The 504809-nt window shown below is 44.0% G+C and overlaps 8 protein-coding genes, 1 long non-coding RNA gene, 1 other non-coding gene and 2 pseudogenes across 34 annotated transcripts; 5 read left to right on the plus strand and 7 right to left on the minus strand.

The window, feature by feature from the left end:
* The first annotated feature begins 10471 nt into the window (after positions 1 to 10471).
* MPHOSPH8 (M-phase phosphoprotein 8) lies at positions 10472 to 60201 on the plus strand. Of its 3 annotated transcripts, none has more exons than XM_030882764.3 (14): positions 10472 to 10853; positions 24346 to 24501; positions 36598 to 37440; positions 39482 to 39581; positions 41922 to 42179; positions 45332 to 45457; positions 45538 to 45626; positions 49736 to 49876; positions 50496 to 50582; positions 52720 to 52874; positions 54585 to 54739; positions 56917 to 57044; positions 58140 to 58223; positions 58897 to 60201. In XM_030882764.3, exons 1-14 carry the CDS (start codon positions 10635 to 10637, stop codon positions 58936 to 58938), a joined length of 2583 nt encoding a protein of 860 aa, XP_030738624.1. In that variant the 5' UTR covers positions 10472 to 10634; the 3' UTR covers positions 58939 to 60201. The 3 variants fall into 3 exon arrangements, with proteins under 3 accessions (XP_030738624.1, XP_060143842.1, XP_030738623.1); XM_030882763.3 differs by having other exon boundaries at positions 10473 to 10853; positions 36598 to 37452; XM_060287859.2 differs by lacking the exon at positions 36598 to 37440.
* LOC115866837 (protein kish-A pseudogene) lies at positions 40699 to 40918 on the plus strand (annotated as a pseudogene).
* On the minus strand, positions 54787 to 73630 carry LOC132593836 (uncharacterized). The gene is made up of 6 exons (XR_011376892.1): positions 67045 to 73630; positions 64760 to 64850; positions 64041 to 64092; positions 63756 to 63850; positions 61849 to 61933; positions 54787 to 56181 (listed from the first exon to the last, which is right to left on the minus strand). It is a non-coding gene; the product is annotated as an uncharacterized lncRNA (long non-coding RNA).
* Positions 73631 to 87517: 13887 nt separating this feature from the next.
* On the minus strand, positions 87518 to 148002 carry PSPC1 (paraspeckle component 1). Its single transcript, XM_030882771.3, has 9 exons — positions 147475 to 148002; positions 141284 to 141585; positions 134493 to 134588; positions 131119 to 131315; positions 123322 to 123406; positions 115803 to 115908; positions 95931 to 95988; positions 92351 to 92520; positions 87518 to 90195 (listed from the first exon to the last, which is right to left on the minus strand). The coding sequence occupies exons 1-9, from the start codon at positions 147832 to 147834 to the stop codon at positions 90010 to 90012; spliced, it is 1560 nt and encodes a 519-aa protein (XP_030738631.1). The 5' UTR covers positions 147835 to 148002; the 3' UTR covers positions 87518 to 90009.
* On the plus strand, positions 98761 to 100175 carry LOC115866538 (single-stranded DNA-binding protein, mitochondrial pseudogene; annotated as a pseudogene).
* A 9096-nt stretch (positions 148003 to 157098) lies between the features above and the next one.
* Positions 157099 to 247318, minus strand: ZMYM5 (zinc finger MYM-type containing 5). 11 transcript variants are annotated; one of them, XM_060288012.2, is made up of 14 exons: positions 246455 to 247318; positions 239200 to 239907; positions 236943 to 236978; positions 236452 to 236813; positions 235234 to 236063; positions 197985 to 198112; positions 195067 to 195130; positions 188163 to 188231; positions 181001 to 181490; positions 180669 to 180762; positions 170589 to 170874; positions 169730 to 169892; positions 168217 to 168429; positions 157099 to 158734 (listed from the first exon to the last, which is right to left on the minus strand). In XM_060288012.2, exons 5-14 carry the CDS (start codon positions 235311 to 235313, stop codon positions 157976 to 157978), a joined length of 2346 nt encoding a protein of 781 aa, XP_060143995.1. In that variant the 5' UTR covers positions 235314 to 236063; positions 236452 to 236813; positions 236943 to 236978; positions 239200 to 239907; positions 246455 to 247318; the 3' UTR covers positions 157099 to 157975. The 11 variants fall into 11 exon arrangements, with proteins under 11 accessions (XP_060143995.1, XP_060143997.1, XP_060143996.1 ...); XM_060288014.2 differs by lacking the exon at positions 236452 to 236813 and having other exon boundaries at positions 235234 to 235748; XM_060288013.2 differs by having other exon boundaries at positions 235234 to 235748; positions 236551 to 236978.
* LOC115866846 (U6 spliceosomal RNA) lies at positions 231703 to 231809 on the plus strand. The gene has a single exon (XR_004044875.1). It is a non-coding gene; the product is annotated as a U6 spliceosomal RNA (small nuclear RNA).
* Positions 247319 to 247837: 519 nt separating the features above from the next.
* Positions 247838 to 249265, minus strand: LOC138842417 (basic proline-rich protein-like). Its single transcript, XM_070044111.1, has 2 exons — positions 249243 to 249265; positions 247838 to 249029 (listed from the first exon to the last, which is right to left on the minus strand). Exons 1-2 carry the CDS (start codon positions 249263 to 249265, stop codon positions 247838 to 247840), a joined length of 1215 nt encoding a protein of 404 aa, XP_069900212.1.
* Positions 248151 to 337067, plus strand: ZMYM2 (zinc finger MYM-type containing 2). 4 transcript variants are annotated; one of them, XM_060288009.2, is made up of 26 exons: positions 248152 to 248198; positions 249247 to 249315; positions 273560 to 274061; positions 274323 to 274416; positions 279338 to 279623; positions 280951 to 281116; positions 281903 to 282115; positions 295203 to 295274; positions 300355 to 300505; positions 300973 to 301088; positions 303793 to 303909; positions 305815 to 305965; positions 308233 to 308405; positions 315509 to 315674; positions 316324 to 316358; positions 321494 to 321623; positions 322586 to 322701; positions 323306 to 323474; positions 324687 to 324812; positions 325723 to 325817; positions 327288 to 327456; positions 328392 to 328543; positions 333513 to 333627; positions 334256 to 334507; positions 334798 to 334918; positions 336195 to 337067. In XM_060288009.2, the coding sequence occupies exons 3-26, from the start codon at positions 273570 to 273572 to the stop codon at positions 336385 to 336387; spliced, it is 3870 nt and encodes a 1289-aa protein (XP_060143992.1). In that variant the 5' UTR covers positions 248152 to 248198; positions 249247 to 249315; positions 273560 to 273569; the 3' UTR covers positions 336388 to 337067. The 4 variants fall into 4 exon arrangements, with proteins under 4 accessions (XP_030738608.2, XP_060143991.1, XP_060143992.1 ...); XM_060288010.1 differs by having other exon boundaries at positions 248194 to 248314; XM_030882748.2 differs by having other exon boundaries at positions 248151 to 248198; positions 273560 to 274416.
* Positions 337068 to 368779: 31712 nt separating this feature from the next.
* On the minus strand, positions 368780 to 370012 carry GJA3 (gap junction protein alpha 3). Its single transcript, XM_030882746.2, has one exon. It carries the CDS (start codon positions 370010 to 370012, stop codon positions 368780 to 368782), a length of 1233 nt encoding a protein of 410 aa, XP_030738606.1.
* A 30580-nt stretch (positions 370013 to 400592) lies between these two features.
* GJB2 (gap junction protein beta 2) lies at positions 400593 to 405704 on the minus strand. The gene is made up of 2 exons (XM_030882744.2): positions 405611 to 405704; positions 400593 to 402662 (listed from the first exon to the last, which is right to left on the minus strand). Exon 2 carries the CDS (start codon positions 402638 to 402640, stop codon positions 401960 to 401962), a length of 681 nt encoding a protein of 226 aa, XP_030738604.1. The 5' UTR covers positions 402641 to 402662; positions 405611 to 405704; the 3' UTR covers positions 400593 to 401959.
* A 15365-nt stretch (positions 405705 to 421069) lies between these two features.
* On the minus strand, positions 421070 to 429119 carry GJB6 (gap junction protein beta 6). 10 transcript variants are annotated; one of them, XM_030882742.2, is made up of 2 exons: positions 428821 to 429119; positions 421070 to 422574 (listed from the first exon to the last, which is right to left on the minus strand). In XM_030882742.2, the coding sequence occupies exon 2, from the start codon at positions 422558 to 422560 to the stop codon at positions 421775 to 421777; it is 786 nt and encodes a 261-aa protein (XP_030738602.1). In that variant the 5' UTR covers positions 422561 to 422574; positions 428821 to 429119; the 3' UTR covers positions 421070 to 421774. The 10 variants fall into 10 exon arrangements, with proteins under 10 accessions (XP_030738602.1, XP_030738600.1, XP_030738601.1 ...); XM_030882740.2 differs by having other exon boundaries at positions 428767 to 429118; XM_030882741.2 differs by lacking the exon at positions 428821 to 429119 and adding an exon at positions 428185 to 428588.
* Between the last annotated feature and the right edge of the window lie 75690 nt (positions 429120 to 504809).

Below are 504809 nucleotides of genomic sequence, written 5' to 3' on the forward strand. Positions count from 1 at the left end.
TTGATTAGTTGTAGTAGTTTTTTGGTGGCATCTTTAGGATTTTCTGTGTATAGTATCATGTCATCCACAAACAGTGACAGTTTTACTTCTTCTTTTCCAATTTATATTCCTTTTATTTCTCTTTCTTCTCTGATTGCTGTGTCTTGGACTTCCAAAACTATGTTGAATAAGAGTGGTGAGAGTGGACATCCTTGTCTTGTTCCTGATCTTAGTGGAAATGCTTTCAGTTTTTTACCATTGAGTATGATGCTTGCTGTGGGTTTGTCATATATGGCCTTTACCATGGTATATTCTTGCCTCCTTTGTCATAGATTAATTGACCAAAGTGTGTGGGTTTATTTCTGGGCTCTGTGTCCGGTTCTATTGATTTATGTGTCTGTTTCTGTGCCAGTACCATACTGTCTTGATTACTGTAGCTTTCTAGTATAGTCTGAAGTCAGGGAGCATGATCCCTCCAGCTCCGTTCTTCTTTCTCAAGATTGTTTTAGCTTGATTTGGCTTTGAGCCTCCCCTAGGTATCTGAGGAGTCTAGTAACAGTGACAGTAGAATCAGGAAGGGAGTCACCAGCTTTTTCCAGGGAGTCAAAGGGAAGGAGCAGCTGCATTTTCAAGCCTTGAAGGGAGCAGCAACCATCTAATGTAACTACAGCAAGCCCTTGGCGATCTCAAACCACCCCATCCCCAGGTATTAAAGAATTCATACATCAAAAGTGGGCCTCTCCCTAGGGAGAGATTCTGCTGCTGTGAAAAAGTAGATTCTCTCCATTTCATTTCACGAATAATGACTTTTTCATATTAATTGTTTTCTAGTTATAAAATTCACGTTCTTTTCTAAAAGCTTAGAAAGTATGTGAAAACATGAAGAAAATTAAAGATCGCCCAAAATCTCACCACCCAGCGATAACGCAGAGATAATATAACCACTGTTAGCATTTTGGTATAGAACGTTTTCCCAGTTGGATCACTGATGCTTCTCTGCACCCAGAGGGTGCTGGGAAGCCAACTGTCTGAAATAAAAGTTGTGGTTAGTAACATCTGCCGATTTGCTCAGCACGTTCCGGTAACCAGCCAGCCCCCAAAGCCCGGTCCCTCGGCAGCCCCCTGGTCTGTCCCCACACTCCCCATCTTAGTCACCCCGAGCCATCGTCGATTCTCTCTCCCTCGTCCGCACATCCCCGTTCTGTCAGCTCTGCCTCCAAAAGCCGTTTACCCTTGGCTTCTTGCCTTGAGCAGAGACCACGTCCCTGCAGCAGCAGCCTTCCTGATGTTCCTTCCATCCTGCCCATCCAGTTAACTTTCCCCAAACAACCAGTTAGATCTTAGCACACGTATTTGGCCACGTCCAATAAATGTCACCTCCAAAGCAAAGCCTTACTTGGCCACCATCTCTCTGAACCTGGTTGGCTTGCTGAGCAGCACAGAAGATCAGGTGTTTGTCACCTTGACTTCTGTCTCTCTCATCATAAGCTCAATGAGGCAGAGGCCTTGTTATCTTATTGCCAGTGCTGGTAGAGTACTAGGCACGGGGTGTATTTGTTAAATAAATGCATGAGTGTTGAATGAATGAACTTATTCAATTAGTATGTTCTATATATTATATATTCGATAAAATATGGGATCATATTTTGCTTAATGTTTTATAATATACTTTTTCTTTAATTAATTAATTAATTAATTTATTTTTTGGCTGCATTGGGTCTTTGTTGCTGCACGTGGGCTTTCTCCAGTTGCGGCGAGCGGGGGCTTCTCTTCGTTGTGGTGCGCAGGCTTCTCACTGCAGTGGCTTCTCTTTGTTGCGGAACACAGGCTCTAGGCATGCAGACTGCAGTAGTTGTGGCATGTGGGCTCAGTAGTTGTGGCTCGCGGCCTCTAGAGCGCAGGCTCAGTACTTGTGGCACACAGGCTTAGTTGTTCTGCGGCATGTGGGATCGGCCTGGACCAGGGCTCAAACCCATGTCCCCTGCATTGGCAGGCAGATTCTTAACCACTACGCCAGCAGGGAAGTCCTTATAACCTACTTCTAACACTTATTTTTTGCTATAAGTTTTGCTTTATACCTTATTTATTTTAAATTTTTTTTAAAATTATTTATTTATTTATTTTTGGCTGTGTTGAGTCTTTGTTGCTGCGTGTGGGCTTTCTCTAGTTGTAGTGAGCGGGGGCTACTCTTCATTGCAGTGCACGGGCTTCACATTGCAGTAACTTCTCTTGTTGTGGAGGGCAGGCTCCAGGCATGCAGGCTTCAGTAGTTGTGGCACATGGGCTTAGTGGTTGTGGCTTGTGGGCTCTAGAGCTCAGGCTCAGTAATTGTGGAGCACGGGCTTAGTTGCTCCGCGGCATGTGGGATGTTCCTGGGCCAGGGCTCAAACTCGTGTCCCCTGCATTGGCAAGCAGATTCTTAACCACTGTGCCACCAGGGAAGCCCCCCTTATTTATTTCTAAGAGTGTGATTTTTTAATGGCTGCATAGTATTTCCAAGAAATGTTGCATTGTGATTCATTGAATCAGTTCTCTAATAATAGACATTTGGGTTGTTTTGGGTTTTCTGCTAATAATAATGTTTTATTTTGTTTTCAATTATGTAATCTCAAGGTTTTCTTCTAATTCTTACAGTAAGAGTCCAGTGGACATCTTGCAGATATTTAGAGTTGGCCGACTGAGTGAAACCACAGCGTTTTTGAGCCACCTTGGCAATGTGACGCCCTTGCTGCACAGGTCCCCTGTACAGAGCTTTGTAGGAATCCTATCCTGGTAAGAGCACGCCATCTTTAGTTTCCACATTTTTCAGCCTCACAAATGTGAAGTGTTTTACTTTTTTTTTCTATAGTACATGGATCTGTTACATTAAAATCAGCCAGCTTATTGAATTCCAGAGAAAACTGAACACTTTAAATTATAATTAAGTATGTGATTTAAGTCATAGATTAATTATTATACATATTTTAAAGTGTAGTGCATGGATATGAATTGCTTCTTGAAGATAGTATCATGCGAATAGGGGACTCTCTATTTCCTGACTCTTCTGTGTGTATCTATTCTAGGGATAGTCCAGAAATTAAAGTGCCCAGATACCATGAATTACCTATTCAAAACATAGCTCTAATTTTCTGTTTGCTTTGAATAACACTTAATAGTGTGGCTGAAACTGAAGTCACAAGGAGCAGGGGGGAAACATGATTAAATCTGTATCCTTAGTTAAATATCTAAGCAGAAACGTAAAAAGAGAGACTTCCCTGGTGGCACCGTGGTTAAGAATCCGCCTTCCAATGCAGATGGACGCGGGTTCGATCCTTGTCGGGGAACTAAGATCCCACATGCCTCGGAGCAACTGAGCCCGCCGGTCACAGCTACTGAGCCTACGCTCCACAAGGAAAGATCCCATGTGTGGCAACTAAGACACAACGCAGCCAAAAAAAAAGAACGAAGGAAAAAAAAGAAACGTAAGATCCATCTGGAGGGACTTCCCTGCTGGCGCAGTGGTTAAGCATGGTATACACACACACACACACACACACACACATGCACGTAATTTGGTTATGTTTTTTCAAAAGGCAAGATAATGGGAAAACTAATAAAACTAATAAAATATTATCTAGAGGGGGAAGGGGAGGAGACAAGGATGGAAGTTAGGTTTCTCCTAATGTACATTGTTTTATGGTTTTGACTTTGAAACTATGAAAATATTTTACATAATAAAGATCAGATATCAGGGAATTGAGATTGAATATGTTAAATTATGCCATGGGGACGTAGTCAGCAATGTCTGGAATACGAGGAAATAAATGGCAAGAGAAAAAAGAGAGGGGGCTTCCCTGGTGGCGCAGTGGTTGAGAGTCCGCCTGCCGATGCAGGGGACACGGGTTCGTGCCCTGGTCCGGGAAGATCCCACATGCCGCGGAGCGGCTGGTCCCGTGAGCCGTGGCCGCTGAGCCTGCGCGTCCGGAGCCTGTGCTCCGCAACGGGAGGCGCCAAAAAAAAAAAAAAGAGAAAAAAGAGGGGAGGGGTGAAACCTATAACTTAAAGGATATTTGAAATGAGGCAATATGTAGCCTTTGGATCCTGATTTGAACAAAACCCATTGTATTAAAAAAAAAACAACAACAACAATTACAGAAATTTAAACATTACCTGGATATTTTGTGATATTAAAGAATTATTCATTACTATCTTTAAATTTCATGCTTAGGAAAAAGTTCTTATCCCTTAGAGATAACATACTTACAGATGAAATTAAAATAAACTAGTAGGTCTATTTGTACCCTCTCACAAGAACTGATTAAATTCTCTACTCCCAGGGAACTCCCTGCCGGTCCAGTGGTTAGGACTCCGGGCTTTCACTGCCGAGGACTCGGGTTCAATCCCCGGTCGGGGAACTAAGATCCCACAAGACAGGCAGCCAAAAATAACAAAAAACAAACAATGTCACACAAGCAATATTGTGTAATTGCAGAGGCAGGATTTGAACCCATCGCTTAACCACCGTACTACTCTGATGGCCCTTTCCCAGTTCACAGGGGAAAAAAATCAAAGATGGAGAGAATTCTCCAAATTTTCAGTTTCCCCCCATATTCTTTAGTATATGTTACCATTTGTTTGCTAACAGGTTCTAGCAGATAACAAAACAAATGAGGAAGTAGCTAATTAATATTAATGAAAAATCTCAGAATTTTTCTGAGTCTTCAGTAGACTTGAATATTTGACACTATTTTCTGAACACAAATGTGAAGTTTTTACGTTATGCACATTTTACTAGTAAGTTGTTCGTGGTTTGCGTGCTAAAGCTAAGTATATGCTAGTTTCTCGGGTGACTCTCGGGTACTTTACAGGTAAAGAATCCAGTTGAGAATTCCTGGGACAGTAGAAAGCAGTTTGCAAAGTAGCGTTGAGCCTGTACTCAAAGAGTGGAAAGGGAGCGACAGCAAACCAACACGTGAAGGGGAGAAGCAGCTTGAGTTATTCCCGTCTTACCCCTAGGTTCTTCATGACCTTTTTTTTTTTTCTTAGATTCCATATATATGTGTTAGCGTATGGTATTTGTTTTTCTCTTTCTGACTTACTTCACTCTGTAGGACAGACTCTAAAGACACAGACCTACCAGAGCATGGACTTGAGGACACGGGGAGGGGGAAGGGTAAGCTGGGACGAAGTGAGAGAGTGGCATGGACATATATACACTACCAAGTGTAAAATGGATAGCTAGTGGGGAGCAGCCGCATGGCACAGGGAGATCAGCTCGGTGCTTTGTGACCACCTAGAGGGGTGGGATAGGGAGGGTGGGAGGGAGGGAGACGCAAGAGGGAGGAGATATGGGAACATACGTATATGTATAACTGATTCACTTTGTCATAAAGCAGAAACTAACACACCATTGTAAAGCAATTATACTCCAATAAAGATATTAGAAAAAAAAAAAGAAGCTTGAGTTGTCCTGGAGGCAACAAGAACGTCTGCGAAGCATGTGGAAGCCGGGCAGCGAGGAGGTTACCATATTTCAAATGTTTTGAATAAGTTCAAAGCACCATGTCAGGCCACTGGAAGAACTTTCATAAAATGTCAGAAAGGAAAAGAAAAAAGTCAGAGAGAACTGCTTTTACTAAGTATCATAATTTTTGACAGATTTTGTCTGATATAATGTGCTGGATTTGGTACCACATTACATTTCATATATAATTATATTCTGAAGTTGATGGAAAAATGTTTTTAATCTAGGAATATTCCCTGGGATTTTGAGAAAATAAAGAAAGCAAGTGAATGGCTGAGAAGAACTGAAGGGCAGTATCCATCTATCTGCCAACGCCTCGAGCTGGGGAAAGACTAGGACTCTGCCACCAAACAGCTGCTGGGGCCCCAACCCGGATACACCACTTCCCCTCTTCACAGGCTTCTTAAGTACAGTCAAGGCTGAAGCACATGAACTTGTCTTTTAAACTTTTTTCATGCTTCCATGTATACAATAATCAGATACTAATAGATACCTATAATGAAATCTAATTATGATTTTATTCAGTGTAGCAATCACTTTAAAATAAGTGGAAGCAGTCTATTGTTTTAATGAACGAACCAGCAATTATAAAATTAAAATTCCAGGGAATTCCCTGGCAGTCCAGTGGTTAGGACTCCGAGCTTTTAGTGCCGGGGACCTAGGTTCCACCCCTGGTTGGGGAGCTAAGATCCCACAAGCTGAGCAGCACAGCCAAAAAAAAGTTTTTTTAATAAAAAAATTTTAAATTCCAGTATTACAGACTTTTTGTGTTTGAATACTTTAAGGTGATGAGAGACACATCGGGGTGGTGCTGGAGGCTTATTTCCTTCTCCCCTCTCAGGAGGCTGGCAGGGAGCCGGTGCAGCCAGGCTGAGCAAGCTGGGAGGAAACAAGCCTGTTTCTGGGCCGGGTGTTGAACCCGGGCCCCCCTGGCACTTGGTGTGCACGCTCCCTGGTATGGACCCTCAGCTGCAGATCCCTGCGCAGCTGTTTTTCTTTTTTTTTTTTTTGGCTGCACCACGCAGCTTGTGGCATCGCAGGTCCCTGACCAGGGATCCCACCAGCCCGGCAGTGAAAGCACGGAGTCCTAACCACTGGCCTACCAGGGAAGTCCCTGGACACCTTTCTTATCGTTTAGAGACACTAGGTGTCTCGAGCAATTCTTCGGTGGATCATGCTTTCGGTGTTGCATCTAAAAATCTCATCACCAAACGAAGGCCATCTAGATTTTCTCCTATGTTATGTTCTAGAAGTTTTATAGTTTTGCATTGTTTGTTTAGGCCTCTGATCCATCTTGAGTTTTTCTTGTGAAGGGAGTGAGGTCTCTGTCCAGCCTACTCCACACGATGCCTTCCAGTCCATTTCCGCTCTGTCTTTACGTAGAACCCCGGTGTCTTTGACATACAGTCTTTTTTTTTTTTTTAATATTTCTTTCTTTCTTTCTTTATTTTTGGCTGTGTTGTGTCTTCGTTTCTGTGTGAGGGCTTTCTCCAGGTGCGGCAAGCGGGGGCCACTCTTCATCGCAGTGCGCTGGCCTCCCACTATTGCGGCCTCTCTTGTTGCGGAGCACAGGCTCCGGACGCGCAGGCTCAGCGGCCATGGCTCATGGGCCTAGTTGCTCCGTGGCATGTGGGATCTTCCTGGACCAGGGCTCGAACCCGTGTCCCTTGCATCGGCAGGCAGATTCTCAACCACTGCGCCAAGACTGACATACAGTCTTGGCTGTCCTCCCACCCATCCTGCCCATCACCCCTCACGCACACAGGTGCAGGGTTTCCTTCCTGCTGCGGGGCCTGCCCGCCTGCCTCTCCAGTGGCTCCCAACACCCTGATGAGGGACCCTGTGAGCCTGCTGGTGCCCGAGGGAATGGGAGGCTTGTGAGGAGCTGCCTAAAGGCCTCCTCCCACCTTCCTCCCCGATGAGGCAAGAAGCTCAGGACCTGTCCCACTACTCACGCTGCAGACGTCCGGCTCCATTCGGGGCCGTGGGCCCAAGGCCAAGGGGAGCTGGCATCTTTGACTACTCTGCCTTTTGCTGTTTATATATGTATAAACCATCTAAATCTGAAACAGGCTTGTTATATCTTTACTGGCCAAATCAGTCAGGTCTTAGCCCTGGCCTGCCCTGCTTGTTTGCTTGACGTAATTACAGAAGACAAACTGGGTACCTCCTTACATTGTTACTGGAGACGTATACTAGTAAAACAAAATTTTGCAATGTTTATCAAAATTTAAATCACAATGTGGTGGTCATTTCATAATGTATAGAAATATCGAATTACTATGTTATGCACCAGGAACTAATATAGTGTTGTAGGTCAATTATGCTTCCAAAAGAAACAAGCAAACTCATGGAAAAAGAGATCAGACCTGTGGTTACCAGAGATGGGGGTGGTGGAAGGGGAGAGTGTGCAAAGGTGGTCCAAAGGTGCAAACTTCCAGTCATACGACAAGTAAGTATTAGGGCCGTGATGTGCAGCATGACGAATAGAATGAGCGCTGCTGTGTGTTACATATAAGGGTTGTTCGGAGACTAGATCCCAAGAGTTCTCTTCACAGGAAAAATATTTTTCTTTTATTTTGTGTCTATTTGAGATGATGGATGTTCACTAGACTTACCGTGGTCATCATTTCATCGTGTATGTAAGTCATACCATTATGCTGTACATCTAAAACTTACACAATGCTGTATGTCAATTATATCTCAATCAAACTGGAAGAAAAAATTAAATCACTACCCTCTTTGACATATAAATTCCGCTAGTAGGAATTCTACTTCTAGAAATTCATCTTACAGAAATATGGACACACCAACACATGCATGTATTTTATGTGCATACATACACAGTGCAGTGGCAGAGCATGTGCAATAGAGCTCATTTCAAAAGTTGTATAAGGGCTTCCCTGGTGGCGCAGTGGTTGGGGGTTTGCCTGCCGATGCGGGGGACACGGGTTCATGCCCCGGTCCGGGAGGATCCCACGTGTCGCGGAGCTGGGCCCGTGAGCCATGGCCGCTGAGCCTGCGTGTCCGGAGCCTGTGCTCCGCAACGGGAGAGGCCACAACAGTGAGAGGCCTGCAAAAAAAAAAAAAAAAGTTGTATAAATGGGTGTTTATATATATATGAGATAAAAATCCGTCATGTCATATTCCAAACTAGTTACCTTTGAGGAACAGGAACTTTATTTCTATCTTATACATTTTTGAATTAATTGAAAAAAATTTACAATGAACATATATACTTAATTTCAAAAATACATAAAAGCAGAGTAAATAGTGTAATTAACTCCCTCAAGACTTAAAATGCTTTGTCAAGTTTTTGGACGCTTAGAACAGCCTTTTCTTCCCTCTTTTGCTGCTGAGGAAACGCGTTGGCTCTCCTACAGGATGTCCCACATTCTGGACATGTCTCTTTCCATTTCTCTTTCCCCATATTTCTTGTAAACTGGAAATTAGATCTAAAGTCCTGAGTAGATTAAGGATCAGCATTTCTGTCAACATGAGCCGTGAAGGCTGGTTGTTCTACTGTAATAATGCTAACATTGATCAGCGGGTTTCCACTGTGGCCTACAGCCAACACTCACCTGTGGACAGATACTTTGGCATCCAGTTTCTCTTCAGTCTTTCAGCTAACGATTCTGTTGTCTGAATCATTTTATGAAATATTGTGGTTCTCTATTTTTTCTTCTATACTTGTTAGCTGGAATTCTTGTGAAATAATCAGCTTTCCCCCATCAACTAACGTTGCTTTATAATATTTTTTAAACTTATTTAAAAAAATATGGAAGCATTAGAATTGCTGTGTCTTCCCTTAGAGATGAGAGTGCCTGGCGGGCAGGCTATGGTGTAGCGATCGCTGTGTTCCTAATGCCTAGGATGCCTTCTGTGAGCCAACTCAAACATCTGGCGCTGCTCTCAAAAGGCGCCTGCCAGATCATAGTCTTAACTGAACTCAGGGAGCCCATTTAAAAGAGTTAATTTTGTAAATTAAGTTGCCAGGTGAAAATTCTCACTCGAGGATGAGGTCATTAGCCACCACAGCTGCGGACCTTCAAGGCCCCCTGAGAGGAGCTCAGGGCGGAGATCAGGAGTGAGGCGCTCTGTGCTCTTGGAAAAGCTGGAGAAGGTTTTAGGAGCCCGGTTCTCGCCTCCCCTCACATCTAGAAAGGCACAAAATCATTAATGGGGCGTCCGCTCCTCGTGGCCAGCAGCAGCGCGTGCTTGACCGCTCGTCTGCTGGCCGGTCACCCAGGCCCTGAGCTGCTGAGGCGCTGTCCCCTGGACATAGGGGACATTTTGCCCCAAATAAAACCCAACTCGCAACTCTCACCTTGTGCATTTATTTTCAGTCGACAAAGTTCACTGTTAAAAGCTCGCTGCTACAAAGACTTTATTTGCTTATTTGCAATTCAAACTGAGAAATATTTCACCTAGCAACTCTGGGCGACAATTCATTTTGAGGGGTGACTATTTTTGTCAATCATTCATAACGTGTACAAATTACTTTTATCACCTCCTCTGATTTTTCTCTGTGGGAATTAAAAAACAAAACAAAACCCTACTAGAAATTGGAAAATAAATGTTTTCCTTATCTTTAAACAGCACTCCCTAAAATATAACAGCACTATAGGCTGTGTTTGATTGGATCCTTCACAGGCGTTAATCGAATCAAAATCACCCAGATAAGGGTCACCTGCTCTGGGCAGCGGGCGGCACGAAGAGAACCCGCCACGAACCAGACCCGCGCGCTGACCCTCTCGCCCCGCCCACTTCTCGCCCAAGTCCCGCAATCCCCGCCCACCAGCGCTACAATGCAGCCTCCGCTCCGCGGCTCCCTTCCCCTCAGCCCACACCCCGCCCACGCTCCTCAAGCCCCGCCCACCGGCGCTACACCGCGGCCTCTCCTAGCGCCTCCATCGGCCTGCTCTTCCTTCCGCCCGGGGCATCCCCACCTCGGCCAGCCCACCCGCTTCCTGTGGGCGGTGCGGAGCTCCGGCGCGCCCGCCTGACGTGATTGTTGTGCGCGCGCGTCGCTCTGGGGTCCCGAGCCCGCCATTGGCGTTTTCTAGTCAGCGGCATCCTGCTGGCGGGGGTTCGGGGCCGAGCGCGGGGCGCGCGTCGCAACCGCTCTCCCCGCGGCTGGCAGAGCTCCGTTATGGCTGCGGCGGAGGCGGAGGGGGCGAGCGCGGCTGCAGTTCCTGGTTCGGGTGCCGACGGCAGTGGCAAGTCGCCCGGAGTCGAAGGAGAGGGAGGAGGAGCGGTGGGCAAAGAGAAGGACGCGGCCGCGAAAGGAGCGGAGGCCGTCGGGGACAGTGAGGATGACGGCGAGGATGTGTTCGAGGTGGAGAAAATCCTGGACATGAAGATCGATGGGGTACATGCGGGGCCCGGGCCGGGGGGAGGCTCACGCGCGGCGATCGGCGCGGCCGGAGTGCTGCTGCCCGCTCAGGAGGCGCTGGAGGCGGTGTAGACGGATGTCCACGGCGCGGGGACATTGAGAGGAGGCTTCCTTCTTAGGCCCCGTCCGCGCCATCCCCATCCCCATCCCCATCCCCATCCCCATCCCCGGGGGACGGCGTCTCGGGTCTGAGAGCCTGAGCATCCTCGCTCGCTCTCCCTGTGCGGCGTGTGCCAGCAGCCTCTCAGGAGCCTTGAATTCCTCGCCGCGCCCTGCCCGGCGCTTCCCGCCCAGTGTCTGTGTGAAAGCCGTGTTTCACCCTGGTCCCCGCAGAGTGTGGTGCTTCCCCATTTATGCCCTTCAAGCTTATCGTTCTTTACGTGTTTGTCTCCTGCTAGATTGTAGGCTCCTTTGGTAGACTATGCTTTTTATTAATTCGTTATCGCTGACACTTTAATCCAGTGCCTAGCATGCCGTGCTTGCTTTGTGTATATCAGATTGAGTGAATGAATTGTGGGCTGGAGGCTGGGGGAAGGTGAGAGGGTGGGAGGATGGGCAATGGGAAAATAATCTGTTTTAGTAAATAGGTGTAAGATGACCAAAGGCCCTACACGGTGGTCGTTCTGTATATTGTGTTCTTTTTATTTATTTTATTTTTTTGCGGTACGCGGGCCTCTCACTGCTGTGGCCTCTCCCGTTGCGGAGCACAGGCTCCGGACGCGCAGGCTCAACGGCCATGGCTCACGGGCCCAGCCGCTCCGCGGCATGTGGGATCTTCCCGGACCGGGGCACGAACCCGTGTCCCCTGCATCGGCAGGCGGACTCTCAACCACTGCTCCACCAGGGAAGTCCCCCTGTGTTCTTTTTATTGTCTGTTATTTCCCATTTGTCATACGCTACCTTATATTAATTTTTTTGTCCATTCATTCAGCAGACTTTTTTTGTTTTCAACTACTGCATGGGTAGGTGCTGTGTTAGGTCCTGAGGATATAGAGATGAGTTGTAGCATACACAGTTGCTGACATTAAAGATTCTCCTGGAGCTTCCCTGGTGGCGCAGTGGTTGAGAGTCCGCCTGCCGATGCAGGGGACACGGGTTCGTGCCCCGGTCCGGGAAGATCCCACATACCGCGGAGCGGCTGGGCCCGTGAGCCATGGCCGCTGAGCCTGCGCGTCCGGAGCCTGTGCTCCGCAACGGGAGAGGCCACAACACTGAGAGGCCCGCGTACAGCAAAAAAAAAAAAAAAAAAAAGATTCTCCTGTACAGTGGGGGATAAATAACCGAAATCCAGCGTCATCAATCTTATTGTTAGTTGCAGTAAAGATAGGGACATTTCTATGTATAATTTTCCCAGATACCTTGTAAGCACCTTGAGGTGATAGGTGTATCACCTGCGTTTAACATAGTGCTTGGCAGGTGAAAGATATTCAGAAAATATTTGGTTAGGAGCGTAATATCTTCAGAATTGTTGATTCACTTCTTTTACAATATTCAATTTTGCCAGTTCCAAAGAACTGTAGGCACTGTACCTAAAGCCCCACATTAAAAAAAATTTTTTTCTTTCATTTAAATGGAATCTCACTTTATTTGTTTGGTGTGTGTCTGCATTTTTTGCTCAACAATATCTTTGTGAGATTTATTCCATGTTGTTGGAGCTATAGTTTCTTTCCTTTTCATTGCTGCATAGTTGTTGGCCCTCAAACAACTTGGGGCCTAGGGGTGCCTGACCCCTGTACAGCTGAAAAGCCACTTATAAACTCCCCCAGAACCTAACTAATAGCCTTCTACCAGAAGGGGAAGCCTTACCCATAGTAGAAACAGTCAGTTAACACATATTTTGTATATTATGTGTATTGTATACTGTATCCTTAATTAAAAAGTAAACTAAAGAAAAGAAAATATTTAAAAAATCAGAAGGAAGAGAAAATGTATTTACAGTAATTTATACCCTAAGTATACATCTTCTGTTTATGAGATGAATTGCTTGTCAGAACCTACATCAATATTGTCTTATATGATACAAAACACTGTAGATGTTATATGTATTACCAGCACTGGACATCAAAAATGAAAAGATAATGTGAAAAAGTTTATTGATTCATACTTTATGGTAGCCTAGTGTAATCGATAAAATTGCTTCCCAGTAGCCTAGCCTAGACGCTAATGAATGAATTGTTAGAAAATTTTTGTGGCGTATGGTATTACAGTCATATTCATAGTACAGTATCAGAAACATTATTACATTTTTAAAGAAGTCACTTACCTGTAATAATCTAATACTCACTTTCTCCAATTAGAAAAGAATATGGTAATATAATTCTTTGAAAGCAAAGTTATAAAACGTTAAGAAAACTAACACATTAATTTTACATTAAATATCACACACCTTATGTCTTTGTAATGACCGACCAGTATTTACATATACTTTATGCATTCATTGCATACCTTTTTCTTAATCATTTCAGTACTTCTGGCTATGTGTTTCGTCTGTGACTTTTTTCAGATTGTTGGAAATCTCCAAAAAATTTTCATATATACATATATATATATTTTGGCTGTGTTGGGTCTTTGTTGCTGCACGCAGGCTTTGTCTAGTTGTGGTGAGCGGGGGCTACTCTTCATTGTGGTGTGTGGGCTTCTCATTGCAGTGACTTCTCTTGTTGTGGAGCACGGGCTCTAGGCGTGTGGGCTTCAGTAGTTGTGGCACATGGGCTCAGTAGTTGTGGCTCGCGGGCTCTAGAGTGCAGGCTCAGTAGTTGTGGTGCACAGGCTTAGTTGCTCCGCAGCATCAAAAATGAAACATCAAATGGACATCAAAAGAGATGTGGGATCTTCCCGGACCAGGGCTCGAACCCGTGTCCCCTGCATTGGCAGGCAGACTCTTAACCACTGTGCCACCAGGGAAGTCCAAATTTTCCAATATGTTTATTGAAAAATATCTGCATATAGGTGGACCCCGCAGTTCAAACCCATGTTTTTAAAGGGTCAAGTGTATTCAGTTGTATGAACATACTACAGTCTCTCTTTTCTACTACTGTTGATGGGCATTTGGGTTTCCAGTTTTTGGCTATTGTGAATAACGCTTCTGTGAACTTTATTGAACATGTCTCCTGGTGTATTGTGCACAAATGTTTCTCTTGGTTGTATATACCTAGGAGTGGAATTGTTCAGACAGGATGCATGTGTCTTCAGCTTTAAGTGGAAACTGTTTTTGAAATTGGTTGTACCAATTTACACTACTGCTAATGTTTTATGAGAATTCCTTTTGTTAAGCATCCTATTGGCGCTTGATATTGTCAGTCTTTATACTTTTAGCCAGTACTGGTGGGGTATCTGATGGTATTTCCTACTTGTAATTTATATTTCTCTGGATTCTGCACTAGTAATCAGTGTTGAAATCACTGAGCATCTTTTCATATATTGGGTTGGCCAAAAAACGGACTTTTTGGCCAACCCAATACTTATTTTTTGGTCATTTGGTTATCTTTTATGAAGTGCCTATTCAGATCTCTTTCTACTTTGTCTTTCTTTATTAATTTGTTGTATTCTAGATTCAAATCCTTTGTGGGTGATGTCATGTATATCTCTTTTCCTGCTATGTCTTTTTTGGTCAGTAGAAGTTCATATGATTAATGTAGAAAAACTTAATCTTTGTCTTGATGTTGAGTGCTTTTTTTTTTTTTGCGGTATGCGGGCCTCTCACCGTTGTGGCCTCTCCCGTCGCGGAGCACAGGCTCCGGACGTGCAGGCCCAGCGGCCACGGCCCACGGGCCCAGCCACTCGGCGGCACGTGGGATCCTCCTGGACCGGGGCACGAACCCGTGTCACCTGCATCGGCAGGCAGACTCCCAACCACTGCGCCACCTGGGAAGCCCAATGTTGAGTGCTTTTTATGTCTGGTTTGAGAAATCTTTCCCTACCCTAAATATTCTCTTTCTTTTTTTTTTCCTGAAAGCTCTGTTGTTTTGCCTTTCAGATTTTATATTTACATTTCACTTGGAATTGATTTTGTGTATAGTGTAATGTAGGGATCAGGTTTCATTGAGCAAATCTGTCTTTTTATTCTTTAACAATGCCTTATAAATTTTAGAATCAACTTGTCAATATCCTTGCACACATTAAAAACTTTGAATTTTTATTGGGATTCGCATTGAATCTGTGGGTAAATTTAGGATCAATTTAATTTCTTTCAATAATGTTTTATAGCTTTCTGTGTTGAGGTCTTAGTAAGTTGATTTTTAGGTATAATTGATATTTTTGATGCAGTGGTAAATGGTCTTTTGAAAAGTTTCATTGTCTTATTTGTTGCTCATACAATTAATTTTTGTGTATTTACCCTTTGTTAAAGAAATTCCATTTATTTCTAGTTGCTAAATACTTTTATTGCGAAAGGATGTTGAATTTTATTAAATTTTTTCCTGCATCTGTTAAGATGATCGCATAATTTTTCTCCCTTATATCACTAATGTGATAAACTACATTGATTTCCTAATGTTAAATCAACTTTGTGTTCATAGAATAAACCAAAGTTTGTTGTGATGTTACCCTTTTTTAGTGTTAGATTATATATTTCTTTATTTTTTCATTTATTTCTGCTTTTTCTTTTTTTATAAATTTATTTTATTTATTTTTTATTTTTGGCTGCATTGGGTCTTCGTTGCAGTGCGCCAGCTTCTCATTGTGGTGACTTCTCTTGTTGCAGAGCATGAGCTCTAGGTGCGCGGGCTGCAGTAGTTGTGGCACATGGGCTCGGTAGTTGTCGCGCATGGGCTTAGTTGCTCCGTGGCATGTGGGATCTTCCTGGACCAGGGCTCGAACCCATGTCCCCTTCATTGGCAGGCGGATTCTTAACCACTGTGCCACCAGGGAAGCCCAACAAAAATTTTTAGCTAATTATCTAGTATATACAACCTAAGAGGATAAGAGGACGGACCATCTGCTGCCATTTAGTTTGTCCCACTGATTAAGCGAAAGATAATGTGGCTACCAAGAAAATAGACATTTGGGGAATTTTGAAGATAAGTTTATAGATCCCAGGGCTATCATGAAATTTCTTAATATACAGCAAAGTCTTGGGCAATATTTGGGTTGACATTATTCCTATAAAAAAACATGTAATTCAGGTTTTCATTTGTTTTGTATACTGCTATACACATAGTGACCCTCAGTAAATATTTGTTGAATGAATGAATGAAGCAAAACTGCTGAAATGAAGGCTGTTAACAATTATCAGTCAGTTAAATCTGGAGCTAAAATTGAGATGTATTCCTTGTACTTGAGAATGATTGTTAATACTCCCTCATTCTCATTGACTAGATCAAACCTAATTGATAACAAGTATTAAATTTATATGTGTTCATTACTGCCTTTTTTTTTAATCATCAGAAAAGTTGCAAGAATTGTGTAGAATCTCCCATACGCCTTTACCCAGATCCCCCAGTTGTTGATATTGGCTTTATTTTTTTTCTCTCTTTATTTATATACATTTTTTTCTGGCCCATTTGAAAGTAAATAGTGTTTTTTAAAAGCAACTTTGAGTAACACATTTAGCACTATTTTTATGCACACAAAACTAAGGTGGCCCACAGGTAAGGATCTTTGGTCTCCGAGCCCTGTTGTTGGGTACATTCAGGCATCCCTCCACTCCCCTGTAGCGGTGTAACTTCTCCTGTGGTATTTGTGCCAAGAGCAGGAGTGCCGCCACGAGGACCTAAGCAAGCCGCTCTCTCACCTTGGTTTATCTCCAGTTTTAACTGCGCCTTCATAGAGCTCTTACAGGGTTGTGTATTAATAGTTTTCTCTTTCCACACTGTTTTGCTAAAAAGCATACGCATGCATTTTCAGTTGTTATAATCACTGCCCTGTACCCAGTTATATAGCTGAACCGTTAAACTGACATGCTTTCTCTTTTTTTTGGGGGGGGGGCCCACCATGCGGGATCTTAGTTCCCTGACCACGGATCAAACCCACGCCCTGTGCAGTGGAAGCTCGGAGTCTTAACCACTAGACTGCCAGGGAATTCCCAACATAGACTCTTAATTATTATTTTAAAATTATAAAGATTTTCAGGATTATTTCTAAAAGTTAAGAGACTACTCTTTTCCCACTATTTCTTAGTTTCTAATCCTGTTAGATGCTAATGCTTGGTCTTTCTACAGATGGCAGAATGATTGAAAGGCAGTGTGGGCATGATGGAAGGGTGCAATGGGAGGGAACAGTGGTTGGCAGTCAGTTTCGAAAGTTGATTGCCTTGGTGGTTGTATGAATAAAATCAGACAAGTGTTAAGAGTATAGCTAAAATGGTGCTCTGCAATTCGTGCAGAAAACTATTGCATGAGTATGTTCTTGCTTCTCAGTGAGATTGGGTATTGAGCAGAAAAGAAAAATCAGAAATCTGGAAAAGCAAGAATTTGGAATATATATGACAAAGATTTAATAGCCATCAAGTATTAAAAAGAAAGGGAATTCCCTGGCAGTCCAGTGGTTACGACTTGGCACTTTCGCTGCCATAGCCCGGGTTCAATCCTTGGTGGGGGAACTGATCCCGCAAGCCGTGTGGCAAGGCCAAAAAAAGAAGTATTAAAGAGAAAAATTCTCATAAATGAGCAAGAAAATGGGCAAAAGATACAACAGGTAACTTTAAAATATTGTTGATGTAGTTTATATATATGATTTTATATGTGTATCTTTTTTTTTTTTATATATGTGTATCTTAAACTTTTTCATTTCAACCATTTTTCAGTGTGTGGTTCAGTGGCATTAAGTACATCCACACTGATGTGCAGTCATCATCACCATCCAGCTCCGGAACTTTTCCATCTTCCCAAGCTGAAACTCTGTACCCATTAAATACTAATTCCCTATTCTCCCTCCTCTCAGCCCCTGGCAGCCACTATTCTCCTTTCTGTCTTCATGAGTTTCCCTATTCTAGGTACTTCATATAAATGGAATCATAAATACTGGGTTGGCCAAAAAGTTCATTTGGGTTTTTACAGAACGAACTTTTTGGCCAGTTCAGCATTTTCCTTCTGTGTCTGGCTTATTTCACCTAGCATAATGTTTTTTAAGGTTCATCCATATTGTAGCATGTGTTAGAATTTCCTTCCCTTTTAAGGCTGAATAATCCATTATATGTGTGTACCACATTTTGTTTATATATTCATCTGTTGATTGTTTGTTTGGGTTGTTTCCCACTTTTTAGCTATTGTGAATAATGCTGCCCTGAAATGTGTGTTCAGATATCTGTTTGAGTCTCTGTTTTCAGTTCTTTTGGATATATACCTTGGAGAAGAATTACTGGATTATGAGGTAATTCTGTTTAACTTTTTGAGGAGTTGCCAAACTGTTTTCCACAGCAGTTGTACCATTTCAGGTTCCCACCATCAATGTGAGAACGTTCTCATTTCTCCACATCCTCACCAACACTTGTTACTTTCTATGTTTTTGTTTGACCTAGTGGGTGTGAGGTAGTATCTTGTGGTTTTGAAATTTGCGTTTCCCAAAGGACTAATGATGTTGAGCATCTTTCCAGGTGCTATTGGTCATTGGTATATCTTCCTGGAGAAATGTCTATTCATGTCCTTCCTTTGTCCATTTTTTTTTTTTTTTTTTGCGCTACACGGGCCTCTCACTGTTGTGGCCTCTCCCATTGCGGAGCACAGGCTCCGGACGCGCAGGCCCAGCGGCCATGGCTCACGGGCCTAGCCGCTCCACGGCATGTGGGATCCTCCCGGAACAGGGCACGAACCCGTGTCCCCTGCATCGGCAGGCGGACCCCCAACCACTGCGCCACCAGGGAAGCCCCCCTTTGTCCATTTATAACTGTGTTGTCTCGTTTTGGGGTTGGAGGAGGTTTTTTTTAAAAATATATTCTGGATGTTGATCCCTTATGAGATGTCATTTGGAAATATTCTCTCCAGTTACATGGGTTTCCTTTTCACTCTATTGATAATGTCCTTTATTCGCACAAAAGTTTTTGTTTTTGATGAAGTTATTTTACCTATTTTTTTCTTTTGTTTGGGCTTTTGATGTTTTGATGTTGTATATATACCTTGCTCACTTCATATATACATGCTCACTTCATGTCTCTGTGTCACATTTTGGTAATTCTCACAATATTTCACACTTTTTCATTATTTCTATATTTGTTATGGTGATCTGTGACCAGTGATTTTTGATGTTACTATGGCAAAAAGATTACCGCTCACTGGAGACTCAGATGATGGTTAGCATTTTTTAGCAATGGAGTGTTTTTTAATTAAGGTAGGTGCATTGTTTTCTTAGATAATGCTACTGCATACTCAGTAGACCAAGGTATAAATATAAACATAACATTTATATGCACTGCAAAACCGAAAAAATTGTGTGACCTGCTTTATTGTGATATTTATTGCAGTGGTCTGGAGCCAAACTCACAATATCTCTTAGGTATGCCTGTATCCAAGAATTCATTGTCAAATCCAAGGTCCTGAAGATATACCCCTGTGTTTTCTTCTAAGAATTTTATGGTTTTAGCTTTTAAATTTAGGTCTTTGATCTATTTTGAGTTAATTTTTGTGTATGGTGTGAGATAGGGATTTAACTTCATTCTTTCATATGTGAAAATCCAGTTGTCCCAGCACAATTTGTGTCCCTGTTCATTGGACTTGGCACCTTTATCAAATATCAGTTGGCCTTAGATGTGTGGGTTTATTTCTGGACTCCATGTATCTGTTCTTATGCCAGTACCATACTGTTTTGATTATTGTGGCTCTGTAGTAAAATTTGAAATCAAGAAGTGTGAGTCCTCCAAATTTGTTCTTTTTCAAGATTATTTTGCCTATTCAGGACTTCTTCCAATTCCATATGAATTTGTGGTTTGTCTTTACTACCTTTGCAAACGAGGCTATTGGAATTTTGATAGGGACCTGAGGTCACTTTGGTAGTGTTGACATCTTAACGGTATTAAGTCTTCCTACCAAAGAACACAGATGTCTTTCCATTTACTTGTATCTTCTCTAATTACTTTCAGCAGTGTTTTGTAGTTTTTAGTATGCAAGTCTTTTATGTCCTTAGCTAAGTTTATTCTTGAGTATTTTATACTTTAGATGCTATTGTAAATGGAATTGCTTTCTTAATTTCATTTTTGGTTTGGGCATTTCAGATGTATAGAAACAATTAATTTTTGTGTGTATTGTACCCTGCAACTTTGCTGAGTTCATTTATTAGATCTGGTTACTTTCTTGTGTATTCTTTGGGATTTTTTTATAAATAGAATCATATCATCCATGAATATAGTTTCATTTCTTCCTTTCCAACCTGGATGCGTTTTATAGCTTTTTCTTACCTAATTGCTCTGGCTAGAACTTCCAGTACAACGTTGAATAGCAGTGGTGAAAGTGGGCACATAGCAGGTAATTTTTCAAAGAAAAAATGTAAATGGCTTAATGATAATTTTGTAAGTGGATGTGGAATATGGCAGAACTTTTTTTGTAAATTGCCATATAGTAAACATTTTAGACTTTGTAGGCTGAGAGACAATTTGGGGGTTTAGAGTTGGTGTTCCTTGTCGTGGTAGAAATGTGACCTCATTCTCCTAAAAAACTTTCGTTCTCTCAAAGACAGTGATCTTCCTTCTTGGGAACTCACTAGAACGTGTTACCCGCATCTGCCTTTGGCATTTACACGTATTGCCTTCACAGTGCGGGCTGACTTTCTGCATGCAGCCCAGGTCCTGGGTTTGGATTTCAGCTGTACTATTTTTTTTTTTTTTTTTTTTTTTTGCGGTACGCGGGCCTCTCAGTGCTGCGGCTTCTCCCATTGCGGAGCACAGGCTCCGGATGCGCAGGCTCAACGGCCATGGCTCACGGGCCCAGCCGCTCTGCGGCATGTGGTATCTTCCCGGACCGGGGCACGAACCCGCGTCCCCTGCATTGGCAGGCGGACCCTCAACCACTGCGCCACCAGGGAAGCCCTGAACTACTCCTTAGCTGTGTAATCATTAGTAGTTAGTCTGTCTAGAAGCTTCAGTTTCCTCATCTGTAAAATGAATATTAATACTTCACAGGGTTATTCTAAAGATTAAGTGAACCAATAAATGAAGAGATTTTGACAGTGCACAACACATTTTGAGGCACTTGATGTAAATATAATTCTTCTTTTGATTTGTTTTTGTGTGTTTGTTTTAATTTTTTTTTAGTTGAAGTGAAATTCACTTAGAATATTACATTAGTTTCAGGTGTAATGATCGGGTGATTTGTTTTCAACCATTTAAAAATGTAAAACCATTCTTAGCTTACAGGATGAGCAAAAACAGAGGCAGGCCCTGCTACAGTTTGCTGATCCCTGCTCTTGTATCGGATGAGGTGAAAGTTGGAGCATCTTTTCTGGAAGACATTTGACAGTGCATTTTTACAATCTTTAAATGGCTTTATTATTTGATCCCGTCTCTCTTTTGGGAATTTATTCTAACAACCTAATCAGAGTCACAGTGTTACTTATAAAAAACACAAATTGGAGACACTCAAAACAACCTTTGGTTTCCAAAGGGAGAGTTTTCATTGTTGTTTGTTTGGTTTTTTTGTGTGTGTGTGTGGTATGCGGGCCTCTCACTGCTGTGGCCTCTCCCGTTGCGGAGCACAGGCTCCGGACGCGCAGGCTCAGCGGCCATGGCTCACGGGCCCAGCCGCTCCGCGGTATGTGGGATCTTCCCAGACCGGGGCACGAACCCGCTTTCCCTGCATCGGCAGGCGGACTCTCGACCACTGCGCCACCAGGGAAGCCCATGTATTTTTTGTTGTATTTATATGATGGAATAATGTTCAGTCACTAAAAATTATGTTTCTGGAAGATATTAAAGCAAGAAATGTTTGATATATCAGTGAGAAAGCAAGATAAAACTGATAGTATCCCAGTGTTTTAAGTATATATACATTAAATATATACTTATAAATGCAAAAGGTGAAGGAAATAGATCAAATTGTTATCAGTATTTTGAGGTGACTTTTATTTGTTTTTTCCTGTTTTTCATTGATTTTCAAAGACTGCACATTGCTTATATAATCAGAAAAAGACCTCAGTCTTTGGATTATTAAAAACATGGATTGATGGTATTGTGGTTTTATTTGTTTGTTTATTTTAATTTTTTTAAAATTGAGGTATTGGGCTTCCCTGGTGGTGCAGTGGTTGAAAGTCCGCCTGCCGATGCAGGGGACACAGGTTCGTGCCCGGGTCTGGAGGGATCCCACATGCCGCGGAGCGGCTGGGCCCGTGAGACACGGCCGCTGAGCCTGCGCGTCCGGAGCCTGTGCTCCGCAACGGGAGAGGCCACAACAGAGAGAGGCCCACGTACCGCAAAAAAAAAAAAAAAAAAATTGAGGTATTATTGACATTATATATAACATTATAATAGCCTTAGGTGTACGACATAATGATTTGATATTTGTATATATTGTGAAATGATCACCACAGGAAGTCTAGTTAACATCTAACATTTTTTTCTTGTGCTGAGAACGTTTAAGATCTGCACTCTTAGCACCTTTCGAATGTGCAGCACAGCATTATTAACTGGCCACACGCTGCACATTTGTCACATCCCCGCCACATATTTACCTTGTAACTGGAAGTTTGCGCCTCTTGACCCCTCACCCATTTCCCACCCCCACCCCTGCCTCTGGCAACCACCGGTCTGCTTTCTGTATCTGTGAGCTTGGGTTTGTTTGCTTGTTTTTCTTTTCCTTTTAAATATTTATTTATTTATTTATTTTTGGCTGCCTTGGGTCTTAGTTGCTGCGTGGGGGCTTTCTCTAGTTGCAGCAAGCTGGGACTACTCTTCCATGCGCGGGCTTCTCTTGTTGAGGAGCACGGGCTCTAGGCACGCGGGCTTAGTAGTTGTGGCTCGCGGGCTCTAGAGCGCAGGCTCAGTAGTTGTGGCTCGCGGGCTCTAGAGCGCAGGCTCAGTAGTTGTGGCTCACGGGCTTAGTTGCTCCGCGGCATGTGGGATCTTCCTGGACCAGGGTTCGAGCCCGCATCCCCTGCATTGGCAGGCGGATTTCTTAACCACTGCGCCACCAGGGAAGCCCTGTTTTTCTTTTTATATTACATGTGTAAGTGAGATCATGTAGTGTTTATCTTTCTCTGACTAATTTCACTTATCGTAAGGCCCTTGAGGTCCATCCATGTTGTTGCATATGGCAAGACTTCATTCTTTTTTTTAATGGCTGAATAATTGTGTGAGTGTGTGTGTGTGTGTACATACATATATGTGTGATGTATATGATTATATATGTATGTGATATATATGTGTGTGTCTATATACACATACTGCGTTTTCTGTATTCATTTATTGATGGTCACTTGGATTGTTTCCACTTTTTGGCTATTGTAACTAATGCTGCGGTGAACATGGGGTACGTATATCTTTTCCAGTTAGTATTTTCATTTTCTTTTGATAAATACCCAGAAGTGGGATTGATGAATCATATGGTAGTTCTGTTTTTAATTTTTTGAGGGTCTTCCATACTGTTTTTCTTAGTGGCTACACCAATTTACAGTCTCACCCAGAAGTGCAAAAAAGAGGTCTTTTTCTCCACATCCTCGTCAGCACTTGATATTTCTTCTGTTTTTGATAATCGCCATTCTAACAGGTGTGAGGTGACAACTCATTGTGGTTTTGATTTGCATTCCTCTAATAATTAGTGATGTTGAGCATCTTTTTAGCTATCTGTTGGCCATCTGTATGTCTTCTTTGGAAAACTGTTCAGTTCTGCCCATTTTTTAATCAGATTGTTTTTTGCTTTTTACTTGTATCAGTTTTTTATGTATTCTGGATATTGACTCTCAGATATATGATTTGCTAATATCTTCCCACTCAGTAGGTTGCCTTTTCATTTTATTAATGGTTTCCTTTGCTGTGTAGAAGCTTTTTAGTATGATGTAGTATGACTTGTTTACTTTTGCTTTTGTTGCTTTTGCTTTTGGTGTGATACTGTTTTTGTTTTTGTTTTTGCCACTTGCTTCAGGAGATTAACATTTTTTTACATTTGTTTTATTGTGGTTATTTAATTTAAAAATTAGTTATTAAGTGAAAAGTAATACGTGCAAAATAGATTGAAGATTGACTCTCCTTCCTTCCTTCTCCCCAGAAACTGTTACAATTACCAGCTTCTCATGTCTTGCAGAGAACATTTTAAGAGAGGCTTTTAGGCTGATTCACATTTGGAGGGGACAGATTAAAATATGACTGATATTTTATTATTCCACTACAGTAAGCACTTGCCCTCAGAGGGAGAAGCTACAGCTGTACTTAGATCGGATGGACTTTCATTATGTATTTTAAGGAATTCACAAATGATCTCAGGAGATGAACAGTCTTTACCATGATTTTAATCTCCATTTCAGGTTGGTTCATGTATTCTCAGCAACTGTATGGCTTTGGAGCTATAGTCAAGTCTAATATCCTCTATTTGCCTGTTTTTAATTTATATAACAGGGCAAGATCGTTTATAAAGTTCGATGGAAAGGATACACATCAGATGATGATACCTGGGAGCCTGAGGTTCACCTTGAGGACTGTAAAGAAGTTCTTCTTGAATTTAGGAAGAAAGTTGCGGATAACAAAGCTAAACCAGTGAAGAAGGATGTCCAGGTATTATATTTTATCTCATAGTGGGTTTTTTTAGTATAATAAGTTTATTATAAATTTTAGTAATATACAGAATGTATAGTAAGGAATTTACAAATATTAATAAAATATACAGCATTCCTATTGTGAGTTCTGTATAGCCAGTTGATTCTCATAGAATGCTTTCATTGATTTTTGCCAGGCTCTTTTTTCTGTAGCCAAGCTGTGATTGCAGGTGACATACAGGTATAGTTGGGGCATGTTGTTATTTTCCTTTAAGTTAAGAGTAAGATGATAGTGGGGAGAAAAGAGATGTGTTGAAACTTTACTTGTTCGTCCATGATGTGAGCATCATGTTTTTGTATACCTGAGGAATATTTTTTATGCTATTCATCATAGTATTATTAACTATGGTCACATTATTATTATTAACTATGGTCACATTAAATATGGTCATATTCATCATGTTTTTGTATACCTGAGGAAAATTTATGTTACTATTACAGATACAACACATACTCTTATATTTAATCAGCATTATTAACATATTTCTAAGTCTGACTTTTCTGCTAATTCAAACAATTCTTAGATCACTTTATAAAGCTATAAATTTTAATCCGTTTCAGATTATTCATAGGTCTGATTATCTCCGGGTCTTCTGTTTTTCTTTTCTATTTCCACTTCAATTTTTAACCACTTTATGGTTTTTTAGTAGCTCTTGTTGGTGGTAAGGAAGGATAAAGAATTGAAAGGAACTCAGATGAGTTAAACTTCTATCATCAGCAGTTTGAAAAAAGACTTGATGGTGGTCTAAAGTGGGATAACATTAAAACTAATGCACAGACTTGGTTTAAGAGTTTCCTTCTATGGATTTGTCCATTGTTTTATCCTTGATTCTCATATTCCGTACATTATTGAATTGGCTTTATTTATGAATCTTCTAAGAATTTCCCATTTTACTTTTCTTTGTAAGTTTCATTTATAGCTTCTATTTATAAATTGAACTGACTCTAATTCAACTTATTGCTTTTGCTTTTAGTTTTCTTTTTCATTAGAAATAATTATCATTTTTTAGAATACTGACAGAGGTTCTTGAACTTAGAACTATATAGTGAAAATTGCTCACAATAAAGAGTCTTAGTTGTTGAAGTTATTTTTTAAGGGCTGAATATTGATCCCTTCTTTCCCAACAATTTGAGTTTCAGCTGCATACTTAGTATTTTTTAAATGACAAAAACAGTATTGGGACTTGACTGTGTGTAGCGGTTGTTAACAATAATAGCTGTGATAGAGGCAGCTTCTGCTCACCCAGCACATGTCCTCTGTCTGTGCCAAATGCTGGGCCAGCACTTTCATGGATTAAGATGAGAAAACGGAGGCTTAGGTAAGTTCAGTGCCAGCCCAGATTCACCCATTAGTAGTGACAGAGACAGGCAGCCACACTCTTAACCACTATGGTAGGTTTTCTTTTGGTTTGGGCTGTAGTTTGAAATCCATTTAGAGGAGTAGAATTACCAGTTTTTTAATTGTATGCTGTAGTGGCAGGGTCTTTAATAAATACAGTTTTTAAATTACTAAGCAAAACCTTCAGTACTTTTAAAATTTTTGTAAAGGAAATCCTTCACAAGATGAGTTCAGATTAGAGAATGTTTTCTTTAGTTTTTTGCTGCAGTTATACTTCACTTTTCTAGAATGGGTGCCTACTCCCTCCTTCCCTATTTCTTTCAGTAAAAACACTATACAAATACAAATGCACCTGTCTTACTAAGTGATTGGTTCATATTACTCTCAAAGTTTAGACATTTTGATTGAAATCTTCTTAAATTTATTTCTAACTTTCCTGCTTTTATTAGTGAGATAAGTTTGCTGAAACTTCTCCCAAGAAGTCTTGACTTATAGAATACTGGCTTTATTGGCCCTTTCACTTTATCAAGGCTCTGGTTAAACCCAACTTGCAACTCTCTTGATTTAAAATTATTGATGACAGTCTGAATGAGAATGATTCCTGATCGACTGGTCTGTTTGAGGCTTATTCTTTTTTTTTTTTAATTTTTTAATTTATTTGGCTGCATCTGGTCTTAGTTGCGGCTCACCGGATCTTCGTTGTGGCATGCGGGATCTTTCGTTGTGGTGCATGGGCTTCTCTCTAGTTGTGGCGCTCAGTAGTTGGGGCGAGTGGGCTTAGTTGTCCTTTGGCCTGTGGGATCTTAGTTCACCGACCAGGGATCGAACCCACTTCCCCTGCATTGGAAGGCGGATTCTCAACCACTGGACCACCAGGGAAGTCCCTGAGGCTTATTCTTAATCCTTGTCCTAGTTTAAGGAAGACACTTGTCCACTTGGAAGTGTCTTTTTCTAAGCTATCCTTACTATTTTATAAGTAACTTAAAATTCTAGGCACTAACAACATTTTGAATTTTTATAAGACTGAAACCTCTATTTCTTATGTCAGGTGGACTTTCTCCTGAATTCTGTCTTTTATAAAGTATTCCAGTATTTATACTGCTATGACTTTTTGACCTAATCATTGAGTAGTATCAGTGGACAGGCATATGGCAAAAATGCACTGGTCGCTAACCTTTTCCCACTTTAGCAAAATAGTTTTTTTTTGTTTTTTGCGGTACGCGGGCCTCTCACCGTCATGGCCCCTCCCGCTGCGGAGCACAGGCTCCGGACGCGCAGGCTCAGCGGCCATGTCACGGGCCCAGCCGCTCCGCGGCATTGTGGGATCCCCCCGGACCTGGGCACGAACCCGTGTCTCCTGCATCAGCAGGCGGACTCTCAACCACCGCGCCACCAGGGAAGCCCAGCAAAATAGTTTTGCTGTTCATAGGTTCTTGTGATTCTTTCACTGTAGGTATAGAAGTAGAGAGCCAGTAGGAGAAAATGCTTTGTTCATCTCGTCATCGTTCTGTTCATGCAAGAAACAAATATTTGCTACCTATGTGAAAACTGATATTTCCCATTCACCAAAATCTTTGTCTTGTGGAGAGGTTTTACTACAGCAGTATTTAAGACTATTTGATTCGTCAGTTTATCTACTTAAATCTGGGAGCACTGCTTGCCTAGGACTTAGTAAGCATCACAGAAGTTAGGAATGGATTCTAAAATACCCCAAAAAGTGATTGTTGATACTCTTCACCAGAAAATATACATGATGCAGAAATGGTATTTGTTCATTAAAATACTTTTTGTCATTTAGCATTCGGATACCTTTTTACCTTTTTGCTGACCATTGGGTATTTGAAGCTAAAAAGAAAAACTGAGGTGCTGTTTAACATTCATTTGTGTGAGACACTCCAGACCTTCATCTTTAGTGACTGAAAATCTACGGACAAGGCGGCCGCTGGTCTGCTTGAGCTTTGATGATGGATGTCCCATGACACAGAAGAACCTCTACTGGCCTGTCATGGCAACACTTTATTGTTTTTACATTTTTGGTTCTTTTTTAAGAGATAGCTTTTTTTTTTCTTCCCCAAGTAAATATAGAGTGTCTTAAATGGACCAGACCCTTAAATGGTCACAGTTTTATGAAGATAGATCATATGTATCTTTTGCTCTTGAGGGGCCTTACAAGTTGTCCATGTATGATCTTACTTTTAAGAGTAGTACCATATAAAAGGATTTTGCCTTCTGCCTTTCTTTTTTTTGAATTAATTTATTTTATTTTATTTTTGGCTGTGTTGGGTCTTTGTTGCTGCTTGCAGACTTTCTGTAGTTGTGGTGAGCGGGGGCTACTCTTCGTTGTGGTGCGTGGGCTTCTCATTGTGGTGTTTTCTCTTATTGCAGAGCATGGGCTCTAGACATGCAGGCTTCAGTAGTTGTGGCACGCGGGCTCTAGAGTACGGGCTCAGTAGTTGTGGCGCACGGGCTTAGTTGCTCTGTGGCATGTGGGTTCTTCCCAGACCAGGGCTCAAACCCGTGTCCCCTGCACTGCCAGGTGGATTCTTAACCACTGCGCCACCAGGGAAGCCCCTGCCTTTCTTTTAAAATAATTTTTTATCAATGCATATTCTAACCAGCAAACAACTGTGTTTTTTTTTTTTTTTTTGCGGTACGTGGGCTTCTCACTGCTGTGGCCTCTCCCGTTGCGGAGCACAGGCTCCGGACGCGCAGGCTCAGCGGCCATGGCTCACGGGCCCAGCCGCTTCGCGGCATGTGGGATCTTCCCGGACCGGGGCACGAACCCATGTCCCCTGCATCGGCAGGCGGACTCTCAACCACTGCGCCACCAGGGAAGCCCACAACTGTGTTTTTTAATAATCATTTGTGTCCATACTACTCAGCTAGGAGATAGTTTTGCCTTTATTTTAAAATTTGTCTGAGGGTAGCTTTTTGAAATACTGCCTATAAAATAATATATGTACTCTTTTAATGTAAAATGAATTAGAATTTGTGCACCCAAATAGGCTTTATTTTTGAGTGTACATTTTGTGAAGTAAACATTTATTCCAATAGTTCCATGGCCCTAAATGGTTTTAAATTATTTATTTTGGAATTGTCTTCATAAGAATCTATATGTCATGCAAGAAAATTTCTAGTAACGCCTCCTCTTTGTACCCAAGGAAAGCGTGGTGATGGCTCTAAAAGTGCAGGGGTGAGCTTCCAAAAGTTATTCGAGCAGCGGTTGCACTATTGAAAAGCTCATGGTTTCCAGAGGTGGTTCGGTAGAGGCAGTGATGCTGGGGTGTGCGTGCCTTGTTCAGTTGTTTTGCCATCACACCTCATGCACAGTATTGATCACCATTCCTGTAGGCTGGGCGTTGAGCAGGTGGGGCAGGGTGACTGACCCTGGGCCAGTCCCAGCTTAAAAGCCTGTCGACCTGGTGTGACTGTGATCAGAGTCCCGTTCATTTTCAAAGTTGTCCTAATTTGGATAATAAATAGTATGTTTACTTTATGTGTGAAACTATTAAAATGAGTAAGAAGACAGATTACTAGTATACTGAAAGTGCTCAGACTTGTGATATGTGTGGTTTTAATTTTGTTCGACTATTTTTTAGTTATTTTAAAAGTTAACACTAATTTCTTTGTATCATCTAATACCTGTTGTTTGATGGCAAACAACTGTTCATCAGATGGTAGCTATTTTTTATGTCCTGACTTCACTCAATCTGGCCAGTTACTCCAGGGCTGGATTACCCTGGTGCAACTAACCTACTGATTCATTAGACAATGCTAAATAATAATTTCACACAGAGTATTTTGAAGCCTAAAGCCAAAGTGCTATATTATTTATTTGCATCAACCCATTTATTTAAAACATACAGGTTGTAACTATCTTGGGAGTAGTCTAATGACCAGAGGAAAAGTCTTGTTTCAAAGTTTTGTGCTAAGGAGCCAGCGTTAGAGCTCTTCCCAGGTGACTGAGGAATTAGGATAGGTAGCAGCAGCTCTCTTCACAGTAGCCAAGACATGAAGCAACCTAAGTGTCCATGGACAGGTGAATGGACACAGAAGATGTGGTACACGGTGGAGTATTAGTCATCAAAAAGAATGAAATCATGCCGTTTGCAGCAGCATGGATGGACCTAGAGATGATCATACTAAGCAAAGTAAGTCAGAGAGACAAATACCATAAAATATCACTTATACGTGGAATCTAAAATATGACACAAATGAACTTATTTACGAAACAGAAACCGACTCACAGACATAGAAAACAAACTGATGGTTACCAAAGGGGAAGGGGTGGGGATGAATTAGGAGTTTGGGGTTAGCAGATACAAACTATCATCTATAGAGTGGATAAACAACAAGGTCCTACTGTAGAGCCCAGGAAACTGTCTGCATACCCGTAATAAACCATCATGGAAAAGGACATAAGTGTGGAGGTGTAACTGAATCGCTTCGCTGTGCGCCAGAAGCTGACGCGGCCTTGTAAATCAGCTGCGCTGGGCAGCAGCCGACGGGTGACCCAGCAGCCACCACATGGGGCCAGCAGCCTGGCTGGTGGCCAGGACCAGGTGAGACAACAGGGAGGCGCCGAGTAGCTGCGCCGAGAGGAGGCTGACCTCGCGCTGTGGGGTCCCAGCTGTGGATTTCGGGGGGGGGACCCCGGGGGTCTTTCTGTGTACAGGCGAGAGTCTTTGGAATTGTAGACTTCTTTTAAGTTGTTTTACCTGATGAAAGGGATAAGTCCAGCCTCTTGTTTGCTAATTATTTCATGTTCATTCATTAAAAAAATCCATTTCTCATATGTAAGTCATTAGGAGGAAGAAGAATAAGATGCGCCTCTGCCTTCAAGGCGCTCACGGTACGTGAAGGGGAGGGTCAGGTGGACGGAACCTGAAACATGGAGTGAGACACGATCTCGGGCAGCTGTGAGGCCGCTGTGGAAAGTCAGAGGATAAGCATCAAAGGTGCATTACAGAAGATTCGTCCTTTGGCCGAAGCCCTAAGAGATGAGAAATTCAAGGGTCCTAGGAGGGGAGGCAGGTACAAAGATGCAGAGTTTTGCAGAAGCACAGATTTTGGGGTGATGGTGAGAAGTGCCGGAGCTTTCACTTGGAAAGGAGCAGGAGTGACACGGGGGCAGAAATTGGGAAGAAATTCGTGTGCGCCTGGATTTAAACTCAACCGTCTGGGCAGTAGAAGGGCCGGCAGAAGTTTGGAGGGAAGTTGTGTGATGAGATTTATGTTTTAGGAACTTGCTTTTTTGAAGAATTTTATTAGGAAAATTTGGACATATAAAAATGCAGAAGGCTGTATCGTGAGACTTGAGAATTCATCACTCAGTTCCAGTCACTATCAGGACTTCGCCATTCTTCCTGTCTGCGGCTCCCACTCTCCCCTTTTACTTGCTGGAGTATTTTAAGGCAAATACTTTAGTACTCCAGATGGCATATCACTCTACCCTGCAAAACTTTATTAAATTACAGACATTGTGAAAACATAACCGCTATACCATTATCGTACCAAAAAAGTTTACACTTGTTTCTTAATGTCTTCTATTATCTAATAATGTGTTCCCCCCAGCTGTCTCAAAGAAACAAAACAAAACATGTCTTTGTTGATTTGATTGAATTGGGATGTGAAAATGGTCTGCATGTTGTATATCATCAGTAATCTCTAAATATCTTCTAATCTATAACGGCTTCTTCCTCTAACCTTCCCCTATTTTTCCCCATCATGTTTATTTGATGAAGAGACCACATTGTTTTTCTGTAGAATTTCCCATATTCTGGGTTTGGATGAGCACATGATAGCTTATAACATGTTCCTCTGTCCCGTGTTCTTGTGAACTGGTAGCTAGATGTAGAAGCAGGATTGCTCTCAAGTTTGTTGGTTGATTGATTTATTTTGCAAGGATGGTCATGAGTGGTGCTATAACACATCAGAAGGCCCATCTTGTCTAGCTGACTCCTTTCTAGTGAAGTTAACAGGATCGTTGAGATTAGGTGTTTTCAGTCTTATCTACCATTAGAAAACTCCTCACATTTCGTGTGTAGGTTTTAGGAGCCATTGAAGAGTGTTGCCTAGAACTATTATTTCATTGCAGGTTGGAAAATAGTGATTTTCTAATTCTGACATTCCTTCTGCCTTTATTACTAACATCACTGGGAAGGTGATTCTGAGACGCTGTGGTCCTGACCTGACTCTGGAGTGGGGAGAGGCTGCTGGCGGGGAGAGGTGAGGGGCTGAACTGAGGTGGGGAGGTTGGAGAATTGATGCACATAGGATCGGTGACTGAGCTGATGAAGGAAGAAGTGGTGTCAGAGATGTCTCAGGTTACTGGCTTGGGAACCTAGGTAAGTGATGGTGTTATTCAGGGAACAGTTCCAGTTTTGAACACATGAGATTTTAGTTACTTACTTGTCATCCAAGTAAAGATGGCCAGTCTCACATTGGCAACATGGGTCTGAGTTGAAGGAGGGAGATCTGGGCTGGAAATGTGGAGTGTGGGGAATCAGTGGAGTGTGCAGGATAGTGTTTCTTATTACTGTGTTCCAACTAAGAGTCTGATGGATTGTAAGTATTTTGAAAAAATAATTGTTTTAGAATTCTTGTTTAAAAGTTTTTTGAAGTAATATTAGTCTTGCACCTAGCAAGCTTCGTTTATTCTTCCTTTTCCCCCCCTTTTCCCCTTTACCAATGCAGAAAATTTAAGTAAAATCAGGCTGTTCTGCTTGGAAACAAGGAGGTCAACACTAGTCTTTAGGAAAATGGTTTTCAGGAAGGTGGAAGTCAGTTGTAAACTCTTCCGGATTGAGGGAAATTTGAGAAGTCTCTCTTACGGAACTTGCTTAAACCAAAGGGGTAGCTTTCAGGTGAGCCTTGAGCAAGTTGCAGACTTTGCCTTTGTGTTCCTGACCATGTGTATCATAGGACCACAGACCCTCTGCTGCATCAGGACTGGTGATACCTCAGCAGCATGACAGCAGCAGTGCTGTTGTCCCATACACAGCTGGTGCCTGGTGACACCGTGTGGGTTTCCTGGAGGTCCTGGGGTGTCCTTCACCGCTCTCTGTCCTGCATGCGTTTAGTCTCCCGTCTTCGGTTTCCTCTCATCTAGAGCACTCCAGAGCCCTTTGCCCCCCTTTTAAGACACCAGGCCAGTTGTTTTATAGAAGGTTCTTCACATTGGAATTAGATGAATGGTAATTAATGTTAAATCACAAATAGTATTTTTAAAATTGGAATTAGATGATTTGTAGATTTAGTGTAAACATTCTGGCCAGTGTATTCTGTAGGTAAGGTACGTGACATCAAGAGATGAGCCATGTGTCCGTTATCTCATGGCTGATGTTAAATTATAATTATGTGATAAAGTGAAGCGCATCAGTTTTTCTCCCCTTTTAAAGGTACCTTTTTCCCTTGTAAAATAGTAATACGATAATAAGTAACCTGATAGTAAGCAACCTGATTATAAGTAATCTTTGAGATGGTGAGAATCACTTGTTCCCCAACAACCTCTCATCCATGATTTTCAAATACTTTGAAGAATCTTTTATTCTTTTTTTAAAATTTGTATTGGAGTATAGCTGCTTTACAATGTTGTTAGTTTCTGCTGTGCAGCAAAGTGAATCAGCTATACGTATACATATATCCCCTCTTTTTTAGATTTCCTTCCCATTTAGGTCACCACAGAGCACGGAGTAGAGTTCCCTCTGCTATACAGTAGGTTCTTTTCAGTTATCTATTTTATACATAGTATCAACAGTGTGTATATGTCAATCCCAATCTCCCAATTCATCCCACCCCTCCACTTCCCCCCTTGGTAACCGGAACTTCTCTACATCTGCACCTCTATTTCTGCTTTGCAGATAAGTTCATCTGTTCCGTAAAATACTTTGAAGAATCTTGCCTTAATTAGTTATTACTGTGGTGGCTTCAAATAATGACTTTTCTAATCCTGTTATTCCATATTTTTCATTTTGTATCCTATAAAGAGCAGCTCCTCCCACCCCCTTAAATTTTTTAAATACCAGTACACACTCATGGAATCTTTTTATTTAATTACTGTTGTTGTTTACATTAATGCTAAAACGGTCCCACATTGGCTTGTGAGAGCCCCTTTAGGCCAGCTCCTGTGTCCTCTTGCTATGTCCCTGTCTGTTTTGGGCACGTCTTTGCTCTCTGGCACAAGGTTCCCCAGTAGCATGTACTTTCCTGCTCTGGCCCTGATATCACCTATTTTCCAGGGAATCCTGATTCTTTTTAGAGGAGAATAGAATTTAGAAACCAAGATGTACTTATTGAGACTGGGACATCATTATTTCCAGGCCCTTTAGACAGAGATAAAGGGAAAAAATACACGTTTATTTGTTTTAAGTCAAGTTCACTCCGATGTCTGTAATTTCGGTCCATCATCTCAGCGTCCTCCTATCATTCTCACCGTCAGCAGTTCTGTCTCCCTTTTCTTCCATGAGAACTCTGGTTCTCATCAACATTATATGTACTCATTTACTGAGTCCTACAATAATTAGAAATCAGTTTCAGGTTTGCTATGCCCATTCTACTGTAAAATTCCAAATTCATTTGCAGTTCTTTTTGTCCTTACAGTATATTCACTTCGGGTGTTGATTGTTCAAAAGTTACATGGATTAATTCTTTTTTTCTTCTGTGTGGTCATCAGTTTGATAAAGAGGTTTATTTGTTTGTTGTTAATTAGGACCTGTTCTCCCTGCCCTCCCTTCCCTCCATACCCAGTTTGAAGTACTGCTCTCTAATGACAAATCTGAGTTTTCTTTCTCTTATAAATGACTTAGTCTTTTTACCTGATGCCTCAATTTTTTTTATTTTCACTGTTTTGTAGAAACCAGAATTCAGCTGAGGCAATTTGAAGATCTAATTGACTTTATCCAATTCATGGATCGGGCAGCATCCCGTCTAACAAAGAGAAGGTTGCTCCCAGGAGCTGCATAAAAGGGAAGGTTGTTTTTGGCAGAGGAGGTGGGATAAGGAGGTTAAAAGAGTGGATGATTTCAGGCCGGGTCACCTTCCCTTAGGGGGAGACTGGGGGTCTTACTAGGGAAGTTACCTCACCAGTCCTGACCAGGAAATTCCAGACTGAAGCGTTTAAAATTCCAATCACGGGAGAGGTTAGGCATTAGGTCTTGGTGGGCTTACAATGAGTGACTACATTTGGGGCCTCTTTTTAAAGTAGGCGTGTCTTTCGGACATGCTGTTGTCCTTTTTAGGTTAGTTACTCTATTCCTTAGTCTGTTTTTGTTTTTTTTTTCCTTAGTCTGTTTTTTCTTATAACAGTTTAGTAAAATGTTCTATCCCAATCAATTTCTGTTGCTTATATTTATGTGAAATTTCTTTCTCTGAAACTTTAGAAGGCAGAGGAGGAGAACAAGATGATCTGTTTAGCTTCGTGGCTGCTGGGCAGCCTTCTTTACTGTTTTTCGGAGGGTTGGACAGTCTAGCCTTAGACTCCGTGAGGGCTTTTCCGGCTCTGTTTTCGCCCCACCGCCACCACCACCACTTACGTCTGAATCTTCTATTTTCTTTCTGTTTCTCTGTCCTGCTTTATTTGGAATCTGGTCTCTGCTGCTTCTCACTGTGGACCTTGTCTCGGCCATCCTGGCAGGGAGCATCCCCAGGGCCTGGGCCAGCCCTGCACCATCTGGTTCCCAAAGCTCCTCCCCTTTCAGCTGCTCCCCACATGGTCACCTGCCAGACTTTTCAGTGATTTCTCCCATTTTCATTGCTGCCTTTGCTCGCTGTTGTGGAGATATTCATGCTACAGAGGTCTTACGGCTATTAGTAGCTTGTCCCTACCAGCTTATATTTTGGGGTTCCTTGGGATACTTGGCCACCTAATTGGGTTATGGATGTCGTCTGTGGGGGGTTTGTTTTGCTCTCCAGTTGCTCTGTCTTTATGAAGCACGGTAGGAGGAGTCAGAAAGCTTTGCCAATGCCACCACATTCTGCTGCCTTAGTAACCTTGGTGGTGGTCTTTTAACTTCTAAAAATACACCTATCCTTTCTTTCCCTCCTTTGCTTCCCCAAGTCATTTAGAAGAGAATTTGGGGAAATGGGAACTGAAAATGCTTTGCATAGTGTTTTTGTATCTATACAGAGACTTTATTCTTAAGGGGTTTTGTTTGTTTGTTTAGAATAGGAAAAGATATTTTCCAGAGGGGATATTTCAGATTACTGTATTACACAAACCAAGTCAATTGGGGAAGTAAGATTTCTTTGCAGTCTTGCTAGTTTCTTATGTAAACTGTGAAATGTAACAGCAAGTTTAAAGATATTCTGGGATCCAAAGTCTTAAAAAAATCTTTGCGTTTGGGTTTGTAACTACTATTTTGGCATCCAGTAAAGTCTGTACAAATTACTTCCTTGGTGTCTCTGGAAATTCTGAAGTTGGAATCATGTGCAACCCACCATACATATGACTGTTGGGACCTACAGCAGCGTTGACATTTTCTGTCCCTCTGTGTTTTATCTGTTTGCTTAAACTGACCCTTTTTGTCACCACCAAGACCTATTTGTTAAATCAGAAATATAAGTAATACTGTACAACGTTAACTCACGTAAGTAATTTTAAGGAGTTGAGAAACTGCTTGGAGAAAAAAATTCCTACCAGATTGCATTAGTACTGCTGTTCAAAACCTTTTAAATTACTATGTTAATGAGTACTTAAATCTTTTTTATACTTTATAGAGACTGCCCTTAAATAATGACATATTTGAGGCAAACTCTGATAGTGATCAACAAAGTGAGACCAAAGAAGACACTTCTTCAAAGAAGAAAAAGAAAAAACTAAGGCAAAAAGAAGAGAAAAGCCCAGATGATCTGAAAAAGAAAAAAGCAAAGACTGGGAAACTAAAAGATAAACCCAAACCAGACCTGGAGGGCTCCTCTGAAAGTATGGTTTTTGATTTAAGGACAAAGAAAAGAATTTTGGAAGCCAAAGAAGAATTAAAGGAATCCAAAAAGCCCAAAAAAGATGATATAAAAGAAACTAAGGAGTTAAAGAAAGTTAAAAAGGGTGAAATAAGAGATTTAAAGACTAAAAAAAGAGAAGATTCCAAAGAAAACAGAAAAATAAAAAAAGAGAAATGTGTTGAATCTCAGGTGGACTCCGAATTGAGTGTCCTTAGTGATTCCCCTTTTCAGGAAGAAGACAGTGAAGATTTGCATTCTGACAACAGAAACGAGAAGCAGCCAATTAAAGGTGCAAAAGATAAAGCAGAGCCGGAGGCAATTCAAGATACTGTTTCTGATAAACAGCAGGATGGCACTGTGAGCGCTGATGAGGATGATGTCAAAGCAAAGAGGAAGAAAAAGAAGCTGAGAAGGACAGAGGAACTTAAAGAGAGCAAAAAGCTAGAAAACAAGAGCCTCTTAGAGAAGAAAAATACACAGAAAAAGCAGAGGAATCCCGACAAAGGCCCAAGTGGCGCTGAGTTAGATAAGCCAATGGCTGCCTCCGCTCCAGCACAGAAGAGCTCCAGACCGTGTGCGGAGGAGAGAGGCTGCAGGCCCGCAGACTCCTCGGGGGAGGTGAGTGCGGAGGTGAGTGCCGGGGCAGGGTGGAGGGGTGGCTCGGTCTGATCGAAGGGCTGTAGCTTGCATCTCACACAACACACAGATGTTCAGATCAAGCTAGCACTCTTGAGTGGTCGGGAAGCTCCACGAGTAATGAGGAGACGGTAAAGCCCAGCAGAGCAACCTCGTTTTCTTGCACTCCACAGATAGTGCCTTTCTTACAGATTGGAGGTCTGTGGGGACCCTGCGTCGATCAGGTTTATCGGCGCCGTTTTCCCAACAGCATCTGCTCACCTCGTGTCTCTGTGCCGCATTTTGGTCATTCTTGCAGTGTTTTAAACTTTTGTTTTGTTTTGTTTTTCGGCCACCCCGTGCGGCATACGGAACTTCCCCAACTAGGGATCGAACCCGGGCCCCCTGCAGTGGAAGTGCGGAGTCTTGACCACTGGACCACTGGGGAGGTTAATACTGTAGGTGTTACAGTGTTTGTGATCGGTGATCTTTGATGTTGCTATCGCAAAAAAGGCTGAAAGCTCAAATGATGGCTAGCATTTTTTAGCAGTAAAGTTTTTTTTTTTAATTAAGGTATGTACGGTTTTTTAGACATAATGCTGTTGCACACTTAATACTATAGTAAAAACATAACTTTTATATGCCCTGGAAGACAAAAAAAATTGTGACTCACTTTAGTGCAATATTCGCCTTATTTGCAGGGGTCTGGAATCAAACCGGCAGTATCTCTGAGGTGTGTCTGTGTACAAAGCTTTTCTACCATTAGGGAGATAATAGTGTATCAGAAGGAAGAAATTCTCCTCTCCCTTCTAGGTTCGTCTGGCTGGTTTAGAATTGAATTGGCATGAGACAGATGAACAGGGGGAAGATCAAACAAGTTTAATAACGCGTACACATGGAAGAGACCCAGGAAAACGGAGTAACTCGCCAAAACGGACGAAGTCCTCACCTCTTGTACCGTCCTCAGCCAAAGACCAAAGAGGATGTTGAAGATGGGGAAGCAGTTAGGGGCAGCGACCAGGCAAAGCACAGTAGACAAGGGCGGGGCCGTCACACAGATGGAAGTCCTTGCTGCTCCACTGATGGCTCTGGAGGTTTGGGAGACACCCTTACAAACGGAGATCTCCCTTACAGATGCAAATGTTTCTCACAAGAGGGCAGCTCCTACTTGGTTTTCAGAGTTTTCCCCATGCCTGCTGTTTCTTGGAAAATAAGCAGCTTAAAAGAAGTAATACGCCCAAGAGACATACTTGGGGAGGCAAATTCTGCTCCCCTTCAAGCCTGATTAGTGAGAGGCAGTTATAAATGCTGAACATCCAGCTTTTGAACCGCCCCAGCAGTCTCCAGACTTACTTTCTTTTGGACTGACCGCAACTAGAAAACTGGGGGCGAATTTGTGAACAAAAGTCAGGGGTTTTTAGAGGTATTCAGCTACTATGTAGCATTGTGAAGTAAAGCTTACAGCTTCCTCAGCTTATTTTATTAGCTTTTCACATCCTACTTGTATGTTCCCCCTGTTGTCTCAAGACTATACCACTTGTGGGACTTCCCTGGCGGTCCAGTGATTAAGACTCCGCCCTTCCAGTGCAGGGGGCGTGGGTTCGATTCCTGGTTGAAGAACTAAGATCCCACATGCCGCGCCGCACGGCCAAAAAAAAGAGAGAAGAACATACCACTTTTTCCTTAAATAATAGCACAGAGTGCGCTAACTTTCTGAGTCTTTAAATTCTTGCAAAGATATATTTAATAGAGCTTATCTCACTATTATAAAAATAATTTTACATGTTTTAGTTTTAATAATAATTCTTCAAAGAGAGTGAGGAAACTTGGTGTTGGCTTTTGAATATGATATTTTGTAAATTGTCAAGGTTGAGGGGTAAGCTTGACTGAGGAAGCATTTGATGTGAGCGCAGATGTAGTCATCAGGGGTCATGTGCACAGTGCATAAAAGGGGGACCTGATGCCAGGAACCTGTTTTCCAGTTTTCAGAATCGGTGTCAGCTCTATCTGTTCTTGTTTTGGGTCTTACATGTGTCTTTTTCAGGAGAAAGAGACCAAAAAAAATGAACCCAAAGAAAAATACCCGAAAAAGCATGATTTGGACAAGGAAGAAAAAGGCCGAAAAGAGCCCAAGGCATTAAAGAGTGAGTGTGAATACTGACATTTGTCATTTACATGGGTCTTTCAGACAATGAGTCTAGTTCATTGTAAAGACAGACTCTCTTTTCTAAGCTGCAAGGTCATAGAGCTAGAAAATACGTTTACTGGGGAATTTAGAACCTTATGCTACTTTTTGTTTACCAGTTATCTTAGTTACTTACATAATAATTTATATTATTAATATAATTAACTCCCCCCCTTCTGTTTACCTTGTTCTTTTTCCTTTTGGATATGAGGTAGAATATATTCTCTTTATTTTTATTTATTTATTTCTTTTATTGAAGTATAGTCAACTTACAATGTTTTAGTTTCAGGTTGGGGATACATTATCTTTAGAGAGAGAGGAGATTCGTTATGACAGAAAAGTAAATAAGTATCTCTTTTATAGTAGATGCTGAGGTAAACTACTGTTTAATATGTTTATTTATATATTTAGCTCTGTGTCATTTGTATAAATATAATGAATGTACATTTGATCACATCAGGATACAGCTCAGTTAAGGATCCATAGTGCATATTAGTACTGGAACAAGTACTTTATAAGACATTCACCATTACAGTGTTTGAATAAAACTGGATATTTTAGTTCACACACCAGAAAGTACCTGGAACACATGTTCTCGTGGAAGCAGTGATTTCTAAGAGATGGATGATTTCTTGGGGGTTTTCTCCCCAAAGCTGTGTGTAACTGAGGTAATATTAAAAGTGGGTTTGGGTTCTAGGCCTCAGTTTAGACTTGGCAGTAAGCCTCCGGCTGAGGGACTCTGGGAAGGAGCAGCGGTGCTTTGAGGGGTTGTGTGCAGGTGAGTGTAGTGTAAAGACTGTACCTGTTCACAGCGATGTAACAGCTTTAAGCATCTTTTCTTTAGAGAGTGATTGGAGGTTCAAAATATTGTAAGATTAGAACTGGTTAATAACTTTTTCTTCGTCCGAGTATCTTATCTGTCAGTTTCAGGTACATTTTTACTGTAAATGTTTAGTCTTAAATGACTATTCGTTAAGTTCATAAGGGCACTCCAGGGAGTCTGATTTGTAGTATCCCTGAAACTAAAATCTGCTTCTGATCGAGGCCTGGTAGGGTGATGTGGCCTCACGGGCCTCACTGTGTCTTCCATTTTCAATTTTCAGAGTCTGTTGACCGTAATCTTGCTGCTTATGTGTACCTGTGCTTATATCTATGCTTGGCACCCAGCCTCCTGGACAGAAATAAAGCTGGGTTGTTGGGTATACTTTGGAAGTGTGCCAGAACTGGTGAACGTGAGAGTCCTTACGTTTCAGATGCTGTGGTGTGATGGCCTTCAGCATCCTCTTCATACAGTAGCTTGGGAAAATGCCAGAATTCAGTTGCCATCAGATTTAAATATGAGAAAAAAAGGACTTATCTGCAGAAAATAGTGGAAAGAATGGTTAACCCTTTTATCTCTGAACATTGAATGAGATAAATTTCTAGCTGCTGTTCTGTATTTTTGTTATTGGACCAATGTTCTATATAAATAATTAGGATGTCACCATTTAATACTCAGAGTTTAAATATGTCTGTAACAATCAACCTCAGTACTGAAGGTTCAGTTTGTGTTGGTAAGGATTGCACTCATATTTAATAATGCTTGCTTTTCCGCTGGCCACACCATTTTGAACATTAACCAGAGTACCTGTACTCTTAGCAAACTGTAGTTTATCACAGGTGTTTAAACTATTTGAAACAAGCCTGTGCAGTTCTTGAGGAAGATAAATGAGAAGTGACTTAAGAGTGCTACTGAGAAGATGTCCCTATTTAACATGAAAGAATTGAGTAAAAAAACCTATCCGCTATGTACCCAAAGTTTATAATAGAGTTTTTCTCATATCTTTAGTTAAAAGCGAGTGGATTTCCACAGGCGTCAGGTGCAGTGTTGCCAGGCCACAGTCAGCGTGCTGACACCCTTACACCCCTCCCACTCTCCACCAGAAGTCCTTTTTGTACAAGGTTACCTTCAGGATACAACTGGAGGCAGCTGTCTCAGCAGAAGGACGGTTGGTGGTGTGACTAGGATTATTCTGAGGCTTGCTGTCTGCAGCGGCCTTTGTCAAAACTGGGAGTGGTTCAGAGCCCCAGAAGAATAACCATTTAATTTGGACGTCCTTTCTGAATATGGAGCGGCCAATAGAAAGATGAATGGAAAGAACTTGATGGCTGTGATAGTCAACCTGACCAGACTTTCTAACCAAGGCAGATATTAGTAAGAATTAAGAAAATATCTGTTTTTTTAACACTAACCCAGATTTTCTTTTGGTTACAACAGAAATTTGTGACTCATTTATTATCAATTTATTTTTGTCACTAGCATTTAAGGAAATCAGAAATGCATTTGATTTATTTAAATTAACTCCAGAAGAAAAAAGTGATTTTCCTGAGAATAATCGGAAAAGAGAAGAAGTACCACCAGATTGTAAAGTCACAGGAGACCACAGGAGCAAGGAAAACAAGCAGCTACTTAAAGAAAGGAGAAATACGAGAGATGAGACTGATACATGGGCATATATAGCTGCAGATGGTGGTCAAGAGGTTGTGGACAGCACGCCCCAAGAGGACGAGAATTCTGGTAGGTGTGTCCGTAGTCATTCTGCGGAGCGTTCTCTGTTCTGTGCACTGAGCTGTCTCCCTCACCTTCCTCTCTGCTCCCACGGTCATTCTGATCTTAGGATGGAGTAGAAAACCATTTGAATCTCCTGAATAAGTAACATTTTGTATTGAAGACTTAGATTATTCTGTGATTGCTGAATTGATCAGAAATGGATGTGGTATGCTCAGCACATTAGAAATTATACAGATTTCTGGTTTGCTGCCTTACCTACTGTTGCCAAGCAGTCTGATGGTATATCTTACTAGATTTCTTTCAGAAAGCTATCAAATACTAACTTATTTGTATTCTTCCCTTTTAACTTTGCAGTAAATAACACTTATTAAATGAGGTTAGATTGTAAGTGCTATCCTGAGGATACCGGAATTAGCTGAGGAGGGGAAGGCCGTGTATAGAGTACATAGGACAGTAGCTGTGGAGAAGAGTAATAAAGGGATAGGGCAGAATAAACAAAAGAGGTTAATCTGATAAATTTCTGTATAACTCGTGAAACAGCTGAAGAGAAGTTCTGAAATATTTGGGATATATGGCAAAGCAGGTAGCTTGGGGGCCCTATTACTACAGAGCAGCTAGGCTCTGGGATACAGACAAGACAGGCCTGAGCTTGCAGGAGACTGGGACAGTGCCTTGGGGCGTGGGGGTGGGGGTGGGGGCAGTGGGTTGCCCAGAGGGCAAATACCAAATAGCACAGCTGCTGCCATACCAAGCAATAAACACGAGGTCCAGTAGGTGTTGGTCCAGCCACCTGGGGAGCTCCTGGGTGAACCCTGAAACTATCCCCGTTCACAGACGGCAGGGAGAGACCCAGGAAAGAGGCAGCCACCCTAGGTGGGGAGGTGGCAGCCTGCACTGGCAGAGAACTTCCAGGAGGCCCGTCTTGGGGGCCGCAGGATGAGTAGACCTCGCGCCCGCCCAGCAGAATCTTAACAGTTTACGAAGAGGCCTTAGTTCAGTCCAGGTGGTCTTAGCAGCTTTTACTCTTTCCAGGCTGTGTCCTTGACACTGTTTCTACTGTGGGAACAGTGGGCACAACATACAGCCCAAGGACAGGGGAGGATGTGAGGGGCCCCCTCCTGGCCAGGGTGTGGGCGGTGAGCACCTCGGACCTTCTCTCACAGTGGAGCATTGGTAAAGCCCAGAAGCTGGTTCATTGAAAGACTAATAGAATAGAGCAGCCTGGGGCACCATTAGTTTAAGGGAAAAAAGAATGAAGACTTAAACAGTATTTCCAGGGAAAAAAGAGACGTGATTATAGATGGCGTCCAGATTAAAAAGATAAAAATTCTATGAGCATTTTCTTACCATAGATTTGAAAACTGATTGAAATGGGAAATTCCTGGAAAGATACAGTTTAACAAAACTGACCCAAAAAGAAATACAAAAATTGGATAGTCTGGGCTTCCCTGGTGGCGCAGTGGTTGAGGGTCCGCCTGCCGATGCAGGGGACATGGGTTTGTGCCCTGGTCCGGGAAGATCCCACATGCCGCGGAGCGGCTGGGCCCGTGAGCCATGGCCGCTGGGCCTGCGCGTCTGGAGTCTGTGCTCCTCAACGGGAGGGGCCACAACAGTGAGAGGCCCGCGTACCGCCAAAAAAAAAAAAATTGGATAGTCTTATTACTATTAAAGAATGTGAAATAGTAATTTAAAATAGTCTTACAAATTTATGCAAGAGTTCATCAAACTTAGAAGTCTTCCCGAAAGCAGGTGGGTTCAGGAAGTGAGGTACAAGCATATATGCGACTTAGAGCCGTGCATGTAACGTGGAGCAAAGAAACAAAGGCTGTGCTGTTTCTGTGATGGGACGCTTTTAAATCCTTGAACTTTTTTTTTTTTTTGAAGTATAGTTGACTTACAGTGTTGAGTTAGTTTCAGGTGTACAGCAAAGTGGTTCAGGTATACATACATATATATATTCTTTTTCAGATTCTTATCCATTATAGGTTGTTACAAGATACTGAATGTGGTTCCCTGTGCTATACAGTAGGTCCTTGTTGTTTATCTATTTTATTTTATTATTATTTTTTTAATCTATTTTATATATAGTAGTTTGTATCTTTTTTTTTTTTTTTTGCAGTACGCGGGCCTCTCACTGTTGTGGCCTCTCCCGTTGCGGAGCACAGGCTCCGGACGCGCGGGCTCAGCGGCCACGGCTCACGGGCCCAGCCGCTCCGTGGCATGTGGGATCCCCCCGGACCGAACCCGTGTCCCCTGCATCGGCAGGCGGACTCTCAACCACTGCGCCACCAGGGAAGCCCTCACTGTAGTTTTGATTTGCATTTCTCTGAAAATTAGCAGTGTTGAGCATCTTTCATGTGCCTGCTGGCCATCTGTGTTTAAATCCTTTATCTCTTACCATCAAATATTTGATGGGCTCTTCACTTTTTAAACTAGTGCGGTCATGTTGAATTATCCCCAGATCCCCTCCACTGCACTGCCCGTAGAGAATGAACGTTTTCAGCCGTGGTGTTGACAAACCCGTGGACCAGACACATGAGGGTGGGAATGAGCGCTGGCTTCGTGCGTGTGGGGGGTGGCTCGGAGCCCAGGGCGCTGGGCCCCCATCATGGTGGCGCTTCCGGGGGAGAAACCCAGCCCAGTGCGACATGGCCGCAGGCAGTGGCTCTTCTTTACTCACGGATCTGGTCTCTACGTTCAGAATGCCTGTACCTACATGGAGGCGGGGAGCAGTGTACAGCTGCCCCTCCTGTAAGGTGGCGCAGTGCAGTTGATGCTCTGCATCTGGCCCTTCCGGATGAGGAGGGCTGAGCGTCTGTCCAAGAAGAATGGCCGAAGGAAGAAACATTAGCGCTTCCTCTTACTGAATCCTTGATTTCTCGCTGCCTTTCAGCTTCCAAAGTTCATATGTTATTATTTTACAGTTAATAGTAAACCTATTTGTCTTGATGCCTCTTTGTGTGTGACCTCTAAAAGTGGATAATTCATGTTACTTCCCAAAGGAAATCAGAAATTTAACTAGAGACTCGGTTACGTAGTGACGTATGTTCAAAGTGTGTGTAACATTCTGATTAGGGCACCATATATTTAATAAAACAGCACTGTATTTTTTTTTATAGTCCAGCAAAATGTATCTTAATAAGGCTCCTGTGTTCCAGATGGCAGACAACAGATTTTGAGTTTCGGCATGGATTTGCAGTTGGAATGGATGAAATTAGAGGATTTTCAAAAACATCTTGATGGGGAAGATGAGAATTTTACAACAGCAGAAGCAATTCCAAGCAGTGAGTAGTTCTGGAATTACGGGGATCCCCTTCATGAATCTAGGTATGTAAAACCTAATTTATCTTTCCTTTCATTTTAGATGTATTGAGGGATGCTGTGAAAAACGGGGATTATATCACTGTGAAGTTTGCACTTAATTCAAGTGAAGAATATAACCTGGACCAAGAGGTAAAGTGTCTTTGTAAAAATCTCATGAAAGGAAGATGGAAAGTCACTCTTTTATTTATTTATTTATTTAGAAAGTAACTCTTTTAAAATAATTCAGTTTTATTCTTTCTTTTCCTAACTATAAAAGTGATACATGTTGACTTTATGGGATTCAAACATTCTAGAAATGTATAACGTAGAAAATTATAGGGCTTCCCTGGTGGCGCAGTGGTTAAGAATCCACCTGCCAATGCAGGGGACACGGGTTCAAGCCCTGGTCCAGGAAGATCCCACGTGCCGCGGAGCAACTAAGCCCGTGCGCCACAACTACTGAGCCTGTGCTCTAGAGCCTGTGAGCCACAACTACTGAGCCCACGAGCCGCAACTGCTGAGCCCGTGTGCCTAGAGCCCATGCTCTGCAGCAAGAGAAGCCACTGCAATGAAAAGCCCACGTGAAGCAACAAAGACCCAACACAGCCAATAATTTATTTATTTATTTATTATTTTTTAAAAAAATGAAAGAAAATTATAGGTCCCGTAATTCCAACCCTGTATAATGACCATTAGTTTTAGCCGTGATTTGCCTGGTTTTGTCTGTGGTTTAACCTCTGCACTTTGAGGGGAAAGTGACTCCTCGTTTTCATGTCACCATTTGTGTTTCATTGGTAGTTCCCTATTTACAACAACTGCCCATCTTTCTATTGTTTTGTGTGTGTGTGTGTGTGTGTGTGTGTGTCCGCGTCCGTGCTGTGAGGCTTGCAGGATCTAGTTCCCCAACCAGGGATCGAACACGTGCCCCCTGTGGTGAAAGCACACAGTCTTAACCACTGAGCCACCAGGGAAATCACCCAGCTTTCTATTGTTGCTGGGTTTTTTCACACTGATTTGTAAAGATTTTAATGGAAGCATATTAACCCATTCTCTGCTTTTACATTTTTATTTTTTGAGTCTTATTGCTTGGAGGGATTTTTATTTTTAGGTAGTTACATCTGTTGATCTTTTCCTTTAAGCCTTTTGGGTGTCCTACCTTGCTTAGAAAAGATTCTTGTATTTTCTTCTTTAGTTTTCTTGCTTTAATAGTGGATTTGTTAGGTTGAATCCTTTACGATTGCAGTAAAAAGATTATTGGGATTTTCATTAAAACCACATGAAATATATAGATTATTTTAGCTCAGAATGGACACTTTGAGTCTTCGATCCAGGAATATGACAACTCTATATTCATTCAGCTCTTCATTTATTCCCTTAAGCAAAGTTCTTTGGGCTTTTTTCTTCATATAGTTCTTGTATGTTTATTTTAGATGTATTCATACATATTTTATAATTTTTAAATCATTTTCCATATATATGCTGTGTACAAGAGACCCACTTCAGACCTGGGGACACATACAGACTGAAAGCGAAGGGATAGAAAAAGATATTCCATGCAAATGGAAATCATAAGAAAGTTGGAGTAGCAATACTCGTTATCAGATAAAATAGACTTTAAAATAAAGATTTAACAATAGATAAGGAGGGACACTACATAATGATCAAAGGATCAATCCAGGAAGAAGATATAACAGTTATAAATGTTTATGCACCCAACATAGGAGCACCTCAATGCATAAGGCAAATGCTAACAGCCATGAAAGGAGAAATCGACAGTAACACAATAATAGTAGGGAACTTTAACACCCCACTTTCACCAATGGACAGATCATCCAAACAGAAAATAAATAAGGAAACACAAGCTTTAAATAACACAATAGACCAGATAGATCTAATAGATATTTATAGAACATTCCACCCAAGAGTGGCAGAATACACTTCTCAAGGGCACACGGAACATTCTTGAGGATAGATCACAGCTTGGGTCACAGATCAAGCCTCGGAAAATTTAAGAAAATTGAAATCAAGCATCTTTTCTGACCACAACGTGATGAGATTGGAAATCAGTTACAGGAAAAAAACTGTAAAAAAACACAAATTCGTGGAGGCTAAACACTGCACTATTAAATAACCAAGAGGTCACAGAAGAAATGAAAGGAGAAATTAAAAATACATAGAAACAAATGACAATGAAAACACAATGACCCAAAACCTATGGGATGCAGCAAAAGCAGTTCTAAGAGGGAAGTTTATAGCAATTCACTCTCACCTCAAGAAACAAGAAAAATCTCAAATAAACAATCTAACCCTACACTTAAAACAACTAGAGAAAAAAGAATAAAGAAAACCCAAAGTCAGTAGAAGGAAAGAAATCATAAAGATCAGGGCAGAAATAAATAGAAACGAAGGAAACAGTAGCAAAGATCAATAAAACTAAAAGCTGGTTCTTTGAGAAGATAAACAAAATTGATAAACCCTTAGACTCATCAAGAAAAAAAGGGAGAGGACACAAATCAATAAAATTAGAAATGAAAAAGGAGAAATCACAGCTGACACCGCAGAAATACAGAGGGTTATAAGAGACTACCACAGGGCTTCCCTGGTGGCTCAGTGGTTGAGAGTCCTCCTGCCGATGCAGGGGACATGGGTTCGTGCCCTGGTCCGGGAGGATCCCACATGCCGCGGAGCGGCTGGGCCCGTGAGCCATGGCCGCTGAGCCCGTGCGTCCGGAGACTGTGCTCCGCAACGGGAGAGGCCACAGCAGTGAGAGGCCTGCGTACCGCAAAAAAAAAAAAAAAAAAAAGAGACTACCACAAACAACTATATGCCAATAAAATGGACAACCACAAAGAAATGGACAAATTCTTGGAAAGGTACAATTTTCCAAGACTGAACCAAGAAGAATTAGAAAATATAAACCTATCACAAGTAAATGAAATTGAAACTGTAATTAAAAATCTTCCAACAAATAAAAGTCGAGGACCAGATGGCTTCACAGGCAAATTCTGTCAAACATTTAGAGAAGAGCTAGCACCCATCCTTCTCACACTGCACGCGGGCTTTTCTCTAGTTGAAGCGAGTGGGGGCTACTCTTAATTGCGGTGCACGGGCTTCTCATTGCAGTGGCTTGTCTCGTTGCAGAGCACGGGCTCTAGGCGTGTGGGCTTCAGTAGTTGTGGCACCTGGGCTCAGTAGTTGTGGCTCGCGGGCTCTAGAGCACAGGCTCAGTAGTTGTGGTGCACAGACTTAGTTGCTCTGCGGCATGTGGGATCTTACCGGACCAGGGTTCAAACCCGTGTTCCCTGCATTGGTAGGCGGATTCTTAACCACTGTGCCACCAGGGAAGTCCCCTTATTTCAATTTAAGTGGATCCTGTTGAGTCTGTCTAAAGTACTACGGCCAAGAATCATTTTTCTTATATTTGTGTTCCCTCCAATTACTCAGACACGCAAATTTTGCTAGACTTTAAGATTATAGCTAAATTAATTCATACTACTGGAATTTGGTTTTATCAAATGTTATTTAATAAATTGTTCGGTTTTCTCATATGGTGATTGCTTGAACTAGTGATCGGAAATATTTTCGCTAATAGTTACCTTTTTATCTTTTGTCAGCCTTTTGTAGTTTTATCTCTATTAAAAGCACTTTTCTTTAATTTCTCTATTTTGTTATGGACTCTCAGAAACTAACCATGTCAGTGTCCTGTTTGCCACTTCTGAATTTCCTTCTGTATCCTTAGAGAACTCAAACTCTCACTTCCCAACGGTTATATTTACATAGGCCAACATTTGTCTCATCCAGAAAGCATTCATTTTCGTTTGTAACCAATAGAATGGACTTGTGTTTCTTCCCACCGTCATTTCTAGCCTTCTGTCTTTGGGCCAACCAGATGAGTATAATGAATATGTGCGTTTCACCTGTTTTACCTAAAACACAGGAGACTTTTGAGGGAAGTGAGTACCTTTGCCATTTATGTGGCTCATGGTTCACTGTTCATTTTGTATCATGCAGAGTGTTGGTATACCTTCAGAACTTAATAAGTGGATGTTGTAAAATTTTTTGGTAACACATATGGAAAAATTCTAAAGGTGATTAGTTTCTGATTGTTAGGGTATTTTAATGAAAAACCTAAGTACGTAGATACATAAATCAATGTATTTCAGTGATTTCGCATTGAAACATAGTAAATGAAAAAACTTAGTTCTAAAATTTTTCTGATTAAACATTGACATGTTTTTTCATAAACAAAACCAATACAGGATTCCAGCGGGATGACACTGGTGATGCTTGCGGCAGCAGGGGGGCAGGACGACCTGCTGAGGCTGCTCCTCAAGAAGGGGGCAAAAGTGAACGGTCGGCAGAAGAACGGGACCACCGCGCTCATCCATGCTGCCGAGAAGGTCGGCCACTCAAGGCTTTGGTTCGATAGTCTTGGGACCGAGACAGAGTCTGTCTCTGCAGGGAAATGTACCGGTCCTACAGTCACGTAACTAAATTTTCATAGTTCAGTTCATCTGTAACTTGTCATAAATGGATACGTTTTTATTGACAGTCATACTTTGTAATTGAATTTGCAAAATCATTTATCTAGTTGGAAGTGATTTATATTGAAAAAGAACTTCTGATTAAGGTATTAATATTCTTAGATCTTTTAAAAATGTTTTCCAATCTAAATTAAGTGTCCCTTTTGTTTAATAATTTAATTAAAATGTTCCCATATATTATCTTATTAAAAGATCGATATGCAGAGTTTCTTATGCTGAAACCAGTGGTTAAACTTGAGGTTGAAGTTTCCGGCAGACGGTGCGCGGCTGTCCGGGTACCTGTGCTGGGCCTGCTCCCCGTGGCCTCCAGCTTTCCCAGGACCCTGCACGGGGGAGCTGTTTATATTGTGTTCACCATCCTGCTTGGGATAGAATCTGAGTACTTTTCCTGGTGGATAAAAATCCTAAAACACCTAGAAATATCTTAGTTGTAAAGAATTTGGGGAATTAAATTTACTTTTTTTTTCTTTAACAGAACTTTTTAACGACAGTGGCTATTCTTTTGGAAGCAGGAGCTTTTGTAAACGTCCAGCAGAGCAATGGTGAGACGGCTCTAATGAAGGTAAATGCCTCCCGTGGAGCAGTCCTCCCCTCAGATGCAACATGGTCCTGCTGGGGTCTCCAGCTGCTGCTGTGCTGGGGCTGGTGTATGATGGGGACGGGACTGTCTGTGGACCTACAGGTCACAGCTGAGTGGGAGAAACAGACCCGCAAAGAGGCAGTTACTCGGTGTGATGAGCAACGTGGTGGGAATAGCACAGGGAGCTATGAGCTTGTGTACAGTGGACACCAGGCTCAGTCGTGTGGATTTGAGCTCAGCCTTGGGATGGACCTGGCAGGTGGCTAAGCCACATCCTCAAGATGCACGTCAGCAGGGATGAAACGTGCGAGTGGAAGGGAAGCAGGCTGTGCCCTGCGCAGACCTGGGTGTGGAGAAGAGGGACGTGCACGCGTTACTGTTTCACTGGTGACTTCATCTTCTGTGCTCAGAATTGTGGTTTGCAGACAGTGGGGTTTTTTTGTTTTAATTTATTTTTGGCTGCGTTGGGTCTTTGTTGCCGCGTGCGGGGTTTCTCTAGTTGTGGCGAGCGGGGGCTGCTCTTCGTTGCAGTGTGCAGGCTTATCACTGCCGTGGCTTCTCTTGTTGTGGAGCATGGGCTCTAGGCACGCGGGTTCAGTAGTTGCAGCACACGGGCTCAGTTGTGGCTCACGTGCTCTAGAGCGCAGGCTCAGCAGTTGTGGCGCACAGGCTTAGTTGCTCCGCGGCATGTGGGATCTTCCCGGACCAGGGCTCGAACCTGTGTCCCCTGTATTGGCAGGCGGATTCTTAACCACTGCGCCAGCAGGGGAGCCCCCTGCAGACAGTTTTGAGTGGAAGGTTGTTGAAGCCCCCCCTCCCTGTTTAGCAGTCTTGCATTTGCTTCTAGGGGACCCCACCCAGTCCAGCACTTTCCTGTGGCAGCTCCAGGTTTCTGGCCTGATAATGCTGTCCACACAGCAGGCTATGACCTTGTACCGTGCGTGGAGCCTGAGGCTCACTTGCCTGCTCCCTACGTGCAGCTGTGTGAGCTGCTCACCAAGAAGGTGTGTGTCTGTGGTACCTCTTCCCGACCTTCTTTCCTGAGTCAGGAAGGCAGACTGGTCAGAGCCCCCGGTTGGCGGGGGCCCTGGCCCTGAGTCTGTGCTTGACCGTGCAGTTCTTAAGGCCTGCGTCACCTGCTCCTCGGCCTTATTCCACACTTGGGGGTTAAACCTTGCTCACTGCTGGTGTTTCTGTTTCATTTGATTCATGGAAATGTTTATTTTGTCCAGGAGCCCTCCTTTTGAATTTCAACTCTCCTTGTGTGTTTCTACCGAAGTATGTTTAGAGCACAGGTCGCACGTGGAAGCATGAATTTAAAACTTCATCTTACTGAGAAATCACCAGGCACATTCTCAACAGCAGATGCTCGCACAGTCTGAAGCATGGGGGGGCGGTGTGAGACGGGGGTGTGGGGCAGGCTCTCTGCATCTGTGCCAGGGAGCTAGGGGCTAACCCTCACGGCAGCGGGGAGCCATCTGAAGGGCCAGCCTAGAGAAAGACAGAAGCAGAATAAAGGTTGGGTTTCGCTGCATTGTTTTTAATGTCCCCCGTTACAGTGGGGGGAATGGATTGGTTTGCAGACTTGTAGGGAGGTTCTTAAAATTAAGTGGGATAATAATAGTCTGCACGGAAGTAGTGACAGTGGAGACGGAAGTGGACAGACTGACCAGTCTTAAAGAGGTCAAATTCACAGGACTTAGTAATTGAAGGTGATGGTTGGTCCCCTATTTCCTGAGTTAGAGAACACGGGCAGCACAAATGGAAGATTTTTACACGCACTGGACCTGGAAATGCTTAGGTGTTTTACACGTGGATCTTAAGCTAGGAGAGAGGTAGGCGGGAAACTCAGATTTGGCTTGAAAGAGGTCACCCATTAAGGGTCGGAAAAGGCCAGAGATGGAGGAGGGCCAGGAGGGAGAGGCGTTTGACTGCGGTCTGAATGAGGCGGCCCTGTTTGTACTGCACACTGAGGAAAAGGACCACAGCACTTACGCTTCCCAGTTTCCGACCCCAGTGCTTCTTTTCCCTCCCGTCACGGAGAACTTACTCCCCGCTCAGCGTGGAGAGGGTCACTGAGCACAGTCGAGTAATTATTGCTCCTTTATTCCTGACGCAGGCCTGTAAAAGGGGAAATTCAGACATCGTCCGCCTTGTCATTGAGTGCGGGGCTGATTGCAACATTCTGTCAAAGCACCAGAACAGTGCGCTGCATTTCGCAAAGCAGTGTAACAACGTGCTGGTGTATGACCTGCTGAAGAATCACTTAGAGACGTAAGTGTGGAGTGAATGTGCCCGGTGCCTATTCGGACACATAATTGGAGTGGCCTGTGTGTAACTGCTCAGAAAAAGATTGTCAAGTACAAGTCCTGACGGGTCTGTGGTCTCAGAAGATGATGAATTTTAAAAGTGGTGTGTGAATTATTTTTCTGCAAGTTATTGAGGACTTAGAAACTGTCAAACTTATACTAAGAGTATCATCTTAAAATCTTAATTATGCTTAATTTGGCTCCCAAACATTTTCTGAAAACCATTTAGACTTTTAGAGCAGGTTTTAGGTTCCGAGCGAAGCTGAGTAGAAAGTAGAGATTTCCCGTATACCTCCTGCCGCCACATGTGCATACCCTCTCCAGGTGGTGTGTCCATTACAGTTGATGGACCTACAGTGACATGTGCTCATGACCCAGAGCCCCTGGTTCCCCTTGGGTGTTGTCCATCCTGTGGGTTTGGACAAACATAATGACGTGTCTCCACATCGTCGTCTCACTGCCCTAAACATCCTCTGCGTTCCACCTGTTCCTCTCTCCCAAACCCTGGAAACCACTGATACTTTTCCTGTCTTCTCCAGAATGTCATTTGGTTGGAATCATATTCGCCCTTTTCAGATTGGCTTCTTTGACAGGCATTTAAGTTTTCTCCGTATCTTTACATGGCCTGATGAGCTCGTTTCCTTTTAGTACTGAATAATAATTACATTGTCTGGAAACTACCACAGTTTACGCATTCAAGTTCATGCTTTTTCAAATGAATTCTACGTCATTTTATTGGAAGTTCATATTAGTAGCTTTTTATTGCTTATTGTGGCAACACGAGCTTCAGGAACAGTAGCTAATGCAGGTAGCGTGTTTATTGTTCATGTAACAGAGTCCTGGGTCAGCAGCCTTGGGCAGGAACAGCCACTCTTCCCCTCTCCTCACCCACCAAACATAGGACATGACTTGGATCTTCACACCTGAAAGATGGTTATTCCCCTTCCAGATGTAGGACCCATGTTCTAAGCAGAAAATAAGGTAAATTTCAGACAGGAGACAAAAAAGGCAAAGGCCGAAAAGGGAGTGTGTGCCTGGGTACTCTGCCCACGCAGACAGCCTTCACCCACCCGGGTGGCAGTGACTGGCGGCCAGCAAGCAGGGTGACCAACCTGCCTGGTTTGCCCAAGGCTGAGGGCTTCCTGGGACGCTGGGCTTGGTTTTACATCTGTGACGAAAGGGTTCTTGGGACTGTATACTCCTTGAAGCAGAGCATCCTGGGATGGGGTGGGTTGGTTACATTCCCAGCAGGGTCGTCTGAAAAGACTTTTGGAATTAGCAGTAATCACCGTATTTGACTGCTTTCTAAACTAAGTACTGTAACAAGACTTTTCTGTGTGTGGCCGTTCTTGGGTTTATTTTCCGACAGAATTCTTATTTCTGATTCATTGACTCATCCGAGGAGTGTGTATGGAGCTCTGTCCGTGTGCTGGGCACTGGGTAGGGGTGGCAGCGGGGCACAGACTTGCCCACTCGGAGCCTCCAGACAGACAGGCATGTGACGTGTCAGGTGTGAGAGCTACGAAAAAAGCAGGGAAGCAGGAGAGAGGCTGCTTTTTAGCCCCCTTAAGGTTGATCTGGGAAAGCCTCATTGTATTCAACAGTCTGATAATGTTGTAGCTCATGGTGCTTCCCTACACAAATGTTAACAGCGTTTACTGTACTTGTTTATTAGACTTTCAAGAGTAGCAGAAGAAACAATAAAGGATTACTTTGAAGCGCGTCTTGCTCTCCTAGAACCAGTTTTCCCAATAGCATGTCATCGTCTCTGTGAGGGCCCAGACTTTTCAATGGATTTCAATTATAGAATCCCACAGAACATACCAGAAGGTAAGCCTGTGTTTTCTCTCATTTTGAAATGTGACATTATAAACTGATTTTCAGGCAGAACTCTTTATTCTTTTAATAAAACCTTAACAAATTCCATTATGTGTAATAATTATGTACAATAGTTAACAGCACTGCTGCTCTGGCAGAAAAAAAGAAACGCAGCTGATACTCACCATCCCAGGCGACCCCAAGGGGTCCACACAGCAGCGTGTTAGCACTTGTTTTAGAAGTATGCAAGTTGACTCTTAATAATTATACTAGTTTTTATTAAAATTGACTTTCATTAAAATTTAGCTTTCAAGATGATAAGCCCAAAATCAATATTTTCCCTGAATTTTATTATCACTAATAGTCTTGCCCTTTTAAAAAGACAAAGAAAAATGAAAACGTCTTGTCCCATAGTACAGTTTAGTAGCAAGAGATAGAACTTCAGTTCTGCTTCCTAGTTTCTGCTTAACAGCTACTTGGTAGGTAGAGACCATGGCCATGGCCCCTCCTCCAGGACACGGGTGCTCCGTATACAGAGTGGAGGAAAGGTAGGAAACGGGGTTCTGGCTTGTTTTATTTTAAAAAAAAACAACCCACCTGTTTGAAAAATACCTATTTGTTAATGGAAATTTAGTTGAAGAAAATACAGCTCTACCAATCAAAGCCAGCCATTCACAACATCTCAGTGATAGCGAACTGTGGTCTTGACAGTCCAAGTGGACCGTCTGCACTGCCAGGCATGAGCTGGTGAGCTGAGTCCGTGAACTGGCCGGTCACCTACCTCCACACCAGTGCTTCGGTTCAGCTGGACAGTCCTGGGTTACGTATGGCTGTTTTTGCACGTGCACAATGTATGCATCCACTAGCGGTTTTTTCCAAAGATGCCCTGTCGTCCTCAGATGTGAGATCCTGGTAGATTTTCCTGACCCTCGAGACTCAGAGTGTGGTCTCCTCTCAGAGCCTCACCCAGACCAGGACTCTCAGCCAGCACCTTGGTGAGATCTTGGGTGACCTGAAAGCACTCAAGTTTGACAAACACTGACCTTGGTCTGTTGAGGGGTGTGTGGCTCTTAAGAAATGAAGAGAAACAATTATACTGATACCATGAAACAAGCACCAGGCACTTGATTAGGGTCCGTTGAGTCATATTCTCCGTATGGATCAAGTATTTCTCAGTCCGAGTAGAGCTGACGAAGGACGACCATTCCTCTGCTGGATACCACTCACCGTGGTCGGCAGGAATAGAAACATGACCTTCGTCCAAGTGTTCTCTAATAGGATTTCACTGCGGACGGCCATCCCCACAGGCTGTCTGACGAGGTTCCACTGCCTGTTCTGCTCTACAGTCACGGGAACACAGCTGCGTTTTCACAGTGGAGCTGAGGGGAAAACAAGCCTCTACCCTCCGCGGACCTTTTCTTCTCCTCTCATCCTCGGTGCTCTAAGCAGGGAAGCTGCGTCATAAAACGGAGAGCAAAACCCTATGTCAAACCTCACATAGCCTGAAAGGAGATAAAAGAGCCAGGGACCTGGTGTGCCCTTTTTTCCTGGAACCAGGACAAATTTTAAAGCCAGTCGTTCTTAGGGGTCTTTTTATGAAGTCTCCTCATTCGCAAGTTTTTAACATCATATTAAAAAACAACTCATGTATCTGTTTTACATTATCAAAAGTAAAGTTTTTGTTCAGAGAATGAATCTTGCAGAATATTTTGCATGTTCAAAAGCTTCAGATCTTACCCAAACTTTTTTTTTTCAAAAAATAAGATTTTTTTCACATTATAAGAAAATTCAGAAAAGGCAAAATAGTATGTGGAAGACAGTGGAAAATTCCTCAAACCCACACTCAGAAACCACAGTCTGCAGGTTTCGCTTCCATTGACATTTATACATTCAGCTGGAACTTTTAAATACCACTTAAAAAAAATAACTTCAGTGTAGAAAAAGCATATTTAAAAAGCCTGCCGATGAGCTGTCAGTAGCTACTCAAACTAAAAGTAAAAAGGGTTCTGTGGTCTGAAGAGCACTAGATAGACACCAGCAGGTTTTGCACCTGGAAGACTGCTCAAATCTTACAATCGAGGGTGCGGTACGGGCCGCTTCCTACCCGCATGGGCCTCCTCCCTCAGGCTCTGCAAGGTGGCCCTGTTGGGGGGGGAATTAAAATCTCTATTTGTATCTCCCCAATTCAGGCTCCGGCATCCTGCTGTTTATTTTCCACGCAAACTTTCTGGGTAAAGAGGTCATTGCTCGCCTCTGTGGACCCTGTAGTGTACAAGCTGTCATTTTAAATGATAAATTTCAACTCCCTGTTTTCCTGGTAAGTTTCTATAGTTCATTACTGAGTACAGTCTTCTAATCAAAAGCACAGATGACAATAAATTCTTCTGTTAATTGTAGTTGCTGGAAATGGCAATAATCCATAATCATAAATTGTTTTAATTGGTATCTGTGCTTTAAATTATGTTTACCAAGTCTTGGAACTAACATTTTGAAGATAAATTCTTAGGTACAAGAAACATCCTATCTAAATATTATGCCTTTTAATGTCATTATAATTACAAATGTTCACTTAAAGGAAATTTAGGGAATTCAAAAAGAAAAGCATGCCTGCGCACGGTTCAAAAACCGAAATGTAAACACTGAATAACACTGGTTGTATCTATGCCTAGTTTAATTTCAGGTAATCGCAGTATAATTTTGATTTTTATTCATTGTGAACTTTTTGTCTTATAAATTTTATTTTTGGCTGCGTTGGGTCTTCGTTGCTGTGTGTGGGCTTTTCTCTAGTTGTGGCGAGCGGGAACTCCTTTTCGTTGCGGTGCAGTGGCTTCTCTTGTTGGCAGAGCACGGGCTCTAGGCATGTGGGCTTCAGTAGTCGTGGCATACGGGCTTAGCTGCTTCGCAGCATGTGGGATCTTCCCGGACCAGGGCTCGAAGCCATGTCCCCTGCATCGGCAGGCGGATTTAACCACTGCGCCACCAGGGAAGCCCCACTGTGAACGTTTTAAAATATAAATATATAATAACTAAACTAATAGTGGCTATGTAAATTCTTTAGCATTAAAAATGCCCTTGAAGAATCGTTGTGTATGTTTCCTTTGCCACATATAAAATTCTCTCCTTAGGATGAATTTAATTGGTTATGAAGATTTTTAACATGCATGCTGTATATGGCTGGATACATTCTAATGCTGAAGATTTTTTATCTATATATTGTTTTTCCAGATAAATGTTATCTCTTTAATGCAAGGGAAAAGTAAAGAAATCACAGCATGTTGTCTTATAAAGAAATTCAGACAAACTTGGATTTTCTTCTACATCACTAGTCTTAAAGGTTTCTGGAGTCTGGCTGTGTCTAGATGGAGAAGTCTGTCTGCAGAAATGCTGATCTATCTTTTGGTCTCTTCCCCAGGACAGCCATTTTGTTTACTCGTTCAGCCCTGCCGCAGGCCTCAATAAACTCTTTATAAGGTTGACGGAAGCGCCGTCTGCTAAGGTAAGAATCTCCTTGCATCTGCTCTCACTGCTCAGGTCGTTCCTTCAGGTCACATTATTAGAGAAGGTTTTCAGGAATGTCATGCTGTTCCTGGTGTGCCTGCCTGGGTCTGAAATGATTTCAACCCTCTTTGATATCCATGGTGTGCAGCAGTCTGGTGATGTTCTGTGCTTTTGATATTTAATTGCCAGATGTATGATCACTAGCTGGACCGGAACAATCTGTGTGACAGTACAATTAACGTAGTAACCTAAAAACCCAATTGGACTTTTTAAAATTTATTTATTTTTGGCTGTGTTGGGTCTTCGTTGCTGCGCGCAGGCTTTCTATAGTTATGGCGAGAGTTGGCGCGCAGGCTTCAGTAGTTGTGGCACGTGGGCTCAGCAGTTGTGGCACACGGGCTTAGTTGCTCCGCGGCATGTGGGATCTTCCCGGCCCAGGGCTCGAACCCATGTCCCCTGCATTGGCAGGTGGATTCTTAACCACTGCACCACCAGGGAAATCCCTCAATTGGACTTTTTAATTAAAATAATGGTAGTCTAACAACCCACACTGATAACCAATTTGACAGTATTGCCAAAGAGGGGAAACAAGTCTTGCCCGTGTGTGCTATTTTTCCCCTCTTCTAACAAAGGGCAACTCTTGAAATATATGCTTTTTTTTCTTTCAACAGGTTAAGTTGCTAATAGGTGCGTACAGAGTACAGCTGCAATGACCAAAGAATTGGGAGAGAGTTATTCTCAGACCTATTTCTAAACACTCTTCAAAGCAGTATGGAATTCTGGCACAGCTCACACTTCCAAATTAAAAGTTTCTTCTGTAAGCCTCTTGCATTTAAGGCCTGTCAGTCTGAGAGATGGGGCATGGTGCATCTAACATATAAAACACAGATGTAAGTATTTGTGCCAGTGCTCTGAAATCTAGATATTGTGTCCAGACTGTATGTTTTTCCACAGTGTGGAATGGTTCATATGAGGATTATTTAAGAAAATTAAAACTTTTTTTTAACTTGAAATTTTTTACTAGCCCTAATGAATTTTTGTGTTAAAAAAAAAAAAAATCCAGTGGAAATGTTAGGACTAAGTTAATGTGTGAGTTTGCATCCCTTGAAGTAGGACTAATCTAAGGTGGTAGGCGGGTTTGAGGGAGGAGGTCTGATCTTTCCAACGTGCTATTGACACAGATCCCGAGTAGGTGACAACTTTATATATCTGCAGGTTACCCTTTATTGTTTGAAAAGATAGTAAATCAATCTGAGATATAGCAAAAAAAAAAAAAAACCCCCCAGAAACCAGACATTATGAGCATAAAAGGGGATATTACACGTGGACTTTATCTTTGTTTTGGAATCCATCAAGTCATTTTGAACAGCCAGATCTTCTTGTTACTTATTTTGAACACTGGGAAGGCCAGCCAGGCTTTGCCACACTCTGCCTCCTGAGAAGAGTGATTGCCCACAGGTCTAATGCTTATATTCTTTCAAGAACTATTTGGCAGACTAATGAATCAAGCTGTCTGGGTTATGGAAATGTATAAAACTGTTAATTTCCAGATTAGTTTTATAATTGCGTGAGTTACCATTTTAATGAAAAAAATTCAGAATGTCACATACGTCATCTCTCATCATCCATGGGGAGCTGGTTCCAGGACCCCCTCAGATACCAAGATCGGAGGGTGCTCGAGTCCTTGTGTCATATTTGCATTTAACCCCTTGAGTATCACCCCATATGCTCTAACTCATGTCTGGGTTGACGTACAATACCTAATACAAGGTAAATGCTAGGTAAATTCTATGGGAAGAGTTCCTGGCGTGCAGCAAGTTCAAGGTTTGCTCTTTGGAACTTGCTGGAAAAGTTTTCTTCTTCCCCGGTTATTTGTTGAGTCTGTGGCTACTAAGAGCTAACCCACACACACTGTAGAGATATTTCAGAGCACAACTGCCTTTTCCTACTTTCCTCAATAAAATACCACAATGCTGGTCTTGCTAGTTTCTTTCCGAAGTCTCAGGACTTCAAAACAAGGTGGATACGAAATGTATAGTTTAGCTGAACAATGGCTGGGATTAGACTTTTCAACGATACTGAATGCTGTACTCCTGCTGCATCTAGCCTCACAGCCACGAGATCTATTTCAGCGGTGGTGCACCCTGTCCAATACATGGAAGAGAAATGCGTTTTTAAAAAACATTCCCATCACCTAAAAAGCATGCCTAGGTAACACCTTTACAGGAGCATAGGAATAAAACCTTGTAGAGCTGTGCAGTTTATGACAGGTCTTTTCATCTGACCTTGCTTCTCTATAGCCCTGGGGTGGGGAAATTCTGACCAGGATGATGAGGTCTTGGACTTCTCCACTTGATAAGGCAGCCAATCGCATCAGATACTTCAGTTAATGCTGCTACTTTGATATTTAAAATAAGTGTGAACAATGACTGCCCTGAAAAAGCAATTCTCCAGCAGCACCTTATCAAAGGTTTGCAGATATGCTAGTACTACCTGTGGAAAGCAAAGCCATCTCCTTGTGGCTCGTGTAGTTATACCGGGCACACAGTACAGAATGCGTAAGTGGAGCGTCACCCTCTAGACCATGGGCGGGGCCGTAACTTCAAGCGGGATGCATGGCTCTTTTGATCCAGACTCACTGAAATATCATCACGCCTCAGCTATCACTACTTTCCGGTGTATACTGAGGTAAGGACATGATGCGAAGTCGGGTTATCCAATTAATTTAACTTACTAACCATACCACCCAGATCTGGTCACCACTAATTAGTATGCTGCAGTAGAAAGCACCTTACACATCCTTTTGCCTACAATACCCAGTACCAAAGAGCAGTGCCTAGTACCTAATACCCGCCAATAAATGTTGGACTACAGTTGGATGAGGAGTTTGGATTTAGTCCAGGAATACAAGTTACTCAACTTCATACACTATCTTCTCAAGTCATTCCCATCTTAAATTCTTAAATTTGTAGAATGTATTCAGTGGAATGTTAGGAGGTTGCAGTTTGAAGCTCAGGTGCTGCTTTTAGAATTCTACTTTGCAGGGTTACGCTGAGAGCTTTCAGTTACCTTATGAGAATTTACTAGTTCATTAGTAGTAATTTACTACTGTTGGCAAGGTTTTAGCATCCAGAACGTTGACAGCAAGACCTTTAAAAAGCATTAACCATGAAACTCCAGTGTCTTTGCATAAAAACGGGGAAAAACATAAAAGTGCAAGGAGGATGATCAGCAAAGACCAGGCAACAGTAGGACACAGATACAAGGAGAGTACCGCAAGGTGATTTATAAAATGAAATAAGAATTTAGAAAAATTGGGGACTTCCCTGGTGGTCCAGTGGTTGAGACTCTGCGCTTGCACTGCGGGCAGTGTGGGTTTGATCCCTGGTTGGGGAACTAAGATCCTACCTGCTGCGCAGCCAAAAAAAAATGTATATAAATTTATATGTACAAGAACATATATGTAAGAATTTAGAAAAATTTAATATTTCATGCAGTTAATATGTTTCATAGCATAATACGGTACAAACCCCTAAAGTTATTTTGACATCCTAAAGCTTTACTGAGTAGGATCAGAAGAAAACGGATGGAATCCATACCACTTCCCTCCATCCTCTGCTCACCTGCAGACGGTGTTCCTTTCCAACAAAATCTGGGATTTCCAGGCCTGACTGCTCCCTCCTGGTACAGAAGAGCCTTGCTACTGGGCTGGAAAATGGAATGAGGTTCACAATTCAGTCAGGACCAAATTAAAACAAAATTGGGAAACAGTCATCTGAGCTCCCAGAGAGCCAGCCCCAAGTGGAGTCTAACCCGATCAGCTCCGCTGCTCCACCGCCCAGTCTGTGCCTTGACTCATGTCCCTAAAAGAAAACCCTCCAGTGGTTTCCATTTACTGGGGGGGGGGGGGGAGGGTTGGTTGCTCTGTGACCATAACATTTGCCAGCATTAGCCAGCAAGTGTGCCAGGGGGACGGTATATAACTTAGGAAAACAACCTGGATCAAAGTGTCATAACTGCTCATGTATCCATAGACTGTTATATAAAATAATAAATTAAAAAATAAGATTCTTCTGGCTCGTTTCTCCTGTGTCATTAAAATCATTTATCCCGGACCTCTCTGGTGGCGCAGAGGTTAAGAATCCACCTGCCAATGCAGGGGACACGGATTCGAGCCCTGGTCCGGGAAGATCCCACATGCCGCGGAGCAAATAAGCCTGTGCGCCACAACTACTGAGCCTGCGCTCTAGAGCCCGCGAGCCACAACTACGGAGCCTGTGCACCACAACTACTGAAGCCCACGCGTCTAGAGCCTGTGCTCTGCAACGAGAAGCCACCGCAATGAGAAGCCCGCACACGGCAACGAAGAGAAGCCCCCGCTCGCCGCAACTAGAGAAAGCCCGCATGCAGCAATGAAGACCCGACGCAGCCAAAAATAATTAAAAAAAAATTTTTTTCTCCCACAAAATGACCTGAAAAGAAAAAACTAATTGTTAGAAAACAGGAAGTAATATTGCATATTTTTGTAAAGGAAGAACAAAGAGGTTTCAGTTATAAAGAAAATAATTTACTGGGCTAGAATTACTGATCAGGAAACCTAAAAAATATTCAAGACCTGAATTTGTATATTCGGCCTATAAAACCTTCTACAACTAGTATTTCATTGTGCCTCAACCCAGAGCAGCACCACATTGTTAAGAAATGAAAATTCCTGGGCTTTTAAACCACAGACTGGGGGCCCAGCAGTCTGTGTTATGATCCAAGAGATTCTCCTGCACCTTCAAAGTATGAGAACCAACATTTTAAATAAGATTTCTAAAAGGGAAAACTGTCAAGTTACTTCCTTCTACTAGAATTAAATATATATTTGGCATTTTATTTAACTTTCATAAAGTTAATCTCTTCCTGGAATGAACAGTTTCTTTTCACTGACCAGAAAATGAGACCTGGAATGAAAAGCACTTATTTAACTAAAAAAAACCAAAACAAAACAACAAAAAAAACCCCGGAATACTGTTAACCAAAAGATGGCCACATGAAACCACAGCTTCACTATCACAGCACAATTCACCTATGTACATTAGGGGTTTTTTTCCTTATTTGTATATTTTGAGATTATTTCTTCAAATTTTATTTAAGTAAGGAACCTACTTAACAAAACACTTGGAAAATTTAATACCAACAAAATGTCCAAAGAATATAAAGTGATTCTCTGTAAACCTATTTCAAAGGGCAATTATAATTTCATCCATAAAAACCAGAATTACCTGGAGAGATTTTGAAAACAAAGCATGATAAAGTAAAAGGGGGGTGGAGGGGGTGGAGGGGGCGGAGTTCCTTGGCGGCCCAGTGGTGAGGACTCAGCGCCTTCACTGCCGTGGCCTGGGTTCAAGCCCTGCTCGGGGAACTGAGATCCCATAAGCTGTGCAGCACGGCCAAAATTTAATAAATAAACTGTTGGATCCCACCCCCCCACACACACAAACACCCACCCCTGAAGATTTTATTGTTCAGTAGAGCAAGTATGTACCTGGGAATCTGCATTTTCAACAAGTTTCCAGGTGACAGTGATGCGGATCCAGGGACCAGCTTTGAGAACCACGACCCAACGTTAATTTTCTAGAGCTGGATAATAGCGTGAGAAACAGCTGTCACATTTTTGTGCCCATGAGTCGTCAGATACTTTGAAAAGATGACGTTTCCCAAAGGTATGGTACCTATCAGTGCTTCTCACTCAGTGTGGACGCACATCCCCTGGAACCACGTTAAACTGGGCAGTCTGATTCGATGAGCCCGCGTGTACCGAGATTCTCACCTTGCGAGCAGCTCTCAGGAAAGGCTGATGCTCCTGGCTCCCAGGACCACAGCTGCAACAAGAATAGATTAGAATCACCAGGTAAGGGGGTGGGGGGTAGGGAAGAAATATACTCAAAATACTACTTCTTGCATCTATTAGGGTGACAACATACCATCGTCACAGTTCTGTCATACAGATCACATAGCGTAAACGATTCTAAAGAATTTTATGTCTTTAAGAAATAATGGAAAAAAAAATAAAATAATAGGAAAACTGTTACCCTCTAAAAAGGTGGGAAGCAGCAAGGGAGAAATGGAGCTAGTGTCCCTAGCTTGAATCTGAATTTATGATATTAAACCATTTTAAGATCACACACTTTCCAAAGGACCACAAGACTAAAATTTTAGGCTTGGAATCACTGAAAAACAAGAGGGATTTTTTTTCCCCTCGTACATAAGACCTGTGTTAACACATCATTTCTATTCCCAGTCCAGTTTTGCCAGAAGACAAATCAATATACACATTACTACCAGTGGGGAAAGACAAGGGCAATTTGGAGCTAAAAATACCCTCCAATCTTCCTCAAAGAAAAGGGCAGTGACGCTGGGAGCCGCATAAGAAGACAGGCAGAGAAGCAGAGGTTTTAACTGTGCCATGAGCTATGCAGTGTTATCCCACTGACTCTGACACGGGGACCAGGAAGAAGGACAGAGGGAGCTGCTACAACAGGTGCTGACCTGAAGGGAGACTCCAGCGTTTCCTGTCTCTCGACTTCGGTTCACCCCGGAAACCAAATTTCAGGTAGCTTCATCCATGTTTTCTTTTCTCCTAGGATTACAATAAAATCAGACTTAGCCTCTTAAAAACAAGTTTCAACGATCAATTAAAAAACAAGCGATAACTCACTTCCTACAGTCCGTGACAGGAATCAAGTTCCCTTAAGATGCCGTTTAGTCTTTACCTCATCTGATTATGTCCATTCAGTAAGGATTTTCCTTTCATTTCCTCTAAGAACATCAACTGACTTAAAATTCAGCTAAATTTTGTTTCAGCATCAGAGTAAACACTGTTAAATCCACGACGCTGAAAGTCTCCCTCTTATTTTCCATAGGTCCTCTCGTCTGGACTGCTGGTCCCTCAGCACACCACAGCCCAAGACCCTTATAATCCAAAATCCTACATGGGATCCTGATTCCTATCCTATGTACAAAATTTTACTCTGCTTGTACAAGGCAGGGCACACAAACGTGTCTGCTGTGCTCCATTAGAAGATGACCTGCTTACCTACCCAGACAGCAGGCACTCCAGATTTTCTGCTGAGGTCCAGGTTTATGTTTATTGTTACCTCATGCCTATGAAATGTGTTTTGTAACATACCTGAAATATCAGCGCAGTAATACACAATTACAACTGAGAAATAAATACCCAGCTTTGGGCTCAATATTTTTAAAGTGAGGGTACATGACCCAAAGATACTGGAAATAATTATCCTAAATTGGCAGTTTTCAAAACTCATTTGGGTCTCAAATTCACCTGAGAATTGGATGAAGTATGACCCACCCCCGCCAAAAAGTACGTGCAAAAATTATGTACACAAAATTCTGCATGTGAATTAATCAGACTCATAGATTCCACTAATACGCCACAATGATCCAATAGGATCCATGGTCCCACTTTAAAAACCTTAAATATTTTTTCAAGCAAAGCATGCCATAAATCAACAAAAATTATCTCGCATATTATTTCCATCTGCAACTAGCATTCTTACACTGGTTTTATAACTGTATCACTTATATATACTTTGCCTTTGGTAAAGTTAAGGATGGACAAGAAGAATAAATGGAACCATAAATCAAACTGGACAACTGGATTACTTAATTCTTAAAGACACAATGACACCAGGTCTACTAAAAATTTTAATGGTCTTCTCAACTTTTCAAAAATGTGAACCTGAAAGTTTTACAAAGCACTAACTACGCTGAAATCTAGAAAGGTAATCTCCAGAACTGAGGAACTTCTAGTTGCCAAGAGTCTTTAAAAGGGTAGCTTATCTTAATCCTTTAATAGTAAAAAACAACCACTAGAGTTCTGTTTAAAGAGGTGGTACTATAACTAAGTGGCCAGGTTTATTGTGCACTGGGTTGTAACCAACTCTAATAAGACAGTTACGGATGTGCTGATAACACACCCATTCAGTGATGCTCGTAATATGGAGTTAAGAACCTGGGAAGGCCTAGAAAGTTGATGCACTTTCCTATTTTCTGATCCTCAAGAACACCCAAATATGAAAATCAACCAACAACTGCATTTAAAGAAAAGGTTTTCTTTTTTTTTTTTTTTGGCTGTGCCACACAGCTTGCAGGACCTTAGTTCCCCGATCAGGGATCGAACCCAGGCCCGACAGTGAAAGTGCCAAGTCCTAGCCAATGGACTGCCAGGGGTTTCCTTAAGAAAAGGACTTCAGCTGAACTCTTAAGCCATAACTGTAACAAATCTATGTGGCAAAAGTAGTCGGCTTTAAATTAATTTTAGGATAAAACTGAGTAAGAACTGAGTTCATGTTTGACTTTACCCTCTCATGCCAACACATCTGAACTAGCTGGTAAAAATGAAAAAAGAAAAGGCTCCTCCAACCACACCCTAAGACTTTTTTCATATAGTCAGAAACGTGAACGGCCAATACCACAGGCACTTTTCTGATGACTTTTCTGAAAGAATAAAACATTAAAACTACAGAAGGCACATTCTTAATGGTCAACTATGTACCAATGTACCTAATATCTCATTTTCCACTGAGTACACAAGTCAATCATTAACAAACTACATAGTCTGTATCATGTAATATAAATTATATATAAATAACAGAAGTACACTCTAAGAAATAACTATGAAAGATAAATACTACATAATTCAACAAGTATGGAGGCTGAGGAATACTCTACAAAAGCTCTTCCAATTACAACACATGAATTGTAAAAACCCAAGAAACAGGATTTTAATAATGACTCAAATTGAAAAATACCTTGCCAGAAATCAGCCTAAAAGGTAATGATCTCCTCTGGAGCAGACTCCCGTGATATCGAACCATAAAGGAACCACATTCTTTATTAGCTTGTTCTGCAGCAGGGCCTCCTTCTGAGAAACAAGTTCTGAAATTTGTAGGTATGGGGGAGGGGACGTCCACATGATCAATGTCACCATCCGAGATCTTTCAACACACAACAGTGTTCACAACTGAATGTGACCCTCTGCCTTGATGGCAAAGACACAGACCACAATAGCGGCTGCTAAAGTAATAAATAAACCAAATGCTATTACTACAGGCAATTCACAACAGCCAAAATATGCGGTATACTTTGCACTGGAATAAGTTTACTTTTCTGTTACCTAACATTCTCTTTAAGCAACAAAGAATATAGAGAGATAGTTTGTGACTAAGAGAACAATACATCAAAAATTCAAGTCATCATTTCCCAAGGAAACTTGAAAAAATACCCATGAAAGCTGTAAACCTGTAAAACCCGTGCTAATACAACTACAAGTTCTTCCTGCTTTTTGATGTAATACAATGTAATACAACTTAAACTGATGAACAAATAAGAAAATATCGGAGCTTCCCTGGTGGCGCAGTGGTTAAGAATCCGCCTGCCAATGCAGGAGGCACAGGTTCAAGCCCTGGTCCAGGAAGATCCCACGTGCCACGGAGCAACTAAGCCCATGTGCGCCACAACTACTGAGCCTGAGCTCTGGAGCCCACGAGCCACAGCTACTGAAGCCCGCGTGCCTAGAGCCCATGCTCCACAACAAGAGAAGCCACCGCAATGAGAAGCCTGCGCACCACAACAAAGAGTAGCCCCGGCTCGCCCCAACTTGAGAAAGCCGCGCACAGCAACAAAGGCCCAAGCCATAAATAAATAAATAAATAAATACTTCCAATCGACTTAATTAATTAGAAGGCTGACAAATTTTCTCAACATGTTTAATTTTCACATGACTCTTTTGGGTTGAAAATCTGCAATAAAAATAACAAACTAAGGCTTTGATTTTCTATCAAATCCATGGATTTTCCACCCAAGTTATCACAAGTTGCCAGATATCACAAGTTCAATTATGTAATAAATAACTTCCGTCTTTCAGCTGGTATTATACAAAAATCCATAATATGAACATTCAATTTTGGATTCCCAATATCATCTGGCTTTTCAGAATTCTAATAAAGCTACCTAATCTTTTTAAAAAAATATCATAGGTTATACATAGATCGGTGAGTCTTACATCAGCCGGTAATGAAACCACACAACCTAGTTATAAACAGCAATTAAGAGCATGGTGAGTAAGAGAAGGGCAAATGTACTTCACAAGAAAAGGTCTCTGAATGGCCAAAAGTATATGAAAAGGTGTTCGACATCAGAAGGTACAGAGAAATGTAAATTAAACCACAGTGATATGCCTCCACACACAATAATGGCGAAGACTGACATGACTGACAACACTGACGCTGGCAAGGATCCATCTCTGCTCGAGGGGTACGAGGCCGCGCTGACTATGGAAAACTGCTTGGCTGTTTCTAAGAAACAAACACATACCCTACACTCAGCAACTCCACTCCTAGATATTTTCCCCATGAAAAATGAGAAGTGTGATTTGTAGAAGAATGTTCATAGCAGATTTATTCTTAATAACCCCAAACTGGAAACTGCTCCAAGAATATATCAACAGGAGACTCAACAGAGTGTGGCATATTCACTCAGTCGTAATAAGACACATGCAACAACATATGTGAATCTCAAAAACACTATGTCCAGTGAAAAAGGCCAGAGGCAAAAGTGTATACCTTGTAAGATTCCATTAGTATGAAGTTCAGAAATGAAAACTAACATATGATCAAAACAGACAAATTGTTGCCTCTGACACAGAATGGATGGACTGGAAAAGAGCACACAAGTTCCAAAGTTTATGAAAACTGAGGCTGTCAGTTTGTTTTGCCAAACAAAACTCACAAATTTTGCATAACAGGCAAGTCCAAATTTTTAAAAAACAAAATTTTAAGTATTTTAAATTAAAGAATCAGAAAAGAATTTATTTTAAAGTTCACGTAGCAACTCAAAATTAAGAAATAAGTACATAGGGTTTCCCTGGTGGAGCAGTGGTTAAGAATCTGCCTGCCAATGCAGGGGACACAGGTTCGAGCCCTGGTCCAGGAAGATCCCACGTGCCGCAGTGCAACTAAGCCCATGCGCCACAACTACTGAAGCCCGCGAGCCTAGAGCCCGTGCTCGGCAACAAGAGAAGCCACCGCAATGAGAAGCCCGCGCACCACAACAAAGAGTAGCCACCGCTCGCCGCAACTAGAGAAAGCCTGCACAGCAATGAAGACCCAAGGCAGCCAAAAATAAATTAATTTTTTTAAAAAAAGAAATAAGTATGTAAGATAAGGTCATGTTCAAGTAAAGAGGTAAGAATCATCTATCACTGATAAATATTACGTAACACTGAAATCTGGAAAATACTGAAGAAACAAATCAAAGAGTGAAACTTTTTCTGTTTTAGGCACAAGGCACATTTATTTTTAAAGTTTCTTCAGCTTTGGGATTTCACTGTTGGTCCAATGGTTAAGACTCTGTGCTTCCACTGCATGGGGGCACGGGTTCAATCCCTGGTCAGGGAAATAAGATCCCACATGCTGCACGGTGCAGCCAAAAAAAATAAAATAAAATAAATTCAGCTTTATTGAGGGCAACTAAAATTTTCAGGAGAATAATTTACTGATACTACATGCCATCTTTTTCCTCAAAGGTCATACATAACATTTACTGTAGTTATCAACATAAAGTTCAGCAAAGACTCATATAAAATCTAATAAAGTACAAATTGATAATTTTATGAAACATAATTAGTGCCTCTAAGAAAAGTTAACATTAACTCAGTTTCAAAGGCCCGGACCTGTATCTATTTGCCATATCTGCAAGGCAACTGTGATGAGAGAAAAAAGGCCTTGGAAGTGAAAGATACCACTGAAAATTTTCAAACTGAATTTTGTCCCCAAATTCCTACGAAGGCATTTCTAGTTAAACAAACAAACAAACAGAAAGTAAAACTGTTCAAAAGGAGAAAACCCAGCAGCGTTAACATCTTGCGATCACCTAAGATTTCTCAAGTGCCCAAAACCCAAAAGGTTTTCTCAAAGAAAACCTGCCTCTGTGGTCGCATAATGAGGTTAAGTTTTAAAAACAAGTTCAACTACATCAACAAAAACTGCATTTTTAGTTCAAGATGACATGATCATTATGAACTTACATGTTCAGCGTCCACGGTTTTCTGTAAAAGTTCAATATTCCAAGTAAATTATTGCCACATCGAAGAATCCCACAGTAGTTATTTCACGAATTAACCATGTTCATATATAATGAAAAGGAACTAGAATGAACTACCAAATGATAACGTGATAATTATCAGATTTTTGATAATAAGTTTTTTTTCCAACATATACTTAAAACCACTTAAAAACAGCATCTACTGTTACTTACTTTGAAGATACCATGTAAATCAACAAACTAGGAAAAACATTACTGGCAGAATCCATTATGCGTTCATATGCAGTAAATAACATCACAATGTTGTACTGGGGAGAAACTACTCAAACACCAAACAAGTTTAATGTGAATTGTTGTGAGCTGATCATCTATTCAGATGTACTTAAATACAGGGTGGAAAACAGCTGCTGCGCTATGTCAGTGGGGAGGCCAGGTGCTCTTTTGCCCTGGGCACCTTCTACCAAGCCCTCCTTGCTAGGAACCGCTTCTGAGTTAGTGTGTCCTGAATGGTATTTACATGAAAATACACTGAGGTGGTTAAACATTTTAATGCTTTGTTCTGAACACAAGATGCCAACATTTCATCTAAAAAAAGGGACTGAAAAGTCTAAAAACGGAAGGGAGAGTTTAAAACAAAATCTTGTCATGTATTTAAAATGCACAGAATGTCCTGGTTACTGATTACCAGAGTTTGAGAAATTACTAAGACTGTGCAAACCAGGCACAAAACCCCCATAAAATACAGTCATAAATCTCACTTAACTTTTTGTGACTGTACATCATTTAAACATGCAACACACCCGCCTCAGCAAAGCTCAGAGGCTGCCCCCTGTCCCACTGCTCGGCCGGGGACCCCGAGCCCCCTCCTCAAAGACAGACAGGACCTCCCAAGTGGTGTGGGTGCCTCAGAGCCCCCTCGACTCCCTTTTTTAGACCATATATGCTACTTCCCGCTTTCAGTCACCACGAAAGCTTACGAGAACACTCAGCTTTGACAAAAAACTGTGTGATATTAAAAAATCTCACTTTGACTTAACTCCAGTGTGAGCCTGGAAAAGCTGCCTGTTCACAGATTCAACAAAATGCAGCGAGCACGTGCAATGAGAGCCCCCACGCCTTAGGGAATTCACAGCAGCATCCCTCAATACGGTGGTTCAGAATCACTGAATTCTAACAGAAAAAAATGGAATTCAACTGAAACTGTTCACGTTACTAATGCATGAGCACTCCTACTGCAGTAAAGCAAAAAAGAGTAGGCAGGCGTTTCAACAGACTCCCCAGAAATCAGTCTGGAATCAAAGGCACAAAATACAGAAGAGCCTGCGCGCAGCAACAAAGACCCAACGCAGCCAAATATAGAAAGGAAGGAAGGAAGGAAGGAAGGAAGGAAGGAAGGAAGGAGGGAGGGAGGGAGGGAGGGAGGGAGCGAGATGAAATAACTCGAGTTTTGACCACTGTAAATTTGTGTGCGTGTGATCATCTAGCTATATCCAAATGACTGAAAAATAGGAAACTTAAATGGTATCTAGGTTGAAAATCAGACTCAAGTTTCTCCTTCCGTTTCCTGGCTACAGTTCAGTGGGGCCCATAGGTAACCTCCCTGTGTGTCTCAGGGGGCACCTGCCCCGAGCTGCCCTGAGCATTAAACAGACACCTTTTATTTATGACCATCAATGCGGTGCCCATCTACTCTCCCTCCTCTTCCGTATCCCGGTCATTAATAGCCTTGGTGGACCAAGCCCAGCTACCGTCCACCCCTCTGGACTGGTCTGAAAGGTCTGCCTGCCCCCTGGGGTCTCCTTCAGTCAAGTCCCCGGGGTCGCATCACTGCCCAGCCCAAGCCTTTCCTACAGCTTCTCCTTTCATCACGTGAGCCTTGTGGCCTTGGCACATGCTGCTCTAGTCTTGTGTTCTCAATGGGCCAGAACGGCCCCAAGAGGGAGCAAATGAGTTAGATGGCAAAAATCTTAACTCTTTTTTTTTTGTGTAAAGCACAAATACAGTATATAAACAGCTATTTGTGGTGCTGAAGTTTCACTGAATGGGAGGCTTGGCGGTCTCAATCAGACAAAAATGGGAAAAAAAAGAGGGCTGAGAACATCTTTGGGCTGGTTCACTCCATTCCCAGCCACAATCCCTTCCTTGCTAAATGGTACGCCAACAGCTTGAACTGGGCTCGCCTTCAAGTCCAACTTTCCAAGTCTCCTCCTCCTGTCACTCACATCAGCTCAGAAGCCACCTCCTGCCCGGGGAGGCCTCCCCGACCGTCCGAGCTAAAATGGACAAATATGTCTCCCCAGCCCAGTGATGTGCACTCCCAGCTGTGTCTACGGCCCTGGCCCAGCCACACCACGTGCTGGAGAACACTGCTCGCCTGCTCTAACACCCACGACACATGAGGAAACAAAACCACCTTTCCTCTCTGGTCACACCTTGGAGAGAGAACACTTCACAATGACAATGGATACTGGAAAAAGTGACCTGTGACTAAGGCGATTCCAATTTTTCAAATAGCAAACTGTACTCATTCAGTCCTTGGGTGTACAAAGTACACATAATTACTACTATCTTAAGAGACAGAAACTTTTTAATTAAAAAAATCATTTCATTTTGCTATGAAGTGTTCAAATTTATATAATAATTCACTGAATAACAAACCATAATTCTTTGGGAATGAACACAAGTGTTTTTTAATATTTTATTAATTCTAGGTAAAGCTAACTTAAAATACAGCTTAGAGACTCCACCTTTTAGGTGTGTAAATGAAGTATCTCCCCCTCCAGTATTTCCAAGTAATATAAGATTTAAAATTCAAAGTGAAATTTTAATATGAACAGCAAAGGGGAGGGGAAGGATTCTTCTAAAAGAAAGACTTTTCGATTCTTCCTATTCTTGATATTTAAGAAAGGAACTTCAAGTCAGGCACACCAATGTTAACAATATTCATTCCCATCGCTGAAGAACTGTAGAATTTTTTTAAAATGAAGATTTCTGAATTTGAGTCAAACACCCTCCTCTATCACAAAGAACATACTGAGCCATTATTAAACTCACGCGGTACCTCTAGTAAGGGAAACTGTTAATATTCACCACGTCATCTAAAACTCTAACATACAGAGAACTCTCCCCAGGACATTAACACAGTTTATTTAATGAAACAGGCATCTACTTATGTAACCTAATATTTAAAACACAAGAATTCTTGCAATTCTCATTAGCCAACTTTAGACTTCTTCAAGGCTCTCCCCAGTTCACTCGTGTAATTTCTCTTCCTAAACTTTTACTACTACCTGCAATGATGCCATCAGTTCTTATCCACATCTGACCTTTACTGACTTTATGCCCTTGGCTGGGGACCAGCGGGAATAACGTTAAGGTCTCACTGTCCACAGTAAGGACAGGCAGCACAGCATCTAAAAAACATTAAAGGGACTTCCCTGGTGGCGCAGTGGATAAGAATCCGCCTGCCAATGCAGGGGACACGGGTTCGAGCCCTGGTCCGGGAAGATCCCACATGCTGCGTAGCAACTGGGCCCGTGTGCCACAACTACTGAACCTGCACTCTAGAGCCCACGAGCCACAACTACTGAGGCCACATGCCACAACTACTGAGCCCACGCGCCTAGAGCCCGTGCTCAGCAACAAGAGGAGCCACCGCGATGAGAAGCCCACACACAACGAAGAGCAGCCCCCGCTCGCTGCAACTAGAGAAAGCCTGCGCACAGCAACGAAGACCCAACGCAGCCAAAAATAAATAAATTTTAAAAATAAAAAACATTAAAAACACACATACCCAATGACCAAGTGATTCAACTAGTAGAAATTTTACGCTATAGACATATTCACACACATGCTCTATCTCATGTATCCAACAACATGCTATAAAGCATATAACGGGGAAAAACGAAGTATCAGTGAAACACTGTCCCCAAAAGATCTGGTAAACATACCTAACAATGACCTACCAGTAAGTATAAGAAGAGAGAGGGATCTCTCTTATACTCACTGAATTAGAACAATATCCAAAACAGAATATTGTGAGGCAAATGGTAAAGTGTATACAGTGTGCTTACATATGTATTAAGGATGTACACAAATATGCCTGGGAATGCACAGAAACTTCCGGAAAGATACATAAGAAATTAGTAACCACAGCTGACCCTGGAGAGAGAAGCTGGGTGACGCGTAGACAGCACGAAGAAATTTTCACTGGGTACCATCTTTCATTTCCACGTTTGTGTACCAGATGCATATTATTCAAAAAATTCAAAAATATATTGAATTAGTTTATGCCATCAATAGTATTTGAAGGCTAGATGATTTTTATTAGATGTTAATGCTTTCTAAAATACAATGGTGTGCAAAGGATTATTTCTAGATCTCCAAGAAGGGCTTGAATGAGGCTACAGAACAGGGCCTATTTAGGTTAACTTTTAAACTTGAGGAATAAGAAAAATAGGGGTTAATCCACCCCTGGTTTCCACATTGCTTCATGCTGGCCATTAACCAAGTATGAATAAAATGAGTAATTTGTATTAAATGCCCATTTCTATAAAATGCTTTTGTCTGTAATTAATGAATGCATTGGCAGTATTCTATAAAGCCTTAAAGGCTTCCAATATGAGACTCAGTCCACCAAAAGTTCCAAGGTTGACCTAAACAGCCATCTACAGATGTGTAAAGGGTGTACCAGCCCCCATCCTCTATAATTTTTGTACTGGTGAACTATTTGTTTCATACTTTCATTCATCAACTGGTGCTTACTTTGTTGATGACAATCAGATTCTTGAGCCAAGACCATTTCCTAAGCAGAATGATTTTACATACGCAGCACCCTTTCTAGACGTCAAAGGACCTGAAGACCTCAATCCTGACCTTGCTGCTCTGTTCTTACAGGTTGGTAGCACCAAAATTACCTGCCTTGGGGTTCAAAACCAGTCATTCTTGCCTGCTTTCTTCCATGTAACCTCCCCAACATTCAATTAACCACCCATATTCTGACTTTTATAATTCACCGATACATCTTGATTCCTACTCTTCTTCTCCAATCCTTTTCCAGATCTCAACTGGTTGTCCTGCCTGCAGTCTGAGTACAAAGCCATCCTTCCACGATTAATCTGGTTAACCTTTACGAAATGCAAATCTCAGGACCCTCACTCTCTTGCCAAAAATCTACTAGTGGTCCTTTATCATGGAGTAAGAGCTGACTAGTTTTCCAGTCTCATCTTCGCTAACTTGTTGCTTCATACACCTTTACTAGCCCCCAGCCTTTGTTCATCGTGGGCCCTCTCTGATACCGCCTGCTCCTAAAACAAGACGTAACTCATCCTGGAGATGCCACTCGGACATCTCTACCTCCCCAAACCCTTGGACACGCTCATTCAGTAATTCTCCCCTTGTGTTCCGAAGGGTCCTCTAACCCTCCTACCCTAAGCAACAACGTTCCCTCTCATTCATCCTTTGCAAATCCTTCCCAATTAGTTTATCTTATTTCCATTTCTCTTCTCCAAACTCCCTGTAACAATTTTGGACAACAGGTTCCGTGTGTAATACATCAAGTCTCCAAGTATACCCAGCTCTGCCACTGAACTGTGCACATAGCAGGTGATGTTTTAAAACGGGTAATGGGATACTAGGTAACCTACTCCAATAAGCCCATCACAACAAAAGACATTCTTTTCTGATAACAAGATTCCAAGACTTATTCTATATTCACACGTGCTTTCTTGAATTTTTCCTTTCTTCTATCTGTTCATGCAGATGTAACACAAGTCTCAAGTTGATTATTAAAAGGTGCTACCCTGCTGGTGTTCACCCCCCTTTCCTGCACTGTCCTTTAGTTACTGTGCTGGATTCTAACCGAGAGAGTCCAAGGTGCTCAAGAACAGAAGCACCTCGTGTCTACCCCACACTGGCTGCCTTGGTCTTAAAAGAAGCAAATACTTTCTGAATGTAGCTGATAGACCTTCTTCAGAATCAGTGATTCAGAATCACCAGCGACTTTCAGCGTATACTAACCTAGGCTCTTTCCAAATATAACAATAATATATTCCTTTACAATTCATTCGTGGGCCCTATACATTTTTAAAAAATCATTTTATTTTATTGAAAAATACAGTATTAAGTTATCATAGGACAGCAACAAAATGTGTACATTAAATTAGCATTTTAATACCTATGTTATTTTTAATGATGTGATAAAATTCCTTTTAAAAAAGCAACACTCACTGTAGCACTAGCACCCATGCTGCCTGAGTGTATGTGTGCTCACAGGCCGTCCAAAGGAAAAGAACTGTTTAGCGACAAACAGGAAAAATATTGTAGTTAACTGTCACAACGAATCCTCCAGTGTTCATTCAATGGTAACCTCACCGAGAACACATACGATCCAGAAAAGCACTGGAGCTGAAGGGGCCCGGTGTCAGTGTCGCCACCACTGTTCTACCAGGGACAGCTCAGGTGGAAGCAGAAAAGGGAGGCCTCCAGAGGGGAGTCTAGGGTGAGGAGGGAGCCACATAAAGACGGTGATGAAGAATAATGGAAACTGAGGAAATGGTAAAGATAAAGGATGCTGGGGAAAAATTTATGGAAAACTTAAATCGTTCAAACACCTAATTAATTGGTCTTAAAAACCAATTCTTTCTACACTATAAAGTATATAGGAAATTTAACCATGGTTCAAATAAATGTATTAAAATATATTTGTATTTCAAATACTACATATTAGCTTATAGAAAAAATTAATTAGAAGTCTGTCTAGGGCTTCCCTGGTGGCGCAGTGGTTGAGAGTCCACCTGCCGATGCAGGGGACGTGGGTTCGTGCCCGGGTCCGGGAAGATCCCACATGCCACGGAGCGGCTGGGCCCGTGAGCCATGGCCGCTGAGCCTGCACGTCCGGAGCCTGCGCTCTGCAACGGGAGAGGCCACAACAGTGAGAGGCCCGCGTACCGCAAAAGAAGAAAAAAAAAAAAGTCTGTCTAACTCGGCCTGGTTACACTTATTTGACTCCGATAGAAGTCAGACAATATATATACAACTGTAACATGCTGATTATTAACCAAAATGGCACCATAATGTAAACTAGAAAAACTTTTCAGACCTTTCCAAATATTGCATTATACATTTATCTCCCAACTTTTCAGCAGCTATGAGGTCAAGGAGAGAAAAAAATCTCAAAACAGAAAACTGCTTCTTGCAGGTCCCCAGACGATGGAAACCCCACGCTTCCTAACTTGCACACGTTAATTTGTATTCACTGTAAAATACCTAGTGAGGAGACTTACAAGAATATACTATGTTTAGCAAACAAAAGGCAAAAACCAAAATGCAGGAACTAAGTACTATCTATGATATAATTAAGAAAAGGGTTAACCTATGTTCTAGAAACATTTTAAAGGCAACCCAGAAAAGCAAACAATGCCTATTTCATAAGTAATTTTTAAAATCCTTCCAATCCACCCAACTGAACAGTAATAAATGTTAAGCAAAAGACCACAATAATGGAAGCAAACAAGTAAAAACAGGATGGGGTGGAAGGGAGCCGGGAGCCTTAAGGACCCCTCAGAGTACGGAAAAATTACACACACTTGAATAGAAATTAACAACACAAAAGACCGAAAAAGAGAAAAGTTTCTTCAAACTATGTATTACATGCTTTTTTGCCTTCGGTTCACACTCAATCAGAAAAAACCTGACTCTCCTGGAGAGAACACTTTATAAACTGCTTCCATTTCTCCCCAATGCCTGGGGGTCCGGTCCTCCAGTGTGCAGCTCAGCCAATACACAAAACATGCCCTGAGAGCTCTTAAGTTGAAAGATGTAAGAGCCCCTCGAGCACTGTTCCAGTTGTGAGACGCTTGTCCTTCATACCACCAACCCCACCTCCCCTCCCCTCTTCCCAACCCAAATCACTCCCTTTACTTTTGCTCTCCTTCTTTCTCCTCATACTTTCTTCTCAGACATATTTCTGTGGAGACACATGTAAGGGTACATACATACGCTCCCAAATTCTACTAAACACTGGGCCTCCCTCACATTCTCTGCTGGCTCTTCTTGCTCTGAGTCTCCACTATGATGACAGCTGTCTAAGAACTTGCATTTCTCCCCCTGGTTTCTCTCACCACCCACTTGACTTCAAGCACACAGTATGCAGGGACCAATTCCACTTTCTTCATTATTTATGCACAGGCTGAGACAAAAATTGCTCAATAACCGTCTACTGAATGAATAAGCAATCTGGGATTCTTGTCCACACACATTAGCTGGTACTGAAAACTCAAATTTATGCCATTACTCCCTATTTTCCTCCTGGATTTTTCCTCAGACCAGCTCAAGACATGCAAGTGGCAACTGTGCTGAGATGCTGGGAACACTGATAAAAGATGAATAAAATGCACGCAGAACACAGACGACTGCCATACACTGAGAAAGCGACAGGAACGAGGAGGGGTGGCATCCAGCTCTGTGGGATTGGAAATGCTCTTCCTTAAGGGACCTTGGGAGACAGAGGAGACAACTCAGTGCTCATTGAGCAACAGACAGCAGGTCAGTGGGGTTGGAAACACAGAGAGCACATCCAGTAAAGCCCTGTGGCCTATGAGACCAGCTGGGATTTAATTCAGACGGGAAGTATTGCATTTGAAACAGCAGAGGGACTTTTCAGAAGGAAGCACAAGATACTACGTGCAGAATAAGTCCAAGAGCGACAGTAAAAGCAGGACCAGATAAGAGGGTCTTGTAGTCACCTTCAGTGATAGATGACAGGGCCTTGAGAGGTCACTGTTTACCAGGTACAGAAGCTTTATACAGTTTTTAAAACCCCGACAAACCACTGTAGTAACTCAAAACCAAAATATTACAAAACCCAGCGGACATACGTTCCCTCTCCTTAGAGCAGCTACACCCACCCCCAGTCCTGAACACTTACCTTCCGTGTCTCAGCGAAGGGCATCACCACCAGCCCAGCACCCAAACCAGACGCTACAAGGCTACCCTGCATCTCCCTCTCCCACCAAATCACTACAGTCGCCCTCAGTATTTGCAGGGCACTGGTTCCAGGACCCCCTCAGATACCAAAACCCAAGGATGTCCAAGTCTCTTCTATAAAACGGCACAGGATCTGAATATAAACTGTGCGCACCCTCCTATGCATTAGGTGTCTTCGGATCACTTACGGTACCAAACGCAATGGAAATATTATATAAACAGCTGCCTGTGGCAAATTCAGGGCTGCTTTTCGGAACTTTCTGGAATTCCCCTCCTCCCCTCCAAATTTTCAATGGACTGCTAGTTGAACCCGTGGATACAGAACCCAGGGACACAAGGGTGACTGTGGTCTGTTAAACATGCTCTACATGTGACATGGTTCTGTCTGGAATCTGAACAACCCTCACAGATACCAAAGGTCCTTCCCAGCAGCGTGTGCAGCTGGGGGCGGGGGCTGGGGAGTGTACCGGTGGTCTGTGTGGTCTACCGGCTCTCTATTTGCGACCCAGCCACTCCTGCGCTCAGAACTGTCGCGACTCCCACTCCCTCACCTTCTCGGTGAAGTCCAGACTCCACAGCTTGGAGCCACCTTCACTTCCCGGCTCTTACCTGCTCACTGACGCCCCAGCCTCGTCCTCACCACCCACAGCCCTCCCTCCCGCTCCCGCCTAAAAACCTACAATGGGCAAGTACTTACTCACCTTCAAGACTCGCTCAAAAGTGATCATCTTAGTGAAATCTTCCCAGCGTGAGTGGATATTCGCTTCTGGGTTTTCAGAGCATTTCCCAGTTGCTTCATTACTACCACCTGGTCTAAAGGTTTGATTACAGCTCTACATATATCCATAAACTCCAAATCCCAAGAGGGCAGGTGCCATGTTTTGTTCATTTTTGTATTCCAGTTAGTAAATACAGAGTCTGTCCTACAGCTGGTGTCATTCACTCATTCACTAAACAAGCATTTAATAAGGACTTGCTAGGAAATGAGGATAAATCACTAAATGATGGATAAGGTCCCTACTTTCTCAGAGCTGACATCCTGGATTAAATTAAGTAAATAAATGAAGAAGAAAATTTCACACAAAGTTTTAGGAGAAATCCTGTATGACAATAAAGCTTCTTCAGGACTTGTAATATTAAATATTTTATGAAGAGAGTATCATAGAAAATAAAAGAAAAGCTACAAAATGCAGGGAGTAAAATGCAGACAATGTGTACAACTACTTCTTGAGAACTGGGAGCTCTGCCCTGTCGGCCACTCCCATACAAAACACCAGCTAATCACCCCACAGGAAAGCAATCTCACCGACACCTCATGGTGAGCATATACTTAGCAAACCCTAAAGTTCAACCTCAAGTTATTCATTTTAAAAGATAAAAATAAACAGATTCAGGGGCTTCCCTGGTGGCGCAGTGGTTGAGAGTCCACCTGCCGATGCAGGGGACACGGGTTCGTGCCCCGGTCCGGGAGGATCCCACATGCCGCGGAGCAGCTAGGCCCGTGAGCCATGGCCGCTGAGCCTGCGCTCCGCAACGGAAGAGGCCACGGCAGTGAGAGGCCCGCGTAACGCAAAAAAAAAAAAAAAAAAAAAAACAAACAGATTCGTAATTACAGACCATGTAACAAGATTAGGGGATTAAAATCATGTAAGGAAAAGAATAAAATCTGGCAGTTACTATCCTATCCTAGACCAGCATTTCCCAGAAGAAAAATAATGTAAACAAAAGAAAATTTGAATTTCTTAGAAGCTACATTGAAGGGGGAAAAAAGCAACAGATGAAATTAGCTTAATAGTATACTTTATTTAACCAAATATACCCAAAATATTATCATTTTAACAAGTAGCCATATGAAAAATTGAGATATTTTACATTCTTTTCTTCATACTAAGTCTTCGTAATTCTGTGTATATTTTACACATCTAATTCAAATGGTAAATTTTCTTCAATACTTATGTGTATTTAGATTTCATTAAAGATGCAAAAGTAAATTCACATACCCAAGTTGTTCCGAACATGCTTAACACTGTATTGATAACGGAATTTAAGGTAATTATAATACAATTAAAACCCAGCCCCAGCCTCACCCATCCCGTGGCGAAGGCCCAACAGCGACCTGTGGCCGCCACAGGAGTGGGGCTCCTGCAGTCAACTGACTGCACCACCCAGCCCACGACAACTCCGTCCCATCAACACGGACTACATCAAAGAGGATGCTGTCCCTTACCTCCTGAGATAGTCATTTTCCAGTCTCCTTATCTAAAACAGCCGTCATTTTCTCTACCCAGATGACCAGGTGATAAGTTACCTCAGTTATCTGTCACTTTGTTTCTCCAGGTCTAGAATGCAAGTGCCAGGGAGCTGAGGGCTGGTGTGCTTTGTGCACAGCTGCATCTGCAGTGCCCAGACCACAAGATACCACTGCCAACATGGCAACTGTTAAAACCAGTACTGTTTTACATGTTGCTAAATTATTTAATGTGTATTATACTTATATGACCTGTAGAAAAAGAATGACTAGGAACTGGTTGTGACAGGCACTCTTCTTCCGTATTGTTCAAGTAACTGCAAGATAATTCAAATTATCAGATCTGTATTTTTAACCCAGAGAATTCATCCAGTCATTGGTCTAAAAGATCATAATGTGAATACCTTAGCTTACCTTACCTCTAACACTAGAGGCACAAATACTAGGATATGGATTAAATGTACTATTCTTCAAACATAAGCACATTACACTGCAAGGCAGAAATTAAGAATGTGAATATGTATTTTCTATACTGTACTTCCCACCCCCCAAATCTGGAGCAAGAACTTCTGATCACCCTCTTACAAATATTTTACAAGATTTAATGGCTCCAGACAAAGGTCCATTAAGCATAATACACAGCTAAGAAGCAAAAAAAACCAAGGTCTTTTAAATTTTCCTAATAAATCATCATGCATAAGTCGAAGTAGCAGCAACAGATCATAACCCTTTTACGACTCCCTAGAAGAACAGTGGTGGGGTGCTGAATAGGGGAGGGTGGAGGCAGCAAGAAGGACAGGGAAATCACAATCTGAGTCAGAAAAATTCACTATGTATAGACTGGAAACAGAAATGCAAGACAGTTTCCTTCTTCAAAATTTATCATTTTTCTGCATTCATGTGCCCAAAGATAGTTAAGCACCGACTTCTGCAGAGATATAATTCACTGGAGAGTCCAAGTACTGCCACAGGACTTCAAATCATATTTTGGTTGAAGAAAACTAGTAATCAACAGTTAAACAAGAAAAACAAATGCATCTAGAAATCTATCCACATAAATTTGCTTTAGAGGATGGATGAAACAAAGCTTTACTCTCATTATCCTGCATGAATTCCTGCTGGAAAATAGGTTAATGAGTCACCTTGGGGTAGAAGCTGAGCCTCCTAAGTCCTGGACTCCCAAGGAGCAAGGAATCTGAATCCTTAATAAAAACGAGGGCAGGGTCTGTGGATGAGAGGACTTCCTTGATCACAGATAACATGCCTTCCCAGAGCCACACCCATTTCTGTCTCACAAAAACAGAAAAATGCTTGGTCAAAGTGGATTTCCTGGTGTTAGGGTTAGTCTGTGGGAAGCGGGACAGAGAGGCACCCAGGAGACAGCTGGGTTACAATAAGAAACAAGTCTCCACACTTGTTTTCTATGCACTGACACTCTTAGCTAACACACACCACAATGTTTTAAAAACTATCTTCCAAGATATTTAGAAGGCTGCAAACCAGGCGATTATTTCTTTGCACTACCACAGTCACAATTCTTTTTGAAGAAACTACTTACTGTCAATATATTAACTATGTGCTCTCATTATGGACCAATTTCGTTGTTTCAACGTACTATGTGATTTTGAATAGACTTTCAAACACATATACGTTAGCATAAATCCTCGTAAAGTCTCACAAGGCAGGTTATAGCTCTTTACAGCTTAAAATTACTTAACAATTCCCATTTATTGAACTCCTCAGTGGGCATTACTTTCTAAAGTGAGTAACGAAAATCGAAGCTGCAAAGCAAAGGAAATTACATTTAATAAATATACTCATGGTCTTAGAAAATATATTTATCAAATCTTTATCCTCAATCTAGAAAAGCAAAAGACGAGCTCACACAAAGGCCATCATTTTAATCCATCAAAATAGTGTCTTATTTACCAGGATGGTAAGCCAAGATCAGGAGTTTTCTAGCACCTTCATCTGGCACACGCATGTTCCAACACACTAACACAAAAACAAATTATTACACCGTTTCATTCTCATACTGGTAAGGAGAGTTGAAAATCAGTTAAGTGAAAAACTTTACAAAATTTTCAAAATGTATTTATATTTCTCTGTATTCCCTCTTCACTTGAATTAACTAGATTTGTGAACACAACAATAAAATCCCAGTTCAAAACGAGCATTATATAATAAACACACATTATGTCTAAGACTCAGCACTCAATAGCCATGACACAGCCTGGTCAAGAATAATGGACTTTCTGCAGTTCTTGCCAGTTGGCAGTAGCTGGGAGAGCTTGAGAGTGTTTTGGTTTGTCTCAACAATTGGCCAGGGGTCCTACAGAATACACAACGTACCAGGACAATCATGTATGTCACCACTAACGAAAATCAACCAACCAAAAATGTTACCGTGCCTCTTTGGAGTAACACTTTAAAAGCAGAGGTTCTCAAAGTGAGGTCCCCAGACCCAACGTATCGGTATCACCTGGGAACTTGTTAGAAATGCCCATTATTTAGCCCCACCTGAGACGGGCTGAATCAGAAACTCTTGAGGTGCAGCCCAGAAATTTGTGTTTTAATGAGCCCTCCAGGTGATTCTAATGCACACTTATGTGGGAGAACCATCAATTTAGAGGGACATCCACGGCTCCTGTATTTTAATTTAAAGCAGGGATTTTTTTCCCCACTGTTGTATCTCGGCCATGGAAAGGGTCCAGAATGCACTAGGCCCTCTCAGTACAAAATCAGTACAACAAATAAATGAGTACAGTGAGATTCTCAATGACATGGCTCCCCATAAATTCTTTATGACTGAGAAAGTACCACTTTGTAGACAATTACTCCAACTATTACGCTCAGTTTGCTAAACTGTTGGCTCCATAGTTAGTCTGTTTAAGATATTCTAACCACATCCATGAAGATGTAAATGTTCTAACCAACTCAAAGAGTGAACATTAGAGAATAAACAGCCACTGAGCAAGTTACTACTGCCCCCAACAGTAAAAAGATCAGAAATTATTAAAAGAGAATCACAATGTCAAGTTGTTTGCTTTTCTTAATATATAAAAACCCAATGCCACACTTGTATCACATTTGATATGAATTTACATTATATAATAATTTAAATATACCCTGAGGAGAAATTAACTAAAATTATTCTGGCAAAATGTACAATAAAATAAGATGGTTTCTCTATTTTCATGTATTACATAATATGGATAATTTGCAGAAAATAAATTTTTTAAACAAACACACAAAAATAAAAATGTATGTAACTTGGGCCAAACATGGCAAAGATAAACATATGCAAAATCTCATTCACAGAAGTCTGGTTGGCTGACATTTTGCATAAAAGAAGTCAGAACTCCAGGAAGAAAGTGTCTTAGAGATCCAGTCACAAAAATATGACATGAAACTTTACGGATTTCGGCGGCTACTCATTTAAGTTTTTTATACTACCTCATATATATAAATTTTCTACCTTAAACTGAGATGTATAACACATAATAAAAATGAATTTGATTTTGAAATGACAATTTCAGAGTTGGAAACAAATTCCAGGTATAAACATCAATTCCAAAACCTTCAATACCACCACCACACTTACATGGACCATCATTTAAGACATACAAGATCCACTTACATTATTACTGAAGGAATCAATGAAGAGCTCTTGTACTTAATGAGTAACTGAAAACTATACTTTTTAAAAAATAAGGAATATTGAAAAGAAAAAATCATGTATTCAAACTAAATACACATCTTAATTCTACCTAATCCTAATAATTCGAGTCTTAATTTTTAGACAGAAGTACCTTGCATAAAATTTGGGTGATTATACTCTATGAAACAGAATTGACATTTTACTTACAAGCAGAATACCATTTCTTTTGAAATTTATTACTTTAACTCAGAATGACAAATTTATACAGTAATTCTAACTGAAGATTTTTAAATAAACATAGTCAATAAAATAGAGTATCTGTTGCAGAGGGAGGAGTTGGTAACTATAACAAGTGATTTGAGCCAAATACAATATACTTGAAAAAGAATTTTTTTAAATGTGTATTATGAACTCTGGCTATATTACTCTAAGAAATGCAGTATCCTTCATCAAAAAAATAAAAGCTTCTCTTACTGAAATAACATTTAAAAAAAAGTACACACTGCTAATTCCACCAGGTAAATAAAAATATAATCTAATAAGAAGTTTCAACCAAAAGGAATACTTAAAAGATATTTATAATCTAAACATGGTTTTATACAAAAAGATAAAAAGTCAAATAATATTCCCAAGGGAACATAGCACTCTGGACCTTTAAATATTCAGTCATGTAAGATTCAAACTTCAACCAGTAATAATGTTATTCAGTAATCAAGGAAACAAAAGAAACTTTCAAAACATTTTTCCTACATTCAGAAGATAGTGCTATTGATTAAAAAAAGAACTAATACAATATATAATGCATAAATCCTGATTTTAAAGATCAGCAAACTATTTAAAAAGGTTATGATCAGGAGGTTTCCCCGGTGGCGCAGCGGTTGAGAGTCCGCCTGCCAATGCAGGGGACACGGGTTTGTGCCCCGGTCCAGGAAGATCCCACATGCCACGGAGCGGCTGGGCCCGTGAGCCATGGCCGCTGAGCCTGCGCGTCTGGAGTCTGTGCTCCACAACGGGAGAGGCCACAGAAGTGAGAGGCCCGCGTACCGCAAAAAAAAAAAAAAGTTACGATCAGATACTATTAAAAATAGTGAAATTCTTCACCGTTTTCCCAGAGTGACATTCCATAAGTTACTTAACCACGTCCAACGGGGAAACTGCGCATACTTCATTTTACACAGCTGGGAAACCATACTTTACTCACATTACAACTGCTTCCCATTTTTAAAAATTTAGTAGTGAAGGGCGCTGGAAAGGAAATAACACTTTTGGAAAATATGAAACTACTGTCAATTCATTTAATCCTGATTTATTTATGATGAGATAACCCACGCTGGGCTACACCACTTAAGAGATGGCCTGGCTGCTTACTTGAAGTAGCACTCCTGCCCCAACTCCACGAGCCCCTGTCTAGGAGTATCTAACCAACTAGGAAGTAAAGACAGGAAAACATTTACAACTGTGGAATCTACGAGTCAGGTATGTGGGTGTTCACTCCCTTATTCTTGAAAACAAGTCTGACTTTAAAATCACTGCTACCCTCTCAAATTTCAGGAATATATTTTAACATGTTATTAGATATTGTAATAGAACTCTTATCAAAAAAAAAAAACCCACCACATTTAAATATCACACTACCCCCCAGGAAATTTCCTCTGTTTTTCCAAGTAAAGTGTCCCTTTCATTTCTGACTAGTGCCATTTGACACCAATATCAAATTTTTTAAAGGTTAAACATACATTTGATCACATTCTTTCACAAAACATTTCCCTTCAATCACATATTTATGTTCTTTCTCTCATCCAGAATCTAAGTTGTAATTATAAACCCAACCCCAAATTATTAATAAGTGACTATTAACCATTCATCGTGACATTTAGCAATTACTATATAGAGTTTACATATAACACCAAGTTTCTGAAATATTCAACAAGTACGTTTCTGAATAAAATGTGATGGTATGATTTCAATTAGTATTTGGGAAACAAGATCCAATTCAGTTACTGTCATTGCTGATAATCTCTATTTCTATTAAACGGCAATTCCAAGTAAAACAGATATTTTTCTCCATTATTGATATTGTAGGATTAAAAACAAATATTTAATCTCTTCCAATGAACTCTCAGCACTGATTTTAAGCAGAAAAATCCAAAACCTCAATGAAGAATAACAAATTAAGCTTTATGAAATACAAGTGAACCAATCAATAGTTCTTTAAAAACTGGATCTGTCAAGAAGAAAATGAATACATTTATTCTCAAAATAAACAAAAATGGGGAAATTAACAAAATACATTGCTAAAATAAAACAACTGGAAAATGGGTATTCCTTTATTTGTGCATGTTAATAATAGCATATGAAACCTAAATCCTGCAGACTTTAAATTCAGTGTTTCAAATCATTACACAAAAAGAAACATAATATTGTGATGTTATAATACTAAAACTGTTTCATATTATTTTATGGAAAGAATTATGGGAGCATATATGACAAATTCACAGTTATTTAGAAAAGCTAGTACTATTCTTTATTTTTATATTTACTGGTTTTAAGCAAATGACATTCAAATGTCTTCCTTGGTATATACTCTTTCACAAGAAAAAACAATGACTGAGCGAGCCACAGAGTTGTTTAACTGGACAAAAACACTAAAAACTGAATAACTAGCAATTCACAGATGCTCCACTTGACTGTCACTCAGAAGCTGACTGTTCCCAGGGTAAACTTGGTAAGAACTGGAACAAGGGCTTTCTCGATGCAGGGACAAAGCTGTGCAGAGCTCTGTTCTTGGAGCCAGAGTGAGCCGGACACTAGAAAGTTCAGGAGATTAGGGCATCTCTTTGTGCAATGCTTTCAAATGTTCTTGAATGAATCGTATAGAATTTCACAGCCTTGGCCAAAGACAGCTTGGAATTAACATCAAGGATAAAGTTTCTCCCAATCTTACTTCAGCTTTGAAGCAAAATACAATGCTAAACATTACCTAAGAATTATATGAATAAAAATAACAGATGATGGGAAAGGTATATATTTAGGTGCAAGAGACATCACTTAAAAATCATAACTGATGTTAAAACTCCCCGCACTGCAATTAATGTCACAAATCAGAACAAATCCCACTCCCTGCCAACTCACACTCACGGAAACGTGATGAGAAGAGTCTCTGATTATTACTTTACAATCTCCATTACCATGTTTTCAAAGATTTGCCAAAAACAAAAGAATACTGCAAATTTTAGAAAACAATTCCATCCATACTGTTGTGTCTAAAAAATAGAACATAAAATAGTACATAAAAAAAGTATGATACAAAAGCATGCATCTCAATCATGCTTTACACTCAACTGCTTTTACGCAAGAATTTAAATAAGTAACCAAACTTCTTTCTTTCCAAAGTATGCCTTCCAGCAAAAACAGAAACCATGCAAAGATGAGGTAATATTTACATACTGTTCACTTTAAAAAAGCACATTATTCTTCAGAAAAATGCTAAAAGCATGATATACTAACACACTGAAATGTTATGTGAGAAATAACTATGCTATGACCAATGCCTGATGCCTCAGATTTGTGGTTTACATTAAATACATGATTCCTCAAATGTAATTCTAAATTAAACATGTCTAACATACAGAATTTTAAACATAACGAGGACTCTGTTTTGGAATAAAAATCCCAATATGATAAGATGTTTCTCCATACTATTGGAAATCAATCTTCAAAACACATATTTGACAGTAGAGAGATCTGATTCCAATAACACTAGCCATACTCAAGTTAATTCTGTTTTTTAAAATCACCACTTGAACTGTATTCCTGGGAGACAAGCACACCTAGCCTGTCAGACAAGTTTTGCTGGAGAGACTCCCGAGCGACAGAAGAACATTCACAACCCTGCGGAGTCAGGCCACCTTGAACACTTCTAGAAACCAACATGCTCAAGAAATGCCCAATTTCTTCTAAGTCACACAGCAAATCCTCACCTAACATCCAACCTAACAGTATTGTTTGATTTTAAAGAAAATTTAAAGGGTAAGATCTAGATATTGACACCAAATAAATAGCACGTAAGATTAAAAATAAGACATTATTTTATAAGCAAAAGAGATTTGCCTTCAAACAGGTTTTTTTTTTCCAAGATTCAAAAGATTTATTTGGAAAAATCAGCACAGGACAAAGATATCCTTAATATTCCTCCTCAGAATATTTGAATATTCAGAATCTATATGAAATGTAGACAGCAACTCTGAGTTCACAGGACATCAACGGTGCATACAGATGTAATCCCCATACCCGCCCTCCCCAATGTACTACTCTGTCTGCCCCTTAGTGACATCAGTTTTCACTAAGCTTCTACCTTCAGGGCAACTTGCACAAACTAAAAAACAGAAAATCATTTGCATTTTTAAATGGCTGGGATTAGTTAAAGCAACCAAAGTATTACTGTTACAGCAAAGTTTAGTAAAACTATAAGAGAATACCACTAATAACATTTTAAAATTATCCAAGATGATTTCTTTATTGAGATTAACTACATAGAATTCACAGTACTATGGCATACTTATATTTAGCTAAAGTCACAAACACATTTGAACATTCACAATGATGAGTATCATCATTACCATTCTAATCTACAAAGCTTATGAATAAAGAAAAATACAAAAACCTCAAGTTTTACAAAAAAAAAATTTTAACGTCTACATACAATAACAATAAAACCACTTCTAGGTAACAGGTAAAAGTGTATTGTTTTCCTCTAAGTAGTCAGGAATGAAAGAATGTTTAATACCTACGACGCTTATTAGGGCCTTCAAAGTTGCCCCCTTGGCTTCCTCTACCAAAACCACCAGGACCACCACTACCAGGACCTACACCACTCATCGGTGCTTGGGGGGTCTCAGAGCCTGTTCTACTACCCATAGGTGAGCCCATCTGAGACGGTGGTCCTTGTGGAAATCTATCATTGTGCTATATAATACCACATAATACATGTGAAGTCCATTTGGAACACACCAAATGTAAGTGACAAGAAAAATTGGCAAAATCCCAAGTGGTGGTGTCATGAAGTTCAGCAGAAAGTCCAGCAGAATCAGGATCACACATAGAAGGAAGAAAGGAGCAATTTAATTAGTTACTATGTTTAAAAAATAAAAGAAGCATCTGAATGAAGAGTTACATTTTGCTAATGCTATGCCCCAATTTCATGAAAAAAGAACTGATTTTATGAAGTGAATGCCATCTTAAACCTAATTAGTTATTATTATACTGTTCTGATCTCTCTTTTTTTAATTATTATTTTTTTTGGCAGCACCGCACAGCTTGCGGGATCTTAGTTCCCCAACCAGGGATTGAACCCAGGCCCTCAGCAGTGAAAGGGCCGAGTTCTAACCACTGGACAGCCAGGGAATTCCCTCTCTCTTTTTCATTAAAGTTTATACTGCATGTAACAGCGCCGTGTAATAAAAATACTGTTTTTTTAAAATCAGAGAGACAAAACTAGGGAGCAGCATCACATTGTTTGAAAAAGTAAACATAAAAATTTCAATAGCAGTGCTTTTAACATAGAAAGCATGAGTATAAACACACAGTTATAATTTCAGTATGAAAACTTATGAGGTGTTTTTCTGGAAAGACTATCACTGGGAAAATAGATTTAGTTTTTAAAAGCTGACAATTAGCGTGTACTACTAATAGCAGAATTAAAACACTTGAATTATGTATTTTGTAAAACTTCACAGTAATAACCACATATATTAATCTCAAAGGTTGAACAGAACTCCCTACATGCAGCAGTAAAATATCACTGTGAAAAAGACTAACGGGGATATTTAAATAAACTTTACCATTTCTGCGGGAGGTATGGAAAAGCAGGCCAGTTACTTTTACTTTTAACTCTCTGCTGATGATTATATGCTACACAAAATTTAACCAAAGTATTTACAAATTTTTACTAGCTCTCAGACATTTTACTACAAAATAAGCCTCCAATGGAGGAAACAGGAACACTAATTAGTATGCAACATCTGACCTGATCACAGTCGGTATTACGGCACTGCCTCATTATCTCCCTATGTTAACACTCATTTAAAAAACCTGTTAGCATGTCCAATTTGTCCAAATTCTTAAAGGACTGTATTTAAAGTAAATAAAATTTAAAATAATAGAACACCGCATCCATCAGTTCTAAGACGCACATTCACTGCTCACGTCTCTGAGATCAGGAGGGTTTAGAGCTGATGGCAGGTCTGCGTTTAACAGTAGCACCTTTTCTTTCTCAGCAGCAAAGGCGCCTTCAGTTCCAAAACTGAACTGCCTTTTCCAAATATACGATCAACTAATTTCCCTTTTCTAAATGTTACTTAGGACAACCATTAAAAAGAACCAAATGAGAAAACGTCTTAGGAATATAACGTCTCAAAAAGTGACAGACTTTAAGGGAAATGAAAAACAGTAGCAGTCTTGCCACTGATTCTCAAATATGAATTACAACTGAAAAACGTTTTTATAATATTTAACCCACACAAAGATATCTTCACACTCTGAAACCAAGAAATGAAATTGTCTACTTTAAATTTAGTATCAAATTTAATTAAAATTAGTAAGTCTATAGTAAGAATACAATGTAAGTTTAAAATATATTTTAAAACTTTAATGTAAATTTTTTACAGTTAAATTCTCTGAAATTACTCATAAATGATTTTTTTACGAAAAATGACAGAAAACTGTGTTTTCACACATATTGAGGTTTTGTACCCCACCAAAGGTAAGGAGTTCACACAGGAATAAGAACACGATCACAAAATACTTGACCATTACACTGAATGCTGGTAAAAGGTGTATACAAATTAAATTAAAATCACTGTAAAATCACTAGAATTAACATACATACCTGCTATATACTTAAGTACAAAAGCATGCCATGGATCATAATCCTAACTCTTGGGAAACTAAAAAACTGCCTCTCATAATCACCATCTAACTTCACAAAATTACCTTTTCTTCACTGGATACTGATCTTTACTGACAAAACAAATGATGCCAAATTATGTTAAGTGTGAAGTTACCTTTGGGGCAGAAGTATATATTATTGAATATAATCACAATAATGTTTATGATACATTACCACTGCTCCATTATCTGGCATCATTGGAGTTCCCATATTTGCAGCTCCTTCTGGCCCCATGGCAGGACCAGGACCCATTGGTGGGCCAGGTATAGTTCCTCTGTTGTTCATATTCATACCCATCATTGGAGGAGGACCTTGGTTACCAGCAGGTGCTGGGCTAAACGCATCTACGTAAAACAATCTATACTTAGAGCTGTCCTATCTTAGTTGATAAACATTTAAAATTTAACAATACTTAGGCAATCTATATAACAAGACTATTATCAAAATTATTTTACTTCCTTGAGAATGGGAAACTCAATTATCTACTCTGATAGAGCATTATATTTGCTAAACAAATGTACATAAAACAAATGAGAAAACTGTCAATTATTTTTAGCACATTTGAGACTATAAAAGCTTGAAAGTTTTCTTTAAAAAATCAGTATTATTTGCTGTAGTCTGCTTTTTAACCAAATACTCCCTTACAAGTGGTGACAACTTTCTACCAGTTTAAATTAATGGCAAAGGATTAGCACTTAGGAAACCACTTAATTTTCTTACAGTCATGACTAAAAATACTAGCATGTAAAATTATATTAAATTATGAAGGGAGAAACCATGTCCTCATACATACATACACAGACACACACACACACACACAAAGTTCACTGTAAATAAATTCTTGGCTTTTATATAATTACTGAACATCTCCCAAAATTATAGGAGGTACTCTTTTTTAACTTTATATAGAACTATGCAATAGAAACAAACAAAAAAATTGAAATGATTCATCATGACAAAACTTATTTCTAAAAGCAACTGCAACCAAATACAGATAAAATATTAATACAGCTGTTTGAATTTTTTCAACATGCTGAAATTCTGGAGATGAGAACAATTGGATACTTCAAATTTTTTCATCAAAAGACATCCATCCACCTGCTTCATGTTAACTGCAATAATGTTTAAGCTGTAACACATTTATAATGGCCTCAAATACAACATTTTTGGGTATCCTCTTTGAACTTAAAAATTTTTTAAACTACTCATACTTGTTTATCATTAAAAATTCATGACAAAGACTGATTCTGAGTTTTCTTCTAGTATTTCATTATCTAGTTAATTTCATGACATTCAGAACTCAATTTCGCAACAACACATCATAATAGGAGTGGCAGTTTTCATTCAAACTCACAACTCTACACAGCACCCAATGCAGCTCAACCGGCACAGGACTGGGTCCAGGGAGCTGAGAGGAAGAAATCTGACTCCCTGCCAGCCCCTAGCAACAGACCCCTGCTCCTTCTGAGCCCAATCCCCAGGACCCCAGCCACTTCCTAGGGAAGGAAGTAGTTCCTTAATGCCCCAAAGTTCTTGTTAGTTAATCTACACTTTAACTACACAAGAATACTTCTACTCCCTTAAGATAGCTATAAAGAAAAATTTTTACTAGTCTTCCACAACATCTCCCATAAGTGAAATGAGGAAGGGTAGAGACAGTATCCAGGAGGAATGTTACCTCAACTTTCCCCAAAAAGAACAGATCAAGGATTAGTGGTTTTTCTTCTCTTTTAATAGAACATAATTATCACACCTAACTTATGAGATACGAATATAACTATACAAGTATGGGTATAATAAAATAAATGAAAAATATTTAAAACTATCATTAGTTGAGGTAGACTTAGTAACTATGTCTTCTACCAGATGGCTGTAATTAGACTAAATTTAAAGATCTAAGGAATGTTAGAATTATCTGGTCCCCTGAAAAGCAGTTATATAAACTATGTTCCACTTCATACACACTGGTAACAGACCAGAAAATCTGTCATGTTTAATCCATGCAACTTGACAGGATATGACAATCTACCAACTTAACAGTGACATTCAACTGCAAGATAAGGACTTGTAGCTCCATGGATCCATAACTATCATGAGGATAAAATCTCACTTCGAATAAAATGTAAAGAGGAGAAAATTAAATGGCATGGATGTTAGGGGAGCTAATTAAATGCTCAAATGTAAATATGGTTCTCTGGTGAATAAAATGCCATTAAAATTTTTAATTCTCTTAAATTCCTCACTAAATAAGGAATCTAAAAGTACATTCTCCCATTTCTTCTAATAAAGTTGCTAATCAAGTAAGAAAGTCAGAATGTTTTCATGGTCTCTGAAACATCACAAATGTTTCAAGTTTGGTTCTGATGTTAATGACACACTTAAAATCCTTAAATCCAACTGGATTATATTATACACCAGCCCACAACTTACTTTGAAAAAGACATAAATACTGAACTACCTGTACATTACTAGACCCTCAACTGTGCTTTCTAATTTAGAACTTCTCAAGTACTCTTGGTGCACTAACTTTTTTCATGTATCCATTGTACTAACTTCACAATTAAGCTCTTTTGGTTAAGGGTTATGTCTCGTGCTTCCTTTGCATATCAGAGATGCTCAATAACTACTTTTTGGTAGATAAGAAAAGTGACGAAGTAAACAGCAATTGTGTTAAATGATTTAGATTATCTAACTGGCAATGGCAACGGAACTGGCATGGGGGAGGGGTGCTTGGTCATGGAAAATGCTCGATCCACATATTAGAGGCTTTAAGATGTCTTACTCTACATACTACATGTACATTCCAAGTACAATCTGGATTTCCTCAGTGGGAGTGCATGTGATGCACACTGGAATGTTAAGGTAATGTCATCTTTACAACAATATGTACATTTGACTTCATATAAAGATTCTAACCTCAGCTTCTGTGGGACAATGTGAAATTAATATATAAAATTTTATTATTTACCTAATTTTCAAACGTATGACAGTTCAAACTTAATAAGACATATGAAAACATCCCATACTTATTTTTCCCTTAGCCTATTTACTTGACATTGCTGCCCTAACAACCTGGTTATACAAGCAATCAATATTAAAGATGCTAATATAGGCACTTTCTTAAAAACTTCACATCAACTCTAAACATACACATTAGTCTAAATATGCAAGACACATCTCATTTACTTGACAAGTCATAGATGTCTCCGAACAGTGCAGTTCTGTGCACAATACTGTGGGTTAGGGCAAAATAAGTTAAACATTCAGTAAAAGGAATAAAAATAGCCTCAAAGTTACACAAAAAATTATCTTAAAATAGAAATAAAATACTCTCAAAAAGTTTATATACACTACAACTCAGAAACTATCAAAATTCCAAGATAAAAAAGCCAATTTCAAGGCAAGAAATCTGATTTTTTAAAATGCAACAACATAGCTTTATTACACCATGTGATGACTCAACAAGTTTCAGGTCATTTCAAAACCTGTTTACAGGTTTCTTTTTGTTATATCTATTAAAACATAATACCTCTTTTAGTCTAAGAATAAACAAAATAAAAATGTTCTTCCTAGGCATGTATTTTTAATATACTGGTACTTTTTTTCTCATTAAATAAATGTAGGAAATTTCACCACTTACAAACACTGGTTGCAAATTTTTGTTTGTTACTGATATGTAGATAACACAAATAGCATGTACACGTCCCTGAAAAATGACAAGTAAGTGACAGAAGGGTTTGCTTCAAATCCCTACCTCCCATGTTTATTGCTCCACGGGGACCCATATCACCCATTCTCATTTCCTGTTCTCTCTGTAAGTAAACATAGTTGTCACAGTCAACCTATCGATCTTAGGACTTTACATTTCCCATCTAAAATCAAAAAGAAAAGAATAAATTGCGACATCATGTTCCATTAAAATATTTTTAAATTTCCAACATCATTTACTTAATAAGAACACTGAAAAGAAACTTCAGTCTCCCAGGCTTAATTAATATACTGCAAGAGCTTAGAGCACCCAATTTATATTGCTATATTATCAATGAGTCATACAAAAAACCTACTACAGGATATTTGTAATGTTATTATCCCTAGAGATCATACACACATGCCTAGATTCTAAGAGAAGAAAAATCTAACAATAATGACCACCAGGACCAACTATTTTTCCCTCCCAGGTCTCTAAAGTCTTAAAACAGAAATGACCGTTACCACTTTCGTATTCAAATGTATTCAAACACACAACACAAGCAGCTGTGGGGTACTAAACCAAAAATAATGTTATAGACAATTTTCATTTTTGAAATATTATAATTCACCTTTGCATTTTTATTCAAGTACTCAAGTATTATTTCACCCAGGACCTACAGATATACCATGAAAGCCTCCACTACACACAAACAATTACTGAAAGCTCAACATAATTTTGCTTCCTTTATTTGAACAAGAATTTTTCTTGGAAACCAAAATAAAAGTGTTATTACACAGTTGGAAAGTTCTGAAACAAAATGCTCTTGAGGTTACCTGTGACATAAAAAGCCATACAAATGTACAAAACGTTTTAAGTTTCAGTATAGAAACTACTTCCTAGAAACCCATTTACCAACAATAGTTATATAGAATTAACTTCAATGAAATCTCTAGGTGAAATTACCCAACATATCATAATTGAAATTTACACTACTATTTAATGATCTTGTGCAATACCAGACAAGTGTGTTAAATGTAGCAATCATAAAAAACATTGAGGCAAAAGTAGCAATGTCTAAATCTAAAGAAAGCATCATTTTTCTACTTTTAAAAGCAGTCTTATTAATAAAATGGGTTGGTTTTAAAATATAGTGAAAAACACCTATAAAGCTAGAAATAAAAGCCTATGATAGATAAATGCCACTAAGCAGCAAATCAATTGTCCATCTAACCTAACAGAGATGCCTCAAAAGTTAACCTTTAATGAAGCTATGATATGAGAAAAATACCACTCACATAATAGCTTCATGAAGAAACATTTCTCATTGCCTAGAAAACGTAAATACCAAAGCTTTCCCAAAGCTAACTTTTAACTTTCCAAAAAATAAATTTCTTTCATCATAAAACATTTGACGATTAATGGATACTATTACTGACCAGCAAAAAAGCTATTTTATAAAACTGACTACTGATGAACTCATATAATTTTGCAATTATAGGGAAAATACTATTCTCTAATCACACTTAGCACTATTATCAATAAATTAAACCAAGTTGTCATTTCCTCATCAGCAAAGCCTACTGACAAAGTGTGGACTGTTTGCGCATACCCAAAATCTTCCAGGTACTATTTATAAGAGATACTCTTCAAGAAGAGCTGCTTGCACTCCAGCACCAGAGAGTAAAATACATGGATTTTATGGCCCCAACATTTTTAGGGACAAAGGTGTAACATATTTTTTGACTTGTCTTAACTATGAAAGACTAGAAAGGCAATATCTAATCACTAACAGAGAGTAATTATTAGTCTCACTCTTTGAGACTTCAATTTTCAAATCCCCCTTAAATACCCCAACACCCTAGCTTCCTAGTCATATTTTAAGGTTATTCTTTCTATAAACCCGCTACTACATACTTCTAGTAAAATGCAAGAGGCAGAAGTAATATTTAAGGGTAGTGTTATCAACAGAAATTAAGACAGTACTTCTCATTATAACTTGATATATCAAATATCAATAAGGAGAATCACTTGAGTAAGCGCACTTTAACTATGTACCCACCCCAATAGCAATACATAAACAAGGCCCTCACTTCTCCTAAGAATTCTTCTAATATATTTTAAATTAGAACTGATACATGTGTGATATTTTTATAATACAAATTTTAATGATGCTTTACTTTACCAAAAATTATTGTGCTTTAACAGGCAACAACTTATATGTAAAAATCTCAAAAGACTGCAGTGCAATATAAAATGATAAAAGCTATGACGAACACTCCATTTTAATTAATTCAATAAATCCTCATAGCAACCCTATGAAGGTCTACTGTTATCCTATTTTAGAGATCATAAAACTGAGTCATAGACCTGCTCAATAACTTACTCAGGGTCATACATGTAGCAAGTGGTTGAGCTGACCTATAAACTTCTGCCAAAATAGAGTTCACAGAATTTTCTTCTTCACAGGGCACCTTCATTCTTCAAGAATTCCAAGACTAACAAAAGGCAAGATTTCTAATGTATTCTTACCATGTTTATGAGACTGTGCCTTTTGATTAAAAGAATTCTGCACTGTAAAGCAATTATACTCCAAAAAAGATGTTAAAAAACAAAAACAAAAACAAAAAAACAAAAAAAAAACAAAAACAAAAAAACAAAAAAACACAAAAAACAAACAAACAAACAAAAAAAACAAAAACAAACAACCAAAAAACCCATGTCTACTAGTTAGACACATTTTGCTTCTCTTGTTCAAGTTCATTTCCCAGGAAGCTGAAACCTCTCTCACATTTCACTGCCTTTAAATTGAATAATAAAATGTTAATTTGTATTTTATGGAAAAACAAAGAAAAAGAATTCTGCATATGTATTCTTGAAAGCTGGTCAGTGAAATATGCCTAAATTTACCCAAAAAGAAAGTAAAGTACAACTGATTCCAAAGCCGCATATCAAAGCAGCATTCCATCAACAAAAAGGTTGTTCTCAAGGTGTGGTTCCTGGATTGAAGAGAGTCCCCAAGACACATCCAAGACGTGCACAAACTCAAAACTACTTTATTAGAACACAGTTCTAACACTGGTCTAATTGGGCTTTTCACTGAGACACTCGCAGGGATGGTGCAAGAGCAATGATGGGCAAAAATCCTGGTGTTTCAGCACAAACCAAGGCACTGGCGTTCAATTTTTACCAGTAATCATTGTACTCTAGATATTACAATACAACTACATTTAAATGATTTCAATTATGGCTGTCCCAGCCGAGCATCCAGAAAAGACTGAAGATTAGATTGTAAGAAAATAAAACAGGACTTCCCTGCTGGCGCAGTGGTTAAGAATCCCCCTGCCCATGCAGGGGACACGGGTTCGAGTCCTGGTCCGGGAAGATCCCACATGCCGCGGAACAACTAAGCCAGTGCACCACAACTACTGAGCCTGCGCTCAAGAGCCCACGAGCTGCAACTACTGAGTCCACGTGCTGCAACTACTGAAGCCCATGCGCCTAGAGCCCACAACAAGAGAAGCCACCGCAATGAGAAGCCCGTGCACCCCAACAAAGAGTAGCCCCTGCTCGCCGCAACTAGAGAAAGCCCATGTGCAGCAACGAAGACCCAACACAGCCAAAAAATAATTTTTTAAACAAATAAATAAATAATTTTAAAAAAGAAAACAGAAGCCATGTTTCAAAGAGCTGGATTTTTTTTTTTTTTTCTTTCTGGCTGAGCCACAGCATGCAGGATCTTAGTTTTCTGACCAGGGATCGAACCCAGGTGCCCCTGCAGTACAAGCGCACGGTCTTAACCACTAGACCACCAGGGAAGTCCTCAAAGAACAGCAGTACAGGTAGTTCATCAGTTTCTAAGACATGGGTCTGAAACAGCTACCAGTTTGGTTCTGAAAAGATCTCTGACTCGTGTTCAGTTACTTCATCGAGTAGGTCAGGACCCTGTCATGAGACAGGTGGAAAGAATAACCCTGTCACAATATTTTCTCTGGCAGCAAATGAGATGTGGCCGATCGGGGAAAATGAAGCACACCAAATGGGTGAGGTCAGTCAAAAACACGGCACAGACTTTCAGTATTCTGACCAGGCCTCAGAGATGTGGCATATCAGTATGTGAAAAAGGGGTCTCGAATTTATGTGGACGGGAAGGTAGACTATGGTGAATATATGGATAAAAATAATGTGAGATGACAAGCAACAACAATTACAGCTGATAACGTATTTCCGAGTGACCAGACAAAGAGAAGGCATAGAATGGACAATTCTTCTTTGGCCATTGTTTGGTACAGTCTCATTTCCAAATCATGATTGTCTTTATAGTTTATAAGGACAAGAATTAAAACACTCTTTTATATTAAAAAAAAAATAATTTCAACTATGAATACCTGGATGAAGCAGTAAAAATGATTAATTTTATTAAATCTCTAACTTTAGGTACATGTCTTATTATTATTATATGCAACAAAACATATACATTAAGCATTTCTGCTGCATTCTGAAATATGGTGGTTATTTCAAAACAAAACCATTCTTATGATTGGGCTGAAAGCTGAATAAGACACATTTTCTTGGAGCAAGATTTTTACTTGAGACAGCATTTGACAGACAAACCAAATAGTGACCTGTGTACCTGGCAGTGATTTCTGATGAGTGGCTGATATTAAGAAATGTGATTTGTTTCTAACTTCGTATAACAAAATACATTAACATTTTTATGATTTGTGTGACTCAACTGGTCAATATTTTTCAGCTCAGTACATGACATTACAAACTCATGCATAGGGAGAAGATCCACTCAAAGGTAGACCAATGGATTCTAATGCAAAAGAGTACTTTTAAGAAAATACTGCTTGTCAAGTTTCACTGCAGCATCAAACAACAATATTCACAATTAGCTGAAAAGGTTAAAATAGATATACCTCTCTCCACTTACTTATCCATGTGAAACCAGATTCTCTTCGTATTTTTTAACCAAAAGAGCATTTTGCAATAGGTGGAATAATGCAAAAGCAAATATGGGAAGCCAGTCATTTTCTTATAAAGCCAAACACTGTAAAACAGTAAAATAACACTCTTCCCACTACACAAAGTTGAGCATTAAAGAAATTTCAAAAAAAATGTAAAAATAAGGCCACTCTTCCCACTATAACATATATTCTTTTAAATTTATCTTTTAATTTCTTACATGGTGAACAATGATATAACCTAAACATAAAGCTCTTTGGGGTCTTCAATAATTTTTAAGAGCTTTAAAAAAGGATTTGAAACCAAAAAGTTTGATAACCACTGTTTTTAAATTCCAGTCAATATTTACTCGTGAAAATGTAAAGTGGCAGAAATTTTGCACTAATGTAAATTAACTAAACCAGTATACCCCAATGTGCAGAACCTGACATTATTTTATGTATAATATTGATTTTTTTTCCTTTAATACTTACTACTCAGGATATCAATCTGTGATTTTTGAAGATATTTTATGGTTTTTCTAGGTAATCTAATTTAAACAAATATTGACTCTATGTAATTATCAACTGGAATAACATTCTGCAGTCAATGACAAAATGTGCTCACCTCACACACTGATCAGTCTAAGTCCTAACAGCCACCATCATTCTTCTTTAATTCATAAAGTCCTCTCTCATGTATGTCTCTAAAGAAACTTCTAAGGATTTTCTAAGGATCACAATGTGCCACTTAGGTTCCATGTCTTAATAAAGAAAATGCTAAAAATCCTGATATAAAAATGCTGAAATAAAACTTTTAAATCTAAAAGAAATATAATTCTAGAGAAACATGTAAGTTTTGGCAAGTAACAATATTCAACCTTTTTATCATTAAATATTCCTAGAAATTTTCCTAAAAATAAATTACTCTTAGCACTTGGAAATATAGCTTTTCCTTCACTAGAGAAGTTTACATACAAGAATAATAAGACTGTTAGATAGCTAGTCAAACATTCATTGGAGAAAACAAACAAGCTGTCAGCATCTGGAAATACTAGGTAACAAACATATTTACAAGAATGGAACAAAAATCAATTATGTGAAATATTTTTTAAAAATAGGTATAAACAGGGCTTCCCTGGTGGCGCAGTGGTTGAGAGCCCGCCTGCCGATGGAGGGGACACGGGTTCGTGCCCCGGGTCCGGGAAGATCCCACATGCTGCGGAGCGGCTGGGCCCGTGAGCCATGGCTGCTGAGCCTGCGTGTCTGGAGCCTGTGCTCCCCAACGGGAGAGGCCACAACAGTGAGAGGCCCGTGTACGGCCAAAAAAAAAAAAAAAAAAAAGTATAAAGAAAACTAAAATCACAAAAAAGTAGGCCACTTTGCCAAGAAATTATCCACTCATTTAAAAAGTGTTAAGTTATGGAAAGGTGTGCATCAAGAAATTAATCTTCTAATAAACTAAAAAGGGAAACAAGAAATGTTCCTATTAATAGAGCTCAAATAATAGCATGCAAACTTTCCAACATAACCAACAGAGAAAGTGTGGAAGACTTAACATTTTTAATTCAAGTAATAAAAAACAACACTTTCCAAGACATTATATCACTCACTGTTATATTGGGGGGGGGGATATTTTAAGTAACATAAGACAATCTTTAAAATATAAAATTTATAGTGGGTTTTTCCCTTCCATTTGCATTCTAAAATGCCTGCCCCCATGAGTATTGAGGAAACGTTCCTCAGGTTTATGATTGCTTAAGTGAAACTTTACATCACATTTCATCAGGGAACTGCTAATTAAGACAAAACAGTTACCACAACACATCTATTAAAATGTCCAAAATCCTAAATGGTGACAATAGGAAATGCTGGTGAGGATGTGAAGAAACAGGAATTCTCATACACTGCTGGTGGGAATGCAGAATGGTATGCCTGCTTTGGAAGACAATTTAACAGTTTCTTACAAAACTAAACATACTCTTACCCTATGATCCAGCAATCACGCCTCTCGTTATTTACCCAAAGGCACTGAAACTTATGTCCACACAAAAACCTACACACGGATATTTGTAACAACTCTATTCATAACTGACAACCAAGATGTCCTTCATTTGGTGAATGGATAAACAAACTGTGGTATATCCAGATAACGGATTATTCAATGTTAAAAAGAAATGAGCTATCAAGCCATGAAAAAACATAGAGGAGGGACCTTACTTAAATGCATATTACTAAAAAGCCAATATGAAAAGACTTCATATCGTATGATTCCAACTATACGACATTGTGAAAAAGGCAAAAATATGGAGACAGGAAAAGAATCAGTGGTTGCCAGGAATTATGGGGAGGGAGGAATAACAGGTGGAGCACAGAGAATTTTTAGGGCAGTGAAACTACTCTGTGTGAGACTGAATGGTGGGTACGTGTCATTTTCCATTTGTCAAAACCCAGAGAGTGTGCAACACCGAATGTAAACTATGAACTTTTGGTGATGCGGATGTGTAAGACACAAGTGCACCCTGTATGCTGTGGGAATCTGAGGTTGGTAGGAGTCTGATGTGAGGGCATCTGTACGTACGTGGGGTGAATGGGGTGCGTGGGAAATGTCCCTTCTGCTAAATTTTGCTGTGAACCTAAAACTACTCTAAAAAATTTACTTTTTAAAAACTTTAAAAATGTTTCTTTTTGAATAAATTATATCTTAATTTATGTCACAAGTTTTAGTCATGAAATAATAAACATTTCTTACTTGTTAAATATTGAATCAGAAATAGAAGGAACCACAAATACAAGTAGGGGGCTTTATCCTTAGTTTACTGTACTGATTAAGCTAAACACATGCGCCTCTTAAACTACATTCACTCAACAGTGTATTTTTATTTATTTTTTTTTGCGGTACACGGGCCTCTCACTGTTGTGGCCTCTCCCGTTGCAGAGCGCAGGCTCCGGACGCGCAGGCTCAGCGGCCATGGCTCACGGGCCCAGCTGCTCCGCGGCATGTGGGATCTTCCCGGACCGGGGCACGAACCCGCGTCCCCTGCATCGGCAGGCGGACTCTCAACCACTGCGCCACCAGGGAAGCCCCCAACAGTGTATTTTTAAAGCCTGGTTCAGGTAACTTTGTAAACAGATTGTTCTGAGGTCACTGTCAAATTCAACTGACCATGTAGCAAAATTAATTGCCACTTTTTAAAGCATAGGATGGCTTTCTAATTGAAGATGAATTAAATATAACTACACATAATCTAGCATGCATCAAGAGACAGAAGGGAATAAATATTTTAAACAAATCAATTTTTAAAACAAATTTATATTGAGCTTAGAATTTTATTTCTAATCTATATACCTGAGGGACATTTTCAAGTTTATCCTTTTCAATTGTCATGGCAAACTCCCTCTGAAAAGCTGCTTTTAAAAACTGAAATTAATTAGGAATATATATAATTATTTTTCAAATTTAGTTATTTTATCCCAAACTCTTAAAGAAATCAGCAATCTGAATACCGACTACAACACAGACTACTTTCAATTACATCTTACCAAGGCACATATAATACTGGTGACTGGTTTGCATTTCTTTACCTGTAACCTCTTACCCAGTACATTTCCATATCAAAATCAAAACAACTATCATGACTGGCCAGATCAAGGAATGAAAGATTAAAGAGCAAATATAAGCTGCATAAGAAGCAATTCCAAATCGGTCCCACCAACAGAAGAAAGCAAACAAAGCACATGTGTTCCAATGTATGAAGGATTAAGAACGTATTTAAAAGAGGAGAGTGTCTTTTTCTATTCATGATACTAGACATAAAACAAGTTATCTTAGCAGTCTACCAGAAGCTTTGAAATCCTGACAAATTATATATTGTTTCTAAGTAGATAACTCAAAGCAACAGATTCAAAATATAGTAATATTTAAAATATTTAAATAACTAAATACAATTCAAAAAGTTATTTAAAATTTACAATTATAAGCTAAACTACTATACAAGCATTTCTATTGTTTAAAAGCAGGATTTAGAAAAAGCAATAATACGTCAAATTAAGACGTTATATATATTATGAGAATTGTGGCAAATTTATAACCAGAAAAGACAGGATTTGAAACGTGGTACACAGTGTAGTGGAGGATATCATAAGACAAAGAGGCAAACTCACCCATTTTACTCTAAATTACTTGAAATTTCAAACAGAAGTAAATGCATTTCATCAGCAGAGCACGCTTACAAACCCAAGTTTTTTGCTCCCTGCCACTAGCAGTTAGTTAATAATTACACATGGATATCGATATTCACATTTATCTAGTTTGCTTTGGTAGAAAAATTCTGACATTTCAGGTGATACTACAGAGCTTCATGCCCTCAACATGAAGTACAAAAGATACGGGATACTGATTGGCCTAAAAAAAATTTATTTTTACATAATCCCCGTGTAGGAGAACTCCTGTAGGGGGCTCTAAATATTACAACAAGAAATCACAAAGCAGAACCAACAAGTTTTTATGTCTTCCTAGAACCTTCTGTTATTACTTCAAGCTATTTAATTACTGAACAAAATTCCTATTGTTTGCATTGCATGTAGTGGACATTTCAAAAACATGTTCACTTTAGTTCACTTGTATTCGCCAATCTTGACTCTCCTCTTCTCCAACCCCTCTAAAAACGTAAACGTTACCTACAAGATCTGACCATTCTGAACCCAGTAAGATTAGAAGAACTTACCATTTCAAATGAAAAGACAGAGGTATACCTGCAACACAGTGGAATAATAAACCAATCACATCAGTTTTTAAAATGCACCCAAAGAGCCCCAGAAGAGTGCAGAGACTACACATTCACTCTCCAGCATACAATTTTCTCTAAACTCTCAGAACTTTTTAGCTGCGTCTCTTAAGCTACCCCACATAGGTCCCCGGTCCCTAAAATACTCTAAAATCCTCAAAGATGTGACTCTGCGCTTGATTCCCCTCTGTATCCTCTATGAAGCTCAGGACTGTTTTGAACACAGGAAAAACAGGGAACAAATTTTTCCTACTAAAGGGAACCTCCAGTCTTTGTGTAAGACTAACTATCTTGAAGGGATAGTCAAGTGGAATCTGAATACTAAAAAGTTACGTGTGCTGAAAACCAAGCACAAAAAATGGTTATTTTACTGTTTAAAATTTACTCTTGGGCTTCCCTGGTGGCGCAGTGGTTAAGAATCCGCCTGCCAATGCAGGGGTCCCAGGTTCGAGACCTGGTTCGGGAAGATCCCACATGCCGCAGAGCAACGAAGCCCACGGGCCACAACTACTGAGCCTGTGCTCTAGAGCCTGTGAGCCACAACTACTGAAGCCCGCATGCCTAGAGCCCGTACTCCGCAACAAGAGAAGCCACCGCAATGAGAAGCCCACGCACCGCAACGAAGAGTAGCCCCCACTCGCCACAACTAGAGAAAGCCCGCATGCAGCAACGAAGACCCAATGCAGCCAAAAATAAATAAATAAATAAATTTAAATTTTACTCTTTACTAATGTGACTCCATTATGAACTCTACAGAAATATATCAATAGGTGTGTTTCAATGCCACCTATGTTTCAAAACCACTGATGCTGAACATCTGAAATGTTAGTATTAAATAAAAATACTGAGGTTTGGTGGCTCATAAAGAACCCTCAAAACTATGACTGAGCTGCACGCTGTCATCTGAAAAAGAAGACATCAAGCAACTATTTAACTCTCCCAATTTACATCTCAGTAACTACAATATAACAAATACAAGATTCCTGACCTCAAAAAGCTCAAGAGGGCTCAAATACTGGACAACTGTGAGAAAATATTTAGATGGCAATATAAGTACTAAAAAAGAATCATATTAAAAATGATATAGGATCACAGCTGGGGTGAGTAGTCAGGGAAAGTTATGTATGTGCTGAGTATACACACTCCCCAGGAGGGAAAAAGGGATATGGGAATTTTTGTGGAATATGAGCCCCTCTGTGACTCTAATGGGAGCTAAGGCTGATGAAGACACTAGAGTCATCTAATATGACATAGAAATAATTAAGTCCAACAAAGTGTCCTCTGATGAAGTGGTTAAAGAATATAAAGGACATGGTAACCATTTCAATCTGGATTCATTCAAAAGACTCCTAACCGTGAATGATAAAACAGAGGGGGAATATGCTACTTATAATCGTAACATATGATTAGGGTGACCACACACACATCCTGGTTTGCCTGAGACAGCTTATTTTATGCCTGCTGTTAAAAAAAAAAAAAGTAATTTTACATAGTACTCATATTCACTTGTCCGAGTTTGGATGAAAATTTTATGCTACCAGAAAACTACTAGAGCTAATCAATGAATCTGGTAAAGTAGCAGGATACAAAATTAATGCACACAAATCTCTTGCATTCCTATACACTAATGATGAAAAATCTGAAAGAGAAATTAAGGAAACACTCCCATTTACCACTGCAACAAACAGAATAAAATACCTAGGAATAAACCTACCTAAGGAGACAAAAGACCTGTATGCAGAAAACTATAAGACACTGATGAAAGAAATTAAAGATGACATAAACAAATGGAGAAATATACCATGTTCTTGGATTGGAAGAATCAACACTGTGAAAATGACTATATTACCCAAAGCAACCTATGGATTCAATGCAATCCCTATCAAACTACCAATGGCATTTTCCACAGAACTAGAAAAAAAATTTCACAATTTGTATGGAAACACAAAAGACCCTAAAGAGCCGAAACAATCTTGTGAAAGAAAAATGGAGCTGGAGGAATGAGGCTCCCAAACTTCAGGCTATACAAGGCTACAGTAATCAAGACAGTATGGTAGTGGCACAAAAACAGAAATATAGATCAATGGAACAGGACAGAAAGACCAGAGAGAAACCCACGCACATATGGTCACCTTATCTTTGATAAAGGAGGCAACGATACACGATGGAGAAAAGACAGCCTCTTCAGTAAGTGGTGCTGGGAAAACTGGACGGCTACATGTAAAAGAATGAAACTTAGAACACTCCCTAACACCATACACAAAAATAAACTCAAAATGCACTAAAGACCTAAATGTAAGGCCAGACACCATAAAACTCTTAGAGGAAAACATAGGCAGAACATTCTATGACATAAATCACAGCAAGATCTTTTTTGACCCACCTCCTAGAGAAATGGAAATAAAAACAAAAATAAACAAATGGGACCTAATGAAACTTAAAAGCTTTGCATAGCAAAGGAAACCATAAACAACACAAAAAGACAACCCTCAGAATGGGAGAAAATATTTGCAAACGAAGCAACTGACAAAGGATTAAACTTCAAAATATACAAGCAGCTCATGCAGCTCAATATCAAAAAAACAAACAACCCAATCCAAAAATGGGCAGAAGACCTAAATAGACATCCCTCCAAAGAAGATACACAGATTGCCAACAAACACATGAAAGGATGCTCAACATCACTAATCATTAGAGAAATGCAAATCAAAGTTACAATGAGTTATCATCTCACACAAGTCAGAATGGCCATCAACAAAAAATCTACAGACAATAAATGCTGGAGAGGGTGTGGAGAAAAGGGAACTCTCTTGCTCTGTTGGTGGGAATGTAAATTGATACAGCCACTATGGAGAACAGTATGGAGGTTCCTTAAAAAACTAAAAATAGAACTACCATACGACCCAGCCATCCCACTACTGGGCATATACCCTGAGAAAAACCATAATTCAAAAAGAGTCATGTACCACAATGTTCATTGCAGCTCTATTTACAATAGCCAGGACATGGAAGCAACCTAAGTGTCCATCGACAGATGAATCGGTAAAGAAGATGTGGCACATATATACAATGGAATATTACTCAGCCATAAAAAGAAACGAAATTGAGTTATTTGTAGTGAGGTGGATGGACCTAGAGTCTGTCATACAGAGTGAAGTAAGTCAGAAAGAGAAAAATAAATACCATATGCTGACACATATATATGGAATCTAAAAAAGAAAAAAGAAAATGGTTCTGAAGAGCCTACAGGCAGGACAGGAATAAAGATGCAGACGTAGAGAATGGACTTGAGGACACAGGGAGGGGGAAGGGTAAGCCAGGACAAAGTGAGAGATTGGCATGGACATATATGCACTACCAAATGTGAAATAGCTAGTGGGAAACAGCCGCATAGCACAGGGAGATCAGCTTGGTGCTCTGTGACCACCTAGAGGGCTGGGATAGGGAGGGTGGAGGGAGACGCAAGAGGGAGGAGATATGGGGATATATGTATATGTATAGCTGATTCACTTTGTTATAAAGCAGAAACTAACACACCATTGCAAAGCAATTATACTCCAATAAAGATGTTAAAAAAGAAAATTTTAAAGTTTTCCTTACAAATAATTAGATATTATTAAAATTATTAAATAATCCTTTTGAGAAGTGATCAAAGATTTCAACAGCTGGTTAAAATTGGTATTATATCTTCAACACAACTGCCCCAAATCATCACAATCCTAAGGATCACTTCCTAGAGTATATGTTAACATTATAAACATGTATCTTTGTTTTCATTTGATGATAAAAGTCTAAGTTCCAATTATGTACCATCCTTAAATATTCAGAAAAGTTCTTCGCTCATTGTAGGAAACCAAATTATTTTAGTAAATAAATAAAACATATTAATAACAAAAAATTGGGCACAACTACAACATTCTATGCGAGCCCACTGCAGTATAACTGTTATTATCCATTCTGATTTTTACCATCATGTCCAAACCATCAGAAGCAGGCTGCCATTATACCAGTGATAGGTAATAACCTTCCCACACCTAAATCTGACTCCAAACACTACAGCAAATAATTCTTCAGTTATTTCCATAGGATGATGAAGAGGCTATAAAAACCCCCTGTGAAATATGTCCTTTGTTCAAATGTGTCAGATATTTAGCCTTCCAAAATAACGCAATCTTCTACTTCAATACAACCAAATTACTTGTTAAAGCTAAATAATTTACTGAAAAAGAGAAGTGATGGCCATGTTAAAACCACAAAATGGCAGCTTCTCTCAAAAATTCACAAACTATTTCAGAAAACGTATTTGTACCTCCTCATTAGTAAGTGACACCTGGGATCGGTTGGCTCTGCCAGCACCTATTAATGAAAGTTCATTACTGGCTACAGTTTCTGCCCTGAGTTTTGTACAGCGAACATGGGGGGAAGGGTTAGGTTATAATTAAATCAAGGAATGATGATAAGAGAAACAATACCCACTCAAGAAGCAGGAAGGGACTGGCATAAAATTAAACAACAGGCCCAATGTGGCAGCTCTTCCCATAACTTCTGCTGATCTATAACCATGACTACTAATGAACCTTCTGAATACTAATTTGGACTCTTCAGAACCAAGAACCAAGGTTCTAGGATATGAGGCACTCTGCTCAATAAACCTTCTAAAAACACTGAAAAACAACACATAAGTTAATACAATTACATTTTAAGTCACAAACTCTTTATGAGTTTGGTTAACATGAGCCGCTTTTTATAGATTTCCCCCCCAGCTCTCAGACTGGCCTGAGATCAGAGGTCGGCAAACTTTTTGGGGAAAGGGCCAGATAGTATTCCAGGCTCTGCTGGCCATACAGTCTTGACACAGCCTCAGAGTTATGTCACCACTAGTCAACGCTGCCATTTTGGGGCAAAGCAGCCATAAACAAAACATAAATACAGCTGTGTTCCAAAAAAACTGTTCAGAAAAAAATAGGCAGTGTTCAGATTTGGCCTGGCTTACCCTAGGCTGTAGACCTCCAGTCCAGATGAAATATTTTAAAAACTAAAAATTAATGTATCATTTGAGATAATACTCCCTTCCATATATAGGATGAAAGCCCAACTAAAAGTTGCCACACCAAAATCCCACAGAGCGCGATTCACAGAGAATGTTGTGCCATTTATACTGTTAACTGTATGAATTGTGTCTGCCTTGTCCAATGACCCTGAGCTCTCCCTTAAAACTCCCCAGGTCCCATAAAAAATTCAACTGCTACTACTATTCTCGTCTCAACATATGTCTCACTGCAACATATGGCCAGTGGTTTTCGATCTTTGCCAAGGAAAATAAGCAAGCTGAAGGGCTTTTTAAAATGCAGATCCCATGGCTCCAACCCAGACCCACTGGATTAGATCTCAGGCATTTTTCTTTTTTACGTTCCACAGATGTGCTGCAAAGATTGAAAACTACAGTATTTAGTCGAAACTGTCAATGGACAACCCATCAGAATCTACTGGGATCACAAATGAATCAATTAAGTAGGACGGAGACCTGAGAACCCACATTTTTTGAAAGCTCCCTGAGTGCTTATGATGCACAACTTGAAACACTACCGTGGAAGAGGTGTTACCCTCTTAGCCAGGCTACATCTGCTGTGGCCTCTCTGCTCAACAATTCCAGGAGCTACAAAGGAAAAGGATTTGACATGGGTCAAATTACTGCCTTGGTATATAAAACACATTCGGGTCTTTATGCACGTGTTCATTTCTCGAGGGCCAGTCTCACCTACTCAAACAGGAATAAAAGTTATTCCATATCAATTCATGTATATATCTTAAAACAGATATGAAGGGCTATTCTCTTCTTCACTAAAAACCAAACATTAATATTTACCATGCCAGATAAAGAAACTTCTTAAGTTTTAAAACAAAGTAGCATCCAATCTAAGCACTGCCCCAATTTTCCTAATCAAAGTATTTTTATAACTACATGATGCAACTACTAAAGCCAGAATGACATTTAGACATTTTATGACTTACTCATTTTTCCAAGAAAACAAAGTTTACTCCAGGAAACTGCGTTTTAAAAATATTCTAATTAAAATCTCCCCTGTACTCCAAACCAAACTGCATCCACAAATGAAGACTAGCACACAGCAGTACTTAAATGTTTAAACTACTGAATCTACAGTAAGTGAAACAACCTAATAGTAAAAAGTCACAAGACAACCATAAACAGTCTCACAAATTCTTACTGTAACAGAATAACCTCTGTGATGTGTTCAAAAGCTGTAAAACTGCGATAAGTAGAAAATTTCAACCTAGTAAATACTATCTAGAAAATGGTTCAAATACACTATGGTAAAGATAAACCTAAATGCAATTAAGGCACAGAATAAAAATATATACATTGTTATGGGAGTCAAAAATGTGTTATGCTACAGGAGTGAAAACTAACATGTTTAATCTATAATTACCAGATCTATTACCAAAGAGCATGACTTCCTCTTAGGAGGAATAAGGTATGAAATTAAAATGACAGCTTCTAACTGATGAAGAGCTGGCATATCCTTGAAACTCTTAAAAATATACACACATGGGGCTTCCCGGGTGGCGCAGTGGTTGAGAGTCCGCCTGCCGATGCAGGGGACACGGGTTTGTGCCCCGGTCTGGGAAGATCCCACATGCCGCGGAGCGGCTGGGCCCGTGAGCCATGGCCGCTGAGCCTGCGCTCCGCAACGGGAGAGGCCACAGCAGTGAAAGGCCCGCGTACCGCAAAAAATATAGATAGATAGATAGATATTCACATGTATGTCATAATATTATGATAAATTTGAAAGCTAACCAAAAAAAAAAAAAAAAACAACAACAACCACCCAAAAACCATGACCAGACATGACGCATCTTTTCTTTTGGTAAGGGCAGGAGCCGCGCTATGCAGCATGTGGGATCTTAGTCACCCGACCACGGTTCAAACCCGTGCCCCTTGCATTGGGAGTGAGGAGTCTTAACCACTGGACCACCAGGGAAGTCCAGATGTGTCTTTTGTTACATTAAAAAATATATATATTATTCAAGACAAAGTATTTATTTTATACTTAAAAGCCCATACTATTAGTTGTGCTGGAATATTCCTAAAAGGAATATTAGAAAGAAATGTGAGGTGGCATCTTAAAACGAACCAAGTAAACCTACATGACTTTTATTACCCAGGCAAGCTGAACACTTACCATTTGATTCCTCCCTTTATACTGAACAGTGAGAAAAGAGAAGCACATAAGAGGGCCTAATTTCAAAGCTTTTAAAAACAAAAACAAACATTAAAATTGTTTAACAATTTTTCCCAAAGACAGTTTTCAAAGTAAAAATGAAGAATAACTAATGCAACAATGGCCTCAATGTTTCTTCTATTAACACAAACCAGTCAAGACTAGTATAGAGCTTTTGTTAATATTTCTTTAGTGCTTGATTAGTTTATATTAATAAGCATTATGGAGCTAGGAACCAAATAAAACTGACACCAAAATGACGAAAAGCTTGTGTCTATTCATAATTTCTAATCTCAAAAATACCTAAAAATAGAACAAAGACTATATTTTCCCCTAGATATTTAATTCCATTACTACATACTATGATTCCTTTCCAGAAAATTAAGAACATAGTAACTTTGTGGCCTAACATGAGTATTAATTTTAAAAAAAAGTCACCAACTCTCCAGCCCAAGATTCAGCAAACTTTTTCTATAAAGGGCCAAGGAGTATTTTAGGTTTTGTGGGTCAAAAATACTCTGTTTAGTAGTCTTTTTTTTTTTTCTTGTCCATCAACCCTTTAAAAATGTAAACACCATCCTCGGCTCTGTGGTAGGGTGGTATGAAAATGGGTGGAGGTTCCAGGCTACAGTTTGCAGACCTCTGCTCCAGCCAAATTAATCTTATGATGCTTCAAATATGCAACACATACTTTAAGTAACTACTTAAAAATATCTTAATATTAAAATATTTGATCATCTAAGTTTTCTAAGAGTATACTTATGAAACAATAAATGATCTATTTTTGAAATGCCAATAAATCTGTCATATTTTTAAATATCTAATTTGTTTATTCTCAAAGTTCCTTGGCTATCTATAAAATTTTACCCACCACTAAAATGATTCTGAAACATTCGAATGTTTTTAAGAATTTGCAGTATTTCAATTTTAAACTGTAGCAACATTTCTAAATAGTTTTTCAATAGAAAAGTAAAGTCGAAACCATCTGTTGTCCTTTATTAATTATACCTATATTAAATACCACTGAACATATTAAAAAACACTGGTGTAAGTTTTTGTAAAACTGAAACTTCAAAGAATGAAGAGAGTCTGCAATCAAGGTTATGATGTAGCCAACTTAAGTCTAACAGAGTATTTTGTTGAATCATTTCCTTCTGGTCCCTAAATGACTGACATCACTCCACACAGTTACACATTTGCTCCAAGAACAGGAAGTGTATGCCAGAGAAATATTAAGAAAGCTAATTCCACCAACTTTACTATAAGCAGGCAGTTTAAGAAACGATACGTTGAGGTACATGAAAGAACTGGGAAGAATTTCCTAATCCTCAATAGAATGAAATAAAATTTCCCTAAGAAATATATCACATGTGGTTTACATCTTGACTGTATTTTTAAATAAAAACGCTAGTTTTCAAAATATATGCGCCTGAAAATTTTTTTTAATTCCATTCTTTTATAACATCATAAAATATCCTCACATTGATAAATCCAACAGATTTATGTTCAAATGTAACTATGAAAAAGAAGACCACCATTTAAATATGTCACTATGCAAGTGCTATGCATCCAAGAGGAAAAGAGAATTGCAATAATGCTAGAAATTATTCAAAAAGAAAATTCAAAATGTACTCAACTAATTTTCTAATGGGATTTATAAATCTATTAATTTAAACTTTTAGTGTGACTTATAAATAATAAGAAAATTTCTAACTGAATTTAAATGCCATATAATTTTCATTCAAAGGATATTTACTTGATGGAAGGTAAGATAAAAAGTTCTTGTTGATATTCTACTCAGGATTTATTTTGCTGTCTGTATTCATTTTAATTTAAGTATTTTTTTAATTTTCCAGGGACAAAAGAACAGGGACAGAGACAGTCAGAAAAGACACCAATGACTGGAATTAATACATTTAGCCTCAGAAACTTACTTACTAAAGAATCATGGCTTTTGAACAGCTAGAGGAAAAAAATACTGGTAAGTATTTTTTAGAGTGAGTTGTTAAGCTGGCATTCATCTAAGGTGAACAATGAGACTCTGTTAACTATTATTAAGACCCTGTGGGTTATAACCTACTTGAAGTATCCTTTTTTGCCCTACCATTTTGCCCCCCCAAATCAAAACCCTGAGTCAGATAATGTCTTTGGAACTAACTCCAGTTTACAAGAAATTCGGGCATAAACAAACTTGCTGAACATCACTGCAAGGATACAGTCAACAAAATCCAGGACGTGAGATACTCTATACGAGGAGCTGTTTCTTTAAAAAAAAAAATAAGGAAAAAAAGAGGGAGAGAAAACCTATAGACTAAAATGACTGGATTTACCAACCGATCTAAAGAAACCAACTACTTTAAAAAAAAAAAAAGTAAGACGGGCGAACTGGAGCTTTTACTAGTTAATATTAAATAACTGGCAATTTTTAAGATATGATAAAGACATTTTTTGAGAGTCCTTATCTTTTAGAGATACATACTGAAATACAAATGAAATCATATGAAGTCAGGGATTTCATATAAAAAAATTAGGGAAAGTGGGTATACTTAAAGATGAAAAAGATCTGCTAAGTATTGATAACTGTTATGGTTGAGTGATGAGCACATACTACTTCTACTTTTCTATATGTCTACCAAACTAAAGAATTTTTAATATCAACGGTGAAAATCAGTCAAGTGGAGATGATGAATTTATCAAGATTCCTAGTTTAGTAGGAATTAAAAAAAGATAAAGTAAAATGGAGAAAAATTTAATATTCATTTCATAAAGCATGATTATCTTCAGAAACTAATTTTAATTTATTACCTGTAAGAGGTTAAGAAATTCGTTAGTTTAACATAAATATGACAAATTCAGAAAGATTAGAAAATATATTACTATATAAAGCAGAATCTAAAGAATTCTAAATATATATCATCCACCTGACAATGTAAAATCATTTTAGTTAACCAGTATTTTACTTACATTTTCCATATAGTTTGGCTTAAAGCCCTCCTGCTGTCTCCTCAGCTCCTCCTGTTCTCTGTGTCGGATCATTTCCTCTTCACGACGACGGTGCTCTTCTTCATGCCTGAGAGATTTTTAAAGAAAAACTCAGGGTGGTTGACATATAAGCCATAATACGGTATTTTATTTCAGGTAAAACAAAATCATTTATGTATATCATTTATTTATACATTATGCCTAATCTGTGATAACGAGTGGCTTACCAGATTTACCTTCCTTTTATTTTGCTCTAAACCATTAATAAATCAAACAAACCAATAAAATAATTTATCTAGGGTAAATCAAAAAAGTAAAGTAACAGCATATAACTAGGATAATTATATGCTTACAGTCAAAAAATCCAGAAACCAAAAGCTCAAACCAGTACTCTATTACTGTACAAAGAGAAAGCCTGGGATTCACAATCACTGGCACAGCAGAGTTAGTTCTTAGAGACACTCAGAACCTATTCCAATACAAGCCACTGCAAAGGACCACATTGCCTAGACAAAAATCCTACTACGTGCAAAAGGAAGCCTTAACATTCTCTCCCCCATTTCATTAATGCACTGAGGAAAGTATGCACCTGGAACAGGTGTCTGATTACCACCTGTTTTCGCAAATTAAGTTTTATGGGACAATCATTCCCTCACTGTCTGTGGCTACCTTTGGGCTAGAGCAGTGCTGAATAGCTGATACACAGACCATATGACATGAAAAGCCTAAAATATTTACCATGTAGCCCTTTCCCAGGAAAAGTATGCCAACCTCTGCCCCAGAGATATCAAGCATGGAACAACAACTACAAGACAAACAAAAAAGATATGTATGTGCAGGATTACTATTAAATCATAATTAGTTACAATATGATTAAGAAGGAAAAACCTACAAAATAATATTAAAGTAATAGTCTGACATTTAAATCAATGCAAACTCAAATATACATGCTCTCCACTCAAAAACAAAGAAGTAATTTAAACAGCAAAGACTACATAATGCTGATGCCCCCTCAGTAGGTCTCATTTTCCAGGCTACTCTTATAAGCACCCTTTTACACCAAGTATAGATACTTCGTTGTTGTTTTGTACACCAAACACAGTACCTGAACTAAAAGAAATGGCGGTTTCACCCACAGCCAGCAAGAAAACAGGTTGTTAGGACTTCATATCAGACCATGTGCAAGTAACAAGACAATGTTCCTAAGGTATTTCAAGCAAACTCTGGATTTTGAGATATCTACGTCCCCAGTATAGATCTCTATTCAAGGAAACAGAATATTCCAATAAACCGGTTAATCCATTTCTAGTACATTAACACACTCATAAATTTTATGGTTAAGAAAATACTTTCATGTTCATACACTGCTGAAAATGTACATAGTGACAGGAAAAATTCTCTTATTCAAAAACTCTAAGGCCACATGTGTTTTTCAGACTTTAAAAAGGGTTTAATATACTATTATGATATCTCCAGTAGGATCTATTATGATATCCCAGCAGTACCCAATAATCAACACCATTAATACTCCTGTAGTAAGATGAACATTCACATTCTACGAATATAACACAGGTTTGGCATGACCACAACGTAAAACAGGTCAGGTTTTGCATCATACAGGCTCATGTCAGATCCTGACACTAAATGATACTCAAAGCTTTTTGGTCTTCAAGATTGCAACAATGACTTTGTTGAGGACCAACGTGTAGCAAACAATTTTATGTGTGCAAATCCATTCCCAGTAAACTAAACAGAAATATCTATACATGTGTGCAAGAATGTATACACACAGATACAAGACTGTACATTAATTAAAGGCAAAAGGTTGAAGACATTCAATTACAAATGAGGGACAAGGAATACAATACAACCATTACAAAGGCAGATTTGCATTTCCTGACATGAAACAATGTCTAAGGTACAGTGTCAGAAAAAAGGCAAGCAAAACAATAGTATTCCTATTGCTGCATCTAAAAACCATTTGTACGAGCAGAGAAGAGAGTATGAGAGTTTCTATCACACTGGGGATAATCTGGGGAGACAAGAGCATTGCCCTTTTTCTTTTGTACACATACGTATCATGTGAGTTTTTTTAAACATGTATTGCCATAACATTTTTAATTTAAAAGATATTTTAAACAAAATTTATAATGTACTTCTCCCTATTGTTAGAGCAATTTTTTTCTGATAAAATGTGAGACTACATTTATATCTGGAGAAAAAATATGGTAAAAAGGTATAAAATCACTTTAAACATTTGCTATTTTTTTCCTTCCATTCCATTGCCTATAGATTCCAGAGTTTCTACTTTATTTTGTGATTACACCACACTGACAATTCCATAATATAAATTTACAGGCAACATATAGGAACATTCCCTACTGTACATATGTTTGCGTTTAATTTTTTTCCTTCCACAAGATGCTTTAACAATTATCTTTATATTTAATGTCTCTTTGGATCAAGGATAATTTCCTAGGTTATATTCACAAATGTAACTAATAAGTAAAGAAGCATGATGAATTTTAACTTCATGTTATACTTAATTGGAAATTGATAAAACCTCTATTTTACAATTTATTTTAATTGGAAGCCCACTAATTGTCTCATATTTTAATAGGACTTTGAAACCTGAGAGGCTTTAGGCACTAAGCTATGATACAACTGATATAAAAATGTCCTGCTCTTTGTTCCAGTCCAGCACTATGGCCTCCACACCCACCAAAGGCCTCAGTCCATCTGATGATCTTTATACTTTGTCAAATGACATAAAAAGGGAAAGAATGGATGGATGATGGGTAGATGAGTGAGTAGGAAGGAGTAAGGGAAGGAAAGAAGAGAACAAATGAACAAGTACTAAGTGGGCCAGTTACAGCCTGAACCAGCCCATCTAAGCCCTGTCCACCTTCACTGTCACAGCCTCTGAAGAAGTGACCCATGAAAACCTAACTTATTTGTAGCATTGAAATGAAAACCAGAAAATTTTGCATACTCCAAATTATTTAATTTCTTTCAAATATATTTTCTTAAGCAGTTTTTTCAGTCTCCCAACTAAGGTAAACAGAAAGGCCGTGTCCAGACTCTCTGGCTGTCTCACGTGGCAGCCTCCTGAGTCAGACCAACCTCTGCAGGCTGCTGTATTTTTATCTGCTTTCTGCTGCAAGGGCAGGATATATTTGACAATTATTAGTAAAGTAAGTTCCTAGACACTATTTTTTTCCTTTCCTTCATACATGCTGCAAAATTACTCAATTTTAACACATTATTTACATTTCTTAAATCAGGAAACAATTCTTACAATTAATTTCAAAACAAACTCCACAGGCACAAGAAAAGATTAACAGATTTATCACTGGCTGTATCTGCTAAAATACAGCCAACCATAAAAGTTACGCATCAAATTATCACTTAATTGTTGACATATCTTTATATTGTTAGTACACACTTATCTGAATTTCAAATTGAATCTGATATACCTCTGCAACATTAAATAAGATTAATGGAAGACCATTCGGTGAAAAATTACCAGGTACATAGAATACTTATCACGTCAAGCAACCAATATTTCAATTATTAAACAAGTAACCTATTAAAAATTCCAGTAAGTACTGCGTTCTATTTTGTGCGCTTCACTTTCTTTTTAATAATCTGATCATATTCCAACTAATGTCTGCCTCCCTCCCAGATTACCTAAGTGCCACACCAGCAGAGCTTGTGTCTTTTGTTTTCCATTGTATCCCCAGTACATAGAGTCCTCTTTTTCATTTTTCATTTCCAACTAATTTTAAACTTACAGAAAAGTTGCAGAAATAGTAGAGTTCCTATATCTCCCTCATGCAGCATCCCCTAATATTAACATCTTCCATAACTATAGTACAATTATGAAAACCAAGAATTCACACTGGTACATTGCTACAGTTCAACTCTAGGTCTTACTCAAATTTCACCAGTTTCCCCACTATGTCCTTCTTCTGTTCCAGGACCCTATCCAGAATCTCACATTGCATTTAGTTATTATTTCTCTTTAGTCTCCTCGAGTCTGTAACACTTCAGTGTCTCTTGGTCTTTCATGACCTTGACACTTTTAAAGAGAACTGATTATTTTGTACAATGTCCTTCAATTTAGGTTTGTCTTAAGTTTTCTCACGACTAGCATAAGGTTATGAAGCTTTGGCAAGAACACCACAGAAATGACAATGTACACTTCTGGGTGCATCATATCAAGGGGTGCCTGGTGTCCGTGTCTTATTAAGGGTGATACGAACCTAAACGCTTGGTAATGGTGGTATCTGCTGGGTTTCTCCACTTCAGATTTACTATGTTTCCATTTGTACCTCATACAAATTTGAGACTCCACAAATCCTGTATCCCAAGTTTTGTGCAACAACCTTAGCACCTACTGGGAAATCTTGAATGAAACAACTATAGGTGTGCCTCATTTTATTGCCCTTCCCAAAAATTGCATATTGCTTTTGCACACTGAAGTTTTGTGCCAACCCTGTGTTGTCAGATGGTTAGCATTTTTTAGCAAGAAAGTATTTTTAATTAAGGTACACACATTGTTTTTTAAGACATCATGCTATTGCACACTTAAAACACTACAGTGTAGTATAAAGGTAACTTTTACATGCACTGCGAAACAAAAAAATTCACTTTATTGCAATATATTGTGCTGGTCTGGAACCAAACCCACAGTATCTCCAAGGTGTGTCTGTATTACTGCAGTATTCACCCATTGGTAATTTTTCTCTCAGACTCATTTCACATTTATTATTTGGAATTCTACTTCTAACAACTAAGGAAGAGTTGTCCATTCTCCCCATTTATTTACTTACTCATTAAAATAACTTTTATCAGCACAAACTTATGGATATTTACTTTATTCAACAGTGTAAAATCTAATACTATCATTTTTTATTTTGTTGTTGAAATTGTTCCAACTTTGGCCCTTAGGAGCACCTTCAGTTTGGCTCCTGTGTTCTCTCAACATGCCCTAGCATTGTTCAAGTACTTTGCTTCTCTCTGACACAAGATTTGTCAGGCTCATCTTGGACTTTTCAAATCCTGGAATCAACCACTTCTCCAAAAAGCCCTGGTTCCCTTTATTGGAGAATGGTGCTCAGAAACAAAAATCTGGGCATTAGATGAGCTCATTGTTCCTGAGGCATCACTGCTTCTAGATGGACAGGGCTAGGAAATATGTATATATATATGAACCGATGTACATATATACATGTCTATATTTCTGTATCTGTCTAGATTAAATGCCACTCAGTTCATACTGATACTTAGAATCCCCATTAAACATCACAGGAGTCGTTTTAATTTTAGCCTTTCTCCCTTCTTTCTTTCTCCAACAATGAGAAACCTGGTTCATACTGATCTGTACTAATATATTCACTTAAAAAAGTATATACATTATTTTCAATAAAGTCTTGATCAAAGAAAGAAAAAAAGTATATACATAAAGTAGTTTCAGAATTGCAAACCTATATCCCTATGAGAAATACATTTACTAACTAGATTACAGAATTTATATATTGTTCTTGCCACTAGCCTATAGTATTCAATCAAGATACAGTTATCCAAAGTTATTCAGGTTCCTTATTTTCTTCCCCATCTCCTTCCAGTGTGACAATGCTGTCCATTTATATATAATATAGTTAAGTTCATCTGTTATATTTTTATTCCCTACTTTGGGTTCCCCCACATTGATTGTTTTTTTCTTGGTTTGTTTTTGTTTTTCTTTTTGCTGACTGAAGTACAGTTGATTTACAATGTTAGTTTCAGGTGTACAGCAAAGTGATTCACTTATACATATATATTCTTTTTCATATTCTTTTCCATTATGGCTTATTACAGGATATTGAATATAGTTCACTGTGCTATACAGTAGGACCTTGTTGTTTATCCATTCCATACATAGTAGTTTGCACCCCACACTGTTTAGTTTTAATTACTTATTATTTTAGCACACTAGTATAGGGCACTAATTTTAAAAGCCTACTTGTCAAGGATAAATGTAAGAGAAGAAAGCTGGATTCAGGTAGGTTTATATTAGGGGAGAGGAGGTTTCCTTTTCTTTGTACAAGTAGAGGAGACTTTAACACGTTTACATGAAGTGGAAAGAAGCAACAAGAAAGAAACTGAAAAAGGTCCCTCGTGTAAGAAGTTCATGGCGGGAGTTATTTACACCAGTGGTTCTCAAAATTTAGGATGCACCAGAGTCACCTGGAGGATTTACCAAAGCACAGGTGAATCAGTTTATGATTCGGTAGTTCAGAGGGAAGGCTTGAGACTTTCTAACAATCTCCTAGGTTAGAATGCTGATGCTGCCTGCCAAGTACCATAAATTGAGAATAAGTAGGTTAGAGTAAAATCAGAGAAGTACCAAGACAGAAATACACAAACGTTGGTATAATCAGGTATAAAGTTGGAAGAAAAACACTAAAATATATGGTCTAGTACCTATCTCCTGACCGTGAAGACACTTCAAACTCATTAACAGTTTTTCACTTTCTTTATTTCCCATGAGCACCTAACTTCCTGTCACAAGCACTTACTACTTTTATAGCACTTTCAAAACAAAATTTTAAGTTTGCTTTAATCTATAATATCTTTGTTTATAACAATTCCTAATTATGTTTTTGTTTTTTTCTTTTTTTGCGGTACGCGGGCCTCTCACTGTTGTGGCCTCTCCCGTTGCAGAGCGCAAGCTCAGCGGCCACGGCTCACGGGCCCAGCCGCTCCGCGGCATGTGGGATCTTCCCGGACCAGGACACGAGCCTGCGTCCCCTGCATCGGCAGGCGGACTCTCGACCACTGCGCCACCAGGGAAGCCCCTAATTATGACTTTTGAAACTTGTAAGAGTAATACTTATCTCATATTTTACAACTGAATATTGCAGGTACAAGAAAAGCTGTTAATTTTTGTTTCTACATCTTGGATCAACTACTCCCTTAAACTTCCTTACTTAACCTAAAAGATTTTAAGTTGCCCATCACAGTTCTCTATTATGTACTGAGATCTTTAATGCCCATACCCTTTTTACCATGGATTCCAGATATCTTTTTTAAACAAATTATCACAAGTACAAAAATGCTTAACGGCATTCAGAGTAGTATTATACACATGAAAAAAAACTCAGATCAACGCAAATATATCCATCTCTGGAAAAATGGCCCCATAAATCATGGTGCATTCTTACAATAAATTATACGAAACAATGCCTAATCCCTTTATGTAAGTTCACATTGTCTGCAAAGTGTCCATAATCAGCTATAAAAAACATAGAATAACAAAGATTTATGTTATCTCAAAGATTTATGTTATCTTCTGGAGTAATTCCCTAAATGTGGTCAGAAATCGACAATTTTGGTTTCCTCCCCTGTATTTTCCAAGTTATATAACTTGTTGATAACAGGCATTGGGAGTTTTATTCATAACATACATAATGAAACCTACATATATTCACGTATACGTTATAGTGATGTTCTTTACCTCAGTTGTATTTGCTTCCGTTTTTGCAGCTCTTGGTTTCTCAGTTCTTCTAAGCGTCTGAGTTCCTCTTGACGCCTCATTAAATCTACAAGATATTGATTATAGATTAATATTTTTAGCTTCCCCTTCTGTATTTTTATATTCATAAGCATACAGATTCTCTATGACTGGCAATATATGTAGTAACTTATTCATACTCATGCACCTAGCTTCCCTTTTTGTCTATCACATCATTTTACAATGAAAGATTATAAGCTGTGTAATAAATTAATATCACTTCTGGGCCCATTTCTTCATGTGTATGAAGAAAATAATAAATCCATCCTTATATTAAGAAATTAAAAAAAAAAGAAATTAAAATGGGCAGTAACTGTTTTAAAACAGGGTCTAGAACATATTAAAAATAGAATAGTAGCTACATTTTCATTTACATAGTTTTAAACAAATTAGAATTTTTTTCAGCAGCAAGCTCAAAGCCCAAAAGGATGCCTTGGCAACCATCAGCAGAGGGCATGTAAGAACCAGACCAAACAGTACGAATAATGAGATAGGACATGGCATAAAACTCAAAAACATCCCTCCCAACACAATCAGCAGGTTTCCTCCTGCATCAGGTCTGTGTCATATGAAGGAGGGCAATGAGGAGACAGTTCCTGAAAGGGGAAAAGGGCTGAATACTGATATGAACAAGACCACTTTAAACAGGACGAGCATTCCCACTGTCACCAACCCATGTCACATCATCAAGAACAGGGGTTCCATAAACAAAAACAAACAAACAAAAAAACAATAAAATATATTTCTAGAAAAAAAAAAGAACAGGGGTTCCACTGCAGAATAAGATAATGAAAGATACATTTGTTTTGCACATCTGAGAAGCAGTGGATAAACTTCCCAAGTATTAAAACTCTTTGTAATATCTTACCAAATTACATGTGCACGCATGCATAAAATATATATATACACATATACAGATATATGAATACCCTGAATAACACAAGTATTGGTTGTTTTTATTTTCTTTTTCTAAAATCATGTTACCTGAAATTTCTAAAATAAACATATATTATCTTAATTGAATGTTTCTTAATAAATTGCTATATTCAGAATTCACTTAACGTAATACTTAACAGTTAAAGTTAATATTTCATGTGCCAATAACTCTAAACATCTTAACCATAACAACACAGGCATAATTATAACAAGGTATTATCCTCCCTACAGATTGAATTATGTATTAATTATGTCAAAGAAAAAAGATCCAGACAGATTATAAATGTGTTCTAGCCATCCAGCCACTACATGGTTCAACTGGGATGTATAGCCAAATCTATCCTTATTCCAAAGCTCTTTCCAAAATGCCAGCATTGCAAACCTGGCTGTTCAGCCTCAACTGAGAAACTTAAAAAAAAAATTTTTTTAAAGATTTTCGGACTCTGCTCAGGAAAGTCTGCTTTGGTATATGGGATAGGAACCAGGCGATTCTGATAACATGCCAGTTGAGAAAACATTTAGCTATCTTAAAACCCAAACATGACTACAATTAAGTTCAAACATTTTTACCATTAGCCGTCAACCTTGACTGCTCATTAGAATTACTTAAGTACCTTTTAGCCATAGACCAATTAAATCAAATCTCTTGGGATGTGGACCAACTATGAGTATTTTTTTTTGAAGCTCCCTAGATGACTCCATTCTGCAACCAACATTGAGACCCCATAACTATCATATAATTTCTATAGCTGGCGAGACTTGTAAAGACCAAAAATATACAATCTATTTCTATTCCTAAGGGGAAATGCTTCAATAAGCCAAAGCATGGGAAGTATCTTACTATCATTAATTACCCAAGAAAGTCAATACAGTGCATCCTGTAACAGTTTTATTATTGATTTTGTAGGTTAGTTGTTCTTAAATCAGGGGCACATATAGTAATAAATGTAAAATTACATTTTCTTCCATGAAAAGGAATAAGAAAAGAACATGAATGTTTTCTGACAACTGGATCTTCTCCTTTTAAGCTGGGCCAGTTAAGACAGGTGCTTTAACCTCTCAGATCGTGCTTTCTCACCAGTAACATGGGTATAATAATTAGCTCAAAGGATCTGACAATCAAATTATCAGATAAGCACATTATCTAACAGTCATGAGGAGCACTATCAACTTAAAACAGAACTACCATTTTACATCTTCCAAATTATTTCCTTTAAGTTGCTAATATCCAGGGTTCCTGAAATTTCACTAAAGCTTATATATTTGTATACTGCCATGATAATATTCTTCTGGAGGAAAATATTACCCAAAAAACAGGTAACCTGAGGTGCTTTTAATCCTTTAACCCAGTAAATCACACTCATAGGAATTTTTCTTATAAAAATAATCCAGGGAATTCCCTGGCAGTCCAGTGGTTAGGACTTGGTGCTTTCACTGCAGGGGCCCAGGTTCAACCCTGCCGGGGAACTAAGATTCTACAAGTCGCACACGGCCAAAAAAAAAAAAAATCCAAAGGCATCCACAGACATAAAGTATCAGCTGCAGCACTACTCACTAACAGACCAAATAACATTTAAAACTGTGTACCTAACAAACACAAAAGACGTAAAACTGTATCTATAATTGCAGTATATCATAAACACGGGTATACAGCAAAAAGGGAATAGAGGGGAATATGGACAAATTTTAAGTCTGATTTGCTAGACTGTAGGAAAGTGTTCTCTCAATGTAATATCCTTCAAGTCATGAAGACTAAACATATGCTCTCTGATCTAACACAGCTCCTTCCTAGAAATATAAGAACTGAATCTATAGATTGAAAGGGCACATCTGGTCCCAAGAAAAGTATGATGGTGTACAATAAGATACATCTGGAATATAAGACTGGACAGATGGAAAGATGTAATAAAACAAGTATAGTAAAATGTTAGTAACAAAATCTAAGTATTAAATACCTTAAAATTCTTTGAACTTTTTTTTTTTTTTTTGGCCACATCATGCAGCTTGTGGGATCTGTTCCCCAACCAGGGATCCAACACATGCCCTCTGCAATGGAAGCGCAGAGTCCTAACAACTGGACCACCAGGGATTTCCCCTCTTTCAACATTTTTATGTTTAAAATTTCTCATAACAAAATGTTTGGGCGGAAAACATATCCTGGATAAGTTACTGAACCTTAAAAGAATTCACATGGAAGCCTGTTAAAAGGATCAAGTCACAAGAAGGGAAAAAAATCCAGGTTTATCTCAGACTTTCCCACAGAAACATACTATCAAGTACTTAAGAAAGGGGAGAAAGAAGCATGAATTTTACACCATTCAAGAGAGGGTTTAAAGTATAAGATCATGAGGACTTCTCTGGTGGCGCAATGGTTAAGAATCCACCTGCCAATGCAGGGGACACGGGCTTGAGCCCTGGTCCAGGAAGACCCCACATGCCACGGAGCAACTAAGCCTGTACGCCACAACTACTGAGCCTGCCCTCTAGAGCCCACAAGCCACAACTACTGAAGCCTGCATGCCTAGAGCCCATGCTCGGCAACAAGGGAAGCGACCGCAGTGAGAAGCTCGTGCACCGCAACAAAGAGTAGCCCCCGCTAGCAGCAACTAGAGAAAGCCCGCGCGCAGCAAGGAAGACCCTATGCAGCCAAAAATAAATTAATTTTTTTATAAAGTACAAGACCATGGATGTTTTAGAAGATGCAGGAACACTGTTTCTGTGAACCTTCTGACAGAAATCACAAGGATAAACATCAGAGAATCAAGTGATGAACAGAAAAGTCATGACTCAACATATTTAAAATAGGGCTGAGAGAATTATGTGAGAAACTTGTGAGAACTACGGTTAAGGAACATTAAAAAGAAAACAGGGTCTCAAAGACACATTTGCACTTCCATTGTCCGTTGCACTATTCACAACAGCCAAGGTAATGGAAACAAACTAATGTCTATCAACAAATGAATGGATAAAGATGTGGTTGTGTACATACAGACACATAATGTACACACACAAAAAATGCGGTATACAGAAATATAGACACACACACTGGAATATTATTCAACCATCAGAAAAGGAAATCCTGGGCTTCCCTGGTGGCGCAGTGGTTGAGAGTCCGCCTGCCAATGCAGGGGACACGGGTTCGTGCCCCGGTATGGGAGGATGCCACGGAGCGGCTAGGCCCGAGAGCCATGGCAGTTGAGCCTGCGTGTCCGGAGCCTGTGCTCTGCAACGGAAGAGGCCACAACAGTGAGAGGCCCGCGTACCACAAAAAAAACCAAAAAACAAAAAACAGATAGTGAAGCAAAAAAATAACCTGTATTAAGTATAATGGGATTTGGATCTAGAAAGGACTACATAAACAGCAGTAAAATAGAAATGAAGCAATTGTTAAAAGGAACTGGTGTAAAAAAAAAAAAAAAAAAAAGGAACTGGTGTGTCCAGTAAGAATCAACATTTACAAAAATTTGCTAAGATATATACATATTGACTGCAACACTGTTTTTACTAACAAGCTGGAAAGAGAACTAGACATCAATTAAAACAGGATAAGCAGGGCTTCCCTGGTGGCACAGTGGTTGAGTCCACCTGCCGATGCAGGGGACATGGGCTCGTGCCCCGGTCCAGGAAGATCCCACATGCCGCGAAGCGGCTGGGCCCGTGAGCCATGGCCGCTGAGCCTGCGCGTCCAGAGCCTGTGCTCCACAATGGGAGAGGCCACAACAGTGAGAGGCCCGCGTACCGCAAAAAAAAAAAGAGGATGAGCAAAACTAATTATAGCCATTTAACAGAGTATCATTAAGCCATTTAAAAAATGAAGCAGATCTATACGTACACACTTATACAGAAAGTAAAATAGCAAGGAGCAAAAAAGATCTTCTTGGTTATAAATAAATACACACACACACACAGATCTACTGACATATGCATGATTTTTTTTCATTAAAGGATACAGAAGAAACTTAAAATACAGAAGAAACAGTGACTCCTATAAGAAAGCAGAAGGCGGGGCCAGGGAAAAGGACAGTTTTCTGTGCTGTCTGAGCTTTCCATTTCCAAGATAGGTGAACTAGAAAGCCCTGTGTCTCTGCAGAGCCAAAGAACTAAGATTACTTCAAGTTGCTCCCCAACCTGAATACACCCTTAGAAGCGCTCGATAAAATATAAAATTGTAGAACAAAAGAGAAGATTGTAAATTTTTTTTTTTTAAACAAACTAACACTGAAACGAATTTATCACCTGCAGACTTTTGCTGAAATACAGGATGTACTTCAGGAGAAGTAAACCCAGAAGCAAGGACTAAGATACAATAAGCAATGTGCTTTTCTAATATTATAAACCAAAAACTGTTAACATGGGTTATAAATAAGCACACAAAAAGCAATAAAATGAAAGCTCATAGGAAATAACTACAAAATTACTCTGCTTCAAAAGTCAAAACTCCCTTAGGGGTGAGGCAAAGTTTTCTAAGAGCTCACAAGAGCTCTACGAGGCCTAAAGAAATGTTGTTCTTTGTCATCACTACATCCTCAGTACCTCACATGGTGTCTTCTACAACCAACATTCAATATGGGTTCAAGTAATGACTGTTACACTACTGCCTGTTAGTAGCAGCAACAAATATCTTTCAGCACAAATGCTTACACATCTAATCAATGTTTTTTCCTAACTATGGCATGACCATAGATAGCAGGAAAATAAAGTGGCAAAGTGCATGCCAGGCTAAGAGCTGAGAACAATTCATACTCGACAGAAGTGCTAGAGCAACCATGAGGCCTGGGAAATTAAAATTTTTTTAATTTCCCAGTAGATTCTGGTGTGTAGCCGTTTTTTTTTTTTTTTTTTTTTGGCCATGAGGGGCAGCATGAGGGATCTTAGTTCCCCGACCAGGTATTGAACCCGGGCCCGCTGTAGTGGAAGAGCAGAGTCTTAACCACTGGACCACCAGGGAAGTCCCTGGCCAAATTTTTGAATCATAAAATCTAAGGCTGGATAAACTTGAAGCTCTCTCTTCCAGGTCTAAGCAGCCTATGATTCTAAAACTTTATCTTAGATAACAATTTTCAAATTTCTGCAAGAGACCTAGTATAAACGTAACTAGTTTAAGCATATTAGTATATGATATGAATGACTTCAATTTTATTAGAAAAAGAGTATTTTACAATTTATAGAAACGCTAGGTTTAGGGTCCAAATGAAATCAGAAATGTCTGACTAGTTTCTAACGTTTGCTGAGTTTGTTTTAACTTATTTAGCATCAACGCAGTTATTCAGTGACTTGACCGTAATTGCTCAATTGCTCAATAAACATTTACTGAACAGTTAAAAAAAAAACTAACCTGGATTTTACCCAAAAGGAAATGAGAATCTACCAAAAAGATTTACAGATGAATGATGATCAAATTTTCACCTTTTAAAGAAATACTGGCTCTAGTATAAAGAATACTTTAGGGACTTCCCTGGTGGCACAATGGTTAAGAATCCGCCTGCCAATGCAGCAACTACTGAGCCTGCGCTCTAGAGCCCGCAAGCCACAACTACTGAGCCCATGTGCCACAACTACCGAAGCCCGCGTGCCTAGAGCCCGTGCTCTGCAACAAGAGAAGCCACCGCAGTGAGAAGCCCACGCACCACAATGAAGAGTAGCCCCCACTCATCACAACGAGGGAAAGCCCACGTGCGGCAACGAAGACCCAACGCAGCCATAAATAAATAAATAAATAAATTTATTTTTTTTTTAAAAAAAAGAAGTCTGCTGCAGAAATTGGGCAGCTGTCTGTGGCGCCATGACCTCTGGGGGCAGTCAAGAGAAGGTACACAGAACTTTACTGAAGTGCTAAGTTAAAAAAACAAGTGCAAAAAATTTAAGAGCAAAATAGAAAGCAATCAGATGCTTTATTTTAAGAAATACAAAATTTTGGGAATTCCCTGGGGATCCAGTGGTTAGGACTGCGTGCTTCCACTGCAGGGGGCACCGGCTGGATCCCTGGTCAGGGAACGAAGATCCCACAAGCTGCACAGCATGGCCAAAATAAATAAATAAATAATTTTTAAAAAAAGAAATCCAAAATTTTACAGATAATGGAAAAGATGAGTAATAGGAAGAACCAGAAAAAGTTATTTGGAGAATTAACAGGAAAGAAGAAAGGGTAGAGATGAACAATATAGACAGGGATAAAAAGAAACCTAGAAACAGGAATGGGAAGAAGTAAGCTTCTGAGATATATTTAAGCAGCTTGGCATGTTAGGTATCTGACCAATGAATGCGAGTAAATGTTATGTTATGTATAACACCTGTTATGAGTGCTCTTAAAAATTCAGTTAGCTCTGCCTCAAGTGTTTAAAATGTTCTTGCCAAATACTCAGAATTTAGTATTCCTGAATTCCCATACCCAACAGCACACATGAATCTTTTTCATCTCTGCCAAGGAATATCCATCTGTAAATCTTTTGACATGTAGTAAGAATCTTAAATAGCCAGCATTTGCCATAATTTTTCTTTCCACCAAACAAAATCTTGATATGTGACTTTATGCCACAACTACATACCAAGAATCACCCCACTGGGCTTCTCTTTGCCAGCAGAAGCATGTACTCACTTCTGGCAAAAGTTAACAACCTTAATCACCTCCAACAATACTATTTATGTAGGTAACTTATTTTTAGTAAGTTTTTTTTCCTAAGGAAGTTCTCTCAGAGAAGTGAAATGTTTCTTTCTAGCATTTTCAGTTTCAACTGTCTCTAAACCCCTAACTAGCGACTTAGTAATAGGTGTCAACGGGGACACCTACACGGAAACGCGTCTTACCTTGCCGCATGAGCATCAGCTGGTGCTCGTGCCGGGCCGCTTCCATTTCCGCCTCCAGTTTCTCTTTGGCTTCTCGGATGTTTCTATCAACCTGCTCGCGCTGCTGCTTCTCCATTTCATCCAGAGCCTTCCAGCGAGATGCATACTCAAATTCAAATGTCCCAGGCTGAGCAAAACGCGGCGGCTGTTCTCTTTCCCTAAGTTTACAAGGAAAGACACACAGAAATGTTATGTTTCAAAGGTAAAATGACATGTAAGAACAACAAACACTACCATTCACTGAGCTATTACAATGTTCATGGCACTGTTGACAAGTACCCTCCGTGAAATATATCACGGCAACATTGTCAAGCAGGTTTTAACAAGCCTAAGTTTGAGAAACTGCCCAAAGATGCCCAACTAATTAGTAAGGGCACCAGGATTCAAACCTAGGCAATCTGATGCTACAATCTGCACTCCCCTAATTAACAACTCCAATAAGGCCTTCCTGGTTTTCACTCAACAATTTTATATAAGGTAGGCTGCAACATATGACTCAAGTGTCCCTTAAGTTAATTGGCTGAAGTCAGATTTTTCTCTCTAAAAGTATAACTTTTAGGGATAGTAATACAAGCAGATACAGTTAACTGTTATGTACCAGGTTCATTGGCTAGGCCAAAAACTGTAGGCCTAATTTACTACAACTGGCTTAATACTTGTTTGCCTTGCTAGACTATAAACTCAATGAGTACATGAAATTTCTATTAACCACTGTAACTGTAACTAAGTACCTAGACATACCTAGCACATTGTACACATTTAGTATTTATTTCTTTGAATGAATGAATAAATGACCGAAAAAATTTAAGACCTGTGAATGTACCTGACAGTCAAAGAAATTCTTCAGTTATTCAAAAGTACTGATAAGAACATAATTCTCACTCATCAATAAAAGTACAGATGGCATGCAATCACAAATTTTAACTTTTATTTTGGGGTGGGGAGGGGAAGATGGTGGATGGGACAAAGTTGGGAGATAAAGGGAGAGGTTGTCACAGAGGGAAAATGTAGTGACAAGAAACAGCTGTGGGACTTCCCTGGTGGCACAGTGGTGAAGAATCCTCCTGCCAATGCAGGGAACATGGGATGGAGTCCTGGTCCAGGAAGACCCCACGTGCCGTGGAACAACTAAGTCCATGCACCACAGCTACTGAGCCTGCGCTCTAGAGCCTGCAAGCCACAACTAGTGAAGCCCACACGCCTAGAGCCCGTGCTATGCAACACGAAAAGCCACTGCCATGGAAGCCTGCACACTGCAACGAAGAGCAGCCCCCGCTGGCCGCAACTAGAGAAAGCCCACGTGCAGCAACAAAGAACCAACGCAGCCAAAGATAAGTAACTAAATTTATTTTAAAAATAATAATAAGAGGCACCCATATTTGTCATTTAAATCAACTACAAGGAAAAACATCCATCTGCACTAAAATCAAGGAATGCTCATTAAAACATGCATAAAATGTCATCTTGACCCTACACTATCAAATCTTAACATCATAACATCCATCTTCTGTCAGGACAAAGAAAAATACTTTTATACATACACTCATAAGTATAAATTGGTATAGTATTTGGGGAGAACCATCTGGCAGTATTAATCACAGTTAAATATGCATACCCTTTGATCTAAGCCATCATACCTCACTTTCTTGGTTTTAAATGGTATTTCTCACTACTTCATATGTTTTATAATCTTTGGTTCATTAATTATTGTATAGCCCCACCATGAGAAACGTTAAGCATTGTGAGGGCAAAAACAGTTCTAAGTTGCACTGGCAGGACCAAGAACAGTGCCTAGCACAAAGGCATTCCAATATTTGTTGAACTCATGCATGCAAATATTACAGGTTTTTTGTTTTTTTCTTTTGGGCCACTCCATGCAGCATGTGGGATCTTAGTTCCCCAACCAGAGATGATCAAACCCACACCTCCTGCTTTGCAAGCACAGAGTCTTAACCACTGGACCGCCAGGGAAGTCCATTACAGTTTTATTTACTATAATAAATGAGTGACTGGTTAAGAACAATACAACATATTCATACAGGCCACTTATGCAAAAATATCTGAATCACACTGAGTGAAAAGTAATTCAAAAAGAATAACATATAACATTTTGAAAACAGGCTATTTTTCTTTTTCATCTTTAAGAAAAATTCTTAACTCTTTGCCAAGTTATTTAACTAGAACCTTCTCCACTCCACCCCTGCCAAAATGTCTCCTAACTCATGGCACTTCCCTGGTGGTCCAGTGGTTAAGACTCCACCTTGCAGTGCAGGGGACGCCGGTTCGATCCCTGGTCGGGGAACTAGGATACCACATGCCGCGGGGCAAGAAGCCCACGTGCCACAACTAGAGAGCCTGCGTGCCACAACTACAGAGTCCACACACTCTGGAGCCCACGGGCTCTGGAGCCCATGCACCACAACTATAAAGAAGCCCGCACACCGCAACGAGACCCCATGTGCTGCTACTAAGACCCAAGCAGCCATAAATAAATAAATAAATAAATAAATATTTCAAAAAGTCTCCTAACTCTTAATTCATAATACACCTGAAGCATACTAAATACAGAAATTTACATATCTAAAATTCTTTATTGGGGCTTCCCCGGTGGTGCAGTGGATAAGACTCCGTGCTCCCAATGCAGGGGGCCCAGGTTCGATCCCTGGTCAGGGAACTAGATCCCACATGCATGCCACAACTAAGAGTTCACATGCCACAACTAAGGAGCCCACATGACATAACTAAGGAGCTGCCGAGAAGCAACTAAAAGAGCCCATGAGCCGCAACTAAGGAGCCCACCTGCCACAACTAAGAGCCGGTGCAACCAAATAAAAAATAAATATCAAAAAAAGAAAATTCAGGGCTTCTCTGGTGGCACAGTGGTTGAGAGTCTGCCTGCCGATGCAGGGGACGCGGGTTCGTGCCCTGGTCCGGGAAGATCCCACATGCCGCAGAGCAGCTGGGCCCATTAGCCATGGCCACTGAGCCTGTGCGTCTGGAGCCTGTGTTCCGCAACGGGAGAGGCCACAACAGTGAGAGGCCCGTGTACCGCAAAAAAAAAAATCATTGTTTCTCTGGCATAAATACTACTGACAGTATCCTCTTACCTACCCCATCCATGCCCCAGTTGTAAAAGTTGAGACTTCAAAGTCAAGTTAACATTTTACCAATATACACAAGAAAACTAGCATTCCATGTAGACCAGCCCACTCTACTAACCAGATTGTATGACTAAACAGCACACCTTATAATCCAACAATACTCGATTACAAATGTGAAGTAATAAATACCCTTGAGAGCACAGATCTAAATTATCTTTGTTAGTAAAATCTTACTTATGATACTGCTGAGTTTTCTGCATTAGCTTCTCTGGCAAGCCATCTTCATCATCAAACTGCTCCATGGGCTCCACAATGACTGGACGAGGGGTCCTGGACAGGTAAAAAGCATTAATAAGAATTAATACAGTATCAAGAATTAACGTCCTCCTAGAAATCTTTTATAGTAACTCCAAGATACATACTTGGAAATTTTCTTTCCTGAGTAAAATGTCTGAAATCAGTCAAAAACACTGGCTGCACAGACACAGGTGAATGTCCAAGTCAAAAATGAGTGTTTATTTTTAGAGAATGGAGTCTATTCAAGGTGACAGAAAAATACATCAACCACGAACCTGCGTGAGCACCGCAGTTAACTTTTACAAAGCACAATGCAGAAGAGCGAGTACCTGACTCTCATTCTGTGTGTGTCGTCCTCATCCCCCCAACCCCATCACCTCAAATTCCCACCACTGCCCACCTGCCAGCCTCCCTCCGTGTCCAACCGGTCTTGTAAAGAAAAGTCTTTCTAAAACCCAAAATGAGACCTAAAAGATTATCAGCCAAGAAAAAGGGAACGAGGCGGGGCCAGAAGCAACACATGCAAGGAGGAAACGGGGTGGGGGGACAAGAAGAGTGGATGATGACAGATCTGACCTGGAAACCCTCCTTTATTGTTTTCCAAAGGAAGGGAAAGCTCACTGAGGAAAGACAAGAAAGAGAAGTAACTGCAGTAGATGATATACTGATATTAAAACTTTCCTTGCTATCAGTCTCTCACCATGCAAACAGACTAAAATCTATTTATACTGCCTTCTGAACAGAGATGCTTCAGAGACAAAAAAGTCACGGTTAATTTTTGAGGTGTTAACAGAGGAGCTAGAGAGGTGAAAGGGCTTTCGCAGTTCAGAATGCTTCCCTTTACAAATAAATAAAGGTCCAGAGATTAAGAGACTAAATCCTCCACTGTAGGGAAAGGAAAGATATAAATCGGTTATTTATAAAGTTATTCCTGGGCTAATGAAGACATTTTAGAGAGAAAATGAATTAGAAGCAGATGTGGAATACCTTGGGGTGATGAAGACAGCGAGATTAGAAACCTCAGATAAAATGCATGGGAACCCAAAAGAAAAGGGACTCACAGGCCTCATTTTCCAGGGTGAGATCTCGTGTCCAACATGTAAAAACAGAAACATAAGAAAGAATAAGTAAACACAGCCTCCAAGAGTACACATAACCCAGTGAGGTGTGAGAAAGCAGCCAAGAATTCCTGAACCCACCCAGCCCATAGGAAGATCTAGTATTCTAAGAGCACCCAAAGGGGCCCAGGGACAAAATGAAGAAGATGCACTATATGGACCACTTAACCACTGGAAGCCTTGGCAGGGCCACAAACATTCGAAGAGTAATAGAGCCAGGTAAGAACTACACCTGAACCGAGGCCAGCAACGACTGAAACCTGCACCCTCCACTTCAACACCACGAGGCCACCACCACCCTAGAGAAAAATCAGAAGAGACCTCAAGAGGAAAATGTACTGGGGCTTCCCCTGCAGCACAGTGGTTAAGAATCCACCTACCAATGCAGGGGACATGGGATCGAGCCCTGGTCTGGGAAGATCCCACGTGCCACGGAGCAACTAGGCCCTTGCACCCCAACTACTGAGCCTGTGAGCCACAATTACTGAGCCCGCATGCCACAACTACTGAGCCTGCACTCTAGAGCCTGCCTGCAAGCCACAACTACTGAGCCCACGCGCCACAACTACTTAAGTCCACATGCCTAGAACCTGTGCTCCACAACAAAAGAAGCCACCACAATGAGAAGCCTGCGCATCACAACGAACAGTAGCCCCTGCTTGCCGCAACTAGAGAAAGCCCACGGGCAGCAACGAAGACCCAACGCAGCCAAAAACAAATAAATAAAATTTAAAAAAATAATAATGCTAATGTCATAACACTGACATTTTTGTCATTTGGGGAGCTAAAACAGATAAAAGGAAATAACAGATGTAAATAAATTCAATGTGTGATCTTTGATTGCAAAAAATAAGTTATAAAACACATTACTAGGCAATGGGGAAACATAATATTCAATTAAAATTAAACTTTAATATTCAATATTAAATAAAAATATTGGATAAACATTGTTTCCTCAGTGTGACAATTATATTGTGGCTTTATTCATAGAAGATACATGCCAAGTACTGTAATCAGGGGTCAAGTATGTATCCACTGCTGACTCTTAAATGAATTAGCTAAGAAAAAAACAAATTTGTACACATAGTGAAAAAACTATGACAAAATGCTAACAATCAGTGAGTGTAGATAACATTTATATTAACATTAAAGGATTGTTTTAAAGGGAAAATATCTTTCTCTAAACTGAAATTAAAACATACACTTTTTCCTCCTTCTAAGGAAGCAACTCCAACATCATCTTTAGGGTATCAGTTGGAAAATAGTAAGAACAGACCACTATATCTTCATTGAAGTTAACCTGAAATGATCTTTAAAAAAACAAACCAAAGAAAAAAGGGAAAGGGAAAAAAATTTGAAAAGTGAGCACCTATCATTATGCCTCCCCAATTCCTGTGAGCTCCAGGCATGAGCACCTCTGCTGCTCTAGGTGTGATTCTAATGTTTAAAGATGTGGACATACCTTTATTATCATAGGTGAAGCTTTTTAATTTCCGCTTTTTTCTATTTTTCTGCCTCTTTTGTAATTTCAAAACAGCACAGACATATAATTTACACATAGTTTTGCATACTGTGTGGTAATCATTATATATACTGTGTACAAGGTCATTTACCTAAAGGCATGTGTAGTATACAACATTTTATGACAATTTAAAGGTATTTTCAAGAGAAATTTTGATTACACAAGATGTCTACATTTAGAAACTAAATCCCTGTGATACCACTCCTATAAATCACTTGTATTACCTCAGATATCTGAGATACAGTCAGTCCATCAGTAAGTATTTGATTACCTAACAGGTACCAAGACTGCAGTTGGGGCTAGGGATACAATGATAAACAATCCCTGAAAGTCTTCTAAGAGACCCACCCCCTCCAAAAAAATGAGTAAACAAAAGAACCATTTTAAGACCTAAGAAGAAAAAACGATGCTGTCAGAAAGAATAACAGAGGCGCCACTTTAGATAACACAGTCCAGAAAATCCTCTCCATAAAGCGACCCTTCAGCTGAGACCAACTATTCAAACAGCAGGGAGAAGAGCATCCTGAGCTCCATGAGAATGTTTAACAACAAAGGACCTGAGTAAGGAGAGTCTACAGAAAGAAGAAACCACTCCACCTGCAGCACAGTATAAGAACCAAGGGAGGGCTTCCCTGGTGGCGCAGTGGTTGAGAGTCCGCCTGCCGATGCAGGGGACACGGGTTCGTGCCCTGGTCTGGGAGGATCCCACATGCCGCGGAACGGCTGGGCCGGTGAGCCATGGCCGCTGAGCCTGCGCTCCGCAATGGGAGAGGCCACAACAGTGAGAGGCCCGCATACCGCAAAAAAAAAAAAAAAAAGAAGCAAGGGAGAGACTTCCCTTGTGGCACAGTGGTTACGAATCCACCTGCCGACGCAGGGAACGTGGGTTTGATCCATGGTCTGGAAGGTAAGATCCCACATGCCGCAGAGCAACTAGGCCTGTGTGCCACAACTACTGAGCCCACGCGCCTAGAGCCTCTACTCCGCAAGAAGAGAAGCCACAGCAAAGAGAAGCCCACGCACCACAATTAAGAGTAGCCCCGGCTCGCCGCAACTAAAGAAAGCCCGTGTGCCCCAACGAAGACCCAATGCAGCCATAAATAAATAAATTTACTTAAAAGAAAAAAAAAGAAGCAAAGGATTTGGCATCAGGCTAAACTCCACCATTTATCTGCTGTGCAATCTTAAGCAAATTACTTAACATCTCTGGGCCAATTTTCTCACCTGAAAAATGGAACAAATAATAACCAGTGTTGTTCTGGAAATCCATGAAATAAGACACATAAAATGTTCAACACCTTGCCCATTCCCTCAAAATTGTTATAAATTATTCTAAAAGCTACCCGTGAGAATTAAATATTTACCAATGCCTGGCTATGACTTTAAAAAACAGCAATTAAAGCCTGCAGTGGAAAAAACATACTAACCACACACCTTGCCTACTGCTTTAGTCCTTGCCTTCCTTCACTCTTTAAATAACTATTACAAGCTTACTATGTGGCCAAGAAATATTAGAATACAAATGTTAGGATTATAGTGTTAAGCCGGACAAAGTCCCTGCCCTAGTGGAGCTTATATTCTACCGCAGAGAAAGACATGCAACTTAACACTAAGTGCTATGAAGAAAAATAAATTGGAGAATAAAGCATCAGGCTATTTTAAGATAAAACAGTCAGCTTCCCTGAGGAGATAACATCTTAGCAAAATGTGAATAAAATGCAAGAGCAAGGCCCATGATGATCTGGAGAGAGAGCATCTCTAAGCAAAGGGAACAAGAGCCAAGTCCCTGAGAGAACAAGTTGGCAGAGCTGTAATTCATGCTACATCTGCTATAAAACAGCTTTCGCACAAATGCTTAACTGTCAAAAACAAACTGAAAAATGCTTTACAAATCACCAAACGAAGCTCCTTGGGGCCAGGAAACAATTTTTTTACACTGTCTTTGTATCCAATTCCCCAAATCCTAAAATATTTGAATGATCCCAATCAACAGCACAAGTGCCAGAGGTGGGCACAGTATCAGATAAAAGAAATCAATTCAGTAATCAACTAAGGAACTTTTACACCAAATTCAGTCTGAAGACTAAGTAAGAATGCATATCCAGAGCTTTCTTGTGGGCAAACTGAAAGGAAAGACATGTTAATATGGCAACAGGTTTAATGACCATCATAATTACTTTAAAATATTTTTAAGTAAATGGAGAGATACATCACATTTCGTGGATTGGAAAAGGTTGATAGAAGATGTTAATGTTCCCCAGAATGATCTGTAAACTCAAAGCAATTCCAATCAAAAGCCCAGCAGATTATACACAGAAACTAACACACCACTGTAAAGCAATTATACTCCAATAAAGATGTTTTAAAAAAAAAAGCCCCAGCAGAATCCTTTTTATTGACAAGTTGATTTTAAAACCAGTAAGGATATACAAGGAAATGATAATAACCAGAACGATTTTGCAAAAGGAATAAAGCTGGATGATGCTATCTGACTTCAAAGCTTAGGGTAAGGCAATTAAGAAAGTACAGTACTGGTGTAATAGACATACTGATCAATTAAACAGAAAAAAGAGTACAGATTTTTTTTCCAGTTTTTTGGTAAAGGTAAAAGGTAACAAAGGGGAAATCATAATCTTTTCAATTAATGGTGCCAGAACACCCAGATATCTATGTTAAATAAATAAACTGTTACCTCCCAACATACTCAATACGAATCACAGGTTTGAATAAAAAGCTATGAAATTTCTCAAGAAAACAAGAGAAAGCTTTGCTACCTGAGGAAAGGCGAAGATATCATACAAGGATTCAAAAAGAACAAAGCATGAAAGAAAATAAATTGATAAACTGGACTTCACCAAATATAAAAACTTCTGCCTTTGAAAACCACTATTTAAAAAATTAGAAAGCAAACCACAGTCTGGGAGAAATAGTCTTAATACAGACCTGTACCCAGATCTGTTAATAATGTAAGACAAACAAGTCAATTAAAAAACAGGCAAAAAATGTCAACAGACATTTCACAAAACACATAAAAATAGCCAAAAAGCACATGAAAAGATGCTCATCATTGGTCATTAGGAAAATAAAATTTAAACCACAATGAGACACCACTACACTCACTAGAGTATCTAAAAGGCTGAAAATACGAAGTGCTGGTAAGGACACGATCAACTAGAACTCTCTCATTCGCTGCTGGTGGGAATGTAAATAGGTACAAACATTCTGGAAAACAGGTTGGCAGTTTCCTATAAAGCTGAACATATGGTCATTTCCTCCTAAGTATTACCCAAGCCACATGAAAGCATAATGTTCACAAGAAGCTTTGTACACAAATGTTCATAACAGCTTTATTCACAATGGCCAGTAGTTGGAAGCAACTTGAACATCCACCCACAGGTCACCGGACAAAGTTGTAGCTCGGCCATAAAAAGGAACAAAATACTGATACAATGATATGGATGAAATCTCATAAACACGTTAAGCAAAAGAAATCAGACATGAAAGAACACACACTATATGATTTCATTTCTATGAAATACAAGAAAAGACAACTAATTTATAATAACAGAAAGATCAAGAGCAGTCTAGGCAGGGATAAGAGGTGGGGAGTAACTGCAAAAGGACACAAAGGAACTTTTGTTGAATGCTGGAAATGTTCTATATCTTGACTGTGGTAGTAGGTTACATGACTACATACATACATTTTTAAAAACTCATTGAGCTCTACATGCAAAATTGGGTGCATTTTAACATATGTAAATTATACTTCAAAGTTGATCAAAATATCATTCATTCATTAAATGTAACATTTTGCTTTGCACACAATAGACGTTCAGTAAATTGAACAAAAATTGTAGTACAAAACATTCCTGAGATTCATGTAGAACGGATCAGTACACTGAAGTCTGAATAAAGTATGACTCCTGACGGTACATAAATATACCCTATTTGTATTCACTGAGTATTTACTCAACACCTACTTACCACATGCCAAGACAACATACAGAATGCACTGCAAAGAAAGAAGTGAGAACAGAGAGAAGCCCATGTGTAACTGTACAGAAGAATGACAAGACTTTTAAACTCACGTTGTTAGCAAGAATGCCCCATCACCACATCTCTCCAGAGCCTTTCGTGCAGGAGGTTTTGCTGCAAATTCCACAAAGCCTTTTCCTGTAGCTCTACCACGGTCATCCACGACAACCACAGCTTTCTCTACCGGACCGAACTGGGAAAATGCTTGCTCCAGAAGCTCATTGGAGACAACCGGAGAGAGGTTCTTGACAGTTAAGGCTGCTCCATGTGTAGCAAAACGAATTCGGAGAGGTCTGCTCTTCAGAATGGTGCCGTCCAGCTCTGCTTTTGCAATTTCAGCCAGTGTTCTGGACTCCTTTTTAGGAAGAAAAAAATCACCTTTTAAAAATTACAGTAACAAAAAATTTTAAATAGTGGTTTGTTTCTAGGGAGGAGAGCTGGGCAGCTTTAGAAAATGACTGATAAGGTCATTCTGTTTTTGCGTCATTCAATGATGGTATCACATGCATTTTATTAATATTTTAAAGATAATTAATTTTAAACATTTTAAGTAGAAAGTTCCAACCTCAATGTCGTGTAAAAAGTCATCACTTAAAGATGATCTACTCATAAACAAATTGCCAACTATTAAATATTCAAAGTAATATCTTTTATCAATCTCCTACATGTATTAAAAGAAACACATAATACTTTTTGAGACCAATTACCAGTTACTAGAAACTATTACTGAAAATATATTAGTTCTCTACACACTCCATGTTTCTGATATTTGTATCTTAATAAAGCATACCGCCTCTCCAATGCCAGACAAATCCCTTTCCATTTTTATTTCCATTTCTTTTATATTATCTGTAAGAAAACTACTATCAGGTGTTATTAATCACCTCTTCTGAAATACTTTCATGGGCCACACATTTCTCACCATTACAGTGAGAGAAGCAAACACACATTCATGGGCTATAAGAGTTCTCTCCCAAAAAAAGAGTTCTCTCCATTATACAGAAAAGTGCACATACACTTATTATAAACTAGAAAATATGTTCATTGCTGAAACTACAAGTTAAGAGAACATCCTTCTTGAAGAATTCAAAGTTGGTATAAAACAGGCATCTAAAACAACAAACTGGTAAACTTACTACAAGTATGTTCTTCTTGTGCTGTGAAAACTTCCCAGCAAAAACTGAAAGAGGCTTTATACGCATCTGTGAGAAAAGTACAATGTACTTTCTTATGAATAAGGTCACAATAGCTTTTTATTCAATCCCTAAAATGTTCACAACAGCTTTAAATTACAGCACTTAGGCAAAAATCTACCTACAGAACCAATTTTACAAAGACAAATGAAACTAACCTTTTTATAGATACTCAAAATAGCCATTCTGTTTATTACTCTTAACTTAGTAACAGTAGTAGTAGTACCAGCAAACATTTCACGAATATCTAACAAGGGATATGTCCTTTGCAGCTAAGATGTCATGTAATTCAGCAACTCTGAGAGGCAGATTTTAGGAACAGAGTCTTGAATCAAAATGCTGTCACACATATAACTGGGAATGGGAAGAAACGTGAGGAAATTTCATGGGGTGATGATAACATCTTGATCTAAAATCATGAAACCATACACTTAAAATTTGTGCATTTCATTATATGTAGATTTCAAATACCTTAAAAAACAATATTGGACTCTAGTTAATGATAAGCATGCTGAAGTGTTTAAGAGTCATCGACTGATGGACGGATGGAGATAAGAAATACAGATATGTGAAAAAAAATACAGCAAAATTTAACTGTAGAATCTAGGTGTTGAGTGTATGAATGTTCATTTCTATACTCTGAAATTATTCATAATAGTATGTTTGCAGGCAGGGGAATAGAGAGAGCCTGGAGGACTTTGTAAAACTGTCAAGTGTTTCTAGAGGGCATCTCCTGCTCAGATTCAGTCAGACATAGTGACAATGTCACGTATCTTCTTTTTTTCAGGATGAGCAAGAAATCTCCATTTTTATGTTAAATCAAGTACTTTTTTACTGTTGACAACAAATTCAATTTTTAATACTTTCTGGCCAAATAAAATGTTTATGCTGTCCGGAATTTTCAATGCCACAGTCCACCTGCAAAGTTTATACTTTTTATGGTTTTAAATGGTTCTAACATTAGGGTTCCCCCAACCTCAGCACTAGTGACATTAGGGGCAAGATACTTCTTACCGTGGAGGGCTGTCCCGTGCATTGTAGGATGTTTATGCTAGTAGAACCACCCCCCAGTTTGACCACCAAAAATGTCTCCAGACATTGCCAAATGTCCCCTGGGAAGCAAAACCACTCCATTTGAGAACCACTGCTCTAAACGTGTATCAAAGAAACTGTGAAGTCAATTAAAATTATGTATTTGAAATGAACCAGATTTCTTTACTTCATAGCTCCCGATAATGACAATAAGATAACTTTTATTAAGTGGTTATTACATGCCAGCCATTCATTCCTCCCCCCATATATACACATATACACACACGTGTGTGTGCACTATCTTTCATTATCCTTACCAACAATCTAACGAAGTGGGTTTTGTTACTATCCTCCCTTCGCATATGGGGAAACAGGCTTATAAAGGTTCAAGTACCCTGCCCAAGATCACACACAAATGCTTATTTCTATCTATACAAAATTCACAACCTCCATCAATACACCATAAATACAGCCTTCCAGCTGGTATCTCTGCATCACTGTTCATAAAACGTAAACTACAGGTTCTTAACTGAAAGGAATACAAAAAACAAAAAGAAACTGAAGTGACTACCCCAAGACAGAGACTGCTTCAACTAGGGTCTAATGATTTCCACTGGCTCCACTTTCACTTTCCAACAGCTCTTTCCAAAGCACAAGATCTTTTCTCCCACTGTTTACTAATGGTGAAAATTCCCCACCGCAAGAGTACTAATAAGTTAATAAGTATAAGGAAATACACTGACGCAAAATGAAAAAATCCTTGTAGTCATTCAGTAAAGTTGCTTAAGTAGCCTGCAGTACATTCATACTGCGAAATACAATGTGGTCCTTAAAAAGAATCTAGCGCCATGAAAAGATGTTGAAGATGTTTACATTAAATAGAAAACTCAAAGCACAATACAATGTGTATGGTACAATTTGATTTTTATGGAAAAATTACACAATGTTTAACAGTGATCATCTTTACTAAATGTACTAAGGTAGGGAAGATCTGCTAATGTTAGAATTGTAATTAACAGAATGTCTCTGAAAAAAAAGAAAAGAGAATGTCCCTGAAATAAAAGATGACTTCAAACTATATGCTGGGCAGGCCCATTACATTCTCTGCTACGTCTCCTCTAATATTTCAACGATCTATAAGAAGCACATATCATTTCATAATTAAACATAAAAAAGCACTAGAGGAGGGGGTTTAGTCCCCAGTGACTGACTAAAAGTAAATTCAGTTGATTTTAATTCTTTAATTAGAACAATGGTTCTCAAACTTTAACAAGTATCAGAATAACACGGAAGGGTGGTTAAATCCTAAAATTGCTGGGCCCCAACCCCAAATTTTCTGATTCAGTAGATCAAGGGTGGGGCCCTAAAATTTGCTTTTCTAACAAATTCCCAGTTAACAATTTTTGAGATGGTTTAGGGTCAGCATTGCTAGCATGAATGGCAGGGAAAATCATTTAAGTGGACTTCTGCTTACACTAGGAAGAGATCTGAAGTTACTGGACAGGGACCAACCACACTTTTGTGAATCACTGCTCCAGAAATCTGGTTTACTAAAGCTAAAAGTAGGGGAAAATAAAAGCAGAAACCAAGTTCCAGTCAAACTAATGACAGTTTTAACTACAGTAAGCTTGCTTTAAAATGAACTACAACTTTTCAGTAAATTTGTCCAATCTAAATTGTCAGTAACCATCCAAAACCTAAAAAGCAGCGTCTGGGTCTAAAATTCCACAAAATGTGTCCAAAATACACACAGTGTTTCTCATCGCTCATGTACCATGGACTCAACAGTATGGGTTAGAACCTCACGCGTAGCTGCCACTTATATTCTTTTCCCCACCATTACATACAAGGAATGCTGACCCTACACCATCTCAAAAATGTTGCCTCGGGCTTCCCTGGTGTCGCAGTGGTTGAGAGTCCGCCTGCCGATGCAGGGGACGCGGGTTCGTGCCCCGGTTCGGGAGGATCCCACATGCCGCGGAGCGGCTGGGCCCGTGAGCCATGGCCGCAGAGCCTGCGCGTCCGGAGCCTGTGCTCCACAACGGGAAAGGCCACAACAGTGAGAGGCCCGCGTACCGCAAAAAAAAAAAAAAAAAAAGTTGCCTCACCTCATCAATTAACTGGAAAACTACAATTAACTAGAAATAAATTAAATATTAACTACTTAACAAGTAAAAAGAATTCCTAAAAACACAAATCAGATCAAATTATACCACTATTTTAGAGCCACTACACCACCAGTACACACTACAGCCACCATACGATTACTTATATTCAGATCAGGTATGCACTATGATTTTTCTAAGGAGAAAAAAATACATAACTCAGAAATATTTAAAGTTCTTAAATACACCTGTTAAACACAGAGTTCAGGTTAAACAGTAAAATTATCCATGAAGTAAATCTCATAAACTAAATTCTAATTTCCAACTGACAAATTTTTAACATTCCTACACAAAAATTTAGGGTGATGGAGTCTAGGAGCATATCTCAAAGGAGCAGACAACAGCCGCCCTTCTCACCTCCCCATTTCATAATCCCACAGATAATTTTTTTAAAGAAAAGAAAAGCGAGGACCTGTATTTTCCAATACAGTAGCCACAAACCACATATGGCTATTTAAATTAAGAATAAAAATACAGTGGGTGTGAAAAAGAATTAAAAATAAACATGGGGAAACTGAGAAAAAAATAAATTACAAAAATAAATTAATTAAGAATAAATAAAATTTAAAAGTCAACTCCTCGGCCGCAATAGGCACATTGCAAGTGCTGAACACTCACATACGACCAGTGGCTATTCTATTGGACAGTGCAGACACACTGAGGGAGGAAGAATTTTTAGTAGCTTTAAAATTAGGAAGGAAAAAGATTTTTCCACATCAAAAAAGAAATGTTTATTGGCTTAAGTATAAGGCTTCCAGAACAGGGAAATTCAGCCTTACCATTCTTCCTCCAGAATATCAACTTCAAAATAGAACAAGATGGTGCCAGAGGCCAAAGATGGTTAAAATGTTAAATAACACCCTTCTGGAAAGTTTACTAAAAGTTGCCTATAATACGTTATTGTAGAAGCCTAAAAGCCTAACTTCCTTTATTTTAAGATAAGTTTTGGATTTACGTTAAAAATAATTTTAGCAAGTGAAAGGCTGTTTCTCTAATGTCCAAAGGATAATTAAACATACTTATAATTTCATGTTCAAAATGCCAATTATTAAACTTGAATTTTAAGAAAATGTCTACCCCTTCTCTTGAAGACATTTAGATCTTCAAATGTTCTCCCTAATACTAGTGTCACTGAATTATAATCAGTTTTCTCTACATATTAAAATTCTGCCTTTGTCTACTCACGGAGAGAACTCGATTTTGAAAGTTTAAGTTCCAAAAAGAAAGCTTCGGGAAACTGCAATGAACATAAAATTTGAGGATCAAACTAGAAAGACAAAAGACACAAAACCCACTTATTTATATAAAGCGGCCTCCCTCTAAGAAAGATATTCTGTTGGGGAAAACAAAATCCATCTAAACACGAATTACATTAATGCTGTATAAGTGACACTGTGAACACAAAGCACATAGAAAAACCTAATAAAGTAGCTCTTTTGTCCTGTAAGTGTAAACTCTCACCGCTCAAATTTCTTTTAAAGATAATCAGGGAGGCACAGTGTATGCATGATGTCGGAAAACCATTAAGGTTTAGACTGAAAAGGGGTAAAATATGTGCTATTCAAGTATCACAATGTATAAGCGGGACATAAAATAGCAGGAAGTCCCCGTGGGAAGCACGAGGCACGCGCTGAGGAGAGGGGAGGAGAAGGGATACGAGGGGAGGGGAGGGGAGACGAGGGGAGACGAGGGGAGGGGAGACGAGGGGAGGGGAGGGAGACGAGGGGAGGGGAGGGAGACGAGGGGAGAGGAGGGGAGGGAAGGGAAGGGAGGGGAGGGGAGGGAGAGGAAGGGAGGGAAGGGATGACCTCTCGGCCCTCGCGGCCCCGCGCCCCGCCCCCGGCCGCCCCTCACCAGGCGGATGAAGCCGAAGCCGCGGTCGCGGTTGATGAACACCTCGCTGGGCTCGCCGTAGCGCTCAAACAGCCGCTTGAAGTCGTCCTCGGTGATGTCCGTGGGCAGGTTCCCCACGAAGAGGCGGCAGCGCTGCGTGTACGTCTTCTCGCCCGGCTTGAGGAAGCTCTTGATGTCGATGGTGAAGCCGCCCTCCTCGGCCGGCCGGTCCTCGGCGGGCACGGCGGGCGCGGGCGGCTCGCCGGTAAGGGCGAGCGCCATGGCCGCCGGCTCGCCCTCGCCGGCCGCCGACTCTAGAGCGCGGAGGCGCGCCGGATTCTTCTCGATGCGCACTTGCTTCAGGTTTCCTCTCAGCATCATCTCAGCGCGTGCCCCCCCGGACCCGGCCTAGAGCTCGACCTGCGTGTCGATGTCCGCGCACGGAACCCGGGTCGGGAAGGACGCGCTCGGGTACGCCGCCAGCTCGCCGCCCGCACTCACGCCCCGGCCGCTCGCCCAAGATGGCGCCGCCACAGCCGCGGTGGGAGGGAGAGACGCCGCAGAAGCCCCGCCCCTCCGCCGAAGCCGCGCCGGGGCCAACGCGCCTGCGTACTGCTGCGCCCACGGCACCATGGTGGCGCGCGCATGCGCACCGCTGTGCGCGTGTCCCTGTTCGCAGCCTTCCCAGGGCTGAGAGGAAGGCAGATCCCTAGCACCGTAGGAGACAGTGATGTTGGAAGTTGCAGCAGTGTGTGAAAACGCAGTGATTCGGGAAATGTCCACATTCTCTTAGATGCCCAGCTCAATTTTCAATGACAGCAGAAAGTGAAAACTTGCAGATTTATACATAGCGTTGAATGACGAGGTATTTCCCAGTAATTGAAACAAGTAAAAACACATTTCTGCCCTTTTCAAGAGCAAGCTTTTATTATATTTCCTAATGAAAAATCCAATTCTATAAAATAATTGTGATGTTGATTATTCACCTCAGAGAAGGACTCCGTGAACACCTATGGACCACACCCTAGGACAGGGTCATCAAACGTTTTCTGCAAAGCGCCAGATGGCAAATATTTTAAGATCTTCAAGCCATAATCTGAGTCGGCCAAACTACTCAGTTCTGTCCAGTACCGCTCCTGGCACGTGGTAGGTCTTCATTGGGTATTAAAAAGAAATGAATTCACAGTCACTTTACAAAACCGTTCAGTTTCTCGTGAACTTAAACAAATGCTTGATTTAGAACAGCAATCCCTCTCCTATTCATCCAACTGAAATGAAAACTTGTGTTCACTCAAAAACCTGTATGAAAATGTTCATACGGCTTTATCTGTAATCAACGAAAACTGGAAACAACCCAAATGTCCAACTGGTGGATAGTCTAACAGTGGTACATTCACGTAATAGAATATATTCAGCAGTAAAAAGGACTAAACTCCTGATAGATGCAATAATGTGACTCAAAGCCTACATACCGAATATATGACATTCTGGAAAACTAGCTACAGAACACAGATCAGTGGTTGCCAGGAGCTGGGAGGTAGGGAGGGGTTGACTAAGTAGAGATACAGAGAAATTTTTGGAAAGATAAAAGTACGTCTTGGGACTTCCCTGGCAGACCAGTGCTTAGGACTCCACGCTTTCATTGCCGTGGCCCCGGGGTCAATCCCTGGTTGGGGAACTGAGATCCTCCCCACCTCACTCACAGCTGATATTGTCAAATTTATTAATTTCACCGAAAAAAAAGGCACAGTAAATAAAATTGGCTCACTATCCACACCAAATCAACCAACCTAATTCCATATGTAGCCACATGCGCTGCCTTCCCTCCTGTTACAATGAATGAATGGTCAAAAATCCCCTCTTAGGGCTTCCCTGGTGGCGCAGTGGTTGAGAGTCCGCCTGCCGATGCAGGGGACACGGGTTCGTGCCCCGGTCCGGGAAGATCCCACATGCCGCGGAGCGGCTGGGCCCGTGAGCCATGGCTGCTGAGCCTGCGCGTCCGGAGCCTGTGCTCCGCAACGGGAGAGGCCACAACAGTGAGAGGCCCGAGTACTGCAAAAAATAAATAAATAAATAAGAGATTTGTAGTTTTCCTCATATAGATCTTGTAGATAAATTGTTACATTTATATCTAAGTATTCATTTGTTTTGGGTGGCAATGTAAGTGGTATTGTGTTTGTAATTTCAAATTCCACATGTTCATTGCTGGTGTGTAAAAACATTACTGACTTTTGTGTATTAACCTTGTATCCTGAAATCATCCATTTACTTTTTTTTTTTTTTGGCCATACCACGCGACTTGTGGGGTCTTAGTTCCCTGACCAGGGATAGAACCCGAGCCCCCTGCATTGACAGCATGGAGTCTTAACCACTGGACTGCCAGGGAAATCTCCCCCCTCCATTTACTTTTAATCTATATATGCCTTTATACATTTTTTTAAAGATTTATTTTTTTACATTTATTTATTTTATTTTTGGCTGCATCTGGTCTTAGTTGCAGCACACGGGATCTTCACTGAGGCATATGGGATCTTCCCTTGCGGTGCACGGGCTCTTTGTTGTGGCATACAGGCTTCTCTCTACTTATGGTGCGCAGGCTCCAGAGCACGTGAGCTCTGTAGTTTGCAGCACGCAGACTCTCTAGTTGAGGCACACGAGCTCAGTAGTTGTGGCGCACGGGCTTAGTTGCCCCACGGTATGTGGGATCTTAGTTCCCCGACCAGGGATCAAACCTGCGTCCCCTGCAGTGTAAGGCAGATTCTTTACCACGGGACCACCAGGGAAGTCCCTATGCCTTTATATTTAAAGTGGGTTCCTTATACACAACATAGAATTGGGTCTTGTTTTTTGATCAACCCTGTCTTTTAATTGGTAATCTCTGTCTTTTAATTGGTGCACTTATATCAATGATGTTCAAAGTGATTACTGATATAGTTTGATTAATATATACCATATTTTTTATCATTTTCCATTTGTCGCCCTAGTTCTTTGCTCCTATATTTATACTTTTTAATTGAAATATAGCTGATTTACAATGTTATGTTAATTACTGCTGTACAGCAATATGACTTAATTATACATATAATACATTCATTTTCATTCTTTTCCATTATGGTTTATCATGCTCCTATTTTTGTAGACCACACTTTCTGCCTTCTGTGGTCTTAACTAAGCATTTTATAATTTAATTTTCTCTCCTTCTTAGCATATCAGTTGTACTTATTTTTCTACTTTTTTAAGTGGTTGCCCTACAGTTTGCAATATACATTTATTTACAACTAATCCAAGACCACTTTCAAATAACACTGATAACTTCACAGGTAGTGTATTTTGTAATAGTAAAATAATCCTGATTCCTCCCTCTCATCCCTTGTATCATTTCAGTCATTCATTTCATCCATATACAAGCCTATATATGTATAATTTAATATATTGTTTCTATTATTATCTTGAACAAAGTTATCTGTTAGATCAATTAAGAATAAGAAAAATAAAAGTTTTTATTTTATATTCACATTCCTTCTCCAGTGCTCTTACTTTCTTTATATAAATCTGAGTATCTGACATATATTATTTTCTTTCTCTGTAAAGCACACCTTTCAACATTTCTTATAAAGCAGATTCACTAGCAACAAATTCCCTCAATTTATCTTTGTCTGAAAAAGTCTTTATTTTTCCTTTGCTTTTGAAGGATAAGATTGCAGGGAACAGAATTCTACAATGGTGTTTTTTTTCCTCAACACTTTAAATATTTCACTCCACTCTCTCTTGTTTGCCTTGTTTCTGAGGAGAAGTCAAATGTAATTATAATCTTTGTTCCTCTATTGGTAAGGTGTTTTCTTTCTCTGGCTTCTTTCAGGAATTTTTCCTTTAATTTTCTGTCGTTTGAACACGACATGCCCACGTGTAGCTTGTTTTTGTGTTTATCCTGCTCTCTGAGCTTCGTGGATCTGTGGTTTGGTATCTGACATTAATTTGGGAAATTCTCAGTCATTATTGTTTCAAATATTTCTCCTGTTCCTTTCTTTCTTCTTCCTCTGGTGTTCCCATGACTTGCATTTACACTTCCACAGTTCTTGGATATTCTCTTCTCTTCCCCCCTGACCTGCTTCCTTGTTTCATTGCTTTTCAGTTTTGGAGGACCTTTTGGTTTTGCTTTTGTTGTTGTTTTATTTTTATTATTTATTTATTTATTTATTTATTTATTTTTGGCTGTGTTGGGTCTTCGTTGCGGTGCGCAGGCGTCTCACTGCGGTGGCTTCTCTTGTTGCGGAGCACGGGCTGTAGGTGCGTGGGCTTCAGTAGTTGTGGCACGCGGGCTCAGTAGTTGTGGCTTGCGGCCTTCAGTAGTTGTGGCACGTGGGCTCAGTAGTTGTGGCCCGCGGGCTCTAGAGTGCAGGCTCAGTAGTTGTGGCGCACGGGCTTAGCTGCTCTGCGGCATGTGGGATCTTCCCGGACCAAGGCTCAAACCTGCGTCCCCTGCACTGGCAGGCAGATTCTTAACCGCTGCGCCGCCAGGGAAGCCCCGGAGTTGTTTTAAGGTCACAGTTCGATAAGGCGGCAGGCACGGGCCCCGTGTTCTCTCCCCGCTCCCGCAGGCGCCCCCCAGCGTCCCCACCTCCTCCGCCCCCACCACCCACAGGCGGGGCTCGGCCCGCGGTCTGTGCGCCAGCAACCGCGCCCTGCGGCCCCGGAGGAGAGGTGCCAGGAGGAGGGGCGATGCACCTGGGCCCGGCTCCTGGAGCCCCATCTGCGTGATGGGCGGCGGCGCAGAGGCTGGATCAGGGCCGAGGCTTCCAGGGTGGGGTGCGCACTCGCCCCGAGAACCCCGCGGGAGCCTGACCCCTCGGACCCTCCCCTGTGAAAGCCTCCACGTGCCCACAGCAGGCGCGGCACCGCCTTGCGGAGGCACTCGGAGGCCCTGACCAGACAGCGTCCTTCTCTGCAAAGGGAGTGACAATCTGGGCCACCAGGGAAGCCCGCAACTTACGGATAAGCAGAGTTTCACCCACAGAAGGAGGAGGATGCAGGACCATAGAGTTTTTGTTTGTTTGTTTGTTTTTGCAGTACGCGGGCCTCTCACTGTTGTGGCCTCTCCCGTTGCGGAGCACAGGCTCGGACGTGCAGGCTAAGCGACCATGGCTCACGGGCCCAGCCGCTCCGCGGCATGTGGGATCTTCCCGGACCGGGGCACGAACCCGTGTCCCCTGCATCGGCAGGCGGACTCTCAACCACTGCGCCACCAGGGAAGCCCTGACCATAGAGTTTTTAAACTTTGATTGGAGCTATTTAGAGGAAGAACACAAAGAGATGCAGTCATTCTTCAGTTAAAGAATGTAATACGAATCTGCGGAGAGTGAAAACGCAGGCCACACCAGCACTGATACGGGAAGAAGCTCTTGGCCTGCAAGCCTGCAGTTCTTGGTCATGCCTTCCGCCTGTCGATGGTGCCTAGATGATCTCACGTGATGTAACCAAGATTGAGAGCTACGGACCTCCCCAAAGCCTCTCAGCACTGCCAGTTACCTTCTTTCTTGAGGGGAATTTGTGGATTTCAGATAAGGATACCTAAGTCGTTTTCTGAAACTTATCAGTTATGAACACATAGCCGGGTTCTGCTCGCAAATAAACATGCAAACAAAAATAAGGGAGGCGAGGAAGGTCAAACCAGGTAGAGAGACGACTTACACAAAACCTGGAGTCGTGACAGGGTCTGCCTCTCGGGGAAACAGGAAGTTTAGAAAGCCAAGTCCCTGGAGGGATGGGTAGGAAGGAATTACAGGTGAAGCTGTTCGAGGCTGCTGGGTCCCAATAGTAAGTGTCCTTGTGCCAAGGCGAAAGCTGGTGTGTCCTCTCGAAACCCCCTGCATGTTAAAGTCCTGACCCCAAGGACCTCAGAATGCAACTGCACTTGGAGATGATATTTTAAGGAGGTAGTTAAGTTTAAATGCCTTCATTAGGCGGGCCCCAATCTGATATGACTTAGTATCCTTACGCAAATAGGAGTTTGGGGACTTCCCTGGTGGTCCAGTGGTTAGGACTCAGCACTCTCACTGCCGTGGGCCAGGGTTCAATCCCTGGCAGGGGAACTAAGATTCCCATGCCACCCCCCCCCCAAAAAAAAGTAAATGGATGAAAGAGGATGGCCTGTAACTTTTCTTTCTTGTATTATTCTTGTCAGGTTTTGTTATTTCTTTGATATTCATTCAATACCTTTGTCAGGATGTTTCTGCCCTTGTAAAACAAGTTGTGACGTGCCCTTTTCTTTCTATTTTCTGGGAGCTTATGTTCAAGATGGGTATTATCTCTTCCCTATGGAAGATTTCACCAGAGAAGGAATCTGAGTCTGCAGTTTTCTTTGTGATAAGGCTTGTAATTTCAGAGTCAATTTCTTAAAGAGACAAGCCATTCAGATTTTCTATTTTTTCTTGGGACAGAGGTGGTAAGTTGTTTCTCAAGTGATTAGTCTATCACATCAAATTTGTCAAACTCTTTGACCTAAGTTGATCATAATACTTTCTTACGTTTTTAGTGTCCATAGGATCTCCAGTGGTTCTTCATATTGGTTATTTTTCTCTTTTTTGCTCCCTTGATCAGTTTCAATAGTGAAACTGAGTAGGACCCTGTGCCGCTTTCCTGGGTATAAGCTTCTCCATGTTCCCCACCTTTCGTTTGTAGGAAAAGCTTTGAGCTCCTAGGCCTTCCCCGAATTCCAAAGAGTAGACTCAAGCAGCTAATAATTAGCGAAGTGAGAAAATGCAGAAACAAGTAATAGTAGCTTGAACAACAGTTGAGCCATAAATCAGTTGCAGGACCTCTAGTTCCTCCTCAAGGGATGTAGGTAACAATCTGAGCAGAGCCTTGAGTCATTTCACAGAAACCAGGGCTCCACCACATGCAAACTGCTTAACAAAGTCAGAGACCCAGGCAAACTGGAGCCAGACTGACAGAAATCTGTGTTAAGGCCCAACCAATCAGAAGAACCATGAGCTGATCACACACTTAAGACTCTTACCCTAATTTTAGTCTTTAAAAACCCTTACCCTGAAGCCACCAGGTCATTCGGGGCCTTCGAGGGTTGGCTGCCAGGTCTCCTTGCTGGTGCCTTGCAAATAAATGCTACTTTCCTTCCCCACAAGCCGGGTCAGTGGATTGACTGCTGTGCCTCGGGCGGGCGACCCGAGTTCGGTTTGGTAAACTGGAGGTTTACAGTTCTATTAATTTGTAAGCACATGACTTATGAAAGTCTTTTTAACACGCGTGAGTGAGCTGTTTCTCGCATTTCCCGGGTTTCAGGTTTCCCTTGCTCTATCTGTAGGCGTGAACTGGAATAACTGCTCTTCACTCCAAATGTGACTTCCAGGGCAGTGATGCATAACCATCTACTCTCCAAGCTTAAAAGCTCAGCTGCTGGGACTTCCCTGGTGGTCCAGTGGTTAAGACTCCATGCTTCCACTGCAGGGGGCATGGGTTCGACCCCTGGTTGGGGAACTAAGATCCCTCATGCTGTGCGACGTGGCCAGGAAAAAAAAAAAAAACCACAACTGAGCTGCTTAAAAAAAAACCAGTCATAAGCTTTTGAACACCTTCTCTAGTGCAGAATATCACACCACTGTTTTCCCAAACTAACTTCTCACTTTCTCAAAAACAAAGACTTGCGTATGTGGCTCAGATTATCCTTTCAACTCTAGTTAACTTCTCAAATTCTTAATTTCCTCCTAACGTGCTCACACTTTATAGTTCAACATTAGAAGAGATATGCTCCACTTCTCAAATTTTGTACTTCACGTTGTCTTTACCCACCACCTCTTTCCCTATGGCCTACCGCTGATGCCACGGAGCTGGAGTTTCAACCTGAAAGCAACGGGGAACTTCAGGGCTTTGAAACAGAAGTGATACGACCTAAAATAATACAGCGTCACTCCCTCCACCAAACTTGACTGAGCTCTTTGCTCCAAATACTCATTCACTTCTCCATCCTGTACAGCGAACTATAACTTATACATACACAGTGGCTATTAGCAACTCTTACTTGACTACAGTACTGAGTAAGGGAGGGACAGGGGATCACAGGAAGAAAATGGCTCAAGGTAAGAGTCTTTTTTTTAATTCTTTATTTTTTAATAATTTATTTTATTTATTTTTGGCTGTGTTGGGTCTTCATTGCTGCATGCGGGCTTTCTCTAGTTGCGGGGAGCGGGGGCTACTTTTTGTTGCTGTGTGTGGGCTTCTCATAGTGGTGGCTTCTCTTGGTGTGGAGCACAGGCTATAGGCACGCAGGCTCACTAGTTGTGGCGCACGGGCTTAGTTGCTCCGCAGCATGTGGGATCTTCCTGGACCAGGGGTTGAACCCGTGTCCCCTGCACTGGCAGGTGGATTCTTAACCACTGCGCCACCAGGGAAGCCCCAATGTAAGAGTCTTAAATACAGCAATTTTGAAAATCTGAGGTTTATGAAAAAAATTCAGTTGTGCTCTGTGAGATGACAAAACCAATAACTTGCCACTTCTTGAGGGCTGTTATTCTGAATTGCCCTTCCTAATTTTTGATATTAAATTTGTAGCAGGAGATAATTTTTTTCTAATGCCTTTTCTCAGTGAAATTAAAATGATGGAAACAGACCTTGGGTATGTCCAGATCAGAGGTGACAAATCCTGCAGCAGGTGAGTGGGGGACGGTAAGCAGGACTTTCACTTACTGTTTTCTTCCTTCCTTCTTTCAGGTGAGTCCATACTAATTTTACAATGTGAAAAAAAGAGCTAGATAAGGAAAAAGAAACTAAATGATTCACCAGGCTAGAGAGATTTACTTTTATCATCTTCTGAATTTACAGTTGACTTTTTCTTCAACATCTCATTATGAAAAATTTCATACACATCAAAAAGTTGAAAGAAATTTACAGTGAACACGGATAAACCCAGCACCTACATCTTTTGAATTTTTCACATTTAACTCATTACCACGTGCCTCATAGGTGTGCCTGCAGTATGCTGAAGAAATGAAAGAAGTTAAAAGTTGAGGATCTAATTTTGTCTTCTCAATGGATAAAGTAGCCACTGGTGGATTTCATTAGTTTGCTCAGATATACAAGCGTCTATCTAAGACAATCACATAACAAATCTGTCATTTGATTAACAGGTAAGTGTTCATGGAATAACAGGCACAGGAACCATTTGCAGAGGGACTTCAGAGCTGGATATGCTCAGAGTGTCCCCACAGGCCTCTAGAGGAGGCTGGATTTTGGAAACACCCCAGAGCCCCATTCAGACCCAAATATGAAAGGCTGAAATGGTCCAGCTGTCAGAAAACAAAACGGTTATAAACTAATGAGAATGATCTTCCTGGTTATTCCCCAAACACTTTTCTGCGCTGGCCTCGCCTAGAGAGTCTGCAAGCGCTCCCGTGTTGGCCCTACCAAGGACGCATCTCGATCTGCTCAGGCACCGCTCACAGGAAAAGCCTTGAAACAAGTGTATGTAAGGATGGGATACACAACAGAACTGCTGTCAGAAACCAGAAACAAAGGGAGAATTAGTCAATACATGGTGAAGGGAACACTGATTAACCAACTGAAAAAACTGACACCCTTAATTTTCGTAAGTGTATTTTTCTTTCAGATGAAAAGAAAAAAATGCCACAACACAAAAAGGTTAACTTACTATATTTTTATTTTAATATTTCTTATATTTGTACCAACATAAAAATAGGTATACACTCTTTGTGCTTATAGTTTTTACATGACAATAAAAGCTAAAACATTTACAAATTAAGTTAAAACAAAACCAATAAAACACAAAATTCATCACTTTAATTTAACATGACAAATGATGCTGCTTTGCTCAAATAATAAAGTAACATTTTGCCCAAATGAAATGAACCGTAAGTATTTGGTTTAAAGGCAGAAAGCGGCAGTCTCAGATCCCGTCTCTCTCTGAACAACAACGCTTGTCCACCTAAGCACCTTGTTCCACTGGTACTGATAAATTCAAGTCTTTCCCTCCCTCCCTCTTTCAGAGTATTAGCCACACCAGTCAAATGTCAGCCCTGAAGTGCCCAGTTTATTATTTATTTCTTTATTTTTTTTTTTGCGGTCCGCGGGCCTCTCACTGTTGTGGCCTCTCCCGCTGCGGAGCACAGGCTCCAACGCGCAGGCTCAGCGGCCATGGCTCACGGGCCCAGCCGCTCCGCGGCATGTGGGATCTTCCCGGACCGGGGCACGAACCCTGGTCCCCTGCATCGGCAGGCGGACTCTCAACCACTGCGCCACCAGGGAAGCCCTGAAGTGCCCGTTTTAAAAGGTGTGAATTGAAAAACTGAAAAGATCAACAATTGCCTTCACTGAAATCGGCATTAATCACTACAAATCCAATTAGCTTTAGAATCTGGAGCAGAAACCATCTTCACTAGTTACTTGCTATGATACTTATTGCTAATGAGCTGATGAATCACTCCGTCTGGGAGCCTCAGCACAGAGGCACCAACTGTCAGGGTACAGGCCTGAGTAAGTGTGCGACCTCATCATGTCAGATCAGGTCTAAGGTGTACAACAGCTTCACGCCCTCCTTTCCCATGTTCTCCTGTAATCTGTGTTCCACAGTTTTACTTTTTTTCAAATCAGATTTTAATTTTGAATATTTAACACTATTGTTGATGTGCATTTCACTCTCCTCATGTTTGCTAAGAATATGTGATAAATGCTGCCAATCTTTGCACCCATTCTCATTCTTTAGTTGATTTTTTCCTTCCCCAAAGAGTTTGCAATATAGACAAAACACAGAATCTTTTGAGGTCGAATAAAGTAACCAGGATCTAGTGGTTTTTTCACCATTTGGAAGAATTCTTGTATAGTAAGTTTCTGAAAACTTCCTCCCTGTACTGTCCTTTGGAAAGTTAAAATTTCTCACTTGAGGTGGATCATTTTCAACTAGAGTGTCCCTTTCTTTAATACTCAAAATTCGGGGCCATGTACCCGGATCTGCAGAAAGCACAGCTGGTATAATGGAGTCTTCTGCTTGTTTCTCTTCCAGTTGCTCTTGAAATTTATCAGCTATGGTTGACACAGAAGGAGGTAAATTCACATCCTGTTGGACCAATGGTGTATCTTGGCTACATTCTGCTGAAACTTGTAGTTCTGAAGTCTTTTCCTTTTTCACTGGTATTCTTTCTATTTTTTCCAAAAGTATATTCAATGACCCATACAATTCTCTTTCATTTTCTTCTCTAACAGCATTCCTTTTTCTGTTTTCTGATGCTAGCACTTTTTTTGAGTTTGTTTCCATCATCTGAGGAAAAATAGATTACAATTTTATTTTAAATTATTAACACTGAAAAAAATTAATGTATATACAAATGCCCAATAAGCACATAAAAAGATGCTTATCATTAATCATCAAAGAAATACAAATCAATACCACCACATACCCATTCACACCCACTAGGATGGCTGTAATGAAAAAAGAGATGATGACAAGCATTAACAGAGGTGTGGAAACACTGGAACCTCCTCAGGAGCTGGTGGCCATGTAAAATGGTGCTACTGCCTGGGAACACAGGGGCAACTCCTCAAAGTTACCAACAATGCAAAAATGAAGACATATGTCCACACAAAGACTTGCACAAAGTGTTCACAGCAACACTAGTCACAGTAACCAAAAAGGAGAAGTAACAATGTGGTGTTATCCATACAATGGAATATTATTTGGCAATAAAAGTTAAGTGCAGTAAAGATATATGCTATGACTTGGATGCACCTTGAAAACAGTTATGATATGTGAAAGTCCGTCACAAGGTACCACACAGTATATGACTCCATCCCATGAAAAGACACATTAGCTCTCTGGAGTCAATAAAATAAAAATGCAAAAACACAGTCAAAATAACACAGGTGCATACACTGTGAAGGACATCCTGCTAGCTGTAACATTTTAGTACAGGGACCACGGTATCCGACGGCGCTCAAGGAACTAAGAGCATTGTTGATTCAGTCCCGAACGCAGACACAGCGCTGAGCTAAGAGAAGCAGGAGTGACACGATCAGGTTTGTGCTCAAGAAAGACTGCTCTGATGGCACAGCCGTCTCCGGTGCTCAGGAAGGCCGGGGTACAGACAGGCCAGGAGGCTGGGGGGCAGTTTGGGCAAGAGGGGAGGGCGGGCACGTCGAGGGTGTGGTGCTGGAGACAGCGCCGGGAGAGGGTAGGGAGTAGAATATGGGTTAGCTGGTAACTGAGCGGCTCTGGGGACGAAGACAGAGGAGCAAACGTAACCGAAGTTTCTGCCAGGATGGGGGAAGTTTCTGACCGGATGGGGCTGTTTACTGATTTGGGAAACAAAGAAGGAAAGCAGGTTTGGAGTTTCAGTTTTAGACACAGAGTTTGAGATACCTGTGGAACATTCAAATGGAAATTAGATGGATGTACTAGTGTGAAACTGAAGAAATACGATCTATCGATACATTCCGGAAGTCATCAAAATATGTATTCGCTGAAACTATGGGATTGGATAAGACTATGCCAGAAGAGCATATTTAAGAAGAAACAGAACGCCAAGGACTGTTAGAGTTATTTTTTTTTAACATAACCAAACCCAAGCCTTGGGCTTACTTCTTCCCTTCCTGAGTTTCTCGGTAGTGAGTAGGCAGTCAAGTTGTTATAATTCCCCACACATCTAAGACTCATCATCCTGGAGATCACTAAATCGAATCCAATGTAGATCCTAGCCTCAGGGAACTCATGGCGTTCGTATAATTAAATGTTGGTATCAGATGCACTAGAGCATATATACTATGTACATTTTTTTGGCCACACCACGCGGCTTGCGGGATCTTACTTCCCCACGTTAATTAAGGTTTCAGGTGTGAGGTCAAATCTAGCTGTGTGACTTTCGGTATGACACTTCTCTGAAATTCAGTATCTTTAACATAGTTCAAAGGTTTTATTTATTTGAAATTGAATATACATTTAATAAAGAACATCAACTAATGATACCTGGCTAATTAAAACAAATAATTAAACTAATTAACCCCCCCCCCCGTTCCCAGAAGTTAACAACTTTCAACATTTTTAGCTGATTCTTTTCGTGTTCACTTCCAAATATCAAAATAACATGTTTGTATTGCTTTTACTGATTTTTCCTCCCAGTTTTAGGCATCACTATTGACTTCTCAATGAGGAAGATGCACAATTAGTTCTCCTTCTCACTGTGCTTATCACACACACTCACTCTCCAGCCACCTACTCATCCTTTTTCAACTCTGGCACCACTGATACTTGGCCAGATAATGCTTTGTTGTGAAGGCCTGTCTGGCCCCCACTCAGTGATGCCAGGAGCACTCTCCCAGTTGTGATAAAAAAAAAATGTTGGAAGACCTTGACAAATGTCCCCAGGGGGACAAAATCACCCCCCATTAGGTCAGTGGCCAAGACCCAGATTCCATCTTTACACTGATGACTGTGCATGCTATTCTGAGATAAGCCACTAACTGATAAGCCAGTTTTTCCTTAAGGTCCTCATGTATCACCAAGGCTTTCTATCGTGAAGGCCTGCCACTAACCACTTATAAACACTAACGTGGTACGGGGAAAGCACATTTACAAAACTTCTGTATTATACAGAAATATCATTCCTGTGCTTGCCAACTGCTTATGAGCTATGTACATGACTGACACATGCATGGTAGAAGACAAAAAGACACTTTGGGGGGGGGATCAGAGTGGCAGTCAGGATAGTTATTCCAGCAATTCTGAATAAGTGGCTGCTGCCTGTTTCGACTATGTTCACTTTCCCATTTGTACCCCCTCCGGGGTTCGTTTAAAAGTAAAGACTGATAAGCTATGAGCCATCCTTACGTTCTTCAGAGGGTAAGCAGTGTATCTGTCTGAAGTTTATGAACTCATTGTTCTTAACTGAGCAAAAGCACAGAGCCTAAGCAGGTACAGGTCAATCATCCACACACACATACACACCCACGTACAAATATGACTTAAGATAGTTACTTATTACCAAAGCAGAGAGTATTTTTTTAATTTAACCTTTTATACCCAAAATATTGTCATTCAACATGTAATCAATATAATTTTTTTTGAATTTTATATACAGCAGGTTATTAGTTATCTATTTTATACATATTAGTGTATATATGTCAATTCCAATCTCCCACTTCATCCCACCACCACCACCACCCCTGCCACTTTCACCCCTTGGTGTCCATACGTTTGTTCTCTACATCTGTGTCTCTTATTTCTGCCCTGAAAACCGGTTCATCTGTACCATTTTTCTAGGTTCCACATATATGAGTTAATATACGATATTTGTTTTTCTCTTTTTGACTTACTTCACTCTGTATGACAGTCTCTAGATCCATCCACGTCTCTACAAATGACCCAATTTCATTCCCTTTTATGGCTAAGTAATATTCCATTGTATATAGGTACCACATCTTCTTTATCCATTCGTCTGTCTATGGGCATTTAGGTTGCTTCCATGATCTGGCTACTGTAAATAGTGCTGCAATGAACACTGGGGTGCATGTGTTTTTTTGAATTATGGTTTTCTCTGGGTATATGCCCAGTAGTGAGATTGCTGCGCCACGCGGTAATTCTACTTTTAGTTTTTTAAGGAAACTCCATACTGTTCTCTATAGTGGCTGTATCAATTTACATTCCCACCAACAGTGCAAGAGGGTTCCCTTTTCTCCACACCCTCTCCAGCATCTGTTGTTTGCAGATTTTCTGATGATGCCTATTCTAACTGGTGTGAGGTGATATCTCATTGTAGTTTTAATTTGCATTTCTCTAATAATCAGTGATGCTGAGAAGCTTGTCATATGCCTCTTGGCCATCTGTATGTCTTCTTTGGAGAAATGTCACTTAGGTCTTCTGCCCATTTTTTGACTGGGTTGTTTGTTTTAATATTGAGCTGCATGAGCTGTTTATATATTCTGGAGATTAATCCTTTGTCCATTGATTCGTGGACAATATTGCAAATATTTTCTTCCATTCTGAGGGCTGTCTTTTCATCTTGTTTATAAAAGCTTTTGCACAACAAAAGAAACTAAGTTTCATTAGGTCCTGGTTGTTTATTTTTGTTTTTATTTCCATTACTCTGGGAGGTGGGTCAAAAAAGATCTTGCTGTGGTTTATGTCAAAGAGTATTCCTCCTATGTTTTCCTCTAAGAGTTTTATAGTGTCTGGCCTTACATTTAGGAATTTAATCCATTTTGAGTTTATTTTTGTGTATGGTGTTAGGGAGTGTTCTAATTTCATTCTTTTACATGTAGTTGTCCAGTTTGCCCAGCACCACTTATCGAAGAGGCTGTCTTTTCTCCATTGTATATTCTTGCCTCCTTTATCAAAGATAAGGTGACCATTTGTGCGTGGATTTATCTCTGGGCTTTCTATCCTGTTCCATTGATTTTTGTGTATGGTGTTAGGGAGTGTTCTAATTTCATTCTTTTACATATAGTTGTCCAGTTTGCCCAGTACCACTTATTGAAGAGGCTGTCTTTTCTCCATTGTATATTCTTGCCTCCTTTATCAAAGATAAGGTGACCATTTGTGTGTGGATTTATCTCTGGGCTTTCTATCCTGTTCCATTGATCTATATTTCTGTTTCTGTGCCACTACCATACTGTCTTGATTACTGTAGCTTTGTAGTATAGTCTGAAGTCAGGGAGCCTGTTTCCTCCAGCTCCGTTTTTTTCCCCCTCAAGACTGCTTTGGCTATTCAGGGTCTTTTGTGTCTCCATACAAATTTTAAGGTTTTTTGTTCCAGGTTTGTAAAAAGTGCCACTGGTAATTTGATAGGGATTGCATTGAATCTGTAGTTTGCTTTGGGGAGTATAGTCATTTTCACAATATTGATTCTTCCAATCCAAGAACATGGTATATCTCTCCATCTGTTTGTACCATCTTTAATTTCTTTCATCAGAGTCTTATACTTTACTGCATACAGATCTTTTGTCTCCTTAGGTAGGTTTATTTCTTAGGTATTTTATTCTTTTTGTTGCAACGGTGAATGGGATTGTTTCCTTAATTTCTCTTTCTGATCTTTTGTTGTTAGTGTATAGAAATGCAAGAGATTTACGTGCATTAAATTTGTATCCTGCAACTTTACCAAATTCATTGATTAGCTCTAGTAGCTTCCTGGTGGCATCTTCAGGATTCTCTATGTATAGTATCATGTCATCTGCAAACAGTGACAGTTTTACTTCTTCTTTTCCGATTTGTAATCCTTTGATTTCTTTTTCTTCTCTGACTGCTATGGCTAGGACTTCCAAAACTATGTTGAATAACTGTGGTGAGAGCGGACATCCTTGTCTTTTTCCTGATCTTAGAGGAGATGCTCCCAGTTTTTCACCATTGAGAATGATGTTTGCTGTGGGTTTGTCATATATGGCCTTTATTATGTTGAGGTAGGTTCCCTCTATGCTCATTTTCTGGACAGTTTTTATCATAAATGGGTGTTGACTTTTGTCAAAAGATTTTCTGCGTCTTTTGAGATGATCATATGGTTTTTATTCTTCAATTTGTTAATATGCTGTATCACACGGATTGATTTGCGTATACTGAAGAATCCTTGCATCCCTGGGATAAATCCCACTTGATCATGGTGTATGATCCTTTTAGTGTGTTATTGGATTCTGTTTGCAAGTATTTTGTTGAGGATTTCTGTATCTATATTCATCAGTGATACAGGTCTGTAATTTTCTTTTTTTTTTGGTGTCTTTGTCTGGTCTTGGTATCAGAGTGATGGTGGACTTATAGAATGAGTTTGGGAGTGTTCCTTCCTCTGCAATTTTTTGGAAGAGTTTGAGAAGGATGGGTGTTAGCTCTTCTCTAAATGTTTGATAGAATTCACCTGTGAAGCCATCTGGTCTTGGACTTTTGGTTGTTGGAATATTTTAAATCACAGTTTCAATTTCATTACTTGTGATTGGTCTGTTCATATTTTCTACCTCTTCCTGGTTCAGTCTTGGAAGGTTATACATTTCTAAGAATTTGTCCATTTCTTCCAGGTTGTCCATTTTATTAGCATAGAGTTGCTTGTAGTAGTCTATCTTAGGATGCTTTGTATTTCTGCAGTGTCTGTTGTAACTTCTCCTTTTTTATTTCTAATTTTATTGATTTGAGTCCTCTCCCTCTTTTTCTTGATGAGTCTGGCTAAAGGTTTATTAATTCTGTTTATCTTCTCAAAGAGCCAGCTTTTAGTTTTATTGATCTTTGCTATTGTTTTGTTTCTATTTCATTTATTCTGCTCTGATCTTCTATGATTTATTTCCTTCTACTAATTTTGGGTTTTGTTTGTTCTTCTTTCTCTAGTTCCTTTAGGTGTAAGTTTAGATTGTTTGAGGTTTTTCTTGTTTCTTGAGGTAGGCTTGTATTGCTATATACTTTCCTCTTAGAACTGCTTTTGCTGAATCCCATAGGCTTTGGATCGTTGTGTTTTCATTGTAACTTGTCTCTAGGTATTTTTTAATTTCCTCTTTGATTTCTTTAGAGATCTCTTGGTTATTTAGTAACATATCATTTAGCCTCCAATGTGTTTGCGTTTTCTACATTTTTATCCCTGTAATTGATTTCTAATTTCATAGCGCTGTGGTCAGAAAAGATACTTGATATGATTTCAATTTTCTTAAATTTACTGAGGCTTGATTTGTGACCCAAGATGTGATCTATCCTGGAGAACTTTCCGTGTGCACTTGAGAAGAAAGTGTAATCTGCCGTTTTTGGATGGAATGTCCTATAAATATCAATTAAATCTATCTGGTCTATTTTGTCATTTAAAGCTTGTGTTTCCTTATTACTTTTCTGTCTGGATGATCTGTCCATTGGTGTAAGTGAGGTGTTAAAGCCCCCCACTATTATTGTGTTACTGTCGATTTCCTCTTTTATAGCTGCTAGCCGTTGTCTTATGTATTGAGATGCTCCTATGTTGGGTGCATATATATATTTATAATTCTTATAAATTCTTCTTGGATTGATCCCTTGATCATTATGTAGTGTCCTTCCTTGTCTCTTGTAACATTATTTTAAAGTCTATTTTATCTGTATGAGTATTGCTACTCCAGCTTTCTTTTGATTTCCATTTGCATGGAATATCTTTTTCCATCCCCTCACTTTCAGTCTGTATGTGTCCCTAGGTCTGAAGTGAGTCTCTTGTAGACAGCGTTTTGTTTCTGTATCCATTCAGCGAGCCTGTGTCTTTTGGTTGGAGCATTTAATCCATTCACGTTTAAGGTAATTATCTATGTGGATGTTCCTATGACCATTTTCTTAATTGTTATACATTTGTTTTTGTAGGTCCTTTTCTTCTCTTGTGTTTCCCACTTAGAGAAGTTCCTTTGGCATTTGCTGTAGAGCTGGTTTGGTGGTGCTGAATTCTCTTAGCTTTTGTTTGTCTGTAAAGCTTTTGATTTCTCCGTTGAATCTGAATGAGATCCTTGCTGGGTAATCTTGGTTGTAGGTTCTTCCCTTTTATCAGTTTAAATGTATCAGGCCACTCCCTTCTGGCTTGTATTCTGCTGAGAAATCAGCTGTTAACCTAATGGGAGTTCCCTTGTATGTTATTTGTCGTTTTTCCCTTGTTCTTTTCAAGAATTTTTCTTTGTCTTTAATTTTTGCCAGTTTGATTACTATGTGTCTCAGCTTGTTTCTCCTTGGGTTTATCCTGCCTGGGGCTCTCTGTGCTTCCTGGACTTTGGTGGCTATTTCTTCTCCCATATTAGGGAAGCTTTCGACTATAATCTCTTCAAATATTTTCTCAGGTCCTTCCTCTCTCTCTTCTCCTTCTGGGACACCCCCTATAATGCGAATGTTGTTGCGTTTAATGTTGTCCCAGAGGTCTCTTAGGCTGCCTTCATTTCTTTTCATTTCTTTTCTTTATTCTGTTCTGCAGCAGTGAATTCCACCATTCTGTCCTCCAGGTCACTTACCCATTCTTCTGCCTCAGTTATTCTGCTACTGATTCCTCCTAGTGTATTTTTCATTTCAGTTATTGTATTGTTCATCTCTGTTGTTCTTTAATTCTTCGGTGTTTGTTCTTTAATTCTTCTAGGTCTTTGTTAAATATTTCTTGCATCTTCTTGATCTTTGCCTCCATTCTTTTTCTGAGGTCCTAGATCATCTTCACTATCATTATTCTGAATTCTTTTTCTGGAAGGTTGCCTATCTCCACTTCATTTAGTTGTTTTTCTGGGGTTTTATCTTGTTCCTTCATCTGGTACAAAGTCCTCTGCCTTTTCATTTTGTTTATCTTTCTGTGAATGTGGCTTTCCTTCCACAGGCTGCAGAATTGTAGTTCTTCTTGCTTCTGCTGTCTGCCCTCAAGCAGAAGGTAGTTTTGACATGTACTCTTTTGAAACGATAACGTGACTGCAATCTTCTATAAGCTGCACCCAAAAGCTTTGTTAAATATGAGGCATAATATATACAAAGAAGATAATAAAGATAACATAAATAAGCCTTCCTTGCAAAAACTAAAAAATCAACTATGGGTATCCACTGTTTCCTCTACTGTGTAATAAGCCTCGCACTTCAGAGTTACTTTTCCTTAAACGCTAACCATTTAAACCCTCGTCCAGTGAAATGGGGTTAAGAACATTCCTGGTTTTACATTGAGGATCCATGTTAAATTATTTTTTTTTAATTAATGTTTGTGTGGGATAATCTGAGGTCTGGCTTATTTATGTCCATACCAACAAAAAAATTGTTCCAGCACCATCTGCTGAAAAAAATCTTGCTTTTCCCATCCAAATGATTTTGTACTTTCTTCTAAAATCAACTGACTGTATTTGTGTGGTTCTATTTCTGGCCTGTCTATTCTATTGATCTATTTGTTTATATGCCAATACCATACCACTTTGATTACTATGGCTTTTTAATGTCTTTTTTCCCAGGTTTACTGAAGTAAAATTGATAAAAACTGTACAAATTTATGGTGTATGATGCGATGTTTTGAGGTTTTTAATGTCTTGAAATCAGGAAGATGACACTTCCTTAATCCCTACCTCACACCATACACAAAATTAACTTGAGATGGATCACAGATGTAAACATAAAATCTAAAACTAAAAAGCTTATAAGACAACATAGGTAAATATCTTCATAACCTTGGTAGGCAGAGTCCCTAAACAAGACACAAAAAGTACTAATCAGAAAGGCAAATAGTAAACTGGACTTTATCAAAATTTAAAACTTGGGCTTTTCAAAACCAACATTAGGAAAACGAAAAGACAAAACATTGTCCAGGAGAAAAATCTTCTAAACACATTTATTTTACAAAAGATATGTATCCAGAATATATAAAAAGAATTCCTACAACTCAATAATAGAAAGACAATCCAATAAAAAAAGTGAGCTAAAACTTGGATACTTTACAAAAGAAGATATATGAGTGATGAGAAAGGAACAGTAGTTATCAGGAAATTAAAACCACAATGAGATAATCATTTCATACCCACTAGAATAGATTAAATCAATACAGACAACACCAAATTTTGTTGAGACTACAGAATAATTGGAACTATCAAGTTGTCAGTGGGAGTGCAAAACGGTAGAGAAAAGAATTACTCATTGTAACGTCTGCAAAACATAAAGACTTAAAACAAGCTTACTTACAACAATTAATTTTAATACTCATTTGAGTATGAGATGAGAGACTGACAGAAATGGAACCATATGAGATTCTAAGATAAATATGCTTCATGTAAGCTATCAAGGGAGAAGTTACTGCAAACTTGATCATTTAAAACTCATTAAAAAAGAATTACCTGTTTATATTCGTTAACACAACTCTGGCAGCAAAATCTCATCTGCTGACCTTCAATGACTAGGAGATTGTTTCCAGCACCTTTGCTGGGCAGGTACTCCCCACACTGCTCACAGCAATTCATCACTAGACCATTGGCCAACCTGTACTTGTTAAAGCACTGGTTACTGCACAGCTTATGTGTTACATTGTTAACGCTGACTTCATGCCGAATCTAAAAACAAAAACCAATTTATTAAATAAATGAACTGGATTAGCACCATACACGAGATACCTAGTTTTTTCAACAGAAATAAAGAACCTTTAGTAATTTCTCAGTGGATGAAACATTCACGTAAAAGACTTTACAAAAGCACATTTCACTATTCTTTCATTTTTATCTTTGATTTCTTTGTAAAATTGTGCTTTGATTTTATAAAAGGAAAAGTAAGATTCATAGAACAAAAAGCAACAAAATCAGACATTTTAGAATTACAGGGGCTTCCCTGGTGGTGCAGTGGTTGAGAATCCGCCTGCCAATGCAGGGGACATGGGTTCGAGCCCTGGTCCGGGAAGATCCCACATGCTGCAGAGCAACTGAGACCTTGCCCCACAACTATTGAGCTTGCGCTCCAGAGCCTGTGAGCCACAACTACTGAGCCCACGTGCTGCAATTACTGAAGCCCTCGCGCCCAGAGCCCCTGCTCTGCAACAAGAGAAGCCACCACAATGAGAAGCCTGCGCACCACAATGAAGAGTAGCCCCCACTTGCCACAACTAGAGAAAGCCCATGTGCAGCAACAAAGACCCAACACAGCCAAAAACAAATTAAAGAAATAAATTTATAAAAAAAAATTACAGGAAATGGTTAGCAGGTTTTGATATGACCTGCTTAAAAATAAGTGGATTGGGAATTTGTAGGTATTATAAACTTCACTGCCCTAGAAAACTGGGGTGGGGGGGTGGGCGAAGGGAACCAGTATCACCCACATTCAGGATGGAGTCTGTATATACCTAAGTTCTTGCTTTGCTCAGCTCTATGGTAGCTAAGATAAAATTGTGTCTGGGATTTACACGGCTTCAGGGTAATCCAGACCAAATTCAGTTACCAAAGACCATGTTAAGTGGGGAGTCCCTGGATGCCTGGGAAGATGGCAATACCGCCTAAGAAATGTGAAGTGACCTACATACTTTCACTCCACCTGTTCTACGTGTTCTTGTAGGACTGGTTGTTTCCTTCATGTCCTGAACCTACATTTTCATTTACTGTGGCTAATAAGAACAAAATCCACCATAAAACTATTGCTCTCTTTATGAATACATTCAGTTCCACACAAATGGATGATTACCCCCCATACTATGGGGTGGGACATTTGTTATGAGACAATTCTAACATATGCTTATTCTTCCCTTCAACTTCACTGAGTAGATTCAAGACTCATCCATTAGGTAGATGGCAGAACATATAATAGCACCTAAAAGTTAAAATTATCGCTGTTAACCTAGATAATAACTTAAGATATAAAATCACAGACCTCTGTTAGTTTACTGCAGATTGTACATCTTGATTTATTCAGAACTCTTTTTCGAAGATTCTGGTTATCTTCATAGGGAGACAAAGACGTACCACAAAATTTTTGGAAGGATTCACTTGACTCCCCTTGAGGAACAAGAGTAGCCTGTTTTGCAGGTGCACCTCTGAAACACAAGGGATAGACACAATTTAAGAACACTGCATTCTTATTTTTTGGCCATGCTGAGTGGCTCATTTCCCCCACCAGGGACTGAACTCGGGTCATGGCAGTGAAAGCCCAGAATCTTAATCACTAGGCCACCAGGGAACTCCCTAAGAACATTGCATTTTAATAAAAGTCAAATATATATGAACAGTAATTGACATTTTTCATTTTCTCATGATTTAATCCTAAGAATCAACTATAACTTTTGGATCTAGAAAAATCCACATTTTGGTTTAATTGCTAACAGTTCCTAAATAATATGGCAAGATATTCAGAGATAAAAATATTTTGTTGTCACAGGTTATGACCTTTAGGACCTTGCCACAGGTTATGACTTCTAGAAGCATTCAAAAAGGGTGTTAGCAACCGGGTAGAACCAAGGTAGAGGATGGGGAAGGGGGTGAGGCAAAGGCAGTGGTGGGGTAGGGTTGATTTATTTCTATACCTAAACTCTATTTTCCTGCCAAGAGTAAGTACAATACAAATAACCCACAGCTCTGACATATGCTAGGACAACTCAAGCTCCATGAACTTGAAGAAACCTGTGCATCAATTCTATCCATGAATCTTCCGCAACTCTCTAAGTACATTCAGGACACAAATTCATACTGCCAGTATCCAATCATATGGAAGCATGTTGAAAGGTACGGCTTACTTTTTACATGTCACCTTGCGCTTCTTTGGAGTACGCTTATGAGAGAAGGAAGAGAGGCAGGTGGTAGAACAGAAGAGGTGAGCTGATCCTTTTCGCTGATAAGCTGTCTGTCCCTTCTGTAAAGGCTTTTTGCAGTTTGCACAAGTGATTTTAGCTGGTTTAGTGGGTTGCTGTTGGACAGAAGGCTGGAAGATCTGTTTAGGAAGTGAGTCCACTGGTGATAAAGAATCCACCCCTGGCTGTTTCTGATTACGGGGAAAGGATGCTGACTGGGAGATCCAAGAATCTTGAAAAATAAAACACATAAGAAAAGTCACGGAACAGTTAAAAACTCCCATCAGAAAAATATTTAAATTTTTCATTTTGCACAAGTCTAAGAGAATAGTGAGGAAGCCTTGCTGTACAACCCCAGGGGGACTCTCCCCTTTGTACTCTAAGTGAATGATGCTCTATTGTGCCAACACTGGAAATGGCGGCCCCGGAACTGTGCAATGCGGTAGCCAGCATCTCCAAGTCAGACCCTCTGTGCTAGAGATTGTGCAAGGAATTTAAACTAGGTCTTGGTATTCTCAGCTACAAATCACAATGATACCCAACCTATTAGTGTTATGAAGACTAAATGAGAGGGACTTCCCTGGAGGTCCAGTGGTTAGGACTCTGCGCGCTTTCACTGCCATGGCCCAGGTTCAATCCCTGGTCAGGGAACTAAGATCCCACAAGCTGTGCAGCAGGGGAAGAAAAAAACTACATGAGATAATGCATCTAGTAAAGCATTATGTTCTGTACACAGGGTACTTCCTAAGGTACTTTTTCTTTTCTAAGAGAAAAGTATTAATACATTATAAAATAAAGCAAATATACAAATATAAAGATTATAGTCTGGTGTATGATACCCATTTTCATAACAGCTTCCCCCCTAACATTTTATTATGAAAAATTTAAAGCATATAAAGCTGAAAGAATTTTACTGTGAAAAATATGTCCATCATATAGATTCTATACTATTTTACTTTTTGCTTTATCACGTTTTCTATTTATTCACCCCGCTAAATAATCTATCTTCTCTATGTATTTCAAGTAATTTGTAGATACTAGTGCACTTCCCTCCAAAATACTTGCAAGTACATGTAATTTAGACATAGCATCTTAAGGCAACTCTGTCTACAATTACCTGCCAGCCTTCTAGACTATTTCCCAGGCATTAGTGTAGGTGGTGGATTACACAGGAGACCCAGCTTTCCTACCTTCACACGGGGACTCCATCGTATATTACTGTTAGCTTCAAAATGGTACAATATTATGTACAGGTAATAGTGCCTCTCAAACCTTAACATGCATACGATCACTTGGGAATCTTGTTTAAACAGAGATTCTAAATCAGTAAGTCTAGGGAGGGGCCTGAGATTCTGCATTTCTAACTACCTCTTGAGTAATGTTGAAGCTTTGAGAAACAAGGCCCGAGAGCACCCCTGGGCCTGGGACCAGTAGCAGTCCAAATGAGCACAGCTTCACCTGCCACCCCCCATCCCCCCATCGCTTGCATCACCTCCTGGAACATCCTCCACCCCCCACCGTCCGTGGAAAAACTGTCTTCCACAAAACCAGTCCCTGGCACCAAAAAGGTTGGGGACTGCTAAAATAAAAGGTCTCTCAACCAAATTCTTCCATGCTCTATCCCCAGAATAAATTTTAAGAGAAGGGGCCCAGAAGGATTTAATCCAAATCCCTCCTTATATGCAAGGAAAATTAAGGCCTAGAAGCTAGAGGTGATTTGCTCAGAATTCCAGTAAGTACCAGACCCACTATTTGAGTTTTAGATATTCTTTTTTATTTTATTTATTTACTTATTTTTTGGCTGCATCAGGTCCTAGTTGCGGCGTGCGGGCTCTCTAGTTGTGGCGCGCAGGCTCCAGAGCTCGCGGGCTCAGTTGCCCCGCGGCATGTGGGATCTTAGTTCCCCGACCAGGGATCAAAGAGGCACCTCCTGCAATGCGAGACGGATTCTCAACCACTGGACCACAAGGGAAGTCCCAAGTTTTACAAATTCTTGATTTCTTCCTGCATCTAAACTCTTCTGCCTAAAGAACAACCTTTTAGTATTTCTTTAGTGTTGGTCTGCTAGTGAAGTTACTTCAGTGTCTCAGGGGGGTTTTTAGTTGTTAAAGAGTAACACATACACATGAAGTTTATAATCTTAAGTGCACAGCTCAATGACCATCTTCACAATGAATATGTACTTCTATGACCACCACCCAGATAAACACACAGAAAACTTCCAGGATTCTCATGTCTTTTCCACGCAGTCACTCCCCTCCTTTCCCACAAGCCATCCATATCCCCACTTCAAAGATAAGTTCTGCCTTATTTTGAACTTCGCCTATGAAATCACGTAGTATGTACTCTCGTCTCAACATCTCATCTGTTTCACTCACACTGAAGGTAGTTGTTCATCTGTTTCCATTGTTGAGTATTCCATTGTGTGGCTGATACTATTTATCACTCTACTGCTGATGACATTTCGATTGCTTCCAATTTTTTTTTGGTGGGGGGACATCAAAGGTTTATTGGGTAAGGGCTATTGGGTTTATTGCCCACAGCAAAAGTTCCTGGAGCAACACCCCACTGTGTACAACAGACAGGAGGCAGGACATGGGAGCAGTCTTTGCTACTCAGGGGAGAAGGAGGCTACCATCTACAGGCGGATGATTGCTTCCAATTTTTGACTATGATTTCTCTACATGTCTCTTAAGGGTCTCTTGCGTATTTATCCTGCTCAGAATTTGTAAAGGTTCTCGAATTCAAGGGTTGATGTTTTTCTCCATTTTAGAAAATCCTCAGTTACACCTCTTCTGCCTCATTTCTTTTTTCCTCTTTCTGGGACATTAATTACATGTCCTTTTCATCAAATGTCCTAAGTCTCTTACATTCTTTTCTGTATGTCCCCCTTTTGGTTCTGACTCAGTCTAGATAATACTCTGATACATATTCCAGTTCATTCACACTCTCTTCAGCTGTGCCAAACCTACAGTTAAAATGTAGACTGTCTGATACTCCTAGTACCTGCACCCCTTGTGGGTTCATTTCTATTGTCTGCTTTTTCTCTTATTTCATTACATGGCCTGCCTCCTCATATCCCTAATAGTTTTACATGAAAAACTGAAAAAAAAAACTGAGACTCTGGATTATGTTAGCATCCCCAATCCAAAGGTCGATATATATATATTTTAAATCAGTGTCCGTCTTTGTTGGCCCCTGTGAGTCTGTTGAAAGTTCCCCTTAGATTCTTAGCAGCCTTTTCTGGAACTGAACACATACCCGTTAGAGAAAAGCAACCCCAAGTAAGAGATGACTCCTCTGAGGCTCCTTCTCAGATATGAGAAACTTTTTTTTAGTGTATTTGTAGCTCTGTGATGCTTTCGATATTTTATATGTTTTGTCTCCCTGTCCCCCATTATTCTCTGCAGGAGGGACAGGAGTTACCTATCGATTATTAAAGTCTATTATTATCAGAAGAAGAACTTCCTAGAATCAGTATCATAGCCAGAAATGTTTATAATCCAACAAAAATACAACACAGATGCAAGAACAATTTCTAAGTCTGAGTATTTTCTTTGATGAAATTTTGCTGTTTACATAAAGATACATGATGGCTGAAGAACTTTCACTGAAATACAGTCTACCCTAGAGGTTAATGAAAAGATTAAATGACTCAAAGGTCCATTCTAATGGACATGATCTTATTTTCATAAGATATTACACAGTTTTATTTGTACTTTATGCAGAGCCATAATTTTATAGGATAAAATTTGAACCCTTAAGCCCTAGATTCAAATATAACTCAACTCCAGAAATCCTCATCTTGCTCTTATTTTTTTTTCTTTTTTCTGTGCTGGAAATCCTTCATTCTATAGAAGTGGGAAGCACACAGCAACTAAAGTAAGATACTCTGGGGGAGCTCTGACTCTAAATAATAACAACAATTACAATAGTAATACAATGGTCACCATATTATTCTGTAAGTCTTCTGGTAAAATTGGTTAATTTTACAAAAGCTGACAGCAAGCAAAAACAAAATTTAGGGTTAATACTAAAATTAGACAGCTTTCACTATGCTACATCCAACTTAAACAAAGAGTGAAAAGAGCAACAACAAGAAGACAGTCCTGGGGCTTCCCTGGTGGTGCAGTGGTTAAGAATCTGCCTGCCAATGCAGGGGACACGGGTTCCAGCCCTGGTCCGGGAGGATCCCACATGCTGCGGAGGAACTAGGCCAGTGTGCCACAACTGCTTAGCCTGCACTATAGAGCCCATGAGCCACAACTACTGAGCCCACACGCCACAACTACTGAAGCCTGTGCCCGTGCTCCGCAACAAGAGAGGCCACCGCAATGAGAAGCCCGTGCACCGCAACGAAGAGCAGCCCCCGCTCACTGCAACTAGAGAAAGCCCGCGGGCAGCAACGAAGACCCAACGCAGCCAAAAATAAATAAATAAATAAATAAATAAATAAATAAATAAACTCCTTTTTGACAAGTGACTCCACCTTTCAGAAAGCTTCAGACACATCTTCACCACCACTCTTTACCTGACAACTCTGTAGACCCTCTTTTTAGAATTCTGGGCCAAATGGTATTATTTAAAGGATAGGGCCTCCCTGGTGGCGCGGTGGTTAAGATCCACCTGTCAATGCAGGGGACATGGGTTCGAGCCCTGGTCCGGGAAGATCTCACATGCCGTGGAGCAACTAAGCCCGTGCGCCACAACTACTGAGCCTGAGCTCTAGAGCCTGCGAGCCACAACTCCAGCCCCACACGCCTAGAGCCCATGCTCTACAACAGGAGAAGCCACCACAATGAGAAGCCTGCGCACAGCAACGAAGACCCAACTCAGCCATAAATAAATAAATAGATTTATTTTAAAAATAAATAAATAAATAAATAAAGGATATAATTCTGTAACTTTTTTCCCCCGAAATAGAACTTTAGAGAACCCAGGAACACTGTAAATTCATCCACACTTCAAAGATAACAGAAATTCACCGCCACAGCACAAACAAAATAGTTTAAATGTAGTTAAGAACGTCTTCATATATATGAATGAATGTCAGGGGAGTCCTTTAATGCTTTTTGTCTGTTACTTTTTAAAATCATTGATACCTCACGGCATGAGAAAATTATCACTGTAATATAAAATACAGTTTTGAATTAATGAGATAAAAGGATGACAAGAATAAAAATACATCCAAGAGCAGTCAAAACTACTTTCAAACAACTTTTGCTAGTCTCAATTATGTCCACAATTTGAGTGGAGCAACAGTATAGCATCTAACTACAGTATGATTTTTTACAGTTAAGTATCAGTCTATGTGCTATGCTTTTAAATTGATCCACTTCATCATTCAATACACAACTTCAATTTACTCCAGAAGGTGAAAAACGGTCAAGGCTGAAACATAAAAGAAATACATGGCAAGCCTTCTGGTTTTAACTTCACTTAAGAGCTTATATGTACATAAGATGTAATTCATGCTTGTAAAAATATACATGTAAAATTTAGGAAATAATTACAAAACAAAAAATAAGTGAAAAAAAATAAGAGTGAAAGAAACAAATCAATTACACTGCAATAAAAAATTTTAAAAAGAAGAGTGAAAGAAACAGAGATCCAAAAGAATGACTTTCAATGGACATTATTTCAAGTCTTCAACATCATCTTCAACCGCTTTTAAGCTTAACACATCACTCAATACAGAAATCACAAGTTTTTTATATTATTTTTCAGGTTTCACTCAATTAATAAACAAAAGATGTACATAGTAATAAGTAGATGACAAACATAAATGAACAAATTCATAAAAAGTCTGCAAAAGTATTTTTAAAAGTTCAATGATCATTAAGAGGATATCACCTCTAAATGATCAGTTTAGCAAACATTAATAATACTCCTACCCCTGAGGAGAGCTTACAATATTATAACAACAAAAAAAAACACCATAATTTTTTGGTGAGGACCATTCTGTATTAACCATGAAAAGCTTTAAAAATATGTTGACATCTGACTTGGCAATTTCACCTACAGAAACTTTTCACTAGAAAATATGTGTGACAAACTTAGAGATATTCATGAGAAACCTGTTTATAACTGCAAAGACTAAGACACAAGCTATTAAATAAATTATGAACATAAAAAGCTTACTATATTTGACATAAGCGAATACGCTAAATGATGAAATGTCAAATGCTTCCCCTCCACCCCAGGTCAAGAACAAGACAACAGAAGGCGCTTTCACTGCTGAGTGCCTGGGGTTCAATCCCTGGTTAGGGAACCAAGATCTTGCAAGCTGCGAGGCATGGTCAACAAAAAAAAGAACAAGACAAGACTTTATACTCCGATCACTTCTATTCAACATTACATAAGAAATAAAAGGGGATCTGCCAGGCCAAACTATTTCCATAATAAAACTAAGATTATGTGCCTTTTTCATCGTGTTGGCATCTGCACTAATGGGGCAGAAGCAATGATGTTAGGTAAAACTGCTGGCAGTGGAACCAAACTGTACTAGTAAAATTTTCTTCACTATCAGGCACTTGCACAAAAGAAAGAAAAAGTAGCACCTGTACTTCCTATTGTTCTTCCAACAACAACTGGTCAACACAATTCTGATGCTATAACTACCTGGAGTCAGCACCAGCCCCCATTTTGAAGGCAGAGTCCACAAGACTGCCCTCACTTTACATGCCACCTGGACTTCTGGCCAACTGGCTGTAAATGTGGGAGGTTCCTAAGGCCCCTTCACATTTGATAATTTGCTAGAATGATTCAGAGAACTCAAGAAAGCTCTATACTTATGATCAGTTTTATTTAAAGGATACAAATCAGGACCAGCCAAATGAAGAGACATACGGGGTGAGGAAGGGTCCCAATGCCAGAGCTTCTGTGCCCTCTCTCTGAGGAAGCGGGTAGCGTCACCCACCCGGCACAGATGAGTTTTTACTGGGTTTCATCGTGTGGGTGTGACTGGTGGGATTATTCGCTGCGTGTGACTGGACTCAATCTCCAGCCTCTCTCTCCTCCATGAAGGCTGGGCTGGCTCAAAGGCCCAACACTCAAATCACACGGTTGGTCTTTCTGGTGACCCTCAGCCTTAATCATTAGTTATTAGGAATCTGGTAAATTTCAAGGATTTATTCTCTCTCCCAAGAACCAGGGACAAAGGCCAGTGAAATTATTTATTATGCAACAGAAGTCCTTAGTGAAAAGGTAAAAATTAGTATTAATTTTACTAAATTTCAGCCTCTGACTACATCTTAATACTCTGTATGATGAACAGGGAAGCATCCAGAAGCCACTTCTGTTTCATACCAAAGAACAATGAGAAAGAGTGGAAAAGCACTTGTAAAATTGTTGCACTGCAAGCTGAACTAGCCTTAAAGGAATGACAAAACAAACTGGTTATTGACATTTTCTTAAAATAAGCCTTTCACTTCAAAAAAATAACAGTATTTGTTGCCAGTGAGAAAATTTGAGCTTTCCAGTGAAAATCAGAGTCTTTGAAAACCTGTATCCACCACTGCTAGCGTGACAGCTTTCTAAGGTGTCAACATTTAGAAGACCTAGGTAACTCAGTGAATCAACACTTTCCAAATAAGTAAAGCACAATGTTACCAAATCATACAAAGGTAAAATTCATTCAAAGATAAATGAATTTTAATGTAATAAAGCATGAAAAGTTCATTATATAGTTTCAGATTCCACACTGTAAGAACTTTTAAGAAACTACCACTTATCAAGTTTTGGTGCTGTGTCAAAAGGAAAAGGAAAAAACTATCCATAATTAACTAAAAAGGCTACTAAAATATTGTTCCATTCTACAGCCACGTATGTATGTGAGGTCAGATTTTCTTCTTATACTTCAAACAAAAGAAGATATTGCAACACATTCAATGTAGAACTAAATTTGAGGAGCTAGATATACCTTGCTGTTTTCTATCAAGCCAGACTTCCAAAAAATTTGTGGGGCTTTCCTGGTGGCGCAGTGGTTGAGAATCTGCCTGCTAATGCAGGGGACACGGGTTCAAGCCCTGGTCTGGGAAGATCTCACATGCCGCGGAGCAACTAGGCCAGTGAGCCACAACTACTGAGCCTGCACGTCTGGAGCCTGTGCTCTGCAACAAGAGAGGCCATGATAGTGAGAGGCCCGTGCACCGCGATGAAGAGTGGCCCCCGCTCAATGCAACTAGAGAAAGCCCTCGCACAGAAACGAAGACCCAACACAGCCAAAAATAAATAAATAAATAAAATTTTAAAAATAAAATGCTTTATAAAAAAATTAAAAAAAATATTTCTGTAACTGTAACACATCACTTTTCACTAAATTTCTTTAGTGAAAGTAGTTATCTTTCATTAAAAATATGTCACATAATAATTTTGTTAAATGAATAAATACCTTTTAAATTTATGTTTTAATTTCTAATATGATAACAGATTAAAAACAAAACAAAAAACTTTGGGATCCTCAATCACTTCCAAGACTGAAACTGAGAGCAAAAAGTTTGAGAACTGTCCTATAGAAATTAATAAACAATACAAACGAAGACATTTAGTGTGTAGACTTTCAATAGTAAAAAATGAAAAGCCATACAAATGCTTAAAAAGTAGAGGAATAAATATCTCAGACAAAGGAATATTTTATAGCCACTGAAACCTCTACTTTTAAAATGACATAACAGGGGCTTCCCTGGTGGCACAGTGGTTGAGAGTCCGCCTGCCGATGCAGGGGACGCGGGTTCGTGCCCCGGTCCAGGAAGATCCCACATGCCGCGGAGCGGCTGGGCCCATGAGCCATGGCTGCTGAGCCTGCGTGTCCAGAGCCTGTGCTCCGCAACGGGAGAGGCCACAACAGTGAGAGGCCCGCATACCGCAAATAAATAAATAAAATAAAATTTAGATTAAATAAATCAAGAGAACACAAAACTAAATACAATATGCTCTAAATTCTATTTTTAGAACCACAGAGGCACAAGACTGAAAGCAAACAAAACAACATTTTAAGTTGTCAGTCACTTCTACTTAGTAAGGTAGGTGACAGATACTATTTTCTTATTTCTAACTATGATTTCCTTCAAATGTTCTGTAATATTCTCATAACCAGAGAAAAAGATTAATTAAAAAAAATTTTTTAAGAAAAAAAATACTAGCATTCCATTAGAACAACCAGTGATTCGGTTCTTAGTTCTAATTACTTTCCAGTCCTTTCCTAAAATTCTAAGTTGGTCAATAGCTAAAAGCACTAAAATGACCCAAAACAAACAAACACAAACAAAAAACAAACAAAAATCTGAAAAAACAAACAGCACACCAGCATGAAAAATCCACAAAAAAGATTTGCTAAATTTTAAATAACTTTCATTATATTTTACCAGAACACAACTGGTCTCATAAGAGTCTTTAAAATACAGATATCTGATTTGGGACTTTCCTGGTGGTCCACTGGTTAAGACTCAATGCTTCCACTGCAGGGGTTCAATCCCTGGTCAGGGAACTAAGATCCTGTATGCCACGTGGTGCGGCCAAAAAATAGGGGAAAAAAACAAGTCTCTGATTTAAAGGTAAGAAAGTTTTCTAAGTTTAAAATGAAGCAACTAATAAAATGCTGATTTAAAACCAAAAATCAGAGACAAGCAGTCTAAAAGTAAACACTTGAAAAGCAAAAATTGAAAGGTCAGATTATGTAATTACAAATTAAATAAAATTTAATTGTTATGTAATATTACTTTAATCCTTTAGTTCACTATCCATCTTTTTATTCTATGACTTTTACATTAAAATAAAAATGCTAGTAAACAAAGATGGAGGTAGTAGTTATGGGAGTTTTCAATTAAAACACTTCACATATAAATCACATTGGGTAAAATAGAGTAGACTGCACAGTTTTATTTAGCAAAAAATTCTATTTTAATATGAAAGTTGACAAAAAATATTTCACATATAGAATAAAATAGATATAGGTACTAAAAGTAACAGCCAAAAGTTTATTTACTTAGGGTGGAAAGAAAATATTTAGTATCACTTACTGCTTACCAGGATTGTGATGAGCTATAAATCCTCCGTTCTGAAAAACGTCTCCTGCCACATTCATTCTACCAGGATTAAAAGGTCCTACTGCAGTCTTGGTCTGTGAAGTTAAAGACGGGGTGTATGTTTGCATATTAACACCAAAGTTACTCGACTGCAGTCCGTTAGCGACATCTCCCAAGCTGGTATTCTATAGTGATGTTATATTTGTAATCATTAAGTTCATATCTCGCCCATCATTCAGAGCTTAATACCTCTTTCTAAGGTTGTAACATTAGTAATATGAATTTCAGAGTCGATTCTGTAGTGATAACACCATTACCCATTCCAGCATTTACCTTACTTCTTGAAAGACTGGAAGTGGAGAAATCCAAATCTTTGGTTCTGTTTTTACTTCCAGGAAGTGCCCATTCAATAAAACTAGAAGAAATTGTCTTTTCCTTTCCATTTGTTTCCATGTCCTCTTCATCATCAATGACAATTGTCTCACTTATACTTCCCTTCTGAGAAGCCAAACCTCTTGAGGAAGGAAGAATTATGGAATAATTTCCTTGTAGCTTTTCATTTCTTGATGCAGCAAATATAAAATTTCTTTGATCAGCTATTATTGGAGCAGAACTTGAAGGAGGTTGTATAGATTCAATAAATACAACATCATCATCATCATCCTCTGCTGACGAGTTTCTAGATCTATTAACTAAAGGACTAGCTGGGTCACCAAATGCCATGTCCATGAAACTAGTTGCCATGGCTTTACTCCCTAATAAAACAGGAGTCTGTTCAGTCAAGTCTAATCCTCCCGCTGAACATTTATCTATGCCAAAGAACCTATAACAGAGAAGAGAAAAAAAAGTTCTAGTGTACTATGATCATTGCATTTTATTGCAATTAAATAGCACAAGTGAAATTTTAAATTATTTTATGTGATTTTATCTAAGTCCTTCCTTGAAACAGAAAATTGTTCAAAATAATTCCATCAATTACCAATAACTCAGGGTCCAAAAACAATCATTATACTAAATATACTTTTATCTACTAAAATGACTATGATATTGTCCAAACTCTATTTCCCTAGGGTCTTCTGTCATTGTTTTTCAAATTCTCTGCTTCCAACATTAAACCTTTCTGAATCTTTTTTTTTTGTCCTTGTTAAGGAATCACCAGACACTATGCTATAGGTTTTTTATACAAAATTCTGAAAAACCCATGATGTAGATATAATTCAATTCATTTTACAGATTAGGAAACGAATCTGGGTAAGGCCAAATAGGACTCAAACTCAGGGCTCTAACTCTAGGCTCCAAATTCTTAGCCACTTTGTTTTATTCAGCAAACACCTCTGTGTACCTACTATGCACTAGAGAATGACAAACGAAAGGATCCAGCAGAGACATAGTTGGAAGAATCTGGAGAAGTGACCGACCAATGAAGCACAGCTCTGAAAGCAGATGAGAGAAGAGGAAGAGGAGGATGCGTGCACAGCTGGTAGTGAAACTGATCATGAACAAAAGTCACCTTTATCTCAAAAGCGAGAGGGGAAAAGGTAAGTGTATGGCTGTCCCTTGGTGTCCACGGAGGGACTGGTCCCAGGATATCCATGGATGCTCAAGTCCCACAGTTAGCCCTCCGAATCCAAGGTTCCATATCCGCAGATTCAACCAACCCTGGATCGTGCAGTACTATAGTATTTACTGAAAAAGATCTATGTGTAAGTGGATCCATGCAGTCCAAACCCATGCTGTTCAAGGTTTTGTCCAGTTGTAATTAGAACGTATGTAAGTATGTAGAAATAATAGATGGAAAGCTGAGGTAAGTTTATACATCCTGGCTTCAATTTTCTTAGAAGCTCAAGACAGTGAAGGAGGTATGATCTGTATGGGTGTTGAATAATAAAGAAAAGTCACTCATACAGCAATCATCATTCAATTTTAAACATCTCATATTGAAATATACTAAGTAACATTCTATTCTAAAATTTTCCCAACTAATTTTAAGTGATAGTACTTACAGTCATACATTCTGTAATGTTTATTCTTAATAGGCGCTATGCCGTTAAATATAGCAATTCAGTAAATGCTTATAAAGGTGAGGCAGGAACTATTCTTTTTCCCATTTTACCCATCAGGAAACTAAGACTCAGAAGATAAGAAGATAAGTAATCCACCTGGCCCGCCCAAGTCTCCACTGCTGGAAAGGGTAGAGTCAGGACTCAAATCCAAGAAATCTGACTCTATAATCTATTTCACAGCCACTACATTATATGCAATTACTGTATACAATTTTTTAAAAAATTACTTGTTTTATTAAGATAAGTGAATTCATTAAAACAAAATCAACATTCAAATAACTCTAGTTCAAAGATAAATAACAAATCTAAGGAACCAGTTTAAAAGGGTTATAAAGGAAATACAAAAATTAGGATCATGGTTAACACTCATCCAGTAAGCTTATTATGTGGTTGACTTTCAGAGAAAAGAGGCAATAATTCAGCCTAAACTGAATTATGAAATGTAAGAGCTGTTATATACGAATTCTCTCTGTCCTTTCTGTATTTGAATAAACCTAGAACAAAAAAGAACAATTTCTGGAAAAGAGCTATAGCTGACTCCACAGTACCCTCTGGTGGCTGTTAGGCCCTATTTTAATCTTCCCAAAGGAAATAACAGAAAGAGCATTCTTTATGCTCAGCTCATTGTAGTCATCTATTTCTGATAAAAGATTTAAGTATTCACCTATTTTCAAATTCCAGATTGTAAAAAAATTAAAACCTAACCCTAACCACTATCAGAAGTCATTGTGTATATAATTTAACCATCAAACACTTTCTTAATTCCATAAACATAAGACTACAAAAAAGTTTTAACCATTTCTATAACATTATCTAAGAAGAGAAAAAGTTATAGTTTAGCTAAGACACTGAGCCAATTACCTCACTTCATTGAGTTTTACTTTTTTTTTTTTTTTAAAGATGTTAGGGGGTAGGAGTTTTTTAATTAATTAATTTATTTTTGCTGTGTTGGGTCTACGTTTCTGTGCGTGGGCTTTCTCTAGTTGTGGCAAGCAGGGGCCACTCTTCGTCGCGGTGCGCGGGCCTCTCACTATCGCAGCCTCTCTTGTTGCGGAGCACAGGCTCCAGACGCGCAGGCTCAGTAGTTGTGGCTCACGGGCCTAGTTGCTCCGCGGCATGTGGGATCCTCCCAGACCAGGGCTCGAACCCGTGTCCCCTGCATTAGCAGGCAGATTCTCAACCACTGCGCCACCAGGGAAGCCCGAGTTTTACTTTTCTAAACTATAAACTGCAAATGGGGATAAAAAGGACTCTGAGGTTTTAATTGTGATAAGTGAACTTGCAAGTCCCTAGTCTCTCTGCCTGGACATATTACAGAGTGCAAAAAATGTTAAATCCCTCTCCACTGAGAGGGTATTCAGGCAAATACTTTGCCTACACCTTAGGATTTCAACAAATGTCTAGTTAATCTTAAATATTTACCTACTCTTCCTGGGGTATCTTATTCATCTACAACTATTTAATGTTTAATCGATCTTCATTTTGATGCAATGAAAATTAATATAAAATCAAAGGAAAATCCACACAGAGAAGTGCAGAATCTAATGGGCGTTCCCTGGTGGCCTAGTGGTTAGGATTCCAGGCTTCCATTGCTGTGGCCCACGGTTCAATCCCTGGTCGGGAAACTGAGATCTCACAAGCCTCGCAGTGCAGCCAAAAAAAAAGTTGTCCTAAGAACAGAAAGTTAGGCTGAAACCCCAGCAAGACTCTTAAATGCAAACTATCTCTAGGTTATGGGTAACAACCCTGCAAAGTTAAGAAAGTATTTAATTAGGGGTAAAAACAAGAGTTAACAGTAAAACAAAGACACAAATAAGGGTAGTTTGCCCTATTGTGTTTACTTTTAGTAACATCTCATAGCAGTTTTTATTTCCTAAAGGTTGCTACAATTATCTTTTTTTTCAAAAATTATGGTAAAATATATACAACATAAAATGCCATTTTAATCATTTTTAAGAGTGCAGTTCAGTGTTAGTTTTTTAAATATGTTTTTTTTTTTTTGCGGTACGCGGGCCTCTCACTGTTGTGGCCTCTCCCGTTGCAGAGCACAGGCTCCAGACGCGCAGGCCCGGCGGCCATGGCTCACGGGCCCAGCCGCTCCGCGGCATGTGGGATCTTCCCGGACCGAGGCACAAACCCGTGTCCCCTGCATTGGCAGGCAGACTCTCAACCACTGCGCCACCAGGGAAGCCCCTTAAATATGGTTTTTTAAAGTTGTAAAAATTTCTGCTGAATTCTTAAGATATAACTGAGTATCATGAATTTTCCTGAGATCACCTTCTATTAAAAAAAAAACCAATTGAATAATTTAGTAGCCATTCAATATTCAATTATGTTTGTGTACAATTAAGTAAAACTTACATATTAAAATGAATCAGTTAAAAAAACAGCTGCTAAAATAGAAATGGTGAGATATTAATATGACAAGATTAGTATGTGATGAGAACGGTAAACTAACCTGCTCATGAGTCTTCAAATGTTAAAATCACCAAGAAAGTATTTTCAATTATTTAATTATTGCTTCAAAGGTTTATTTTTTGGCCACCTATAAGCACACCTATATTTTTGCGGCTCTATAAAAGATAAAGGATGCATGCTACAACAACCTGTTGAACACTAATGAGTTTTATGACATGTTCTACAGCACCTCTGGACTTAATATTGTCACAGAACAGATCTTTCTTAATATTAAAATATTTATATATTTACCTAAAAATAATATCAATTCCAAAGCCAGCTTCATGATAGTGAGTATATACTACAAGCATTCCCATTTAAAATCAGAAACAAAATAAAAATGTATGATGATTCTGGAGGTTTTACTCACAAATGTAATGAAACAGGAAAAAAGAAAAATCAAATGAACAGTTATGACAAACAGCAAGAGAATTACTTAAGTGTCTAAATACAAAACTACTATCTAGAAATCAATAGCCTAGTAGGGATTAAGATTGTAGACTGATCACACACAACTAACTTCAATCCCTTCTAAAACCTCCGTAACAACAGTAAAGTTCCTACTGACAAGGAAAAGAAAAACAAAAAGAAGAAACAAAAGGAACAAAATTTGATAAGCTAAAGAGCAGGTGGATAAGCAGTTAACCAACTCTGCTGAGATAGCCAAACTCTAAAATAGTGATGGAAAAGGCTGAGAAATATCCTGACTTATGCTCAGAATCTTCACGAGACTCAAAGCCTATAGCTCCAGATATCACGGGACTAAGGAGCAGGTGGCTAAAACAGGAGGATGTGAAATCCCAAATCTCTTCCCTCCCTCTATTTTGGTGATGACAGGTCCTTCCCCACCCTGGCCCAAGTTCTAGACTTTTATTCTTTGGAGAGAATAGAACATAAGGTCTTTGTCTCAGGTTCACCAGACACTGGTGAATGCTTCAATAGCATGCATATGAAATGCCCCCTCTCTCACTTGATTTCCAGAGAGCTGGCATCCAGACTTCTATCTTGCAAGCAGCAGACTATTATTCCCTGGAAAACTTCTTTCTCAGAAACACTCCTTTCTGTGGAATTAGGAACACGAAAAAAGGAAAGACCTAAAAATAACGACTTTAAAGATTCTCCATCAACTGGCCAAAAAAGAACCATCCTACAGTGAAGCTCCAAGCTGAAAGTTCCATTCACTCTTCCAATCTATTCTCCATTTCCCAATTCTTAATCATGAGTAGACCTGTCAAGAACTATGAACTATCTGGAAAAAGCTTCTAATAAGAAAATTAGTTGTTAAAAGAGAGAAAAAAAAAAAACACAAAGGAAAGAAGAAAAGGCAGGAAAAAGAAAACGTAAAATGAAAACCCACAAACTATTAGTACTCTAGACAGACACATGACAAGCAAAGACCATATAAAACTAATATTTCTAGTATAAAAAAGAGCTTTTGGAAATGAAAAGCTTAGCAGAAATGGAAAACTCAGTAAGATAAAGCGGAAGAAATATCAGGAAACAAAACAAAGATAAGAATTGCAGCCACCATTAACTCTGTGTGTGTCTGTGTGTGTATGTGTGTGTCCCACATAACTTATGGGCTAGGCGGCGATTTACAATCTTCATAGCAATCGGGAAGACAGACACAATTTACTCACTTATAAAATGTGCATAATAAAAATGTATTTAATTGAATAAGATGTGCATCTATAAAGATGCATTTATTGACTCTTACTTAGTTTGCACTTGCCAAAGTAGTAAGAGAGCAGAGATGTGAACCCCAATATGGCTGGCACTAAACCTAGTCCTTTGCACACTGCGCTCAACTACGCTAGGAACACACTGCTGAGAAAGTGGCTTTTCTAAGTGGTAATACCTGAGTCAGTGACTTGATCTCCCGCCAGTCTTTAAGTCCCCGCTAGTTCCCTTTCCCTATGAAGGTCCCTCATAGCTCTAGCATCCTACCCACATCCCTTCATCTCACAAAACTATCAAGTAACGTGAAATATCAACACTTCAGATACCCGATGAACATTACCCAGTTGAAACAATATCCATTCCTAAAAGCTGTCTAACTAATGAAGTGTGCTGCGACGCCTAACAGCCTATGTGCAAAGCCAAGTTTGTCAAGGATTTACAAGGGCAGAGGGAAGGCAGGAACACTACTATGAGAGATGCACTAATCACAGGTTTCTTTTTGATGACCAGTGGAAAACTGATCCAAAAGGACAAAATAGGCAGGACCTAAGACTATACAGAATCCCAGATAATACATGGAGAATCAGATTTAGGGAAAAAAACACATCATTTTCAGACTCTTAATAAAATTATTGATTCAGGCAAGGATTGGTGTTAAAGCCATTAACTGAACAGCTGACAGAGCACTGGGCATTTTATTGCACCAAAGTGAACAGCACATAGGTTACTTCTTAGTAACAAGGAAACAACACATTAACTTCATAATGGAGGCTGTCACTACCAATTCCGTGGTCAGTCTCAGAATCACGGCTAGGGTGAGAACTAGATTATCTCCTCTTTTTTTTTTTTAAAGACTATCTCCTGACTTGACCCTGGCTAGAGAGCTGCCAGGGTGCGTAAACACAAATAAATCTTCCTCAAAGAGACGACAAACTCACACAGAAGTATCGCCTCCGTCGACCTAACAACAGTACATTAAGTAATTTTTCTTAATCCAGCGAAGAAAAAAATTATTTCTATCCATAAGAAGGCCAAAAAAACCCCAAAGCTAACCAGAAAACATTAAAAACGGAGCTACCTTTAACTCTTGTTTTAGAACCCTAGAGAATACAAGCGGTGTAAAATGTCAGCGCCCGCTCCCAGTGCGTTCCCAGGGTTCAGCCTGGCCTGGCTCTGGCGACAGGGCCCGCCCCAGAAACCCGCTGAAGGTAAGAGAAAGAAAGGCAAGCGCCACAGAGGCGCACCCTGGCGCGGCGCTCACGGTACTGGACAGAAACGCGGGGACAACTACTCACAGTGGCGGCGCGGTCCTCCTCAGCTTCAGACAAACGTCCACCAGACTGGCCTGAAGGCGATTCCTGGTCCTAGAACGAAGAATGACAAATGATTTAGTGCTAGCCAACCTGGACGCAGCACCGGCTCGTAACCACCAGCGAGACGGAGCAAAGGGACAAGAGGTCAAGGCGTCTCCGCGCTCTCCCCCCTCCCCCAACGCAATGCCGCCGAGACGCCAGGTACAAACAGCAAGGCCCCGCCACGACCACAAGAGACTACACGGTCCCTATGAACAACAGGAGGGAGGTGGAGGGCGAGCGCAATCTGGACGCCAGCGGGGAATCCTAGCCCCCGATGCTGCCCACCCTCCGCCGTCCCCGTCGCGCCCGGACCCACTCGCGGGCAACTCGCGTCGCCGCGGGGCGGAAACCCCCGCACTGGCCCGGAGCCCGAGACCTGCCCGCTCCGCGTCCGCCATTAGAAACTCGCCCAGATAAACTGTGACGAGAAGACGCGGCGCGCCGCGGCCCCGGCGGCAGAGGAGGGTACCGGCGCGGGGGTTCCGCGCCCTCGCCGCCAAACTTGGGGACCTCGCGCCGTCGCCGCCGCCAGGACGGTGCGAGCGCTGCCCCGAGCACCCACGGAGGCGCCCCTCCCCCCCGCCGCCGGCCCCCGCCCCGGGCGGCCCCGAGCGACCCCACCCGCCGGCGGCCGCCTCACCCGGCCCTCGCGGCCGCGCCAGCACCCCCGCAGCCCGCGGGCCGCCCGCCAAGGCGCCTGGGACATCAGCGGAGCCGCCGGCAGCCCGAGACGCCGACGCGCTAGCGGCAACGGCGGCCGCGCCGCGGGGCGCTTGTCCCGCGTCAGTGGGAGGCTCCGGGGGCCGCCCTCACCCATCTCCGCCTCCCGGCGCCTCCGCCTCCGCCTCCGGAGGCTGCGCCGCTCCCGGCCAACCCCACTGTCGGCGGTTCTGGGCTGGAGCCTAGGCGGAGACAAGCCTCACCCGGTTCTGGCTGCGGCTTCGCGGAACGAACCTCCCCGCCCCCAGACCCCGCGCCTTGGGCAACAAACGCAACTCCGCTCCGTCCAGTCCCGGCTTTAGCGCTGGTGAGGAGGCGGACGCTGCGACTGCGGCGTCGCGGCGCGGCCCGGAAGGCCCCGCCCCCCACGCCCTCATTGGGGCCAGGGGAGGGCGGGCCGGGCGGCTCGGGCCCGCCCATTGGCTGCGCCCACCTGCCTCCAGGACCCCCCCTCGAGGGGGTGGTCCGACGCCCCGTCCATCAGGCGCAGGCCACACCCCCGCACCTCTATTCCGCCCCCACCTCCTCCTTCCCGGCTCCACCCCGGCCCGACCCGTGAGAGTCGGGTCGCAGACGGGCGTGCCCGCTGCACCTGCCTCGGCTTGGCCCCAGGCGGCCCGAGGGCCTGAGCCGGGCCGCCTGCCCCCGCAGCGTCTGCCCCCGCAGCGTCTGCGAGGGACGCCGCCCGAGGATCGCCGCGGCCTCGATGTCCCCCACCCTCTCCCTGTCCAGTGTCTGGGAGCCCCGTGAGGGCCGAGCGGGCAGGGGCTGCGGTGACGCGGGCGGGAGCCGGGGGCCGAGAGGCCGGCGGCGGGGGTGCCCGCGCGCTCCGAAGGCTGGAAGCGCTCTCCCTCGCCTCAGCCTGGTGGGGAGGCGTCCCTCGCTCCCGTCATGGCTGCGGGAGGAGACGACGTCCTCCATCTTGTCGGGGCCGCGGGCGGAACTCGGGGCAACTCCGACTCGTCCCGGCCCGGGCTGGGTCCCGCCGCCCGGACGCGAGGACAGCGCCCTCTGCCGGCTCCACACCTGGCCCCGGCCGGCGCTACGGGGCCCGGCCCGGATGCCGCTCCCGCCTCCGCCAGCCAAGATGGAGGCGGCTGCGGGTCCACGAGCGGGGCGCCCGCCTGTCGGAAGGGCTGGGCCGGCCCCCGAGCCTCTGCCCTCGTCGGCCCCCAGGCGGACGAGGCCCCGGGCCGGCTCCGCGGCGGGAGGGAGCGCAGGTGCGGACCGGGCTGGGCCGGGTCGGGCGAGCTCCGACCAAGGAGCCACCTGGGCGGCGGGTCTCTGCTTTTGTTCGTCGTCTACCACCTATGTCCCGGGCGCACATCACGGGCTGTGCGGGTCCCGAGGTGTCACGTAGGAGGTGAGCGGGGAGGCGGCCCTGGCGGCAGTCGGTGGGACTGCAGCCGACACTGTTGGTTTTAATAGAAGTTGGTGAAACACCGTATGACCATGATTTCTGGAAACACGGCTAACATGATTTTCCTTCTTTTTTAAAAACAGATTGAGCCCCCTTTGATTATTTCTTCTGGAGACTGGTAAAGGCACGGGTTTACTGAGTGACAGACACAGATCAACGAAGACAAAAGCACTGTTAATGGATTGATGAGAGTCCCGTGTAATCTAAGTCCTGTGGTACTTACTGTACCGTCAAGACCATCTTGATTCAGAAAATGCAGAAACACCCTTCATGATAAAACCACTCAACTAACTAGGAAGAGAAGGAAACTACCACCACAGAATAAAAGTCATGTATGAAAAACCTCAGCTAACATCATTCTCAATGGTAAAGGACTGAAAGCTTTTCCTCTAGGAACGGGAACAAGGCAAGCATGCCACTTTCACCACTACTATTAAACATAGTACTGGAAGTTCTAACCAGAGCAATTAGGTAAGAAAAAGAAAGGAAAGATATCCAAATTGAAAAGGAAGAAGTAAAATGATCTCTCTTTGCAGATCATATAATCTTACATACACAAAACCCTAAAGACTCCAGAAAAAAACCTTTTAGAACTAACAAATGGGGACTTGCCTGGTGGTCCAGTGGTAAAGGATCCACCTTACAATGCACGGATCGCGGGTTCCATCCCTGGTCAGGGAACTAAGATCCCACATACCGAGGGGCAACTACGCCTGCATGCCACAACTACTGAGCTTGTGCACCTCAACTAGAGAGCCTGTGTGCCACAAACTACATGTGCCTTGGAGCCTGCAGGCCACAACTAGAGAGAAGCCCGCGCCCCACAATGAAGAGCCTGCATGCGGCAACAAAAGATGCTGCATGCCTCAACAAAGATCCCACGTGCCGCAACTAAGACCCAATGCAGCCAAAAATAAATTAAATAATTTTTTAAAAAACTAATAAATGAATTCAGCACAGTAACAGAATACGAACTCAAACCCCAAAAATCAGTTGCATTTCTGTACACTAACAGTGAACAACCTGTAAAGGATATTAAGAAAACAATTCCAGGGAATTCCCTGGCAGTCCAGTGGTTAGAACTTGACGCTTTCACTGTGGTCGCCTGGGTTCAATCCTGGGTCGGGGAACTAAGATCCCGCAAGTGGCACGGTGCAGCCAAAACAACAACAACAACAACAACAAAATAATTCCATTTACAGTAGAATCAAAAAGAATAAAATACCTAACGAACATAATCAAGTAGATGAAAGACTCATACAATGAAAACTACAAAACATTGCTGAAGTAAATTTAAAAAGACATAAATAAATAGACATCCTATGGTCACGGATTGGAAGACTTAATATTGTTAAGATGTCAGTGTTACCCAAAGCAATCTGTAGATTTAATGCAATCTTTATCAAAATCTCAGTGACATTTTTACAGAAATAGAAAAATCCATTCTGAAATTCATATGGAGTCTCAAGGGACTCCAAAGTGTCAAAACAATCTTGGAAAAGAAGAAAGCTGGATGACTGACACTTCCTGACTTCAAAACTTACTATAAAAGTTCAGTAACCAGACTTCCCTGGTGGCGCAGTGGTTAAGAACCCACCTGCCAATGCAGGGGACACGGGTTCGAGCCCTGGTCCCGAAAGATCCCACATGCCACGGAGCAACTAAGCCCGTGCGCCACAACTACTGAGCCTGTGCTCTAGAGCCCGAGAGCCACAACTACTGAGACCCGCATGCCTAGAGCCTGTGCTCTGCAGCAAGAGAAACCACCGCAATGAGAAGCCCGTGCACCGCAATGAAGAGTAACCCCCGCTCTCTGCAACTAGAGAAAGCCTGCGTGCAGCAATGAAAGATATTGCATGCCTCAACGAAGATCCCACATGCTGCAACTAAGACCCGACGCAGCCAAAAATAAATAAAAATATTTTTAGAAATGACACAAATGAACCTATCTATGAAGGAGAAATAGAATCACAGACATAGAGAACAGACTGGTGGTTGCCAAGGGGGAGGGGGTTGAGGGAGGGATAGAGTGGGAGGTTGGTGTTAACAGATGTAAGCTTTTATATATAGAATGGATAAACAAAAAGGTCCTACTGTATAGCACAGAGAACTATATTCAATATCCTGTGATAAACCATAATGGAAAAGAATATTTAAAAAAACATATGTATAACTGAATCACCTTACTGTACAGAGTAATTAACAAAACATTGTAAATCAACATACTTCAATTAAAAAAACAAACAGAAAACAGTGTGACACTGGCACAAAGTTAGACATATAGAACAATGCAACAGAATCCAGAAATAAACTCAGTCATACATTGTCAATGATTTTTGACAAGGGTGCCAAGACCATTCAATGACAAAAGAAGAGTGTTTACAATAAATGGTGCTGGGAAAACCAGATATTCACATGCAGAAAAATGAAGCTAGACCATTACCCAACAACACATAGAAAATTAGCTCAAAATGGATCAAAACCTAAATGTAAGAGCTAAAACTCTTAGAAAACAACATTGTGTAAAAGCTTCACAATATTGATTTGGCAATCATTTCTTGGATATTACACCAAAAACACAGGTAACAAAAGATAAAGCAAACTGGACTTCATGAAAATTAAATTTGGGGGGCATCAAAAGACACTATCAACAGAGTAAAAAGGCAACTCACAGAAAGAGAGAAAATATTTGCAAATCATGTATCTGTGAGGGATTAATATCCAGAATATATAGAGAACTCCTGAAACTCAGTAGCAAAAAACAGCCCAATTATAAACTGGCAAAGGACATAAATAGACATTTCTCCAAAGAAGATATACAAGTTGCCAATAGCACATGACAGGATGCTCAATATCAGTAATCACTAGAGCACAGTAAATCAAAACTACAAGGAAGAATGTCAGGGTTCAATTTCTGATTCCACATCTAAGGCACTTGGAAGTTGCCACTTTGTCCTAAAAACAAATGAAAAGCTAAATAGACCGAAAAATCGACAACTCTACCAGGATCCATAAGTGAGTTGAGGACACAAGGCAAACCACATCCCTCAGGACTGGAGGAACAGACCGTCCAACACAGGGAGCCCTGGTTGGCCGGAGCAAGACCGGGAGTGGAACTGCCCATGGGAACCAGTGCTATGGTCGGAAAACCTGAAGAGTGGCTGGAGGCTCAGTGTGGATAATTTTTTTTTAATATTTATTTATTTTTATTTTTGGCTGCGTGGACTCTCTAGTTGTGGCACGCGGGCTTAGTTGCCTGGCAACATGTGGGATCTTAGTTCCCCGAAAGAACCTGTGTCCCCTGTGTTGGAAGGCAGCTTCTTAACCACTGGACCACCAGGGAAGTCCCTCAGTGTGGATAATTTTGAGAGTTAAAAAGCTGAAGAGGACCCAGTCGGGGAAGGGGGTGGGCACAGTTCTGTGAGTTTTACATCCAGGAGCTTGACCAGGTTCTTACAGTAAATATCAGGAAAAATCCCTTCTTGCTTCCTGCAGTGGGCAGGGAAAGGGAACTGTTTTGAAGCCAGAGCACACCGTTCTTTTTAACAACCTGCCCTCAGGAGAAACTATGTAACCAGAGCCTAACCTGACCTGGGGGAAGGGAAACACCCAGCTTCAGCCCCCTCTGGCCTCTCACCTGAGAGAAGGCAAATATCCAACTCCAGCCCACCCTGACCATCCTCTCCCGGGAAATGTGAAGAAATAAAACAACAGAAAACGCTTGTGAAGTTCACAGTCCCCAGTTCACAGGCTCCTTAAGACCAAGACCCAGTCATAGGGCTTTGGATGGCTTCCCCTCTCTCCCCACCTCATTACAAAGGGCCTAATCACAGCAGTTCCTTTCACCCAGCATATTATGTCTGGCAATCGAGACATATAAGGCATACCAAAAGGCAAAAGACAGGGGTAGGGACTTCCCTGATGGTCCAGTGGTTAAGACTCCGTGCTTCCAGACGTAGAGAATGAACTTGGGAAGGGTAAGCTAGGACGAAGCAAGAGAGGGGCATGGACATATATACACTACCAAATGTAAAATAGCTAGTGGGAAGAAGCCGCATAGCACAGGGAGATCAGCTCTGTGCTTTGTGACCACATAGAGGGGTGGGATAGGGAGGGTGGGAGGGAGACGCAAGAGGGAGGAGATATGAGGATATATGTGTGTGTATAGCTGATTCACTTTGTTATAAAGCAGAAACTAGCACACCATTGTAAAGCAATTATACTCCAATAAAGATGTGAAAAAAAAAAAAGACTCCATGCTCCCAGTGGGGGCCGGGTTCAATCCCTAGTCAGGGACTAGAACACACATGCCACAACTAAGATCCCGAGGGCCGCAACTAAGACCAGGCGCAGCCAAATAAATAAATATTGGGAAAAAAAAAAAGGGGTAAAGAAGGGCATTAATAAGTCGATTTTCCAAGAAGACTTACAGCTCTTAACGTGTACATTCTTCCCAAGCTCATATGGGTAGATCACTTTCTGGGTCATTGAACACACCTTAAATTTAAAAGAATAGAAATTCTACAGTGTCTGATCTTAGACCACAGTGTAATTAACCTAGAATTAAATAACAGAAAGATAACTGGAAAAATCCCCAAACAAACGGGGACTAAACAACACACTTTTGGATAACATGAGTCAAAGAAGAAATCCCAAAAGAAACTAAAGTATTTTGAACTAAATGAAAATGGAAATACAACTTACCAAAATTTGTGGGATACAGTGAACGTAGTACTTAGAGTGAAATTTATAGCACTGAACGCATATGCTGGAAAGGAAGAAAGATCTACAATTAGTCAAAGAAGTTTCCATCTAAGGAAACTAGAAAAAGAAAAGCACATTAAATAAAAAGTAAGCAGAAAACAAGAATTAGAGCAGAAACCAATTAAATTTGGGCATAACCTACTTGAAATAGACCAATTCCTTGAAAGACACAACCTGCCAAAACTCACACATGGAGAGACAGACAACCTGAATACTGTGTAATTAAAAAAAAAAAACTTGAATAAAAAGTTTTTAAAAAGTACACATGAGCCGGGCTTCCCTGGTGGCGCAGTGGTTGAGAGTCCGCCTGCCGTTGCAGGGGACGCGGGTTCGTGCCCCGGTCCGGGAGGATCCCACATGCCGCGGAGCGGCTGGGTCCGTGAGCCATGGCCGCTGAGCCTGCGCGTCCGGAGCCTGTGCTCCGCAACGGGAGAGGCCACAACAGTGAGAGGCCCGCGTATCGCAAAAAAAAAAAAAAAAAAAAAGTACACATGAGCCAACTTTAAATGGGTCTCACTAACTGTAGTAGACTGAATAATGTCTCCCAAAGATATCAGTTTCTAATCCCTGCAGTCTGTAACTGTTTCTTTATACGGCAAAGGTTTGCAAATGTAATTGAATTAAGGGTCTTGAGTTAGGCAGATTATCGGAGAATCAGTGAGGGCCCTAAGTGCAGTCACATATATCCTTATACGAGGGATCCGTGTAAGATCTGACACACAGAGAGAAGAAAGCAACGTGACCATGGAGGTAAACGTTGGAATGCAGTGGCTCCAAGTGAAGGTGCGCGGTGCCCGCCAGAAGCTGGAAGTGGTAAGGAATGGGTTTGGGCCTGAACCTGCAGAGGGAATGCAGCCCCGCCAACACCTCGCGTTTGGCCCGGTAAACTGATTTTGGACTTCTGTTATCCAAAACTATGAAATTATATATTTTTTAATTAAAAAGAACGCAGTGATTATTCCCCCGTGTCTTTGGGTTGGAAACCCAGGTAGGACTTAGCTGAGTCCTCTGCTTCGGGGTCTCACGAGGCTACAGTTAGGGATCGGGGGCCGGGGAGGCTGCATTCTCACCTGTAGGCGTGACTGGGGAAGACCCCACTTCCAAGGTCATTCAGGCATTTACAGCATTCATTTTCCAAAGGCTGTCTGACTGAGGGCCCCAGCTTTTTGCTGGCTGTCAGCTAGAAGCTGTCTGGAAATCCTGGAGGTGGCCCACGAGTCCTGGGCGTGTAGGTTCCCCCCAAATAAGCGCTCATTTCACTGAGCCAGCAAAGAGAATATCTCTGCAGTCTGCTAAGAGGGGTCCTTATATAATAATAATTAAGAGGGTAATATCCATCACCTCTGCCATGTGCCGCTGGTGAGGCTCGAGTCACACTAAAATCGTTTTCCACTAAAAAGCCCAGGCTCGGGGCTTCCCTGGTGGTGCAATGGTTGAGAGTCCGCCTGCCAATGCAGGGGACGTGGGTTCGTGCCCCGGTCCGGGAAGATCCCACATGCCGCGGAGCGGCTGGGCCCGTGAGCCGTGGCTGCTGAGCCTGCGCGTCCGGAGCCGCTGAGCCTGAGCGTCCGGAGCTCCGCAGCGGGAGAGGTCACAACAGTGAGAGGCCTGCATACCGCAAAAAAAAACACCACCACACACACTAAAACCCCCCCAAAAAACCCTCAGGCTCCCTGGAGAAATGACTGCATCAGGTGTGGGGCAGGAAATGTATCAGATGATCCTGGAACATCTTGTCATAACAGAGAGCAAGGAAACATGAAGGTTGACTCAGATCATAGCGAAAGGGCTTAGGAGCAAAGCTGAAATGACCAGGGTGACACATTATGACCATCAATAAATGATAACTACAGAGGATTAAAACCATCATGTATGTTTTAATCCCTGAGTTAATCACATCCTAATAAAATAATCCCTTAGAAGGATAATTGTAAAATAATTCATCATCTTGAAAACTGGTAACTAAAGAGAAATAATTGATTTTTTTTCTGTAGAAACTATCTCAGAATTAGGAAATTACTAATACAAAGATTCTCTCTATAAATATTCCAACTAATAAAGTATTATAAAAATTTATAAACTGTAACAGGTGTGTAGTGAACGGAGGTCTGGCCTTTACCCTCAGCTCTTGGGCGTTGATCTCTTGGTCTACGAAGTAAGGGGAGTCTTTGTCTGCCTGGAGCTTTGGCCACCAGACAGTCTGAGAGTGTGATTTAGGATGGGGGCTTTGGCTGTGCCACATCCGTTCCAAGCTCAGGAGGAAGTGGAGACAGAGGATCAGCCCAGCCACCAGAAAGGGCTGGAGACTAGAAGTTAATTCTGCCCACAGGGGCAGAGTGTGATTGATGGCTAATAAAAACAGACACCAGGAGTGTGGTGAGATGCCTGGTTGGCTATCACACCCGGGGGCGGGGAGGCAATGCCCCCATGTTCCCACATGGGGAGAACAACCGGAGATCTGCCTTTGGACCCCCGTACTTCGCCCTGGGTGGATTTCACCTGTCTCCTTTCTCTGTAACACACCGTGACTATAATAACTTCCTGTGAGTCAGTCACGAGCCACCACACCTGAGGGGGTCTGGGAAGCACGGGAAGTGAGGACGGTCTGAAGAGCTCCTGGCCCTCGAGGTGTGACTCACTCCTAGAACAGGAGGCGGGGTGACAGCAACTGGCTGGCGAGGAGGGACGAGACCAGAGTGACAGCGTGAGGAGCGGCTGCTACCTTCAAGGCTAAGCAGAGCCCCCAGGAAGACCCCTCACCAGCAGGGTCTGTAGGGTGTGGTGTGACCATAACTCTCAGAGTGTCGGAGAATGCTCGTTAGGGCGGCACCAGCAGAACTTTCTGGAAATCTACTCACCCCCGGGCTGCAGGCGGCCTCGCGTACAGCGCGGGGCCTGGAGGTCAAACATCCAGCCGGTGCGAGTTCTTTCCTTCCTGCAGTGCGCTCTCCCGCGCCCCCTGCCGACCGCCTCGGCGTCGTGCCGGCTGGAGGAGAAAAAACACCAAAGGACCCCAACCCATTTCACCTGGGAGGCAAAAGGGTAAATTTGGAGATGAGAGGCCATCAGTCCTAACCAACCTGGGTGACGTCATCCTGGCCCGCCCGCTGTCACTGCTGTCACCGCTGCCTGGTGGCCTCCTCAGCCACGGAGGCTGACCGCCAGGCCATGGCCTACACCTCTTGCCACAGGGGTTGCCTTAATTTAACTCTCCTCCAATTAGACATGATTCTTATCACACTTTTAATTCATGCAGTGCATGATTATATTTTCCAGCATATATACACATATGCTTTCTTTCTTTTTTCTTCTCCTTTTTTTTTTCTTTTATGCACATGTTCTTTCTCTACCATGCTTCCTGAATGCCACTTTTTGGTTCTTGTTTAATATTCCTGCTTGTTGAAATATCGCATGTATTCGTTCTTTCAGCGAGGGGCAATGGGGAAACCGCACAGCCTCTGTCATGGGAAGTGTGTGTTTGCTCTCACTCTTTTTTTTTAATTTTTTAAAAACATTTATTTATTTATTTATTTTTGGCTGTGTTGGGTCTTCGTTTCTGTGCGAGGGCTTTCTCTAGTTGCGGCGAGCGGGGGCCATTCTTCATCGCAGTGCGCGGACCTCTCACTGTCGCGGCCTCTCTTGTTGCGGAGCACAGGCTCCAGACGCGCAGGCTCAGTAGTTGTGGCTTACGGGCCTAGTTGCTCCGCGGCATGTGAGATCTTCCCAGACCAGGGCTCGAACCCGTGTCCCCTGCATTGGCAGGCAGATTCTCAACCACTGCGCCACCAGGGAAGCCCCTGCTCTCACTCTTGAGGCGTCATTTAAGTAGATATAGAGGTCTAAGTCGACCATTATCTTTCCTCAGCACATTAAAAATACTATTGCATCATATTCAGATATGTATTGTACCTAATGAGAAGTTTATAATTATTATAATTTGACTTTTTTGTATAAACACTTTAATTTCTCTTTTGGAAATTTTTGTGTCTTAGATATTCTGTCACTTTACTATGATTTTTGCTGTGAGGACTTCTTTTAATTATCTTGTGCAGAACTAAGTATGCTTTTTCATTCTGGAAATTCATATCTTTCTTTAATACTGGAAAATTCTCAACTATTTAAAAAAATATTGCCTCACCCTTCTTATCCCTAATTTTTCCTTTTGGATCTCTTAACAGACATATAAAAACTTTCTTAAGGGGATTCCCTGGTGGCGCAGTGGTTGGGAGTCCGCCTGCCAATGCAGGGAACACGGGTTCGTGCCCCGGTCCCGGAAGGTCCCACGTGCCGCGGAGCGGCTGGGCCCGTGAGCCATAGCCGCTGAGCCTGCGCGTCCGGAGCCTGTGCTCCGCAACGGGAGAGGCCACAACAGCGGGAGAAACGCGTACCGCAAAAAAAACAACTTTCTTAAAAAAATTTTTTATGTGGTAAAATACACATGACATAAAATTTAGCTTTTTATTTTTTTGGCCTCGCCCTCAGCAGTGAAAGTGTGGAGTCCTAACCAGTTGACAGCCAGGGAATTCCCATAATTTACCATTTTTAAGTGTACAGTTCAATGGTATTAAGTACATTTATATTGTTATGAAACCACCACCATCCAGCCCCGTATTTCACCTTGTAAAACTGAAACTCTGCCCCCCATTAAATACCATCTGTCCATTCTCCCCTCCCCCAGCTCCTGGTAACCACCATTTACTTTCTGTCTTTATGATTTTTGACATATAAGTGGAATTATACAGTATTTGACTTTTTGTAACTGGCTTACTTCACCTAGCATAATGTCCTCAAGGTACATCCATGCCTTGTTTTTTGCTTTTTCTTGCTAATTTCTCTGGCAATTTGGGAAAAGAATAGTTTCTTCAACAAGTGATTCTTGGACTACTGGATGTCTATATGGGAAACAATGAAATGTGTACATTTTTACAAGTGGTTTATATACAAAAATTAACTCAAAAAACACATTAACTCAAAATGGATTAATGACCTAAATAAAAGAGCTAAAACTATAAAACTTTCAGTAGAAAACATAGGGTAAATCTTCATGACCTTGGTAGATCTTCATGACCAAAACCTGAGCAATGAAAGATTAAATAACTTGAACCTCATCAAAATTAAAAAAAACTTGGGCTTCCCTGGTGGCGCAGTGGTTGAGAGTCCGCCTGCCGATGCAGGGGACACGGGTTCGTGCCCCGGTCCGGGAAGATCCCACATGCCGTGGAGCGGCTGGGCCCGTGAGCCATGGCCGCTGAGCCTGCGCGTCCAGAGACTGTGCTCTGCAAAGGGAGAGGCCACAGCAGTGAGAGGCCCGCGTACCACACACACACAAAAAATTTTAAAAACTTGTGTATCAAAGGCAATTGTCAAGAAAGTGAAAAGACAACCTATAGAATGCAAGAAAATATTTGCAAATCATATATCTAATAAGGTCTAGTATCCAGAAAATATGACGAACTCTTACAATTCAACAACTAATAGGCCCTCATATCTATCAAAGGTGACCAATTTTTTTTACAAGAAATATCATAAAGGGCTCATGGTTTTAAACATATCTGATGTGTTTCAGTCTATGGAAATTATTTTATTTACTGCTCAGATTGCCTTATCTTTGTCAAGTGGGAGCCTCTTCAATTTAGCTTTCAAGTACTTTAAACATAACACGACTATGGTCCTCACTACCTCGGGTGACAAGACACTCCAGGCTCACGGTGTACATTTCCCACCCAAGACCTGGAATCAGTCATCCAGTCCTTGCGCTTCAATAGACAAAGCTGGGAAATCTGTCTCCATCTATACTCCCTCCCCTGCAAAGAGGAAACACTTCTTGAGTTCATACCAATACTGTCAATTCAAATTTAGGACTAAAGGTGTTCACTTAACCTATTCTATTGTGGATCTGTGCCTTCTTTTTTCACACTGAAAATATTCATTCTCAAGGACATTAGGAGTGATATAATTAGAAACTCCTCTTATGCTGTAGCCCATAATATGCATAAAAGAGACTTAGAATAACAATAACAACACTAACACCAACATAATTACTGACAGTAGTTTTCAAAAACGTGTTTGGGGTTTCCCTGGTGCGCAGTGGTTAAGAATCTGCCTGCCAATGCAGGGGACACGGGTTCAAGCCCTGGTCCGGGAAGATCCCACATGCCACGGAGCAACTAAGCCCGTGCACCACAACTACTGAGCCTGAGATCTAGAGCCTGCGAGCCACAGCTACTGAGCCCACATGCCACAACTACTGAAGCTCGCGTGCCTGGAGACCGTGCTCTGCAACAAGAGAAGCCACCACAATGAGAAGCCCGTGCACCGCTACGAAGAGTAGCCCCCACTCGCCGCAACTAGAGAAAGCCCGCGCACAGCAACGAGGACCCAATGCAGCCAAAAATAAATAAATGAATAATTAAAAAAAAAAAAAACAGAATGTCTGGTGACAATCAGTTTTCTTTCATTACTTGTACTTTGGAACCCAGAGACTATTTCCTTTTTCATTTCTTTTTTAAAAAGTCTAACAATTTAAAAAATATGTTTCCATGTATGTCACTCAGGGTCAGTTTTCCCAGATGCAGAGTGTTGTCCTTTCAATTTTTAAATTTTGGTACAAAATTTTCTTGAATTATATATATATATATATATATATATAGCTGCTCCATGGCATGTGGGATCTTCCCGGACCAGGGCTCAAACCTGTATCCCCTGCATTGGCAGGCAGATTCTTAACCACTGCACCACGAGAGAAGGTCCTGAAATGTTTCTTTTCTGAATTATGTTACTTCATCCCTGATTTTCTCTGGTTCTTATTTACATTGTTTTTTCAATTCTTTATAATTTTTAATGTCTTTTAACTAGTTTTGAAACACTAGGCCATTGTTTCTGTCTGTTTTGTAAGCATGTCTTCCTTTTATTTTCTTTAGGGAACTTATCTGGTTTCTTACTCTCTATTTTTAAAAAATATTAATCTTATGTAAGATTCAGCATGGATCTGTTTCAGTTATTTATTCTTACATTATAGTAGTTTCCCAAACTTTAAGGTGGGAGGTGTAATTTGTTTTCCTGACGTTACAGCTCTATGGCGCCATCTTCTGTTGCCTCTATGAAAAGTTAAATAATGAAAGGCCGCTGACCTGAGACTAAAAGGACTGCCTCGCAATCCACCCTGTTTTATCTGGACTCTCTTTTTCATTTTCCTCCTTAGATCCTGAGCTGCTTAAATCTTTAACACTCCTAGGAAGAGAGACTAGGCTGGTTAGTTTTGAGAGTTTGGCGGGGCAGTCTCTTTCAGCACCTTTGTATCTTACTGACAACACGTGGTACAAAACGCTGGTGTTTCAGATTCTGCTCTCAAGTTGGCTCACAGGCCTTCCTGGGAATACCGACTGGTCTTTGGGGATTTTGCTTTTCTCTGGGGCTGTTTCTTCCTCTTGCTCCCTCTGGCACACATGCTGATACCATTTGCCTCTTGCAGCGTTAGGTGGCTCGCTGCTGTCTGCTCGTGTTTTGGAGATCTTGGGGTTGCTGTACCATCTAATTTGGTTGTAGATATCGTCCGAGGATTCTTGTTTTCTTCATCCTAGTTGTTCTGTGTGAGCTTTTTAAAAAAAAAAAAAAAAAAACAGAAAAATACTAACATTTTCTCTAAACCAAAAGAGATATGGTTATATTTTCAGAGCTTGAGCAGTCTTTGTTATTAAGTTCATGGCATGAAATATACTTGTCATCTTTTCATGGGATGTCAACAGCTGTCAACAGGATATCAGCATTTTTAATCTCGTTAGGGTTTTGTTTGTTTTAGGTCACGCCATTTGGCATGTGGAATCTTAGTTCCCCGACAAGGGATTAAACCTGTGCCCCTGGCGGTGGAAGCACAGAGACTTAACCACTGGACCGCCAGGGAACTCCCTTGTTAGGGTTGTTTTGACGTAACGAGGTTAGAAATATGTACAGGACTACACCTAAAACTGTCAAACTTCATGAAGAGATGTGGCCATAGCATTTAAATGAGAATATCTATTTCCCTTGGTTTAGATATTCCTGCTTGGGACCCATCTTATAGGAATTGGAGCTTCAATATCAAGAAATATATACACAAAGATATAAAAGCACATCACCTGCAGTGCTAAAAAGTTGGAAGAAAACCCTGTCAGTCCATAATTGGGGAATAGATTATTTGTAGAACATTTGCACTGTGGATTAGTCGTTCAGCTATCAGAATGAATTAGAGCTTTATCAATTAACCTGGAGAGATGTCCATAATCTATTTTGTTTAGGAAAATCTTCCCAAATTTGGAAACAAAAAAAGGTGATTACATAACAATATCTGGCTCTAGCACTTTCCAACGAGCTAGCCTTAGTGTCTTCTACTTCCGGCAATATAACAAATTGCTGTTTACAGATGATGAGGGGCCACGTGCCACAACCACTGAAGCCCGCGCACCTAGCGCCTGAGCTGCGCAACAAGAGAAGCCACCGCAGTGAGAAGCCCGTGCACCGTAAGGAAGAGCAGCCCCCACTCGCCGCAAATAGAGAAAGCCCACGTGCAGCAATGAAGACCCAAAGCAGCCCCAAAAAAATTAACCTGGGAATTCCCTGGTGGTCCAGGGATTAGGACTCTGGGCTTTCACTGCCGAGGGCCTGGGTTCAATCCCTGGTCAGGGAATTGAGATCCCGCAAGCCACGTAGCATGTTCGCCCCCCCCCCCCAAAAAAAAGGTTAACTTGTAAAAAACTAGTAAGATGTGTGCCATGGACTGAATTGTGTCCCCCACCAAGTTCTGTTGAAGCCCTGACCCCCTGTGTGACTGTTTGGAGGTGGGGCCTCTAAGGAGGGAATGAAGGTGAGGTGAGGTCACTGGGCGGGGCCTCGGCCCGGTAGGCCTGATGGCCTCACGAGAGCAGGAAGGGGCAGGAGAGCAAGGAGGCCTGGTGTGGACACGGTGAGAAGGCGGCCACTGCAAGCCAGGAGGACAGACTTCACCATGCGCCCATCCTGATGGTACCCTGGTCTCTGGCTTCCAGCTTCCAAAACTGTGAACGAATAAATGTCTGTTGTGTTAGCCACCCAGACTGTGGTCTTCGGTTTCAGCAGCCTGAGCTGGATAACACAATGTGATAAATTTTTCCTGACTAGTAAAGACTATAACCCCGAAGGTTCTGGTTTTATTTTGCTATAGCGTATTAACACTGATTTTACATATAATCTAGCAGTCACATGACAGCATCCCTTTTATCACTGTTCATATAAATCCACATTAATGATTCAAGTAAAATTTTGACAGATGCTCAGTATTATTTGTGCGGGAATTTTATCTTCCCTAATTTGAGAAATAGGTGGTGCTTTTGCCCTTTTAAGAAATTTGTGGTAAAATATATTTAACTTAAGATTTGCCACTTTCATCATGTCACGTGTACAGTGCAGTGGTATTAATTACATTCACAATGTTGTGCAGTCATCACCACCATCCCTTTCCAAATTCTTCGTCATCCCAAACAGAAACCCAACACCCACTTAGCAATAACTCTCAGTTTTGCTCTTCCCTCGTCCCTGGTAACCACGATTTTCCTTTCTGTCTCGACGAACGTGACTATTCTAGGTGGTCCATGTGGCTGGACTCGTGAAACACTTGTCCTTTTGTGTCTGGCTTGTTTCACTGAGCACATTTTCAAGGTTCATGTTGTAACGTGTACAGAACTGCCTGCCCTTTTGTGGCTGAAAAATATTCCATCGTGTGGATGGACCACATTTTGTCTATCCATCGACTACTCCTGGACCTTAGGGTTGTTTCTGCCTTCTGTGAATAATATTGTAACTTAGTGTCCAACTATCTCTTTAAATCCCTGTTTTCAATTCTTCTGGATACATACCTGGGAGGCCAATGACTGGGCCACAGGGTAATTCTCTGTTTAGCTTTTGAGGAACCACCGTGTGTGTGTTTGTTGATAGACTTTATTTCTCAGAGCAGTTTTAGGTTCACAGCACAACTGAGCAGAAAATACAGACATTTCCCGTGTGCTCCCTGAGCCCACAAGCCTTCTGCACTATGGACACCGTGAAACAAAGTGGGACCTTTATTACAACCAGTAAACCTACACTGAGACGTTCTCATCCCCAGAGTCTACAGTGTACACTCGGAGTCATTCCTGGTGTTGCACGTTCTGTGGGTTTTGGTGCCTGTATAATGACACATATCCACCATTAGAATAAAGCAGAAGAGTTTCACTGCCCTAAAAGTCCTCTGTGCTCCACCTGGCAGCCACTGATCTTTTCACTGTCTCCATAGTTTTGTCTTTTCCAGGAGGTCACATGGTTGGAATCACACTGCGTGTGGTTTTTCAGATCAGCTTCTCTCACTTAGCAATATGCACTTAGGTTTTCTCCATGTCTTTTCACGGTTTCATAGCTCATTTCTTTTCAGCACTGAGAACATTCCACAGTATGGATGTACTACAGTTTGTCCACTCATCTACTGAAAGACAAGTTTTCAGCTTTAGCAGCTATGAATAAAGCCGCTATAAATGTTTTTGTTCAGGTTTCTGTGTGGACATAAGTTTTCAACTCATTTGGGTAAATGCCAAGGAGAGCATTTGTTGGGTCCTATGATAAAAGTGTAGTTAGCTCTGGGCTTCCCTGGTGGCGCAGTGGTTGAGAGTCCGCCTGCCGATGCAGGGGACACGGGTTCGTGCCCCCGTCCGGGAAGATCCCACATGCCGCGGAGTGGCTGGGCCCGTGAGCCATGGCCGCTGAGCCTGTGCGTCCGGAGCCTGTGCTCCGCAACGGGAGAGGCCACGGCAGTGAGAGGCCCGTGTACCGCAAAAAAAAAAAAAAATGTAGTTAGCTCTGTAGAAACTGCAATCAGAAACTGAATACGTTGAAGTTGTAAACCCCAAAGTGAGGGTGTTAGAAGGTGGGGCTTTGGAAGGTCGTTAGGTCACGAGGATGGGGCCCACGCGAAGGGGATCACTGTCCCCACAGAAGGGACCCCGTCTGCCTTGTGAGGACACAGTGAGAAGACCTCTGGCTTTGAATCAGGAAGGGCCGCCCCCAAACACCATATCTGCTGGTACCTTGATGTTGGATCTTTCAGCCTCAAGAACCGGGAGAAAAAAAAATTGTGTTGTTTATAAGTCTACTTTATTCTGTTGCAGCAGCAGGAAAAGACCAAGACAACTGCCGGGCTGTCTTGCACAGCAGGTGTGCCGTTTGCATCCCGACGGGCCGCGGGTGAAGGTTCCTGTAGCTGCACAGCCTCAACAGCGTTTGCTGGCATTTGGGTTCCTCAGTGTTCTGGATTTTGGCCGTTCTCACAGGTGTATAGTGGCATCTCATTGCTGTTTTCTTTCTTTTTTTTTTTTTACCAAGGGGATCCATGTTTCTGTTTGTTTGTTTCTCTTTTGGCTGTGCCATGTGGCTTGCAGGATCTTAGTTCCCCGACCAGGGATTGAACCCAGGCCCTCAGCAGTGAAAGCGCTGAGACCGCCAGGGAAGTCCCCTATCTTAATCATTTTTAACTGCACAGTTCAGGGGTACTAGGTACCTCCATATTCTTGTGTGACCATCATCACAATCCACCTCCAGAACTTTTTCTTCGTTCCAAACAGAAACTCTGTCCCTACTGAGCGATGACAGACCGTTCCCTCCACCCCAGCCCGGGTCACCTCTATTCTACTTTGTGTCTCTACAAAGTAGGACGGCAGGCATTTTTATTTCTGTATGTGTCAACAAACATTTATAAACTCTACTGGGAATTACTGCTCATTACAGGACACCCTCAAACACAGTAACCACTGGAGGGCTCCAGGAGTGCTAGCTGTCACTGTTGCAATGTTTGTTCAGAATTTTGTACTTTCCAAACCAAAGTAAAAAAACACTGAAAAGTAGCACTAGATTTGCTGTAAAGCTCTCCTTCTTGAAAGACAGTTAGTATCTCCAGCTTTTGACAGGTGGTCCCCACATCTCGGTGTAAAGGGGGGACTCCATGTGATCAGAAGTCTGCTGCTTCTGGAGCAAAAGGACATGAACCACATGGAAGCTACTTGGCATTTCCCTGTTCTGCTTGTTGGTCACAAAAGACACTGTGATTGTCACATTACTTTCTGTTGCAGACACTACTGGACACTCATAAAGGTTTTCTTTCTTGCTCCATAAATGAGGTACCAGGTCACCAGAATGGCCAGCAGGAGCCATGTAGTCTGCCAGGGTCTGGCCATGGTCCCTCAGCTGGGAAGAAACAGGAAGCGTCCCCTCTTTGCCCTTCAAGGGGCCAAGGAGGTGGGAATTTTTATATTTTGTTGATTAGTGTATCCTGAGCTCCTAGAAAAGTGCCTAACACAGTCAATAAATGGAATCAATTTAAGAAGAAAAACCATACAATCATTTCAACGGATTAAAAAGAAATATTTTGGGGAATTTCCTGGTGGTCCAGTGGTTAAGACTCTGAGCTTCCACTGCAGGGGACACAGGTTTGATCCTCGGTCAGGGAACTAAGATCCCACATGCCATGTGGCCAAAAAAAAGAAAGAAAAAAAAGTCATTATAGCAAAGTTGCAGGATACAAGGTCATTTGCTATCCTATATGTCAGCAGTGAACAGGTGGAATTTTAAATTAAAAACAAAATACCACTTACATTAGCACCCTTCAAAATTAAATACTTAGGGGGTGGAGTCAAGATGGCAGTGTGGGAAGACGTGGAGTTAGGTCTCCCCACAACTAGGGTGTCTGCCGGCCGCTGGTGGGGGACTCTGACCCCCAAGAGATGGGAGGAACCCCCAAGTGAACTGGTAGGACGTAGGGAGACAGAGGGTGGAGGAGAAATGGAAGCCAGACAAGGTCAGCGCCCCTGAGGCCAGGGAAATCAGGAGAGGCAGGCAGGAGGGACACTCCCAGACCCCAGACCAGAGGAGCAGGAGAGGAGAGGAGGGCATCTGTGCTGAGCACTTGAGCCCAGGAAACCTGCTGGGCTCCCAGGTGAGGTCCCTGCCCTCTGAGACCAGGGTGGGGGGCACGCCTGGGCCCCTTCTGTTCCTTGAGCCTAAGCCCCAGCCCCCATAGCTCCCAGGGCTTTTTCCAGCCCTGTGGGCCCTGAGCATTGGCCCTGCCCACTGCCCAAACCTTGCCCTTCCTTAGGCCCCGCCCTCCACAGCCAAGGCCTTCCCCCCACCATTTTTTTTTTCTTTTTTTCCTTTCCCTCCTCCTCTTTTTTACTATTGTGGTACTGATGTACCTTCTGGTTGTTGATTCATCTATATTTTTATTTTTACATTCTTTCTAACATATCTGTTAGTTTCCTAGTCTAATTTTGGTTTTTTACTTTGTTATTTTTCTCTCTCTCTTTTTTTTTTTTTTTTTGCCACCCCACGTGGCTTGCGGGATCTTGATTCGCGAGCCCGAGGTTGGGGGGAAGCTCCTGTGGTGGGACCTCCGAGTGCAAACCACTGGACTAACAGAGAACCTCAGACCCCAGGGAATATTCATTGGAGTGAGGTTTCACAGAGTTCCTCATCTCAGCACCAAGACCCAGCTCTCCCCAATAGCCTACAAACTCCAGTGTTGGAAGCCTCAGGCCAAACAAACAGTGAAACAGGGACACAATCCTACTCGTTAAAAAAAAAAAGAGAGACGGCAAAAAAATATGTCATAGATGAAAGAGCAAGATAAAAACCTACAAGGCCAAATAAATGAAGAGGAAATAGGCAATCTACCTGAAAAAGAATTCAGAGTAATGATAGTAAAGACGATCCAGAATCTCGGAAATAGAATGGAGGCACAGATTGAGAAAATACAAGAAATGTTTAACAAAGATCTAGAAGAACTAAAGAACAAACAAACAGAGATGAACAACACAGTAACTGAAATTAAAATTACTCTAGGGCTTCCCTGGTGGCACAGTGGTTAAGAATCTGCCTGCCAATGCAGGGGACATGGGTTCAAGCCCTGGTCCGGGAAGATCCCACATGCCGTGGAGCAACTAAGCCCATGCGCCACAACTATTGAGCCTGCACTCTAGAGCTCGCGAGCCACAACTACTGAGCCCGCGTGCCACAACTACTGAAACCCGTGTGCCTAGAGCCCGTGCTCCACAACAAGAGACGCCACTTCAATGAGAAGCCCGTGCACCACAATGAAGAGTAACCCCCACTTGCCACAACTAGAGGAAGCCCGTGCACATCAACGAAGACCAAATGCAGCCAAAAATAGATAAATAAAATAAATAAATTAAAAAAAATACTCTAGAAGGAATCAATATTAAAATAACTGAGGCAGAAGAATGAATAAGTGAGCAGGAAGACAGAATGGTGGAAATAACTGCCAAGGAGCAGAATAAAGAAAAAAAGAATGAAAAGAATTGAAGACAGTTTCAGAGACCTCTGGGACAACACTAAACGCACCAACATTCGAATTATAGGGGTCCCAGAAGAAGAAGAGGAAAATAAATGGTCTGAGAAAATATTTGAAGAGATTATAGTTGAAAACTTCCCTAACATGGGAAAGGAAATAGTCACCCAAGTCCAGGAAGCAAAGAGAGTCCCATACAGGATAAACCCTAGGAGCAACACACCAACACACATATTAATCAAACTAACAAAGATTAAATTCAAAGAAAAAATATTAAAAGCAGCAAGGGAAAAACAAAAAATAACATACAAAATAATCTCCAGAAGGTTAGCAGCTGATTTCTCAGTGGAAACTCTGCAGGCCAGAAGAGAGTGGCAGAATATACTTAAAGTGATGAAAGAGAAAAACCTGCAACCAAGATTGCTCTACCCAGCAAGGATCTCATTCAGATTCCATGGAGAAGTCAAAAGCTTTTCAGACAAACAAGAGCTAAGAGAATTCAGCACCACCAAACCAGCTTTACAACAAATGCTAAAGAAACTTCTCTAAGCGGGAAACACAAGAGAAGAAAAAGACCCACAAAAACAAACCCAAAACAATTAAGAAAATGGTAATAGGAACATACATATCGATAATAACCTTTAATGTAAATGGATTAAATGCTCCAACCAAAAGACAAAGACTGGCTGAATTGATACAAAAACAAGACCCATATACTGTCTACAAGAGACCCACTTCAGACCTAGGAACACATACAGACTGAAGGTGAAGGGATGGAAAAAGATATTCCATGAAAATGGAAATCAAAAGAAAGCTGCAGTAGCAACACTCATATCAGATAAAATAGACTTTAAAATAAAGACTGTTACAAGAGATAAGGAGGGACACTACATAATGATCAAAGGATCAATCCAAGAAGGCAATATAACAATTATAAATGTTTATGTACCTAACATAGGAGCACCCTAAAACATGAGGCAAATGCTAACAGCCATGAAAGAAGAAATCAACAGTAATACAATAAGAGTAGGGGACTTCAACACCCCACTTACACCAATGGACGTGTCATCCAAACAGAAAATAAATAAGGAAACACAAGCTTTAAATGACACAATAGACCAGATAGATCTAATAGATATTTATAGAACAATCCACCCAAAAATGGTAGAATACACTTTCTTCTCAAGTGCACATGGAACATTCTCCAGGATAGATCACATGTTGGGTCACAAATCAAGCCTTGGAAAATTTAAGAAAATTGAAATTGTATCAAGCATCTTTTCTGACCACAATGCTATGAGATTGGACATCAATTACAGGAAAAAAACTGCAAAAAACACAAATATATGGCGGCTAAATACTGTGCTACTAAATAACCAAGAGATCACTGAAGAAATCAAAGAAGAAATAAAAAAATACATAGAAACAAATGACAATGAAAACAGGAAGACCCAAAACCTATGGGATGCAGCAATAACAGTTCTAAGAGGGAAGTTTATAGCAATTCAATCTCACCTCAAGAAACAAGAAAAATCTCAAATAAACAATCTAACCCTACACTTAAAACAATGAGAGAAAAGAGAACAAATAAAGCCCAAAGTCAGTAGAAGGAAAGAAATCATAAAGATCAGAGCAGAAATAAATGAAATACAAATGAAGAAAACTATAGCAAAGATCAATAAAACTAAAAGCTGTTTCTTTGAGAAGATAAACAAAATTGATAAACCCTTAGTGAGACGCATCAAGAAAAAAAGGGAGAGGACACAAATCAATAAAATTAGAAATGAAAAAGGAGAAATCACAACTGATACTGCAGGAAAACAAAGGATTATAGGAGACTACTACAAACAACTATATGCCAATAAAATGGACAATCACAAAGAAATGGACAAATTCTTGGAAAGCTACAATTTTCCAAGACTGAACCAGGAAGAATTAGAAAATATAAACAGACCTATCACAAGTAATGAAATTGAAACCATAATTAAAAATCTTCCAACAAACAAAAGTCCAGGACCAGGTGGCTTCACAGGCGAATTCTGTCAAACATTTAGGGAAGAGCTAACACTGACCCTTCTCAAACTCTTCCAAAAAATTGCAGAGGGAGGAAGGAACACTCCCAGATTAATTCTACAAAGCCACCACCACCCTGATACCAGAACCAGAAAAAGATATCACAAAAAAATAAAATTATAGACCAATATTACTGATGAACATAAATGCAAAAATCCTGAACAAAATACTAGCAAACAGAATCCAACAGCACATTAAAAGGATCATACACCATGATTAAGTGGGATTTATCCCAGGGAGGCAAGGATTCTTCAATATACGCAAATCAATCAGTGTGATACACCACATTAACAAATTAAGGAATAAAAAACATATGATCATCTCAAAAGATGCAGAAAAAGCTTTTGACAAAATTCAACACCCATTTATGATAAAAACTCTCCAGAAAATGGGCATAGAGGGAACCTACTTCAACATAATAAAGGCCATATTATGACAAACCCACAGCAAGCATCATACTCAGTGGTGAAACACTGAAAGCATTTCCACTAGGATCAGGAACAAGACAAGGATGTCCACTCTCGCCACTCTTATTCAACATAGTTTCGGAATTCCTAGCCACAGCAATCAGAGAAGAAAAAGAAATAAAAGGAATACAAATTGGAAAAGAAGAAATAAAACTGTCACTTTTTGAGGATGACATGATACTATACACTATACATAGAAAATCCTAGAGATGCCACCAGAAAACTACTAGAATTAATCAATTAAGCATTAATTCATTAATGAATGAATTTGGTAAGGTTGCAGGATACAAAATTAATGCACAGAAATCTCTTGCATTCCTATACACCAACAACAAAAAATCAGAAAGAGAAATTAAGGAAACACTCCCATTTACCGTTGCAACAAAAAGAATAAAATACCTAGGAATAAACCTGCCTGAGGAGGCAAAAGACTTGTACTCAGAAAACTATAAAACACTGATGAAAGAAATCAAAGATGACATAAACAGATGGAGAGATATACCATGCTCTTGGATTAGAAGAATCAATATTGTGAAAATGACTATACTACCCAAAGCAATCTACAGATTCAATGCAATCCCTATCAAACTACCAATGGCATTCTTCACAGAATTAGAACAAAAAAAATCTTACAATTCATATGGAAACACAAAAGACCCCGAATAGCTAAAGCAATCTGGAGAAAGAAAAACGGAGATGGAGGAATCAGGCTCCCCGACTTCAAACTATACCACAAAGCTACAGTAATGAAGACAGTATGGTACTGGCACAAAAACAGAAATATAGATAAATGGTACAGGATAGAATGCCCAGAGATAAACCCACGCACATATGGGCACCAAATTTATGACAAAGGAGGCAAGAACATACAATGGAGAAAAGACGGCCTCTTCAATAAGTGGTGTTGGGAGGGCTTCCCTGGTGGCGCAGTGGTTGGGAGTCTGCCTGTTGGTGTGGGGGACATGGGTTCGGGCCCTGGCCCGGGGGGATCCCACATGCCGCGGAGCGGCTGGGCCCATGCACCACAACTGCTGAGCCTGAGCTCTGGAGACTGCGGGCCACAGCTGCTGAGCCCATGTGCCACGGTTGCTGAGGCCTGCACGCCTGGAGCCCGTGCTCCGCAGTAGGGGAGGCCGCGGCAGTGGGGGGCCCACACGCCGCGGCGGGGGGTGGCCCCTGCTCGCCACAGCTGGAGGGAGCCCGTGCACAGCAGCGGGGAGCCAACACAGCCAAAAATAAGTAAATAAATAAATTTATATAAATAAATAAATAAATAAATAAGTGGTGTTGGGAAAACTGGACAGCTACATGTAAAAGAATAAAATTAGAACACTCCCTAACACCATACACAAAAATAAACTCCAAATGGATTAGAGACCTAAATGTAAGACCAGACACTATAAAACTCTTAGAGGAAAACATAGGAAAAACACTCTTTGACATAAACCACAGCAAGATCTTTTTTGACCCACCTATTAGAGTAACGGAAAAAAAACAAAAATAAACAAATGGGACTTAATTAAACTTAAAAGCTTTTGCACAGCAAAGGAAACCATAAACAAGACAAAAAGACAACCCTCAGAATGGGAGAAAATATTTGCAAATGAAACAACAGACAAAGGATTAATCTCCAAAATATGCAAACAGCTCATGGAGCTCACTATCAAAAAAACAAACAATCCAGTTAAAAAATGGGCAGAAGACCTAAATAGACATTTCACCAAGGAAGACATACAGATGGCCAAGAGGCACATGAAAAGATGCTCAACATCACTAATTATTAGAGAAATGCAAATCAGAACTACAATGAGGTATCACCTCATGCCAATCAGAATGGCCATTATCAAAAAAGCTAGAAACAGTAAATGATGGAAAGGGTGTGGTGAAAAGGGAACCTTCCTGCACTGTCGGTCGGAATGTAAACTGATACAATCACTATGGGAAACAGTATGGAGGTTCCTTAAAAAAACTAAAAACAGAACTACCCTGTGACCCAGCAATCCCACTGCTGGGTATATACCCTGAGAAAACCATAATTCAAAATGAGACGTGCACCACAGTGTTCACTGCAGCAATATTTACAATAGCCAGGACATGGAACCAACCTAGATGTCTATCAACAGATGAATAGACGAAGAAGATGTGGCACATATATACAATGGAATATTACTCAGCCATAAAAAGAGATGAAATTGAGTTATTTGTAGTGAGGTGGATGGACCTAGAGTCTGTCATACAGAGTGAAGTAAGTCAGAGAAAAACAAATACTGTATGCTAATGCATATATATGGAATCTAAAAAAAAAAAAAAAAAAAAAGGAACTGATGAACCTAGTTGCAGGGCAGGAAAATAAAGAGGTAGACATAGAGAATGGACTTGGTGACATGGGGTGGGAGGGTGAAGCTGGGGCAAAGTGAGAGTAGCATCAACATATATACATTACTGAATGTAAAATAGTTGGCTGGCGGAAGCAGCAGCATAGTACAGGGAGATTGGCTTGGTGCTTTGCGATGACCTAGAGGGGTGGGATAGGGAGGGTGGGAGGGAGGCTCAAGAGGGAGGGGATATGGGGACATGTGTATGCAAATGGCTGATTCGCTTTGTTGTGCAACAGAAATTAACACTGTATTGTGAAGGAATTATACTCCAATAAAGATCTATTAAAAAAAACAAAAAAACAAAATTAAATACTTACATATAAATTTAACAAAATATGTACAAGATCTATATGAGGAAAACTACAAACCTCTAATAAATGAAATCAGAGAAGAACTAAATAAATGGAGAGATAGCCCATGTTCACCGATAGAAAGACTCAATATTGTCACCATGTCAGTCTTCCCAACTTGATCTATAGATTCAATGGCATCCCAACCAACATCCTAGCAAGTAATTTTGTCGATATGGACAAACTGATTTTTAAGTTTATGAGGAGAGGGAAAAGACCTAGAAGAGTCAACACAATACTGAAGAAGAACAACATTGGAGGACTGATGCTACCTCACTACCAGACTTACCATAAATTTACAGTAATCAAGACACTGTGGTATTGGTGAAATAATAGACAAATAGATCAATGGAAAAGAATAGACAGCCCAGAAATAGACCCTCATGGGTATAGATCAACTGATCTTTGACAAAGGAACAAAGACAATACAATGGAGCAAAGATAATCCCTTCAACTGAGGGTGCTCAAGTAACTGGACATCCACATACAAAAAAGAATCTCGATACAGAACTTACACTCTTCACAAAAATTAACTCAACATAGATCACAGGCCTAAATGTAAAATGCCAAACTATAAAACTTCTAGGAGATAACATAGCAGAAAACTCAGCTGACCTTGGGTATGGAAATGACTCTTTAGATATAACACCAGAGGCACCGTCCTTGAGAGACATCAAAGATAAAGTGGATTCCATTAAAATGAAAAACTTGTGCTCTGGGAAAGACAGTGGCAGGAGAACAAGAAGACAAGCCACAGACTGGGAGAAAATATTTGCAAAAGGTGTGTCTCATAAAGGACTGTTAGCCAAGATGTACAAAGGACTCTTCAAAACAGAACAATAAGAAAACACACAACCTATCTGACACATTGTAAATCAACTATATTTAAAAAAAAAAAAGGGGGGGGGACTTCCCTTGTGGTCCATTGGTTAAGAATCCACCTTCCAATGCAAGGGACACAGGTTCAATCCCTGGTCTGAGAAGAGCCCACATGCCACAGAGCAACTAAGCCCATGTGTCACAACTACTGAGCCTGCACTCTAGAGCCTGCGAGCCACAACTACTGAAGCCTGCACACCTAGAGCCTGTGCTCCACAACAAGAGACGCCACCACAAGGAGAAGCCCGCGCACCACAACGAAGAGTAGCCCCCATGTGTAGCAACAAAGACCCAATGGAGCCAAAAATAAAATGAAATTATAAAATATAATAGTAATAATAAATAAATAAATAAATAAAGGGACTTCCCTGGTGGTCCAGTGGTTAAGAATCTGCCTTCCAATGCAGGGGACCCAGGTTCAAGCCCTGGTCAAGGAACTAAGATCCCACATGCTGCAGGGAAACTAAGCCCGAGCACCACAACTACTGAGCCTGTGAGCCACAACTAAAGAGAAGTCCATGCGCCACAAGGAAGAGCCCACGTGCTGCAACTAAGACCCGACGCAACCAAAAATAAATAAATAAAGTATTTTTTTAAAAGAGAAAGAAAACACACAACCTGATTTAAAAAATGGGCCAAAGACCTTAACAGACACCTCATCAAAGAAGATATTCAGATGGCAAATAAGCATATGAGAAGATGCTCCACATTATATGTCATTATGGGAATGCAAATAAAAATAGCAATACGATACCACCCCTACTAGAATGGCCAAAATCTGGAACACTGACAACACCAAATGCTGGAGGGTGTGGAGCAGCAGGAACTCTCACTCACTGCTGGTGGGAACGCACAATGGTGCAGCCACTTTTTTTTTTTTAAATAAATTTATTTATTTACTTATTTTTGGCTGTGTTGGGTCTTTGTTGCTGTGCGCGGGCTTTCCATAGTTCCGGCGAGCGGGGGCTACTCTTCATTGTGGTGCACGGGCTTCTCACTGTGGTGTCTTCTCCTGTTGTGGAGCACGGGCTCTAAGCATGTGGGCTCCAGTAGTTGTGGTGCGCGGGCTTCAGCAGTTGTGGCGCACGGGCTTAGTTGCTCCGCAGCATGTGGGATCTTCCCGGACCAGGGCTCGAACCCGTGTCCCCTGCATTGGCAGGAGGATTCTCAACCACTGCGCCACCAGGGAAGCCCCAGTGCAGCCACTTTGGAAGACAGTTCGGCAGTTTCTAAAAAACTAAACCTACTCTTACCATATGATCCAGTAACCATGCTCCTTGGTAATGACTCAAATGAGCTGAAAACTTACGTCCATGCAAAAACCTGCACACAGATGTTTATAGCAGCTTCCTTCATAATTGCCAAACTTGAAACAACTAACATGTCCTTCAGTAGGTGAGTGGATGAATAAACTGTGGTGCATCCAGACAGTGTAATATTAGTGTGAAAAACGAGCTATGATGCCATGAAAAGGCATGGAGGAAACTTAAATGTAAGTTATGAAGAGAAAGCACCCAATCTGAGAAGGTTTCATGCAATATGATTCCACCATTATGACATTCTGAAAAAGGCAAGGCTACGGAGACAACAAAACGAAAAGATCAGTGGTTGCCAGGGGTTGTGTGGGGAGAGGGATGAATAACCAGAGCACAGAAGACTTTTAGGGCAGTGAAAATACTCTGTGTGATACTATAATTATACATGTTTATAAACCCATAGAACGTACAACTCCAAGAATGAACCCTACAGTAAACTATGGGTTTAGGGTGATTATGACGTGTCAATGTAGGTTCATCAACCGTAACAAATGTATCCCTACAGTGGGAAATGTTGGTATCCGTGGATGATACACGTGGCGGGGGCGGGTCTATGGGAACTCTCTGTGCCTTCCTCTTAATTTTGCTGTAAACCTAAAGCTGCCATGGAAAAATAAAGGCCTAAAAAAAAAAGAAAGTTTCTCAACCTAATAAAGGGTTTATTATTCAGAGTTTGATGCAGACAACAGGTGCCCTTCAGGTATTCTAATCAGGAGAGGATTGTTACCTACGTGTATTTGTCTCCCCACACCCATTCTCCACTTTCTTCCATCTTGCCCTCTGATCTGCGAAGGTGCACGTGCATGGACCACACCACACAGGCTCCTGTGCCTTCTGACCTCCAGTTGAGTCTGGAAGGAAACTGGAGGGAAGAATAATGTTGCTAGATAAGATATGGATGTCCAGTTAAACTTGGATTTCAGATAAGCAATGAAAAATTTTTTAGTGTAAGTATGCACCAGGCAAGGTTTGGAACACATTTATGCTAAAATATCATTCGTTGTTTAACTGAAACTCAAAATGAGCTAGGTGTCTTTTTTTCTGTTTGCTAAACTTGACAACACTAGGGAGGAAGGAAAGTGAAGTGGAAACATCCCCGTGGGGTCACTGTGGTTCAGCTGAGTCCCTTGACCAAAGGCCACAGTTCCACCTCGAAGCCTCTCGTTCAGCTTTCTCCCTCCGGGTCGGGTACCACCCCGCTGGCGTCCTCAGGGCACACTCAGTCCCTGGCTCTACATGACATTCTCCTCTGTGGTTTCCCTCCACCTTGTAGTTTCCCTTCATCCTTTAAAATAGTACTTTTATTAAAACGTCATCCAGTTACTGAATGTCTTATGAGGACGCTCACTGATACAGGATTCAGTACTAGGAACTAGGTGCTTTTAACATCACGGAAGGGTTGGAGGAGTGGAAACTAGGCTGTGATGGCTAATTTAACATACCAGTTTCTCTGGATTATGGGGTGCCCAGATATTTGGTTACACGTTATTCTGAGTGTGTCTTGAAGGGTGTTTCTGGACAAGGTTGGTATTGGAACCGGCAGTCTGAGTACAGCAGATATAGCCCCCGTCCCCAGTGAAGGTGCCCTGCCCCCAGTGAAGCGGGGTCTCAGTCAAGGCACTGAAGGCCCGGCGAAAATACAGAGGCCGAGCGAGGGAGTGTTCCATCTCCGCCTGACTGTCTTCAGCCTGGGATGCTGGTCCTCACCTGTCTTGGGACCAGGACTCAGAATGCAACTTACACCATCTCTCTGTTCCCAGGCCGCAGGATTTGGACTAGATTTAGAGCATGACCTCCCCTCTTCTCAAGCCTTGGGACGCAGCTGCAGCTGTCCTGTCGGCTGTCTCTGGCTGCCAGCTTGCTGAGTGCAGACAGTCACGGAGCCAATTCCTTAAGGTCTCTCGGTCGCTGTTTCTCTCCACCTACCCTATTGGTTCTGTTTCTCTGGAGAACCCTGACTAATAGATTTTGGTGCCAAGAGTGGCTCTAGAGGAGCAGAGTATTAAAGATGAGTTTTCTGAATTGGTCTGCAGTTTCTAGAATTGGCCCCTAATCTAATTATATAAAGACGCTAATGACTCTAGTTCCAGTAGTAAACAGTTTACCAATGGTCCATGGTGTGACCTGGCGATCGAGACGCACAAAATATATCCATTGGATACTCCTAACAGATCGCCTGTGAGAAGCAAGGAGGCAGATGACTGTGTATATGATATTTGTGAGCATTCTCTTCCTCTGCAATCTCTTGTATTTTTATTGATTTATTTTTTATTAATTGATATTGAGTACAGTTGCTCTACAATGTTGTGCTACTTTCTGCTGTGCAGCAAAGTGAATCAGTTATAGGTACACATATATCCACTCTAGTTTGGATGTCCTTCCCTTCTAGGTCACCACAGAGCACTGAGTAGAGTCCCCTACGCTATGCAGTAGGTTCTCATTACTTATCTATTTTACACATAGCAGTGTGTATATGTCAATCCCAATCTCCCAGTTCATCCCACCTCCCTTCCCTCCTTGGTAACTGTAAGTTTGTTTCCGACATCTGTGACTCTGTTTCTGCTTTGCAAGTAAGTTCATTCGTATCATTTTCCTAGATTCCACAAATAAGCAATGTTATATGATATTCGTTTTTCTCTGTCTGACTTACTTCACTCTGTATGACAATCTCTAGGTCCATCCATGCTGCCGCAAATGGCATAGTTTCGTTCTTTTTCATGGCTGAGTAATATTCCACTGTATAGATGTGCCACATCTTCTTTACTCATCCCTCTGTTGATGGACATTTAGGTTGCTTCCATGTCCTGGCTACTGTAAATATTTGCAAGCATTGTGGAAAAACTAATGAACATAATGAGATCGACTAGTTGCTGGACAAAGTAGTGGAAGAAAAGGGTGAGTTCAGGTACTCAGACTCCCAGCTCAAGTGTTGTATAATGAGCCGAAGGTGGCTGTGTCTTCCCTGAAGGAGACCCTTATCTCTTGTAGCGCCAGGGCTGAAGTGGCTGAAAACAAAAAAGCACAGTCTCCTCCTGTGACTTACAGTGAAGCACAAGGCAAGCTGAACTGCCAGTCGCACAGTGTTTGCTGTGGAGGTGAGGGTGCTGCTTTGCGAGCATGGGATTCTGCGAGGTGGAACGGGGGGGTGGGAAGACCCTGGGGAAGGTGGAGACACTGAGCCCCGAGTTCTGATGAGTCTTTTTGACAGGTGGAGAGCCCCACACCCCGTGGAAGTAGCCCCCCGGCCCCCATCCCCTTCCCCGGTGGAGTCGGGCTCTTTGCCCCTGCCTGGCCTGAGACAGTTCACAGGGGGTTCTCCTCAGGAGCCATCGCCTCGCCACCCTAGCCCCGTGACTCGCTAGTCATGTACCAACGGGTAGCTAAAGGGGGGGTACGAAGTGTGGCCCCTGAGGAGGTGCACTGCACTCCAAAGAACTCCTTGAGTCTCTAATTTTACAGCCAGGAGTCTGGGGGAAGGGTGGGGACGGATACTGAGAGGCTGGGAGAACGGTGGAGGGAATGTGAGTCCAGATCAGGCTAATTTATTGATTCGAGTGCACGAAGCAGAGAATCTACACTGAACGCTGCCACCTCGGAGTTGGAAAACGCTATCTGGTTGGTTGGCTGAAACGTGGACCAAAAGTTGCCCGAATCGTGAGCTGGAAATAGCAGAACTGCCTTAGTTTAATGAAGAGGCAGGGAGACAAAGGCTTAGGGAGATTCAAATGTTAAGAGTGGATTTGTCTTTTAAGACGTACTCACCAGCACTGGAAAGGTCCAGAACACCTACGTTTCACTAATACTGGAAGAAATACATTTGTGAGGGGAGAGCTGTCACCCTTGAAGAGCTCTGTGGTCACTCTTCTCTGTCGGCCGGACCTTCCAGTGGGAACTGCAGTCATGCTTTGGGAAACCGAAATGCCAGGGAATAACTGGATCCCAGGTGGGAGGGGCCCACTGCCAAAGGCTAGTTGATGGTGTTCCTACAAATAAGATAGATAGGAGGACTATTGCGTCCTTACTTTATGTGTAGAATCAGAAAATTTCTAGGTCAGTTGAATAGAAGTCTCACCTGAATCAGAAAATCAGGGCGTCATGGCCCGTCAATCAGTTCCCACACTTGAGCTAGTTTACAGGCTCAGGGCCCTTGAATGAACAAGAGAACAGGTCCTCAGAGCAAGGTTCCCAGGTCACTGCCTGAAATTCATGCTGTTAATCTTCCTCCCAGCCTTCACCAAAGGCACCGATGGCCTTTTACCAGGTTCACTGTGCTTTAGGGAAAAGGAAATGATCAGACTTTTCAGGGACTACTGGACGCTGGCTCTGAATGGACACTGATTTCAGGAGAACCCATGTCCCTGTGGCCCCCCAGTCAGAGTAGGGGCTTGTGGAGGTCAGGTGATCAATGGAGGTTTAGCTCACGTCTTTCACACAGTGAGCCCCGTGGGTGAGCCCCATGGGTCCCCAAACACATCTTGTGTTTTTCTCCCAGTTCCACAATGCATAATTGGACAGCAGCTGGCTGTACCCCTTTACTGGTTCCCGGACTTGTGGAGTGAGAGCTTAGGGGTGAGAAAGAACACGTCCCTGTCCATAAGGCCCACCAGGAGCAGTTTGCTCTCAGCTGGCAAAGCTGGCAATTAGACCTTCACTGTCCTACCTCGGAGGATATCAGCTCTCCAGCCCTATGTCAGAGTTTAGTTCACAGGGGTCTTGATCACATTTGTAAGTGTACAATACATTATTGTGAAGGAGCTCTTTATATATTCTGGCTATGAATCCCTTAACAGATACATGGTTTATAAATATTTTCTCCCATTCCATAGGTTGACTTTTCACTCTGTTGATTGTTTCTTTTTCCCTTTTTTTTTGGTTGCTTGTTTCCTTTGCTGTTTTTAATTTTGATATAGTCCTATTGTCTGTTTTTGTTTCTGTTACCTGTGTTTTTGGTGCCATATCCAAGAAATAATTGCCAAATCCAATGTCATGAAGCTATCCCCCTATGTTTTATTCTAAGTGTTTTATAGTTTTAGCACTTCATCAGAGGTCTTTGATCCATTTCAAGTTAATTTTTATATACGGTGTAAAGTAAGAATCCAACTTCAAAAGAAAAAGAAGTGGAGGTATCATATGTCCTGATTTCAAAACATGCCACAAAGCTACAGTCATCAAAACAGTGTGGTCCTGACATAAACACAGACTTGTAGACCAATGGAATGAATAGAGAACCCAGAAAAGAACCCTCAAGTACATGGTCAAATGGTCTTTGATAACAGTGCAAGGGTCCAAAATGTAGTTGCTTATGCTAAGCCCATGTCACAAAACTGACACTTAATTATAGTTTTAGTTGTCTTACTTAGATTATTACTAGTTAAGTAATCTGCCTTATAGACCCCTTCCATCCCCTAAAGGAAAGTAACTTTGTAATAACCAACGTGATTTTTGCAGTTTTGCCTCATATAATTTCCCTGTTCCTGCTCCCTTCTGCCTATAAAAGCCTTTCATTTTTTTTTTTAACATCTTTATTGGGGTATAATTGCTTTACAATGGTGTGTTAGTTTCTGCTTTATAACAAAGTGAATCAGTTATACAAAAGCCTTTCATTTTGTGCAGCTTTTTTTTTTTTTTTTTGCCGCACTTTGTGGCTTGTGGGATTTTAGTTCCCTGACCAGGGATTAAACCTGGGCCCTTGGCAGTGGGAGTGTGGAGTCCTAACCGCTTAACCACCAGAGATTTAAAAAAAATATTTATTTATTTATTTGGCTGTGCTGCGTCCTAGTTGCGGCAGGTGGGATCTTTAGTTGTGGATGCAGACTCTTAGTTGCGGCATCCAGGATCTAGTTCCCTGACCAGGGATTGAACCCGGGCCCCCTGCACTGGGAGCACAGAGTCTTAATCACTGGATCACCTGGGAAGTCCCCTTCTGTACAGCTTCTTGAAACTCCTTTCTATCTGCCAGATTGGATGCTGCCAAATTTGAATCGATTTTTGGTCAAATAAACTCTTTAAAAATTTTAATATGCCTCAGTTTATCTTTTAACAGTCTCTTCAACAAATGGTATTGGAAAAACTGGATATCAACATGTGAAAGAAAGAAGCTGGACCCTTGCCTTACCCCATATACAAAAATTAATTCAAAATGGATTAAAGACCTAAATGTAAGACCTCAAACATATAAAACTCCTAGAAGAAAACAGGGGAAAACTTCATGGTATTTGATTTGGCAATGATTTCTTGGACATGACACCAAAAGCACAGGCAACAGAAGCAAAAATAGAAAAATGAGACCACATCAAACTTAAAAACTTCTGCATAGCAGAGGAAACAATCAACAGAGTGAAAGGCAATTTACATAACGGGAGAAAATATTTGCAAACCATATATCTGATAAGGAATATATAGAACTTCACAATAATATAGTGTATACTTTAAAATTTAAGAGAGTAGATCTCGTGTTAAGTGCTCTTAATATAACAAATAAATAAATAAATTTGGAACTCTCATGCAATATTTTTGGGAATGTAAAACAGTGCAGCCACTATGGAAAACAGTATGGAGGATCCTCAAAAAATTAAAAATTTAATTAGTGTGTGATCCAGCAATCCCACTTCAGGGTATAAATCCAAAACAATTGAAAACATAGCAGCATTGGGACTTCCCTGGTGGCATAGTGGTTGAGAGTCTGCCTGCCAGTGCAGGGGACACAGGTTCAATCCCTGGTCCGGGAAGATCCCACATGCCATGGAGCAACTAAACCTGTGCACCACAACTACTGAGTCTGCGTTCTAGAGCCCGAGAGCCACAACTACTGAGCCTGTGAGCCACAACTACTGAGCCCATGAGCCACAACTACTGAGCCCACATGCCACAACTACTGAAGCCCACGTGCCTAGAGCCCGTGCTCTGCAACAAGAGAAGCCACAGCAATGAGAAGCCCACACACTGCAATGAAGAGTAGTCCCCGCTCACCACAACTAGAGAAAGCCCGTGTGCAGCAACGAAGACCCAACACAGCCAAAAAAAAAGAAAACATAGCAGCATTATTCACAATAGCCAAGAGATGGAGGCAACACAAAGGTCCACCAGTGGATGACTGGATAAACAAAATGTTGTACTGTGTATACATACAATGAAATATCATTCAGCCTTAAAAAAAGGAAATCTTGTCACATGTTACAATATGGATGACTTGAGGACATTATGCTCAGTGAAATAAGCAAGTCACAAAAGACAAATACTATATGATTCCACTTATATGAGGTACCTAGAATAGTCACAATGTTAGGAACAGAAAGTAGAATCATGGTTGTCAGTGAGTTTGAAGAGAGGGAAAAAGAAAATTGTTCAATACATACAGTTTCAGTTTTGCAAGATGAAAAAGTTCTAGAGATCTGCTGCAGAAAATGTGCATATAGTTAACACTATTGTAGCATATATTTTTTAAATGGTTATGATGGTTTTTTTTTTTTTTTTTTTCCTGTACATGGGCCTCTCACTGTTGTGGCCTCTCCCGTTGCGGAGCACAGGCTCCGGACACACAGGCTCAGCGGCCATGGCTCATGGGCCTAGCCACTCTGCGGCATGTGGGATCTTCCCGGACCGGGGCACGAACCCATGTCCCCTGCATCGGCAGGTGGACTCCCAACCACTGCGCCACCAGGGAAGCCCAATGATGGTGTTTTTTAACCACATAAAATAAAAAATAATAATAAAAGAAAAAAGAATCCAACTTCATTCTTTTTCATGTTGACATCCAGTTTTGACATCATCATTTATTGAAAAGGCAGTCCTTTTCCCATTGAATAGGGAATGGCGCCCTTCCTGAAAGTCATTCGAAACTGAATCCAGCAGTATATTAAAAGGATTATAGGGCTTCCCTGGTGGCGCAGTGGTTGAGAGTCTGCCTGCCGATGCAGGGGACGCGGGTTCGTGCCCTGGTCCGGGAAGATCCCACATGCCGCGGGGCGGCTAGGCCCGTGAGCCATGGCCACTGAGCCTGCGCGTCCGGAGCCTGTGCTCCGCAACGGGAGAGGCCACAACAGTGACAGGCCCGCATACCGCAAAAAAAAAAAATAAAATAAAATAAATAAATAAATAAAAAAAATTTAAAAAAAAAGGATTATAGGGAATTCCCTGGCAGCCCAGCGGTTAGGACTCTGCACTTTCACTGCTGAGGGCATGAGTTCAGGGAACAAAGATCCCGTATGTTGCACTGCGTGGCCAAAAAAACAAAAAAAAACAACAAAAAAAAAACAGGATCATACACGATGAGCAAGTGGGATTTATTCCTGGAATGCAAGGAAGTTCCAATATACAAAAATTGATCAATGTAATATACTCTATTAACAGAATGAAGGGAAAAAAGAAAAAAAACACATGATAATCTCAAATGATGCCAAAAAAGCATCTGGCAAAATTAGCAGCTTTTCATGATAAAAACACAATATATACTAAGAACAGAAGGAAACTATCTTAAAATAATAAAGCCCATATATGAAAAATCAACAACTCAATGGTGAAAAATTTAAAGCTTTTCCCCTAAGAACAAAAATAAGATGAGGATTCCATTTCCCCCACTTTTATTCAGCATAGTATTGGAGGCAAGAAAAAGAAAAAAAAGGCATCCAGACTGCAAAAGAAGAAGTAAAACAATCTTTGTTCATAGATAACAAAATTTTATAAGAAATAAGCCCTAAAGATTCCATGGGGGGAAAAAACAACTGTTAAGGCTAATTCAGTAAAATTTCAAGATACAAAATCAACACACAAAAATCAATTGCATTTCTAAACATTAAAACTGAGCAGGGAATTCCCCGGCAGTCCAGTGGCTAGGACTCCATGCTTCCATTGCAACCAGTTTGATCCCTGGTTGGGGAACTAAGATCCTCACAACAGCATGGCCAAAAAAAAATAAATAAATAAAAGAACAATCTGAAAAAGAAATTAAGAAATCAGTTCATTTACAAGATCATAAAAAATAATAAAATACTTAGGAATAAATTTGACCAAGGAGTTAAAAGACATTTACACTGAAAACTACACAACATTGCTGAAAAAATTTAAAAAGACACAAACAAATGGAAAGAAGTTTTCATCTTCCAGTCTTCAACAAATGGTGGTGGCAAAACCAGATAGTCACATGCAAAAGAATGAAGTTGGATCCTTACCTAATACCATATACGAAGTTTGACTCAAAGAGGATCAAAGACTTAAATGTAAGAGACAAAATTATAAATCTGTTAGAAAAAAACCATAGGGCTAAATATTTATGACCTTGAATTTGGCAGTGATTTCTTGTACATGACACCAAAGGCACAGGCAACAAAAGAAAACATAGACAAATCAAACTTCATAAAAATGTAAGCTTTTGCACATCAAAGGACTCTATCAACAGAGTAAAAAGGCAACCCACAGAGTGAGAGAAAATATTTGCAAATCACATATCTGATAAGGGATTATAATCTGCAATATATAGAGAACTCCTAAAATTCAACAAGGAAACAATCGAATTAAAAAATGGGCAAAGGACTTGAATAGACATTTCTACAAAGAAGATGTACAAACGCCAACAAGCACATGAAAGACACTCAACATCACTAACTATTAGGGAAATGCACATGAAAACCACATGAGATACCACCTTTCACATCTATCAAGAAAACTAGAGGAAATTCCCTGGTGGTCCAGTAGTTAGGACTCTGCACTTCCACTGAAGGGGGCAGGGGTTCAATCCCTGGGGGGGTGGGGCGGTGGGAAATAAGATCCCACAAGCCACGCGGTGCAGCAAAAGAGAAAAAGAAAAAATATTACAAATATGTGGAAATTAAACACCACACTCTTGGGACTTCCTTGGTGGTGCAGTGGTTGAGAGTCCGCCTGCCAACGCAGGGGACACGCGTTTGAGCCCTGGTCCGGGAAGATCCCACATGCAGTGGAACAACTAAGCCTGTGTGCCACAACTACTGAGCCTGCGCTCTAGAGCCCACGTGCCACAACTACTAAAGCCCGCGTGCCTAGAGCCTGTGCTCTGCAACAAGAGAAGTCACCGCAATGAGAAGCCCGTGCACCGCAACAAAGAGTAGCCCCCATTCACTGCAACTAGAGAAAGCCCGCGTGCAGCAACGAAGACGCAACGCAGCCAAAAATAAATAAATAAATTTATAAAAAACAAACAAACAAGAAACACCACACTCTTAAAGGGTCAAAGGGTCAAAGAAGGACTCACAAGGGAAATTAGAATATACATTGAGACAAATAAAAATAAAGACACAACACACCAAACCTTATAGAATACAGCAAAGGCAGTGCTAAGAGGAAACCTTATAGCCCTAAATGACTAATAGTAAAAACGAACAGAGGTCTGAAATCACTAAGCTAATTATATGCCATAAGTAACTAGAAAAGGAAGACCAAACGAACCCCAAACTTAGCAGAAGGAAGGACATAGCAAAGATTAGAGAAGAGATCAATGAAATAGAGAATAGAAAAACAACAGGGAAATCAAAAAACCCAAAAGTTGGTTCTTTGAAAAGATCAACAAACTTGACAAATGGTTAGATAATTTACTAATCAAAAAATAGAGAAGACATGGGACTTCCCTGGTGATCTAGTGGTTAAGACACCATACTTCCAATGCAGGGCATGTGGTGGGTTTGATCCCTGGTCGGGGAACTAAGTTTGGGGAACTAAGATCCCACGTGCCTCGAGGTGCAGCCAAATAAATAAATAAACAAATAAATCTCATTCAATAAGATTTTTTTTAAAAAATGGAGAAGGCAAACTACTAAAATCAGAGATGGAAATGGGGACGTTACTATTGATTTTAAGAAATTAAAAAGAATTATAAGAGTATCGTACAAACAATTGTACACCAACAAGGTGGATAACCTAGATGAAATGAATAAATTCCTAGAAATACACAATCTATGACAACTGAATCATGAAGAAATAGAAAATCTGATTAGATCTCCTAACAGAGTGATTGACTCAGTAATCAAAAACCTTGCAATAAAAAAAAGCCCAGGACCAGATGTCTTTACTGGTGATTTCCATCAAACATTTTTTTAAAAAATAGATTTATTTTATTTATTTGTTTGCTTGTTTATTTATTTTTTGGCTGTGTTGGGTCTTTGTTGCTGTGCGCGGGCTTTCTCTAGTTGCGGCGAGCGGGGGCTACTCTTTGTTGAGGTGCGCAGGCTTCTCCTTGCGGTGGCTTCTCTTGTTGTGGAGCACAGGCTCTAGGCACGTGGGCTTCAGTAGTTGTGTCACATGGGCTTCAGTAGTTGTGGCTCGCGGGCTCTAGAGCACAGGCTCAGTAGTTGTGGTACACAGGCTTAGTTGCTCCACTGCATGTGGGATCTTCCCGGACCAGGGCTCGAACCCATGTCCCCTGCGCTAGCAGGCAGATTCTTAACCACTGCGCCACCAGGGAAGCCCCTCCACCAAACATTTAAAGAAGAAATAACATCGATCCTTATCAAATCCTTCCAAAAAATTGAAGAGAAGGAAACACTTCTTAATTCATTCTATGAGGCTACCATAATCTGCTATCAAAGCCAGACAAGGACACTACAAGAAAAGAAAACTAAAGCTCCATATCATTTACGAACATTGATGCAAAAATACTCAATAGTAGCAAACTGAATTCGGATTCAAAGTTTTTAAAACCTTAAAATCAAAAGAATGAAGAGAAAAAAGCACTCCATCATCTCAATTGATATAGAAAAAGCACTTGACAAAATTCAACATCTCTTTATGATAAAAATAGTTGACAAGATAACTTCCCTGTTGGTCCAGTGGTTAAGACTCTGTGCTCCCAATGCAGGGGGCCCGGGTTTGATCCCTGGTCAGGGAACTAGATCCTGCATGCCACAACTAAAAGAGGCCACATTCCGCAACAAAGATCGCACATGCAGCAACTAAGACCTGGTGCAGCCAAAAAAGAAAAAAAGTTGATAAACTAGGAGTAGAAGGAAACTACCTCAACATAATAAAAGTCATTCATGAAAACCCCACAGCTAAATGGGGTTTTAACCCATCATACTTAAAACTTTTCCTCTCAAATCAGGAACAAGGCTTACAAACCGATTCAGGAAAGTAGTAGGACACAAAATCACACAAAAAAATCAGTTACTTTTCTATACACTAATAATAAGCAACCAAAAAAGGAAATTAAGAAACATAATTCCATTCACAAGAGCATCAAAGACGAATACAATGCTAAGGAATTAGGATTAACTTAACCAAGGAGATGAAAGACATACAATGAAAACTACATAATATTGCTGTGAGAAAATAAAGCAGACCCAAATAAATGGAAACATATCCTGTGTTCACTGGAAGACTTAATATTGTTAATGACAATATCACCCAAAGTGGTCTACAGGCTCGATGCAATCTCCAACAAAATCCCAACAATGATTTTGCAGAAATAGAAAATCCATCCTGGGACCTCCCTGGCAGTCCAGTGGTTAAGATGCTACACTTCCATTGCAGCGGGTACAGGTTCGACCCCCGGTGGGGGAACTAAGATCCTGCATGCCACGCGGCCAAAAAAAAGAAAAAAAGAAAGAAAGAAAGGAAAAGAAAAAGAAAATCCATCCTGAAATTCATATGGACTCTCCAGGGACCCCAAAGCCAAAGTCATCTTGAAAAAGAAGAAAGCTGGAGGACTCACAGCTCCTAATTTCAAAACTTGCTCTAAACTACAGTAATTAAAGCTGTGGTGGTACTGGCTTAAAGACAGACCTATAAACTGTGGAATACATAGCCCAGAAATAAGCCCTCCCCAGTGCTGTCAAGTGACTTACAGGGGTGCCAAGACCACCCCAGTAATATTTTAACAAAATTTTTATGACAAAATTCTTCCAAAATTGATTTTAGTGGTGAGGGAAGCCAGCATCCTGTGCTAGTTCCCCATCTTAACAGAAACGCAGGTATGATTTACTGTCTTTTTCTAGCTCCTTTGCATCAAGAAAGCAGCAAGTTCAACTGCAGTCAATTTCTGATCACCCAAATGCTGATCTCTGCAACGAAAAATATTTTTGTCCATTTTGAGACACTCCTGGTTAACAAGATGCTAGCTTACTTCATTTCCTCAGGGGTTGTAGTATCTCCCCACAGTAGTTAGAGAGCATCTCAGAGGAGGGAATGACACCTCAGCTGTCAAGTGAAATCCCTTCTACATCAAGTTTCTTACCCCTGGGACCAAAGTCACGCTGCTTCCAGCCCAGCCATAAATAATGGCTGCTAGAGTGAGGTTTTCCTCATCAATTCTCTGGGCCAGAGTCGCTGCTCAGTAAACTGCTACAATTTTCCTAATGTAGGATACAGAGGAACGACCTAGGAAGGGTTATCAAATAGTATACAAGTCTAGACGGTTTGTTCTAGAGTTCCTTTTCATTGAAATAAAAAATGACTATTAGCAAACACCAATTAGCTCTGTGAACGGCAAGGGTTTTAACCTCTCTGTAACCCTTTTCAGCTTCTATGTCACTAATCAAAAAACATTATGAGGAGGGCTTCAAGAGTCTTTAAAATTCTAAGGAAATTCTAAGGAAATCTAACAAGCACAAATCATCTAAGGATGATTTGTACTTATTGGATGGAATGAGGGCTTCTCTAGCCAGCAACAATAAAGTTTTTGAAAATCTGTGTCTCTTCTACGCCTTTTAATTAATTCTCAAAGTCCAACGTGTAAAGGATATAACATAGAAGAACTTCTCTGTAATGCTATTTTCTAAAGAGTAAACTTTATCACGAAGATGGTGTGTTTCAGACTTTTCCAGAATTAACAGATTGTATCATATGTAATTTTTCCCATAAAATAACCTCATCACACGGATCTTAGAACATTTAGTGGTTTTGGTAGATATAATATTTTATTCTTGTCTGCTCATTTAATCATGGATTGTACTAGTTAGAGGCTAATTTTTGCAGATAAGCGATTTTCTAAGTGAAGAAAAGGCATGCAATTTTTTCAAAAGATGAGAAAGAACTTAAAAAGCATTGATGAGTAGTCAGTCAAGTAAGAGGTTTACAGTTTCTTTCCTAGAATCTACTAATTGCTATAATTTCTCAGATGTACTAGAAAAGGTTTTTTTTTTTTTTTGTCTGAGCAGCATATAGGATCTTAGTTCCCCAGCCAGTGATCAAACCCTCGCCCCCAGCAGTAGAAGCCCGGAGTCCTAACCACTGGCCCACCAGGGAAGTCTGGAAACCATTCTTTTAATGGTTTTAATTCTTTTAAGTCTCTGAAACCATTGTTTTAATTAATAAATTAATTTATTTATTTTGGCCGCACCGGGTCTTGGTTGCAGCATGCGTACTCTTAGTTGTGGCGTGCGAGATCTAGTTCCCCAACCAGGGATGCAACCTGGCTCCTTGCACTGGCAGCTCGGGGTCTTACCCACCGGATCACCAGGGAAGTCGTCCCTGAAACCATTCTTTTGACATGCATCTTAACTATCCAGGGCCAGTATCCTGTTTTCTCCCTCCTGAATCCCCTCAGGGCACACCTTGGGATGGGAGTTGGGATGCCATCCCTGAGGGCTTTATGACCACAACGTCTTTTGTTTACTGATAGGACATTTTTTTGTCCACATGACCCAAGTTAATATTCCGCTTTGACAAAAGAAAAAATGCATTTGGATTAGCTTTAAAAAGTTTTCTCATAAATATTTGATTTAGTACATAAAATCTAATACCTATCTGAATTTTTGAAAATTAGTCTATATCTGTTTCTGTAGATTAGAGTCCTAAAGTTAGAATGAGAGATCATTGCTCATTTCAGCAGCACATGTACTAAAATTGGAACGGTACAGAGACGATTAGCATGGCTCCTGTGCAAGGATGACATGCAAATTTGTGAAGCGTTCCATATTTTTTTTAATTTTCAAAAAAAATTTAAAAAAAGTATGAGATCATAGTATATGCAAATTTTACCTCTAACAGATATTTGTATTCATCTACCAGTTTGTATTCCAACTATTAGTACTTGAGATTAACTCTTTTTCTCATACTTCATCAGCATTGGTTTTTAACAGTTTTTATTGTTATTTAAGAAGCAGAAAATTGTAAGAAGTTAAAAATTGTAAGATTTTTGTTTCAGGATGCCTACTGCAGCGAAATTTGTGATTGTAAAAAAATTGAAAATACCCTAAGCAGTAATTAATATATAAATAATTACAAATTAGGGGATATACTTATTGCAGAATATCTACTATTAGCCACGAAGAAGGAGGTGGAACTCAGTGTATTTCTCCCAAACTTAGGCAGTTCATATCCCGTGTGCCTCTCCTAAGTTCTTCACGTATATCAAAGCTTCCAACTCTCATTACAACCCCATGTGGACAGTACTATCATCACACCTAACTTGTGTTTAAAACAAAATTCACCTAAGTTTGGAGAGCTAATTGGCTTTATTCAAAGATTCACGAAGCAGGCAGCATCCCTTCTAGCAGATGGAAGGGCCCTCCGCAGAGCTGTACAGAATGGAAGGTTTTTATAAGCTGGAGGGTGGGGCAAGTAAGTCATTAGCAAAAGAAAAGAAAGGGTTATTTGGGGCCAGGACATCACTTTTTGGGATAAAGGACTGGGCAAGGGCTTTGTCATGCAGACTGCCTCTCCTTCCTCTTGGTTGGGGGCGGGGGGAGGGGCGGGGGTGAGGATGGTATTATTTCATTGGTGCCAACCAGAAAATTCCAAACTGGTTGGTTAAGATTACATTTCTGGGGAAGGTTGAAACTGTAATTAGATTAGGTGTTAAATCTTGGCTTTAGCACAAGTGATGCCATTTTGGGCCTATGGTTTTTTCCTTTAACAATTATAAATAAGGGAACCAAGGCAGTACCACATAGCAATACTGTAGACTACTAAGCAGGAATTAAAAAGGATTGGGGGGGCTTCCCTGGTGGCGCAGTGTTTAAGAACTTGCCTGCCAGTGCAGGGGACACGGGTTCGAGCCCTGGTCCAGGAGGATCCCACATGCCGCAGAGCAACAAAGCCCGTGAGCCACAACTACTGAGGCCATGCGCCTAGAGCCCGTGCTCTGCAACAAGAGAAGCCACCACAATGAGAAGCCCGAGCACTGCAACGAAAAGTAGCCCCTGCTGCAACTAGAGAGAAAAGCACGTACAAAGACCCAATGTAGCCAAAAATAAATAGATAAATAAATAAATTTATATATATAAAAAAAGGATTAGGTGGACCTATTTGTACTGATCTGGAACATGTCTGTACCATATCATTAACTAAAAAAGCCAATGTGAGAGTGATAAATGATACGATTCCATTTTATATTTTAAGAGTATAAATGTTTACGTAAACATACCTGTGTAAGCATAGAATCAAATACAGAATATTATTCTATTAATAATTTGGACTTGAAAAATTTGTGAAGAGGGTTCCGACTGATGTCTTAATGTCTAATTTACCTAATTTTAAAGGAAAGAAAGAAAAAAGAGGAGGAAGGAAAAGAAAGAAGTAAAAGAAAGAAGTGAAATAGGGTTCATCCTTGGGACCTCCCTGGCGGTCGAGTGGTTAAGACTCCACACTTCCAATGCAGGGGACGCGGGTTCGATTCCTGGTGGATCCCACATGCTTCGTGCTCAAAAAAAAAAAAAAAAGTGTTCATCCTTATGGAAGCCAAAATCGGGTGCCACCATGGTTAAGCAGCTTTTTTCTTCCACGTAGTGATGGAGAGAAGAAAATTATTAACCTACTCAGAATTTGGAAGCGATTCAAAGCAAATGTGTCCCCTTAGTTTATTTAAACAAAGTCATTAAGTTTTCTCCAACCGTCTGATTATTACACGATCTGATATTTACTACATTACACACTGGTCACTACCACACCAGCTTCCTCCCCATTCCCCACTTGCAATACTAACTGGCCTCCAGATTTTTTTCTGAAAACAACAAAAGATTTTGTTTCTTAAGCCAATTAGTTCCAAATAACTCTTACATCTTCACTTAGCTTTCCCGATGTTTCTGTAAGAGAGGCCCACTGGATTATATTGCAAATGGCTTGGGGCCATTTACTTTGTTTCAATTCAGTTTCTCTAGGTAGAACCAGACATTTTGTCAGTGCATTTGGGAATTACAATGCATATTTCCCCAGAGACACGCTATAACCTATTCCCACTTTAAACTCTAGGACACGCCCTATATTAGGAAAATTTTTATGAACTATATAATAGAAATAAATTAGTAAGTATATGTTCTGCATCTATAGTTACAACGCGCATGGGAATACAAAGATAAATAACCTATCATTCCTGCCCCCCAAGAGAACAGGGAGAAGACCTGTAGACAACAAATATTTCCACCTACGTTACAGTATTTTCTTCGCTGTAGCAAAGTTCTGCGGAAGAGGAGGGGAAAAGGGTAAGGGAAATTCGACAGAGGAAGTAATGTTTCAGCTGGACCTTCAAACAACAGTCTTTAAACTTTTGCTCACATACTTTCTAGAAAGATTTTGATGAACTATAAAACCTTTTACACATATAACGTGACATCTAACATAATTTCTGTGTAGTGCAAATATGTCCATTAAAAATACAAATCTTAAATCACTTTTATTAATGTGTTCAATGGCATCTAAATACTGTATTGTCAGGCTTCCCTGGTGGTGCAGTGGTTAAGAATCCACCTGCCAATGCAGGGGACGCGGGTTCGAGCCCTGGTCCAGGAAGATCCCACATGCCGTGGAGCTGCTAAGCCCGTGAGCTACAACTACTGAAGCCCGTGCTCCCTAGAGTCCGTGAGCCACAACTACTGAGTGTGCATGCCACAACTACTGAGGCTTGCGTGTTCTAGAGCCCATGCTCCGCAACAAGAGAAGCCACCACAATGAGAAGCCCACGCACCACAATGAAGAGTAGCCCCTGCTCGCCGCGACTAGAGCAAGCCCGCGCACAGCAATGGAGACCCAACGCAACCAAAATAAATAAATAAATAAAAATTTAAAAAGTACATGAACAAGAAATTCTTCAGTAGTAGGAAATTTTACATGATTCGTTCTTCTCGCTTGAACTTCATTTCCTTTCTACTTCCCCCATAGAATTTTATCCTAGTGTAATATATATTTGTTCTTAAAAGTCTGCTGGCAATCATCCTATGATATTGCTCTGCAACAAAAATATGTAAATAAGTTTTCATTGAAAAATTTCTAGGCCCATAAAGCTAAGTGTTAGACATTTTTTAATCAATGAGATATGAATTACATTGCTAACTTTGATTAAACTGACACAAGGTACTATGCACTTCAATTAATAATGTATAAAAAGTAGAATTTTATAGAAATTCTTACTTAAGGTATTTTTTAATTCTCTTTTTGATTTCCTCGTTGATCCACTGGGTTTTTTTAGTCGCATGTTGTTTAGTCTCCATGTAATGATTTTTTCCCCATTTCTTTTTCTGTGGTTGACTTCCAGCTTCATGTTGTTGTGGTCAGAGAAGATGCTTGGCCACAGGGAAGATGGCGCCAAGGACCACGCAGCGCACGACCCAGTGGCCAGGGGATGGGGCCCGCGGCTCTGTAGGTGCCTCGAGCTCTCACAGATGTGGTGCTGTTCAGGCCACTAAGACCAGGACGATGCAGAACAAGAAAGCTGACCCCAGGAGCCTGCTTCTTTCCCTCACGTCCTCTGCTTCCCCGGCCAGCATTAAACTCACAGCATCCTGGGCAGAGGGGATCCACCGTGGCCACCAAGCAGGGAAGAAGGGACAGGTGTCAGCACGGGACAAAGGGTCCTGTGGTCCACCATGGGTGGCGTGGGAGGCCTGCGAGACACCCAGGAGGAGGATCATTCCTCCCGGTGATCCCTGTGAAAAGGGGCAGCGAGACGTATCACTCGGGCCTGCAGGCTGATCCTGAACGAAGTCTTTCGGTATGAGACGAAGTTTCTAGCGCTTCGTTACGTCCCTGGGCTGAACAGCAGAACTCTGCCCACACCTCCGCCCCGGCTCCAGAGGACGGCCAACCCCCGGACCGCCTGGACGGATCCTGGAGCCGCGGAAAGGCCTTCTACTCTCTACCCTCCTGCGGGAAGGCGGACCCAGAAGACCGTCCTGACGGCGCTCCCAGCGCAGCAGGCCCGGGGGCCGCAGCTCCGGGGGCAGGACTGGATGGGCAATGACCTAGCGCCGGGCAGGGGGCGTGAGGGAGAGGATCGAGGGCTCAACAAGCAGGCCGAGGTCGGGGGATGGTACCGTCCATCGCCCTCACCTGATATCCAGCCGCTCACCGCGGGTCGGCCCCCGGCCCGGGCACCAGGAGGCTCTGCAGCCACCGCCCACCGGCCGGCCCCCCACCGGCCCCCGCGGAGCTCGTTCCCCCCAACCCCGCCCCCGGCCGGCCCCCGCCTCCCTCCCCGGCCGCGGCCCGGACCCCGGGCCTCCCCAGAGGGGCTCCCGCCCCGCGGCGCGCGCCGGCCGAGGGTCTCTAGAGCCGGAGGCCCCTCTCCCGAGCCCGGCCTCCCGCCCTCCACCGGCACGTTTCCGAAACGGGCCGAGGCTGCACAGTCACCTCGGGCCCCGCTGCTGCAGCCGGTCCGCGCCCGGGAAGCAGGCTGCGGGACGCGAGCTCCCCGGGGCCGGCCTCGTCCGCGGCTTCGCGCTCCCGCACCTGCACGGCGGCCGCCGCTCTGCCCTCGGGCTGCGCAGCCTGCCTCGCGCTTCCCACATCGCGTCTGCTGGCTGCCCCTCGGCCCCCTCCTCAGCCGGCGGGGGGACGTCCGGCGGGGCCTGCGGCGGGGGCTGCGCCTTGCAGGCGGGGGCCCGTGTGTCCTAGGGTGGGACTGGGAGCCCTGCCCCACTGGCCACCCAAAGACCTGCGCCACGCCCGTCAGGTCCCGCTGGCCCAGGTCTTTTTCCGGGACACCTGGGCAGCTGGGCGACGATAGATAGACAGATACATAGATAGTTAGATAGATACCTGGGCAGCTGAGTGATCCTGTATATACACCTGGGCAGTGGGCGACGATAGAAAGATAGATAGATAGATAGTTAGATAGATACCTGGGCAGCTGGGCGACTCCAGGGCAGCTCGGTTAACTGAAAAACACATAAAACAAGAACAAAATGAAAGAAAAAACGCTTCAAGATTACTTCTAATATTATAAAGAACTATTATGGTATTATATGAAAATAATTAAATTGGAAAAACAGAACTTGGACAGCTTTGAAATTAGTTACAAATAACAGTCATTTATTTGTATTCAGAAGCATTAATGTATTCCTAACAGCTGTTTTTCCAAGTTTGTGGAAAAAGAAAGTAAAAAGCACTCATAAGTAGATCGCTCAATAACGTTTTACTTACAAAAGTTTGGACTATATTTCTTTCCAAAATCCAGTCAATTCAAATTAGGATTACTTTCTTGTTCTCCTATCAGCTGCTCTTCTTGATAGATAGATTTTTGTGTGTGTGAATCTTCTCATCTTTTCTTGAACAAATTTTTTTTTTGTGTGTGTGGTACGCGGGCCTCTCACTGTTGTGGCCTCTCCCATCGCGGAGCACAGGCTCCGGACGCGCAGGCTCAGCGGCCATGGCTCACGGGCCCAGCCGCTCCGCGGCATGTGGGATCTTCCTGGACCGGGGCACGAACCCGTGTCCCCTGCATCGGCAGGCGGACTCTCAACCACTGCGCCACCAGGGAAGCCCTCCTGAACAAAATTGATCAGATTTGCTAACACTTTAATATCAGAAAGTCTTTGCGTCTAAACTTTAAACTAGCTTCTAAGTTGTTGTTTTTTTTTTTTTAAATTTTGTTGGCCACACAGCGCGGCTTGTAGGATCAACAGTGGCAGCCTGGAGTCCTAACCACTGGACCGCCAGGGAAGTCCCTCCTAAGTCTCAGAAGTGACTTTCAGTGTGCATTTGTACCCCGCACCCTTCTGTCTCAGTGCAACCTACTGACTGCTCTACCTCCCTGCTGAGGCCAGCAGCATCAATTCTTGCCCAGACCACAAATCAGCTTCCCAAATTCTGCTCTTGCTGCCCTCGAGCCATCCTCCACAAAGTGGCCAGGGTTATCTGCTTAACATTCACATCATACTGTATCACTTTTTCACTTAAAAATCCTCTTTATGGCTTCTCCAGGCACGAAAAGAAAATTCAGGCTCCTCAGCACGGCCTACAAAACCCTCCTTGAACTGCTCTTACTGGGCACTGCCTGCTCAGGAGGTGTCACTGCTTCCCTTGGTCCGCTACACTCCACCCTGTTCATCTCCACTTCTTAGGATGGGTTTAATTCTTGCTTTGCCGGCAGTCTAGAACAATATTCCCCTTGTTATTCTAATGGCTGCTCCTAGGGCAGATCTCAATTTAAATGTTACTTGCTCAGAAAGGTCTCCCACGATCAGTAGCACAGGTCTCCACTGATATTCCCTATTAAGAAGCTCTGTTTAATTCCTTCCTAGCACTCAACTGTAATTATTTTATTCATATTCATTTTCATTCATTTTAGTGTTTGTCAGATCTTTCTAATCGAGTGTAGACTATACTCTCTATGAGGCTAGGGATTATATCTGTCTTATTCACTGTTCTATCCCTTGAACTCTTACCATAGTATCTGGCATAACTCAGTTAACATTTGTGGAATGAATGAACATCAAAGATCTGAGGGACTTCCCTCGTGGCTCAGTGGATAAGAAGAGTCCACACTCCCAATGCAGGGGGACCAGATTCAATCCCTGGTCAGGGAACTAGATCCCACACACATGTTGCAACTGAGAGTTCTCATGCCACAACTAAGGAGCCCGCGTGCGGCAACTAAGACACGGTGCAACCAAATAATAAATAAATTAATTAATTTTCAAAAATCTTAAAAGTTCCACACAATGCTAATAACATGACTAATTTTTGTTACTACCACTAAGCGTTAGGGTTTTTTTTTTTTCATTTTATTGAAGTATAGTTGATTTACAATGTTGTGTTAATTTCTGCTGTACAGCAAAGTGACTCAGTTACACATATATATATTCTTTTTCATATTCTTTTCCATTATGGTTTATCACAAGATATTGAATATAGTTCCTGTGCTATACAGTACCACTAAGCATTAGCTGATAAAACTTTTCTGTCTTATCATGCTTGATGACTCTAACCCTGATTACAATTCTTATTTATTACATTTGAAAAATGACAACTGAATTCAAAATTAGTTTCTTATCGACATAGATATGGTGTCTCAAAAGTATTTCCCACAAACCGTTTTATATCACATCACACATAAAAAATAAGCATGTCTTTTTCTTTTTTAAAAAATTTCGCTACCTGTCATGAGTATGCAGGCATTCTGGGTCCCACTTTTCCATGGATAGATCCTTGGACATGATTTCTGTTTTAGGGGTAGAGGGAAGCCAAAGCGCAAGTCTTCTGTAGCTACATATTAGTCTCCACCGTATGCATCTCATCTTAAAATCTTTTTACTAATCTGACAACAACAAAACAGAGATGACGATTCTATTCTCAATGACGATTTTTTTTAAACAGGTTTTTTTTCTTCATTTATTTTTATTTTTGGCTGCCTTGGGTCTTCATTGCTGCTTGCGGGCTTTCTGTAGTTGTGGTGCAGGGGCTTCTCATTGCGGTGGCTTCTCTTGTTGCAGAGCATGGGCTCTAGGCATGTAGGCTTCAGTAGTTGTGGCACGTGGGTTCAGTAGTTGTGGCTCATGGGCTCTAGAGAGCAGGCTCAATAGTTGTGGCACGCCGGCTTAGTAGTTGTGGCTCACGGGCTCTAGGGCACAGGCTCAGTAGTTGTGGCGCACGGGCTTAGTTGCTCTGCAGCATGTGGGATCTTCCCGGACCAGGGCTCGAACCTGTGTCGCCTGCATTGGCAGGCGGATTCTTAACCACTGCGCTACTAGGGAAGTCCTCAATGATGATTTTATTCTTCTAGATATCACCAGTTTTTTACTGGATCTCTTCTTCACTTCTAATAAGATATATTTTTTATCGGTGATATAAATATTTGAAAACATTCTGTGGAAAAATATTGATACATCAAAATGTTAACAATGTAAAATAGCAAGGAGAGACCACTACACACCTATTAAGTGGTGAGACTGCAAAACACTGACAGCACCGAATGCTGATGAAGATGTAGACACCAGGAACTCTCATCATTACCAGTGGAAATGCAAAAGTTCACTTTGATCCATGGTATTTATGCAAATGAGTTGTAAATATGTCCATACAAAAACCTGAACATGGATGTTTACAGGAGCTTTATTCATAAATGCCAAAAACTTGGAAGCAACCAAGATGCCCTTCTGTGGGTGAATGGATAAATAAACTGTGGTGCATCCAGACAATGGAATATTACTCAGCGCTAAAAAGAAGTGAGCTGTCAAGCCAAAAAAGCCATGAAGGAATGTTAAATGCTTACTGCTTAGTGGAGAAAGTCAATCTGAAAAGGCTGTTTACCCAGCCTTTGGAATCATAGTATGATTCCAAGTATAAGACATTTTGGAAAATATAAAACTATAGACCTTTTCACTAAAGGTCAGGGATTGACACAAGTTACGGGGATGGAGTTCCATAGGTGGAACACAGAGGATTTTTAGGGCAGGAAACCATTCTTATGATGGTATAATGTTGGGTACATGCTATCATGTGTTTGTTAAAACTCACAGAATGTACAACATCGAGAGTGAACCCTAGTGTAACCTATGGACTTGGAGTAAGTACGTTGTGTCAATGTGGGTTCATCCACATTGACACAACAAATGCACCACTTTGGTGGACATTGTTGATAGTGGGGTGGGCTGTGCATGTGTAGGGGCAGTGGGTACATGGGAACTCTGTACTTTCTGCTCAATTTTGCTGTGAACCTAAAACTGCTAAAAAAAAAAAAAAAGGTCTGTTGAAAAAAAATGTTACCAATAGCCATCCTTGGGTAAAGAATTACAGGTAATTTTCTTTTTCTTTTGCACTTTTTGCACAGGTTTTCCAAGTTTTGTTGTTGTTATTGTTTGTGTTTTGCTTTTGTCACTGACTGTGAATTTATTAACTATGGAAGTAGGAAAAATATTTTAAAAAGTATGCTAAATTCAAAACTGTTAGACTTGCTTAATTTTAGGTTTTAATCTCTTAGAGAATAATAGCTACCTAGTACAGAAACTCAAAAAAAAAGTTGATAATATAAGGAACACTTAAATGGGTAAAAATTAAGCTTTAAATTATTATTTTCAGCTTATGATTTTATAAAAACCATAGAATTTAATTACTGGAGAGAACCTCCATAATCACTGGATATAATTTTCTTTGTAAAAATTTGCTTCTGGTTGCAGTCAGGACCTCTAAAGCTCAGAAGGCACTTGGGTGGGCAATGCTGCCTGCGAGATAAAATGAGAAACATGGTGGGTCCTTGTACTCAAGTGTGAAACAGGTAAGGTGGAGCGAAGAATATAGTTAAGAACATAGTGGTATGGGACTTCCTTGGCAGTCCAGTGGTTAAGACTTCGTGCATCCGATGCAGAGGGTGTAGGTTCGATCTCTGGTTGGGAAACAAAGATCCTGCAAGCAGCATGGTGTGGCCAAAAAAAAAAAAAAAAAAAAGAATATACATATATATATATATACACACACATACACACACACATATATGTGTATATATATATATACACACACACACGTGTGTGTATATATATGTGTATATATATATATATATATATATACACACACATATATAGTGGTAAACATTGGATTATTTAATAATAAAAAAGCCACAGGAACTGAGAGGAAGGCAACCTTCATAATAAGTTAGGATAGTGAGAGGGGCTGGAGGAGACACTGGGATCCTAAGGGATGAGAAGGCTGTGAAGATAAAAGTGGACTTTACTTCAAGAGCATATTATGCACAATTCCCTTATTTTATTGAAGGAGAAACTGAGGCTCCAGAAGGTCCAGGGTCACAGAGCTGATGAATGGTGGAGTCACATCAATGTCAGTTTTGCGTTCTCTTCCAGATCATTACAATGCTTGTCCAGAGACTTGCTCATCAGCTGCATTTCAGTCTCATCAAATGTAATGCAGTTTTTTAGGAAGGAATAAGTATTTCATATATTAGGAAGAATGGCAACTTAAATCTCTATGTTTTAAAAAATGAGTTTTTCAACCTATAGTTCATTCCAGACTACTCTCAGTATTCAGTATCATCTTGTGTTTTCACTTCTGTTTTAGAATCTGAATTTATCCATGATTTGCTTTCTCTAGAATAATGTTTTTCAAACCACAGTTTGTAAGCCATGTAGTCAATTTGGTGGGCTGGAACCACTGTTCATTAAAAAACAAACAAGTAAACAAAAAACAAAACAAAAAACAGTATAGACTAGATCTAAATAGACTAGAATAGAAAATATTAAAATCCATCTAAGATAGTAAATGAAACAATTCTATGAAACTTTTGATTCAGATATGTAATTATGTATGAAGGTGGGTTTGCACTATGTCTCCATGTATAATATATATCCTAGTGATTGTCATGATCAAAAAATTTCATAACCCCTAGCCACAGCAATCAGACAAGAAAAAGAGATAAAAGGAATACAAATTGGAAAGGAAGAAGTAGAACTGTCACTGTTTGCAGATGACATGATACTGTACATAGAAAATCCTAAAGATGCCACCAGAAAACTGGGAGAGCTCATCAAATGAATTTGGTAAAGTTGCAGGATACAAAATTAATATATAGAAATCTGTTGCATTTCTATACACTAACAATGAACTATCAGGAAGAGAAGTTAAGAAAACAATCAAAACAATCTTGAGAAAGAAGAACAGAGCTGGAGGAATTACGCTTCCTTACTTCAGACTATATTACAAAGCTACAGTAATCAAAACAGTATGGTGCTGGCACAAAAACAGATGCAGCGATCAATGGAACATAATAGACAGCTCAGAAATAAACCCACACACTTATGAACAATTAATCTATGACCAAGAGACAGGAATAAACAATAGAGAAAAGACAGTCTGTTCAATAACTGTTGCTGGGAAAACTGGACAGTTACATGTAAAAGAATGAAATTGCGGGCTTCCCTGTTGGTGCAGTGGTTGAGAGTCCACCTGCTGATGCAGGGGACACGGGTTCGTGCCCTGGTCCGGGAAGATCCCACATGCCGCGGAGCATCTGGGCCCGTGAGCCATGGCCGCTGAGCCTGCGCGTCCGGATCCTGTGCTCCGCAATGGGAGAGGCCACAACAGTGAGAGGCCCGCGTATCACAAAAAAAAAAAAAAAAAATGAAATTGAAACATTTTCTCACACTATGTAAAAAAATGAACTCAAAATGGATTAAAGACCTAACTGTAAGACTAGAAACCATAAAACTCCTGTAAAAAACATGGTCAGGAAAGTCTTTGACATAAATGGTAGCAATAGTCTTTTGAGTCTGTCTCCTAAGGCAAAGGAAACAAAAGCAAATACAAACAATGGGACCTAATTAAACTTAAAAGCTTTTGCACAGCAAAGGAAACCATCAACAAAATGAAAAACCTACTGAATGGGAGAAAATATTTGCATATGATATGACTGATAAGGGGTTATTATCCAAAATATATAGACAGCTCATACAACTCAATATTAAAAAAAACAAACAACCTGATAAAAAAAAAAGTGAGCAGAAAAGTGGGGGAGTGATAAATTGGGAGATTGGGATTGACATATACACCCTACTATATAGAAAATAGGTAATGAATAGGGACCTACTGTATAGCACAGGGAACTCTACTCAACACTCTGTAATGACCTAAATGGGAAAAGAATCTAAAAAAGAATGCATATATGAATATGTATAACTGATTTACTTTGCTGTACAGCAGAAACTGATGCAACATTGTGAATGAACTGTACTCCAATAAACATTAATTTAAAAAAAGTGGGCAGAAGATCTGAATAGACATTTTTCCAAAGAAGACTTACAGTTGGCCAACAGGCACACAAAAAGATGCTTAACATTGCTAATCACTAGAGAAATGCAAATCAACATCACAATGTGATATCACTTCACACCTGCCAGAATGGCTACCAATCACGTGGAGAAAAGGGAACACTTGCACACTGTTGGTGGGAATGTAAACTGGTGTAGTCACTATGGAAAACAGCATGGAGGTTCTTCAAAAAATTAACATATGCCAGGGCTTCCCTGGTGGCACAGTGGTTAAGAATCCACCTGCCAATGCAGGGGACATGGGTTCGAGCCTTGGTCTGGGAGGATCCCACATGCCATGGAGCAACTAAGACCGTGCGCCACAACTACTGAGCCTGTGTTCTAGAGCCCACAAGCCACAACTACTGAGCCTGTTCACCTAGAGCCCATGCTCCACAATGAGAAGCCACAGCAATGAGAAGCCCGTGCGCCACAACGAAGAGTAGCCTCCACTCGCCGCAACTAGAGAAAGTCTGCGTGCAGCAACAAAGACCCAATGCAGCCAAATAAATAAATAAACTTATTTAAAAAAAATTAACATATGCCTAAAATCACCCAGCTCGTTGTGGGTAAAGCAAGTTCAAACTTGGGCAGCCTGCCTCCTAAGCTGTTATATTGCATCTCAATTACTGGTGAGCTCTTGGTTTCCAAAAATACAATTGTACCTAACACTTATTTGTATTGAGGTATAATTGACATATAATATTATACTAATTTCAAGCGTAAAACATAATGACTTGATATATGTATACATTGTGCCATGATCACCAAAGTAACTCTAGCTAACATTATGACCACACAGTTACAATTTTTTTTCTTCTGATGAGGAATTTTTTAATTAAAAAAAATATTTATTTATTAATTTGGCTGCTCCGGGTCTTCATTGTGGCATGCGGGACCTTTCGTTATGGCATGCGAGTTCTTAGTTGTGGCATGTGGGCCATAGTTCCCTGACCAGGGATCGAACCTGGGCCCCCTGCCTTGGGATCATGGAGTCTTAGCCACTGGACCACCAGGGAAGTCCTGTGATGAGAACTTTTAAGATCTACTCTCTTAGCAACTTCTAATATTTGTATATTGCTTTCCTAGGAGTTATTTGGTCCTTACAACACTGCATTACTATATATTATAAATGGCTAAACTGAGCCTTAGAAGATAACTTGCTCAAGGGTTTGAGTGGCCAAACAAGTATTTGAAATGCAAGTCCTCTGCTCAAGTCTTCATGTTGCCTTCCTGCAAAGTTTAGTATGCTTTTGTGATTAGTACAGAATAACTCCACACACACACATACACACACACAATTTTAGTAACAGACTTATCAAGTTATAATTCCGTACCATACAATTCATCCACTTAAAGTGAACAATTCCATAGTTTTTAATATATTCAGAGTTGTCCAATCGTCATTACAATCAATTTGCTCCAAAAAGACACTCCATACACTTTAGCTATAACTCCTCACCTCCCTAGGCCTAGGGAACTAATATTCTACTTCCTATTTCTATAAATTTGCCTCATCTGGATAATTCACATAAATGGAATCATACAATGTATGGTGTTTTGTGTCTGGCTTACTTCCTTTAGCATCATGTCTTCAAGGTTCACCCATGTGGCAGCCTGTGTCATAACTTCATGCCTTGTTATTGCTGAATAATATTCCATTGTATGGATCTACCAGATTTTGTTTATGCATTCATCAGTTAATGGACATTTGGGTTGTTTCTACCTTTTGGAAGTTATGAATAGTTCTGTTGTGAACATTCACATAATTATTTTTATAAGTACTTTTCTATATAATTAAGTGTAGTTTTTCTTTAAATTATGACACAAGACTTCTTTTTTCCCCAGCTTTCAACTCTCAACTAAAATTCTCCCTGATATCATGTAGGTAACCCAGTGAACATTTTCATGCACAAATGGATTTGAATGAATACAAAATGTGACTAATATATACTACAGTAATTATTAGTCTTGTTAATTAATTATAAAACATCAATAATTTCATAATTAGTAGCAGTATAGAGCTTCCTTAAATTGAACAGCAGGCAGCAATCCAATCTATCGCTGAAGTCTATGACAGAGCTTATTTGGAAGTACCTCTACTTAAGCCTTCTAACTAACTATAAAGTCAATGAAGAGAAGTTACTGCAACAGTACCTGGTGACAGAAAAGGGATGGTACTGTAAGTTTTCACGGAGTGATTACAGTGTTGCCCTGCATTTGGTAACAGGGGACATTTCTGTTGTGAAGATAGTGACATCGAGAATGTCAATGTAGAACAGTACTGTGTAATACACAGAGTCTTACAAGGATATTTTGTTTTATCAAAAATTGAAAAAATTTATAATTAAGAAATAAAATGCAGAAAAATAAACGATGCCATTTTGAGAAAGTGGTTTTAAATACATATTGGACATCCTCCAATTTAAATAAAGAGCAGTATATTTATTACATTTAGCCATACGCGTGAGGACTACTTGATTGTTTTATTCATAATGAATCTCACTTTCTACTAGACTATGCTAAGTGGCATCTCTATAAAATCAGTCTTTACTGAGAACTTCATGGATAACTTCATTAAAAAGTTCATGTTGACTTACTTCACTCTGTATGACAGGCTCTAGGTCCATCCACCTCGCTACAAATAGCTCAATTTCGTTTCTTTTTATGGCTGAGTAATAGTCCATTGCATATATGTGCCACATCTTCTTTAACCATTCATCTGTCGATGGACACTTAGGTTGCTTCTATGTCCTGGCAACTGTAAAGAGTGCTGCGATGGAACATTGTGGTGGGAAGCTGCTGCATAGCACAGGGAGATCAGCTCGGTGCTTTGCGACCACCTAGAGGGGTGGGATAAGGAGGGTGGGAGGGAGACGCAAGAGGGAGGGGTTATGGGCATAAATGTATGCATATAGCTGATTCACTTTGTTATACAGCAGAAACCAACACACCAGTGTTAAGCATTATACTACAATAAAGATGTTAAAAAAAAAAGTTAATGCTGTTCACCATCGTGTTGAACTTTAAAGTGTTAACGACACCCGTCTATTTACGAGTAGGCAATCCTGAAATCCGGGTCCACTTTATCCATCCATTTACTCCCCAACATCGTCGGCTGCAGTCCCACCGACGGCCGCCAGGGCGGCCTCCCCGCTCGCCTCCTACGTGGAACCTCGGGACCCGCACAGCCCGTGACGTGCGCCCGGGACATAGGTGTAGACGGCGAACAAAAGCCGAGTCCTGCCGCCCAGGTGGCTCCTTGGTCGCAACTCGCCCGGCCCGACCGGGCCCAGCCCGGCCGGCACCTGCATTCCCTCCCGCCACGGGGACGGGTCGTCCGCCTCGGAGCCAACGAGGGCAGAGGCCCAGGGGCTGGGACGCGGCGGCCCCGCCGGGGACGGCCCAGCCCTTCCGACAGGCGGGCGCCCAGCTCGGGGACCCGCAGCCGCCTCCATCTTGGCCAGCGGAGGCGGGAGCGGCGTCTGGCCCGGGCCCGTCGCGCCGGCCGGGGCCAGGTGCGGAGCCGGCAGCGGGCGCCGTCCCGGCGGCCGGGCGGCGGGGCCCAGCCCGGGCTTCCCGGGACGAGTCGGCGTTGCCCCCAGTTCCCCCCGCGGCCCCGACAAGATGGAGGACGTAGTCTCCTCCCGCAGCCATGACGGGAGCGAGGGACGCCTCCCCACGGGGCTGAGGCGAGGGGAAGCGCTTCCAGCCTTCGGAGCGCGCGGGCCCCCCTGCCGCCGGCCTCCCGGCCCTCGGCTCCCGCCCGCGTCGCCGTAGCCCCTGCCCGCTCGGCCCTCACGGGGCTCCCAGACACTGGACAGGGAGGGCGTGGGGGACATCGAGGCCGTGGCGCTCCTCGGGCGGCGTCGCTCGCGGCCGCTGCAAGGTCAGGCGGTCCGGCTTAGGCCCTCGGGCCGCCCGGCCCCGATAGCTCTCTGCCCCCAGGGGCCGAACCGAGGCGGGTGCGGCGGGCACGGCAGTCAGCGGCCCGACCCTGACGGGCCGGGCCGGAGTGGGGGCGGGGAAGAGGGGGAAATGGAGGTGCGGGGGTGTGGCCTACGCCTGAAAGACAGGGCGTCGGACCACCCCCTCGAGGGGGGTCCTGAAGGAAGGCGGACGCAGCCAATGGGCGTGCCCGAGGCCCCTGGCCCGCCCTCCCCGGCCGCCAGTGAGGGCGTCGGGGGCGGGGCTTGCCGGGCCGGGCCGCGCCGCAGCGGCCGCAGCCTCCGCCTACTCACCAGCGCTAAAGCCGGGACTGGACCGAGCGGAGTTGCGCGTGTTGCCGAAGGGGGGGGGTCGGGGGCGGGGAGGTTCGTTCCGCGGAGCCGCAGCCAGAACCGGGTGAGGCTTGTCCCCGCCGAGTCTCCAGCCCAGGGCCGCCGACAGTGGGGGTGGCCGGGAGCGGCGCAGCCTCCGGAGGCGGAGGCGGAGGCGGAGGCGCCGGGAGGCGGAGATGGGTGAGGGCGGCCTCCGGAGCCTCCCACCGACCCGGGACAAGCGCCCCGCGGCGCGGCCGCCGTCGCCGCTAGCGCGTCGGGGCCTCGGGCTGCCGGCGGCTCCGCTGATGTCCCAGGCGCCTTGGCGGGCGGCCCGCGGGCTGCGGGAGTGCGGGCGCGGCCGCGAGGGCCGGGTGAGGCGGCCGCCGGCGGCGGGGGTCGCTCGGGGCCGCCCGGGGCGGGGGCCGGCGGCGGGGGTCGCGGGGGTGGGGTGGGGGTGGGGCGGGGTGGGGGAGGGGCGCCTCCATGGGTTCTCGGGGCTGCGCTCGCACCCTCTCGGCGGCGGCGCGAGGTCCCCAAGTTTGCCGGCGAGGGCTCGGGCCCCCCGCGCCGGTCCCCTTCTCTGCCGCCCCGGCGCGCGCGCGGCTCGGCTCCGCACGTATTGTTTGGCCGGGTCTCTAATGGCGGACGGGGAGGCAGCGCTGCCGGTCGCCGACTGCGGGGGGGCAAGTCTCGGGCCCGGGGCAAGAGCTCGGGGTAAATGCGGGGGGTTTCCGCCCCGCGCTGACGCGAGCCGCCCCCCGCCCCTGAGCGGATGCGGGCGCGATGAGGACGGCGCTGGGTGGGCCGATTCGGGGGATAGGATTCCCCGCTGGCGTCGAGGCTGCGCTCGCCCTTCCCCCTCCCCCTCCCGGAGCAGGCCTGCTGCCCTCCGCCTCCTCCCTCCAGGGTTTGCCTTTCACGTGGGTTTTGGTCCCAAATAAAAATTTTACGTCGTTTCGCTCTACTTTACGTAGGAGGGGGTTGTTGGTCACGGGCTGGGCAGCAATAATCGAAGGTCCGAACCTCCTTGACCTCTTATTCCCTTCTCTGTCTCCTCCTGGTGGAAAGGGCTTGGTTCTCCCACCTGGTTAGGTGTTCTTGACCCATTTTTCATTTTTCCTCTTACCCAGGACCAGGAGTTGCCTTCATCGCTACCTGGTGCATCCCTGGCAGAACGTGAGGAGGAAAACACCCCCATTGTGAGTCTTTTGCCCCTCATTTGAGGCTCTTAGAGGACGTTGTCAGGTTGTCTGGCCGGAGCGTCTCCGTTGTTTTGAGGGGGAGGAGCTTTCCCCTGGGTGGCAGCTGCCCCCGGGGCGCAGCCTGGGTAATGGCTGGTGAGGCAGCTGGGAGTGGGCGCTGCTGTTTGCACCGCTGCAGACATCTCTCCTGCTGCAATACCAACCTCAGCAACCAGACGACGGGCTCCTGCAGCTGCTCACGTTACCCGGGAGGAGGGGTGGGGGAAGGAGGGCATATTGCTGGCGCCCTCTAGAGTTCCAGGGCGGGAAGTGAAGTTGTTGCGTTTCTGATGCTCGGTGTGCAACCATCTTTAACACTTTTTCTTCCTTTAAATGGAGAATTGATTGAAGGGGTTGGAGGAACAGAAAGACGGATTTAACTCTGTGTGTACGACGTAAAACACAAATTTTGACCTTTGGGGTTCATGAGTTGGTAGATGTTTTTGATGTGTTTGCTTAGGAAAGGGCATGAGGTCCACTCCTCCAGTTCTCTTAGTTTACCAGCTAGTGTGCTGGTGAGACCAGTCCGCTGCTCTGGTTACTCTTAGTCCCCCATATTTTGTGATGCTTAGTCTTCACTCGAGTTGTTCTTGAACGTGTTATCTGAGGGTTATCGTTTATTGCTTGCAGTTTGTTGGTTTTAAGGTAGTCTTGGAATGTGCGAGACACTAAGGTAAACATAACGAGTCGTTTTCCATCAATTGAAATTAGTTACAAAATATCAGTGAATTTTAGCATTCTAGAAAATTGTATCTCTGGAGCCTCCTGACAGTTGGTATTGTAACTTGCAGATCTCTGTCAGAGGTGAGTCATGAGTAATAGTAGCTCATGCTTCAATATTAAGTCCCAAATGGGCCAAAAAATAATTGATGATGAACATACTGATTGCATACTGATTGTGAAGGATGATGTGAGGATGACAACTTGTATGAAACAAACACTAATTGAGGTAGGTGCCGGGCACTTCCATGTATTATTTCCTTTACTCTTGGCAAATAGCCTGCAGGGTAATAAAAATAGCATGTATTGAGCCCTTATTGTATGCTAGCACAATAGTAAGCTAAGCTTTTTTAAAAAGTTAACTATGAAAACTTTCAAATTTATGAGTGATAATAGTATATTGAACCTCTTTGTACCTATCATTTACATTCTATAATTATCAACACATGTCCAGACTAATTTTTAACATGTATTAAGTAATTTAATCCTCGTGAAAACCTAGTGTTTTTATTCCTAATTCGTAGAGGAGGAAACAGAGGCATAGACAGATACCCAGGTAGTAGTAGTATTTGGTAGAGCAAGGATTTGAACTTAACCGGTTTGATTACAGGCCTAAGTTGAGCAACTGTGTTGTCCTGTTTTTTTACATTTTTTATTTATTTTATTTTATTTTGTTTTATTTTTTGGCCACGAGGGGGCTGGGGGTGGAATGTGGGATCTTAGTTCCCCCACCAGGGATTGAACCCATGCCCCCTGCATTGGCAGCTTGGAGTCCTAACCACTGGACTGCCAGGGAAGTCCCACGTGTTGTCCTGTTTTAAAGTATATAATATGCTTGCTTTACAAATTTAGAAATTGAAACTGAAAAAAATTGAAGCTTACAATTTTCTCAGCGTATATTGTTTTCATGGAGAGCAGTGGGTAAACAAATACGAAATGTTTGACTCTTACTGAGTACCTTTTAAAAAAATAGTAGTACCACAGTTATCAATTAGATTATTTGACTGCCTTAAAACTAACAGGGTCTGTTTGAAACAGAAATAATATATTCTCTTTTTTCAGTGTGTCTGTGCAATTTAGTATCCATAATTGTTTCCTAAATACTGTAACTTGAATGACTGTAACTTCTGTAATGAGTTTAAAGCTCTTTTCAAGCATTAGATCATTCAGACATAGTGGATCAAGGATTAGATCTTTCAACTAGATGGGCAGTGCTTATTTTATCACCCCATATTTTCACAAAAGATTTACCTTTCTGAAGTTTTTTTCTTTGTTCTTATTTGTGATGTTGATGGGGAAAGGTCGATTGGTTAAGTAAACATTTGGAGATGAGGACATACAAAATGTATAATCAGGACTTTTCTGTAATGTCAACACATGTATACTAATGAAAACCATGGTTCTTTCTAATACAGTTGATCCTTGAACTACATGGGTTTGAATTGTTGGTCCACTTATACCCAGATTTTTTTCAATAGTACTACACCATCTGCAGGCAGTTGGATCTGCGGATACGGAGGAACTCAGTAATAGGAAGGACCAACTATAAGTTATACATGGATTTTCTTCCTTCCTCCCTCCCTCCCTCCCTCCCTCCCTCCCTCCCTCCTTCCCTCCTTCCTTCCTTCCTTCCTTCCTCTTTCCGTGCATGAGGGATCAAACCTGTGCCCCCTGCAGTGGAAGCTTGGAGTCCTAACTACTGGACCGACAGAGAATTCCCTATACATGGATTTTCAACTGCTACCCCCTGACTCCTCCAGTTTTTGAAGGGATGTAGTTCTTGTTTTCCTTAATGATTTAGCTCAGAATTAAAAATTCTTTTACTTAAGAACACCAACTAATGGTGCTTTAATGCGACAGACAATAAGATGAAGATAAGCTGACAATTTTAAATTGACATTGATTAAATCAAAGTTCTTTATTATACATAAATTTATTGCACACTTAATGTGAGTTAGATGCTTTTAGATGTACTTAAAAGTATTTTGATATTTAAAAATACTTCACATATTTATGGTACTTTTCTTTAATGCATCCTTAAGAGTATGTATTCCTCCCACTGTCCTTTTAAACAGTTGAGGGAAAGAGAGAGTGGTCCCTGCTTTTCCATGTTCTGCTTATATAATCTCATGGACTGGAGTTCTGTACCTCATGTGGTGGGACATCTCTGAATCACTCAGATGTCCCACAGGTGCTGACAACGAACGTTTCAGACTTTTGTGTGGATATGGAGCTTGACATACCATCTTTGTACAACAGTGTTCATATCCTTAAAAGTTTTATTGTATGTTGCCCTTGTTTGAGGTACAAAAGTGCCTAAACTTAATGCATTTGAGACAAAATGAATCTTCACCTTTAGTCAGATGCTGTGTTATTACTGTGATGGAAACAATGTGTATGAATGCTGGAACTCTATCTTTGTTGTCAAAAGGTGTGGTAGAATTAGAAATTTTATATCTGTTTCTAGGCATTCATGTCTATCTGCCCCATTAACAATATTATTCACACATATTATTATATTGAACAACACTTACTCTAGGAGGACTTTGGCTTATTCAACTTGCAGGTGTTTTTTTTAGGCAATGCAAGATGAGCCTAAACCCGAGTGCTTTCTCCCGTCGGATTATCTAACAGTATTTTATGTAGGGCATTTTAAGTTAGGAAACAAGTACACAGAGAGATTGTGTTGATTCCATGCATTTTCCATTTTTTCATTTCAGTTGGTTAATTTTTTTCTGTTTCTGTCAGAGCATAGAATTGGGATTTTAGAATTGAACAGGACTTCTGAGCTAATGAAATCTCAGAGTTCTTAAGGACAACTCCAGTATGTAAGAACCATAAAGTTGTCACTGAGAAAAGTTGCTTTTAGATAAATCAGTAATTTTGAACTATGGGGCTCTGGGTAACAACTGTAGTTTTTTATTTTTTATTTTGGTTGTTTACCAGCAAGAAAATTGTTTTACGTAGTTGGAATTGCAAATTTTTATATCTGTAACCTGTTTTTTAAACAAGTCACTTTTGTAATCTTAGGTTTCTGTTATTAAAATAGTAATGAGAAGAGAATTATGAAGGCCAGCACTGAACACTTAACTTAGTAACAAGATAAGTTGGTCATCTTGAAGTGTGTTAAAAGTTGGATTACAACACATTTGAGCATATCTGTTGTTTTATTGCATATTTTTAAATGTATTAATCTTTTGGATCAAGTTTTACACAACACGAAGCACTTTGTAACTGCAGAATAAATTTTTGTGAACTATTGAAAAGTCTAGAGTTAAAATGTGTAGAGAGGTTTGCTAAATTGCTTGCTCACACGACTAGTTTGGGATTTGTTCTTAGTTCTATTTTATTTTTAACTTCATAGCAGTCCGTTGAAAATTACAAGTAATAAAATTTAAGAAAAATTTGGGGTCTTTAATTTGAAAGAAGGGTATGACTGTTGGGGGTTTTATTTTTACTGATTTGATCAATGTCCCATAAGTGTTAACGTTTACTATTTCAAGAAATGATTTAAGAGTAAACTTTGGATATTAGGATACATATTTGATAGTCCTGACTTTAAAAAAAACAACAACAAACTTTCACATATTTTTGTTATTAATGTGATCTTGTTTTTATCTTTCTTAAAGAGTTACCAAATTATTGTTAAGAGAATTTCAGCCATTCTCTTTAATATCAATAGGGTGCCAGGGGTCAGATTTCTCTTCCCCAGAGGGTTCTAGATATTTTTCTCTCTATGTTCCTAGTGAATTTGAAGGTCAGATTTGTTTTTGTGAATTTAAAGTATTTTATCCTTAAATTATTAAATATTTTAGTGTGATTCTGATATTAAATTGTGATTTAAGATAAATTTACTAGGAATAGGATTAATTGTTGCAACCTCATTAAAATTTTTGGGAAGGATCTGTTATAGTTCTTGCAATAAACATTTTTTTTCTAACTATACATTTTGATTGGATAAGAAAAATACTTAGGACTTCCCTGGCGGTCCAGTGGTTAAGACTCCGTGCTTCAACTGCAGGGGCTGTGGGTGTGATTCCTGATGGGGGTAAGATCCCACATGCTGTGCAGCACGGCCAAAAAAAGAAAAATACTTTTTAAGTAAATATTTTAAGTAAAATTGTGATGTGCAGTTAGAGGTTTCAGACAGAAGAAAGTTTGTAAAATGTGACTAATACAATGAAACAACTTAGTTGTTTTACTTCATAGCAGTGCCATGTATATGTTACTTTTTCTGTAGTAGCCTAGATTCCTTTATTAATTGTAAGAATTTAATCTGAAATTATGGTTTTGTAACTTAAAAACATTAAAGAAACTTTGTAATACTGGAACAGTTTCATAATCATTTGTTTCAAAGAGGTATATCTTTTGCCTAGGAAGAGCGGTGTTTCTTGGACTATTGAGCTGGACCAGACTGAGAATAGTTCAGGGTAATCAGGGTACTGTGGAAATCATTTATTCAACAAATTGTGTATCGTATACTATCTATTATATATCAGGTAGTCATAAAAGATGTGATCTGTTAATGTTGGTTAGCAGTTTCTTTGGTGCTAATGCTCATTTGGGGTGGCCTCAATGATTATCAGATTAGTGAATTTTGTTTCCAGTTCTGTGGAAGTAAAGAAATGTTAGAGTGGAAGTGAAAATTTAGGTTAAATGAAATTTTTATCTTGTCTTTTTGTTTTAGATTTCTATTGGTATTTTTTTCTTTGAAGCTTGTTTTATTTTAATTATTTTAGTTTATTTTGATTATTTCTGGCCCTCATGTGGTATCTGAATTTTTGTATGTCCATGTTTGTATGTTTGTTTTTTTTCCTAAATTCTTTTTTTAAAAAATAATTAATTAATTTCTGGCTGCGCTGGGTCTTTGTTGCTGCACGCGGCTTTTCTCTAGTTGGGGCGAGTGGGGGCTACTCTTCATTGCAGAGTACGGGCTCTAGGTGTGTGGGCTTCAGTAGTTGTGTCGTGCGGGCTCAGTAGTTGTGGCTCACGGACTTAGTTGCTCTGCTAGACCAGGATTGAATCTGTGTCCCCTGCATTGGCAGGCGATTCTTAACCACTGCGCCACCAGGGAAGTCCTGTTTGTTTGTTTTGAAGTAGTGAAAAATTTGCTCTTGTTTTAATTATGTAAATTTGTCGCTTTAAAATTAAACTTGTTTTAGCTTTACAACTTTTATTACTATGAATATTGTCTCACTCTCTATGTTTATTTTTGTATGTCTGTTTTAATACTGTGAAGTCCTTTTTCCAGGAAGTCATTACATTCTATATCTGCGAACAGTTTTTGTTGCCCATCAAAGCTTGTGTTGAAGTTGGTCTTTTTCTTCCATGACACAGGCTCCTGACTGCCACTCTTCCTTGTTGTCTTCATTTCATCCTATCTTCCTCTTGGACTTAAGTGTTCATTTGCCTTTCCTAACTTCCTTTTGCATTAAAAAAAAGAAAAATTACCACACAGTATCTGAAAAAGCATCCTATGTTGTAAGTCTAATTTTGCTGTATTTATATGAGGCGTATCCAGATTTTATTAAACTTTTGAATTTGGTGAGATCATGGAAGAAATTTGCTGAAAATTATCAAATTTCACTTAAAATAAATTTTATTTTATATAAATTATGCCTCAGTAAAACCGTTAAAAACCATTTTTGCTCCACCATTTACCAATTTGTGGTCTCTGATAAGTCATTTAACCTCTAAGCCTTAATTTACTCATGACAAATAAGTATAGTACTGCCTGCTTTCTTGAGATTGCTGTTAGGTGGGTTAAAAGTAATACAGAGAATGTGATTGGCCAATAGTAGGTGCTCAGTTAACAGCAGCTACAGTTCTTCCCTGTTTATATAGAGCAAACATCATGAATTTGTTGCCACCAGTGGGACAGTAAACTCAGTGAATGCTCATGCGATAGAAGGAATTACGTTCCTGTTCACAGCCTTCTCTCTGACGGCTCCTTCATTAGTCTTTTAAGTGTGCTAACATGCTCTCTCCTCCAGAATCTCTGTACCTTTCCCAAACTTCCTTTTCCTGTACTTTTCCAAAGAAACTCACTGATTTGCACTCTCAACATATACCAAATCTGCTGTTTTGAGGTCACTAGTGACTTAATTTTCAAATCTTAAGTGCCTTTTTTTTGGTCTTAATTCTGTAAGATTTGAAATTTATTATATTCCTTGCAACTCTATTGACTTCTGGGACTTTGAACTTAACATTATCTTATACTTCTGATGATCTCCTTCACTTCCCCTCATTAGATTCAAATATGGAGACCTTTCTGTATCCTTATTTCCTAAGGTACTTAGCCCTCTCTTGTTTTGTTTTGTACTTTGACCTTAGTCCATCTTGTTAGAAAGTGGGAGTTATATTTACAAGGCACTTTCATCCTATTTCTTTCTCCAGTCTACAGCCAGATTAATTTTCCCTAAAGCCCAGTCTGATCACATCACTCACTTTCCAAAATCTTCAGGGATTCTTGCTGGCATGTGAAACAAAATACAAACTTACAAACTAAGCCTGGGCTTTAAAACCCTTAAAAAGAAGAAATCAATTAGGAAATGCGTAATATGTGATTTTTTTAAGGTAGATTCTCAGTGTTCAGTTTGTGGAGACAGTCATGTACATGAATAACTGTAAACAATGAAGCATAATCGGTGACCTACAGAAATGAGTAGCTGTATGCATATCAGAAAGGGCAGTTCTTAATATTTTGGTTATGAAGATAAAATGTGCCCTTACAATCAAGTAATAAAGAAGTATGTGACATAGAAAGTGTAAGTTCCCCCATAATCCCATGATGATTTTTTCCTGCTCATCATACTAATAATTTTGCATACATATTGTTATCAACAGTCAACATTTTCGATAATTGCTTCCCTATCCTTATGTTGCCAAAGTCTTCAGCTGATTAATGTTTGAATTCTACTAATCAGTGTATTAGAGCAGGTCACAAGCCTCAGTTCTATATGATAGAGGGTAATGTGGTAGCATTAGTTCAGCAGAAGCTTAATGAGCAAGGTGGGAAGAGTGGTGCTGAAACTGAGCCTGTCCTGAAGGCAGGGTCAGATCAGGCAGGAGTCTTATAACGGAAGTAGACTGGAAAGCCACGGAAGAAGCAATTGATGTAGTCTGATTTAATTTTTAAAAAGATCTTTAGATAGTCTGGGGAATATAGTAGGTGATGTCAGTAATCCAACAGAAAAATGGTGATGAATTTCTAGGGCTAGAGGAGTGTTAGAAGAGATGGTTAAAAGTGGACAGTTTCAAGATTTATTTTGGAAGTAGGATAGGAATTGGGGATGGCATGGGTGTAGGTGAAGAATGGAGAAGAAATTAAGGCCTCCAGACTTCTGGTATGACTAGCTAGACACATAACATCCCCAAATGGCAGAGACTGGAGGAGGGGTAGATGAAGAGTGAAAGAGCATGCTTGAATAACTAGATGTAGGGAGTAGGCAGTTTGGGGCTTTGAAACATCTTGATTGAGATAAATTAAGGACTCTGGGACACTGAGGTATTATTTAAAATCATGGGAGTGTATGAGATCCCCAAAGGAAGTTAAAATTACTTGAAAGTACATTGCAGTTAAAGTTGGTCCTATGGGAAAGAAGAGATTATTCCTTACCCCAGAAATTCTGTGCCCTAGAGCTAACCTGAATCAATTAATTAATTAATTAATTAACTAGATCAAAAGGGATTTTTGTTTAGACGCTGTCATAGCCCTTGAATGGATTTTTAGTATGTTAATTAAATGATTCCTGTCAGCTTCTAAAGCCAGAGTAGCATTGTTGTGGATCTCTGATAAAGATATGTTATAAAATGATTTCGTAGCTAGATGGTAAGCAGCATGAGGTCATATGCAGAGGTCATAATCTGTGTTCATCTATCACTGACCCCTGTCCCCTTTGCTCACTCCCCAGAGGTTAGTGGTAGCATCAGTTTAGTGTGTATTACTATAAATCCTTTTTGTGCATATACTAACATGTACCTGTAAGAGTAATAAAGTAAATTTATATGGGCATTTTAAAAACATGTATCTTTCTGCGACTTGCTTTTTTCACTTAGTGGTATGTCTTAGACATTTTTCTGAGTTAGTATGTAAAGGTCTCTTTAATAAACTGTTGTGTGATACTTCATGACATGGATTTAACAGTTTAGCTATTCTGTTGGTAGACATTTAGTCTATTTGGAATTTTTTGTTACATATAAAATTCTGCATGAAATATACATGTAGTAGTTTCTTTGGGTTCATGTGTGTTTTCTCTGGGGGAGATTCTGGAGAATAGGAATTACTGAGTCAGTATGTGCATATTACATGTTTTTATAGGTACTGCCTAATTGCCTTCCACTGGACCACAGTACTGACTACCCTTTCTACTAGTTTCTCCACATTCTTGACAATACTGGATGTTCTCAAATAGTTAAAGTTTTGTCAATTTAATTTATGTTCTTTCTAAAGAATGGATATCAGTTCTTGTTATATCGATTACAAGTATATATACACATTATATATTATATATAACATAATATATATCTTTTGTAAAATTTTATACCTTACTTATGGTGCTTCTTTGCTATGTAAACATTTTATAATGTAATGGGAAAAATCCATTTCACTATTGCAAGAAATAGGAGCAATTATAATGAATATGCAAGACTTTTATGAAGGAAATTGTAAAATAATACAGTAGGACATACGAGAAAACCAGAATGGACAGATTTACATATATCTGGATGGGAAGACTTCAATAATGTAAAAAAATTAATATTTTTGTCTTCAAATATCTCTAAATTCAGTGAAATCCTAACTAAATACCAGAATAGATACATATGGTACCAAATTTAAAAAGTAAAAAGGGTAGAAAGGTGAAAAAACGAAACAAAACAAAAAAGGAAGACTCCCCCCTCTCCATCCACACAGTTCTCTTCCTTAGAAGCAAACCACTGTTGTCGTTTTCTTGGCCGTTTATGTAGAGTTATTCTGTGCATGTGTGCGCGTGCTCATGGTGCGTGTGTTTATCCTTTGTTAGGTGCCTTACTTGCATTTATTTTATGGGAGAGGTGGTTCCATGTTAGTGTGGAAGTATGTTGAGAGCTGCCTCAGTTGTTTCCAAGGCTGCCTAATGTTTCACTGTTTGTCTTTATTGTCATTCATTTTATCAGTTGTCTGTTGAGAGACATTTAGGGTGTTTCAGTCTTTTAAGTTTACAATGAATGTCTTTCTACATTTTGTTCTTAAAAACATGAGATGATATCTGTAGGAAGAATGTCTAGAAGTGGAATTGCTTGGTCAAAGAAATATTTTTTTGAGTTGCTGTCAGTAGAAGTTGTACCAGTTTACACTGATTTACACTATGAGAGTACACGGTTAAACCTTTTGATTTTTGTCAGTGTGTTAGGAGAAAATTGGTGGCCCTTTAGAGTTTTACCTTGGATTTCTCTTAAATATTTCATATATTTAAGAGACATTTGTATTTTCTTGTGAACTCTGTTCACATCTTTTTGGTCCTTTATTCTCACTGGTTGTTGGTTTATCTCATTGTAGGACCTCTTTGTCTTCATTTTTTTAGGATATGAGTTGCAAATATTTCCTTTGTAGTTAATCATTGTCGTATGCTTGGTATTTTTTTCCCCCATAGAGGAATCTTCTATTTTGTTTTTTCAGAAAAAATTCTGGTAAAATGTATTAACATAAAATTTACCGTTTTTACCTTTTTTAAATGTATAGTTCAGTGGTATTAAGTATATTCATAAGTGTTTTTTAAAAATCACCACTGTTAATTTCCAGAGCCTTTTCATCATTCCCGAACATAAGCATCATACTCATTAAACATAATGCCCGGTGCCTCTTTACCACAGCTCCTAGTGACGTCTCTTCTACCTTCTGTCTCTATGAAATTGCCTATTGTAGGTACCTTAAATAAGTAGAATCTTAAAATGTTTGCCATTTTGTGCCTGGCTTATTTCACCTAGCATGTTTGCAAGGTTCATCTATGTTGTGGCATATATCAGAATTTCTTTCCTTTTTAGGACTGAATAATATTCCATTGTATGCCTACATTTTGTTTATCCATTCATTTGTTGATGGACCCTTGGGCTCATTCTACCTTTTGGTCATTGCGAATAAGACTGCTGTGAACATTGGTATGCAAGTATCCATTTGAGTCCTGGCTTTCAGTTCTTTTGTATATATGTATATAAATAAATCTAGACGTGGAATTGACTGCTCATATGTTAATTCTACATATAACTGATTTTTGTACGTCTCTCCAGGACTTGTTATTTTCTTTTTTTAAAAAATAACATCCAGGGCTTCCCTGGTGATGCAGTGGTTGAGAGTCCGCCTGCCGATGCGGGGGACATGGGTTCGTGCCCTGGTCTGGGAAGATCCCACATGCCGCGGAGCGGCTGGGCCTGTGAGCCATGGCCGCTGAGCCTGCGCGTCCGGAGCCTGTGCTCCACAACGGGAGAGGCCACAACAGTGAGAGGCCCACGTATCACAAAAAAATAAATAAAAATAACATCCAGGGCCTCCCTGGTGGCGCAGTGGCTAAGAATCTGCCTGCCAGTGCAGGGGACGTGGGTTCGAGACTTGGTCCAGGAGATCCCACATGGCGTGGAACAACTAAGCCTGTGCGCCACAACTACTGAGCCTGCACTCTAGAGCCCACATGCCACAGCTACTGAGCCCACGTGCCACAACTACTGAAGCCAGTGCACCTAGAGCCCATACTCTGCAACAAGAGAAGCCACTACAAGGAGATGCCCGCGCACCACAACGAAGAGTAGCTCCCGCTCGCCGCAACTAGAGAAAGCCTGCGCACAGCAGCAAAGACGCAACGCAGCCAATAAATAAATAAATAAATTTATTAAAACAAAACAAAACAAAACATTCAGGGACTTCCTGGTGGTCCAGTGGTTAAGACTTCGTGCTTCCACAACAGGGGGCATGGGTTTGATCCCTTGTCGAGGAACTAAGATCCCACATGCCGAATGGCACAGCCAAAATCAAACAAACAATCAAAAAATCCATCTTCATTGCTGTGAAATGGTATCTCATTTTTTTTTTAATTTTTACTTTTAACTGTGGTAAAAAAACACATCATAAAATTTATCATCTTGGCCATTTTTAAGTGTATAGATCAGTAGTGTTAAGTATATTCACATTATTGTGCAGCAGATCTCCAGAACTTTTTCATCTTGAAAAGCCGAAACTAACGATTAAACAGTTCCACATTTGCTCCTCAGCACCATCCTACTTTCTATTTGTATGATTTTTGACTTCTTGAGATACATTATATCATTTATGTGTGATCTTTTTTCACTTAGCATAGTAGTGATCTCAAGGTACATCATTGCTGTAGCATATAACAGGATTTCCTTTCTTTTTAATGCTGAATAATATTCCATTGTACGTATGTACCACATTTGGTTTATACATTCATCTGCTCGTGGAACTTTTGGTTGCATCTACCTTTTGGCTATTATGAATAATGCTGCTGTGAACATAAACATGCAAGTATCTCTTCGAGATCTTGATTTTAGTTATTTTGGATATAGTATACCCAGAGTTGGATTGCTGAATCTTATGGTAATTCAATTTTTAATTGCTTGAGTAACCTCCATGCTGTTTTCTATAGCTGCTGCACCTTTTTACAGTCCCATCAGCAGTGCACAAGGGATCAAGTTTCTTCAACCAACCAACCAACCAACCAACCAGTTTCTCTTCACTAATACGTGTTACTTTTTGTTTGTTTTGATAGTAGGCATCCTGATGGATGTGACATGTTTCCTGGTTTTGATTTGCATTTGCCTAATGACGGATGATGTTGAGCATAGCATCACTGGGAAGAATTTGAGAAGGATCAGTGTTAATTCTTCTTTAAATGTTTGGTAGAATTCACCTGTGAACCCCTCTGGTCCTGGTTTCTTTGTTGGGAGATTTTTGATTACTGATTCAATCTCTTTGCATATTATAATTCTATTCAGAGTTTGTATTTCTTCTTGAGTCAGTTTTGGTAGTTTGTATTAGGAATTTGTCCATTTTATCTTGGTTATCCAGTTTGTTGGCATATAATTGCTCATAATGTTCTCTTATTCATTTCTGTAAAATCAGTAGTGATATCTTATTTTCATTTCTGATTTTTTTTTTAACTTTTTTATTTTTGGTCTGCTATTCACATATCAATTACTTTCTTTCTTTGTTTTTGGCCGCACCACATGGCTTGTGGGATCTTAGTTCCCTGACCAGTGAAAGCGCCAAGTCCTAACCACTGGACCCCCAGGGAATTCCGTTCGTTTCTGGTTTTAATAATTTGAGATTTTGTTTCTTTGTCATACTAGCTAAAGATTTAATATTTTCAAGGAACTACTTATTTTTTTTCTGTATTTTTCTGCTTTCTGTTTTGTTTATCTGTACTCATCTTTATTACTGCATTCTTTCTGCTAGCTTTAGTTTGCTCTTTTTCTGGTTTCTTAAGGTGTAAAGTTTGTTTATTGATTTGAGATTTTTAACGTAGGCATTAGTAGCAATAAGTTTTCTGCTGAGCACAGCTTTCATTGCATCCCTTAAGTTTTTTAAATTAATTAATTAATTAATTTGGCTGTGTTGGGTCTTCATTTCTGTGCGAGGGCTTTCTCTAGTTGCGGCAAGCGGGGGCCGCTCTTCATTGCAGTGCGCGGCCTCTCACTGTCGCGGCCTCTCTTGTTGCGGAGCACAGGCTCCAGATGCGCAGGCTCAGTAGTTGTGGCTCATGGGCCCAGTTGCTCCGCAGCATGTCGGATCTTCCCAGACCAGGGCTTGAACCCATGTCCCCTGCATTGGCAGGCAGATTCTCAACCACTGCGCCACCAGGGAAGCCCCATTGCATCCCTTAAGTTTTGATATGTTGTGTTTTTGTTTTTTGTTTCAAAGTATTTCTTCACTTTCCCTAGTGATTTCTTCTTTGACCCATTGGTTGTTTAAGTGTGTTAATTTCTACCTATTTGTGATTTTTCATTTATGCTTCTGTTATTTCTAATTCCATTCCATTGTGATTAGAAAAAATACTGTATCATTTTGATCCTTTTAAATTAAAAAAAATAAGTTTATTTGTTTGGCTGTGTTGGGTCTTTGTTGCTGCATACTGGCTTTCTCTAGTTGCGTTGAGTGGGGTCTACTCTTCATTGTGGTGTGCGGGCTTCTCATTGTGGTGGCCTCTTGTTGTGGAGTACGGGCTCTAGGTGCGCAGGCTTCAGTAGTTGCAGAATGCGGGCTCAGTAGTTGAGGCATGCGGGCCCTAGAGCGAGTGGGCTTCAGTAGTTGTGGCGCATGGGCTTAGTTGCTCAGTGGCACGTGGGGTCTTCCTGGACCGGGGCTCGAACCCATGTCCCCTGCATTGGCAGATGGATTCTTAACCACTGCACCACCAGAGAAGTCCCTCATTAACATATTGATAATTATTGTTTTATGCATTTGCCTTTTAAATCATAGGGAAAAAAGTAGTTATAAACCAAAAGTACATTAATACTGGCTTTCTAGTGATTTTCTGTATTTACTTTATATATATATTTATGTATTCATTTGTATTCTTTATTTCCTATGGCTTCAATTTACTCTATGGTGTGTTTTTATTTTTGCCTGAAGGATTCCCTTTAGCTTTTCACGTTGGGTAGGTCTGCTGGTAATAAATTCCCTTTTGTTTATCTGGAAACGTCTTAATTTCTCCTTAATTTTGGAGGAGTTTTTTTGTTGGATATAGAATTCTTGGTTGACAGATTTTGTTGTTGTTGTTCATCTTTTTAAATGTCATGCCATAGCTTTTGGCTTCCATGGTTTTGGATGAGAAATATACTGATGATCCAAATCTTTTTGAGAATCCATTGCATATGATGAGTCACTTGTCTCTTAGTTTCAAAATTCTCTTTTACTGTCGGGTCCACAATTTGATTATTACCTGTCTTGGTGTGGCTATCTTTGAGCTTAACTGGCTTGAAGTTTGTTGAGCTTCTTGGGTATGTATATGCATCTTCATCATATTCGGGAAGTTTACAGCCATTGTGTGTTCAAATATATTTTTTGTCCTTTTCTTCTCTTTTTATGTTACATGTGTTGGTGCACATGGTGGTGTTTCACAGATCCTTCAGGCTCTGTTCATTTTTCTTCATTCTTTTTTTCCTTCTCCTCAGACTGGATAATTTTAATTATTCTGCCTTTCAGTTTACTGATTCTTTCTTCTGCTTGCTCAGATCTGCTGTTGATCCCCTCCAGTGAGTTCTTCATTTCTGCTATTATATTTTTCATCTCCAGAATTTCTGTTTGGCTACTTTTTTTTTTTTAATTGAAGTATAGTTGATTTACAATGTTGTGTTAGTTTCAGGTATACAGCGAAGTGATTCAGTTATACATATATATATTTTTCATATTTTTCTCCATTATAGGTTATTACAAGATATTGAGTATAGTTCCCTGTGCTATACAGCGGGTCCTTGTTTATCTATGTTATGTATAAGAGTAGTGTGTATTTATTATAAAAGTAGTGTTTATCTATTTTATATATAAAAGTAGCATGTATCTGTTAATCTGAAACTCCTAATTTATCCCCCCCCCATTTCCCTTTTGGTAACCATAAGTTATTTTCTCTGTCTATGAGTCTTTCTGTTTTATAAATAAGTTCATTTGTATCATTTTTTTAGATTCCACAAGTAAGTGATACCAAGTGATATTTGTTTTTCTCTGTTTGACTTCCCTCACTTAGTATGATAATCTGTGGGTCCATCCATGTTGTTGCAAATGGCGTTATTTCATTCTTTCTTCTCGCTGAGTAATATTCCATTGCATATATGTACCACATCTTCTTTATTCATTCACCTGTCGATGGACACTTAGGTTGCTTCCATGTCTTGGCTATTGTAAACAGTGCTGCTATGAACACTGAGGTGCACGTATCTTTTTGACTGAGAGTTTTTATCTTTTCCAGATGTGTGCCCAGGAGTGGTATTGCTGGATCATATGGTAGTTCTATTTTTAGTTTTCTAAGGAACCTCCATACTGTTCTCCACAGTGGCTGCACCAATCTACAGTCCCACCAACAGTGCAGGAGGGTTCACTTTTGTCCACACCCTCTTCAGCTGTTTGGTTACTTTTTTTTTTTTTTTTTTTTTGGCTATGCCACATGGCTTGTGGGATCTCAGTTCCCCAACCAGGGATTGAACCCGTGCCCCCTGCATTGGAAGCGTGGAATCTTTTTTTTTTTTTTTAAATATAAATTTATTCATTTATTTATGGCTGTGTTGGGTCTGTAGGCTTCTCATTGTGGTGGAGCTTGGGCTCTAGGCGCATGGGCTCAGTAGTTGTGGCTCGCGGGCTCTAGAGCACAGGCTCAGTAGTTGTGGCTCACAGGCTTAGTTGCTCCGCGGCACGTGGGATCTTCCTGGACCAGGGCTCGAACCTGTGTCCCCTGCATTGGCAGGCGGATTCTTAACCACTGCACCACCAGGGAAGCCCTGGAAGCCTGGAATCTTAACCACTGGACCACTAGGGAAGTCCCTGTTTGGTTACTTTTTATGATTTGTATCTGTTTGTTTACGTTTTCATTTTGTCCATACCTTGTTTTTGGATTTCCTTTAATTCTTTGTCCATGCTCTCTGTTAGCTCATTGAGCATATTTAAGGTAGTTGACTTAATTTTTTTTTTAAATATTTATTTATTTATTTGGCTGTGTGAGGTCTTAATTGCAGCATGCGGGCTCTTTTAGTTGTGGCGTACAGGATCTAGTTCCCTGACCAGGGATTGAACTCGGGCCCCCTGCGTTGGGAGCACAGAGTCTTAGCCACTGGGCCACCAGGGAAGTCCTGATTTAATGTTTTTGGCTAGTTACTCCAGTATTTGGGATTCCTCAGGGATGGTTTCTAATTCTTTTATTCCTGTGAATAGGGCATACTTTTCTGTTTCTTTGTGTGTTTATACCATTCTGAGAATATTATACCTCTGGATATCTGATGCTCCTTAGGTTGCTGATTTTTCCTTGGGGATGGAGCTGTTTATTTTTGACTTTTTAAACATTTTTTTGCAGAGTGTGAACTTCTTGTTGCTTGTGTCCTTGAAGTTAATGTTCTATCACCCCTGTGGTGAGCTAGTGACCTGACAAAAAGTTTTTGTAAACGTCTGGTAGAAAAGAAGAAGAACATTGTACAGGGTTGTGGTTCATTAAATCTGAGAGATGCTACTGGGAATGCTTCTGCTGCCCAGAGGGCCGAGGCCAAGAGGAGCCCAAGCCACAATCCCAGATTTTGTTGGAAGTCCCTCACCGCCAGTCCTGTGTTCAGCCAGACCCCGGAGGACTGCAGGTGCTGTCCCCTTGGCCGACCTGGGGGGAGGAAGGTGGGGGATGCTCACCCACTTAAAGTGAGCAGCAGCCTCTTCTTCACACACTCCCCTGGCGCTTAGTGTCCAGTCAGGTGCAGAGACCCCAGAGATTGCTTCCAGTCCCTCTGTCCAGCTCATTAGTTACTCAGGTAAGGGGACCCATACCCAGAACTTCTAATGCTGCCATTTTGGGTGACATCTGTCTACATCTGTTTTTAAGGACCTGTGAGGACCTGTTGCCTTATTCTTCTAAAAATTATGTTGATCAAGATACTTCCTACTTTATGAGAAGTGAATGTTGACTATAAGTTTAACTTCGTTTGTAATCCAGTCATTTCAAAACTTTATTTACCGTGGGTTTTTGAGGTGTGCTGAGTCGGTTACAATGAGTCATGCTCCTTTGCTTTCCCTCTTCCAAAGTTTTGGTGCTGTTGAATTATCCCTTGTTCTCCTTGTTCTTGTGGGTTTGTCTTTTTTTTTTTTAATCTCCTTATTTAGTTGGTCTTTTGATGGAAGCAACATTTTATCTCTGTCTCCAGTTGACCATCCAATTAATTTAATATTAATTTCCACATATTAAGTTTATACCCATCACTTGACTAAGTTACAGGCATACCTCGTTTCATTGCACTTCTCAGATATTGCACTTTATTACAAATTGAAAGTTTTTGTTAAAAATTGAAGGTGTATTGAGCAAGTCTATCAGTGTCATTTTTCTAACAGCATTTTAAAATTAAGGTATATACTTGTGTTTGACATAATGCTGTTGCACACTTAATAGACAACAGTATAGTGTAAACATAACTTTTATATGCACTGGGAAACCAAAAAAATGCATGTGACTCACTTTACTGCGATATTTGCTTTCTTGCGGTGGTCTGGAAGTGAACCCACAATGTCTCTGAGATATGTCTGTATCTCACTGTAGTAGTTTTTTGGGTAAATTATTTGAGTCTTTGAGGTAATGCTAATACAATTTGCATATAATGATAATTTTCCTTATTTCAAATTGTTATATCTTTTTCATATTATTACATTGGATGGTACTTCCAGAGCAGTGCTGTGTAGTAATAATAAAGAATATCCTTACCTTAACCTTGACTTTACTGATAGTATTTTAATATTTCCCGTTAAGCTGGATGATATCTTTTGGTTTGATATATATATATTTATAAATCCATTTTTCCCATTTTATTCTTTTTTTTTTTTTTGCGGTACGCGGGCCTCTCACTGCGGTGGTCTCTCCCGCCGCGGAGCACAGGCTCTGGACGCGCAGGCCCAGCGGCCATGGCTCACGGGCCCAGCCACTCCGCGGCATGTGGGATCCTCCCGGACTGGGGCACGAACCCGTGTCCCCCGCATCGGCAGGCGGACTCCCAACCACTGCGCCACCAGGAAAGCCCCCTATTCTTTCTTTATTTTGTGGCCACGCTGTTTGGCTTGCGGGATCTTAGTTCCCTTACCAGGGATTGAACCTGGGCCACCGCAGTGAAAGTGCCAAGTCCTAACCACTGGACTGCCAGGGAACTCCCAAGAAATTTTATTCCTAAAAATTTTAATTTGGGGCTTCCCTGGTGGCGCAGTGGTTGAGAGTCCGCCTGCCGATGCAGGGGACACGGGTTCGTGCCCCGGTCCGGGAAGATCGCACATGCCGCAGAGCGGCTGGGCCCGTGAGCCATGGCCGCTGGGCCTGCGCGTCCGGAGCCTGTGCTCCGCAACGGGAGAGGCCACAGCAGTGAGAGGCCCGCGTAACGCAAAAAAAAAAAAAAAAAAATTTGTTATACTGCCTCAGAAGTGTTAGAAGTGCCATTAGCACATGTTGAATAATACCCTTTCCTCTAGAGTAGAGAGTAATTCACCTTAGCTTTCTTTGTACCTCTTATGGCACCTAGAAAGCTCTGGGGCTTATTAATGAGAAAGTGATGAATGTTTTCCTTGAATCACTTTGAAATGCTTTCTTTGTGATTTTCTTTGCAAGTTCATAAGCTTTTCTCAGCAACTACTGATACTTTATTGTTATGAATGTCAACATTTTATTTTTTAACTACCTTTTCTTTGTTTTTTCATGAGAACATCGAGTATTATGTTGATTCTCACTGAATCAAAATATAAAGCTGAAAGCGTTTATAATTTATGATGATTGTCTCAGTCCATTTGGGCTAGTATAACAGAAGTACCATAGACAACCGACATTCATTTCTCAGAGTTCTGGAGGCTGGGAAGTCCGTGATCAAGGCTCCTGCAGATCGGGTTGTGTGGTGAGAGCTTGTTCCTGGTTCATAGACAGGCTGCCATCTTGCTGTGTCCTCACATGGTTGGGGGAAAGGAGCTCTCTTGGTGTCTTTTACAAAATGGTCCCTAATCCCACTTACGAGGGCTCCACCTTCCTGACTTTAATCACTGCTCAGAGGCCCCGCCTCCTACTACCATCTCTTTGGAGGCCAGGATTTCATCAAATGAATTTGAGGGGAGACACAAGCATTTGGTCTATAACAATGATGGAGTGGAAGCTTAAAAATGAACCCTAAAAATGAAATCTTGAGGTATACGCAAAAACTGCCTGGTGGTTATTAGGAGTTAACTGTGCTAATTGATTTTCACATTCAGTTAGTTATCTCTTTAAATTCTAAGAAAAACCCTGGGAACTATATTTATACCCTTTTATTCTAGGGAAAATTGAAGCCCAGAGAAGTGAAGTTATTTGCTTGACGTTAAATAGCTAATTAGCATTGACTTAATGTAGAAAAGTGGCTAAAAGGAATAGATTTTATTTGGATAAGGTAGAAATGATCAACTTTAATCAGATTCTTTTCTTTATAGGACTAAATGAGTGTTTGGTAGTTGAAGCATATTCTCAGTGACATATAGAAGTTACCAAATTTATTTATAGTATAGGATTTGAAAATAACTGTTATGGTTGAGTAATTATTCTGCTTGAGAAGTGGATTACTGCAGAGAACTGTGTAGTAAGGAAAGTCTTATTCTCTGCTCCATGGTTATCTCGTGAGGAGAATGAATGGATACCTTGCAGCCACCAGAGGGCACTGTGGATTCAGTTGTGGCTTAAGCCCCAGAAATTGTTGTCTTCTGTTTTAGGTATGCTAAAACATAGACAAGATAGAGAAAACTCGTGCTTTAAAAGCCTTTGCATTCCATAACCTCAGTAGATTTACGCCCCATTCCTCTGAAAATTGTTATTGTTGATGAGGATACTTCCTACCTTCTGGCAAATGAATGTTAACTAGTTCAGCTCCATTTGTGTTTAAAAAGCTCAGCTCAGTGCTCTGTGTCGACCTAGATGGGTGGGATGGCGGTGGGGTGGGAGGGACATACATACAGCTGATTCACTTCGTTGTGCAGCAGAAACTAACGTAACATTGTAAAGCAATTATACTCCACTTTAGAAAAAAATCTCATTTTAGCTTGGCACTTTGGGCTTGATATTTTTCTTTTGATACTTGTGTATTTTGAATATTGATTTGGTTACTGTTCTATTGAATGGCTGTGTCCTTTTTTAATTAATAAGAGCTGTGCTACATTATTTTATTTAATACTTAATCACATATTACGTAGTAGTTATGAATATTCAAATCCTGACCTCTCCCACTTCCTGGCTGTGGTTTTGGACAGCTTACTTTTTTTTTTTTTTAAATAAATTTATTTATTTTTGGCTGCGTTGGGTCTTCGTTGCGGCACGTGGTCTTTCTCTAGTTGTGGCGAGCGGGGGCTGCTCTTCGTTGCGGTGCACAGGCTTCTCACTGCAGTGGCTTCTCTTGTTGCAGAGCACGGGCTCTAGGCACTTGGGCTTCAGTAGTTGTGGCACAAGGGCTCAGTAGTTGTGGCTCGTGGGCTCTAGAGTCCAGGCTCAGTAGTTGTGGTGCACGGGCTTAGCTGCTCTGCGGCATGTGGGATCTTCCCGGACCGGGGCTTGAACCCATGTCCCCTGCATTGGCAGGTGGATTTTTAACCACTGCGCCACCAGGGAAGTCCCTTGGGTAGCTTACTTTTGAGGATTGGGTTTTTAAAAAAATAAATAAGGGAGATAATGATTTTACTTCATGGTGTTGGTTTAATGTTTAACCATCATGAATATTTGGCTCATACTAAGCATTAAATAAATGTTAACTATTACTGGATGAATGTACTTGTATTTTAAGAGAACCTAATTGAATTAGTTATAAAAATTTTGAATCAAATGTTATTCAGCTTATTTCAACCTTTAAAACTTTCTGTAATGGTAATGTTAAAAGATTTTTCATGTTTACTTAAAATTAAGTGAAGGCCTTATGTGAAGGTTTCCCAGCACATTGCTATTGTTTTACCATAAAGAAGTCTTTCTCACTGAGGAGCTGTTCTGGGGTAATGTAGTATATATCTTAGTATTTGAAAGTATATTTAAAGTGTCTTAGAATATGGAATGGTAATTTAATTTGTAGCTCGTTGGGTAAGGCAGATAGTCACCCCTTAAGTTTTTAAATGGAATTATCCATTTTCTTTAAAGCAGATATAAATGTGTCTTTTCTCATTTTCCAATATTAGCATGTCTTCCATCCTGACACACACAGCTTTGGTTTAAGAGGAACGAAGAGGGTTTTAGAATCAAGCTTGATTCATAGTGCTTGAATCCTGATGTTGTCTTGGAACCTTGGGCACTTTTAATTAATGTATCTGAGCTACTGTTTTTTTCTTAATTGAGGTGTAGTTGATTTATGATATTATAAAAGTTTCAGGTGTACAACCTAGTGATTCACAGTTTTTTTGTTGTTTTTTTTGGCCATGCTGTGTGGCTTGTGGGATTTTAGTTCCCTGACCAGGGATTGAATACGGGCCTTAGCAGTGAAAGCCCAGAATCCTAACCACTAGACCACCAGGGAACTCCCAAATTCATGATTTCTGACGGCGGGGATGTTTATCTGTTTTGTTTATTGATTTTTATCAAGTGTCTAAGACAGTGTCTTGTGGATATTGGGTGCTCCATAAATCTTTGTTGAATGCAGTTAATTACTTGTTGCCTTTGGTAAGTTCTGTGCTTGTCTTTATATCTCATCTCATCCAGTTCTTCCCCACCTACCTTGTTCCAGCCACATTGGCCTTTATTCTGTTGCTTGAACTTCCCAGCTTCACTCCCTTTAGGCTTTTGCAGGAGCTGCCCTTACCTCAGTTTTCCCCCAGTTAGATGTTGCTCATCACTCCAGATCTCAGCACAGATATCGCCTGCTCGAAGAGGCCTTCTCTGACTCCAGAGTAGAGTACTTCTCTCTTCGTTCTGTTACTATCCCTGTTTTTTTTTTTTTAATTTAAGTTTAGCTTTAAAAAATAAGTGAGAAATCATGCTCAAAAATTAAGAAAATGCAACAAAATATACAGTGAATAATTTCTCCATCCCTGTCAGCTGTCTGTCAAAGTGATACTTATTTATATTAGTGTTGCCCTCATCCTTCCAGAGGCTTTTATAACAATGTAAGCAAAGGGCAATATATATGAAACAGTAAGTGTTCTTAAGCCCATTTGTTTTGAGACTGGGCTGAGTGGCCTTATAAGAGAGAGGATTACCGAAGAGCTAAGAGTTGGCCTTGGGGCCCTTAAGCCAGTCTTAATGCCTGTACAGCTGGTGTCTCCTCACCTTCTCTGAGGCTGCAGTGAATAAACCACTTCACACTCGTATCTGTCCGTCCGCAAATTGACCTGCAGTCTATACTCACCCTTCATTTTCCCTTCTAGTTGGTTTTTTCCTTGTTTAGTCTCTGCAATTAAGGTGATCCATGTTCCGGACTAGTTCTACTACCACCTGTGCCCATGACCTCATCCTCTCTGTGTGCTCAATAACTTATTTTCTTTCTTTTCTGGCCTTTTTTTTTTTTTTTTAACCATTAACTGTCTGCTGTCTCTTTGGCTTTAGCACAGCTCTGCATATCTAATAGGTGCTCGGAAATACGAGTTAACTATGGCAGTCATGAAGAGTTCGGATTGTTGAGTTATAGAGACCTGGGAGTGAATTCTAGCTGTGTGACTTGGGTTAGTTAGCATCTCTAAGCCACAAAATGGGACAAATATTGTAACCATATCAAGGGTTGCTTTGAAGATGTGACCAAGGAGTGGATGATATTTTCCTAGGGCTGTTGTAACAAGTCGCCGCAGACTTGGCGGCTTAAAACAGACCTTGTTTCCTTTAACAGTTCTAGAGGTCACAAGTCAGAAGTCAGTGGCCCTGGGCTCAAACCAGGGCGTCAGCAGGGCCATACTCGCTCAGGAGGCTCTGGGGGAGGGCTCACTCCCTGCTTCCTTTAAGTTCTGGTGCTGCCAACATTCCTTGGCTACATCACTTTCATCTCTTCCGGGCACCTCTGTGCTTACGTTGCCTGGAATCTCCTTGCACCTCTGTTGATGAGGCCACTTGAGATGCAGGTGGGGCCTGCCCAGGTAATCTCATTTTTAAGTCCTTAACCATAATCATCTCTGCAAAGACCCCCTTTCCATCCGAGGTAACATTTACAGCTTCCAGGGATTAGTATCTGATTTCTTTGGGGCCGTTATTCGGCCTGATACATGGATATAAAGGACATGGCAGATGGGGATTTAAGCTTTCTAGATGGGGTCAAGAAAGATTTCAGATTCTCAGAAGGATTTAATCATACAGCTATGGGAGCCAGGGAATATGAGAACAGTGGATTAAAAAAAAAAAGATAAGGGAAATTAGGGATTAATCATGTCATTTTATTTAATACAGTAGATGAATGGGATAGATATAGAGAAGAGATTTTCATGATCAGATTTTAGTTATATTTTTGTTCACATGTGTGTAGAAGGATTTATCTGTGTTTTCAGTGTTAAAATTATAGGGTAAGCAGTGGTGGAAAGGAGGTGGTAGAGATGGGAACATACTGCATATTCTTACTGAAAATTCGATAATTACCTTTCTTTTTATATTGCAAGAAGTTCACATGTAAACTTTATGAAATGATTAGTGAATGAGAGAAGATCACAGAATGCATATAAAATTTTTCCTGGATATTAGATAAGAATGACTTTCATTTAGAGTAAGAAAGAAAGTAAAAGTACATTTAAGAAATTTTTTGAATTAGAATAACATCAAAAGCCATAAGTGACATTTGTAAAAAAATTTTTTTCCCATCTCCTTAACAGGTTCTTTGGCATGGACACAGGTTCATCAGGAGGATTAGAATTGACTGATCAGACTCCTGTTTTGCTGGGGAGGACGGCCATGGCAGCTAGCCTCACGGACGTAGGAAATTCATTTAGTGGGCCACCTAACCCTTTAGTGAATAGATCTAGTAAATTTCAGAACTCATCAGTGGAAGATGATGATGATGTTGTGTTTATCGAACCTGTACAACCTCCTCCGCCTTCTGCACCAGTGGTAGCCGATCAAAGAACCATAACATTTACGTCATCGAAAAATGAAGAGCTACAAGGAAATGATTCCAAAATTCTTCCTTCCTCAAAAGAATTGGCTTCTCAGAAGGGAAGTGTAAGTGAGACAATTGTCATCGATGATGAAGAGGACATGGAAACAAATCAAGGGCAAGAGAAAAATTCCTCCAATTTTATTGAACGGAGACCACCCGAGTCTAAAAACAGAACCAATGATGTGGATTTCTCTACTTCCAGTTTTTCAAGAAGTAAGGTAAATGCAGGAATGGGTAATAGTGGTATCACCACAGAACCAGACTCTGAAATTCAGATTGCTAATGTTACGACCTTAGAAACAGGTGTCAGCTCTGTGAGTGATGGCCAATTAGAAAATACTGACGGGCGAGATATGAACCTAATGATCACACACGTAACATCACTGCAGAATACCAGCTTGGGAGATGTCTCTAACGGACTGCAGTCGAGTAACTTTGGTGTTAATATGCAAACATACACCCCGTCTTTAACTTCACAGACCAAGACTGCAGTAGGACCTTTTAATCCTGGTAGAATGAATGTGGCAGGAGACGTATTTCAGAACGGAGAGTCTGCAGCTCATCACAATCCTGGTAAGCCTGGAGGGGGCTTCTGCCCCGTGGAAGGGATTTTGCACTGGTGGATTCTTTTTTTTATTATAGTAATTGGTGCTACTTTGGTTAGTTTATTCATGTAAGATATATTAATTCTATTGACTTTTAAGTTTGAAATTTTAACTAATAAGAGATGTAAAACCGTGTATATAGTATTTCTCTGTAGATAATTAGAAAATCAGATAAATTAATGTCTAAAGGAAGTAAAACAAAATACTCTTTATATTCAGCACCACTAAAGTCTAATAATTTGGCATCTTATTTGTCACATACTGACTTTATGCTAGTGTATTTTTTTTTAATTCATTTATTTTTGGCTGCATTGTGTCTTCGCTGCTGCGCACGGGCCTTCTCCAGTTGCAGCGAGTGGGGGGCACTCTTTGGTGTGGTGTGCGGGCCTCTCATTGTGGTGGCTTCTCTTATTGTGGAGCATGGGCTCTAGGCACAAGGGCTTCAGTAGTTGTGGCGTGCAGGGGCAGTAGTTGTGGCGCACGGGCTTAGTTGCTCTGCAGCATGTGGGATCCTCCTGGACCAGGGCTCGAACCCGCGTCCCCTGCGTTGGCAGGCGGACTCTCAACCACTGTGCCACCAGGGAAGCCCTATGCTAGTGTATTTTTAATAGTATTGTTTTTATGTGTAAAAAGAGAACAAAAAGATAAATAGCACATGTAAGGAGCAATATGTTGTATAGTTGCATTTAGATTTGTTTTTACTTTCCCTGTGTTTAATTTTGACTGCCTATCTGATTATAATTTTTACTTATTAGCACTTTGTTATTTTTTCTTACATTTAAAGATTGGTAAATTTCTTGACTACTTGAAAACATTTTCTGCAGGCATCTTTGCTCTGTGGAAGCTGTGCGAAGAGCTGTGTGGCTTTTCCTGACTGTGTCTGTGTCTGCCCCCGGCCTCTGTATGGCCTGCCTGTCTCTCACGTACCTTCTCTCCGTCCTTCTCAGGCTTCATCGTTTTAGGCTCATGAGCAGCTTTACACCCTAGGATTGTGGAGAATAATAAGGAATGACTGAAACCTAGGTCATGTAGAATGTTCTGTGAAATGCTAGTTTTTCCTTTCATACTTATTATTCTTCTGGTTATGAGAGTAATGTGTAATTATTGAAGAATGTTTGGAAAATCCATAATTAAAAAATGATGAAGAAAGGTTACCACTGTTGTTAATGCTTTGAGTGGTTGTCTTTCAGTGTTTTCCCTTTGTATTTCTTAACTTGGTTGAAGTGCAGTTCTTCATAATTTTGCTTCCTGTTTCCCCGCATTTAATATTACTCTGTATTTTCTCATACCATTAAAATTATTTATGCACAGAAGTTTTAATGACTGCACCATGGATTTGGTTATACCATTCCCATATTTGGTTTTTACATTGTTTCCCTTTTTTGCTCTTGTCGGTCTATGATGAACTTTTTTTTTTTCCCCAAATTTCTGATTATTTCTTAGAGTATATTCTAGAAGTGAAGTTACTGGGCCAAAGACTATCACTACTCCCATCCCTCCAAAGAGTTTTGGTTGTAAAAATTTTCTGCTTTGTAGTGATTTTGAAAGAAATATGTTTCTTATTACTCAGTTTTGAAAATTCCTAATGTCTTCCAAGATCCTTTCCCCCGTATGTATTTATATATATCTGTTGGTAGGTCATTGTATGCATATATGTGTATGTGACGTCGTATGAACGTTTTTAAGTTGTGGAAATACATTGTCATACGGCCTTCTGGAAAGTTTTTACCAATTTATACTGCTATCAGCTGTGTATTAGAGGGTCTTTCCTTCTAGCTCACATAAAAGTTTAAGACATGATAATAGTCAAATTAGTTTCAAAATAGCTATTTTGTCTTTCTTATAAGTATATTAAAAACATAAGTGTATGAAAAAGAACATAACGTTCAGTCTTACTGTTGAGAATATGGTACATTTAATTCCAACCTGAGATTGCAATAGAGGTATAGCTTTGCAAACTTTCCCTTTCTCCTGCTCCTTTAAATACCTAACAATAATCTTGAACTTTTGACTATATCAAGAGTATATGTTTGATTTTGTTAATTCTCTATTTAGTTCACTTCCAGTTTTTACTATTTAAATAACTCGTAAGAATATTCTTATCCATGTATGTCGGGATACGTAGTACCTGAGGACTATTGCTGGGTCAAAGCACATTTATTATAAGAATTGTGTTCCTGTTCACACAAACTCTTAACACAGGGAATGTAAAGTATGCATCAGGAAACCAGACAGATACACCTCTTGCTCCTGAGTTTATGGATTAGCTCCTGTGTGTTTGTGCTGTCTTTGTTTGTCATAGAGAATTATAACATCTTGGCTGTTTATACTGGCTCTCAGACTAATGGTGACTTGGGCAAATTAACCTCTATCCCTTAGTGTCCATTGTATAAAATAGAGAATGATTAGGTCTCTTCCATTCCTAAAAATATTTTGATATTGGAGGAGGTGAAAATTTGAAAGTAGGGGAATGTAAGAACTGAAGCATAGATAAAAGGAGCCATTGCATTATTTATACAGGGCCTAGCACGAAATTGAGAGTAATTGCCACTTTTCAAAATCAAGTTGATAGATAGATGCCTTTAGGGTTAACTAGGTTCCTTTTCAAAAAAAAAAATTATTTATTCTGGCTCTGCCGGGTGTTAGTTGCGGCACGTGGTATATTTAGTTGCGGCATGCGGAGTCTTAGCTGTGGCATGCATGTGGGATCTAGTTCCCCGACCAGGGATCAAACCCAGGCTTCCTGCATTGGGATCAGGGAGTCTTACCCACTGGACCACCAGGGAAGTCCCTAACTAGGTTCCTTTAAGTATATATTCAAATGACAAGCCTGCAGGGTTGAAAGTTCTAAGGAGCCACTATTTATGTTGCAAAAGCTATTACTTCTAACATGTATTCAAATATTTTTATAAAAAAATATTTATTTATTTATTTTTGGCTGCATTGGGTCTTCGTTGCTGTGCAGGGGCTTTTCTCTAGTTGCAGCGAGCAGGGGCTACTCTTCATTGCGGTGAGTGGACTTCTCATTGCGGTGGCTTCTCGTTGCAGAGCACAGGCTCTAGGCACATGGGCTTCAGTAGTTATGGCATGCGGGCTCAGTAGTTGTGGCTCGCAGGCTCTAGAGTGCAGGCTCAGTAGTTGTGGTGCACGGGCTTAGTTGCTCCGCAGTATGTGGGATCTTCCTGGACCAGGGATCGAACCCATGTCCCCTGCATTGGCAGGTGGATTTTTAACCACTGCGCCACCAGGGACGTCCTCAAATATAATTTTTGATTGAAGGCCCTTCATAATATGGAATTGCCAGTTTGTTTCAGTGATTTGCTTTCTTCGTGTTCCTTAGTATTTTTACCTCTTTATTAAAACAGGTCAGTTACCCTGATGATAGCAGGATAACAGGATTCCAGAAGGCACTCTGTTTACTCTGTGTATAGAACATATATTTATTTGGAGGGGTTGTGGAGTAAAGTAGAATTTGAATAGCAGTATATGTAGCCCCTTGAAACCATTAGGTTGATGGACTGGGTCAGAACCAGGAAATTGCCCTCTTCAAGGTTTTGGTAGTAAAGAAATTTCCTCATACTCTGGATATATTTATACATTGTTTCTCATATGAAAGGGCATCTTTTTTGTATGGAAATACAAATTTCAGAAGAAACTAGAAAGGAAAAGTATTACAAGAGACCAAAGTAGTAGAAATTATAATAGAAGTGGTAGCATGAAAAGTTTCAAAATGAAAAAACATTATGGTGTATTGGTATTGTAGTGTGAGTCTGTGTAACAGTAAGTAGTATGGTGAGCTGGAGACATCCTGCTAAGTCCCAAAGAAGCTTACTAAGAAGAGGAGGGAGAACTCAGCACCCTGGTGGTCGGTTCCCCAGGCCTTAATGCTGTGCTGTTGAAGCTGTGCTGCTGGCAGTGGTAGAGCAACGGGATGTCTCATCGGTCACTAGACGTTGGCTTAACATCACCACTTCTGTGTAACACTCTCATTTCTTTGATATTATGTGGTATACTTAGAAGCCATGAAATGAAACATGTAAGTGGAAAAGCTGTTCTTAGAAAGGTTTTCTTTAAAATTTTTTGGCTGCACCACGTGGCATGTGGGGATCTTAGTTTTCCGACCAGGGATCGAACCTGAACCTCTTGCATTGGAAGCGTGGAGTCTTAACCGCTGGACCACTAGGGACGTCCCTAGAAAGATGTTTTGAATATAGTCATTTGTAAACTTTATCTGAGCTATATTGTATTTTTTTTTTTTTTTTCTTTTTGCGGTACGCGGGCCCCTCACTGTTGTGGCCTCTCCCGTTGCGGAGCAGAGGCTCCGGATGCGCAGGCCCAGCGACCATGGCTCACGGGCCCAGCCGCTCTGCTGCATGTGGGATCTTCCCGGACCGGGGCACGAACCCGCGTCCCCTGCATCGGCAGGCGGACTCTCAACCACTGTGCCACCAGGGAAGCCCAATCCGAACTATATTGTATTTGTCAAAGGTTCTGGTTGGTTAAGATTTTATTATATATTTATGTTGATGTATGTGTTCCTCGCTTAAAGTAATATTTTGTAAATTCTTCCTGTTTAGTAACTAATGGCTAATGTTTTTTAGTGCTGCATATGTGCCAGTCATTGTGGTTTATAAACCATGTATTATCTCATTTAAAGTTACCATTTCCAGTTTAGAGAAGAGTTAGGCACAGGGTTAGTAACTTCCCAGTCTAGTAGGTAATGGAGCCTGAATGTCAGCCATCAATTCTGACTCCAAAGTTTGTGCCCTTGACCGCTCTGCTATACTGCGCCTTATCGATGTCTGAAACTTGGACAGAATGGGAAGTTAAAACTGTGTCTCTGATATAAATTTCAGTGTATGTGTTTTTGTTTTGGTTTGTTTTTTTAGATTCTTGGATCTCCCAGTCAGCATCATTTCCCCGAAATCAGAAACAGCCAGGGGTGGATTCTTTATCACCAGTGGCCTCTCTTCCTAAACAGATTTTCCAGCCTTCTGCCCAACAGCAACCCACTAAACCAGTTAAAGTCACTTGTGCAAACTGCAAAAAGCCTTTACAGAAGGGACAGACAGCTTATCAGCGAAAAGGATCAGCTCACCTCTTCTGTTCTACCACCTGCCTCTCTTCCTTCTCTCACAAGCCTGCTCCAAAGAAACTTTGTGTTATGTGTAAAAAGTAAGGTTTACCTTCCAGCATATTTCCTTATGGTTGCATATTGGTGGTATAAAATGTGAGAAAAATTGTTTTAGAGGTGAATTACTATGTTTTAAAAATTCGTAAGCTTGTTTGAATATTAAAGCCAAACTCAAATTTGTAATGGCTTTGGAGTGTTCTCTGTCAAGCTGAGGTGGCTTAGGATTAAAAGCCTTCCTATTTGGATAGGCTTTGGCGTTGCTTTAGATACTAGGCCCTTATAATTAATTTTATCTGTAATCTCCATTGGACTTGAATTCGTAAAAATACATACATGCTTATTTACATTATTAATTATAAGAATTTAGTTCTAGCCAGACAAAATTGTTAAGCAATTTATGTATAACTAGTTTTGTATTAAAATAGGTCAAAATTTGGACTACCTTCATGTTAAGATTATTAAAAATTGGCAAATCTTTGGATATTATATGCATTTATTTATGTTTGTCTTGAACGTTGTCATTTTAATACCTCTTCAAGACTCAGGTACCTTTTTTTTGACAGCCTTGGAGTGACAGGATCCTCTTCTGCCATTTTTTAGGTCTGGTCTCGCTAGTTAAAAATGAGCTGAATATGGTATGTTGTGTGCAAGTATTAAACAGGTAGATTTTCTGTACCATCTCTTGAAGCAGCCCAAGTTTGTAAAGATATTTTTAGATATTAGAACTGGAAAAGGCTGAGTGCTCTGTATACGTTTAGTAAATTCAAATATTGGAACAATTGTTATACAGTTTTTTGGTTGCTTTACAGTAGTAGACTTGCATACAGCAATATAAGACCTGGAACTTCAGAATTAAAGGAAAACTTCAAAGGTCATCAATATTGTCATTTCCTAACATTTCTAATTGTAGTTGAAAGCTGTATAGAATGGTAGGTGGGGTTCTTTTGGGTTATGGGATGTATTTAAGTTCACTTATCCTCTCCATATTCCTGTGACCTAGGTACCTCATGCTTTCTACGTACCCACGAGAGGGAAATTGAATAGGTATTGTAAATTTATACCTCAGTAAATTAGGCCTTGACGTTAAACTCCATGTAAATAACAAGTTTTTTTTTTTTTTTTAAGTGGTTCTAATATCTGAAAGCCTTGTTAAGGAGCTTGAAGATAAATTGAGTAGTGGCTAGGGTTTAATAGTATTGCTTCTCAATCTTCTGTGTTCATATTTTATTGCCAAGAGTTTTTAAATAGTAAAAGTGAGTTAATGAATCTAAAAATGGGTTTCAGTCTATGGAAATTAAAAATGTCAGTTATTACTCTTTGATTTATTTTAAAGTAGAGTTTGACTTTGCTGCTCCTCGTATTTTTCAGAGATATAACTACAATGAAAGGAACCATTGTTGCCCAAGTGGATTCGAGCGAATCCTTCCAGGAATTCTGTAGTACATCTTGTCTGTCTCTTTATGAAGACAAACAGAATCCTACTAAAGGAGCGCTGAATAAATCAAGATGTACAATTTGTGGTAAACTAACAGAGGTTTGTATTTTTGTGCTTTATCATTTAGTTCTAATTAATGGGAATATTTTTGACTTTTAACTGTTTTGACATAATCTTTCATCAGTATGTATTTCCTTAAAAGTGAGGGTATATAAAACCTATCTTATAAATATCCCATTATGTAATCCCATTCTCTCATGGGGAGAATGATTTACAAAAAAATTGAAATATAACATCAATTGACTTATTTCCTGAGGTTGGAGCACTCACAGAAAACCCATAGTGTTTAAATAGACTGACTGCACATGAGAGCCAGCAAACGATCTTGCTTAAGAAGCGGAACGAGTGGAGGGGATGTTTTTGAGGACTTCGTTAAAAGTGTATTACGGTTTTTGCATTTGATGAAATAAAAAGAAATCTGTGCATACGTGCTTCATTTGAATTAATTATAATGTTAGTCCTCTCCTCCCTGTTGTACAGCAGTGTACTTATATTTAAATAATTTCCTTTTAGATTTATCTAAAGATTTCCAATCTGTTTGGAAGTTTTATACTAACACTGCCCGAACTGGGTTGTTTCCTGTCACTTCTAGATACGTCTAGAGAAGTTTGTACGATGACCCTGGTGGTCCTCTCTGCCTTGCACCGTATATATGTGTGTATAAAAAAGTTTAAAGAAGAATGAAATGTACTTTGTCTTGCCTTTTCCGTAAACAAGCTTTACACAGAAAAACTGAGGCATTTTCTTTCTATTGGAGCACCTTGTTAGTTAGCTACGTGTCATATATTAATTTGTTTTTTAAAATTTTGCTTGTTTTTCTTTTAGATTCGCCATGAAGTTAGCTTTAAAAATATGACTCATAAGCTGTGCAGTGACCACTGCTTTAATAGATACAGAATGGCCAATGGTCTAATAATGAATTGCTGTGAGCAGTGTGGGGAGTACTTGCCCAGCAAAGGTGCTGGGAACAATGTCTTGGTCATTGATGGTCAGCAGAAGAGATTTTGCTGCCAGAGTTGTGTCAGTGAATACAAGCAGGTAATTCATGATCTGATCAGAATCAACCGTTGTTTTGAATGTGCTTTTAAATTGCTATAATAGTTTCACTCTAACAGCATTAATTAACCAGATTTATCTTGAAGTCTCATTTAATTCCATTATTGTCTTAACATCGTAGCGATAACCAATCTCAAGTGAATACTGAAATACATGTAGGTTATTGGAAATAAGTTTGTGATTTTACATAGAAAGGTAAATGCTTACCAAAGTGATTCCTTTTTTGGGTGGTGGAGAGGGGTCGTAAATACGGTTTTTCAAATTGTTAATGCTTAGCGTAGGAGTGATTATTTTATTTCCATTTGATTGTTAATTTAAAATTTAAGGTCTTTGACTTAGCTTAGTTTATTTTTTAATATATACCTGTGGTTTCAAAAGTCAGAGCGGTCTAGCTCCCATTTCTTTCTTCTCTTGGTTCCTACTTATCCTTTATACATATCAGTTTTTAATTCTTACTATTTTGTTTTCTTTCTGAAGAATTAAGGAAATAATGTATTCTTAGTTTCTCTTTTATCGGTACAAAAGGCAGCATACTGTATGTACTGTACTGTACCCTCCATTTGTATCTTGGAATCATTCCCTGTCAGTATATTCCTTATTCTTCCTTATTCCTTTTATGGCTGAGTTAAATTTTCAGGAATTCTGTGAGCCAGTTGTTAAAACACCCATTATTAAAAAGTTAAGTTATAGAAACTTACAGGTAAATTATCTTTGTATTAGTCTGCTAGGGCTGCTGTAACAAAATACTGAAGGGCTCAGACAACCAAGAATTTATTTTCTCACAGTTCTGGAGGCTTAAAATCTTAAGATCAAGGTGCCTTTCTGGGGTGGTTTCTGGTGAGGCCACTCCTCCAGGCTTGTAGCTAACCTCCTTCTTGCTGTGTCTTCACGTGGTCTTTCCTTTGTGCTCAGAAGGAGAGAGTGTCCTGGTCTGTCTTCTTGGACCTAACCTGTAGGGCTTCATTCAACCCTAACCGCCCCCCTTAAAGGCCCTATCCCAAATACAGTCTTGTTGCGGTTAGGGCTTCAAGATACTCATTTGAGGTGGGGGGAGACACAATATTGAAGACAAAGAAAATAAATACTTAAAATGTACCACTTCCTAATTATCTTATTACATTTCAGTATTACCTGTGCTCTTGAGGTTATTTACATTATTTGTGAGATGGAAATATTATACATAATGGTGTGCTTCTGTGTATCTCTTCCCAATTTCATGTTTAGTTTTATGTTGGTGGCCTGAAATTAGCCACGGTGGGGAGAGTCTCATGGTAGATGTTACAATAAATATGGTGCTTACTTTCACCTCCCGAGAGCTAGTGGTTAACCATATACAAGACAGTACGGGGCTGACTGTTGTTTATTTGATCACTTTGCTGTTGGTGGTGTTTGGGTTATTTCGTGTTTTGCTGCTGCAGATGACAGATGATGAGTAACCTGTGCAGGAACAACCCCGAGGTCTTGCGGGTTCAGTTCCAGACCAGTGCAGTGGAGCGAATGTCGTAGTAGAGCGAGTCATGGGAATTTTTTGGTTTCTCAGTGCACATAAGTTGTTTACTATTAAGTGTGCAATAGCACTGTGTCTAAAAAAATGTACACACCTTAATTAAAAAAATATTAACCATCATCTGAGCCTCAGTGAATCATAGTAGTAGCATTCCAAGATCACTGATTATACCAAGAGATCACCGTAACAAATAGAGTAATAATGAAAAAGTTTGAAATGTCGCAACAATTACCAAAATGTGATACAGAGGCACGAGGTGAGCAGATGCTGTTGGGAAAATGGCGCTGATGAAGTTGCTCGACGCAGGGTTGCCACAGACCTCCAATCTGTAAAAAAGGCACTACGACAAGGTCTGCCTGTATATCCTTGACTCTGTGGAGATGTTGTTTCAGGGTAGATTCTTAGAAGCAGGATTGCTCAGCCAGAGGTACGTGCACATGTTAGTTTGTTAGATACTGTTAAATTGCCTCTGTTAGAGGTGGACCAGTTTGTATGCCTTTCAGCAGTGTATGTGGAAGTGCCCGTTTCTCCGTAGCCTCTCCAGCAGGGACTTTTAGCACTTTATTCTGTTTGATGAAAACAGTATGTTTAGTAAAATTTGTATTTCTCTTATTAGGAATGCTGATGAGCAGCTTTTCATATTTCAGAGCTCATTGTCTTTCCTTTTCTGTGAACTGTTTGTTTACCTCTTATACCCATTTTTCTGTTTGGGCTTTGGTTTGTCTTAGTCTTTCCCCCATTAAGTCAAACTTTTAATGAGCAAAATGCATCTGTAATTTGTTCATGAAACAATTATTTAGCAACTATTATGTTGCAGGTACTGTGCTAATTGCTTGAAATAGTCTGATAGGAAGTACAGTAGATAGTTCCTGCTTTCGTGGGATTTGCATTGTGCTGATATAGTTCAGATTTGTTAACATAAGGAAGGTTTTGCGGTGATTGAAAGGATCAGACTAATTATAATCTCCAGAACTCAATGTGGTGTTTGATGTTGGTGATGTCATTGCATTAGTTATCTTCTGATACCTAGGTTTGGTAAGAGCTAGCTGCCCTGGGTTAAAGTCGTGGCCCAGCACTCATCCTCTGTGTCCTGGGCATTTGCTTAAATCCACCCCCCCGCCCCACCCCTGCACCCTGCCTTTTTTCATCACGTGTCTTGCCTGATGGTATTTCCTGCAGTTTTTAAAAATATTTATTTATTTTTGGCTGTGTTTGGTCCTTGTTGCTGCTTGCGGGCTTTCTCTAGTTGTGGCGAGCCAGGGCTTCTCTTGTTGTGGAGCACAGGCTCTAGGCACGCGGGCTTCAGTAGTTGTGGCTCATAGGCTTAGTTGCTCCGCGGCATGTGGGATCTTCCCGGACCAGGGCTCAAACCCGTGTACCCTGCATTGGCAGGCAGATTCTTAACCACTGCGCCCCCAGGGAAAACCCCTACAATTATTTATTTATTTATTTATTTATTGCGGTACGCGGGCCTCTCACGGTTGTGGCCTCTCCCGCTGCCAAGCACAGGCTCCGGACGCACAGGCTCAGCGGCCATGGCTCACGGGCCCAGCCGCTCCGCGGCATGTGGGATCTTCCCGGACCGGGGCACGAACCCGCGTCCCCTGCATCGGCAGGCGGACTCTCAACCACTGCACCACCAGGGAAGCCCCCCCCTACAATTTTTAATGAGTGGAAATAGTAAGTACCTTTTTCTTTTTCCAGTGGTAGTGCCTTTGGTGTTTCCTCATTAAATTAGATGCCAACTTCAGAGTTGGTAAATATATTTTATCACATTAAAGAAGAATCCATGGATTTCTTTCATTAAATGTTTTATCAGAAATGAGAATCGAGTTTTGAAGGTCTTTTCAGTGTCTATGGCAGTGATTGTATGATTCCCCCCCCACACCTTTATTTATTTATTTTTTTGGCGGCGTCAGGTCTTAGTTGTGGCATGTAGGATCTTCGTTGAGGCATGCGGGATATTTCGTTGCAGCGTGCGGGCTTCTTTCTAGTTGTGCCGTGCAGGTTCCAGAGCGCGTGGGCTCTGTAGTTTGCAGCACATGGGCTCTCGTTTGCAGCACATGGGCTCTCTCGTTGAGGAATGCGAGCTCAGTAGTTGTGACACGGGGGCTTAGTTGCCCCGCGGCATGTGGGATCTTAGTTCCCCCACCTGGGGTAGAATTCGTGTCCCCTGCATTGGAAGGTGCAGATTCTTTACCACTAGACCACCAGGGATGTCCCTCCCCATCCCTTTAAATCTATTAATATGTGAATTATTTTAATGGATTTCCTAATTCATCTAAACATTCTTGCATTATTAGAATAAACCATACCAGATCATTATTGTATTTTAAATTTTATTTCTAATTGTTAATATTTAGTACTTTTCCATTGGTATTCATAAGTGAGATTAGTCTTGAATTTCCTTTTTTTGGTGCAGTCTTTAAGATATCAGTGTTATATTTGCTTTATAAAAATGCTCAGAGGAAAGTTCATACCCTTATATATACTTAAATGAGTAAAAATGAACATAAATGAATTAACTATTAAACTCAAAGTTGTAAAAAGAAAATAAAGCAAAAGACAAGAAAAAAGATAAAAGTAGAAATTAATGAATTAGGATATAAAAATAGTACTAAAATAATTCAAAATGCTGCTTCTATAGGAAATCAAGTCTTTGAAAAACTAGACAAACGATTGTCAATCAGGAACAGAGGTTTAAAAATGCACAGATTCACAAAGATAAGAAATGACAAGTTGGACTAACCATCAAAACAGAGAAAATTGAAGAGAATCAGCAAGGGGCTACTTTGTCCAACCCTGTATAGAAATACTGAAAACCTAGATCAAGTGAGTAATTTTCTATCAAAATATGATTTCCCTAAATTGACTCCAGAGCAGATAGAATAAGGCAGAGAAATTTCCATAGAAGAAATAGAGATAGTTATCAAAGAACTACCCCACAAAATGAAATAGGCTCAGATGGTTTTACAGGGAAATTCCATCAGATTTGAACTAGGCAACCTTAGTGTTATTTAAACCATTCCAAAGCGTTAAAAAGGGTGAAAACTACTCATGTTAAAAAAAAAATTGTGAAGTGTATATAATATAATATTCCTGACTTTAACCATTTTTAACTATACAATTGAGTGGAATTAATTACAGTCATAATTTGTGCAGTCATTACCTCTATTTCCAGAACTTTTTCGTGACCCAAACAGAAACTCTGTGACAATGAAGCCAATAACGCCTCATCTTCCCCTTCACCCCTGACCCTGGTAATCTCTCATCTACTTTCTGTTGATGAATTTGCTGATTCTAGGTATTTCATATAAGTGGAGTCATACAATATCTTGTCCTTTTTGTCTGGTTTATTTGCTTAACATAATGTTTTGAGTTTCAGCCATGTTGTAGCATTGTTTTTTATGGCTGAATAATATTCATTGTATGCATATACATTTTGCTTATTCATTTATTTGATGATGGACATTTGGGTTGTTTCCATCTTTTGACTATTGTGAATCATACTGCAATGAACATTAGCATATAAGTATCAGTTTGAGGTCTGTTTTAGAGTTCTTGCGGGTGTATACCTAGGAGTGGAATTGTTGGGTCATAGGGTAATTCTATGTTTAGCTTTTTGAAGAATGGTTAAACTGTTTTCCACAACAACTGTATCAGTTTAAATTCCTACCAGCAATACATGAGGGTTCCATTTGCTGTCCATCTTTGCCAACACTTGTTACTTTCCATTAAAATTTTTTTTTTATCATAGACATCACAGTAGGAGTGGAGTGGTATATCTTTGTGGTTTTGACTTGCATTTCCCTAATGACTAATGATGTTGAGTATGTTTTCATGTGCTTTTTGGCCATTTGTATGACTTCCTATAGAAGTCATATATAGTTTTTTTAAATGTTTGTTTATTTATTTGGCTGTGTCAGGTCTTTAGTTGTGGCATGTGGGCTCTTAGTTGCGGCATGCGACATCTAGTTCCCTGACCAGGGATCAAACCCAGGCCCCCTGCATTGGGAGCACAGAGTCTTAACCGCTGGACCACCAGGGGAGTCCCTCATTTTACTTTCTTGATAATGTCATTTGCAGAAAACTTTTTAATTTTAATGAAGGCCAGTTTGCCTCCTTTTCTTTTGTTGATTGTGTTTTTGGCACCATATCTAAGAATTACCAAATCAAAGGTCAAGGTCGTTTATCCCTATGCTTTCTTCTAAGAGTTTATGGTTTTAACACATATTTAGGTCTTTGGTCCATTTTGAATTAATTTTGTTGATGATGTGAGGCAGGCATCCAACTTCGTTCTCTTGTGTGTGGAAATCCAGTTGTCCCAGCACCATCTGTTATTGGACTTGTGTGGTTTTTTTTGTTGTTGTTTTTAATTTTTTTACTTTTTCATTTATTTATTTAGTTTTTTGGCTGTGTCATGTGGCATGTGGGATCTTAGTTCCCCGACCAGGAATCGAACCCGTGCCCTTTGCAGTAGAGGCTTGGAGTCTTAACCACTGGGCCACCAGGGAAGTCCCTGTTAATTGGTCTTGTGATATTTGTCAAATATTAATTGGCCATAGATGAGTAGGTTTATTTCTGATAACCATCTTTGTAGGAAGTTTTGAAATCAGGAAATGAGTCCTCCAACTTTGTTCTTCTGTTTGGATACTCTAACCCCATTCTAGTTTTGTATGACTTTTCCATTTCTGCAGAAAAGGCTTTTATAATTTTGATAGTGATTGCATTGATTCTGTAGATCGCTTTGGGTAGTACTGACATTTCTGCAATGTCAAAGCTTCCTATGTATGAACATGGGATGTTTTCTCATTTACTTAGGTCTTTATTAGCTCTAGTAGCTTTATTGTTGACCCCTTGGGGTTTTCCTTTTTTTCCTTTTTTTATAAATGTTTTTATTTTTGGGTGCGTTGGGTTTTCGTTGCTGCGTGCGGGCTTTCTCTAGTTGTGGCGAGCGGGGGCTACTCTTCATGGTGGTGTGCAGGCTTCTCATTGCACTGGCTTCTCTTGTTGCAGAGCTCAGGCTCTAGGTGCGTAGGCTTCAGTAGTTATGGCACGTGGGCTCAGTAGTTGTGGCTCTCAGGCTCTAGACGCAGGCTCAGTAGTTGTGGCACACAGGCTGAGTTGCACCTTGGCATGTGGGATCTTCCCGGACCAGGGCTCTACCCCGTGTCCCACTGCATTGGCAGGCGGATTCTTAACCACTGTGCCACCAGGGAAGTCCCTGGGTTTTCTTTATATAGAGTCAGTTCATCTCCAGTAATGATAGTTTTACTTCTTCCTTTCCAATTTAGATGCCTTTTATTTCTTTTTCTAACTTGTTCTGGCTAGAACTTTCACTATCATGTTGAATAGAAGTGGCAAAAGTAGGCATCCTTTTCTTGTTCCTGACCTTAGAGGGAAAGATTTGTGTCTTTTCTCCTTTGAGTATGCTGTTAGCTATGGGTTGTTCATATATGGCATTTGTTACGTTGAGATGGTTTTCTATTCCTAGTTTGTTGATTGTCTTTTATCATAAAAGGGTGTTGAAGTTTGTTAAACTTTTTCTTCATCATTTGAGATTATCATGTGGTTTTTACCTTCATTCTATTCATGTGGTAATTACATTGATTATTTTACATTTGCATTACTGGGGTAAACCCCACTCGGTTATGGTGTGTAATATTTTTAATATGCTGCTGAATTTGCCTTACTGATATTTTCCTTTAGATTTTTGTATGTATATTTGTAAGAGATATTTGTCTGTAATGTCTGTCTGTCTTTGGATTCAGAGCAACGGTGGCCTAATGGAATAGGAGTGGGAGGTGTCCACCGTGTTCTGACCTGGGGAGAGTTTGAGAAGAATCTGTGTTAGCTCCTCTTTGAATGTTTGGCGGAATGTCTCAGTGAAGTCACTTGATCCTGGCTTTACTTTGCTGCAACGCTTTTTTTTTTTTTTTTTTTTTTGCATTACGCGGGCCTCTCACTGTTGTGGCCTCTCCCATCGCGGAGCACAGGCTCCAGACGCGCAGGCCCAGCGGCCATGGCTCACGGGCCCAGCCGCTCCGCGGCACGCGGGATCCCCCCAGACCGGGGCACGAACCCGCATCCCCTGCATCGGCAGGCGGACTCCCAACCACTGCGCCACCAGGGAAGCCCGCTGCAACGCTTTTGATGACTGATTCAGTCTCTTTACTTCTTACAGGTCTGTTGATATTTTCTGTTTCTTCCTGAGTCAGTTTTGGTGTTTTGCATTTTTTTTTTTTTTAAAAGTGCAAACCACTCCAGGTATTTATTTATTCATTTAATTTCTTTTTTTACCTTTGGCTGCGTTGGGTCCCCGTTGCGGCGCGCGGGCTTCTCACTGCAGTGGCCTCTCCCATTGCGGAGCACGGGCTCCAGGTGCATGGGCTTCAGTAGCTGTGGCGCAGGGGCCCAGCCGCTCTGTGGCATGTGGGATCCTCCCAGACCAGGGCTTGAACCTGAGCCACCTGCATTTGGCAGGCGGACCCCCAACCACTGCGCCACCAGGGAAGCCCCTGGTTTGCATTTTTTAAGGGATTTCTGTTTCATCTAGGTTATCCAGTTGTTGGTGTATAATTATTCATAGCATTTTCTCACAGTCCTTTCTTAGGGAATATTTGTAGTATTGTCCCTACTTTCGTTTCTCTGTTTTGTTCTTTGCGTCTTTTTTCTTAGTATAACTAAAGTTTGTTGACTTTTTTGATCTCTTCATTGGCCAGCTTTTTGTTTCAGTGATTATATTTTCATACTCGTTATTTCTCTGCACTCTATTATTTCCTTTCTTCTGCTGGCTTGGGTTTAGCTTTCTCTCTTTTTCTGTTTCTTTAAGGTGTAAGTTATGTTATCGATCTTCTTTTCAAAAATAGGTATTTGCAATTATAATTTTTCCTCTGAGCACTGTTTGCACTGCATCCTGTCACTTTTGGTATATTTTGGTTTTGCCTTGACTCATCTGTTAAGTATTGAAAAATTTCCCTTGTGATTTCTTCTTTGACCCATTGGTTAAGAGTGTGTAGTTTTTATATCCCTGTATTTGTAAATTTTCTAGTTTTGTTTTTGTTATTCATTTTTTATTTCATTCTGTTATGATTGGAAAAGATACTCTGCGATTTCAATCTTTATACATTTATTGGGACTTTTCCTGGAGAATGTTTCATGTGCACTTGGGGAGAACATAGCGGCTTGTAGTGTTATTCAGATCCTGTACGTAAGTGCCAAAATCCCGTGTGGCTGGTCTGTCCATTATTGAAATGGGTGTATGTATTGAGTTCTACAGCTGTTACAGTAGAATTGCCTGTTTTTCCCTTCACTTCTGTCAATGTTTACTTAATATATTTTGGGTCTCTGATATTTGGTGAAAAAGTTTATAGTTGTTATATCTTCTTGATGAATTTACCCTTTTTCCAGTATGGTTTTGTTTTGTTTCTTGTATTAGTTTTTTGACTTAAAGTTTATTTTGTTTGATGTTAAAATTTTTTTAGAAATTTGTGGTGTATTGTGGGGATTCTTGTGGTTTATCCATTCTAGGGTTCTTTCAGCTTCTTCTCCCTGAAATTAGTCTTTTGCCTAATTTGCAGTGTTTTCAGACTTTTGAGCACTCGTTCAGCCCTGCCCTCTTTTCCTCTCCCTCCGGGACTCTAATAATTAGTTATTATATTACTGTAGTTACAGTCCTGCAGGTCCCTGAGGCTCTATTCTTCTTTATTTTTACCTCCAAGGCTGTGTTATTTCTGATATTCAGACTGGATAGTTTCTCTTTTCCCCTTCCGTGGTCTTGTCCTCTGTCTTTTCCATTCTGCTCTTGGTCCCATCCATTGGGATTTTTGGTGGTTGTTATTTATTTTACTAATACTTAATTTTGTTTAGAACAGTTTCAGTATTACAGAAACATTGATCAGATAATACAGAGTTCTCATGGGATAGCCCCTCCCCGCACCGTTTCCCTCTGTATTGACACCTTAAATTGGTATGATAATTTGTTACAATTAGTGAGCTCATATTGAAATATTATTAGTATGTAAAGTCCATAGTTTACGAAAAAATTAAGAAAATCTGAATAATGTTCATTTCCTGTTCCAGGATCCCATCCAGGATGCCACGTCACATTCAGCAGTTGTGTCACCTTAGGCTCCTCTTGGCTGTGACATTTTCTCAGACTTTGACGAGCTTGACAGTTTTTAGGAGTCAAGTGTATTGCAAGAGGCCCCTCTGCTTTCATCTGTAGGCAGACCGGGCTCTGGGTTTAGGAGGGAGATGACAGAGGTGTTGGCCTTTTGCACTTTTGCAGTTTTCATCACATAACAAGGGTACATGTCTCAACATGACTTATGACTGTTGGTGTTGATGTAGATCACCTCGCTCAAGTGGTGTCAGGATTCTCCACCGGAAAGCCCCCGCCGCCCCCCCGCCCCCCCCCCCCACCCCCCCCCGTTCCTTGTTTAATGTTTGGAAGAAAGTCACTCTCCTTTAAGGTGGAGTATATAGTTACTTGGAATTTTTCTGCATAGGACTTTTGCCCCTGTTTTCAGTCATGCAGTTTCCATTTGGACCTTCTATTTCTTTGATGAGAATTTCTATTTTTTAATTGTTGTGTTTTTTTCCCCTTGTTGAAGCATTTTTATCATGGCTGCTTTAAAACCTTTGGCTCATAATCCTAGGTATCTGTGCTTTCAGTGTGAGCATCTTTTGACTGTCTTCTTCTGTGGCTCTGGCTCCCTCCCCTCTGGGCTCCAGGAGGGCCTGCTACTGCGCTCCCTGCAGCCCCACTGGCACCAGGATGATTCTCCTCCAGAGGATACAGAAAGTATTCTTCATAATATCAGTAAATAAAGCTTATTTCAAAGTAGTGTTTCATCTTTTTTTTAGTGGTCATAGTTTTTATATTTCTCATACTATATGTTCATAATTTTAAGTAAATAAGAGGGAATCTGTGTGTATGTTGTTACTGATAAAGGGACATAATCAGACATGTTTGGAGAGCACTGCAGTGATGCTCTAGTGAATGTCTTCTTTTTCTAAAGCCTGGGAACTAAAACTGTACAGTGATTTTTTTTGGTCCCTGCTCTCGCATTCTTCCACCCCCAACCTTTTGTCTCTAACATCTAAGTTGTCCACTCTTACTGTTTATCCCTGTCCCTGTAGCCCAGTTAGTGTCTGGAGTATACAGATACAGGTGATTAATCATCTAGATCCCGGCAGTGGGGACTGTCTAGTGCTTAACACTTGTCTTTTAGTATTTTCCATTTTCTTAAAAAAAATTTTATTTAAAAATTTTTAAAATTTTTATTGAAATATAGTTGATTTACAGTGTTGTGTTAGTTTCACGTGTACGGCAAAGTAACTTGGTTATACGTACACATAAATCTATATATTCTTATATTCTCTTCCACTGTAGATTATTACAAGCTGTTGAGTGTAGTTCCCTGTGCTGTACAGTGGGTCTTTGTTGGTTATCTACTTTACATATAGTGGTGTGTGCATATTTTATTTTTTTTATTTTTTATTTTTTTGCGGTACACGGGCCTCTCGCTGTTGTGGCCTCTCCTGCTGCGGAGCACAGGCTCCGGACGCGCAGGCTCAGCGGCCATGGCTCATGGGCCCAGCTGCTCTGCGGCATGTGGGATCTTCCCGGACCGGGGCACGAACTCGTGTCTCCTGCATCAGCAGGCGGACTCTCAACCACTGCGCCACCAGGGAAGCCCGGTGTGTGCATATTTTAATCTCAAGCTTCTAATTTATCCCTGCCCCCCTCCCCCCATTTTCCCCTTTGGTAACCATGAGTTTGTTCTATGTCTGTGAGTCTATTTCTGTTTTGTAAATAAGTTCATTTGTATCATTTTTTTTTTTAGATTCCACATATAAGGGATATCACATGATATTTGTCTTTCTGTCTGACTTCACTTAGTATGATAATCTCTATCTAGGTCCATCCATGTTGCTGCAAATGACATTATTCCATTCTTTTTATGGCTGAGTAATATTCCATTGTATATATACCACATCTTCTTTATCCATTCCTCTGTCAGTGGACATTCAGGTTACTTCCATGTCTTGGCTATTGTAAATAGTGCATCAGTGAACATTGTATCTTTTCAAATTATGGTTTCCTCCAGATAGATGCCCAGGAGTGGGATTGCTGGGTCGTATGGTAGTTCTATTTTTAGTTTTCTAAGGAACCTCCACACTGTTCTCCATAATGGCCGCACCAAATACATTCCCACCCACAGTGTAGAAAGGTTCCCTTTTCTCCACACCCTCTCTAGCATTTACTGTTTGTAGGTTTCTTGGTGATGGCCATGCTGACTGGCCAGAGGTGACACCTCATTGTAGTTTAGATTTGCATTTCTCTAATGGTTAGTGATGTTGAGCATCTTTTCATGTGCCTCTTAGCCATCTATATGTCTTCTTTCAACAAATATCTATTTAGATCTTCTGCCCATTTTTGACTTTTTTTTTTCATATTGATCTGCATGAGCTGTTTGTATATTTTGGAGATTAATCCTTTGTCGGTTGCATCATTTCCAAATATTTTCTCCCATTCTGTAGGTTGTCTTTTTGTGTTGTTTATGGTTTCCATTGCTGTGCAAAAGCTTTTAAGTTTAATTCAATCCCATTTGTTTATTTTATTTTATTATTTTTTGTGCGGTACACGGGCCTCTCACTGTTGTGGCCTCTCTCATTGTGGAGCACAGGCTCTGGACGCGCAGGCTCAGCGGCCACGGCTCACAAGCCCAGCCGCTCCGCGGCATGTGGGATCCTCCCGGACCGGGGCACGAACCTGTGTCCCCTGCATCGGCAGGTGGACTCTCAACCACTGCGCCTCCAGGGAAGCTCCTATTTTTGTTTTTATTTCCATTACTCTAGGAGACTATTTTCCATTTTCTTGCATAGTATTTTGACTTTTAAGGAAAACAGGATGCTTTCTGCAAAGAGTAAGGATATAAATTTCTGTGTGCTGGAAGCTGTTATATGTGCTTTAAAAAGAGTTTCCAAAACAACCCATTTGCAGATGATGAAAACTGTAACTGTGTAATTTCCAAATCAGTTTTCTTTTGTTTTTGTTTGTTTGTTTGCTTTGGCTGCACTGCAAGGCTTGTGGGATCTTAGTTCCCTGATCAGGGATTGAATCCAGGGCCACGTCAGTGAAAGCTCCGAGTGCTAACCACTGGACTGCCAGGGAACTGCCGAGATACTGTTTTATGTATTATTAATAGATTTTACTGAATACATTTAGAATACCTTGTCATCTAAGAGAAATATGTGATTTTTTTTTGCAAGGTCTACTTAGAGGTGAGTCAAATCTAAGGGTCTGTTTTTAATTCTTTATTTATCTAGTTACTATTATTTTTCTATAGGATAATTATAAAGTTATGATATATAATATTCTGTAAGCTGGTCAGTGGCACTGTAGGACAAATAGGCATTTTTAAAAGTTGGAACGAGGTTGTAAGTCACAAAACAGGTAATTAAGACTCAACTTTTACAGATTGCTTGTTGACCTTTCGATCTAGCAGCCTTTCTTTATATCTTTTTATAAAGCCTTTTAAAATCTTTTTTTAGGTAGGTAGCCACCCAAGCTTTCTGAAGGAGGTTCGTGATCACATGCAGGACTCTTTCTTAATGCAGCCTGAGGTAAGCAGGAGTGTGGCTGGGGTTAAGGCCTCGACATGACATGCTCTGCTACTGCCTTTATTGTGTGTCTGAAAAATCGTGTACATTTTGAAGTGTATTAACATTTATGAACTTTAAATATGTCAGATGATGATTATTTTCTTACTTTATCTCAAGACCGACGAACTTTCTCATTTCACTAAATTTTACATGTGTTTTCTTGTGTGCACTCATTTGCTTTTAGGTATTTATGTTATTAAAAATTATTTTAAGGGACTTCCCAGGTGGCACAGTGGTTGGGAGTCTGCCTGCCGATGCAAGGGACACGGGTTCGCGCCCCGGTCTGGGAGGATCCCAGATGCCGCAGAGTGGCTGGGCCCGTGAGTCATGGCTGCTGAGCCTACCGCAAAAAAAAAAAAAAAAAAAAAAATTATTTTAAGATATAGATTTTTTTTTTTTTTTTGCGGTGCGCAGGCCTCTCACCGTTGTGGCCTCTCCCGTTGCAGAGCACAGGCTCCGGACGCGCAGGCTCAGCGGCTATAGCTCACGGGCCCAGCTGCTCCGCAGCATGTGGGATCTTCCCGGACCGGGGCGCGAACCCGTGTACCCTGCATTGGCAGGCGGACTCCCAACAACTGCGCCACCAGGGAAGCCCTAAGATATAGATTTTTAATGCACAGTCCTTGACCTCAGTGGGCATTTAAAAAAAAAATAAATTTATTTATTTATTTACTTCTAGCTGTGTTGGGTCTTTGTTGCTATGCATGGGCTTTCTCTAGTTTTGGCGAAGGGGGGCTACTCTTTGTTGTGGTGCACGGGCTTCTCATTGTGGTGGCTTCTGTTCGTTGCAGAGTGTGGGCTCTAGGGTGTGCGGGTTTCAGTAGTTGTGGCACGCGGGCTCAGTAGTTATGGCTCGTGGGCTCTAGAGCACAGGCTCAGTAGTTGTGGCGCACAGGCTTAGTTGCTCTGCAGCATGTGGAATCTTCCCGGACCAGGGCTCGAACCCGTGTACCCTGCATTGGCAGGTGATTCTTAACCACTGTTCCACTAGGGAAGCCCCCAGTGGGCATTTAAATATAGGATATAAGAGTCCTTCTCTTGTGCCTACCTGAAAGAGGGGGGGAAGATCCTTTCTTTCAAAAAATGTTTCCAAATCTATGTTCCCATTAAGCCATATGAATAAATTAGGACTTGAATAATAAATGTATACAATTAAGAATAATTATAATTGTAGTACAGTGATCTAAATAAGGAATTTTATATTGATATAATACCACTGATTAACCTATGGACCTTATTCAAATTTTGTTCATTAATGTCTGTTATAGCAAATTGAGGAAAAAAAATTGTATAGCATCCAGTCCAGGATCATAAGCCATTATTTAAAAACAAGTTTTTTTCAGTTTCTCCCTCTGTTCTTCTGAGACCCTAATTCCAGGTGTATTAGAGTTCCTGCTCCTGTCCCATGGTCACGGTGGCTCTATTATTTATTGAGGTTTTTAAAGTCTTGTTTTCCTTCTGGCTTCATTTTAGAGACCTTGTAATGTGTCTTTAGTTTTACTAATCTTTTCTAATCAACTGTTAGTTCCATGTGGTGTATTTTTTTGTCTTGGACTTTGTCATCTCTAGAGGTTCCATCTGGGTCTTTTTTATGTCCTCTATTCCTGGCCTCATTGTGTTCATATTTTTCCTCCATGAGTATATCAGCGTATTTATCATAGTAGCTCTTTTAACATCTTTGCCTACTATTTTCCTGTCTGTCCTTTCTATATAAAATGTCTATATAATGAGTTATACGGTTGACTGAGAGTCAACTTGAGTGAATAAAAGAAGTGTAAGGTTTACTTGAATTTATCTCTTAATCTTCACTTAGTATAAAAATTAGTATAATAGCATGTCATTGTTGAAGTTTTATCACTATCCCCCTCTCCACAGGGTTCTTCACTATTTTTATGCTTTGGACTCCCTTGGTAACATGCGTAGATGGTTTCTCAGCATGCTGTTAAATGCATAAAATATCTATGATTACAACTAGAACCAATTATTCCAAATAGAGTTATCAAAGTATTTAAAAATTTTTGAAATGTGATATATATATACTGTATTAATGCATTAAGTAATAAGGTATAGTGGTTATTAACTATAATGTTTTTTATTTATTTATTTATATAATGTTTTTTGAAGTAATGTTGGACATCAATGATATATTGAGCCACCTGCCAGTATAAGATAAAAAGTTGGGGATTTTTGTTTTAGCGGGTTCTGCTAAAACTAATGTGGTTTATTACCTCTAATCAGAATGAAAAGAAAGCTACGTTTCCGTTAGATGTTAATATAAAGATAATAATTTTTCCATGTGATGTCATGGACCTAAGTTAGTTTTCAGTTGTATCTGGATGTGGCCAGGAAGTCAGTTCTGTGCAGCCACACTTGTGCCCATTTCCTAGATTAGATTTGCAGTAACAAGTCCATCAAGGCTTTGTCTCTTGAGCACCTACCCTTGCCGTCCACTTGCTTGGTTAAAAATGTAGTAAATGAGATGTTTTACTTACATCTAAAAGGAAAAATTAGGGAGAAGTTTTAGAATCTTGTGATGGTTAACTTTGATATTCATGTGGAGCTGGTTAACATGAAAATGTAAGGCACCTTTTTTCAATGACTAGACTGAAAATGAGCCCATTTGCTGCAAACTCCCCATTATTTTTTCGTTTTACCTCACCAGTGTTGTTTCTATCACATCTACCTCATACTTTTTTTTTTTTTACTGAATTTATAATTTATTTCTTCCCCTGCCTGAATGGGGAATATAATAATTGTGAATTTGTTCCACTTAATTTTGTTCCTTAAATCACTCAGTGCATATTTATAGGGTGCATGAAATTTAAATATGATTACGTTGTTTACATAGGAAGCAGAGAAAACGTGGCATGACAGCATATATCTTTTTTGCTAATACTCTCCCGTTAGATGGGCCTTTTTGTTGTTGAAGTAGTGGCAACTGTGAAAGTGGCTGTTAACGTGTTTTCAGTGTTAATGATTCTGTTTTTCTTAGTTTCACACAAAACTATTTCTCATTGGGGACCGGTTGCTTAGCCTCTTGCTTACTTGACCCAGATCAACTGGTCTACTTTTTATGGGTACATCTTAAAACCTACTAATTACTTAACCATTCTGGCAGTAAAATCATTGTCAAGTTGAAGGATATTCCTAATAAGTTAAAAAATCTAGTGCAAGATTAGAATGGATGATTGGACCTCATTTATATCTGTAAAAGAATTCTTCATAGATGCTGCTCTGTGGAGGTCTCACATCCACCTGCTGGGAGCTGCTTTATTTTTCTCTCTGTAACTCTGATACAATGGCAGGTGTCCTGATATTTTTAGTGTTCCTCATTTGTACTGTGGTGCCAGATTCTAAACATTCTTTTATTTTTCTTTGTTTTATTGATGTGTTTTCCTTGATACCTCTTCCTATATAAATAAAATTTAAATTATTCTATTAGGCCCCAGGAAAACATGTTGTCCTTCCAAACAAAACAACAGCCTTCTCCTCTACTGTCCTGAACATTGGGAGAGTCATAATCAGACTTAATAGGTTTGCAGTTATTCTTATTTTTTCCGTGTTAGTATCCTTTTGCTATTGATAAGTTTTTCTTTTTGGTTTTTCTTCTCTTTTCTTTTTTTCTGAGCGTATCAGAGCTTGAAGAATGAGTTGGTTTCCACTTTGAAAAGTAAAACTTACGGCTTCCTTTGGGTGATGTTTAAGTAAATAAGGAACCACTAGGAATAGAACACGCATTCCTGGCATGGAAACAGCTGTGTTTTCTCATGACTTTTATATTAATTGTATGCTGAGAAGGTTTTTTCTTTTTTCTTTTTTTGGTGTTGATGTTGTTTTTGGCTAATGTTTTTACCTTCAATTTCTTATTTTATTTTCTCAAATCCTGTGACATTTGTGAAATTTATCCATGCAGTTTACTCATTTTTTTGTTATTTTTGGCCTGATTGTCGTCTTCCCTGACATCTATTATTCATCCATCCATGGAACGTTGAGCACTTCTTATGTCATCATATTGTACTAGGTGGTGTTGGGTGCGAAGATGCGTGAAGTAATCTAGACATCATGTGGAAAGACGGATGCTCAAGTCCCTTCTATAAAATGACCTTGCGTCTACGAATGCGGAGGACTGACTGTACGATTACTTTGCATCGTGACATGTGATATTTGATTTAACTGATTATGACAGTTCTGTTACAGTTCAGGAAAAAAATCAAATACAAGTTGCACTTAAAGGCTTGCTTTTACTTTTGTTTGATTTCTAATTGTGACTATCAAGTTAATTTTTAAATGCAAACACACCAGTTCCTCTGAATTGTATTTTTGTAAGACTGTCTATATTTCAGTGATACTGCTTTTGTCTAGTAATTTCCAAGCTGCACCTCCTTTGGCCTTTCCTCCTTTGGTTTTACCTCATTCTCTGAATTACATCAGGGTTGGCAATATTCACCTTTGATACGATTGACTTTATTATTACCTATTGACTAATTATTAACTTTAACAACCAAAAATTGAATGAAAATTTTTTAAATTAAAAAAATGTTAAAGTTTTTAATATTTTATTTTGGTTGAACGAGGTTTTAAATGTAGTAGAAAGGTGTTAAATCAGTTTTAAGAGAAGTGTCAGAGTGCTTGGGACAATAGCAGCTCAGCTCTGAAGGAGGGTAGTTGTTTGATTATTAGGACTTATATTTTGTAGGTTCATTTAATTTCTTCTGTTGCATGACAAGGAGGTGTGTCATCACTGTGAACAGAAAACACCGTGCCTTTCTTACATGTTCAGTTTCTACTTATATGTAAGGATTCTATTTAATTAATAGGGCAAACCACTGTTTTTGAAGGAGACTTAGCTTAGATCATGGTTTTGTTTGACCCTAATATAGCTGCATTGCAGTTAACACTTTGCATCAGATGAAGACTTCTGACCCACTAAGCCTGATTAGAGATGAACAGAATTGTTTTGCAGAGAGAAAAAGTATAATGAAAAGTACAATATTTTGTTCTAGTTAAATTTTTAATTTTCTTTTTATGTTTCACATTTTAGAAATATGGAAAACTGACCACTTGTACTGGCTGCCGAACACAGTGCAGGTTTTTTGATATGACTCAGTGTATAGGTCCTAATGGGTATATGGAGCCTTATTGTTCAACTGCTTGCATGAACAGTCACAAGACAAAATATGCAAAATCACAAAGTAAGTCTCAGGTATTTGGAAAGCTAAAAAACTTCAGTAACATTAATAATTTGTTAACTACTCTTTCTCCTCTGACTTTCATTTTATGCTCACTTTTAACTGCATAATGGGTTTATTTTTATTACCACACTAAACTTTCTTAGTGCAAACTTTAATGGTTTTGATCATTTAATTTTTAAATTATTGGTGAAGTTCTGTCCATGTCTGTGTTCCTAACTAAAATTGTTTTTCCATCCGAACATTATCTAAAACTGAGATCGTTTCATGTATCTGTGTATGTTTTAGAGATAGTATCAGAGTCTTCTTTTATGACAGTATTTTTTTAAGGTGCAAATAATCTCAGAAAGTAATAAAATAATATTTACATAAAGTTTCATTAAACTATTCTCAGAGGTCAATTAAGATTTTTTTTAAAAAAAACTTTGATTATTTTATAAAAAATCAGATATGTACTTTTTCTCTCCTAGGTTTGGGAATTATTTGCCATTTTTGTAAGCGAAACTCTTTACCTCAGTATCAAGCCACAATGCCTGATGGAAAACTGTATAACTTCTGCAATTCCAATTGTGTGGCTAAATTCCAGGTTTGTTATTTACTTTGCCTAATGCTTCCAATAAAATACACAAAGAAAATTAGCGGTGTAATATACTTCATCTTTATTCAGTGTGCTGATTTTTACATATTTTGTTGAGGGTCAAATTGGAGGGTAGAGATTCTGGAGTCAGAGCAGAGGTAGCTTCACCAGCCCTCTACTTAGCACAGATGCTCGAAATTGACTTCTTAATTGTTATTTATGATACAGACTTGGAAGGAAAGTAAATTTTAGCTATCAACCTTTAAAACAAAAGGGTAAGTGGTCTAGCCAGCAAAATCGAGTTGATTCAGAGTAGCCGAGGAGGCGGCACCACAGGCAAGTCTGGAGACTGACGGGCGAGATTTGAGCCCGGGGTAGCTGGAGGAGGGCCAGCGTCCCAGGTGGGGCTGCTCATCGCTGGGTTGCTGCTGGGTTGCTGGGCAAGCAGGCAGCTCTCCTCCTGCTGGTCTGAAGTTAGCTGCCCAGCTTCCTGGCCCCATGTTGAATGAGGTTTTTCTTGATTCATTTTCACATAGTGTCATTGAGCTCAGTGCCTGCCGTGCAGTTGTTTCTTAGCAGATGGTTTGAGTAGCATCTGACTTTTACGGGTTCTGTTTTATGTTAAGTGGATGGAGGATGTAGGTACACTTATCCCGGAAGTGACAAGCGTGCACATTTTCTTCATGTATTAGAAACTTGCTGTGGGACTGGAGATTGGACTTGTCCTGGTCGGCCTTCGTTTCATTCAAGATCAGCTTCGGGGAGACATTTTCCGTTTCGGTCAGTGTAAAGAAGAGCTCTCTGACATAGTTGTCAGAGCTGGAGTATGGATAGTCTCAGGACAGGACTGCTGTATGTGTTCAGATGTAAGCTGGTTGACCAGTGAGGTGGAGTAGTTGGGGATTCAGCATGAGTTAAGTGGTTTACCTGATGTGTATGAAATTTCAGGGTAGATTGAGTTCATTCATCCAACAGTTGTACTGTGTTGCAGGCACTGTGCTCTAGTTAATTGATTTAAATTGAAAATGCGGTCTCTTAACTACCTTAAATTGAGGTAGTTTGAATTCAGCCAGGGGAATGTTGTTTTTGTTAATAGTTATACCTTGCCTGAGCTTAGGTAATTAACCACATTCAAGATTAAACTTTTCTTTTGGAAGTTGGGATGTGGCCACTGATACGTCCTGAGAGTGGTAAACATTGCTTTCGACTTGTTGGTTCTTCTCAAAATAGAAATTAAGGACTAAGGATTAATTATGGGAGAGGAGGACAGTGTCTTTGCTGTTTGTCAGATTTTTAACTTTCTTCCGTTTTGATGTTGGGTAAACTGAAATGTTAATTGAAAATGTTTTAACTACTTTTTTCATTTAATTGAAACTTGTATTGCCCATCATTTGATAAGAACATTTGTGTATGTACATTGTATATTTTAAAGAAACAATTTAGACTCTTACTTCGGAGGAATGCATCCAAGATAAGCCTGTAGGGTAGCCTCATCACTCTGTGACTGCACGAAAGTACAAAGTTGACAAATAGAAAAGCAGCATTTTTTCTTTATCTTAAAGCAAACCGTAGATCTTGAAGTTTTATGTCTTCCTTAGATGTTTTTCCATTTCATAGTAAGATAATAGGATAACATTTCATTTGTTTTGAAAGGATAATTAACTTTAACGGACTTCAGTTTTTTGGAAACACTAAGGGTATTGTTGCTGGGTTTTATTTTTTTAAATAATTCATTCACCTGGTAGTTACAGTCTTAAATATGCGTGTTTTCTTTCTTTTCACAAATTCTCATTGTGTTGTATGATGTTTATCGAAGTTTTAAAATGATAAAGGTTTTTTTCTCCCTCCATTGCTGCCTTGAAAAATTTTGTACTATTTCATACATTCAACAGCCTATATGTAATATGAATTAGAGAGTGAGAATTAAATATCAGCATACTCACCACTCAGGTTAGAACAGATTCCCCGCACGCGCCCCCACCCCACCCCCCGCCCCCCCGCCGGGCACGCTGCCTGGCTCCCCGACCAGGGACTGAACCCAGGCCATCAGCAGTGAAAGCGCGAGTCCTGATCACTGGACCACCAGGGAAGTCCCAGAACAAAACTCTTAAAGCCCACGTATGCTTATATCTTTTTCTACTCTGTAAATCGTTTTAACTCTTAAAAATGTAATAAAACTAAAATCAATTTCTGGCATCAATACCAGTCTGTAAAGCTTACCCCCCCAACTTTGTTTAAAAACAAGTATAAAAAGTATAAAAAGGCTATTTTCACGGATGGACTTGGAATGAAAATGATGGCAATAATGCAACAAATCATTAGTAAATTAGCTACTAGAGGCAGAACTAGGAGCTAGGTTCTTTTGTGTTTATTTACTAGTTCAGAACTTGGTGAACTGACCTCACTATTTGCTTGTATTTTCTTAAAGAAGAAATCATAATTGAACTTTATGATTTTTTTTCCTTTTCCGTATTATTTTAAATAAATAGTAGTAATCATGTGGTAGAAAATGAACTTCAATTTCATAAAACGAACTTAGCATACTAGTATTTTTAAAGACAAAATTCAGAAATGTAGTTTTATACGTTGAGGAAATAAGTATTTAAGAAAGATAGGTACTATTTTCCTGGACGTCGTTGATATTTGATGGTCGTCACAAAAAAAAACTTCTAAAATCCACCTCAGACTCGATGTGTTTTGTGCTTTGTTTTAGGCTCTCAGCATGCAGTCATCTCCCAACGGCCAGTTTGTAGCTCCAAGTGATATTCAGTTGAAGTGCAACTATTGCAAAAATTCCTTTTGTTCAAAGCCAGAAATCCTGGAATGGGAGGCAAGTCCTATTTTGTTAATGTATGTTATCTAGTGCTAAAATGAAAGCCTGGTACAGTAACTATGACATTTCCATTTGAGAACCTATTTCTTAGTGGATAAGGATTAGTTTTTCCGATTTTGTGATGATTGGATTATTTGCTTTTTTTATGTGGGAGTGGCACCAAGAAAGGATCTGGTTTTTTTTAGGTCAAACAGAAAATTATTGAAGTCATATCCACAATATATTATGTTCATAGTAGTGCACAGAACGTCATTTTAGCCACATACCTGGGGTGTCTTTTGTTTGTGCAGTGTTGTTCCCATCTCCTTCCCCACCCCCCACCTTTATAAGTATTGTCTGTTAACTGTAGTATCTTACATTGCCTTATGTTTACCATGTTGTCATTTAAAGTTTTATAATTGTGTTTTAATAAAGGAATCCTAATATAAATTTTATTCTCCCTTTCTCATCACTCTTTCCTTCACCAGTTTATTAATTTACTTTGCCACGTGTTTTTGCCATAGCAGAAACTCTGAGCATTAATGTTTGGTTCAGTAAGGGGGCAGTAATGAATGGATGGATGGATGGGGGTGGGAGGAGGATGGGGCAGGGTGGCCCTGGCTGGATGCTGCTGCTTGAGCAGTGTTCACCTTCGGCTATTCTTTCTTTCCGTGTTTTCAAGGGCATGGAGTATGTAATAAATGGTGTACAAGATGTAGTGCTAACAACAGCTGCCCTTGAGCCAAACTTAATAGTGGCTCTTGGCAAATCCCTCAGTATCTGAGTCTTAGGCAGAAGGTGATCCCCAGAACTGGACTACATGATTTCTAAAGTACTTCGGAAATCTGAAATTTTATTATTTAGTCCCTAGAAAATTTTTTAGTTTTGTAATTGTGTTTGGTGCTGTCTCAAGAGCATTTAAACCAGTCATTCTTTGAGACTGTTGTCAGCACCCAGTGATGAGTTTTAGAGACTGTTACTGTCTTTAAATCACAGCAGGAAGGATGTTGAAGGCCCTGAAAAAACAGAAACAAAGTTAAATCATTTACCTACTTAATGTTATAATCCTTAGCGATACATTTCCTATAGGCCACAGACATCCAGTTTAACTAATTCACTGCTGCATTTAGACATAGCTCCACAAAATTCAATACCATTAACTACTCTAAAATTACTCAGTGAAAGAATAAAAGTATAAGTATCACTAAGACAAGATGGCAGTCTGGTGTTGCTAACAGAACTGGAGAAATGGGAAAAGAAAAGCTGCCGCCCTTTCCTGGTCGGCTGGATATTTGAGAAGTAGCTCCGGCTCTTGTGGATTTGGGGCCAGGAGAAATAACTAAATAATTACTAACCTTGCTCTATTCAAGGGAATTAACTCAGTCTCACACTTGGCCGCACACCATGTGATGACCCCCAGTGGAATACTTTACCCATAGTAGGTCTGTCACTATTAAGCTGTGGTAGGAATGCGATCGAGTCTGCTTGACTGTACTCAACAAAGAATATTTCTTTTTTTTTTTTAAGAATATTTCTTTTTGAGTGAAAATGGTATGATTGTCATAGTTCTTATCTTTTTGTAGCTTATCCATGTTGTATCTTCCATTGTTTTCTTCCCATTTCTCCAGTTCTGTTAGCAGCACCAGACTGCCATCTTGTCTTAGTGATACTTATACTTTTCTTCTTTCACTGAGTAATTTTAAGGTAGTTAATGGTATTGAATTTTGTGGAGCTGTGTCTAAATGCAGCAGTGAATTAGTTAAGCTGGGTGTCTGTGGCCTATAGGAAACGTATCACTAGGGATTATAACATTAAGTAGGTAAATGATTTAACTTTGTTTCTGTAAAAGTGGCTTGTGTATTTCTTACCCTTGTTCTTGAGGTGGATGTCATATACTCACCAAGGTTCCCATTGTGCATGTAGAACAAAGTGCATCAGTTCTGCAGCAAAACTTGTTCAGATGACTATAAGAAGCTGCACTGCATAGTTACGTATTGTGAATACTGCCAAGAGGAGAAGACTCTTCATGAAACAGTGAATTTCTCTGGAGTTAAGAGACCTTTCTGTAGTGAAGGCAAGTGCATATACAGTGTTGTTCATAACTTTCTTTAATATTTAATGTTAATTTTTTGCCAAAATATTTTCAAAATATGTAACTACATATGTTCAGAGTAGTGGTACAATTTTAGTATAGCTGAAAAAAAAATTGAGTTAGCTTTTCTACTGTTACTTTATATATATTTATAGACCTCTGGGCCCCAGGGTGTTTTATCTCTAAGAATTTGGTAACATGTTTTTCCATTACAAGGAAGTTTTGAGAATAAACTAAAAGCATTATCATACCACGTTATTTCTAAACAGACAGATTGTGATCTGAAAGTTGATTTTCCAAGTGGATTAGAATTATTTTCCACTGGCTTCATTCCCTGCCCGTTTACTGCCTAGTCTACAAAGGTATTCCGTATACCAGAAGGAACATCACACGAGGCATTACTACAGGCAGAAAAGACTTTTAGGTTTTCAATTTGGGATGCCAGGGAGACACTGGCTTTTGTAATAGTACATTCAGGAATTCTCTTTCCTCTCATTTATACTTTTTGCTGCTTTGGTGCCAGGCGGCAGATTAGAAAAATGAAGTTTGTTTCTCATTCTCATTCTCCAGAGATAGGAGCCAGGATTGTAGCTAAGGGTTTTGGGCTTTTTCTATTTTTACTTTTCCCCAAATGTCCTATTCTGCTCTGCGGCTCTCACTGTCTGTTCTTTCTTTGGCCCCAGGCACTGGACTCCCAGCTTTCCTACCTGCTGTCCTCTTCAATTATTTTCCAGTTTTTTTTTTTTCCCTTCTTCCTGGATCCACTTTTTCTATCGATTTCTACCGCTAGTTAGAGGCAAGAAAAAGGTTGGAAAATCCTAAAAGCAGTAGGGAATGGCAGCGATATCAAAAGATTATTAGTCCATTCAACAAGTGCCTCCGTTTCTACATTAAGCATTTCACACTTGAGGTCATGTCTGCAAGAGGGTACTGCTGTATCACAGCAGGCATTCCTATTCATGTAGGCTCAGTCCCCCAGATGAAAAGTAACCACGTTTACTGTTAAGATTGCAGCTATAATGAAAAGTGACATAATGTTGCATTAAAGACATTGATTCTGAATTTAATTTAGCTCTTTTACCTGAACTTTCGTGCCGCGATTCACAAAGCAGAGTGCCTTAATGCTGAGGGCTAGCGCACACAGCATTTGGATTATGTGGGTCTTACTAAAGTGAAAGACAAGTTGCAACAAAAAGATAATTGACATTAAAGAACATCATTTTCAGTTGGAAGGACTTTCTGGGCAATAAAAGGTTAAAAAGGACGTCTGTTTTTTTCCTGTTTAATAATATATTTTGTGCTTTCTCTAACTGCACCTAGTTCTCTGCTGGAACCTGTCAGAAATAACAAAACATGTCATACCTGGTACTTCCATCAAAACCTAGTTAGAAAGATAAAGCTAGTAAAGGTAAAATACTAGACATGTTCTAAGACATAGTTCAGAGTAACAGAAAAGAAGCCGTAAGGACAGTTCATAAGTAATTGCCAAGTAAGTTACATAGGAAACAGTTGCAGTCCCTATTAAAGGATGGGTAGTATTTTGGTGGATACAAAAGTGGAAGCAACACCAGAGTGGAAGGTCATTCTTAAGTGCACAGCATGAGTAGACATATGAAGATTATTTAATCCTTTATAGAGATGTCATAGGGAATAAATAAGATTTAAATGTAAGGACCGTTAAAATAATGCATTTATATAGTTGGTAAAGGAAGTGTTTTGATTAAAGAATAGAATAACAACATGCTGTTTTTGGACAAGTCATTAAACCAGTTTTACTTCCCTGAAGGTCCTTTAGGGTGACAGAGATGGGTAAGGCTAGAGAATTGAGCTAAAATGACTGCTTAGCTGAATGTATCTTTAAGTTTGCTCATTGCCTCTCAACAGTCTCCACTTTTCATTTCTCTAAAATGCCCATTTGTGGTGTGTTTGTGATACTTAAGCAGGATTATATTGGATTATATTTACACAGAGCAGGTACAACAGTTTTGAAGTGTTACTAGACTTGAAAGTCTTAGAACATGAATTACTTGAACCCACACCATATCTAATATAATATTCCATGTTCTGTTTCAGTTTTCACAGGCTGGTGTTGATCACAGTAGATTTCACAGTTTTGATCACGAGAGAAAGAGGACTGTATATGTGAATTTATAAACACTTTCTAAAGCCGGTGCTCTGTTTGACCTGTAAACTCTTTCTTACCTCAAAAATGAGTTTTTGTTTTAATAATGAAGCCTTATATTTCTCAGGCTGCAAACTGTTGTACAAACAGGATTTTGCAAGGCGTTTAGGATTGAGGTGTGTGACTTGCAACTACTGCTCTCAGCTGTGTAAGAAGGGTGCGACGAAGGAGCTGGACGGCGTGGTGAGGGACTTCTGCAGCGAGGACTGCTGCCGGCGGTTCCAGGACTGGTACTACAAGGCAAGTACCGCCGGCCCCGTGGGCCCCCAAACTGGGATGTATCTGTATTTTCAGCAGTGTAGTTTAACAAAATGGATTATTTATCTAAAATTTATCTTACTAAATAGAAATGTTTTTGATGAGTACTTTATCAATTATGAACATTGGCAGGTAATTGTTTTAGATACTTAGGATGTGTTTTTGTTTATTTTTTTCCCCTAAGTCCATAGTTTATAACAGGGTTCAATTTTTTTTTCTTTTACACATTTATTATTTATTTATTTATCTATTTGGCTGCGTTGGGTCATTGTTGCTGTACGCGGGCTTTCTCTATTTGCAGCGAGCGGGGGCTACTCTTCGTCACGGTGCACAGGCTTCTCATTGCGGTGGCTTCTCTTGTTGCGGAGCATGGGCTCTAGGCCTGCGGGCTTCAGTAGTTGTGGCACGTGGGCTCAGTAGCTGTGGTGCACGGGCTTAGTTGCTCCATGGCATGTGGGATCTTCCCGGACCAGGGCTCAAACCCGTGTCTCCTGCATTGGCAGGCAGATTCCCAACTACTGCGCCACCAGGGAAGTCCCCAAACATCTTTTTTTTTTTTTTTTTTTCCCCCAAACATCTTTTTAAATAAAGAGAGGAGCAAGATACTTTCCAAGTTGTTATAGGCTAAGATTTTGCTGCACTTTTAAAGTTACTTCACTATTTTACTGTTATTTCTGACTACTTTAAGCCCTTGAATTAAGGTTCACATTTTAGAAACACAGCACAAATACTAACACACTGGAGGCTGCGTCCCTTTCCGTCTGAAGCAGCACCTTGTTATAGACAGATGAGAAGTCACTCAGGAAATGTTACTTTGATGGCTCTAAGCGCTCAGTTTCAGTTTAGCACACAAATACACCTTTTCCTCCACTGTTGAGGAGGTTTTATTCTTAGAAACTGGTTTTGGATGCAGGTATTTAGTGGACACAGATGTGAAAACTCCGCTTTGTTCTTACTGTCACCCTTTTCACCATTTGCTTTGCTGTTTGAGACAGAGGTTGTTACCGTGTGATACTGAGGAACCACTGTCATTAGTTTATCATACAGATTTCTGTCCAGTCGTATAATTGTGAACTCAAAACTTCAGTTCTTTCAAATAGTCTTTCTTGGAGGATATTGTTTTTTGTTCACAGCATGTGGGCTGTATTTCTCTGTTGGGCTTCTTTCTTTGATTCTTCCTGTTCTCTTTTATATTACTTATAATTAAAAGAGAGAAATCTTTTGGTTTCCTCTTTTTTCTTTTTTGGGAAGCAAAGAAGTGTTCTTTGGCAAAAGACCAAATTATTCTAATGTTGCCATTTGTTCCAGTTTCCTATTTAAAGGGTAATTGTAGCTAATGTTTTTATAAGTTCAATGATGAAATTTCAGTGAGGCAGTGCATTTCAGAAAGTTCGTTAAATAACTAGTGACAATTATCTGTTTATGTTTAATGTCAGTATTCTATACATTTAACATTTTTATTATTCCTTGTCTTACTTTAAACCCCACAGATCTTTGTGTAATACATACAATAGCATTATTACAAGCTGTACTAATCTGAGGAGTAAAGACACATGATAGGAATTTGTAAAGCAAGCAACAGTGATGATTTTTAATGTAATCAATAGGATTACAACCTTCAAAATGAGGAAACAGTTGCCCCTCCTAATTAATTGGGCCCTGTGTGGAGGCAGCCAGTGCTGAGTCAGAGAATCCCTGTGTTCTGTGCTTTCTGCTTGAGTAGCGTCTTTTCTGACATTTCTCATGAGTCCCCTTATCCACTGCTACCATTACATGGTCATCTTGAAAATGTGTTAAATTGAGTCCCAACCAAATTATGATTTTTTTCCTGACCTTCTTTCCCCTTCCACTTTTTAAATTTAAGAACTGAGAATTTTAGATTTTAGTTCATTAGAAAATGTGACCCATAATCTATAAAAAGTGCCTCATCAAGGAATGTTTACAACGAGAGCAGCCAGCCCAGCTGATGCCGCCACAGAGAAGCACACGCCATATTTACCTAGAGTCTCGAGAGCTTTACATTTTTGTTTGTTTAAATTTAAGTATTTGATATTATATTTTTAAAATTAAAAATATTTACACCTATGTTTGTTTAATTTGACAAGACATTTTGAATAATCTGTGTTTTCAGGCCTATAAAATGGTTTGCTTTTGGATTTAAAATTGAGGTTAAATACTGTCTCTTCAAAATTAGAATACAAAAGCCATTGAAATCATGCAACCAAAAAACGCTGAGAATAAAATTAATGTTTTTTTCTTCTCCCAGATAACTCTTTCGAAGGAAGTAGGTTTTACTTTTCCTCAAAGTTAATGTTTCCAGGCATAATGTGAAACCAGGTGGGAGGATAGTTCTTTTCATTTCTATAAGTTTAAATTTTTTGGAGAAAAAGGATTTAGTATTGTAATACAATAAAAGCTACATGTTTGACATACAGTGAAGATAATTCAGAAGTCCCACTGTTTCCCAAGAATACTTTCATAGTACTTCTTAATAGAACTAATAAGCTTTTCTTAAACTTTCTTCAAATTACAGTTTTTTAGTACAGGCTTTTTTAAAAAAAATTATTTTTGGCTGCGTTGGGTCTTCATTGCTGCGCGCAGGCTTTCTGTAGGTGTGGCGTGCGGGGGCTACTCTTCGTTGCAGTGCGTGCGGGTTTCCCATTGCAGTGGCTTCTCTTGTTGCGGAGCATGGACTCTAGGCGCACGGGCTTCAGTAGTTGTGGCACGTGGGCTCAGTAGTTGTGGCACGTGGGCTCAGTAGTTGTGGCTCACGGGCCGTAGAGCGCAGGCTCAGCAGTTGGGGTACACGGGCTTAGCTGCTCCATGGCATGTGGGATCTTCCTGGACCAGGGCTCGAACCCGTGTCCCCTGCATTGGCAGGCAGACTCTTAACCACTGCACCACCAGAGAAGCCCTAATATAGGCTTCGATTTGCCTTAAAAACCAGTAGTGAAGGGTGACAGTGTTAAATTCTTCAGTGCAAATGCCCCAGCAGTCGAACAGCATGACTGGGCTGTAATCAAATTAATAGTTACATTTTAATAAGCCTTATTCATAAAAGGATACCTGAATGGAAAATATTTTGGGGCTTCTATGTTTTTCTTTTTTGTCTATAAACTGCCAGAAATATTGATTTTAGAAAATCATTCATTGTTTTTGACATTAAGTTTCTAAAGGAAATACCTAATATTCTCGCTTTAAATGTACCTTTGGGTAACAGAAGAATTCTTATCACTTGAATGATTTGCATAGTATCCAGTGCCCAATCTTTTATTACTGAATTCTTTTTTTAAATAAATGACTATAAAATCCCCTGTTTCATTTTGTTCGTGGTTCCCCCTTGCAAAATTAGGTCTGATTGGGGAAGTGGGCAACAAGAGGGTGGAAGGTTACAAGGATGTGTATACATCAACCCAGACTGTCCAAGACAGGTAAGGGGCTGTGTCAGTGTAGGTCCAATGACCTTCCTCAGTTACTGCAGAGGAGGCTCCTGGATTAGCTGAGCAGTTGGATTAAGGTTTTTGAATTGAGTTTCGTTAGTACCTGCCTATTATTTAGATTGTTTGAATCAGTAACTTTTTCTTTTTTCCTCCTCAAAATAATACACAACCCTTGATTTTTCACAGTGACAGGAAAACCACGAAGTGTTTGTTAAACCAGAAACGTGTGTTCTTACGCTGTAGGAATGTTAAGCTTTCCTAAGAGTCCCGTCTCGTGAGTAGGAGGTAGTGGTGTTGGTGTTGGTAACAAATGATGGGCATTAATGAGATTTTCCATTTAGCATGGTTCCAGACATTTTACCAGGAGTTTGTATGAGTGGCTGCAAAAGGAAAAAACAAGCCAAAAAACAAGAGGTTCACAACCTCTAAAATTTTGATTATGGTATTAAGCTTGAATTAGTATTGAGTTCTATTATTATCCTTTTTCCTGAAAAAATACATACATATTTTGTTGCCATTTGTAAATTAGCACTAATCTTGCTCCTTTTTTTTTTTTTTTAATTGAAATCATCTAAATTTGTTTTGAACTTCCTGGAAGAAAGGAGCTTAAAGTGTTGTTAGGACAGAATTCCAAATGTCTATAATTATAAAATAATGAAGCGATTTTATTGTTCAGATTCTTTGGGTGGAATGTGCTTGGTTGTAGGCTCTAGGCCTATTAAATTATTGTGTAAGTGGAAATATTACCATATACAAAGAGTCAGCACAGTACTTTTTATACAAATACAAATTGTATACAAATTGATTGGGGTTTTAGATGTTACACTGAGAACTTTCTTGCAGCATTTTACATGTTAGGATTTTTATTTCTAGTTATTCATATTAACTCATTTGTTTTTCCATTGTCTTTGTAACTTGGTGCACTAAATAAAGCCTTGGTTTTGACTTGGACTGTCTGCTTTGAATCTTACCTCTGCACTTTGGTATTTGGCCCTAAAAAGTCACTTACTGTATTGGGACTTGAGCTTCCCCGCCCTGCTGTGAGGCTTGTGGAATGGAGAGGGCAGCCTGGCCTTTGTTTTCAGGTTCTCATCTTCACTTTTGCTGTGTTCTTGACTGTTTAGACTCAGTTTCTCCTGTGGTGCTTTGGCTTTTCTTTGAGTATAAAGTATAAAAAGGAAAAAATCCCAGAAACCTGGAGCACTTCAATGATTATTTTAAAGAACAGTCTTTGCTGGTGAGAGTTTTATATAGGGACTTCTTTTTCCTATTGAGTAAACTAGGACCTGGTTGACAGTGAGTGCTAATGTTACTGAGATTACTATGTTATATTACCAGCAGTATAACATTTAAGCTCACAAGTTTTTGGACAAGAGATGCGATATTGGCATCACTTAATAGTCATAATTTATACTGCAAATCTTCTTCATTGGTTTAACATTTATTTGGCAGGAGAAATCCCTGACCTGGAGAAATAAAGAGCCTGTGTTCTAACCCTGGGTGGGTATGTCTGTTACATAAGACCTGTTTACCCACACAGCCCTTTGTTCATGTGCCAGCCAGGAATTTGTTGTAGTGTTGATTCATGGGATTCCTGTGGAGACATAAAGTGAGTGGTTTCGGGCTTCCCTGGTGGCGCAGTGGTTGAGAGTCCGCCTGCCGATGCAGGGGACACGGGTTCGTGCCCCAGTCCGGGAGGATCCCATATGCCGCGGAGCGGCTGGGCCCATGAGCCATGGCCGCTGAGCCTGCGCGTCTGGAGTCTGTGCTCCACAACGGGAGAGGCCACAGCAGTGAGGGGCCCGCGTACTGCAAAAAAAATAATAATAATTAAAAAAAAAAAAGTAAAGTGAGTGGTTTCCAAACCCGCAGTATAAAAGTCTAGGTGATTAGAGCAGTGAGGGAAAGCTACAGCTGTGACTGTTACCAGCTATCAAGTACTTAATATTTATGCTTTGTCAAAACTTCTAAGTTGGTGGCTAAACTAAAGGGCAATTTTAAAAATTGCAGTAATTTATTTCTACTGTAAGTAGATTAAAAACTTAATTATGGGGCTTCCCTGGTGGCGCAGTGGTTGAGAGTCCGCCTGCCGATGCAGGGGACGTGGGTTCGTGCCCCGGTCTGGGAAGATCCCACGTGTCGCGGAGCGGCTGGGCCCATGAGCCATGGCCATTGAGCCTGCGCGTATGGAGCCTGTGCTCCGCAACGGGAGAGACCACAACAGTGAGAGGCCCGCGTACCGCAAAAAAAAAAACAAACCAAAACTTAATTATGAAAGGTACTATATTTGAAATTGTTATACCTTTTGGCCTACTCATTGATCAAGATGTTAAGAATTAGTGAAAATGGGCAAAATCTAGGTAAAATGGAATCTCTCAAAAATCTGTCCCTAGATTAATTGATTCACCATCATAAAGTATAACTTTTTATGTATGAATTTTAGTTGGTTTTATTTTGCATATTAAGTTGTAGACTAGTTAGGGCTGATTGTTTTCCTAGGTGTAGTTCACATTTGTGATCTTAATATAATTGTTTTTTAATTAATTAAATACCGAGTGTTCTAAGACATGAACTTGAAGTTCTTGTTTATTAAAACAGTATTGGGGCTTCCCTGGTGGCGCGGTGGTTAAGAATCCGCCTGCCAGGGCGCAGGGGACATGGGTTCGAGCCCTGGTCCGGGAAGATCCCACATGCCGCGGAGCAACTAAGCCCATGTGCCGCAACTGCTGGAGCCTGCGCTCTAGAGCCTGTGAGCCACAGCTGCTGAAGCCCACGCACCTAGAGCCCGTGCTCCGCAAGAAGAGAAGCCACCGCAACTAGAGAAAGCCCCTGTGCAACAACAAAGACCCAGTGCAGCGAAAAATAAATTAAAAAAAAAAACAGTATTAAAGCCCTTCAAATTTATTATATTAAACTACTGAAACAAAACATTTCAAATTAACATCCATGATTTTCTCAGCATAAGAGCTGGTTTCAAAATTATTCTGGTCTGTACAGTTGTATTAATGGGTCCATTATGAGCTCAGTTGAACCTGGGAAATCTGTTCATTAATCAGAGATTTTCAGTGTAGTATGATTGTGGGAGACTTCGACCAGTATATCATTATGGCTCTCAAAATTATTTTGTAATATTAAAATGCATTGTACTGTGACTTCCCTGGTGGTCCAGTGGTTAAGACTTTGCCTTCCAATCCAGGGGGTGCGGGTTCGATCCCTGGTCAGGGAACTGAGATCCCACATACCTTGGGCCAAAAAACCAAAACATAAAACAGAAGCAATATTGTAACAAATTTAATAAATACTTTAAAAATGGTCCATATCAAAAAAAAATCTTAAAAAAACGTTGTACCAATTTGGTCTACTACCACTGTTCAGTTTTTTTGGTTATAGCCTATCTTTGTAATGCTGGTCTTTGACTTCTGGTAAGTATAGAAGGGGATTTTGACAATTAGGTAAATTGCTACTTTTTAAACTTTTGTGGATTTTACTGTATGTTTATGATACAATTTTATTTTTTCTTCATCTGACATTGTTTTATCACATTTGACAACAGTCATTGAAATGTCTAGAAATCTTGTAAAATACATGTCGGACTTTTTAAACCTTGTCGTGGGAGATGTCTGACGCCTTCCTTTTGTCGTCAAGGCTGCAAGGTGTGACTGCTGTAAATCTCAAGGCACCCTGCGGGAGAGGGTGCAGTGGCGAGGGGAGATGAAACATTTCTGCGACCAGCACTGCTTGTTGCGTTTCTACTGTCAGCAGAACGAGCCCAACATGACAACCCAGAAAGGACCTGAAAACTTACATTATGGTATGTGATCGTTTAGGTTAGTAACTTGAAAAACCTGTAACGCAGTTTTTAGTTTCAGAGATCTGGATTCAAGGTAATGATAATAAGCAGTTAATTTCAGAGATAGTTTAATAGCAACTTCCGTAGTTTCCCTGGGTGGAAGTGCCTTCAGTGATGTTCTGTAGATGTACTGCTTTTTATTTTATTCTCTTAAAAATGTAATGCTAGTTGAAAAAAATAGAATCTACTTGGGGGTAGAGAGCAGCTAAACAGAATTATAACAAAAATTGTAAAAAAGTTGATCTGCCTATCATGTGTCACTTGCAATTTTAAATGAAAACTATTTTTAGCAAATTGTATGTGCTGGGGGTAGGTAGGAGAAACAAAGAAAACCCTTTAGACTTAATTAATAATTGAGTTAAATCTAAGAACATAGTATTGCTCCCAAAGCAGTGTATACTTTCTGAGGGGACAAAATGGGGAGAGAGTTAATTCCACTACTTATCTCTGTATTTCAGCTCTCAGATCTCATATTCTTTATTTGAAAGAACTTAAAATATATTTTCTTCAGTAACTATTTTAAAAATCAGTAAAAATTAATGAGAGATATGGGTTTAGAAAATCCTGAAGAAAGTGATATTTGTCTTATTTTAAATTTGTTTGTTTTTAGATCAGGGTTGTCAGACGTCCCGAACCAAAATGACAGTAAGTATTGCTTAATAAGTAAAGTGCTAAATACTGACTTACATCATGTGGGGAGAAAAAGTAATTAGTCCATTTTAATCTGATTGTAATAATAAAAGATTTTTTTACTTTCCTCTGTTGAGACAGTTGAAGCATTCATATTGTGCTAAGTTACCCGATATAAAAACAGGTCCTTTTCTACCTGCTAAGGAATATAAAGGTGAATTAATTGTGGCCTTTACCCACATTGGGCGAGATAGACATATAAATATTTGCGTTGAAGCGCTCATCCCAGCTGCATCTTTAGGGCAGTAGCAATGGTGCATTTGAAATGGTTGAGTGTATGCGGTCCTGGCAGCTGTGACAAAACCTCTGAACAGCTGAGTAGAAGGTTGCCAGTAGACGATGAAAAGTCGGAGGAATAATAATGTCCAGAGGCGTGCATGTTTGGCCAAACTGTTCACTGGGGCCGAACTTGGAGGGACCTGAGGGGGATCCTGGGAAGTGGGAGGCAGACCGGGCTAGGCGGATGCCCCTCAGACAGGTCTGGAGATCTGTCCTAGGGGCAAGGCCCTGGGAGTTTGTAAACTTGAGGAGTTCTTCCATATGCTTTCTCCTGGGTTTTTTTCTGTTTTTCTTTTTTTTTTTTTCTGTAGTGTTTTTCTTTCTCTTAGTGTAATACATCAGATTCTGCTTTTACATTAGCATTTCAAGGCTCTTGTGGGCTGAAAGTGGCCGTTTCTGTATAAAAGGAGCCTTGCACTGAACAGTGGGCCGGCCCTCTTGTGCCCGCCTGCAGGAGCCACCCTGATCCAGGGGCTTCTGTGGGAGCCATTTACCAGCATCATGGTGAGCCTCTGCTCGTGTGTTCCTGGGCAGAAGGAGTTAACCAGCTCTGGCTACAGATTGGAATTACCTGGGGAGTTTTCAAAACCTTTCGAATACCTAGGCTCCAACTCAGAACTTCTGTAGTTTTGAAAAGTTCTTTAGGTGATTTTAACATGTAACCACAGTTTAGGATCTCTGATGTAGATGAAAGATTGGTGTTTTTATATTATTCCATTCAGTGTTTGTTTTTGGCGGGATCTTAGTTCCCCCACGCAGGGATCAAATGGAATGGAAGTGCAGAGTCCTAACCACTGTACTACCAGGGAATTCCCAGTTTTTGGTTTTGATGTTAATAGTTAGAATCCTAGACAAGTTAAGAGTGCCTTTTTCTTTGCTTTCCTCCCCTATCTGTTCTGCCCTTGTGGTAATATATTTTTAAGTCAGATAATTCAGGAGCATTCAGCTGAATTGTCAGATTCTAACCAGGCACTTGATCCATGCTGAGGAGTGTAAAGATGATCACTCCCTGTTTGGCATCTGCATGCAGCCTAAGGCAACTCCCAACCTTGTTTCAAAGCTTTGACCAAGGCTTCAAGACACCCTTCCGCCCGCACAGAAGCAGGTACTCTTCTCCTGCAGCAGCACTGAGGCCACCTCATGGGACGGATGGAAGGATGGGCCTTTGCAGCCATCACCTCCTGTCACGTAGAGCCCCTCCCACCTTGTCCTTGGATGAGAGCTCAGCTGTAGAGTTTGGGGCAAGTCACTTTACGGTTCTTTGTGTGACTTTCCCCTTATCTGTAATGTGGGCATGAAGACAGAACCTCGTCGGGGTCGTCACGAAGAGCGCTAACCCATGGGGCAGGGTGTGTGGTGTTGGAGACATAGGGCCTGCATCGGGGAAGCCACTTGAACCCTGACTTTAGAACTCTTCTCTGTCACCTCCACTGGGCTGTACAGCTTCTGAGCCTCAGTTTCCTCATCTGTAAAATGGGAGTGAGAAAACACCTGCTACCCCTTGTGCTGAGAGGGTTAAAGAATTCATTTCATCAGGTGTGTGACTTTGGTGCTTTGCATAGTGTCCTAGTCCGTTTGAGCTACTATATATTGTATAACAGGGTGCCATAAGTGAGGCAGCTTACAAACAACAGAAGGTATTTCTCGGAGTTCTGGAGGCTGGAAGTCTGAGATCATGGCTCCAGCAGACCTGGTGTCTATTGAGGGCCTGCTTCCTGGTTCCCAGACGGCCGTCTTGTCGCATGTCCTCACGTGGGGGAGGGGTTTTTTTGGGTCTCTTCTATGAGGGGCACTGATCACATTCACAAGGGCTCTGCTCTCATGACCAAATCACCACCTAATTATCTCTGTATTTCACCATGTGAAGACACACCTTCACATGACATCCCCTTGGGGATTAGATCTGAGTGTGAATTTTAGGGGGACATAGACATTGTCTATAGCTTATAGTCCCTGGCCATATAGCAAATACTCAAGAGGTGTGGTGGCTTTCGTTATTATAATTTTCATTATTTGTGGTCCTTCTTCAGAATTTATTATCAGTAGGTATAGATCCTGCCTGTTGACCAACAGAAAAGTAAGAAGCAGTATCAAGTGTCGGTTTTTACCAGGTGGCATAGTTTAGTCGACATGGTGCCCTGTCGGCAGAATGACGAGTAACCTAGGATGTCTGTGACTTTGACCCCTGGTTCATAAGGGGGTTCTAGAGTATTTCCCAGTCCAGACCCAACTTCCCCCGGTTTGGTGTGTAGTAGACACTCAATAGCTGGTGTTAACTGTTCCTCCCGCTTTACAGTTGAGGAACTTGAGGCTCAGGAGACCCAGTGACTTGCCTGATGTTGCACGGCGGTGCCGTCAGACCAGCCTCCGTGGCACGGGGTTGGAAATCCTGGTGAGCGTAGAATGAGCTCACACGGGACCAGCCCCCTTGGCCATGAGCATGACTTGAAACTTATGAGGGATCCACCGTGCACCGTTTTTTATTAGTACCCTTTCACGTTTGTGAATTGGCCTGCTCTCTGAGATGTGTCTGTCACCCCTGAATCAGTGCCCAGTAGCTGTCGAGGTCACGTGCAGACCGTGAGTGTCCAGGGGTGTGGGCCCCGGGGGCTGCTTGGCCATCTCCTCTCAGCTTATGCTTTAAGCAAGTGTCCTCTTCACAGTCTGACGAGTGCCAGTTTTTCCTATTTTTGTGCTTTGTGTTGGTGATTTTGCTGCTGGGTTAAGCACCAGAAAGTGCTGTGTGTTTGACTGGGGGACCCATGTGAGTTCAGTTTCGTGGATGAACGAACGATATGGTTCATCTATAAAGAGGGATAAGAAATCCAGCGTCTGTAGGGCTAAGGTAAACTAGTGCGTGGGGAAGCTGTGGGAAAGATGGTATGTTGACTAAATTTGTGGATTCGTGAGCTTATGACTGATTACAACACAGCACAGTGACCAGCAGTGTGGTGAGACTGTCAGCTCACAGCCTGTCACCGGGATCAGGGAAAGGGTGGCCTCTTTGTGCTGGTGCTGGCCCACTCACATGTGAAAAATGTGGGTCTTGCAGGCCCCGGTGGGTTCTGCAGGTCTGGGCTCTGCAGAGGGGGCTGCTGGGGGTTATCCAGGAAGATGCATGTTGGCTAGTTTTTGCAAGGTCATTTGTAAAACGAACCTACCGAATGCAAGTGGTCTCGAAGCCCTGACTTGAATCCTTCTGAGACTCTGTGTCCTTGCTCTTGGGCCAAGGCCAAGGGTGACCAAGTGCAACTCTCTGGTGCGTAGAGCCCCAGACCACGAGCACTTAGAGGGGAAGCTAGCCCGTGTGCCCGTATGTGGGGTGGGACAGAAAAAGCAGGGGTGGTGTCCGAAATATTCTGGGGTTGGTTTCGCAGCTGCATCATCCTAGAAGTTGAACTCGTCCTCCAGAATGAAAACCTTGAGCCTTCGGGTTTTGATTATCGGATGTTATCCATTGCGGTGGAGGACTCAGAAACCACCCCCAGACGCTGAGTACCCCTCCCCCTCCCCCTTCCCCAGCCCCAGCAGGGCGCACTGGGCTTTCAGGGCCCAGTTGCAGTGAGGATGCCGGGGACGGGCCCCGCCGGGCGCAGCATCAGGAGGCCGCTTGGGAGATGAGTGGCGTTGGAAGATGTTTGACGAGACTGCGTGGAAAATGTCCGTCTTTGAAGGTGTTACAGAAAATAAAAAGAGGAGCATTGAAAACATGGTGCGCATCGCACACAGATGAGTGGAGGTGGTTGTGGCAGAAAAGGTGGCCAAGCCCAGCGGGGAGACTGGACAAGGTGGCAGAGCAAAGCCGCAGAATGGCTGCTGGAAGACGGTCCGAGACCCCCAGAGTTGTCCGCTGACCCCGGCTGAGATACTGTCCTGGGGTCCTGCCGCGGGGCCGGATGGGCCCTGGCGAAGCGCCGGGAGACCATGCGGGCTTCGTTTCTGACGAGTCCTGGGTTCCCCTGCGCTGCGCAGCGCCGGGACTGCGGCGAGGCGCTCTCGCTTTCCCGGACACGGGCTCCGCCTACTGCGCATGCGTGCGCGGGGAGGGGCGGGGCGCCGTACGCCGCGTGCGGCGTGCGTTTTCGGAGTGAGGTCCGTTTTCGGGGTGAGGTCCGTGTCGGCAGGAACTGTGCGCTTGGCACCCGAAGACCAGGAACTCTGAATTGTGTCCCTTTCCCCGTAGCGATCGGTGGTGTGCACAGCACCTTCATGTCGCCTGCTAGGCACAGAGCTGCAGCTTGCTTTACAGCGTGTGTGTGTGTTTCTGTGGTGTAAACGGTGCTGTGGTGAACAGGCTGAAACATCTGTATCGAGAGGAGACGTTCCTAAAATTGCAGTGGTTGGGACAGAGGAAACAACTTAAAGTTTGATAACATTTTTGGTAATAATTTTCATCATTTTTCTTTTCAAATTTAGCACCACGTATAAGCAGTTTATGCAGTAGAGAGAGAGTATCAGAAAGCCATAATAAGAGTCTAATTATTTTCAAAATTCAGGTTAACAACCTTGCTTTTTTATTTAAGAGTGAGACTTGTCTTTTATGTTATATTAAAAAGTACTCTGTGGTATCCTTCGAAAAACAGATCTGTAGAATGACCGATTACTACTGCTTTTCCTATAGTTGGGATAGATTCATGTTGATCCTTCCAGATTAAGACTTTGGTAGACATAGTAGAAACAGCATAAATTGATTATATTCTTCCACTTTTGTGTGTTCCCCCCGCTGGACCTAGAAACCAGATATTAACAACAGCATAAAGTAATAAAAATTAGAGGCAGAAATAAAAATGTTTCTCTTTGTTTCTCTGTAGAGCTCAGCACCACCCCCTTCTCCAACCCCCAACAAGGAGATGAAGAACAAGGCAGTTCTGTGCAAACCTTTGACCATGACGAAGGCAACTTACTGCAAACCCCACATGCAGAGCAAGTCCTGTCAGACAGGTGACTCGCATCCTGACCCTCGCTGAGTGAAATCCATGCTTTTCTCAAATAATGGGCTGCAGAATAGATTTGTTGGGTCACTTTGTCACTTTCTGTTGATTTTGCTTATCTGGTTTTAGACATGCCTTCAGAATACAGCATGTCATTTAAGATCATTAATAAAGATCAGTCTCTAACAAAGGCCTGCAAGTTATGTCACCAGTGATAAAATGCTGTATCAAAAATTTCCTTGGGGGCCAAGACCCACTAAAGTTACAGTGCTCTTCTGAGAAAACCATCTCTTTGAGTGTGGTCTGTAACCATAACTATTCTGTTTCCTTGTCAGAATGAGTTGAAATCATTCAGATATGTATTTTCATCAAATTTAAACGTTAGCTGCATTCTGATTGTTTGATTAAGTAAACCTTTTTGTGGGGGTGTGAGAGTGTCTGGGACCATATAATACTTTAAAAGATGTTTTTTTTCTATTTTAAAAAAAGTCTAGGGACTTCCCTGACGGTCCAGTGGTTAAGACTCTGCTCTTCCACTGCAAGGACTGCAGGTTCCATCCCTGGTCGGATCCCCACGTGCCACGTGGCCAAAAAAAAAAAAAAAGTCTAAATTCTGTTTGTGCTCTCTATAACTTAGGACAGCTACTGCATTCAGTTTTGTTGTTTTTGGTTTTTTTGTTTGTTTGTTTGTTTGTTTTCGGCCACGCCACGCGGCATGTGGGATCTTAGTTCCCTGACCAGGGATGGAACCTGTGCCCCCTGCACTGGAAGCGTGGAGTCTTAACCATCGGACTGCCAGGGAAGTCCCTGTTGTTTTTAACTTACCTAATTTTGTGAAAACTGGGAACTTCTTTTAAATGGGTACTGAGGCACTTAAATTTTTCTTTGTTACCAAATTACTTTGACTGAACAGCTGTGTTTAAGTGGTGGTCATGGTTGACGTTGCTCCTTGAACACGTTCTGTGCCCCCAGATGGTGAGTGGAGGACAGAGTATGTCCCGGTGCCCATCCCGGTGCCCGTGTACGTGCCGGTGCCCATGCACATGTACAGCCAGAGCATCCCTGTGCCCACGACCGTTCCTGTGCCCGTAAGTCAGACTTTCAGCTCCCCTTCCTCCTGAGATCTCTCAGGTGCAGGCGGGGCAGCAGTGGGTTGGCGGTGACTGCTTCAGTGACACTGGTGGGACAGAGGGTGGAGGCTTGGCTTTTCTTCAGCAGTTCACTTGGGTCTGGTTGAGGCTTTGCCAGGGGTTGCTGTGTGTGTAATCAGGTAAGTGCTCGTCCTTGAGAGTGAAGTTCAGCTGATGTCTGCACCTGCTTTACACATACTGTGTAAACATATTTGTGTTTATTTTAGAAAGAAAGATTTGTGAACCATAAGGTTTACAACTGATACATGGAATGGACGCTCATATAAATGTCATCCCCTGCAGTGCTGGGGACACTGTGTCAGGGCTGGCCTACTGTACTGAAGTCTCCTGGTGACAGAAATGCCTCAAAAATTACTTGTTACTTCAAAAAGTAGCTGCTTGTATTCGGGGCCTTCTTTGTGATACTTAACATACGTGTTCTTCCCAAAACTTCTGACCAGTGCAGCATTACAAAGTAGATCATGTGTCAGAGTGATTTTTAATTTGGAAAAATACCTTGTAATGTTAAGTGAGCCTGAGAGTAAGTCCTTTGGTTACTTAGGTGCCAGTCCCCGTGTTTCTGCCCGTCCCCTCGGACAGCAGTGAGAAGATCCCTGCGGCAGCCGAGGAGCTCAAAAGCACAGTTTCTTCAGATCCCCTGGGCACAGAGCTGCTGACAGTGACCGACATGGCTGAGGACGAGGGGAAGGCAGAGGGCACCGACATCCGCAGTGAGTCCCCCGCTGCTGGGGGGCGGGGGGGGGCGACATCCGGGGGCTGCTGTTAGAGCAAGGCCGGGCTGTCGCTGTGCTTCAGCCTGAGCGGGTGTGGGCACGCTGCAGCACAAGTGGATTTCGGGTTACGAGGCCCGCACTGTATCTAGCAGGTGCTCCCTGACGTCGAGCCCAGGAACTTGTACGGTCCCTGTTTTAATTGCTAACAGGATTTAACTTGTAAAATCGACTCTAAGTTATTCTTGTTTCAGTGGACGAGCTCAGACACAAAAAACTAAGTTGCAGTAGGCTTTTATAACTCAAACTCTTATTTTATGATGGTTATCCCCAATTTTGTTTTATTGATTTATGCTAAGAAAGCAAGTTGCATTATCTAAGCCAGCGCTGTCTTAACTTCTGCTAGGGCACTGCTTGCCAAGCGGTGTAGCAGGACGTGTGTCTGGGAATGCTTCTCCTGCCTCAGCCCTCCGGGGCCGCCCTGAGCTTCCTGCTCCCCTCACCCAGAGCACAGGGCGTCGCGCAGGGACAGTGCTGGGCAAGCACTCGGTTAGGGAGTGGGAAATGAATTTAGTGGGTTGCAACCAGTGTTTTCTGGGTTTTTTGTTTTTTGTTTTTAAAGAAAGAAAGAAACGGAAAAAATATGTCAGCATGAATCCCTCCTAGAAAGGGTATTGTTTTGTGAAACTTTTGTTTCCATTGTGTATGCATGTGTCTCTGTTTCCCACCACTACCCTGAACTCAATAAAATGTCTTTTTTCACTGGGTTGCAGTACAAATGTGTTTAAAGCAACCAATCAAAACGTTAGAAGCCGGTTGTGACTAAGCCTGTATTGAATGATGTGAAAACCTAGGTCACAATTCAAAAAGAATGTTGAAAATTAGTTACACATGCTCGTAAGTTTATTTTTGACAAGAGATTGCTCTTAGAAATACTCTACAGAGTTGTTTTACTATTAAAGCACGCTTTTTAACTTTGTAGAGGGGCAGTCAAAACTTACAAGATTGAAACTTTTTGTGTATTCGTGATTATCTAATACAGAGTTTATAGTAGCTTACATTTCAAGGTAGCTGCATGCTTTTTCGTTTTGTACGTGTTAATATAAGTACTCCTATCTTGCATTTACAATTAAATGGCTTTTGCCAGATTATGTGTAGGTACTGTTGCAGTTTTCTATTTTGATTTCTGATGATATTATGGCTTGATTACAGGTGTAATTATTGAAACGGACATAATTGGTTCAGATCTCTTGAAGAACTCTGACCCAGAGACAGAGTCCAACATGCCTGATGTACCATATGAACCAGATTTGGACATTGAAATAGATTTCCCCAGAGGTACTAGAAATTCTGTTTTATTCTTTCAGTGGAAGTGTGGTTCTGCACTTTAGTTATAATCGTGGTTATGATCATTAACAATCTAATGTTCATGTCATTGCCTGTACTGTTATTATTGGTCTTTTCTTTTTTACCCAGATAAAACTCAGCAGTTAACTTCCAAACTGAAGCATATGTGTTGAATTGTAGGAACTTAAAAGGAATTTCCCAGAGCCTTAAAAGGAAACTTTCTTAAAACTGATCTATTATAGAAACTTTTACAGATACATATTATAGAAACTTTTACAGAACTTAAAAGGAATTTCCCAGAGCCTTAAAAAGAAACTTTCTTAAAACTAATTTATTATAGAAACTTTTACACATATAGAAGTGTTGGTGTCTTTTTATTTAAATAAAATATTGATAGCATTTTTCTTAAAATCGTTTTGAAAATTAAGTTAACCTTCAAAGGGAAACAAATATTTTCAGGTCTTTTGTTGTAAAAGAAATGTGTTCTGTTTTTCATTGTTTATTTTCTTTATCGATGGCCAATAAGCATATTGAATAGAATGTAAAGCCTTTTACATTGGAAAAGATTTAATAGATTGAAACTAGATTGAAACAGATTGTACTGAGACCATTTAGATCTTATAATTAAATTTCAGGTTTTAGTAATTTTTCTGTCACACACTTCCACAAAATTCCATGTTGATACGCATTGTACATGTGTTTTTTAAGAGTATGAACAGGCGTTATCAGAACTTATAGACCAGGTTAGGTAGAGAAAATGGTTTGTCCTCCACCCAGCACAGGCTGCCCTGCGCATGGTGCTTGTGCGCATTCAGCGGGTGGTCCTTCGTTGGCTGAGTTTATATAGCATAAGTCTGTGCTATTACGTTTGAAATGAAAGTTCTTCTGATTCAATTGTCAGCTGCTGAGGAGCTTGATATGGAAAATGAGTTTTTATTACCACCTGTTTTTGGAGAAGAATATGAGGAACAGCCTAGACCTCGATCTAAAAAAAAGGTATGAAATGTAACAGTATTCTTGCATTCACATCCTGTCTCTGTGTAATAGAGGGCAAGGGTACTTGAGCTTCAGTTGTGCCTGAGAATGTGGGAAGGTACTTTGTTTTCTGGAATTAAAAAAGACTTAAGAGGTAAAGCTTTTATTACTTCATTTCTAGGTAATAAAAATATATCCTATTTAGTTGTAGTTTCATAGAAGAAGAGTGAATATTGCAACTTTTTAAAATTTTTATCTTGATAAAAGGTTGTCATTGATAAAAGGTTTACATATTTGCTAAAAAAGTAAATTCAATTATTAGACAACAACTGAGACTGTTTTCTAGGGAGCTGTTTTTTCCATTGGTATTTTTGATGAGGTTGAGGTACACAGTTGTTGTATCTGGTCTCGCTGAAGCATCCCAGCACATAGGAAGACGTGCTGGGCGGTTCATTCAGGGATCCCAGATGTAAATGTACAAACGGATATCGCTGTTCTGAACATTAGTAACAACTGTCCGTATTTCTCATTTCCAACATAAAGCAAGGTTTTTTTAAAAAAAAGATGACTTTCACAAATTTCTCCAAAAAAGAAAGAGAAAGGGAAAATTGAAAAAAGGAGTGAGTACTTGTGGTAGAATGAAATTGAACTCTTACTTGACACCACACACAAAAATGAACTCAAAATGAGTCAAAAACCTAAATGTAAGAACTGAAATTATAAAACTCTTAAAAGAAAACATAGGCCTAAATCTTCATTAACTTGGGTTAGACACTGTTTCTTAGATGCGACACCAAAAGCACAGGAACAAAAGGAAAAAATAGATGAATTGGGTTATATCCAAATTTAAAATTTTTGTACAGCAAACAGTACCATCAAGAAAGTGGGAAGGGGCTTCCCTGGTGGCACAGTGGTTGAGAGTCCGCCTGCTGATGCAGGGGACACGGGTTCGTGCCCCGGTCCGGGAAGATTCCACATGCCGTGGAGCAACTAAGCCCGTGAGCCATGGCCGCTGAGCCTGCACGTCCGGAGCCTGTGCTCTGCAACGGGAGAGGCCACAACAGTGAGAGGCCCGCGTACCGAAAAAAAAAAAAAGAAAGAAAGAAAGTGGGAAGGAGTTGAGGAGTCATCTCCTATGAGGTGGTGTCTTTGAGAAGTTCTTCAGTTTCTCTCTTACATTAATATTTTGAATCCTTCTATTTCAGATTTTAATTATTATATATGTATTTTCTCATCAGTGACTCTCAACTCACAGCAGTAGTTAATACGATTCTGTTGTACAGAGTAGTTTATGCAGAAATACAGCATTCCTGGAGAGAGATTTCAAGTAATGTCATAGGTAACTGTTCTCAGATCAGAAATTCCAGTCAGTTCTAATCATGTAAATATATTTCTTTGTAATGTGCATTTGTTGAGAGATGGCTTACATAAAGTCATGAAATAATATAGGCTTAAGAAAAAGAAGATTTGACAGTGGTGTTTTACTACCAGGGAGCCAAGAGGAAGGCAGTGTCAGGGTACCAGTGTCATGATGACAGTTCTGACAACTCGGAGTGCAGCTTCCCTTTCAAGTACACGTACGGGGTAAACGCCTGGAAACACTGGGTCAGAACGAGGCAGCTTGATGAAGATCTTCTGGTGTTAGATGAGCTAAAATCTCGTAAGTGTTCTGATTTTGTTTCCCCTATGTCCTATTTAAAATCAAGGTTTTTATTCATATTTTGGTAACTATTCTTCTGTGCATCCGTTTATGTGCATGAGTGAGCTTGAGCGTGCGCGCACACACACACACACACACACACACACACACACACACACACACACACACACACACACACACACACACACACACACACACACACACACACACACACACACACACACACACAGGCATGCACCGTGTTGCACAAATGAAGCCCTTACAGTAGTGTCGGTTCATGGAGCTCCTGTTGCTTGCTGGTCAGTACAACTCAAACAAACCTTGTTTCCTTATTGAAGTTGATGATTGTGGGTAAAGAAGAAAGTTTGCTCTAAGCAGATAGAGCCCTTTGCAGCAGGCCAGACTCTTTACTGTGCATGGACCAGTCCGTGGCACCACAGAGAGGGTAGGAAGTATGGCCTTATGGAGGTGCTAGAGTCAGACTGCCAGGGTTCCCTCATGTACTAGCATCTCAGTTCCCCAGCTCTGAAGGGGGGTAACAGTACCCACCTTGTAGGGTTGTCATGAGAATTACATTAGAAAATACATGTAAATTTAGAACATTCCTTCATCCACAGTAAAGGCTTAACGTTGACTGATATTAGAATACCCATAGTATGTGAAAATCCAGAAGGTACTCAAGTGAGTCATTAATTACTATGAAGCTGCATGTACTGTACGTGAAAAATACGTTTTTCCTCGAAAAAACAATCAAGGTTTTTGTTATTAACTGCCTTTGATTTTAAAAAGCATGAATGTAGCTTAAAATACTTTACATTTAAATGAAGCTCTTATTTTACTTGTAAATTCTTACACAGAATAAAGTGATTTCAGAAAGTTTCTTAATCTTAAGACAGTAAATAATAATTATTATTTTAAATTTTATTTCCTTTTAGCTAAGTCAGTAAAGTTAAAAGAGGATCTACTCTGTCACAGCACGGCTGAGCTTGACTATGGCCTGGCCCATTTCGTCAATGAGATCCGAAGGCCAAATGGGGAGAATTATGCACCTGACAGCATCTATTATCTTTGCCTCGGGATTCAAGAGGTGAGTGATTTTATGGTTACTTTCGAATATAATGTTGTTAAGAAAGGTTGTTGTGGTAGGTTCTTGGAGAAAAAAAATGTTTTGCTTCAGGAATATTACGGAACGTCAGGGTTTATTGGCTTACCAAGAAAGGCGAAAGTAATTTATTCGAAAATACTGGGATATTATAAAGGGTTTTCTTAGCTACTTTGTATACAGGTGTTTCTGCTATAATGTGCTGTGTCCCTAAAAGTGAACTTCAGGTTCTCCAAAACAGTGTACCAAAACCAAAAAGAACTTAGGTGAAAAACATAGTTAGTAACAGACCACTCGAAGCTCATGCATCTTTTGTAACAGGACTAATGATGTGTGTGTTTGTTACCATGTATATATATATGATAATCAGGTTGATTTCATCCCCACCTTACAACTGCAAATAAATGAATTAACATTCTGAGGCATGGTATATATATGTATATATAGATCTGTGCTGATATACATGTAAACAGATAAATGACTTCCCTCTGCAAATAGGTCTGTTTCATCTCTGCTGTGTTTCTAACTTGTTAAATAGTGTAAGTACTCATTAGTTCTTTGGAATCATCTTATAAAAGATTTCATTCTTTAGAGGTTTTAGGTAAACTTCAACCACATGTCTGTGAATCTTGAATGAATACATTTCCCATAATAAACATGAAGATCCACTTTCGATAATGACTTTTAGTTTTGAACAGATAGTACAGGTTTGAGCCCAGAGGCCAGAAAAGGCCCTAGCTTTCCATCCTGTGTATTTGTGAATATGGTCAATGATGGGGGGAAATGTTCTTATGTGGAGTTTTGTTTATAGGCCTCGAATTAAATATTTCGCTGCTAACAGGTAGTAGGTGCTGAATAAATTACTGGAGAAAACTAGAATTGTCTTGATTTGTATTTCACTTTCCCTCTTCAGGATAGAAATTTGCCTAAGATTATCTAAGCAGTGGTGGGGAATAACACATACCTCTAAATTACTGTGTATTCAGAGACCAACACATATTTTGCAGTAGCAAAATATTTATATAGTAGAACTTCAAATACCATTAGAGGTTTGAAAGCTAAATGGATTGTAATATTAATGATTATAAATTATGTCTTCAAGTAGGTTCATTTTTTTCCAATTTTTTAATTGCGGTAAAATACATATAACACAAAATTTACCATCTTAACTGTTTTTAAGTGTACAGTTCTGTGGTATAAAGTACATTGATAATCTTGTGGAAACATGACCACCATCCATCTTCATAACCCTCTTCGTCTTGCAAACCTGAGACTTTGTCCCCATTAAATACTAACTCCTCATCCCTTAGTCCCGCTGCCCCTGGCGCCCACCCTTCTTTCTGTTTCTGTGAGTTTGACTCTCCCGGGTACCTCATGTACGTGAAATCAGCATAATGTCCTGAAGTTCATCCATGTTGTAGCACACGTCAGAATTTCCTTTCTTTTTAAAATAGGTTCTTTATAAACTGAAAAATGTTTCCTCAAAATAAATTTTTACTACCAGAACAGTACTCTTAAAGATGGTCAAGATGGGGACTTCCCTGGGGGTCCAGTGGTTGGGACTCCGCGCTTCCAATGCAGGGGTCTCGGATTCAATCCCTGGTCGGAGAACTAGGATCCCACATGCCGTGCGGCGCAGCCAAAAAATTTATAAAAAAGAAAAAGAAAAAGAAAAGGTCAAGATGGTAAATTTTATGTTCTGTGTATTTTTACCACAATTGGAAAACCAGTTGTTTTACTCTTCTCATCACTGGACAGATTTTCACAGGCTTGATTTAATTTTTTGTAAAAGACTGTATGGTATTTATAACCAGCTTTAAAAATAATCTTCAAACTCACTGTGGTGATAAGATGTCTAAAAGATAGTTTCCAGAAATCATTGCTGTTTGTTGGTACTTCAAGGATGCATACAGAGGTAGGAGCTATTTTGGAAGAATGTGCGTCTTTCTCTGTGTGATGCGTTTTCTGATTCCGTCCCCGGCTGACAACAAAAGCAGCACGGCTTCCTCTCCAAGCCCTGTGGACGTGTGGGGCAGGTGGTGTGTTGAGAAGTGAGGGTGGGCCAGCCCCTTTTCCTCCCTCACAGATGCGGTAGCTAATCCTGTTCTTCCGATGGTGTAAGGGGTGGTGGCTGTCGCCAGAAGTTCACATAATATGGAAATGTCTGAGGAAGAAAGAAGGGGCTACGTGAGCCCCACAGTCCCGGTCAGTCTTTCACATGCTGTTCTACATCTGTGCGAGTCCTTCACACCACGTTTACCCAGAGTGGGTGGTGGGCGCCTGTTCCCCTGGGTCCTCCCACCCCATCGTGCTTGGCTAGATGTGCGTGCATCTCTTTTTTTATGAATGTGGCAAAAGACATGGAACCTTTGTCCCCAAGGACAGGGAACTGTGTTACACACTTTAGTGTCTTTCCTTCCCTCTGCTTCCCAGTCGTTGTGTCAGCCCCTGAAGACGTCTGGGTCAGAGCTCAGTGAATTCAGTCAGTGGCGAGCATTCCCTTTGTTTTATAAACAGTGTGCACCCCCCTCTCCCCCGCCGCCAGATCTTATGTAATTGTCCTGAAGAGCTGGTGCTTTTATTTCTAATCTTCCTTCTGACTAGTGGGAGAAACGTTAGGTCAACTCAGATGATGGTGCTCTGGCCTAGTTGCTGGTTAGCGCACACATGGTTTATGTTCTTCATCCTTCTACTTTCCACTTGCTGTGTCTCCAGGTATAAAGTAGGTGCCTTTTAGGCAGCGTATTGTTGGGCCTTGTTTTTTATTTATCTTTTTTTTTTTGGCTGCATTGGGTCTTCGTTGCGGTGCACGGGCTTCTCATTGTAGTGGCTCCTCTTGCTACAGAGCACGACACGTGGGCTCAGTAGTTGTGGCTCGCGGGCTCTAGAGCGCAGGCTCAGTAGTTGTGGCACACGGGCGTAGTTGCTCCGCGGCATGTGGGATCTTCCTGGACCAGGGCTCGAACCCGTGTCCCCTGCACTGGCAGGTGGATTCTTAACCACTGTGTCACCAGGGAAGTCCCGGCCTTGTTTTTCAAATTAAAAACATTTTTAATCCAGTCTGATAATATTTGTCTTGGTGTGTTCAGACCAACAAAATTTTTTACTTAAAGAACCGGCTGGTAAACATTTTAGGCTCTGTAGGCCATACTTAATCTGTGGAAAGCAGCCCGGGCGCTTGCACTCTGTTTTAAGAAAACTTGGTTGTATTTGTAAAGAGGCAGCGGGCCAGCCTTCAGGACTGTAGTGCAGACCCCGGTTTAGACCTTTTACATTTAATGTAATTAATCACTGGATTGAAAACCCTGCTTGTTTGTGCTTGTTATACAGTTGACCCCCCTTAGCTACAGGGATACTTCAGGATCCCCACTGGAGGGCTGAAGTCTGTGTGTACTACAGTGGCCTCTACACACCTACCTGTGATACAGTTTTGATTTGTAAATTAGGCACAGTAAGAGATTAACAACAATCATTACTAACAGAATGGAATAATTATCATAATATGCTGTGATAAAAGTTCTGTGAATGTGGTGTCTCTCTCTCTCTGTCTCTAAAATCTTATTGTACAAATTTAACACCTTTTCCATCTTAACTAAGCACTGACCACCCTCTGTGGCTGTAGCTTTTATAGTTTGAGGTGTGACAGCAAAACTAGCCTGAATTTTTTTCCTGCTTTACGACATCGCAGATAGAAGATTTGTTCTTACCGTGGATCTCAGCAACCTCAGCATCCGATTTTTTTCTTTCCTGATTAAGTCCAGAACTGTCACCTTTTCACTCAAAGGAAGCACTGTGCGTCCTCTCTCTGGCGTGTCCGAATTGCCAGCTTCACTCCTCTTGCTTTGGGGCCGTAATTATGTAAAGTAAGGGTCACTTGAGCACAAGCCCTGCAACCCTGCAGTGGATCTGACAACCCAGATGGCCACCAGGTGGCTGATGTGCGGGATGTGCCGGACCAAGGGTGATTCACGTCCCTCCGGGCGGGACGACATGACATCGCGAGATTTCATCATGGCTTCTCAGAATGGCCTGCAATTAAAATTTATGAATTGTTTATTTCTGTCATCTTTCATTTAATAGTTTTGGACCTTGGTTGACTGTGGGTAACTGAAACCACAGAAAGTGAAACTGGATGAGGGGTCACTGTATCTGTTCTTTGTGGGTTTTTTTTGTTTTTGTCTTTTTCTGCTTTCTTTTGAATTATTTTTCTGTGATTACATTTATCTCCATCATTGGTTTATTATTTATGCCTGTTAAATTATTTGTAGTGGGTTTGCAGTGTGCGTCTTCAGTTAATCATTATATACCTTCAGACCTTCTTGCCCTGTCTCACACGTGGTAACCTCAAGCCCTGTGATCCCAGTTTCCACCTCCCGTTCTTTGTGCTGTTGTCACACATTTTACTTGAGCGTTCTTTTTACCCACTGGAGATGGAGTTCGCAAACTTTGGTGTTTAAGTCATTCTTTAGCAACCCTCACTGTTAAGGTTTGTCATAGTACGTTGTAAGATTCATAAATTTGCACTAACTCAAGGAGAGTGGGGCATAGAGAGGAAACAAGGGGAAAAGCATCAAGCTCACAGGCTGCTGGGAGAGGCTTCACGCACAGAAACCCTCCCGCCCTGCCCTCACCCTTCGTGTCCGTGGACTGTGTGCTGAGCATTGGAGCCACGTGCTCTGTTTGTATCTGACAGACTGAAGATTCTCATCCAGTTCTTACGTTCTGGGTTCTTGCCTTTGTATTTCAGCTTTGAGTTTTTCAAGCAACAGATTAATTGGTAACTTATGTTTCTTTGATTTCCAGATATATAGAGAAGGCAATCATCTCTTATTAGTATGCTAATAAAGACAAAGACGTAAGACGTTTATTTTTTCCTTAGGAAATAGAGTATAAGTGGTCTGTAATTAGCTCATATAAATCTTAAATCCTTCAAGTTTTTTTTTTTTTTTTGTAGTACTTGTATGGTAGTAATCGAAAAGACAACATATTTATTGATCCAGGATTCCAGACGTTTGAGCAAGAATTGAATAAAATACTCCGAAGTTGGCAACCAAGCATACTTCCAGATGGTAATGCTCCTTTAAATAAAATGTCGCCCACTTGCTGCTGGGATTTTCTGTGTTTATAGAAAGTGTACTAAAGATAATTAGGAAATAATTTGAATGAGAGAGCACTTATTCACGGACGCATCGGTCCGTCTTTCGTTGAATTAGAAATGAATGTGGTTGATAGCTAGTGTTTATGAAGAACTTTGTAATAAACGTGACCCACTTTCTTTGGAGTAAGAAACTGGATGCTCATTTCTTAAGCCCTCCAGTTGAGATTCTGACGTAAATTTCTCTAAGAAACCTCTGTTTTAGTTGTATAAAGAAAACTTGTTTGAATGGAAATCACCTATTTTTTTTCAGGATTTCTGCAGATGTAAAATTCCCTTCTGACCATGGTCTGCTTGTCCTCTGGAAGACCAGGAGCAGACTCCAGGCCTGACCCCGGGGGTGCTAGCTGTGTAGTCTGTTGTGTTTCCCGGCTCTGTGTTGTTTCAGAGCCGCATAGGTGATTCTGAAATTCATTCCAGTTGATCTGGAGTGAATGGAGGATTGGACTAGGTTTGTTCTTGAATTAACTTCTATCTGTTTCTAGCTGGTTACATGAAAACTGTTTATTGTAATTCTTTAAAAATCTTTCTCTCTATTTAAGGGTCAATATTTTCTCGAGTTGAAGAAGATTATCTCTGGAGGATAAAACAGCTAGGATCACACTCTCCAGTAGCTCTTCTGAATACCCTGTTCTACTTTAACACTAAGTATTTTGGCCTGAAAACAGTGGAACAGCACTTAAGGCTTTCCTTTGGCACTGTGTTTAGGCATTGGAAAAAAAACCCTTTAACAATGGAAAATAAAGCATGTCTTCGATACCAAGTGTCTTCCTTATGTGGAACAGATAATGAAGGTAGTGTAACAGGTTTTCGTTTTGGGATTGTCTGTGGCAGGGACTGCCACTCCTTGCCTTACTAAAGACCACCTGGTCACTTGTTAAGAACCTAAGGACTGTCATTTTCATAAGATAAGACAGCCTATGTTGTCTTAAAATTAGGAATTACCAGAAGCCACAGTTGAGAGCTCTGAAGCACACCTGGTCCCGTTCTTTGGTGTAAGAGATACTGGGAGTGATCAGAGTGAATAGTGTCACCTTTCTTCAAGGTTAGTCTTAGAAAGTTTATGTGATTTTTATTTCTTAAGATAAAATTACTACTGGAAAAAGAAAACATGAAGATGATGAGCCAGTATTTGAACAAATTGAAAATACAGCCAATCCTTCTAGATGTCCTGTGAAAATGTTTGAATGCTACTTGTCTAAAAGGTAAGTGTTAATGACATTTGATTTTTTTAAATGGTAGAAACAGTTAGTTGCTGTGAATTTATGTCACCAAGAGGTGACATTTTTTTCCTTGGTCCTTTTTTTTAGATTTCTCTCTTTTCTCACTTATGAAGTCCTTTCAGTTATAACGTTTTTAGTCCTGTTATTATAAAATACCCAGCTTATACTTCATGTTTTAAGCACATGTTAAGAAATCGCTCTCTGCTAACGAAATGACTGCTGTACTTGTAGAGGGTCAGACAGTACATGTCTTAGGCTTTTTGGGCTGTGGTGTCTCTGTTGCAGCCAGCTCTGCTGTGGCAAGCAGAGAGCAGTCCTGCCTGGGCCTGGGTCCCAGTGACGCCCTGGTGAGAAGGTGGAGAGAGGCGAGTCCTCGGTTCTGGAGGGAGATCCCTGAGGTGTCGGCAGGGCGCAGCGTCTTCTCAGGGCCCTGTGCGTTCCAGCTGCACCACTGCTTTCTCCCGCGGGTACCAACAGGCGTTTAAAATATTTTAAACCAGTGAAATTTTTGGAGACCACAAATTATTTTATGCTTGTTCATTATTTTAAGTATGCACTCTGTAATTTTTAAAAGGCAAGCATGAACTCAGAATGTATTTTCTTATGTAAACAGTTTTGTAAATTGTTTTTATAAATTTTCTCCAGGTTAACTCTCAAGAACCATAAAAGCAGTAATGTCACCTATAGGATGATTATTTTTAATAATTAATATTTCTGACGATAGTTTTGGGTGGCCCTGCACCAGTATCTGGATCTTCCAATGGTAGTAACTATTTATTAGTTGGAAATTCCTATCTCAGTATTATCTTATTTTAAAAATTATTTCTTTTGTGTAACGCTGTTAAGTATTTTTATTTTATGTTTTACTGTATTTCATCAATTCTAAGACACATTTCTCACATTTTATACTGTCTCTGAAACTGGGATGCATATTATAACTGATGCATCTTGAAATTATAATTGGCAGTGCTTTACTTGTTTAATGGCAGTATTAAAATAATGATTAAAAATAATGTTTCTATCGATGGTGTCTTGGATTCAGTGAAATACAGAAATTATAGTGGGAAAATAATCTTTTATTGTAGAAATTAACTTTTAGAATATCTCAGTGATAGAATATTTAATGTAGGTAATTATGCATGTGGTCTGCCCATGTAATGTGGTTAATGGTAGCAGAATTATTCTTGAAAGAAAAGAAGAAAGTTGTGAGGAATTTCGTGTACATACTGTGACATGGACTTTCTCCTTTCTCCTGAAGTCCACAGAATCTTAATCAGAGAATGGATGTTTTCTATTTGCAACCAGAACGCTCTAGCTCTGCAGACAGCCCTGTCTGGTACACGTCTGCTTCGCTGGACCGAAACACCTTGGAAAATATGCTCGTACGGGTTCTTTTAGTAAAAGATATTTATGATAAAGACAATTATGAACTGGACGAAGACACAGAGTAAAAAGGAACGTTTTAGAAGCAATCGGGAGAAAACAGCATTAGATAGTCATGCTGCTAGATCTTTACTATGGAAAACATTTCAAGTTTACTCCTTCTGTTTTGAGTTTTGTAGCAGTGTACCCACACTGGGTATTACCTTGTAAATAATCTGTGAGTGAAAGTTGCCATTATTCTATGTAGTGGTTTTAGGATACTTACAAATACATTCAAATTCTTTTTTTATTATTATTTATTTGATTAGGTATGTTTGTAACTTTTTACATTACAAGATATGAATGAGAATGTGCCACGTATAATTTTTTCTTGTAGTGAGAAACGCCCATATTGCACACCTCTGCTGTTGCAAAGCTTCCTGGAGAGGGGGCTCTTCTGCTGGGTTCTTGACAAGATGGTTGTGTGTGGGGAGCACCTACTAAAAGTTTAGAACTTGCAGTGTCTTTCAGAATTTTTAAAATAAACTGTAAACTAATAGGCTGGGTTTTTTGTTTTGTTTTTTTGCGGGGGTTTTGTTTGTTTGTTTTATGCTGTAGTTACTGAAGCCTTACCAGGTTATGTAGAGAGATACCATCTTCTGTACCAAAAATAGACAAGAAAATGCTGTCGATACTGGTGTACTGTAATGTGAATCTATACTGGTGAACAGAACTTTTTGTTCCCCTTATTAAAACCTTAGTGTCCTTTTCTCATTTGTGGCTTTCTGCATCACCCCAAACAATAATAATTATGTATATATACTTATATATATGTGTGTGTATATGTACATATGTGTATACACACACATATATAAAGAATGATGTTGATAACATGATCATGGAGACATTTTCTTTGCAAAAATGATGAAAATATAAAATTCTGTTTCCTGTGTCAACCCTAAGTATCCCAAATCCCGTTCATTTATAAGCGTTTGGTTTTTCTCTCCCCTTGAAGATACAGGTCATGTTTCCATCCCCAGGTGGTGGTGGTACTCCACAGCTTCACCAACTTTATGAGAATTCTTGTGCCTGCCCTCAATATGACTGATGCACACGCTGGGTATTTAAAAATGCCACTCCTGAGACTGTTGTCACGGAAAGTCGAGCTAGTTTAAGTAAGATAGCACCCGTTTCACTATGAGGGTTAGCAGGGCAGTGACTGACGGTTCAGGCTGATGGATAAAGTGTATCTTGAAGGAAATTAACGTTCGATGTTAGATTGTTTGGCTTTTACATTTTAATTACTTCTTACAGAAGATTGCATTAAAAAACTTTGTACTTCTGCATAGCGATTTATCCATTCAGACCTTTTCTTTTAGAACAAGAAGTTTACATAAAATCCTGCCTTCTAAAAGGCCGAGGAAGTGGCGGCTGCAGTTATCATGAAGAACTCCTTTGGCTGACTTCACAGAGCTTGAGTGTGCTCATGTAGTCTTGCTTCCAGTTCCTCAGCCACCACAGTGATGTTCGTCACTAAAACTGTTTGGGGGAAATTGGGCTATTTTCCACAGTGGTTAAGCAATGTCTACACATCCCTTAAATATTTCTCTCTTCCTTGGGATAAATGTTAACATTCAGAAGAAATCTCATTTATGATTTGGAAAATTTCACGAGTGTAATCAGCTGTATATTTAAGCAATAATTAACAAATATTTTTGGCATAAAAATTACTTTTTAATGTTCTAACTTGTTTTATAAGTTTGATTAACGTTTCTGTCCCTTAATTGATTTTGTATTTCTGGATTTGATAATCAGACTGACAGTAGCAAATCTCATACACTTAAATAGGTATAGATTGCTTGTTGTCTGTTTAATGAAGTAGTTAACATATTTAAAATATATAATACAAAACATTTCTCATCCTCACCTTTTTCCAGAACTACTGCTTTAAGCACTTTTCATATAAACGCATATTGTTGATTAAAGGTGATTAATCCTAACCATCTTTTATTCTTTGAACTGGTGCTATATTCCATCAAGAGCAATAAAGTTTTCCCCAAATGTCACTTAATGTATATTTTACCAAATACCCTACATTTCTGCTATGATCCCACTATTAATAGCACCTTGTCTTGCTATTTTCATTTCCTTTATTGTACATTTTGGCTTTTCTAAACAGAAGTGTCTACATAGTTTTGATATTGATATGATTAAGGATTTAGAGCTCTTGTCTTTGTCTTGATTGCAATCCAACGATTGGTTAACTTGACTCTCGGGGGGGGAGAAAAAAATAATACTATTTTATGAGAACTGTTTGTTCTGTGAAACTTGCTTCATCTAGAATATGTTTCGTTAGTTCCTGAATCTCCTTAGTTTGTGTGGTCCTAGATGACTGCTGAGAAAAGGGTAGTGAAATGATAGTTTCTTTCTGCTGCTTAGTGATTTCTGATGACGGCATCCTGTAAATATAATATTGTTGCCTTTAGATGTCTGTTGGAGATGCTATATTTTTCTGTTCTGAAGATTTTGCCGTTTAAAATGAATCAATACAAAAGTTTTTATCCGTATTGAGAAAAGTGAATTTCCCATGCTAAATTGAATCTTCATTAACACTTTGCTTTTTTTTTTTTAAGACTTTTAACTGTATTGGGTAATGTAAGATATTAAAGGACTTTTCTAGGCAAGAAGCTCAACTCTTCTTTTGGCCATAAAAATACTTTCTGTTTGAATAGTAGTTCATGTTTCTTTCTCTCCTACTGCGTGGAGTTGTTACCAGTGTATTGCACACACTGAGATAGGGAGAGGGTGCGTGTTGTGCTGTGCGTTCAGACTTCTGTCACTGTTTTCTGATGGGGTTTCCCTCTGTCCTGGGCGACTGCTTTGTGGTTGCGGTGGTTAGGAGTGCACCGTGCTAGGGTCACAGTGGCGCAGAAGTGGTGACATCGCGCAGTTTTGGTCTGTACTACTCTAATGTTAATCGGTCCCTTTACTCTGAGATCGTAAATGTCTTGCAGTCTTAAACCACTATGAAAATTTACACTTTTATTTTGCCAGTTATTCCCAGAATGTACTGTTATGCGCATATCACTGATGTTCTGAGTGGACCCTGCCTGTAGGGTCATCTCCTTACCCCTCAGACAACGCAGTCGTGAAAGTGTGCATGAAAATATTTTTAAAGAATAAATTTCTTTAACGAAATTACAATACTGTTGAATTTTCCCCCTTAATAAGCCCCTTACTCATTTTTAGAGAAGTTCTTTGGGTTTTAATTTTTCCATTCTACTGTGTTCTTAGGAATAGACCATTGTTAATGTTGTTTTCCTGTATTAAGTACTTTTTTTGTCGTTTCTGGGTATATCATGCTTGAAAATGATACCATGTAACAAAATCTTATAAATTTAGAAGTTGATGACCAGAACAGGTTAACTGTGTCAGTCTGGATCTGAGAGTAGAAACACTTAAAATGCTGTCTCAATTTGTACTTTTTTCTCCCCCTCTTTACTTAGAAGCTAGGTACCCCAAAATACCTAGAGGGTATTTACTTAGAGGGGTACCCCAAACAAGTTGCTGTAATCCCCTGCCTTATAATGAACTGGACAAGAGAAAGTTGTTCTTAATATCTGGACATATAATGTCCTAATTGATTACTGAGTTAAACAATCCATGAATTTAGACCTTTTGAGAAAAAAGAACCAAAGAGAAACTAAGATTTAATCTGTAAATAAAGTACATATTAGGAATAGAACCGGAGGGGGTCCACAGATCCTGTGGGTATACCAACGGAGGTCTTTGTATCGTTGGATAACTCCTCAGAGGTAAACTCAGCACATGAAAATTCACTATCCCAAAATCTAAACAACAAATCTTTGTTTCATATTTCCCCTGTGCTAAAGAGCTACTGCCAACCATGGTAGTTAGGGAGGGAGAGAAAATAAAAGATTAAGACAGCAGTGTTCCAAAGGTTACAATTATGAGGGTAAACAAGATATACTTGTATGGTTATTTAACTCCTAGGGAACACGTAGGGAATGTATCCATAATAGTTTAAAACAGACAAGATTGTGGACACTCAGAAATACCCTAAAAGGCTATTATGGTCTAGAGTAGTTTTCATAGAATTTGCGCCACCTGTGGTTTATTTAGATTCCTGTAACCTTGACATTGCTTATGGCTCTGTAAGAAATGGTCAGTGGAGCAATTTCTGGTTATTTTAATGGTTCCATTTTGGTGGCATCAGTCCTCACCTCTGGCTTTCAGACTAACTTGTCATAGCACCCAAAGGGGTCGCTAGAACATGAGTTAGAGATGATACTGAAAAGTATGAAACCACATTGAATTAAGATAATTCCGCTTCTAGGTTATGTGATGTGGATGGAACGTACGAGGTCCAATACATTATAGAAATTTAAAAGAACTTCAGCCACTGAGGATGTATTTCATAGCAATTGCTTTTGAAAAAAATAGAATCTCAAATTTATTTTAAATCACCGGTGTCTCTGTTCGTAACCCTATGAGCAGATGAAACGTTTCCATTTTGATTACGTATTTGTACTTCTAAACTGCCGTCAGCAGATGGCAGTAGTGTACAGCACCAGGCTTCAGTTGCTTTTTTGTCTCTATACGACTGTAAGTATACTGTAGTCCCTTAGCAGAAATTCTTGGGGGTTTAGAATTCAGAATTTTCTTTTTCAAAAATAACGTGTGCTTGTAGGTTACATAGGACCCTCAGTGGGCTGGGGGCAACACCCTGTAATCAGTATCTCCTCAGCGATAAATCAGGTATCGGTAGTGACGGGGTGAGCGGTGTGCAGCCACAGAAAGTTTTGCATGGCTTAGCTCGGCTTTTGTCACAAGCACAAAAAGCTAGATTTTCAAACTTCTTGGATCTCAGACTTGCTGATGAGGAATTGCAAGCCTGTAATAAAACTAGTGGCAGATCTAGTATTTTCCTTCAATAAAACATCTAGTATTTTTTCTCTCTTGTATCGTTTAGTTTGGGTAGAGGTAACTGAAGGCTTACTGTAAAATTTGTGTATTCAATTTAAAGGAAAATGCAAGGAATGCTTAGAACAGCCGTAAATAAAATGGCCGTTGTAGAGCCATTATTGAATGCTGAGACTTAAGAACAACTGCTTTCTTTTACTTTCCTTTTTGCCTCAGTATTTGTAGCATGACTGTTCTACATAAATGTGATAGGGCTTTCTGAGTGGCTGCTGTTGTTTCCTGGAGCCATTGTTTATTCATTCAACAAACACTCGGGTGATGGTTCTCTCAGGTACCCTAAGCCAGGTACTGGGAGCACAGTGCCTCTCCTCAAAGACTTAGTCTAGTTGGGGAGAAGTGAAAGTGTGATGGAATGTCAGAATAAGATGGGGCCGTGGGCCTTATTGAGCACAATCACTTGTACGATGAAATAAGTTTAATACACAGGTCTAGTAACTTATCAAGCCCCTGCTCTTAGTGAGCCCAGCTCTCCAGTCCTGAGTGCAGGCCAGGTCTCTGTACTGTGCCCCCTGCTTCCCATCCTGCAGAGGGAGAGTGGGCACCGACTGCCCGGATAGGGCAGGGCCGCACCACTGGCCACGGTCACGGGCGCCATGCTGCAGGAGCAGGTGTTTCACCAGAAGGTAAGGTCACGGGCTGGGGCAAGTGTGCTTCCCTGCTCTGTCCCGAGCACCTGGAGAATCTCCCAGCATACATTAGGTGGTCATAAATGTTTGTTGAGTGAATTTTTATTTTGGACAATTCTCATTGTTTTTGGTAAATATTCTGCTTTAGATTTAAAAAAAATATTTTGGGTAAGATTATTTTGTAAAAGTAAAGAATATTAAATTGTTATAATAAAGGGGAAACATTTTAATACAACAAATATATCTGAAACCTCACCCTCTTGGCATATCAATATTTCCTCCATCTGGTCCTTATGCATATGTTCACGTGATTTGTATATAAATACAATTACATTTATATTCTACCTTGGCATTGATAGATCATAAGTATTTTTAATGTAGTTCCCCTGAGCATTTTTGTGTGTGTGTGGGGGGGGTACGCGGGCCTCTCTCTCACTGTTGTGGCCTCTCCCATTGCGGAGCACAGGCTCCGGACGCGCAGGCTCAGCGGCCATGGCTCACGGGCCCAGCCACTCCGCGGCACGTGGGATCTTCCTGGACCGGGGCACGAACCCGCATCCTCTGCATCGGCAGGTGGACTCTCAACCATTGTGCCACCAGGGAAGCCCTGAGTGAATTATTGATTGTAAGTACCTTAACATTCAAGCACCTTGAAAGTGAACCATGGGGAGCATGACCTACGATCCATGAAATAATGCCTGCTTTTTGGTTCGCCTTTGACGCTAGTCTCCTGGATGCTATGTGTGTGTCAGTCCGATTTGCCCTGCGATCGCTGGTGCTGCTTGAGCTCCTGTAACCTTCCGTTTATGACGGCCGAGGGGTTGGGATGTACGTCTTGATGATTTGTAGTCGTGATCAAAATAGAAACACTTAAAAATCACTTGTGAAGTTTGTTAAAAATGCAAATTTTTGGGACTTCCCTGGTGGTCCAGTAGTTAAGAAGCCGCCTTCCAATTCAGGGGACACGGGTTCGAGCCCTGGTCTGGGAAGATCCCACGTGCTGTGGAGCAACTAAGCCCGCGCGCCACAACTACTGGGCCTGCGCTCTAGAGCCTTCGAGCCACAGCTACTGAAGCCCGTCTGCCTAGAGCCCGTGCTCCACAAGAGAAGCCACTGCAATGAGAAGCCTGCACACCGCAATGAAGAGCAGCCCCCACTCGCCGAACTAGAGAAAGCCCACGTGCAGCAATGAAGACCCAACGCAGTGAAACATAAATAAATAAATTTATTTTAAAATATCTGCCACAAACATTTTTTTTATGAAATAGAATTGAACAGAATAGAACTTAATACGGGCATTTTCCTCATGAAAGTTGTTCTGTACTTGTGTACTGAAATATGCTTTTGGGTCAGAGTTTGAAAGACCCTCTAGGAAACTCACTGAGAGAAGCCATATATCCGTGGAAGGACTCGCTGTTAATGGGAGCCTTTTGTTTTGTTTTCAGTCCCACTTTCTTAGTTTCACCTACATCGAGCTGCAGCGAATTGTGAACACATAAGCTTTTCGTTTCGCCGTAACTAAGTGGCCGCCCGGCTCATTGGAGATGGACATTTTGTCTGCCTGTTCCCATAAGTTTGAGGTTTTTTTTTCTTCCAGGGTGGCTGTGGGAATGAGATGAATAGTTGCTGGAGTGCTTTCTGTGGGAAAGCCCATGAGGCATTGTTGATATGGTCTCCAAGTAAAGCTCGGTGAGTGGTGCAGCTGTGAGCCCAGTTCAGATCTTCCCCGGGTCTGAGTGCCCCTTCACCCCTCTGCTGTCCACTTCCTGTTCTGCTCGACGCCGGCCATCCAGGAACTGCTTCCGCTGATAGAAGGAATGTCGCGTAAGCATCTACCAAGGCCAGAGTAAAGGCTGAGCAGCAGCAGAATTCTGGAAGGTAGGCAGATGGACTTGGGGGCCACGGACCGCCAGCCCTGGAGCAGGTGCCCTGCCTGCCCCTCACCCGCTGCTCTGGCCACCCACTGTTTCTCCTCAATTATCTTCAGACCTTTTCCTCTCTCCTCAAATCTAACACTTTCCCCCGTACTGAAGCTCAGGGGTCAGCAAACGCACATAAAGGGCCAGAGTCAATATTCGAGACAACGTGAAGCATGGTATGTGGGCATTTGCAAGAGAAAACACATTTCCACAGGGTTTCTACTGACCAAATTCGAAGTATAATAATTGAGTACAACATTTCCTAATACGCAGCTACAATGAGGAGGATGGAAGGCTTCACTGTCATCAGAATCGATTGCAAATGTTCATCTCTTAGCTTTTATGTATTTCTCTTTGGAAAATGTGTTTTCAAACATAAGTACGGCCACATGTTGCTCTCAGTCCGTGAGCACAGGGATTTAATTAAGCACGTTTCTCACTTGGGAGGCGTTTGTACAACTTCCCAGATTTTGATATCAATTTGATGTTTGCCTCTTAGCAAGTCATTATGTTGCAGATTCATCACTTCCAAGTGAAGATTAGAGAGAATCTCCTCAGTTGCAAAAGCTAAGTACAATTTGAAACGGAATTTTCCTTTACAATTGCATTGGTCTTTGAAAAACACTGCTGGAGCTGTCGATTGAGCTTGGAAGATATCCCTGCTCTATGTGTGTGGGAAACGTGTGTGGGAACCGAGGTGCTGCTGCTCTCACTTGGGACAGCCTGAGAAGTGACGTTACTTGGGATTCAGGCAGCGTTTGTTGCTGGAAGTAACTGCAGTGTGTTTTGTGTACAAGCACTGCCTTGGAGAACACTGTGTTTTGATGTGGTGGGTCTGCACTGGTAAGAAATAAATACGTGCCATGGGGGCGCAGGGCGGTACGCCCAGTGCTCGTCATTTTAGGTTGACCTTATTCGGGAACTTCATCAAGCCTGCAACAACTGCTGATTTCCCGTGACAGTGGTTGGGTGCCGTTCTGCCTGTTCGGCCCAGGGGCCGCCTGGCCGTGGACTGCGTGTGGCCTGTGACCCAACACCCAGAACTGATGGCGGGAGAGTCCCCGCGAGGGGCTTGCCCTGACACCTCTGGCTCAATGTTCACCTCAGGGCCCGCTGGTGAGCGGATAACCCCCTGAACACTTCCATTTCAACGAGGGCGGCTTCTACTCCACGCGCGTTTTTGCACCGTTAGTCACATCTTCCCAGATGCCGCTTTCAGGTTTTCTTGAGTGAGTGTTGCGTCAGCTTGTTCGAAGACATTCTTGTCTGTAGTTGTCACCTACAGGCAAATCATGGAGGCCAGTCTTCAGTCCCTTCAGACTCGGCATTGACTTCTTGGAGAGACAGCTAAGCCATTTGGGTAAAAAAATCTTTTCACTCTTCAAGAGCTGAGGAAAAGCACTTGAAAACATTTGCCTCATTTTTCAATTTTTGACTCTTCAACTCTGAGCTACTCTTTTGCCAAAAGGCTGAGCTTGTTTTCTCTGGATACATTTCTGTGGCTGCTGCAATCAGATGATTTGATTTGCTCCATAAATGCGCACCTGGCCGACGGATGAGCCGCTTGGAAACTGACTTTGGTTGCCTGCTGGAATGAGGTATTCCATCGCGTTTTCTAGCTTTCTGACCGTCGCGCTCTCGTAAGTTGGAAACCCCGGGATGGAGCCCCGGTCTGCTCTGGTCGTGTTGTGCATATCGCATTCCTTCAGCACAGCTGGGGGTCTTTGCAAAAGCAGCACAACAAACGCCCTGTAATTCAATAACAGTGATGCGGCGTGACATCTGGAGAACGTTTTGTTTCAACGTGGTGGGTTTGCACTGGTAAAAAAAATAAATACGCGACACGGGGGCACGAGCAGTACACCCAGCACATGAAGCACTGCCTGCCCGCTGCTGGGAGAGGCCGGGCCACCCTGTGCATCTAAGCTGCCCTGGAGGACACGCAGCTGCAAAGGCACGGCTGTGTTCCAATAAGACTTTAGTTGTGGACACTGAAATTTAAACTTCTTATGTCACGAAATATTTTAAATTAATTTCTGAACCATTAAAAAATGTAAAAAAGTCATCGTTGGCTAGTGTGCTGCACAGAAACAGGCGGTGGGCGAGGTGTGCTGAGTTGCTTGCCCTGCCTCTTACTTCAGTGGAAAACATGAGAGGTGTCCAAGCCGGCAGAAGGCTCCGTGGGTCCCCGTCACATTCACCTACAGCACGTGGGCCTCTCCTGCCAGCCTGTGGTCCCTTGTAGGGCTTGTCTTTCAAAATCCTCTGAAATTGCCCTCACACTGTGGCAGAATTCCTCAGAGTTGTCTGTCCTCATGGTCCTTAACTCCTGTTTTCTCTGAAATGTTGAGAAGTTTTCTGTCCATCATCCCACTAGGCGAGCTCACTGTGTCACCAGGACCCATGGAGACTGAGGCCTCGTGTTACTAGGCAGCCAGCAGCTGCAGGTCACTGCCTCTTTCTGAAATGCTTTTTAAAACTTAGTTTCCCGTAGTCTACGTTCTCCTGATTCTTCTACTTTGTATAACGCCTCTTCTTGGTATTTTGATAATATCCCCCTTGTTCTCTGACCTCTAAAAGCTGGGGTGTCTGTTCTATTAACTGAGCCCTTTGGGCTCTCGTGTGGGCTCAGTGGCTCTAAGTGCTGTCGATACGCTATGGACTTCATCACACGTGTGAAAGTAAACATCTCCAAACTGAGGAATAAAGGGAAGAATGGCTTTATTTTGCTCTAGTACTTTAGCTGCATTAACTCAGTTGATGCAATCGCCCTGAAAGCCAGGCTTTTACGATCTGTAAAAGGCCAGATAGGAACCATTTTAGGCTTCGTGGGCCTCTTAACAGTTTTGTCTCATGTTCTTCTTTGAGTTTTTTCAACCTTTTAAAAATGTAAAAGTCATTCTCAGCTCACAGGCCACGCAGACACAGGTTGTGGGCCAGATCTGGGCTGTGGGTTGTGTGCTGGCCTCACTAGGAGCCATTGTAGGGTAGTTGTATCATCCCCATTTTGCAGATGGAGAAACTGAGGTACAGAGAGGCTGAGCAACTTGCCCAAGCTCACCAGCTAGGAGGTGATGGAACTAGGGTTCCCATGGGTGGCTCCAGACACCACGTGTTCAGTCACTACACTAGTGTCTAGAAATACATCCAACAAAGAGCTAGTGATTTATGCCCCAGCATCCCAGGAATTGGATTAAGCAGATACCCTGAAGATAGGGTGTAGTAGATGGTTTAAAAGTCTGTAAAATAACCTGTTTAGCCCTTTCCAAAATCCTCTGCCCTAGCAATGCAGCGTTCCCCACGCCCATGGGGTCTGGAGGCTCAGGGGAGGGTGAGGCTGAGGGCCACAGATGCCAGGCGGGACCGACAGGAGGGCTGGTGGGAGACCCAGCCTAGCGCCCAGGAAGCTGGAGATCTGGGGCACACCCCCACCGCGGGAAACAGACGAGCCCAGGACAAGAGGCAGAGACCCCAGTCTGCTCCCCACAGTGAGCCTCCCCTGAGTCTGGCAGGAGCCCCTGCTCATGTCCACAGCCTCCTGTCTGGTGTCTTCTCGTTCTGGAGAAAGGACGGAAACTTCCAACTGGAAAGATGGACATCCAAATAAAAGGAAGGTGCAAGAAAAAACTACCGTGGAGGAAGCAGAAGAAAGCTTTTAAAAAATTTAAAAGTTATATCTGAGGGAAGATAAACATACAGGAAGCAATCAGAAGCTATGGAAAAGAAATGTTAAGACAGATTAAAAATGCGATGGAGGGACTTCCCGGGTGGCACAGTGGTTAAGAATCCGCCTGCCGATGCAGGGGACATGGGTTCAATCCCTGGTCCGGGAAGATCCCACATGCTGCGGAGCAACTAAGCCCGTGCGCCACAACTACTAAGCCTGCGCTCTAGAGCCGGCGAGCCACAACTGCTGAGCATGTGTGCCACAACTACTGAAGCCCGCGTGCCTAGAGCCTGTGCTCCACAACAAGAGAAGCCGCCGCAATGAGAAGCCCCCACACGGCAATGTAGAGTAGCACCCGCTCGCCACAACTAGAGAAAGCCAACGCGCAGCAACGAAGACCCAACGCAGCCAAAAATAAATATTAAAAATATATACGATGGAAATACCCAGTAGAAAGACTGGATAACAAGGTTGAGAAGATTTGCATAAAGTCGAGCAAGAAGATGAAAAAGGGCAAAGTATGAGACAAAAGAAAACCTGAGCTTCAGCCTAGGAGGTCCAACACGAAACAACCAGAACTTCCAGAAAGAACAGGAAATGCAGGGGAGGAAGACGGAAGAGGGCCCAGGGCGCACGGAGTGACTATAGACTGTGACCCAAGACACACTGTTGGGAAATTTAAACAGTCTGCATGTGAAGAAAAGATTCTAAAGGGATCCACAGAGGAAGGACTAAAAAAACAGATCACATACAAAAGGTGAGGAGTCAGATGTCATCAGGCTTTTTCAGCAGCAGTGCTGGGAGGTAGAAAATGGTGGCGCGGTGCCTTTAAAACTGAGACAAGTGATTTCCAGTTTGGAGTTCTGTAGCGTGCCAGACTTCCAGGGTGTGTTCAGGTATGCAAGTTCTCAGGAAGTTTACCTTTTGGACACATTTGTCAAAAAGCAACGCAATTCCCCCCCAAAATGAGGTGACCAAGGAGGAAAGGGAAAAATGGGGGTCCAGGAACAGCATGGGCGGGAGGTGACGGGTCGGGACCAGGGTGCGTCCCGGCCCTGCCTTGTGGTGCTGGAGCTGGACCTGCACACGTCTCCTCTGTGATGTCACAGTGTCAGGTCTCGCTGGAGGGCACTGGAGGGCCTGGAGAGAGTAAGGGGCTGGCTTCTCTTGGGTTTCAGGCGTTGGTTTTCTCTTTTCCAGGCAAGATGGCCAGGTTTCACTGAAACCTCAGCGTTGGCACATCACCCACCTTTTCTGCCAACAGGAGGTCACAAGCACAGGTCTCTGCCCGGGGTGGGGGGGAGGGCAGAGACAGCAGCTGCTCCCTAGCCCCGATGTTTTCACACTTAGAGTTGTCAATTCCCTAATTACTAGTTAATAATTGTGTTAAATTTTCTCTGTTTATATTACTGGTGTGCTGTCTCCTGGCTGGACCCTGACTGCACACACGGTACTATAAACACTGAAACGTATTTTGCCAAAATGTGGGATGTGGTTGTGTTGGGACAGTGGTGTAGGGAGACGTTTCTGGGTGGGTACGCGAAGGGTGGGTGTAGAAGCAGGGCCAGTCTTCTGTGGTGGGGAGTCAGGAGACGATACACGTTTTAAAACTCAAGAAAATGCACTGCAAGTATGTTTAGAAATACGGTTGTAATGACCAGAGGAAAGAGCTAAGTGATATGGAAGTTCTTGCCTTTGGGCAACAGGACAGGAATCAGGAGTGTGACAGGAGACGGCTAGGTCTTGCTATTTGCCCTTGGTACCGCTTTGTTTTTAAATCATGTAAATGTACTACTGAAAAAAAAATTAATTCACAATAACCAAAAGGTGGAAACAACCCAAATATTTATAGATAGATTATGGATAAACAATGTGTGTAGATACAATGAGATATTATTTAACCTTGAAAGGGAAGGAAATTCTGATACATGCTACAACATGGATGAACCTTAAAAACATTGTGCTAGGTGAAATAAGCCAGACACAGAAGGAAAAGACTTATGATTCCATTTATATGAAGTACCTAGAATAGGGAAACTCATTGAGACAAAGGAGAATGGTGGGTGCCAGGGGCTGAGGGGAGGGAGAATGGGGAATTAGTATTTAATGGGTACAGAGTCTCAGCTTGGGAAGATGGAAGAGTTCCGGAGCTGGATGGTGGAGATGACTGCACGTCAGTGTGGATATACTTAATGCCGCTGAACCACACACTGAAAAATGGTTACAGTGGAGAGTTCCATGTATATTTTATAAGAATGAGAAATTTTAAGTCTGATAAAAATTGGTGCATTAAAAATATGAGTCTCAGAGAAAGAGCATTAATTCACGTTCGCGACTTGAAATAGGAACGTCTGTGAGGAGCTTGAGACTTAGCCTGAGCGTGAATTTTAATTTGGTCGTCTCTGTGCCAGCGTCAGTGTCCCCCTTCCTCACCTGGGCCGCCGCCTCGCCTCCTTATCTGGGTCGTGATTTCGCCCCAGCGACGAACCAGGTGTGTTGGGAGCTGCACTTGGGTCCCAAAACCGCCCCCCTACCAGGGCGTACGTGGACGCCCTGGAGGTGGGACAGCGGCCCTCGCGGGGTCCCCGCGGTCACACAGGACAGACGGCGGATGGACAGACGGACGGGGAGGGGAGGCGCGGGGGCGTGGGGCGAGCCTGCGGTCGGGTACCTGTGTCCTGTGGGTGGGGGGGAGGTGGGGCACTCGTTTCTCCCGCGGGTCCGCCGACCCCCGACCAAGCGCTGTGCTCGGAGTCCCGGGGCCGAGGCTCCAACAAGCGCGACCCGGACGTTCCGGGAGAGTCACCGTCGGGCACTCACCGAGAGGCCTTGCGGGGGTAGGGGGTGCGCCGAGGGTGGGGCTGCTTCTGCACCGACGGGCTGGCGCGGGGTGCGGGGGATGCGCGGGGCCCCCGGGATGCGCGCGGTCCCGGGATGCGCGGAGTCCATGGGATGTGCGGGGTCCCTGAGGCGCCTGGCCCGGGTGCGGCCGGGAGCGGCCCCATCGCAGACAGGCTCCGCAGGGGGCGCCGCGGGCGGGCGGGCTGAGCGCGCTGCTGGAGCCGTTTCCGAATAATCCTTTTAAACATTTGCTCGCTCGTGACTTTAACAGAGATGCTGATCCGGGAGTGGTGGCGGGTGGAGAGGCTTGGAGGAAGGACCAGCCTCTCTGAAGGCCGCCGGGGAGGCGTCGGGTTTGCACCCAGTCGGCGGACAGAGGGTCCCCTGGGGCCTTCCTTGGAGGCGGTGGGGCATCCACGGCGGGGCAGCCTTCCCGGGGGCCTGGCCTCCTCCCCAGACGGCCCAGGACAAAGTGTCTTCTCCCCACACCTGCTGTTCCTTCTGCAAAGTCCGTCTTTCTCCGCCTGGTTCCGTTCTGGTCATGTTTTGTGCCCGTAGACGGGCCCCAGGACCACTGGACACCCCAACTGCAGGCCACGTGCCCGGGTCCAGAGGTGGGGCTGGCCTTGCAGTAGGGCTCGGCGCACAGTGGGCACTGAAGGGTAACTCTTGTTATTATTATTACAGGAAGTTGATAGCTTACAACATTCTTCAGTTGAGAAGCTGCAGGAGAAAAACTATGCCCTTTCCCCAGAACTTGAAAGGAAAAAAAAATCTTTACTGAAGTACTAGCTGTTGTTCCAGAGCCTGTCTGGATACACTTGAGCTTGTTCCTCTGTGTGAAAAACAGTATGTTTTGACTTAAGCTGGTGGGTAGTTAAGCAGCTTCATGCCTCCATGTCTTGAAAGCCTTGTATGTGTTGGTCGGGCGCATTCATGATTTTGTTCCCCACTGTGTGTGCAAGAAGGAACGAGGTTTTCTCTTTGGCAACGTGGGATGGATTCCTGTGCGTGACATTTCCAGTGACTCGGGGGAGCGTCAACCAAGAAAGAAATGGGTTGATTTTGTAACTGAAATCTCAACTCTGCGGTAGATTCCAGAAGCCCTCAAATCTAGGTGAGTTTTGCTCAAAGACTGTGAAAAAGCAAACCTTCTGAAATAAGAGGTAATGGTTTAAATCCCCGTTTGTCTTTCTTCTCCCCCTAGTCTGGTGATGTGGACCAGAAGCTTCTCCATCCTATTGAATTGAATCTCTGAGATAATCATGTGGTCAAGCTCTCAGTCAACACACAACAAAGAGCCACAGCTACACAGTGACGCTGTGATGAGGGGCTGATGGACCACATGTTGGTGACCTGCAGGGAACCAGGAGCAGGAAGCAAAACAGATTCTAAAGAGCTTTTTTAATCAGACATAGTAGAAAGTAATTAATTACATTTTGGAGTTAAGATTTTTAAATAATAGCTTTCTGGACAATTCTCATTCTTTTTGGTAAATATTCTGCTTTAGATTTAAAAAAATATTTTGGGTAAGATTATTTTGTAAAAGCAGTAAAGAATATTAAATTGTTATAATAAAGGGGAAACATTTTAATACAACAAATATATCTGAAACCTCACCCTCTTGGCATATCAATATTTCCTCCATCTGGTCCTTATGCATATGTTCATGTGATTTGTATATAAATACAATTACATTTATATTCTACCTTGGCATTGATAGATCATAAGTATTTTTAATGTAGTTCCCCTGAGCAATTTTTTGTGTGTGTGTGTGGTACACGGGCCTCTCACTATCGTGGCCTCTCCCGTTGCGGAGCACAGGCTCCGGACGCGCAGGCTCAGTGGCCATGGCTCACGGGCCCAGCCGCTCCGCGGCATGTGGGATCCTCCCGGACCGGGGCACGAACCCGCGTCCCCTGCATCGGCAGGCGGACTCTCAACCACTGCGCCACCAGGGAAGCCCTCGAAGCTTTATTTAAATGGGACCCACAGATGGTTTTTAAATAGGTGAGTGACTTCAAAATGGAGCTTTAAAATATTAATATGAGTGGTTTTGTTCAGGATGGGCTGAACTGGGCCCAGTCTGCAGGCAGAGAACGCAGTCCGATGGCCAGGGAGCAGGTGGTAGGAATAAACGTGAGAGTTGCCAGGCAGGGGAACTGGGGCGGAAGCGCGGGCGGGATGTGGGATTGAAGGGGACGGGAGCTGGCGGTCGTTCTCAGGTTCTGAAGGAGGGCCGTGGCGAGCAGCACACAGCCCGGGCAGACCTTTCATCAGCTTTGCTTGCGCTGTCGGGATCCAGGTGTGACCCTGAAGAGCAAGGGCACCTCCGTGATGACAGATTAGGCATGGACGGGATCTCAGGAGAACCCTAAAGGGAAGAGAGCAAAGGACAGGGACTCTGGGAATGGCCACATTTAAGGAGAAGAGAGAGAAGAACAAATAGGGCACGTCCAGGAGCTAGGCAGGCGGGGCTGAAGAGGGTCCCGGGCATCAGATGCACTGGGGCCGACAGGGATGCTGAGTTAAGAACACAGACCAGGAGCTTGGGAAGAGGAGGCCACCCCCATCTGAGGACTTCGCTGGTGAAGGGAGTGGAGATCAGAGCCCAGCCTCCCTCCGGAGGCCGCCCTGGAAGCAGGCACTGCAACTGTCAGAGGGCAATGTGTTCCCACTCACTGGCCTCTGAGAGGCTCTGTGAGGGCAGACTCAGCCCACTGGCCCTTTCCCATCCACACCGTCTCGTCATGAGCTTATGCCTGGCCTCTGATGCGGTGAAGGTTCCTCTCCTTACGTGAGGAGGCTTCCGTCCACGGGAGGTGAAGTGTCCTCGTCACAAGAACGTCTGAGAACAGGTTTAACAGATCGGTAGACTGGAAGATTTACCCCGACTGAAGAGAATTTAACAGGATCTGAGTTAAAAAGAAAACAAGACTCAAACGTCAACATCTAAGCCAAGAGACAAAGACAGGGAGCAGGGCGTTTAGTCTCCACGGCTGGCGGGTGTTACTGCCAGGGTCTGTCTGCCTCTGCAGACTGGAGCAATTTCCTCTCCCTCCACCCTCATCCCCACACCAGCCGGCATCGGGCAACCTAATCCAAATGCCACATGCCAAGCCTACTGACAGATTCAAAGGACTTCAAGGCTGGAGGGGCCCCTCGAGGTGACTGTCAGCTGAGAACCAGGGCCTGGCAAAGCTGCTGCCTGCAGGCCAGGTCCTGCCCCGGCCTCTGGGGGGTTTCCTGGTGTGCGGGGACGCCAGGGGCTCACACAGTCTGGCTGCTCTCGAGCAGCAACAGCAGAACTGAGCAGTTGCACCGGAGACCGTCTGGCTTGAAAATCTAAACTCTTTACTACCCAGCCCTTTACGGAAAATTTGAGGAACCTGGCGGATATGGCTGGCTACCTAGCTGGCTGTGCTCCTATCGTAAGCAGATGGACCTTCCTCTTTCAACCTGGGCGAATTGTGGTGCTTGAAAAAAGAACCAGGAATAATTTTTAGAAGTCAGAGTTTTCCATTAAGTGGCTTGGCCGGATTCCAGAGTTTCTATTCATGGACGGTAGAGCAGGACCGGGCACATGTCGTGCACACAATCCTCAGACCTCACTTTTGTTTCTGCTCAATCCCTTGTCCTTTGAACCAGCACAATAAAAGTGCTTCAATAAGCAGGGTCAAGTAGGATGGACCAGAGAGAAATGTGAACACGAGATTACGGCTGCGATTAGAGGCCGAATGCCCTCAGCCACACAGCATGAACCGAGAGCACCTTTATTATAAACAGCTGTCTGGCTGCTATAGAACAGACGGCAACCGCATTTTAAACTGTTTTGTCCGAGTGAATGAAGCACGGTCATTTTGGAGAACAGGGAAGCAAAGTTTTAAAAGAGCTGAAAAGCTTTTCAAATGCCCGTATTTTCTATGTTCCCGAGGGACTTTGGTCACTTCAGTTCCTACGTGGGATGTGAAGTGGTCCCACATCAGGGGGGCTCTGATCTCCCCTCCCTTCACCAGCAAAGTCCTCAGCCGGGGGCGGCCTCCCCTTCCCAAGCTCCTGGTCTGTGTTCTTCCACAAGTATAGAAGCATCAGCTCTTTTGGTTTGGGACTGATGTGTAAATGAGAATCAGTTAACTTGGGAAGTGCGTCCACCGAGCCGTCCAGAGTTAGCTGGACATCCTCTCCTTAGGTGAGGAGACTTCTGTCCACGGGAACTGCTGGTCTCTTTGGGAAGCAGGGGGGCAGATACATCAAAAGTCTCAATGGAGTTTATGTCTTTTGACCCAGCAATTCCCCTTCGAAGAATGTGTCCTAAAGAAACAGTGATGTGGAAAAGATTTATGTACCACACGCACTATTTAAGATAGCCAAAAATCAGAAATAATTTAAATGTCCAACAATTGGATTCTGCTCAAACAAATTGTCATACATTTATATGGTGGAATGTCATGAAGCCTTTAAAATTATGATTTAGAAGAAAATGTATTAACCTGGAAAATGTTCATAGTATATTAGGAAAAAAATATCAGAATAAATATGATCCCTTGGAAAATATCTCAAAGAAAATAAACCAAAACATTAGCCAAGTTTATCTCTGGGGGTGGGGTTTTAAGTGTCCTGTACATTTTTCTTCATGCTTTGGTGTTTGTACTTTCAGTATCATGTGTCTTGGTGTAGATATTTTTTCCTTGGACTTGAGATCTATTGGGCTTTTGAGTCTATGGATAGGATCTTCGATTAATCCTGGCAAATTCTCAGCTGTAATCTTTTCAAATATTGTCTCTGCTCCTTCTCTGTTTCCTGTCCTCTGGTTACTGATTAGACATACCCTGGACCCTCTCTCTCTGTCCTCACGTCCTTGAACCTCTTTTTCATTCTTCCCATTTCTGTGGCTCTCCCTGCAACATTCTAGTCATTCCTTCAACTGTATCTTTAGTGTTTCTTCATCTGTGTGTTCAATCTATCCATTGAGTCTTAAATTTCAAATATCATTATTATTTTTTAAAATCTAGAACTTCTATTTGGTCATTAGTTATAATTTCTTGTTCTCTGCACATATTTTTAATCTTGCCTTTAATTCTTTTTTTTTTTTTTTAAACAGCCCTTTATTTATTTATTTATTTATTTTGCGGTACGCGGGCCTCTCACTGTCGCGGTCTCTCCCGTTGCGGAGCACAGGCTCCGGACGCACAGGCTCAGCGGCCATGGCTCAGGGCCCAGCCACTCCGGGGTATGTGGGATCTTCCCGGACCGGGGCGCGAACCCATGTCCCCTGCATTGGCAGGTGGACTCTCAACCACTGCGCCACCAGGGAAGCCCCCCTTTAATTCTTTAGACATAGTAAACATAGTTCAATTACATTCTGTCTGATAATTCTAAAACCTAAAGTCCTTGTAGGTCTATTTCTGCTGTCTGTTGTTTCTGTTTATTCTCAATCATGGAGCCTCATTTCTGTTTCTTTTTTTTTTTTTTTAATATTTTATTTTTTAATTTTTTGGCCGAGTGGCTTGTGGGATCTTAGTTCCCGGACCAGGGATCAAACTCGCACCCTCAGCTGTGAAAGCGCCAAGTCCTAACCGCTGGACCACCAGGGAAGTCCCTGGAGGCTCATTTCTTTTGTGCCTGTATGAGTTTTATCTGTGAGCTCTGTAAGAGTAAATTAAAAAATGGAATTTTCTGGTTGCTGAAAGGGAAAGAGAGTATTACCTCTCCAGTTGCTACTCACTGGAAAATCATTTGTGGGTTTCTTAGAGATGAAAGATAAAGAAAAATTCCTCCAGAGAGGAAGTGCAGGGGTTTTTTTCCCCCCGTTTGGAGATGCCTTAAATCCAGCTCTCAGTGTGAAGCGACTTTATTGAACTAGGAACGTGTGTTTAGGCTGCAAATCTGCAGTGAGAACTAACGATGGTTGTAAGTACCTGGGGCAGGATACCCCGTCCCCTGGGCACCAAGGTTTAAAGCAGCAACGTTTCTTGCAGTCTTTGGAGCAGGGGAGGGACTTCTAATTCTTTTCTTCTAATTTTTTTTTTAGAACATAAACCCTGCTTTTTTAAAAAAAATTTATTTGTTTTTGGCTGCGTTGGATCTTCATTGCTGCACCCAGGCTTTCTCTAGCTGCGGCGAGTGGGGGCTACTCTTCATTGTGATGCGCGGGCTTCTCATTGCGGTGGCTTCTCTTGTTGCAGGGCACGGGCTCTAGGCGCGTGGGCTTCAGTAGTTGTGGCACACATGCTCAGTAGTTGTGGCTCGTGGGCTCAGTAGTTGTGGCTCACAGGCTCTAGAGCGCAGGCTTAGTAGTTGTGGTGCGCGGGCTTAGTTGCTCCGTGGCATGTGGGATCTTCCCGGACCAGGGCTTGAACCCGTGTCGCCTGCATTGGCAGGCGGATTCTTAACCACTGCGCCACCAGGGACGCCCCCTCTTCTTCTAACTGTTAAGCTGAGTGTGCGGTCCTCTGGGTGCCAGGCTCTGGGTGTCTGTCCACTGCTCGGATGGACGTTACCCTTAACCCGAGTTCCTCCTATGAGGTCATGGATACTGAGGCTCAGATTAACCCTTGACCCCTTTCTTGTTTTTTTGTTTTTGTTTTTTGTGGTACGCGGGCCTCTCACTGCTGTGGCGTCTCCCGCCGCGGAGCACAGGCTCCGGACGCGCAGGCTCAGCGGCCATGGCTCACGGGCCTAGCCACTCCGCGGCATGTGGGATCTTCCCAGACCGGGGCACGAACCCTTGTCCCCTGCAATGGCAGGCGGACTCTCAACCACTGCGCCACCAGGGAAGCCCCCTTGACCCCTTTCTTCCTCTCTGTTTTGCACCATGAATCCAACAGGACATCACAGTGGCTTGTCTTTAGTTCTGTCTGGAGTCTGACCTCTTCTCACGACCCGCTTCCACTGTCCCCTCTGGCCTCCCCTCTGGCCTCCCCTCTGGCCTCCCCTCTGGCCTCATCACTGGCCTCCCCTCTGGCCTCCCCTCTGGCCTCCCCTCTGGCCTCATCACTGGCCTCCCCTCTGGCCTCCCCTCTGGCCTCCCCTCTGGCCTCATCACTGGCCTCCCCTCTGGCCTCCCCTCTGGCCTCATCACTGGCACTGCCGCTGAGCATTTCCTCGGCCATTTCTCTCCCCTGATCCTGCGTTCGGCTGTGGACTCGCCGCAGCCATGGGGGGTTGGCAGGTGTGGCACCAGCAGAGGCTGAGGCACGTGCTGGCCTGTTTCTGCCACTCCCGTGGCCTTGAGCGTGGGCCCTGGTCCTCCTGTCGGCAGACGCCCTGCGTCAGCCAACGGCCAGCCACTGTCAACCTTCCTGCCACCCTGCAGGTGACCACGGTCCCGACCAACACTGACAGCCCGGCCCGGCCCAGCCGAAACCGCAGCATAGAAAAGAAACTGTGTTTTCTGCAGATGCCACGGCCTGTTAGGCAACGTAAAACGGAGACACGCAGGTTCCTGAAAGGTAACTTGGGATTTTCCTTTTCCACTGAATTAACTGCCAAAGATATAATCAAGTAACTAACCCCTAAAAACAGCATGTAAAGAAATCTGAGATCTCTGTGTATATTTCATGATTCCTCTATTTTCAATAAAAATATTTATCTTCCATGTTTATTTATTTGCCAAGAACTGGGCAGCTTTACCTGAAGCTCTCCTACTCATTGGTGGATTTCCCACTCTATTGTTTTCCTCTATGGCCATTTCCTTAAGAAGTTGAATGTGCACTCACCCCACGACCCAGTGGTCAGACTCGCAGAACTGAAATGTGTCTCCACGAAGGCTTGTGCACAAATGTTCACATCAGCCCCAAACAGCAAACCGTTCGTGATGGTTAACTGTAGTGTCAACTTGACAGGCCACGCACGGGGTTCCCAGGTATCTGGCCAAATGTGATCGCGGGTGTGTCTGGGAAGGTGTTTGAGGATGAGATGAGCAATGGAGCTGCACGCCTCGCCTCCTGACGGTGGGCCCCATTCGAGCAGCTGAGGGCCTGACCAGAATGAAAAGACTGACCCCCCATGGGGAAGAGCGAATTCTCCTGCCCGACGGCTCTGCGTCGGGACACTGTGTTTCTCCTGCCTTTAGTCTCAGACTGAATCATTGGCTTCTCTTGGGTCTCAAACCTACTGGCCTTTGGACTGGAGTTTACGCGATGGGCTCCCGAGGCCCCCAGCCTGTCGACCGCAGACCTCGGGGGTCATCAGTCTCTACAGCCATGGGAGGCAGTTCCTCAGCATACACCCCCATGCCGCCCAGAGGGTTCACTAGCGGGTGAATGGACGAATCCTGGAATTCTCAGCAGTAAAAAGGCATAAACTACCGAGATAGCAACAACAGACAGGAATCTTGAGAGCCCTGTGTGGAGTGAAAAAGACACAGATGAGTTCATACTGTGTTTCCATTTGTGTGAAATTCCAGAGAAGACGGGTCTGTGACGCTGGAGGGCAGCCTGGCGGTGCTGGTGAAGGGGAGGTGACCTGAGGGGCACGGGGAGCCCGTGGGGTGACGGGCACGGCCCCAGTGGCAGTGGCACTTTGGCGCACGCAGGGCAAACGTGCGTTCTGTCTCAGCAGAGCTGGTTTTGCAGAAAGAATCAGCCAGCCTGGCGGGAGTGACCTTCTCTGAAACCGTGTCCTTTGCTGCCCCAACCTGCAACACAGGACGTTTAGATGGTCGGGCAGAAACCAAGTTGAGCCCAACCCATCTGAAGCACAGGGGCTGGGGCGGGAGTGTTCCTCCTGCTACTGTCCCTTCCAGGTAGGCGGTGATGCTGGCCCTGCCCATCCCCCTGCCCCTCCCTCACCCCGTGGGGGACCTGAGGAGGCAGAGGCTGGGCTGGAACAGAACGTGGGGTGTCCCTGGCCCTCGGGCCTCCAGCCGGCCTCACCCTCAGTCTCACGATGCCTGGAGGTCTGGGCCGAGCTGACTCCCACCTTCAACATGATCCAGAGGCCACAGATCACTTCTCACCAGGGAAAGCTTCCCAAGACAGAGCGTAGAGGGCACGAAGAGCAAACGGAAGTCTCACGAGGCCTAGAACACAGGTGAACAGGGAGGAACTGTTTCCACGTTAGCCGGACATGCCAAACGGGTCAGTTCCAAATGGGTGCGAGGATTCTCAGCAGCTGTTCCGCGTCTCGTCCGAACCAGCCCCGTCTGACTAGTAGAGGCGGTCCTAGGAGATCTGGTCGTGCAGCCCACGCTGGGTGGCGACTTTGCTGCTGTAGTTGATTAGTTTCTTAACCACGCCTTCAGCCATGTTAACACCACTCCCCAGATTTGAGAACTCATTAAAAGAGAAACGCTGGATCATAGAAGCAATAACCTGAATTTTGTCCAATGTACTGAGAATTCATTTTAAATGGAAATGTGTTTTCTTGCTGAGGACTTTGGGGGGTGCCTCGGGGTGCGAAGGAGCCAGTGCCTAGCTGACGTGCACGATGTTCCCTGCAGGCTCAGAGCGCCCCTCTCGGTGCTGGAGAGAAGGTGCTCTGTGACCTGGGGCAGGTGCCTGGGCGTCTCTGTGCCTCAGCTTTTGCCCGTGAGAAGGAGGTGGCGATGGGAGCCTCCCACACACACACAGGCCGCTGCCAAGGACGAGGGCAGAGAACACACCGGCTGTGAGGGGCATGACTCATACTTTGCTTTTGGTCTAATTTGCAGCTTTTGCCTTTGACGACACTATTTGCCTCGTGTGGTTGTTGTGAGGATTAAATGAGATGATTTAGGTAAACTGTCTGATACGTTCAATAAGTCAAAGTTATTTATTTCGGAAGTTTATAGCTAAGGATGTAACTGTAAAAATTGTTAATGTTGGATGATGCCTTTAAGCCTAAAGTTAGGTGTCATTTGCCTGTTTTCATTTGGAGGCGGCCTTTTCACGTGTTCTCTGGGTGTCGATCTCACCACAACCGCATGAAGTGAAAACGCTGACCCGAGGCAGCCACTAATCTGCCTTCTGTCAGTGTCAGCGTCACATCTTGTATATCGGATATTTAACGTGTCCGTAATCTTTAGGAGAATCTGGCGTATTAGGGAGTCTGACAAAATAGGTTTGTCATTTCTATGTAAAGTGTATAATTAAGTGTAGACTTGTAATTTTTTTTAACATCTTTATTGGAGTATAATTGCTTTACAGTGTTGGGTTAGTTTCTGCTGTATAACAAAGTGAATCAGCCATATGTATACATATATCCCCATATCCCCTCCCTCCCACCCTCCCTATCCCACCCCTCTAGGTGGTCACAGAGCACCAAGCTGATCTCCCTGTGCTATGCGGCTGCTTCCCACTAGCTATCTATTTTACGTTTGGTAGTGTATATATGTCCATGCCACTCTCTCACTTCGTCCCAGCTTACCCTTCCCCCTCCCCGTGTCCTCAGGTCCATTCTCTGCATCTGTGTCTTTATTCCTGTCCTGCCCCTAGGTTCTTCAGAACCTTTTTTTTTTTTAGATTCCATATATATGCGGTAGCATACGGTATTTGTTTTTCTCTTTCTGACTTACTTCACTCTGTATGACGGACTCTAGGTCCATCCACCTCACTACGAATAACTCAGTTTCGTTTCTTTTTATGGCTGATAGACTTGTAATTTTTAAGTTAAAAAGTTTAAGAGCATTTGACAAAGTTTGTAAATGCTATTGGAACGTATACAAGAAGTTGAAAGTTCCTGTACTTACAACTTTGATTTATTGGATTTTTAACGAGTTGTTTAAGGTTGTCATAAGTTTTTTTGAGTTGGGGATATAGATTGCTTGCGCCCTTCAGACATTTGAAATATTTAAGAAGAAAAATGAATATATTAAATTTATAAGTGCAGTTCAAAATGTGGAGAAGAATTTAATTAAATGGATTGATTTTTAAGAGTTTAGTTGGTTCAACTGATTGAAGGTGATTCTTACGTTATCTGAAGTTTTACACATACTAGAACATGACATAAGATTTGTACAATGAACATAAAAGCTAGAGAAAAAAGGTTTTTTTGAATTTGAACTTTAATAAGGCATCATTCATTTGAAATTTAAGTAGCTGTAAAGTTCTTTCTGTGCATTAAAGTCCCTGTCGCTCATTAAAAAAAAAAAAAAAAAACCCGAAGACCCAAACCACACATAGACACAGTCTCACAGCCTTCATTCATGCAGAGCTGGACACAGTCCACACGTAACTGAACGGGTCTTGGGCTTTCGTGCACAGTCCCGGCTCCCAGCTTTCGGAGTGGGGGAGGGGAGGGAGGGGGAGGGGTTGCCTGGCGATGACCTCATCGTGGTGATGTCGGCCCTGAGCTCTACCCGGAGTGAGCAGTTGGGAGAGGAACCTGCAGACTGATGCTTGGATCTGTGATATTAGTGTTGGCCTTTTCTTAAGAAAAAACCCTTCCTCTCCAGAACACACTGGGTTTCCTCTGATCGCTCTGCTCTTGATATGTGGCACGATGCCCCGGTACCAACCCCCGACACCCGAGAGGTGCCCTAGGACTGGTGTCCTGGCACCTTCGAGCGAGGGAAGCAGGACCCCAAGCGCACCCTCAGCCGCAGCCTCCATCGCAGCGAACGGCAGGAAATCATACTCGGTTCTGCATCTGCCTCGTGTTTCGTCTGGTTTGGGCCCTAAACAGTTGAAGAACAAACCTGAAAGGACGACGGGGAGGACCGGGGTCCGCACACACTCACACGCTCGGGATAAACGCTAGAAGGAAGGGACGCGCTTTCTGAAGGGGTTTTGAGGGTCTTGGGAATGAAAGTTCTTAGCTCCCATGTTTCCTCCTTCGTGGGGACCCCGCGGCCGGCGCCGGGGGCCTCGCCTGGGACCAGGGCACTGCGGTGAGGACGGAGGGCCGCCCTGAGCAGGTCCGAGCTCCCGCCAGAGAACCGCTGACTTCTGAGGGTGACTTTGTTGTTGCTGTTGATCTCGCTTTCATTTGAGAGGAAACTAGAAGGGGGGCGCGGCCTCTATCCCACGAGAGTCTCTAGCTCCCTATTTGGGCCTCCACCCCACGGACGCCCTCGGAGCCCAGCCGTCATCATCTTATCCCTGGGCATCCCGGGGTGCCGCCCAGCCCGCCCCACTGTGGACCACGGGACCTGCAGTTCTGGCGGCCGGGAAAGGTCCAGGTCTGGTTCTGTTGGCGTCGCACACAGTAAAGCTGCACGTGCATAGACTCCAGGGAGGGGTCGGCGCCTGTTCCTTGAGCAGCAGACCGTTCGGAACCCAGGGGAGGTCCCTGCAGAGGCGGCGAGTTTTGATCCAGCGGCCGCATGTGTGACTCCCATGGCCTCAGGCCAGGGGGACGTTTACATGCCTTCACTCGATATTCACACGTTTGAGAACTTATTCAATAAAACTATAAGCCATTTAAAAAACTATAAACCATTTTGTTTTTCCCACTAAAAAATGTCATGAAAACTCCTAGAGTGGCTCGAAGAAGACTGCCGGGGACGACAGTAGTTTCTGGGCCGTGTTCAGAGCTCGCTACGCTCTCGTCTCTGGGAGCAGCAGGGCTGGATGGCTTCTGACGGTGAGACTTCGCCACCTGCTTCCCTCCACGCGGTTCCTCCTTCCCCCTCCCGAAGGTCCCCCAGAAGGAATACTTTCAGAGTGAATGACAACAACAGGAAAAGCGTGACACAGAAAAGAAAAAAGAGAGGGAGGCTTTGGGAAGGAGAAAAGTTCTGTCTCTTGCCAAGGTGTGTTCAATTCATCAAGCTGTGTCCTCCTGTGTGTACATTTTAGTTCAATGTAAAACTTAAAAAGTTTTTGCATAGATATATATATGTGTGTGTGTATATATATATATATAAATCATGGTAAAATACACAACATAAAATCTACTATCTTGGCCATTTTTAAGCGGCATTAAGTCACGTTGTTGTGCAACCATCGCTGCCATCATTTCCAGAACTTTGTCATCTTGCAAAACTGAAACTCTTCCCAGATAACACCTCTACATCCCCCTCCCCTAGCCCGACACCCACCCTCCTTTCTGCCTCTGTGGATCCGGCTCCTCCAGGAACTTCCTGCAAGTGGAGTCACACAGTGCTTGTCCTTTGTGTCTGGCTTATTTGACTGAGCATAACATCCTCAAGGTTCATGCATGTTTAGCAGGTGTCAGGATTCCCTTCCTTTTTAGGGCTGAATAACATTCCATGGTATGGCATAAACCCTGCCATTTCCATGGTATAAACCCTTCTGTTTTAAAACAAAGGTAAAAGGTGGGAATGCATAGACACAAGAAAATGCTGGCAGCCCGTGGATAATGTTAATTCATTGACCCGGCGGGTTTGTGTGGTGCTTCTGTGGGTCAGGGTTACACGTAGCATTTTCTGTCCATTCTGGTCTACTCCCCACAACTTTAGTTCCATTTTTTCGGATGAGAAAACATCAATAAAGGCAGAGAGGTGAAACCAATTCCCCGAAGTCATGGGGCTGGAAAGGAGCGGTGCTGAGCGCAGACCCGCTCCTGTGACCGAGGCCGAGCCTGGGCTGGGCTGGACCTGCCCACCTTGCAGGGTGGCTGCGCTGGGGGAGAGGGAACCTTCCGAGTTATAGGACGCGTGACGGCACCACTGAGCCTGCGCAGAAGCCCTGACTTCCTGCCGACCACTTCGGGGTCACCCTGGGCCTGGCTGAGTGGGGCCTGCAGCGTGGCGGCCTGGGGTCGTCTTCCCCAAAGGGGCCCGCAGAGCGCGCGCCTGGGCACCTGCCCGTGGCCCTAGTCCCCTCGGCTGCGGAGGGTCCCCTCGCCGCCCCCATGCGCTTGGCCGCCCCCGGGAATGCTTGGCGGGGCCGGGGCGATGGGTGCCACCTCCCCTCAGAGCGCCGCTCGTGTGTCCGTGGCGACGGGTCGGGACGCGCCCCTGGAGCCCCATGCGTGCAGCTCAGGCCTGGCACCGCCGGTGACGCGCTGTCCGCAGGGCCAAGCCCCTTACCAAAACTATCCATGGGGACAGCTTTGGCACCCATGGTCACAACCAGTGAAGAGTATGGGAACTTCCCGCCAATTCTTGTCTGGTGGGGCTGCATTTTGAATTTGGGTTTCTTTCGAGGCTTCGAAGCATCTGGGCTGGTCTTGGTGTTGTTATGCTGTGTCCTGCATCCATCCAGAAGTGGGTTTGCCAGGCGGGGGCAGTGTGAGTGGGAATATTGCATTTCTGATCAAGAACTTGCCATTAGACACACACAGGTATCGCCCCGCGTCATAAAAGCAGAGCTACAAATACACAATTATGTGTAATTATACACAGAAGGGTCTTCCCCAAGAACCACAAACTCCAGCCTTGCTGGGGGAAAGATCTCTTGGGCATCATGCTGAGTGAAGTAAGTCAGAGAAAGGTGAATACTGTGTGTTTCCACTAAAATGTGGAATCTAAAAAATACAACAAACTAGTGACTATAACAAAAAAGGAACAGACTCACAGATGGAGAACAAACTAGTAGTTACCAGTGTGGAGGTACAAACTGCTATGTATAAAATAAAAAAGCAACGAGAATATATTGTACAGCACAGGGGATACAGTCTGTGGTCTATAATAACTATAAATGGAGTAGGACTTTTAAAAATTGTGAATCACTTTGTTGTACAACTGAAACTTATATAATATTGACATCAACTATACCTCAAAAAAAAAGTTTTCAAAAGTTAAAAAAAGGAAAAACAATTAACTCACTACAGAACTAGTGATTTAAATTTAAGGCCAGTTTTAATTACTTATCTGGTAAAATGCTTATTTTCAGTTACAGTTTAATCTATGAAAGATACTGTTATAGCACAAAAAGTTTTAGTAAGAGTTTTGTAAACATTATGACCTAAGTTACCATTTACATATATGGTACTAGGCACAGTTCACTGTTTTAGAGTTATTTAAATTCCTAACTGACCATAAAAAGTCTTGCTATGGCATTCCATAATGCAAAGGGGAAAAAAAATCTTTGGGGCAGTAAGAAATCTTAGAGTGAATAAACTGAAGCTTTGCAGTGTAATGTGGAATTAGGAAGAGAAATACATTTTCTGACTTTAATGTACAATGTACATGTTATTTTAAAAAGTTATTGCGAGAATGCCCTGAGCCCTCTGAAGGCAAGTGTGGGGTGGCAGGGTCTTTACAAAAGATTCACCCTTTGAAGTCATGCAGTACTCTGCAGAGTTTTGTTCTGGTGGAGATCCAAAAATTGATCCATAAGTCAATGTTACAAATATCAGAAGAATAAGTTCAAAAGAAAGCATTTTAGAAAAAGCACTTTATTCAGTAACACTAAAGAATTAAAGAAAGTGTTAATAGGGGAAAAAAAAGCCTAAAGAGAAAAGAGACCTAAATCTCATCAGGTTAATTTTTGTAAAGGATGTTTGAATTGTCTTCACAGTTCTTATTCTAGGTGTTCTCGTACAAGAAACCTATGATCTAGCCACTTATTTAAAGATCAAAGAAGCTGGGCTATATCGGAAATCGTCTGGTTGGCTCTTCTCGCCTTTCTCTTTTCTTTTTAAACTTAAGGTACCTTTTTTGTTAATTTCATGGGGAAAAACAACTCAGTAAAATAAAGTTTAAAAAAGGGAAAGTGAGTGATGATGTATGAAGTGTTTTAGGATTTTAAACACTGGATTTGGGCACTGTGAATGTAGTAATACTTGACACTTTGTAAACACTATAGGTTGTGCAGTGCCAGCCGGATGACCGGGCTTCCAAAAACAGGAGTGGAAGAATATAATTGTCTTGTACGCTGTGGATTAAAGAAACAGAGTGTGTAAATGTAATAGGTATGGCATTTCAGTTTAAAAATAAGCTTAGGGATTTAAAAAATTTCTATTAAATTGGGAGAAAAATAGTTTCAGTGAAATTTCCAAATATTAACAAGTCAGAAGAAATACATCTGGAATCTTGACCACAGGGGCGATGGTTTCTGTTTTTAACACACATATTAGTGCTAAAAGTGATTGAATAGAGGCAACCGTTTCCCTGGCCATGTCCCTGTGAGGGAGGAGGACCCTGGCCTTCAGGGCCACGGACGCCCCAAATAGCAACATAATGTGAGACATGCTTTCATTTTTTACACGAACTGAAATCAAAACACTAACCTGAAGAAATACCACAGGCACCGTGGAATTGCGAAATTTTGCTTCTTTATCAATTAGTGGTTTTCAAGTAGGAGCATCTAATTTTACCCTCCCGACCCGGCACCGAGCGGCCCTACTAGACTATAGACCAAACTGGCACCTTCACCAACACGCAGGGAATAAAGTCCACATTTAAAGTGTAGAAACGAACTACAGTTACAGTTCTCGCTTCCATCTCCAGCCCCACTCAGAATCACACCGTGGGTCACGATTGCACCTGACATGTGTCCTGGTGGAACCTGGGGTACTGAGAACATTCACAGCCACCCAGTGAGCTGTCCTTTCACCGTCTGGTCACTGCGACAGCGGCTGAAGCTTTTTTATCAGAAAGCTTTTCAAATTGGGATTTTCTAGTGGCCCTTTTCGCCCAGGAAAACTCAGCCCCACAGCCGGGGGCCTGAGGCATCCCCTGTGGGTGAGGAATTACCTTCTCTCCTGTGCACCAGCCTGGGGAGATGGAGAAAATAGCCACTTGGAGAAGTCTCTCCATCAGTCTGCTGGGAAAGCCTTTAATTTCCAAGCCGGCGGTCACCAGCCAGCTGCACACAGTCATCTTTTCATCAGATTGTCAGTGGGTCGCTCTTTACGATATAAGACACAGTCTGGGCTTCCCTCTGGTGCACTGGTTAAGAATCCGCCTGCCAATGCAGGGGACACGGGTTCGAGCCCTGGTCCGAGAAGATCCCACATGCCGCGGAGCAACTAAGCCCGGGCACCACAACTACTGGGCCTGTGCTCTAGAGCCCGCGAGCCACAACTACTGAAGCCCACACGCCTAGAGCCCATGCTCCACAGCAAGAGAAGCCACCGAGATGAGAAGCCCGCGCACCGCAACGAAGAGTGGCCCCCTCTCGCCGCAACTAGACAAAGCCCACGTGCAGCAATGAAGACCCAACGCAGCCAAAAATAAATAAAAAATTAAAAAGAAAAAACACAACAGTCTGCTGTGGAGTCTGGCCCCAAATACATCATCAGGAAGTTACAGTAATTCACAAAAAGATGAATCAGGTGGGGCAGGGTGCAGTTTTGTGGGACAAGAACTGACCAGCCGCAGAGGAGGTAGGATGTGAGGTGTGACAAGGCCCAGGCTCAACATCACCAGTGTCCACTGGCTTGTACACAAACAGCGACGGGACCCCTGTGTCATCTTCCAGCCTCCCCGGTCAGCACAGGATCCGTGTAGACGCCAAACGGGGCCCTCGTCCCAACCAGCACATGCACTCACGCGGGCAGGAGACCCCGACAATGTCACTCATGCTTAGAAAGCAAAGAGGCTACCCACAAAGAATGGTTAGGAAACTGGAAGAGTTTTATTTTGTACTGTTAAAAAATGTAGGTCGTGGATTCATCTGTATAAATAATTTTTCTGGCAACAGTAGTTAACTTTTAACCTCCCGTTCAAAAACTTCACAACTTCAAGCGTTTGAAATGCACTTAAAGATTTCCCCTGCTTTTGTTTTCTATGGTCCATTTTCATATTAATTAGCCGACTCATAAAGTCAAAGAATTTCTTTCAAAATAAAGTTCAAATCTCTACTAGTATGTAATGGGACACATTTGCATTCTCTTGGTCAGTATCCATTTTAATACTTTTATTTTCTTTCATTTTTTTCCTGAAAGATAGAAAGTGGGGGAAATAGGCTTACCTGTACGATTCAGATCAAAGCACAAAATGTCATTTAAAAAATAAATACCTAAGGCATACCGGCCACACTTTTACTCAGTTTCCTCGGCTGTTCAGACTTATCTCAAGGGTCTGCTCTCCCCCCGCCGCGGCTCTGCCTCTGATGGGCGGCTGCTTCCTGTCACTTGTCATGAAGTGTGTGGCTTGATATCCTGGGCTTCACATGCCGGTTCAGAAACTCAGTGACGCTACATGGACTTGCTCAAAATCTTTTTTTAGTGCGGTTTGGCAAATATCCCAAATGAAATTCAACTCTAAGTTAAAGTCTCACACAGAGATAAGGCTAAGAGCATCTAGACTTGCTGGGCCGTCCAGAGGCTCCGGGGCGGGGATGGGGGCGTAGGAAAGGAAAACCGAATTGCCTGCCACAGACACCCCTGCTTTCCCACCACAGAACAGCGCCCCGCGGAGACCGCAGCACCTGCGGAGGCGGCCGGGCTGCTGGGCGCGGGGGCTGCTGGGAGAATCTCTGGCGGCCCCGCCCCTGCGCCCCCTCCCTGCCTCGGACGCGCTCCCCACTACCTCCCAGCGTTAGGAACAGCAAGCACTGACACACGAGCCCGACCCTCGCTCGCCCCCTCCTCCCACCTCCAGGCTCCACCGCCGGTGTGAGCCCCCTGGGTCTTGGATGCTAGGCCACCGCTAGATGGCCAAGTCACTGGCCCTGGCCCGGCCGCCGCTGGACTTACTGGCCTTGCTGGACCGGCCGGGGTCTGCGGGGAGCTCGGGGGGCGCGTGCAGCTCCACGGCAGTCACCGCCCCCTCCCCGTCGCTGTCGCCCGAGCTCCCCGCCCCGCCCTCCGGAGGGGGCTGCTGGGGGCCGGCCGGGGGCTTCGGGGCTGCGGGCGCGGACAACGGCGGGGAGGCCTTCCCGGCAGAAGTCTGCTGCTCGGCCTCCCGGCCGGCCCAGTTCGGCGCCGTCGCGAGCAGGTGCTGGTGGCCGCCGGGGGAGCCGACCGGGTGGCCCTTGCCGGGGGTCCCGGGCAGGGCTGCCGGCGGAGGGGGCTCGGGGTAGCCTGGGGCCGACGCCTGCCCCAGGGAAGAGGCCGAGGGCGCGTAGGAGGGCGGGAACCCGATGGTGAGGGCGGGTGGGTTGGAGTGGGAGGGCAGCAGGAGGGGCCGCTCACACGCAGGCTTTGCGGCCCTCACGCTGGAGCCGGGAGTGTCCGGGCGGTAAGGGTCGGTCATGCCCTGTTTCAGCTTCTTCCAGCCCAGGTGGTAGATCTCCAGCATGTTGAGCAAGAGGGACACACAGGCCACGGCCAGCATGAAGAGGATGAAGATGGTCTTCTCCGTGGGCCGCGAGATGAAGCAGTCCACCGTGTTCGGGCAGGGCCACCGGTCACAGCGGTACAGCGGCTTCAGCTGGAAGCCGTACAGGAAGTACTGCCCGGCGATGAAGCCCACCTCGAACAGCGTCTTGAAGATGATGTTGAAGACGTAGGTGCGGAGCAGGGCGCCGGCCAGGCGGACCTTGCCCCGGTCGTCGCGCACCGGGGGCCTGTCCTGCCCGAGGGGCGGGCCGTCGGCCTTCAGCCGCTCTTCCTCCCGCTCCTTCCTCTTCTCCTCCATGCGCACCAGGTGCAGCACGTGGCCCAGGTAGATGAGGGTGGGCGTGGACACGAAGATGATCTGCAGCACCCAGAAGCGCACGTGCGAGATGGGGAAGGCGCGGTCGTAGCACACGTTCTCGCAGCCCGGCTGCTGCGTGTTGCACGTGAAGTCCGACTGCTCGTCCCCCCACACCTCCTCGGCCGCGGCCCCCAGCACCAGGATCCTGAAGATGAACAGCACGGTCAGCCAGACCTTGCCGACCACGGTGGAGTGCTCCTGGGCGTTCTCTAGGAGTCTCCCCAGGAAGCTCCAGTCGCCCATCGCTTCGGATGGCTAACCTGCAAGGGAACAGGCTCGTTACTAGGCAGGCTCGCCAGGTGAGCTGAGGGTGCAGCCCCGGGCAGCCCTGGGCCCCGAGGGCCGTCGGAATTTGCTGTCATGGGGAGCCGTGCTCCTGCCGACCAGCGGGAACTCTCCACGGGAAGGTGTGTGCGTGTACGTGCGCGCACAGGTGTGTGTAGCAGGCACGTGCATGCATATCTCCCGGCTGTCCACCGAGCAGGGTTTGGTGGCCGTCCACAGCACGTGTGGCCCTGAGCGGGCGGCAGTTACACGGCACAGGGGCCAGCGTGAGGGAGACGACCGCAGGCTGCTAACGCTCTCACTTCAGAGCCGAGGACACTGGGAAAGGTGCCTGAGGGGAGGGACCTCTCCCCAGCCTCCCGACACCCGTCCTGGTCTAGTCCAGCGGCTCTCGGGGGGCATGGTGCTCTGCACACAGCTGGGTGGATTCCTAAGCGGACCTTTTTGTTCATGTGAAATCAGAGTGATTTTCCCAGATGGCCGTGGTTCCCAGGCCACTGCTGTAACTCCTGCCGTGTCCACCTACTGCCTCCCCTCCCCTCCCTTCTCACCAGGCAAATGTTCCACAAACGGTCAGCTCGCTGCAGGTCCAGCCATGCCGCCTCCCCCTGCAAGATGGGACCCGGGCGCACGTGGCCAACTGCCCCACGGGAGGCGGCAGGGGGAACCCGGGGGCCTCCGTGCCCCGATGCAGGGCACTGCCAGCCTCACGGACACACACACAGACAGACACACACAGACAGACACACACACACACACATGCACACACACATATATACACACTCACGGCCCTCCAGTGGAACCAAAGACAACTCTTCTCACATTGAATTTTAAAATGTTTAAAAATATTGATGTTTATGAGTTGGTTCTGAGGCAAAATACAAAACTTTACTGTGACCTAAAGAAACAGAGAAATGTTAGCTCTCTTTAGACCAAATTTCCAACTCTGTTTTGGTTGTTTGAGATCTTTCACGACAACTTACTCTTCTCGGACCCCACCAGCCCACCTGCCCCTGACTGTGACTGCCACCTGTTCTATTTTGCTTGTTCTCAGAGAGTAAAATGTTTCAATTTAGAGACTTAACTTACTGAACGTGAAGGAAGTCAGGTGTCAGGCACTTTCTGGGTTAAACCTGACTCTCACGCAGACACTGCAGCTGCCCATCTGGGCCTGGACAGCACCGCCTCACCCCGGCCCCCCCTCCCCCTGCCGCCCTCCCCCTGCTGCCCTCCCCCTGCTGCCCCTCCCCTGCCCCCCTCCCCCTGCCGCCTTCCCCCTGCCGCCCCCCTCCCCCTGCCGCCCTCCCCCTGCCGCCCCCCTCCCCCTGCCGCCCTCCCCCTGCTGCCCGCCAGCCCATCCGGGCAGGACGAGCCCGCTGTGCCCCCAGCGCTTCATTCGAGCTTCCACACCCGCTGTTTCTTCACCTTAAAGCTTGGCCGGGGGGCGGGGCCCGGCCTGCTGACATCCACACTTAGGCCACCGTGGGGCTGTGCTGGCCCTTCGTCCTCGTCAGGCTGCGCCCGCGGGTCTGCTGCCCTCCCCAACCACCGCCCGGCCTCAGAGGGCCCCCGGCGGCGTGGCCTCAGGCCTCCACAGAAAACCTCCTGGACGGTCCTGACCACCCGTGGCCTTCCCCTTTGGTTCCAGTTCTGAGGCCATGGACCTTTGTCTGACACCTGCAGGCAGAGGGGTTGGGCACAGGGCACTCAGGGCCTCACCAGCTGAACACTGTGGGCCATTCGGTCCTTCTCCTGCCTCCCTCGGGATGAGCAGGTGCAGGTCATCCTCGCTGGGGAGCCGTCGGAGGGATGTCCCAGACCGAGGGCAGCAGGTCCGCACACCCAGCGCCCAGAGGGAGGGGACCCGGAGACTGGAGAGTGTTGCTGGCATCTCCCTGCAGGGCCAGGGAGGCGAAATGTCCCACAGTGTGTGTGTGTGTGTGTGTGCGCGCGTGGGAGGGGGATAGCACCCACGGCATCTGCCCTTTTATTAGGAAACCAGACACAGGAACGAACCGTCCCACCCCAAACGCCCTCTGCCGAGAGACACAAGCTATCGATGGGCCTGTTCAGTCAGTCAGAGGGAGGAGGGGCGGCGGCCCAGCCTCTCCAGAGCCCTTGGGTCCAGGGGCCGCAAAACACTTTCAAACAATGTGCCTTAAAGCTGCACCACGACCCCCAAGTGCAGCCTACAGAAGGCGGTTACCACCTGCAAACCCAGCGGGCATCTGGCAGCTTCCAAGGCTCACTAAGTCCACGACGGCACCCGTGAGCATGTGTCCCCGGCGGAGAGCCTGTGTCCCCGCGCGAGTGAGACTGTGTCCCCGGGGGCAGCACCCATCCCCTGCACTGAGTGGCAGCACAGGCTGGGAGGCTTTCCTGGGAAGGAGCTTCGTCTCACGTGTGAAGAGCTGTGGAGGTGATGACATCCTGACCCACAATTCTACTTCCAGGACGTCACACTAAGGAGCTAATCAGAGCCTTTGATAAGTGGTGCACATGGATGTTTACTGTAATACTGCTGATAAGAAGGAACACTTGGGAACGAAGCGTCCCCTGAGAGACGAACAGTTAAATGAAGAAGAGCAGCTGTCTGTCCACGGCGACATCATGGTCTGGTGACCCAGCTGCCACGCGCAGTGCTACTCTTCTCTAACATGACCAGGAAGGGAATTCTTGCTTTCCCATCTCCTTGTGTGGCTGGCAGTGACTATAAAAGGCAGTTCTATCCAATGATGTGTAAGAAGTCAGCTGGGGAACCTCTAGGAAAGCTTTTGATATCTAATAAAAGGGCAGATGCTACTCATGCTGTCCCTTCTCCCTTCTTTCCACATTGAGTACAGATGTGATGCCTGGAGCTGGGCAGCCATCTTGCAACCATGTGTCATAAGCGTGAGGGAACCATCAAAAAAGTCCCCAGGCCCCTGCTGTGACACTGTGGACCTGCTGAATTGACCCCAGCTGCCACCTCCAGACTCACGGGAGAGGAGGAACCCTATTTGCTTGTCAGATTTCCTGTCGCCTGCAGACAAAAGAATTCCCAACTGATATGCTATCTTAAAATCTTTATAAAATAAGACCAGGCATAAGTGAAAAGCCACGGTTCATTCATAACTCCCAAAATGTAAGGTACTCATTAGATTTTGCAAACATTTGTACGTGCAGATAGGAAAAGGAAGGGCAGGGATGATACTGCAATGTTAGCTGCAGGGTTTCTGAGAACTGGGCAATTTTCTGTTCTTTTCATATTTGTTTGCATTTCCCATTACAACTTATCACATTTATCATCATAAAAGATTAATGACCATGACTTTCATTTTCTGAAGTTCTGGTTTTGGAAAAAGTCTGCCAAGTCCTTTCTCATTGTTCTCTCATTATGGTCTGTAACCTTAGATCTCTTAAATCGTGTCCCTAATAAAGACGCAAAGGACGAGCACAATACGTGTTGCACCACTGGCCCAACAGTGGCCGTCACGGAGGACGCAGGGCTTGCCCTGGGCTACGTTCTCCCCCCACGGTGGGGCCCCAGGTGCACAGGGGCCGGACTGTCTCCTCCTGCTCCCGGCCTTCCTACCACACTTTGAAGCTTTGGTCTTGCTGTGGAAAATGCATGAATGAATGAATTAAAAAGTTAACCAAAGGGTTGAGTATCTTTTGGGAGACCGGCAACACGGGGCCCGGTCGGACCCAAACGGGAGCCTCCGAGGCTCCTCAGCCTGTCTCTCCAGACGGCACACAGGGGCCTCGGGGTGTGTTGTCAGTACCACGCATCCCTAACGTCAATTAAGGAACAAAATAACAGCAGAGGATGAGACCCTCAGAACAGCAAGCTCTGCTGGGCCAAGTAAGGACAGAAACGGACGACAGACGGACTCCACGCCCTGCTGAGGCCAGAGTGGGCCGTCCTGAGAGGAGTCGGCAGCGGAAACGTACCATCCAGGCGCAGGGCCATCTCAGGACCAAGCTAGAGCCGCCCACAGGCCCCAGGGCCCAGCGCTGTCACACCACTGAGCTCACACGGAGGTGGGACGTTAATTATCTTCATGGGATGCCATTTGATTGTTTTCTATTTTTATCTCAAGGAAAAATTTCATTCTGACACTATCGCAGAACAAAGATCTTATGTCTCAAAGTTTACGTGGCCGCTTTCCCATTCTTCTGATGGTTGTGTTTTCCTTCCAAATTATATGTTTCCCCTTGGGCTTGAGGTCATGTTATTCTCCCTCCCGGTCCATCAATGGTTATTTGCTCAGTGGCAGCCTGCTGCCCAACTCTGGGCCACAGGTTCCGTTGGACACAGTAGAAGTAAACACACCTGCTTCTGAAATCTGTGTGTGGAGACGGAAGTCAGGAAAACGGGCAGTGATGCAAGCGAAGAGGGTCTCAGAGAACAAGGACATCTGTGTGAAATCATGTACCCAGGGAAGAGGGGGGTTGGCCGTGGGATCAGGCGGTGCGGCTTCGGGAAGCATGAGGGAGAAGGAGCGCCTTTCCAGGCCGGAGCGTCGTCCCGGTGGCCGTGGCAAAGGTGCGGCGGGCGGTCAGGGGGGCGGGGCGGGGGCCACAGGGCGGACGTTCACTCGGCCACCCCGAGGGCACAGGACCCTGCGAGGGTTGCTCAGAAAGAAGGGCCTTGGGGAGACGGCGGTGATCTTGGAGTGAGTGCCGAAGGAGGGGCGACAGGGGAAGAAGGCCAGGAAGGAGATACGTCGTGAGGACGGAATAGAGCAGCACGCGGTGTTCGCTCAGAGCCAGAGGAGCACGGGGGCGGGGCAGAGCACGCACAGGGTCACGTCGGAACAGAGCGCAAAGAGGAAACAGAACTCAAAATAAACGTGTCAACGTAACAGAAGACTCACTCTTCTTCTACTCTGGGGAGGTGACCCCAACGTGTAGCTCTGTCCAAACTCCCAAGAGTAAGAGCCGGCCCTATTCAGGGCCACAGCAACGTGGAAAAGTTCAACCACAGAGACAAGCATGAAAGAGGAAAAAGCTGAACCTCCGAAGTGTCAGACTGAATAACACGGGACACTTGTTCTCCGGAAGAGAAGGACTGATCTCAGCGACCAGCAGGACACCCAGTGGCCATGGCTGCAGACATATTTGATACTTGGCAGGACAAGTCCTTGGCTTTGTTCTTCATATTTGTCTCAACAATTTTTGGCCTTTTATTTCTTCCATATGAAATTTAGGCAGAGCTTGTCAAGTTCCACAAAAATCTGGACACCGTTTTGATTGGAATTGCATAGGATTCACAGATGAATCAAATCTACCTCTTTACAATGTAGGGCCCCCACCACTAAGCACAACTGTTCCATGGAGGGCATCTTTATGCTGTTGGACGCTGTCCCGAAAGGTCTTATACACCTTTTGTTAGATTTATTCCCAGGTAGCTTTGTGGTTGTTCTAATACTTCGTTCTAAATAGTTGTTTTCATTATAATTTCTGAGTAGTTATTATTGCTACCTAGGAACCTTATTTCTATATATTGATCTTGTATCCAGCGACCTGTTAGAAAGCCCCTCCTAGTTGCAACAAGTCAGGAGATTCCTTTGGATTTTCTGTGAAAGACACACGATCATATTGTCTGCCATGAAGGAGAGATGTCTCGTTCGAATCCCCGTTATTTTTTTTTCTTGCCTTCTTGCATTGGCCTGGACTTCTGGTACAATGTTGACGTGGTGACATCTTTCCTTGTTTCTGCCTTAAAATGAATGCTTCTGAAGTTTTATCACGGAGCGTGATGTTTCAACTTGTATCTGGCAAATAAATTATCCTTCAGTCTTTTGTTTTCTAAATCATGAACAAGTATGGATTTAGTGGAATACTTTTTTCCCCCCTGCATCTATGGTGATTTTTAGATGGTGAAACACCTTACTGGTCATGACTTTATTTATTTATTTATTTATTTATTTTGCGGTACGCGGGCCTCTCACTGTTGCGGCCTCTCCCATCGCGGAGCACAGGCTCCAGACGCGCAGGCTCAGCAGCCATGGCTCACGGGCCCAGCCGCTCCGCGGCATGTGGGATCTTCCCGGACCGGGGCACGAACCCGTGTCCCCTGCATCGGCAGGCGGACTCTCAACCACTGCACCACCAGGGAAGCCCTTCTTAAGTGATTTTTGATCGTTTACATCTTTTGGAGAATTTTCCATTTCATTTAAATTTCAAATTTATTGGCATAAAATTGTTCATGGTATTTTCCTATGATTTTAAAACCCTATGGTATCTGTAGTTAGATTCCTTTGTTTGGTTCCAAATATTGTTTGAGACTTAAAATAGTAGTCTTGCTAGAAGTTTCTCTTTTATTAAAGAACCAACTTTGATATGCTTGAAACAGAATGAGAGTTTATTTTTTTCAATGTCGTACCATGCACGCTATATTCACAGTACACAGAATACATCTGTCAAAAACTCCTATGGACCTTTTCAATAGATAGTGAAGATTTCAGTGTTTACTGGTAGTTTTATAAATGGCATACATACAATTTAAGAGTATCCTTTACCTTAGTATAAAAGTATTCATTATTATATAGTTCCAGGGGTTTTCCTTCCTAATTTTAAGTGGAAATTCAACTTTTCAATAATGTAAATCTCTGGAAGGAAACATCACTCTCATCCAGAAACAACTGACTTAGTGAAATTATAATACACTAACTTTCAACTTCTTTATTAATAATTCTAAAGCACTTCCAGGATTATATATTTTATTGGCAGAGAATAAATCTCCAGAAACATAAAATTGTTTTAAAATAATATTTTAATTTAATTATCTTAGTTATTAAATAAGAATGTATGGAAAGCACTTTCAATAGTTCCTGCCATCCATGTATTATTATTATCCTCATATTTTTCTCTTTCATGTGGGGATTTTAATCATTTATGAATATTCAAAAACTCACATGCTCCTAAGTCTTTATTTGGCTAAGGTAAATATGGGTAACACTTTGATCTTTAGTCAGAGGGAAGTACTCATCAGTCTTTGGTTTTGACCTTCTGTCACTTGCAAGCTTAGTGAGAGCTAATTTTAAATTAGAAGCAATTTAAACAACTGTGTTAGTTTACGAACAAATGCCTTTAATGTTGTATATCAACAATGGCAAAATTAAAAGTACACTTAAGTTTTTAATCCACAGTATTTCCTCTCAAAATACTTGAATAAAATAAATATTCCCTCTAGATATCAGTATCACATCACAGTTCCACAATTAGAGTTCTAATATTAAGCTAGAAATTTACCAGCTGGCCCAGCTTCAGTTCAGTTGACAGAAAATGTAGGTAGTCTGGAGTGGAATTAGAAACATGACTGTCTTCCAAGACAATTCATGCCATGCAGGGCTCCCCCTTTAAACCCTTCAAATAGCTTCCCTGCCCCACCACCCTGCAGGCTCCTCTAGTTTTTCTGCCCATTATTAAACAGCATTATACGTTCCTACAATGACCTCTGGGAAAGACCTAGGAATACCATTAGAGTTTTTCACTTACCCAAACATTTTATTTAGACATTTCAGTGATGTGTTAATTTTAATGTACTTCAACATCAGCCCTAAGGTTTTAATAACTGAATAATGAAAAAAAAGTCATTGCCCTTAACTTAATGCATCACTCTCTGAAGGCTGGTTTGGGCCAAGAGTAAAAAACAATCAAGAAAATTATAGGGGTACAATAGCTACAAGCGCTCTGAATAGCTCATCGTGTCTGAAACACGAGGTCGGGAAGTCTCAATACTACACCAAACCCTGACTTCATAAATGCAGTTAAAAGGTAATTTCCCTGTACAAATCCCAATGACACCTTTCAGGACTCTTACTCATAATCCATGGAAGGAATATAGAGTCATAGCATTTTAGAGCTGAAAGAACCTTAGAAGTGGCCCCAGTACCCTCCTCATTTCAGATTGGGAATGGAGGCCCAGGGAGGGTTCTAGGATTTGCTTGAGGTTGCACAGTGCACAGTGCTGAAGTTGGCACGAAAACCCCTGACTGTCTGCTCTGGGTCCCCTTCCACATGACTTCACGGGATTAAGCAGCAGGCAGACTGTCCAGATTACAACACTTGCCTTTTGAGTTGTTTCTGCCACACTTTAAGACATATGTGGAGAGACACGGGTTAGAGCACATTTTAAGCTTTTGCGCTTTTTTTCCAGTCCAGAGTATCTACAATTGTTAAATATTATTGATGTGCTAGTAACAGCCAGTTACTTCATCATATAAACTGGAATTATCATTTTAAAGCAAATTCCGGTATTATCTTCACTCTTGCAAAAACATACTGTTTTTAGAGACACGTGTGTGCTGTTTAAGGTCACATGTAACGTCATGTTACATTTCGACAGCCTTATGGCATTTTATTATTCCATTTATATTACAGACACAAATTACATCTGTGAAAATGTTTTCTACTTTTTGCAGAAATAATAATTTCTATAGTATAAATAGAATTTGAATTTCCTTATTCAAATTTATTTCTGTTGGTATAAACCAGAAATCTCTTCCCTGTTCTAGAATAAAAGATTCATTTTAAAGCTAATGGGAAATGGAGTTTCATGAATAGCTGAGCATTCATGGAGCTAATCAGGTGATCTAAATGAAAAAACTTAAGTGATTTTTACATTTAGTATCATTTAGTTTGTTAACAGGAAACTTAAAGCAAACCACAAACCCTTCAAATTAAAGAAAAAGTAAGAATGCAGAAACCCTTACATCAACCATTATTAAGTCACAACTTTGAAGATGCAGATACTAAAAAGCAAGCTGTAGAGTACTAACCTATCTATCATGATGAATTTCCACCACTGTAAGAATGAAAATTAAGATGAGAATCTCTCGCTATTTTATTGCTTTTAAGAATTACATTGAAATTGCAAAAACATCCTGGTTTTTTTTTAACATCTTTATTGGAGTATAATTGCTTTACAATGTCGTGTTTAGTTTCTGCTGTATAACAAAGTGAATCAGCTACATGTATACATATATCCCCATATAAACATACTGTTTTTAGAGACACGTGTGTGCTGTTTAGGGTCACATGTATTGGATATTTTCCCTCTTCAAGTTAGTAAACGTTTATCAAACGCTTATTACGTGTGTGGGACTAGGATTACCAGAATAATTCAGATCCCATCCATCCCCTCAGTGTATGGGAGAGGCAGGCTTGCAAAAAACTGGTCAAAATGTAATATGACACGTGTTACAAAGTACTGGTAATGGCCCTGATTGGGGAGGGGCGGGGGCTGATACAGTCGGGGGAGAAGGAGATGGTATATTGAGATGGCAACTGAGTTTGGCTGTCTTTCTTCACACACAGACCCTGGGAACCATGCCTTCTGTACAGGGTGAAGTGCTTCTCAAAGGCCTTCCCACTGTCTAGAGTGTCCCAATAATATTTTAATACATTACAAAAGCTATGTGTTTACTGATGTATTTATGTGCGATACTGAGGTAAAAATCCTAAAGGCATGTGTATCCTATTTATTCTGTTACTTGTTCAAGCAATGGTAACAGGTGAAAGGCGAATTATGGTTTAAATTCTCTACATGTGTGAGACTGTAACATGGTTGTGATAAATACATATAATTATTTTGAAGTCTCAAATGTGTAGTGTAAAAGTTATCTTAGTTAAGAAAATGAACACAAAATATAAGCAACATTCTGGGAAATTGTCAAAATTCTTTTTCTCATTGGCAAACAATGAAATTCTGTTACGCGCCATTATTATAAGACAGCTTTAAGCCCGTTAGCATTTGCTGGTCGACATGAACAGCATTGTCGAATTAGTTACAGTTGTAAAGTTTCTGTGAATTACTTTACACGACAGTCACGTGCACTGCCCTCATTAGATGCTTATCTCAACAAGAACCAAACTGCTGAAGCAGTGGAACCCGTGCCAGATCGACTAGCTGATGCTTACTTTGAATATACTGACCTTCGGGAAAAAAAAGTCCTTTTTCCTCTTTAATCTTTTAATGTCTGATTTGCAATACATTTCACACCACATTGATGGCCTGCCAGTGAAGTGAAGCACATGTCATAAATCATCATTCTGAATTCCTGGGTGATAAAAACCAAAGCTGTTCGCATCCCGGCTGTTTGTATACAACCATTTTTAAATGGCACATCTGGGCGATATCTTGATAAAGCAAAAACTGGAGGACTCCCCTGGTCGCTGAAGTCCCTGTCACAAATACTCTGAACCGAGAGGTCTGCACACTAGGACGGATTCTGTTCACCAGACCTCACCGCGACGGCTGTCAGCACAGCCCCAAAGGGGCTCCAGCAGGGCGCAGATAAGGGATCTTTCCACTCTCTGCAAATTCTACTTAAACGCACCACCACGCGCACATCCGGCAAGAAATGAGATCTTGGCACTTAGAGCCAAAGTCTTTCCTTAAAAACTTTGAGAGTTTCTTAAAAGAACGCAGGCGAGGCAAGACCTTCGGGAACAGCAGCGCGCACCCCGCAGGGAGCGTGGCGAGGCCGGCAGCGGCCCAGCGTCCACAGGGTCCTTCAGACCCTGGACCTGAACTTCTAGGGCAGGTCCCGCTCCCCCTCAGGGGAAAAACCCAGGAAGAGGCCTGAAGCCGCCTCCAGCCGCCCACCCAGGAAGCCATCGCTCCGCCGAGCTCTCCAGGAGCAGACGGGTGGCAGTGGCTCCGAAAGCCTCCAGGAAGTGCCCGAGCCCCGCTGTCCGTTCCCGCTGCCCCCAAACGCCCCCCAGATTCCCGAGGGAATTCCCAGCAGCCCGCGCTTACCCGCCGCGCCAACCCGGTGCGCTCCTCCCGCGGGCAGGGCTCGGGCCGCTCTGCCGGACACCACCGTCCCGTGCGCGCGGCTCGACGCGTGCGCCCCGCGCCACCCGGGCTCCCCGCCCCGGAGCCATCCCGGCGCCCCGCGCTGCGCCCCGCGCCCGGGCCCCGCGCCACGCCCCTCGCCTCCGCCCCGCCTCGCCTCGCCCGGCCCAGCCCCGTCCTGCGGCCGCCCCCAGCGCCCCCCCTCCGTCCCCATCCCACATCCCACCGCCTCACCGCGCGTCCCACACCCCGCTCCACGGCCGCCCCCGCCCCCTAGTCCGCGTCCTGCGCCCCTTTCCACATTCCGAACCCCGCCTTCCACAGCCCGCTTCCGCCTGGCTCCACCCCGCACTCCACGCCCCGCGCCCGCACCTGCCCCGCGGCTGGACCTCCCGCCTGCTCGCTGAGGGTGCTAGGCGCGCGGCCGCGGGCGTGGAGTGCGGGGCGCCGCGCCGGGCCGGGTTCCGCCCGGGGTGCGTGTTCCGCGGCCGCTGCGGCCACGTTGTGCGGGGGTCTCTAAATAGCGCGGCGAGCCTGGCTCAAGTCAGACAAGCTGAATTCAGTCGAGGGCCCCGGGATTCCTGGGGAGGCGCCTCGCCCTGCGGGGGGCCAGGGTGCGGCCGCCTCTACGCTGCGTGCGGCCTGCGCTGCTCTAAGCCCGCGTCCCCCGGGCGGCCCGGGAGGAGGTGTAGTAAATGTTGGGTGACTGGAGGGGCCGGCCGCTCTCACCACTCCCGAGTGAGCGGCGGCAGTGGGGCAGGAAGGCGGCGAAATTCGAGGCTCTGGTTGTTTTCAAAGCCGCACGGAGCCTTTATTAGCGCTCGGATCTGTCTGATGAGCCATCTGCTTGCCCCGCAGAATCTGCCTGTTCAGTTGAGGTCTGAACTTGAGGTTCTCCCACGGAGAAGGAAAGCTAAGCTGCCAGAGGCATGTCTACAGCACCTTCACCTTGTAGAACTCGGACGTGTTTGTGTGTAGTAGGTGGTGGTTATGTGGACTTAGGTTTTTAGGTTTTGTTTTTTAATTGGGGAATATTACTAGAGAAGGTCTTCAGATATTTTTCTCAATTTTTAACTCTCTCTGAGAAGTGCAAGAATAGTTTTATCTTTTCTTGATCTCAGAAGAACTGAAAGTTCTTAATACTTAGTCTCTTAAACAAACACTATTATTGGTATTCCGAGGATAAAAAGTGGAAATACAATATTGCAATAATTTAAAACTTTTCATTAAAAATGCCGATTTAAAATGATATTGTGTCAATCAAATGTTTGTACGCATATGCATAGCAGCATTATTCACAAGCGCCAGAAGGTGGAAACAACTCCATGAATAGCTAAAAAGATGTGCTTATATGTACACTGATATATTATCCACCGGGAAAAAGGAAGGAAATTCTGATACAGGCTGCAACACGTGACCCTCGAGGACATCATGTTAAGTGAAATAAGCTGGTCACGAATAGACGAACACCGTACAATTCCACTTATATGAGGTTACGGAGGTGATTACAGAACAACGCGAATGTGCTAAGACACGGAACTGCACAATTAAAATGGTTAAGACGGTAAATTTTATAGCATGCATATTTTACTACCATAAAAATGTTCAGTGATGTTGTGTAAAGATTAGCAAGACTAGAAGACACTGGTTTCCTTACGTGTCATATTGTACGTACTCTGGGTAGACAGCAAAGATGTTAATCATGTGGTTTAAGTTTTAGTTGTAAAGACTGCTTCTCATTTGGTTTCAAGAGAGATTGTGTTTAGGATAACTTCAGGGAAATATATATATATATGTACATACATGCATATATCACGCACACACGCGCGCGCGCGCACACACACACACACACACACACACACATACATACGTGTGTGCGCGCGCGCGCGCCAAACTGCTTAGAGCCGAATTCTCAATTGATAGGTCCCATTTCCATATTCGACCACATTTCCAGCTCAGAAAAGTGTGCAGAGACGAGAGCCCGGAGCGCACTGCTGCTCTGTGAGCGGGGAACCCCTGGCGCGTGGGTCCCGCAGAGGCACCACCGGCCCTTGTCCTTCCCACCGGTCACGAAGATGTGCTCGCCTCGGCTGCCTCCTGGTGGTCAGGGATGGAACTACCTTTCAGGGCCTGTATAGAATCTGGATAAATCTGCACTTTGCATACAAAGGAGGTTCAACAAATATTTGTTGGATATAGATGTCCTTCTTGAAGGCGGAGGCCCAGAGCAAACACAGTAATCCTGTCGTAATCGTGGAGAGCAGAATTTAATGGTGCTTTTCTTTAAGTAACTAGGTTTAAGGTGCTTAAAAAATTGTTACCTGATTTCTTTTTCCTTTTAGTTGGAAATTACTCGTTCATCACCTATTTATACTAACTGGCGATGCATGGTATTTTAGTTACTTGTGAGGTATATGTATCTTCTATGGTACTTTTGTAAATTAATTTTACTACTGTTTATTAAACATCTGCTCATTCAAGGCTGTGGCTGGGTGCTAGGGGAGGTGAGATGGTCCCACTTCCTCCAGCCAAAGAATTCCTTGCGCTGAGCTCTGGGCCCAACTCTGCCCACTGGGGGAATTTGCAACCCGTTCTGAAATACAAAGTATTAATTCACAAATAAACATTTTTTACATGGTGCTGAGGCCATTCAACGGGGAAAGGACAGTCCTTTTGAGAAATGGTGCCAGGAAAACGAGATATCCACATGCTAAAGAACGACATTATAACCTTTCCAGACACCATATACAAAATTAACTCAAAGTGCATCAAAGACCTAAAAGCAAGAGCTAAAACAATAACACTCTAAGAAGGAAACATAGGGCTAAAGCTTCACAACATTGGATTTGGCAATAATTTTTTAGATGTGACACCAAAGGGACAGGAACAAAAAGAAAAATACTGTAGAAAAATTGGACTTGATGAAAAGTAAATATTTTATGCATCAAAAGACACCATCCGGGCTTCCCTGGTGGCGCAGTGGTTGAGAATCCGCCTGCCGATGCAGGGGACACGGGTTCGTGCCCCGGTCCGGGAAGATCCCACATGCCGTGGAGCGGCTGGGCCCGTGAGCCATGGCCGCTGAGCCTGTGCGTCCGGAGCCTGTGCTCCGCAACGGGAGAGGCCACAACAGTGAGAGGCCCGCGTACCGCAAAAAAAAAAAAAAAAAAAAAAGGACCGTAATCTAGAGATGATTTAAAGTATACGAGAGGGTGTGCATAGGTTATATGCAATTACTATGCCCTTTGGTAAAAGGAACTTGAGCATTTGCATATTCTGGTAGCCTTGGGGCCTCAAGGAACCAATCCCCTGCAGATACCAAGGTACAATGTTACATGTGGTGACGGATGTTAACTGGACTTACTGTGGTGATCATTTTGCAATATATGCAAATATGACATCATTACATTCTATGCCTGAAAGTAATAAAATGCTATGTCAATTACACTTCAATAAGAGAAATTCTCACAGCAACCCTGTGAGGTTCACAGGCTCCCCAGTTTTCCAATGAAGAAATGGAGGCTCAGAGAGGTTAATTAACTTGCCCAAGGTCACACAGCTAGTAAGCGGCAGAGCCAGGACATTCATATGAGCCTGCTAGCCCCCAAGCCCTTGCTCTTAACCAGTAGTGTATGTATATGTTTTGGTTAGAAAGGTTAGACTTGTTTTGTGTGTTCTCCAAAGGGACAACTATGACCTATGGACAAAAGTTACTGGAGAATGACTTTTGCTTCGATCCATTACAAGTGCCCTACGGGAGTCGTCAAGAAGTGGGTGGTTCCCAGTGCTGGAGGTCCAGTAGGGTCAGGTGCTCGAGGCAGGAGGGGGTAACGCCTGCCCGAGCACCTGGCAGGGACTGCACCTGTGCAGAGGTGATGAGGACAGTCTTCTGGAAGGGAGGGATGAGTTCAGATCCATTTAAGGCTGGATACCAGCACTGTGTGTCAACGCGTTAAATAAAACCTACTTGATGACCTGGTTGACTTTGGGAATTTGTCAAGAGGACATCTGAGCCGTCTTCTGTACATGAAGGAGGAGAAGGCTCCGGTACCTGCTGGAACCTGGGGTTCTCTGAGCCGGAGTGTCCACGGCACTGAATAAGAAGAGCCAGAAGAGGACCGGGCTGCCCTGGGCCTCCTGAGCCACTTCCTAACGGCAGCCTCCGCTCCTGGAGACGGACAGACAGGGCCGCGCAACCCCGGGGCCGAGCTCCGCCCTCCTGCCGCTGGGGTGTTGATGAAACAGGCTGTTTTCACTGATTACCTGTTTAATTGTTTGTCTACTCGTTTTCTTCTTGGCTTCTCCTGGCTACATCTGCTTCTCAGTTACCTTTTCCAACCCCCTCATTTTAATCGTGCTTTTGCCTAACGTACCGTTTCTTCTTTCCCTCGCCCGCTTCCCCATCGAGGATGGCTCTTCCCGGCACCGCCCTCCACCCCGCGCTCCCCCGCCACCTGTGATGGTCATGAGCAGAGGGGGGCCAGGCAAGACCCCCACCCCCAGCAGCTCCTGCGGACAGAGTCCCTGCCCTCAGCAGCGCTGATCAGACAGGCAGCACGTATATTCTTCAGATAACTGAGAGGATGTCTGACTCCAAATCACAGATCTGACCCTCATCGGCTCCCCAGCATTCGGCCAGGGTCATGTGCCCCAAAGGGCACGAAATGGAGATTATCTACGTAGGATCATGTTGAAGATGAATCCAGGTGACCCAGTGTGTGAAGCAATCGAATACGGTGCCTGGTATGTAGCTGCCGCACCCAGCGCCCCAAACGGCTCTCATTGTTATTACTTGGAAATCTTTCTAGCAATTTAACATTGCTGTGACGTTTACACTGTAATTTACAAAAGTATCCGTCCCCAAGAGATCAGGGACTTGCTTTGGCAGAGAATAAACAGGCGGAAATGGGAACGGAGCTCCTATGGCACGAATTGTGTCCTCTTTCTCCTCTGTGCCCCTCTGCGCGGCCCCCATGTCACCAGCAGGGCAGCGGCGGAAGGACTTGCCTGTGCGCGTGCGGCCCCAGCGCCGACCTGTGGACTTGCACTCGAGGAACCGGGACCAGGAGCTCAAGGTCCCCTCCTAACAGGGCAGACTTGCCTTCCTGCCTATTCAAGAGTCATTTTACTTGATATGTAGGAACAACGTGCTCGTAAGTGGTTTGTAGCTGCCAAGAGTTACAAGTGTGTCGTTTTCTGAACATTGTCGACCCCCGGGAGAAAAAAATGATACCACTTTCAAATGATTCCCGGGCAAAGTCCGAGGCAGAGAGCATTGCCACAGAGACAAAACGAGAGATCATGTGTGTACAGATTTCAGGAAGCAGCATTCTCTTTACTGCTTGGCAAGGAAAGGAAAGGAGACGTCAGTGGGTTCTCCCGGCCGCGCTTACCTTGCTTTTCCCTCTAGAAGAATGAGACGTGTTTAATCCTTTTCTTTCTATCAGAGAGCACAGTCCCGTCGGGGGTGATGCTATCGGGCTTGAATTTTGTTGACTCAGCAAGTGGCTAAGTGCAAGCAGCACTGTCCCAGGAGCTGTGTGCTCCGGGGGAAGCAGCACGGACTGACTGCACCCTTGAAGGACTCGTCATTCATCCGTCAAATAGCTGACTAGAGCAGCCGGCCAGAGACTGAGCCAGGCCTGGGGTGCAGCCGTGAGCTGAGCTGGCCGCTGCTTCCTGGGAACTTACAGTCCGATGAGACCATCACTAAACAGGGCCCTACACCAGCAGACGTGTACCGTGTTCCATGGACTCTCAAGCACCCCTGATTGTAAGACTCACCATCACGGGTGTCCCCTGCTGTCCGGAAGCAGAGCGTTCCCGTGAGGCCTTCCATAAGCCGAATGGCGTAAAATGAAGCAATTACCTTTTTTTGTAAAAGTGAAAATCTTCAAATTACTCTTGGTTAGCAAAAACAGGCACAAATGCAGATCTTTGGTAAAAGCAAAGTGGCATAAAGTGAACTTTAGAGAAGCAGGGAGCCCTGTACTTTGTTCCACCAAAATAAAAGCTACGTTTATGATGCTAAGATGTCATTAATCGCAGGACACAGCTCCCTGCTTCAGGGATGTTCAAATGTGAAAGAACTGTTTGTCTTAGAATCTGCATGTTTAAGAATTAACTTAGAAATTAGTTCATTGTTGGGCTTCCCTGGTGGCGCAATGGTTAAGAATCCGCCTGCCAATTCAGGGGACATGGGTTTGAGCCCTAGTCTGGAAAGATCCCACGTACAGAGGAGCAACTAAGCCCATGCGCCACAACTACTGATCCTGCGCTCTAGAGCCCACGAGCCACAACTACTGAGCCTGCGTGCATAGAGCCCGTGCTCCGCAACAAGAGAAGCCCGTGCACTGCAACGAAGAGTAGCCCCCTCTTGCCACAACTAGAGAAAGCCTGTACACAGCAACGAAGACCCAACACAGCCAAAAAATAATAAATAAAATAAATAAATTTATGAAAAAAAGAAAAAAAGAAACTAGTTCATTGTTACTCATGATGAGTGCTTTAAAGAAAAAACCCCACCGTGTTACAAGAAGGACCGGCGGATTGGGTGACCTCCAAGCTGAGGATTACGGATTTAAGAGTGAGGAAGAGAGACAGACACTGTCTTGAACGAACAGGACAGGACTCGAAGGAAGCAGGAGCTCAGAGGAGGGTGTCAATGTGGGTGGGAATCTCCAGGGAGGAACCGAGCTGGAATTTTTTTTTTTTTTTAACATCTTTATTGGAGTATAATTGCTTTACAATGGTGTGTTAGTTTCTGCTTTATAACAGTGAATCAGTTATACATATGTTCCCATATCTCTTCCCTCTTGTGTCTCCCTCCTTCCCCCTCCCTGGGTTGAATGACAGCTGGGAAGAAAGCCCCAGACACGAGGTGTAACAGTGCAATGGCAGAGAGCAAAGGGATGGGCGCAGAGCCCACCCTAAAGTGTACATGGAATCTCAGGAACGTCCAAAACACAGACTTGAAAGGGAAGAACAAAGTCAGAGGACAAACACTTCCTGATTTCAACACCTACAACAAAGCCACAGTCATCACAACAGTGTGGTACTGGCAAATAGACAGACCGATGGACCAATGGGACAGAAATAGAGCCCAGAAATGGACCCTCGCAAATATGGTCAAATGATTTTTGACAAGGATGCCAAGACCATTCAATGGGGAAAAGACAGTCTCTTTAAACATGGCGCTGGGAAAACTGAATATGCACATGCAAAAGAAGGAAGTTATACCCCTGCCTCACACCATATACAAAAAGTAACTCACATTGCATCCAAGACCTAAACAGAAGACTACAACTGTCACTTTTAGACGAAAACATAGGGCTAAAGCGTCACAGTGTTGGATTCAGCAATTATTTCTTGGCTATGTGGCTATGATCCCAAAGGTACAGGCCACAAAGAAGAAAAGTAGACAAACTGGACTGCGTGAAAATCAAAACCTTTGTGCGTCCAAGGACACTACCCACAGCGTAAAAAGACAACCTACAGAATGGGAGAAAACATTTGCAAATCCTATATCTGATATGGAATGAATATCCAGAAAGTATAGAGAACTCCTAAAACTTGGCAACAAAAAACTCACCCATTTCAAAAACAGGTGAAGGACTTGAATAGATATTTCTCTAAAGAAATATGCAAGTGGCCAGTGATCACATGAAAACATGCTCAGCTTCACTAATGATTAGGGAAAAGCAAATCAAAACCACAACGGGATATCACCTCACGCTCATTAGGACGGTTACTAACAACAGCAACAAACAGCAAAACCCAGGAAATAACAAGTGCAGGCAAGGGTGTGGGGGAATTGGAGCCCTTGTGCATTGCTGGTGGGAACGCAAAATGGCTCAGCTGCTGTGGAAGACAGCCTGGTGGTTCCTCCAAAAATTAAAAATAAAATTTCCATATGATCCAGCAATCCCACTTCCGGGAATACACCCAAAAGAATTGAGAGCAGGGTCTCAAAGACATATTTGTACACCCACGTTCATAGCAGCATTAGTGACAGTGGCTGTAACGTGGAAGCACCCCAAGAGCTCAGGACAGATGAATGGATTAGCAAGATGTGGTCCATCCACACAATGGAATATTATCAGCCTTAAAAAGGAAGGACATTCTGACACAGGCTACATCACGGATGAACTCTGAGAACATTACGCTACGTGAAATAAGCCAGACGCTAAAAGACAAATACTGTACAATTCCACTTATATGAGGTCCCTAAGTAAGTCAATTCATACAGACGGAAAGTAGGCTGGTGGGGGCCGGGGGCTGGGGGAGGGGAGAATGCGGAGTTAGTGTTTAATGCGGACAGAACTGCAGTTTGAGAAGATGAGAAAGTTCTGGAGACGGATGGTGGTGATGCCTGCACAACAGTGTGAAGGTGCTTAACGCCACAGAGCTGCACACTGAAAAATGGTAAATTTTATGTTATGTGTATTTACCACAATTAAAAAAAAAAGCTAATGGGACATATCCACAGCTCCAGGCAGAGACCATTTGGGCTGGAGTGAAGGACTTCGCTAAGGAAGCAATAAAAGATGGGTTTGGAAACAGAGACGGGGACCAGATGTGAAAGGCACACGTTGGATGACAGTTCAGAAGGAGTTCACCTCTCAGGCAGCAGGAGATCCTGGGAGGAGTCTCCCCCGCTCCCCACTGTGCACACGGGCTCCAAAGTGAAGAGACAGGATGAGTTCACCTTCCCAGAAAAGAGCCAGACCTGGAGACCCCAGGGTGGGGCATTTGCAGGAGCTCTGGGGAGGAGCAGAAGGGCTGCCCCACGAACCCAGCATTGCAGGGCGGTCCCGGGGCGCCTCAGGGTGACGAGCACCGTGTGCGAGAGAACACGGCGCCGGGCAGGGAGCGCCGTGCCTGGGGTGTCCGAGGCCGGGGGGTGCTGGGGGCCTGCAGACAAGGAGGAGCTCTGAGTGGGTGGCAGCAGTGCAAGCTGAGCGTTCCCAGAGCTCTCGGACGCTCCTGGGCACTTGCCAGGTGACGATGGACGCAGGAGGCCGGCAGCCCCCGGGGGTACCGTGTGGGTTACAGCAGGCAACGGCCGCGCAGGATGTCCGTCAGGCTCACAGGTGCAGAATCTCGGTCGGAGAGTGAAGGACGCCCACCTCGCTGAATCCCAGAGCTGGAAACGGTCCCTGAGTGTCAGCAGGTCAGTGAGAGCTGACCCCGCCGTGTCCAGAGCCCGTGGTTGGGAGTCATCTTCCCCTCCCCCTCCCCCAGCCCCTTTACGGTTCTGTCCCCGTGCATTTCACTATTCTGGGTGGTCATGGGAATGTTTCTTAATGTCCTCTGAGTTAGAAAATAAAGACTTCACTGAAAAGCTCTCTGCTTGATTCTGTGGCTTCGAACTATAAACCTGTCTCTCAAGGACTTATAGGACTAGCCTGCTTGTGACCCTGAGGCCTGAGAGACAGAAGCCCGTCTCCACATCTCTCTGGCCAGGAGTCCTGCAAACAGAGCCAGTTCTGAGCAGAGGAGCCTCTGGGGGAGGTGCAGGGAGCTCCGCGCTGGGACAGTTGTGTGGCAGTGGCTGCAAGGGTGGAGGGGGTCCTTAGGGCGACATCCACTCTGTGTGGTCAGGGCAGCCGCAGACCCTCCAGCTGGAGGAGTGTCCTGACGCCAAGATCAGATGCAGAGGAGGACGGGGTCTTCCAGAAATGGTGGCTCCGAGGACGTCGAGGGGGCCTTCAGAGGCTGTGGTGACGTCAGAGGGGCTCCGGCTGCAGGCCGCCCACCCAGGGTGGGGCAAAGGCGTGGGGAGCGGGCAGGTCTTGGACACCCTTGGGGGGGCGGGGTTGTCCTTCCCTCTGCTCTTGCTGCCATGCGTCACCTGGCCCCACGTCTGCTTAGCGAGGGTCCACCCGCCTCATCTAGCAAGCTCCCAGGCTCCTGCAGTGTCCCCTCCGCTGTCGAGCATCCCCTGCATCGAGGCAGGACCAACCCGTCCCCGCTTTGTTCTGTGGGTGGAGAGTCAGCAGGCCCTTGGTGCTGAGTGGGGCCAGCGGTGGGCGCTGGGCTCTCGGGGATTTCATTTAATCCAAATCGACGTCGGCACCCTCCGAGCTCCCCGCAAGTTCAGAAGGCGAGGAGAAATAAGACGCGGGTCCCAGAAGTGGAAATCAAGCATCAGCTTTATAAAGGCACGGCAAGCGGCTTTCCAATTCTCCTTCCAAAACAGAATCGGCTGCGTGCACACCGCCTGTGTGCTCCCCCGGGGCACAGAGCACAGAGCAGAGCCGGGGACTGAGCCTCGCGGGCCAGCCCCACCGTCCGAGCTCATCCACGCGTGGAGCCCCCTGAAGGAGGGGCTGGGAGGGCACCTTGGGGTGCTGTCCCCCAGGAGCCCTCGGGGGTGCCCCGGCACAGCTGCCCTCCTGTCTTGCTTTTCACCTGGATGGAGCTTCCCCTGGGCATTTAAGAGGCGGGTCTGTACACGTGGGCACTGAGTAGGTGTTGCTGGAGCATGGGAGCGGGCCGGGGCAGGGCTGTGGCTCTCGTTCACCAGGGGCGCGGGCGTGCCCCCAGCCTCAGGCCACGACTGTCCACGGCTGACGGGTCCTCAGGGTCTCCAGGCCGGCTGCTTGCTGGCTGCCCTGCTCCCCCTGTCAGCTCAGTGCCCGGTGGCTAGTCCCCTCGAGGTGCTGGGCGTGCTTGCCGTCCAGCTGCACGGGGCTCCGGACTCTCGGGCGTTCAGCTTCCACGGTCCTATTCCTTTATTCCAGCAGCAAAGTCTGCTTCTTCGTTGGTTGTGGGAAATGAGGCCCTCACACCCCTTCCGAACACCTGTCCTGACCGAGAGAGTAGCACCTGCCGGTGGCCCGGGCCTCCCCCTTGGCCCCACTCCGCCACCGGGATCTGAGGTCGGGCCGCTTCCTCCAGGCAGGAGGCTGCTTCTCTTTGCCTCGGCAGAAGGATCTCAGAATCCAGACACGCCTACTCTCGACCCTGTGATGGTGGGTTCTGAAAGTTCTTCCCTTTCGCGGGGCCTTCAGGTTACTGTTCTCCACCATTTTAAAAACAGAGATGGTGCTTACGCTGAGTGCCAGTGGTTGAAATTCTGGAGAAGTTTAGAATAATCTACCAGTGACATGAAGGCTTCTTTGGGCAGAGGTTCAGACGGAATGACGCATTTGCAGGTCACAAAAGGCAGAGGTCCTTCAAGTCCCGACGTGGCCCCTGTTCGCTGTCTTGCTCTGGACGGGCCACCTAGTTCTTTGCAGCACTTTGCTCCTCTGCGACGTGGGGTCACCCCCGTGGCAAGGGGGTGAGCGTGTGGCAGCTGCCAGCCCTACCAAGGCCCACGTGCGGCCACAATGCCGGGCTCTTTCTCATAAATGGTCTGGATGCTCAAAAAGTTACTCGAGTGTTGGTTATGATAAGTTGTATAACCATGGGGGAAGCCTGCTAATCTCTCTGAACTTAATTTCTGTATCTGTGAACCTGGAATAATACCAACAAACTCAAAGTGTTGAGTACAGGACTTAAATGAACCCACAGATGTGAAGGCACCAGGAAAAGCTACAAAGCAGCTTACAAACATTGCATATTACTGTTGTTTTTTATTTATTTATTTACTTATTTTTATTTCTGGCTGCATTGGGTCTTCGTTGCTGCGCACAGGCTTTCTCTAATTGTGGCGAGCAGGGGCTACTCTTGGGTGTGGTGAGCGGGCTTCTCATTACGGTGGCTTCTCTTGTTGCAGAGCATGGGCTCTAGGCATGTGGGCTCAGTAGTTGTGGCACGTGGGCTCAGTAGTTGTGGCTCACGGGCTCTAGAGCGCAGGCTCAGTAGTTGTGGCGCACGGGCTTAGTTGCTCCGTGGCATGTGGGATCTTCCCGGGCCAGGGCTCGAACCTGTGTCCCCTGCATTGGCAGGCAGATTCTTAACCGCTGCGCCGCCAGGGAAGTCCCTATTGTCGTTGACGATAAATGTTTAAAGCCTCTGCCGTCTTCCTAGAGGGACCCATCTTCCCACCTGGGAGGCGGCGCAGTTGAGGACGGCCAGCAGAATACCTGGTGTCCTTTATCCAACCGACTTTACGCGCCCTCTGCTTAGATCACACGATCAATTTTACAAGGGCTCGGGGCCAAACTCAGCACTGCTGATGAGCTCACGTTTCTGGAGGTACAGCTTTCCTTCTGTGGAAACAGGCACGAGCGTTTTCATGGCTTTTGTTTTTCAGACCGAACATGCTTTGAGATCTTTAATGTGAAGAATCCTAATGGTTGTGGAAAAGCTCAGGTAGCCACTGTGCTACCATTCATTCTGCAGGACTGGTTTGCACCAGTGATGTCAGCACGAGAAACGCTGAACCGTCTCCGCAAACATGGGTGGAAAGAGGACGCTTCGGAGCAGGAGGGAGGCCAGGCAGCCTCGGGAAGAAGGCTGGAAAGGAGGCCAGGGCCTCCCCCCCGGGAGAGCCGTCCATGTCCAGGCCTCGCTGAGAGGAGCCGCTTCCTTGCACCCCGACAGACGGTCTGCTGCCGCCGTCTGCGCAGCCTTCAGGAGGGATCTCGGGGCCTGTGTCCTTGGAAAGCCTGGCCTTCGTCCTGGCCCCAAAGTCCCTCTGTACCGCTGTGGGGACACGCTGGCTCGGGGTCTCGCTACACAGAGAGCGTGCGTCCTTCTTCTCTCTGTCTCTCGGTAAGAACATTTAACGGGAGATCTACCCCCTTAATGAACTGCGAGGTGCACGACCCCTTGGGTTGACCTGGGCCTTGCACGAGGGTGTCTGGCCCTTCCCGTCCCTGCAGCCTCTCTTCTGCGGCGCCTGGAGCTCGGAGCTGTCTCCCTGGAGCAGCATTCACGTCCCGTCCCCACACGACAAGCTCCACAGCCGGGCCGGCCCACCTTCCATCTTCTGTCCCCTCGGGCACCGCTCGCCTTGTTCCTCCACCTGAAACGTCCCCGGACTGTTGCCACTGTCGCGACGTGAACGATCCCCCGTCCTCCTGCAAGGGCACCGTGACTCCTCAGAGCCGTGTTGGGACTGCGCGGGTGAATCCAGAATTATTCTGTGCTCGTCCCTGGGAGCAAGTGTTTCCTCCTTGGCCCCTGGGCCTTCCTGCACCTGTAAAAGCAGTGCTGGACATTTGCCAGTTTTGTCTGTTCCGCTCCTTTCTGGCGGGACCACAGCTCCGCTCTCTGCTCTGACTCTGGTCGTGAGCCCTGTGCCGGCGGCGCACTTGGAGCTGGACGGTGACTGGGGAGTTGAGACAGAGAAGTTTAGGACTCACGGGTCCTGGAGGACGAACCGGGGCCGCCCGGGGAGGTCAAGGCAGGTGCAGAGACAGAGAGAAGCAGGACCTGGGCATGTCCTTTATTGGGGTCCAGGGTGGACCGCTCTGGGGTCCCGGAATAAGGTGGGGTCGGTCAGTTCAAACAATAGACTGGGGTTTTGTTCAGCTCCTTGGGGTCTCACCTCAGGGCGCACGCAGGGGACGTGGGAGAGGTAGGGGGTCAGGGCAGGAGCTCCTGGGGTTTCGATCCCTGCGGCTCTCATCAAGGCCCTGTGCACACGAGGGGCCAGTGTCCCCCCCCGCCCCCGGCCCCCAGCCGCACAGGACGGCCCCGAGGCAGCGACACATGCAGCCGTTCAGCTCAGCTCTCCACCATCTCCCAGGTGATAAACAAAAGGACCTTCCTGTCCCTGACAAAGCAGAAGGAGCCCAGAAGAAATCACTGTTTAAAAAGGCCAACAAGCACAGAAGTGTCCTTTCCTGTTTCTCGTAAAGACGGTGACTCTGCTGCTGCCGGAGTTTTGCATACGTTTTCAGAAACACAAAAGTGGTCATGATGCTTGAGAACGAAAAGCCCACAAGAATTCTTTTTGTGACTTAACGTGCTGCCGGCTGGGAGCACACTCTGCCCCCGTGTGCTTCTGGATTCAGGGGACGTGAGTACTGTGAAAGCTGCTGCTTCCGTCTGGGGTGGAAGTGAAACCAGGGCACGGTACTGCAGTGGGCGTGAATTCACACCGGCTTTGGAAGAGGCGCTGACCGGGGGCTTGGCGGCAGCTCGGGGACTTAGAGGCACGTGAGCTCTTACGATCTGGCCACGGGAATTTCCTCTGTTTTCATCACCATTCCTGAACATCCTTTCTATTCGTAATATCCTCCCTGGCACGGGCAACAGAGCACAGCAAGTACTTCCGAGGTGAGGAGAGGTCACTCCTGCATCTGAACTTGACCGGACTTGAGAAGGAGTGTTCCCCACGGGTCAGGAAGGACTGGGTTCCTTGCTCAAACTTGTCTCATTTGCATCATGTTTATGGCTAATCCGGGGAGTTACGTGGGGTGTTACAACGCTAGTAAACTAGCCTGGAGACGTTCGCAGTGTGTGACATGCGTCTGGGCTCAGAACACTTCTTAGGGCTTGTGGTCACCATCAGAGTCCTTCATGGAGACCATCCACTGTCTCTTGTGTTGAGAAAAGACATCTTAAAAAACTATGGTAAAATATACATAAGATAAAATTTACCATATTACCATTTTTATGCTCACACTTTAAAGTGCGTTCACGTTATTGTGCGGCCATCACCACTATCAGCGCCAGAGCTTTTCATCTTCCCAAACTGAAACTCTGTCCCCATTAAACTATTATGCCCCCCTCCCTGCTCCCGCCAGCCCCTGGCAGCCACATTTCTACTTCTGTCTCTGTGAGTCTGACTGCTTTAGGGACCTCATAGAAGTGGAATCACGCCATATCTGTCCTTTTGTGAATGGCTTATTTCACTCAGTATAATGTCCTCAAGGTTCATCCATGGTGTAGTCTGTGTCAGAATCTCCTTTTTTTTAGGCTGAATAATATTTCATTGAATATATGAACCACATTTTTTTTTATCTGTTCATCTGTTGATGGACGCCTGTAATGCTTCCAGTCTTTGGCATATGTGAGCAATGCTGCTGTGAACGTGGGCAAACAAATACCTGTTTACACTGAGATCTTCTCCTTTTGGAAAAGTCGAGGCAAATGGGAAAAATTCATGCTTTCTTGAGTTCTTGTGACTCACAATGGCCCTAAACCGACTCTTCAAGTTTTGTAAAGTAGGTATCACAGTTAGAAAAGAGCCTGAAAACTCTGAGTGGAATATATTAGGTGATTTTCTCCCCAGACAACGTAAGGGAATTAAGACCAAATAATACTGAATATTTAAAGAGTTGCTGTGTTAATATTAGATGACGGTTTAAAAATATTTTAAATACGAGACTTCCCTGCCCCACAGATGAGTGATGAATAAGAAATAATCTCACTGTGGCATTCATGGCCCTGGATGGTAAGATTTCAAAATGCAAGCAATGGAATAATTAGAGAAGCCCGAGGAAAAACCTACATCAGGACCTTGTAAATATAACCACGAGATCGTAGAGGTTTGCTAATACTGCTCATATCCTGTTTATGAGAGGAAATGGTGCATGTTTACATGTGAATTTTGTTTTTCATTTTTTACGGTTACCCTAAAGAACAACGGCCATGTACCTACAAATTGGAAATACAAACCCCAGAGCAAGGAAGCAACGTGGTTTCCATGAGGGTAGATGCGGCCGGTTCTTAAGGAGACCGCCTCCACCTGGCGCCCTGCAGTCGCGAGGGAAGCGGGGGTGTAGCGGGGGGGGGGTGCCGCGCCCCGCAGTTCCCTTGAGGCAAGCGGAAGCATCGCTTAGGGGTCCCGTCCCCACTGGGCTGCCCAGAAACCCGCCGGCCAGTTGTAACAGTGGCAGAAATCGGTCTTGATAAGTCATGCAGCTTCTCAAAGAAATGGAAGATCACCAGACTGAACAGCAGCCCCCTTTCCTGGCAAAAGGCTGCCATCTTTCATGATTCAGTTTGTGTTCCTTTAGTCCCCAAAGAAACGATTTCCGGCCCCGACCTCTTCCCGCGGGACTTGGTGTGCAGGTCACACCCAGCTAGTCGACGTTCTGTTCTGTGAAGTGACCGCCTGGGACACATCTGTCCTGCACACCGGGACCTCTTCTGGAATCATTTTTGCGTTCGCCAGGGGCCCGCCGGTGCTCTGCACGCGAGGACCTCAGCGAGTGTGTCTAGAGTGGATAATGGAGTGGCAAACACACTCGGATGTTTGTGTAAGACCCTTCACCCAGTTGTCATAATATCCTTACTAGTAAGAAGCAAATGTGCAAACCAGACCCAGCTAAGTACATTTATCCTGAAAACTCCAAGCCTGCTGGTAAAGGGACTGCGGCAAAGCTCGAAGGAAGTGTCTGGAAGCGTTCCACAGTCAACCTTTTTATCGGCTGCAGTAACTGAAGGTTCAGTAAACTGACAGGTGATGTGCAGTTGGAAGGCATTGCTAGTAAACTGAATACAGGGCCCAGGAAGGTCTAGTGGGCCGGAGGGACGCGCCAGGACCAGCAGGATGAAATCCACCCAGGAGAAGGCCAAGTCCTGGATTTAGGCTGGAAAATCCATGCGACACGTGCTACAGAGGAAAGTAGGGGTGAGACTGTTAAAAAGCAAACTCGAGATCAGACCCCTTTAGCGATAAGGCCACGTCCCAGGTGGTCGCCGGGCCCGCCTCCCTGCGGAGAGGACAGGGGGGTCCAGAGGTGCCCCTCCTGCTGGACACTGGCCGGGGCCAGGCTCCACGGCGGAGGCGAGAGTGCGTCTGGTCCTGTTTCTTCTCTGCCTGGACCCAGTGGGTCCGGACCCAGGAGCAGCTTAATAGTGAGTGGACGAATGAATGGCGAACGAGGACCCGTGTCGCTGGAAAATGAAGTTAGGGCTGAAATTGGACGTGTTCTCGTCTATGGAAGGTTCTTGAGTGGCAGACAGACTCCTCCTGGACCAGCAGAGGGCAGAGAAGACAGGGAAGCAGGTGTCCTGCGGCAGATGTCACGCCAGCCCAGAGGCCCCTTCTCGGGCCCCTCACCGCCCCGGCCTTTGTCTCTCACCTGCGGCTCTTCCCTCACCCGACCTGCAGGTGTCCTGGTGGCCACGCCGCACTGCCTGGGCCCCGACACCTCCTACTTCCCGTTGATTTTATTTTTCTCCACTGCACTCGTCTTCGGGGGATTTGTTTGTGTTTTGTTTGTTCGCAGCCCTGCTGCCCAACAGCTCCTGGCGCTCGGCTGGCACTCGGTAAATACTGGCTGAGGAAATAAATACTTAGCGGGGGGCAGGAGCGGAACCGGTGTCTCCGGAGGCGGGATCCCTCAGCCCTGCCGGCGCTGGGGAAGGGCCGCCAGCTTCAGGAATTAAGCCCTGGGGGTTCCGGAATCCCGCCCACATCCCCTGCGCCCCTGCCCTGAGCTGCTCGCACCATCCCGAGGCCTCGGCTACAACTCTGGAGCGTTTCTGGGCAGCATCGATGACGTCCTGTGTGTAAAGTACTTGGTAATGTGGGCGGAAGGTGTGTGGCGACCCTAAGGGGATGAATCAGAGCTTGCTTTCTTCCGCGTGATCTTTCTCCAGTTACAAACGGGGCTGCCCTTTTGTCCCATCCCCCCTCTGCCTTTCCTCCCCCTCCTCAGGGGTGTCTCAGTCCCCCGGCCCAGCCCAACTGGACTTTGAGGAAACGGGCATTTCCCCAGGCTTCCCGTGTGTCGAGCTTTGCGAGGGTCCTTCCTGTCTAGAGCCCCATCCATCCACTGTGCAGCTTGGGATCCGTCCAGTGGAAAAGCTCAATGGTATTCCGCTTTGTGCTTTCCTGCGCGGAGAGGTTTACGTAAATTACCTTATTTTTGTTTTTGAAGTTCTGAATTTTATTTATTTTTTATACAGCAGGTTCTTATTAGGTATCTATTTTACACATATTCGTGTATATATGTCAATCCCAGTCTCCCAATTCATCCTGCCACCCTGCCACTTTCCCCCCTTGGGGTCCATACGTTTGTTCTCTCCATCTGTGCCTCTCTTTCTGCCCTGCAAACCGGTTCATCTGTACCATTTTTCTAGTTTCCACATGTATGCGTTAATATGCGGTAGTTGTTTTTCTCTTTCTGACTTACTTCGCAGCTGGATTGCCATTAACCTCGGGGAGTATTCGGCAGGCCCTTTAAGATGAGGAAACAGGTCTGGAGAAGCAGGTGAGCCCCTGTGTACCCACGGTGACCCCTCGGCGCGCTGCCTGTGCCCCGGCCCACCCCCAAGGTCAATGACCCCGTGAGGGGCAGCTCAGCCTCGGCCACCCCGAGAACCCCACCTCTGTCCTCCTGATTCAACCCGGATCCACCTGCCAAGAGCCTCACACGTACGGAAGAGGTGAGACCAGGATTGCTAGTGTCCTAATAAGCCTCGAACAAGGAAGAATTAGCAGCTGGGCTGTTCCCACTGCCTCTTAAGGTCCCAGAGGTCATGCTGGCACCTGGCCAGGCCGAGGCCCTCCCGAGGCTGGCCTGTGAGGCCACAGGCTTGTTGTGGCCAACCTGACACAGAGAACTTTGGTGGAATCGTTAAAATTAAAACAGGGACTTCCCTGGCGGTCCAGTGGTCAGGACTTGTGCTTCCACTGCAGGCACCTGGGTTCTATCCCTGGTCGGGGAACTAAGGTCCCGCAAGCCGCACGGCGCGACCCAAAGCAAAACAAGACAAAACGGAGCTTTTTCTTACCTACTACAAATTGTAAGTGGATGGTCTGAGTTATAGACTCAGGACGATCATTTCCAGGGTTCAAGCTCTAATTTTCAGGCATGTGGCCAAGCCTGTCTGTAAGTTCTTAAAAGTGGTCAGTAGTCATCTGTGATTATTTCAGTCTAGTCTTTTAATACCCGAGAGTAACAATCTTCATAGCTTGTAAGTGAGCACATCTATTTAAAAAGTCACGTGCTCCCGTGACGGGCTGTGTGTAGGGCACCCTGGAAGGTGGCCGGGGACCATTTCTCACCCTTTCTCTATCACCTGGAGGAAAGCTGACTGCTTTTTGTCCTTTTAAATCCATCTAAGGACTTCCCTGGCGGCCCAGTGGTTAGGACTCCGTGCTCTCACTGCCGAGGGCACGGGTTCGATCCCTAGTTGGGGAACTGAGATCCCACCAGCTGCGCGGTGCAGTCAAAAAAAAAAAAAAATCATCTAAAAGGCGCATGGCTCCTCATAAAAGCACTCGTAGTTACTGATGTGTACAGTGCTTTCAGGCCCCTGGATGAAGGCTCAGACCACGGGCCTGTTGCTGGCTGTCCCGGGAGGGTGCCGGGGCCAGCAAGCCACACACAGGGATGGGAAAGGGCTCCCGGAACAGAAAACAGTTTATGAGACCAGTTGTGGTTATATACAAACGTGCATTTGTATGAAATCCTGTAGAAAACCCCATAGAAAAGACACCTGACAGAATTCTTCTCATGCCTCAGCCAACCCTGACCGTGAATAACATTTTAAAGTGCTTAAATAATTCTTCTAGGAGCCAGACTGGTCATGTGACCGCAACTCAGCATCCTCCAAGCAGCGAAGGCAATCCATACCCCACACTGTGCGTGTTCCTCAGAAACCCTTTAGCGGTGAGCGTGGGGCGGGGTAGGAATCATCCTTCTTTCTCCCTTCCCTGTCAGTCTTTCTGGTGACAGGTTTTTCTGTAACTGGCGTGGAAGAATCCCAGAATCGCGGACAGACACCGTGGTAACTTACCCATTTAGTGTTTGAAATATAAAATATGAACATACTTTTACAAACCTGGATATAGGTGAAATTAAAAGCTGCTATTCGATTAAAAATTGTAATAGATTTTAAATAACTATTATGTGAATTAATTATATTTTAATATTTAAATGACTTGAGATATGACAAAATTATTTTAGTTACAAGTATGTAATTAAAGCTATTATTTATTATTACAAAATGTTTTTATAATGCTATTCTTGGCAACAGGAAAATCTTTACTCTCATCGAAGTATGTTGAGTACCATTTTTTGGAAACCATGTCAAGCATCATGATAATATTAGGATTCAGTTTGTCTTATAGAACTGCTAAATAGTTATCTAAACCCTAGTTTGTATTTTTAAGAAGTGTCTATTAATTCTGTTTTCACTTAAAAAACCTGGATGCTGAAAAGGGAAGCAAACAAACCTTTGAAGTAGATGAAACTCATTTTTAATTGTCAGGATTTAGGGTCTAGTCTCTCCCTCTGTTCTTTAGAAACAGTAACTACCCCCCCGCAATTTTTCCATTTTGTTCTGCACCATTAAATTGTACCGTGGCAATAAAATACTCCCAAGCAATCTCTTTCAGTCAGTATTCTTCCCGTGGACCATGGGAGTGGAAAAGGCAACGTCGTAGGGGAGCTGAGGGTGTCTTGAGGCAACCCACCATCGGTAGTAGCTGGTGGTACGTGCAATCTGTATTTCTCATAAAAAATCACATCTAAGCTTTTGAAATGAGGCCGTTTGCTATTCAAAGCCATCACTAAGGACCTCTAGCTTGTTTCACTTGAGAGCTGAAATGCTTCCAGGTAGCACGCGCCACAAGTCATGCAACGGGCAGCCTCTTGGTGGCGCTGCAAACCATTCATACCTGAAAGGCCATATTTAAATTCACTGAGAGCATCTAACGGTACACCGTTTACATATCATAATCTGAGCCTTCGAAATTAGAGGAACGTATAATGAATGGTTCCTTGTAGATCAAAAGAACATATCTTATTTAAAATTTTCACTTAAAAAAGTATAACAGAGTTTGAAGCATTAGGTAACCTCGTCCATTGTTAAAGACTAAAGCGTCAAAGCAAATAAAAAACCCAGTATTCTCATGTTTACCTTTAATTCAAGGGAAATGGCACAGGTAGCCCTAAGGGGATCAACCAGACCTTCTCAGCATCGTCTTCAGGCCCTGGCGTTTCTCTCCTTTCCTCAAAGAAAGGAAGACAAACGCCATATCCTTTGTCTGAAATAGGGAAGTACTGTTGGCACTGTCACCCCCGCTGGCTCGGGCCTCACCGGACCGATTTCGGAGAGCAGCAGAGGCTCGGACACTCGCAGGAGTGCAGCCTCTGGGGGCATCTGGGGTCGCACGTGAGATCTACAGGGGGTCAAAGGTGGCCTTGAAGACGAGACTCTGGACCTGGGTGGCGCGGGTGACCGTGCCCCACAGCTGCGCACTGATTGCTCCATCCTCTCACGCTCTCTTGTATCTAAAGCTGGCTACTGTGTTACACTGGTTTTTTGGACTTTCCGGAACAATATCTAATCATCAAGTAACACAATTCGGTGACATTAAGCAGGATGCAAATTCCAGACACGGCGATCATGAAAACCGTGAAGACGGTCTTCTCCGTGGGCCTGGACACGAAGCAGTCCACCGTGTTAGGGCAGGGCCACGCGTTGCATTTCACCAGGCGCTGCATGGCGAAGCCGTCGTACATGACGTAGAAGACGTACATGAAGGCGGCCTCGAAGATGACCCGGAAGAAGATGCTGCCCGTGTAGGTCCACCACAGCGACCCTTCGATTCGGACCTTCTGGCTTTTGATCTCTTCGATGTCCTTATATTCACTCTTTATCTCTCCCTTCATGAATTTCCTTTTCTTCTCGTGTCTGTAGTGGGCCACGTGCATGGCCACCAGCAGGGCCGGCGTGGACACGAAGATGAGCTGCAGCGCCCAGAGCCGGATGTGGGACACGGGGAAGTAGTGGTCGTAGCACACGTTCTTGCACCCGGGCTGCAGCGTGTTGCACACGAAGTCCGCCTGCTCATCGCCCCACACCTCCTTCGCGGCCACCACAAGGATCATGACGCGGAAGATGAAGATGACAGTGAGCCAGATCTTCCCGATGCTGGTGGAGTGTTTGTTCACGCCCCCCAAGATCGTCTGCAACGTGCCCCAGTCCATCTTCTCGTCCGGTCAGTTTGCACTGGAAAAGACAAAGTGACACAACATGGAGGGGACCGGGCAGGACCGGCTCGTGGGGGGCTTGCTGGGTCCGGGCAAGTGAGCGCCCAGAGATCCCTTCCCGAACAAATGCCGGCTCTCACACTACCTCACCCAAGAGGAAAACAAACCAACCTCTTCTGCCGTAGGGCTAGCCGCGTAGTGCGCAGAACACCTGGACCGCGTTCTCTAGTAAAGAGGGGTATATCCAGCCGAGTAGCGCACCCAGTCCATAGCACACGATCAACACGTGGGGTGGGGCACCCCGGCAAACGTGCGTGCCGACGCAGGGCCCTGCTGGAGGCGCTGACTGAACCCCTGCGCGGGTCCCCCCAACCCTCCAACGGCATGCAGCCCTCCCAAGTGCTTGTTCTGGACGGTAACCTGGCCTCGTGCCAGCCGGGGACGACCTCGAGGCCTTCAAGGCCGAGAGGCCAAGTCTCACGGCAGCACCTCCTTCCTTCACTTATCTCAATTCATTTTCATGGATGTGGGATGCAGCAGTGAAATGATTGTCCCCAATGGTAAAATCCACGTTTAATGTTTCCCAAAGGGCTTCACTTCCTGTCTCTATATGAAAAGGGGCAGGTTAGAAATGGTCCTTCCATGGAGAAAAGCCCCTGTGTGCGTGGGTTTTTGTGACTGTTCTGTGTATAGATTGGGGTCCTTGCTGTCCTGTTGGGACTGACCGATCGGTTAGTACTCAGGTTTGGAAAGTGTTGCGACGGTGCATTTTTATCATGGACTATGGTGTTTAGAAGTGTTTCTAAAGGGGTGCATTGTAAAAAAAAAATGACAGCGTTTAACTCGGTGATTCCCCAGGACTGGCCCTACCGGGCACCCTCACGGTACTGAAGGTCAGTACCGACACTGCTGGGTGATGTGCTGCCTACTGAAGGGACCTGGGAAGCCTGTGCGCTCACCTTCCACCAGCCAGTGGCCTCTTCATCCCAGGGTATGAACAGTCTTCACATACTTAAGAGTCACACCTGTCTGTCTCAATCAAGCCTCTTTTAAACAAGACCCCACCCTCCACAATCTGATGAGTAATGTGTCCACTCCTTCCAAACTGGTTCTCAGTCCTCCAGCTTCTCTTACTTAAAAGCTTAGTGCTCTCCTTATTCTAAGCAAGTCGGGTCCTGTCTCCCGATGGGCTTCCTGAGCAGGTTGGGGAGAGTCTGATCACCCTGCTGCCTCTGGGGCGCTGCTGGGGGCACCAGAGGTCTGGCTGAAACCATCCAAGGCCACCTCGTTCAGAGGCCACAGCAGAGACATGAGAAGGGTCAGGGCAGGAGAGCTACGAGCGTTGAGACATCCTCGTGAAACGCTCAGCCAGCTCAGCTCGAAAGAGAGAAACATCCCTGGGAAAAGGTCTGCTCTGGGCTCAGCCCTGACCCTTAAATACAGACGGTCCGGGAGGGCTTAGGTTCTGCACCTGGTCCGTCCTGCCCTAGCAGTGTACTCAAAGCTCTTGTGAAATCAGACCCTCCAGTTCTTCGCTGGCCCTTACTAAATGGAAACAGGACACTCACAGAAACAGACCGTCTGGCGTGTATCAGTACATCTGGCTAAAAATCTGGAATGAGGCCAGCGCCCAGTGCAGGACCCACACCCCTCAAACCAGTCCAGTCAGCAGCGGCTGCGAAGAAGACAGTTCCAAGTAAACCCTATACTCTTGTTGTTGTTTAAAGCGCCTGGTTGGGCTGCAGCTACCTGTTCTAAAGATCCTTGAGAAAGAGGAGCAAATTAAAGTTGGATCCCGATGGGCTAGGGAGAGGCGGACCGACCCAGCGGGATGAAACTGCTCTCCACAGTGAGCAGCAGGGTGCTGGCCCCCGCCCTTCCTGGCCGGCCCACACCTGCGGGGGTGGGGTCGGGGGCAGAGGAGCTGTTTTGTCCTGTCGGGAGGCTGCTGGGTGAAGTACTAGCTTCCAGAAGGGGCAAAAGGGATCCCTTACTCCTTAGCTTCGCAGTCCTTACTTCTGCTGATGGTGGCCCTTCGGCCCACAGGCCCCACCCCGTCCCCCCGTGTCTGTAATTGTGACTGGCCGCACACTACTCCCGACCCCGACTCAAAGGGCAAATGGGGACACGGCTGTCGCCACACATCTCGAGAGAGTCCCGGGGGACGGCCGCAGGGGCCAGCTCTCAGGAAGCTGGAGGACGGGTTAGGCTTCTTCCCTGTCCGGTAGGGGACGTTCAGGGCCGACGCAGCCGGCCCTAAAGCACGGCTCCCCGGTTTTGGACCAGCGCCCCGAAAGCCGACCCCCACCCCACCTGCCCCCCGACTGCACCGCCCCCTGGAAACGCCGCTCTCGAATTTGCAGGAGAAAAACAGGCAACCACAGCGCGGACTCGATCCGGCTGTGCGGAGCGGCAAAGCGGCGCCAGGAGGCAAAGGTCAGTTTCCTCCAGGTTAAGCTTCCGCGTAACCCACGGGATGGACTTTCCTCTCTGAGCGAACGCTTCGGCCAGGTCGAGGCTCCTGGTGGACAGGCTCCTGGTGGACAGGCTCCTGGTGGCGGCAGGCGAAGCGCGCCGGTGTCTGTGCCAGGCTTTCCCCGGAGGAACCAGGCCGACTGCCAGGCGGCTCGGGGGCCGCGCACCTGTCCGGCCCTCCTTCCCCGCGCGGCCCCGGCTCCGGGCCTGTCCGCGCGCTGCGCACCGCGGGGTCGGCCGGGTCCAACCCCAGACTCGGCCCGAGGAGCTGCCGGCCAGGGGCTCGCGATCGCCACCCTCCTTGCACCCCAGCGCCGCTGTCGCCACTGCCCGGGACCCGGCGGCGCGGGGCCTCGGTGCGCGCCGGATCCAGCCCGGGGTACCCGGGTCCCTTCCCGAGGGTCCCACAACCCCAGGCCTCCTGGGGTCTCTCCCCGCCGGGTCCGCAGCCCCCAGCCGTCCCGAGGAGCCGAGAGTGGGAGCCGGCCTTACCGACTGGAGCGGGGCGCACGGGCGAGGCGGACTCCCCGGGGTCTCGCGGAGCGCTCGGCGGGGCCGGAGCGGCGGCGGCGGCGAGGGGGCGCGGGGGGGCGGCGGAGGCCGCTATCTGCTCGGTGTCGGGAGAGCTCGGCGCGCCGGGCGCTCGGGCCTTGGACACCTGTGCGCTCGTCGGCGCCTTTTAACCGCGCCCGGCACCCCGCCTCTTCCCCGGAGCTGCTGAGAAAGTCCGGGAGGGGGCGGCTCCTCGGCGTCCGGCCGCCCCCAGCGCCGCGGGCGGGGCGCACCGGCCCCGAGTGTTCAGCGCTTCCCCGTGTCCCCGAGTCCCCCGAGCACCCCGGATCCCCGCGCCCCCAGACCCCCGGCCGCCCGGGTCCGAGCGGGGCGACGCTGAGCCTCGGCTCCCTGCGATTTTGGGGAGAGGGTGAGGTTAAAGGATCGTTGTCGTTGCTGTTATTGTTATTTCTACGTGGACCGGTTCAAGAGCACAGTCGTAGTCAAAGCTCCGGTTTAATTTTTATTTTTAATTTTTTTTTATTTGAAGAGTAAGTTCAGGCCGGAGGTCCGGTTCCCCGCGAGGCTCCCCCCGGGCAGCGCGGTTGCCCTGGGCCGGTTCCCTCCTGGGAATGTGGGTTCACGGTGGGCGGGGTTCGGGGGGGCACCGCCGGGCTTGCACCGCCGGGCTTGGCCAAGGGCCTGCTTCTTTCTCCCCCAAACCTCGCAGGCAAACTTAACGAATGTCTCCTTGAGTTCCTGTTTGATTCGATCACTTTCCACTACGTGCCAAGGGCCGGAGTTGGACGTGGTGAGGACACAAGGCCAGCGCCAGGGACCCTGCACGCGGGCCCATCCCTGCGCCCCATCAGAGGGTGCCCCCGGACCCTGCCCACGTCCTCCTACTCCCACGGCTGAGAAATAGCAAGAAGGTTACTCAGTTCGGGGTGGGGAGCCCCCACTGAATGAAGTCTACCGACCCCTTCCCCTGCACACACGTCTCGGAGGGGCGCGCTGGTGGGATTTCTGGAGAGGCTCCCTGGGAAGCTCGGTTCCTCTCCCGGAAGCTTGAGCTCGGATTACAAGGTTTCATTGTTCACATGTGGCTGGGTATTTTGACATTCACAAAGCAAGTGGATGGAGAATTAAAATCGCAAGAGTGGGCCGCGTCTGGGGAACTGTGTCCCGCACGGGGGGGCAGGAAACTCACCCCAGGATTCCTGCAAAGGGGCCAGCCCTGAGGTGCAGGCGTGCTCGCTCCCACGCTTGGCTTCACTTAGGTCGGTTTTAAGTTGAGCAGAGATGATTCACCCTGACAGGGCAGATGTGGCCTTAGAAATGGGTTTCCCGTGATTGTGAACATTAGCGTAAAGGTACTGACTTTTCCTTTTAAAGGTTGCACCTCATCGCCACGGGCCAGTTTAGGCCATTCTTGCTGGGCGAACCTGAGTTTGTCCCCCTGTCACTACCCCACCTTCCAGCCCCAGGTCTTAGTCCGGGAAGGAGTGTCTGTTCATGAACAGACAAAGCCCTACAAGGCCCATCTGAGAGATGTGCTGAATCGGCTGGTTGGAAATTACAAGGCAAAGGTGGGTGGCCTGGAGGAACCTTCCTGGCCTGAGCCTCCTGGGAGCTGGGGGGCAGGGAACACCCTTCAGGTTGTCAGGGCATCGCTCTGTGGGGCTCTGGGATTGGAGTGAAGGAAGTGTCTGGAACCTTTGCAGGAAGCCAGCTGGTAAAGGAGGTTTGGACATTGAAAGCTGACTCGCTTTCCCGCGCTGAAGGATTTCCCCTTGCCTTTTCATGTCTATATCATGATCGCAGGTTGCTGTTCAACTTCCTGTGTTCCCTGACTTATCCTCCTGATTTGCATAATGACAGTGTATTGCTGTCTGATTGAATATCCTAGCCACTCTGTATTTGAGGATTTATGGTTAGAACCCCTACAGCTCTTAAATCTTAACTACAACGCAGCACCTGATTGTCTTCTGTTTGGTGTGACTTCTGTTGTTTTCTGTGCACTGGTGTCTTCTTCCCAACCAGACTCGGATTCGGATGGGGCAAGAAATCTCGTGGAGGTATTTCGTGTCCTCCAGAGCAGAGGAGGGGAGGGAGGGTAAGATGGAAAAAGGGTCTCACGTCTGGACATTTGAAGTTATCGCCACACGAGCTTAGATGTCTGTGCACTTAGCAGATCACACCACAGCTTAATGTTTTAAAAATCCTGTAATTATTCTGTGAATAGCACAATCATATTGCGGCATTATTTTTGGTTAAAAGCATTACTTTGTTATATGTAAACATTGAAAATAAGCCTCAGGGACTTCCCTAGTGGCTCAGTGGTTAAGAACCCACCTGCCAATGCTGGGGACACGGGTTTGATCCCTGGTCCAGGAAGATCCCACATGCCACAGAGCAACAAAGCCCGTGTGCCACAACTACTGAGCCTGTGTGCCACAAGTACTGAAGCCCACATGCCTAAAGCCCGTGCTCTGCAATGAAGAGTAGCCCTCGCTTGCTGTAAGTAGAGAAAGCCTGCGCACAGCAACGAAGACCCAACGCCCCCCAAAATAAATAAATAAATAAATTTTTTAAAAAATAAAATAAGCCTTCATTTTCAGGTCTTCATCCTGAAAGGGTCATCCTGACCCATCCTGCCCTCCGCTTCAGCCTCCCCAGCCCGATGCGCCCACCTCTCCAGCCTCATCAACTAGGCAGCAAGCAACATAGAGCACAGTCTTGGACTTGGTTTTATGGAAGAACTCTGGCGTCTCCTGGGTAGGTCTTGAGTGAAGCTGATACGGAGGACTGGCCCTTTTCAGTGAAGGTCCGGGTATCATTGAATAAATATTGATGGCTAAACTGGTGGGTATGTGTTACAGCTGCACCTGTCACCTCACAGTGTCAGAGATATGTGTGACTAAGGTTTTTACATAAGTACTTAGTAGCAAAAAGACAAATCCCAGGCATTCAAAATTTAGCTGATCTTTTATACAGGTATTTAAAGTGGTGCAGGGACATCGCTGGTGGTGCTGTGGTTAAGAATCCACCTGCCAATGCAGGGGACACAGGTTCGAGCTCTGGTCCGGGAAGATCCCACATGCCACGGAGCAACTAAGCCCGTGTGCCACAACTACTGAGCCTGTGCTCTAGAGCCCGCGAGCCACAACTACTGAAGCCCGCGTGCCACAACTACTGAAGCCCGCGTGCCACAACTACTGAAGCCCACGCGCCTAGAGCCTGTGCTCGGAAACGAGAGAAGCCACCGCAATGAGAAGCCCGCGCACTGCAACGAAGAGTAGCCCCTGCTCTCTGCAACTAGAGAAAGCCCGTGCGCAGCAATGAAGAGCCAGTGCAGCAATAAATAAATAAATTTATTTTAAAAAGTCGTTATTAAAAAAATCAAAAATTAAAGTGATGCAGTTGTCAGGCTATAAGGGGAAGTGCTAATGTGTAAAGCTATTTGATATTTCAAGTTGACAGTTGTTTTACAAATAAGCCAAAAAAAAGCTGCTATTGTGCAAGAAATCAGTGTGAGACAAATCCTATTTCTTAATATATTTTAATGAATGATTGCCTGCCAGCTGCCTGATGGGGCAGCCCCTTGAGTTCCCCCTGGGAAGGATGGTCTGAATGTACATGAAGAATGTCTCAGTTAAATTTCTGACTCACAAATCATACGTGATAGCAGAAGGTGATAGCAGAAATGTCTCAAGGCAAGAAGGGACTGATGAGAGAGAGGAATCCCCGTGCTAACACCTGGCAGTTCGGGGATCATTGGATGTCTCTGAGCCACGAGCTATTGGTCTGCAGCCACTTTCTCGACTTTGCTGTTGAAATATTAATCATATTAATAATTGGCAAAAAAGGGAAAATTCAGCCCTCCTCAAATGAGCAGATATTAAGAGCCCCTGGAAGTCTCTGCATAATTTGTTAATAATGACTTACATACGATAATATCATTTGAAAGCAGGAGTGGCCTTTCACGTTTTTGTATATAATTATCACAGGAGAAGGGCATTTCACAAGATTTCTCTCTGTACCTTTGACCCACACCCTCACTTATGTATCCTGAAAATTGTTAATGTCAAATAATTTAGGGGAAAGGGTCAGTTGTTACATTCCAAGTATGTTAAACTTTCAGATTTCATTAGTTTAATTGTTCTTCTCTTCAGTTTCAAATTAAAGTCATAAAAATTCCCACTTTTGAATTTGAAAATGTTATAAGCCTTTCCACTTTCCTCACTCTATTCTTATGTTCGTACATGAAATATTTGGGGGCAATTTGAGTTCTCAGATGTGTCAGCTGCAAGGCCATGGTAAAATAAGTCAATTTCCTTGGCTTTACTAGACGAGCAGATGCTCTTAGTGGCAAATACATCCGTATAGCTCTTGTATGATTATTTAAGCAGACTGTGGAGAGATTACAAAGATGCTTCCAAATGTATTTCTATCAAAAGCATGTGTTGGTCAGAAATGAATTCAAAGCTATAACTCCCCAGGCAAACTAGTGGGGAAAATTGACTTCTATTGAATATAAAAATTAAATTCTGTACGCTTTGGTGAGTTGTCGAAAAGGAAATTCTGCACAACTCATAAAGGAACAAAAGAGATTTCTACATGTTAGTGTGTCAGAACAATATTGTGTCATATACCATCTTGAAGAGCTTTGGGAATAAGTTAGGGTCTAGTAAACACTCATAATATGGGTGGCTTTAGTAAAAAAAAAAAAAAATTATAGGCATAGGTTTGACCAAGGGCTGCAGAGTAATGATTCCTTTGTTGGATTGTGTCTGCTAGACCACAGCGGCTTTTTGTGAAATGCTAGTGTGGACGGTCCCAGGTCTGTCGCTGTCTGGAAACCACTGATTCCAGGGTCAGTTTTGCACCGACAAGCCCGGTCAGGTGGGTGTTCTCTGGCTTGGAAATTCTCTTTGGAAATTGGACATGGTGTCTTTGATCTTAGAATTCAGAGCTTGGTTTGTGTGTTAGCCATTCATCTAGACTTCTCCTTAAACTGTTTCAGAGCCCCTTCTACGTTGGGGGAAGAAGCACATACTGTATTGGTGTATAGATTTCTCTGGTTTCACCTCATCCTTGAAAAATCTTTGTGCTGGGAAAAGGCGCTTGCAATACCCAGAGTTCCCAGTAGATGGCACTGGGAAGACTCGTCAGGGAAACGGGGACGATCGCTGAAGAAAGATGGATACTCTTGTCCTTTAGTGTTGCTTGTCGCGACCTCGTTAATAGGCTGGGAAATAACTGTCTTTCCTTTTTTTCCACAGTTAAATGAAATAGAATAGAATAGGAAATATCAGAACACACTGCTCTTAATAAGAGTTAAGTCGTGTTTTAGGAAATGTGTGTTTCGTGTGTGTTTTCATACTCACACGTGTGCTAGTCCCAGTGTAAGATGTACTGGTTGCTGTAGACTTCTGTCACAAAACGTTGGAACGTCATTTCCAGGGCGAAAGCATATCACTGTGGCCTCAGGAGAAGTGGTGTCACAGCAGGAAAGACACCCAGGCCCTGAGCGCCGCCCCTCCTCTGCCGTGCCCCCTGCGAGCTCACTGCCCCAAGAACCCCAGCAGCTCCCAGCCGCTTATGACCCTGGAAGATGCCTTCCCCCATCGGACTTGTTTCCCCGGGGCTCCTCTATGGTCTGAGGATGTGGGCTCGTGGGATGGGGGAGAAGCAACAGCGCTATCTGACCGGGTCTTTTACTAACAATAAAATTATTTATCTAAAAAAGGACACATACTTGATGCCCTGATGTCTAGTAAGCTCAGGGTCACAGGTCGGCTATTTTAATGGGTTACGTATTTAATGTCAAAAGTGGGTGTCGGACTATTGTGCTTTGGAAAAGAAGAGACAATAGACAGACAGCCTATTGTTGTTTCTTTACTGCCTTTGAAATAAACCCTTGAGGGTGGAGCTTGGGCTCCTCTCTTTGGTGGTCGGGGGCTCCGTACGGAGAGTGGATGGTTGGGGGAAGCGGTGTGGGTCAGCCTGGAGGGTCTCATCCTCAACGGAGGCAGCATCATCTCAGCCACCGTCTGGTGGGAAGCAGCCATCTTCCCTTACAGACTGTGTGACATTCTGCACTAGGTTGTTAGGATGCTATGTTTTCAGACAGCATAGCCTGCCTACAATTTACCAAAGGACAAAACAGACTTGTAGAAGTCACGTGTTTGGACCACGAATGTAGACTGTGTAACTGACACACAAAACACACATAAACGAAGGGGTCTCTGGGTATCCTCCAAGGCAGAGGTCCCTGTGTTAAACATTTACACACGACTGGGTGCCCTGAAGTGTGCCGCACGTTGTAGGTTTTCTTTATCACACAACTCTGTGAGAGCATTTTTAATCCAGTCCAGCACCTGCCTTGGACTCCCTTTGCATAAAGGATGGAGTAAATGTTGGGGGAGGGAACAGCTGGAGCCAGAAATCGACCCACCTCCACCCTTGGAGGGAAGATGTGGTCCCAACATCGATGGTGGTGAAAACGACATCCCGGGCTCTGGACCTGCAAGAGGTACGGTCCCCTGACGGAGCAAACCGTGCCGCTGGGCTGTCACCTCGTGATGGGCTTGGCCCCTGACCAGGTCTTTCTGGGGGAAGATAAGGAGAACCCTTTGAAAAGGAGGAGAAAGCAGATAGCGGCACGAGAACAAAGCAGAAGAGCTGGCAGGAAAGGGGCGAGGACGCAGACAGCGCATCGGGGTAAAGACGGGCAGCAGGTCCCGAAGAGTGTGTATCAGCGCCTTTAATTGTGGTTTGTCTGAGGAGATGAGGGCCTGGCCCCCCGCAGGGTGTTTGCTGAGTGGCCAGCAGGACGTCCTCCCCAGGGCGGGAGCTGGGGGGGGTGGACGACAGGCTGCTGGAAGGGCAGACTCTTGCTTTTGGTCCACGGGGGCTGCAAAGAGGAGAAGCAGGCCCTAGTGTTTGTGCAGGTTTTTAGCGTCCTGCCGCCGTGCACAGCACTTCCAGAGGGCAGCTATTGTCAAGGCTCCTGACTGAAATGTGAGTGTTTCTGGAATCCAGCGTGAGGCTCCCCGTGGAGGGGGTGTTGGAATGCAGACCCCCCCCCCCCCCCCCACGCCACCGAACTGGCTGAATTAGACTGGAGTGGAGCTGGGAGGGTGTGCTGAACCTGACTGCTCCATGGGAAAGTGGGACCAGGCTGGCTGCATAAAAACCAGCGCAAGAGTTTCTTAAACATGCAGATTCCTGGGCTGTGGGGCCAGACAGTCTGACCCAGTGGCTTTGGGAACCCATGGCCTGTGATATGTGTTAGTTTGTCCTCACGATTTTGTGGCTGGATTCAGCACTGTCTTGACAGACGTGCCTCAGGGGAAACTTGGGATCCCGACCCCGCAACGCGCACTCCACCCGAGGGCTGTCCGCCTCCTGTTTGCGTTAGAACTGCCGTGTCCAGGGTGGAGGCACAATGGGATCAAATCCCGAATCCCAGTGTCTGGTGAGAAGGGGAGAGGCTCTGGCGTGTTGCCAGGAGGAGCTCTTTGGTGTGAGTGCTGAACCCAGATGTCCGTTCCTCACGACTGTTAGGCAGAATCTAGGCCATTCCCGGGTCCTTTCAAGGCTGAAGTTCAACCAGAAGCAATTGATTCCCTTCTCAACTTAGGCCTTCCTTTATCTGAACATTGATTATTTGGATACTGAGGACCAGAAGACAGATCAGAAGACACTGCCTCAGGTTTTATTAATATGTGTTTTTAAAAAATTAATTAATTAACTTATTTTCGGCTGTGTTGGGTCTTCGTTGCTGCGCACAGGCTTTCTCTAGCTGTGGCGAGTGGGGGCTACTGTTTTTTGCGGTGTGCGGGTTTCTCATTGCGGTGGCTTCTCTTGTTGCGGAGCACAGGCTCTAGGCATGCGGGCTTCAGTAGTTGTGGTGCGCGGGCTCAGTAGTTGTGGCTCGCGGGCTCTAGAGCGCAGGCTCAGTAGTCGTGGCGAACGGATTTATTTGCTCTGCGGCATGTGGGATCTTCCCGGACCAGGGCTCGAACCCGTGTGTCCCCTTCATTGGCAGGCGGATTCTTAACCACTGTGCCACTGGGGAAGTCCCTATTACTGTGTTTTGGATAGAAACGAATCTCTTAGCTAATAAGCGGTGAATAAGGGTAACACGGATGCAAAGAAATGATTACTTACTTAGAGCTTAGTGCTAACTACAATTTAAAATACCACATTAGTCCTGACTCCGTAAATTTAAAAGTTATGTTAGCAAACAAGCTAGAAATAAATTATTTTAGTGTCTGTCTAATAAATCACACCCAGAAACGATTTAGGTTGTCAAGAACCTTCATGTTCCTGAGGTTGATTAAGGATGGAGTCTCTGAGGTCTGCAGTATTAGTTTTAAAATGATTCTTGGCCGTGGTTTCACAGTTAATTTAGAGGAACTAAATCATGGTGAGTTCTTCCTGCTGCGCTCTGACATCTGAATGACTTCAAGGCATTCTGTCACTTCTCCAACTTTTCCCTCTGACAATGACCTGAAAAGGCCTTGGGCAGCCATGTCTGCTGTGGCATCAGCATTCACCTAAGTGTCCCTGGTGGCTGGGAGGTTGTTCCCTGGGCCTCGGGAAGCCACCCCAGGTCCCCACGGCAGGGCACAGGGCGAGCTTCCCACTGCCCTGCCCTGGAGCTGGAGAGAGACGGCTGGTGATCAGGACCGCAGTGAATTCCACACACACACACACACACCGGTGCTCGCTGTGTGAAGGGACACATTTGGGGGGCAGAGTGAGCAGGCTTGGCCCTGCTCTGTCCAGGAGCCCCCCCACCCCCAGCGGAGAAGCAAGGACCTTGGAGCACAAACACCACAGTGACCCTGGGGGAGGGTGTTTGGGAGTGAAGACTTTGAACTAGTCTAGGAGGACGGGCTGGAGGAGGGAGCTCGTGCGATGCCGGGGGGAGGGGGGCGGTCAGGGGGGTGGGGAGGATATATGTGGGGAAATCAGGGATGGGGACGGAGAGCACAGAGACGCCAGTGAGAGAGACTGGGGAATAATGCTGACGTCACACCTGCTCTTGGTTTATAGCAAACATGAGGATGAAAGAACATGAAACACCACCATGAATACACAATCAGCAAAGTCTAGGCTGTGAGAAACTCTGGGAGACGAATGACCCAGATTCTAAGAAAAGAAAGTTGCAAGGAAATAAAAAGAGGTGGAGGGGAACCAGCAGCTTAAAGAGGCTTGAGAGAAACGTTAACCGATGGCAGCATATGGATTTCAGTGATTCCGAGCTAACTGCTCTTTGAAAAGAAGGGGATTTTCACTTCTGGGAACACAGCTGATGTCGTTTTTCCTATTCTCCTGGCCAAGTACAACTAAAACCCCTGGAAATTATATAAAAGCAAACAGCTCTGAAAGCTGGTGAGAAGGAAGCAGACCAGGCAGGGCCCTCGGGCAGACCCTTCAGTGCGGTTTCTGTCGGAAAGGTGAGGCGAGGCAGGGCAGACGGGCGTAGGGTTGGCTAGCGTGAAACATTTCAGCGACTGGTCTGGGGCCTGGCTCTGGGGTGATTAGGGCAGGTGGACAGTGGTCTGGCGTGTGACAGCCCTGTGAGAGCCTGAGAGAGGGGGTGTGGGTGTGGATTTTGGGTTGGTCGGTGGGCATATGAAAAGTGCACGTCACAGAAGAGTTGTTTGCTGTCTCTAGGAATTAGCCAGCCCTGGGAGGGGCCGTCTCCCCAGTGTTAGTAAGGCCACAGATACCAAGGCATCAGGATAAAGAGGCATGCTTCATACACGGGCCATTAGGAAACCTCAGCACATTTAAAATAGTTGAAATAATAGAGTGTGTTCTCTGATGGAACCAGTGGAATCAAAGTGGAGGTCAATAATTATTAATCAATAATAAGTGGAAAGAAAGAAAACGGAAACATCTCTGAACACTTGGAAACTAAAACACAGCTCTAAATAAACCATGGGTCAATACGTTGTATTGAATGAAAATAAAAAATCCAAGGGATCAAAATTTGCAAGACACACTACGGGAGTGCTGATAGGGTGTTACAGCACTGAATGCAAACATGAGTGAAGAAGAGAAGACGCAAGTCGATAGACCACGCTCCCACTTCAAGAATCTAGAAAGAGTAGTGAAAAATAAGCCCAAAGCAAGCAAAAGCAAGACAATAATAAAGAGAGGAAATCAATTCAATTGAAAACAGAAAATGAATAGAGCAAATTGATGAAACAAAGAGCTGGTTCTTTGCAAAGATCAATAAAACTGATGAACTTCCAGCAAGACTGACAAAGGGAGAAAAAAAGAGAGAGAGAGAAGACACAAATGACCAGTATCAGGAATCAAACAGGGCACATCACTACAGACCCTGCAGGCATCAAAAGGATAATAAGGAGTACTATAAACAATTCTATACTTACAAAGTTTGCAAGTTAGATGAAATGGATCACTCCCTCAAGAAACACAAGCTATCACAATTCACCAAATATGAAATAGATAATTTTAAGATCCTTGTAACTCTTAAGGATATTGAATTTGTTAAAGAGAAACTCAAGAAATGTCCAGACCCAGATAGTTTCACTGGGAAATTCCACCAAATGTTTAAAGAAGGATTACACCTGTTCTGCATGACCTATTCCAGAAGACAGAGGAGGCAAGACCATTCCCCAGTTCATTTTGTGGTGCTGGTATTACCCTGACACAAACCAGACAAAGACAATACAAAAAAAAAAAAAAGAAAACTACAGACCAACATCCCCCATGAACGTAGATGTAAGAAGGCTTAATATTAACAAACGAAATTCAGTAATATATAAAGAGAATTACACACCATGGCCAAGTGAGGTTCATTTCAAGGATGCAAGGTTGTTTCTGTATGAAGATTAGTCCAGGTAATCCATCATATTAATGGGCTGAAGAAGAAAAATCACATGATCATATCATTTAATGCAATATTTTTTTTCCACAAAATTCAACACCTATTCATAATAAAAACCAGCAGAAAAATAAGAATAGAGGGGAACTTGCTCAACTTGATAAAGAGCATCTACAAAAACCCTACAGTTAACATTGTACTTAGTGGTGAAAGATTGAATCCTTTCCCCTTAAGATCAGGAACAAGAATTTCTGCTTTTATCATTCCTATTCAACATAGTGCTTGAAGTTCTAGCCAGTGCTACATGGCAAGAAAAAGAAATATAAGACACACAGATCATAAAGGAAGAGATAAAACTATCTCTATTTGCAGATGGTATGATTGTGCACAAAATCCCGCGGAAACTACAGAAATCTAGAACTTTTAAATGAATTCAGCAAGATCACAGGATATAAGCAAATAAGCCAACAAATATAACGGTTATTTCTATATACTGGCAATGAACATACGGACAATGAAATTAAAATACGATACTATTCACAATCACTCAAAGGAAATGAAATACTTAGAAGTAAATCTTTTTACTTTTTACATAAAATGAAACTTTTCGTATTCGTATGCTGAAAACTATGCAATGTTGATGAAAGAAATCAAAGACGGAGTAAATAAACAGATATGCTGTGTATATGGATAAAAGATTTGACATAATAAAGATGTCAATTCTCTGCAAATTGATATACAAGTTTAATGCCATTTTTATCGAACACACAGCAAGATTTTTTTGTAGACATAGACAAGATTATTCTAAAATTTATATGGAAAGGGAAAGAAACTAGAGTAGCTGAAAAAATTTGAAAAAGGAGAATAAAGAGGGAAGAATCACTCGAGCATTCAAGACATAAATGAAGCACAGGAATCAGGACTGTGGTGCTGGTGGAGGGAGAGAACAGAGGTCAGTGGAGCAGAGAACCCAGAGATAGCCCCACACAAACATGCCCAGTTGATTTTTTTTAAAATTTATTTTATATTTGGCTGCGTTGGGTTTTCGTTGCCGCGCGCGGGCTTTCTCTAGTTGCAGCGAGCGGGGGCTACTCTTCGTTGCGGTGCACGGGCTTCTCATTGCGTTGGCTTCTCTTGTTGCGGAGCACGGGCTCTAGGCGCACGGGCTTCAGTAGTCGTGGCTCGCGGGCTCTAGAGTGCAGCCTCAGTAGTTGTGGCGCACGGGTTTAGTTGCTATGTGGCATGTGGGATCTTCCCGGACCAGGGCTCGAACCCGTGTCCCCTGCACTGGCAGGCGGATTCTTAACCACTGCGCTGCCAGGGAAGCCCTCCAGTTGATTTTTAACAAAGTGCCAAAGCCATTCAATGGAGGAAAGCAAGCCTTTCATCACATGGTGCTGGGGCAGCTGGATGTCGACAGGCAACAAGTGAACCTCAAGTCTCAGACCTTTTATAAAAATTAACACAAAATGGACCACAGACTTCAATGTAAAGCATAAAACTAGACAGCTTTTAGAAAAAGCATAGGAGAAAATCTTTGGAACCTAGGGCTAGGCAAAGAGTTCTTAGATTTGACACCAAAGCCACAACCCATAAAATTAAAAAAATGAGAAATTGGACTTCATTAAAATGAAAAGCTATTGCTTTGCAAAAGACCCTGTTAAGAAGATGAAAAGAAAAGCCACAGAGTGAAAAATATTTACAAACCACTATCTGTGTCCAAGGACTTGTGTCTACAGTACATAAAGATCTCTGAAGACTCAACAGTAGAAAAACAAACAATCCAATTAGAGAACGAGCGAAAGAACTGACGAGGACAGAGAGATGCCAAAGAAGCACATGAAAAGGTGGTCAAGTTCATTAGCTACTTGTGAAATGCACATGCAACACACCTATCAGAATGACAAAATGACGTGGGAAGCTATATTCAATGTCTTGTAATAACCTATAATGGAAAAGAATCTGAAAAGGAATATATGTATTACTGAATCACTTTTCTGTACACCTGAGACTGACACAACATTGTAACTCAACTATACTTCAATCTAAGAACCGGTTATTGAAAATAAGAAGAATGGCTAAAATGAAAAATAACACCACCACCAAATGCTGGCGAGGCTCAGGAAAGACCGGGTGACTTAGACGTTGCTGGTGGGGGTGTGTCATGATGCCGCTGCTCTGGAAAACACCGGCTGCTTTCAAAAATGAAACGTGCAACCACCATGCAGCCCAGCAGTGGGAGCAAACTCCTGGTGCGGTGACCCAAGTGAGTCTCCAGAGAATTACACTGAGAAAAAAATCCAGTCCCAGTGGTTGCGTACTGCACAATTCCGTTTATGCAACTTTCTTGAAATGACAGAATCGGAGAAACGGTGAGCAAATTAGTGGTTGCCAGGAGTGGGTGGGATCGGAATCGGAGGGTATCGGGTATGGGTATAAAAGGGCCCCACCAGGATCCTGGTGGTGATGGAAATGTTCTGTATCTGGACTGTGTCAGTGTTGTGTCCTGCTGAGGTCTTGGACTGTAGTTTTTCGAGATGTTACCATCGGGGGAAACTGCCCAAAGCACACGAGACGTCTGTTTTATTTCTTCCACCTACATGTGTCTACAGTTATCTCAAAATAACAAGTTTAATTAAAAAAAAGAAAAGAACGTGAGCAGGACAATTGGGAAATTATGAACATGGACTAGCTATTTTAGTGTGATGGTGGCATTGTTTTTGTTTTAAAAGCTTAGCCTATGCTCTTTTTTTCTTAATATTTATTTATTGGCTGTGTCGGGTCTTAGTTGCGGTACGTGGGATCTTTGTTGCGGCATGCAGGATCTTTCCTCGTGGCGTGCGGATTTCTCTCTAGTTGTGGTGCGAGGGCTCAGTAGTTGTGGCACTCGGCCTTCTCTCTAGTTGTGGCACGCGGGCTTAGTTGCTCTGCGGCATGTGGGATCTTAGTTCCCCGACCAGGGATTGAACCCATGTCCCTTGCATTGGAAGGCAGATTCTTAACCGCTGGACCAGCAGGGAGGTCCCAGTCTATACTCTTAAAGGACCCATATTGAAATATCTGCAGAAGAAACGATCTGTCTGGGATTTGCTTTACAGTCATCCAGGCTGGGGGATAATCGGGCGAGACCCCCCGAATGTGAACGGGCACGGCTAGATGGTTGCTGGAGCTGGATGAGGGATGATGGGCATGTTGGCACTGTGGTCCCTGAGCACCAAGCTGTGGGAGCGGCAGCGAAGCCACCGATCCTGGAGACATTCAGCCTGCTTTGAATCTTGGCCCTGCTGCTGATTAGCTGGGTAAACTTGGTCTGAGCCTCAGTGGCCTCATCTGTAAAATGGGGATAATATCTCACAAGGAAGAGTGTAGGGAGAGGAGAGGAAAGGTCTCCACCCGAGGGAGGGGGCGAGGGAGAGAAGCCAGCGCAGGAGGCCCAAGGGTAGGGGACAGTGTCTCGGAATCCAGACAGAACACGGCCTCAGGGAGAGCTTTATGAGGATGACGCTGAGAAGAGGCCATTACGCTGGTGTCAGAACGTCACTGGTGCTTCTGGCGGCCTGGGCTGGTAGCGGGGCTGGGCCCAGATTAAGGTGCTGGGCCCAGATTAAGGTGCTGGGAGGTGACGGGTGAGCGAGGCCGGCAGTGTGGCCACCACCTCAGACCCGGAGGGGCGGCCGAGACACAGCTCCGGGGGCAGGAGCATTGAGGGCAGTGAAGGAGCGGAGGAGAGAGGGAAAATGGAGGAAGGGGGTGGCTGGGAGCCCTGGGAGCACGGTGGGCGGGACGAGCCTCTCCCACGCAGTGCGGCTGCCACCACAGCCTTTTCATCCCCCCCATGTCCCCCCATCCTGTTTATGGGCTTTGCTTGAGACCCATTCAACAGCCGTTTATCAGGAAAGGTTGTCACGGGACCATCAGGAATTATGGAGGCGGACTGGATCTTCCCTGTGAAAAAATCGTGGTTTTGTTCTTAAAGGTTAGATCTTGGTTTTCATGGATCGCTACGAAAATACTTATGGATGAAAGGATATGTCTGGAATTTGCTTCGGACTCTGAAGAAAATGGGACTTCCTGTTTTGCGTTTCTGGGGAGAGGGTCTGGAACCCCGGCACGCAGGTCCAGCCCTGGAGGATATTCGCGGTTCACCAGGTGTCCGTCCCTATGCGTAGCACGTGTGCTGACTGCGCCCTTCACAGGGGTGGCCTTGGGGTGTGGCATCTCCAGGGTGATGGGTCCCCGGCTGGTGCACCAATACCCCCACTAAAGGCATCCGTGTCCCACCTGGAAAGCCCGGGAGGAAGCCCTCCCCTGTACCACCTGTGGGTGCAGAGCTGTGGACTGAAGGGCCCTCTCCCCTTGTCCGAGGGGCTGGAAGCTGACCCAGGGGACACCTTCCATGTCTTGGAGCAGCCGACCCCTCTCCAAGCTGAGGCCTGGGGGCTGCTAAAGCGACCCTGCCAGAGGGATGGAAAGAGGGTGCAGGGGTGCGCGGACACCAGCACTCCAGCCACGCGGCCTCCCCAGCAGCCTGCCCCGAGCCGCCCCTCAGGTCGCCAGCGACGCAGTGGCCCAGAAGGAACAGAAGCTTCAGCAAAGGGCTCATCTTTATTGAGGGAGCGCGTTCCTGCGTCAGCCGTTCACGAGGACTGCAAATCAGCCCCTACGAAAAGCTTCCCGCTTCCATACAGTTCCGGCCGTGCCCAGACAGCAGTGATAATACACGGTACAGTGAACCCTTTCCACCCTAAGAGCCATGACGGGTCACACACTTGTCAGCAGACAAGGAAAAACAATACCTACGACGAGACAGAGGAAGCTTAAATATTAGACACTGAAGGCATGATTCTAAAATTAACATTGTGTGTCTTCCCAGGTAAGGAAGACCAGTCATTATAAAAATACTTTACATAAATTCAAAATCAGAACTAAAACATTCAATCCTATAAAAATATCTCTTCCTAATAAAAGTATCAATTTCTAGATAAATGTTTTATTGACAACAGTTACGTCCTTAAATTTTCAGGAAATACCGCCATGTCAGACGGTCCACTTAAACCCACATGTAAAAGTCACACCGAGGCCCGGCTGTAGAGCCGGGCCACACATTTGATTACGTGGCACATTCATGGCCCAATTATTCTACAGAAAGCTAACTCGGGTGTCTATGAATGGTGAAAGCCGTTTGTAAGGACAGAGTCTCAGCTGAGAGCCAGGACGCCCGGTCGGCGCTGCCTTCTGGGGAAGGCCGCAGTTCCGCGACGCTACGTCAGCTGCGCGGTGCCTGGCCCCGTTTAACTAGGAAACCCCGTGATGGCGTTCTGCCCGCTCTCGGAAATCAGCTCGTTCATCTCGTTCTGTTTACTCTCTTTGAGGGCGTGGTTGGGGGGGGTTCTTTGCGTCTGTGCTCGCTTGGATCTCCTGAAGCACACTTTGAGCAGCAGGTAACACAGCTCGGCCACGTTGAGCAGCATGCAGATCACGGACGCGGAGATCATGAAGATGGTGAACACGGTCTTCTCCGTGGGCCTGGAGATGAAGCAGTCCACGAGGTTGGGGCAGGGGTCGATGCCGCACTTCAGCACCCAGGGCAGGTGGTACCCGTTGTACAGGAAGTAGAACACGTACATGAAGGCGGCCTCGAAGATGATTCGGAAGAAGATGCTGCTGCTGTAGGTCCACCACAGGGAGCCCTCGATCCGGATCTTCTGCCGTTTGATGTCTTCCAGATCCTTGAACTCGTTCCTCTTCTCCCCGCGCCTGAACCGGCGCGCGGCCTCCTGTCTGTAGTAGGCCACGTGCATGGCCACCAGCAGGGCCGGCGTGGACACGAAGATGAGCTGCAGCGCCCAGAGCCGGATGTGGGACACGGGGAAGAAGTGGTCGTAGCACACGTTCTTGCACCCGGGCTGCAGCGTGTTGCACACGAAGTCGGCCTGCTCATCGCCCCACACCTCCTGGGCGGCCACCACCAGGATCATGACGCGGAAGATGAAGATGACGGTGATCCACACCTTCCCGATGCTGGTGGAGTGTTTGTTCACGCCCCCGATGAACGTGTGCAGCGTGCCCCAGTCCATGCTGCCGCTTTATCCTGAACAGGCGAAAATGAGCACAGGGTAGTTAGTGGAACCTTCCTGCAATTTGTAAAGCTGCTGTAATGTTACAGACAGGAGCACGTCTCTCTTGAGCTCACCCCGCGAGCTGCTCGGAGGTGGTTTTCTGGGAGGGACAGCACCCACTCTGAAAGCACTCTCGCGTCTGGCGGGGGCTGACAAGCCTCTGGGTCCAGCTGAACTCGGATTATACGTTAGGTTGCTGCCTGACACTAGCCACTAACCCAGGACCTCAGGCAAACACACTCATTTCCAAGCTCCCTTTTAATCCCTGTTTCGCTTTGCCCAAGGGATCACAGATGTTCCTCAGTAGATTTTTTTTTTTTTTTTTTTTTTGCGGTACGCGGGCCTCTCACTGTCGTGGCCTCTCCCACTACGGAGCACAGGCTCCGGACGCGCAGGCCCAGCGGCCATGGCTCACGGGCCCAGCTGCTCCGCAGCATGTGGGATCTTCCCGGACCGGGACACGAACCCGTGTCCCCTGCATCGGCAGGCGGACCCTCAACCACTGCGCCACCAGGGAAGCCCCCTCAGTAGATTTTATTTGTTAAAGGGCTTATCCAAGAAAAAAAATCATTCACTGGAATGACACAATCTGTTTTACCCAATGGACTACGAAGAGGAAAAAAGGAAACCAAACACTCATTAGTTCACTTTGTACAATATGCTTGTATTTACTTCTAGTTTGGACAACATGACCTGCCATAATCATGTGCTCTTAGGAAACCTAACGCCGTAAGCTACTCAAAGAGCCTCTTCCAGAATAGAACCACAGGCTTTTACAGAAAGTGCTCACTTTTCTCCCCTTAATGGGCAGCGCTGCTCCCCTGCCAGACAGGTGCCAAGTTTACAGCAGGAGCCGCAGGTGCAGGACCAGCCCCACCTGCAGTGCAGGGTCCCCTGTGAAGGCTCTGATCCAACATCCTGAGGCGAAGGGGCCTTGACTCCTAAAGAAACTCTGCACAAAGCAAATGGACCCCTTCTGCATTGCCACGGCAGACCAGAGTCGGTCAGTATTCTGCTCAGAAGAAAAAAGAATAATGGACCCTTTGAGAATCTTCTGAAAGACCATCTCCTCAGAAAGACACGCTCACCCAAGTTCTCATAGCCTTTTCGGGGGAGGGGCCCCAAAGGCCTTCTGTCAACCCCCCTGGGGGAGACTTTCTTGCACTTGAACGTGGGCTCAGGCTTCTCCCTCTCAGGCTGGTGAGGAGAGTGGAGCCCGGGCGCGCTGGGCGGCTCTTCACGCACATTTCCAGAACGGCCCGCACACGGGTGGGCATCCACCTGGCCGGGAACGGGGGCCAGGGCCTGGAAGGAGCCCCGGGAGCAGCGAAGGGGCTGGGGGCTGGATTCCTGTGTGGATCCAGGACTAAGCGGGACTCAAAGGCGGATGTACACACAGCCAGGCTTTTGCTTTTTGAAAAGGAGAGCTGAGAAAAAAGCACAGCTCTTTAAACACACACTCCTTAAAGCTGTGTTTCCTTGTCCTTAATGCTTCTGATCAGAGGCTGTGTGAGCCTCCGACGCGGGTCTGGGGGGGACACGGGGGCCTCGGTCAGGAAGACTGGTCTCAGGATCTGCGTCTAACCCCCGCCTCAGACCACTGACCCCATGACCTAAAGGATTTCCAAGTCCACGGTAATGAGTCTTTGATTTAAAAACCTTATTGGAGAGCTACGAACTGTAGAATTCACTCTCAGCTCCTGGTGGAAGTTGTTAGAATAAATCTGCCCAGTTGTAGCCCTCCTGACCTGGAAGCACCGGGACGCACCCAGTGGAAGGAAGAAACACAAATATCTTGAGGTTTGAATGTAGTTTACAGTGTCGGCTCACCTGGGAGGTCCATCCTGTCTGTTTACAAGCTGGAGATATTCTCTAGTTAACTGGTAAGCATCTCCCACTGAAGAGTGCGGAATTCAACGCCCGACCAGCAAGGTTTTGATTTCTCAAATAAAGGTCACATTTTCTCCAACCCTCCAAAGTGCAGAGAGTTGAAACTCCCCAACCGGTAAGAAGGCTGTTTCCTCTCTGAGTTGTCTATCTTCAGCTGCCTGAGTAAGGCAGCACCCTCCCCCTCCCAGGGGCCAGAGGCCACTGGCCTGAAGGAATTAGGAGAGGCTGACGTCATGGGAGAGGTCAGGAGGTCAAATCTCCCCCCACGAGGTCCCCCGCTTTCTAGAGCAGAATCCTTGACTCCTGCCCCCTGGGGCATCTCTTAAAAAACAGGGGCAATTATTGTGGCAGCATCTTTATTTCTTTTGACTTTCCTGGGTCCCCAGATTACACGCTCTATCAAAGCAGCAAAGCTGAACAGAAAATAATCTGTTTTACGATACTTACTGACTCTGACTAAAAATCAGCAATTTGCCTTTAAAGGGTGAAAAAGAAATGAGATGGCTTCCTACAGCGTCTGTTCCCATCCTTCCCTTAGGGAGAAGCCCTGTTGTCTGGATGAACGTCACTGTCGAGGCTTCGAACAGAAGCAGAGCTCACCTCACCTCCTAGAAGACTGGCCGGGGGTGTGGCCCCCCCCCCCCCCCCCCCCCCGCCAGGCTTCCTGCCCCCCCCCCCCCCCCCCCCCCGCCAGGCTTCCTGCCTTGAGGCCGCAGCCACTGCCCCCAGGACTCTTCCGCGGCAGGAGAGCCTCAGGGGGGCCTGCCAGAAACATTTTGGCGGCAGAAGATGTGAAGACACTTTGAAAATTACTTTCCAAAGTAACTGCCTCTGTCGGTACCCCTCACAATTAGTATTAAACAAAGCTTTAATAATAAAAATTTTGTTCAATAAAAAGCAAAATATTAACTCTTTCTTTGTGAACCAGAGCGGTTTATTTTATTTTACTTTTTTTTTTTTTTTTTTTTTTTTTTTAGTTTTTGGCCACACTCCGTAGCGTGTGGGATCTTTGTTCCCTGACCAGGGATCGAACCTGCACCTCCTGCCTTGGAAGGCAGAGTCTTAACCACTGGACTGCCGGGGAAGTCCCCAGACTGGTTTATTTTAACTGGCACCTTCCTGGCTGTCTTTTAGGCAAAGAATAAGTTTGCTTGGCTCCTGTGTAGAAAGGTGGTTGACAATCAAGCTCACAGAAGCAAACGCCACTGGGCTGTGCAGTGTCTCTAGTCACTGCGGACACACAGCTGTGGTCCAATTGCTTAGCTCTGAAAATAGGAAATCAGTGACCTGACTTCTGATGACACAGACTGTTAGGAAGAGAGATGGTGCTTCCCTCTTAAATTCAAATAGTTTAAATCTATTAGCATTCTGCCTCAGTAATATAATTTCTTGTTTTAAAAATTCTTATTTAAGAATTTAAGCATAACTAGTTTGCTTAACAAAGCCGTGTCAGTTTCACTGACGACAGGACCAAAACTAAAGCCCCAGCATCCCCTCAGCATCTGCACTCCCTCCAAAGCCATCCCCGACTCCCTGTCGGACCTGGGGACAGAGCATCCCTCACCATGTCCACATTGGCTCTGGACAGCGGAGGAGTCTGTGCTGATGAGACGCAATAACGCCAAGGCAAAAGCAGCGCCTGAGGCACTCGCAGCTCTGCGGCCAGAGGAGACTCAGGGTGAGGTTCCCTCTTCTGGGACCCGGCTCCCCTGCACCATCGATCACCGACCACCGGGCCACCAGTGGCGCTCAGCATCCCCAGGAACGGGAACCCGGGTGCAGCTTCCGGAGGGCAGTGAGGGTGTGACCCGTGACAGGAAAACTAGTAGCTGTGGCCACAGCCCTTCAGCTCCTCCCCGGGGGTCCACTGCACGACCCCGGGTGGTAGTTTTCCTTCGTCCCCAGAACGGTTAAGGGGGGTGTCTGGACCTGCCAGTTTCCTGATGCCCTGTACTTCAAATACACAGTAACATCAAAATAAAATCTTTAGTGTGGATCCTTTTCCCTTTCAAAATAATAACAATAATGATAATAATGCCCAATCCCAAACCTCAGGCCCATGCCCCTGAGCATTAAAAAAAAAAAGAAGGTGGAGTTTGAGGAACTGGATATACTCCCTTACCCCACAAGTCAGCAGCCTAAAAAAAAAAAATTCTTAAACTCTCTGAAATCTCAGGTCATCCAAGGGACAAACTGATAGCTGATTTTTAAATTTAGTGACTCAAAAATCCATCAACTGTCCCTTCAAAGTAATGACCAGTGATAAAATGGATTTAGGATTATAGACTTCTTCAAAATTAACTCAATAAAAATGAAAAAAATCCTGTCTATGGAGTCTAAACATAAAAATGGACAATTCATAGAATTACATGGACTTCTTTTTTTTTTTGTCCAAAGTAAACTTTGATGGTTCTGAGCTATCATAATCCAAGATTCAATGTAATCGTATGTCCATATGTGGGAGGTGTGTTATATCATGGGGTCTTCTGAATTAAATTCTTTGGAGAATACAATCAATATTTATTAAAGGATAAATTTAAAATTAAAATATGTTCTAATTTGAATACATATGTATATTCAAAAATGCATTTAATGTATACAGTTAAAGTCCAGAGGAAACTGCCACAATTATTTAGAATCTAAACCCACAAAATATTTTTTCAGGAAGGAGTATTTTAATACCGTACATGTAATTCTTAATCCATTGGAGAATTCAAAGAGTTAAAAAATTTTTTTTCCATTTAGCAGTCTCTGTTCCCTGAAGCAAACCTGTGTCCTTTCCAAACATTTAAGTCCAGCTGGAGTTAAATGATCCTGGGAATAAAAACAGAAAAAGCCCTCTGGGGACCCCGGTCCATTCTCCTGGATCAAATGAGTCAAACAGAAATCTTACCATGATAATGAAGCCACTGGCAGGATTATGCCCTCACGGACCCAGAAGCTTGGGCCAGAAATTATTTTCCCACAATTTCATTCTACCTAAAATTTTTAACTAAAATATACAAACCACTCACAGCTCCTAGAACATTCAGACTGAGCCAGGGGTGCATGGTAAGGACCCGCAAATTAGAATTTTCCTCTCACCCTGTTGAAATTGTTCAGTCAGAACCTCTGCTGGTTCTTTTCCTTCTTAAAGCTCTTATACTTCAGAAAAGTCAAAGAAAAAGAGAATGAAGTTCCCATTTCCTGAATCAGAATTTTGTTTTAAATCAAGACACCGTGAAGCAGCTGAACTGACTGACGCCTTCTGGGTTGGATCCACGCGGTGATGGCAACGGGAACACCCCTCCCCCAGTTATATCACAGGCTCTCTCTATGGACGTTCTCTCTTCATAACCCCTTCTCCCCTGCCTGGCAGGGTTCCAACACCACCCCAGTGGCCCTGGGATTCGGAGCAGCAGACAAAGCTCTACACAGCACATCCTGAAATTCTAAGGAGTCTGGCTGGGGCAGGACGTCTTCTTCTAGAATACTGACCAGACTGCCAGAACTGGGGCAAGAAAAGACTTGTGTGGCATCAAGTCCGCCCAAGGGAAAGAGCAGGGGTGCGTGGCTGAATTCAACCGTGCGCTAAACCCACGGCCAGATTCGACCTGGGGGACATGGTGCCGGGGTCGCTGGCCCGGGTCCCTGCGTGGCTGCAGGCCCCCAGCCCCTGCAGGCGTCCACAGCTGTATCCAGGCCGCACTCACCTCAGACTCCGTCCTGCTCTGCAGGAAGGGAGGCCAAGCCGGTCAAAAGCCCACACCCTGTGCCGGGTGACACCTGGGGCCGGTCTCCTCCACAAGACAGGAAGTACCTTCCGGTGCCGCCACCTTTTACTGAGATGTGTCACCAGTGACAAGTACTGTTGTCCAGTGATTGCGCTAGTGTCACGTGCGGCTCACAGGCTCCCGGGCTTACGTCCAGCGGCCGCTCCGGCCAGTTCCACCTGGGCTTGCCGGCTAGTCCCGCTCCCCTAAACGCGAGCCGAACCTCGTCAGGGACCCATGAAAGCCAAGAAAATCCAAAAGGCAGCAGAGGAGGTGGGGGAAAGGGGCACCTGTACCCACGAGGTGACGCATCCGCAAAACCTGTTGTGCGAGTCAGGGGGGACCGCCCGGTGTAAAAGTCAAATCAGTCCCTCCTCGTTCCTGCGAGCGCGCCGGGCCGCGGGAGGATGTGGGGCGCGGGCGGCTTCGCGGACCGCCCCCCACCCGCGGGCCCTGGAGCGGGTCGCCGACGGGGGCGGGCGCGGGGGATGAGGGGGAGGGGGCCAAGGGCCGCCGACCTACCTGCTCCGGCTTCCGGAGACAAGCCCTCCGCCCGAGAGGTAGCGCCCCCCTCACCTGCTCGGCGGGGATGCGGCCGGGCGCGGGGGTCCGGGCGCGGGGTCCGGGCGCGGGGCGGCGCCTGCGCGGCCGCCGGACTGGCAGGAAGGGCAGGGAGCCGCAGGGAGCCGCGAGCTCGGCGGGAGTGCGACGTCTGCAGCTGCCCTCCGCCCGCTCTGGGATGGCCCGGCTCCCACCTGCAGCGCCTTTTAACCGCGCCCCACCCCGCCTCTGTCCTGACGCTCCTCGGGCGGGAGGCGAGACGAGCGCGCGGGAATCGGAGCGCACCCGCCCCGGGGCGCGGGCTGCGGGGCGCACGGGCGTGCGGGCGGGCACTCCCTCTGCGGCGCGGGGCGCGGGGCCTGCCCAGCCCGGTCCGGCCCCGGCGGGGCGGCCCTGGTGTCCCCGCAGCGCCGGGGGGTCGGGGGCAGGGCCTGCGCCCGCGCCCCCCGGGAGCAGGCCTGGCCGAGTGGGCCCGGGTGGGCCCGCAGCCAGGCTTCCGACGGGCTCGACCCGGTGGGATCGGTGCTCGGCGCAGGCTGTGTTTTTCCCGGGACTTAGCCTACTCTTTTCTGGACACTGCCGCCCTCTTAGCAGCCCGCCAGGCGCCCGTGCAAGGCCCTGTCAGAGAGCAGCCTGGAGGCACAGAGACTGTGGGTCTTTATTCATTAATGACCACGTTATTGAGTTAAAGGGGTTATTTTATTAGTCACCTCTGCTTTTTGCCCCCTCATCCCGGGAAGCGAAGGGGGCCTTCCTCAGCCAGCCCCGAGCTCCTGGCAAAGACCCGGCCCGCGCCCCCTCCCACAGGTCGGCTCTGAATGCCCAAGGCCGCCCCAGGCAGGGCACAAACGTTGGCATAGTAAAATAACTCAATTTTTAAAAATTTAATTAATTAATTTATTGTCCGCGATGGGTCTTCATTGCAGTGCACTGACTTCTCATTGCAGAGCGTGAGCTCTGGGCACGTGGGCTTCAGTAGTTGTGGCATGTGGGCTTCAGTAGTTGTGGCACGCGGGCTCTAGAGCGCAGGCTTAGTAGTTGTGGCGCACGGGCTTAGTTGCTCTGCGGCATGTGGGATCTTCCCAGACCAGGGCTCGAACCCGTGTTCCCTGCATCGGCAGGCAGATTCTTAACCACTGAGCCACCAATGAAGTCCCTAAATAACTCACTTTTTAAAGTAGATTGTAAACTTCTTTGGGGATTATAAGCAGTTTAAGACGTTTTCTCATTCCCACAGCACCAGGCAGGGTCCTTACCCCACAGTAGATGCCACTCCGTGAGGGTCTGCATCTTGACTGGTGGGGCCCACCAGCACAGCAGCTGAGCCTGGAAATGGCTCTTGCTCCTGAGGCAGGACTGCCCACGTTCCCACTCCCGCGGCTGGTTCCGCACGACACCGCCTGAGCGGTCATGCTCCAGACCAGCGGCCGCTGTTCCAGGACCATCGAGGAAAGAACTTTGCAACCAAAGCAGCCACAGAGAATGTGTTGCATTTGCTAGTGTCCAAAAAAGGGACCACCTCAACACAGGGCAAAAACCATCTCTTCCGTTTGGGTGACGTGTTCCAGCCCCACAGCTGGCTTTTTATTCTGTTATTTGTTTCTAAATGTTTCAATGCTTTCCCCTAAGATCAGGAACAAGGCCCTACATTCCAATCAACATCCCACTGGACGTACCATCTAATGTAATAACACAAGAAAAGGAAATTAAAAGGCATACAGACTTCGAAGGGAGAAATAAAACTCTCTTATTTTATACATGACCAAAAAAAGGCATCAATAAAATTTCTCCTGCAACTAACAAGCAATTATAGAAAAATTACAGGACACAAGATTAAATACGCGGAAGTCAATTACTGGCCTATATATCAGCAATGAACAATTGAAATTTGAAATTAAAAACACCACACTACTTATATTAGCACCCGAAAATTAAATAGGTATAAATCTAGCAAATATGTACAAGACCGATATGAGAAAATCCACAAAACTCTGATGAAAGAAATAACAGATCTAAATAAATAGAGAGATATTTCATGTTTGAATTCGTTTTTTAGTGCTGCTGCAACAAATATCACAAACTGAGTGAACAAAACAACAGTATTTCTTTTTTCTCTCACAGTTCTGCAGTCTAGGAGTTCAAAATTAAGTTTTGGGCCGGGCTCTGATCCCTCTGAAAGCTCTAGGGGAGAATGCGCCCTTGCTCCTTTCCAGCTTCTGGTGGTGGCTGGCATTCCTAGGCTTCCAGGTCCTCCTTCCTGTGTCTGCCTCTGTGGTCACATGGTTTTCCTCCCTGGGTGTCTCTGAGGTCACCGTTCTCTCCTCTTTAAAAGGCCATCAGTCATATTGGATTTAGAGTCCATCCTAATCCAGTGTGGCCTCGTCTTAACTAACTACATCTGCAAAACTCTGTTTTCAAGTAAGGTCACATTCACAGGTACTGGGGGTTAAGGCTTCAACATGTCGTTTTGGGGGACCCCATTCAACCCACAATGATGTTCTTGGACAGGAAGAATTAACGTTATTAAGATGCCAGCTTTTCCCAACTTGGTCTCTAGATTAAAGCTATCTCAGTCCACATCTCAGCAAGTTATGTGTGGATACAACAACAAGCAAGACGATCATCAAATTTATACCAAGCAAAAGAGCAGGAAGGCAAAAGGCAAAAGACCCAGAATAGATGACAAAATATTGAAGAAGAACCAAGTTGGAGGATGGACACTATCCAACTTCAAAACTTACTATAAAGCTACAGGAATCAGGAAGGTGTGGTGCTGGTGAAAGAACAGAAACACAGATCAGTGCAACAGAACAGAGAGCCCAGAAACAGACCCACATCAATACAGTGAACTGACTTTTGATGAAGGAGCAAAACCAATTCAACGAAGAAAGGATAGTCTTTTCAATAAATGGTGTTGGAACAACTGGACATTCACATGCAAAAAAAGACAAAGAAAGAGAAAAGAAAAAGGAAGGAAGGAAGGAAGAGAGAGAGAGAGAGAAAGAAAGAAAGAATCTAGACACAGACCTTTCACAGAAATTAACTCAAAATGGGTTATATCATGGACCTAAATGTAAAATCCAAAACTTTAAAACTTTAGAAGATAGCATAGGAGATAAAATCTAGAGGTACCCTTAGGTTTGGTGATGACTTTTTAGCTACAACACCAGGGAAACGCAAAGTAAAACAGCGATGAGATACCACTACACACCTGTTAGAATGTCTAAAATCCAAAACCATGAAAAGTCCAAATACTGCAGAGCGTGTGTGGGGCAACAGGAACCCTCACTCACTGCTGGTGGGAATTCACAATTTACAGCCACTTTGGAAGACAGTTGGCTGTTTCTTACAAGGCTAGTCTTACCATAGGGTCCAGCAGTTGTGCTCGTTGGTATTTACCCAAAGAAACTGGAAACTTATGTCCACATAAAAACCTGCACGCGAATGTTTATAGCGCTTTTATTCATAACGGTCAAAACTTGGAAGCAACCAAGATGGCCTTCAGTAGGTGATGGATAAACAAACTGTGGTGCGTCCAGACAGTGGGATATTATTTAGTGCTACAAAGAAACGCGCTGTCAAGCCACGAAGAGCCATGGAGGAAACAGGTGCATATTCCTAAGTGAAAGAAGCCAGTCTGCAAAGGCTACAGACTGTATGATTCTAACTATATGATATCTGGAAAACGCCAAACTATGGAGACAGGAAAAAGATTGGTGGTTGCCAGGAGTTGGGGGGATGGAGGGATGAAAAGATGGAGCACAGAGGATTTTCAGGGCAAACTACTCTGTATGCGACTAGAATGGTGGAGACACGTCTTATACGTTTGCCCAAACCCATAGAAAGTACACCACCAAGAGTGAACCCCAGTGTAAACTATGGACTCTGGGTGATGATGATGTGTGTCTATAGGTTCACCTATTGTAACAAGGGTACCATCTCTCGGGCATGTTGATAGTGGGGAAACTGTGTAGGAGAGAGGTGGTGTGTGGGAACTCTCTATACTTTGTGCTTGCAAACATAGCGCTGCTCTAAAAAATAAAGTCTGTTAATTAAAAAATCAGTACAGAAAAGCCCCGAGCTCTTTAGCTTAAGGTCTGGCGTTAATTCACAGAAGAGTGCTCTGTAGCTAACAGCATTTACTCACAACAAATGCTGAAATGTTGAAACAGCTTCCTCTCTTAAGAGATGTGTTCTGTATCACACGGATCCCTGCGGCGATTTCTCTCTCATTTGCTCAGCAAATAGGTGAGGACTTGTGGTGTTCCAGGCCTCACACAGCACCTGGCAGGGGCCGAGCGAGGGCGGGAGACCCGGGCTGCAGCCCTTGGCCCCCTCAGCCCCTCTGCTGTCTGTGTCTCCTCTCAGCTGCCTTATGTCGGGGGTTCCGGCCTCCACACTCAGGGTCCCTCCTTTGCAGTGTCTGCGGGGCGGCTGCTTAGAAAGGGCTATAGGGGCTTCTGGCTTTTACAGAGGACAGGCAGGGAGCACCTCACGTTGGCAGGTCTGGGTTCCCGAAGCGTTATTTTCTGAGCAGCAAAGAGGGTTTGGACACACCTATCGTCTACTCCGCTGGGGTTGTTTGCAGAATGGGAGCTGACTTCAGTGCGCTGGGCTGTCCGGCCGCGGCGGGACTTTGACCCAAAGCCGCAGCTGTTTTACTCCCGAGGCTTCCTTCAGCCCACAGCGCGGGCCGTCCAGGCAGGCAGCCCTCCGTGTCGGCGGAACAGGGCCGTGCCCACCGCTGCCCTGTCTAATCTTTGATGAAAACCTCTGCGCGGCTCGGAGGACGCGCAGCCACGCTGCCTGGGAGCAGCTGGAGGCGGGCCCCCCCTCCGGGTCGCGTCCTGGCCTGTGCACGTCCAGCTGGTGCCAGGAGAGCAGCTTAGCATCAGCTGGTCCACAACTCACATCCCTGAATCAGGTGGCACCGACGGGCAGCATCTTCTGCGACAGGCCATTGCAACCTTGGAGCCATTTCCTCTTAATCGAGGTGAATGACACCCCGAGACCCGTGGCTAGTGAGAACTTTGATTTAGTTTGTCCCTTGTGTGCTAGTTTCCAACAGGGCGAGGGAACGGTCGGTAGGGAAGTAGAGACTCGAAAGTGTCTTATTACTGATCCTGCCAAATTTGATCACACAGAAAGTCATGGAGGGGAGAGGGGAGAGCCTGGTGGGGGGGACGCTGTCCCATCCAGCCCCACTCGGGATCCCAGCCTCCCACTCACCGGCGTCCTCCCCTCCCTGGGGCACCACCTTGCTTCTCTCCTCCCATTTCTCTGTTGTCTCTGTTCTCATCTTTCTGGTGACTTTATTTGGGCCGTTGTCAGCTTTTCATTGGCGGGTTCTTTCATTCGCCTCGCTTGTTGAGGGTCCACGAATGGGGGCGGGGTGGCCCTGGGGACCGTGCGGGGGGCCTGGACCCTCTGTCTGGGGCCTGCCGGGGGCCAGGCAGGCAGAGGGCCGGGACGCCCCCAACCCCCTGTGCGGAGTGGCCGGAGGAGGTGAGAGGCTGCGGGCTGGCGGCCCAGGCCCTCAAGTGGGCACCTAGAGGAGAGCTTCCGGCCGCGGAGCTGCCCCTGAGGCCGCCCTGCCCCACCCGGGCGCCTGCCTCCCACGTGGACCTGCACGGCCGGCCTCGGGCACATCCGTCCTCGATGCCCTCCACGCACTTGGTGCCGGTCGTTGCGTGTCTCTGGGCGATGCCGCTCCTGGGGTCTGGGTTTTGCTTCCTCCAGCTGGAAAATTCATTCCTGTTCTCAGGGCTCAGCTGACAGCTGCTTTTCTTGGTTCTCATGAATAACAGGCATTTCCCCCTGACCGTTCTGTGTGTCGTTCACACGATTACTCCGTACTGAGGTCGCTCTGTGATATGTGATACTGAGAGTTTACTTGCATGTTTTCAGGATAAAAGACCCCTGAGAACAGAAATATCATTGCCTCTTCTAGTACCCAGCCCCCAGCCCCAGTACCAGCACCCAGCACCAGCACCCAGCACCAGCACCCGGCACCCGGCACCCGGCACCCGGCACCCGGCACCCAGCACAGCAGCCCGTAAAGTGCCTTGTCCACATCAGGTGTGCAGGGAGTTTTGTTAACTGGAACGAGCACTCATCTCCTTAACCTGAGTAATGATTTTTCTTTTAACTTTGTATTTTGTATGGGAGTCTAGTCGATTAGCACTGCTGTGCTAGTGTCAGGTGTACAGCACAGTAACTCAGTCACACATATATATATACACATATGTCTATTCTTTTTCAGATTCTTCTCTCACGTAGGTTTTCTGAGTAATGATTTTAAAGACTCTTCCTTTGCTAGGAAATCAGCTCTGCAGAATTAGCTTCTGTAGGTGTGATGTTGCTGTAAACTTTTTCACGTGTCATTAAAACCCAGTGTCCTCGATAGCTGACACCCAAGTCCACGTAGTTAAGTGTGGGGCAAGGAGCGACACTGACGTGGTCCTTACCCCGCACTGGGGGACGTGGTTCAGCCCTGCGGAGCTGCCGCCGCCGTCCGTAGGCAGGTGTGGTTGAAAGGTGGACACACGCACACCTCTCGGGCTCGGTGGGCACAGGTGACATCGAGGCAAAGACCTGTCTTGCTGAACCCAGGTCTGCCCTGTGGGTGTGACGACTGCTGAGCTCTGCTGGCGGCCCCCCCGCCCACGGGGAGCCCCCCTCCGCGTGGTTTCTCCCGGTCTTCAGCGGGGGGGGGTGTGTGTGTGTGTCCTCACACCACTCACTGTCCGTGCCCCACGGATCCTGTGGTGCTTTCCCACACGGGAGCTCATTGGAAAACGGTTCTCAGGTGAGGAAGGAGCGAGGGGTTCAGAGAGGGTCATTCATTTCTTCATTTCACAAGTATTTATTGGACGAGGCAGAGCCAGACACGTAGGCAGGCACCTGCCCAGACACGTAAGAGTGTCTGAACCCAGCCTCCTGATTCCCGACCTGGGCTCTTCCCGCCACCTCATGTGCCTGGAATGAAATACCGGCAGAAATGGGGGTGGCAGGAACACCTCCGTCCTGTAAAGCAGAGCAGAGGCGTGACGCTGTGAACGGGAGGTGACAGAAGAGAACGGGGATGTCGGACGGACGTCTGTGGCCTCTGCAGGAGCCCCGGGACGGACCCCAGTTCTATGGGCTCATCCCTCCTTCCAGTTTTTCACAAAATCAGGGCCAGCTTACCAGTGACATTGTTTCATTCCTCCTGCAGCGAAGAGTCCCCTGGAAGGACAGCAAGGCCACCTACTCACCCTTCATTCCTGTCCTTTACAACGGTCCCCGGCAGAACTGCATTGAGCTGCTGGGGGTCCCCGACCCTGGTCCCTCCAGGTACTGTGTTGGTCTCTGATTTGCTCACAGATGTGACGGCCTGTGGCCAACAGTGACCCAGAAACCTCGTCTCTGTCCTTCAGCGGAGTCAACGCTTTCTTAGGGCTTGCAGACGAATGTCACCCACATATTCAGGCATTGTTTTCACATTTGTTTGTGTGCAGATAATGTGCTATCGGGTGTATCTTAACTGATTTTAAGCTTCACAACAATCCTTGAAATACAAGCGTGATCCCCATTCTACGGTCGAGGGTTAAGTGGTGTGACCAAGATGCACAGCTAGGAAATGGCAGAGGTAGGACTTGAGCTCCCATCTCCTGGCCTCGGGGCGGGGACCCCAGGCATCGTGTGGAGGAGTCTTAGTCTGGAGCCCATGCTCTGCCAGCAAAGCCACAAGGATGGGCTTCTGGTCCCTGAGCTCCACGCAATTGTCCACAAAGCTTGTGTCCAAGCTTACGTGCGTCCTTCTAGGGAAGGTGTCGTAGCCTTGATTAGACTCTCAGAGAGACCCACAGCCTCAGAGGGACGGTCAGCGGGTCCTGATGCTCCGGTCTACACTGACTGCTCTTCTGTCTCTGTGCCAGCCGCGCCCTCCTGGAGAAGACCAGCTCTCTCCTGTCTAAGTTTCTGGCCTTTTTGAGGTCTTGGAAATGTAATGTCAGGTTCTATTCATCATGTGAGTAATTCAGCCCAAACAATTGACTTCTATGAGGTTGATTATAAATGTTCGTAACGATGATCCTTTTTCTCTGTCATCTGTCATGCAGTGTGGACCCAGACACAGGTGAAGGGGGCGTAAAGTTTGAGGTTAAGGTTGTAGCCGTCAAAGGCTGTACCTCTTGGGGTCTTTTTACACTTGGAAGTAGCAGCTCCGCTGTTTGGAAAGTTGCCCCTTGATTCTGCTTCCTAAAGTGAACCATCACAGGAAGGGCACAGCCTGCCCCTGACCCCCGTCTCTTCGAGGCCCCCCTCGTCCGCGACATCCTCCAGGTGCTGTCCACGGGGACCTGTCTGGGCAACGAGAGCTTGAAAAGCATGCTGATGTTCCACGTGGCACAAGGGTCACTTCCCCAGCGCTTCCTCACTAGGCCTGTGCCACGCGGCCGATGGCTGGGAGCTGATTACCTGCGGAAACACCAGGTGGGAGGCCAGCTCAGGAAGAGTGACCGGTTCGTAGACAGTCCAGAGCTGACTGGGGCAGAGGAAGGACCAGCACCCGGCGCGGATCCACTGGACGCCCGGCTGTAACACAGGGCATGGCGGCCGCCCCGGGCAGAGCACCTGGGCCCAGGCAGCCACCTGCTGCCCTGGGGTGACACAGCCTCAGCTCACATCTCCAAGCCCGTTTGCCCTCCTTTTCTGTAGTACGTGGAGTGACTATTTCAGTGGGTTTTTTTTTTTTTTTTTTTGCGGTACGCGGGCCTCTCACTGTTGTGGCTTCTCCCGTTGCGGAGCACAGGCTCCGGACACGCAGGCTCAGCGGCCATGGCTCACGGGCCCAGCCACTCTGCGGCATGTGGGATCCTCCCGGACCGGGGCACAAACCCGTGTCCCCTGCATCGGCAGGCGGACTCTCAACCACTGCGCCACCAGGGAAGCCCTTCAGTGGGTTTTTTAATTTTAAAAGGAGAAACTGAAAAGAGTAAAAATCTGTGTTTTATTTGTAGCAAGCCAACTGTCTGTGGGTCTTGGGGGAGGGTTGGGGAAAGTGGCTGAGCTGCCAGGTGTGAGCAGCCCTGGTGCCCGGCAGGTACCAGCTGTGGGTCCCTCTTCCCACCTCTGTGGACAGGGAGCTTTGCTAATTAACGTAAATCCAGAGGAGGGCTTAGTCACCCGAATGACGGCTTCCTCTGCAGAGCTGCCTGTCGAAGGAACCGTTTTGTCAACGATGGAAACTTTTATTAGAGTTGTCGCTTAAGTTATCGGTTCTGTGTAGCAAATGGCTCCAAAACTTAGTGGTTTAAAAACCACTGGTGGGTTATTTCTCAGGATCCTGTGGGCTCTGCCCATCGCATGCAGCTTGTCCACCGGGAGCTGGGCTGGGGCCGGCGCACCCAGGACGGCCCCCCGCCCCGGGGCTCTCTCCTCGTGGGGTTCAGCCTGAGCCGAGCTGCCTTTGGGGTGCAGGACCCCCTGGCTGGGCCCAGCGTCAGGCCCATACAGTACTCGCCTGGATTGGCCATGCCCCCGCCTCTGGCCCATCACGGGTCTCTGTCTTCGGAGCCTGTGCGAATGCAGGTCGACAGCGTGCAAAGCCTGTCTGCGCAGCGACCTGACACGATCTGCAGAGCAACTGTAGCCCTCACACCTAAGAAACCACGTCTCAGAGCAGGACGGGGACGAGCCTGACGTCCCATAAGGAGCGAGAGGCGGACCCAGGACCTGCCCTGCTGACCCTGGGCCCCGCTGCTACAGAAGCTGCTCTCGGACGGAGCTTCACCCGGTGAGTGGATCTGATATTTGGAAACACCCGAAAGTTGTTCTGCATCTGGGCTGCTTACAAAGAAGTGTCTGAGCTGGGGAAGCACCGCTCGGCCAAGTGAGAAATGGGGCCGTGTTATCTTCCTGTGTGTCTCAGAGCCGACTCCGAGCGGGTGTGGACACGAGCGTGGCCTGAGCGGATGTGCGAGTCCCCCGTCGCTGCCGCAGGTCCCCCCTGGTGAGCACGACAGGCCTGGGGGGGTCCCTGCTGGCCCCGACGGTGGTCGCCAGCTCTGCATTGGGGAATTCTGCTGCCACTTTTTGGTTTGGGGTCATTTTGCTTCCTTTTCAAGCTCTATTCAGAAACATGCTGGGAAAAAGGGAAGCTTTGAAATTAAAACCTTTTATCTTTAAAATTTTTCTCCCTAACGAGTCTCTCCAGTTTTTCTTTCATGTCCTTCTTGTCCCGGTGGCTGTCGCACTCTGTCATTTCCTTCAATGTGATCCATTTATTCATCGTTTCCTCTTCTGTGCCTTCTTGGGCGGCAGCGGGCAGGTCACTTCACCCTGAGCAGGGCTCATTATTTCCCTTCTTCCTTTTCCAAGCTCAGAGCCTGACAGTCACTCCTTTGATAACAGTGCTTTCACGTGGCTGAGTTCAGCCTCTTCCTTTCATAAGATCAGGTATTTTAGAAACATTTTCTTGGAGCCTCAAAATATTCTATGCATTTTTCACAGCACAGAAGTTCTTGTAGGCGTAAACAGTTTGCCATTTGTTACTTACCAAGGAGAATTTGTTTTTGTGGTTTTGGGGTTTTTTTCTGTTTTGTTTTGTTTTGATTGAGGTATAATTGACATATAACATTTTATCGGTTGCAGGTGTACAATACAGTGATTCGATATTTGTATATACTGTGAAATGGTCACCATGGTAAGTCTAGCTAACATCTGTCAACATCCACAGTTACAGAATTTTGTTTTTTCCTTGTGGGGAGAGCTTTTAAGGTCTACTCGCTTAGCAACTTTGAAATATACATGCAGTGTTGCTAACTATAGCCCTCATGCTGTGTGCTGCCGCCTTCATGACTTACTTATTTCACAACTAGCAGTTCGTGCCCGTTGAGTCCCTTCACCCACCTTCCTCACCCCGCCACCACCTCTGAGAGCCATCAGTCTGTTCTCTGTATCTACGCGCCTGGTTTTTGTTGGCTGTACGAAGTAAGATCATACGGTACCTGCCTTTCTCTGACGTATTTCACTGAGCCTAATGCCCTTGAAGTCCATCCGCATTGTCGCAAACGGCAGGGCTTCCTTCTTTAGGCTGAACAAGTAACGTTCCATTGTGTGGGGAACACATCTTTCTTTTAATCCATTCAAACACTGATGGCCATTTAGGTTGTTTCCAGACCTCGGCTATTGTAAATGATGCTGCAGTGGACATGGCGCGCAGATGCCTTTTCAAGTTAGCGTTGTTTTTCCTGGTAACCACCCAGAAACGGGGTTGGAGGATTTCTTATAAGTGCACTGGCCATTCACGTGTTTTCTCAAGGCAGCAGAGGCCTATCAGGCCCCTCTGTCCTGAGCACTGGGTTACAGTGGTGACAAGGCAGATGGAGGCCCGTGGGGTTTAGTATTTAGTAGCCATTGCCTGAAATCTTGTGGTTTCTCAGAGTTTCCTGACAGTTGTGCAGATGGGTTGTCAACTGCTGTCCATTTTGCTTTAAGCTGGTGTCAGGAGCCACGACTGGGAACGACACAATTTTAGACAATGAAATGCAGCAGATCGCTGGGAGCTCCAGGTAGGGGCGTGAGGAAGGGCCAGCAGTTTAGTTAAATGACAGTGTTTCTTTTTTTTTTAAAAAAACATTTATTTATTTACTTTTGGCCGTGTTGGGTCTTCGTTGCTGCGCGCGGGCTTTCTCTAGTTGCGGCGAGCGGGGGCTACTCTTCGTCGCGGTGCGCGGGCTTCTCATCTTGGTGGCTTCTCTTGCTGTGGAGCATGGGCTCTAGGCGCACGGCCTTCAGTAGTTGTGGCACGTGGGCTCAGTAGTTGTGGCTCACGGGCTCTAGAGCGCAGGCTCAGTAGTTGTGGCGCATGGGCTTAGTTGCTCCGCGGCATGGGGGATCTTCCCAGACCAGGGCTCGAACCCATGTCCCCTGCATTGGCAGGTGGGTTCTTAACCACTGTGCCACCAGGCAAGTCCCAATGACAGTGTTTCAAGTGAGCAATCAGGAAATGCTTTATCACAACTCCCACTTTGAGATGGATGTTCTCTCTTCCAACAGATGGACGACAGGGTAACAGCAGGTGACTGGACAGGGAGGGGACAGTCAGAGCAGCAGGATATGCTGGGATGAGCGGCTGTGGGAGCTGCGGCCAGTCTGCTGGACCGCCTGCTTCCCGAGGTTTTCGCCTGATGGTTCCAGCAGAAAATCACCCCTCCCTTCCCCCTCCTTCCTCCTCAGGCACCTTCTCGAACTGCCTGTTCTGTAGGTTTACAGCATCCTTAGTGGGATCAGGAGCTCCTCCGGGACAGGAATTCTTCCTTCCAGGCCTCTCTCCACTCTGTGCCTGTGATGACGTCCGATGCTCACTGGGGTTCATTCAGTCCAGGATTCCATCAGCCCCCGGGAAATGTACCATAGCGTCGTCTGCACAACGCAAACAGCCCATAAGTAAAGGCCTTCGGGGATATTCGTAACCACATGCTTTTGGGTGGGGCTCAGAGTCTTAAATCTCATTCACTTCTGTGAGTGGAGCAGTATTCTAACGTGTGAAAAGAAAGATGAGCACTGCACTCAGAGGGGAGGTGATTATCCCAACTTCCTAAGGGGAGAGAACTTAGGACAGAGCCCTCCTTGTTTCCCAGAGCGGCATGTTTTAGGGCCTGTGGAAGGGAGGAGGGGCATGGCCTAATCAATTTGGACGGCTGACCTGGGTGTTTCAGGTCATAAACGTTTCCTTGTCCTTAAGTTGTCCTAGATTCCTCTCTATCATGAAAACAACGTTTATAGCTAAATGTTTCGTCTTCAGAGGTCTTGCATTTCAAATCCATTATTAAGTCTGCGGGGTCAGATGCCACTGGCAGTGACAACACTCCTCTGGGGCTGCCGAGGGCGAGGCCGCCGTCCCTTCACCTGGGAGGTTCTGTTTCCCAGTTCTGTCTCATTTGGGACTAAATACTTGCTGAGTGTCCTGGTAAAACTATGTTCCATTATTTACATTTGTGAAATACAGGTTTTAATTGTATTTCATGCCGTTTAACTGAATATTGACTGAAATACTAATTATTTTAAAAATTTTATCAAAATAATAAGTATACACAGTTTAAAACTTCAAGTAGACCTAAAAGGCTTTCAGGAAACAGTTCAGCCCTCCGCCCACCCCTCTCCTTACAGCGACACTTTGCCCCAAAGGCAACCAAAGCCCTTCATTTGTTACAGCTCTTCTGAGAGTTACCCCGTGATTTCTACACAATGTGCTTATTCTGCTACTTCCTGATTAGACCTGCTGACGTTTATGGAACCTGGAGGGTTGGCTTCCACTCACCCTCACTGCTCCCACCCAGTGCCCACCCCTTCCCTCTGTCCTCGTCACAAATCCACGTCCCAGATTCTGGTTAAATACATACTGGTTCTCTATGTTACTTTAACTGCGTACACAGTCACTTCTGGACCGAGCTTGCTGTCTGCGCCGTTCCTCCCTCGCGACCTCCCGCCCCCGCAGCCGCAGGGACGGCGCTTCCTTCCGCTGGGCTCTCTGTGTGGCCATTGTTCGGTTTCCCAGCCTTTCCACGCGCCCGTCACGTGCTCGGGAGGCGCTGTTCGAGCTCCGGACGGGGCTCTGCTTCTCCGCGCTCCATTTGTTCTCCGCTGCCCCTCCACCGTCTGGACGCCCCCCCGGGCCCGTCCGCCGCCCCCTCGGGCGCCGCTGCCCCTCCTGGGACCACGTTTCTTCTTTGCGTTATTCCCTCATTTTGCCGAAGCATGTCCTCCAGCAGTTTCTTGAGAGAGGGAAGGTGTTGGGCCAAGCGCTGTGTCCTCCTGTCGCCTCGCCCTGCCTGTCCGCCTGTCCTGTCCTCTCCTGTTGGCTTTGGTCTTACCAGTTGCACCATTCTCTGGCTGTCACTGGACTGGCACTGAAGGTGGGGGTGGAGCTGAGGGCACGTCTAAGGCGCGAGGCAGGAACCCCGTCCCCCAGACCCCAGGCCCCCCAGCGCTCGTAGGGGGTGGGGGGCGCCCTGTGAGCCCGGCCCTCAGTGCCTCTGGGAGGTGATGTGACGAGACTCGTGGGGTGAAGGGACGTCCCCAAGGCCACGCACGTAATGATTGAAGATCAGGGCCTGGAAACCGAGTCTGAATCAGACCGTCCCTTGCCACCCACCAGCCGACAAGCCAGCGTCTGCAAACTCGGATCGGCACCCAGAGATGCCGGACCGCGGGGTGACCGGGACGGGCTTCGGGGAGGAGGTGAGGACAGGAGGGGTGGCAAAGGTAACGGGGGCGTGGCTCCAGGGAGAGTGAGTCACGGCAGCAGTGCCGGTGCTGGGTGCCAGTGACGCGGAGAAGCAGTGGGTGGGAGACACAGCCACCAGCACGGCACGGGGGTCGGTCCGGCAGGTGCGGGTGGCCCCTCCCCCGCTCTCACTGACCTCAACCGACGACCTCCCCCACCCGCACCCCCCCACCCCCCCACCCCGGGAAAGGCTGCCTTGGCGACATGGGCGGGAGCAGCCTCCTCAAAGCGCTATTTGGAGGATTAAATAATTTATCGAAGCACTTAATAAATATAATAGGTAATTCTTTTCGGTCTAGGAAACTCGACTGTGATTGCAAAAGACCTAGAGCGCCGGTCTGAGGAGTCCTCTTTACAGGCAAAGGAGGAACAGAAGGTCCTTCTTCCGGGGGAGTGGCAGGCGGTCCAAGGACAGAGCCGACCCCTGGCCTCTGTGGTGGGTCCCGCAGCGTCTGCCCTGGGCCCTGTCTGTTCCCAGGAGGGAGCCCAGTGGAAAATTTTGAGCTGCAGTGAGAAACCGTGTACGGTCTTGGAAACTGAAGATGTTCCTTTAAAAGAAAAATCAGTGCTTTTCAAAGTCAAGTGACAGCATTGACCATTATCTGCTTTTCTCTCCTGCCAGCTCTAGAGTTTTCTTGGGATATTATCAGGGCAAGTATCAGAACAATGCCCACTTCTGTTTTGTTTTTAACCTGAATAACAAATGACCAATCAGCAGATGTGGGCCAAGCAAGGAAGCTTCTCCGAACGCTGGACTTCTGCAAACATGCAGAGGCTTGGGGTGCTTGCTGTGTCTTTCCTTTTCTTTTCCCCAGTGAAGGTCCTTTTGGTGTTTGGTTTTCCAGGGCTACTGAAGACTGTTTGTTCGGGAGCCTGACTGCTGCGGCAGAGTCCTGACATTTTTTTATTGCCAACTGTTATTTATTATCCTACAGAAATCAAACAAGTCAAAGCTGTCTCTCCGAAGCAAACCCCGAAACCAAAACAAAACACACAAACGCACCCACAGTTTTCTGTAGTTGCTGCTGAGAAGCAGGGCGCTTTTTAAACTTCGTGACAACAGTATAGCACACACAGCATTAACGTGATTATTTGTGTTGTTGATAGGTTTTTCTTCTTGAAAGAGGGAGTCAAATTAAAAATGAGCATTTTGGGGTCTCCTTTTATCCACTTTAGTTTTCAGGGGTCTGGCGGGGTGGGATCGAGGGCTGGTTCCCATGTTCGCTGCGTGTAGTTCACACTCCCCCCCCTTCGACCTGTCACCTGCTTCCTAGTGATTTATGACCCTCTGGCTCCCACGCATGGGGCTGTAGGGACTGGGCCGTGCGGTCTTCAGCTTTGTGCCAAGCTCGAGGTCGAGGCCCGAGTCCATCAATGGGGCCCCAAGGCCGTCCCCCGACCCTCTGGTTCTGGGAGATGAAGATGGACCAGCACCTGCTGGCTTGTGTTCCGGTTGGTGTGTGGGGTCCTGCTTGCTGTTCCCTCGTCACATGGCCATCTCCTGAAGGGCAGGGTGCCCATCTTGTTAGTCTTTTGTCCCCGCCTCCAGCGTGTGCTCATGAATGGGGCCAAGTTGATGGAGGGGGGAGGGGGGAGGGAGGGGGGACGGGAGGGAGGGGAGGGGAGGGGAGGGGAGGGGGAGGGGAGGGGGAGAGGGAGGGAAGGAGGTGGCAGCGAGTGGGGGGCCCGGGGCCTGAGAAAGTCCCTCCCCTGACGCCGGGCCTGGCCTGGGGTTCTGATCCTTGGTCCCGGGGATGGGGGGTGGCGGGATCTGAGCTCTCAGTGGCCCCGGTGGCCACAGCACCACGTGGAGGCTCCTAGGAGGGGGTTGCCGGGGGGACGCGATGGGACTGGCCCGTGAGGCTCAGGGGCTCCTTCAAAGTGGAGAGTGGCCGCGCGCATTCACTTCATGCTCCTCTCCCCAGCTTTTATACCCCAAGGCCCAAAATTAGAGTGAAACAACCTCTGTCAGTGTGTTCCACTGTTTACTGAAAGGGTCATAACCGGTGCAAAAGACCAGAGGGCGCGCGCGGATGCTCTGTGACCGCTCTCGGGTCGCAGCCCTTTTGGAAGAAGGCTGCACGAGGAGCAAGAAAGCTGCTGCTTGGGCTTCCCTGGTGGCGCAGCGGTTGAGAGTCCGCCTGCAGATGCAGGGGACACGGGTTCACGCCCCAGTCTGGGCCGCGGAGCGGCTGGGCCCGTGAGCCATGGCCGCTGAGCCTGCGCGTCCGGAGCCTGTGCTCCGCAACGGGAGAGGCCACAACAGTGAGAGGCCCGCGTACCGCAAAAAAAAAAAAAAAAAAAAAGGAAGCTGCTGCTCTAATAAAAGTTAGACTGGAATTTCCATCACCTTCCCTCTAGATTACTTGCAATACCTAATACAATGTAAATACTATGTAAACAATTGCTGGAGCACTGCAAATTCAAGTTTTGCTTTTTGGAATTTTCTGGAATTTTGGGGACCATTTTTGATTCACAGTTGGTTGAATTCACTGGTGGGGAACCCCGAGACAGAAAGCGCCGACTGTATACTAACAGTACTGAACTACTGAACTACACACTTAAAAATGGTGCCGATGGTCAATTTTGTTACGTGGGTTTTTTTTTTTGCCCCCCCCCCCCCACACACAGGCGGGAGGGAGGGAGCTCACAGCCTTTGGCGCTTCAGCCCCTTTATTTTAGACCAGAAGCTACACGAGGAGCACGGCTGGACCAACCGTGTTGCAGATTCGAGCCTCCAAACCCGCTGTCCTTCCTCAGCGGGTCTCCACGGGCCGTGGAGATCTCGGTGTGATGTGAAGTCTACATCACAGCTTCATCTCTGCCTCATCGTTATCTCTGATTGTTTGGGTTTTTTTAATGTATTTTGTTGGGCTTGGTCGAGTTACTTTAACTTCTCTGCCCTTCAGTTTCTGTAAAATGGAGAGAATAGTTCCTAACTCCATGGTGGTTTCGAAGATTAAATAAATAATACTCAAAACACAGTGTCTGAACCTGAATAAGCATTTAATAAATGTCAATGACTAGTATCACTATTATTATTTAAATACATCATTTAGAGGCACTGTTGTGTTAAGACATTACAAATTGCTTTACATATGTCTTCTCAATTCTTACAACAAAAGAGTTATTCCCTTTTATAATATGAGGAAATTGAGGTTTGGACAGGTCAATGACTCACCCAGGGCACACGGCTTGCGAGCAGGTGGCACCTGTGACACAGTGCTGAGTTCTCCTTGGATTGTTTCCTTGTTGCGTCCCCTTGCCATTGTCTTCTTTTTATAAGAATCGTCACTCGTGTATTCTTCTTTTTTAGATTTATTATTTCTTTCTTTCTTTTATTTATTTTTGGCTGCATCAGGTCTTAGTTGCGGCGCGTGGACTTCTCTCTTGTTGTGGCACGCGGGCTCCAGAGCGCGTGGGCTCTGTAGTTTGCAGCACATGGGCTCCCTCCTTGAGGAGTGCGAGCTCAGTAGTTGTGGCACGGGGGCTTAGCTGCCCCGCAGCATGTGGGATCTTAGTTCCCTGACCAGGGATTGAACCCAGGGAAGTCCCAACTGCCTTTTTAATTTAACATTATAATGTGAGCATATTTCAAAATATTTTTAAAATATTATTTGGAAATACAGGCATGCCTCGTTTTATTGTATTCCGCTTGACTGCACTTCGCATATATTGTACTTTTTACAAATAGAAGGCTTGTGGGAAGTCTATCAGCACCATTTTTCCAACAGCATTTACTCACTTTGAGTCTTTGTGTTACATTTTGGTACTTTTCATTTCATTTCATTTTGGTACATTTTCCTACTTTTCCATTATTATTATGTGTATTATGATCTGTAATCAGTGAGCTTTGATGTTACTACTATGACTCGCTGAAGGCTCAGATGATGGTTAGCATTTTTTAGCAATAAAGTACTTTTTAGTTAAGGTGTGTACATTTTTTTAGACACAGTGCTATTACACACTTAATAGACCACAGTATAGTGTAACCATAACTTTTACATGCACTGGGAAACCAAAAAATTCATGTGACTCACTTTATCGTGATATTTGCTTTATTGCAGTGGTCTGGAACTGAACCTGTATAATTTTTAGTGGCTGAATGGTATTCAATTTTATGACTGTAACACAATTTTTTAGCCATTCCCCCAATTTTAGGCATATTGAATAATTTCAATATCTTGCTATTAAAATAACTGCAGTGATTTTCAATACATCTCTGATTATTTCTCTAGTGTAGAAGTCTAAAAGCAGATTTCCCAGGTCACTAGAGATGACTATTATAAGACTTTTTGTTACCTGTTGAGGAATTTCTATTTCATTAATCCCTTGCCAACCCTGAGAATTATAATTTTTGAAAATCTTTGCCAATTTTAAAGGTTAAAAATGGTAACTCCAGGCTTCCATGGTGGCACAGTGGTTGAGAGTCAGCCTGCCGATGCAGGGGACACGGGTTCATGCCCCGGTCCGGGAAGATCCCACATGCCGCGGAGCGTCTGGGCCCGTGAGCCATGGCCGCTGAGCCTGCGCATCCGGAGCCTGTGCTCCGCAACGGGAGAGGCCACAGCAGTGAGAGGCCCGCGTACTGCAAAAAAAAAAAAGAAAGAAAAAAGAAAAAGGAACTCCTTTTAACTTGCATTTCTTTTACTTCCATGAGTTACACTTTTTTTTTTTCCCATTTGTATTCGCCACTTGCCTTGTCCTTTTGCAAATTGCTGTGGATATGCTGTGCCTACTTTTAAATCTGGAAATCTGGGTGTAAGATTCTATGAATTAATAATATCAGCATCTGGCAATACATATTATAAACATTCTAGCTGTCATTTATTTTTATTTTGTTCTGTGGTTTTCTCACCCATTTTGCTTAATGTTAGGTCTAATACAGTCATTTGTTATATTCATCTTTATAATAGCTATTCTTTTTTATCTTTTAGGTATTTTCTGTCCTGCACTTGAAACCTTGTTTTAGGTTTGGAATTAACTGGCCCAGTGCAGCAGGGCAGTGACGTATGTTTTATTTTATTTTATTATTTTTTTATAAATTTATTTATTTTTGGCTGCGTTGGGTCTTCGTTGCAGTGCGCGGGCTTCTCACCGCAGTGGCTTCTCTTGTTGCGGAGCACGGGATCTAGGCGCACAGGCTTCAGTAGTTGTGGCTCGCAGGCTCTACAGCGCAGGCTCAGTAGTTGTGGCTCACGGGCTAAGTTGCTCCGTGGAATGTGGGACCTTCCCAGACCAAGGCTTGAACTCATCCGCTGCATTGGCAGGTGGATTCTTAACCACTGCGTCACCAGGGAAGTCCTGCGACATATGTTTTAGATTCTCACCCACGGCCCATGCTGGGAACGTTGACATCAATATTGTATTTTAACCGACTATTTTCTTTCTTTCTTTTTTTTAAATTGGGGTATAGTTGCTTTACAATGTTGTGTTAGTTTCTGCTGTACAGTGAAGTGAATCAACTGTATGAATACATAGATCCCCTCCCTCTTGGACCTCCCTCCCCCCGTCCCACCCATCTAGGTCACCACAGAGCACCGAGCTGAGCTCCCTGTGCTGCACAGCAGGTTCCCCCTAGCTGTCCCCCTAGCTGTGTATATATGTCAATCCCAATCTCCCAGTTCATCCCACCCTCCCCTTCCCCCTCTGTGCCCACAAGTCCGTTCTCTACGTCTGCCCCTCTATTCCAGCCCTGCAAATAGATTCATCTGTACCATTTTTCTAGATCCCACATATATGTGTTAACATAAGATATTTGTTTTTCTCTTTGTGTCATGGAAGCAACCTAAATGTCCATCAACAGATGAATGGATAAAGAAGATGTGATACATGTATACAATGGAATATTACTCAGCCATAAAAAGGAACAAAATTGGGTCATTTGTAGAGATGTGGATGAACCTAGAGACTGTCATACAGAGTGAAACAAGTTAACCGACTGTTTTCATCTAAGGAGGTCCTGAGGCTTAGCCGTTGGGTCCCAAACACAGCTGCTCTTCCTTTTGGACAGTGGTCGTTAAGGCGTCCAGGGGGCTGTGTGCTGCCCTGTGCCTCACTCACCAGTGAGTTAACGGTCTCATTTTCTTCGTTAAACTCCCCTAAGGTATCTGCCTCGTAAGGGCATCACCGTTAACTGTCTCACTTTCTTCGTTAAACTCCCCTAAGCTATCTGCCTCGTACGGGCATCACCGTTAACTGTCTCACTTTCTTCGTTAAACTCCCCTAAGGTATCTGCCTCGTAAGGGCATCACCGTTAACTGTCTCACTTTCTTCGTTAAACTCCCCTAAGCTATCTGCCTCGTAAGGGCATCACCGACTCCTGCATCCTTGTCGCTTTTTCCAGCTGCAGGATTTTGTGGACCCATTGTAGGGTCTCTGCCTTAAAACTGTTCTGTTGACCGCAAAGAGGAACCTGGCCTGACGGCTCACAGGGCGGCTCCCCGACGGCGAGGTCTGTTGCCCTGGCCTCTTCACAGCAGGCTCGCCTTTCCTCCCAGGGGCTGGTCAGAGCCTGTCTTCATCTCTACAGTTGAAAACATGGACAATTTAGACCCTGGGGATTCCTGGGAGATGCTCCTGAGGGGCGTCCTGTCCCCTTTAAACATCTTTGCTGTGAGCTGACGCTGGAATCAGTTAAGGCTCTTGGGACTGTTGGGATGGCAGGAAGGGGCTCTGCCGTGAGAGGGATGTGACCCTGGGAGAACCGGGGGGTGGACGGCTGTGGACTGAGCCTGCCCCCGAGTTCACACTTGAAGCTCTAATGCCTGTGCCCCAGAATGTGACTGTGCCTGGGGACAGGGTCTTTAAAGAGGTGACTGAGTTACAATGAGGCCTTGGGGTGGGCCCTAATCCAACCCAAGTCTGTCCTTCTAAGAAGAGAAAGTTTGGACCAAGAGAGATGCTATGGGTGTGGGAAAACAGGAAGGGCCTTGTCCCTGTTAATTTGGTTGTCATTTTTCTTATTTAGCTATAGGAGTTTTTATTTTAAAATAAAATACATAATTATTAAAATTATTTTATATAAAATAAATATAAATTGTTTTATTTTCCAAGAATATATATATATATTTTTTATTTTCTCCCACTCTGTGGCTTGCTTTTTCACTCTCTTAATGGAGTCTGTTGTTGAACTGAAGTCTTAGTTTAGATCTTAAGTAAATTTCTCAAAGTAATTTAAGTATGAAGTAGATAATTGTCAAAACAGTCCAGTTTATTAATTTTCTCCTTTATAGCTAATACTTTTTGTGTTCTTTTGCCTTTCACATTTAGAGCTACAATTAAACTGCAATGATTTTGCTGATGGTGTGAAATAACGGTCAAGGTTCATGTTTTTCCATATGGGCAGCTAATTGATCGAGACCATCTATCAAAAAAAGAAAATTCTTCCCTCACTGCTGTGTTTGCAGGGCTGCCTTGGTCATAAGTCAAGCATCGCAGCCGACTCTTCTCTTCCCGGCTATGGTCCCTCTCCGGGGGATTTCCCTGCCCTGTCCCATCACCACACCGTGTAGGGCACGTCTTCCTCGTTACGAGGATCATGGTTATTCTTGACACTTTGCGTTCCCATACACACTTTAGAATCAGCTTTTCAATTCCCATTAAGAACTGTGTTGGGATTGCATTGTGTTCCTTTGGGGAGAATTGACGTTTTTACCATATTGAGTCTTCTCATCAAGAACATGGGGTATTCTTCCATTTCCTTAGATCTCTTCTTCACTTCCTCTCAGGAATGTTCTTACCGTGTCTTGAACACCTCTTATTGGATCTATTCCCGGGAACAGTCAATTGTCCTTGTGTGTGGATTCTGCAATTTGCAAGTTTGCCTAGTCGCTAAAATTTATTTCTGACTCCAAAATCAATACTTGTGGCAAAAAACATTGAGTCACCCGTCACCCAATGCACACTCGCAGCTGAAGTCCAGCAGGGTTGGGTAGTGCTTTCTCATTTCCGCTCTCGTACTGTAGACAAGTATCCTTTCCGAAATCTATTTAATGCCACCTTTCCCACATTTCTGGTTAATTTATTTTTAAGGGGAGAAGGAGTACTTCTGCATCTAAAATAGCCACAAAGCGTAGGGCTGAAGTGCTGTCTGGTGTCCGAAATACAAGAAGGCTGGGATGTATTTACCTTAGGGAGAAAATACGTGTGTCAGGTGTGGTTTATTGAGGCTGGAGTTATAGTGCTGTTGGCTATGAGTTCAATGTTTGTGAATCAACAATATATATTAATTAGGTGTCTTTAAACAGAACACACATAAAACAAGGTTATGTACTGATCCGTTGATGAAAACGTGGCCAGAGCCTCACAGGAACCTCAGCCTTTATTTCCCCAGGAAAGATGATTCAGGATTTGCTAGTTCAGTGTTTGCGGTGACTTCATGGAACGCAACTACTGCGTATAATGAGAACTATTTGACATGTTTCATACTACTGTAAATGCTATCTTTTGAAATTTTCAGCGTTTAAAATATTTGTTACTGGCATTAAGAAATCCAGTGAATTTTTTCATAACTGCAGTATGGTCTATTAAAAATATTCAGCTAAGAGATTACATTTGAAAATTGCTGATAAATAACTCTGTACCAACTTTAGAAAATTTAAACTATTTGTCACTATTCCTTTAAAAATTTTACATTTTATATATATATTTTTTTCGTTTTATATTTTATAATATTATTTTGCAAAATCATACAGGGTTTGGAAAGGTTAAAATGTATCACTCTTACTTTAAAATGGGATTCAAACTTTCTAATATGTCATTATTATGGGATCAATTAAAAAGGAATATAAATAATGAATAGTTTAGAAAACTGACAAATGAGCAAAGGAAACAAACAAAAAGAACCACCACTGAAGACTTATTTTTCCCCCAATGCATTGAATGGGTGGCCTTGAGAGAGCGACTCATGATTATTGAGAGGCAGTTGGGTATTTTTGATCGCACAGTAAGTTTGGTCTCTGGAGGCTCTGCAGTTCTATGAACGTTAGCGCAGGAGTAGGTCTGTGTAACTTCCACCACAGGCAGGGTACAGAGAGCTAAGCCCTCACCTTAGCGGTCACTCATCTGTCCCCCATGACTACAGTTTTCTCTGGTTGAGAATGTCACATAAATACAAGAGGAAAAGCACAAACTTTTTCACAATCTGGACTTTGCCCATCTCTCTAGCAAATCATTTGTTTTTATTTTAATCCTGTTTCTCGTTCAATACTTGGTCAAATGTCATTTCTCTGGAAAGTGTTCCTTGACCTCTGTTCACTGTCATCAGGCTAATTTATATGTCCTTTCTCTGGGTGTCCATAATATCTATGCATCTTCTATCAGTTTTCATCTCTGTTAGATTCCAAGTTTCTTGGGGAGCACAGATTATGCCTTATTCCAATTTGTTTCCCAATTGCCTATCATAATACATATGTGTATGTATACACACATATGTGTATAACTAATTACTAATTAGGTATTTGAGTAATAGATGAACAATTGAGAGAGATGCTGAAGAAGGTGACATTGACGCTCCTAACGTTGGGTGTCTGGGTGCTGGAGCTGAGAAAAAATAAAAGGAACAGCACGTAGGAACTTTGCAAGAATTTGAGAAAGTTTCTTAGAAAAAAAATCAGATTCCATTATTTATTAGATATTGTAACTCCACACGTGCGTTCAGGCAGTCTAGGACAAGTGTCTTCATAAATATTACTGTACTTGCTGGCAGTGATGCTAGGAACCAGGGGGGGTGGATCAGGGGAGAGTTCCAAACGGTCGCCCATCTTCCTAGTTCTAGAGAGGGGCTTTGGAATCACCTCCAAAGTCAGTGGGACTGGGTAGTGGGGCTCCAGACTGCTGACCTCAGTTTTAATCAGAGCTCTGCTTTTGTTTCAATTTGAAGAAAGAGTTCTACTGCTTAAAAAAGTAAAAAGTTGGAGCACCACGGCCTTAGACCAAATAGCAATGCAGCCCGTGTCCACGCTCGATGTACCAGCTCCCCCAGGACGCGTTTCCGCTGGGGTGTTCTTTACTTAGACCATTTTCTTTGGCATTTGATCCTATTAGCAGTTAGAATCCACTCTCGTCCTGCTTTCTTGAATTTCTGCCATGTTCTAGAAACTGCCATTCATTTGCCTGCTTCTCTGGAGGTCTGTCCCGGGAAGTGGCCTTCAGCCAAGTCCTGAAGCGCCTTCGCTGGGCAGCAGGCACGTCATCTCCTCCCTTCAGAGCCCCTTGCAGCGAAAATCCTCAGTGGATAATTGTGTTAGCAATCAATAATCCTTTCGCTAAGACTGGTCATTTTTACTTATTTTATAGTGCTCATTACGTAGCACAGAATTATGACACTTGGAAATAGCAGAAACACCACCACCTGAATTCCAAAGTCAAGTTTAGAAATAGCATTCTAAGTTAATACTATGCGCAATCATGATGACCTCATCGTGTCTTTAACCACAGGTAAAGGAGTTCCCATTCTGAGCGGGAAGGGCAGCAGGTGATTGCCTTCAAAGGAAGGTGACGGGGACAGGAGGACAGGGCGGGCTCAGGAGCGGAACTCCTGACGGGGAGGAAGAGCAGGTTCCGTGGGTGTGAAGGTGTGGAGGTGTCAGGAGAGGCAGCTCCGGCAGGAAGTCTCTGGAGGTGGAGCAGGTCTGAGCGATGACAAGATCCAAGATGTGGCCCTGCTGGTGGGCGGTGACGTAACGAGGAGAAGGTCAGCTTGTCAGGCAGCTGGTCGGACGGATGGCCGATGGGGCTTCTCTGGCCAGTTAGCTTTCTCCCACCCTGGGTGAAAGCTCGGCGCTTATAACCGTATCCACCAGCCCCACTTTCTTCTTGGCGATCGTCTTGCTGGAGCCTCTGTCCTCCTCTGACCTCCAGGCCAGATGCTCAGCCACCTCCCCTGCACCGTCGTCCTGGAGACTCGCTTTGCCTCTTACGTCTGTTGGGTTCCCAACTAAAGAACCCATGTCTTCCTCCTTCTCTTTGTTGACTCCCTTGTTTTGGTGGAGAAAACACTTGAGGAAGTTCCTGAGAAGAGGTGCATGGAAAGCAAATTTTTTGAGACCCTTCACGTATAACTGTCTCTAACCTCATTCTCGACTGGTGGTTGAAGGTAGTAACCATCGTCTTCCAGATTCTAAGGTGGCTGCTGAGAAGTCTAAGGTTGTCCTGTTTACTTCCCATCAAGTTCACTGAGTCTCTCCTTGGCGTGTGTTCAGTCTGCTGATTCATCCATTGAAGGAGTTCTTCAATTTGATGTCATGTTTATTCACTTCCAGTTTTTCCACTTGAGTCTTTATTCCAGTTCCCATGTCTCTGCTGAAAGTCGTCATGCATGCTGTCCACCTTGTCTAGTAGATCTTCTAACAGATTAATCACTATTTTAAAGAAGTAGTTACAACATCTGGGTCACCTCTGAGTCTCATTCTGTTGACTCTTTATCCCTTAACAATGGGTGTTTTTCTCTTGCTCTTACATATGTCTTGTAATTTTTGATTGAATATAGGACATTGCAGGCAGAAGAATAGCAGAGACCTAGATAAACAGAATCTATACGCAGAGATGGGCGTGTGTCTGCTGTCAGGACTTGGTGTGGAGGGCTTAGCAGATGTAGAGTAGATGAGCAGGGTCTGGGTTTCGTCGTTACCGTCGTTACCGTCATTGGACCGCTGGCCTCCACTGCCTCTGGCAACAGGACACAGTTGTGCCTGAGCTCAGAGAGGGGACCCAGCAGCTAGAGGTTTTCTCAGTTTCCCTGACGCCAGTTTCTAGCTTTAGCTGTCCCTGCGTTACTGCACCATAGAGGAGGGGCCTCTCTCCAAGGCATCCCCCGACCCTCACAGTAGACCGCCGTCCACTGTTACTAAGTGTGTGGCTTGGGGCGGGGGTAGGGGGGTTTCTGCTCTCCCGTTTCAGTCTCAGTCTTGGGCAGGCCCTGCGCACCTTGGCCTCAGGGATGGATCCCCACTCCCACCCCCACTCCTGTCCCCTTGGTAACCAAACTGCCTGTATCCAACGTGAATAGGCTTTTCCTGCCCCTCCCTCATCAGCTGCAGACCACTTCTTGGCAGACACGTAGGATCCTGGACCCCAGACATTTTCCTCCCCTTCCTGTGGTGCTCCAGGATTTTTGCTTCCACCTCCCTCCATGTCCTGGGAGAGGCTCTGCCTTGTCGCTCCTGAAGCAGGTGGGTCTCTCTCTTACTCCTGCCCCAGAAGCAACAGGCAAGAGGGACTGCTGCCCCTCCCCCCGCAGCTCTCAGTTCTCAGCAGAGAGGGAGCTGAGGAAGGGGGACGGGGCGTCAGCGGCTGCCTGTCCTGCACGCCTGCCCTGTCAGCGAGGGCCCTTCTGCCCTTCGGCCTTGTCCCTTCTTCTGAGCAAGAGTCTGCTGGAGGCCCAAGGACATGAACTTGCAAGTGACTGCAGACCCCCTTGCAGCAGTGAGGTCACAGCTGTCCCCCTGCTGCTGAGACGGCGCTGGCCACTCCCTCGTCCACTTTCCATTCCCACATTTTGTTGGTTCGGTCTCATCTGCTACCGTCTTCCCTCTGATTTTATCCTTGGGGAGTTAGACATTTAAATACATAATTTTGTGGTCATTTGAATGGGGCTTGGGGAAGAGAACAGATAAAACATGCATTCGATCTGCCATCTTTCCACTATTTCTTTGATAGCATTAGGATGAAGGAAAGCCGATGACACTGAGTAGGAAGTGAGACGAGATAGGAAAGGCCCAGTCACGTGGCAGCAGGGTCTGTGGCAGGGAGGGGTTGGTTAGCGCCTCCTTGTTAGAGGTTATTGATGTTTAGTTTGGAAAACAGAGTATGGGGACTCCCCTGGCGGTCCAGTGGTTGGGAGTCCACGCTTCTACTGCAGGGTTCACTCCCCAGTGGGGGAACTAAGATCCCGCAAGATGTGTGGCGTGGCAAAAAGAAAGAGAAAGAAAAAGAAAACAGAGTATGAAGAGTTGAGACAGACAGAACAGATTTTACAGAGGAGCTACCTGAAACTAGTCAACAAGGACCCGCTAGATGGGAAATGACCTTGATTGTAATTCATTCCTTGCCTTGATGGAAACTCACTACTTATAAAAAAAAAGAAAAGAAAAGAAAAGTGGGAAGAGTCTCTCTTCCTTTTTATTATTATTTAATAGTTTATTTTCCATATTCTTCTTCTGATTAATGTAAAAGTTATTAATTACTAAATCATTAGGATATTAGAACTAGAATCCTATGCCGCTCAGCTCAGTTTAAGGTCAATTTTGACTACTTATAAAAAGGGATCTTACACAGGCAGCCTCAGGAGGATTTATTTCACTAAGTGTTATAGAAATAAATACCTTGTTTCAGCGCCTAGCACACGTCAACTATATAAAGAATGAGCCTGCCCTGAGTGTTCACTGTGATGGCGAGATGTGCATTACTCTTCACATGGTTGAATACGGCATTAAAATGAAGCTCGGTTCTGTTCAAGGAATGCTGATTGAACTCTTGCAGGTTCTGCATTTGCACTGATGAAACGAAGAGGAACACATGGTTCCCTCAAGCCCTTGGGCCAACGTCACGTCATGTGGAGACGTGACGGCCGTGTGGGTGACATGCTCCCTGGTGGCAGCACACGGGCACCCACGTCCGCCGTGGTGCTCTCCGGGGCCAGTCCTGCACATCTGTCCCCAGCGCCACGTTCAGTATTGTTGCTGGCTTGGCCTCACCTGTGGTGGGAGTGTCTGCCCGTCGGAAATAAGCAAATGGTGCAAATCAGGGCTCTCCCGCAGAGAGCCAGCTGTCGGACATTTTCCAGTTCGCCCTGCTGCCTTGGAAGTCTCTCCACCTGAGACTGTCTCTCCCCTGGACTCGTGTCCTTCTCAGCCCCGTGCCCCGTGGCTTGTCTCGGTGAGGGCCAGGGGCCGACTCCCCAGCCCGTCTGCAGCGTTTCTTTCTCTTTCACACCGAACCGACCCGTCAGCAAATCCTATCAGCTCGGCCTTCAGGAAACACGGAGAAGCAGCCTCTGCTCGCAGCCTCCACGTGGTCCCGGCACCGCGATCTCACCGCCCGTGTGTCCGCCTGCGGGACCTCCAGACGCCTCCCTGCTCGGCCCTTAGAGACTTCTCCACACAGCAGCCAGTGTCCTGTGTGCAGTCAGATCACGTCACTTACCTGCTCAGCATCTTCATTTTGGGGGGCGGGCTGCCACCTCGCTGGGGGTCGACGCCTGCATCGCCACAGGTGGCCCCCAGGTTGCTGGCGCGGCCTCCTCGCCTCCCCCAGAGGCCCAGCCCACCTGCTCCGCTGCTGCCCCTCCACGACGCCAGAGGCCTCCCGCCCCAGGGCCTCGGCCCCTGCGGAAACGCCTCCCCAGACAGCCCTCACCTCTGTCAGATCTCACTCAGGCACCCCACACGGGGGCCTCCCCGGTCGCTGTGTTTAAAAGGCGCTCACAAGCCCCGGGTGGCCCAGCCGCTCGCCCACCCTGCCCTGCGGGGTCCGCACACCCTGGCCCGTGTGCTCGGCGTGGTTCTGTGCACCTGCTGGCCCTCTGACGCCCTCCGCGCGGGACCGGAACGCATAGGGCGGACTTTTGTTTGCTGCAGCACCCCCGGCAGCGGGCCAGGGGGAGCGGTGGGGCGGGCTAGAGGTCACCCCGGTGTCCCAGGGCTCACTGGGGACGCGAACCGAGCTGTGCGGCTGCGCTGCCGTCGCCCCCAGGACGCAGCCCCGCTGGAGCGGGTGCGGCAGGTCGGCCTCCGCCCACGTGTGGCTCACACGCACACCCAGGGCGGGCCGTGCCAGGCCACGTCCACTAACACAGTCATGACCAGCTAATGCTCTGTCAGGGATTGGCTGGCAGCAGGCGGAAGCACGGGCCGCCGGGAGGGGACAGTGACCGACTGAGGCTGACCCTTGCTGGTCTGTGTGCGTGGCCTGTGGGCACGGAGCGCGTCCCCTGCACGGTCTCCCCGTCGGGCCTCAGGGGTCTCTGCGCACAGGTCACGCCTTCTTTATGGAAGAGAGAAACGAGGCTCAGAGCGGCTAAAGGATGCCTCCACAGACACAGAAGCGGCGGGAACACAGAGCCCTCCAGCGCGCTTTCTGGACCCCAGAGGAGCCAGCCCTGGCCTGTGCCGCTGGACACTGTCGTGTAAACTGCCTTTGGGTGCGCGGTGCGGGCTGCCCACCTCGGACCAGATCAAAGGCGCTGGGAGGGGTCACCCTCTCCCTTGGTTCACCCCTCGGGCTAATCCAACACAGCAAGATCAAAATACACTAAAAGGGCCATGGTCCCAGAGATATGGTAAAATCACAGAGGGTCGCTTGTTGGGTGCCAAGCCTGTACCAGAGGCTGTTCTAGGGGCTTCCCATGCCTTCCTTCAAGTCCTCAAACTAACCACGCAGGGTTAGGCGGTGTATTCCCATTGTATGGACAGGGAGACCGAGGCTCAGAAGTGTCACGTTACCTGCATCGGTCCCCGGGGCTCGGTGAGGCCAGTCTTGGAACAGATCTGTCTGGCGCTGAAGCCCACGTTTGCTCTGCTGCACCGGGCTGTCCCCTCACAGCACGTCCCAGGTTCCCTGCGAGGGCCCTTCTCCTGCGCTACCAATGCTCAAGAAACACAAAAGACGAGGGTATGTTTGGGAGACAGACTCTCTCAAGGCCTTTGCCAGGCTGCAGAGTTTCAAAGGCGGAACGTGAATGTCTCCTGCTCGTCGGGTTCGGGTGCTCTTTTGTGTTCTTACCCACATCTTCTTATTTATATTCTCTTTATATTTGATCCATCAAACAGAAATGTCCCTTCAAGAGGAATCCGGCCATTATCTGGGTGGACTGGAGGCTGGTGAGAAGAAAATTAAAAGACGCTGACGGCTGTACGAGAGAGCGGCGAGCCCAGCTGCTTTTGGAGGAGGGGCTTCACGTTGTTTTAGTGCTGAGGGCAGCCCGGGAGATCCCGCCAGGGTCCGCCCTACACTGGGACTTCTGACGTTAAGTAATTTTTCTAGCCCCATTGATGGGCTTTATGGCAGAACACATTGCTGTGTGAGTTTCAGCTGTTAGTACTCACAGAATCTGGTTTGGGAAGACAGTGATCGGGAAAACACAGGAATCGCAAGAAGGGTGTGTGTGTGACTCAGTAAGTGGTGTGATGCCTCCTAAGTCCAGGCTGAACCCAGATTTTACCGGACATGCAAAACTGCAGGGCTCACTAGGGGACCCAGCCTTTCCCCAGCACCTTAGATGTGCACTTTCTTTCCTGGGCAAATACCACATGCTTCCAAATATACATAACACCATCGAGAGGATGTTTCTTATCAAATGGTTCCTTTCATCAGGTAGAACTTAAATCACCTGGATACGCTGGGAAACAGTTAATATAAATCTAGTTAGTGTCTTAGATTCAGAACACAATGTTAGGAGCTATAAGACGATACAAACCTTTAAAGGGCTTACCTTAGGAGACGGAAGATACAGATATACAGACACACACACACGCATCAGAGCACGCGGGCTTTGAGACAAAATGCCCTCAATCACGGTAGTTCTTTGGCTTCTTTCTACAATTATCACAATGTTGGAAAGATCCTCTTCCTTCCTCAAATTCTCCTTGAAAAACAATCAAGGTCCATAGTGACAAGCCTGGTGGCCTCAATGCTGAGTGTCACGTTCTCAGGAATTTCTGCCAGCCCTGAGCTGGTTTTCTCCGTCCTCACCCAGGCTCTATGAGAGGTGTTTGATTTCTTTATGCAGTCCCTAACATCTGACCCATTCTGTATCCTTCGCGATTGGGGCAACCCCTCAAGGAATCGGGATCTGCACACTTTGTCGGTGCTGGTGGGCATGGGGACCGCGGAGCCTGGGTTGGGACCCCTGCATCCCCGGAGGACTGGCCTTCGGGTTCATTTGAGGAGAACTTCCAGAGAGAGTACACGGGTTAAGAGGGAAACAACAAGGCCACGGATTGGGGTTTCTGCATTTATTTCTTGTTGTCTGCTGGACACACGGCTGAATGCCTAAGTCAGTTCACCAAACCTCGAGCAGACCACATCATCCAAGCTCGTAAGCCATCGTGCTGCTCCGAGAACACCATCACATTCACCGCACGAGGGGAAGAGTAATCGGAGAGCAGCACGGCTGTTAGGAAGCACGTGCACTCTGATTCAGAGGAGAAGTCCTCAGACTGGAGCCCACCGATTTAGAATTACGTGCAAAAAGGGGATCACCGGTCTCACAGCCGTGTTTATATCCACAGACACAAAGGTCGGAAGATCAGAAATGCGGGAGATGGCGTTGGGTTTAAACGGGCCGACGGTGAGAACAGAGGACGGGGAAGCAGCAGCTCTGATGGGACTGGGGCTCGGTGGAGAGGTGAACAGCCTGGGGGCCTGAGGAACCCCGCGGACCCCGCTCTGTTACAACACAGCCCGTCGTGGGGACCCACGGTGGTGGCCCTGGGCCATCGCAGGTGAACTATGTCGGCTGCTCTGTTTGGAAGAATCCGTGTGATTCACACAATATGTGACAAATATTTGCAACAATATGAATGTAATTACTGTAGTTAGACACAAACTGGAATTCTCTCCAAAACGCGCTTGGGCAGAGGAGCTGCTCACCGAGACAGGCCGCTTCGGCGTGGGAACAGCATCGTGCTCACCGTGCGGGGCTGGGGGAGACCCCGGGCCGGGACTGAGATGCCCAGACCTGACTTTCCAGGAAACCTCCATGGGACCGTGCAGGGGGCAGAGGGCGGAGGGAGGGAGGCAAGGCCACGGGGAGGCTTCTGTGAGGTCCCAGGAGAGCAAACGAGCTCTGGAGCTGGGGCGGAGTGTGAATGCGGAGGACGGCCGCTCATGTGGGCGCTGCTAGGACAAACCCTGGTGACTCATTCCATGGGGGATCATGGCGGTGTGGTCCAGGTGCCTGGACAAGCCTGTGGGTGGAGAGGGAGACGATGGGGCTGGTCTTGGTCCTGCTGAGTCTGGGCACTGACATGTCGGCCTGGACAGGGACAGGTTTGGGAGGTGATAGTATGCAGCTGGTGGGTGGCTTCCTGGGCGTGGACTGGAAGTTCCAAGGCAGAGCGAGTGGGAGAGGAGGCGGGGTGAGGGGAAAGGGGAGGAGCTTGTGAAGGAAGCTGGGAAGCGATCGAAGAGCCCTGTCCTCGCCTTAGAAACAGGAGTAAAACTCCCTACGGGCCTGAGGTCCCTGGAGCAATGATCTCTTCCCTCGTAACCGACCACCTCACATTTAAGTGTTAACTACCTTTCCTTATGCTTTTATTTTTTATTTTAAAATTTATTTATTTATTTTTGGCTGCGTTGGGTCTCTGTTGCTGCCCACGGGCTTTCTCTAGTTGCGGCGAGCAGAGGCTACTCTTTGTTGCGGTGCGCGGGCTTCTCATTGCGGTGGCTTCTCTTGTTGTGGAGCGTGGGATCTAGGCACGCGGGCTTCAGTAGTTGTGGCACACAGGCTCTCGAGCGCAGGCTCAGTAGTTGTGGCGCACGGGTTTAGTTGCTCTGCAGCATGTGAGATCTTCCCGGACCAGGGCTCGAACCCGTGTCCCCTGCATTGGCAGGCGGATTCTTAACCACTGCGCCACCAGGGAAGTCACTCCTTGTGCTTTTTAATGTTAAGTTACACCAAATGCTTTCTGCAAATAGGTGACGTATAAATTATAAGTAAACAGATCATTTTCTTGATTCTGGTGGATCTTAGGCCTTTGTTCCTAAATATTATGACTAGAAGGGCCTTGTGTGGACTTCCGGTTCTGCTGCTTTTTCATTTGTAAAAGTTTAACCTCCCCTTCACTTAGTTTATGCGTAATAGGTTATCAAACAAACATCCTTCTTTAAAAAGCAAAAGCAAGCAACATTACATAATGACTGCCTTTGTCTTCCACTCTTCCCATATTCCATTCCAGAGATTTTCAAATCACAGCATTCGGTAAAACTTCTTCTCTATGTGTATTTTTCATCCCGGGGTGACTCCCATGTTCCTAATGTCTGTTTAGCCAACAAAAGTACTCGCCCCCTGTGCTTCCAGGATTTTAGAGTTTTCTCGCTTTTCTTTATCTGCAGTTTTAGATCAGGCTGATGACTCTGCCGTCTATCTAGAATCTAGCCACTATATGCACCAGGAATTCTACTTCTTCTGGAGGAGGTATTCAGTGTTCTGGGTCCACAATGGAATAGGCCTTGATCATTCCTTACTGAATTGTTAAAATGCCAAAGACCCCAACCCGGCCAAGTGTTATGAGATGCTCTGGTGCAGAGCTCGGCCCTGTGGCAGACGCTCCGATGTATTCGCTTACCTGTGAAGGTAGCGCTGAGCAGCGTGCTGGCTGGTCATTCTGCTTGGACGGAGAAACGGCCAGATGTGTGATTACAGACTGTGCTCAGTGGTTTGGCTGGACGGTCAGGGGCTCCGAAGGAACACGATTGGAAAATTGGCGACAAAGAAGTCTGGGGAAGAAGCACGTGTGTAGACCTCTCTGAAGGGCAGAAACATGGAGGTACGTGTGTCCCGTGTGGGTGCTCACCAGAGGGTGATGATCTCCGGAGAGGAGATCGGTAACCAAGCGATGGGCTGATCTGATCTGAGGACACCAGTCGGCCTCTCTCCTCAGCCACCCCGGGGCTCGTGAACAAGGTGGCTGCAGCGGCAGAGTCGGAGGTCACGTGTGAGCTCAGCAACGTGGACTTCCACTCACCAGGGCTGGCCTGGCTGTGGCCGCGGCCGAGAGGCCAGCCTGCCCCCAGTATGGCAACACTGACTCCTCAGGGTGACCAACCAGCTTCCTGGTGGCAGGTTGACTACATTGGGCCACTTGCGTCATGCAAGGCGCAGTGTCTTGTTCTCACTGGAATAGACACTTACTCTGCATGCGGATTTGCCTTCACTCATGCAATGCCCAAACTACGGTCCATAGACTTCCAGAAAGCCGTATCCACCGTCACGGTGTTCCAGGCAGCATTGTTTTGGACCAGGGAAATCCCTTCACAGCAAATGAAATGCAGCAGTGGCCCACGCTCGTGGAATTCACTGGGCCTTCCATGCTCCCACCTTCCTGAAGCAGCTGGCTTGCTGGACCGACAGGATGGCCTTTGGAAGACAGTGCCAGCCAGGAGGCAATAGCTTGCAGGGCTGGGCCAAGGGTCTCCAGGAGGCTCTGAACGAGCATCAGGTATACGGAGTGGGGCTCCCAGAGCTGGGACTGCTGAGTCCAGGGGTCAGGGGTGGGGCCACTCACTAGCACCCTGGTGCCCCACTAGCAGAATTTTTGCTCCCCACGCCCGCAACCTAATGCTCTCCGGGCCTGTGGGTCCTAGTTCCACAGGGGGAAAGTCTTCCACCAGGAGACACAAAAACGGTTCCACTGAACTGGGAGGCGGCCACCTGGCCACCTTGGGCTCCTCGTGCTTCGGAATCAACCCTCAGAGGAGGGGGTTCCTTGCTGGCTGGGGGGGCTGATCCTACTGCCAAGGGGAAATTGGATGACAGCTCCACAGTGGAGATGGGGGTGAAGATTCTGCGGCACCGGAGATCCCTAGGGCATCTCAGCACCGCCAGGCCCTGGGCTTAAGGTCAGTGGAAAACTACAACACCCCAACGAGGCAGGACTACTGATGGCCCAGACCCTTCAGGAGCGAAGGTTTGCGTCACCCGCCAGCTGAAGACCCACGACCAGCTGAGGTGCCTGCTGAGGGCCAAGGGACCACGGAATGGGCGGGCAAAGAGGACACCTCTAAACACCAGCTATGGCCAAGGGACCACGGAATGGGCGGGCAAAGAGGGCACCTCTAAACACCAGCTATGGCCAAGGGACCACGGAATGGGCGGGCAAAGAGGACACCTCTAAATACCAGCTATGGCCACGCGACCAGTCACAGACCTGAGGACTGTGGTTGCCTTCAGTATATCTGTCCTGTTTTGTTATGAATACGTTGCGTGTAAATATTAAGCACATACCTTTGTTTTCTTCTCTCTTCTGTTGCCTTATCATGTAACACAAGATGTGTTGACTTTACATCCTAGTATTTAAGTTATGATATCAAGGAGAAGACTGAACCTCATGCAAGGATGCTGTATCCTTTTCTGGAAAAGGCTCAGTTTGTGGTGCACAAAGGATGGCTGTACCACGTGAGGTGGCGGCACGGCCTTGTAGTTAATCTTTATCGGAGGTTACGTGTGCTCCAAGGGGATGTGTGTGGGTGTCCGGTGGACAGCAGGTGTACTGGTGACGGTTAAGCTCATGTGTCAACTTGTCTGGGCCGCGGGGCCAGATATTGGGTCGAACACTCTGGATGTGTCTGGGAGGACGTTTTTGGATGAGATTAACATTTCAATTGATGGACTTTGAGCAAAGCAGGTTGCCTTCCGTAATGTGGGTGGGCCTCATCCAATCAGTTGAAGGCCTGAAGAGCACAGAAAGTCCGATCTTCTCTGAGTCAGAGGGAATTCTGTAGCAGACGCCTCCCGACTGGCATGGCAACACGGGCTCTTCTCAGAGTCTCCAGCTGCCGGTCCATCCTGAAGATCTGGGACTCACCAGCCTCCCTAATTACATGAATCAGTTCCTTAGAATAAATCTCTTCCTCTATGTACACATCATATCCATTCCGTTTCACTGGAGAACCCTGACTAATACATTCTCCTAAACTCTCACCTGGACATTGCTACCTTATTGCATTTAAATTATTCTTATTTAGTTCTAGATTCTCACATGCTTCAGATGTACCCGATTGTGTGTGTGTGTGTGTGTGTGTGTGTGTGCATGATTATGAGGAATTGGTTTCGTTCTGTAATGTTAAAACGAGACTGGGGCCATTACACGATAAAATGCAAAAAGCTATCTGCACTCAGCTTGGGAGCAAACACAACTCGACCTCTGTTCGATGCTGGGACAGAGACCAACCCGCCTCCCAACACCCGGGCCCAGTTTACAGAAGAGTAAGTTGAGCCGGTGTGTCCTCCGAGCGGCACCCCAGAGGACCCCCAGCTTCACAGAATCCAAAGAATCCCGAAGGCAGAGGGTGAGGTGCAGCCAGGTGGGCCCCTCGCAGCGAACACGCCCGCCGCCTTCTGCAGCCGCAATTAGCTACAGAATCGCGCACACACCCATTTCCTTTGATCCCCAAATATCAAAAGCCAAACTGTTTTCCTGCACTAGAAAGATGAAGCTGGTGGTCTGTGGTCACGATGACCGTGAAGGTGCAGATCTGTGCAGTGGAGCTCGGGGGCGACCCATCCGTAGTATCGGGGCTGGGACTTGCGACCTGTGCACGGGGAGACCTGCTCCCGTGTGGGGCCTGGGCAACCACCACACACGTGTCCCTCCCGATGGCACCATGCACATCCCAAGGCACTTCCATGCCCATCATTTAGAAAGTGCTACCCCATCGCATACACACAGGGGCATATTTATATCTAAGTTTTTTTTTTTTTTTTAGATGTTGGGGGTAGGAGTTTATTAATTAATTTATTTATTTTTGCTGTGTTGCGTCTTCGTTTCTGTGCGAGGGCTTTCTCTAGTTGCGGCGAGCAGGGGCCACTCTTCATCGCGGTGCGCGGGCCTCTCACTATCGCGGCCTCTCTTGTTGCGGAGCATGGGCTCCGGACGCACAGGCTCAGTAGTTGTGGCTCATGGGCCTAGCTGCTCCACAGCATGTGGGATCCTCCCAGACCAGGGCTCGAACCCGTGTCCCCTGCACCAGCAGGCAGATTCTCAACGAGGGCGCCACCAGGGAAGCCCTATATCTAAGTTTTTAACCCAACTTCCCACCTCTGCAGCCATATTTCCTAGGTAAGGGTGCTTTATAGAAAGCACTAGAAACCTTGGGAACCTGAGCTCTGCTCCCCCAGATGAGCCCCACCAGTGGGAGACATCTATGCTGAGCCGGCCCAGAGCCTGAAATGCCCAGGGCTGGGAGACAGTTCCTTAGCTGGGACCATGAAACACCAAAATAGTTCAGATAAATTCTTCCTAAAAAGCCAGTAAGACCCCTTCCGGGTCCTGCTTCTGCAGGTAAGAAGCTTTGAAGCCGCTGCTACACACTCAGCAACAGGTAAAAAGCTGAGAAAATGGAAAACTCAACGACTCTTCTTAGATCCGTGAGCGAAGTGAGGTCAGAGGGGAAACCGTTGTCCCCAAATGGGAGAGACCAAGCAGAGAACCGCAGCTCACCCACGAGAGGAGCGTGGTGGGAACTTACGCAGAGGTAAGCGCACCCGAGCTGCGGCGGCTGCATCGAACTCCAGGGAGCCACTCAGAGCGGGAATCACCCGGCTTTCCTGAGCTTTGCCACCAGGAGCCTGCCAGGTCCTCGCGGTGAAAACTCCCCTCGTGCTCCGAACCACCGTGAAATAAGCCAGAGCGTTTGGTTCCCCTTAACAAGGCCTGATCTCAGGGGAGACTGTGTAACCAGAGCTTCACTGACCTGGGGGAGGGAGCTCCAGTCCTCCTGTCCCAGCTGAGGGGGCAGGGACCTGACGCACGTGTGAAGGTGGTGATGCAGAGGCTCAGGCTCCCCAGAGACACAGGCTCACCCTGGGCCTGCGGGGGCCCCCCTCCCCACTCACCACCACAGCACTGAAGGCTCCTTGACAGCAGGTCCTCTTACCCAGGACATCGCGCCCAGCTATCGGGAGAAAACCACAAGCCATACGAAAGGCAGAACACATCGTCTGAAGAGACAGAGCGATCGTCAAAACCAGACTCAGCCATGGCAGGGATGTTGGAATTATCAGACTGGGAATTTAAGACAAATGTGGAAAATACGCTGAGGAAGTGCTCCAGTGGATCAACAGACAGCAGACAGGGGCAGGTGGGCAGTGTAAGCAGAGACGTGGAAATCTAAGAACGCACCAAAAGAAACGCTACAGATAAAAACAGCGACAAGGGCTTCCCCGGTGGCGCAGTGGTTGAGAGTCCGCCTGCCGATGCAGGGGACACGGGTTCGTGCCCCGGTCCGGGAAGGTCCCACATGCCGCGGAGCGGCTGGGCCCGTGAGCCATGGCCGCTGAGCCTGCGCGTCCGGAGCCTGTGCTCCGCAACGGGAGAGGCCACAACAGTGAGAGGCCCGCGTACCGCAAAAAAAAAAAAAAAAGGAAAAAAAAGTGTAGGAGGGGGCTTCCCTGGTGGGGCAGTGGTTATGAATCCACCTGCCAATGAAGGGGACACGGGCTCGAGCCCTGGTCTGGGAAGATCCCACATGCCACAGAGCAACTAAGCCTGTGCGCCACAACTACTGAGCCTGTGCTCTAGAGCCCACGAGCCACAACTACTGAGGCCACAAGCCACAACTACTGAGCCCGCGTGCTGCATCTACTGAAGCCCGCGTGCCTAGAGCCCGTGCTCTGCAACAAAGAGAAGCCACTGCAATGAGAAGCCTGTGCACTGCAACGAAGAGTAGCCCCCGCTCGCCACAACTAGAGAAAGCCTGCACGCAGCAACGAAGACCCAACGCACCCCAAAATAAATAAAATAAAAATAAATAAACTCATTTTTTTTTTTAAAAAAAGACCTAAAGTAGCCCACACGTTGTTGAAGGAGAAGGACAACACCGAGACTTCCTATAAAGCTACAATAATCAAGACAGAGCACTGCGGGCAAAACAGAAGACACACAGATCAACGGAATGGAATAGAGAGCCCAGAACTAGACCCACGAAAACTCAGTCAACATCTTTGACAAAGGACCAAAGGTAATACAACAGAGGAAAGCTAGCCTTTTCAACAAATGGTGCTGGAGCAACTGGGCATCCAGGTGCAAAAAATGAATCGACACACAGACCTTACAGCCTCCACACAAATTAACTCAAAATAGATCACAGGCCTAAATGTAAAACACAAAACTATAAAACTCCTAGAAGACAACACAGGAGAAAATCTGACGACCTCGGGTTTGATGATGACATTATAGGTACATCACGAAAGGCAAAACCCATTAAAGAATCATAGATAAGCTGGACTTCATTAAAATTCTATAATTCAGCTCCTTGAAAGACATTGTCAAGAGAATAAAAAGAGAAGCCACAGACTTGGAGAAAATATTTGCAAAATGTATATCCGATAAAAGACTGCTATACAAATTATACAAAGAACGCTTAAAGCTCAACAATAAGACAATAATCAACCTGATGTACAGTTGGGTCAAAGAACTTAAAAGACACTTCATCAAAAAGGAGATGCAGATGGCCAAGTGTGAATATGAAAAGATGTTCCACATCACATGTCATCAGAAAACTGCAAATTGAAACATCAACGAGATGCCACCATTACTATTAGAATGGCCAGAATCTGGAACACTGACAACACCAAATGCTGACGAGGCTGTGGAGCAGCAGGAGCGCTCATCACTGATGGCGGGAACGCAGGAAACAGGAGCGCTCATCACTGCTGGCGGGAACGCAGGAAACAGGAGCGCTCATCGCTGCTGGCGGGAACGCAGGGTGCTGCAGCCCCTTTGGAAGACGGTTTGGTAGTTTCTCAAAAACTAAACCTACACGTACCATAAGATCCTGCAGCCACACTTCCTGGTATTGATATTTATCCAAAGGAGCTGAAACTTACCTCTACACAGAGAAACTGCACACAGGTGTTTATAGCAGCTTCATTCATAACTGCCCAAAATGGGAAGCAACCCAGATGTCCTTCAGGAGGTAAATGGATAAATAAACTGTGGTGTATCTAGACAAAGGAATATTATTCAGTGCTAAAAGGAATGAGTTATCAAGCCATGAAAAGCCGAGGAGGAAGCTTAAATGCACATTATGAAGTGAAAGAAGCCCATCTGAGAAGGCTGCAGGCTGTACAATCCCAACCCTATGACATTCAGGAAAAGGCAAAACTATGGAAACAGTATAAAGACCAGTGGTTGCCAGGAGTTTGCGGGGAGGGAGGGATTAATACGTGGGGAACAGGAGGTTTGTAAGGCTGTGACTTTTCCGTATGACACTATGATAATGGACACGTGTCTGAACCCATACAATGTACACCACCAAGAGTGAACTGTGATACAAACGATGGACCCTGGGTGATGATGACGTGCCATTGTAGGGTCGTCAGTTGTAACGAACGTATCGTCTGGTGGGGGGGAAGTCTATGTACCCTCTGCCTAACTGTCTCTTTCAACCGTTTGTAAGCCCCAGCATAAGAGGGCCAAGCTTCCGGGTGCAGCAGGGCCCGCCCTGTGCGGTGCCGCTGTCTCGAGGGTCCGTCTCTTCGTGAGTCTGTGCACCTGATCCTGCCCCGTTGGTCACCCAGGCTCTGAAAAGGCTTCATATCCTGAGCTAGAGAGACTGGGGAAAGTTCCTCGGACGTGTGTGAGCTGATGCTGCATTCAGATCTGCTGCCAATCGGAGACAATGGAGAAATCTAGGAGTCATACGTTTCCCAAAAAAGCCCCACATGGTGGTGAGGGTAGGGGTCTCTCATATTCACTGCCCCGATGAGGGAAGCCTCCTGATTTCCAAACCACCGCAGCCCCGCGGCAGGCTTTGAAATCAGTTTCACGGCTCACACCCAGAATTTTCTAATAATTAAAATGAAAGAGTTAAAATATCAGAATGCACGGCATTTTGCAAGGTATTGCTTTGTATAAATTTTGTTTTAGATACTTGCGTGTGTGCTTGCATGTGTGCTTGTGTGTGTGTGTGTGTGTGTGTGTGTGTGTGTGGTGGGTCACAATATAAAACCTATTTCTTACTGTGGGTCGTAGTCAAAAAGGTTGAGAAACAGTGGAGTTTCAGAAGTTACCGCTGACACGAGGCGACGGGAAATGACCAGGCTCAGAGTGTCAGGTTTTGCCTCTTGTCCTGATGCCAGTTTTATGAAGTCAGATCTTCCTTCCCGCCCTGCTTTCGTCTTTCAGGGTCTCTGCCCAGATCTGCCCCAGGAGTCAGGAAGGAGCGGGTTATGAAGCCCCTTAGACGAGAGGAGGGAAGGAGGGGAGCTGAAAGGCAGGCGGTGGGCAGTGCCTGCGGACCAGCTCCCGGGCTGAGAGCATCTTGCTGTCAGAGCACCAGCCTCGTACCTCGCAGGAGCTCCTCTCCCCGCACCCTGTCCCCCGGCTGCAGACTTCGGGATGCAGTCAGCTTTGATGCTGGCTGAGACAGGATTCTGTCCTCATCCGCCGAACGCCTACCTGTGGCCTAAGTACTGTAATCAGCTGGGCGGGGCGTGATGATAGGTCAGGTGTCCTCGGTCTCCAGTCCCAGGTTTATCTCTGGGCCAGTTGGCCATTTGACCCCTGTGAGGAAATTACCCCAGGGGTTTATCTTCTGCAGTTACAACACAAGGATTTTGTCTCCTCCATGTGAAAATACCTGAGATTTATTTGCGGATATAAGAGGAAAGTCATTCGACAGAGTGGATACATCACATTATTACCATGTTATCAATCTGAGGGAGGTTTACTGAAGTGTGAGGCCACGTACCGCCAAAAAAAGAAAAACCACAATGTGATACCAGCTCACACCCATTAGGATGGTTATAATTTCTTTTTTTTTTTTTGAGGATGTAAAAAAAACGGAACCCTTGTACATGGCTGGTGTGAAAAGGTGCCGCCGCTGTGGAAAACTGCTTGGTGGTACCTCAAGAAGTTAAACAAGCTCACTACATGATCCAGCAACTCCATGCCTAGGGATATCCCTAACGATGCTTGCACACGCACGTTCACAGCAGCATCCTTCACTATAACAAGCGGTGGGAACAACCCCAATGCCCATTTACAGATGACAGGTACATGGCGCATCACACAAGGGCCACAGCAGGCGGTAAAGGGCAGATACACCCTACAGAGGGACGAGGCTTGAAAACAGGCCCAGTGAGACCACCCACACACAGGAAGACAAGCCTGTATGAGTTCACGTATACGGGGACCCTGGAAGAGGCAAATTCAGAGACGGAAAGCAAAAGATGGCTGGCGGAGGGGAGCTGGTGTTTTCATGGTCGTACAGTCTAGGGTGATGAGAGTGACTTGGAAACAGACAGTGGTGCTGGTTGTAAACACTGTGAATGTATTTAATGCCACTCACTGAATCGTACACCCAAAAATGGCTAAAATAGCAAATTTGATGTTATGTACACATGTATTTACCACAATTTTTAAAGTTAGTAATACAGTATTTTCCAAACCACGGAATCGTACACTTTAAATTGTTTGGTATGTAAGTTAGTCTCATCAAAGCTGTTTTTTTAGAAGATGTGAGAGCAGAGGTGGGGTAGAACAGGCTCGCTCTTGCCGAGCTCTGTAACGTGTGGCCAGAGGGGTCCCGGGGCTGGCGGTAGCGGAGCAGGCGTGGTGTGCGTCCCTGGGGACCCCCCCCCCCCGTTCCTAGCGCTGCATTTACTTTTAAACATACTGCTGAATCCTGCAGCATTTTCTACAGCCATTTGTATTTTGCTTTGTTTTCACTTTCTTACAAAAATGAACAATCAAGACAAAAAACCAAAAGGTCCAATTACTAGTCTTCATTTCACCCCAAAGCAAAACAAGATGAGTTTGCATCTGTTTTTGGAAGAAAGCAGTGCAGCTCGAGCACTGCCTCCTTTCCACAAAAGAAGAGCTGAAAATGCCCAAGAGCAAAGTATTTTCTCGGAGGGCGAGGGCCTCAGCTGCGAGCTGCTGGCTTCAGCCCATGCGGCCCAGCAGGGTGTGCAGACACGCGGCCGGTCCGGCAGCAGGACCTCCCCGGGTGCTCGTGACTCTGGGGGCTTCAGCAGGGCTCTGCGTCTTTAACTGGGGATTTCAGGCACCGCCGAGAGCCTGGCGCGATGGCGTTTGCTCTCCCTCCGGACCAGGCGGCTGCAGTGACTTGGTGGAGTGACGCGCGAGGGCCCTGGTGGGAAACCTGCGGTGACATCTCCCGCGTGCCTCCCACGTGCTTGGGACCCCTGGTTCCTGGTTGGGCCCGGCTAGAACACCTGGACACGGCCCAAGCCCCACTGCCCTGGGTACCTGCCCTGGGGCCTAAAGCATCTCCAACCTCAGCTCAGGGCACCCGCGCGTCCCACCCCCTAAGCCCCGCCTGCTCCCAGGAGGCTGCGTGGGAAAGTCACTGCCACACTGTAAGCTGGGGTTGAGCAGGATTTGAAGCAAAAGGGCTCTCGCCTCCCTCAGCCCAGCCCTGGGGTGCTCTCACGTTACACTATCTCCGACACTAGGATAGGTTTGGTCCCTCGAGCGGCTCCTTGGGCCCCATAGGCTCCCGGCTCGGGGTTCCTTACAGCTTCCACCAGAGTCGCGGGGTCTCACTCACCCTCCTCCTGCCCCCGGGCTTCCTCTTCTCGTACCACCAGCCCTCCTCTGGCTCCTATCGCACAGTCTTCCTGAAATGGCATTTCTCGGCCATTTCGTAACCGGAGGGCTTATTCCAAACGCGCGTGCGGGGAGAGCAGCCCCGGGGGAGTCACTGCCGCCCGAGGTGAGCGCACCAGTTACTGCTGGTGTGAATCCCCTACTTCTAAACATAACGGTACTTTGACAGAAATGCCTGATTTAAAGAATGGAAATGTCACCACCAGGAGCTTCATTTGCCTGGATTCTCGCCCGTGATGATGTCCGTCTTCAGGTTCCCCTCCAGGAGCTCCCAGCCCCAGGAGAAGTTTTCTGTGCCGTGACATCCAGGCGCTTCCTGACTGGTGACAATTTCATTTCTATGGATGTCATTCCAAAACTCATTTATCAACAGACGTTTCCATTCCCTCCACACACAGGTACTCAGCTAAGTACTCAGTATTCTGAACAAGACAGACAAGGACTGGTGGGTGCAGACGAGGAACCGAGTCCCCGGCGGGTGACGGAGCGGAACCGAGTGCGGAAGGGGTGGGTGCCCGCAGCGTCCTGGGGCCAGGCCGGGAGGGGTAACTGCGTCATGAGGACTCAGGGAAGAACCGCTGGAGGAGGTGGTATCCAGACTCTGATGTGATTCAGATTTTAATCCAGGTCATCTTAGATCCAACACATTCCCCAGACAGGAGCTCACTAACCAGCGTTCTTCAGGCCTTTGCCTTTTCTAAATGAATCATTAACTAAAGGCACAAGCCACCAAAAGGAACCTTATAAACTCAAATATCACTTGGAGTAATAAAAACTATTTCAAAGATTCTGAACTCCTGGGAGCCACTGGTTTCCACTTACGCGGGCCTCTCACTGTTGTGGCCTCTCCCGTTGCGGATCACAGGCTCCGGACGCGCAGGTTCAGTGGCCATGGCTCACGGGCCCAGCCGCTCCGCGGCATGTGGGATCTTCCCGGACCGGGGCACGAACCCGTGTCCCCTGCATCGGCAGGCGGACTCTCAACCACGGCGCCACCAGGGAAGCCCCATTTTTCTCATCTTTAAAGAAGCTGAAGACAGTTGTCTTTATAGTAATGAGTTTATAATGTTTTGTTCTGCTCTTTAAAAAAAAAGAATTAGCCTCTTAGGACATTGGACTCTTCCCTGTCAGTGACATTCTCTCCAGGGAACATTTTATCCCTCAGGACAAGGAATCCCAGCAAGCAAAGTGTGTGGAGTCGCACACGAACCCGTTTCACAGCTGCTCGCTGTTTGTGAAGGGCATGTGAGCAGCAGTTTCAGAGTTGAGTCCATGATTATTGAAACACTAAAAACTCAAAGACTCTCAGTCCCTTTGAAACAGCTGCTCCAAGTTGCATCTTTCACCCCTGGTGCTCAATAAAAGTGCTAAAAACAATGAAACGAAAGAAAACCCGCCCCTCAGAGCATCATCTGCTCTCCTTCTATTAAACACTGACTCATCAGCCCCTCCCATCACTTCTCAGACTTCAAAAGGCAAATTCAGCTCATGACCCTGTGTTAACACGGATGATTCCGTGTCACGCTGAGAAAAAGTTCCATCTACTGATGCACTTTCCAAGCAGAAAAACCAAACACATAAATGACCACAAAATACTGAAAACCAGGAAAATGATGAATCAACACCCCCAATGACACATGGGAACTCGCAAAACCGGGCGGTCACGTGGGTCCAGACACCCCCGGTCACATCACGCCACCATACGAAACGCAGGGAAAGCCCGGGCACTTGTCTTCTCACTGAATCCAGTGTTTCATCAATAATCCACTCGAAAATATCGATGAGGCGAAAATCCAACTGGCAATCAGGATCTTCAGTCACCGCGTTCTTGTTAGTGAGACAAGGTATTTTTTGTCGTGTTTTCAGTGGTGTCAATCTTCCTAAATTAGCTTTTTTTTTAAAAAAATATTTTTTTAATTAATTTATTTATTTTGGCTGTGCCAGGTCTTAGTTGTGGCAGGCAGGCTCCTTAGTTGCGGCATGCATGCGGGATCTAGTTCCCCAACCAGGATCAAACCTGGGCCCCCTGCATTGGGAGCGCAGAGTCTTAGCTACTGCGCCACAAGGGAAGTCCCCTAAATTAGCTCTTGGGTGAAGTGCAGGGCCTCAACCTTGGAAGTCTTTTGAGAGGCAGACGCAGGTCCTCCAGCGCTTCCTGGGCAGCTCTAGGGTGAGAAATAACGACCTGGCGGTCTGGCCCCGGGCATTGGCTCTGTGCCTGGCTTGGTGCTGAGCGAGGCCCACGAACCCACCTCTCCTCCACCCTGGGCGCTCCTCCAGGACATGCAGTTTGCGTCACCGCTCATGGGTAAAGAGCCTCCAGCCATCACTCGGAATCTGCAGGGAAGTGGGTTTCAGGCCAGGTGTGCCCCAGCTGCAGCGCTCTCAACTGCCCCCTGGGCTGCTGTTTCCCCAGGAAGTTAGCTGTTCAGTGCAGTGGAAATGGGTCTCTGACTCCTGTGTTGGTTCTGGTGCCAATCCGTCCTCTTGCTGGACGGCTGTTCAGGTGTCCTGTTCCTGTGAATTTTCGTCTCTGGTTAACTGTGTGCAGGCCACCCAAGATTCCTCCAACACCAGAAAGGTCAAGTCCCTTTGTCACTGCCCAGGACACACACCTGCACTGCTTGAGCTGGATGCCCAGCATGGCCACACCTGGAATGCCGGGCAGGAATCTACACGCTGTGATGAAACCGGGGCAGGGGCCGAGGCACTGAGGTCCAGAGTCACGGGCAGAACTCCAATGGCGTCCACTAAAAACAATCCAAAGTGTGTTTTTCTTGGCCGTGCTGTGCTCTAATTATGCAGGTGCTTTTATGAACGTTACGTGTAGGACTCACGTTTGCCCTTAATAAATTGAATCCTGATAGATTCAGCACAACGTTCAGATTTACCTTAGTAGTTTAAAAATCCGATTCTGTTACTCTATATATTTTCCATGTTTTTAGCTTCTGGTGTATGCAGCGTTGCACAGTGGAAAGAACATAGCTCAAGGTCATCCTAACCTGGGTTCAAATTCCAGCTCTGCCGCTTACGAGCTGTGCCACCTGGCAGGGCCTCCCAGTAACCTCTGGTGCGTTGTTTAAATAACGCTGCTTTTAAGAGCAGATGAGTAAATCCACACCCCTCAGGGCTGGCCCGAATCTTGAATCGCAGGGAAGCAGCGCTGGAAGGGATCGGAATTTAGGAAGCAGAAAGCCAAGCCCCTCGGGGGCAGTCTGTTCAGAGAGTAGAGCGCGGCCATGCGGCAGGGCGCAGGGACACAGCACTTCCTGGAAGGGGCCTCACCCGCCTCAACGAAGCGGCTCTCCTCAGTGTGGACACCTTCACCGCTGCCTCGAGGGAACACTCGTCGGACAGCTGTCCCAACACAAACCAGGGTCAGGGCATCCCGGGCCCCAGTGCACACGGCTGAGCTGATGTCTGGTGTACACCCTTCAGTCTCGGCTGGGTCGAACCGGCGGGTGTGGCCCCCTAGTGGAATGGCTCTGGGACGGCCAGGACCCTCCCTGCCCACCCCAGAGGGAGGCCTCCTGAGGGACCTGCGTCAGATCGGAGTCCTGCTTCCCGTGTGGACGCCTCACCTCATCTTCCTCGCCTTCCCACCTGCAGTTAGCTGCCCTTTTCTCAAAGATGGGAAACAGGGGGCTTCCCTGGTGGCGCAGTGGCTGAGAGTCCACCTGCTGATGCAGGGGACACGGGTTCGTGCCCCGGTCCGGGAAGATCCCACATGCCGCGGAGTGGCTGGGCCCATGAGCCATGGCCGCTGAGCCTGCGCGTCCGGAGCCTGTGCTCGGCAACGGGAGAGGCCACAGCAGTGAGAGGCCCGCGTACCGCAAAAAGAAAAAAAAAAAAAAGGGAAACAGGAACACAACGCCCAGTGTACAGCTCTGCCATGAGGAGGGGCCGAGGCCACGGGCATCCTGGGCCCACCGCCGCCCCCCACACCCCCACACCAGCGGCGCCCCCGGGGGGGGGCAGCCCCTCCCGACCACTCCACCCCGCTGCTCCCTGCCCTGTGGACACAGAACTTTGAAGCTCTTACTTACCCGTCTGTGCGGTCAAGGGCAGCACGCTGGAGTCCTGACGGGGCGGATTTACACATTCCTCTGATTTTTCTCACAAGCCTATCAAAAATACAAACCTGTTCCTCGGCCTCCGGCCGGCCCAGTGCCCTCGGGTGCCCTCGGGTGCCCGGTGCTGTCCCAGAGTCTGTGGCACTGATGTTGCTGTTGGGATGTCAGAGCTCACACTGATTTTGGTGGGAGGCTTGTATGTGTTTTGATGTTTCTGCCCGATGTCTGAAGGATCCATTCTTTACCTTGAAATTCATGAGTGTTCTATACCAGAATTTCCTGGAATGTGGCTTTTTGGATTCAGAGTTCTGTTCTTTTTTTTAATTGGGAAAATGCTCTTGTGTTACATATTTGAATGCATCTTCTGTTGCATTTGCCCGAGTTTTCCCCACCTCGGGTCCTGTTTTGATCCCCTTTGTCACTTTTATCTATTAGCTTCTTTCCAGTTTAATTTTCTTGTCTTTTTCATTCTCTGAGGTGCCGCCAGACCTCTCCAACTTTGTTGGTCATTCACGTCCACCAGCATCCAGCTCTGTCCCTTGTTCGTCTGTCCCATTTGTGAGTTAACAGTGAGGCTTTGACCCTCAGTGTGTCTCCATATGTCTGCAAGCTCCCTTTTAATCTTCTGTAACGTTTTTCCATTTTGACTGTTGTATTTACTTCCCAATCTTATTGAATGATTTTCTTGGTGTTGGAGGAACGACTGTGAGAAGTTTACTCCTGCTTGTTGAGTTGAGTGACCGGGCCGTGCGCGCAGGTGGTGTTTTATTTGCACGTCGGGGCTGTTTAGGGCAGGCGAGCCTCTCCACACACCGTGGAAGTGGCTGACAACGAGGTCCTGGACACAGAGAACGGCAGAGCCACGGGATGCGCGGCGTCGTGGCCGAATCCTCTTGTGCTGACCTGGAAAGCATGTTTGGGACTTGACATGAGGGAGAAATCAACTCTGTAGCCTAAATCCACACCCAGGTCCCACCCCAGGTAGAAGGACAAGGGGAAGGGAGGTAATAGAGAGAATATGAACTTTTTCTGGAAGGACAATTCAGATTATTTTAATGAACAGAAGGCTCAGTGGTGATGGCAGGTCTCCCCGCGTCTGTCGCAGTTCCGGGTTCTGAAGGCTCCCACCAGCTTATGGGGGGGTTCCTCATTGTCCTGTGACCTCGCCTGATGGCGACCACGTCCCGGCCTGGCCTCCCCTCGATGAGGCAGAGGACCCCACCCCGGACACGGGCGGCCCGGGCCCAGGTCTTGCGTGACCCCAGGGGCTGGCCTCCCCGCTGACAGGACGATGGCCTTTAGCGGGGACGCCCCTTTGCGGGCAGCCTATCTTTAGCCCGGGCCCACACTCTGCTTCTCCTCTTGCCGCGTCTCCGGTCTGTACTTGGGGACCAACTCATGCAACTGAGCAGACTGCCAGCCGCGGGTGGAAGACAGCCCTTCGCCCCCGAGCCGAGGGAGCGGGGCCGTCTGACAGCCGGTGGCGGGCACCCAGGGGCTGGACGTTCCGTCAACGCAAGACTCCTCCTGGGCCTTTTCTCAGACAGGAACTTAACACCTTCCTGGCCTCCTGCCTCTCCACTACGGCAGGGGCCGGGCCATCGAGTTAGAACTTTTTAACAGATTCAGTATAAATCCTGACTTCATGAATTCCTGAGCCAGCAACTCAACAACAACAAAAAACAAACACCCTGAATAAAAAATGGGCGATGGAAGTGAACAGACATTTCTCTGAAGAAGAAACACAAGTGGGCAACAACCACGTGGACGGCGGGGAGGAATGAAGAGGCCGCCCCCCCACCCCCGCGGGAGCAGGGCTTGTGGGAGAGAGGGGATGGCGGGGTCTGGGAAGAGCACGCGGGGGGCTCGGGGCTGGGCGGGGCTTGGGCTGACGGCCTGGCAGCTCTGCGAGCCGCCCCCATGAGCGGGGTCTGTCCTCTTGTAAGCAGGGGCCACGAGGGCGCCCTCGAAAGGTGCCCTTCGCAGTGCGGGCCATAGGTCCCGACCCACCGGAGGCCATAAGATCGACGCTCAGGCTGCAGCCAGCATCTCGCTCCCATGAAGGAGGGTGGGCGAGGAAGCCTCCAAGTTCACGGCCCGTAGGGCACGGTCTTCTGTTTCTCACACACACCCCTTTAAATAGTTTTCGAGCCGCTGCTGTAGCGCAGCTGTCCACCCACAAAGCCCGGAATGGAGACCGCGCCCAGGCCGGGTCTGCGGCAGCCCCGCACCCTGGTCCGGGGCGGGAGGCATGGCGGCCACTGTAAGCGCAGGCGTAAGGCGCAGACCCCCAGCGGGTCAGGGGGATGGTACCAGGGGTCCCTGCTGGTCTCCGGGTGCCCTGGGGCCAGCCAGGTGCAGAGGGAAACTGCTGACCAACTTGGTGTGCGTTTCCATTTCTTCCTCCGGCCTTTTCCTGAGCAAGACCTGTGCCTGGGCCGTGACCTTCCCAGCCCTCTAAGAGGCTGCTGCGGGCCGTTCTGAGGGGTTGGTACTGGGCCGTTCCACTGGAAGGCATGCTTGCAGGAGGTGGCACCTGCGTGCGCGTGCGCGCGTGAGTGTGCGCGTGTGCGTGCTTGCGTGCGCGCGCGTGCGTGCGTGCTTGCGTGCGCGTGTGTGAGTGCGCGTGTGTGCGTGTGGATTGTCCCTAAACAAGGAGGACGCAGGTGGAAAACAGTCCCTAGCGTGCGTGGCGGGGAAGCGGACCGGCCTGGAGCACGCAGAGGGCGTCCGAGCAGAGGAACTGCTCACGGCAAGCAGCTCGTCCTAATTCCTGCAGCCGGAAAACCTGCCGGGGGCCAGCCTCCACCTCCGAGAGCCCGGGACACGGTGTGTGCGGGTCCTGACCACAGCAGCCTACCCTGGAGGAGCGTGTGGGAAGGCGCCCCACGGAGAACAGAGGCTCCCCCGAAGCCACTTTCTCGCTGGGTGACCTGGAGCGAGTTACTTCACTTCTCTGAGGCTTGGATTTCTCATCTTTATTGGGGTAAGTATAGCTGCCCCACTCACCTCTCGGAGGTGCTGTGAGAGTGCTGCAAATGGTAAAGCACAGTAGCGGCGCGGCTGTTACTATTATCGTTAGTCTGAATAGCCTTCCCGGGCAGGCAGCGCACGGGCACTTTGCACGTGGGGAGAGGGTCAGCAGTACTGGGGTGAGGCCCGCCGTGTCACAAGCTGCCTGGGGAAAACAGAACCAGAACCCGGGCTTCTGAAACTTAGTCCAATGCTGTCTCCCCTATAACACAGTTGACCTTCAACTGGCATTTTATTTAGGTTGATAATTTAAATGTAACCAAGACGCTTAGATCTTTTTTCTCTCCTAAACCGTGATACGAGACTTGGAGCAATGTATTCAAGTGTCCTGCCATAATAGTTTTTCCATCAAAACTATATATAGTCATGTTCATAGATTTTTATAGCTCAATGGCCAGGAAGAGACCAGAAGAAGGAACAAAAAACTCTCAAACAAGACTGCTAGTAGTCGGGAGGGATCACGAGCTATCTTATTACTATTAACTTGGCAAACTTCTTTTTGAGAAGTTTAAAAGCCCTGGGAAGGGCTTCCCTGGTGGTGCAGTGGTTGAGAGTCCACCTGCCGATGCAGGGGACATGGGTTCGTGCCCCGGTCCGGGAAGATCCCACATGCTGCAGAGCGGCTGGGCCCGTGAGCCGTGGCCGCTGAGCCTGCGCGTCCGGAGCCTGTGCTCCACAACGGGAGAGGCCACAACAGTGAGAGGCCCGTGTACCAAAAAAAAAAAAAGCCCTGGGAAAAGTGACACCATAGTATCTATCCTCTCTCTCTCTCTCTCTCTCTCTCTCTCTCTCTCTCTCTCTCTCTCTCTCCCTCTCTCCCTCCCTCTCTCTCTCTCTCTCTCTCTCTCTCTCTCTCCCTCTCTCCCTCTCTCTCTCCCTCTCCCTCTCTCCCTCCCTCCCTGCCTCTCTCTCGCTCTCGCTGTCTCGCTGAATTTTGATCCAGCCCATGCTGAGTGGACAAAGGGCCAGTGGTTTATGAACTCCTGCCTGGCTGGCTGAGGGCACAGTGCCCGGTGCACAGTAGGCTCTCAGTACCTGCTTATGAATAAGTGATTAGTAGACTGGGTCTCGTTAGCCCTAAAGGAGTGAGAAGGACATGGACTTGGGGCTGAAAGTCAGAGCCCTAGACCTCAGGGCTGGCTCTGCCACCGACCGGCTGTGAGGTCCTGGCCCCATTCTGGTTTCACCATTTCACTCTCCAGGCGTCCACTTCTTCTCTAAAAGGCAAGGGTAGGATTCGATCAGGGATGGCAAATAGGTTTCCATTCCGATGCCAGCTGCAGTCAGTTGGGGTGCGGGTGCAGGTGCCAGCTGAGAAGGCCGCTGAGGCGCCGTGGAATGGTGGTCTCGCTGGGGACTGGACACAGGGCAGACACCTGCCATCACCGGACCGGGTCGTCTCTAAGACCTTTCAGTTTTATGAAGCAGTAACCAACAGGGTGCCTGGATTTGGTAGAAACTGAATTTTAGAATTAACTCGGGTAGCGCTGTGTAATTTCTGTGTTTTGTGTCGGAAAGCTTCTTTTCCTGTGGTTCTGGGATGCAAGAAATAAGGACTCAGAGGACTGTACTGGGGGTGTAACCAGGATTATGGGTTAAGATAACTTCTGCAAATTCTCCCAACTTCTCCAGGATGTAAAGGGAGTGCAGTATTGTTTGTCCCATTTTATAGGGAGAGGATTTGAGTCATAAGCAGTGGAATCATTGCCCTGGGTCATTTGTAGGTCTAGGCGTATGTTTGGGCCACTTAACTCACTCATACTTTCCGTCCCAGAAAAACGGGTTCTAGCTAATTCAGCGTGCAGCCCGCCTCAGCGCCGCTGGGTGGGTTCGCGTTACTCTGCCCTGGACCCTTCATCACGGCCGAGGTAATGGCCTGCGGCTGCTCCCGACAAAGGCCTGGGTTCGCCCCGTCACCACCCAGGACTCCACCCATCGAAACTCGATTCTGCCCCGGAGCTTTTGGGGCTCAGACCCAACAACCTCCTACCTCGCTCGACTCTTTTCCTTTTACGCCACAACTCGTGAGGGAACATCTACTAAGTGTGTCGTAAATGCTAACTGGCCACTTTGTCTGTCAAAGGGATGCTCGGCCCCCGGGGAGTGACTGTCACTCGGACAAACTACACTTTAGAAAGTGCGAAGACTTTAAGATGACACTCCTGGAAGCAGCAGCGTTCACAGAAGAAAACATGTTAGAGTTAGATCTGAATTTCAGCCTTGTTTGACTGTTTACTACCTATATGATTGCGTTTCCTCATGAGTAAAATGGGGATAATAAGGATGGTTGTGAGAAAAAAGGGACAGAATTACATAGAGTACCTGTTATAACACCCGTGCATCACAGCGATCCAGTAGGGGCTAGTTTCCTTCCCATTACAAAATAACTTCAAAAAGTCCCAAAGATAAAAATACTTGGGGGGACTTCCCTGGCAGTCCAGTAGTTGAGAATCCGCCTTCCAATGCAGGGGTTGCGGATTCGATCCCTGGTTGGGGAATTAAGATCCCACATGCCGTGGGGCAGCTAAGCCCGTGCGCCACACCTACTGAGCCCGTGCGCCGCAACGAAAGAGCCTGTGTGCCGCAACTAAGACCCAACACAGCCAAAAAACCCCCACAAAACTCAAGGATTATGCGAATACTTTCTTACTATAAAATATCCAAGGAGTATGAATATAGCGAGCGTCAAAAAATTAATTAATTAATTTTCAAAATGCTTGGGGTCCTTGCGTCTGGCGGTGCCAACTTCCATGGCAGTAGGCTGGCCCCAGAGCCGTTTAGAGCTGGCCCGGAAGCCAGGTGGACGCCGGGGATGCCGTCAGAGGAAACCATCTAAATAAACCCCCCTAAGTGGAAATCAGCCCCTCGAACAGGCGGGAGGGGTGCCGGAAAGTCGTGTCAATTTAACACTCTGCTGAGGTGTCATTGGTGGAACGGGGAACAGGAGGACAGATTTTGGGTGGCCGCCTGAGCCCAGCAGAGGGACATTCTGAGGGTCGGGCTGCCTTTCTGACGCAGGCCCGTCTGTCCTGGTACGGGGGCAGGTCCAGCTGTCCCAGGAGCTGGTCTGGGTGACCTTGGAGGTGTGTCCCCGAGAGTACAGGGGCCCTGCCTGAGGATGGAGGGAAAGGTGGAGACAGCACTGGCCTCGGCCCAGGCCGCCCCCGGCTCACGGCCACCTGGTCCCTGTGTGGCTCTGCCTCTAAAGGGAAGGCTGGGACCGGGTGGGCTGTGAGGTGCTACTGTATGAAGCGCTGTGGTCTCAGTCAGCGTGGATTCACGTTCCACCAAGTGCGCCAGAGCGTTGTCTGTGGTTGTCACTGGTGCAGGACTATGTGAGATTGTATCATTTTCTTTATGTATCTTTAAAAATTTTCCATCCTGCACTTAAATCGCTTATATGACTATAAAAAATCAAAATTTGCCTGAGTCTCTCTCAACTCTGTGTATGTTGATTTCCTAAACCGATACGCGATTTGTGTTTGAGAGAAAGAGACTGTGTCTTATCTTACTCAACTATTTCCACAAAGAGAGCTTATGCGAGACGAGGCCAAATGCCCACGGTTTCTGCCCCGACCCTAAGCCTCTAAGCATTTTAGTGAGCTCTGGGGCCAGTGCGTGTAGGGGTGGTGATTCCGTGATTTCAAACACACTCTCTCCCTTTGTCGACATGGGTCATTAATGACTGATTTATTCCAGCAATTTATTCTAGCTGTGTTTCCTCTGAAAAACAAACCTGTGCTTCGGAATCAGACACTTGAGCTTGAATCACAGAGTTTTCACCCAAAACCATGAGACCTGAGTCACCTCACCTGACGATGTTTTATCCATAAGCCCTGGCTTGCTTGATGGTAACAGGAATAATAACGTATTATAAGAAAAATAATTAAATTCATGTGAATTACGATGCAAATTATTAGTTATTTTTTCTATATCTTCCATTTTCAATCTTCACTAAGAATATATCAGTATTATACATATGTTTCTATAGCCCCGAGTCCAGGAAAATGCCCGCACTCGAGTGTTCAGGATGTAGATATGTGCATCCTCGGTCCTGAGTATTCTGCGTGCAGCCCCGCCGTGGGCAGCAGGTGCTCCGAGGCGGCCGCAGTACCAGCACGAGGTTCGGACCCATTGGCTGCTTTTTCCAGCGGGAACTGAGCGCATCCCGTGCGGGTGGCGGGGGGAGGACGCAGGTGGTCTCCGCACTGAGAGCGTCAGATGGGGACAGAGTGCGGGCCGTGCAGCTGTGGGGACACGAGGACGTGCGGGGTGGGGGGGAAGGGGGACTGTCGGAGGCCCTGGTGGAGGGGTGTCCTGAGAGGCTGCAGCCTGGGCGCCAGGGACCCTCCTGACAGATGGAGAAAGGAGACAAGCACCCACTGGGCGGGGCCTGCGGGCGCTGAAGGGCAGAGAAGAGGGGGCTCGGCACAGGGCGGGCAGCTCACCTTCAGCTCTCTTTCCTCCCCCTCCTTTTCTTTAAGGTGGTAAAATGTACATAAAACCTGCCGTTCTAACGGCCTTAAGTGCACAGCTCGGACATGAAGTGCACTCACACGGCTGCGCAACTAGCCCCGCTTTCCCTCTCCAAAGCCCTTTCACCAGCTTCTATTAAAAGCTCTTCCTGTCTTTTTCTTACCCCTTTCTAGGCACTCAAGTAATCTTAACGGAATTGGTTTACAATCATATTGTTGAATATACCTAATAACATTCCTGGCAGTCCTTCACTTTGAAACCTTTCCCAGAAAGCCCACCAGTGAATTCATTGTAAGTTGCCTGGTTGGCTCTTTTCCCCCCTGGGAGAAGGGCCAGCCTCTCCCTAAATGTAAATCCAGCCATTGGAGGCGGACATTTATCCACTGTAGCCCACGGGCTCAAAGAAGAGTCTTTCAGAGGACACGACCCCCCATAGGGGACACAAGCCTTCCTGGACAAGATGCAGGGCCCCAGGCGTACTTAGCAGGTGGACAGATGGGGGCCGATGCCCAGAAGACACGTTACTCCTTCTTACACACTGACGTCCCCTGGCTGTGCAAGACCACAGAGCTGGCGGATGCAGGGGCAGACGCGTTGCACTGTGAGCTGAGAACACCTGGACCGCACACGTGCGCCCCCATTCGGGTGACTTGTTTTCCAAACAACCAATCAGTTATTCCAACACCACTTACAGTGTGACCATTATAATAACTGAATTACCACATACGCCTAATTTTGTTTCTAAATTTCCTCCTCTGGTCTGTTGATCTAGCTGTTCCTACATGAGCACCATCTATTTTATTATTACAGTTTCAATATGTGATTGCAAATATGATTCTTCATTTAAAAATCTGATGGAATTTAAATCTAGATTCACATTACAAAAGCATCCCATTGGGACTACATTAAACATTTATAGTTTAATGTGGAATGTTGCCATTTTTGCAAAATGAAGTTTTTTCATCTAGGACCATGAAATACGGCTCTCCAGTTATTCAAGTCTTTTTAAGGTTTTTGTTTTTTTAATGTTTATTTATTTATATTTATTTTAGCTGTGCCGGGCCTCAGTTGGGGCACGCAGGATCTTTTAGTTGTGGCATGAAGGATCTCGTACCCCAGCCACGGACCGAACCCGGGGCCCCTGCATTAGGAGCGTGGAGTCTTACCCACTGGACCACCAAGAAGTCCCCAAGTTCTTCTTAAGGTTGATGAAATAGTTATGACTTTTACAATCTAGTGAGAAGACTGACAATTTAAAAAATAACGTGATAAACTGTGATGAGTGTCCACAGAGGAGCGTCCACACCAGACTTTGCAGACCGATGGCCAGTCGCTTGCGTGGCTACCCACACGCACCACTAAGCTCACTCACGCCGGCGCATCTCACGGCTGCACCTGGGCCCTTGCCTGACCTGCTCCTGCGACGTGGGGTGCCGCCCCTCCCTCCGCAGCCCTCTTCCCTGCCTCTGTGCTGTCCCAGAGGACTTCTTGCCCTTTAAAAACGGACCAAGTCATCCCTGGGGCACTCCCCGCCACCTCCCTGCACGTGGCTCACGGCCTCTCAGGTCATTGCACCTGCACCACGTGTGCATCGGGGCCCGGCCGTGCTTTCCCTGCTCAGACCCTCTGCTGTCTGTGGGCGGGAGGTGCCCAGGCTCGGCCCAGGCCCACTGCCTGCCCGCGCGTTGCCGCCCTGGGTGAGGCTTCAGAGGAGCCAGCTGAGCGGGGCTGGGCCGAGTGAGCTCTGTTTGCTTCCTAACTCTCTCTGCAGCGAGAGCTCCATGTGGTCCAGGCTCGTGGGCCAGTGTTGTCCTTGGCCGCGCCTGAAGGAACCGGCCGTGCTGGGTGGAGAAACAGAGGGTCTCTGGAGCAGACACCCCACACTCTGCTTTAGCCGCTCCCTTTGCAAAACTCTGCCTAAAACAGGAAGAGCCCAATCAGGCTGGCCCTGCCCTCCCTCAGCCAAACACCCCTCTCCCCAGGCGCCCAGCAGGAGCTCTTTGTCTCTGAAGGGACCGGCCCAGGCCTCCACAGCAGAAAGACGCCTGCGGGCCCATCCAAATATTAGCTGTGGACACGTTCCTACTTCGAAAACAGGAGACGCTGTGCTGGGAGCCTCGGCTTCCAGAGAACACAATCGCCTCTGTTTTCCTTTTTCCAGCGGACTGAAGCTGACACCGGCAGTGACCTTCTCTTCACTCTGCCCAAGGCTTGGAGGTCGGGGCTTTTCCCTGCCTGGGCCCAACAGCAGGAGTGAAACCTGAGAAACAGGAGGACCCCCGGGGGGTCCACAGGGACCCCTGGAAGGCTGAGGAGCTTCATCACGTCTGTGAGGGGAAACTTGCCCTAAACCCATGTTAATGTCTTACCTCCTGCACACGCGGCCTGAAGAAGGTTCCAGGACGCAGCTGCAGCCTGTAACCAAAACGAACATTTTTCATCTCACTATCTGATCGTACAACGAAGCTCAATTGATCAGATTAGAAAGTGTTGCACCATGGGGCAGCGCTGAGTCACTAGACCCCGGCTCAAGCTAGACTGTGCCTGTCGGGGTGGAGCTTCTCAGGGTAGATATTGAAGCAACTCGACAAGTGTGTCAAGAGCAATGAGGCCGACTTTCAGCTGTGTGCGGAGTTCCTAGGGCGTGATTCCCCACGGCCGGCACTGCTGGGGCCTGCGGTCGCAGGGAGGAGCGCTCGCCACGAGCCGGGGCTTGAACCACATGCATCGGCCGAGCTTTCCCCCACGGGACAGTGAGTGGAGAAACTGTGTTGTGAGTCGTTTTAAAAAGCTCTGTAACCTGGGACTTCCCTGGCAGTCCAGCGGTTAAGACTCCGCGCTTCCACCACAGGGGGCACGGGATTGATCCCTGGTCTGGGAACTAAGGTCCTGTGTGCCACGTGGCCAAAATAAATAAAATTATAAGAAAAAAAAAAGCTCTATAATCTGAAAGTGGAAACAACCCAAATGACCATCAACTGATGAAAAAATAAAATGTGACCCATCTGTACAGTGGACTGTTATGAGGCTACGAAGAGGAACGAGGTGCTGACACACGTGGGTGAGCTTTGGAAACGCTATGCTCAGTGAAAGAAGTCAGGAAAAAGGCCAAACATTGTACAAGCCCATTTATGCGAAGTATCGAGACTAGGCAAATCCACAGAGACGGGAAGTAGATTGGGGCTCGCTGGGGGCAGGGAGAATGGGGAGGGGAGGGAGAATGGGGAGGGGAGGGAGAATGGGGAGGGGAGGGAGAACGGGGAGGGGAGGGAGAATGGGGAGGGGAGGGGGAGAATGGGGAGGGGAAGGAGAATGGGGAGGGGAGGGAGAATGGGGAGGGGAGGGAGAATGGGGAGGGGAGAGGGAGAATGGGGAGAGGAGGGGGAGAATGGGGAGGGGGGAGAATGGGGAGGGGGGAGAATGGGGAGGGGGGAGAATGGGGAGGGGAGGGGGAGAATGGGGAGGGGAGGGGGAGAATGGGGGGGAGAATGGGGAGGGGAGGGGGAGAATGGGGAGGGGAGGGAGGATGGGGAGGGAGGGAGGATGGGGAGGGGAGGGGGAGGATGGGGAGGGGAGGGGGAATGGGGAGGGGCTTCTAATGGCTGTGGGGCTTCTTTATGGACGGATAGAAATGTTCTCAAGTTTACTGTGGCAGTGGTTGCCAACCCTGTGAATAAACTAAGAATGCTGAATTTCACACTTTAAACGGGTGAGCTGTTTGGTATGTGAGCTCTATCTCGATAAAGCTGTTTTTTAAAAACCTGTAGTTTTTGTTGTCTATACAGACCCACTTAAAACAGCCCATTTAGTGTAATTGAGGGCGCCTTTTTAAGTGGACTCTTTTGGTTTGTGGAAAGCTAAATGTCTCACCATCCTGTCTCGGACGCACCCACTCGGTCAGCAGTGGAGGTGTTGGTGTCCCACAATTCCACCTCTCCTCAGGGGGCCCAGGGCCAAGAGAGAGGATGGCCGGTGGCCTTCCCGGCAGTGTGGGGCCCCCCTTGGCTCCCCGGGCCGCCCCAGGGAGCAGCTGGTGTCCGGGGCTAGCACAGGCCCCTGAGTGCCCACAGAGAAGCCAAACCCAGCCCTGATTCTCCCAGCCCCGGGAATATGGCGGGAGCGAGCGTGTCTCAGTTTCATGGGGAGAGTCGCTGAAGTTGCCGCTGTCACCCACTCTACCAGTGGCCGTTTCAGAGTTGGCCTTTCCTCCTCCCCCAAGCCTTCTCGACCTGCGTCCTCTCAGTCCATGACCTTGACTCACCTCTGTCGACCGGAACTCCCTGGCGGTCCACTTCAGCCTGTCAGTCCCCCTGTTGCAGTGGGCGATGCGTCCAGTCTGAGGACCCCTCGGTCCCACACCCTCTGGACCCCTCACTGGAGGGTTGTCACCTGAGGGTTACTCCTAACAGCACGGAGCGTGCTGTGGTGCGGAGCACCTCCTTTACGTCTAACGTACCCCGACCCCCGTCCTCTACCTCCCCTTCATTTCTCTGTCCCCTTCACAGACGGTCTCCACTGGACGTCTGTCCTCACTGCCCCCACGCCGCCCCCCGCCCCGCTGCATCGGTTCCCTGTCCTCACGTACTTGACCTCTTTTTAGAACCTGCCACTTTGGGCCACTCTGGTTCTCACCACACTCTTCTCTGTTTCTGTCCCATCGCAGTCTCTTTACCACTCCTCCACGGCCACTTTTACTTTAGTCCTTTTCCAGCCTGACCTTTAAATGCTGGCGAGCCCTGGCCTTGGTCCCTAAGGCCCCCTCAGTCTTCAAGGTTTATGTTCTCACTGCTGATCTGGACGGGCTGGGAGGTGGGCGAGGTTTCTTGGTGTCCAGGGTGATCTTGGTAATCTTACGTTTCAATATTCAAATGGGGAAAGGCTTAGAGGCCATGGGCACAGATAAGATAGGACGTTAACACTTTACCTGGCTGCCAGCAGAGGAGCGGCCTGATTAACCCTGTGTTTGGGAGATGGCCGGCCAGGAGGGTAGATGGTGAGGGACGTGGCCACGGTCAGGCCTGGAGAGCCAAGGGGGGCCCAGCGAGGGCAGTGCCGGTGGCAGATCAGCAAACATCCAGAACCCAGCGCTCAACGTGGGCGACCTCGCGGATGACGGCGCCCCTGCTCCCGGGCTGCAGACCGCCTCTGAGGGGCGTGCTTCCCCCTCAGACCCGTTGCTCACACACCCAGTAACCACGTGCCGGGTTTGCGCAGGACAGCGCTCTCCTGCCCTTGCGTTCTCTTCTCCCTCTCAGGCTGGAGGCTTGTTCACTGGGCGACACAGAGGAAGGAGGCCAGACAACCAGCTTGTCTTTGGAAATCGACTGTGCCCCTGCCCAGAGTCCCAGACAGAGCGACCCAGGCTCTGATGACGGGAGAGCGAGAGAACCATCTTCCTTTGGTGGTTAAATTAGATGCAAAAGACATGATGAATTATCAGGTGGAGATTCATCTTCCCTCGCTCCTAGGAGCTTGCTTTCTGAGAAGCATTTAATTGTCTTGGCGCCAAGCAAACCGTAAGAAACCACAAGTGGGAGGATCATTGTGCTGATTCTGCAGACGCTCCCGGTGACACACCCAGGGGCTGGCGGGGTGGCCGTGGTTCCGGCCCAGCTTTGCTAGCTCTCAGCTCCCAGGATGAATTCTGTTAGGAGCCGTCTTAACAGAACCTCTTTCTCTTTCCCGAGGGGAGCAACGTGCCTCGTGTATGACTTCATTCATCCTCAATTGCTGAAGATCCTCACGGCTGTTTGTGTGTGTGAGACCAGGGCGAGGCTGTGTCAGGAGGGCTCAGGTCCAGAACAAGCCACTGCCGCTGAGTTTTAGCAGGAGAGTTATTGTAGGATACTCAGCAGTTTACAGCACTACTTGTGTAAGGGCTGAAGAAACAGACGCAGGTTCAGGAGTGATTCCCAAAGCTCTACCTCGGAACCTGGCCGCCACGGAAGCTGCCGCCTCTCCTCGGGTCTGGAAGCCTCCAGCCCTGAAAGCCTCCATCGGGCCCGGAAGCCACACCTGCTCTCCCGGCTCCAACCCAAGTCGCATCGTGGGGACTGGCAGCTGCATGCGGGCGCCCGCCTCCCCACCTCCTCCCAGCTGCCGGCTTGACCTGGGCTCCCCGTGGAGTGGGGAGACCATGGCTGCCTGGCACAGAGGGGCGTCCACCTCACCTAGGCCCCAGCGCCTGCAAATCAGACCCAGATCCCTAACGGCAATGGGGCTGTAGAAGGAGACTCTTTTTTTTTTTTTAATAAATTTATTTATGTATTTATTTTTGGCTGCGTTGGGTCTTCGTTGCTGCACGCGGGCTTTCTCTAGTTGTGGCGAGCGGGGGCTACTCTTCGTTGAGGTGCATGGGCTTCTCATTGCAGTGGCTTCTCTTGTTGCGGAGCACAGGCTCTAGGCGTGCGGGCTTCAGTACTTGTGGCACGTGGGCTCAGTAGTTGTGGTGCACAGGCTTAGCTGCTCTGTGGCATGTGGGATCTTCCTGGACCAGGGCTCGAACCCGTGTGCCCTGCATTGGCAGGTGGATTCTTAACCACTGTGCCACCAGGGAAGTCCCAAGAAGGAGACTCGTGCATTTGTTTTGTGTGAAGATGGGGAACGAATGCCAGGAACCAGGCCCCATCCCCACACAGAGGCCCTGTGGTCAGGAGAGGACCCGTCCCACACTTGGGAAGGAAGGGACCCTGACTCACCACACGCCGCCTTGGCTTTGGTCTGGGCAGGCGGTCCTCCCTGCGTCTCACGCAGCTCGGCGCCCGTCCCGCACCCAGCCTGGACCCTCCCAGCCTTCACAAGAGGCCACATCTTCAGCCCCTCTGTCCTCCTGAGGTCCCTCCCGCGTGCTGTGCCCCACAGGCTCCTCCAAACCACTGGGCATGTGCGTCGCCCGAGCCTGTGAGGACACCAGTCACCCTCTTGTTGTTTCCTGTGTGATAGTCTCGAGTCTCTGACTGGATCACAAAGTCCTGGAGGAGAAATGGGGACCCGGCCTGTGGTCGTCTTGTCTCCCTGACATTTCACAGCTCAGGGCTGAAACAGAAAAGCCCCTCGACCCCCACCCTCAGGAGAGCCTGGTTCCTACACCGTGGACGGGTGGTCACGGCAGCCCCTCTCCGTGTGTGTGGTGGGTCAGGACCGAGAGATGAGCTGCAGGAAGAGGCACCGAGGTCTCCACCACCCGCTGCCGAGTGGAACCTCCCTCTTCCCAAATCCCACTGCAGGCGAGCCCGAGACCTTGGCCCACGAGGCTCGGCCTTGGGTCTTCCTCTCGGGCTCCCTGCCCCGTGGACACGGGAAGCGAACAGAGCAGGAGACAGGAGACGCGGCACGAGGTGCGGGCCCCACCGCAGGAATTAGTTACAGCTGGTGCGAACCCAGCCTCTCCTTCCCGCCTTCTCCAAAACACACAGGCGGGGGAGAGGCCTCCCTCAAGACTCTGGAGCCCAGCTCTCCCTTCTCCACCCCAGGGAGGTCCCACGGCCGCCACAGGGGCCCATCCCGGCTCAGCCGATGCAGGAGGAGGGCCGGGGGTGGGTTCAGACGGGAGAGAAGGGAAAGCATCAGGGGAATTCCTCCTCTCCCCAGATTGCTCTCTGCACCCCGGGAAGAGGAGAAGAACGCAAGCTGACTTTTGATAGATCGGCACATCTGTCTCAGACATAAACCCCAATTCATTCAAAGTCCTTTAAATCTGCTCTGCATTCTCAGCATGAAGCATTTCTCCCAGAAAAGGTGACACGGTGTTGCTTTTAAAAAGTACAACTGAAATATGCGGGGTAAAAGTCACAGGCTCATTGAGAGTGTGTCGGACAAGACGCCTGCATCGCGTCTTCAGAGTAGAAGTCACAGGCTCACTGAGAATGTGTCCGACAAGGCGCCTGCATCGCGTCTTCAGAGTAGAAGTCACAGGCTCACTGAGAATGTGTCCGACAAGGCGCCTGCATCGCGTCTTCAGAGTAGAAGTCACAGGCTCACTGAGAATGTGTCGGACAAGATGCCTGCATCGCGTCTTCAGAGTAGAAGTCACAGGCTCATTGAGAGTGTGTCCGACAAGGCGCCTGCGTCTCGTCTGGGTTCTGAGCACGGACCCCGAGCCTCTTCCCACCCCCGACTCATACCTATTAGCTCATGAGTCTGAGCTCGAACAGCCAGCTTTCCTTAAGTCTGTCCTCATACTTGCTCATTCCTGCCTTTTCTGTGCAAATTCTTATTTGTAGTAAATATCACCACTGTTTTCCAGGTCCCACGTGTGGTTAATGCAGCGGAAGGTAAGGAAAGGCCATGTTAGCAGCTCTGCAGTAAAACTCAAAGGGCAGGCGGTGACCCCGACGGCCATTCCAAGAAACGCCCTCACTCAGGAGATGGCTGTGTTTAGAGAAATGGTCGGGAGGCTCACGTCCACTCAGCTCTGGGGTCTGGGGTGTACGCAGGGTCCCCGAGGTTACACAGGGTCTGGTGGTTTTAAAAATGTCCTGTAACCAAAATGTAGGCCTGTGGCTGTGACGGAGCTTCAGGACACGGGGCCCAGCACAGACGGCCGTTCCCCGCGGGCTCGGGAGCCTGGGCTGAAGGAAAAGGGGCAGCTTTCTGTCGGGGGCATTTTCAATTTCCACCTGGTCATTCTCCCCCCTGCCCCACCCCCAGGCTGAAGCCTCGGCCCCACCGATGGTTTTCACACTGTAGTGCTGGTGATTGAAAGCAGTTGCAGGTGAGACACAAGCTTCCAGCAGGAATTTGATATAAATCTTCAGTTGCCTTCAAGCGAGAAAGGGGCTGCTTCCCCGGCCTGCACAGAACGAGACAGATGACCCAGAACCTGTATTGCCCTAATGCCTTCTTTTCTTTTCTTTTCTTTTTTTTTCTTTTCTTTATCTCTTCAGTGTGTTCAAACTATTGTTCCTAATGACAAGACGTGATGGAGAAAAGGCCAAGATTGCCTGAATTGTATGTCTTTTGTAAAAAAAACAGTACTTCCTAAAAGTGCTGAAGTTGCCACAGTTGACAAGCATGGAGAAAGGAAATCCACGTACAAACTTGTAAGAAAGGGGGGGGAACTCTCCCAGGAACCAGTAAGAAAACAATGAGATTAGCCACAGGCTGGGAGAAAATATTTGCCGGACACGGTGTTTCCCAAAAGAACTTCCATTCAAAATAGAGAAGGGACTCCTACAAACCCATGGTAACAGACAACCCACTAAAAACAGAGTGAAGGACTTGAACAGCATTTCACAGGAGATGCACCAGAGAGCCCAGGACACAGCCTCCACATCATCGTAGGAGAAATTCAGATGAAACCCTGGTGAAGGTAGCTTCACACCCACGGGAGCGCTCAGATGGAAAGACCACGTGTATCAAGTGCTGGCGAGGTTGAGGCGGTGCCGACTCTCGTCGTCGTCGCTGGTGGGAACGTAAGCCGTCTGACCACACCGGCTGCTGCTGCTTATGTTAAACAGACTCACAATATGGCTCATCTATTCTACTTCTAGAAACCGAAAAAAAAAAACCTTATTCTCACAAAAAGACTTATACACAAACATTCATGGAAGGGGCTTCCCTGGCGGCGCAGTGGTTGAGAGTCCGCCTGCCAATGCAGGGGACACGGGTTCGTGCCCTGGTCCGGGAGGATCCCACATGCCACGGAGCAGCTGGGCCCGTGAGCCATGGCCGCTGAGCCTGCGCGTCCGGAGCCTGTGCTCCGCAATGGGAGAGGCCACAACAGTGAGAGGCCCGCGTACCGCAAAAAAAAAAAAAAAAACAGTCATGGGAGCTTTATTCATAAAAGCCAAACCATGCGGGAACAAGAAGTCTTTGTTGCTGGTGATGGACAACCGGATAAACGGCCAGAGGACAGAAACCTAGGCTGCTGCACACCAGAAAGAGAATGAACTCCGGACACACACGACAGAGTGATGACAAGAGCTGGGAGAAGAGAAGCCGGACACAGAGCCCCGCCGTCCGCCTGCGCGTCCCTGGAGTCCAGAGCCCAGGAACCAACCCAGTGGCAGGAACCACACCAGTGGCCCCCCGGGGCAGCGGGTAGGGGAGGGCTAGGGGCACAGGGATACCCACGTTTCAGGAGGACGTCCCATGTCTCGACCAGGGTGGCGGTGCCCAGGTGCACACGTTCGCCAGGACTCACACTGCAGACTTCAATGTGTGCATTTTACTGTATGTAAACTACACGTCCGTGAACCTCATGGAAACAATAGCGGCGTCTTCACGACTGGTCGTCTGGGGAAGGCGCCCCCTCCTGCACGTCTGTGGGCGTGACAGAAATTGGTTCTGAGTTTAGTAACCTTCATAAAAATATTGAGCAGGACCCTTTTTTACCTGGCTGTAGTATAGATTCACACTGGGAGTCAGGACGCTTTTTACCTGGCTGTAGTATAGATTCACACTGGCTATAGTATAGATTCATACGGGAGTCAGGGAGTTGTTTGGATATTTCAGCAGATCCCAGATTTAACCTCAGAAGCGCTTTTCAGCCTGACTTTAAATGTTCCATGTAGCGCTGCTCTGCCTTGGAGGAACTGCCAATTCTGTGTTAGAGTTCTCCAGAAAAGGCCACTTTAAAAAGGGAAAAAGGAAGGAACATTCCGGACATTGCATCGCAGAGTTGTGTGTGTTGAAAACTTGCCTCGATTTACATTGTATTTTCTACTAGAAACAGTGTTTTGAAACTATCTACAAATGCCATGTTATCCATCTGTCATAAATATGTTTTTTGTTTTTTTTTTTTGCGGTACGGGGGCCTCTACCGTTGCGGAGCACAGGCTCCGGACGCGCAGGCTCAGCGGCCATGGCTCACGGGCGCAGCCGCTCCGTGGCATGTGGGATCCTCCCGGACCGGGGCACGAACCCGTGTCCCCTGCATCGGCAGGCAGACTCTCAACCACTGCGCCACCAGGGAAGCCCATAAATATGTTTTAAAAAAGAAAGAACTCAGAGCACGAGCCAGTTCTCCCAATCACGCCCTGGGCACATCAGCCCTGCGCACACCTGTCGTCTCTTCCCCTTCTTTTCCTGCTTTTCACCGCTGAACAAGGAGGTAGTCAGTCCAGAAAGGGTGGAACATGTTTTTTTAAAACCTCATCTTATTACTTTATCAACCCTCACAAATCAGTCCAAGGATAAATTTGGCAAAGGATTATGAAAAGGTAACAATGGCAAGGAAACTCAGGTGGCTTAGGGGACGCCTGTCATGGCTGACTCAGCCGCAGCCAGATACACCTGCTTGATCCAGGACAGGAGTGCTCACGCCGTGGACACGGACACCCTCCACGCTCTTCTCGCCGCCACTGTCCCACCAGGAAGCCCACGCACGTTCCAGTGGGCAGATGTGAAGCTCAGTACATTTAAGGTCATTACCAGAAAGATGTACTAGAAGTCAAATTTCCCAGTCCAGATGGCTGGGTTAAAATAAAAACAATCCTACTCTTTATTTCCCAGTGAAAAACGTCCCCACAGCTCTGGTCTACCCAGCATTCAGGTACACTGTTGGCAGTCTCTAGCAGAATGTACCAAGATTTTTAAACATTTCTATCTATAGACAACCTGATTCCTCTTCTGATAATTTATCCTAAGGAAACAGAGACGCACTTAGCTTTAGGTACAAAATATTCTATGCAGAATACTTTACAAGGGGAAAAATGTTGACAACATCATGACTCTCCTACAACAGGGGAAATTCCAAAGTCAGTGATGGCGACGTGATGGAGTCCTATTCATTCAAAACTAAACTTTCGGTCTCCTGTGAGCCTGCTGTCCTCACGCACTGCGGTGAAGCGTGGAGTTAACTTGCAGGTCTGAGGTCGGGCTGGCTACATCAAGCCCTGGCTCTGGAACGTTCGGTGTGACCTTGGAATGTTTGCACATCTAACTCTTAGTTCCCTTGTATGAAAACAATGAGGCTACCATAGAATTAAGAAAAATAATTCCTGCGAGGAACTGAGACATACGAGGGCTCAGTAAACGTTTCCAGTAACTCTGGTTACACAGAAATCACTGGGTGCTTTAAAAGATACCGACGGTTGGGCTTCCCTGGTGGTGCAGTGGTAGGGAGTCCGCCTGCCGATGCAGGGGACACGGGTTCGTGCCCCGGTCCGGGAAGATCCCACGTGCCGCGGAGCGGCTGGGCCCGTGAGCCAGGGCTGCTGAGCCTGCGCGTCCGGAGCCTGTGCTCCGCAATGGGAGAGGCCACAACAGTGAGAGGCCCGCGTACCGCAAAACAAAAAACAACAAAGAAAAAAAAGATACGGATGGTGGGTTCCGCACCCAGAAACTCCGACATAGGTGGCCTGGGGTGTAGACACAGCATCCAGGCTTTTCGAAGCTGCTCAGGTCGTTCTGGTCCCAGCCGCCGGAGGGGAGCTCGTACTGGACTAACCATCCTCATGACCATGACAAACTGGTCAGAGTATGAAGACCAGTGGCAGGTACATACCAGGAGCAGGTACAGCCCCTTCCCCGAAGGGAGGACAGCACCCCGGCCGGCTCCACACCGACCAGCTGTCCAGTTGCCAAACAGCAAAACAGGTACTTGAGCAGAAAGTGGCCATCGAACTGGGCTGAAGACAGAGGTGAAACGTCCCAGGAAGCATGGCGGATGGAGGGGAAGCACCGAATCAGTGTGAGGTTCCCCCGTGTCCTCAGCAGTGGCAGCCCGAGTGCGGGGACACGCAGGAAGCCAAGGTGGAGGCCTAGGTCCCCGGAGCTCAGGACCGGGCTCAGTGAACCCGCAGGCTGTTCCGGAGAAACCGGACGGACTACAGCTCAGCAGGGGCTGAAGGCTGTGCCCTGGGACAGTGACAGCCGGAGCCCACAGGCCTGAGGCCCAGCCAGGAGGTGACCGCACCCCAGAGCAGAAGGCAACCCACAGGAGAGGAAGATGATGCAACTCAAAGTCCCCACAACACATCATCCACAATTCCCCAAACAATAGTCATCCTTAAAAAGGCACTAGACAAGCAGAAGAACAAAACAAAACAACAGAAAACGTGACCCATAATCAAGATAATAGAAATAGACTTATAGATAACTTAAATTTTGAATTTAGCAGATGAACCATTTAAAACAGCTCTGACAAATCTGTAAGGGATTCACAAGAAAGAGGGAAAGAAGAGGGAGGGCCGCGCGAGAGAGAGTCTTGGCAGAGAACTAGAAATGTCAAAAAGAAACAAATGGAATTCTAGAATTGAACAAACAGGGCCGAAATTAAAAATTCAGTGGCTAGGCCTCACGAAGGACTACACAGCTAGAAGAGGATCATGAATTTGAAAACAAGTCAGTGGAAATGATCCATTTTCTGAACCACAAAGAGGAAAAGTCCTGTGGAAGAACAGCAAATGATTGGTCTAACATACGAATTGGAGCCCAGAAGGAACAGACAGAGAGAATGGGCAGAAGAATATTGAATGAGATAACGGCCGTTTGCTCCCAAAATTGATACAAGACGACCCACAGAGCCAAGAAGCTCAGCAACCCGCGTGCGTGATAAACACAGAGGACACATCTTAGCCAAACTTCTGAAGAATGAAAATAAAGAGGAAAATCTTCGGAAAAAAACTAATGAGAAGAAAGGAGACACGTTACCCTCAGAGAAATGACAAAAATGATGATGACTGACATGAACAGAAGGGATAGAAGCTAAAGGAGAATTGAAAAACACCTTCAAAAAGAAAAAAATGCCACCTCGAAATCTAGATCAAGTGAAAATCTCCTTTGAAAATGTAGGCAAAATAAAAGACATTTTCAGAAGAACAAAAAATGAGAGAATTCGTTGCTAGAGGAAGTTCTCCAGGTTGAAGGGAAAAATCCCTGATCTAAACCTGAATCTGCAGGAAAGAATGAAAACCACCACGCGTGGTAAACCTACGGGAACACAGTTCTTTAGAAGCGTGGTCTGTAAAATGCAAAAATAATAAAAATGAGTTTATTGTATGATTTCTATGTAAGTAGAAGTAAAACGTGTGACAAGACAGCATAAAGGGCTGGGGCATAAATTGAATTATAATGGTATGAGGTGCTCACATTGTATGTGGAGCGGCACGAAATTAAAGTTTGACTGTGATAGATAATCGACAACCTACTGTATAGCACAAGGAACTCTACTCAATATTCTGTACTAACCTATATGGGGAAAGAATCTGCAAAAGACTAGATATGTATGCATATGCATCACTGAACCACTGTGCTGCACACCTGAAACTAACCCAACGTTGTAAATCAACTATACTCCAATATAAAATGAAAATTAAATTAAAAAAAGAAAGGATTGAATGGAGAGGCTATCGGGTAACTTGAAGAGTCGAAAAGAAGGCTATGGAATTGGGCTCCCAACGGTAGGAATCAGGGCAGCTCTGCAGCTCTACTTTTTGCCCCCCAATCTCTGTATTACTGTTGTTAAAAAACAAGACAAAGGGCCCAAAATGGAGTCTCTTATGCTAAACCCTCCGTCAGCAAAGCCAGACTGAGCTTCATGCCGGTTTCGGGTCTCCCGGAAACGGAGTCTCAAACCAGCCCCTCGGGAATCTCCGGTCAGCGCTAGTCCTGTCGCCGGCAGAGCCCGTTAACAATTTCTGGGAAATAAAAACAGAATCTGGTTAATACAATCAAGTCTAACCTTTTGTTTCCCTTTGTGCTGAGTCTAGTGTCCCTGGCTCACAGCGGCCGCCCTGGGGAACTGACCAGGTGGCAAGTTCTGGGTTTAAACCCGCCGCTCTCTCCTCCGGACCCCTCACCTAACCCCTCAGGAGTTCATTCGATGCCCTGTTTCCTGAAGTGAGTCATTAGGAACCACAACACTCATTTTCTCATCCTTCGTGGCCGTGGAACGGCCAGCATTGTGCATTTCTCCCCGGAGGACCCAAATTTGGAAAGTGCACTGTCCCACCAAGCTCCCTTCCTACCAAACTTCCATCTGGCTGACCACCAATTACATGTAACTATACCAAGGGCCTCATAAACCACAGAATGGATCAGCAACATGCTGGTATCAAATGGTACCGCCCATGGGGATCCTTTTCTCTGAGGCTTTGCCCAGAGAAAATCACACGTCCTATCGTCTCGAGGATGCCCCAGCCCCAAGAAAGCGCAGATCCTGTGGTCTCACAATGAACAGTGCCTTCCAGGCTGTAGTCTAGGGCCTGATTCTTCTTCCCAACTATTATCCCCACGATGCCGAGGGTGCTGTCTTTTGAGTGAATCTGTCATAGATGGGAATTCACCTACAAACAAGGGGACAGGCAACCCCCAGGGTAGGGACACAGATTCCACCACGAAAGCTCATCCCTGAGGTGATTCTTCAAAAATTCTACTTCAAAGACTCAAATCAACATGAATTAATCTTTGAAGCACCTACTTTGGAACAAATTCTTGTGCCACATTGTTCAGGCTTCCCCTCGCTCACTCTCTCTTACTTAACAAGGCTCGATTTGGGGAATCTGGGCAAGAAAGCTTCCATCTGCAGCAAAAGCGATGCTGAATTCCTGCGAGCAGTTCCTGGGAATTCACCTGTGATGTTATCCGCCCGCAGAGAAGGATTCATTCACAAAAGGACAGGCCGAGACGGACCGAAAGGAGAGACCAACGTGTGATCAGCTCCTTTGCAGATGGAAGACAACTTGGGAATCGTGGGCACCATCTCAGGGTCCTCCAAGTCTTTGCTATTAACCCTTCCCTAGGTTGCCTGGGGAACACATTTATGCTGTTCCTAATAGTAAAGGAAGTGAAAGAGGGGAAAGAACCGGCTTTGAGACCAGACGGACCTGGATTCTGGTCTCCTTTGCAAAATTCATAAAGAAAGTACTTCCTTCCAGGGTGGTTTTATGCATCGAAGATAATGTATATAAAGAGCCCATCACAGGCCTTCCCTGGTGGTGCAGTGGTTGGGAGTCCGCCTGCCGATGCAGGGGACACGGGTTCGTGCCCCAGGCCGGGAAGATCCCACATGCCGCGGAGCGGCTGGGCCCATGAGCCATGCCGCTGGGCCTGCGCGTCCGGAGCCTGTGCTCCGCGACGGGAGAGGCCACAACAGTGAGAGGCCCGCGTACCGCAAAAAAAAAACAAAAAAAAGAGGCCATCACAGTGTCAGAAACACAGTCGGTGCACAATTAAATGCTAAATAGTATTATTTGGGGCAAGGAAACCATAGATTGGACCCAACTCTACCACCTACCAGCTCTGTGATCCAATATCTTAGTTCCATCTGCAAAGTGGGAATAATAATGGTAAAGATAAATGAGGTCATCGATGATAAACTGTAAAGCACTATACATCACATGGTGTTATCTGACCTTTGAAGTTTCTTCAGACTCCAGCAGTCTATAATTTACCACCTGATAAAAGGGTTGTACTGTGGTTTAGAGTGAGGTGAGAAGGTTTACCAACTAATAGAGCTCAGTTGCCGTATCAACTCAGACATTATTTTCAAAGTAAGAAAGTTAATGTTGAGGTACATGTCTTCTGTAACATCCCAGTTTTCCACTGTAGATAAAGACGAGACAAAGCTGTATTTTAGGATCAGAGCACTAGAGTGGAACTAATACTCTGTTAAGCTGGGAAAACTAGGACTTACCTTGGCTTTGGTAACACAACGTGAAGACACTCTACTTGTATATTTTGAAATCCCCAAATTCTCTTGTAGAAAATGTCAATCAAGCACCATCAAAATATTGTGCTTTTTCAGCCTCTCATCATAAGCAAGCAGTGTTTTCCATTATGGGTTAGAGATAAGGCAAAGTGCTTTATGGATCTAACAACTTCTGAAGCTATTCAAGAGCAAAAGGATGTGACATGTACACAGAGAGAGGGGAGGAGAGAAACTGTTATATATATATATAACTGTATATATATAGTTATCTATAGAATACCATATATAATATATGATATGAATAGAAAATATGTTATATATAGTTATATCTGCAGTATATATTATGTAGGGAGGGATATAGACAGACAGACAGTGAACGTGTTGCATGTATATTATGAGAAGTTCTTCAGTTATAGGTTGCCTGAAAGCAGTAAGTATCTTCCCGCCGAGATGGGCCGGGCACGGTTTGCTCAGCTGTGCAGGGCACTCTTCTAAAGCATTTATTGTTTTAAGCGCAGCAGTGGCCCTAATACTTGGAGGGGTGCCTGGTTCAGGTGACTTGTGTTTCCCTACATTGTCAGAAACAGTTTTCCCGATTCTTAGTCTTAAGAATTATTGGTTCAGTTTTCAAAGTTTCACTAATATCAAAGGTTAGCTTTTCTTGTGACACGTGAACTTTCTCACTCTGTCAAGACCGTTTTCTTAGCACGGCCCATCATGGACACTGGCTTCCAGATCTCGGACTAATAAAGAGATGCTTCTTTCCACTATTTCTTTCTCAGGTCACGCTGCCAGAGCAGCAGGTCTCTGAGCCATGTAAATGTCGAACCTTGAACCGGGTCCGGTTGTATAAGGCTTTCATGGCACGTTTAACACGACATGACTCAAAGTTTCAAAAGAGCTCAATTCACTTGCATCTCACATACTTGGAGAATTCCCTTTTTCTTACGGAAAGTACCATTTTCTTGAAACATAGCTGCCCTTCCAATTGCATAAGGAGAATCCCATAATCATGAGAGAGGAGACCCCTCGGGTCGGTTGTACAAATGGTCCTGGAAAGGGCGGGAGCAGAGAAGAGCAGCAGGACAGGAGGCTGGTTCGTGGACTGACCGGGAGCCAAGGGTCATCCAGGCCCCCTGGGAGGGGCTCAGAACTTGTCTTTGCAGAGGTTTCAGGAGGATGTCAGGTGGGTGGGGAGGGATGAGGTGTTGCTGGCTGCACCAGCATTACCTGGAATTCCTGCGAAAACACAAATCCCTGGGCCCTGCCTGTGGACACTCCGAGTCAGCAGGACTTTCTGGAAGACCCAGAATCTGTCTTTTTAACAAGTGTCGGGTGGGTCCAATTCCTTCTGTGTGGTGGTTTCGGAACACTTGATTTGTATATTCCAAGCAGGACTCACCAGGCTGATGCCAGCTTGTGCTGTGCTGGTGAGGGTTTAACCTTCACACACACACACACACCAAAAACAGGCCTTGATTCTGAGCCTTGCTGAGTTCCGGATGCCCACACGTGTACACACACCATGGTGGACATGGTGGCCGATTTCGATCTGACATCAGGGGACACAGAGCTGGGAATAGATGCCCTCGAGGGGCCCCCATGGCCAAGCCTGCAGAGCTGCCCAGCAGCCAGTGGGAGGGTCCAGGGCCAGTGGGTCACGTAGAAAAGGGAACTGGGGAGACAGGTGTGAGCCCAGTGTCCAGGAGATCCTAGTGCCCGGTGGGTGCCGTGTGTGCCTGCTGTGCGGGGGCCTGATGAGAGGGCAGATGACAGATACGTGTCCCTTCCTTTATTGGCCATTTTTTACAACAACGCGTTAGTCTGTAACAGCTCCAAAAGCGACTGATGAGGTTTTTAAATTTCTTTTTATTTTTTAATATTTATTAATTTTTTTTTGGCTGCGTCGGGTCTTTGCAGCATGCAGGATCTTTCGTTGCGGCGTGCGGGTTTCTCTCTAGTTGCAGGACGCAGGCTTAGTTGCCCTGTGGCATGTGGGATCTTAGTGCCCTGACCACGTCCCCTGCATTAGAAGGCAGATTCTTAAGCACTGGACCGCCAGGAAAGTCCCGAGGTTTTTTAATTTCTTAGTTTCATTAGAAACTCAGGGACTTCCCTGGTGGCGCAGTGGTTAAGAATCCACCTGCCAATGCAAGGCACGTGGGTTCCCGCCCTGCTCCGGGAAGATCCCACATGCTGCGGAGCAACTAAGGCCGTGTGCCACAACTACTGAGCCCACGTGCCACAACTACTGAAGCCTGCGCGCCTAGAGCCCGTGCTCCACAGAGAAGCCACCGCAATGAGAAGCCCGCACACTGCAAGGAAGAGTAGCCCCGCTCACTGCAACTAGAGAAAGCCCGCGCACAGCAACAAAGACCCAACACAGCCAAACATAAATAAATTTATTTAAAAAAAAAGAAAAAGCAACTCCGACTTCGACACTTTACTGTGCTTTAGCACATGGCGGTTTGCTTTTCTTACTGACGCAGAGAGAGCCCCACTGTCGGCTCCGGGCTGTGTTAACGCAGCCCCAGTGGTTCAGGAAGTGTCCTTGCTTGTGTGCCCTCCCTGGGTTTTCAGACCGTGGCCCAGATGCCTCACGTCTTGTTTTAGCTCTTCTATGTTTTAAGAAGATTTTTGTGCATGTGTTTCTTATTCGTCCTCAGCAGAGGGCTGGTTACCCAGTCGTTGCCAGAGGTGGCCTGAAGTGGACATGTCGAGTTCCTTTGTTGTTTGGTTGGGCCGGTTTGTTGGGAACGTGCTTTGTGTTGGGTGCCACCGGGAGCAAGACATCAAATGACTCCTCAGCCCTTGCAGCCAGCCGGGGTCCGACGTGTGACACCACAGCTGCTGCGCAGAACGAAGAGGTGACGCACGCGGGTCCAGGCAGAGTGTCAGGGAACTGGCAGAGGGACAGGAGGGCTTCCGGGGAGAGGTGGCACCGGCCAGGCCCGCACATGTGAGATGGGAGGCGTCACCGTCCTCGCCTTCAGCCGCAGCTGGTACATCAACCCGGCAGACACCGCAGGGACCAGCAGCTCCCGACACCAGCTGAACCCACCCGGCGCCCGTGCCCAGGAGGGGTCGGGCCCAGCCCACGGGCCTGTCTACTGGTCCACACTTCGCACGCTAACCCAGCCGCTACACAGAAACATGAAGTGCAACAGAGGAAACGTTTGGGGTCCACGATCTCCTCTCTGGGGAGCCTCTTAGAGTCATCCTGACGAGAGGCCTGAGAGTTAGGAGGTAAACTTTGATCTGCTGTGTATTTCTCTACAGCCAGCTTCTGGAAGAAAAGAGGTGGTGGAAGTGAACTTACTCGGGAATTATTCAGGTTAAAGCCAGCTCCACTCTCCGCAAAAAAAAAAAAAAAAAAAAAAAAGGAAAAGAGAAGAGGAAGCACAGCATATCTAAGGACAGAAAATTAAAAGGCAGTTTTTCCAAAAATGTGAAGGGGTCATTTCAGATCCTTATGGAAAAGAAAGGAGTGTACCAGCCCCGAGCCCGGGACTGGGCTGAAACCCAGCGTCCGCAGGCCTGGCTGGCTGGGACCCAGAGCTTGAGCCCCAGGGAGCCGCAGGCCTGCAGGTGCCCAGGGCCCGGGGCAGCCGGGACTTCAGCGGGAGGAGTGAATTCCGAGCGGCGTGTTGGGGGAAGGGCAGTGACCCAAAATTCGTGGGCCTGGAGATCTGAAAAAAGGAGCAACGCCGGGCCAAAGGGAATGGAACAGAGCTCTTACCTCGGCAGAATACAAACGAGCTCCCTGCCGAGGAGGGAAACAAAATGTCACCACCTCGAACCTGAGGGATGCTCGGGGGGGGGCAGGCAGCCCCAGCACTGGACTGGCGACGCGACGCCCTTTAAAGGACAGGAGGGACTTCCAGGCAGAGTGCCAGGTGTCCTCGTGCTGCTCGAGTCCTACCTGTCCAGCGCCACCTGGGCAGATGACAATTTGGGGGTGGGGGTGTGTGTGAGCTCTCCGCTTGCTGTAGTGCCAAGTATGGTTCCATCCAACCTAGAAAACCCGCCAGGGACGCCCGGCCCCGGGTCCGGACTGAAACAAGCAGGTGGCTGTCAGAGCCCGCGCTCCGGGCCACAGCCCAGGAAGGGACAATGTGGCAGCTCTTCCAGAGGCCAAGGTGGTCCTGCGGGCTGTCCAACAAGAGCAAGCCCTCGGCCGTGGCGAAGGGAGAGTGGCAAAGGGGGTCCAGCGTGGGAGGGTCCCCAGGGCCAGTCAGAACCTGGCGAGGATCCCCGGC

This window comes from Globicephala melas, chromosome 18 (assembly GCF_963455315.2).
Source record: "Globicephala melas chromosome 18, mGloMel1.2, whole genome shotgun sequence".
In the NCBI taxonomy this organism is placed as follows: Eukaryota; Metazoa; Chordata; class Mammalia; order Artiodactyla; family Delphinidae; genus Globicephala; species Globicephala melas.

Bases quoted from the DNA above. Each gene is read 5' to 3' on its own strand.
- GJB6 (XM_030882742.2), bottom strand. From the start codon at position 422,560: ATGGACTGGGGCACGCTGCACACGTTCATCGGGGGCGTGAACAAACAC.
- GJB2 (XM_030882744.2), bottom strand. From the start codon at position 402,640: ATGGACTGGGGCACGTTGCAGACGATCTTGGGGGGCGTGAACAAACAC.
- MPHOSPH8 (XM_030882763.3), top strand. From the start codon at position 10,635: ATGGCTGCGGCGGAGGCGGAGGGGGCGAGCGCGGCTGCAGTTCCTGGT. The intron at 52,875-54,584 runs GTAAGTGTGGAG...CTTGTTTATTAG, and splicing joins CTGAAGAATCACTTAGAGAC to ACTTTCAAGAGTAGCAGAAG. The intron at 54,740-56,916 runs GTAAGCCTGTGT...TCCCCAATTCAG, and splicing joins CCCACAGAACATACCAGAAG to GCTCCGGCATCCTGCTGTTT.
- GJA3 (XM_030882746.2), bottom strand. From the start codon at position 370,012: ATGGGCGACTGGAGCTTCCTGGGGAGACTCCTAGAGAACGCCCAGGAG.
- PSPC1 (XM_030882771.3), bottom strand. From the start codon at position 147,834: ATGATGCTGAGAGGAAACCTGAAGCAAGTGCGCATCGAGAAGAATCCG. The intron at 123,407-131,118 runs GTAAGACGCGTT...AATATCTTGTAG, and splicing joins GCTGATGCTCATGCGGCAAG to ATTTAATGAGGCGTCAAGAG. The intron at 92,521-95,930 runs GTAGGGATTTGA...TGTTTTACGTAG, and splicing joins TGGAGCAATAAACATGGGAG to ATGCGTTTAGCCCAGCACCT.
- ZMYM2 (XM_030882748.2), top strand. From the start codon at position 273,570: ATGGACACAGGTTCATCAGGAGGATTAGAATTGACTGATCAGACTCCT. The intron at 321,624-322,585 runs GTGACTCGCATC...CTGTGCCCCCAG, and splicing joins GAGCAAGTCCTGTCAGACAG to ATGGTGAGTGGAGGACAGAG. The intron at 322,702-323,305 runs GTAAGTCAGACT...TTGGTTACTTAG, and splicing joins CCACGACCGTTCCTGTGCCC to GTGCCAGTCCCCGTGTTTCT.
- LOC138842417 (XM_070044111.1), bottom strand. From the start codon at position 249,265: ATGAAGGCAACTCCTGGTCCTGG. The intron at 249,030-249,242 runs GTAAGAGGAAAA...CCCACGTGAAAG, and splicing joins AAGGCAACTCCTGGTCCTGG to GCAAACCCTGGAGGGAGGAG.
- ZMYM5 (XM_030882756.3), bottom strand. From the start codon at position 235,313: ATGGAGACTAAACAACATGCGACTAAAAAAACCCAGTGGATCAACGAG. The intron at 188,232-195,066 runs GTAAGTTGTATT...TCTTCGTTCTAG, and splicing joins ACTGTATCCCACAAATTTTG to GACCAGGAATCGCCTTCAGG. The intron at 158,735-168,216 runs GTAATTCTTTTT...ATTTTTCCTCAG, and splicing joins GTGTTAACGAATATAAACAG to ATGATGGAAACAAACTCAAA.